Consider the following 497,749-nt stretch of genomic DNA (forward strand, 5'->3'; position numbering starts at 1 on the left):
TTTTGTTGTTACAACTTGTCCATCTACTTTTAGTTTGTACTTTTTAAAATATCTATAACTGAGCAAATACAGAAGAAGGTTGCTGATCATAAGGTATTACTGTGCTTAGGGCAAGAAGAGTATGCCATTACCATTACCCACTAGATAGAATGATTTGTGATGCAGTATAATCTATGGAGACAGTTGAGTGATAATATTTCTAAGAATTGCTAGATTTGGAACAGAATATTTGACTTGGAATCCTAATGGGGACAAATATAGGCATAACCTTCCATTAAAGCTGTGCACATGCTTTTTAGGTCATTACACAAGGAAGTATTCAGTACCATCTTGTGACACAGTTGCTTCCAATGCAACTGATCTTATCTATGATGGAATGTACCCCTACGGCCAATTAACAGCAAAAATAAAACAAGGGTGTTTGGGGAGTGCCTGGCATTGGCTTTATAGCTGGGAGGAGGAGGAGGTGGAGGAGAAAACACACCAGATTTCCAACAAGAGAAGGATATCTCATCTTGTCCTCCAAGTGTGCAAACACAGCCAGATGCACCCCTAGAAAGTCACCAATTGGCCATGTGAATATGATCCAGCTGATAGGCCAGTCATGCTGGGTGATAAAGAAGTGAGTAGGAGAATGCTGCTGTCTAAGCCTTGGTTGCTTGTTGGATAGGACAAAGCCCACATAGAGAAGCTGAGTGGCCTTCAAGCTCACTCTTACTTCAGAGGAGAATCATACTATCTCTCTATTATGTCTTGGTCAGACCACATTTGGAATATTGTGTCTAATTCTGGGCACCACAATTTAAGGGAGATGTTGACAAGTTGGAAGGTGTCCAGAGGAGGGAACAAGCTTGTTTTCTGCTGCCCTGGAGACAATGGCTTCAAACTACAGAAAAGAAAATTCCGCCTGCACATTAGGAAGAACTTCCTAACTGTGGGAGCTGTTAAACAGTGTAACTCTCTGCCCCGGAGTGTGGTGGAGGCAGGCCCGTAGCCAGGATTTCGATTCGGGGGAGGGGGGGGCGAGTTTGTTTCGGGGGGGGGGGGGGGGCTGAGACCGAGTGAAAGAGGGTCTACCCTAGCAAACCTTTTGTATCGTTACCCCAATACCCCCATGCATATGGGATATATTGAGTAGGGTGATCAGATCATGATATGAATAAACATAACAGTTTAAATAATGCACCAGTAAGGCCTTTTCACGAACCACCATGAGAATTTCGGGGGGGGGGGGGGCTGAAGCCCCCCAAGCCCCCCCCCCCCCACCCCCAGCTACATGCCTGGGTGGAGGCTCCTTCTTTGGAGGCTTTTAAGCAGAAGCTGTTGGGGTTGCCTTGAATGCAATTTTCCTGCTTCTTGGCAGGGGATTCACTGGATGGTCCATGAGGTCTCTTCCAGCTCTATGATTCTATGAACTGGTAACAGGAGGATAACATCCTCCACTGTAACTGAAGACAGGACTTTGGCGTAAGTGGGACAAGGGTACATTAGGTAAAACAGAGCTCCCAACACCTTTCTGTCACTCATTACCCCTCTTTCCAGTCACCATTCACTCCAGCAAATTTTGTGGTGGCTCCAAGATACATTATGCAAGCAGAGCAATGCAAGTTCATGCACATGTGCAGTGCTAGCTAGTATGTGTTGCCTCTCTATCTGTTCAATCCATCAGAGTCCCTTCCCAGTGATATTCTCCATGATGAATCAATTCCATCAATGGGCTAATTGTATAGCAGCAGTGCAGAATTTAGGCTCTTTAACAGAAATCATGGACAAGATAACTGGTAACTTTTTAAAATGTATCAGTAACTTACATTACAGTCTTCCTTTTCTCCAATTGCTCAGAGCAACTTACATTACTCTCTTCATCTCCCCTATTTTGACAAAACATTCCTGTGAAGTAAGTTAGGAGGATAGAAACAGTGACTTGGTCGAAGTTCCCCATTATAGTTTCAGTTGGAACTTGAAATTGTGTCTCCTAAATTCCAGTGTTATACCCTTTAACACCACATTGGCTCTACTCTACTTATAACAGCATCTGTGTTAAAATAAAACAGAAATTCAAAATAAGCTTCTGTTGCTTTTTTAAAGTAATAGAGTACCAAATTTTCTTGGGAATTTATTGCAGTCTAAGCCTTGGCATTTTGTGGAGAGCATGCATCTTTGTTATGTGCAGCAGATTTGCAGGAAACATGAAAGTTGATTTCTAGATAAGCAGATTGTGAGATGATAACTGTTACAGGAGCATCCAGTCTAGAGCTGTGCTCTTTCTGTGTGAATAAGCCATCACGCATGAACTGCCCTGTTCAAATCCAAAAGGCCCTGCTTTACCCTGACTCCATTGTGTTAGAAATCTTTTAAAAACAAAAATCCACCCCAAACTCTCCTCTTGTCATCTCAGGCAAAGAGATGCAAGAAAGGGGACTAGGCTATAAAGCAGGCTTGATCCCAGAGGTTGGAGAAATTACTTTTTTGGATTGCACTGCTCAGAATTGAATGTCTGTCATAGTGTATCACCTTTCAACTTGCTCAATCAGGGATCTGTTCCTTGTTATGTTCTTTGGTCAAGGGAAAAACCTGTCATTTTCTATGATAAAACAGGAGACAACTAGGATTTTGGAGGAATAGAGTCCAAAAACTTTTCCTAAAGTTGTGGATCATAAGGAAATACTGGAAGTATGTCATGATTATAATGTCATTTTGCAAATGGCAGGTAGTGATTTGCTTCCTTTTAATCCCATATATACCTGCTCGTGGTCATTTCTAGGGTTGCACATGTATGAATCTGATCTTTTTTTTTGATAGAGTTGCAAGCTGGGTGGATACAGAGAATGCCATGGATGTACACATCTGGATTTCAGTAAGGCCTTCGACAAGGTTCCCCATGACCTTCTGGCAAACAAACTAGTCAAGTGTGGGCTAGGCAACACTATGGCTAGGTGGATCTGTAATTGGTTAAGTGAACAAACCCAGAGAGTGCTCACCAATGCTTCCTCTTCATCCTGGAAAGAAGTGACGAGCAGAGTCCTGGGCTCAGTCCTGTTGAACATCTTTATTAATGCCTTAGATGAAGGGTTAGAAGGCATGATCATCAAGTTTGCAGACAACACCAAATTGGGAGGGATTGCCAATACCCCAGAAGACAGGAGCAGAATTCAAAACGATCTGAACAGATCAGAGAGATGGGTCAAAACTAACAAAATGAAGTTCAACAGTGACAAATGCAAGATACTCCACTTAGGCAGAAAAATGAAATGCAAAGATACAGAATGGGGGACGCCTGGCTCGAGAGCATTAGGTGTGAAAAAGATCTTGGAGTCCTCGTGGACAACATGTTAAACATGAGCCAACAATGTGATGAGGTGGCAAAAAAAGCCAATGGGATTTTGGCTTGCATCAATAGGAGCATAGTGTCTAGATACAGGGAAGTCATGCTACCCCTCTATTCTGCCTTGGTTAGACCACATCTAGAATACTGTGTCCAATTCTGGGCACCACAATTGAAAGGAGATGTTGACAAGCTGGAATGTGTCCAGAGGAGGGTGACTAAAATGATCAAGGGTCTGGAGAACAAGCCCTATGAGGAGCAGCTTCAAGAGCTGGGCATGTTTAGCCTGTAGAAGAGAAGGCTGAGAGGAGACATGATAGCCATGTATAAATATGTGAGGAGACGTCATAGGGAGGAGGGAGCAAGCTTGTTTTCTGCTGCCCTGGAGACTAGGACACAGAACAATGGCTATAAACTATAGGAAAGGAGATTCAACCTGAACATTAGGAAGAACTTCCTGACTGTAAGAGCTGTTCAGCAGTGGAACTCTCTGCCCTGGAGTATGGTGGAGGCTCCTTCTTTGGAGGCTTTTAAACAGAGGCTGGATGGCTGTCTGTCGGGGGTACTTTGAATGCAATTTTTCCTGCTTCTTGGCAGGAGGTTGACTGGATGGCCTATGAGAATTCTATGATTCTATGAAACCAGACAGTTCAGGTGTGTTTCTATGGGCATATACAGAAATATTCCTAATAGGTGAATGAGCTTGTAAGAGTGACCTTGAGTATAGGCAAATTGCCTTTCATTTCTGAGAGAACTGTAGTTCTTACCTTCTATTCAGGTCTGCTATAATGCTATCATGTCTTTTTTTTTTTTTTGGCATGCCTGCTGGGGCAATGATAGTCACATTGGCATGGAGCCAGTAAACAGGCTGCTTGGGGGATATGACAGGAAATCACATAACTGTGAAAGAGCGAATGGCAGATGGAAGATCAGTAGATACACATGAATGCAAAATCATTGATTACACCTCAGAAGAAAAATATCAGCCACTTCTATCCCAGTTTTATTGAGGGATAAATTCCCCTGTTGAAAAGTATGGTGTGCATATAGGATCATGCACAATGTACACTAATAGCATAGAAAGTTCAAAACAACTGACACACTACAAGGTGAAGCAGCCACAATTATATTCTTGGCATTGGGCAGAATGTGGACAGAAACAGCTAGTCCTTTCTGTTGAAGAACAGAACTGCGTGTGCCCCATGGCATGGTCTTATTCCCAAAACTGGCTTCAAATGTACAGTAGGAAATACTACGTCATTACCACTACAAAAAGTAAGATGGGAATCCAGTGAACTTCCATATGTGGAATAGGAAAAGCCAGCACAGTCCAAGACATTTGGCTGTCTGAGGCAGAGCAGTAAATGATGCCATCCCCATCCACCCAGACAAAGGTTCATGATACCCAAAGCCAGCCAAGTTGTTATCCAATATGATATGGAAAATACCATAAGCAACTCTGCTTATATGTGACAGTGCAAATACAGGAATAATAAAATACCTAACGAATTGGGTTGTTGTGAGTTTTCTGGGCTGTGGCTGTGCTCCAGAAGCATTCTCTCCTGACATTTCACCTACATCTATGGTAGGCATCCCCAGAGGTTATGAGATCTCACAACCTCTGAGGATGCCTGCCATAGATACAGATGAAATGTAAGGAGAGAATGCTTCTGGAGCATGGCCACACAGCCTGGAAAACTCACAACAACCCAGTGATTCCAGCCATGAAAGCCTTTGACAATACACCTAACAAATTGCTACCTAAAATATGTAACTCTCTCCAATGATATGGCCCTGTTATAAGAGGTCACCTATTTTCTTTCATTTCACACTTCAAAGTATCCTAGCTCAATATCTATATATGGGTTGAGGAGTTCAGAGTTGGCAACCTATTTAACACTTGTGTAGAACTCTGGGTATTTGCAGATAGGCTTGAGCTTGTGATCGCTGGTAGCCAGCCAGCAGAACTCTCCTGGTACAACTCCCAAGGAGCAGCAGTTTAGGCTGGGGAGGAGTTACAGCTGTGCTCCAGAGCTGAGTGGCAGCTATTGCGAAGCTGGGAAGGGGAAAATCATTGTGCAAGGAAGTACTAGGTGTCTCATTATACTGTACAATGCAATTGGTGTGATCCCTGGTGCCCTTTCGCACTATAGAATTAAAGCACTGTGTTTCCACTTTAACTGGTCTGGAGGCATCCTATGGAATCCTGGGTTTGTAGTTTGGTGAGTACTAGAACTCTCTGATCCAGCAAAGGATCACCGCCTTGTCGTGGCGCTGGAGCTTGAGCACCTCAATGATGTCATGAGCGAAACCGTGAAGGGCCACCCAAGACGGGATGGTCGTGGCAGAGAGGTCAGACCAAACGTGATCCCTGGGGAAGGCAATGGCAAACCACCCCAGTATCCTTGCCAAGAAAACTAAATGGGCGGCTGCTCATTGGAGGGAAGGATACTAGAGACAAAGTTGAAGTACTTTGGCCACATCATGAGGAGACAGCAAAGCTTAGAGAAGACAATTATGCTGGGGAAAGTGGAAGGTAAAAGGAAGCGGGGCCGACCAAGGGCAAGATGGATGGATGGCATCCTTGAAGTGACTGGACTGACCATGAAGGAGCTGGGGGTGGTGACGGCCGACAGGGAGCTCTGGCGTGGGCTGGTCCATGAGGTCACGAAGAGTCGGAGACGACTGAACGAATGAACAACAACAAAAGAACTCTCTGCCAGAGAATTCTATGTTCCTGCTCTTGTACTGCAAACCCCAGGATTTCATAGGATGTTTTCATGGAAGATAAAGTGGATTCATTGAACTGTAGCTCAGCAGTAACCAGGTTCCACGGGGCATATTTACACTGACCACTTACTGTGAAGGGACTCTGGACCAGCTCCATGGAGGCCAAATGCCACATAGTGCTGATCCAGGGTCATGCATTGCTTCTTAGGTGATCCCTCGTAGCTCAAGGATGATGGCCTTCCAGATGTAGTGTCTTGGCAGTGGGTCCGTTGGTGGCTGTGGAGCCCTATTCTTAATCCGCATGTTCTCCCGCAGTAAGGACATCGATTTCCAGATAGAAGGCGGTCCCAGTCAGGGTTGGCTAGAAGCGCCCTCCTCTTGGCATGTTTCTTCCTTTCACCTTCCATTCGTGCCTCTTCAAATTCCACAGCACTGCTGTTCAAAACTGACCTCCAGTTAGAGCGCTCAATGGCCAGGGCTTCCCAGTTCTCAGTATCTATGCCACAGTTTTTAAGGTTGGATTTAAGCCCATCTTTAAATCTCTTTTCCTTTTCACCAATATTCCGTTTCCTGTTGTTGAGTTTGAAGTAGAGTAACTAGGTGTCTCATTATACTGTACAATGCAATTGGTGTGATCCCTGCTGACGGAATCGTTCAAGATCACTTTAACACAACCCTAAGCAAAGTCATGGGATCCTTCAAATTCTGGACCAGAATTCAGAATATCCTGCAACTTTGGGCCCATGTAAACAATACGGTTCCAAAATGAGCTCAGGCAGCCTGGGGATACAGGATAGCATTCCCCCCCCCCCCCCCCCAATTCTCCATGTTGCAATTGTTTCTGTGTGTGATATGGGTCCTGCTGGTCAGCTGTCGCCTGGAATGATATCAGATGGGGACAGGGCTATCGAGGAAGGAAGAGAAGAGAAGGGGGAATTCCACTCCCTCCTCCCTTGTTGTTCCATCGTTCTGACAGGGGTGATTGTGGCATGATAGCAATTATGGGGCCATTCTGCCATGCACCACTCTGGACTGGCCCTGGGATAACGGGTCAGTGTAGATCACCCCTGGCTATGTTAAGTGAATGCAAAATGTCAGCCAATCCATTCGTCCTATTTATTTGGGTTTATGAACATCCCCAGTTCCCAAATCAGTGTAGGCCAATCCTAATCTCCAAATAGTATCTTTGACTGCACTATGCTTCCATTGCCTGTTGCCTATCCTAGTTCACTTTGTTCCTATTCAGTATATGTACACCTCCCTCTCTCTCTCTCCCCCTCTCTCCCCCTCCCTCCCTCCCTCTCTCTCTCACACACACACCATTTTTCATTGTTTGCTTCTCACTTTCCCCCTTTCCACTCTATTGTTCTCCAGTCACCAAATGTCATTTGCTTTCTAAAGATGTCTGGCCTGGAGCTTATATACTACAGGGCAACTAAAGCCCACCCATCATTGCTGATCCAGTCACATCTGCTCAGTCGTGCGACAAGGTTGGGGCTTTTAGAGCAGGGAGAAGCTAAAGTTCACTTTTTTGCTGTGGAGCATCAAGTGACGAGAGGAGCACATACTTCGGGGGATCCTTTTTACTGTGGCAAGTTGCCTGATTTGATGGCATTGTTTTTTTTTAATGGATTTAGGAGAATTTCATGATGTCAGCACTTTAAGGGCCAATGTGTTGTTTCTTCCTCTGCCTCTTCTTCCTCCTCCTCTCCTTCTACCTCTTCCACCTTCAATAGGTCCTTAGAGCTCTTCTTTATTTGACCCATCTAAAGTTTGAGACTATGGCTGTTTTTCCAATGTGTTCCTAACATATAAGAAACATGTTGATGACAAACAGCCACAGTCTCCTGTTTCATATCTCCATCTCTTTGTGTGGTACCACAGGTGGGAACATTGGACATGCAAAAGTGCCCTGACTTAGAATAAGCTATTTGTACAGGGATTATTTTAATTTATATTTATTTACAGATTCCCATGGATTTTCAGTAGGATTGGTACCATTTATTTCCCAGTGGGATTATGGGAATAACTTTGGGGAAACAATAGGCTCTTCAGATGCATACCTAACTTTATCAGCACTAAAAGGATGCTAGTGAAGTGTGTTGAAATAAACAATTTGCTTTTCAGGCAATAAATTTTAATGCCTGGATTATGGATACATCTCAGAAGTTAGAAGGGTACTTGCACAGAATCCTTTTATAATAAAAGAACTTGTTAGATGCCTAAAGTATTGTAATTTTCTAAATGAGCACATGAGGCAGTTGATGGATTGAGAACATCGTGACCTATTCCTTGTCACAGAGGCTCTTCTAGATATGAAAGAATAAATATTTTTAATGTTCTGATCAGATTACAGAAGACTTTTTTCATTTGAGGTTAGTGAGATGCTTGAAGAAAATCAAATGGGAACATATAAAGAGCATATAAATTACTCAAGATGAAGTGATGAAATTAATTGGATAAATATGCATTTCATTTTGTGATGACAAACAATTCCAAGCTGGCAACTAAATCTGTATTGGGGATGAACACCATGAAGTTGAAATGACTATTTAAAAACTGCTGAGTGAATGGATATATGCAATTTATTAGAAACAATATATATATAATGCATATAGAAAACATTAAAAAATCAAAATAGAAAATAAGATCCCATGTGTTTCTACACAACATACATATTTGGAAGCAAATGTAATTAGATATTAGAAATATGTACATACTTACTTAGATATTAGCAAACTGGCAAGTCGAAATTTAGCCTTTTTTGTAGAATATGAAATTGACGTTTCATAGAGTAAGTCTGATTAAATTCTAAAACATGTGTGAATATAGTCTAATTTTAGGGATCTCTGTGACCCACCATACACTGTTGCAGCTGTACCTGGTAAATAACAATATATGATTATGACTTGCTTGATTGTGCTGATGGTTAAGCCGAAACTCATAGAACCAGATAGTTGATGACTTCTAAGGCTGAAAAAAAACCCCCACATTCTCTGCTTTGAACTGGAATATATGGCAGTGTGGACTCAGATAACCCAGTGTAAAGCAGATACTGTGGGCTTTTCTACCTTGATATTCGGTGTTATATGTCTATGTGGAAGGGTTCTCACCTCTCTCAGTTGGGGATTAGCAACATATTAAATTACAACATGAACCATCAGTTTAAAAAAACAGAACACTTAAACCAATTAAACCATAAGTTTAACGAACATGTAAGATCAATGCATTTAAACCTTCAATAGACTATTTAAATTCATAACTCAAATTTTATTTATTGATTTATTTATTTATTTATTTATTTATTTATTTATGCTATTTCTATCCTGCCTTTCTCAAACTCAAGGTGGCTTACAACTGGCAGACATTTGATGCCATAACAATATACAGTGTATAATTTAAGCATTTAAAAATTAGATTATCTGGACAGATAACAGGGCTGGTTAAATTGTACAGATATTTGATAATCTGATGCACTGTTATAATCTGTGCAAATACTTTTAGCAAGATCATTCATTCTGCAGATATAATGATTGAAAAGTGCTTTTGAAGGTGGAGAAAGGTTGTCTCATGGCTCAGAATATGGCTAGAATCTTTTTGAGTGGTTACTCTAGTGCCTGTACAGTATTATGATTTTTACATGCATATATAAGGAAGTGTCCAAGGCTCTGGTATGAATGTTGTTCCTTATTCACTTGCAGTGTAGCATGCCATCTTAAAATAGGTTTTGTTCAATGTGTGGGTACTAGGTTTCCCCACAATCTAGAATGGCAATTGGAAGAGATACCAAAATGGCCATCAGAGTCTTACTGCTGCATTAGAACACTAGCATTGAAGACGGAGAAAATTATCCATGAATTACAGGATTTAAATAGGTTTTTCATTAGCATATGGATAAGTGTTGTGTAGCTGCGTCTGATATTATGCTGTCTAGCAATTATGTTTGCCTACAGTGGTCCCTTGAGGATTAAATAGTGCAATTGAGAACTACTGAAGCCAATGTAACATATGATATTTACTTCAGTGGTATGTTGTTTGCAATTGAACTTCCTAATGATGGAATTGTAAGATCTTAAAAGACTGCACCAAATAGAATATGGAATATATTTAAATCCTTTTACTTAATTTAATCGTTGTCTTTCTTTTAAACAGCCAACCAGAAATGGGTGACTGGAGTTTCTTGGGGAACATTTTGGAAGAGGTGAATGAACATTCCACTGTCCTTGGGAAAGTTTGGCTTACGGTGCTCTTCATTTTCCGCATCCTGATCTTAGGCACTGCTGCAGAATTTGTATGGGGAGATGAACAGTCAGACTTTGTGTGCAACACCCAGCAGCCAGGTTGTGAGAATGTCTGCTACGATGAGGCCTTCCCCATCTCCCATATCCGGCTATGGGTCTTGCAGATCATCTTTGTCTCCACTCCCTCCCTGATTTACTTGGGTCACACTGCACACCATGTAAGGATGGAAGAGAAAAAGAGAGAGCGGGAAGCAGCAGAGAGAGGCCTACAACAGCAAGATGAAAGAGATGATGAAAAATCATCCCTTGATCCAGAGCAGAAGAGTCCAGTATCTACCAAGAGAACCAAGAGGTTCCACCTTGAAGGAACACTTTTGAGAACCTATATCTGCCACATCTTTTTCAAAACCTTGTTTGAGGTAGGGTTCATAGTAGGTCAGTACTTCCTTTATGGTTTCAGAATTCTTCCTCTGTACCGCTGTGGTAGGTGGCCTTGCCCCAACCTTGTAGACTGTTTTGTGTCCAGACCTACAGAAAAGACAGTTTTCATCATGTTCATGCTGGTTGTAGCATCGGTTTCCCTCTTCCTCAACATTGTGGAAATCAGTCACTTGGGTCTTAAGAAGATTATGAATGCCTTCAGGAAACCAAGTGAACAACAGCCCGTGGAAACTCCAGAGAAGCCCCTTCACTCTATTGCTGTTTCATCCATCCAAAAGGTCAAAGGTTACAAGCTGCTGGAGGAGGAAAAGCCAACATTTCACTATTTCCCTTTGACAGAAGTGGGAGTAGAAACCACACCTGTTCCTCCTTCATTGAATGAGTTTGAGGAGAAGATGAGCATGGAACACCTGGAGGACATTCCCAGTGCCTTTGAGGAGCAATTGCCATCCTATGCCCAAGGGGATGATCAAGAAGAGGAGAAAGTGGAAGAACCAGACCAAGAGGTGGCTGAAGGGGTCCAAGATGGACAAGTAGCAAAGGAATTGAAAGAGAAAGCAGGAGTAAGAGTAGGCATAGAGAAGAACATGGAGAATGAACATGAGCCTCCAGGAGACAATGTGGCTCCAACATCTACAGCTGATACAAGACCCCTAAGCAGGTTAAGCAAAGGTAGCAGCCGGGCCAGGTCAGATGATCTGACTGTATGAGGATATTGGCTCAAGAGGCTCTGACATAATCTCAGAAGTTTTAATTCTAAGCCAGTCATTTAAAAATTGTTCCTTATCTGTGTTTTTGGTTAGAAAGGAGCTATAAATGCTTAACTGCGTTTACAGTCCTTTTTATCCAGAAGTTGGTGCTAGCTATCATGTCATCCATTTTCTCTTCCTTCTAAGGCAGGTACCTCAGTACTGTAAAGTAAATGCACTATAATACAGTATTACAAATCCAAGGTGGAAACCTCCCCAGAATAGCAAATAGATCAAATATAGTAATAGATCACCTTTGTTTTTTTTATTTTATTTTTTCCAAGAATTCTCCACTAAGTTGTCACAAATATTGATAAACTCATAATTTATCGTATTTTTTTTGCTTCTTTCTGGAGCTACAGTCTAGATTTTTTCTCCCATATAGCAATTCAACTTAAAGCTATTTCTCTTGCAAAAAAGGGGGAATGTCAGCAATTAACATTGTTAAGTGAAATCCAGCTGTCTCCCCATGACAGGGCAAGATATGCTCAAATTTCCACTCTCATTCCAGTGTAGTTCTTTAGTAACTTATCATTTTGTCTGTAATGTAGATCACCATCATTAGAAGCAGAGAACCTATTATGTGGCATTCTGTTGTTGGCATAGAATCACAGTCATAACATCTTAAAAGTAGTGATAGGCTACAAAAGCCATCTACTCCAACCCCTTCATCCATGCTGAAATATACAACTACAGCAGTCCAGAAAGATACTCATTCAGTGTCTGCTTTAAGACCTCCAAAGAAAGAGAGTATACCTTCTTTACATGAAGCAATGAAGCAATCCATTCCACTGTTGAACAATTATTACAGTAAGAAGTTCTTCCTAATGTTTAGGTGGAATGTCTTTTTTTGTAATTTCAATCCATTTAAATTTGTGTTTACATTAGTTCCATCCTTTATGTGACCTCCTTTCAGATATTTAAAGATGGGTATCAGGTCACCACTCAGTCCTCTCTTCTCCAAGATAAAAACATAAATAACTTTCTAAGTAATTCCTCATAACTCTTGGTTGCTCTTCACTGAACACATTCCAGTTTATGTCTTTAGACCATGATGCTCAGATCACTGATGGGTCTATTGACTGTAATAAATATTGTTGTTGATGATGCCCAGACTGTGCTTTCTGTTGCCTCTGACTTATGACAACCCCACCCTAGGGTTTTTGTCATAAGATTCATTCACCAGAAGTTTTCCACTGATTTCCCCTTAGGATGGTGGAATTTGACATACCCAAAGTCACCCACTAGTTTTCTGTGGCTGAGTGGATGTTGGAATCCTGGCCTCCTGGAGCACTAGTCCAGTACTTAAGTGATTACAGTGCTCTGGTTCTCAGATATTTATGACCGTGTCAAGCCATGATCAGGAATATCCAATTTCTGTAAAAGAATGCCAGTCACTCATTTCTTTCTCTTCATCAGATATGGCCCCAGTGAAATCATGTTGCAGAGCAGGGTGAGGAGTTTTCCTCTGAATTACCTGGAAAGCCAGAGGTTCTCCAGATACTTCCCACTAAAACTCTTGCATTCCCTTACCAGTGATCATGCTGAATAGCAATAAAGCTGGTGGCAGAAGGATTATACTCCCCTGACACTTAAAACATAGAATCATAGATCATGAACTGATTTATGTTTTTATATATGTATGTGCCTTCAAGTCATCTGTTGACTTATGGTGACCCTGTGCATTTCATGAGGTTTTCTTAAGCAAGGAATACTCAGGGGTGGTTTAGCAGTTTCTTCCTATGAAATATAGCTTTTAGTACCTGGTATCTGTTAGTGGCTTTCCATTCAAGTACAAATGATCCTGCTTAGCTTCCAAGATGAAATGGGATCTAATGTTTTTTTAGGGAATTTAGATTGTTTTTAATGCTGTCTTTTTAATGCTATCCACATGGGAGATACTGCGCGTGATCAACTGTAACTGATTTTTTTTAAAAAAAAATAATAATAAAAGGATCTACCCAGACTCATAACCTGCCTAGTATAGTAAGAACTTGGGATAAAAACATTTCAACATGGAAAAAAGGTTAAGGGAGTTTTGCCCATCTGCCTTTGTGATCTTGAATTGGACTTGCCACCTCTATGATTCCCTCCAGACATACACATTCTTAAGAGCAACATGAGGGGTACAGGTTGCAACCCAACGCTTTTGGAAAAGCCATATTGGTAACATTTGGTCTGTGCAGATGGGTGGGAATTTTCTTTGGTTCATTTTTTAAAATAAAAGATAAAATCTTAAATTATGCCATCCGATTAATTTTGAATGGGACGGAAAGCACAAGAAATTGTATAAATATGAACGTGGGACAGAGGAAAGGTAACACATTAGTCCATTGTTGGATGCTACACTATTGCCTTAAATCCTATCACTGTCTGCACTTCTTTCTGCAGATGTTTGAGCTCTGCTCATACCACAAAAGTAAGACTAGAAAGTAGGATGGCGGGGCAATGCTATTGTATATTTCACTACTGCCTGTGATTTCACTGTACATTTTACTGCTATCTGTAATGCATAATGCATAATGTCTTTTGGGTTTTAAGGTAAAATAATATTTTCTTTTAAATGGCTCACCATTATATTGTTTGATAGTAAGGCCATTAAAAATGTAATTAGGTTATAGTTACATTTAACCCCAACTTGATCCTTTCTAACCAAATAAATGAGAGCATTTTATTTTGGTACCAAAGATATTCCCCAAAGATCTCCTGCTATATTTTGTGCTTGGCACCCATGTCTCAGGTGCTGGTAGCACTGTGCAGACCAACTGTGCAGACCGCATGGACTACTCTGCTTTTCTGGTCATTACTTTGACACGATGAGCCTATGTAGGACCCAATGCAGAATGAAGCTGGTTGGATATAATCTGGACAGAAACCTGTTACTATTTGAGAGAGAGAGCAAGAGAGACCATATTGCAGTAAGAAATACAAGAATGGCTTTATAGGACTAGACCAAGGTCCATATAGTCTTTGGCAGTGGCCAACGAGATACGTTGGGATCCTCATAAATAAATAACAAAGCAACAGGTATATATGATGACAAATCCTCCAATTTCTCTGCTATCTCCCAAAAAATACAAAGGTTTTAAAACAATGTCTATTTTATTAACAGTATACACTGCTAATGTTTAAAAGAAAAAGTCTACACTGGGACAATATCTTTGTTAGGACTGACTAAAAGGTCACAAAATTGGTGTATTGGCTATTTTGTTGCACTCTGATTAGCTCTGATAAAAATATCTGTGGATCTGGTAGATTTTTGTCTATGGACCAATACAGCTGCGGTATATTTTGTTTGTTTTTTGTAGTTTCTAATGTTGAAAATGCCAATTGTATTTTAGCAAGAGGACTAAAGAAATAAAAACTTGGTTAGGCTTGGGCAGATGGCCTATGCATTGCAAGTCCAAATATTTTTAAGAGGGTGGAGAGTGATACGAGAAATGTGCAGGTATGCACTTTTGCTGGCTCTGTTTTTTCCATTCTCTGTAGCTCAGCAAATTCTCTCCAGTTTGAAACAATGGAAAGGGTTTGCTGCTATGGAAAGTATAATCCATTTCAGAAAATCCCTTTAGGATGATTTGCCAACATGCTTAGAAAGGGCCCCATAGAATTTTTCATAAGCTTGAGAGTCGCTAGTATATAACTCAGAGGTCAACCGGAGTCAGGGATTTTTTGCCATATTCATTCCCATGGTATGGGATCAGGCCTTTAATCCCAACCAAATTCCAATGCATTCTGTTTCCCTAGATATATCATTCTTTATCGTTTCAATTGTGTACTATTTGTGTGCATGTAGGGGAGAGTTAATTCACTTGTTGTCTTACACCAATAAATACAGTTCCTGTCTTGGCAGCCTTGATTCAACGTGGCTGAGTTAGTTTTACAGCAGCATTAAAGTGTTTTAGGACTGTTTCCTTTTTTATTCTTTCAGGAGTGGGGTTGGGAGATTATATTTTATAAGAAATCTCTTATTTGGTGGATATTATATAAGTAAAACTTGGAATTTTAGATACATTTTAGAAATAGCCAAAATTAGAAAGGGGTCATCTGCATTGAATGTTGGGTTGTTGATTTAGTCCAGAATATTGCCTCTGATGGGAACCTCTAAATATTCAGAAAGCAAGAGAAATGACATTTTAGATTTCCTTCCAATGACTTGCAATTGCCTTTAATTCAAATATAAAGTCTGCCTCATGAAAAAATAGAATGAGGCAGGAAAAAGAGATGAGTTACAATACATAAGACAATGTGCCTCAGAATGGAAAACAGTTTTGGTAAGAACAAAAGGAAACAGAAATTATTGACCATTCACATCCCCAAGATATTCACAAGTACCTATATCTACTATATTGATGCAAAAATTGAAACAAGTTTTTAAAAATTACTTATAGAATATATTTGTATTTTTATGTCTGTTTTATATGTCATTTTTCTTTTTAAATAATTTATAACATTTTATATGGTTTTGATTGTATTTTTGTAACTGTCTTTTTTTGCTAATTGTTTGGTGAAGATCATGAATAAAGATTGCTTTGAACTGAAAATGCCAGGAAAAAAACATGAAATCTATAGAGCCAAGACACATGTTTCTGTCTACCCAACCTCATGGGTAATAGAAGCATGACAATACATGCATATTACATTTCTTAAAATCTATACCAGGCATGGGCAAACCTCCAGGTGTTTTGGACTTCAACTCCCACAATTCCTAACAGTGGGTAGGCTGTTAGGAATTGTGGGAGCTGAAGTCCAAAACACCTGGAGAGCTGAAGTTTGCCCATGCCTGATCTAGAAACTACTTAGGCAAAATGTTTAAATATGTTCAATAGAAATGAAATGTGCCATTATATAAAAAAGATTTATACTTATCCATACCCAAACACAAATATCATCATCATAGCTTTCATAACACAACTTTTGTTTCTGGGTTATAAATGTAATTTCTTAATTGGTTATGTCATAAAAACATGGAAAAAGTTTGTGATAATTTGTGATAGCCACAAAAACGAAGTTTCTGGAGTATAACAACTACTTTCAAAGTAAGTACCACACAATTAAACAGGAATAACACTGTAAAAGCAGGAACATATTTTCCCCCCAATTTTTGTTACATAGTGTCATTATCTCCAACTACACAATTACTGTCATAGATAGAGACAGTTTCTTTTCACATCCAGTAGTTTTGTTGCTGGTTGAAAATATATAGTCAGCCCTCCACATTTAGTAGATGTAACTTTAACATATTTTTTTGGGGCAGTTTGATTGATATGATCTCTCTAGGAATCTCTAGATCTGCCAATGTGACTCTATGGAGCACTGGACCACCTAGAAATTCCTAAAAAAGTGTTCTGTCTGTTTTTTTTTAATTAACAGTTTCCCACTTATGTTTTGGTCCTGTGTTTTTTAATTACACACTGTAAGCTACCATAAATTCCAATGCTATATGCTAAAACTAAAATCATAGGAAGGGAAATTCACTCCTGAAAGAGTTATCATGGGGAAAAGGTATCTCCACTGAAGCTTTCTCACCAATGCTTGTTTTCAAAAGCCATATTTTCTGAATCATAGGGACAAAAAGTGAGGTGAAATCTCCTGAACAGGGGCACAGATAGCACAACAAACACCACTGGGGTGTTAACCCTTTTCTATGCTATCCAAAGAGGTAGATCAGTGGTTCTCAACCTGTGGCTTCCCAGATGTTTTGGCCTTCAACTCCCAGAAATCCTAACAACTGGTAAACTGACTGAGATTTCTGGGAGTTGTAGGCCAAAACACCTGGGGACCCACAGATTGAGAACCACTGAGATAGATAGATGCTGGAGTCACACTTAAAAATGTATCTGTTCTGACTTACAAACAAATCCAACTTAAGAACAAACCTACAGAACCTATCTTGTTTGTAACTTGGAGACTGCCTGTATAGCTATTATTTATATGCATGATCCTTTCATATACCACAGGCTGAAGGTCTAACACAGAGCTTTCCAAACATTTCATGTTGGATGATAAACTTTTAAGACATGCATCCTATTGAAACACAGTAATTCAGTTTTACTAGCAAACTGGTGGTTAAACCAACCCCTTATAAGAGATGTGGACACATACTTAAACTGTAATAATGAAATTTATGGGACTACATCTCATGAAAATATTTCATCTATATTATTTAAAATATATGATTTGTAAGATCATAACCTATATTTCCAAGATTTTAGTTGTTACTCATTATGCTCATGCAACATACCTACACACATACTACATACAGTTTGGAAAGCTCTCATCTAATAGTTCCTTTAGACATTGTTGGATAGAAACACCGAACATCCATCCTTTGGGCTGTGCTGCTAGATCTCCTGAAGTTGCAGTCCAAACATTTGGAGAGCCACAATTGCTACCTCCAGTCCTAGTTTTGAGGAAAAGTTCTGTATAAATGCACTGAACAATAACGACATATAATGCAGTTCAGCACAGTTAAACTGCATTATATGAGTCTATGGCCCCATCAACACTGACATATAAAATACCTGCTTTGAACTGGATTCTATGGAAGTGTTTACTCATATAATACAGTTCAAAGTAGATAATCTGGATTATATGGCAGTGTAGAGCCAGTCTACACTAACCTAATTGTGAGTAGATCAATAAGTACCGCTCTGGCAGGAAGATAACGGCACTCCATGCTGTCATGCTGGTCACATGATCTATGAGGCATCTACGGACAATGCCGGCTCTTTGGCTCCTGTGAGATACTCACAATCAGCCTCTTCAATTTCCTTGAAGAGACAGGTTTCAAAGTGTTAAAGAAGATGACCCAAGTCTGCAGAGTGAGTGTGTGTTACTTGGGTTTTGACATCTCCCAAGGACAGAGAGCCCTAGAAGGAAGGAAGCCATTTGCAACTGGGGGGCTTTGTGGGATGATGTAGGGGGAAAACCCTTAAAGCTAGAGAAACTCATCAAACTCTGCATACGCAAATGGTCTCTTTGCCCACTGCCAAGAGAGAGTTGCTGGCAGGTAAATATTTGGCAGTTTAGACCGGGAGATCATTCTCCAATTGCAAGCCCAATGCCGCCAGATGGAAAAGTGGGACAAACTGGCTTATGCGGTGTGATTCATGTCTGTGTACCACAGGGAGGCAGAAGAGGCTGAAAGCTTCCATCTCTTACTGTGCAGAGATGAGGGTTCAACAGCAATCCCCAGGGTGGTGAGACCCAAAGGGAAGGAATCAACTGACCTCAATAAGTCCCCTCTAGTAAAAAGGTAAAGGTAGAGGTTTCCTCATGACATTAAGTCTAGTCGTATCTGACACTGGGATGTGGTGCTCATCTCCATTTCTAAGCTGAAGAGCTGGCATTGTCTGTAGACACCTCCAAGGTCATGTGGCCAGCATGACTGCATGAAGCACAGTTACCTTCCTGCTAGAGTGGTACATATTGATCTCATACTTGCATGTTTTCTAACTGTTAGGTTGGTAGTAGCTGGGGAAAACAGTGGAAGCTCATTGCTCTCCCCCAATTCGACTCTGGGAGGTGGTGCTCATCTCCATTTCTAAACTGAAGAGCCGGAGTTGTCTGTAGACACGTCCAAGGTCATGTGGCCAGCATGACTGCATGAAGCGCTGTTATCTTCTTGTCAGACCAGTACTTATTGATCTCACATTTGCATGTTTTCGAATTGCTAGGCTGGTAGAAGCTGGGGGAAACAGTGGAAGCTCATCGCTCTCCCCTGATTCGAACCACCGATTTTTTGGTCAGCAAGTTCAGAAGCTCAGCGGTTTAACTCGCTGCACCACTGGGGTGTCCTATAATGCAGTTTATAGTTTAAAACTGCATTATATAGCAGTTTGGATGAGGACCTAGTGGATGACATATTTAGACAAAATATCTCTCCCTTTGCCCTGCCAAATATATTTGCTTTTCTTGGCCGTCACATTACTCCCTTTTCAACTTCTCTATCCAAACACTTATATTTTACTATGTTTAAAATCCTATGCAGGTTACCAGAACGACAGAGGCAAATCATCTAGCATGTTACCTTGGTCCTCCTGATAAGATTTTCTTCTTCTTCTGGAATGCTGTAAATCTGTGTTATATTGAAGTGTGTATTTATTCTACACCGCACCGAGCAGGGACATTTTATCGCTATAAAAACAAACATATCAAAACTTGTTGCTGAGACATTTCCAAAAAGAGACTATAATCTGGATTAGATATATAAAAGCCCTGGAATTCCTGATCAAATCTATTCTATAAAAGGATTTTATAGTTTCTGGGAATCTTAATTCTTACAGAAAATGGAAGAGGCTCAGTATTTAGACGAGTGAGTCTATAAATTTTTAAAAGCCTCACGTTTGCTTTTGCTCTAGCCAAGGCATGGGCCTACTTGGTAGGCTGTTTGGAATTGTGGGAGTTGAAGGGAGTTGAAGTCCAAAACACCTAGAGGGAGGGCCCAAGTAGGCCCATCCCTGTAGGCTGTTAGGAATTGTGGGAGTTGAAGTCCAAAACACCTGGAGGGAGGGCTCAAGTAGGCCCATGCCTGTAGGCTGTTAGGAATTGTGGGAGTTGAACTCCAAAACACCTGGAGGGAGGGCCAAAGTAGGCCCATACCTGAGGGATACATTCAAGACTACAAAACGACCTTGCTTCCATTCTAGACGCTTTAGACTTCATCCCCCAGAATCCTCGGCTATTGACCGAGTCAGCAAGGGCTTCTGGGAGTTGAAGTCCAAGGAACCAGGAAGTCCCGCCTCTAGAAGAAGCCCCGCCTTCTTCCGCGCCTATTGACAGCGTGGAGGCCGCTTGATTGACTGGAGGGAGAAGAAACAGGGCGGGGGGCCGGGGGGAGGCCTGGAGGCCTGCTCCACCATGAGCTTCCTGATCGACTCCAGCATCATGGTCGTCTCTCAGGTACAGACGCGTCGCCAATCCCCCCGGCAGTCATTTTCTGTGGAGCGAGCCATAACTCCCCCCCCCCCCGTTTCTCAAATATGGTCCAACCCTCTCGCTGAATGGGGCGCTTAGAAGGTGTGGGTTGTACCACTTTCAGCGGCAAGGAGGGAAGACTGGGTTGTACCACTTTTGACGGCGGGGGGAAGCCAGCTTTCCGCAGGGCTTCACTGTGCAGGCCTGGGGGAAAACTCACTAACTAAAAAAATGAGGCCTCTGGAGAGGTTTTGGGCTGTCCCACCATTCTCCAGGTTTGGGTGGTGTAAAAGGTCGGGGGTTTGAAGCGAATACAAGGTTCAAAAACCTACACCAAATGGGCCAGCTGTCACACTTCCAAGGGTGTATCTGCATTTTAGCATGAATGTAGTTTGACACTGCTTTAGCTGCCATGACTCACAGCTAGGGAATCCTGGGAGTTGTAGTTTAGCCTTTAGCATTCTATGCCAGAGAGTGCTGGTGCAACTCCCAGGATCCCATGGGAGTGAAAGTGCATTCATTCTACAGTGTAGATCAGGCCTGGGCAAACTTCGGCCCTCCAGGTGTTTTGGACTTCAACTCTCACAATTCCCAACAATTCCTAATTTTTATACCTATTTTATATACCTACTAGCCATCCCCTGCCACACGCTGCTGTGGCCGACTCTGGTGGTCATGGGGGTTCTGTGTGGGAAGTTTGGTCCAGTTCTATCGTTGGTGGGGTTCAGAATGCTCTGTGTTTGTAGGTGAACTACATATTCCAGCAACTACATCTCCCAAATGTCAATATTCTATTTTCCCCAAACTCCACCAGTGTTCACATTTGGGCATATTGAGTATTCATGCCAAGTTTGGACCAGATCCATCATTGTTTGAGTCCACAGTGCTCTCCGGATGTAGGTGAACTACAACTCCAAAACTAAAGGACAATGCCCACCAAACCCTTACAGTATTTTCTGTTGGTTATGGGAGAACTGTGTGCCTAGTTTGGTTCAATTCCATCGTGGGGTGGGGTTCAGAATGCTCTTTGATTGTAGGTGAACTATAAATCCCAACAATTATAACTCCCAAGTGACAAAATCAATTTTTTGTGTGTGAAGGACATACATTGGGTTGTTTGGTGTCTTGTGTCCAAATTTGGTGTCAATTCGTCCAGTGGTTTTTGAGTTCTGTTAATCCCACAAACGAATATTACATTTTTATTTATATTGATATACTGTGGCATAATGTAAAAATACCACATGTAGTTCATGTTTGATCAGCACTCCTCCCACTGCCTTGCCAGAGAACGAAAATATGCCATGCAGCTGAACAATAAAGAACATGTAGTTCACTCTTCGTAGTTCAGAACAGAATATGTACAATATGATAAAAAAAAACCCCATGGCCTTCTGGCAAACAAACTAGCCCAATGTGAACTAGGAAAAACTATGGTCAGGTGGATCAGTAATTGGTTAAATGGATGAACCTAGAGAGTGCTCAGTCACCAATGCTTCCTCTTCATCCTGGAAAGAAGTGACGAGTGGAGTGCCACAGGGTTTCGGTCCTGTTCAAAATTTTTATTAATGACTTAGATGAAGGGCTAGAAGGCATGATCATCAAGTTTGCAGACGACACCAAATTAGGAGGGATAGATTAGAGAGATGGGCCAAAACTAACAAAATGAAGTTCAGCAGTGACAAATGCAAGATACTCCACTTAGGCAGAAAAAACAAAATGCAAAGATATAGAATGGGGGACGCCTGGCTCAAGAGCAGTACGTGCGAAAAAGATCTTGGGGTCCTCATGGACAACAAGTGAAACATGAGCCAACAATGTGATGCGGCGGGGAAAAAAAGCCAATGGGATTTTGGCCTGCATCAGTAGGAGTATAGTGTCGAGATCCAGGGAAGTGATGCTATTCTGCCTTGATTAGACCACATCTGGAATACTGTGTCTAATTCTGGGCACCACAATTACTACAAGAAAGGAGATTGCATCTGAACATTAGGAAGAACTGCCTGACAGTGAGAGCCATTCAGCAGTGGAACTCTCTGCCCCAGGAGTGTGGTGGAGGCTCCTTCTTTGGAGACTTTTAAGCAGAGGCTGGATGGCCATCTGTCGGGGGTGCTTTGAATGCAATTTTCCTGCTTCTTGGCAGGGGGGTTGGATTGGATAGCTCATGAGGTCTCTTCCAACTCTATGATTCTGTGATTCCATGATCAGTTACATCAACTCACATAATGTCCTTTTATGAGAGATTTTAAATGGTCTTTCTTTGTCCATTTTGAGAAACTCCTTTAGCAGCTCATGAAGCAAGAGCACACTGCAAATTCTGTCTCTTTCACTCTCAAGAAATGCATAGCTCAAGCCTGAATGAAGAAAAATGTAATAGTGACTAAAAGTCTTAGGCTCAACTTGCACCCTGGGCATTTCCCGACCAATCAGCTGCATGCATCTTATTTTACAGTTGACACACAGACAGACAGACACACACACACACCCAGTAATACCTTGCATGCTCCAACATATACCTGGGGTCATGTAAAAATTTCTTGGGCAGAAAGGGGTTGTGAGTGGAAAAAGTTTAAGAAGTTCTGGTCTAGTACACATAACATTTTTTATTTCAGTATAATCTTACTTTCATAGCAAAACTATTGTTAAATGTTCTAAGATGTTTTGAGATTTCAATATTTTCTAAACATCTCCTGCTCTTATTCTGTCCCGCTGCAGATCCTGTTCTTTGGGTTTGGATGGCTGTTCTTCATGCGCCAACTCTTCAAAGACTATGAGGTGGGAATGATCAGAACATGGCTGCTAATGATTACTTTACTGTGACATGAAAGAGAAAAAACTAATGTGAAATATAACATGTGGCAAAACCACTTTCCTTTTTAGGTTCACTAATTTATAGACCTGCATTTGCTTGAGAGTAACCCTAATTTAACTCAGTGAGATACGTACAAGTAAATATACTTTTGGTGGTGCTTAAATTTTGTATTTTGCCAGATTTCTACCTGAGAGTATTGTTTTGAGTTTATTTTTGAATGATTTTAAAGTCTTCTGTATTAACATAGTACAAAAGCAATGAAATATCAGAGAAAAGAGTTATAAGAAGAAAAATTTAGAGTGCAGCTTATCTCTCTCTCTCCTTTTGGTTTATTCAAATATAAGTTCTTCTGTATTTTAAAATCCATGTTGATCTACGTGTTTCTTTTGAATATGAATATTGTATATATTATGGATATTAGTTTTGTTTCTGCTTCATTTCCTTTATTGCAGGTCCGGCAATATGTTGTACAGGTTGTCTTTTCAGTCACGTTTGCTTTTTCCTGCACCATGTTTGAACTTATTATTTTTGAGATTCTAGGAGTCTTAAGTAGCAGGTAGGTATAGCAACTTCTGTTAAAACATTTTTGTACTTTCGTGCTATTAATGGGTTCATTTGCTTGGCCGTAGCCGAGTCACTTTTAAAAGTCACTTTTTGTCTGTAAATTATGAATAGTATTTATTATTTATGGTCAGCAGGGAGATTGAACTAAAAATGTCAAAAATGGTTGCTAGGCTGTTTTCATGAAGTGTTTTTCCAACAGCGTTTGCTGCAGTGTATTTGGCAACATTCCCAACAGTAAATAAGACGCCAAAGAAAGTGTAGAAAATATTATAATGTTCTAAGGACTCTATTACCTATTTGTTGTTCAATTTAAAATTGTCTAGATTTCAAGATTTTTCTGTACCAGCTATATTCAGGCACCCGGTGTATGTCAAAATATTTATTGATCCCTAAATATGTCAGGCTATATTTATATAACTCCAGTTCAGTAATGCCACTGAGTTTTCTGTAGAACATAGTGATTCTATAAATTGCATTTGTCTACTGGACCCCACTGATTTGAACAACTTTTGGCCAGTCTCCAATCTCCCCTTTTTGGCAAAGTCTTGGAACATGTGGTTGCCTCGCAGCTCCAGGGGCTCTTGGATGAAACTGACTATCTGGATCTGTTGCAGTGTGGTTTCAGACCAAGTCGTGGAACTGAGACATCCATAGTCACCTTAGTGCCACAGAGAGCTTGACAGGTGGAGTGTGTCCCTGTTGGTTCTCCTGGACCTCTCAGGGCCTTCAGTGCTGTAGACCACAGTATCTTGGGTCACCTCGCAAAGATGGGTCTTGGAGGTACTGTTCTGCAGTTGCTCCAGTCCTTCCTGGAGGATTGTACCCAGAAGGTGTTGTTGGTGGGCACCTGCTTGGCCCTCCAACCATTGTCCTGTAGTATCCCGCAGGGCTCAATATTCTCTCCCATGTTGTTTAACATCTACATAAAGCTGTTGGGTGAGATCACCTGGGGTTTTGGAGTTTGATGTAATCTCTACGCAGATGACATCCAACTCTATCACTCCTTTCCACCAGATTCTAAAGAGACTGTCCAGGTTGTGAACCGGTGTCTGGCCGCTGTGACAGTCTGGATGAGGGCGGACAAATAGAAGTTGAATCCAGACAAGACAAAGGTCCTCCTGGTCAGTCACAAGGCTGAACAGGGTATAGAGTTAAGGCCTGTGCTGGTTGGGGTTACACTCCCCTTGAAGGTGCAGGTTCGCAGCTTGGAAGTCCTCCTGGACTCATCCCTGAGCCTGAAACCTCAGATTGGGGTGGTGGCTAGGGAGGCTTTTGCACAATTAAAACTTGTGCGCCAGTTGCACCCATACCTTGGGAAGTCAGACTTGGACACGGTGGTCCTTTCTCTCGTTACATCCAGGATAGACTACTGCAACGTAGTAGTTGTTTTTCAATTTCTCCCAAGCTATGGAATTGAATTTTCAGAGGGACTATGAACCATTTAAGGAGCCCCCGGTGGTGCAGTGGATTAAAGCACTGAGCTGCTGAGCTTGTTGATCGAAAGGTCGCAGGTTCGATTCCGGGGAGCTGTGTGAGCTTCCGCTGTCAGCCCTAGCTTCTGCCAACCTAGCAGTTCGAAAACATGCAAATGTGAGTAGATCAATAGGTACCGCTCTGGCGGGAAGGTAACGGCGCTCCATGCAGTCATGCCGGCCACATGACCTTGGAGGTGTCTATGGACAACGCTGGCTCTTCGGCTTAGAAATGGAGATGAGCACCACACCCCAGAGTCAGACATGACTGGACTTAATGTCAGGGGACTACCTTTACCTTTTACCTATAAACCATTTAAGAATAAGCTAAATCTTAATATTTGACTCAGACTTCTTAGTAAACAAGAGCCCCTTGGTTTAACCTTAGCTTCATTGCCCTAATTCACCACATTTTCAAGCTGAAGGCTGTTGGAGTCAGGCGACAAAGAACTTTAGTGCTGAGTCTCACCAACATATTGATGGCATACCATGCTAAAGCCCCAGGTGACTGCTTGCAATTATTTCATGTACATTTTCAGTAAAATAGGACACAAGACACCATTTGTGGGACAGCATGAGGGAGGGGTTTACAACCTGTGGCCTTGGGGTTGTATGTGGCTTACAGTTACTATAACTGAAGGAACCATCAGAACGCCACCTACTTTCCTCATAATTCAGTTGAATATCTGAGCTACAGGAAGAAAATGCAATTCTGTATTCTGACATTTCTGGACAGCTGGGAAGGCAAAATGTCCCTTTTAACTTTTCAGGAATCCTCCTTTCTGTCCATACAATTTATCCAACTGTAATAATGTTCTGAAGGTCTAGTCCAAACAATCCAGAAGGATACAAATATGGATGATATCAAAATTCAGTGAGAAATCCCAACCCCTGTTAGAGCTACATGATGTAGTTCATACTGTAAGTAATCCACTGAGGCAAGCAAAGAAGTCAAAGGTTCATGTTCAGTCAGAATCCGAACGGAAATGGGTCCATATTATCCAAATGTAATTGGAACAATGAGGCTATATATGACCTTCTTAGAAAGGGGAACAGTAATTGGAACGAGTTAAGAAAAACTATGATACTAATAAATTCTTCTGTTATTTTCAGCTCACGGTATTTTCATTGGAAATTGAACCTCTGTGTGATTTTGCTTGTTCTGGTCTTCATGGTCCCCTTTTATATTGGCTATTTTGTTGTGAGCAACATCCGATTGTGTAAGTATGCATTTGCTTTGGAGGACTGTTCTGGCAATATTGTTTTGAATAGTTGCCCAAAATGACAGCTGTCACACTGTGTGAAACAGATGATAATTTTAATTATTTTCATTTTTCTTTATTAATTTTAGTGCACAAGCACAGGCTGATTTTTGCCTGTACTATCTGGTTAATATTTATGTATTTCTTCTGGAAACTGGGAGATCCATTTCCTATCCTCAGTCCAAAACATGGTGAGTTTTCTAAAATATTTCACTTGCTAACTTCCTGAAACAAACCACTGTACATGCCATGCCATATGATATCTTTCTGTGGGTGAAAAGAACTGGCATCCCTTAATGTTTTGTGAGGTTGTGGTTTGTGGTTGTTTTGTGGTTTGCACAACACAATGCTATATATAGTAGATTTGCGAAAACCCAAGTCTCACTGTATTCAATTGGGCTTAGTACCATGTCGCGTTTTAACAGGCTTTCAAAGTACGACATCTAGACAATATTTTTCATGCTTTTTATGAATCTTTATTAGTAATTGAATTTTAGCACAAGCAATACGTAATTACGTGTTTGCTTGTAAATATGTTAAAGGTGTTCTAGGCATCACCATTTTTAATCTGGCTCTGATTATTATAAAGTAAAGCACAGTGCTCTTCCTGCTACTTTCCTTTAGGAAGTGCACACTTTTCAAAGGGCATCCTGGCCTCTAAAATTAATTCCTTCAACTGAGAATACTATGCTGATAGCTTTCAGTTTGTCTTTGTTTTTTAAATCCTAGCTTGGCTTTGTCCTTAGACAATAAGCTGCTTTTTGCAGCTCTTTTGTTGGTTATGCATATTATAGGTTGTGCACCAGAAGCAGTCAATTGGGGTTCAATGCAACATGCAGTCACTAGTTGCAGTTTTGAACATCTCGGACAGAAAACCTTTAATGGGCAGAAAGTAATTAAGGGTAAGTTTCTGTCTTTATGAACAGAAATAGTTGACCAAAGCAACAGAGTGAATTAATATCCTGATTTACTTGCTCTGTTAGGTGCTGCTGCTCTGAAAACCATTGGTTGTTAGGGCATGGTGATTTGCTAGGAAACTGCAAATATGGCACAAATATACCATATTTCATCGATTCTAAAATGCCATCGATCGTAAGATGCACATTAATGTCAATACCACCAACAGAAAAAAACTTTTATATATATATATATATATATATATATTAAAAGCACCTTCGATTTTAACACGTACCCCATTTTAGAGATGTTTATATGTGGAAAAAATCATGTCTTAAAATAGAAGATATACAGTAGTATGGGTCCTTATGCACTGGGGAAAAAGATTTGCCAGAGTACTGTAACAGCTGGCTTGAAGAAGCACTTCCTTAGCCATTATGTTTTCATATACCGTAATACTTCTAGATGTAAAGTCTGCACTCCAAGGGTGGTTCCAGACAGCACCAAACTGCACACTTTAATTAGGGGCAATCCCCCCCCCCCCCCAAAAAAAACCAAACAAACAAACAACAAAAAAAAAGCCCGGAACCTAAGAAGATGTCCAGATACAGACCTGTTGGTCCCAGGATTTCTGCCTCTGTTGTCCACACTTGCTGCTTTGCCCTGGGATTTTTCAGCCCCCAAGATGTCTGCCTCAGGACATCCACCAGAAACTTCGGTGATTTTTTTAAAAAACAAAAACTAACTATGCGAATCAAACAGGAATAAACACTTTTAAGCCAGGAACAGAACTTTGACATTATTGACACTTTTTAGAGCCTGAGTTCCTGGCCATTTGTGCTGACATATTTGGTTGTGTACTTGTGGCGTGGAACAACAGATTGCTGTTCCAAGGTTATACATGTGTGTTCCTGATTGCTCTTACTGTGAAAAGATGTACAACATTGACTAGGGAGCCACAACTTTGTCCTGGCCAGAGAAAATGTGCCCTCCACAAGTTTCATGAAGTTCCTGGCACACAAACAAAAGTTTTCGTGTTCTACTCAAGTGTCACCTTCTTTTTAGAAACCAACTGATCAGGAATAAACATCTAAAACCTGGGAACATATCCAGATAAAAAATCCCATGTTTGCCCAGTTCAGGGCCATCTGTCGGGGGTGCTTTGAATATGATTTTCCTGCTTCTTGGCACGGGGTTGGACTGGATGGCCCACAAAGTCTCTTCCAGCTCTATGATTCTAGTGACATACAGACATTTGAAGATGTGGATATTTGGCTCAAATCCAGGATATTCCTGCACCTGAAAATCTCACATGTTTTGCCCTTCGTAGCAATTGCTTCTGCATTTACATGGGATGGTGTTTGGCCACCCTCCTGTTTGCTGTGGGGGCTCCTGGGATAAAGGTACTGTCTGGACGGGCTCTAAGTTATTGATTATTTGACCACATTGCTGACTTTGTAACCATTTCAAAGAAATTAAATATTCTTGTACTCCCCTTGTGGGGCACTTGGGACCCTCCAAAAGTTGATGAACCTTTCTTCCTATAACCTTTTACTAATGACTAGGGTTGCACCCTAGTAAGTTAAGCTGCTCAGTAAGTTCTGCTACTATTGGCTACTCAGCCCTTTTGTACTGTCTCAAGTATTTCCGAGATGCTATTCATGGAGAGAATTGTCTACTTAGCTGATAAAAGCATATCTTAATATCAAACAACTGAACATCTATTGAGAGATCATAAACAAACTGATTTGTACAGATGATTTGTACTATATTAGTGACTGCAATTCTGCTTCTTTGTATTCTCAAAAATGTGCTCATGAAGTGAAGCTTATCCTCTTTCTTTTCATCAGGAATTCTATCCATAGAACAGCTCATCAGTCGAGTGGGCGTGATTGGGGTGACCCTTATGGCCCTGCTTTCTGGATTTGGTGCTGTGAATTGTCCATATACTTATATGTCTTATTTTCTAAGGTGAATTTTGTATTTATTTGTTTCATTTCATTTGTGTGTCACTCTCCCAGAGTGGGATCTAAGGTAGATCTCAGAGACAGTCATTTTAAAAAGATTCACAATACGATTTAGGAAAAATTGTGGAATTTGTTTCCAAAAGGTACACAATCCATTTGAACAAATTATGCAGGAATAGAAAAATAATGTGCCATGGAAAAATGTCACAGCTGGTAGTGAGGGGGATAGGAAAATGTGTGTCTAAAATGCTTTGCTTACAGGGATTGTGGTAACTGAGCCCTGGGTAAATAACTGGTTGTTCCTGCCTTTGCTCTCAGCAAGATATCTCAAGGAAAAAAGGCATTTCAAAAGAGATTGCAAGCTCTTTATTTAAAAGAGGGGGTGGTGGTGCAAAGCTGCGGTAGTCTTTCTTCTCTGCGTAAGAGAAGCACACTTCAGCTCTTTTAAGGTACCATAGTTGCTCCTGGGCCTCTGGACACAAGCAGGGAGGAAGAGAGATGTGCTGTTGAAACTTGACAGTAAACTGTAGCAATCAAAACATAATAGATTATAGAAATGAGATTGGCGAAGTAACTGGGAAACTTTGGGTGAGTGCAGATGAGGGTTTTGGTGAGCACTTGGCTCATCGGCACCCAGATCATTTCTGTTTATGTTTGGTTCTTCTCTAATGGTATTATTATTATTATTATTATTAATAATAATAATATTTTAATTATTTTTTAATTTAATCAAGTTTGATTGTATGTTAGTTCACTATTATGGGAGTCTTAGGATAGTGATTATTGTTGATTTGTGTACATTTCTGTTTTTGTTTTTAATGTTGATATGGTCAGTGGACTAATCAATAAACTTTGCTTTGCCCAATAATAATAATAATAATAATAATAATAATAATAATAATAATAATGGTAAAGGTTTCCCTTGACATGAAGTCTAGTCGTGTCTGACTCTGAGGGGTGGTGCTTACTTCCATTTCTAGGCCTAAGAGCCGGTGTTGTCCGTAAACACCTCCAAGGTCATGTGGCCAGCATGACAGCACAGAGCGCTGTTACCTTCCCGCAGAAGCGGTACCTACTCACATTTGCATGTTTTCGTACTGCTAGATTGGCAGAAGTTGGGCCTAACAGCGAGAGCTCACCCTGCTCCCTGAATGTGAACTGTTGACCTTTTGGTCAATGTTTGGCAACTCAGTGGTTTAACCTGCTGCGCCATCAGGGCCCCCGCTTTATCTCCCCAAAGGGTAAACAAGGGACAGAGGATAGAAGCAAGAAAGGAAGTATTTCTAGTAATTTCTAGTTCAAGGATGGCGCATGGCTAGATTGAGTTGGCCATTCTTTGTATTAGAGCAGTGGTTCTCAACCTGGGATCCCCAGATGTTTTTGGCCTACAACTCCCAGAAATCCTAACAGCTGGTAAACTGGCTGGGATTTCTGTGAGTTGTAGGCCAAAAACATCTGGGGACCCCAGGTTGAGAACCACTGTATTAGAGAGTAAAATCATAGAGTTGGAAGAGACCACAAGGGCCATATAGTCCAATCCCTAGTTATGTAAGAAAATGCAGTCAAAGCACTTCTGACAGATGGTCATCTAGCCTCATCTTAAAACCCCCCAGAGAAGTATTATAATGCCAGAATAATATCAATCACCTTATATTCCTGTCTTTTTGTAGGAATGTGACAGATGCAGATATTCTAGCTTTGGAACGCCGACTCCTCCAAACTATGGACATGATCATCAGCAAGAAAAAAAGGCGAGGCAGTAATCTTGGGATTAAAATCTTATCAGGAGAATGACTTGCCAGTAGACAAATTATTCTTACTGTAGACCAGTGGTTCTCAACCTGTGGGTCGCAGCCAAGCAGTGGGCCATGAAAGTGAAAATCCGGTCCCTAGTGAGCAAAATATGACATGATGGTTTGAAGGTCAAGAGAAATGTCATTCAGTTCAGCCATACTACAGTGCTGCAAAAATGATATCTCATGTAATCGTTGTTCTCTTCCTTCTTGAGAGGTTTTTGCATCGCTATCATTGTCCTACGAGGCATATGTGGGTAGGCTTGAAGACTAGTGTCATAGGCATCGAAGATTTGTCAGAGGTGGCTTGGGATCAAGGTGGAGCTTTTTGCAGCAGTAGATTTTCCAACATGCATATTTGATGTGTATGTGTATGTGGAACTTAACATTTTTTTCTCCACTTTTGCTGGGATCCAGCATTCCTAAATCTCAAGCCTACCATATTTAGACTTCTAAAGTGTGAGAGTGACTTAAAGTGGACCCAATAACATTTTAATTTAAATCATCTTTATTGTGAAGATTTTACATTAAGGGGGTAATTAAAATGAGATAGGGTATATAGCAAGGGGAAGAAGTGAGATGGAAGGGGCTTTGGGGTTTTGGAGTGGGGGAAGGGAAAAGGGGAGGAGGAGAATAAAGAGAGAAAACATATATAATAATAATAAAAAGAGGGGGGATGTGGATCCAATAAAATCCATGGAACATGAGTTAGTCATGATTTAGCTTATCTCTCCTTAATTTCACGATGTCCTCTTAAATTGACTGAAGCTGGATCAAATCCACTATAAATGTGTGCTGCATTTTATTTTGGTTCTAGTTTGTATCTCATGTTTTTTTAATCACTTGGTTTTTCCTTCCAATCAGGATAGCAATGGTTCACAGAAACATGTTCCAGAGAGGGGAAGTACACAACAAAACCAGTGGTTTCTGGGGAATGATAAAAAGCGTTACAACATCCTCAACAGGCGGTGAAAGTATCCTTTATGGTTTGCTTTGGAAAAGTGATTGGTGGGTTGACAGGTAGTTAAGCAAAACAATGTGAGGAGATCATTATTAACATGTAGCACACAGACTATGTAGAACTCCTTACCTGCAATTCTTTAATGTCATATATCTTGCAGAATGTAACAGTAATCCGGAGCTCTTTCTATGCATGGGCATAAAAGCTTGACAGTAAAAAAAGATGTCAAGAAACCCCTGAAGGATGCTAAAGGAGAATGCTTTGGTTACCAAGGGCTGGTAAAACAGCAAATAAATGGGTCCTAGAGTAAATCAAGCCTGCACTTTCACTAAAAGCCATAATGTGCAATATTGAGTAGAAGCCAATAGGAAAAGAGAAATATTGCCTTAAGGTCAAGGAAATCATAGCCCTGAATTTGCAAGACATAAGTAGGGCAGATGATGACTTGGGTTCTAGTAGGTCTTTCAGTCATAGGCATGTCATGAATCAAAATCAACATCAATTAGCAACAGTAAATCTAGGACTGCAAAATACCTGCCCCATTGGGACATTTACTCTTTTGACAAGCCTGCAGTTCTCATAAATGATAGTGAATGGAAATGAGAAATATCCAGTATGCATAACCTTAGCTGTGTATCCTAACCTCTCTTTTTACAAGACGAATATGTCAGTATTTATTTAGATACCTTACTGGGAAAGAAATGTTGTGAGATATAGCCAGGTATTGAGAGTCAACTGCAACTTATTGTTGTGGCTGACTTATCTTCTTCCTTGTGTTTGAATATCTTGGATTACATCCGAGATTTCAGCATTGTTTAGGTATGAGATGTAATAACTAGCAGATAAGTGAGGAAGACGCATTGCATAACTGTACATACTATAGCTATTACAATATTTATTCTATTTCCCCTCTATAAGGCCCCCGGTGGTGCAGCAGGTTAAACCGCTGAGCTGCTGAACTTTCTGACTGAAAGGTTGGCCAGTAGAATCTGGGGAGTGGGGTGAGCTCCTGTTGTTAGGCCCAGCTTCTGCCAACCCAGCAGTTCGAAAACGTTCCAGTGTGAGTAGATCAATGGGTACTTCTTCTGTGGGAAGGTAACGGTGCTCCATGGAGGTGTCCATGACCACTACCCCACAGAGTCGGACACAACTAGACTTAACCTTTACCTTCCCCTCCATAACTTCTCATACAACTTAAACATGTTTGAACATTACAATGTTGCGCTCTTCTCTGCTGCCTGTTTTGGAACCAACCAAGTGATCTGAGGTTCTCTTAAGAAAACAGACAAATTGTCCTAGTTACAGAGGGAGAAATGCAGTTCTACTAACTACAGCATCTGATTTGCATCAACCATTGCAATCCTCCAGGTGGCAGTGGTGCACAATTTCTGTAGTAGATAAATAACTAAAAAGTAACAATGCTGGTTTATGAGTAAAAACACAACTCACTTAGACAGTGATTTTACTGTAACCAGCTAAAATCCCAGAGAAGTCTGAATGCTTCTGAGTTCTCCCAAATTTCTCAATTGGCTATGAAAAGAAAGGAACCAGAAGGGTCCCAAAACTAGCTGAGATGTTATACCTATAGGCTCTAAAAGTTGAACTCAAATCGGGTTATGAGATAAGTGAATATCTAGTAGGTGCACAGTATCAGATTGCACGTAGTGATGTAATATTGAGAAAAAGAGCCAATAGGCCAGTTTCCATTTGTGAAGGGCCAAAAGCTACCTGTATTTGGTGAAATTGTATTTGGTGAAATTACACAGATTGCCAAATATGAAGCAATTTGCACAATAATTCCACAGCAAAGTAAACTATGTTGTGCTTTAAAGAAGGGGCTGGGTTTTTGTATACTGTATGCCTTTGTTGACTCATAATTTTGAAAGCTTTTTGGTGAATCTGCTATTATTGAAGGGACAAAAGGAAACTGGAAATGTGTGCTATATATATATATTCCCTCAGAAGATATTAAATGGGACTTTGCCCTTAACAACGTTGATTGGCCAGATCTGGCGCTTATCCAGCAGGAAGTAGATGCTCTGGAGGAGCTGAGTCGCCAGCTTTTCTTGGAGACGGCCGACCTGCATGCTACCAAGGTGCAGGCTAAGGGGATTGCTCTCATTCCTGATGGGTGGGTAAAAGAAATGGCAGAGTGGGCAAAAACAAGGGAGCAAATTTAGAAAACATCCAGTGGGTGTATGTGCTATTGGGAGCTTTAGCTCATCTACTCATTATTCCTCCCCCCCCCCTTTTTTTTCTTAAAAGTGTTGATGATCAAGACCATTGCCCAGTTCAAACCTTTTCATGAGCCATACACATGGAAATGAATGTATATTGCAGTCAGTCTTGCTGCCTGGATAGAAAATAATTCGTTTATGGGAAGGTTTTCATCTGCAGTGAATGCCCGTATTACTCAGAGCAAGGAAAATGCTTTCTGGACTACAGTTTCCATCATCCTCCAGGATGCAGTGGTAATTCTGGCCGGAGGATTCATGCCATTTTAACCTAAGCTGTAATGCTGTCAGATACTTTTTTTGGTCTCAAGAGCAACTTGAGAAACTGCAAGTCGCTTTTAGTGTGAGAGAATTGGCCACCTGCAAGGATGTTGCCCATGGGACACCTGGATGTGTTACCATACTGTGGGAGGCTTCTCTCGCATGAGAAGCTGGAGCTGACAGACGGGAGCTCATCCCGCTCATCAGATTCAAACTGCCGACCTTTCGAGTCAGTAATCCTGTCGGCACCCTTTGCGCCACTGGGTGCTTCTTGTCATAGACTGAAACACCAAAAAAAAAAAAAAAAAGAAAAAAGAAAAGAAAAGAAAAAAAGAGAGAGAGAATGTGGCCTTGTGAGATAAAGTCTAGGCTTGTTTTTTTTATTGTGTAAGTTGAATGTATTTGTCCTTGGCAAATCTTGATCTGGCAGCTGCAAAAAGGTCAACATGTACACTCTCTGTGTGTCACATGGTCTGTATGGTATGCTAATTGTTTTATTGATGAGAAATCTATGAAGTAAGACATGTCAGGTTAAAATGAATGATTCATGGAACTGAAAAAGGTTTCCTCTCTGCAGGAAAGAATAGAATATTCAAAGACATTCCAAGGGAAATACTTCAACTTTCTGGGCTACTTTTTCTCCATCTACTGTGTTTGGAAAATTTTTATGGTATGTAATACTATTATTGAGATAAGTATTTTTCTTACGGTTGCATTTTTGTAGATTCTTAGCGCATCCTTGACTTCTATTCTTCATTCCACCCCATTTACGAAGTGTGAATGTGACAGATTGGTATGCATTTTCCTCTTTAGAAGTGCATAATAGATTTTTTGTATTAAAAATTGTGTGACCTCTTAGTTGTATTTTTTTAAAGAGATAGTTTTTCAGACAAAGGCCACATCTTCTACTTTATAATTATACACACATACTATGGAAGAAGCATTCATATATCCTATGATGGTTGTAGTGACAGTAATGTATATTGTGTTTTTTCCCCTTTTCCTTTGCTCTCTTTTTAGGCAACAATTAATATTGTATTTGACAGAGTTGGGAAGACTGATCCTGTTACAAGAGGAATTGAGATTACCGTGAATTACTTGGGGATTCAGTTTGATGTGAGCACTTATAAAAAATGAACTTCTTTTAGCAATGTTCCTTTATACTTACTGCATTCTATTCTGTTCACAGCTAGATAATATGTGAGTTAATATAGGCTTTTGAAAGGTTGCATGATCTTGTAATACTTATTGACAGATGCCATTAGCATCTTGTTGTTGTTGTTTTGATCCACAACAAGATTAGTACACAGTAAACAAGATCACTATGCTGGCTTTTGTATTTGATCACATGTCGGATACTTCCCAAGTAAGTGTCTAGGGCTGTGTGATGTATTGGCGAATGATAGGTGCAGATCTGAATAGGGTAGCCTTCTGCAGCTGACAGATGGTAATTTTGTCAGCACCGATTGTTTTTAAGTACAGGCCAAGGTCTTTAGGCACTGATTACTGCTCGGACCACCTTTACTGAGTTAAACCAGAGTCTTTGCAGTTCTGTCTTTAAATCCTCATATAATGCAAACTTTTCCAGTTGCTTCTCGACAATTCTGCTGTCACCTGGGATTGCAACATTGACGATCCATACTTAGTTTTTTCCCATGATTGTGAGGTCAGGAGCATTATGCTCCACAACTCTGTCAGTCTGAATTCGGAAGTCCCAGAGTAATTTGACATGTTCATTTTCTGTAACTTTTTTCCAACTTGTGATCCCACTAGATGATGATGATGATTATTATTATTATTATTATTTACCCTTTTTACCAATGTAGGGACTCAAGGAGAGTTAAAGACTAACCCCCTTTGAGTTCCTGTATTGTTAGAAAGGTGGGATAAAAATGAAAAAATGCTGAGAACTGCCATGAGTTTAAATTTTGGGGAAAAGGTGGGATATAGCAACAACTACTACTGAAATCTTTCATGGAAGAGGGTGACTTGATCTATAACATAGCCCAGCAAAAAATATTTGTGTCTTGATTTTTAGGTCTGTTCCTGGGGTTATTTGCAATGCTGATTCAGAAAATTGCATTGGATAGACATCATCAGCTCTGGCTTCTTAGATATGGTTATAAAGAGTATCTATGGATGAACAAATTAAGATTGGCATATGACATACATTCTGTATTTCAAAAAACTAGAGTTGATAGGGGAAAGCTGTGCCATTATTGGAAATAGTAGGTCAAATATACCCAGAAACTAGACTAACATTTGAGGCATCATAATAGTATGTTGGCCAGTGAAATCTGTTTCTTATGACTAAAATTAACTCTGACTCCTATGTTAACTATGTGAACAATACTATCAAGAACTATATGTGTGCAACTAAAATATCTGAAAGGTATATCTAGGCAGCCTGTGTGTTAATGCTCAAATGAAGTAGCCACTCTGTGAACCACTCTGAGAGTTTAACCGTCCTCTCTCTTCATGTCACTGCAGGTAAAATTCTGGTCCCAGCATATTTCCTTTATCCTTGTTGGAATAATTATTGTCACTTCTATCAGAGGTTTGTTGATAACACTTACAAAGGTAAGTTTGGACATTTTTTTCCATGTCAGGAGCGACTTGAGAAACTGCAAGTCACTTCTGGTGTGAGATAATTGGCTGTTTGCAAGGGCGTTGCCCAGGGGACGCCTGGGTGTTTTACCATCTTGTGGGAGGCTTCTCTCATCTCCCCACATGAGGAGCTGGAGCTGACAGACGGGAGCTCACCCTGCTTCCCAGACTCGAACCGCTGAACTTTCGGTCAACAATTCTGCCGGTACAAGAGCTTAACCCTTTGCGACACTGGGGGCTCCAGTATGGACATGAGGCTGTTCCACATAGTTGAACAGAGGAGTGTGTGAATGAGAGAATTTAGTTCGTTTGTAAGATCTTAAGATAGATTGATCTGTATAGTATTTACCCCCCCCCCCCCCCCAAAAAAAGCGGAAGCCCCTTGTATTGTTCTGTCATATTGTCATTATACTTTAGGGATCTGAGTTATATTTGACATTATAGTACAGCTAGAAAATAACAGTGTTGTGTAGTAGAATATCTGTTTCAACTGTTTCTAGCAATTTAATTAAAACATTGGCTTCTTCTGAGACCTTTTGCTCTTGGCAATATTGGAAACTTTGCTTTGAATGTGTGTTGGGAATATGAAGGTTATTGGTGCATGTCATGTTCCCTTCTGGTCATGCAGAGGGAGGATTGCTGTTGCCTTCCTCTGAATATAGTCTGCAGCACCTGGCATTCCTTGTCAGTCTCCATAACCAGCCAGATCCTGCTTAGCTTCTCAGATCAGACAGGATTAGTGGGGGAAATGGCAAGTGTGACAATTCTGCAGTGCTGCTCATTCTTTTGCAGGTATAAAACATTGGCGTGGCTATTGGAAAGTAGAAAGCAACCTCAAAGAAACCTGGTCATATTAACAGCACATTCAATTTCATGATGATCATGTAATATATATATATATAGTTGGGTCATACAGCTTGTATGGATCATGAGATCTGTCTTATGTATGGATTAGAAAAATCATGGATAGCATTCTCAAGATAATGGCATATTTTCCCCAACTACTGCAAGCCCTTGAATAATTGTTTTGGGGTTTTTTTTTGGAATTTCCAAGACATTTGAAACATAATACAGTTGTTTTATCACATCTTATATTCCAAGATCTATATTCCCAACCTATGTAAGTAATGGGAGCATTACTTACGTAGCATTATAAAAATACAGCACTGTCAAACCTATCATTTCTACATTATTCCAATTTTATCCGTTACATATAGTTATTGTAATGTGTTCATTCATTGCTCAGCCACAATCTTTCTTGGATGTTTGGGGATTTAAATTCACCATTGCTTTTACACGTGAAGTTACTAAATGACTTCCTAGTTTAATCAAATAGATCTTCTTTCAACTCTTCTTTTGCTAATCTTAATTTATAGGTTAGCTTTTCCAATAGTTTCAATTCTTCTTTTACTAATTTTAACTTTTCCAATAGAGCTAGTATCGATGTCCTGTTTAACCAACTCTTTATTGTCGGATTCTCTAACTTTTTCCAGGATTTCACTGGAATTTTTCCAAACTGTATTGAAGTTTGCCTGTTTGAAAGGGTACCTGGTTTTAATCAGGGCCACTTGCATTTACAGTTGTCCCTCGACATTTCATAAAATCACAGAGTTGGAAGAGACCACGTGGGCCATCCAGTCCAACCCCCTGCCAAGAACCAGGAAAATCACATTCAAAGCACTCCTAACAGGTGGCCATCCAGCCTCTGTTTAAAAGTCTCCAAAGAAGCTCCTTCTTTGGAAGCTCCTTCCACCACACTCTGGAAGCTCCTTCCACCACACTCTGGAAGCTCCTTCCACCACACTCTGGGGCAGAGAGTTCATCTGCTGAAGTTCTTCCTAATGTTCAGGTGGAATCTGAATTCCTGCAAGTTGAAACCATTGTTCCACGTCCTAGTCTCCAGGGCAGTAGAAAACAAGCTTGCTTCTTCCTTCCTATCAATTCTCACATATTTATACATGGCCATCATGTCTCCTCTCAGCCTTCTCATCTGCAAGCTAAACATGTCCAGTTCTTTAAGCCGCTCCTCATAGGGCTTCTTCTCCAGACCTCTGATCATTTTAGTCACCCTCCTCTGGACACATTCCAGCTTGTCAACATCTCCCTTCAATTGTGGTGCCCAGAATTGGACACAGTATTTCAGGTGTGGTTAGACCAAGGCAGAATAGAAGGGTGGCATGACTTCCCTGGATCTAGACACTATGCTCCTGTTTATGCAGGCCAAAATCCCATTGGCTTTTTAAGCTGCTGCATCACATTGTTGGCTCATGTTTAACTTGTTGTCCACAAAGACTCCAATATCTTTTTCACACGTACTGCTGTCGAGCCATGTATCTTTGCATTTCAATTTTTTCTGCCTAAGAACAAATGCTGTTTTGACTTTTGCAGATTTGATTATTCACAGTTTTGATTTAAAAAATTCTCTAGGTACTGCAGTGTGACTCTAGTTATACTGAGTGATCTGTAGAGTTTAGAAAGAGCACTTTTCTAGGAATCTCTAGGTCTGCTAAGCTGATTCTTCTAATGGAAATTGACCATAGAATTGTGCTGGAAGATGTAGACATTTCTTAAAAAGTTATCTCTAAGGTAAAAAAAATCTATATCACATTTTGTCACTTTCACAGCGGGCCTGTGCCTCTTACCCAGCCAATGTGAAGGGCTGATTGCAGAGTAAAATATCTTACATAGTCATTGCCATAAAAATGCAATTTCTTGTTTCTGATCCCAAATGGACGTAGAAGACAATGTGTGATATCCTCAGAGGGGAAAAGATAGTTTTGTTAAGTCATCCTAATGATTTGACAGATCAAGAGTTAAATCCAATGACTAGTTATAACTGGATTGAGTGTTAACTTTTTCTAGTTGACTCTTTTAAATAAATTGGTGATATAACAAGCACAGTCCCATTCTAAAGTCATGCCAAGTATGAGGAATTGATGCTTTATGTGATGAATATTATAGTTATTTTCTAGTTTTATTCTAGAAATATTATTAATATGTCTTTGATAATAGGTTGCTTCCTATGTAGGTGTGTAATTACATGTTCTGGCAAGCTGATGTTTGTCTGTCTTCCTCCACAGTTTTTCTATGCTATCTCGAGCAGCAAATCTTCCAACGTTATAGTTTTGTTGCTGGCACAGATCATGGTGAGTATTTCGGGGAACTTTGAAGGAGAAAAGCTACTTCTTGTCCTCTCCAATCTGTTTATTCAGCGGGGGAAACAGGGCACCTGATGGTTCTTTTCTCTTCCTTGCAGGGGATGTATTTTGTGTCTTCGGTGCTACTTATTCGGATGAGCATGCCCTTGGAGTATCGCACCATCATTACCGAAGTCCTAGGGGAATTGCAGTTCAACTTCTACCACCGCTGGTTTGATGTGATATTCCTTGTCAGCGCTCTCTCCAGTATCCTCTTCCTATATCTCGCACATAAGCAGGCTCCTGAAAAACATATGGCACCCTGACTGCTTCTTAATCCTTCGTTGCATGGTGGGTGAGGACGATGTGTTGGCATACTGCCGTCTTATAGTGGCTGCTCCTACGATGGATAATCGGCTCCTTGGTTCAGATCAAATGATTAGCTGCGGGCAAAGAGGGGCAAGAGGTGGCCTGCGAGATGCAGCTCTCGGAAGACAAGTATGTCCTTGGGGAAATAAACCACAAGAGGAAAAGAAAAAAGAGCTCTCAGGAAGCAGGAGTGGGAGAAACTGCTCTGTAGTGTTTGGAAAATGAGACTGGCAATATTGTCTTAATCTGGAAAGTGGTGATTCTGGAACCAAATTTCTAAATAAATCGGATTTTGTAATAATTTGTGGTATTTATCAATCCTAAACTTTTTGCTTTTGATAGCTTAAAGGGGGGCCAAGAGTGCAGAATTATATGGGCATTTCTAACATTGTCCTGAGAAGCTTGTGACCCAACTGAATACTGTCTACTTTCATTTTTTACCTTATATTACGGTTACAGATTCACATCAGTGGTCTAATATTGTTAGGCCATAATATGGGTAGCAGGAATACAGTACAGTCAACTCCCTGCATACCTGGGATTCTGCATCCCCAGATTCAACCACACATGTCTTCAAAATATTTGTAAAAAATTCAAAAACCAAAGTTCGATTTTGCTCTTATATATAAGGGCCCCCTGGTGGTGCAGCAAGTTAAACTGCTGAACTTGCTGACCGAAAGGTTGGCAGTTCAAATCCGGGGAGCAGGGTGAGTTCCTGCTGTTAGGCTCAGCTTCTGCCAACCTAGCAGTTTGAAAACATGCAAATGTGACTAGATCAATAGGTATCGCTTATTCAGGAAGGTAACGGCACTCCCTGCAGTCATATGACCATGATCTTGGAGGTGCCTATGGACAATGCCGGCTCTTTGGATTAGAAATGGAGATGAGCACCACCACCCAGAGTTGGACATGATTAAATTTAATGTCAGGGGAAACCTGGACACAATTTTACTGCAGATGTGTGTGTGTGTGTATGTAAAGGAATTTGAGGATCCACGGATTTTGATATCTATGAGGGTCTTGGAGCCAATATCAGTGGATACCAATGGCCCGTGTTATTATGAAATGCATTTCAGCCCTTTTATTGCTTTATTGCAACCATTTATTGTAAATAATACCCGCACCTTGTAGAATTTCAGTAGCAAAGATCTATGTATTATAATAATCTGCTATTGCTGGTGGAATACAGCAGGGTGTCATTGCTGGTCTTTGAATACCTTCCCTAGACAGAGTGGTGTACCTGCGAATAATATGGGGACAACTCCCAGTAGCAGCTGATAATAAAGTCATGGAAAGGGATGCCCTCTTTTTTTTTTAATAGCAGTAACTATATTATTTAAATGTTGCTTTCACACACAAGCCATCCATGTAGCACTATCTGTTCTATGTGACATTTGTGTTTGATGGGGGCAGTGCAAGAGTTAGTACTGATTGACTTCACTAGTAATTGGATTGTAAAGCCAAGGGAATCCCTGCACTGAGTTGCGATTGGAAGCTCAGGAACATCTTCTGTCTGGTCTGCTGAGCAGATAAACAGAAAGAGGAAAGGAGATTTAGCTGAGAAAGAAGGGGTGGAAAACTTCACAATGCAATAATTAGCTTATAGGTATGAGACATAAAGAGAAAAGTCACTTCAATCCTGGTTGCCTGAAGCCTTTTGTGGGGAGGACTGTTTGTTGGGCTCCAACCTTCTAGGGATCACATGTGATCAGCAATCCTGTGTCTTCTCTAGTTTTTTTTAAAGATGTGTGAATTTTTTGAACGTGCCAAAGATAGAGGGAGAACTTAATTGTTACATAGCACAAACAAAATATTGTTCAAAGCACCTGTATATCTGGAGCACTTCAGATGCACACAAGAATGAAATTTTATTTTCAAGCTCGCAATAAAAGAAGTCTTCAAAATAATTGGTACTGGAAATAATAAATCCATGTTGGCGAGACACACATGGCAGCTTCTTCCAAGTGGTTAAAATATTGGACAGCAAAGTCTAAAGTTAATTCATTCTAAAATGTCTATCCGTCAGAGCTTCTTATCTGAAAATGGTAAACAGAATATAGTGTGATAGATTTTAATAAAATTATCTGCTGCTTTCATTGGGAGATGACCACTGGCTTTTATCATATGTGGACAGTGGCTCTAGCCAAAACAATTTTATTAAACAAATGCAATCTCCTCTTATTCTGAAATGGTTAAAACAATTATGTACCATCCCAGTCTTACACACGTTTTGTCTCAGAAGTAGTTTCCCCAGTGTTCAGTGGGACTTTGCTTCAAATAAGCATCTACCAATAATAGTAGTAGGAAGTTCTTTGCTTCAGAATAGGAGTCATACAGCATTGCCTTTCAAGTACAAATGTGGGAAGGTAAAGTGATTTTTGATATCACAGTTTGGTATCTTCACTTCCATTATCTGAATCTGAAGAAGAGGATATGCTGGCCTAGAGGAGAAAAGCAATAGGTATTATTATGCCAAATCAGTAGTCTCATGAAGCCTTCTTTATTGTTCAATGGATGATTCTGCAGTTTCAGAAGAATGACAATAATGGAGTATTTTTAGAGGTTAATCTGGAGATGTAGTCATGGTATAGGTTAAGGGCTGTTCACACAATGCCAAAGTTGCTTTCTCGGCTCAATATTCTTATGATTTTGAAAAGGAAGGCACTCAAAAGACAATTGCAGGATAAAATCTGTAACCCTGGGATGCTTGTGTTCCTGACAGATTCTCATTTTTTTTCTCCATCTTTACAGTTTAAAGCAGTGGTTCTCAAACACTTAACTCTGTGACTCCCTTTATATCAGTGGTTCCTAACCTTTTTTTGACCAGGGATCACTTTAACAAGAGACCACTCTCCAACATCAGTATTAAAAGGATTACGAATCAGTTTTTCGTCAGCTTTGGATGTAGTTTGGTTATTTGGGGTGCTGATTCAGAAAACTGCATTTGATAGTCCACATCAGCTCTAGTTTCTGATGCAGAACATATGCCATCTAGTAGTCGCCATCTGCTCATCCACAGAAAACCATGTGTAATAATCTAGAGCTGATGTGGTCTACCCAATGCAATTTTCAGAATCGGTACTCCAAATAACATGGACCACAGGTTGGGAACCACTGCTGTATAGCTACATGATGTGAGTGCCATTCCTCCCCCCCCCCCCCCGGTGCAAGATAGTTATGCACAGTATAATACTTCATTTAGTGTATGTACATTTATGCATATCCCTATTTCAACATTTTATAAGGAATTTGCATTGTTCAAATTCAAACAGTTATTTAGTTTTACCCAACAAGTGAGTTTGTTGGGTAAAAGCTACTTTCATGAAGAGATAAATAATTAGTAATTCAATGTCTGAAAAAATTACTGTCTCCTTTGAGCAACTACCATTCATGGGAGTTAGTCACTTACTGGTTTCAGTGACAGTGTGTCAGGCTATGGAGTATGTGTACTCTTTAACATTCTATATACAAATATATTTGGGTGTATATTTTTACATGTATTGATCATTGGTAAATATGTTTATCAAATGGAATAAGTATGTATTTCCACAATTCTATCCTTATTGTTCTTTCGCGTGTAGTTTGATGTTTCCTGTTTACATCCCGGTGGCGCAGTGGGTAAAAGCCCTGTGCCAGCAGGACTAAAGACCAACTGGTCGCATGTTTGAATCCGGGGAGAGGCGGATGAGCTCCCTCTATCAGTTCCAGCTCCTCAGGCGGGGACATGAGAGAAGCCTCCCACAAGGATGATAAAAACATCAAATCATCCAGGCGTCCCCTGGGAAACGTCCTTGCAGATGGCCAATTCTCTCACACCAGGAGTCACTCCTGACATGACAAAAAAAACAAAACAAAAAAACACCACTGAAGGGTTTTCTCACTCCTCCAAATGGCTTGGGCAAAGCTGAATGGGCACTCACAGTATTGTTACAATGAGATAACTTGATCACTTACTTGCAATTTAATCATATTTATATGGAGGTTAGATAGTTACTATTAATTTGAACGATTTTCTGTCCAAATATGTATCCTCAAAATTCAGGAGACTCCATCCTCATTCATTTCTCTCAATTTTTATAAGCAAAGTAACTCACTTTTTCTTGTTCTTCTGTCTGTGAGGGTTGTATCTCTGCATAAGCAGGTGGTTCGTTATCGTCGTCATCTAATGGATCTGCCATCGAGGCAGTAATAGGCATTTTCCGAGACTGGAAATATTGATAAGCTTCCTCTCCACACACTAGTAGTGCCAGCCTGTTGCCACTTTCATGGATTTTTGCCACTACGACATCATAGTCCTCATTCTCCACATTGATACCATTCACCTCTATCAAGATGTCATCAACTTGCAGTCCTGCTAAGTCTGCTGGCCCATCATTATGTACCTGTCGTTATGTTAGAAGTAGACATTTTGCTGGTGAGTCTGGGCAACAGCACAAGGTGACAATGTTGACTCGGTTTATGTTTCACTAGACCAGGGTTACTCAAGCTGTGCTCCTCCAGATGTTTTGGACTGTAGCTCCCACAATTCTTAACAGCTGGTAAGATGGCTGGGATTTCTGGGAGCTGAAGTCCAAAACACCTGGTGGAGCATAGTTTGAGAAACACTGCACTAGACTATTGAACATGTATTCATAGTAGGAAGCTTGCATGCCCATAACTTTTACAAATAACAATATACAATTATTAAAAGAGTAGTATAACTTCTAAGTTACCAACATGTACATTGCTGAAATAAAAGGGAAATAAAAGGGAAAATGTGATTAATTTTGTAGAAGTGGCTATTGAAGGGCTTTGTTAAGACACAATTGCCACATTTGAACAGTAGCATAATTGTGTTGTCGAAGGCTTTCATGGCCGGAATCATTGGGTTGCTGTGAGGTTTCCATGCTGTATGGCCATGTTCCAGAAGCATTCTCTCCTGATGTTTTGCCCACATCTATGGCAGGCAGCCTCAGAGGTTGAAACAAGCTGGGCCAGCTAACACATCCCAACAAAGGATTCCCCCAGGCAGGAATCAGCCAGTCTTTGAAGCAGCAAGGCCATTCAGTGCTCATCAAAGTGGCCAATTGCAACATTCACAATTGCCTCCAACAGACCAGCGTTCTTTCTCCTACCCTGGACATTCCACAGATGTATAGACCACACTTGCCTAGTTTCCAGCACACCTCTGGAATCTCTGAGGATGGCTGCCATAAATGTGGGTGAAATGTCAGGAGAGAATGCTTCTGGAACATGACTATACAGCCCAGAAAACTCACAGCAACCAAGTAGCATAATTGCCACATTTGAACAGCATCATTAGATTTTCAATACATGTACATTGTACATTTCTATTCTGTTCCTGAATAACTTGGTAAATTTTAGTGCAGTTGTAAAAGATCCCGAAAATATTTATTTTTGACACTATTTAAAAACAAGGTTTTTTCCAGGACATTTTTTCTAAGCTCAATTTTCTAATAACCAAATGCAGCCTTAAACAAGCTTATCCAGAAGGACATCTCTGGCTAGTATATATAGGACTGCAGCCTAAGATGGTGTACATGTTATGGTCCTATGGCTGGGTGGACCGGGCAGTGGGGACATCCATCTGCCCACCCTGGATGGCGAGGCGTTACGCCCGTCATCATTGGTAAAGAGTCTGGGAGTCCTTTTGGACCCTCTGCTGACAATGGAGGCCCAGGTCTCCGCCGTGAGCAAAACCGCCTTCTTTCACCTGCGGCAGGCTAGACGGCTGGCCCCCTACCTGTCCAGGGACGACCTAGCTACGGTGATCCAGGCCACGGTCATCTCAAGGCTGGACTACTGTAACGCCCTCTACATTGGCCTCCCTCTGTCGGTGATTCGGAAGCTCAAGTTGGTACAAAACGCAGCTGCTCGGCTTCTTGCGAGAATTCCGATGAGATGCCACATAACACCAATCTTACTACAGCTGCATTGGTTACCAATTGAGCACCGGATCACTTTCAAAGTGATGGTACTCACCTTTAAGGCCTTGCATGGTCTGGGACCAATGTATCTGAGGGATCGTCTCACCCCCTACCAACCCCAGAGATCCCTCCGCTCTGAGGACCAAGATCTATTGGAAGTCCCCAGTGTCAAGACCTTGCGTCTAACGGCAACCAGACGCAGAGCCTTCACAGCAGTGGTGCCATCAGTCTGGAATGCTCTGCCACCTGAAGTTCGTGCCCTGCGGGACTTCCCAGCTTTCCGCAGGGCATGTAAGACATACCTGTTCCGACAGGCTTTTAATGTTTGATACTGTTGTTTTTAAATTGTTTTAAATTGCTTTTAAACTTTGTTAGATTTTAGCTATTCTTGTAAGCCACTTCGAGCCCCAGGGGAGTGGCGGCATATAAGTTTAAATAATAAATAAATAAAATATTATTGGTACCATGCAACTCTATTCACAATTGATAAAATTATGGCACAAATACAATTTTTGTGACTCTTCAGGTGTTGTGAGACTGGGTGACTATAGCTATGAAAGCTATAGATGTTATAATGGATGGTAATGGATGTTGAGGGTTGCAATTGCATAACTTTTGGAGGATGGCATGATTCATACAGTGGGTGTACTCTGGAAAATGCATCAGTCCTGCCAGTTTACAAAGAGCTTTCAGTACTTTCTTTCTTCAACTCCAGGGTTGTATGCTACAAGATACAGAAGGCAACCAGGTGACAAATTGGGAATCTGTATATTTTATGCTGTGATAGTTTTAATTTGTTATCTTGGTACTTTTAAATATAGTGTTCCTTTGCTACTTTGCGGTTCACTTTTTGCGGACTCGCTGTTTCATGGGTTTTTGCCTCCTGGCAACGATGGAGTGTGGAAGGGAGTTTCACCCTCCCCTCCTCCCTCAGGAGAGAGGCAGCCAATCATAAAAAAGAGAGGGAAGATAAAAAGCAGTGTGTAAATCACGGCCTTATAGCTAGCAAAAGAAAAAAGGTGTGTGGAGCCTTTTAATCTCTCCTCGCTCACCCTCAGAATGTGAAATATATTTATATAACATCCCTCCTTTGTGGATTTTCACTTTTTGCGGGTGGTCCTGGAATGTAACACCCACAATAAGTGAGGGAACACTGTACCTTGTGCATATATCTATGTGCATGCATGTATATTGTTGCTAACTGCCAATGTCTACTTCAATTGAGGATGACCCTATATTCATTCTGCTGTCAACAGCCCTGTTTAGGTCCTGCAAATGAAGGGCTGTGGCTTTCTTGACTGATTCTATCCATTTGGAATGCTTTCTATCATCTTCCTCTTTCCATGATGTGTCCAAACTATTATAGTCTCAGTTTAGTCATTTTAGTTCCTTGAGAGAGTTCAGGCTTGATTTGCTCTAAGAAAAAATTAATTATCTTTTGGGCAGGGTATCAACTGAAAGCTCTTCCATACCACATTTCAAATGTATTGATTTTACAACCATATTTAAAAATTAGAAATACAATGGCATGGACAATGCTGACCTTTGTATGCAACAACATACAGCGATTGTGTGAATATGTATGTTTCTCTCTCTCTGCACACACACATATATGGGGCAGCATAACCACTTTCCTATGTTGATTATTAATTCTTGCATCTGCCCTAAGACAGGATGCATAGAATTAATTGCAGAATGTCACTGCTCTTAGAAAACAATCATTAGTAAATTCAGATATTTATGTTAACTTGCTTGCATCCCTGCTTTATTCTGATCTAGTTCTACTTTTAGAGTACCTTTTCATATGAATCTCAATGATGAGAATTTTCTTTACAATTGTTATTTGATGTCAAGGTGGCCTTAATGTATGGAGGCCCTAATAATGACACACCTGCAAGAGTCTTAGGGCCCTTTCAGACAGGCTCTATATCCCAGGATCTGATCCCAGTTTTTCTGCTTTAAACTGGATTATATGAGTATGCACTGCTAGATAACCTGGGATAAACAGAAAACCTGGGATCAGATCTTGGGATATAGGGCCTGTCTGGAAGGGCCCTCAGCCATCAACTGTCCTGCTCAGGTATTGGAAAATCAAGGCCATTACTTCCTTGAATCCACCTGTAATGCAGTCATCTTCTTTTTCTCCATCTTCTTTTCTTTAAAAATGAAAAACAATGAGATAGATTTGAACTTTCACATCCAAAAATGGGTAGTTGCAGAAAAAAAAGGTAAATTGCAGTGGGCCAGGGGCTGATGAAAGTGAAAAGTTAAATTATCATGAGAAAAGAAAATGTCTCGGGTATAGTACTTGATGCTGTTCAGGTTCAGGAAAGTAATGCAGGGCTTTCTGGGGTTCTTTGATTTTTGCATAATATTCTCTTTTAAACAGTATACTTTAAGTTACTAAATTCAGGAGTAATTATAATAATTAAGTCACAAGTAGTAGATCAGAAGCACAATTTGGCTCCATATTATCTTGATTACCAGAATGTGATAATTATCTTTGGTATCATATTTGTATTATATCGACTCTTGATTAATACCTCTTTAACAAATTGGCCAGGCAGACCCTTGATGGCATTCAAACGGAAGCCGAATCCTTTGGAATCCTTTATCAACTTGCAGAGCCTGGGTTTATGATTGACTTCTTCAGCAAATGTTGGCTCTTCTACCTCACGTGGAGATGGCTCATGTGGCATTTGTTGGTAGAGGCATGGAGATATCTTGGCCTTAAAAAACCAAGAACAGAGAAGAATGCCACTGTGAAAGGAAACTTAATGATAAAATATCTTACTGATGCAGTAGGACAGATCAGGGAATCTCCAGGCTATGTGGATTTTCTAGGAGCAAGCCTATTGGCTTCTCACAGTCATCATCAACTATCAAGAATTGTTTGAAGCTATAGACATAGCGGTTGCTGTTGCCTGTCTCTGGTCAATGATGTTTAGCCGCTTGTGCTCCTTCTATTTTTGTCAATTTTATACTAATTTATGCAATACTTTTGATATGAAATAAACAAATAAAATCTTTATCTGCACGCTTGTCTTTTTCTCAAGGTTGATATACAAGATGGCTTACAAATTACTACAATTACAACCATGCAAGAAGTCAACATTAAAACAGAACTAAACATTTAACGATATTAGAGCAATTTGTATAGTTAAAAAGGATAAAAAAGTTTAAAACAGTGCAGTACCCTATTTCTTCAATCCTTTAATTAAAAACCTTGTTGTTCGAAAGACAACAACAACAACACTGACCTCCCTGGAAAGAGTATTCCAGCTCGTAGAGGAAAACAGAAGACCCTTCCTTATCTCACCATAAACACAGGCCCAGTAATTAGCTCATTAGTATGGAAGTATATTCTCCTGTGCATGAACTTCATCCCTTCAGTAGCTGGGAAGCAAACCAGAGGTCTTTTGCTAGACAATCTCACTACTGTGGAATGATTGCATCCTCTTTTCCCTTGTTGCTTGGCTTTTTTCTGCCACTCACCTGGGCAGATCATGTGTATATGTGTAGGGGGGATAATGAGCACATTCTACCTCTCATCTCCATGTACTCTGTTCACTGGGAAACAGGTAAACAGCATGCACGGAGGGGATTGTGTAGGCAGCTGGGAGGGTGTAAACATGAGATGTGCCTACATAAATGCACAAATGGATTTACGGTGTGCATCAGTGGAGCACATTTCTGTGAAAGAAGTGAAGAGAAGGGTACAGAGGCAGGATGAATGGGATGTTCTGTTCACTTTTGGTTTTTGCTCCAGCCCATCAACAACGCTATTCTGAAAACACGGAACACTATTTCCAAGTGACTCCTTTGTTGGAAATAGCAATCTTCTCATGTTTTCACTAGTTATTTGTTATGTATAATTCAGATTTCTTACTGTATTCTATGTGTGTGTTTGTTTACCAGTTTTACCTTTCCTCGTTATTGTGGGAGGGGCTGCAGACCATGTGATCAGAACTAGGCATGTTCAGACTCAGATTCCATTTTAGTTTGTAGAAGCCATTAGTGTCTTAGAGAGAATAGGAGCCATCTGTATGCTTTCAGAAGTCAGTGTGTGTGTTTGCATCAGAAGCAGTAAGTACACTTTAGACTTCAATACAGGAACTGTATGCTTAGAGATCAAAACAGAGAGATGCTTTGGACTATGGACTATTAATTCTAAGAAAGATGCCCTGTCTTACCTACACAGGGAAAATACTTCAAATACTATTGTAACAAGCAATGTGCCTGTATGCTGTATACATGAAGTTTGTAAATAAACCAACTCAGTTAGTTTTAAAGAAGACTGTTTATTTTGTCTCTTGAGAGTATGACTTAAAGGCAAATATGTTTTAAGGGAGAGTAGATTTTTTGGGGCAACTAAAAGGAACACTTCTGGAACCGCTGAATATGTGTTTTTGTGCATCGGCATGTCTTTGTCCCTCACAGTTCAAAGACATACTTAGGTACATCAATTTAACAACTGAGAGACCTAGTTGCCTTGCATGAATGTTGGTGAACATCATTTTTCAAAAGGTTGTGACTTCTAACAATGTCATGCCTTTCCTGTAACCAGTGTTTTTTCCAAAAAGGTTATGAATCCCATTTCCCAAATAGTTATGGAGATTCACATTTTCCAAAATCCTTGTACTCAAGCTTACCATTTTGTACATGGCATCTGTCTCTTCATCCACTATTAGCAGTGTTGTTTTTTCACCAGACTGTCTGATTTTCTCCACCACAGCATGATGGTCCAATGCTTCAACTGGCTCTCCATTTACAGCTACCAAGATGTCATTGTCCTTAAGACCTACTTTATCCGCAGGGCTGCCAGGGTCAATGTCTTTAATTAAGTGACCTGTCCTCAAAAATAAGAAATACCTCACACTTAGTAACACATATCTAGCTGTCGCTTTTTATCTGAAACTATAACCAATCCCTTTATAGAGTTCGACTTGCAGAATAGACCTGTTAAAAAAACATTGTCAGCTTCCAAATGGGAGTTGAAAGATAAACAGAAAAATGGATCTGTGTCCAGGTTAGAATTTTGTCTATAATGGATTTCCTTGTGTCCTTGGGTAAATCATTTTCTGTAAAAATGTTAGATATCTAGACTATATTGTGGAGCAAGGATCCATCAAATCCTGTTTCTATGAAACTCCGAAAGATGTCTATAAGAAATCCACAAGGAGAGCATGAGACATCAATCCCACCTTTCTCCCCATTATGTGGTATTTATAACATGGAGTGTCTATTTAGCCAATAGCTATTCACAGGTTTAACTTGAAGGCTATCCAGGAAACATTTAGCACCATATAATGCTAGATTGAGAGCCAGTGAATGTGGTATAGTGGTTTGAGTGTTGGATTATGACTCTGGAGACAGGATTTGAATCCCTGCTCAGTCATTAAAATCTAGTGGGTGACTCTGGGCAAGTCATACTCTCTCAGCCTCAGAAGGGGACAGAGGCAAACCCACTATGCACAAAACCCCATGCTGTCAAGTCAACAAAACCGCATGCTTAATTCACTTTAGGATTATCATAAATTGGAAATGACCTGAAGGCACACAACATCAACAGATTTACCACAAAGCTAAGAATCTTATGCTTGGGTTGCGGTGAGTTTTCCGGACTATATGGCCATGTTCCAGAAGTATTCTCACTTTCTGTTGCCGTGTGTGCTAGCATATGGTTCTGATAAGAGGAACTTATGTTCAACATGAGTTCCTGGAAGTGAGGGCATCAGCCAAACAGCTGTATCATTACTATTATTTTAAGGAGACTACAAAAGCTATGATTTCTGAGACAGCTTTATGGAATTTATTTAACATCCTTCTCCCTAATAATCTGAACACTACTGTTGGGCTTCAAAACATATTATAGATCCCACAAATCACCAGGCAAAAGAAACAATGCTTGTTTTATAAATTCAAGCCAGTCTATGTCCTTGTTCATACCTTTTCCATTTTGTTCCATTCTCAAGTAAAATCCATAACCATTATTGCCTTTCTCAAGCGTAATAAGTCGTGGTTTGTTGGGTAATAATTTCAGACTAGCGATTCCTCTTGTCAGGTGCATGTTCTGTCTGTTGTAATACTGGTCAGTTTCTTTATTAGATAGCAGAAACACAACTTGGTCTCCAGATCTTCTTATCTAGGAATACAGACATATCTATACAGTAATGGTATTTCTGCCACCATTTCACATAGAGGAATAAAGATAAAGAAATTTTATATACAAAGTCCTAAAGTGCATATATAAAATAATATCCTGGTTATGTACATGTAACATTGTGTTCTCTAGCTTATGTATATGAAACAAAAGAATTTTGTGTTAAGATGTGGGTACTATCTCCAAGATCTCATCATGTGTATGTAAATAATTCAGAATCCAGAAAAAATCCAAAATACCTCTAATTTCAAGCATTTGGGATTAGAGATACACAATATTTACTACTACTTAATAATATCAGACTGTCCGATGCTCTTTTATATTAGAACTGGAGATAATTCAAGAGCTTATTGTCACAATCAGAGTCAGGGATATTAATTGTGTGGCTCTCCATAGATTTCTGAACTGTAACTTTCAGTATTTCAGCAGTATTTCAGCAGTTATAAATCTGCATCTGGTAGATTACATTGGTACCCCTCAGTGCAAGTGTAATCTTGAGGTTATATATATATATATATATATATATATATATATATATATATGAGAAAGACAGTAGGGGTAATGGTTTGAAAATTTGACTATGGACCTCTTCACACGGCCCCTGGGGCCTTGCCAGAGTTGGTGCTCTGTCCCTGTTCCCAACAGATGGGGAAAAGGGTGGCAAAAGATGGAGGAAAGGGCAAAAAATGCAGGTGGCTCCATCAGAGCTATCTAAAACACACTTACCTCTCCGTCATGACAGAGGAACCATCTTGTGATGCTTCCCCTCCACTTCGGGAGGAATGGTGCAAGGTCAAGCCAGCGTCATCTGACGTCACTTGGCAGACCCTGTCCAGAAGAGGAATGAGGGGCCAAAAAAAAAAAACCCAATGTGACAAGGTGGTATGATTTTGAAGACCAGGATTTGAATTCCTTTTTGGTCATGGAAAACAACTGGATGCTCCTGAGCAAGTTACTCTGTCTCAGTCTCAAAGAAAGGTAAACACAGCTCAATGTGATAAGGTGGTATGATTCTGGAGACCAGGATTTGAATTCCCTTTTGGCCATGGAAACCAATTGGATGATCTTGAGCAAGTCACACTCTCTCAGTCTCAAAGGAAGGTCTTCCCCTCTCTAAACAAATCTTGCAAAGAAAATCCCACTATAGAATCACTTGGTATAAATTGGAAATTACTTGAAGGATACAACAAGAATAACATTGATAGATATGTGCCACTCAGCTCTTGTGGGGAGACTTCTTGGCAAAATATTTTAACTCTTAGATTCTAACCCTCACCCATAGTTTTTACATTCCCTTAGATTACCTCGAACAAGCACTGTATTTGAAACTGCTTGTGTTTTCTGCTGCTTGTTTTTGCCTGAGGAGATTTATATATATATGCAAGTTACCACTTAGGAAATGGTCTATGTGTATTTTTTTAATGTTTAGTTGCGGAACAAACCCAAAGATTTAAATTGAAAGCTCAGAGAACAGGGAGGAAGCTGAGAGGTGCAGGTTGATAAGGTACCTTCTCAACAACTTCATCATGAGTGTCATTTTCCACATTTTCTCCATTGACTTCAATCAGGCGGTCATCTGGCTGCACTCCAGCTTTTGCAGCCGATCCTTGGGGGACCACATCTATAATGAACAATCCTTTCTGACCTGTAACAGAAGAAAGATTAGGCAAAACAGAAATAACTTTTCAGTTGTCAGCTATGTCCCATGCTGCTCAGAAAGGGTGCAGTAATTACTATGAGAACTCACCATTCAAATAATGGCCTTCAGTTAATTGTCTGGGAAAGTGTACTTTAAGAGAAAATGTGTCTTTAATATGCGTTTTAAATGATGAACATACCAAAGAATGGAAAAGATACTACTTTGGACTGAACTGATTTCTTCCCAGAATCCCCCAACCAGCATGGCTGGTTGTTTTTTGACTGAGATGGTAACACTTATTAGATACAAATCTTGTCTGTATAGATTGTTCTTACCTGTGATGGTCTTCAAAGAGAAGCCATAGCTATTTTGTTCTTTCACTAGATAGCAGAATCGAGGTTGTAGAAATGGAGCCGGTACTCCATTTGTTACAAGTGAAGGATGGTCGATCTGCTGCTGGAGTTGTGCATTTTGACCTAGCTCTTCAAAGCAGACTCCATCCTTGTGTCCATTTTCATAAGATTCTTCATCCAAAACAAGCAACACTACAACATCTGCACTTGTCCTAACTAAATCAGCCACCTGCAATGGATGGAAGGAGGAATAAAATAGACATTACAAGAAGTTGTACTTCATCTGACATCAAGATGACCACAACATGGGCATCAGGCAAGCATTTCTGGGTGCTTCATTCCAAGATTAGAGTTCCACCATTGAAAACCTGTCCTTGATAGCTATCCACCTCACCACACCTGACAAATGGCACAGGAGGAGGGCCTTCTAAGGATTATGGTCCAGGTAATTATATATGGGAGATGATTCTTCGGGTCACCTGGTTTAGGGTTTTAAAAGTCAACACTAGTGCCCCCAAACACCTCAAAAACCAGTGCATTTTATGATCATATCAAAAAGTTCTGTTTGAATATCAGCCAGCAAGCCAACACCTTACATGAAGAAACAATTTTCTAAGATCTACAGAGATACTCACAGAAAAACCTCAGCAAGTGAGAGTCCAAATGTGACAGGCTAAAACTTGGAACCTCAACCCATGGCTGATACTGAATAAGAGACTTCCTCCTGGGCACACAGAAGACTGGGTGACCTGGAAGGCACTAAACAGACTGCTGTCTGGCACCACAAGATGCAGAACCAACCTTATGAAATGGGGCCACAAAGTGAAATCCATGACATGAGAGTGCCGAGAAGAGCAAACCACATACCACCTATTACAATACAGTCTGAGCCCCGCCACATGTACAATGGAGGACCTTCTTATAGCAACACCAGAGGCACTCCAAGTGGCCAGGTACTGGTCAAAGTACATTTAGAATAATGCCAAGTTTGTAAAACTTTGTGTTTTTTAAATACATTACAACTGTACCCTCGGTTCACTTCTGATACGATAAATAAATGCATTTTCAACCAGGTGCAATTTCCAGGTGAAATTTCCAAACTGCTTTCAAAGGCAGTTCTACATTTAATGCTTTGCAGTAGTCCCCTGTTCACAATGCAATGCAGGACAATCACCCATTTAGCCCCTTTGTTTTCTGCCATATAAGAGTAATTGATATAGAATACTGAAAAAAGTGTTTAGAAAACTCCATGGAGCAATAAGAAATACAGTATTCATTGTGCAGATATCCTATAAATTCTCTGATTTAATAATAATAATAATAATAATAATAATAATAATAATAATTTATACTCTGCCACCATCTCTTGGAGGCAGCTCACAAAGCACTGGAAAGTGCAAACATGCAATATACAAAAAGTGCAAAGACAACAACACAAAGCAACAACAACCAACATGAACATCACAAAACAATCTGATTAAGATCAATACAATGCAACAATGGCTGCAGAATACAAAACAAATTGCAATCAATATCAGTCTCATAATTTCCCACAGGATTGTATTCACTACTCAGATTCCATGAGAAAGGTATGATATAGTGAATATAGGATGGTATATATCTACATGAAATATACAATTATTTCCTCTTGCAAGGCACCTGAAGTTATGTAAGGTTTCAGTCCTGTGTATGGGCATTACCTGAGAGTTAAGTATTTGGTTCAGTCGGATCATCTCTATGACTTGGAGATCACTGTGCTGTTAAGGTTATCTATTAAGACCATCATTGTTGGCCCCAGTAACTGAGAAATGATCTCTACTTATCTTTAGGATGGACGTTTAATGCTTAATTTAAAAGAGCTCTTGGTAACTTTGAACTTTGTGATGAGGAAGGGCTGGGTAACTACTGGAGGATTTTATTGCTTCTTTCCATGGCTGAGATGGTGCTTATTATTGTTTCATTTCAGTTTTGAGCCTTCCAAATGTGTCGTACTACATTTCCTACCACCAGAGGCATGTTTGATGGGAATCATGGGGACTATAGTCCAACACATCTGGAGTAAAATGATGAAAGAGGTTGTGGGAGGCTCAAATGGCACACCTTGAGTGCGGGGAAAAAAGAGAAAAAAAAACCCTTTGAAATAAATAAACATGCACAAAATAGGCTCAAACAGCCAGATCCACTTATTTGCCAGATGTAGTTGGTAGTTGTAAGGATTGTCCTTTGTCAGTGTCATACCTTTCCATGGTCTTCCTTGTCCACAAATACCCCATTGATCCTCAGAACTCTGTCGCCATCTCTCAGGCCAGCCTTCTCAGCAGGGCTGTCTTTTTCCACATTCCGGATAAGGTGCCCAATTTTATACTTCTCAATGCGTAAGCAGAACCCATAGTTTTCTCCTTCTTTTCTGGTAAGTTTGCATTCTCTGGGCTGAACAGTCATACTTTCTGTCAGAAGAAACCAGGGGGTGGGGTGGGGGGAGAGGGACACATACTGGTATCACATTATGTTCATATTCAGGGAATATACTCAAGTAAAATGAAAGAACCTGGTGCTCTTATAAAAGGACATAGAATCACGGATACCTTGGCTGGAATGATGACATATGGCTTTCAGTATTGGCCTTGGGAACCCACTGCATGTCACTCTCATTCTTAACACAAGGCAAAGCCACCCTTCCCCTCTAAAAAAATCTTGCTGAGAAACCCATGTCACAATAGGAAATATCTTGAAGGCGCAGAACAAAAACAAATAACATTAACTATGTCTCTCCATCAGTTGCTTAAGAATCCATGATGGATAGTGTAATTCACTTATGTCCTCCTTCCCATAGGCAATTGATCATGGTGTGAAATTCATGTTGCACTGAACAAGCCTTAGGACGGTGTAGTGATTTGAGTGCTGGACTAGGATTTCAAGAGACCAGGGTTTGAATTTGCACTCAGCAGTCGAAAGTTATTGGGTGACCTTGGGGAAATCACACTCAGATGCAGAGGAAGGTAATGACAAACCTCTTCTGAAAAACATCTTGTCAAGATAACATAACTTTATTTTATTTATATCCCACATTTATTTCAGTATGAAGTCACCTTAAAGTAAAGGTTTCCCCTTGACACTAAATCTAGTCGTGTCCAACTCTGAGGGGTGGTGCCCATCTCCATTTCTAAGCCAAAGAGCTGGCATTTTCCATATACACCTCTTAGGTCATGTGGCCAGCATGATTTCATGGAGCACCGTTACCTTCCCGCTGATGCGGTACCTATTGATTTACTCACATTTGCATGTTTTCAAACTTCTAGGTTGGCAGAAGCTGACGCTAACAGCGGGAGCTCACCCCACTCCCTGGATTTGAACTGCTGACCTTTCGATCAGCAAGTTCATCAGCTCAGCAGTTTAATTCACTGTACCATCAGAGTGCCAAAAGTCACCTTAGACTCATCATAAGTTAGAAATGACTTGAGGCGCCACAATAAAAAGGCCTTTAGTCTTATTAAATCTAATTCTTCACTCATGATACTGGGGGAAACAGAAAGGAAGGTAGGAAGAGAGAGAGAGAAAAGAACTTTTAAGACTTGTTGGTTTTTATTTTTTAACAAAGTTTTGATGATATAAACTCAGTTCTTCAGATACAGCACTGACTGTACTGAAAACAGAGACAACACTTAGTGCTTGTGAAAAAAAAGTCATTGCCCAATACCGAAAAAGTCACTACAAAAGGTTTTGTCAACAAAATCCTATACATGTGTTTTTAAACTAGGTCTCTGTTTAATAGAATTTAGTTCTCTCAGTACAATAGGAAACCTTCAACACAGTTACATTGTGTTAAGTCTTCATCCAGGTAAGAGGACAAAAGGATTCAGGGGATGTTGGTGTCATTCTCAAAGACTAGTCAACCTTATGTACTGGATTGTGAAGCACTATTCAATGAACTGAGAGGATTTTATCAGGAAAACCTTGCAGTATAATGTAGTTACAAAACCGCTGTAAGAGTTAGCTTTGTTTTTCTGAGTTTATCTTCTGAATCCTTTCAGAATAGAGGAGAACATACTGATTAACTAGAATGAATTTCTTTTTCTGAGCCATTTTGAAGGATGTGTATGACGAATTATCTATTTAGGTGAAGGACTTTAGTAAAGGTTCTTTGCAACTACAATGTGAGGATTAAACATTAATAATCACACACAGAGAAAAAATGTAACTATTAATCATTCGCTCTCTAGTGCCCATATAAACTTAAACTAGGAATAGGCTTCTTGTTTGGCGCAAATATATGTGAGCTCTATGTTATTAACCACAACAATTAAATCCTCAGCCAAGGAGCAAATTGTGACTACAATGAATGGCTTGAAAACAGAAGGTCGTTCTTAGGTTGTTGATGGGAAGATCATGGCAGCTTGGCAACCTTTCCAGTTCTTATACAAATGAATGAAGGTCTCCAATCCTAGAGTTTTGCTTAACATTTATGAATGGAGTTTTGTCTTGTTGCTTCCTTGGTACAACTTACAAAATTCCCTAGCTGATGGTCAAATTGATTGGGAAATCTAGAATTTTATAGTGTTTATAAAAGAAAAAAGCAACTTTTCAAAATTCTTGTAATAACAGTAGAGTCTCGCTTATACAACATAAGCGGGCCAGCAGAATGTTGGATAAGCGAAAATGTTGGATAATAAGGAGGAATTAAGGAAAAGCCTATTAAACATCCAATTATGTTATGATTTTACAAATTAAGCAATAAAAACACCATCTTTTACAACAAATCAACAGAAAAAGAAGTTCAAGGCACAGTAACTTATGAAGTAATTACTGTATTTACGAATTTAGCACCAAACCATCGTAATGTACTGAAACAGCTGTGGATTCGGGCAGGACGCAGACTGCGCTGGATAAATCAGAACGTTGGATGAGCAAAGATTGAATAAGTGAGATTCTACTGTTTCCAATTGCTGCTATGCTAGATGTGTTACAATTGTTTTTGACTTCTGTATTCCTTATCACATTGTTGTGCCAATTCGCCCCCTTCTGATCTACAGATTTTCTTTGAAAACTTATGAATAGTTTCATGGAGTAGATATGATGACAGTCTTGTGCCCTTATTAACAAAAGGGTGCTAAAATGATATAGGAGTAGGGAGAGTATTCTGCTGGCGTTTGTTCTGCTAAATGTTTACAGGTGTATGTGCTGAGTTATTAAAACCTGCATGTTTGTGTCCCCCATTTATCATCAGTCAATCAATAAATCAAAATATCTATTGTATTGATGAAGGCTTCTGTAGCCAGAATCATTGGGTTGCTGTGAGTTTTTCGGGCTGCATGACCATGTTCCAGTAGCAAGAAGGGGAATCACACTCATCTTAGTATTCTGGTTCTTGGTTTTTGTTGTGTATTGTTTGAGTGAGTTTTAATGCTGCTGTTTTATACCCTTATGTTTTATTTAATTGGGTTTTATTTGATTGTTATGTTTTGCTATGCTTTATTTTAATTGTGGTTTTTTGTTTTAAAGGATTGTTTTTGTTTTGATGTTTTGTCGACATTTTGTCCCATGCGCCCTGAGTCCCTTCGGGGAGATGGAGGCAGAGTATAAACATAAAGTTATATTATTATTATTATTATTATTATTACTATTGGAACATGGCAATACAGCCCAAAAACTCACAGTAACCCAAAATATCTATTTATCACATTAGATCACAAGATCTGTCGTTGGCACATAATCAATTCAAACAGTTTAAAGCAATGCAAAATGTGATGAGCAATCTGGGTTCTCATTCTTGCCTAACCATACAGGCTAAAAGTTGTCAACAACTCTCCACTTTCAAGAAGAGCTCCATGGGTTCTTAATTAAACTGTGGTTCTGATTATTCATAGCTATCATGTACTTTGCTCATTCTTCCTTTGCTAGTGGATGCTGTAGTTAATATGTAAAGAAGCAATGGTTAATACGTGGAATATCCATCCTAGATAAGGAGAGCGAAGTATGTGGCATTCAGGTCCCCTCTGCCTATTCATTCTTCTTCTTCTAAACACAGCTTAAAGGTAAATTGGGCTTCTAATACTCTAGCAATGCTAGAGATAAAATTGTTCATATTCCTTTACAAAAGCTCCATCTACAATAGCCACCACATCTAACTATAACTAATAGTCATGCATTGTTTGATATCTGATGACCTTCCACATACAGCTGGATTGCAAGTCCCATCATACCTCAGTAGTAGGTTTACTGACTAAGGCAATTTTATAACATTTTTGGTCCATACATTTCCACTCCTTCAACACTTTCGGCACACTATGCTGAATATGTGTTGACATAGGAGAAGGATCAACATCACTGATATTATTAGCATTATCATTATAATAAATCTGGGGCTCAAGGTTCAGTATAACTTTTGAAAACTTCAATAGTCAATCAAGAATCTTTTCAAGCATCATAAACAAGTTCTTTCACAGGTTCTACCAAATATGCAGTTTTACAAGTGCCATATAGACCCCTATCAATATCATTTCAGTAATCCACATATAACAGAATTCGGAATAGGCTCTTGATTTTATAAATTAATCCGTATGGTCCATAGTGAAGTAGTATTGAAAGAAATGAGCATGCTTAGTTCTGTTTGTAAGATTGTAGGCAGGCTTTTATGAAGGAGGAGATAAAATAAAATGTCAGTCTACAGAAGAATCAGGTGGCCTTCTCTGACTTTAGGTTATGTTAAACAAAACTACAAATCTCATGATTCCAGAGCATTGAGGCATGGCAGTCAAGTGATGTCAAACTACATTAATTCTCCAGTGTAAATGCACCCTAGGTATCAAGGAGTTCCTGAAAGATGTAAAACAATAGACTAAATCTAATTTAAAATGCGGAAGATTTGAAAAAGAGGGATTCAAAAATTTTCTTACTTGCCTGTGTAGAAGTTGGATCCTTAGAACATTCTGTACTATCTCATTCTGCTGCATCAGTAAGGATGGCCACACTCTGAATGGGCAAAGGTTGATTTAAAAGATGATTTATTTAACTGGGTTTCATTACTTATGTTGGACTGCTTGATAACCAATCTTTTCCCCACCCTCATTCTTCCCAGCTGAGCACTGAGTTTCCTTTAGTAACTCTAGATTCTGCCCTCGTGGCTCACTGATCATTGCAGTTGCCATGATTTTGCCCCTGCAGCACAGCCAAGACACATCTGATCTTTGATACAGCTGACTTTTCTTTTCGTTCATACAAAGAGGTTCAACTATGGATTTGTAAACATATAGACATTTGTCATGTACCCAATACATCCAAAACCCATAGATTGTTATGATATGAACCATGATTATGGAATGAGTGGACTAGATATTGTTGGATAGCAAGTTCCATCATCCGTCAAAACTGGCCGAACAGGCAAGGACTGATGAAAGCTGCAATCTGGAAGCATTTAGATGAGCACACTTTCCCCATTTTCGTAGACAAACACCATCTGTTGAAACAAAGGCCATAAGCTTCTTCGCCAAAAATATTTTTTACACTCAAATGCAAGATTATCCTTCCAAAGGACATATTACTTTTCTTCCTTCTTCTTACCATACCCATGTGTTTGAAAAATACCCCAAATGGTAGAAATACAAGCTAGAAATCATACCTCACTAACCAAAGCAATGCATTGTAATAATCTTTAGTTAGCCATCTGATAGTATTTTGAAAGGCTGAATACAAAAAGAAGGTATTCCATACCTGGCACGCTTACAGCCTTCCTATGTTCAGAAACATAAAGCTCACATTTGCCTTACAGACTACATCACAGCTTGCTAAATCCACTCCCACTCTCAGCCCTTTTCGAGCAAAGCTACTGACCTAATTCCCATGAAGCACCTGTAAACATTTCGGGCTTATCCACCACAGATTTAAAGTAGCTTAATGATAATTTCCTTTCCCCAGGGGAGCATGGGAATTATAGTTCTTGTGAGGTGAGTGAAGAATCTTTAATTACAGATATAGCAACGGTTAAACTCAAGCACGGGTCCCAACATACAGATGACTCTACACCTTCTTCCCATAACAAGGCATTTGATTATTATTTTTAACTGGCAGTTTCATTTATTCATTGAAATTGTCTCTGCGTGGAAGCTTTCCTGATGACAGTCAGACTGAAGTGGAAATGATCAAGGAATGAAATACAGAGTTGCAAAGACATTTATACATATTATATGTTGTTGATATTATTGGTGTTGCATGCTTTCAAGTCCTTTCTGATTTTTTTTTTTATAACCTTAAGGCTTTTCTGGTGCTGATAGTGTGTGACTCACCCAAGGTCATCCAGTGGGTTTCCATGGTCAAGTGGTGAATCAAATCCTGGTCTCCAGAGTCACAGTTCAGTGTTCAAATCACTACATCACACTGGTTCTTCCCATATACCCTCCAACAATTCTTAGATGAAAACCGAGACATAGGTGAACAAAACAAAACAAAACAAAAAACCAAACAAACATCTGAATATGACAAGATGATAACAGTTATTAATGAGAAAGAACACAAAATCCAGGATAGAGTGAAGCTTTTGTCTGATGGGGATGGCTATACTCCTCTTCTATTCCCTTCTCCCAATGTGCTGTGTTAATTGACGGCAAACTACCTGTTCATGCTGGATGGGGTTACATTCCCAATGAAATCTCAGATTTTACAGCTTGAGTCCTCTCTGGAGTTGGATCTGAGCTGAGCTGTTCAGAAGTGGCAAGGAATTTATTTGTAGCTAAAACCAGTAAACCAGTTGTGCTTGTTTCTGGAGATGTCAGACCTGTTCATGGTAACAGAAACTGGAGAGCATCCAAAATGCTACAGCCAGGCTCCTGATTTGACTGATCGACAAGGGATAGAGCCTTCTCAGCGGATACTCCCCACTTCTGGAAATATTTCCAGAGGAGGCTTGGTAGACCTCTTCCTCCTCTCTTTCCTGCAGCAAAGACTTGGGCTGGAATTCACTGATGCAGTTATGGATGCACAACCTAGAAGTATGTATTTATTACATTTACTTAGGCGATCCCTCATAGTCCGAGGATGATGGTCTTCCAAGGTCGGTGTTCGGTGTGGGTCCATAGGTGACTGTGGAGCCCTATTCTTGATCTACATCTTTTCCCACAGTGAGGGCAATGGTTTCCAGGTGGAAGGCGGTCCTGGTCGGGGTTGGCTTGATGTGCCTTCCTCTTGGCACATTTCTCTCTTTCATCATCCATTCGTGCCTCTTCAAATTCTGCAGCACTGCTGGTCACAGCTGACCTCCAACTGGAGCATTCAAGGGCCAGGGATTCCCAGCATTTATTACAAGAACATTAATGATTCCTATGTGTTGCATAGTTTAGAGGATATCTAGAATTCACAGAAATCCCCTATCTCCACTTATAGAGCACTGCAAGTGACAGGGGCCCATCTCCCTGTTAATTTGCATCTCCCTCTCATGCAAGTGATCTGTGACATGAGGTGTATATTTGTATATATATTTACAACACCAGTCACCTGCTACCAGCGATATTTGACAGGTTGTGGACACCTAACCAAATAGATACTTGATATAAAACATAGCCTTCAGATAATAGTTGTATTGCAATAATAGATATGGAATATGTGAAATAGCTATTGGAATGTCCCTGAACTATGATTATGGGTGGCTTCATTTTTAATATTGAATGTAATGTTTTTAAATGTTTAATGTATATTAATTTTATGAGCCTCCAGTGGCACAGCGGGTTAAACTGCTGAGCTGCTAAACTTGCTGATTGAAAGGTTGTGGTTTGAATTTGGGGAGTGGGGTGAGCTCCCACTGTTAGGCCCAGCTTCTGCCAACCTATCAGTTTGAAAGCATGCAAATGTAAGTAGATCAATAGGTAGTGCTCTGGCAGGAAGGTAGCGGCAGGAAGGTAACGGCGCTCCATGCAGTCATGCTGGCCACGTGACCTTGGAGGCATCTACAAACAATGCCAGCTCATCGGCTTAGAAATGGAGATCAGCACCCCCCCCCCCCCCCAGAGTCAGACATGACTAGACTTAGTGTCAGGGAAAACATTTACCTTTACCTTTACATTTATGTATTAATTTTAATTTTAATTTAACTGTTCATTGGAATTGTATGTTGCTTTAAGGCATTGAATAATTGCCTGTATGTAGGCTGCCTTGAGTCCCCTTCAGGGTTGAGAAAGGCAGAGTATAAATAGGGTAAATAAATAAAATAGTTTCTGTTTACAGATTTATGAACAGATAAGAAACAATTGTGTTCAGTGAATTTCTTTCCTATCAAAAAACAATGGTCCTTTCCTCATTTTTTCCTCTGGTTTTTAATCAATAGTTTGAAACTTAGTTTATTAGTTTAAAAAGCAGCAGTATTTGTTTGTATAAAGAGATTTCCATTGTGTGAAACCCAACATTGTGTCTTATTTCACTTGTGCATAAATCCAGCAGTGCTCCAACTTCACATTTGCGGGAGTAAGGGTTCTCATGTGCTGTTTTCCATTTATAATTCTCCCATATTATCCTATTGTTTCTCTTCTGCCTTCTTATGAATCAGGAGAAAGACCATGTGGCTTTCCTGATGTTGGATAGAAATGCCCAACGATTCTGAGCAACACAGGCCCCTTCCACACTGCCATACAATATCCAGATTATCTGCTTTGAACTGGATTATATGGCAGTGTGGAAGAGGCCACAGTTGTTGAGAGTGACAGTACGACAGCGTTTGTAAGACCACATTCTTCCCAGCAGTGGTTTAAAGGAAATAATATAAAAGGTAATTGTGACACTCAGCCAATAGAAACTCCAGCCAGGGGAAAAGTTAAGCACAAAAGAGTCCATATATTTTGCCAATAAAGGCAGGAAAACTATAATTCAGTTCTCATTTTACCACAAACTCTTTGTCTTTTCCTCTCTGTGGAGAGAGATATTTTTGGATAATTTCTGGTCAGCCACACATAAAAGACACAATATATTAGTTCTCTTTGCGCAACAATGTTTTCTCCAGGTGAATAATTGCTTGACATTTCTTGGATGGAGAGTTACAATTGCTTATCTTGAATTCCCATCATAGGTCATTTCAAGTTTAAGGCATTCCTTCATAAGATTCTCCCACACAATTTATGACAGAATAAAATAGACGCTGCTTGGTCTGCTTGTGCTAAGTCCACAAAAAGGAATTACCTTACATTCTTACTTCAACTGCCATTTGATTTGTGTCTCTTTTGTTAAGGAGCATTCATATAGAGGCACCAAGGCATTACCCCTTATAGCTTAGCAATTTTACAACCATACAAGCATTTTTCTTCATTGTTAGCTGAATGTTGTATGCTACAGGTTTGTACTCCAAGAGTAGTGGAATGGTGAGTAGTTCCTGATGGCTGCTCTGGATCTTGGAATGCCCTTCCAGAACCTCTAGGTGTTTTGGACTTCAGCTTTTACAACTCCTAATGGCTGTTAAGTTGGCTGGGATTTCTGGGAGTTGAAGTTCAAAACATTTGGAGGACTTTTTGGTGTGGCACGTTAACTGAAAATCACGTGGCTTCCTATCAGTGAACTGAGACTAGGAGAGGCAATTATTTACGTGTCCAGATGTTATTGAAGTATCTGCTATGGCAGCATTAGTCATCATAGATAATGATGAAAAATGCTAGAAGATTTAGTCTCACACAATATGATTCTCATCCCAGTGTAGGGAGGTAAAAGTATTTTTTTTCTCGTGTCAGGATCGACTTGAGAAACTGCAAGTCGCTTCTGGTGTGAGAGAATTGGCTGTCTGCAAGGATGTTACCCAGGGGATGCCTGAATGTTTTGATGTTTTACCATCCTTATGGGAGGCTTCTCTCATGTCCCCACATGGTGAGCTAGAGTTGACAGAGGGAGCTCATCCGTGCTGTCCCCAGATTTGAAACTCCGACCTGTTGGTCTTCAGTCCTGCCGGCACAAGGGTTTAACCCATTTCACCACTGGGGGCTCCAGGTAAAAGTATAAGATAACTTCTTATGGTCCTAATGAAATGAATGATAACTAGATACATTTTATGCTTATAGAATTCAAAGACATGGCCTTGTTAGTCAGGATAAGTACACAAAGGGATACTGTAAGATATCTTAGCACCTTTGAGACTAAAACTTGTTGCATAAGCTTTCATAGAACAGATTTATTTATTTTATTTATTTCCAACATTTCTAGCCCATCCTTCTCAACCCCCGAATGGGGACTCAGGGCAGCTTATAATGGCAGCAATTTGTTGCGACACCATACAACACATTACGTACAACATTATACAAAAGCGAAAACATTAGATTAAAATACATTTAAAACATTATTATCATGTAGCCGAATCAAAGTCTAATTTAGCAACCGGTGACCCAGTCCAAAGCCTGTCATAGTCAAAATTCCAACATTATGATTACTGTCAAACCTACTGTCCAACGGCGTGGTCCCAAAACCATGTTTTGAGCTTCTTTCTAAAAGAGAGGAGGGATGGAGCTGACCTAATCTTGCTACAGTATGCATTTACTGGATCAATTCATTTCATAAAGTAGACTTGGGATGCATCTACTCTGTAGCATTAAGGTAATTTGATACCACTTAAATAACCCTGGATTAATGCAGAGAAAGCCAAAGACTTTGAAAAACCATGTTTTGAGCTTCTTTCTAAAAGAGAGGAGGGATGGAGCTGACCTAATCTTGCTACAGTATGCAGAGAAGGCCAAAGACTTTGAAAAACTACAGCTCCTAAAATACCGTAGCATTGAGCCATGGCTGTTAAATTAATGTCAAACAGTGTTACTTCTACGGTACACCCTGAGTCCATGAAAGCTTAGGTCAGAAACTTATTGCACTCAGTTAGTTTTAGAGGTGCCTCAGTACCCCTTTGGTTACATTCTATGCTGTTTGTTAGCTAGAAACACATAATTGCTGGTATCTTATTTGTGACAAATGCAGAGGTACATCTTGCATATGCTATCTTTTTGAGTTGTGAAGGCTGGTACTTCTTTCTTCTGCAGTTGCAAAAGGCCTTCACTTGGACTCACAGTTGTTTTATGACAGTCCCTTCCTGCCATTTCATTACTGAAATCTCAGAATCATGTGGCTATCTTCCTATATCCAGATGCAGACCAATGACATCACCTGTTATGACTGCTAGAGCTGTGGTTCTCAACCTTTAGCGTCTCTGACTATTGGTCAAGGTGGCTGGGGCCCTTAGAAAGTGCTTGGGATGATGAGGATTTGAGAACCACTGCTCTAGAGAACTCCAGCAGATCTGAAAGGCCTTCTTCAGCTATAATATACCACTTTAACTGCCAATGTTGTGGGATTCTGGTATTTTCAATTTCAGATAGCTCTGGTGCCACAACAAACTACAAATCCCAGGAATACCTAGAAGGGAACCATGGGAGTTATATCAGTGCAGTGAAGCAGGCAAACCAGCATGGTAATTGAATTCCCTATCATACCATTCTGTGCGCATCTTGTTGTTGATCTGCTTCACCACTTCCCATGACTCTCCCATCCCTGTTAACACATAAAACCCATCAATATATCTAAATCCTGCAGTGTTGCCACCACCTACCTTGGTATGATGGGTCCCTTTTGGGTCTTTGCTAGCATGCCAACAGTAAAGTGATGTCTGAGGAAAGGTTTTTTGTCTTCTCTCCCTCTTCCCCCATTATTCTAAAGTTGGTGAGTTGGTGTGTGTGTATGTATATGTGTGTGTGTGTGTGTGTGTATGTATATATATATATATAATTGGCTTTTTTGTTTATAAATTCTGGAATTGTGTAATCTCACTAAAAATTTTAAAAATAATAAAATAACGGGGGTGAGAAGGGCGGGGTAAAAGTAACTGAAATAAATAAATAAATAAATAAATAAATAAATAGTAGGATTAGGAAGTCACAGTGTGCGGGATGTAACCACTGCACTAGAAATTCACAAATTGGCACAATTGTGCTAATGAAGAGAGGTGTGATATTGAGGTGCCCAACACAACATGTATCCGCTCTCAATAGCAACACAACTGTAATGGAATAGTGGGTTTGTAGTCAATGGGTGTGCGGAGATGTCGGGATCCATTCACTGGAGGGGAAACAACTACAAATCCAATTCCATCCAAGGGGCAGAGGGGCGTGTCTGGGGGTCCCAAGGGGTGACCACAGCAGGTTCCCCGGGGTGGGCAGGCTTCTGGGCATGCATGAATCATAGAATCATAGAATCAAAGAGTTGGAAGAGACCTCATGGGCCATCCAGTCCAACCCCCTGCCAAGAAGCAGGAATATTGCATTCAAATCACCCCTGACAAATGGCCATCCAGCCTCTGCTTAAAAGCTTCCAAAGAAGGAGCCTCCACCACACTCCGGGGCAGAGAGTTCCACTGCTGAACACTCTCACAGTCAGGAAGTTCTTCCTAATGTTCAGATGGAATCTCCTCTCTTGTAGTTTGAAGCCATTGTTCCGCGTCCTAGTCTCCAAGGAAGCAGAAAACAAGCTTGCTCCCTCCTCCCTGTGGCTTCCTCTCACATATTTATACATGGCTATCATATCTCCTCTCAGCCTTCTCTTCTTCAGGCTAAACATGCCCAGTTCCCTAAGCCGCTCCTCATAGGGCTTGTTCTCCAGACCCTTGATCATTTTAGTCGCCCTCCTCTGGACACATTCCAGCTTGTCAATATCTCTCTTGAATTGTGGTGCCCAGCATTGGACACAATATTCCAGATGTGGTCTAACCAAAGCAGAATAGAGGGGTAGCATTACTTCCTTAGATCTAGACACTATGCTCCTATTGATGCAGGCCAAAATCCCATTGGCTTTTTTTGCCGCCACATCACATTGTTGGCTCATGTTTAACTTGTTGTCCACGAGGACTCCAAGATCTTTTTCACACGTACTGCTCTCGAGCCAGGCGTCCCCCATTCTGTATCTTTGCATTTCATTTTTTCTGCCAAAGTGGAGTATCTTGCATTTGTCACTGTTGAACTTCATTTTGTTAGTTTTTGCCCATCTCTCTAATCTGTCAAGATCGTTTTGAATTCTGCTCCTGTCCTCTGGACTATTGGTTATCCCTCCCAATTTGGTGTTGTCTGCAAACTTGATGATCATGCCTTCTAGCCCTTCATCTAAGTCATTAATAAAGATGTTGAACAGGACCAGGCCCAGGACGGAACCCTGCGGCACTCCGCTCGTCACTTCTTTCCAAGATGAAGAGGAAGCATTAGTGAGCACTCTCTGTGTTCGTCCACTTAACCAATTACAGATCCACCTCACCGTAGTTTTGCCTAGCCCACATTGGACTAGTTTCCTTGCTAGAAGGTCATGGGGGACCTTGTCGAAGGCCTTACTGAAATCCAGGTACGCTACATCCACGGCATTCCCCGCATCTACCCAGCTTGTAGCTCTATCGAAGAAAGAGATCAGATTAGTCTGGCATGACTTGTTTTTGATAAATCCATGTTGACTATTAGCGATGACTGCATTTGTTTCTAAGTGTTTGCAGACCGCTTCCTTAACAATCTTTTCCAGAATCTTGCCCGGTATCGACGTGAGGCTGACCGGACGGTAGTTGTTTGGGTCTTCCTTTTTTCCCTTCTTGAAGATTGGGACCACATTGGCCCTCCTCCAATCTGCTGGAACTTCTCCCATTCTCCAAGAACTCTCAAAGATGGTTGCCAATGGTTCCGCAATGACTTCCGCTAGTTCCTTCAATACTCTTGGGTGTAGTTGATCTGGCCCTGGGGACTTGAACTCATTAAGAGCGGCCAGGTATTCCTGGACGACTTCTTTCCCAATTTGGGGTTGGATGTCCTCCAATCCCTCATCCACTCCATCTTGCTGAGGTTGAAGACTCTCTTTTTGTGAGAAGACCGAGGCAAAGAAGGCATTAAGTAGTTCTGCCTTTTCCCTAGAGATGGAGGCATGAACGTTGTTGCAGCATAGAGGCATGGAGTGAAGTCAGCTGGTCTCCACATGAGGTTTTTGAGACAAAAATGATTTTTCCGGGGTGTAGGAGTCCGTAATGCAAAAAAGCAAGATAGCAGTTACTCTTAAAATTCGTCTAAGAAAAAGATGGCACTGGTTTGGAGTCAATCCATTGACCCGCAGATACGGGGGCCCAATGGGTTTCCATATCCACGGTTCAGAGGAACGCAGTTTCGGCCTCCCCAGGATGCTGTATGAGCGTCCCGGGCGAGCCAGCAGCCATCTGCGGCTCAGGAAAGGAACGGTTCATGCTTGAGAGTGTTAGAGGCATTAAAAGACACAATGTATCACTATGGAGAGGTAAGATTTCAAGCAAAGGATACTTTTATTTGGGGGATTGTTACAATGTTAGGGTAAGTCTATGAGGGGAGAAAAAAAGAAGCAAAAAAATGACTCGGTTGAAGCTGCTGCTGGAGCCACAGTCCCTCTGTTGTTGGTTCAATCAGATGTTCAGGAACTGCGGAACTCCCTGCTGCAGTTCAGATCAGCTTGAAAGCAGGGGCTTGTGGACTCAACCTCAGGTTTCTATGATAAAAACATATTGGAGTCTTGTGTGTGGAATCCTTCTCCTATCAACAATGTAGGATCTCAACCTTTGATACTAGCTAAACTGACTCAAAGTCCTCAAAAGAATCAAATAAACCAAAACTAGTTATTTTAACATGGAAAGCTACAAAGACCCCATCTATTCTGCCATATAATCCGGTTTTTGAATCCAGATTATCTGTTCTGAACTGGATTATATGACAGTGTAGACTCATCTAGTTCAAAGCAGATAATCTGAATTCAGAAACTGGATTATATGGCAGTGTAAATCCAGCCAAAGTTGACTGTAAAATAGCAAATCTAAGGTTTAATTTATATGTTCATTTTCTTTCATAGTTGTAGTTAGTTATAATTCACTTTGTTTCCCGTAGTGGTATGTGCTTGCAAAGCTGTGACGCTTTTGTGGGTAAGGATGCTTACTCTTTGGTGCCTTGATGGTTTTGAAGCCTTGTTCTCTGAAGCCACATCCTGCCTTCTTATTACAAAAACTAGCATTTTCTTTGCAGTAAATAAAGTATTAAGGGTAATGAACCACAGATTGCTAATAATACAGAGCTTTGCTATTAATTGACAGTGTTGATTGAGAGCGAAGCAAGAGACAGAAGGTAAAGCTCACTGGAGAGCAGATCCGCAAAACAAGGCAAGAAAGAAATAGTCATGAATGGGCTTTAAATTGGGTTTGGATGGCTTGCAGATAGTGTGAAAGATCACAGTTTAGTTGGCTTGCAGATAAGACTAGTGGTCATAGCTTGGATGGTTTGTTGACAAGACTTGTGGAAAAGATTTGTAAACAAGGCTAATGGATAGTGGTCATAGTTCGAAGCTATTTAGTACATGGCAGAGTTACTTCTTTTGGACTGTAACTCTTTAGTGTCGGCCTGGGATAGCCATATAATCACATAATACTAGAGTTGGGAGAGAACCGCCCCACTACTATGTAGAAAAACACAACTAAAGCACTTCTGAAAGATGACTATTTGTTCTCTGTTTGAAGAACTCAAAAAAGTAGGATTCTAGTTGTACTGCTCCAAAAGTAGCTTTCCTAAGCAATAGAACAGAGATTCTTCATGGGCTTGTTAGCACTACCAACACTTTATTGACTTTAGCCTGTTGGTGTATAGTTTTATTGACCTGATTCTATGTTAGTTCATTGAAAATTGCTGACTTCAATGGGACTTCTTCCTAGGTAAGTGTGAACATAATTGCAAGCTTATTTATTGTGATGTCTCAATTTTTCTTAATGGAAGCAGGCACATTATTTACACTTTGCATTACAGAAAATGAGTACTTTGGACTGGTGTGTTATAGCTGGAAAAAGGCAACTTGTTTCAACTTTCTTCCTAATACTGCTGGGAGTGAACTTACCAGGTAGGCAGGAATCTTGTATGGCACAACCAGCAAAAAATACATGCAATTTGTGCTGTTCATGTCCATATATTGTTACATAACCCGAGTTGTTATACTTGTAATTCACTTTAAAAATTAAATAGGCATTGATGCAAGTTGGACATGTGGCCTGCGTGTGGATTTAATATACTTGTGTTGGAAAGGTTATAGACTCATGCTTGCCACAGATGATTCTGCCTGTAATATCTCTTTTACATGTTTGTACTGAAACTTTTAAAAAAGTTTTTAAAGTGATCTCATCTCAGGAGAAAGGCAGGATATAAAATAAATGAATAAATAAAATTATTACATTTATCAGGTAACCATAAGAAGGCATCAGGTATTTTTATTTAATTTGAAGGAGCCCCCAGTAGTGCAATGGGTTAAACCCTTAATGCCGGCTGAACTTGCTGACTAACAGATTGGCGGTTCGAATCTGGAGAGCAGGGTGAGCTCCTCTCTATCAGTTCTAGCTTCCCATGCAGGGACATGAGAGAAGCCTCCCACAGGATGGCAAAACATCCGGGCATCCCCTGGGCAACATCCTTGCAGACAACCAATTTTCTCACGCCAAAAGCAACTTCCAGTTTCTCAAGTCTGCTGACACAAAAAAAAATTGAAGTTTTATGTTTTATTGAGTCTTGTTTAAATTTATTAATGATTATTATATTTCTGGATAGATGCTACAATTTTTACTGTTCTTGCTGTTTTGGAATGTTTTCCTATCTGCTGTTGTGGATTCCTCCAATCTGCTTGTGCAAAAGGTAGCCCACAGGTTCTCATATAGTATTGTTGAGATTTGGATAAGTACTAGGAGTATCTGAAGTGTACATATTAGCAACAAGAATCAAGAATCAAAGGAAGTTAATATTTTATCTAGAGAGGCTATGCTGCTACATTTATTGTATGTATACACCATATAACCATCTAAATAGATTTTTGTGACTTCATTCCCCTGTTGTTTGTTTTAAAAATGCATACAACAGAAGATAACAAAACCCAAGTGTGTAATGACATTTTTTTTTTACTTTCCAGGAAATGAGATGCTGGAAATCTATTACCCAGCAGACTCTCTTCACCTGCAAGAAGGAGATTCTTTAGTTTTGACTTGTACAATTACATACCAGCTCTATGAGTCACAGGGATTGGATGTATATTGGTGCAAACAGGCAGAAGATGTTTTCATTTGTGATAGGATTGATAAGGAATTGCAAAATAAATCATTGGATGAGAATTCAAATCCTAAAGAGAATAACACCTTTTCTATCCTGCTACAAATACACCAACTCAACCAGTCAGACAGTGGTAACTACCGGTGCCAGGGCACCACAATGAATCCAGTTCAATGTGTCATAGGCCACTACATCAGGGTATATGTAACAGGTAAACAATATTCTCTTAGTGATATGTTTCGCTAAATTGTACATAATACTTTTATTAGATGTATTTATGAATTTTTCATTTGACAAAACAAATCCAAAACAAAAACAAAGTACACAAATGAAGCAATTGTATTGTTCCATTATCTGTGTGGAGGTCAAAAGGAGGCCCTTGATGGAGAAGGATAGTCCAGGGGGAGGTTGAAGGAGTAAAACCATTTCCCCCTGTTTTCCTCCCCCCCCCCCCATCAACATCATGGAAACAACTCTCATATATGAAATTGGAAGTGGGGAGGGAGAATAACCAGCAAAAATTGGGAAAATGGTTTTTCTCCTTCAACTCCACCCCCCCCCCCCCATGAACTATAATTCTACATCAAGGGCCATCTTTTGGCCTCCACCTGGTTAATTGAACAACACAGAAACAATTTATCTTTCAATGATGGGAATATCAGTTTGTCCTGCTTGCAAATGTGGTTTTTATCGTATTGTACATAATTGTTTATATTATGCTATGGGCCATTAGTATTTGTTGTGGCTTGGTTCCCCCATGGATTACAAAAGCTGTGCATACTGAAATCGCATTATGGTGTAATCAAATGATATCTCTTATATAAAATGGCTGTGATTTGTGCAAGTCTTGGGGAGTTCGTAATATCCAGGCCTTGTACCTATGATGCAGAAGGATTTATGCAACAAAATTGTTTGCGGGATCATCACCAAGTAAAAACTTCATATAAAATTTCACTGAACTGGCCAGTAAGTTTCTCAGTAGGGGAATTAATGATTTGAGCTCAAGCTTGTTCATAAAAATGCATGACAGTAGAATATGGTAGATGCATTCTACTTCCTGTTTGTTATATAGGCAGAGTCTTTCATTATATGGGATACCCACAAATCTCCCATGCAGCAGTTCATATGGGAACACATTGCACCTTGTCTTGGAAAATAGGCAACGATATTTGGCCACAGTCAAGTTCTTTGCTGCAATTTGCTGCATGGAAAGGCTCAACATAATGTAGGGACAGAGCACTTGGGGAGCAAGATACATATTAACGAGAGTGCAGCTCACAAAAAGCAATATCCCACAGACTCTGTGTGATTGATTTGAGAGCCATGTTGAAATCTAGGTGAATTAGGAAGGATATGGAAAGGCTGATGGAGGAGGATTCTTAGAGCTGACCTTAAACTAATTTCATCCAACTGTGTGTTAAATCAGCCAGCTGTTATTAATCTTATTAACCTTGCCTATTTTGTACACTTAGGAAGCAATAAGGGTCTTTGGACCATAATAAAATGTGGTTGTTGTTTGCTGAGTCAGAATATCAGCAATTCTCTCCTTTGTCTTGCTCCAAATGATGCAATTTGACACAACTTTAACTGCCATGAATCAATGCTAGGAGATCATGGGAGTTGTAGTTTACAAGCTTTTTAACCTTCTATTTCAAAGAGTTCTGGTGGCTTACCAAACTACAACTGCATTAATTCTATAGTGTACTTACACTCATGGACTACCTCTTGGCTTTTTTTTTGTGAATCACAATTATACAAATGCAACACATGTATGTCGCAAATGTTTTGGAACTTTTTTCTAACTTATTTATATATTTTGGTTAGCAGCCGCTCAACTTTCTGTAAATATTTCCTATGAAATCAACACCACACTGAACAACCGAGATCATTTCTGGAGAGAAGCTGGAGAGGATTTCCAGAAGAATAAATCATTTCAGGTGGCTTTCCAATTGGAGAAGATGTTCATGCCAAGTCTGATTCTCATCCTGATGGCCTTCAAAAGAATTTTCTAGCCACATTGAATATATCCAGCATGATATGTCTTGAGATACTGATCTACCATTCATTTGTAAAACATATATATTCAGCTTCATTAAACTTGGGTACCATGTTTCTTTTAAATATTTTTAACATGGCTTATAGCCTGACTCTGTTTTGTGTATAATATAAATTTCTGCACCCTGTCAATGTCTTGTTAATCAGATATTGACATATTTATTAGTAAAAATAACATTCAGAAGTCATGTCAAATTAAGCTCATACCACATCTGCATTGCAAAACAAGTGACAGATTATGATAAATGACCCAGATCTATTTGTTCCTTGAGGGCGCAATCCTACGTACAGTTCTCTTGGAGTAAGGCCTGTTGGACTCAATGGGATTTTTTTTTTCATAGGGATACCTTTTGGATTTCATTGTAACTATGCTCTGAATGTATTTACTGCACAATCTAGGGATGGTTTTAGAACTGTTCAGATGCACAGGTGAGAAAACTAATGCTGTACTTCAGTAATAATGTGTAGGCTTACTGCCCCCTATCAGTGAATATGTATAAGAATCTTTTTTTAAAAAGGAAATTTGTTATTGCATGTTCAACTCTATGGCAAACCTATAATGTGGTAAGATATTGGCAAGATTTGTTCTTTAGGGTTTGCCATTGCCTTCCTCTGACTTGCCTAAGTGGTCGAGCAGGGATTCAAACCATGTCTGAATTGTCAGTTCAATTCTCAAACTACTACACCAGGCTGGCTCTTTAAAAAACAAAATTGCTAGTGCTTCACACCTCTAGAAATAAAAATAAGGCATATACCAGAAATAGGATTAAAGACATTTAAGGGAAAAATGAGTCAACCTCCTTAATATGCCTATCTGCTATGTAATATTCAGCGAGTTACCCAATGTTCAGATAATATGATTTTCGTTCTCTGCAGATTACTCTAAAATTGTTAAATCTTTTTCAAATGGGACTGCATTATTCAGCAAGGCAGACATTTAAAATATATTTTATGATTTATTTTAAGAGATGATGATAATGTGAATCCTAGCTTCCCATCTCATTTGTCAGACTAATCGTTCTTTGTCTCCTGCCTTACATCCTTTCCATGAGCTAGAAATAGTGTCAAATACCCAGTAGCAAAAATGAAAAAAGCAAGAAAAGGCACGCTGGCTATCATATTTTTAATTCTATTATTTCCTCTGGTTGAAAATCTGTGGGTGTTTGAGTGTTAAACTCCACATTTAAAATTCAGATCTTAAGGCCCACTTTAAGATTCCAGATTCAAAGAGCAGGCATAAACAAGGTGTGGCTTATGGGTGTAACTAGTGTAAAATAATAATAATAATAATAATAATAATAATAATAATAATAATAATAATCTTTATTTATATTCCACTTTATCAGAGGGACTTAAAATACACATATGAGGCAAACATTCAATGCCTTTTTATACATACAGTGAACAACGACATACACCACAGGCAACGGTTAAAGGGCTTCCCCTTTTTCCATCTCCGCCATCTGGAGGTGATGCTCAACTAAGGTCACCGGGAGTTGCTGATGTTCCATTTTTCCATGCCGAGGAGCATGTTGTCCATGGACATCTTTGATTGTGTTGCTGGAACATCTGCACATCTGCATGGGACACTCTTTTACCTTCCCGCCAAGGCAGTACCTATTGATCTACTCATATTGCATGCTTTCGGACTGCTAGGTTGGCAGGAGCTAGGGCTAACAGTTGAGAGCTCACCCTGACTCATGGCTTTGAACTGCCATCCTTCCGGTCAGCAGCTTTCCTGTAGCTAACAGTTTAACCCACTGTGCTACCGTGGCCCCAACATATTGAAGCATATTTTATTTTTTAAAATAATAATTGGAATTTAAAGCATGAAACAAAAGAAAAAAGAAGAGGAAAAGGGGAGAAATACTTCAGATATGAACATGGGCTATGCATATATGATAATATTAGCTGTCCAAAAGTACATTTTTTTTCAAGATTATGTTGATAAAATGCACATCCACATGTAGGTAAAGTAATAAGATCTTCTTACATTGAATTCCTGATGGTTAATGTTTATCTTTCTATTGTCGGAATTTTACTTTTTATTAGAAGCCACAAAAGTTTGTAAGATCCAGTGCCAATGAATAACAGTTGAATTTCAAGTCATAAAGGTATAAATTAAAAATATATATGCAACTGCAAATGTCAAAGACTCTAATATTGCATTACTTAAACATGATTAATTAAAATAATGAATGCATTAGCACAAAATCCAGAAAGGGTAGTCACTGAGCATGCTCATATCATATACCTTATGAGTCCCTCTTCGGGGAGAGAGAATGGGGGAGGGGCGGGGGGTAGAAATGCATGAAATAAAAATGAAATAAATACTTTTTCTTCCTTCTTACACTTTATATTTTATCTGTATTATATTGTTAGAGACTGGGAATTTAGGGTGACGGGCCCAGAGGGCAGGGTGGAGAGGAGATTCCAATGAGGTTTTTCAACAAGGCTTTATTTCAAGTTGATCAACATTGAGATGAACAGCCCTTGATCATTCAGGTCAAAGAACAAAGAACTGTCCATCCTTTGTGGCGCACTTAACAAGTTTTTATATCAAACTGGTAAAAACAACACGCAAGCAACTTCTGATTGGTTCTGTTTCTAACGTCAAAGCCTATTAATGATTCTGTTGAATGTCTGACCATGAGCTGTGGCTTATCTATCTGCAAGTTTGCTTACCCATGGGTAAAGGATTTTAGAGAGTAAGGGAGTGAGGGAGTGTATCTGCTTGTGTCTGACTGAACAAGGAACACAGAGAATAATCATTCTTTCTCTTGCAGCAACAGTCCTTGGCAAGCAAGGTTTTCTCTATAGACAGGGATTCTGGGACTTGTAATAATTGGAAATTTATTTTTCTTAATCATGTTCCTCTCAATATAACTGAAATGTAGTTGAAGCAGTTAATTTCTTTATAAAAACCACAGTGGCATCCTATATATGTATATTTCTGTTGAACCCTAATTTCAGATTTAGGATTTTCCAACACATCTTCTAGGTTATGCTGTTGGGTTCAATTTCGTTGAATATGTTGCTAACAGTAAGATTGGGTGAGACACTCATTGAATATGTTGCTAACAGTAAGATTGGGTGAGACACTCATTGCTGATGATCCATATGTACACCCCTGAAATTAATTTTAAGTCCTGTCACAGTGTACTCAGGGCGACAGATAAAAGGACTCCAAATATTGGAAATGGGAAGAATTCTTGATCTGAACCAATCAGTTGATGCAAGGTATAAATTCTACTATCTGATTATTTAGAGAATTGTCTTGCTATCATCAGATTAGGACTATCTGGCAGATTTAGTTTAACAGGACTATGCAAATCAAATTGCAGTTGTCTGGACAGCCCTTTCTTTATTGCGGGAGTTACCGCAATAAAGGTACTGTCTGGACGGGCCCTCAGTGCACACTGCCATATATTCCAGTTCAAAGCAGATAATGTGGGATTTTATTCAGCTGTGTGGAAGGGGCTTCAGGTAATCCAGTTCAAAGCAGATGTTGTGGATTATCTGCCTCAATATTCTGGTTTATATGGCTGTGTGGAAGGGCCTAAGGATGTCCTAATTAAACCCACAACATTGAAAATTCTTTTAAGAAATTAATCAGTCCAAAACTCAAGTAAGATGAAAGTTGCTTTTAAAAGCTGGTTTGTTCTTATCAGTGTTTGTGGCTAAAGACGAACGTTGTTTCTCTATTTTAGACATCCCTGTGGTGAAACATATGTTATTAAATACAGCTGTGCTACATTGGCTTTATTGAGCCCTTGGCCTCTCATTTTGCTTTCACTATAGATTACCCCTTTTCAGGATGTAACATATGTGCACAGTTTTAAAAATACCCCTGGAACAATGAATCAGAACCATTAAAATAAACTCCCGAACGTAAAGGTTAAAGCAAATCAGTTGCAAATCACTCTTTCAGTTCTGTAAAGAAACCATTGTTTAGTTAAGAGATACAAAAGACTTGCTTTACTTCTCTTAAATCACACACTTGTTGCTTTTATATGACTCAAGCACACAGAGGGAACTTTACTAAACCAAACCATTGGTCCACGGAGCTTAATGTTGCCTGTCAAAGCTGTTACAAGAAGTCCAAACTGCTAAAAATATGCTATTTGTGTGTGTGAGAGAGACCCTAAGCAGCAAAGACTGCTGAAGATGGGTGGAAAAGAGAACTTTATTTTAGGAGCTGTTATAATTTAAGATCCTATCACCAGGATAACTTGTGTATTAATGGGAGACACAGAAGACGTGAGGACAAAGGAACTGAGATCATCTCTGAAAATCGCAGTCTTGTATGGCTGTAATTATGAAGGGGAATCATTGCCTTCCCAAATAACTCTACCTCCAGTGAAATTTCCCATCAATTCTCAGGTTTCTAGCATTCCAGTAACTTAAACTGAGCATTTAAACTACAGGTTAGGCATTCAAAGGAAAGCGACAACCACAGTTACCTAGGAGGTGCAAATGTAAGTGTTGTAGGTATTGACAATTTTCAGTGTATCACTCTCTGCAAAGCTGCAAATTTGGGGACTATGGGGTAGTTTCATTTTGGACACTAGAACTTTTCTTTCAGGGGTGGGCAATGCCTTCATTTAGTACTCACTGTAGCTACATTCCCAATGTTGAGACATTAAGTGGAGCAAATATCGCTGTCCTGACTTTGCTAGAGCACAGCTTCCTCATTCCTTATCATTAATTATGCTGACTAGACTAGATCTCCCAGTAGATGCAGTCCATCAACATTTTGAAAAATGCACTTCACTAGTCCCTAAAGAGAACAGATCACCAAGACGAAGCACAGTCCCCTCAAGGGTATATCTCTCTGCCTTCACCCTTGAGAAATAGAAGCCCTGTATACTCATTTGAGGTGCACATGAAAACAGTGTTTCCCCCTTTGCTCTTCTCACATGGAAAGACTATTTATTTAGAGTTCTTTTGCTATACATGTATGATCAGAATCTCCAACAAAATCAGAGATCACAATATCCAAACCTTCATGTACAGCAGAAATTCTTCTGTTCAAATTTGTCACTTTTAATGTGAGCGCACAGCTATCCACTTTGCGTGTTGATGCAACATATTTCTCAAATGCTTGAATGGGGCTTTAATTGCCACTCAGTAGTGTTGGTGCTTCATTTTTCACTTTCAACATAAGCAGAACTAGCTAAGAGAAAGAAATCAGTACTTCATCAAACTGCCAGAAAAGTTACCTTGACAAGTTATTGCACAGACTTACTAGTTTTTTTATTCTTCCTCTGAAATATAGCACCTGGTATTAGCTGATGGTCTCCCATCCAAGTACTGACTGCTCTGCTTCCATTGAAATCAGTGAGATTTGAACGAAGTGCTTTAGACCAGGCATTCCCAATTTTTTTTTCAGCCACAGAGTCCTTTTTGAAGCAAAAGTTTCTCATGAAGCCGCAAGAAATGTTTATATATTATATTACATAACATATATATATATTAGGAATGGGCAAACCTTTTGATGCATTGTGTTTTAAAATTTGACAGATGAGCCATGCCAGTGGCCGATGGATAGAGAGTGTTTGTGTGAACTAATTTTAAAAAATAAACAAATTCCTATCCACACTGCAGATATTTCATTTGTAATGCAAATTAAAGTACAATACAATATTTAAAATGAAGAACAATTATAACAAACATAAACTTAACAGTATTTCAGTGGAAGACCCCAGGGGCCATCTAGTCCAACCTCTTTCTGCCATCCAGGAAAACCACAATCAAAGCATGCCTAACAGATGTCCACCCTACATTTGTGACAATCATAATCAAATCATAATAACAGAAACCGCAAGGGACAGCCAGTTCAACTCCCCTCTGCCATGCAGGAAAAGCACAATCAAAACATCTTCTGAATGGTGGGTGGGAAATGGGGTTTTGGAAGCAAGGAAGGTTAGGGAAAAGGATCTGGGTGACAAGGAAAGTGAGGAAAAACGGCTTTTGGTGGCAAGGTAGGTGGGGGGGAAAGGCTTTTGGCAGCAATGGAGGAGAGGAAAAAAGGCTTTTGGAAGCAAGGGAGGTGACAAAAGGGTTTTGGGGGCAAGGGAGGTAAGGAAAAAAACTTTGGGTGGCAAAAGAGGCAAGGAAACAGGCTTTTGGTGGTTAGGAGGCAGGGAGGGGGAGGAGCAGGAAAGAGTCGGGAAAGCCTTAAGGGGGAGGAGGAGGGAAGCACGGAGCCACTAGCGAATTGTGTCCTGGTTGGATTCATACTATGGCTGTGTTCCAGCTGCAACAGGTCTCATCAAAAGTCAGTCCCACCAAAACTTCACCATAAGATCTTGGTCCTACATCAACTTTTCTGCTTCGTGGAACCCCAAAGGCTCCGTGGAGTACACTTTAAGGACCGCTGATCTAGGCTATTCCATTCTGGTCTGAAGAATTGTAAGCTCCCACACTATAGTTCTTTGTTTTTATCTCTTTTTGCATTTTTCCAGTTGCTGCATCTGCATCCACTTGTTCTATTCTATTGGGAGGCTGTTTGTAGCAATTTATTGGATATGAACTCAGCCTTTCAAAGGGGTATTATAAACAAGACAAGACAAAACAAAAAATATGGCTGAATCTATGCAGGGAAAGTAATGTAACCGTACCTCATTTTCAATTCTGGCAAGGCTCATGATTTCCCTCCTAATCCAATTTCAAATTAGAACTTGCTTGACATTAGACATGCTTCAGGGTTTTAAGGTGATTTAAATTTTAGTCTATGGTTTTGGGGAAGAACCAGAATATGTTTTCTTTATTTTTTAAAAAACCTGTCTGCCTTGTAGGCAGGAATGAGATGACAGAATACGTGTGTGGCAAGATGTGTGGGTGAAGGAACATGGCATGAGATGTGTCAATTTGGTTGAGTTCCTCCAATTTGCATTGACAGCACCAAGAAATACCAGTGCCATTTCTTCTTTTCACTCCGGAAATATCTGAAGCTTTATGTGTAAGATGGAGTAGATATTATCACTCAGGGACTGTGAATTCATGTATTTTTCCTAAGCAAAAGCCTGACTTTAAGTATTATTTGGGCCTTGAGTTTATTAGAATAATGGCTATTCTTTGCATGGGAAGGATGAGGAGAAGGGGAATCTCAAGAAGCAAGCACTATAAGCCACTTTCCTGAACTTCAGAACTTAAAGCCATCTGGTGAACTGTGTCCTGGTTGGATTCATACCATAGCTGTGTTCCAGCTGCAACAGGTCTTATCAAAAGTCAGTCCCACCAAAACTTCACCATAAGATCTCGGTCCTACATCAACTTTTCTGGGATTAAGTCCCAATGAACTCAATAGAATTTATTTATGAGTCATGTCCCTGATTCACTATAACTATTTTTTTAAGACGATGAAATAAAAGACTTTCCCTATGGCCCCTTCCGCACAGCTGTATAAAATCCATATTGAACTGGATTATATGGCAGTGTGGACTCAGTTCAAAGGAGATATTGTGAGATATTCTGCCTTTATATTCTGGGATATCTTGGGCTTTGTGTGTTTACTTGCTGTGTGGGCATGGGCATCACATCCCCTTCTTTGGCTTTCCCTGTCTTCAACCCCCCTATAAAAAAGCCTTCACTGTCTATCATTGTCTCATCTGAGGGGGGTGGGCCTTCCTCCATCCTTCCCTCCTCCAATGCTATCCACAGCCTCAGGAATGCCACTATATGTATATTATTTATTTTATTGTGGCCCCTTTGGGTGCCCTGTGTCTTTCTTTAGGCACCTTCCACACAGCTGTATAAGATCCACATTGAACTGGGTTACATAGCAGTCTGGACTCAGATTATCCAGTCCAAAGCAGACATTGTGGATGATCTGCCTTGATGTTCTGGGTTCTATGGCTGTAAGGAAGAGCCCTAAGTCTACACTGATATATAATCCAGTACAAAGCAGATATTGTGCATTATTTGTGTGGAAGGACCCTATGTTTCAGAAAAAAAGAAACTATTTGAGGATGGGCATAAAATGTTGCAAGACAGCAGCAACATCTTTTGAATACTTGGAAACACATCTTTTGAATACTTGGAAAATAAAACAAATGCTGTAATCTCCAGAAATCTTCCAACACATTTGTCCCATCACATGGGATGCATATTCATGCTTGTTCTGCACCACATTTCCTGAGAATACGTAGGCAGATTTCAATGGTCATGTCCAGCAAGGCAGCAAATATATAATTTTATCACAAATCTTTACCTGGAGGTAGAGGGCTCAGATGAGAAAGGAACAGGCAGAATGTTTTGAACATTAGTGAGTCCTCTTAAGTACACATATCCAGCACTTTTTTTCAGAGAGAGAAAGATCCAGTGCATAACACAAAAGTGATTTGATTAGATTAGTGGTTGTCTGACAAATTAGCCTGTGATTGCTCTCAGGATGAGGACTCATGCTTAAGAGATCTCCTTCAGACCTTGCTGGGGAAAAAAGCAAATAGGCAAGCACTTCCTTTACAAAAATGGATTTGGATGGATTTAGCTTCATCTATCACATCATGATTGATAGTTACACAATAAATAAAATAAAATAAAATAAAATAAAATAGAATGCTGTACTTGACTTCTGCCCATCTCAGCATATTACATTATGTCCCATATAAAAACACAAATGGGATATCTATTGTTATCATATTTGGATTTTATCCAGGACTGGTGTTATCATTAGGCAGAGCAGAGTAGTGACTAATAGGCTTGTGCAATCTGGGTAAACTGCGATCTGTTTTGATGTCCCAGGTTTGGTGGGGTCCTGATCCATTTTTTGGGAGCCTCCCAAATTCAAGAGGACAGACATCTTTTTTTTGCTCTGGGGACCCAAATATTTGTTTTCTATCTGGCACATTATGGGGGGAGACTTCCCAGAATCCCCTTCCTGTCATTTTAGGCATTTAAGCTGCTTCCTACTCTAGAGGAGGAGAGGAGAGGTGCTCCAGGCAGGTAGACACACACGTTTCTCTCCTGGGCCTGCACACCATGCACACACTCTTTCCAAGACATTTAAAGGAGGCAAGTTCTTAAAGCTGTTTCCTACTCTAGAGGAGGAGAGGAGAGGCAGTGCAGGCAGGCACACACGCTTTCTCTCCTGGGCCTGCACACCATACATGCACTATTTCCAATGCATTTAAAGGAGACAAAGCTGTTTTCTACTCAAGAGGAGAAGAGGAGAGGTTCTGCAGGCAGGCATGCACACTTTCTCTCTTGGGCCTGCGCACCATGCACACACTCTTTCCAAGGCATTTAAAGGAGGCAAGTTCTTAAAGCTGTTTCCTACTCTAGAGGAGGAGAGGAGAGGCGGTGCAGGCAGGCACACACGCTTTCTCTCCTGGGCCTGCACACCAGAAATGCACTATTTCCAATGCATTTAAAGGAGGCAAAGCTGTTTTCTACTCAAGAGGAGAAGAGGAGAGGCTCTGCAGGTAGGCAGGCAGGCATGCCTGCTTTCTCTCCCGGTCCTGCACGCCATGCATATGCTCTTTCAAAGGCATTTAAAGGAGGCAAGTTCTTAAAGCTGTTTCCTACTCTAGAGGAGGAGAGATGCTGCAGGCAGGCATGTATGCTTTCTCTCCTTGGTGCCACACACACTTTCCAAGGCATTTTAAGGAGGCTTCCCACTTCTAGGTAAGGAAGAGAGATACCTTCCTGGAGCTATCATCCCTGGGCTACCTTTAAAAGATCCTCTTTTTTTCTTGGCATGCTTCAATCTCTGTTCTGCTTTGATATTTCAGAGCTGATTCTACTTTCTCGTAGAGGAGATGTAATTAAGTGATAGTAGTTTTCAGAGAATGAAGACTTTCTTTTTGTTTGCTGGCATTAATAAAAAAGATTAAACTGTGATGCCCAACAGGGGAGAAGGAGCCAAGATTGGCTCCCGTTTACTTTAGTTGCAGGTGGGTTTTTGTACTGGGGTGGGCCCTTACCATTACGTGCAGCTGAAGGTATCAAAGGTACGAAAGGAAAACAAATCCATGCACAACTCTAGTGTTTAAGCAAGCCAGTCCTTAGTAGCATCAGCACTGGGAGGCTAGTAAAGGAAGGCTGTACTTTTGACTTCTGCTGTCAATTTGCAGCAGCACATCTGCAATAAATATGCAATAAACAAGACTTCAGCTGGGAGAGAGCAAGATTTTGTTCAATCATATCCTACTGTAGTTGTGCGTTTCTGTCTACAACAGGCAAGGTGAAAACCATTTGCCTCCAAAATCCCTTACCAGCACTTAAAAACAACAACAAAAATCCTAGCAAAAACATATATATAGCTTTGTGTACCACAATGGAGATCATAAGATAGTGTTTCGAAGATTCAAAGCCTTTATGTTTACAAGGCTTACTTGGTCCCATTGTTAGTGAATGTTGTTTATTTTTTGAATAAAAGTTTTGTTAAAACATGTTGAAATGCTCTTCATTTTGTGGAGTAGGAACCCATGACATTTTCTGTTAATATCCTGATGTATATTCATATTCCAGCTTCTCTTCCCCATTGTATCGGGCTATAGTGGAGTGAGAAAGTAGTAGTAGTCATTGCAGGTTTCATATCCATATTATGTTAACCTACAAAACAAAAAAAAATCAGTACATCTTATTTGATTAGCCACCAGAGGGAACTGCTGCACCGAGAACGAAACCAGAAGCTGAGTTAAGGAAGCTTTAGACCAGAGAAGATAGGCTTGCCTGTGATGCCCTTAGGAGAATTCTTATGTTAACACTGCCAGAGGTGATTACCTTTCACTTCAGCTGGCAGTTGCCAATGGATTACTTGCCAGAGTTGCTGCTTTGTTACCAGTGATCCAAGAACAATGGATGGGTGGAAATCAAACAATGACACAACACGCCTAATCAGGAGAAAAGCCTGCTCCTGTATCTAGCAGACAACTGCCTCCACCAAGACATTTGCAGTTATCACTCATCTCACTGCTTAACATCATTATGTCAATGGAAGAAGTGCCTTTTAGAAGTGCAAATGTTTACCTTAATCCTCCAGAGCAGGGTAACCTAAAGTCCTATGGGTTGTTATGTTTAGCTTCTACAACCAGTACTGTGAACCCACAATATCTGCTTTGAACTGGGTTATCTGAATCCACACTCAGATAATGTGGGATATTCTGCCTTGATATTCTGAAATATAGGGCTGGGTAGAAGGGCCCCAAGAGACCTCTCACAGAACCCTAGGATGCCAGGAAATCCTGGTTAAGGAACTCTGGTCTGGAAGAAGAACAAAGGCTTTAAAACTATGAATATTTACCAGCAGGTAGGCTAAATGAATACTAAGGGAATTAACTATAAATACCATCATAGGTAAAGGTTTCCCCTTGGCATTAAGTCTAGTCGTGCCCAATTCTGGGTGGTGGTGCTCATCTCCATTTCTAAGGTGAAAAGCCAGCATTGTCTGTAGACACCTCCAAGGCCATGTGGCTGGCATGACTGCATGGAGCATTGTTACTTTCCCACTGAAGTGGTACCTATTGATCTACTCACATTTGCATGTTTTCGAAGTGCTAGGTTGGCAGAAGCTGGGGCTAACAGTGGGATCTCACCCCACTCCCCGGATTCGAATCATCGACCTTTCGGTCAGCAATTTCAGCAGCTCAGCAATTTAACCCACTGCACCACCAGGGGCTCCTTAAATACCATCATAGCCTAGGGATAATCCATCAGGATCTCAGTTTGGTTCTGTGTTTCTGTGCAGTAATGTTGGCTAGCACTGCATATGTAATTTTTACTCTGTAGTCTACTGGCTCTCAATCTGACAGTCAACAGCATGACTGTATGAATCTATAGTAATGATTCTATTTTTGCCCAACTTTAAGGAAAATGTGGGGAAGGAAAGGGTCTCTCTGTTGTGTTTGTTACGTATCTTGGAGGCAAGGAATGTCACACATTGTGTTTTTTTTTTCAAAATTCTGACTGGAATATTGGGGACTGAACCTCTGTCACAGTATTCATGAATAACCAGAACTCAGAATAAAATATGTGTACAACAACATCCTGTTTGAAACCCACACTGTACAAGAGAGGCTAGCAATCTAAGTAGATATATTTGAACTTGCACATCGTTTTAATTAACTTCAGCAAGGGTGAGTGAATCATACGCTCACTCCTGCCCAAACTGTATCTTCTTGTCTTGTTACAGCACCATTAGCATTCTTGTCCCATTTTTAGCTGCAAGGAGTCCTTAATCTGTTTTCTTTCTTTCTCTCTGCGTTCTTTAGACTGGATCATTTCGGTAGTCCATGGCACAGTCTTATTCTTTCAATTTCTCTTCAATCCTACGCGCATCCACCCCTCCTGTCAATCTCCTTTCAGCTGATTATACAGAATAAATCACATCTCCTTCTATTTTAACCTGTTCTCCTGCTTCATTTATTGTGCCTATTTTGCTGTGGGTGGAAACAGTAAGAGCAAGGATCTAAGTAAATTGAAGGGATGGTTCAGGGAAGTGTCACTCTATTTATATTCAGTTTTTTTTAAAGACAAAAAGGAAGGGGAAAAAAGAAACAAAAAAAATAGATTTTCATTTTATCCCTTTTATATACAATCAGATTTTTTAAAGTGAATTTCAACAGTTTTATGTCAAGACAAGAAAAAGGAAAATAGAAAGTCAAGTGAGTATATATTGAAAACACTTTTGTCAGAATGCAAACAGTATATAATTTTAGGATGCAGCAAATTGAACAACAGCATGATTTTCTTGTTGTTGGAATGTTTTGTTGCTGGCCAGGATAACATATAATGTCCTAAGCTGGCTGCCAAGAGGAAAGACATCATTTGCATGCATGCCTAAGAGTCCATTCATACTACACCATTATAGCATCTTGATTTCACTTTAACTGCCATGGCATTATCCCATGGCATCTGGGCTTTGGCATATAGGGAGGACTATAGGAGGGCAAGACAGGCAGTGGCTGAGAGTGCTCCGGGGACCTTTCAGCCACATGCCTTTCTCAAGCCGTTCTCCCATCATGAGGATTGGGCTTATGTTGGGGGTGAGACAGAGCGCTCTCAGCTGCTACATGCCTTCCTACCCCTCTTTTGTCATAAAGACATGGCAGACCACTGTGTCCTTCTGCTAAGAGGACAGGGAAAACGAGGAGGGCCTGAGGTAAGCACCCAGGGGGCGACATCCAGCTCTGGGTCTGAGGGACAGGGAAAACGAGGAGGGCTCTGAGGTAAGCACCCAGGGGGCGACATCCAGCCTGAAATAGAGGCTGGGAGGCATCAATTACACAATCCTAGGAATTGAGTCTGATCTCTTTGACTGTTCCCATACGTTGGGTAACAACCGGAGGAATGGCATGGGAATTATCTTGGATATGTTACAACAGCAGCTCAGTCATGGGAACTACTAGTTGTTGCACTATAAGTATGTAAGTTTCAATTGTCTTAACAATTGGCTTCTATATATGGGATGAGAGGTCATCTTGCCTTAGGAGCACAACGTAGGAATAAATAGTCCAGTGATGGAGGGACAGAGAAAGCAGGGTCTTCTGTGGATCTGTATTGGGATTATTGTCTTCCAGCATTATTATTATTATTATTATTATTATTATTATTATTATTTTGTTTATTTATACCCTGCTTTAGTTCTCCCAAAGGAGACTCAAAGTGGCTTCCAATTAAAACTGTGCCTTATTCCATTCTGAGCATAGCCACCCCAACTTACTTGAAAGACCCAACACCATATTCTTCATTGTAATACGAGCAAGTAGGGTCATAGAAGGTCTGGATACCCCTGGGTACACAATGATGACATCAGTACTGTGATCTATGGTGGGTCCCCTAAACATCTCAGTGTTTTTGTAATCTTTGTGAGTCAAGCATGGAGTATGGGGAGGATACAATTTCTTTCTCTTTTTTTTTTTTTGGTTGATGCCAACTTTCATCTCCAAGACTTGAATGTTTTTCAGCCTGGTCATGCTTAAATGGTATGAATTATTATAAAATAATTGAATTTTTCAGCTTCCGGATTCTTCAATTGCTTAGAACATAAGAAATAAAGATTTGTTCAGAGGCCATGTGATCAGGACCCTACAGACACTCACTCACTCTTTGCTGAGCCATATTTTTAAAAGGGGACTTTTGGTTGCTTGATGAATGTCATAGATGTTGTCTTTCCATGTATTTATTATTTTGATACATTTAAAAAAAATTAGGGTTAAACTGAAAATGATTTTCAGAAATGATTTTCAAATCCCGTCTTTCTTTTTCTTTTTGGGAGTGTAAGACCTATTGGTGTTGAAGGTGAAAGGTGCAGAACACAAAAGCGGTAAGGGTTCATTGATTATCGTATGTCGTATAAGAAGGGGGCTGTATTTTATTCATAGATGGAGTGGCTAATTGTGTCCACTAACAGTGGAGCTGGAGTTGGGGAAAATGTTATATTTTTAGACTACAGCTTCTCAAATCCCACAGCCACGTGACTGCCTATACCAACTAAAACATTCTGGGGTTTGTGAGGCCCAACATGACTTTTCTTCATGGAGCAATGCATAAATGCTTTGCTCAATTAAGTGTTTCATTCACAGTTTTCCATGTTATCCTTATGAGGTCCTTTTATTACCTCCTCTCTCTCATCTTTTCCTCTTTCTCCTCCTCTCAAACTCTTCCACTTTTCTCAATTGTGATTCCCCAATTGTGGAATAGCCTTCCCTTGGATGCCTGATTGATGTCAACTCTCATTTTATTTGGGCACCAATTTAAAAGTTTGGAAACTCTAGTTGGTTCAAAAAACAGCAGTGAGATTGGTTACAGGAACATCCAGGAACGAGCATAGTACACCTATCCTAAAGTCACACAACTGACTGCCAATTGGTTTCTGGGCAAAGCACAAAGTGTTGGTTTTGTCCTTTAAAGCCATACATGGTTTAGATCCAAATTACCTACAGAATTGCCTTCTTCCATTGAGAAGTCTTGGCTCTGCCTTCTCCTCTCCTCTGCTTTAGTTCCCCCCGTTTATAGGCCTTCCCAATAGTGTAGAGATCTTTCTTTGTATTCGTTTTTGGGTGGAGCTTAAAATCTCCCCACAGGTCAGTCTTAGTTGGTCTATTCCATTTCCCCTGTTTAAAGCTCTTGCTGGACTCCTCCCTTTCCTACAGTCACTAGAGGCTTGGGATATTGTCTGGAAATCCTAGGCCGAAGCAATCTCAACAGGCATTCTTAGCACCTGCTGCATTTAGCAATATTATTATATCAACAGTCCAAAGGACAATAGAAGCCTTTGACCAGTCTAAGCTTCACAGGAGAGAAGATTAAGACAGTTTAAGCACCAACTTAGGGCCCATCCAGACAGTACCTTTATCGCGGTATCTACTGCAATAAAGGAGGGGCTGTCCAGACAATATTCTGGATAGTCCCGAATTAATTCACTACAAACCAGGAAAGCCCTGGTTTGTAGTGAATTAATTAGTTTATGGGTTTATTCCGCACCTTTCTGGTATTGGACTGCAGAATACTGTGGGGGAGGGGAGAGAAAAATTGCTCCCCCCCACTCTTCTGGCACATCATTTCTTCACACTGGGGGAGCTGGCTGAAGCCTGTAATGGGGGCCAGGTAAGTTTTCATTACTTTTCTAAGGGATCTGGTGTCTTCGGGGGAGGGGGTTAGGGCCTCCAGATATTCTCTCGGGCTAGTCCCAGGAGAATGTTTGGACACCCACCCCAGAAAGCGCATGCTTTTTGGGGTGGGTGTGGACAGGCTCCCAGGAAAATCAGTGTTTTTAAAACGCGGATTCTCCTGGGATAAAGGCTTGTCTGGATCCACCCTTATAAACTATCGCTTTGTAGCAGAGGCAGACGATCCCAGAAAGACCAGAAAAAATTATTTTTGTAATGTAATGTTTTAAGTTACCTTATGATAGTCCCAAGTGGAATCAACTCTTTATTTATCTTGTTTGCAGTAAACTCATTTGGTTATCTTTTCACCTTGTCTAATGTGCCTCTGTTTGCTAAGGGTCTTAATCTTAATAGAAGGTATACAGATAGCCTTCGAGTAAAGACAGGCACTATAGTTTTCCCATCACACCCACACAATCTGCCCCAAACACATTTTCCCTAACTTTGATCTTGAAGTGTGCTTCTAGACAATTTGCATTCCTTAAAGAACGTATTTATAAAGCACTTTTTGAATGCTTGAACTTCTTCCTGGACATTCTTCAAAAGAAAACTTACAACAATTCTGAGAAGTAGGTCAGTGTCCTACAATCCAGATGGTAGCTAAGACTTACTTAGAACCATTAATGAATACTATTATCTTACACTTATTGCTGAGAAGATATCATTCCCAGGATTTGCTATATGCCTTCTGAAGGATGGCCTTCTATGCACTTATAGATAGCAGATGTGTTGCAGTGCATTCATCATATGTCATGTCTCTAATACAAATGCTGCAAATTCTCCGTCTTTATCCTTTATAATACCTTATCGCAATTCCACTAAAGGGTTTTATGAAGCAATTTGTCATCAGGTTATGTTATGTCCCAGGTAGAGGTTACAAATATCTCATTAATCAATGCCAAAGCAAAGACAAAGGCAACAGGTGTGCAACTACTATTCTCGGCCAGGATGGATGTGAGGCTTGCATTTTTTGGGATTGGATGCAACTGAGTAAATTTGCCGGTATGAATGTCCCAGCATCAGAGCAACTAAGGCCGCTGGGTTATTGCACTTGTTTGCCCTGGATACTTTCCATTAGCCAGAAGCTGCTTGAACAGCATTACTGGAGTCCTGGCATCTACTAGAATTGTTTTCTAGTTCAGGCCTATAGGCCATCAGCACTTGACATCTGTCTTTGTTTAGTCATTTGCAAATTATTAGAACCAATTCTCTTTATGTTTGCTGCTTCCAAGGATTTTTTAAAAGTGGATACAACAGCTACCAGTCATTGGTATCCATTGAGATTATGGCTGAATCTACACTGCCACATAATGCAGTTTGAACTTCATTATATGGTCAGTGTAGACCTATATAATGCTATTTAACTGCATTGAACTGCAATGTATGGGTCTACATTGACTATATAAAGCAGCTCAAACTGCATTATTTGTCACTGTAAATCCAGACAAAGAAAGGGTGTGTATACACTGTAAAATTAATATGATTTGACATCACTTTAACTGCCCTGGCCCAATGTTATAGAATCATGGTAGTTGTAGTTTTACAAGACACTATCATTCTCTGGCAGAGAAAGCTAAAGACCTTGTAAAACTACTACTCCTATGATTCCATAGCATTGAGCCAGGGCAGCTTAAAGTGGTGTCAAACTGCAGTAATTCTACAGTGTAGATGCTCCTATAGTTAAATTTTAAGTTCACTGGATGAACTAATTAGACACATTCCAGTGGATTCAGCAGAAGCATTCTGGTGTAAGAAAATGTGCCTAACAATCCACATTTGCTGTGGGACTTTCACCCTGACACGTGGAAAAAAACATAATAAAGGGGTTGCCACAAATATAACTTTGTAATGTGCCCAGAAAGATTCCTGAGAGAACGTCTTGCAATGGTTGGCTGCACTGATAGGTCCAGGTTCCAGGTATGTGTTAACATCTCTCAGAATCTCATGGAATCCAGATGGTAAAAGCAGAAATGAGCATGACAGTGTCTTCAAGGCTCAGTGGTTCCATACTGCTGAAGCAGCCAACTGTCAGCTGGAAGGTAAGAAGGTTATTGCTAAACCTCTTGTTTTTTGTCTTTTTATAGCTGTTTTTAGAACTTTTGTCATCCATGGCTGTCATGACATGCTGATGTAAATGATATACAGAAATAATTTTCAGAGAACATAACTGGACTGCAAAAATTATTACCACAAGATAATAGTGCCAATTGCAAATTTAGATGGCTTTGAGAAAGGTTTGGTCCAATGCTTGGTGGAGAAATCTCCCTCTTTTCTTACTGGATCTCTTTCCTTTTGTACCAAAGGCACACATTGGGTCGGGAGTGTTTGTGCCTTGATTAGAACTTTTCTAGTAGAAAAATCTGTTGAATTACTGCCAAATGCCATCAACAGATAATTTCTGTCATGGAGTTACATCCTCTACCATTTTTGTGTGCCTCGATAGATTTAGCATTGTTTTCCTGTCTTTGGACCATACTCAACATATAAAACAGAGAGATCTGGCATGGGTCCTTCTGGATGATATATCTACCTGTCTTGCTATCTATAGTGGAATTCCTTGAGTCTGCTAGATCTTTTTTTTCTGTGTCAGGATGTGTGCTTGGGGTGCAGATTAAAGGTACACTTACAATGTAGAATTAATGCAGTTTGAGACAATTTAACTGCCTTGTCTCAATGCTATGGAACTATGGGAGTTGTAATTTGGTAAGGGACCAGCACTATTTGATAGAGAAGGCTAAAGACGCTGTAATACTATAATCCTAGTGTCAAACCACATTAATTCTACAAATGCACATTGAGGGACCTTCTACACAGGCCCTAAAATCTAAGAGAAACTGGGATAAAAGGGGAGGGGGTGTGACTAGATTATGTTTGCCAGAAATGTGTGCTGAATTGCATCATCAGCTCCAAGACACAGGTTAAAAGGTGTGCTTAAAATCTGAGATCATCCCAAAAAATGTGTATATCCGCATCATTGTATATTCCTTCACTAAAAAAACCCCACAGGACTTTATTGCAATAAGCTGGTGTGGACTGCTCCAGCACATGTGCACATTTTAAAATCCTGAAACAGCTGATGAGGGCTGTAAACAGATAGAGCCAAAAACACACAGGTGGCTAAATGGAAGCAAAAATGGAAAGCAATTTCCATGAGAACTCTTTGCAACCATTCCTTTGTTCACATATTTTCAAAATTAAACAGAGCTTGAATTTACACAGTGGGCACCAGCAGGGCAGGCAACTGACCCCAAAGGGAAGTGGGTTTCAAGAGGACAAATGTAAAGGCAGCAGGTGGGTGAGAAGAGATAATGACAAAAAACTGCTTATGTGTACATTCATATATCCATATGAGCGCTTGTGAGGTCCAGCACATCTCAGAATGTCAATAATGTCCCATGTCCATCTTGCGAATTTTTAAAACCAGCTACAAACAAACCATCAAGATGCCAGGGAGCTATTTGCTGGGCTGACATCTCCATTTTTGGACTTACTTTCAGGTATCATGATTTTTTGCCCCACTTCTTTGTGCCTTGTTATGAGGCTGTCTGGAAAGGCCCTGAGTCAAATGGTCAGGCATGTAGCTGGGGGGGGGGGGGGGGTTGAGGGGCTTCAGCCCCCCCCCCCCCCCAAATTTTCATGGTGGTTCGCGAAAAGGCCTTACTGGTGCATTATTTAAACTGTTATGTTTATTCATATCATGATCTGATCACCATACTCAATCTATCCCATATGCATGGGGGTGTTGGGGTAATGATACAAAAGGTTTGCTAGGCTAGACCCTCTTTCACTCAGACTCAGCCCACCCCGAAACTCAGCCCTCCCTGAAAAAAATTTACCCCCCCCCCCCCCCGAAACAAAATCCTGGCTACAGGCCTTCAAATGTTAGTCCTGTTATTTCATGATACAGTAAAGTTTTTGGACCCAGTCAGAAGGTCTTCTATGGGATCTGATGATCAGCCACTAAACTAAGTCTGACATGTGAAAGTCAAAAGTGGCTTACCTGTCAGTGCTGTATATTGGATCAGAACTCACACTAATATTTTGGATATATTTCATGCTAAGATGGTGCCAAACAAAAAAGGATACAAAGATCCCATCTCTGACTCTTAGTAAAAAGCTCTAACTTAATGTTTATGAAGCACATGTTAAAAGTATGCAAAACACCTTAACAGATTTTTTTTCTTTTATTATCTACATGTTGATCCATTTTTTGAACCTGAGCCACCATACTGCTTGATAGTTTTAATACATTCTTTCTAAACAGTGAGGCATTCCCACTTCCCTGACCCATCTCCGTTTTGCTCCACAAGCTTTTACAAATAATGTCAATATCATACTTTTGCACCCAGTAACCACTTTGAAAATGGACCATATAAATCAATTGTCAGTGCTGTGACTGGCGAATTAAGAAGCTCCTGGCTCGAAGTCCAACATCAGAACATCCAATTTGGACAGAGTGGTTTAAGGGCAGTGCTGTGCAGTTATAAGAAGTCCTTTAGCTGACACATTGCATCAAGTTCCTTTTCTGTGGCTATTGTCCATTTGGAAAGGCAATTTTGTGGCACTGTTTGCAGTCAGGGACAAGTCAAGTGCCAGCCAATTTGCCCTTTCTACCCTTTACTTTCACCTTAATAAACTGGAACACAGTGGCTGCTGAATCCAAAGAAGCAGTAACTGCAGTTCTAGAAAAGCATTCTGACATAACTTTGCACAGAAGAAGTATTTATATACAACAGAATTGCAGAGCTGTCCCTTAAAATTATTTTTAATATCATTTTTCCCCGGACAGTTGAAATTAGTGGTATACCCAAGCTATTAATAAGCTTCATGGGGAATGAATAAACAGACAAGACATGATGGTGAATGTCATGCCTAGTTTTGTTACAATTCGGCATGATTATCAGTTGTGTCTCAAAAGCAAGTCATATCCTCCATCCCTCTGATGTCAACTTCTCATAATTTATACAGAAATCAGATCTCAAACGCAAGCATTGTTGTTGTTTTCTGCTAAAACTGACTTGGTTGTGCCAACTGTTCCAAATTGGAATTATATTATAAACATCAAAATGAAACCATTAGAGAATGTGGTTTCAAATGCCTTCTTTGACTGAAGTGGTAGGTTCTTTGGCTGTTCAGGTAATAAAATAATGAAGCATGCCATTGTAATGTTATGCAAACATGGTGAGGGGATGATCATCCCATTTGCTGGGCTTTGCAATTGGTATATTAAGCAGTATATCTTCTAGGCCTTGCTTCCATTGGTCCAAATTCCACCACCTGTAATATGTAACATGATAGGCAGGCAAAGATAATTCTCCCCTCCTGATGAGTAGAAATTTAATATGCAAAGCTAGGGCCTTGCTCTTAACATATAGAATACCACATGGCATGGAAATTGGGGAAGTTGGGGTCTTGTGAGAAGTTGGGGTCTTGTGCTCTTGCAGTGATTTCTAAGCTAGGGGAAACTGGCCTTGTATAATGTACTGGAGTTTTAGTAGTAGTACTGTATTAGAAGTTGTTTATATTTTTAATTAGCTGTAAGGTTATGATTATTTTATTAATTTTAGACCCTGGATTAAGCCATTGAATAGCTGCCATATGTGAAGCTTCCTTGAGTCCCCTTCGCGGTAGAGAAAGGTGGGATACAAAGAGAGTAAATAAATAAATAAATACCAGGGTTTGAATCCATGCTCAGCCATGAAAACCAAGTGGGTAGGTCACAAAATCTCAGCCCAAGAAAACCCTGTGATAGGTTGAGCTTAGGGTCATCAAAAGTCAGCAACAAGTACACAACAACAAAGCTGCCTTGAATCCCAAATTTAGAAGAGGTGGCAGTGAAATGCATGGGTGACCAGTGCATCCACTATCAAAGAGGTCTTGAATCAATTCTTGATTTTACTTCTTCCTTTTATAACTGCTTCAAATTGAATGAGAGCTCAGCTTATGAAAGATCCCATTGCTTCAAAAGTTCAGTACCATGGAGCTCCTGTTTACCTTACAGCCAGGACTAATGGCAAGAGAGTCTGTACAAATTACTGGGGCCTGGCAGTCTGGGAAGGGAAATGTTGCATACATTTTTGTCTCTGGAACAGAGTAGCCTCAATTCTATATTTTTGATCAAGTCAAAGCAGGACAAATGGGTGCTAACTGTGCTTGCAGGAGACCAACTGCTTCAGTTGAGAGTACTTCTTGTTCTCAGCTCTCCTAGTCCAGGTGACTGAGATAACACACAAGGCAGATCTATATAAGCCCCACACACAGCCTTGTCACACAGGCCGCTGGAATCGCCACACGTCGTGTTAAATCCAGCAATCATTGTTGGGGTGTGTGGAGGAACTCGCCGCCCCATGCCCTACATCACCTGGCTCAACAGGAAGCTGATCCCACTGGGGGAAGCATCGAGCACACGGCTATTCCCTATTGCTTTCTGCACAACACACAAAAGTGGTGGCATACACAGCTCTGCTCTAGATGGTCTACAAAGTCCTGCCAGAAGTTCCTCTGGCTCAATGGGCGTACGCTGCCAGAAAAAGCCCTATCTGATGAGGTTATAAGTCTCACAAGAGGATGGCTTTTCATGAGAGCTCCAGCCTATAGTGAGATCTGCAATTTTGCGGAAGCCTGGAACTCTTTTAGGGCCCTTTCTTTTCACGAATCTTGAGCCGAGCTTTTTATGCACCTGCCTCACTTCTATCAGCTAGTCTTCAGCTGATATTAATATTTGAGAAAAAAACCCATGATTGATCTAGTTTGTCTGTGTGTGTATGTGTGTAGCAGGGTTAAATATTTTCACTGAGGCCCAGGCCTGCTTTGAGCAGTTTTGGCAGGAACAGTGGTAAACCTTAGAGTGGTTTCTGGCCAAGGATATCTATTGTAATTTCCAAAGCTATCATATACACAGACGATGCAGGACATTTATGGGGGATACCAATAAAATTTGCAGAAAAAGACTATTTTTTAAAAGTATAATTGTTTGCAAAAATACACAATTTCACTAAATTTACTTAAATTAACTGAGTGGGATAATAGAGCAGTTAAAACCCATGCCTAAGAATGTGTTGTTTAACTTTTAAGCATTTTAAGCATTTCTGACTCATTTGCAATGTATAAAACCCACATAGCAGAGCAGCAGGACTGCTTGAAATGTGCTCCTCCCCCTGAACTTGACTCTCCCCACTTTATCTTGGCACACGTCTACCTACCCATCTGTTATACACAATAGGCTAGTTGTTGCTTTAAAAATAAAGTTCTTTTTTCTGGGGGTATGGCTGCAATGGGATTGAATGCCTAAAAAGCTGCAGCATAATAGCAAATCATCATCATTGTTCTGACATTTTACCAATACTGTAAATAAATAAAACAAATAATTCATCTTAAATAGAAATCTGTAATAGAGCGAAAAAAGCAGTCTCCCAGAGAAGTGCGGTCAACACATCTGGCTCTCTTTATACTCCAAGAAGACAATCCCAATTCAATATTCCTGGCTCTTCCTAAGGGCAATGCCATCTTTTCAATTAGTTAGTGGTTTGCTAACTTTTCTGTGGTGTTTTCCCTCCTATAAAAAGTTAAAATGATTTGCCCAATGCTTAGTTAACGGCAGTAAAAGCTTTAAGTGAAAATATACTCAATGTGGGGTTTTCTGGCTCCACCTTTTTATCTTTGGCTTTGCCCACTACTGGAATACATCCTTCCTCCACCAAGAACACCACTGGAATGAAACTTGGCCCTTGGACAGAAAGAGGTTTCCTGCCTTTGTCCTACAGTTTTCACAAAGGAATTGCTACAGTTGAGCTCAGGGTCTTGCAGTTTTCTTGGGTATAGTTCATACAATTTCATTGGAAACTGTTTTAGTAATTTTTGAAAGTTGAATAGTTAATTCTGCTATAGTAGGCAACACAATTTCCAGGATATTGTATTGAGCTTTTAGTTAGAATTGAAGTAGCAGTACCGAGCTATTTATGGAATACATTCAATGCAAAAACCTGACCTTGCATATGGCTTTTGGCAGCAGCTGAAGACTTTTTTTTTTTCAACCAAGTTGATTGATTTGACAGATCATACAACAGTATTTACATTTCCTTCATGTCTGCGGTGGGTGGAATCAGGCCAGGAGATATTACTTAGTTAAACTTAACTAAGTGGTTAATGGCTACTTAGTTAAACTGAACTAAGTAGCTAATATAAGATATGAGCTTGCCTATATGGCAATCAGATGATGACAAGCTGAGCAAACCAGCAGTTATTTGATTATTTCAGTAGAAAGAAACTACAGGGATATAAAATCTCTAAGAAACACCATGTCACTTTTCATGCTGAATTATCTGCAATAATACTCCCTTAATGACACAAGTTTTACTTTGGTCCAGGTCTGGCAGATAAAAAGCTATTTTTGAAGCATTAATTTTGTATTCTTTTCCATTTTCATCACAAGTTTCGCAAACCAAATCCTTTTATATTTCAAAAAATGAGTAATGAATTTATTCTCCACTTTTTTACTTTCTGTAGCAATCTGTAGGTTATTGTATATACTCAGATATAAGTTGACATCATGTATAAGTTGAGGGCAGATTTTAGGGCCAAACTTAGGGATATTGATATGATCCATGGAAACTCAAGAGTCGGATGGAGAGAGCAGAGGGGATTTTTGCTTCTTTTTAGGTCCTTCTGAACAGACTAAGCTCTTCCCTTTTGCCACTCCACTAAGAGAATGAGATTATTCCTTTTAAAAATAAGAGTTAAGATACAATACTCACATTGACCTATGGATAAGATGACCCAATATTTTGGGTTGATTTTTTAAACTAAATTTTCAAGACTTATATGTGAGTATATAGGACACTAAGTAAATCTGTGATGTTCCACCAGAAAAGATTTCTGCACCTGCTTACTTTTCAGTGATGTTACAGGAAACAGATGCCTGCATTCTCTTAAAACTAAACTCCAAGTTGTGTGTTACAGCACTACTTCCAGAGTATACTAATCTACTTTCAGGATGAACCTCAAATATGTCATGCATCTAAACACATGCTTCAACACTAACCCTTTCCATTCATCTGAGTAGCCCTAAACCCATTCTGTGCACATCGTTTCCTCTGCTTCCTCACTAAAATGACAAGTGATTACATCTTAACAAGTGGACAACATTCACTGTGAGATGCTAATGAGACAAAACAGAGATAGTCAATATGGGGAGGTCTTGAGGCCTTTCCTAAAGCACAGCTGATTTTCTTAAAAGTCTAACATGTAATGATTAGAGATATGCTTCAGAAAAAGTTTGGTGGAACTGGACTTTTTGTTATAAGTCTTATTTGTTATATGTTGGGATTTCCACCCAACTTGTACCACTAGATTTTATCCAGTCAACGTTTGCTAACTAGCTCTGTCTGGTAAACATTCTGGGAAAGCCTGAGGCACAGATAGTACTAGTTAATGCTTCTGCCTCTAGAACGGTTGTGATACTATGTTATGGCAAAAGATCAGTGCCAGAATCACCTACAATCTCCCTGAAACTTTCTAGATTTTCATTGGAACCTTCTTGATTCTGGTGAATTTTCCAGCATAGTGGACACAGTTCCACTCTAAGCAGGGCTATGAATTCCTTACTGAATTCTCTTTCTTAAAAACCAAGTTTTTACATTGACACTCCCATTCCTGCTCAAAGGTAGCTTTTACATTGGATAAGTTTCTGAAATGCTTTCTTGAAATCTTCGTTAAAGATTGTGTAAATCAATGGGTTAACCAGAGAGTTGATATATCCTAGCCAGGTCAGAAAATTAGACATTTCTTCTGAAATCTGACATCTTTCACAGATATTAACAACCACCTCTTTCACAAAAAAGGGTAACCAACAGATCACAAAGGCCCCCAAAATCAAGCCAAGGGTAGTTGCTGCCTTCCTCTCTCTTGTGGTTGAAATTCGTTGTCTTCGCCACCCTTGTTCATTTTTGGATTCAGAGTCGGGGCTCCGCAGCGAGAAGTGGATTCTGTCCAAATCTCCTGAAGGGTTAGATTTTTTATCTTTAGTGCATGATGCTGAGGAAGTTAGCCTGTAACTTTTTTCACCTCCCTCCAAGAGACCCTGTCCATTTGCCTCTTCTTTCAGAACCCGGCTCACACTCCTTCTGTGAAAAGTCTTTGCTGCTTTGTATATTTTGTAATAAAGGATCAAAATCAATGCCAGTGGGATGTAGAAAGCTCCAAATGTGGAGTAAATGGTAGAAGCAATGTGGTCATGCTTAATGATGCATTCGTCATCCCTGTTGGCTGCCTGGTGCCGCCAATACAATGGTGGTATTGAGATGAAGATGGAAATGATCCACACAATGGCAATCATGATGCCTGCATGTTTGGGTGTTCGCTTCCTGGCATACTCCACAGCATCTGTGATCGCTCGGTAGCGATCCAAGGCTATTGCTGAGAGATGTAAGATGGAACAGGTACAGCAGGTCATATCAACACTGAGCCAAATATCGCACATGACTTGACCCATGATCCAGGTTTCTTTGACAATATAGACAATGCTGAAGGGCATGACTAGGATGGCAACCAGGAAATCAGTGACTGCTAAGGAACAAATTAAATAGTTGGCAGGGTGATGGAGTTTTCGTGTCACAATGATAGCTGTCATGACCATAGAGTTGATCACCGTTGTCATTACGGCCAGCACGGAAAGGGTAAGAGAAACCAGAATCTTGGGAGTTACTTTCTTAAGCAGTTCTGATGTACCATTTTGCTCCAGCGTATAATTTTGCTCAGTAAAATTTAGGAAATCCATGATTTTCTTTGGGACAGTCTTTATCTAATGAAGACACCTGTAAGAAAGTAAATACAGTTTAGAAAAAAACCCAGAACACACTACATATTCAAATTCAACATTTCACATTCTTCTCAAAATGTTCCTGTTGTATTTCTATACCATATATTTTTGCTCCTTTAAGAGACAATTCCAGAGCAGACAGAGAAAAAGTTATTTTTTGGATTACAGCTCCTAAAAATTCTTCTGGCTGAGGAATTCTATGAGCCATGACAGAAAAAGTCTGTTTTCCAATCTTTGACACAGCAAATATATATATTTAGAAGTACTTCACTCCATAGGATGAAACAGACCCATTGCAACATAACTGCATATATGTCACTATGTTATCTTTTTTGTTTAAACAGCAGCTGTGGTGATAGACATTTGATTTTGGTCTGTGCCACATGGGAATTCCCACCTTCCCACCTACTGTCATCTGAGGAATTCCTATTCAAGCTGCTATTAGATAAATGAAATAGCAGCCTTGATAGGGATTCATTTTTTATCTAGACTGGAGTGCACAAGAGATGTTACTTTCTCTCTCTCTCTCCCCCCCCCCCCCCAACAATGGACAGATATAAGCATGCGCACGCACACACACACGCGCACACACATTGGTCCCAATGTCTTTGGGAGACTCTGACATCGTTCATTTCTTGTTTTAAAAGATAAATTAAATCCACTCATATTTTAATATCACAGCGAGATATTCCTTCAATTTCCTATACTGCATATACTCAAGTATAAGACAAGTTTTTCAGCCCTTTTTAGTCTGAAAAAGCCTCCTTTGGCTTATACTCGAGTCAAAGTTATTTCTTATTTTACTTTGTTATTATAATTTTATTGCATTTATTATTTTATTCTATTTATTATTCTTAATATTACATGTACATTATTTTACTCTATTATTATGATTACATTTATTGTTTTACTCTATTGCTATTATTACATGTTTTATTTTACGATATTTATTAATATTACATTATTTTACTCTATTACTGTTATTACAATTCCATTATTTTACTCTATTATTATTATTATGGCATTTATTATTTTACTCTATTATTATTGGAAGGATACGTAAGCACATTTACATTGAAAAAGGTTAGAATAATGGTTTAATCAGAGTTGGACACTCTTATCTTAAGTTACAGTTTTATGTAAATAAAACATTTAACATACTGATGCCTTAATTAATGTAATTTTATTGGTATCTATTATTTTGAAATTTACCAGTAGCTGCTACATTGCCCACCCTTGGCTTATAATCAAGTCAATACGTTTTTGCAAATTTTTTGTGTGGTAAAATTAGGTGCCTCAGCTTATATTCAGGTCCGCTTATACTCAAGTATACACAGTACTCATTTTTGGGATACTTTCCCACAAGCTACTAACCTTTTGGATGCCACTGACTCTCCCCCACTGGTGATGTACAGTCAGCCAAAGCCAAACAATGGTAGAGGGTAACCTCCAACTCAGTTATGTCTGAGTCCCAGATGACTACCTGGTCACCCCTGATCTTGAATGTGTAAAGGCGGTGATATCCTACAAGCACTGGGTGCCCAGGAGAGTGTTTCCAGGAGTCAATGTGTGGACTCAGGCGAGAAGCAGCAGCCATGGCTCTGAGACAAGGGCAGGTGAGTTTTTTGTGTGTGCTGTCATGAGTTTTAAGATCTTATGTGCAAACAATTGAACCAAAACCTAACTGAAATATTGAAGGAGGAGGGTGAGTGCTTTATGTAATGGGTGGGAATATTCAGGAGCAGGCATGTAGCCAGGGGGGGGGGGGGCTCGGGGGGCTTCAGCCCCCCCCGAAATTCTCATGGTGGTTCGCGAAAAGGCCTTACTGGTGCATTATTTAAACTGTTATGTTTATTAATATCATGATTTGATCATCATACTCAATATATCCCATATGTATGGGGGTATTGGGGTAATGATACAAAAGGTTTGCTAGGCTAGACCCTCTTTCACTCAGACTCAGCCCCCCCCCCGAAACTCAGCCCCCCCCGAAACCCCCCCTGAAAATTTTTTAGCCCCCCCCCCGAAACGAAATCCTGGCTACGGGCCTGTTCAGGAGCCACCAAAGTGGGCTCTAGGGGGCTGAATGAGGCCCATGGCATACCTAGACATGGACAACCTTTGGCCCTCTGAGTGTTTTAAACTACAACTCCCACAATTCCCAAGAACCTACCAACTGTTAGGAATTGTGGGAGTTATAGTCCAAAACACCTGGAGGGCCAAAGTTTGCTCATGCCTGACCTACACTGTGCCCACAAGATTGCTTTGAACTTAGACAGATGAAGAACCCGAAGAAGTGGAATGATGAGGGCCAAGAACTCTCAAAGACATGATGGGTTATTCCTAATGAGACTTTAAATGAGACTATAACAAGGCATTGCTATTCAGTGAGGCTTTTAGAGGTAGAGTATACATTACTCAAAATTCTGAAATATGAAAGACCCCAAAATCCAAATTGTCCACATGGGTAGCTAAGATAGTGATAGCATTGGTTCAACAGACACAAACTTGCTTCATGAACAAAATTATTTTAAATATACTGTATATAATTACCTTCAGCTATATGTACAATGTGTATAGCAAGCTTAAATCAATTTATTTATTCATTTATATACCACTTTTCTCACCCTGGGGGGGGGGGGACTCCTCCTCCTCCTCCTCAAAGCAGTTCACATCAAATAAATGGCAAAAATTCAGTGCCTCGCATACAATAAAAGCACATCTAAAACAGTAGCATATAACTATAAATTAAACCATTAAAAAACTAAACCATCAAACAAACTGAAAACATTTTAGCATTGCACTGATCCCAAGGTTGTCATCCATCTGCTACATTATTGTTGTCACTCACCAAATGCTTGTTTGCATAACCAAGTTTTTAGTTGTTTTCTAAATACTATGAAGGAGGGGGCCAATATAATGTTGCTAGGGAGGGAGTTCCACAGCTGAGGGGCTACCACCGAGAAGGCCCTGTTTCTCATCCCCACCAACCATACCTGCGACAGCGGTGGGACCGAGAGCAGGACCTCCCTGGCTGATTTTAATGCTCTAACTGGCTCATAAGGGAGATGTGTTCAGATAGGTAAGCTGGACTTGAACTGTTAAGGAATATATAAGCTAAAGCCAGCACTTTGTATTCTGCTCGGTAGCAAACTGGCAGCCAGTGGAGCTGACCCAACAGGTACGCTGTACGCCGCACGCTGCTCCGGTGAGCAATCTGGCTGCCGCCCATTGGACCATTTGAAGCTTCCAAACAGTCTTCAAAGGCAACCCTAATGAAGAGTGTGTTGCAGTAGTGTATTCAGGATGTAACTAGAACGTGGACTACCATGGCCAAGTCTGACTTCATGTTTAGACTTGGGTCCCATATCCAAGAGACCTCATTATGCATGTATTTGCAAATAAATGCCTTCCTATATATATATATATATATATATATATATATATTCAAAATCCCAAACACTTCTGGTACATTAATACTCAATCTATATCCTACAAGTGCTACAAACATGGAAATCAAGGTGCTTAAATGCCCCTTTCTTCTACCTATTTTCTATCACTTTATTTTCCAGTACTTTATTGTCCCTATTTTTAGCCATTAAAAACATATTGAAGAGAAAATGACAAAATGTGTCATGGTTGGTGGTGCTGCCTCTGTGGAAGCACCTTGAGCTTTTTGTTGGATGTTAATATACAATCGGTTTTCAAAGGACATGTTGTTGTTGCTGTCACCACTGAGATGCTTGTAGCAGCACTGTGGTCTGTGGGTTACAAAGAGTGTTACAGAGGAGAGCTGAAGCAGCTACAGTGTAGGACAATGAGTTCTTGTATTATATCTTAAATAGTTGTTTATTACAGCCATCAATATATTATATGACCATAATAGAGAAGCTGCTAGAAATGGTCTCCTTGCAGTTTTATGAACTGATTTGTGTTTTTATAGTACTGGCTCCACATAGCCATTTGTCTGAGACTTTAAACAAATCTTGGCTGAAATGCCTGCCTTCTTAGCAAGGCAAAGGATTGCTGGCAGGTTTGATGTCTACACACCTGTTCTAAGGATGGTTGGGTTGATGTGTCCTCTTAAAATTTTATATGACAGTAAAAGATTCAGGGGTTACAATGGGGAACACTTTACAGAAGACCTGGAAATCCCGAAAGAATATAGATGTTACCAGGGATAAACACTGCCAGCTGGTTTCCTAAATCCTCATGGGACTTTCTATTTGAAGCAGGCAAGGTTACATTACCTTCAAGCAATTCATATTATAAATTGAAATTTATAATGACAGGAAAGAACCATAGCCACACATATCTAGGTACTTTGGAACAGCCCAGAGGATGTCTTGATAGAGGATGCCTTTTGCACTGATATCAAAGTACTACCTACTTGATCATCTTCCATACATTTCAACATACAGTATCTTTTTTCCAGTAGCACATAGTTGCACCAACCAAATATGCTAGCATCCGTACTGCCCTGAAAATGATAGCATATTGGGCTGATACAACTACAAGTTATTGGAATCTCATTAAAAAATACCTCATTGAAAAAAACAAACAAAAGAAAATGACCCCAGAACCCATCAGCTTGGTATCCTCATGACAGTGGAAGCATTTGTCAGTCTAGGCTAGGCAAATAAAATCCCACATTTTCTGCTTTGAACTGGAATATATGTCAGTGTGGACTCAGATACCCCAGTTCAGAGCAGATATTGTGGGGTTTTCTGCCTTGATATTCGGGGTTATACGGCAGTGTGGAAGGGCCCAAAGTCAATAACTGTTAAAATGTAAAAAAGCTGTGTGCTTGTAATATGTGCAGACGAAACCATGTGATTCGAAGTGTCATTGAAATTGGGTCATAATGACAGCTCTGACCAGAGCAGAGAGAAGGTTCAAAAATGTAAATTAGCATAGTTTTACCCTTGTAGGTATATGGATACAGTACATGGAGGCTGGACTGGGGAAAATGTTTTTGTGGTTATAGCTAACAACAGGTTAAAAAAAATCATCTGGGGGCACATCAATTTTTTTTAAATGATTTTTATTAAGTATTTTATAAAACAAGACAACGAAAGAGGGGGAACAATAAGAAGAAGATAGAAAAGTAGGAAAAAGGGAAAAAAAAGAACAAAAAAAAAACTAAACTAAAAAAGACTAAACTAACCTAAACTATTCTAAAATGACTTCCACTCCAACATCAGGATCTTTTCCGTCAACTTCTTCTACTCTTGTCTATTCTTATCCTCTATATTTATCTAAATTTCTTTTCATAATCATAAAAAGAAGTCCAATCTGTTCTCTTTAGCGGTTTCCCGGTATTTCTTCTCATTAAAAATGTCAATTCGTCCATGTCTCTAATTTCTTTGACTTTCTCCAACCATTCTTCAACAGTCGGTATCTGTTCATTTTTCCAAAATTTGGCAAAAATAATTCTTGCCGCAGTAGTAAAATACGTAAGTAGTTTATCTTCATTTTCCTCTACTTTAAGATCAGAGTCCGTAAATCCTAGTAAATAATATTCAGGTTTCTTTTTAAACCTTCTCTTCAATATCTTTTGTATTTCTTCATGTATAGATGCCCAGAACTTAGTTGTTTCTTTGCACGTCCACCACATGTGGAAGAATGTGCCCGTTTGTTCTCCACATTTCCAACACTTATCTGAGACATTTGGGTACATATGGCTTAGTTTGTTCGGAGTCAAATACCATCTATAAAACATTTTGTACCAGTTTTCCTTCAAATCCATGGCATAAGTATATTTCAACTTTTTATTCCACATTTGTTCCCATTCTCTAAATTGAATGGGCCGTCTTAAATTTTCGGCCCATTTAATCATACAGTTTTTAACCTGTTCCTTTTCCGTTTGCCATTGGATCAATTTATTGTAAAGAGTTGTGACTACTTTCTTCTCAGTTTTTAAAACTTTATCCCATGTGTTTTCTTCCCAGTCAAATCCAATTTTTTGATCTTGTTTAAAGTGCTCTTTAATTTGAAGATAATGTAACCAGGTTATATTTCCGAACGTATTCTTAAGTTGTTCAAACGATTTGATCTTCATTTCCCCTTTCAACAGAATATCCTTGTATCTTGGCCAAATCCTCCATCCTAAGAGTCTTCTTTGATGGGCCTCCATCGCCGAGACCCAAAGAGGTGTAGCTTTATAAAAGAGGGCTTTGTATCTTAACCATGTCCTCAATAGGGAGGCTCGCACGAAATGATTTCCAAAATTTTTTTCCTTAGTTTCTCTATTATACCACACATAAGCGTGCCAGCCTACCCTCAGGTCATGGCCCTCTAAATTTAAGCACTTTTCCTTGTTCAAATTCATCCAATCTCTTATCCATGATAGAGCACATGCCTCATGATAAGTTTTCAAGTCTGGGAATCCCAGACCTCCTCTCGTTTTTTTATCAATTAAGTTTATGTAATTAATTCTTGGCCTTTTCCCTTTCCAAATGAATTTAAGTAGATCTTTCTTCCATTTTTAAATAAGGTTTGATTTCTTATTACCGGTATATTTTGGAATAGGAATATGAGTCTTGGAAGAACATTCATCTTTATTAATGATATTCTGCCCAGGAGTGATAGATTTAAGTAGTTCCATTTTTGTAAGTCCTTTTGAATTTTGTTCCAAACTATTTCGTAGTTATTCTTCAGAAGTTGGCAATTTCTCGCGGTAATCCAGACTCCTAAGTATTTAATTTTCTTTACACTCTCTATCCCCAATTGTTGTTGAATCTTTATTTGTCTCTCCTTTTTCACATTTTTAAATAACAGTTTTGTCTTCTTCATATTCATTTTGAATCCAGCCACTTTTCCAAATTGCTCTAATTTCATTATCCAATGTTGTAGGTTTTTATCTGGATCTTCAATTGTTCCTAATAAATCATCTGCAAATGCCCGTATTTTATATTCGAATTTGCCGATTTTCGTTCCTTTTATATTTTCATCTTCTCTAATTTTCTTCATTAGGATTTCCATGGCCATTATAAAAATCAGTGGGGATAATGGGCATCCTTGTCTAGTGCCCTTCGCGATTTCAAATTCTTGTGTCAATTGTCCATTTATTTTCACTTTAGCTTTTTGATAGTTATAAATAGCATTAATTGCATTGTTAAATTTTTCTCCCATATCCAATTCTTGTATTAATATCTTGAAAAAATCCCAATTTAAATTGTCAAAAGCTTTCTCGGCATCTATTGCTAAAATGGCGAATTCTTTTTGATGATTTGTCTCATAATATTCCAAAATATCAAGGACGTTGCGAATATTTTCTTTCATATGTCTATTTGGGAGAAAGCCCGTTTGTTCTTCTCCAATCCATTTATTAAGAAACACTTTTAGCCTTGTGGCCATAATATTTGCAAATATTTTGTAATCCGTATTTAAGAGAGAAATCGGCCTGTAATTTTTAATATCATTTTCCGGTAAGCCTTCCTTGTGAATCACTGTAATTTCCGCTTCTTTCCATGAGTCTGGAACTTTCCGATATTTCATCGCTTCATTTATGATAGTTTTAAATGTTGGGAGTAACTGTTGTTTAAAGGACTTATAAAATCCAGCCGTAAATCCATCCGGCCCTGGGGCTTTATCTCCATTCATTTTATTGATTGCTTTTTCTATTTCCTCCTCCGATATCTCTTTATTCAATTCTTCTCTATCCTAATCCGTTATTTTGTCTAATTTCATTTGGCCAATGTACTCCATAACTTCCTCTTTCTTTATTTTATCTTTTGTATATAATTGGATGTAAAATCTCCTGAATTCCTCTATAATTTCTTTATCAGTCCTCAAATCCTTATCCAATGTAGTTATTTTAGATATATGATTTATTTGTCTTTTTTTCCGGATTTGGTTCGCCAACCATTTACCAGGTTTATTTGCATTTTCAAAAGTCTGTTGTTTTAGGAACTTCAGTTGTATTGCCTGAGATTCTAACTCTGCATGGGTTTTCTCTTGTTTTAACACCAAAAGTTGCCTCTCTATTTTTTTCCTTGGTCTCTTTTTTAATTCTGCTTCCTTAATTGCTATTTCGGCCGCCAACTCATTTAACCTTTTATTTCTTTCCCTGTTTTTCCTTGCTCCTTGTTGTATAAAGTGTCCTCTCAGAACTGCTTTGAAAGCATCCCACACCACACGTGGGTCCGTTTCCTCCACTTTATTTATTTGCAAATAGTCTTGAATTATTTTGTTATAATATTCTTTATCCTGTTCTGTTTTTATTAGATTCTCGTTCAGTCTCCATCTCCTAGAATAGTTTTTATGGTTAATACAAATTTCTAAAGGGCAGTGATCTGACAGGTCTCGTGGTAAGATGTTAATTTCCTTTACTTTGGCGGAGAGTTTTCTAGTTATCCAGGCCATATCAATCCTGGACCAGGATTGGTGTCTATTCGAGAAGAATGTATAGTCTTTTTTATCTTTATTTCTAATTCTCCATATATCTTCTAAATCAAATTCTTTTTGCAACTCTATAAATTTTTGAGGGAGTTTCCCTTCCTTTATTTTCTTTTTCTTCGCATTTTTGTCTATTTGAGGGTCCATCACTCCATTGAAATCTCCTAACAAAATCAAATCATCAAATTCTGCTTCTTTTAATTTAGAGTTCAAAAATTCAACAAATTTTGTTTTTGGACCATTTGGTGCATAAATATTACATATCAATATTTTTGAGTCTCCAATTGTTATCTTTACTGCAATGCATCTTCCTTCCAGGTCTCTGAAAGCTAATTCTGATTCTATTGCTTCTTTTACGTAGGTTACTACTCCTCTTTTCTTCTTCTCATATGAGGAATGATATTCTTTTCCTAATTTTTTGTTTGGGAGGTGTGCAATATATTTATCACTGATATGCGTTTCCTGTAACGCTATTACGTCATAATCCAATTTCTTCAAGCTATTCCATACTTTCTTACGTTTCTGGGGGGAGTTCAAACCATTAATGTTATTTGAGAAACATTTTATTTGTCGTTCCATCATCTATTCGTTCCCATCCAGTCCCAATCCTATATCGCCAAAAGCCATTTCCGCTGTTCCAGTTGCCTGTTGTTCCACACTCTGATCTTCTTTTTCTTTTTCTTCTTTCCGTGGTGTCATTCTTGGTGTCGTTCTCTGTGGTTTGGGATCTTTCAATAAGTAGCTATAATCCTTTGGTGACTTATATCTTGCCTTTTTCTCTTTGATACCCTTTCTTGGGGTAGATAGTCTTCTTTCTTCATCTCCTTCCGCTTCGTCTCCTTCTTCTTCTTCTTCCTCTCCCATTTCTTCTTCTTCTCCCTGTTCTTTCATTAATTTATCATAGAACACTTTAGCCTTTTGCTCAGATGTTAGCCAGTGTCTTTCTTCATTATATGTCACCATTATTCCTTCTTTTCTCTCCCACCTGAATCTTATCTCTCTCTTTTTCAACTCTTCTGTAAGGAAAAAGTATTTTCTTCTTCTCACTAAGGTCATCTGGGGAAATTCTTTCAAAACTACGATTTTCTTTTCTTTGTAAAAGATTGGGTTTCTGTTACTTTTGTACAAAATGTCATCCCTCACCTTCTTCCTTGTAAATTTTACAATCACATCCCGTGCGGTTTTATTCCTCCTTGCATAGAATGAAGAAATCCTATAAACTTGATCCACCTCTTGTTCAAATTCATCCTCCTCGCATTCCATACAGCTTGCCAGCATTTTAATAACCAATGATCTTATGTCTTCTTTATCCTCCTCCACTATATTTCTGAATCTTAATTGGAAGTCCATTTGCATTTGCAGTAATCTCTCTTGTTCCCATTCCATTTTTTCCCTATGTTTATCCAGTCCTTTTATCTTCTGTGCCATTTCTAATTGTGTTCCCTCAATTTTCTCTTTAGAAACTTTTAATTCTTTCACCTCCCCATGTAGTTGCGATATGTCTTCTTTTATCTGGCCAAATTCTTGCTTTATTTCAGACTTCAAAACCTTGAATTCTTCTGTCATCTTTGTAATAATTCCCTCTTGTTTCTTATAATATTCTTCATGTTTAGCCTTAACCTCCTCTTTCAATTCCACTTTCAAAGCATCTTGTTTTTCCGAGATCTTTTTTATTTCTTTTAATAGATTGTCCATTTTTGGGTTTATATCCAGAGACCCCCTCCGGGATTCTGGTTTGCCTGGGGTTGCCATTTCTTTCAACTCGTCTGCTTCTCGTCCTCGAATTATCTGTTTTCGTCTGCTTCTCGTCCTGGTCCTTGGGGCCCTTCGTCTACTTCTCTTCCTCGCCTCGTCCGCGTCTCCTCACCTCAAGCGTCTGCTTCTCGTCCTCGGATCGTCTACTTCTCGTCCTCGATCTGTCTCCTCCTGCCCTCTACTTCTCTATCGGATTTTCGGGCTTTTCCCAATTTAATTCCAATTTATTTCCAATTTATTTCCAATTTTTCTCTAGCCGCTCTGTATCGGACTTTCTCTATGGTTTTCAAAATGGCGTCTTCCCTCCTTCCACCCCGTCACTTCCGCCCCTCTGTCCCTTCTATGCTTCTTCCGACCTTCTCGTCCGTCACTCTAATCTGCCTTCCGTTTCCGTTTCCGTCACTTCCGTCACTTCCTTCCCACCAACTCAGCCTACTTGTTTATAAAGAAGGCTGAAGATAGACACAACAATTATGGCGTCAAGGTCGGAGATATTATCAGTTTTCCACTTTCTTTTTAGATTTTCGGGGGGGGGGATGCGAAAGGGGGCTATCACTCCATCTTCGTCTTCATTTTCATCTACTTTAGCAGAGCGGCTTTTCCTCTAATTTTGCCTCTAATTTTGTTGATTTAAATTCATCAATTTAGATTGCCAATTTAAATTAAATTTTATTATAATATATATATATATATATATATATATTAATCAATCAGTCAGATATTACTACCGAGAGACCAGAGACCGAAAATGCGATCTCTTCCTCTTTAAATCCTGCAGCTTCTTTTCTTCTTATCTCCTTCTCTCTCTTTACTCCCCCAAGCCCTTACGGCTTGGCTATTTCTCCTTCTTTAAAAGTGTGGGACTAGTCCCGTTACCTGTTGCTGGGGTCTTTCTTGCTTCTCCACCCAATCTGGGCTTTCTTTGTTTCAACTTCTTCTAATTTGTGAATGGATCAGCGGCGGTTGAACGGACCTTGCGGTTCGATCCTCGTGGGGCGGCTCGCTTTCCCCTGTGTTGCTCGGACCCACTCGACCTCTCCTCCTTGAGGGGGGGGGAGATCTTTGGGGTCTCAAGCCCACACTGGGATTTGCGGCACCTTTGCAAACTCAATCCGGCAAAGGGGGGAGAATTCAGCTCAACCCAGCCGCCACAACACAGGTCCTCGCTGGGAGCTCACTCTCAGCGAGGCAGTCCCATTGCCATGTCCACCGGAAGTCCCTGGGGGGGGGGGGCACATCAATTTGACCAAGATCGAAGCCTTCCAACTTAAGCAGCTATGCACCCTCCTGGGCCTTTCCAGAACAACACTGATGGTGGCAGTAAGGGCGGAACTAGGAACGCCCCCAGTAAAAGCCAAATGCTAATGAGACAATTCAATTACTGGTCAAAAATAAACCAGATCAATCCCAGTAGACTTCTACACCTAGGTTTAGAGGACCAAGTCCAGCGTCACCAAAGTCATCATGGATAGTGGTTCTAAATAATGAGCTGGCTAAAATCAGCCTGCCTTTACAATTTCTGAAACATCTAGGACCTAAGGCAAAACATATGCTCATGCAACACACTCAAGATATCTATGCTCAACTGGACCTAGCAAGCATAGGTAGGTCTTCTGCCACAAGGTTTTGAGCTTCCCACAAAAGAAATATTCATTTAGAACACTATCTGACTATTCCACTTCTGTTACCCTTAAGAAGAATATATACTAGGGCTAGGTTTGAACAACTCAGTATTATGATGCAATCCGGGCATTACGGTAACATCCCAAGAAGTGAGAGATTCTGTATATGGGGAGAACAAATAGTGGAAGATATTGAACATTTCTTAATTGACTGTCCAGCATATGCTGAACTGCGATACTGATATTTACATGCAATATTATCCAACTGCAGGTCCCCCAACTGAAATGATCTTCTGATATTCTCTTGCAAGGACAAGAAAGAAACACCATAATCAGATTAAGCCTTTTTATTCTGAAAGCTATCAAGAAAAGAGGACATTTCCTGAAAGAAGACCAGGACAATAAGACTCTGACTGTAAATAGAAGGTCAGCTGCTGTCCTCTCCTTTTTGCCTTGTATTTTATTTGTGTTGTATTTTGAAATGGTCACATGACTAGTCAAATAAATAATGTATTATTACTGAAACACTGCACGAAATTATTATAGACAAGGAAATCTGAGTCACCCCCTCTGATGGTATTGCCTAGTGTGGTTCTCAAGCTTGTACTTCCTTAGTGTCTCACTGGCTTGATGAAAACATATGAAATAGTACCTCTTCTTCCTCCCATCTGTTGAGGCTGAGTAAACTGACAGTGAAATCTTACTGATTTGAGCAGACTGCTCCCTTGTACTTAAGGACAGCAGGCTATCTAGGAGAGTCCAGTGGTGGGTGGCAAGAACAAGAAAAGCCACAGCATTTGTGCCCTCCCAAAAGACAAGAAAAGCCACAGCATTTGTGCCCACCAGAGAAGATATCTTTTACCTGAGTCAGTTGTCTCATCCTACCAAATGATAAAACTGGGTTGGTTGAAACCTTAGTCTCTTGAAACACAAAGTGGTAGATTATCTGTGCAAGTTCTTTCTACTCATTTCTGGCCTATTCTCTTTTTCATGAAGATAGACAATGTGGAGATCAGAGTGCCAGGTAGAGTTCAAAAGGCTACTGTTGTTTCTTTTTCAAGTAGTAATTGGTCACTGAATCAATAAAAAGAAAACTTTAGGTCACTCCATAAATCATTACTTTCTTACATTCTGTTCTTCTCACTTTCCAGAGGTAGTTGGGGATATTGTGGGTTGGCTTGTTTCCCCAACTCCTTTACACAGAACCCTTTGAAAAAACAAGTTGAAAGGATAGGTATTAAAGTGGGCATTTTCAAACATCACAATGGAGCAGATAAAACAAATAAATATGCAAAATCCTTAGTTTGGTTGGCAGCAGGAGGAAAGGGGATAAACACAAAACAATTATGGGAATAATGGTGTTTTCTGTTGCAACCCTGACTGTTTTCCTTAACTCATTATTGGCACCTAGAAACACATTTAGGAAGGTGTGTATTCTACCTGTCACATTGAAGTTAATGCTCAAGAGATTGTTCATAAAGAACAGCTATTTGATGTGTGAAATGTACTCATTAATTGGTTCAGCTAAACATTATATTGTTTCAGCTAAAGCAATGCCTCATTTGGATTGTTTTACAAAAATGCCACACGTTCTTTGCCGTTAAAAAAAGAAAGAAAGAAAAGTATAATCTTCACAGAAATCTGCTATTATTGGTGAATAAATGTCGTCTATCAATAGCAGTTAGGAATGATAGCTAAATTGGACCTCTGTGTTGAGAGGTATGAAAACACTGATGCACAAAATAAACAACAGGTTGCGGAAGTTTCCTGAATCACAATTATTATACCTTAACATATCTTTTCCTTCTAACTCCACAACTGTGAACCTAACCCATATGACCTCTGACACCCCTCAATATGGATCATGTAATTAACCAGCTACCTATATGTATTGTTTCACTAAATCCTCTTTATGGCAGTCATCAAATCTATTTTTGTCGTCTTTTCCAGATACCCAAGTGCCAACCTCCATTTGTTTGTGAATTCTTCATTATTTCCTCCTCTATTACTGTTTGTCAGTTTGGCCATTTGTATATAATCTACTAATTTACCTCTCTAGTCTTTAATAGTGAACTCTATTTTCCCCTTCCATATTTAAGCTATTATTAGTCTCGCAGCAACAAAGCAATATTGACAACAAAGCAATATTGACAACTTTCATAATCTCTTGCACTGATACATCTTCTAAATAGTCCTAATAAGCACATTTCTGGGTTTTGTTTGACCTTTTTGTTGATCATATTGTTGTTTCTTTCACCACTTTTTTCCAGAATTCTTGAACTATGTTACAGGTCCACCATACGTGGAAAAAAAATATCCCTTCACCTTCTTACATCTCCAGCAAGCCCTTCATCCGGTTTTCTCTATTTCGGCCAGTAACTCTGCAGTTATGTAAGTTCTATAAAACATTTTAAACATGTTTTCTCTAACTCAGCCTGCCACTGAACATTTAAACCTCTTTTCCCCAAGATGTTCCAAATCTTCTAAGTCAGTATTTCTACCTAAATCTTTAGTGGGTGGTCTACTAAGTTATATATTTATAGAGCCTGGAGATTAGGCCTTTGTTGTCCTTCCTGAAGATACATTCTAACTCTGATATTTTAGAAGCAAATCCTACCTTTATGTCCTTCCTAAATCTGTCATGCAGTTGGAAGAAGCTGAACCAATCTTTTATCCCAGATTATTCTCTACCCTTAAGTGTCCATTGCCCTTTCTCTTTGACCAAATATTCCTTCTACCTTCCAGATTAAGTATGTGAAGCCAGTCTCAGGACTGCTTCCAGTGGACACAGCCATAAGGGGTTTTTTTTTTTTTGCTCTATTCGTGTACCTTTTCCATGTTGCTAAAAGATTGGCTTTTATTATATGTCCATTAAATTATTTATTCACCCTGTCGTTTTCATCCAATACATGCCATCCATATCTTGGATGGCCCTCTGACTTACCAGCACTTTTTGAGAAAGAAGGCTAAAAATTTATTAAAACTACAGTTTCCATTATCCCATAGCATTGAGGTGTGCAATGCAGATCTACCCAAGCAGTAGATTTTTGATGTTGTGAAATATCAGGAAATCAGTATTTTGCTTGCTATTATACATTTTACTCTCTGCTTCACCAAAACACACATTTTGATGATGTGAAGCACGCAGTATCATATGCTACCAAGGTTGCAAATAGGTTGAGGCTGAACCTGCTTGGTACTATGGGATCTGGCTAAATGAGAATTAACTTATTATATTTATTTATTTATTTACGATATTTCTATCCCACCTTTCTCAAGCCCGAAGGCAACTCAAGGCGGCTTACAAATTGTCAGCAATTCAATGCCATAACAATCCACAACATACAATTAAAACAACATTATAAAATCCATACAAAACCCACAAAATTATATAATTAATTAAATAATAAATAAATAAATAAAACATATAATAACCAATATCTTCCTGTTAATCTCATTTTCCAGTAGCATCATGTAAGCCATTCCATGTTTCAATCTTACATAATTCTGGGAATTATAGAGTAAGAATCCATTCTCCACATACGTCCCAATAAAGATAAATGATATAAACATTTTGCACATCTAGGGTGGGAAAAGTGTGTGTGAGAGAGAATAAGTAAGGAAAGAGAAATATTTCTGAACTGAGATTTATCTTCTCAGCAGAAGTACCTTGAGCAATACCTGGTGTCTTTATAAATATTAAAGGAAAAGTGACAAACTGACAAACAAATCCTGCTTCATTTTATTGTTTTACATTTACTTTTATGTTGTGAAGAACAAGTTTTACCTTTTACAGATGGTGACAAAAAACTCTTAACAATAATTCATTTAAAGAATGTTTTATACAAACTAAATAGAATAATTCATTATTTTTTTCTCTAAGCAAAATCTCTAGCAGTCTGGACCAGCATTTATTTCTTTTGATTTTTCATTTGCCAAAGGACAAACACATCTGTAGATAGGAACAAAGAAGCTAATATAGAGCCCATAGCTAGTGTCAGTGATATCCTTCTGGATATGTACACAAAAAATAACTATAAAGCTGCATGACTTCATCAACCAAACACATGCCCATCTACCATGAATAAGAAGAAAGGAAAAGAAATGTCTAATCCCAGAGTCTGCCCTGGTCAGCCAGCGAGGGTGCCATTATGGTAATCACTGATTTCACTAATAGTACAGGTATAATTCACAACTCACTTTATTTAATACTTCTAGATAACTCTCAGTCTTCACTGATATGTTATAGGACTCTAATGGCAATTCAGTATTCAGTATTCAGAGATGGAGCTCCCAGTGGCGCAGTGGGTTAAAGTGCAGGCAGGACTGAAGGTCGCAGGTTTGAATCCGGGAAGAGGCGGATGAGCTCCCTCTATCAGCTCCGGCTCCTCATGTGGGGACATGGGAGAAGCCTCCCACAAGGATGATAAAACATCAAAAATCATCTGGGCGTCCCCTGGGCAACGTCCTTGCAGACGGCCAATTCTCTCACAACAGGACACTCCTGACATGACAAAAAAAAAAAGTATTCAGAGGCATAGCTACTTTCAGCCACTGGGCCACTAGAATATGTAGTGTGCAGTATGTCTTAGAAGCACTTGAGGCAATTATTTCCTTTTTCATTCCATATATTTGTTCAGTCACCAAAAGCATTTAGGTGCATTACTGCCAATCTTGTGCAGATGGAAGGAGGCAAAGACTCCCATTAGGCTGGGTATGTAGCAATTCTCCATGACTCAGATGTCACCAATTGGAGCCCTTTCTCCTGCACTTGTCGAGGGGGGGGGGGGGGCGGGCGGCGGGGGGAGGTTAATATCTCATTTGAGAAGCTGGGCACTTTGAGCTATATATTGATATTTTTGTTTCCACAATTTTTTCTTTGGATAAATCCAAGTGGCATCTTTGGAACTGCATTTGGATGAAGGGAGCTAAAGGAAACTGCCCCTGACAGTGAGTGCCATCAGCTGGCATTATATATGTTTGTTTATATATTTTTTGGTGTGACAGTAGACTCATTTTATATCAGATGTAAAATATTTTATGCCTTGAATCTAGTTATCAGGGACAAATGGGATGCCTCATATTCTGAATCACTTGAAATTTTGAGAGCACTGGCCACACTCTCAAGAAACAAATCCTTGAGCATTTAGTATCCAGTAACCAGGCCTTATGCAATAAGAAGGATCTGTCTGGGGGAACCACAGCTTCTTTAAAAAAAATCACAGAGAACCTGTCAAAAAATAGTTGTCCATGGTGATTGGCAGCTTTTAGTCAGATTGGTCAGAAAATCTACTTTGGGTTCTAGCCAAAAATTTTAAACCATTGTCTAATGTGCCATACACTGGCCCATACAGGTTCAAGCAATTTGAACATATCATTGGAAATCTATAATGTGAAGCTTATATGACACAGCAAATAGCAGGTGCAGCAGGACAATAGCATCTTTGGCTTAGACTTATCATAGGATGTCTCTCCTCTCTCTGTTTTTCTGGTGACATACATCCTTCAAGAAATGCAAAAAAAATTATACCTGTTGATGCCTTTCTCTTGTGAAAGATACTTCCTGCAGTCTTCCAGCAGGAGAACAACAGAAAGGGAATGGCATTCTGTGATAAGTCTTCTGTTACCTGCTGTAATTGCAATCCACTTGCTTTGTGTAATAAAGTCCTTGGAGTAGATTTCTCACCACACTAACATGGGAACTACCAGTTTCCACTGATCACTTCACAGGGCTTTTTGACATTAGAAGCCCAACAGCTGGAGTAACCTTCAATACCACTATGACACCTTTAAGATGATAAAATATATCCCAGTAGTAGATGGGCCTCTAGTACTTGCTGCACCCAGTGCAGCTCTTTGGAAATCATGAAGCTAAGTTCCTGTGCACTGTCTGACCCCCCCCCCCCCTTTTAAAACCTTCCTGCCATTGATGTTTGCTGGGAATTTTGATGTAACCTCCATCCTCTCAACAAATAAAGAAATCATCTCAAAGCTCTGTGCATTTATTATAGTAAAAACTGACAAACACCATAATTAAGCAAAGTGTTTTCTGATCAAACCTTCTCCTGATGCTCCATACATCAAGGTAGACATCAAGATCCTGTATGAAGTGATTCTGGTTCCAGTCTCAACACAGTTGTCACTTTTATTTGCATATATTTCTAGCTTGATGGGCTGTGGTTGCTTTTTATTTGCCATCCTGTAAAAAAAAAGAGAAAGAGTTTTCAGTTAAAAATAAAAACAATAATGTGAATGCAATTTTCCTGCTTCTTGGCAGGGGGGTTGGACTGGATGGCCCATGAGGTCTCTTCCAACTCTATGATTCTGTGATTCTAACAGTTGGAAATGAAATTTTGGGAATTTCTTTACAGTTTCTTTACAGTCTTTTATTTTCCGTTAATCCTCTGTGTCCATGGATTTAACCATTCATGGTCTGAATATATATATATATATATATATATATATATATATATATATATATATTCAACTGCTGCAAGATTTTTTTTTTCCATTTTGGAATTTTGGGACAAAGCCATTTTGTGCAAAAATGGAGTTTTTATGCACTAAATGAACATCTTAGCAATGACCACAGTGTGTTTTGCATAGAAATTTGCTTTTGCACCTAGCATCTCTGTACAAACCACCATGCTTTTGCACAGATGATAGACCCCAAATGTGAAAAACTATAGAAATGCAAGCCCCCCCCCCCATAAAAAAACCCAAACAAAAACCCACAACACCTCATAATTTCATTCACTGTGAAGAAGGTTTTTGAAAATCTTGTTCTTGCATGGGAGAATGCAAGAGAAGTATTACCGTCAACCTCATGCATAAGTCAAGGGCAGGTTTTGAAGCCAAAATTATGGATTTTATTATGACCAGTGGATAAGTCAAGGGGTGGCCTCAGGGGGTAACTGTCCTTGGCTCCTGTTGGTGCCATTTTCCCACCCAGGCATTACAAAAGACCAGAAGTGATGCTACTGCAAAGAGAGTAGAGGAGATCAATGTTCCTTTTTAGGTTCTTCTGGGTGTCATATCCTGCTCTCAGGACTCAGATAGCAAAGGGGAAGAGCAGGTGGAGTCTGAGAGTAGAGGATAACTGCCAGCCACTCAACTTGGTGAAGGACATTCCAATGGATGAACCTGAAAGTAACAGCTCTCAACAGCCTCAAGACAAAAGCAGAGATATCTACCTTGCTGGAACACCAACAACAAAGGGGGGTTTCAGAAGATCTTGACAACTTTATAACAAATGCTTGGCAATTAAAGAACAGCCGAGAAACTGGGCTATAAATCTAGCAACTCTACTCCAACTATATATTGCTGACAACTGACCTGCAAAGCTCAGCTTCATGCCTCTGGCTCCTGTTCTCTGTGTAATTTGGCTTTGGCTCTGATATCTTTCTCTTGGATCACCCAGACAGATTTCTTGATTTATTTTCTTGTTTTGAACGCAGACCGTTTGACTACATATCAGCTTTTGCTTCTTCTGCTTCTCCAGTAACTTTTGTTTTGGACTTTCAAAGAAAAGGAAAGACCAGATTTCTGCTACTATTTATTGCTTATCTTTTGAAACAACCTGCTACCTTTCAGAATAGGACACTGGGATAGGCTAAGCTCTGCCATTTGCTACTTTATTCAGAGAAGGGAATGTTTCAATGTACAGTACTTACACTGACTTGTGGCAGAGCTGATTCATTTTTTTGGGGGGGTTATTTTTAAAAATATTTTTTTTTATTTATACATAGATATATACAGTACATTACTGGTCTAAAATACTCTGTTAGTTAGACATTGTGGTACTAAGCATCTATTTCTATATTTGGAGTACAGGGCAATAGATCTGTCATTCTGTGTTTAGAGGGATATATAAAAAAAAGCTATAGTTCATTTTCTAAGTTTTTGGAAAGCACAGCAATCCTGTACTACTCAATATCCTCGAGTATAAGCTGATCTGCATATAAGCCAAGGCATCTAATTTTACCACAAAAACCTGGGAAAACGTATTAACTTGACTATAAGCCGGGGGTGGGGGGAAATGCAGTAGCTACTGGTAAATTTCAAAATAAAAATAGATACCAATAAAATTACCTTAATTGAGGTATCAATAGGTTAAATGTTTTTGAATATTTGTATAAAATTGTAATTTAAGATAAGACTGTCCAACTCTGGTTAAACCATTATTCTAACCTTCTTTAATGTAAATGTGCTTACATATCCTTTCAATAATAATAAAGAGAGTAAAAGAATAAATGTAATAATAATAGAGTAAAATCATAAATGTAATAATAATAATAATAATAATAATAATAATAATAATAGAGTAGAATAATAAATAAGCTTGACTTGAGTTTAAACCAAGGGGGACTTTTTCATCCTACATAAGGGCTGAAAAACTCGGCTTATACTAGAATATATACGGTAAGTAACTGGAATCTAGGTTTTTCTGTGAGTATGCACATGAGTACTGAAGATTCCTTCAGCTATTTATTTAGTGTTTTACAAATGTGCTAGAAAAATGTTGTTGCTTGAACTTTACAATATAAAGTAGTTCAAGCTATTTAACAGAAGAGAAAACTGGATGCCTTTGTTTCTTGCCAGTAATATAGCAAATTACTTCTTTAAAATGCAGACTATACAAATCGCTGTATTTTTTTCCATTTCAAAATGAGCAGCCTGCATTTTCAAAGCATGTAATGAAAGACATTTTGTTTGCTTTGTTTTCTTTCCAGGAGAGTATTACTGAAATAAAGCTGATTTCCTAAGTGTTTCTTATTCCAGTGTGTAAAACATCAGTGTACAGGTACGTTTGTTCCCCTGTGATATCATATATTTTATTTAAGGGCACATTTTTAAGAAATCCAAATGCAATGAACAACAAAATAAAGCAAAAACAATGGCTTCACTTTTTAAAAAAAACAAATAAACAACCCAATGTTTTTTTAAATAGGAAAACAATGAAAACATTGATTGAAAACTTTTAATTAAAAACCAGAAGTCACTGACAACATTAACACAATCTGTAAAATAATCAAGGGCATTAGGGAAAACATTTCTTTACCTGGTGACACAAATACCTAAAGTTCGGAAAAAGGTTAGTTCTGTTGGAGCATGCAAGGAATCAGTGAGTGTGTGTGTGTTAACTGTAAAATAAGATGCATGAAGCTGATTGGTCAGGCAATGCCCAGGGAGCAGGCTGAGCCTGGGACTTTTTATTACTGTTACGGTTTTGTTCAGGCTTGAGCAATGCAGGTGCAGAGAGACACAGATTTTGGAGCATGTTCTCACTTCATGAGCTGCTGAAGGAGTTTATCCATATGGACAAAGGAAGACCATTTTAAATCTCTCGTAAAAGGATATTTAGTGAGTTGATGCAACTGATCACATTGTGCATATATTGTTTTGGATTAAGAAGAGTAAACTACTTGTTCTTTACGGTTCACCTGTGTAGCATATTTTCTTTCTCTGGCAAGGCAGTGTGTGGGCTGATCAAATGTGAACTAAACATGGTGTTTTTTACATTACGCCACAAGTTCTTGGACCACAACTCCCAGAATCTGCCAATCTCTATTACCACAAGCTGAAGGATCCTGAGAATTGTTGTCTGGAAAATAAATATTTTTAAGGTTTGAAAACAGTCCATTTAATTCCACTGCTGGGTCATTCCAGATGATGAATAGTGAACTTGTGCATCTAAGCAGGATATCTTCAGAAATCTCTTGAAAGTAGTTGTTGTCATTATTTTATGATTCCAAATCCTTTCTGACTTATGGCAAATCCAAGTTGACTCATATCACAGACTTTTCTTGGCATGACTTGTTTCGAAGGCTCTTGCAATCGCCTTCCTTTGAAGTTGAGAGAGTGTAGCATCTGGCCTTCTTCTCAGATTTGAAACCTTAAATAAATTGTTTCCTTCTTTTATTCCAAGACAGAAAATTGGCAGGAACCATCACTAATCGTATGCACCATCTAGAGGTCATATACTGTTTCTTTGGTTTTTATAAACAGGCTGAGAAATTGCCAATTGAAATATGTCTGGTCTGTAACGAAAATACTGTTGGGAGTGAAAAATAATGCTTATAAATCACTTTTCAGGCCATGTTTAGACATTTAAAAAGGGGTTTTGACAGAGTTCCTCCCCATTCACCAGTTTTATGCCAGTGCCTCATGAATGGTATAAGATTAATAAATGAGGGATAAAGACAAAAGAAAAAACAACACAATAATCAATGCAAACAGCTACCTTTTAACATTGCAGCGAGCAATGATAACAAATACCCTTCACACATGAATAGTAATGAGAATAAAATACTTTAAATAGTATTTCCAAGCTCTGGAAATGTAGGTATTTTTTAATAACATTTTTCTCTCTTGGGAGAAAGCGGGTGCACCTGCACTATAAAATGAATGTAGTTTGACACCACTTTAATGGCTATGGCTTAATGGTATGGAATCTTGGAATTTGTAGTTTAGTGAAACACCAGCACTCTTTGGTAGAGAAGGCTGTGAGTACTGGTTTGACTCAGTGCATGAGGAAACCTTAGAGGACTTACTTATCAACTGTGTTCTGAGAAAGACAAAGAGCAGGAGAGGAGATGCAGTTGCCAAGACTAACCACCTTGTCACACAGCTGCTGAGGTTGCTCTGCTTTGTAGAAGGGCATGGGAAACCCAGTACCCCATGCCCCACATCACCTGGCTCCAGCTGAGGGCAATCAGATAGGTGGAAGCATGAACTTGTGTGGTGCACATGGCTTCCCCCCATGCCTTGCAATGGCAACACGGGAACCCTCCCGTGCTAAATCGGCACATGCCACCAAATTTAGCCCCGTGTGATGAGGTGGCAAGGAGTACTTCCACAAATACTTCCAAATGTGGCTAAGGACCCCATCAGATGGGCAGGTAGAATGCGGAGGAAAGCAGAGAGAACCACCCCCTTTCGTTCCCTACCAACTTTCCCATCTGATGTGGTTTCCTGTCCTTTCCTTGTTCTTTCTTGGCTTCCTCATCATCTTCTTTAAAGAGGAGTTGGGTAGCATCTGATTTCTCCAAAACCACTCTGGGCTCCATTTTTCCATTACAGTTTAGACCAAGGAGGACACTGACTCTTATACATCTACTATATAAGCATTAGCACTGCTTCCTGGGAAGTTAAATGCAATGCTTGACATGATTTTTTTTGTCATGTGAGGAGCGACTTGAAAAACTGCAAGTTGCTTCTGGTGTGAGAGAATTGGTCGTCTGCAAGGACGTTGCGCAGGAGATGCCCGGATGTTTGGATGTTTTACCATCCTTGTGGGAGGCTTCTCTCATGTCCCCGTATGAGGAGCTGGAACTGATAGAGGAAGCTCATCTGCGCTCTCCCCATGATGTATGGGAGCAAGAGTTGTGTGAGCTAATCCAAACCTCAAACTCTCACACACAAGATACCTTTCTGCTTAGAGAAGATAGTGATTCCTTTGCTCTTTTCCTCTCCTTATAATGTTTAAATAATGATCCAGGGGAGTCCAATAACCCATTCTTCTTGGTTATAGCTACTCTCATATTTAAAATGGCCTCAAATACTTACTTTGGCTTATTCTTTCCTAGGATACAGTTTGTTCTTTTTCTTAAAGCACTTTACAGAACAATTCCATCAATACATACAAGCCATTAATTGCTGAACAGCAAGAACACAAGCTTTCATTATTTATGTTAAAAGGGCATGCCAGCATGGATTTGTTAACACTGCTTCCAACCTAAAATTGCAATTTCTGCCATTTCTAAATGTCTGTAGTACTGTGAATGCCTGCATGGTAAATTATTCTACCCATTGTAAATAAAATAGGATTAGGCGTTGAGGGCTGGGATTGAAAAGCGATTTGGTTACCCCTGCCAAGCACATAATCTGTACATAGTATCTACCTCACTATTACCTTATATTGACTAAAATGATATGTGGAAAATTTCCTATAGTTGTGCAGTCTACCTTGAAATGTGGTGGAGTCTTCTTTTCTGGAAGTTTTTAATCAGAAGCCGCCATCATTTGGGAGTACTTTGATTGTGTGTTCCTACATTGCTGGGTGGCCCTTTTGGGCTCCTTCAGCTCTACGATTCTAAATTAATATTTTGGCTATAATTCCCAGAATCCCCCAGCCATAATAATCACTATATTTTGAATTGATTCAAAAGAACCCACCCCCCTAAAGGATCCTTAGAAACAAACTGGATATTACAACAAGGCTATTCTGCAAGGGTCTATCTCAAGAATGTGGAGGAGGCTTGTTACTATCCACTATATTACTTGCATTTCACTGTTCCAAGCTTTGTAAATTACTTTAAGTAGGTCTAGCTGGTTCATTTTATGTCCTTTGTAAATATTTCCACACGCTCCCAATCTCCCAGTTTGTTAAGGACAATCTATTGGTCCATAGACAAGGGTTTATGGACCAATATAATGTTCTTGTTGTGGATGAGCAAAAAGGAGAGGAGAGCTGTTCTGCTGTTTCAGCATCTGTGTACAGAGATTGTGTTTAATGAAAGAGTAATTTAGTTACTCCTTCAAAGCCTGAATTAGCAATGAATTATCTTTTATTGTGAATCTAATTCCTCCCTGAGATAAATAAAGCATAACAATGCATGTCTTAATATGAGGCAGAGTGAAGTAGCTTCCTCAGCTAGCTGTTTGGTTGGGATATTAATCTTTGCATATTTTATTTTCCCACACAGAAGCATTCAGATGTTTTTTGCATACTGGGTATGATTATGAAAATGTTTAGAATTTTGTGGGACTCTTTGTGAAAAAAAGTAATTTGAACAAGCAATTGATTTTTGCACAGAGGTATTGTGCAGAAAACTGCATTTTGAGCAAAGTACACAAACCATGTTTTTCCATAAAAATGTTTTTTTTAGGCAAATTAGATTTTTTTGATTTACTAAATAATCCCAATATTAAAAAATAAAGAAAATATCCCATGTCAGTAGACACCCCCCGCCCCCAATGAGTTGTTGTACCATGTTTAGGCACTCTTAGTGAGGATGAGAAATCACATAGGTATTTTTTATAATTCTCCAAACAATTGGTTTGGAGAGTTGTGAAATGCCAGCATATTGTCATTTTCTTTAAAATAATGTAATTATAATTATTTATTTATTCATTTACTACATGTATATATACCGCTTTTCTCCCACTGAGGGAACTCAAAGTGGTTTCCAACATAATAAAGGCAAAATTCAATGCTGTACATACATCTGAAAACCAAAAGATAATACTTAGACAATATCAAATAACTATAAGTCAAAAACATAACCATATTAAAACATAAAATATCATTTGGACATAAAACGTAAAAATTAAGTATTGATAATACAATAACATTTATATTAAAACCACCCATAAACAACACAATTTAAAAACAGTTACTAAAATCACGCCATCCAAAATAAAACCCGTAGTCATTCCATTGGTATGTTCACTACTCCTTATTCTCTTATTGCACTAAGAAATTTGCTGTCCAAAAGCTTAGTCACATATTGCATTTTTAATACTAGATACTGGACCCAGAAACCAACAGGATGATTGTCTATGGTTACAATGTAGAGATCCCATAGCCTTCAACATTTCACAAATGCGTAACAGGACATGTGTGGCCAAGTAATGTCAGAGCTGGTAACAGACAGAAACAGCCAAGATGGCAAAATATATTAATAAGGAAGAATGCACAAGCAAGGGTTTGGGGTTTTTTTTTTGCCTGAATCTGTAGTGAAGGGCAAAAGATGGGCCCTTCTGACAACAAATGTGGGCCCACTCTGATGTCTTCGTGCTGATAGGGACTCCTTCCAGCCACCCTGAAGACCCTACTATTCAGCCATGCTGAACAGCCCCGAAGTCAAGGTCAGGATTTGATCTTTCACCAACATAGGTTAATCAGAGCCAGGCCCGTAGCGAGGGGGGGGGGGGGGGTTTAGGGGTTCAACCCCCCCCCCAAAATTTTTCAGGTTAAAAAAAATAAACCTGGTTTACTCATTAATTTTAACAGGTTTACTAATGAATTTGGTTAACTGGTTAACTTCCCCGCCCTCCATAGACCAGCACCCGGTGCGCCTCTGCTGCTGCCATCTCTGCCTCTCCTTTCCCCTCTCTCTCTTCTCTGAAGCAGCGCAGGGAGGGGCGTTCCTCCAGCTAGCCAATCGCCTTCGGCCTTGCGCCCCTTCCCAGCCTGATTGACAGGAGCAGGCGAAGAAGGCAGAGCCAGCCAAGGAGAGCCTGTCTCTTAAAGGGAACGCTCGTGATTCAATATATTTATTGTCTAGGGGCACCCTTAGAAAGGCATATATAAAGGGAACGCTCGTGATTCAATATATATATATATATTGAATCACGAGCGTTCCCTTTATATATGCCTTTCTAAGGGTGCCCCTAGACTTGTAGAATTGCTGCAGCTTGACATCCCTTTAAACTGAGCATTATGGGAGTTGTAGTTTTGCAAGGTCTTCAGCATGCACCACACTACAAGTTACCAGAATTCCATAGTGTTATTTATTTATCGTGCCAGGGAACCGAACAGTTGTGTTACATTTTTTACAGAACAAACAAACAAACAAACATACATACATACAAAAGACAGAGTTTGCAAACTTGGTAGTTGATTAAATGTCCTTTGACCAGTAGCTGGCCACTTGGAGTGCTTCTGGTGTTGCCACAAGGAGGTCCTCCATTGTGTATGTGGCAGGGCTCAGGTTGCATTGCAGCAGGTGGTCAGTGGTTTGCTCTTCTCCACACTCGCATGTTGTGGATTCCACTTTGTAGCCCCATTTCTGAAGGTTGGCTCTGCATCTCGTGGTGCCAGAGCGCAGTCTATTCAGCGCCTTCCAAGTCACCCAGTCCTCTGTGTGCCCAGGGGAGAGTCTCTCATTTGGTATCAGCCATCGATTGAGGCTCTGGGTTTGAGCTTGCCACTTTTGGACTCTCGCTTGCTGAGGTGTTCCAGCGAGTGTCTCTGTAGATCTTAGAAAACTATTTCTAGATTTAAGTCGTTGACGTGCTGGCTGACACCCAAACAAGGGATGAGCTGGAGATGTCTCTGCCTTGGTCTTTCACTATTGGCTGCTACTTCCCGGCGGATGTCAGGTGGTGCAATACCGGCTAAGCAGTGTAATTTCTCCAGTGGTTTAGGGTGCAGACACCCCATGATAATGGGGCATGTCTCATTAAGGGCCACATCCACTGTTTTAGTGTGGTGAGATGTGTTCCACACTGGGCATGCATACTCAGCAGCAAAGTAGCACAATGCAAGGGAAGATGTCTTCACTATATCTGGTTGTGATCCCCAGGTTGTGCCAGTCAGCTTTCGTATGATGTTGTTTCTAGCACCCACTTTTTGCTTGATGTTCAGGCAGTGCTTCTTGTAGGTAAGAGCACGGTCCAGAGTGACTCCCATGTACTTGGGTGCGCTGCAATGCTCCAGTGGGATTCCTTCCCAGGTGATCCTCAGAGCTCGGGATGCTTGTCTGTTTTTTGACATGAAAGGCACATGTCTGTGTTTTACATGGGATGGGGATCAGTTGGTTTTCCCTGTAATAGGCAGTTAGAGCACCTAGAGCTTCGGAGAGCTTGTGTTCAACCATCTCAAAGCTCCCTGCTTGAGCAGTCATGGCACGATCATCAGCATAGATGAAACTTTCTGTCCCTTCTGGCATTGGCTTATCCCCATGCTAAGTCTATGAGACGCAAAAAATTAAGAGTCCCTCCCTGCAAGCACTATCTCAAGCAAATATTGACAATTTATTCACACTGTCATTACTTGCAGCAATAGCCGATGTAGCAAAGCAACCATGTGGGGGGGTGGGTGTTGAATGCTCTCACTAAGGAGGCCAGACTTGGTGGAGGTGGTTGACAGGGGCGGAGCTGCAGGCTATTGAAGGCTGTTCTTCCCCTCCCCCCGCTGTGCTCTTTGCTTCAGCGTGACCTAAGAGGCAGGTTTCAACTCTCCCCCCCCCAATTTTTAACCCCCCCCCCCAAATTTTCAAAACTCCCCCCCCCCAAATGTTCAACCCTCCCCGAAATTTTTTTCTGGCTACGGCCCTGATCAGAGCCAAGGCCACATTAAGGTGTAGGGCTGATCCTACCCAAACCTCAGTGTAAATGTCCCCTCTGCCCCCTCCTCTTCCTTCCTCTTTGCTGAGTATTCACAGAGAGAAAACTACTTTTGCATTTTGAACTCAGTCTACAGCAACTACCGTAAGCTGTGGATGAAGGGGGAAATGGCAGGAGGTGAAAGAAACAAGCCATGTAGTGGATAGAAACAAATATCCTCCTCGTTCTTTTAATGATGGGCTGATTAAATCACATTGCAAAGGTGAAGCATGGGAATGTGATACTGGCAAGGTTCTCCACCCCTATCTCTTATCCTGAGGGATTGGTGGTCCTTGCAATTTGTCTGGTTTATGTCAGAGACGCTTTCATCAACTTCTGACCATCCACCTTATGATAGTGGTTCAATCAGACAGGCTTGGTTAAATTGGACAGGCTAGGTTGACATCAACACTCATAGAATCATAGAGTTGGAAGAGATCACATGGCTATCCAGTTCAACCCCCTGCCATACAGGAAAAGCACAATCAAAGTACCACTTACAGATGGTCATCCAGCCTCTGTTTAAAATCCTCCAAAGAAGGAGCTTGTATCACACTTGGAGGCACTCATTCAATATTTTCAAGTCTTGGAGTTCCAGGACATTTGCATGAAAATCAACCGGGTCTTTTGATATCATTTTGGGCTATTCATTATAAATATTTAAACTGATATGGATAGCACACATATAGATTCCCCTCATGGACAAATACAGATATAGCAATGTCTGGGAATATCAACTTCATAACATTGTAGATGTTATGCCATCAAGATGTTCATCACAACTTTTCATCTTAATGCATAACCCTTGATCAATGACAAAATGCCATCTCATCTAGTGCCTTCAAGGTTCACTTTAGAGTTCCCACAAATTGCAAATGACAAAAGGCATATGTCCACTCTAGCCTTAATGTCATAAACCAGAATTTTTGGGTGGCATGTCAGGACTATCAGGAATGATTCTCTACTGTTTATTCAAGTATCTCTGATGTTGCCTCATTTTTGTGGCTCTTTCTTCCTGTCCTGTCTCTCACATAATACCTGTATTTACTCAATTCTAATGCACCATCAAATCTAATGCACATCTCAATTTTCAAAACCCTGAAACCCAAAAAGGTATTTATCATATTGAGAAAATCTGATGCACATCCTAATTTTGGGAAGGTGATTTAGTCCCAAAGGATGAGCATTAGAATCAAGTAAATACGGTATACTGATTAGCCAATCGAAAGTCTAGATCTTATCTTTAAGTTTGATATTCTAGAGGACTTTCTGTAGTGCACAACATGTTTTTATAATTCTCCACACTACCTATGTGTCAGGTATCCTCTAATGCACCAATTTCTAGGGTTATCTCTGGTCAGCCTTTGTGGTTTATGTTTACATATTTTACGGGAACATCTGGCATTCTTCCTAGACTTGAAATCTAAACAAGCTTTTCCTTTCTTTCATTCCAAGACAGAAAATTGGCAGACAGGATCACTGATATTATGCACAGTCTTGAGGTTTTAACAGGTCATATGCCCTTCTTTGCTGTTGTGTAAACAAGTTGAGAAGTTGCCAGCTGAGATACATTTAGCTTGTAACAAATGAAATTATTGTTTAGTGTAAGAGGTAATGCTTTCTGGTTACTTTTAAATCACTTCTAAGGGCATGTTTAGGCATTTTAAAATACATTTTGACAGAGCTCTTTCCTCCCCACCAGTTTTATACCAGTGTTTCATGATTTGTATGGTTTTGTAAAAGAGGGATAAAGAAAAAGGAACAAATAACACAATGACTAATGCAACACATTTTTAACATTGCAGTAAGGACAAAAGACTGTTGTCGTTACAATGAAAATGAATTGCTTCAAAAAGTATTCTTCCAAGCTCTAGAAATTTAATTATTTTGTTTTATATTATTTTCATGGCATTGGTTTTCCTTTGGAGGGGGAAGGTGCATCTAAACTGTGGAATTAATGCAATTTTATACTACTTTACCGCCATGGCTCAATATTATGGAAACCTGGAATTTGTAGTTTGGTGAAGCAATTACTCCTATGATTCCATAGTACTGAGCTGTGGCAGATAAAGTGGTAGGAGCCCCCGGTGGTGCAATGGGTTAAACTCTTGTGCTGGCAGGACTGCTGACTGAAAGATCGGTGGCTTGAATCCAGGGAGTGGGGTGAGCTCCCATCTGTCAGCTCCAGCTTCTCATGCAGGGACATGAGAGAAGCCTCCCACAGGATGGTAAAACATCTGGGCACCCCCTGGGCAATGTCCTTGCAGATGACCAGTTATCTCACACCAGAAGCGACTTGCAATTTCTCAAGTCGTTCCTGACATGAAAAAAGTGCAAGTGATGTCAAACTGTACTAGTTCTACAGTGTAGCAGCATTTGGAGACTATATTTCTTTATAAGTTTTCAAACAGAAGTTAGATTGACACATTTTGGGATGCTCTTGTATTGGATTGCTGTACTGATGGGGCTTGGATTCGATTTCCCTTGGGGTCTTTTTCAATTCTATTATTCTGCCATTCTGTACTAACTTTGCTTAAACCATCTAAGCAATCATGGGATTGATAAAAAAATAATTCATTAATTAATAGACTGAAAGGAGAGTCTGTGTTTATCTTTAGTAGAATCTTGAAACATTTCACTCTTCAATATGCTTGTTCTTTTGCTTCAGACATTTTGATTACTAAATAAGGCATTTCAGCCCACAGCACTGTGCCATCTAATTGTCATTCCTGATACGAAAATAACTGACTGTCACAAAGGAGTCTTTTCTTGCATAACAGCTTTTGACATCTTTATGACACCTGACATAAGGCCCACACAGGGTGAGCGACTTCCAGAATCAAACTTCAGATTGAATAATGAATGACTAGTTTTAATTGCTGTGCAAGAAATGAAAAGCAATATGCACTTTCAGTATATTTTTTGAAAGTACAACATATTTCTAATAGACATAACTTTCTACAACTATTGACAGTTGTATTCATACCAGAGAGTTTTCTTGAATTGCCCTTGTTTGCTTAAGTCTGCACGAATCCTGCATTCAAATGTTAGAGCTCAGCCAAGGTAAGATATTTACAACTATATATGGATGCTGTCTGGTGCTCTATTCTCTACTCCTGGCTTTGTAAAACAACTCATGCATGTAGAATTTCTAATGTGAAAACGCTGATAGTACTTGATTGTTCTCTTGAAAGAGTTCAACGTATGAACATTTTTCAACTGTGAAACACACTGAGAAAAAGGAACACTGTTTTTCCATTGCCTTTTATAGTAAGAGTTCTTAGTAAATGAATGCATTTGTCAAATCAAAACAAATTCCGAAAGAGTACCTCTGCTTTTTATTGATACAGTTAGTCCTCATTTGCAGTTTTAACTTTTTCGACAATTCACAGATTTGTTTTTTTCTAGGAATCTCTTATTCAGGGCAATTATATGGCCAATATATGCCAGATGTTGACCATAGAGTTGCCCTGGAAGACTTAGAGAGTTCTTTAGATCTTCCTAAAGACTGCAGACTAAGTTGAACAGAGAAGTCAGCCATAGCAGAGCACTTGATGAACCAACCTGGACACAGCATATTTTTTGAGAACACAGAAATGCTGGGCAACTCTAACAATCACAACGTCAGACTACACAGAGAAGCCATTGAAACCCACAAGCATGTGGATAATTCCATCAGAAAGGAGGAAACCATGAAAATGAACAAAATCTGGCTACAGGTATTTAAAAATGCTAAAATCAGGACAGTAAATAAAGAATAACACTCAGAAAACAGGGGAATTAAAAAAAATCCAAAATAATAATAAATCATGGCCAGCTAACACCTCCCAACAGAGGATTCCCCCAGGCAGGAAGCAGCCAGGCTTTGAAGCTGCAAGGCCATTCAGTGCTAATCAAGGTGGGCAATTGCAACATTCACACTTGCCTCAAACAGACAAGAGCTCTTTCTCTCACCCTAGACATTTCACAGATATATAAACCTAGTTAGAAACTTGCCTAGTTTCTAACACACCTCACAACTTCTGAGGATTCCTGCCATAGAGGTGGGCAAAACGTCAGGAGAGAATGCTTCTGTAACATGGCCATACAGCCTGGAAAACCCACAACAATCTAAAGAGTTGTTCTCTCAGATATTCATTTTTTAAAAATCATGGTTTTCCCAGTTTTCTTGGTCCCTAATGTCTGTGAAAGCATGCCTTTCATCCAAGGAACTGAAGATGTCATATGTTCCTTCCTATTCCACGTTATCCTCTAATGTACATCGCAGAGAGTGTGGCAAACTGAGCTTTTGAAGCCTTGACATATTCATCCATATATTTGAACTGCCCCATCCCAAATTTAACAAGATCAGAAGTTAGGTTGATATAATATTAATCAATCATTCACTTTACTTATGCTCCACCCTTTGTCAACAATTGGGGCTCAAGCTCGTTCCTTTGAGGAAAATTGTGGTATTTCACCTCTCTTCCCACTTACATGGTTTTTGAATGTAAAGAAAAGGGGTATATCACATTTCTGCCTATTTTTTTTTTTACATTTTAATAGATTTCTTGAATGAATGCCATCTGGATTTGTTAACTGATTCATTTGAAAGCCTTTGTGATTTCATTCTGATATTTGAGTCATCCTCGGAAATAAAGATAGATACAAAGAATGTATTTAATTTCTCCATTATTTCTTTTGAGTGTTCACTTCACATATCCTTTATTATTCAATGGCTCTACTTTCTTATTATTCTTGCTTCAAAGAGATTTCCACTTTTCTTTTTCTTTCAAGTAACTCTCCTTTTTAAAAAATCAACATAATTTTATAATCCGGCCTCTTCCATTCATATGATTCTTCACTCATCTCAGCTTTAGACAACATCTTTCCTCATGTCTTTGTCCTACAATGACTGTCATTAAAACAGAATGTGTCACCTCATCACAACACCCACATTTGTTCCCCCTCCCCCCATTTTTATGGCTATTCACACACAGTTTGCCTCTAGAGGTCTGTTCCTATGCACTTCACTCCAGACATCTGATGGCATAAACTTAATCTAAGGACCTCATCAAATCAATCAAACTTTGGGAAGTTGACTTGGCCACAGTGGTTCATGCTCTTGTTACATCCCGAATAGACTATTGCAATGCACTCTATGTGGGGCTGACTTTGATGACCGCCCAGAATCTTCAACTAGTTCAACGGTCGGCAGCCCGGTTGCTCACCAGAGTGGCATACAGGGAGCACACAACCCCTATGTTACGCCAGCTCCACTGGCTGCTGGTCTGCTTCTGAGCATAATTCAAAGTGCTTGTTTTAAACCTTTAAAGCTCTAAATGGTTCTGGCCCCAGTTTACCTGTCTGAACATATCTCCTGTTACGAACCATCACCTGGAGAGGCCCTGCTCTCAATCCCACCACCATCGCAAATGCGAGTGGTGGGGATGAGGGACAGGGCCTTCTCAGCAGTGCCCCCCCACCCCCGTCTGTGGAATTCTCTCCGCAGGGATATCAGATTGGCCACCTCCTCCTGTCTTTCAGAAGGAAACTCAAGACTTGGCTATGGGACCAAGCCTTTGACCATTGAATAGCAGCAAGCGAGAAGAAGATTTAAGCAACTAGCGACAATGAATTGACCTGGACCCGGCTCTGGACTTTAATTGCCATGTTTAATTAATTGCTTTTTAATTAACTGTTTTTAATTAACTGTTTTAATGTTTTAATTATATTTGTTGAATGTTTATGTGAAAGCACCGATTGTGCTTGCTGTGAGGCCGCCCTGAGTCCCCCTTCAGGGGTGAGAAGTGTGGGTTATAAATGCAGGAAATAAATAAAAAAATAATTTGTATCCTGACCCATCTCCTCAGTGGGACTCAGGCCAGCTCATCAGATGGGCGGGGGAACACGAGTAAACCATATTTTCCTCTCTTCTGGGATGGCTAACCATCTCCCATGTTTACTGTGCCTAGTCCCTGCTTTCTCTCACATTCCACTGCTTGGAGTCGGGTCTTCAGGAACCACAGAGTCCCACCGGAAGAGCCCTTACATCATGAGATGATCCCTATGGGACTTCCATGGGTCTCCATTTTCTAAGCACATGGAAACAGAGCCTGAAGACCATCTGATGAGGTCTTTAGAAAGCGTATGCTATCAACTTCATTGAGATATGTTGAGCTCTGTTAATACAGTAGCTCTCAATTTGTGGCTCCCCAGGTGTTTTGGCCTACAACTCCCAGAAATCCCAGTAAGTTTACCAGCTGTTAGGATTTCTGGGAGTTGAAGGCCAAAACGTCTGGGGGCTCACAGGCTGAGAACCACTGTGTTAGTAGCTGAGGCTGGGAGAATCATGGGGAGGAGGCAGAGCAGCAGAAGGATGTAAACACCACTCTGTGATAGGAACCCTCACCAAATGTTATGCTCCAGTTGCAATGCATGAGTTAGAGTGGTAATTCTAAATTAAATTTATTCAATGGGCGGTCTAATTAGGACTGACAATGGGATTTGAGTCTTTGTTCACTCGCCTGCTTAAAACATTAATTGCTTTTACAAAGTTAGTTTAGCAACTAGTTTAATCCACAGAAAAGGTATTTCCTCCGGTGTGAGAATGCCTGGTACATAATGAGAAAGTATGATGAAAGCCTATTTCAAGATACTGCTTTCCATTTGCAGTTTTGATCAATACCCTCTGTTTTGTATTGAAAATAATATTTCAAAAATGTGTTGAGGCTAGCCACATAGCTGAAGCACTTTTTCAATCAATAAAAAGTTATTAAATTATTTTTTTTTGCAGCCATAACTTCTAGCAATTTATTCAAAATGGTATAGGTAGTGACGGGCACAGTGATCTCTTGGGGCTGTTCTTGTTGTCTGTAAGAGTTTCTGGGATGAAAAATGTTTTGGGGCCCAAAAGCCCTGTGAAGTGGAGCGTTTTCACCATGTTTTGGGACATTTAAGGGTGGCATTAGTATGACTTTTGTTTGTAGGGTGGTGCAAAGCATTCAGATCTGGGGCACCAAGCACACTATATTGCTATAGCACTATTACTCCACTTTAACTGGTATGGAAACATTCCGTGACATTCTTTAGTTTACTCTAGTGAGACACAAGTGCTTTCGTGCATGGAATTATAAATAGGCCACCCTTCAACGGCAAATTCCAGTATTTCATGGCATTTAAAATGAAACAATAGCACTATAGCAGTGCAGTGTGACAGAGGTTACAGTTTTCCACTCCTTATAGGTTTAGGCATATAAGAAAGAGGCTATAAGAAAGATTTGTGCAAGTTTTTGTACAAAGGACAGAGGTAGATGTTTTGTAGAGTTGCCAGACTGAAAACAGGAGAGGACTTCCATACTTTTAATTGTGGTGTAGAGGAGGGAATTTCAGCAGGTGTTACTTATTATACTGCTAGGTAATAAGCAAGGTCTATTGAAGCTGCTTCTTCTACATAGCTATTAAAGGAGCTGGGTTGTTGTAGGTTTTTCAGGCTATATGGCCATGTTCTAGAAGCATTTTATCCTGACGTTTCATCTGCCTGTGTGGCAAGCATCCTCAGAGGTTGTTGGAAACTAATAAAATTAGGTTTATTTATATGTGGAATGTCCAGGGTGGGAGAAAGAACTCTTGTCTGTTGGAGCGAGGTGTGAATGTTTCAATTGGCCACCTTGATTAGCATTTGATGGCCTGACAGTTTTTAGGTGTGGCTTGTTACTGCCTGGAAAATTCCTTTGTTGAGAGGTGATTAGGTGTTCCTGATTGTCTCTTGTTTGGAGTTCCCCTATGTTTGAGTTTTGTTTTTTATCTACTGTTACAATTTAAGAGGTTTTTAAAATACTGGTAGCCAGATTTTGTTCATTTTCATTGTTGCTTCCTTTCTGTTGAAATTGTCCACATGCTTTGGATTTCACTGGCTTCTCTGGGTGGTCTGATATGGTAGTTGTTAGAGATGTCCAGCATTTCTGTGTTCTCCAATAATATGCTGTGTCCAGGTTGGTTCATCAGGTGCTCTGCTATGGCTGACTTCTCTGGTTGACGTAGTCTGCAGTGCCTTTCATGTTCCCTGATTAATGTTTGGGCGCTACATTTGGTGGTCTCCTATGTAGACTTGTCCACAGCTGCATGGTATATAGTAGACTCCTGCAGAGCCATTCACAGTTTTAACTCTGGTAAACCCATGTTCTGTGATAGAGGGATTTTAGGACCATCATGGGTGGAAGGGAACACCTTGAGTTGAACAATTGATTACAACCAAAACCAAGGATTTAGCTGCAAGGGAGATATTTCTATATGCCAGTGAATAATAGGTGAACCGTAAGGAGTAAAGGTGACCAAGGATGAATTAGGCTAATGCATGCCACCTAAAGCCATACTATATTCAACCCAAACCAGCTTAGGGATGTCTGCAATTATTTAGGACAGCCTTCACCTTGGTTTACTTTTGTGCAGCAAAACTGTCCCTGGGCTAAAAGAAGTTTGGATCTTGTAGAACTTGGTTCTAACTTCACCTTGGCCTTCCTGGCATCAACTGGGAGAGGATAGTTATGCCAGCAGAAGGGCATTTGTGTTGACAGAAGGAGCTTTGGCCTAAACTTAACCCCTTTCAACTGGTGCATTTACTTTAGCACTGCACTAGCGATCTTGCAGATAGAACTCTTTTCTACTGTATTTGCTAAGAGCCTCTTGTGAGATATCTAAACTTTTTGAGATGTCAGACTGTATCTGGGACTGACTTTTGTAATTTTAATTCTTAACAGCTCTTGGAGTAGATGCTGTAAAGTTTGGTGTAAAGAGGGAAAAGTACACATTGACCCTTTAAACTCCAACTTTCAACTGCACCCATCCCCTCCCAACACAGCTATTACCTTACCAGAGGGGAACAGGAGGCATGGATAACTACATAGATCTTTTCTTGCCAGCAGGCACACAACATTATGAGAAGAGAGCAGGTCACTCATTTGCAGTACCGATTTTCCACTGGAAAGTCAATAGATCTGTTGGAAGTGGATGATTCTGGCTGAACACTGGTGTTTGGAAGCTGAGAGAGAACAGGTACTTTTGTCCCACTTGAGGAAGTTTTAAAGTTCTTAGTCCTGCTCCAAGGTATGTTAAGGATGGCAAATGTATGATAGCTGGGACCAAATGCCAAGACAGCACAGCCGGTGAGAGATGCAGGTGTTCACCAGAAAGGGGGGGGGGGCAGCAAACAGCCAAGCATAGTGGTTAAGGCTATTTGGACATCATATGCAAACACGTTCAAATACGTAACGTCTTCGCTTCTCTAATTCCGACCCACATCGCGCAACCAGCATTGGGTCCCAGCTATCATACTTTTGCCTTAAGGATTAACGAGCCAATTTGGTAACCCTAACAAAGGCAGACCTGTAAATAAAGTGTGGGCAATGAATAGTTCACAGGAACATAGGAAACTTCATCACAATAATTCAGATATGTACTTCATTAATTCCAATCTTGTCAATTATAAGTGGCAGTGGCTGTTTGGAATTTTAGGCATTATTCTTTCTTAGTCCTATTTGTAAATTCCTCGGTATTTTCAGGTGGTGTCCCATCAAATAGGACCTTACTTATCAGATACAATCCTACTGAAGCTTCTGAAACTAGATATAGCTGGGCGTGTTTAGAGTGGAAATATGTTGTTCAGCAACAGCTAAAGTTACCTACTTTAGCTCCAGAGGATACCAGAGCATGGGTAACTGCTAGTTTTGTGCAGGAACCTTTGCTGGTGAAAATAAATGGTGTCTTAAATGCTGCCTGGATCCAATAACAGGGGTGGCTCTATTAATATCCTTAAATTGACTATCTCCTCTAGTACAAATGCAGCTGTCCAGACCAAGTTCAGCACAATGTCTGCTCAGATTAATGAAAGATTATAAAAAGTGTTGTGCTAAATCAGACTGAAAGAACGCCATCTCCTCTGTTCTGTCCCCACAGTAGTGAATCAGATGTCTGCAGGAAGCCCACAAACAGGACATAAGTGCATTAGCTAGTTTCTCCACAATTGGTATTCAGAGGCCTGTTGCTTTCAGCTTTCACTGAATGATGGAAAGCCCATCTCTTCTGGATTGAGTTTCATTTTATTGGCCTTTTCCTAGCCTATTACTTATCTCAGACAGTGATTCAGCACTTCTGCTGCCTTTCATGAATCAGATAAAAAGGAAAAAAAAGAGGCTTCCATCATTGTATATATACTCCAAATCTCTTGATGACCTCCATTGGCTGTTTTAGATAAAAGCTAAAGGGAATGAGAGATAAAATGGAATTTTGTGGACCCCTTAGAATGTGTACTTTAATCAATATATTGTATTTTAATTTATGATGTACCCCACCTTCAGCCTTGGGGAGATGTGGGCATGATAACAACAACAACAACAACAACAAGGGCCAGATCCAGAGAGGCCTTTATCCCAGAAGCATCCGTGTTAAAATAAGGTGAATGTTTCTGGGGGCCTATCCCTACCCACCCCAGAAAGCATGTGCTTTCTGGGGTAGGTTGTCCAGACATTCTCTCAGGACTAGACTGAGAGAATGTCTGGAGGCCCTTCCCCCCGCCCCCTATGCCCCCAGACTCCTTAGAAAAGTTATAAAAACTTACCAGGCCTGCAGTTTACCCTCGGAGCAGCTCTCCCGGAGTGTACAAATGACATGCCAGGAGAGCTGCTCTCCTGGTGTGTTATTTGTACGCACCAAGAGAGGTGCTCTGAGGGTATACTGCAGGCCTGGTAAGTTTTTTAAACTTTTCAAAAGGGTCTGGGGGCTTGGGGGGAGGGATGGGTATTCCCACACTTAGGCACTGAATAAATCCACTATCAAAGTAAATCCCAAATTATTTTGGGACTGTCCAGAACGGTGTCTGGACAGCCCCTGTCTATTTGTTTTTGAAATTGCACTTTTTTGAAATTGTTCCATGATCTGTCTACAGTACAATAGTCTCAACTTAATCATTTTGGATCTAGTAAGAGTTCAACCTTGCTTTGTTTTGGAACCATTTATTTGCCTTTTTGGTACTATGTGGTATCCATTCTTTAATCATAGCATCCAAATATTTCCTGCCTCACATGGAGAGATTTATGCTGGGGATAATGAGAGTTGTAATCAACACATCTGGAGAATGTTAGATTGTAAAAAAACAACTCTTATAGATAATTGAATATTATGCAATTAGGGTTTGGATAAAAGAAAAACAAAGTTAGGGAAAGAAGATTGAGAACTCTACTGTAAAGCATTAGTGCTATTTTAGTATGTATAAGCCTGGCATATCAGGACAATTGTTGCACTATTTATTCAATCATACCAATTTTTTTAAAAAAAGTCTCTTCCTACTCACGTTTTACTTTTCCTAGCAATTTGTTAAATAGTTTATACGTCAGCTGTTGAGCAGTCTAAAATGGGTGATCCACAAGTTCTTTTCCCATTTCATAGTAGTCAGCTTATTCACGGGGAACACCAATAAAAAGTAGTCTGCTATTTTCTCCCAAATCCAGGTCAATGGACATTTTCTGCAGCAATCACATTGGACGGGTCTATTCTCAAGATGAACTTGAATAAAAAAAGCACTTTTGACATAAATGCTTTAAATTCTTTGCTGCTTTTTGGGGACTCTTGACAAAATATTCTGGACAGCTTGAGTTACTACAATTGTCTGGTGTCCTTAGTGAAGACACTATAGCCACAGGCAGGCCAGAAAGATGACCCCTTCTCTTTCCTATACTTGATAATTGAGCCCTCAAGGTCCAGTTAATGATTCACTTAATTAAAAGATGTGCTTGGAAGAGATAAAATTAATGTTCTTGCTGTCCTATATGAAGAGCATCTATTTTGTATTTTCCTGCTTTTTTTGTTTCTTTAGTGTCAAATGTGTTAACAATCAGCTGTCACAATGAGTTCAGAAATTGACCATACTCTTTAATAGCACTTACTGTCTGATGTGTTAGCTAGATTGTGGCGTTCAAGGATGTTCAGAAGAAACTCTGAACCCATTTGACTTGTTGTCTTTACAATAACTGATCCCAATATTTCTCTCTCTTGTTGTATCTGATAATAAAAGCCATTCATCATAAAGCATGCTGCAATAATCAAGAAACAGATTCCTAAGATTTACAGATATACTTGCAGAAACACCTCAGCAAACGAGAGTCCAAAAGTGGCAGGCCAAAAATCCATAACCCCAATCCATGGCTGATACTGGATGAGAGACTCCCACCTGGGCACGCAGAAGACTGGGCGACTTGGAAGGCACTGAACCACAAGATGTAGAGCCAATAATCAGAAATGGGGCTACAAAGTGAGTCCACGAGATGCGTGTGTGGAGAAGAACAAACCACAGACCGCTTACTACAATGCAGCCTGTGCTCTGCCACATGGACAATGGAGGGCCTTCTCACAGTGACACCAGAGGCCCTCCAAGTGGCCAGCTTTTGGCCAAAGTACATTTAGTATAATTCCAACATTGCAACTTTGTGGTTTTTCTATACAATATAACTGTATTCTCAATTCGCTTCTGACACAATACAAGCACAGCTAAATAGATAATTTCACTTTATTGTTTGAATTTGCTAAACTGTAATTATCATTTGAAAAAAGATGACATAACCATCATTCTTAAATTGATAATTGGGAGGAATAATGTATGCCAATAATATTCCAAGAGGATACTTAGTTTGAATTGTATCTTGGTGTGTGTCCTGAGCCAGAAACCCTGTTCTTTGCACATAAAATGGCCATGGAGGGGATAACCTGGCTGCAGAATGGTAAATAAAAAGCTCAGGATACCACTCTAGATGGATGTACTGAGTATTCTCACCTGCAGTAACTGGAAAATATCCAATGTCAAAGAACAGGTTGCTGTCAACAGGATTCCTGTCTTTAACTGTTCCATCACATTTTGTCCCACCTTTTGATAACTGTTTAGCAGATGCAGTCACTATGAATGATCAATCAGGACTGAAATACAGATTTCATTAGGAAACAGTTTACATTCAAATCTGTTGTTTTCATTGATTCAGTTTTATATTCTAAGTACTTAATTGGAGATTGGTATTAGCTGGGCATTGGATCCAAGCCAACTAAATCCTAGACACTGACTGTGATATGAGTTTTCAGGGAAATTTTTAAACTGAATAATTTTTCAGAAAGAGTCTGGGTTTGCCATTTTTGTTAGGACCTTCACTTTCAATTTACATTATATTATTAATTATATGTATAATGTAAATTAATTATGGTTGAGATACTGCATCAAAGGCTATGATAGCCATCTTTATAATAACTGAGCTACGTCTCTGAAAAAAATATACTACTGAATTGCAAATGATGCACAACAGGGTGCTGCATAAAATGTGCAACAGGGGCTCCCATTGCATAAACAGGGCATGTACAATGGAACACACAGTGGGAAACATTGTGTATCAGTACTGTTACACAACCATCACACAATTGTACAAAGGCCCTGATTGCATAGCTATGGCTCTTCTCGCATCCTGAAAGTACAGTTGATGCACAATGACATAATGCAGCTCAGGCCTGTAGCCAGGATTTCGTTTCGGGTGTGTGTGTGTGTGTGAATTTTTTTCAAGGGGGGTTTCGGGGGGGGGGGCTGTGTTTCGGGGGGCTGAGTCTGAGTGAAAGAGGGTCTAGCCTAGCAAACCTTTTGTATCATTACCCCAATACCCCCATGCATATGGGATATATTGAGTATGGTGATCAGATCATGATATGAATAAACATAACAGTTTAAATAATGCACCAATAACACCTTTTCGCGAACCACCATGAGAATTTCGGGGGGGGGGGGGCTGAAGCCCCTCAAGCCCCCCCCCCCCCCGGCTACATGCCTGGTAAGCACATAACATTATTGTATTGTTTTAAAGTGTTTTTTTGCACTACAAATAAGATATGTGCAGTGTGCAGAGGGATTTATGCATTTTTTTTTCAAATTATAATCCGGGCCTCCAACAGTTTGAGGGACTGTGACCCGGCCCTCTGTTTAAAAGGTTTGAGGATCCCTGCCTTTAACAGTTTAAATAATGCACCAGTAAGGCATTTTCGCGAACCATCATAAGAATTTCGGGGGGGGGGGGGGGAGGGGCTGAAGCCCCTCAAGCCCCCCCCCCCCCCCCCCGGCTACATGCCTGATGCAGCTTCAAACTATCATGTCAGGTTACAATGATATTGTATCTAAACAGCATGCCAGACATTTTATTTGATTTAATTAGTTACATTTCTATCATACATTTCCTCCGATCAGCTCAGGATACTGCATACGATTCTCCCCCCTCCCCCCCCCCCCCACATCATCCTTAAAACAACTCTGTGGTGCAATTCGGCCCCCAGGTCTTAGTTTGAGGACCCCTGATCTACACTGTATAATGAATGAAATTTGACATCACTTTAACTGCCATGACTCAATAAGATGGAATCATGGGAGTTGTAATTTTACAAATATTTTGCCTTCATTACCAAAGAGTGTTGATGCCTTCTAAAACTACAGACCCCAGGATTCCATAACATAGAGCCATGGCACTTAAAGTTGTGTCCAACTCCATTCATTCTACAGTGTAGATGTACCCAATGTCAACCCAAGAGCCTCAGGGTTTAAAGAGGGCCAAACCTCCCCTCTAACCTCCCCTTTAACAGTCCAGTCCAGGCATGGACAAACTTTGGCCGTCCAGGTGTTTTTGACTTCACCTCCCACAATTCCTAACAGCCAGTAAGCTGGCTGGGATTTCTGGGAGTTGGAAGTTGAAAACATCTGGAGGGCCGAAATTTGCCCATGCCTGCTCTAGTCACTGTGCTGTTCTCAGTTTTTGCACTTCATTGACTCCATCTACCATCTTTTAAATGAGTAGCTAATAAAAACTCTAGGACAAAGGAAGGCTATATTCTTTATTACAGAATGGAGTTGGCTAGTGTGTAGAGTTCACCAGATAGAACTTTATAAATCCATTTTATGTATTTCACAGACCATTGGAGTCTTTAAATACAATTCCTGCTATCATCATAAAACAAAACCCTGGCCAATTTGCAGGATGTAATGAGAGGGTAAGATGTTTGCAGTTCTTCTCATCAGCCATCTCTATGTGATTACTGCACCTTAACATGTAATACGTTTCTGGCTAAGAATAACATATGGAGGAATCAGAGCATAGTTCCAATCTTATCATAAATTAATGAATACAAAGAACACACTGACCATTGAATGCTTCAGGGAGAATGGGAAAGGGTATTAAAAGAACCACAGTAAATTTCAAGGAGACAAAGCCATTACGATGAAAAAGATTAAAGTCGGTGGTTGCAATCCCAGTGTTTTGAAATTACTGCTGTGTACTTGATAACTTCAGTTTCTAATCCTGTCTTAACAGTGTGTATTGGATTTGTTTCTCATATATCTTACCTGCTGGTTTATCTTTGTTCAACCTCACAATTAATGTCAGCATGAACTGGGTTTAGAAAGTTTGATTTTTTTTAAGCAGTCATTGGAACACTAAGAATACACGTTGAATATCCCTTAAATTCCAAAATCCAAAATACTCCACAATCCAAAATTGTCCACATGGGTGAATAAGATAGTGACACTTTTGCCTTCTGATGGTTTAATGTGCATAAATTGTTTCATGCTCCAAAATATTTAAAATATTCTCTATATTATTTTCAGGTTATATGTGTAAGATACGAGGGTTATCCTGAAAGTAAGGTCACAAGGCATGTAGCTCTCGCAAGGAATTTTCACGGGGGAATTTAACTGCTGTGTAGCGGGAAGCCAGCTGAAGTGAATTACCAGTGCCAGTCGCCAGTATCTCATCGACTGGCATTGTGGTGAAGGTTAGAGATGAGCATTCTCATTCCTTTTCCCTCCAAGTGTGAAGTGCGCACTGTAATACGCTACCTAAATCCAAAGGGCATGAACGTCACTGCGATTCATCGCAAAATTGTTTCAGTTTATGGAGAGGACGTAATGTCAAGACAGCATGTGACAAAATGGGTATGGAATATATTGTGAGACCATGAAGAAACTTCACAGAGCCATCCAAAACAAACTTATTTTCTGGATAACAATTGTGTGTGTGTGTGTGTGTATTCTTTATGCTATGATGGAAGTAATCCTGGCTAGTATAGTATTTTTGTAGCATTTCAATTAGCTCCAGCAGTGTTCTTCAGTCCAAAATAGCAAGCAATATAGCTCCTGCTCAGTAATTTCAAAAGATACTGAACCACAGTTCCCAGAGCATAGTCAACAAAGTGACCTGTTCAAACACTGATCATGAAAGCACTAGAGAAGATGTATATAGTAGGTTTCAAACAGATGCCTATTTTTGGCAAACTAGTAAAGAATGTCAAGGAAATGGAAATTGGTCAAAAGTTAGGAAAAGCTAGGGACATTATGAAGTTTTTGTTATGTGGCATTGAGTCAACTCCAACTTATGGTGACAATGTTGGAAGGCTTTCTTAAAAAGATTTGTTCAGGAGTTGAGATGTGGGCAGAATGCAAGTACAATGTTACAATGAACACGTATTTTATGATATGATGATATGATCCTGGAAAACGTTTATCTTAGAAATCATAAGGTGACATGGTGGCTATGAACAGTAAAATAGAATGGAATTATTTTGTGTATAATAGTACTATTTTATTATTTTAAAAAAACTGGTTGGTGTCATCCAGCTGGGCAATTTGTGATTTCAAACAAACTGGAATAAATTTCAGTTAATTTGAAAACATGAAAATTTTGAAAGGAGTCAATAAACTGTGCTGACTAGACTTACTGTCTAGCCATCTCCTCTTCTAACCAATCCTGTCACAATACTATTGCAGTCAACAACAAAAATGAGATTATTTTAGCAGTCAGATGGTATGCACAGTGTGAAGATCCCTTACCTTGCCAGCCGGGGTGGCAGGGCCTAGGAAGAGACAGGCTAGGTAGTTTCAGCTTAGAAGGCCTGGCAGAGAGCTGCAGGAGCCATCTTAGTTTAGGGAAAAGCTCCAGTTCAGAGAGGGGGAGTGGCCTAGGCCTGAGCCAGCCCTGAAACAGCCAGGATTGGTTTGGTAAAGGGGGGCGGAGTTAGCCTGTTGGAGGGAAAGCAAGAAGCTGCTTTTAGTCAGCTCTGTTCAGTTCTGGTTGATGTTAGAGTGGGAGCAAAATTATAGAAGGCTTTTAGGAGTTCCTGTTAGGAATAGGTAGCTTGCCTGTAGTTTGCACAGCATAGGCTGTGGCAGACTGGTTACAGCTATTTTAGAGAAGAAATAGCTGGGTTGTGTATAGGAACTGTAACAAAGATAGAACCATTCTCTCATGCAACCGATACGCTTTTAAGAACAAGAACACTTTAATTGTAACAGCCAAGTCTATTCAACTGCATTCGCTTTATTCTGTAACTTCTATTCAATAAACCTTTCTTGTTATTTTTAAAACTTAAGCCTGAGTCAAGTGCCATCTGTGGGTTTAGTCCCTTTTCTTTCTAATTTCAACCTCATCTGGTTTTCCTACAAAGAAGCCCTTTTAAAAGATAGTACTTGGTGGTGTTTTAAACAACCTTTTTTAACATCTTAAATAGCTAGAGGGTTCCTGGTCATTTATTCTTGTGGTGGCAGCGAAGGTTTAAATAAAGAGACATCCCCTCAAGTGTTATCTAAGTGCCAAAGTGGTGTGAATTCCTTATTAAAGGAGGGACAGTGTTGGGATCTGTTTGCCCCCTGTCCAGTTATATTGTTTGGCCATAAAGCCTGCCTTTATGATTAGGGGTAGATGGTGGGATTGATCGTATTGCCATCTGCCTAGTTATTATAATTGGTGGGGCAGTGGTGGGTTTGTTTGACCCCCTGCCCAGACGGCCATAGAACATATCTTTATACACAGCACTCAGTTAGATAGTATGCACAGCACTATGTTACTGAAAGGAAAGCTATTTTAATGTAATTTTATATAATATGGGGTTAAGCCCTGTTATCTTATATAGTTAATGAGAAACATTTCTATTCCTCTATAAGGAAACTATAACTTTGAAATGAAAACAACAATGTTCTGCCATTTGTCATTGTTTAGACATTAATTGTATCAAATATTTCATTTTATTCATTTTTAGAGCAGTTTCAACACAGATATATTTTTTCATTTCATCTTCAACATTCAAATAAGCCATGCTCCAGTTCTTTTAAAAATGAATTCATTTAGGTACTTTAAATAGTTTAAACTATTTAATAATATATTTATTTAATCTTAGCAGTCTGGAATTTTTTTTTAACATGGGGGCGTTTAAAAAAAACATAAAAGGTAAAGGAAAAAGTTTCCCTTTGACATTAAGTCTAGTCATGTCTGACCCTGAGGAGTGGTACTCATCTCCATTTCTAAACCGGAGAGCTGGTATTTTCCATAGACACATCCAAGGTCATGTGGCCAGCATGACTGCATGGAGAGCTGTTACCTTCCCGCCGGAACAGTACCTATTGATCTACTCACATTTGCATGTTTTCGAACTGCTAGATTGGCAGAAGCTGGGCCAAATAGCAGGAGCTCACCCTGCTCTTTGGATTCAAACTGCCAACCTTATGGTTATCAAGTTCATCAGCTCAGCAGTTTGACCCGCTGTGTCACTGGGGCTCCTTTTTTTTTAAATAGCCATCAGGGAAATCAACACATTTTGGTCTGGGAAAGTCAGGGAGATGACAAAATAAAATAAGGAAGGTAAACTTGTAACACCAGAAGCAACAACGACAAAAGTGATAATTTAAATAACAGACTACTTGCTTCCTGGAAAATATGCCAGGTCTTTTGAAACAAGTGCTTGGAAGAATGACCTTTCAGTACCATAACTTTCAGATTCTTTAGCAACTTGTGGAATATTGCAGTTAACTGGCTATGCTGGCTGGAGGATTCTCAAAATTGTGATTCAAAATTGCCTTGGTACTGATGAACTTACATCTGATCCCAACTAGAATTCTATTGATGAAGACATGATGGAAATACATAAAACATATATTGGAATATATATATTGGATATAACCATATTAGAAATAGGAATTAGAAAATATATATGAAATCACAAAAGGATTTCACTTCACTTGCGAAAATATACTCTTCTTAAAAGCTGCAAATTAGATGCCACAGAGAGGCCACGGTCTAGGAAAGGAATGTCTAAGGCTTCTGGCAAATATCAACAGACCCTTCCATATCGTACCAAGCAGGACTTATCATAAAATTAATGATGTAGACTTGCTATCAAGAAGCCCTCATACTAGGAAAAGACTTATCTTGAGATGGATGGAAGTTCTTGCTGTCAGAAGATACTCTGGCGCTATGGGGTACAGGATGATCATAGAATCATAGAATCATAGAATCATAGAATCAAAGAGTTGGAAGAGACCTCATGGGCCATCCAGTCCAACCCCCTGCCAAGAAGCAGGAATATTGCATTCAAATCACCCCTGACAAATGGCCATCCATTTGGTGATTAATGGAAGATTAAAGGTGTTGAAGTTAAAATATGCTATTGAAGTCAATGTAAAAGTGGAATTTTGTGACACACATTGTGATGCTTGTAGGATGCATGCATATTATTTTAAAGGGTATATAAGCCAAGGCAATTCTTTTGTTCAGCACTCTGTTTCCTAGAATATCAGCAGGGTCTATATCCTGTTGGCACCAATCAAGAATAAACCGTGCTTTTACAGACCTTAGGAACTGTCTTTTGTCTCTTCCTCAAACCTTCTTCCTGCTATTTCATTTCAGGTTGAAAAAAAAAGGAATCTGAGGATTGCTGCCAAGCAGTCCACATAAAGATATAGCTATTGTTTATGGTTTAACTACTGAAGGAAAGAAGTTCAAGGAGGAAGCATGCCAGTGGCAGTGGTTTGATCTTTTAAAAGTCTTACATTTTATTGTGGGAATTTTTTTTTGGGGGGGGGGAGTTACCTTGTATAATAACACAGCGAGTAGTAAAAAGATTTTTTATTTAAATGATTATGACGGGGAAATATATAGAATAAACCCAATGCTGCTCAGCCAAAATTATAACGCTCACAAAAGGTAGAGGGAGTATGGCTGCTGAACCAACTGTATATTTAAAAGTTAGGAACTGGGAATCACTGGAACTGAGAGACTTAAAAATGATTCTTCAAAATGAATTCTGCTGCCACCATTTCAAATATTAACCAGGCTGAGGTAATATTGAGAGTTTGTTCTATAACACATACCATGCCACCATAGTTTCTTAGAGGCTGCTGTGAAGCTGACTCTTAGTAATACCATTACCACAAAGGTATTCACACTGAGGCTGTTATAAGTTGAATAAAATAACAAGAACATTTATTGAACAGACTTTAAATATTCAGATACAAAATGCTTAATGGTTTCAGTAAAATACTGGCATAAAAAGCTTGTGATTGCGTTAGAGTCAAAATCTTAAAACTTCTGGGTTACAAGTCTTCAAAGTTCCACCACAGAAAATTACTTCAGGAAATGAATCTCTGAAAGTAACTCCCAAAAATGCCCCTTAGGAATCTAGCCAAAAACCCTGAACTAGACTTCCTTTGGAATTGAACAGTCCACTAACGGGGTACGGCTCCTCCACAGTATTCTAGCTATTTTCCCAATAGCTACTCTGAATACTTCACAAAAGACTAACCCAATCTTCTTCAAACTCAAACTCGTTCTCACTAACACTTCTTCTCTCTAACAGTTCCAAACTCCCATTTCAACTGATTAAACTGGGACTTCAAGCCTCAGTTTAAAAGACACCTTTTTCCTTTAGATCACTCAGGCTCCGCCCCCATCTTTCTAACCAATTCTAGTCTCCTGATTTTCCCTCCAAGACTTGAACACGTCCCCTCAAGGCAAACCTAACTAAGATGGCTTCTCCCTGTCTCCCTTTCCTAAAATGGATGCTGTGGCTTGGCCAGACCCACGTCCATAGGCCTCAGGCAGCCAGCTAAGCATGTCCCTAGGCCTCAGGCAGACCTTACAAAAGTCTGATGTCAGACAGTCACCTGCTGTATCAGCAGCCTACACACATTTAGAAGACTCCCCCCATGTAAGCCAAAGCTTAAAGATTTTGGAATCTTCTAGTCAACATACTCCTTGCGTAAATTCCAAGTGAAGTCAGATGTCGTTTTACCAATATCAGGCCATCATGAAAGTTGAAGTTCAAAAAAGAAACTGCTCCAAGTCCTGTTGAAACTGTCCTCCAACACATGGATAGTGTGTAGTTGAAGCCTTCAGAGAGTGTGACATTGGAGTGGGGAGAATGCAGACATGGGCAAACTTTGGCCCTCCAGATGTTTTTGACCTAACAGCTGGTAAGCTGGCTGGGATTTCTGGGAGTTGAAGTCCAAAACACCTGGAGGGCTGAAGTTTGTCCATGCCTGGGCTAATGCATACAGGCCAATTTATTATTCATGCAGTTTTACTTGTGTGGAAGAAACAGCCCGATTGGGACATATGAGTAATGGATACATAAAGAAAAACATTTCCTTAAGATGGAAGCTGCATTTTACCAGCCTAAAAGGAAATCTGGTGATCAAGAGGTTAAATATCAACCTTTGCCACTATAAATCTTCAGTGCTAGTGTTATTTTTGTCTGCCATATGGATGTAAAAGCTGGAAATCAACCAAGATACAGAAAAGAATATAAATGTGTCGGAAGGCAAATGTTCCAGAAAACAGCCATGGATTAAATGGGATGAATTCATAGTAGGTGCCAAGATTCACCAGAGAGTTTCTTGATCCTTTCTTCTCAAAGTCATCCAAAAAAAGATGGAAATAACTGGCAACATGTCCTGAGGAGAAAAACTAAAGCATCTGTTGTGAGATGTGTGCCATTGGCCAACTGAAAAGGAGGGGGGGGGGGGAAGGTTGGCATGGCCTCATGTTATTCATCCCGTGTGCAGTCTTTAGTAATGCACAAGTTTTGGATAGATGAGATAAAAAATACTATGACACAGAAGTAGGATTTTGCCAGGTTTATTTACTTTTATTTACTTTGTTCTAAACCTCACTCTCTCTCCTTCATTGAGAGGCTCAGGGTTGCTAACAGTTGGCAACAATTCAATGTTATTCAAACTTAGGACAACACAGAATTAAAACCAGTTATATTAAAAACCAGCTATATTAAAAACCTGTACTGTTTCATTGCCATAGTCAAAGTCCATTGCCGTTTAACATGGTTACTCATTGTCTTCCCTGAAAGCTTCCTTCCAAAGAAAAGTTTCTATTTGTTTTCTAAAGTATAGCAGTGAGCAAGCCATTCTGATGTTCTTGGGGAGGGAATTCCAGAGCCGAGGGGCCACCATCAAGAAGGCCCTCTCTCTCGTTCCCACCAGCTATACCTGAGATGGGGGTGGGATCAAGAGTAGGGCCTCTCTAGCAGATCGTAGTGCTCGGGCAGGATCATATTGGGAGATGCAGTCGGATGGATAGGTTGGGTTGTACATGCATTTTTATTTCTTTACTTCTACAGTTAACATGCAAAAAAGTAAGTGTCTTGAAGCCAAAGGTTCTTCTGGTGAATGGAAGGAAGTCTGCTTCATTAAATGGTCATCCTTATTCCTCCTCCCTTATTTCCCTGTTTTCTTACAGATTCCTATACTTCTTTTTTATTTTGTCTTAGAGGGTCCCTCCCCTCACAAAGATTCTACTACTTGCAATATTTTATATATGATATACAAACTCTTTATTTTCCAGAAATCTGCTTTTGATTTAAATGATGAGTATTAAAAAGGGGGAAATTATTACAATACCCTGAGTTGAGAAAGTTCATCTTAATGGCATATTATAGTATAATTAAATCCTTACTATGACAAAGAAAGGTGAAAATACAAGGCTGGCATAGGGAGAAAAGGAATCACCCTCATATACAAATAAAAGGATCAATGCATCCTTTATGTCAAAGTCAGGGTTGTATTTGCACTCAAGTATAAGGGTTGGTCCAAAATGCCCAAAAAATCCATCCCAAACGTCCACATGATGTGGAGCAGAGAGAATAGAGAATATGTTTGTTTGCTATGTTTGTAGCATAAAAGAGAAGAAATATACAGTATCTCTCCAATTTATACAACTCAACAGAGGGAGCAGCAAATCTTACACAGGGGACATTTCATTTTCCTATGTATAAGCCAAAGCACTTGGAATGGACTAATATATTGTACCTCCTAAGATTATGTATTTCCAAGCACCATTTTTGTTTCATACTGAAAAGAACATAATAGACTATGGATTTTTTGGAGGACAAAATAAGACTGTATATCCAAGGATAAACTCCCACAGTTCCAGTTTCTAATATACTATTTTCCCCTTTTCATTGTATAATCTTTGCCTTATAGATTCATTGCTGAAATGTATTATTATTCGTTTCTAAGTTTCCTGTACATATCTGCTTTCCAACAGGGATCACACAGCAACAAGAACTTAATTTGCCTCGAGTTTGCCTGTCGGGGTAGAGAAGGGCAGGGTACAAGTATGGCAAATAAATAAATAAATAAATAAATATTTTTTTCTGTTAACAAAGATACAATTCAGGTATGTTAAGGTATCAAACATACACTTTGCTGAAATATATATTTTTATTAACGGTTAGAGAATGAAGTCTGTAAATTGTAACTTTGTTGAAAAGCTGGTTCACTAACAGCAGAAATGGCCGGGGTGGGGGGGGGGGGTGGGGGGGTGGGGGGGGTGTTGATACAAGTAGGCTGGAGAAGTGAAGAGTAGGTTTCCGCAGCAATGGGACATTCTGAGCCTCAAAGCTCCAGGCACTAACCCAAAAAGATAAGATAGGTTTTTTTTATAGTGTCAGAAGTGACTTGAGAAACTGCAAGCCACTTCTGGTGTGAGAGAATTGGCTGTCTGCAAGGGGATGCCTGGATGCTTTACCATCCTATGGGAGGCTTCTCTCATGTCCCCACAAGGGAAGCTGGGGGAAAATGGAAAACATTTATTTATTTATTAGAGGTATTTGTATACCACCCTTCTCAACCCCGAAGGAGACTCAGGGCGGTTCACTGTGTTGGCAACAATTCAATGCCCTCGATAAAAAAGTATAAAACATCAAAATTGACCCTCCCCTGATAAAACATTAAACATTATTAAACACATCACATAAAATAACACCACACATTACACAAAGACATAGCTGTTCATTATTTCATTGGGTGGGGAATGAACAAGAAGGGAAGTAAAGTTGAAGGAGGGACAAGAGGTGGAACTGGGAGAAGCATGGGGTGGAGTGAGCAGATGCCAGTGGGCAATGTGTGACCAAGAGAAACTTGTATAAAAGAGGATCCATTTTGTAAATGGGTGTGGCATTCTGGCCTTACAGAGCCCACCGTGGGTTTACTTCTGCAGAAATAAAACTTTTGTGTTATAATGTATTGCCGAAGGCTTACAAGGCTGGAATCACTGGGTTGTTGTAGGTTTTTCAGGCTATATGGCCATGTTCTAGAAACATTCTCTCCGGACGTTTCACCTGCATCTATGGCAAGCATCCTCAGAGGTTGTGAGATCCTGTGTTATAATTTCTGGCCTCATTTCTGGCCTCAGTTGGGAAACAATGGCAGGAATATATTTAGGGGAAGGCCTATTATTTTCAGTATTAAAGGGTAACTTCACTCTTGTGATAAAACACAAAATGGTAAAGGAAGAAGAACATTACATAGTTAAAAGCTAGCTTGTGCTCTATTGAGGATATAGTCGCAAATATAAGGTGTATGGGAGGACAGTGTGTTTAATACTACTGTTTAAAACAAATTGAATTTTTAGTTACTTTTGAGAAAGGAAAGCATGTCATTGTTTCAAATATAAGTATAATTTTGATTGTAATTGAAACAATTGAGTAATTGCTTTTATATAAAATTTCTAAATTCTGCACTACAGTATATTCTGATGTAAATAAGACTGCAATAACATGTTGAGATGGAGTACTTCTTTCATTGTTGTCAACTGCCATCAAGTTGACTTTGACTTATGGTGACTCTATGAATAATTGACCTCCAAGTAACTCTGTCTTCTACAGCCTTGCTCAGGTCAGGGCTGTGGCTTCTTTGATGGGTCTATCCATCTGTAATGCAGTCTTCCTCTTTTGCTACTGCCTTCTATCTTTTCATGTCCTGCTTTTTTCCCTAGTGAGTCATGCCTTCTCATTATACCATATTTCAAAGGTACAACGTCAGATTAGTCATCTACCTGAACCTCTAGTGAAAGTTCAGGCTTCATATGCTTTAGGACCCATTTGTTTGTCTTTTTGGGAGTCCAGGATATTTGCAGAACACTCCTCTACCACTGTTGTACTTTCTTCCTTGACTTTCTTTAGTAACTATTCCTAGTCTTTGCTATTTCCTGCTAATAATATTGTGTCATCTGCATAGCTTAAACAATTGATGTTCCTTCCTCAAAGTCTAATCCTGCTTTGTATATGACACATTACTCATAAAGCTTTAAAAGACAGGATTAGAAAATGCAGCTTCCTGACACCTCAGTTAGAAACCCTTCTGTTTCTACATATTCCATCCTAATGTTGGCCTCTAGTCCTCAATACAGGTTATACAATATGATAAGGAAATGTTGTGGCACTCACATTTTTTAAAGAGCACTCCATACTTTCTTGTAATATACAAAACCAAAGGCTTAGGTATAATGTATACAATTCTTTTGAATTTTCTTTTGAAATCTTTTAGTATGCTCCAATATCCAATGTATGTTTGCAGTATGGTTTGTAGTGCTTCTTCCATATCTGAACCCAGTTTTGACATCTGGATTTCTTGCTCCATACACTGTATAGAAAAATCTGTTGGAGGATTTTGAGTATCATTTTGCTTTCATTGGAGTTTAATATCATTACCTAGTTATTATAAAATGGCTGGTGTCTCTTGAAATATACAGAGTGTTTCGAAAAGATAGATCCAATTTGAAATTGCTGTCTCTCTACATTTTGTGTTCTGCAGTTCAGCAAGACTGAATCCATAATTTTAGTGCAGCATGCATCTCAACAGTCTTTTGACATTGATATATCAATGCCAAAGAGCATTTGTCATTGGCACCAACAATTTGAGGAAATAGGCAGTTTATGTAAGGGGACAAGCACAAGGCAACTATGCACAAAACATCATATCTTGCAGGGGCATAATCTTTCTAGGGGCTGTTTGTCTGTTGGGAGAGGCATCTGGCAGTCATCACCTGAAACTCTATGCCTTACCCTTTCAAGTGGCAAGAGTTTCATTCATGAGTGGCTTGTGATTGCAAAGATGTAGTGATTTCAAATTCAGTCCATCTTTTTGAAACACCCTGTTTCAAACCTGAACATCATTGTTTTGTTTTTCTTATTTGGCATCAGCATTTTGTTTGAATTTGTGTAGATTCTGTCTCTGTTGCTTGAAGCAGTTCTATTCATATTAGAGTTGTTTGTGGTGAAATATTTCTCCCAAATACTTTTAGTACAACTTCTACTTCACATTTTAAAATTTAGCATGCAAGTCTTGAATCTGGGGCAGAATCCAAATGGACTAGGACTGCATCAGCCCTGTTGGGCTGTCACCTCATCCTCCATGTTGCTGTCATTTTCTCTTGCCAGCCTCAGAGCTTTGTTGTCATGGTCACATTTCCTGAGGCCAGAAATATTTGATCCCCTCTTTCTTGCAGATTGCATAGATTCTCCATCCTGACATCAGCAGATACTACTATGATGGCCAGGCACTTGGACAGAGCTCTGTGGCCAGCAGGAAGCAGTGACAGTTGTTATATCGGGACAAGTCACACCCTTCCCCTGTTTTATCAGCACAGGGAAGGGTGGTAGTGGTGTGGTTCATCTGGTCAGGAGATCAATTTGAAATGAACTTGTTCCAGTTCAGTCTGCCACAAAGCCTCAGGATACTTTGCAGTTCTAAACCTTCAAATCCCAAGATAATCACTGGAAGTCATTATGTATCATGGAGACAGACAGTAGTGATTTTGCAACAAGCTTGTTTTTTTCTTTTCTTCCCAGTATGAACAAGCCCTTAGTCTTGAGTGCATTAAAACTCAGGGCTGACTTTGATATGAAGGATGCATTTCATTTGTAGATTCTTTCATTTGTAAAAAGGGTTTTGTTCATAAGAATTCCTATAATCTGGGAATTGTGGGATTGATTTTTCTTAGCCTTGCCATGCTAACTTGTGAAGCATTTGTTTGGACTACATTTCTCATGGACTGTCCACTCCCAACTGAAATCCCATTGCCTTGCTTCTCCAGCATTTGGCTTCATAATATGTCTTACCTGATCCTTGATTTTGAAAATGTGAATGTGTTCATTTTTTATTCCTTCTCCACACCCCTTCATTTACTTGACTTCGGGGTGAGGGTGACAACACTTCTACATTCTAGTGTTATAACCCACTAGATTTTCTTGCTGCATGCTTTTAAGGATTTCTCATTCTTCTGAATGCCAGCTCTTTTTGGTGAATTTGTCAAGTTTGTGGCACTGATGGCAAACGATTAACACCTAGGATGGGTGTGCATTTTGTTAGTTTGTTTTTAAAAATAAGTTATAACGTGTGCACATTTCTTCATAATCAAAATGGAAATAAATTGAGCATTTAAAACAAAATGAATGTGGGAGAAAGTTATATAGATACATTTGTCCATCCAGGCAAAAGGTGCTGAGATGTTAGCTCAAGAATAGTCAAGTGCCATCTATAGAATCAACCATAGAATCAAAGAGTTGGAAGAGACCTCATGGGCCATCCAGTCCAACCCCCTGCCAAGAAGCAGGAATATTGCATTCAAATCACCCCTGACAGATGGCCATCCAGCCTCTATTTAAAAGCTTCCAAAGAAGGAGCCTCCACCACACTCCGGGGCAGAGAGTTCCACTGCTGAACGGCTCTCACAGTCAGGAAGTTCTTCCTCGTGTTCAGATGGAATCTCCTCTCTTGAATTTTGAAGCCATTGTTCCGCGTCCTAGTCTCCAAGGAAGCAGAAAACAAGCTTGCTCCCTCCTCCCTGTGGCTTCCTCTCACATATTTATACATGGCTATCATATCTCCTCTCAGCCTTCTCTTCTTCAGGCTAAACATGCCCCGCTCCTTAAGCCGCTCCTCATAGGGCTTGTTCTCCAGACCCTTGATAATTTTAGTCGCCCTCCTATGGACACATTCCAGCTTGTCAATATCTCTCTTGAATTGTGGTGCCCAGAATTGGACACAATATTCCAGGTGTGGTCTAACCAAAGCGGAATAGAGGGGTAGCATTACTTCCCTAGATCTAGACACTATGCTCCTATTGATGCAGGCCAAAATCCCATTGGCTTTTTTTGCCACCACATCACATTGTTGGCACATGTTTAACTTGTTGTCCACGAGGACTCCAAGATCTTTTTCACACATACTGCTCTCAAGCCAAGCGTCCCCCATTCTGTATCTTTGCATTTTGTTTTTAATGCCTAAATGGAGTATCTTGCATTTGTCCCTGTTGAACTTCATTTTGTTCGTTTTGGCCCATCTCTCTAATCTGTCAAGATCGTTTTGAATCCTGCTCCTGTCCTCTGGAGTATTGGCTATCCCTCCCAATTTGGTGTCGTCTGCAAACTTGATGATCATGCCTTCTAGCCCTTCATCTAAGTCATTAATAAAGATGTTGAACAGGACCGGGCCCAGGACGGAACCCTGCTGCACTCCGCTCGTCACTTCTTTCCAGGATGAAGCAGAAGCATTGGTGAGCACCCTCTGGGTTCGTCCATTTAACCAATTACAGATCCACTTCACCGTAGTTTTGCCTAGCCCACATTGGACTAATTCATTATGAAAGCTGTAAGCCAAATCTACACCTGCTTTTCTCTAGCCCCAAACAGTTGCATCTTATCAGTTCCTAATTTATTTGAACACACATATATTTATGTTTCATCTTCCCACTCTTCTAAGAGACTTATAATGGTTTGAAACTTTTCAACATAGCCCTCTCCTAAATGTCTTATCTGGATTAATTCTGGCCTCATAAAAAATACCACCTCTGTATTTTTTGGATTCCTCCTTTGGATTTCCTTCCAGTGTATAATCTTAGTTAGAGTTGACTACAATGGAATGTAATACTTCGGATGAAGTTTCATTATTTCCTTCCCACTGCTTTGAGTCATTCTATTGTGCTGTGGAGAAAGCCATTTTCCCATCCTATTGCTAAGTGCATCTTCCAGCCTCTTCTCTACCTCTCTCAACAAACTTTTTAAAAAGAAGATTGTATGATTAGTTTTAGTCTGTTCCTAATGTACACAAATGCATTTTTTTCTCTTTTAGACATTGTTGGAAATACTTGCAAGACATGCTGTTGCTTAAATTTTAATGGCTGATGAATCCATAGCTTCCAAATGAAAGAAAAACTCTGAATATTTTAAAAACACCTTCTTCTTTCTTTGAGGCATTTTACAATTATTTGTTCTGCTTTTCCAGTTAATAGGCCACCTCTATTTTTATTATAGGAGACAGCTGAAGTATGCATAAAGCTGTGTGAACCCTACTTTTAAGATGTTTTATAATTTGGGGAGCTAAAGGAGGCATTCCTTGCTGCCATTGCATTGCAACTGGCCTTGGAGAGCAGCATTAACAGAAGCCAAGATTTTCACATATACCAGTAGTTGCTTTCACTGCTTCCTCTTGATACACAGAGCAGATTCTATCATTGGCATCAAGATTCTAACTGTGACAGCAAACTGTGACTTTACAGTGGTTGTTATGGGATCCTTCTACTTTAGCTGCTCCTACGTGAGCCATTCAACTTTAAGTCATTTAGTTTTGTTGCATTTGAGTTCAAAATAGCATAACCATAGACTGAGGTAGGAATTCCTTTGGGTGTTGTTAGACTACAGTAGTCTGTATTCCTCACTAGCTGGGAACTGCAGTCCAAAATCAACTGGAGGCAAAATTATTTTTACACATGCAAAACAAACAAAGAGCTCTCTCAAAACAGTATGCAAAGCAAAACAAAAAAACCTTTCAAAATTAACTGCCCAGTGATATCCAGTCTATGATGGAATGGTGCTTTGATCCTTGAAAATCCAATTAAGTTCTATCATAGTTGTGGATTTAATAAGTGATGAAATGGAAGTTGATCTATTTGTTGTTCCTAATTTTTGATATGGGCCCTCAAATTGACTTATGGCGATGTTTTAGTTTTTTGTTTTCTTAACCAGATTATCTAGGTCTGGGCTTCTTAAACTTTTTCCATTCACAACTCTTTTCCACTTGAGAAATTTTTATGTGACCCTGGATATAAAGGCATATAAAATGGGTATAAAAATCAAACATTTACTGATAATAAACACAATGCTGTGTGGATCTTGCTGCCAGTCTGCCTATTCCCCATGATTATCCGGTTCCTTGCTCTTGACACGTATAACTGTTGATAGCTCCTAAGCCTGCAATGTTACCATCACCTACCTTTGTGTAATGGATTTGGCCCACTTCTGTGCTAGCATGCCAGCAGTAATATGACATCAGAGGGCACGTAAACCAGTACACTATGCTGGTTGTCATTCTGATTTATAAAACTAAAATAATCATGGCTGATTACATAGGAAAATGCTAAGAGCGAAACTTAAACCAGAACATAGAATCATAGAATTATAGAATCATAGTTTTGGAAAAGACCTCATGGGCCATCCAGTCCAACCCCCTGCCAAGAAGCAGGAATATTGCATTCAAAGCACCCCCAACAGATGGCAATCCAGCCTCTGCTTAAAAGCTTCCAAAGAAGAAGCCTCCACCACACTCCAGGGCAGAGAGTTCCACTGCTGAACGGCTCTCACAGTCAGGAAGTTCTTCCTAATGTTCAGATGGAATCTCCTTTCTTGTAGTTTGAAGCCATTGTTCTGTGCCCTAGTCTCCAAGGAAGCAGAAAACAAGCTTGCTCCCTCCTCCCTGTGGCTTCCTCTCCCATATTTATACATGGCTATCATTTATGCATGGCTATCTCAACCTTCTCTAATTTTTCTGGATTGCATGATTTGAACTAATTTTGGAAATAATAATCTGTCGCTGTTTTTCTGTTGCAGAATAAATGGATGATGGGACTAAATCCAACTGCTGGTCCATCTGCAGGAAATCCATTGACTGAACTGCTGAAGGGTAATTCAGCAAGTACATAATTCCCATTGAAACATTTGTTCCATTCCAGTTGGGAACAGCAATTGAATTTAGACGAATGCGTACATTCTTGTCTTCTCTACTACAAACTGATTAATAGATTGTAACTAGTCCTTTGCAAACTCTTGACTGTCGAAATCTGTTGGATATAATATGCCTTATTGACGATTTTGCAGAGAAAAAATTCCTTGCAGCATAAATTACTCACTTAACAAACCTTTTTTTTTATATTGTGTACTTTTCAGATGGAATGTAGTAGTTTCAAACACAATTAGTCTAATATTCCTGAAGTAGCTTAGACAGTATTAAATGAAGCTGAGAATATTTAATTATCTCCCACACTTTGTCTAGAAATATATTACTGTCTCCTCAGGTAATGTCAGATTGGTTTGTCCAAGATAAAATTAACCACATTATGGGATTCACTAAACAACCTTGGATAAATTCATAAGTATCTCAGTTTAGTTGAAGCACATGTAGGTTATCCTCCCTGAGTATTTCTGTATTATTTTTATGGGCTGTATTGTATTAAAATATGTTTTTTAAATTATACTTTGGCCGTTGTATTAATTGCATAATAGTTGTAGTTGCTTTTAGTGTTTCTTTTTAGTTCCATTTGTTGGAAGGATATTTATCCTACTTTACAAAGAGCAGTCCTCCCTATTTTAAGGTGTGTCCTAGCTTTGAGAAAGAGGCAGGATATATATAGCTCAGCACAATGCATTACGATACATCACAAGGTGTTCCCATTTGAAGAGTTTTCCAATCCACTTGAAAGATAAGAAGAAACCAGACTTGAAGTTGTCCACCAACAGTTAGTACACTGGAGGAAAGACTGAACAGGACAGGCATACTGGCTGTTATCTTCCCCACGAGAAGGAAATGGATACATTATATTTCTACTTGAATTACAGAAATTACTGAAAAATGTTAATCTACACAGGTATAGGAAAGGGACCATTTGCAGATCCCGTGCATACCTCAGCCTGTTTTTTTTTTGGTTAGCAGACTGTAATGTATACCCCAATGGCTCCCCTCTACCTTTGTTGAACAACAGTGTGCCCTGTCCACTGCATAAATGACCTTAACCTGCATAAATGACCTGATTTTAAGTTTCCTGACTCCAAAATCCATCAAATAAAAAAAATATTTCTATACAGCTGGTTTTGGGCTGTAAGGGTTTTTTTTCATGTTAGGAGCAACTTGAGAAAATGCAAGTCACTTCTGGTGTGAAAGAATTGGCCGTCAGCAAGGATGTTGCCCAGGGAACGCCCAGATGTTTTTGATGTTTTACCATCCTTGTGGGAAGCTTCTCTCATGTGCCCGCATGGGGAGCTGAAGCTGAGAGAGGGACCTTGTCCATGCTCTCCCCGGATTTGAACTTCCGATCTGTCGGTCTTCAGTCCTGCCGGCACAAGGGTTTAACCCATTGCGCCACCGGGGGCTCGGCTGTAAGGGTGCATCTACATTTTAGAATTAATGCAATCCAAAGAGTGCTGTAACTTATCAAACTATAAATCCTAGAATGCCATAGTATTGAATCATTGTAGTTAAAGTGCTGTCAAACTGCATTAATTCTACAGTATAGTTGCACCGCATGTAGTGTCACTTCTAGTTCACCAGAGCTGTGACATATGCATCTCTCTCTCTGTGTAACATGATCCCACCTTGACCATAGTTACACTCTCTCTTGATTTGCACATGGATTGGAGTTCACAAAAGCTTATGCTGAAATAAATAGTTGAGTCTTAAAGCTGCCACAAGCCTCCTTAATTGTTATTATTGCATTTACCTTTCATTGCTCTAATCCAGGTGTGCCAAACTCATTTTCACCAAGGGCAACATCAGCCTTATGGTTGCCTGCCTTCAAAGGGCCATTTGTAATGGTAAGACTGTATAAATGTAACTATTGCCCAGACATTGAAAGCCTTGTGGGCCACATAAAATGATGTTATAAGTTGCATTTGACACGTGTGCTCTAACCTCTCAGTAAATCTCAAAACATTATAAATTCACCATTTTCACTGGTGTGTTCTTTTTGATATATGAATTTAGGACTGGATTTCATACCTCCTTACATTGACATGCATGTGCACACACACACACATGCAAGGAATATAAATACTAGCCTATATGAGTTTGCCAATGTTTTTATGATTAGGATCTTCTACATTTGTAGGCCAACAAAGACCAAGACACTTAGATAATGGGCTCTGTTTTGTTGGAACAGTTTTACTTTTACTGTACCAGTTGTGCTTGAACCTCTCTTTTAAAGAAGCCAGATGGAAAGAGAATCCTGCTGATAATTCTTTTCATGGCAGTAGCGAGTGCTGGATTGCCACAGCAAGAGAACAATGAGCAGTACAAATAACCCTTTTTCTAGTCAACACCTTGTAAGGGACTTTTCAGACTCACAGCAATTGAACTAAAGGTTTCACAGTACATTGAATAAAACATCTTATCAAAGTGTGTGGCTTCATGACAATGAGACCATGTTTCTACTGCAGTTAAATGTCTCCTGTGCTTCAGGATGGGTCACTGTCGTAAAAAGAGGCTTTTGGCAATGTCATCTGTGCATAATTTTGAAAGGTTAAGATACTGGAATTCCATAATTTCATTGGCACAGAAATAGAGCACCAATTGTTATGACAGGGAATCATAAAGTTGAAAGGCAAAAAACACAATTGTAGGGAAATGGAAAACAGAATGTATAGTCTACTCTGATATTAAGAATTGATGTAAGTTTTAGATGTTTTTAATTCTTTGATTTTTAATGTAATGCTTACCAGCTGTGTGTTTTTTTAAGGCATTGAATTGTTGTTGATGTGTGATGACACTCTGAGTCCCCCTCGGCGTTGAGAAGGGCAGGGTACAAATATGGTAAATAAAATAAAATAAAATAATGAAATTGGGGCCAGGGTTGTGCATTTGGGGTAGACCTTGATCCGTTTTGTATCCCAGCTTTTGGTGGACCTCCCGATTCCTTTTTTGGGAGCCTCCCAAAATCAGGAGGGCATATATTTGTTTTTACTCTGGGTTGCTGAAAGATCCATTTTCTATTGGCCCATTATGGGGGATGGCCTTCCCATGCTCCTATTCCTGTATGCTTTAAGGAGGCTTCTCCTTACCTCTTGTTTCTTTCTACTTTAGAGAAGGCACTTGGCTGCAGGCACTGGCAGGTTCATGCTTTCTGGGCCTGCACACCACACACACACACTCTTTCCAGGGCAAGTTCTGGGAGGCACTCAGCTGCAGGCATGTGCACTTTCTCTCCTGGGCTACACCATGCCAACCAGCCACACTCTCTTTCCATTCCAACTTACTTTCGTACCAGGAGGGGGGGGGGGTTCCTGTTATGTGGTCCTAAACCACCGAAAGAAATGAAAGAAATGAAGGAAATGGGAGAAATGAATTCCTCGCACAACTGTACTGGGGACCCATATTTGGGAAGCATAAGTGTAGATAAAATTCTCCTTAAACTAATCTTTCATTCTTTGTGCTTTGATTATCTTTACATCCTTGTGCCATTTCCATTCTTATTGTAAAATTAGATTATGCATTTTGTACCCAATAAAGTAAAATACAAGACTGAAATACATGAGATTGCATAGTTCACTTATCCAAGCAGCAGCAAATGCTACTCAGGTGAACAAAGGTATCTTGTTTAATTGATTACAGCTTCCATTGCTCCCTGTGTATCCACATGCATCCAATTGTATTGTTCCAGTGTACATGTGTTAAAATAGAGTGATATGGAGAGAAAACTCAAGATAAATGGCCTGGGACTGTATGGGGAAATTGTAAAAAAGGCTTCCCCCAAATTATTTTTATTAGGATTACAAAATGAACACATAACATCGGTAAAGAAGGCTTTAGAAATTCAATGCGGACTCAGTTTCTTTTCGTTGCTGCTAAGCCAGGAAACATGTCAGTAACATGTTCAATTATCTATATATTCCTGTCAATATGGTCATATCAGTTATACTCTAAACATAATTATGCAGCTCTCTAACATTGTAAAAGGAGGCAGATAAAGCTACAATTCTTACCAAAGTGAAATGCATCCACTTCTACACACCAGCTCTTCCTTTTCAATTTAAAATAATCAAATTAAATAGAAATGGAAGAGTAGACAATTCAGTTTGCTGTTTGGATTATTCAGTTTAGGTTCACTAAACAGATATATTATGAATGTAGTGCAGTGTCTTATAAACAATGTAAAATGAATTAAACACACACATATTTTCTATCTAGAGTTTTTCCCCAAGCTGAATTCCAGTTTTGATTATTATGATCTAGATCTCTTAATCACATAATAAATAAACTTTTCACCTGTTGTTAATTTTGAGTGTTATCAATTGCTTCCAAAACAGTGGTTATTTGGAATCATTTTATCTATTTGCGTCTTTGCACCAGACAATTTAAAATGATATTTACTCTAGTTCATTATTTTTAATGTGAAATGTATACAACAGCTTCCTGCTTGTAATTTTATAACCACACCTGCATGTTTATGCAATAAGACTTTGCCCACCACCATGGAATTATGAAACATAAAAAATTCTTTTAAGAACAGTTCATTATAAAATCCTAAAAATCCTAAAAAAATCCTAAAAATCCTACCTAAAAACATGAACTGGAAGGAGGTGAAAGAAGTCCAATCTATTCTAGGGGTCAAACTGGGGGAAAAGAAATTAAAATACTTAGGAGTGTATATACCTAAAAATCTAAATAACATAATTCAGATAAATTATAACCAACTATGGAAGAAAATAAGCAAACAGATTAACAATTGGAAAAAATGGAATTGGGATATAACAACAAGGGTGAAGACATATAAAATGATGATACTGCCCAAACGTTTGTACTTATTTCAATGCCTTCCATGTAGCATTCCTCCCAAAATAATAAAGAAATGGGATAACTCAATTAAAACATGGGTAGTAGGCTCTAGTAAAACCAGAATTGCAAATTAATTTTTTATACTCCACAAGAAAATGGAGGTTGGGGAGCACCTTGCCTCCAGAACTATTACGAAGCCTGTCAATTGGCTAGGTTACTTGAATTAGATATCGGTGAGCCCAAAAGATGGGTTAGGTTAGAGAAATTAACAAACGGATGGGAATATGGATCTTGCATTATGGGGAAAATTGGGGGAAAAGAACTAAAAAAAAAAAAGGAGGCCCCTTGTCATTAACAATGACTTGTTGGGGAAAATGGCAAAATAAACTCCCAGTAAATAAAATAGACAAGCTCCCAATAGGTTCCTTAGACAACAGAAAACCCCAGCTATATCGCAACATGCTAAAGAAACTGGAACAAAACGGAATAACAAAGATTGAGGACTTACTAAAACCAGATGGGACTGTAATTCAATGGGAGGAAATAAAAGATAAATGGCAGCATGGAAATTGGTTACAATGGGGAGGGCTGTCTAAAAAGCTAATAGAATTGAAGAATAAGGAAACCTCAGAAACAAATCTCGACAAAATAATAAAATGGAAAGTAGAGAGGGAGAAAGGAATCATGGGATTTATATATAACACAATCACCGAAATACAATACAACACAAAATCTACCCTAATAGAAGTCTGGAAGGAGGAATTAAGTTGCAGTGAGAGAGAAATAAACAATTGGATTAATTCAATCAATAAAATAAAACACCTAAAGATTAAAGAAATGCAACGAAAAATATTGACAAAATGGTACAGAACTCCTGTGCAACTGGCGCATATCACAAAAACGTGCCCAAAATTATGTTGGCACAACTGTGGTAAAATAGGAACATATGCCCACATGTGGTGGGAATGTGAAAAAATCCAAAAGTTCCAAGAAATAATCAGGAAAGAAATGGAGGAGCTATTAGGGATCAAGATAGAATGGAATAAGGCCCAATTTTTCACTCAGAAATTCGAAAATAAAGAGGAATATAAGGAAAGTGAGGAAATAATAAAACATATGATAGAGGGAATTAAAGCCTCAGTGGCCCTGGGCTGGAAAGACCACAAGAAATGGGATACAAAAACCTGGTACAAATATTTAGCAGATTACCTTCTTCAAGATTATATTAGCGAAAGGAAAAGTTACTATATGACGGGTCAAAGCAAAAAGACATGGAAAGCAAAATGGAAGGGTCTCATATATAGAATAAAGGGGAAAGATAAATATACGGTGTTGAACAAAACTATTCTCATGATTGAACAATTGTAATAAACACAGCTAAAGTATTTATTTGTTCCCGGGGGGGGGGGGGGGGGTGTGTGCTGGTGGCGGGATTGGGACAAAAACTGGTATTTTGAATGTTATTTTCAAAGATGGTATGTTTCTATGGGCAAAGTCCTGGAACGTGTGGTGGCAGCACAGCTCCAGGGATTTCTGGTAGACACTGATTATCTTGATCCGGCACAGTCTGGCTTTAGACCGGGACATGGAACGGAAACAGCCTTGGTTGCCTTGGTAGATGATCTGCCTAGGGAACTGGACAGGGGGAGTGTGTCCCTGTTAGTTCTGCTGGACCTCTCAGCGGCCTTCGATACCGTCGATCACGGTATCCTTCTGGGACGCCTCATAGACATGGGTCTCGGGGGTACTGCTTTGCAGTGGCTCCAGTCATTTCTTGAGGGTCGGTCCCAGAAGGTGTTACTTGGTGACACCTGTTCGGCCCCACAACCGTTGTTGTGTGGAGTCCCAAAGGGTTCGATTCTGTCCCCAATGTTATTTAACATCTACATGAAGCCGCTGGGAGAGATCATTCGGAGTTTCGGACTGAGATGTTATCTCTACGCAGATGATGTCCAGATCTGTCACTCCTTCTCACCCATCACGAAGGAGGCTGTCCAGACCTTGAATCGGTGTCTAGCTGCTGTGTTGGACTGGATGAGAGCTAACAAATTGAAATTGAATCCAGACAAGACAGAGGTCCTACTGGTCAGTCGTAAGGCCGAACAGGGTATAGGGTTACAGCCTGTGCTGGACGGGGTTACACTCCCCCTGAAGACACAGGTCCGCAGCTTGGGAGTGATCCTGGACTCATCGCTGAGCCTGGAACCCCAGGTCTCAGCGGTGGCTGGGAGAGCTTTTGCGCAATTAAAACTTGTGCACCAGTTGCGCCCGTACCTCGGGAAGTCTGATCTGGCCACGGTGGTCCACGCTCTTGTCACATCCCGAATAGACTACTGCAACGCGCTCTACGTGGGGTTGCCCTTGAAGACTGTTCGGAAACTTCAACTAGTCCAGCGAGCGGCAGCCAGACTGCTCACCGGAGCGACATACAGGGAGCATACCACCCCCCTGCTGTGCCAGCTCCACTGGCTGCCGATTCAGTTCGGAGCACAATTCAAGGTGCTGGTTTTGACCTACAAAACCCTGTACGGTTCCGGTCCAGTGTATCTGTCCGAACGTATCTCCCTCTATGTCCCACCCCGAACTCTGAGATCATCTGGGGAGGCCCTGCTCTCCACCCCACCACTTTCACAAGTGAGGTTGGTGGGGACGAGGAGCAGGGCTTTCTCAGTGGTGGCTCCACACCTGTGGAACTCACTCCCGGGGGAAATCAGGGCAGCACCATCCCTCCTCGCTTTCAGGAGGAGGGTGAAGATGTGGTTATGGGACCAGGCCTTTGGGCACTCCGGCAATTAAATCAGACCATCAGGCGAGTAACAGCAGGATTGATGAAGTGGAACGTAAAACTAGATCTATGAGTTAGCGAATGCTGACCAGGTAAAAGGAGAAATTGGGTTTGTATTGGTTTTTATTGATTTTATTGATTTTATGTTAATAATGTATGAATTTTTTTTTGTTAACTGTGTTCTGATGTAATTTTGTGTATTTTGTGTATGATTGTTTTATGATGCAGGCATCGAATTGTGCCTTTGCTTTTGTAAGCCGCCCTGAGTCCCCCTCCGGGGTGAGAAGGGCGGGGTATAAGAACCCCAAATAAAATAAATAAATAAATTCTATGTATTATACAATAATAATAATAAAAAAATTTTAAAAAGAAAAAAAAGAACAGTTCATTATAAATAATAGTATCCGTAACAGAAATTGATTTTTAACATCACTGTTTCTGGAAATTCTATATACTACTTTTCTCAGCTTTTCCCCTCTCAAATTTGTACCTATTTATGAAGAGGCATAGCCAAACTACCCTAAAGGCATCAGATCTCATCTGATCTTAGAAGCCAATCAAGCTCAGCCCTGATTGATTGGTATGTGGATGGATCACCAACAAATACTAGGTGATATAGACTATATTTGAAAGGGAGAAACTGGCAAAACACCTATAAGTAATGCATTCCTTGTCTAAGAAAACCCTAAGAAATTCATTGGGTCACCATAAGTTGACAGATGACTTGAAAGCACATTTATACACATATAGTCTCCGTTCAATATGATAGACTTCAAAAAGGAAGAAAAGACCACTAAAATATCAGCAGGAGACCTGAAAAACTGAAGTTTGATTTGGAGCCAATTTGCTGTCTACTAGGCTACCTTTCTTAAAGTGATGCAAGGTGTTCTTTCTCTCTGCTCTCATTCATGTCAGGCAATTAAGGCATTCCTCATTTTTCCCGGCACCACTTCTGACCTTGTAAATTCCATAAAGCTGCATTGAGAGAAAAGATGAGTGGATAAGAATAAGCAGTGGGCACCACATAGTCTGGATCAGGGTAACCTGACAATAGACTTCAACATGTGGCATCATAATGCAACCAATTCAATATCATATGACGTGTTCACCGAACATACATGTGGTGTTGTCAATGGGATGCAATAGTTGGGGAAGGGAGGGTGTGTTGCTCTTTAAATCGAGAAGGGTGATAGGAGCTGGAACTCAGTCCTATCATCCTTCTCTGTTACCTGTGCTGTTTAAGCCTGATGGGAATTGTAGTAAAACTTCTAGTCATTCACAAGTTCTCACCCTTGGAGTTAGAGTTAGACTGGGACTTGTGACAGTACCCACTCAGCTGTGAAACTCACTAGGTGACATTGTATCTACTACTCTTTCTGAACCTGGCCTACCTCACACGGTTATTGTGAAGATAAAGTTCATGACATCTTGAGCTTTTGGGGGATGCTAGCCACAGATGGTGCATAGTGGAAGAGTTGAGTCTTGATGTTATTGTATACTCAACAATTGTATTATTTGATAGCATCTGTTTTAAACATGTAAGTACTGTGGATCCTTGGTATCCACTGAGTTTTGCTTCAAGTACCCCTATGAATACACAAATCCTTGTATGCTCAAATCTCAATATAAACAATGGCATAATAAGATGGTTTCCCTTGTATACAATGACAAAGTCAAGGTTTGCTTTTGGGTCCCCCTCCCAAATATTTCTGAGCTGTAATTGGTTGAATCTCTCAATGCAGAATCAGTGGATATGGTGGGCCAGCTGTTGTTGTTGTTGTTTATACCCTGCTTTATCTCTCCTGCAGGAGACTCAAAATGGCTATCCTCAACTGTATCCTCATGTCCATTCTGAGGGGAATGGGCAGAGCTAGAGAAGGCCCTAAGAGTCTTTAACTCCATATTATGGACCCTGGAATAGATGTATGCATTTGTGCGCGTGGATCTCTAAGACTTGATTGTGGGACTGAGCTCCTTACAATGATGTGACAAAATTGGACCACGAAGACAGGGCAGGTAGTTGGACTGGATGGCCCTTGTGGTCTCTTTCAGCTTTGTGATTCTATGCTTCGGCTATTATGTAGTTGAGCCTTCTCAGGCATTATTGAGCAAAAGTGTTTTTAATAATTAGAGCATTAGGAAATATTAAGATAGCAATTCTCGTTGAGCCTTTGCCAAGAATAATAGGGGCTGTCTGTAATCTATCCAATGAAAACTTTCCTGAGGTAAAGTTATGCTGAAAACCTCTATGCTTGTTAGAGTCTTCATATTTGAGAATGCTTGAATGGTAATGGACAGGAAAACAAATTTGCCTTCCTCTGCAGATAGGCAAAAGTAATAATTTGCCTGCCAACGTTGAGTCTCACTCTTTGAAAACAGTTTCCAGCTCCTTGTTCTGCATCACTGAAATAATGGGTCACAAGAAAGTTATGGGGAGCTTGAAATAAATCTTTTACCATGTAAAATATAACAAGTCAAAGTTTTAAAAAAAACAATTCAAGGCAAATACAAAGCCCAAAAACATATCAATTTGCTTTCAGACAATTCTTCTGTTCTTTGATATTTTCTTCATTTCCCCCCGCACTTTCCCGACTCTACCAAGAAAATCCTATTAACAGCAGCCTCCAAAGCAGTGTGTCAGAATGAATTCCTAAAGCATAGTTGCTTTATAGTCTTGATGGTAGAATGACATTTTAATAACTTTTATTTAGGTTTTCTTTGATCTCCATCCTTTCTCCCCTTTGGGGGACAGAGGGTGGGATATTATTATTATTATTATTATTATTATTATTATTAATATGGAAACAATAAACATTGACAAAATCACGATCTATCAACTGCAAAAGGCCACCTTACTTGGATCTGCACGCATCATTCAAAATTCACTCTTGGGAAGTGCTTGATTTGTCATTTTGCTGTGACATACTGTGTTTTTATGCCAGTAAAATAATAATAATAATAATAATAATAATAATAATAATAATAATTGCCAAAAGATCTCAGCTGGCTTTTGGAAACAATAAACATTGACAAAATCATGATCTGTCACCTCCAAAAGGCTACCTTACTTGGATCTGAGAGCATCATCAAATACATCACACAGTCCTAGACGCTTGGGAAGTGTCTGACTTGTGATTTTGTGATACAAAATGCAGCATATATATCTTGTTTGCTGTGACATACTGTGTTTTTGTGTCAGTAAAGTAATCATCATCATCATCATCATAATTAAAGACCACAGCAAGGGGTGGCTTGACCTCAAAATGCCTTACCTTCCATAAAAACAGCAATAGGCAAGAAGAGTATTTTCAAATTGCCAATAAATACTACTTGGAAGAATTGGGAAGCAGTATGTGTATATGGGAAGACTGCATAGAAACAATGGGCAGGGAAAAATTGGCACTTTTGCCACTTCTCTACTTAAATTGTTCCCCAATTAAAAAAAAAAGAAGAAGGATGGATGGATGGAAGAGCCACTGGAGACCAGCAACTGATGGCTTGTTTCCACATCAGTGATCCAATGAATTTGTTCTGGGTTTTTGTCTGAACTTTAGAATAACTATCCAAGATGTTGAACTTAGTGCATGGGGCTCCACATCTTGGATAGCTCCTTTAAAGTTTGCACTAAAATCAAAAGTGAATTCCCCACTCCACTGACATGATATCCACCATCTGCTACTGAGCCAGGCAAACAAATAAGCATACAATTAAAACAATGCATTGCTTCCTTTGCTAGATCAATGTTGCAATATGTTTAGCAGCTAGTCCATTTAGCGCCCTCCCCCTTCTGCCTTTAAGATTTAATTAACACATAGTCTGAGAAAGTGGGTTAAAAAACAACATCATATTCTCAGTGGAAATGGTCTGAAAGTGAAAGATAAATACCTCAGCTGTGACAGAGCATTTAAATCCACACATAGGTTTCCAGTTATCACAGTGAGTACAGAGATATCAACTCACTCTGATTGGCATCCTGTTAGACTAGAGGCATATGCAATCATTAATTTCCCCGATGCCTGCATATGTATTTTATGTGCACAACAGGGGCTGATAGTCCTCCATCCACATATCCCAAAGTCCTTCTTGACTTACTCTATATATCCTTTGAAGTTTCTCATGTTATGCCTATATATACTGACTATATAATGCAATTTTAACCTGAAATTGCAGGGCTTTATGACAGCAGGTTACTCACCAAGCTGCAATAAATGTTGCCAACCAGAAGGCTGACAGTTCAAAGTCCGGGTCAGGGTGAGGACCTGACCTTTAACCCAGCTTCTGCCTACCTAGTAGTTTGAAAACAATGAATGAGTAGATAAATAGGAACTTCATTAAAGCAGGGAGGTATTTTAGGCTCAGTGTTTTGATCATAAAAAGAAGGAAGTTTATGATCAAAGAAAGCTATTTGGCAAGATGGAGCGACAGCACCCCCCTGTGGACGAAATCAAGCACAGCCTCCAAATATGCCGAAAGATGGGAAAGTCTATATATGTACCTCTATCTGTTGTCTGTCTTGCCATTGTATAATCAGCATTGAACGTTTGCCATATATATGTTCTGTGATTCACCTTGAGTCCCTTTCGGGGTGGGAAGGGTGGAATATAAATACTGTAAATACTGCAAATAAATAAATAAATAAATAATATCTTCTAGAAAGGCAAAGGTCAGATCAGAGAAGAGTCTGGGTATGTCTCCCTAAGCCAGATGCAAATTATTTGTTTGTTTGTTTCCTGTTTTTCTCCTGAATGTGTTATAGCAGCACATGTGGTGAATTTGGCAGATCTCAGTCAGTGAAGTTTTAATGCTACATCGAGTTACTGATTCCAGAATTCCATTGAAGTTAAAGTGGAATCACAACACTGTAATTGCTCAGAATGTAAGTGCTCCTCCACTAAAATGGATGTTATTTTAATTTTAATTTAAAGTATTATTTCTTCAGTTTTTAGCTAGTTGCTTGAGAGTTCCGGTTGCTTGAGTTCTAGGTTAACTGAGGGTCTTCTATACAATCCTTTTCTATGCAGAATAATTCTTCGACAACATTTCAAAGTGTTTGAATCTAAGAAGAATATTGTACTGGAACATTTTTTTTGCAGTGGAGAGAAAATTAACATAATTATTCAATATATGAATCCTTACTAAGTTATTTGATTTTGTTTGTCTGAAAGCTGGAGTATTGTGTTACATACATGTTTGAGGCCCCATCTCCAATGCCATATAATTCAGGTTGAAATTGCAAGCCAGTGTAAACTCATATAATGCAGTTTAACTGCACTGACCTGCATAATATGGATCTACACTGACCATTATAATTACAAGCTGAATTATATGACAGTGTAGATGGGGCCCAAGACGAAGGGTTGGGCGCTGCAGTTAACCATACTTCATCCAGTAATGCAGCTCATCTCAACTCATTCACTACCCAGTAAGTCAGCATGACATTTTAAAACATGAGATCCAACAGATGTGCAAATTGACTTGGTATCATAGATACAGCAGTAAATGGCACAACAAATCTAAGCAGGAATGATTTTGAAGTGCTTACCATTTCCCAAGTTAATGTGTATGACCAAGAAATAACTCAAACATCATAAATTATTTCCAACATAGTACATGCCATTTGAAAAATACTATTGGCAGTACATAAATACAAAATGTAACTCTTGTTTTCTAAGATGCCTAAACATTCAATTTTATGTTAAGTATAACAGAAATAAAATACTTTTATAAAAAAATTCCCAAAGTATTTTCTGCACAGTCAAAAGTCCTGTTCCATGTAGGATTTTCTACTTATTGAAAAGGAATTACATAAATGTGCATTTTTTCCATTTATATTTCAACAAATGATGAAATATTTTGGTTAAAAAAAACAAAGGGAAGAAAAAAGGGAATATATTTGTGGACAAACAAATTACCCATAAATCATAAATTACAAATAGCCAACTGAACTAAAGGAAATTATATTTTAAAAGCAGCCTGCATATTGATATGGTAAAAAAGTGGATAAAGTGGAGCACAACCTGCAGCTTTTAACAATAAAAATTTAGAAGAATTGGGAACGTGTGGCAATTCAGGTTACAATTTTCATGCCTCAAATGTTAGACCTGTTTCTAGGTATATGTGATCTGCTGATTCAAAAAAAATGGCACCAGTTTTCCCTTATCAACTCTATTTTTGAGATACAGGACATATGCCATATACCAGTTTTCATCTACTCGCCCATAATAAATCATGATAACCATTCGGCCTGGGTAACAACGCAAAAATTTGTTTCTAAAATCGATTTGTATTTGGGGGGTTTTTGCATTTTGATATTTAAAATAATTACAAAATTTTCCTTTGAAAAAGTTCAGTATTTACGAAATTTCGTTAATTTCGTTAAAAAAATTTTTTTAAAAAATTTTTTGAAGAATAAAAGAAAGATATTTTTTCAGAAATATTTAAAAATGGAAAATTAACAATGCTTGCCCTGTTGTGGAGCGAACACAGCTACAGGACAGGGACAAACTCACACACACAGGCACACAAGGGTCTTTTCTTTTTTTAGAATATTTTTTGAATTTTTTTAAGAATAAAAGAAAGATATTTTTCAGAAATATTTAAAAATGGAAAATTAACAATGCTTGCCCTGTTGTGGAGCGAACACAGCCACAGGACAGGGACAAACTCACACACACAGGCACACAAGGGTCTTTTCTTTTTTTAGAATATTTTTTGAATTTTTTTAAGAATAAAAGAAAGATATTTTTCAAAAATATTTAAAAATGGAAAATTAACAATGCTTGCCCTGTTGTGGAGCGAACACAGCCACAGGACAGGGACAAACTCACACACACAGGCACACAAGGGTCTTTTCTTTTTTTAGAATATTTTTTGAATTTTTTTAAGAATAAAAGAAAGATATTTTTCAGAAATATTTAAAAATGGAAAATTAACAAAATGCTTGCCCTACCCTGTTGTGGGGCGAAAACAGGGCAAAGCCTCCCCACTGCTCCCAGCAATGAATGAATGAATGAATGCAAGTACAAGCAATGAATGAATGAATGAATGAAAGCAAGCAACCAAGAGCCAAGCCTCCCTCTCGCACCTCCTGTCTCCTCGCCTTCGCAATGAGCACTGCGGCCACGCGGAGCCGCTTTTAAAGGGCAGCCTGCCCAATAACAATGAGCCACGGTGCTTGGGAGCGCCGGATTGGCTCCTGGCGCACCCAGCATCCTCCATCCCTAAAACGTCATTTCCGAAACGGGCGGAAGCCCGTAAAAAAGATGGAGGATGCCGTTTCGATATTTAAAAACACTTCCGGGTTTGAAAATATGTTTTGTAATCGTTTTGTAATTGCTAAAAATAACGAATATTTAACGAATTACAAAATTAACGAACGAAACCGCCCAGGCCTAATAACCATATCTAAGAATCTAGAGCGGATGCAGTCTATTCAATGCATGTGGTAAGATGTCCAAACATTTTTCGCATGTACCTATTATATGCACCTATATTTTGTGCCTATTTAACCATTCAATCTTTTACCTGTTCTTTCTCCATTTCATATTTTAACAACAATTTATAAATTGTTGCAATCAAATGGTCATTCCCCATTGTAATAAGCTTTCTAACGCTGCCTTAATCATTGCAAATCCAAATATTTTTTTATCCAAATAATTTATATTAAAACCCTTCCTATATGTATCACTTCATTTCCACCCTTCTACTTTTAATAACACTCATCTAAATCAAAAATGGGGCTACAAAGGGGAGTCTATGACATGTGAGTGTGGAGAAGAGCAAACCACAAATCACCTACTACAATGCAACCTGAGCCCTGTCACATGCCCAATGGAGGACTTTCTCACAGTGACATCAGAGTTGCAGTCTTTCTTAAATTAAGTCAAGGATTTCTCCTTGATCAACAATGTCAATTTGTCCATCTCAGCTAATTCACATATCTTCATCAGCCATTCTTCTTGCATCAGGTTATTGGCCCCGGTCCAGTTTACCTGTCTGAATGCATCTCCCTTTACAAACCACCATGAAGACTAAGATCATCTGGGGAGGCCCTGCTCTTGGTCCCGCTACCGTCACAGGCACATTTGGAGGGGACGAGAGAGAGAGCCTTCTCATTGATTGCCCCCTGGCTATGGAACTCTTTCTCCAGCAATATTAGATCAGCCCCCTCCCTCCTGTCCTTCAGAAGGATGGTGAAGACCTGGCTGTGGGACCAGGCCTTTGGGACAGTGCAATGAGACAATAATAGAATGGTGTTCTGAGATGGTTTTTAAGCAACTGAATTTAAATTCCATATAAGTGATTTTAATGTTTGTATATATTTATGGTTTTATGTCCCAGCATTGAATATTTGCTGTATATATGTTGTGCTCCACCCTGAGTCCCCTGCGGGGTGAGAAGAGCAGAATATAAATGTTTAAAATAAATAAATAAATAAATATCTGGTTCTTTCCATTTCCGGACATAGATTATTCTCATCGCAGTAATCATATATAACAGTAATCTTTCAACTTTCTTTTCTAATTGATTATCCAGCATCTCCAACAAATACAGTTCTGGTTTTATTGCAAATTTAACCTTTTCAATATCTTCTAGTATCATTGAGCCCAATATTTCCAAGTCTTTCCAGAGCTACTGGATGATGATATTATTGTTGTGTGCCTCATTATAGGAATGTTGTTTTTGTGTGTCTTTAAGTCATTTATGGCTTTTGGGATTTGTCTTCCTTAGACAAATATGTCATGTGGTTTCTTGACAAGATTTGTTTAGAGGGGGGTCTGCCGATGCCTTCCTTTGAGGTTTGTAGAATGTGACTGGCTCTCTGTGGTTTGCATGGATGAAGAGGGATTCAAATCCTGGTCTCTGGGTCATAATCCAGTGCTCAAACCGCCACACTACCATACCTCTCCATAGGAGAATATTCTCTGTACCCTGACATCACTCAATGCATGGCTGATGATGGGAGGAGGGCTGCAGCCAATAAAAAGTGAAGGGGTTGAAGGACGGACGTTGTTGTTGTTGTGAAGTTGGATGAATTTCGGAGGAAGGAGATTCAATTGCTGTGAAGATTCTGATCAATGCACAACAACAAAAATGAATTTACACAGATGTAAGTTGGATTTACATCTACATAGCTCATTAACGTGTGGGTGACTTGTGTCTTTTTTTCTCCTGCTTTCCAAATCTATCAAGTAGTATTCATGATTCATTCTGCATTTTTCATTATATCAAAAGTTAACAACTTCTTTTTTGTATTTGAGAGTCTCATTGCACTTCCCCAGGCTTTTTTTCAGTTGAGGCTTTTAGCACACCATTATCAGGCTTTGTTCACTGAGTTTTACAGCAGCATTACATGATTATGATGTCATCCTCTACCTAGTATCTTCTGTATTCTTTCTGAAAATCCATTAAGGAGAAAAAAATTGAAATAGCCATAGAGTGCATTTTAAAATAATAGTGTGAAAAGAAGTTTCATTTGGAACCACCCTGTTTTGCCAGAAAACTTGAAAATAAAATTACTTGGAAGTGGAGTTTCAGAGCCTTTGCCTGTAAGACTTGGAAATTCTTGAAGAAGAAGTGGCATGCTTGCAGACTGGAGATGAGCACATTGTGCCCACCTTCAGAAAGGAGAAAAATAAGACAAATACGGTTGAGTCACCTTGACATACTCTCAATTGAAGGCTCTAGAACACATCATTAAATAGTCTGTGAGTATTTAGAAGTGGATACTGTAATTATTTAGAAGTAGCATGGTCATTTAAAAAAGAAATCATAGCAGACTCATTTCCTGCTCATCTCCCTCATTTATCTCTCCCTTTGGCAAAGTAATAAGAACAGGGAAATGTTGTGATATATCTTAACTTCAGGTCTGTCATATTATTCTTGTGTACATGGTGACAAACTGTAGGCTAACACAATTACTGTTAAGTAGATTTGTAGCTGCTTGATAAGCCAAACCCAAATAATGTTCACTAGTTTCTTCATCTTACTAGAGAGAAATCACAATTGGGGTACAATAGATTCTTTCCTGGGCCCTGTATTGTTCAATGTTTTTCTTAATCACTTTCAATTAAGAGTAGCAGCCATGTTCATAAGATCTGCAGAGGACACCAAAATGTAAGGAAAAGTTGAAACTTCAGGAGACAAAATCAGCATTCGCTATGATCTCAAGAATTTGAAGAACTGAGACAAAATTAACAAAATGAATGTCAGCAGGGCTGAATTAAGTACCGTATATACTCCTATATAAGCCTAGTTTTCAGCCCTTTATTTAGGCTGAAAAAGCCCCCCTCAGCTTATACTTGGGTGAGGGTCCAGGCGGGAAGGCATGGGGCTGAAAGAAGCCCCATGCCTTCCTGTCAGAAGCCTCACCTCTTTGCACACTAACCCAGCTCACCTTCCTCTTCTTTCTCGCACAAGACGCACCTTCCTCCCCTTCTCTCTCAGTGGAGCATGCAACTACTTCTCCTCCTCTCTCCATGCCAGCCTTTCCCACTTTTCCTTACTCATATACACACATCATTTCTCCCAAAATGTATAGTTAAAATAAATGATGGTGATTATTTGAAGGATACGTAAGGACCATTATATGAAAGAACTGGTCATTGACTGCAATAAAGTGAACTTGAACATTGAAGGAGGTCAGAATAATGATTTAATCAGAGTTGGACAGTCTTATCTTAAATTGCAGTTTTATGTGAATACAGTGTTCCCTCACTTACTGCGGGTGTTACGTTCCAGGACCACCCGTGATAAGGGAAAATCTGTGAAGTAGGGATGCTATATGTAAGTGAAAATCCATGAAGTAGGGACTGCTCATTGGAGGGAAAGGATATTAGAGACAAAGATGAAGTACTTTGGCCACATCATGAGAAGAAAGGAAAGCTTAGAGAAGACAATTCTGCTGGGGAAAATGGAATGAAAAAGGAAGAGGGACCAACCAAGGACAAGATGGATGGATGAGATCTTTGAAGTGACTGGATTGACCTTGAAGGAACCGGGGGTGGTGATGGTTGACAGGGAGCTCTGGTGTGGCCTGGTCCATGAGGTCACAAAGAATCAGAAGCGACTGAATGAACAACACACACACACACACACACCACACACACACACACACACACACACACACACACACACACACATATATATATATATATATATATTCAATCTCAAGCTTGACGCCTCCCCCGCCTTTCTTTCCCTGCACACTGGTCCCCCCTCCTCCCTCTCTCCTGACCCCCGCATGCTCTCTCCTTCACTCACAGCATTCTTCTTCCAGGCCAGGCTCCTTATTTACTATGCTTATATACCGCAATTCTCAGCCTACTGGCGACTCATTGCGGTGTACAACATGAAAAGGTGCAAAAAAACCAACATACAGTAAAATAATCCACAATACATAATTATCAACATCATCAAAACATCATCCTTACTACAAGATCATTCCGAGTCGTCTCATCGTCAAATTCACAATCCGATACCATTTCCGTAATTCCATTCCTATGGTCAAGTTACCAGTCATTGCACTTCTATTCAAAAGCCTTCTTAAACAGCCAGGTCTTCAGCTTCCTGTGGAAGATCAACAGGGAGGGGGCTAACCTGATGTCTACGGGAAGGGTGTTCCACAGCCGAGGAGCCACCACCGAGAAGGCCCTATCTCTCATCCCCGCCAGCCGTGTCTGAGACGCAGGCGGGATCGAGAGCAGGGCCTCCCCGGAAGATCTCAAAGTCCTCGTGGGCTCATAGGCCGAGAGGCGGTTAGTTAGGTATCTTGGGCCAGAACCGTTTAGGGCTTTATAGGCCAGTGCCAGCACCTTGAATTGAGCCCGGTAGCAGATCGGCAGCCAGTGGAGCTGGTACAGCAGGGGAGTTGTATGCTCCCTGCGCCCCGCTCCTGTTAGTATCATGGCTGCCGCACGTTGGACCAGTTGGAGCTTCCGGGCCGTCTTCAAGGGCAACCCCACGTAGAGAGCATTGCAGTAGTCTAGACGGGATGTAACCAGAGCATGGACTACCGTGGCCAAGTCAGACTTCCCAAGGTACGGGCGCAGCTGGCGCACGAGCCTAAGCTGTGCAAATGCTCCCCTGGTCACCGCCGAGACCTGGGGCTCCAGGCTCAGCGATGAATCCAGGATCACACCCAAGCTGCGAACCTGCGCCTTCAAGGGGAGTGCGACCCCATCCAGCACAGGCTGTAACCCTATACCCTGTTCGGCCTTGCGACTGACCAGGAGTACCTCTGTGTAAGCTCACAGCAGCCGCTCCCAATAAAACACAGGACGCCAATCCGTAATCAATCAGGAGACTTTTACTACTGGACATGCATACACAACGAAAGCCAGGATTGGCATACAGTCACAAGTCAACCCTTATATACTCTCCCTCACAATTGAATCCCTTTTTCCCGCCGGCCGGGGATCCCGCGCAATGTTCCCCGCCAACTACCAACTGCTATTCCCCAAGGCCACCAGCTGCACATCCTTATCAGTTCTCCATGTCAGGACGCGGGTTTTTTGCGCCAATGTCCAAGGCCAGGAAATCGAGTCCTGACACCTCTGTCTTATCTGGATTCAATTTCAATTTGTTCGCTCTCATCCAGACCGTTACAGCGGCCAGGCACCGGTTCAGGACCTCGACAGCCTCCTTAGTAGCAGGTGGAAAGGAGTGACAGAGTTGGACATCATCTGCGTACAGATGACACCGTACCCCGAAACTCCTCCAGAGGCAGAGCAGGGGTTGAGGCAGCAGAGGGGTCACCCAGATAGGGCCATGGCTGCCTCGCCCTGCTCCTAGCTCCAGCCCAGTCCTGCTATGGCAGCAGCAGGGAAGCTACTTGTATATTTTAAATTCTTTTTCTTTTGAAAAACCACAAAATAGCGAGTCTGCGGAAAGTGAACTGTGAAGTAGCGAGGGAACACTGTAGTAAAAAGCTGATGCCTAAATTAATGTAATTTTATTGGTATCTATTTTTATTTTGAAATTCACCAGTAGCTGCTGCATTTCCCACCCTCGGCTTATTCTCGAGTCAATATGTTTTCCTAGTTTTTTGTGGTGCCTTTTCAGGTTGACTTATTCTCAAGTATATATGGCAATAACATTTGGGCAGGAAAAATCAGATGCATGAATCCACGATGGGGCACTTAGCTTGATAAAAGTACATTTGAAAAGAAGATATGGATTTCTGTAGACCATAAGCTAAAAATGAGTCCTCAGTGTGCTATCCTGCCCCCAAAAATCCAAGTGATTTTGGGCTGCAGCAACAGTATAGTGTCCAGATAAAACTTATTTTACTTTGTGACTAAAGACCTGTAATATTGTGCCCCCTTTTTTTGGTTCTCCTGTGGACAGGATCTTAACCACAGATTCAAATTGCTAGAAAGGAGAATCCAACTAAAAATCAGAAAGAACTTTGTCATGGTATTTATTGTTATCAGTAGAAAAGACTACATTGAAAGATGTTTAGTATCCGATTTGTTTGAAGTCTTTATGCACAGGTTAGATGCTTACTTGTCAGGGATGATTTCACCATAGTTACTTGAACTGGCAGAGGCTAGACTATGTAAAGTGGTGGGGTTCCTGCCAATTTGATAATTCTGTCGACCTCATCAGATGGCTGGTGGCGACAGTGCTCCGGTTCATATAAGGATGTGGGTATCCCCCAATCACCCAGATCCAAGTGATGGTGATCACATGGGAGGAAGCATGCGTGTGCATGGTGCGCACAGCTCCTCCAGTATATTTCATGGCAACATTGGAGCTCTCCCGTGTTGCCCTGCTGGCAGCATGCACCGGCTCCGATCTCCTTCACCCATGGAGCCGGCATGGCATCATGTAGTGAGAGCCAGACAGCTCCATGGGTGATCTGGCCTAAAATTGGCACATGTGGCTGATTTTAACCCTTTGTGATGAGATGTGACTCTACAATGGGTATTAATTAGTTTTAGGTGCCTTGGAATTACAACAGCAATGAATTCCTTTAAAAAGGAATTAACAAGATCTGTTCTGCCACTGCCACTATGGTATGGCAGTTCTCATACAGTACCAATAAAGCAGTTTGGGAAGCTGCTTATTTACATGCTGTGAGACTTGAGGTTTGAAGTCTAAGGCTTAGATCCTAAATAGCTATTTAGGCATGTCCAAAGGCTCACCTTTGTGACTATTTTTAAAATGTGTTTTCTCTCAACAGCAGATCCTTGTGTTCTATCCAAAAAAGTTTAGAAACTCCCCTGTAATGTCCATGCAAACAATCATTCAGAAAACAAAAGCTCTCAAACATCTAGAAGCCTTATTTCAGAAAAAAGAGTTAATCACAGTACAAAGGTTATTGCTAGTGCAGTTTCCCCAAAATTGCAATCTGTTGCTGTGTTTTGCCTAGTGTGTACAGTCTAAATTGGGGTGTCTTCAGGTGAAGGCATGGGAAAGTGGGATTACTGGGTGGCAAGCCTTGACAGTTATTATAAACATGTCCAGTGCTATGACATAGAGCAGGGGTCCTGAAACTTTTTAAACAGAGGGCCAGGTCACAGCCCCTCAAACTGTTGGAGGGCCGGATTATAATTTGAAAAAAAATATGAATGAATTCCAATGCACACTGCACATATCTATTTTGTAGTGCAAAAAACACTTAAAAACAATACAATAATTAAAATGAAGAACAATTTCAACAAATATAAAATTATTAGTATTTCAATGGGAAGTGTGGGCCTACTTTTGGCTGATGAGATAGGATTGTTGTTATTGTTGTGTGCTTTCAAGTCGTTTCAGACTTTGGTTGACTCTGAGCGAGGGCCGGGTAAATGACCTTGGAGGGCCGCATCCGGCCCCCGGGCCTTAGTTTGAGGACCCCTGACATAGAGTGTAAGATTTCTAACATTAAATATCCCTTTATTTTTGTGCAAACCACCCCTCTGAGCAGAACCAATAAACCCAAGTGAGCCATGCAGAAAGGAAGTGTAGGGATTTTTCCCTCCCCACATCAATTCCAGGTGCAAAAATAAAGGAGAAAGGAAGGTTACACCATTGCCTTTCTTTCTTCTTTCTCTTTTCAATGCAAAGTGCCAGCTGTGGGAGGCAGCAAGGTTCTGCTCAGGTCCACTGGGCATTGCTGCCTTCCTGGCCAAACAGCTTCACAGCAGAGAACCTCTGGGGAAGCCACTTGTTCAGAATGAGATGCCCAGCCATGAGATCAACTCTGAGGAGATCGATTGGGCTAACTTCTCATTGTTAATCACATGGCTGGACACCTCATTCTGACATTCAAGCCAAGGAAACTATATAGCTGGGAAGTTAGCAACAAGCAGATCATTTTGAAGGGAAATGATAAATAAAAATAGTGCTGACTGAAATTTCGGGTGTGGGTGGTAATACAATTTCAGCGCAGTGTATTACATATAGGTGTGGTGCTAGCATGAATGAATCTGGGACAGCTCAGAGGCTGAATGATCTGAATTCTTTGGATGCTTTTAAACAGAGGCTGGATGGCCATCTCTTGGGGATGCTTTGAATGTGATTTTCCTGCTTCTTGGCAAGGGGTTGGACTGGATGGCCCATAAGGTCTCTTCCAACTCTATGATTCTATGATTCTATGAATTCCAGCTGGACTTTTTGTGACATAACTAACCCCCCCCCCCTCTCTGATATCACATCTCTTTTTTGAATGAAAAAGCATACAAACACTCAAACTCAACATAATGAAGCAGGGTGTTACTAATAGTAGGGTTCTAAAATGCATCCATGCCGAAAGTAATTTGTCTCTTATGTGGAATGACACAACTGGATAGTTGCTATACATTATTCATATGTAGCCTTTAAGCAACAACAGCTTTACAGAAGGTAAGCCAAGAGGTTTCTGACCCGCACAAAGTCATCTACTTTTGATGAGTTCTTTACAACACAACACTACTTTGATTTTCACTGCAGTGCTCCTGTCTGCCCTTTTACAATATTTATTGCCTCCCCAGTGCTCAATTAAATTATTTTAGAAACAACAATTAGACTCATGCCTCCAAGACAGCCAACACTTCTTTGATTGGTAAAACCATAGCAATGATGCCCATCATTTTAATAACCCCTTTAGGAAAAAAAAAAAAACTAAATGGGATTGTGTTGACCTTGTTCAACATATGAACCTGAAAGTGAAAAAAAGTAAGGCAAATGTCAAAAACAAATGAACAATGTATGCATTGCAGATGTTATGTATTGTTTTAAAGGATGGTGGATTTGTTAATGCTTCATACATTATGTTCTTAAATTATGTAAAAATTAAAAGAATGACCTTTATATGTAAGAATCTTGTAAACAAATATTAATGAACATTTTATAGAAAAACATTCTTCTGCGAACTGAGTACTCCTGTTTCTAAAGTAATAAAGTTTTACTACCTTTAATAATATCTAGAGCTTGTAACAGCAAATCCTTTGAATTGCAGCTTTCTAAATCCCTGTAGCTTCTCATAATTTAGTCCAAAGAAGTAACTTTTTTAAGCTGTAAGAATGCAGTGGAATAAAATAACTTGGAAAGGGGCACGGCTGAATAAGATTGCTCCACAAACTGGCTATTACATATTTTCAGGTTTTATTCATTTATTTACTGTATTTATATCCCACTTTTCGCTACTCCGAAGGGGACTCAAGGTGGCTTACAGATAGGCAATAATTAAATGCCTTAATAACGAAATACAATTAAAATAAACATTTAAATTGAAATTAAAATCAAAATTAAAATACATTAAAACATTTTAAAAACATTGCAATCACTATAAAACCACGCTATCCGCAATCATAATTCAGGTCATTTCAGTCCATCTATTGCACTATGGTTCTTCTCTGAAGGCTTAATCTCCTAGATGGTTCATAGGGAGAGATCCGCTCAGACAGGTAAGCTGGGCCAAAACCGCTTTATAGGCTAAAGCCAGCACTTATAGGTTAAAGCCAGTCATTTGTAGTTATATGTCTTCATGTTGACGCCATTTTATGACAACCCTCACTTAAGATTTTGTTAGCACGATTCATTGAGAGGAGACTTGCATTGCCTTCTTATAAGATTAAAAGCGTGTGAATTGACCAAGTTCACCCAGGGAGTTTTTATGAGCAGGAATTTGAATTGAAAGCCCCATCTACATAGGTCCCAAAATCTGGAAGAAAGTGGGATAAAAGGGGGTGGCTAGAAACACAGACTGAAAATGCACACTTGATTGCTGGATTGCTTGAAAAATACATGATACAAAGGTTTGCATAAAATTCGATAGGTGAAAAATGCATTGCTACAAAGCACTGTATATCCTGGTGCTTCGAAAAAAAAAGAGACTTCCTTGCATTACACTGGGGTAGACTGCCCCAGTGCTTATCTCCATTTTAAAATCCCAAAATAGCTGATGAGGGATGTAAACAGATGGAGCCAAGAATACACAGGTGGCTAAATGGAAGCACGAGAGGAAAGCAATTCCCATGAGAACTCTTTCCAACCATCCCTTTGTTCTCATATTTCCGAAAGGAAATGGAACTGAATGTATATAGTGGGCATCGGCATGGTAGTCAAATGACTCCAAAGGGAAACTGAATTCAAGAAGGCAAACCTAAAGGACCAGGAGGGTGAGAAGAGACAATGACAGGAAATCTGCTTGTGTGCACTTTGTTATACCCACATCAGTACTTTAGTGAACATAAGCATTGGCAAAAGGCTATTTTTTTGTTGTGTCAGGAGCGACCTGAGAAACTGCAAGTCGCTCCTGTTGTGAGAGAATTGGCCGTCTGCAAGGACATTGCCCAGGGGACGCCCGGATGAATTGATGTTTTATCATCCTTGTGGGAGGCTTCTCTCATGTCCCCTCATGAGAAGCTGGAGCTGATAAAGGGAACTCATCCACCTCTCCCCGGATTCGAACCTGCGACCAGTCGGTCTTCAGTCCTGCTGGCACAGGGCTTTAACCCGCTGCACCACCGGGGGCTCCAAAAGGCTAATGAGGTGCAGTGCATCTTGGAGAATCATTAAGAAAAAAAATTAAAAGAAAACTTCCAGCAAATGTCCCATACCTTTTGCAATTCCCTTTAATCCGCATTAACCAAATCTTTCTGGATGCCATGGGATTATTTCCTGGGACTAAGGGCTCTGTGTGATGACTCTCCTCCTATTACAACTGTACTATTCCTATGCTATGTTCTATCCATTTTTTTGACCAGCCTATTCTCCAACTTGTTTGTACACCAGCCCCCCTCCCCCCCCCCCAAATGAGACTAGAAGTATTTCTGGTTACTGCTTATGTAGTCTGTTTTATTATTGCTTATGATGTTGATGTTGACTGTTTTAATTTTTATTTGCCTTGTTTTAACTATGTTTTTTCGGCTTGGCCTCATGTAAGCCGTCCCGAGTCCCTTTGGGGAGATGGAGGCGGGGTAGAAAAATAAAGTTCTTCTTCTTCTTCTTCTTCTTCTTCTTCTTCTTCTTCTTCTTCTTCTTCCTGGATTTTTAATCTCACTCCCTCGCTCTGGATTAAGTGGCGGTCTGGAAGGGCTCTTAGTTTCCTATTTCAGTCCTTGAACTTCCACAACATGCTGGTGCCTTCCACAACATGCTGGTGGAAAATAGAAGCAAGCAAACAAGACACCCTTCTCTTTCCAGATGCTAACCTTCAGCAGACTGTTAATCCATTCTTCATAAGCATATCCTAGTATTTTCAACTTTGGACTAAAAGTATCCTACATTAACTTGATCTTGTTGTTTAGTTTCTACTATCCCTATTTTTGCCTAGTCCACTTGCTTACTTCTCTTTCCTCTCTTTCTTGCCTGCAGTGTCTTAGTTCATGATATAAGTGTGGGCTAAGTTTTCCAAGCTCCAATTTGTGGTTCAATTGTGGTTGACAACTTTCAAGAAATAGTCAATCCCTGTATAGTAAGTTACATTATAAGGATTTCTAGGAAAACTTTTCAATAAGACAAAGGAGTGTAGTTTCAATACCCACCAACATTTCAGATATTAAAAATGAAACTCTTGTGGCTGTGTAACTCCCACCCCACCCCTGATGTGTGTGTGTTAAGAGGAGCTGAGTGGGTGAAAGAAATGTACAGAAGTTTTTGCCTTAAAAGTAAAAAAGAAAAGTCAGTGCACAACAGAAAGAGGATCCCAATTGCTCCCCTTTTCTCCAGGGAGTCAGTTGTGATCAACTGCTTTTGTTATCTCTTTAGTGACATCAACAGAGATGCATATGGGGATGACACCATCAGAGGGGGTAACACCAAAATGACTGTCTATAAAATTTTGTACAATGTTTCAGCAAATAATAATAATAATGATGATGATAATAATAGAAATATTCCTGTAGTTATAACAACAAAACATTTTTAAATGCCCAGCTTACATGTACTATATTAATATGCCTAAAGAATAAAACTCTATGCTGATTTACTTTAAAACTTTCTAATTCACATGTACTCTGGTTATAGTTGGAACCCAGTTACAATGACATTTTGAACAATGTAGTTTTGTCTGCATAGGCTACAACCACTCACTGTTGCTTTTTGTTGCTATTGCTTGATTTTGTCATTAAGTGATATAGAAGAATTAAGATTTTTGAGTATATTCGTAAAGATTTTGACTGGCCTAATATGGGAGGAAGTCCAAGGGGGTGACATCATGAGTTGCTGCTCTGGGTGACACCAACCCTAGTGATGGTGCTGTCTCTCTGCTGAAGGAGACAGGGAAGAGAGGGGTTTGCAAAGACTTCTGTTTCACCATACAACAAACCAGAGAGCTACAGAGAAAGAGTGCACAAATCAGAAGGACCACCACAATTAGGTGAGTTCTTTCCCTCTTGGAGAAGAACATGATTACAGGGGAGGGGGGGAGGACCAATTGGGTTTGTTGTTGTTCATTCATTCAGTCGTCTCCGACTCTTCATGACCTCATGGACCTGCCCACGCCAGAGCTCCCTGTCAGCCATCACCACCCCCAGCTCCTTCAAGGTCAGTCCAGTCACTTCAAGGATGCCATCCATCCATCTTGCCCTTGGTCGACCCCTCTTCCTTTTGCCTTCCACTTTCCCCAGCATAATTGTCTTCTCTGGGCTTTGCTGCCTCCTCATGATGTGGCCAAAGTACTTCAACTTTGTCTCTAGTATCCTTCCCTCCAATGAGCAGTCGGGCTTTATTTCCTGGAGGATGGACTAGTTGGATCTTCTCGCAGTCCAAGGCACTCTCAGAACTTTGGGTTTAAACCCCCCAATTGGGTTTAAAGTCATGAAAAACCAACTTTGTTGCTGGCTGTTTAGTAAAAGTAAAAACAATCATACAGAGAAGCCAATTGAGGACTCTTTTAAAACAAATTGAAAAAACAGGATGCAGATAACTAAACATGGATTTCCAAGCTACTCTGGGATTGTTGGAAGCTGTGAGTGTAATTAGCAAATCAACCATCCATTTGATAATATTAACATGTGATTTAAACAGTTGTCATTCATTTTTTTAAATTTCTTTTTTTTATTATTAAAAAAACCTTTATCTGTTTTATAAAGGGCCTAGTGGATTGAGAAGCAATAGATAAATAAAATAAATGAATCAATCAATGTGCAAGTACTTTGGCAGAGATCAAAAGAGTTCTTTACATGCACGCACAAAAACAAACACATACATATTCTACCTTCCTCCTCTGTTCATAATGGTGTGTTGTATCATCAAGGGTGGGTGCTTAATAGGAACTACGCACAGTGGGCAAACTATATAGCAGCAAATGTGTATGTTATTTAAACAGAAGAACTCCAAGGTGCTTGAGAAAATAATTTTGGGAAATATAGGCCACCTATTGCTTGCACTCTGCTCATACTAGAACCTACCCATATGGTAATATATGCATGAATTTGTAGATATAAAAACTTCATTTATTTCATGTGACGTGGCAGCAAAAAAAGCCAATGGGATTTTGGCCTGCATAAATAGGAGTATAAATAGATCCAGGGAAGTCATGATACCCCTCTATTCTGCCTTGGTGAGACCACATCTGGAATATTGTGTCCAATTCTGGACACCACAATTGAAGAGAGATATTGACAAGCTGGAATGTGTCCAGAGGAGGGCAACTAAAATGATCAAGGGTCTGGAGAACAAGCCATATGAGGAGTGGCTTAAAGAACTGGGCATGTTTAGCCTGAAGAAGAGAAGGCTGAGAGGAGACATGATAGCCATGTATAAATATATGAGAGCAAGTCATAGGGAGGAGGGAGCAAGCTTGTTTTCTGCTGCCCTGGAGACTAGGACGCGGAACAATAACTTCAAACTACAAGAAAGGAGATTCCATATGAACATTAAGAAGAAGTTCCTGACTGTGAGAGCTGTTCAGCAGTGGAACTCTCTGCCCCAGAGTGTGGTGGAGGCTCCTTCTTTGGAGGCTTTTAAACAGAGGCTGGATGGCCATCTGTCGGGGGTGCTTTGAATGAAATTTTCCTGCTTCTTGGCAGGGGGTTTGACTGGATGGCCCGCGAGGTCTCTTCCAATTCTATGATTCTATGATTTTATGTAATGACAGGAGACAAGGGGATGTTAGTATGTAGGTGAGCTCCTAGTTTTGGGAGGTGCTTTCTTCCCTTGCCTTCCTTCTACCATGTCTGTATTGGGTTGTCGATGGCTTTTCGGGCTATATGGCCATGTTCTAGAGGCATTCTCTCCTGATGTTTCACCTGCAGCTATGGCAAGCGTCCTCAGAGATTGTGAGGTCAGACTTCACAACCTCTGAGGATGCTTGCCATAGATGCAGGCGAAACGTCAGGAGAGAATGCCTCTAGAACATGGCCGTATAGCCTGAAAAAAAACCCTACAACAACCCAGTGTTTCCGGCCATGAAAGCCTTCGACAATACATGTTTGTATTGTTTGCAGAGACAAGTCAGGACCGGTGGTATGAAAATAGAGTGGAGGTCAGAGTTCTCCACACTCATTCAAACTTAAATAGAATTATATGTCTCTCTTTTTTAAATTTCAGGAGCGACTTGAGAAATTGCAAGTTGCTTCTGGTGTGAGAGAATTGGCCATCTGCAGGGACATTGCCCAGGAGACACCCGGATGTTCTGATGCTGTATCATCCTTGTGGGAGTCTTCTCTCATTTCCTTACATGGGGAGCTGGAACTGACAGAGGGAACTCATCTGCACTCTCCCTGGATTCGAACCTCCGACCTGTCAGTCTTCAGTCCTGCCGGTACAAGGGTTTAACCCATTGCACCACGGGGGGCTTCTTGTCTCTTTGTTGATGCACACATGTGTAAAATTAAACTAAACATGAACACAGTAAAAATGGAAAACCAGAGAAAAGAAAGCTGCCAAATATAATTCCTCTGTATGTTTGGATATACTTTGTGAGAACTGCAACCGTGTCATGGAATCAGCGAATTGATGGTTATGTTTCTTGCTTAATGACACCCTCCTTAGGTGAAAGCAAAGACTAAATAAGATCTTGTCCTTCATATTTATGTCATATTAAATCAAAGATTATTCTAGATATAGTTTAATAGCATTCTTTGTTCAAAATGTGAGCCTGTCACATTATCTATTATTTTGTAATATGCTGTTTGGTTTAAATCAGGTAAAACGTATAAAAAGAGGGTTGACATTAAAATGGAACTATGTCTTGCATGAAATCGGATTATTAGACACACATGCTTCCCCCGCTTATTTGATGAGTTAGAGACTAGAGCATTGTCAAAAAGTGATGGAAAGTGAACATCGAAAAGTAGAGGACATCTATAGATAGGGATAATCTAATGGATGCTGTACTTCCAAAGTGAAACTTCCAAACATCTTTTGTCAAAAATCTATAGGAAATAAAACATGATCAAATTCCTAAGTCAGTTTTAGTCAGAACTTAGAAAGACAAACTCCCAAATCTCCTAGCCAGTAACCTTTTCATTGACAGCATATTTTCTCAAGGACTGCAAATACAAATACAGCAGGAAAGTAGGTGTTTGAAGTCAATTGGAAGGTGGTCTTTCCTACATCATTATCCTTGGCAGCTTTATTGGCTGTGTTGGTTCTATACTTAGCAAAACAGATACTGAATATATCAGACAAAAATTTGCAGAAGCTTTTCATATCTTATGGTGCCCCGTATAGAAACTGATGCAGACAACCCTAAATCAGCTCATGTGTTCCCTGAGGTTGTGGCTCTCAATACTGGCAAAGAATGCAGTGCAGGCAGAATTGTGGTTGCTTTCCATGTGATTCCCATTCAGAACCTCAAAGTATCTCCCTTGGGAAGGGTACTGAAAAAACCCCAGTGAATACAGACTAATTGATCAACCTTTCTTATTCTAAAAGATTGTCATTTAATGATGCCATCTTACTAGAATTCTGCTCTGTCTGTTTTGCTTCCTTCACTCACCTAATTATACACATATATTCATGTAGCTCTAATGTTTTTATGGCAAATATAATATACAATGCATATTTCAGCTACTGCTAATATATCCCAATGAGTTTTGCCTGTTGAGTTTTAGGTTTAATATACAAGACCATTCCCACAGAGTGTTCCATTTCTTGTGATGTGTTTGAAACACATTCCTCAAATGGACAGTGAAAGTAGTTAAGGATTAGTTCATGTGTACTTGAACAATTTCATGTTTTTTTCCCAACAGGGGAACCAGTCTGTGGGCACATCTTTATCACCTTTAGTGATTGGTTATGAATGTAGGGTTTCTCCTACTCTAGGATAGAATGACTTGGTATTAAGATGTGTGGCGCAGTTGGCTAGGAGTCAGCTGCATTAAATCACCACTGAATGAAAGGTAATGAGTTCGAAGCCAGCCCGGGTCGGAGTAAGCTCCTGACCATTTGTCTAGCTTGCTGTTGACTTTTGCAGCCCAAAAGACAGTTGCATCTGTCAAGTAAGAAATTTAGGTACTGCTTATTTAACTAATTTAACTAATTCACAACACCATAAAAATCTCCAGCAGCGGGGCAAAAGAATGAGGAAGTACTCCATCAAGGACTTGGTGTCACAAGTGGACCATGAAGCGACAGCTCCCCAGTGGCAGGAATTCGAGCATACCCTCATGAAGCATAAATTGACTCTGTTTGTCTATATATGTTGTGTGGCATATACTGAATGTTTGCCATGTATATGTGCAATCCACCCTGAGTCCCCTGCGTAGTGAGAAGGGCAGAATAGAAATACTGTACATAAATAATAAATAATGGTGTACCTCAGTGTGCAATATTGGATTCAATACATAGAGTATTCAACTCACCAAGTGACTGCCTTTAGACAACAAATTGAGAAAACAACTGGGAGATACCAGTGTTCTCTTAGAAAGATACAGTACCATTGGGGAACCTTTCTGTGTCCCCCGGTGACCACTATGGCTGGACACAGTGCTCCACATAATACATGCTCAGATTCTACATACCTGTTTCTTAATATACTTACATAATCATGCTTTTTAAAATGTGCCTTAAAATTATTTTAAACAAAATTTTATGAAACATGAAAACAGTCTTTTTAAAAAATCTCAGTTACTAAAAACTTCACCTCTACTCTCAACCAGTCAGTTACTTCTCACAGAATGTCTTACTGTCATCCTTTTTAATGCTTCTGTTTCTCCATCACAGTGCAATCTAAAGCTCTGCTGGAGTCTGAGTTTGCTGGCCTTGGCCTATGCGTCCTCAATGAATGCAGTAACCATGGGGTGTCTATGTTATTATGCACATTGTGGCACAATACATTTCTATTTTGCTGATGCTGAAATGATATAATAGGTCTTTAATCTTATTTGAACTTATCTGCCTTTAAAGAGAAGAGTCTTTCATGGATTTCTTAAAAGCTTCCTATCAACAATTATAGGATAAGATCATACCACTTGAACATGTCATATCTCTATTCATATTGTAAGACTCAAGGCCCAGCACTGTAGCTGCTAATGTAGAGATTACTGGTCTTTTAAATAATATGGTAATATTTCATTGGAGCCCACTGAGCTGCTGAACTTGCTGACTGAAAGATCAGCTATTCAAATCTGGGGAGTAGGGTGAGCTCCCACTGTTAGGCCCAGCTTCTGCCAACCTAGCAGTTCGAAAACATGCAAATGTGTGTAGATCAATAGGTACTGCTCACGCGGGAAAGTAATGGTGCCCCATGCAGTCATGCTGCCCACACGACCTTGGAGGTGTCTACGGCTCTTTGGCTTAGAAATGGAGATGAGCACCACCTCACAGAGCTGGACATGACTAGACTTAATGTAAAGAGGAAACCTTTACTTTTATCTTTACTTTAGCATTTCATTAACTATATGACCATTCATATCATTTCTTGTTTTAAAGGCTTTTGTTGCCATTTTCATCAAATTAGTTGTGGTCTGGTGGATATAACTGAAGCTCAGTATGTGTATATGTATGCATGTGAGTGTGCTGCCTTGTCAACAGTTAAGGAATATTGAAAATGTATCATTGGTTCTTAACCTGTGTGTGTGTGTGTGTGTAGTAAGTTTAAATTCCACATTTTAATGTGCTGTAACCCCTTTTAGGTAACAGGAAGGCAATAGTGCTCCATGCAGTCATGCTGGCCATGTGATCTTGGAGTGATCCATGGATAATGCCAGCTCTTCGGCTTAGAAATGGAGATGAGCACCACCTTCCAGAGTTGGACATGACTAGACTTAACATCAAGGGGAAACCTTTACCTTTAACCCCTTTAATCCACACTGTAGAATGCATTGGTAGCATGAATTTTGTAACTGTCATGTTTCAAATTATCTTGATGCTGCAGTAAAAAGTAAAATAATACAAAATATAAATAAATACAATTGAGAAAGATAAAGTGGGGTGGTGTTTTTTTTTTTTGCATGTTTTCAGACATGTGGTTGATTTCTGCACAATTTTGAGACTGATTTTGCTTAAAATATGCTGGTTTTTTTTTTTAAATAGAGAGTTGGGGACTAGTGAGAGGTTTTAGGGGCTACAAAAATGGAGTCCAGGGGTTACATATGTGCTGCGGGTTATACTTTGTCTACTCCCAATCTATGCCATGGTTTAAGGATAGTTGGGGTTGGCCAGCACTGTTTCTCCCCCCAATTTGCCAGGGACTGATTTCATGTTTATGTTCATTATTTCTTTCTTTCCCGGAAATTGCCAGGGATTATCAGACAATGGCATAGGGATCAGCATCAGACCAGGGACCACCACTTTGAGCAGCATTGATTTAGGAGATTGTCTGGGCTAGATCATTATTTCTCAGCCTACGCTGCTTCACAGAACCGTAGCTGGTTTAAGCATCTCAAAGCCGAGCTTGGCATGTTACTTTAAATAAAAATAGAAATAAGGACATGCTGAAGCCATCCATAACTGAGCAGCAGAAGGATGATGATGCTCCTGGATCCATAAATTATAGCAACATCAATCATTTTCAGCAGTAGCACTGACAAGTCAACTCTCCTATAGTTTAAAGCAGGAAAAATGGTGCAATCAACTAGTACAGGGAACCTACTCAATGAGATCAGAAAAGTTAGTGTTTGGACAACAGCTCCCAAAATCTTCATGCAGTCTGGAGAATATGGATCATGCTGAGCATCTGACTCTAGAACTGGCATGGGCAAACTTCGGACCCCCAGGTTTTTTGGACTTCAACTCCCACAATTCGTAACAGCTGTATTGGTGGGCTGAAGTTTGCCCATGCTTGCTCTATAGGATATAGTCCAAAAGCATATTTTCCAAGCTCTGCCTGCATATGCAATAGTAGGCTTCTAAGCATATTTATTTATGCTTAGTAAAGTCTCATGAGGTCAGTGTTCTGAAGCCTATTATTCAGTATCTGCAAAACATGTTGTCCTTTCCTTTTCTATACTCACATCCATCCTATAACGATGATAAATACCTTGAAGTCATAGATGGTTGAACAGGAAAAGAAAGGAATCCAGCTGACAAATGCGTGTTTGGCTATGAATAAACAGCAGTGTTACTGAGCACCATTTTTCTAGAGTGTAGGTCATTTTATAAAATGCAATTTAAACCTTCTTTATTCATCACTGAACTATAATATTCTGGCCCTTCCAGTGAAATGGCAGGGAGAAGGTTTGAGGAAAAGAGACAAAGAGAGGTCTGGAGGACTCAAAAGCACTGATTTATTTCCAGCTGGGACCCTGGAGTAGACTATGTCCAAAAGCATCCAGAGCCCCGATATAAGCGCTGACTATGTCTTTTATACCCTTCAAATGCAAGCAAACAAAGAACATGCATCTACATACATTGACCTCATTCACTACGTCACCTTAGTGTCATACGAATATCAAATTCTATCTTCCAACATTTGTGTATTTCTAGGAGCAGCTTACATCCATCAGGGGCCTGCTTTTGACCTGTCAGGAGGGAGAGGGGGCTCCTTACTTAGAGCCCTTACTTAGACCTAGTTGTACCAGTCTGTTGTTTATCTCTCTTTTGGAATGTATAGATAACATGCCCCCCTCTTCAGCCCCCTATTGCTGTGTCTGGACAGCAGCATTCTTTCTATACAGAGAACTTGATTTTCTCTTGAACTCAAGAGAACTTGATTTTTCTATACATATCAGTGTTTGTAAAGTACATACAATTTATACATAAATCAATATCTATATTTCCAATATCTCCTCATCACCAGAGTGGTGAGGACCGAACAACAAGAGAGATGGTACAGACATGGGTTTGCTGTTCAGCTTGACAGTTTCTCCAGACTCCTTTACCCAGGCAAAAGGTCTTATCTTCTTTCAGAGATAAAATAATTTTCTGATCAGAGATAAAATAATCTCCCCATCCTCCTCAGCCTTGAGCCAGGAGAACCTCCCAGTGCATTCCAGGAAAATAGAGTTTTCCTGGAAAATCAGTTGCCTCCCTCAACTGATGAGCTGGAATCAGTTGAAGAGGTAGGATAGGAAAGGGTTGGTGCAAGGAGAGGGAGTGAGAATACAGTGGACACTCAATATCTGCTGCTGTTTGGTTCCAGACCCCCCTGCGAATATTAAACTCCATAGATGCTTAAGTGCTGTTAAATGAAATGGCCTACTGAAATGACAACTCAAATGAGTGCAGAAGAGAGTCTAATATCCTAATCACACTTGAGCATGGATCCACTTTAAATCTGGTTTCTGCCTCCTGCAGAATTAGTTTAGTGAGGCCCAGGCCCTGTCTGGCTGAGCAGTTTAAAGGACCCTCCCTATACCACAAACCCCAGAATTCTGCAGGAGGCAGAAAATGAATGTAAAGTGGATTAATGCTCTAGTGTGATGAAGTCCATAAGATATTTGAAATTGCAGAGATCTGTAGTGGAGTGGTCTGCCTACACATTAGCATAGTGCTCAACACACAGGAGAATCAAGGCTTGTTTTTTGGAATCTCTCTCTCTTCCTCCCCCCCCCCCCAACAGATAATACACCTCAGATAAAGAAAACACCTCAACAGATCTGTACCTTACTGAAAGGTCCAGATCTGTTGAGGTGCTGGATCTGTGAGGATTGACCCTTTATGATAGCGGGGGGTCAATCCCAACAACCATCCTGTTTCTTTGTATCCTGGAGCCCAAAGGAGCAGGAGGCAGCCCACTCCTCCCCCCTGCTCTCCATTTCCCCCCAAAAAACTTACTATAGGGAACATAGGCCCCTCCATAGAGTACTCCTGGGGCTTGAAAATGATGCTCACCTGTGCTGCTGCCAGACCCCTCTGGTAAATTGTTTTTTGGGGGGATTGGGGGGCTGGGGGAGCCCCCGGTGGCGCAGTGGGTTAAAGCACTGAACTGCTGAGCTTGTTGATCGAACGGCGCTCCATGCAGTCATACCGGCCACATGACCTTGGAGGTGTCTACAGACAACGCTGGCTCTTCGGCTTAGAAATGGAGATGAGCACCACACCCCAGAGTCAGACATGACTGGAGTTAATGTCAGGGGACTACCTTTACCTTTTACCTGGGGGGCTGGGAATGGCATCTATCTACTCTCCCTCCTATGGAAGGAAAGCCCAGCATTGTGGGAAGGGGTGGGGACAGAAACCCAGGAGGGAGACAGTTATTTTAACCAATTTCCTCCCAGATTTCCGCCCTGTGTAGAAGAGCCTTACCTGCCAGTATGTGCATGTATGGTCTAAACATGGAGGTGGTAGATTGTTTGTGTGAGTGACATACAGAGTGTATGAGGGCCAAATGCCCTGTTAGGATGTGGGCCCTGAGAAGTTTCTTGGGTGGTAATCTGGTCCTTTGGTTAGAAAAAAGTCCTGCTCCTCCAAAAAGACTATTCACCCAACCTGTGTTTATTTATTTGGAAATTCCATGGTACTTACTGCAGTGCATATGACTACAGCTTAAGCTACCTGCAGGATAAACCAAAGTTCATTGTGACCCAGTTAGATGGTGCTTTGTATATTATTTTCTAGCAACAGAAGGTAAAGTCATTATGTGTGAAATCAGTTTCCTTTGAGCTGACTGAGCTCATATATGGAATTTGAGCTCTCAGACTGTGCTTTCCATTGCTTATCATTAATGAGAATAATTCCCACCTAATTGGCATGGATGCGGTGAAACAAGACATTTGTAAACGTACATTGAAATTCTCAAATAGAGGAGCACCAAATATATGCAAATTATTTTCTCTATTTACATTTCCCAAATCTGCCAGTCTGAATTAATACACAGTTATAAACAGGCATCAGCAGTTTCTTTAAAAGAAAGAAATAGTCTCATGTTTTCTCAATAGCTATTGAATTATAAATGGAATAAATAGGAGTGGAGACGATCCAAACAAAGTTTATCAGTTTTCAGTTCAATGGAAGACCAAAGACTGTCCCATGGAAAATAGTAGAATGTAAACATACTTCATTGCTCCTTCTTATTTTTTATCCTTTGACAACCTTATATTTGCTTTTATAGTAAACAAGCACAATCATTCTAAGAGTTAAATTGAATTATATGAGTTGTTTTATATAAAAACAAATGCCATAAAAGTTTAAAGGCCAACCTTTTTGCTGCAAGCAGTCTTAGGCCCCTTCCACACAGCTGTATAAAATCCAGATTGAATTGGATTATATGGCAGTGTGGCCTCAGATAATCCAATTTAAAGCAGATACTGAGGATTATCTGCCTTGATATTCTGGGTTATATGGCTGTGTAAAAGAGCCCTTAGAGGAGAAATGTGTTTGAATTCTGGCAGGTAAGAAGATCAGTTTAAGTTTTTTGCTTTATTAGATTCATATACATAATTTCCATTAACGTGCTCATGTGTAAGGAATGAATGTTTGAATGCATGTAGAAGAGAAACAGGCCTGAAGAAAATACAACATGGAGTTCGCACAAAGCATGATACGGGTCGTACTTGGTAGTCGAAGCGAGGAAGCAGCAAGGCATAGCTGAATGACAATGAACAATAAGGTGTGCGGCCGAGCATGTAAGGAGTGTAAGGAGTGTGCAGGTGTACCCCATGTCATGTGGCCTGGAATGTGGATGTCCTGAACTTGAAAAGAACAGAACAGCATGATTATTAAAAATAAGAAAAATGGATTTTGGCCTATAAATGCAGGGGTCCCCAAGAACATACATGCTCCCTGATCTGCGGCAACGAGAATGTCCGCACCTTCTCAGAGGAAAGCTGATCATCTTCATCTGGAGAAGGCCTGTGAGTATGTGTGAATGTGTGTGTGTGCACGAGAGCTCTCCCTTGATGTGATTCTGATATGATTCTGTGATGATTGTATTTCAATAAATGTTACATAAATAGTGTTAAAACCAAATTTGGTCTCTAAAGTGTCTCATTTGTCTAAACTGCCTTACTATTCCTTGAACATTCTGGACAAAAGAACAGGAATCTCTTTGGGTTCATAACAAACTGCCATCATGAACAGGATAATACAAAAAGATAAAGAGGAAAAAGAATGCTACAAAGAAGAGGACAAAATAGGACATTGCAAAAAGTGCTGGGAAAGAGAAGGAAGAGGAAACATGTGGTATATTTGTGTAAAATGTTATATGTGAATTTAATGTATGGCTGTATATTTAGAAATAACTGCTACAGTTTCCACAAAAATACCATACGTCTCATCCTATCAAGAAAAAATATAACCAGATGGTCTGTGTACCTGATCAGTCTGCTGTTTAAGTGTATAACTAAGGGCCCTTCCACACAGCCCTATATCCCAGAATATCAAGGCAGAAAATCCCACAGTATCTGCTTTGAACTAGGTTATTTGAATCCACACTGAGATAATGTGGGATTTTCTGCCTTGATATCCTGGGATATAGGCCTGTGTGGCTGCTCTTCTCTTTTCATAAGGGCAATGACCTTTAAACTGAACAGTTTAAAAACATTTCAACAGAACCTTCAGTCTGTGGTTATCTGTAGAGTTCTGACGTATAGCTACATAGAGAGGGCAGTTCGAAGGCATTGTCTTTCCAAGCAAGAATTCTGCTCTTCCAGTGAAACTTTCCTTCAGTCTTCACTTTCCCAGGTTACAGACAGAGAGGACTCTTCCAGACAGACCCAAAATGTGGGATGTGTCTCGCTTTTTACATAAAGTGTCCAAATGATACCTCAGGTAAAAGCGAATTAATGCAGAGTGAATTGTTGTTCCCAGTTTACTCTGCATTAATTAAATACCTGGAAAGATTTTGATCCAAGATAAGGTCTGGATCTTTCCAGGTGTGGGCCCTGTAAGGACTGACTCCTTGCAGTCCTGGGGACTGCTTCTGCTGTTCTGGAGATCAATCTTCACAGCCATCTTGGTTCTTTGGGCTCTTGGAGCCTGAAGGAGTAGAAGAGTGCCCCCCTCTTGTCCCCCCATTTCCCCCCAAAAAGCTTACCGCAGGTTCCTGTGGACAGTGCAGGCCCCTCTTCACAGGACTCCTGTAACCTTGTTACACAAACCACCAGCATCATTGGGTATTGCCACAGATCCTGGCAGTACCCGCCCAGGTGCATGGGGACCTGTCACCATGCTCCCCACACTGCCCTGGCTTTCCCCCTACCTCATTACATGAGGGGAAGCCTCCTTGAGCTGGCTCAACCCATCTTTCCTAATGGAAAGTTGGGAAACCTCCCATTGAATACTGCCGTCATTTTTTAGCATTTGGGCCTGTGTGACAAGGTTGCCGATGTGAGAAAATGGCACATCAGAAGTTTTTTTGGGGGGGAAATCTCTCCTCCTCCCTCCCACCTCCTGACATCATTTTCTCACCTCAGGAGTCCTGTACAGAAGGGTCTGTGCTGCCCAAAGGCTCTTTTGGGGATTTTTTTTGGTGAAAATGGGGGGGGGGGGCTAGAGAGGTGATGGATGGCATACTGGGTCAACCTTTGGTTGACCCGGGATGCCATTTAGCTACCCCCTCACAGGAAAGCTTGGGATTTGGGTTGGGGATGGGGACTGAAACCTGAGACGAAGTGGGTTATTTTAACCCATTTCCTCTCAGGTTTTAGGTTAGTGTAGAAGGGCCCTGAGATGTTGAATATTGTTCAAACCTGGAAATCATATATTTGTTGTATTTCCATTCCATTGGTAACTTGTTTGTTGATGAAATGAATTACTTCCCTTGGAAGTTACTATAGAGTCATATTACAGGAGGAAGAAAATCCCTAGAAATATATCTTGGGATATGCTAGGTCCTCCAACATAACTCTATGGTTATTCCATCTGAAACATACCATAGAAAAATCTGGAAGATATAGAAAATTCTTAGAGGATATATTTTGTTGAATGCAGATGATGAAACCATGGGTACGGAGACCGTACTGCTGATTGTTAAGACACATATAATACTGACCATAGTTAATGCTAAAATATAAGGAAATGAAGTAATTTGAAAGAGGAGGAAAACCTGCAGCACAGTTCCAACCTTTTAGCAGTATAGCTGGACAACTGGGAACATTATGTTTGTACCAGGTCAACAAACTGAATACATTCAAATGCATAAAACAGTATGCCTATTACAGTACATTAAATGTTTGCAATAGAATTACATGAAGAAGTCTGGAAGCTGGTCTTATGTTGTTTGTAGATTTATGAATTAAGAAACAGCTCTTTAGTAAATGTAATATATTGGGGCTAATTGGTATTTACGGGATTATACATGAACAGATAATGAGAGAGGTTCATTATCTGTTCCAATAAAGCTAAGCCAATTTTGGCTGTCAGAAGCTATTGTCAAAGAACTGTAAAGTCAAAAGCTATTTCTCCAATGAAATTACATGGGGTATTTAGTTCCTTCCTCCATGTCAAGGCAACTATACTCAATATGTGAGAGTTTTTTTAAAAAACAAATCAGCCAGGATCCTATATTGGGATTGCATAGCATAATCTCTGCATAAGGAGTCACACATTAATGGTATTATACAATCCTTTTGCTGAATGGGAATGCTGCATGTGGATGCACTTCTGTTTTTATAAGCTTAGCATGAATCAAAATGTTTCCAAACTAAACTAATCCAGTCAAAACTTTTACAAACATTGTAAGGAAGCACTACCAAGGAAACTCAGGATTGAAGCAAATATTCTAGCTAAGTCATAGCTAGAAAGTAGACAGTCACTCTAAAGCACATGTCAAATCAAGACTTGTGATTGAACCCAGCCTGCCATATCATTTTATGTGGCATTTCAGATGCTATACTACTGCTTCTATATTCCTCATCATTAGATATTATGACCAGAGCTGATGGGAGTTGTAATACAGTACCAAATGGAAGGCTGCCATCAGTTCTGTTTAGTTAGGATAGTGGGGTTTGAATTTAGATACAGTAGAGTCTTGCTTATCCAATATGAACAGGTTGGCAGAATGTTGGATAAGCAAAAAAATGTTGAATAATAAGGAGAGATTAAGGAAATACCTATCAAACTTCAAATTACGTTATGATGTTACAAATTAAGCACCAAAACATCATGTTTTCCAACAAATTGACAGAAAAACAGTTCAATACACAATAAAGTTATGTAGTCATTACTGTATTTACAAATTTAGCACCAAACTATTGCAATGTATTGAAACAGCTGTGGATCCAGGCGGGAGGCAGACTGTGTTGGATAATACAGAATGTTGGATGAGTGAAAGTTGGATAAGTGAGACTTTACTGTACAAGGCTTGTGGATATGATGTCTAGCTTTAAAATGTTCTTTTTCCCAGCTCATAGCCACAAGTGCTGTTGGGTTGCAATTCCCATTACCCCCAGTCCTGTTCTAGAGTAAACAGAGGGCATTTATCAGATTGTGCTCAGGGTATGGGAGGAAAATGCTGCATTTGCATCTTGTGCTTCAAAATAGTAATCTATTACATTACTAGTTCATTACAGTCAGCCCTCACTACTTGCTGGGGTTGGCCTGGGATCCTGATGAAAGTAAAAAAACCCAAAGTAAAAAAAACCTGTTCCTTTTCATTACTGAAAAGAACACCTCTCTAAGAATCTTTATATTTTCCAGGATGACTAAACCTTGGCTAAGCACTGCTTTTCTAAATTTAGGAGAGCATAGTCAAGTGTTTATCCAAAAATGATTCTAAATTTTCACAATTGTTCAGCGAAGAATAAAACTCCAAATCCTAAAATTTATGATCAGACTTTTCTGTAACATGTTACAGGGCTAAAAACTTACTATCACAGATGGGGCAGCCCTGACCTTATTAAATTGTTATACTCAAGAACCTAATTGTTGTGTTTTTAGGAACCGTTGAAGCAGTCTGGACAAGTTCATAACTAGTCTGACTACCCTCAGGGAATGTTACCTCCTCCCTTAAGAGTCTCTATTGAAGTATAACTAGATCTCTAAATATACAGACAAGGGTGTTATTGAATATATGAATGAGTTCACTTTAGTTCTCCCTGTCAAGAGACTTGGTGCTGTGATTATATCTATGTTAGTGGTTTTGTGTCCAAGGATGCAACTACACTACAGAATAAATGCAGCTTGACATTATTTTAACTGCCATGGCTCAATGTAATAGAATAAGGTTTTTAGCTTTCCCTGCTAAATAGTACTGGTACCTCACCAAACTATAAATCCCAGGATTCCACAGCATTGAACCATGGCAATTAAAGTGATGCCAAACTGAATTAATTCTATAGTGTAGATGCACCCATACTGCCTCCCCACACTTTTTCAAAATGGTAAAGGTGTGGCTAGTCAGAGTCTATGCCTTCTGACCTCTTCTCTTACTGCTAGGATAATCCAGTTACCAAGCTATGACTCTTCTGTATTGACTATGATTTTGGAATTACTATCAGCTAAATTGACCTTACTTTTATTCAATGTATATTTTGGTCCAATAGCCTGAAAGGATAATGTTACGTCAGCTTGGCTAAAGGTTGCATAATGAGAATTGATGGCTAAATTCCTTAATGGCTTTCCTATTATTGTATGTGACTTTAGTGTGAAGAGTATATTCATATGTAATTAATGTATCTTCACAAAACAAGCAAGGAACAACTTAAAGCCACCTAATGCCATTCCATCTGTCCTTCAGGGATAGGACTACTCCCATTTGTTTTGAAGAATATTTTGCACATTTGAACAGCTCTAGTACTGAAGACTTATTTACATTTGTCTTCTCTAGGTGTTCAAGTGTTATTTATTAGACCCCAATTCACAAATATTTGAAAATACTTGGATTTAACTTTGGAATAGCAAAGTGTTCTGACAGTGACCATCTGCCCCTGGGATGTTCTTTGGCTTTTCTAGGCTTGATAATGTTGGATTCACAGCATGACTTTTTAGCAAGCCACAATTGCAATAAAGATGAAATAATCCACTGAAACAGGCAAGACCTCCAACAGGCTCATTCATTGGCACCATGTTACAAACTACATCCAAGTCATCTTGAAGGCCAGCTCTCTTTGGATGATTTTCAGTGCAAGATCCACTGTGGCCAGATACAATCTTTCTTACTTAGAATGAAATTTTGTCACAAACCTATTATCAAGAAAGTAAGTATCTGCAGGTAACAGTATCACTTGTAATTCATTACTTTGAAGTTCTAATGAAATATATATTCATTCTTTTATTTATATCATTTAAAAACATTGATCCTGTTTTATAATGAAGAAACACCAATGCATCGCAATACATAGTGAGCTTATGATCTGTCAACACATCCATAGCACACATTGACTAATTACATTGTTGTTGGGGAACCTTCAGATATTTGGGTGCATCTGATGCAGTCTGGTTTGGACTTTGGGGAATTAAAGTTCAAGATATCTGGAGCATCACTTGCTTCTTTGTACTGCTTAAGCAGCTATTTAGGGGAATTTGGGAATCATTTTGCCATTATTTTGCTATGGTAGTGAAATGCGTCAGCATTTTTGTGTGAAGAAACCTTCTTCCTTACTTTTTAAAAACTGTTTGCTTTGCTGCCATGGCAGCAAGAGAACCTCTTTACTGATTAACTGACCACATTTTTTTATTTCCCACTCAATAGCCTAGGTACAGGATCTTTGCAGGTGTTTTGGAAACCAACTGGAGGGAGGGTAGGTCTGAAAGAAGCTAAAGATCAACCTCTAAAAGTTGAAAAAATACCTTAATAAAAACCGCCCTGTAGTTTTAGCACACCACTTTCACTTTCTCCATCAACTTTAGGGTTTTGTGTTTTTTTTAAAAAAAGGGGAGTGCTAGAGAAGATCCAAATGGTCGCAATACAATGCTGGCGTTAAAAATTGAAAAATCAAATGAACAGTCTCCGACTATTTGGAAGTACCAGGCTTTCTGGTGTTTTCAAAGTTCAAGCAGTTTGCCAAGGATGCCACTGATAAAACACCTGAAACAGAAAGGAGTAAAACTCCACTCCCGTTTGCTAAAATTGCTATCCCAACATTTTATCACATTTCTGTTTTTTTTTTGCTCTGAACTAAATCAAAGAGAAAGCTGTCTATGATAGGCAATAGAGTGCTTGTTAGTTGGCAACAAAATATGACTCTGTATTCATGAACATCTCTGCCTATTAAAAATGTTTATTTTAATCACAATGTTCATGCAATAAAATTGAAAACTAAGTGGTGATATTTAAACTGAAAGAACACCTCATTCCGGGCTGGAGATTTTTGTTTTAAAGATACTTAGACTCCAGACAACTGGCTTTAATAAAGAATTGTTTTACTTTGCCCAAACTGGAAGTCTTCCAAGTGATTTATGAGTGATTACTCTAACACTTTTGGCAGTCCCAATGAGATTGGGTCATTCACTCAAGACAAATTGCTTGCAAGATGTCCTTTTGTGATGGTGGAGCCCACAACTGGGTGACTGGGGCTGCTGTGTGTTGGCATGCCCAGTCAGCAATGTCCTGAATTGCTGCAAGGAAATGGCCAATGCTCAGCTGCCCCTCCTGTCTGAGGAGAGGGCTTCATGTCTTCAAACTCAAAGGGTGATTTGAAAACACAGGACAAGGTTTGTAGCGGGAAAACTGGGACTAGTCATACAGAAAGAGATTGGAGATCAGCAATCTCGCTTGAGTGCAATTAACTCAGGATGAGGTTGCCTACTATCTTGATAAAGAGATTTAGTTTTGGTGCTGACTTGCTGATTTTGGTTTGTGGGAGGACATCCATAGTTGTCTGTCTGTGTGAATGGTGCAATAGGCTTCCCCAGCGATTGTGTGCAGATTGGGGCTTGGCTTTGAGTGTGGCACCCCACTGTCTTTTTGTTTCCGTTTGTAGGGGAGGCAACTTCAAAGACAAGTTTCATACACCACAATTATGGCAATATGATTCCACCTTAACTGCCCTCCCATACAATCCAGGGATTTGCAATTCAGCTGAGATATTACATTTTTAAAATTCTGAGAAAAATCTAAAATACATTACAGAGGAATCCTCCCTGGCTGAAGCAAATGTCAACCTCTAGTGTTGTTACCATATATCTCATACAGAAGAAGGTGAAGATGATATCAGAATTGTTCTAAAACAAAGGGACTTCTTCAGACAAAGAATGGCCACCTGGATTTCCTGAGTACTTGGATGAACACACTCAGAAACATATTTGCTTATGAAAAGACATCACAGAAGTTATATGTGAACCACTCTTGTGTCATTTTTTATCAGTGTTGTTTCTTGTTTATAATGTGTTGTTTGCCAAATGGGAGAGATAGAACTTTGGTTTTTAGTATTTCAATGAATTAATCAGGAAGCTTAAGCAACTTGATACTGGTAAATAATGGAATTCAGCTGTGATGCTGGCTATAGGATCTGACCAAGAGACATCTTTCCAGTTACCCTTTGCTCTCCAAGACCAGAGAGTCAAAGTTGTCCAATTTTGGAGCATACATATGCACATCTTGCCAGGGATCAGACTGAATCGGGACACACATGAAGGAAATAGGAATACAGAGAGAACCTGTCCCCATTCCACTGAGAAGTGGTGAATTATAGCTATGGCCATTGAGCAAAAAGTAACCCCAATTCAGCTTGGCACTTCAAAAACAATCACAAATGTAATATGAAAAATCTTAAATAGTAACAGAAATAATTTCTTACATGGACTTACTTCCAAGCTGTGGAAGAGAATGCTGGAATTGATAGGTCTTTGGTCTATTCCCACATACCTGTTTTATGTTTGTAACACATTTAAAAGATAAATACATCCCAAATAATAGGAAAATAAACAAAGAAAATAGTGGAGGGAGTGAATAAACAATATCACTTCTTGAAAATTGGAATCGTTGGCAAGTGAAATAGAATAAACTGTAACTAGTGAAATATACATCTATTATATTAATATCATTATTTGGGTGTCCGTATGTGTAATTCATGAGATGTTTATTCTGAAGTGGGCTTGTTGAGGAACTGCCGCTAAAATTATTCACTTTGAATCGTATGCCTGAAATAACTATTAATGGTAACTGCTGATTTAGGCACTTCATAAATGATTTTCCTCAGTTTTGCCTTAATTCTCAGTGTTGTTTCTATGTAGCTATGTCACTTGAGAGATCCAAGGCTATTAATAATATTCTAACAAGTGAGATATTGAGACAGTGACATGAGACAAGAGAGGAAGCGAACCAGACAAAAGATTGACAGCAAAATCCTTTACATGCTTACTCAGAATTAAGTCCCACAGGCATAGGATTGCAGTGTTAGAATACATCAGCACAGGAACTACCCACAACCTGAGTATTTGTTTGCTGTCAAGTCAGCTTCAACATGTGAAATTCCTATGAAGGAGAGAACTGCAAGAGTCTTGGTCATTGTAAAGGGAATCGACGTAAACTTAGGCAGGGGGGAACAGGCAATCCCACCTCAGTAATAGTGTTAAGTGACCAACTGTACTAACGATGTTAATGACCGATGTATTAGGTAGATTCACCGCCACCACCTCAATATATGTCTGAGGAAAACATGAGTGTGAATGTGAAATACCGCATTGAGTCGCCTGTTAAGGGCTGAAAAATGCGGTATAAAAGTGAAGCAAATAAATAAATAAATAAATAGGTAAAGTTTGTTCAAGCCCTTTGTTCTTCTTCAATGGCTGCTTCTTTCACTGACTGGACTGGAACTAAGTTGTCTTTAGGCTAGCTGTGATCTAATTAGTGTGACAGACCGAGGCAGACACCAGTTTAAAGATGAAACTATAAACAGGTTTATTTGAACTTGGTGAACAAATCAACTCTTAATAAGAGTGGTACAAAAGCGTAATGTGGTTACTGAGGTTTAGCTGTTTAAACAGGCAGTCTTCACTCAAGACTTTAACTTTTGTTCCCTGTGAGTTCCTTGCTTCACACTGTTCACTAACTCTGACACAGTGTGTCCCTGAGATCAGCCCACTGTCTGCCTCACAGAGCAAAATAAGCTTTCCTACACTGACCTTACTAAGAACAGTGTTTCAGGAACCTTTGCCTATCCTATGCTCTAATCTCAAGGCTCACTTCAAAAGTTTTCCCTCCCTGCCTAAAATCTTCTCAGCTCCCTCTTCCTAACTATCCTTCTACACTCTTCGATGTTTAAAGCTCTTCTTCCACAGCTTGTCAAATAAGACAGCCTTTTTTCCCTCTAAAAGCTAGCTCCTCCCCTAACTGCTCTAGCCAATCAGGAGTTGGCTGACTCCTCCCTCTTGCCTCTTAGCTCTCCTGCCTATCTCTGAACATGTCAGCTACTGACTTTCCAGGCTTCGGCCTTCCTGGCAAAAGGTTAGATTCATGACAGTCATCGACTGCCCTGCTCAAGTCTTGCACACTCAGGGCTGTTGCTTCCTTTATAGAATCTATTCATTTATAATTGGATCTGTTTCTTTCCGTCATCCCTTTAAAATGCATCTACATTGTATAATTAATGCAGTTTGATGCCACTTTAAATGTCATGGCTCAATACCAAGAAATCCTGGGGACTGTAATCTCAACTGCCATGATTTCATAAGCATTGGGCCATGGTAGTAAAAGTGGTGTTAGGCTACATTAATTCTTTAATTCTGCAGTATACATGCAATCCCAGTTTGACAAGCATTATTGTTGTTTCCTATTTAATCACATTGGACTTTATCCCACACACCCCTCTCCCAATGTAAAAACAGTTGCAATCTATTGAGGGAATAAAAAGTTATGGAGTCCATCCCATGATGCAGGGGGACTTTCTGTTAGTACTCATCATGATTTGCAAGGAAAACATCTGAAACAGTCCAAAAATAGGGAGGGGGGGACACAAAGATGTTCTGAGATCATCCCAGAAACTGGGATATTCCATTAGTAAAACCTCAAAAAACACTTGGGATGGGAGCTGTCAGAACCACCCACATTGGATCTAATTGATGACATGGGCAAATGGGCTATCCTGTGGGTGGTCTCCTACCAAGAAGTGAGCCCCCAGTACCTTAATGCAGCTGCCCGATCCTTGCATTGTATTTTTTTTTTAAAAAAAACTAAAAGAAAAAAAGATCACTACTTTACGAGATTACAGGCCACATGACCTTAGAGGAATCTGCAGACAATACCAGCTCTTCAGCTTAGAAATGGAGACGAGCATCATCTCCCAGAGTCAGACACGACTAGACTTAATTTCAAGGGGAAATCTTTGCCTTTACCTTTATGAAATTGCTACTTTAACGTTAATCTCAAGATACTGTGAGAGTTCGATCTTTCATAATGTTGAAGTCACGCACACACAAATTTTAAAAGGGTAGAGGATCAGGAATCCAGTTGCTCATGGGATAAGGATGAAAATGTATAGTAATGGGTAAACCAGCAAATTCAGATGGCATGATAAGTAATGAATAACTGAACATCGTGATTTGCAATGAAACAGGACTAAATGACATGGTTAGATGATGCTACCTCCCCCCCCCCCCCCCATGAGATAAAATCCATTGTATGTGCAGTGTTCAGTGACTTCTTCTGAAAATGTAGGCTTAATTTGCTCTTTAACCCCTTTATTTTTCTTTTTGACAGTCCATGTTATCCATAGAACTTCCTTACTGACTGGGAAGCAGGCAACATACAATCATTTTGCATGTATGCAGGCTTTGGGGATTTTGGATGCTGGATATATACTGGACACAACTCTATCTTCCCTTCAAAAACCCTGAGCTTGAAAATTTTCCTTTTTTGAATTAGAACTGCCAGAATCCTCCAGCCAGCACAGCCAGCGGGGCTCACCATTGTGTAAAGAGAAAGAGGAGTAAAAAGATATTACAGCCTTGATTGGAAGCTAGTGAAGGTTACAGAAAATCCCCAGTTACTTTTGCGAGATGACATAGATTCAGTAAAAAAAGAGGATGGTTTGGAAGCAGCCCTATACATTTTATGAGCCTCTTGTCATGCCCTCCTTGTTAGATATTTCCCCCCTAAACTAAAAATGACACCAAATGCTTTTTTTGGCTTTCTGGGTGTTTAGGGAACAGATTTCAAAGACCAACAGATTCTGTATGTAACAACTGACTTTTTTTTTGAGCTCAGTGTATACCCCTTTATTCCTGCACTGAATCTCATTTGCTACATTATTTTCCATTCATTCAGATCTGGGCATATAATTACAAGGAGTGCCCTCTTAAGATAGGACTGGGTAACTTCAGAGAGTCTGCAGGCCACACTGACCCATTTCCTTCCATCCTGTATGTATGTAGAACTCATATGTACCTTTCTTTTTGGAAGCATATTTTAAAATGCTATTTACATCCCATTCATCCATCACTCAACCTCTTTCTGCCTCCAAAGATGTACTGTGGGGAATATAAATCCAGTGGGGAGAACACAATTCAAGGTGCGATTGTCTATTTCATGCTACAAATATGAAGTGATAGAGCTCTTGGGGGCATGGGTGAAAGCAAACAAGGGTTAGGGCTAGCTGCATATAGCCAATAGGCTTTTTAATCCTTACCCCACGTTCAGTGGAAAGGCTAAATCACCCACTTGCAGTCTCACACACCAATGAATTATCAAAAGCATGGTACTCAAAAGGTGGGTTTTTAGACTGGTATCAGTTTTCAAGCCATTGGCTGCTAGTCTATGGCAACTTTCTAGGAACAAAATAAAAGTTGTAGGTGATTGGAATAAATATAGTGCCTCCTGGTACACTGAATAAAAACCTATCCTAGTCTACTAGATTAAAAATAACTTCTATAAGCTACTAAAAACCCAGCACTTTAACATCACAGCTATTCAAGTCCTGAGTGATTCCCCTCCTAACTTAATTCCACATCCTTATGGCACTGGGTTTTCTGTACGTAGTACTGGAGTTCATGAATGCTTTGATGATACAAGAGGGAAAATGTTATTTGTTATGATTCAAGACAAATCAGTTCCAGGTTTTTTCCTTAAAGGGCAAAGGTAAAAAAAAAGGTGGGGATTTTCTCACAGCTTTCGAATGATGACATCTGCGCAGCCACATTTATCACAGCATTTGTGAGAACAGTTGATGTGTTAACTGGGGCAAGGGATCTTATTTTCCTGTTGACAAAACATTGCAGTTTGTGTGCTAGAAGGCGTGTGTGACACCTCAGCAAAAGAAGCGCTAATTAGGGAAAATATTTAGGTCCTCTTAAAACAGTCTCAGATTTCTATTTATCACACAATAGAACTAGTAGTTTGCAAGGCCCACAGTGCAAAGTAAAGTTAAATGCTGTTCGTTTATCATAAGATTCTGCTACTGGCTACTGTTCCTGCAGCTGAAAATTGTTTTCTCTTAACTCAAAGATCTATTGAAGAAAAATCAAAAGCTCTAATGGGACCTGCTTCCTAATAAACATGTTAAGGATTATAGCCTCAGCTACCAGAAAGATTCTCAGCTGGCAGTAAACTGTGTGCTGGGAAGGTGGATTTCCAAACATAATTCATTACAGTGTTTATTTGGGAAAAGTTAATTGGTGTTTGCTATTACTCATTAAGATGATGGGAAAAGTTAATTGGTGATGTTATTTGTTGCCCTGTTTATTATTTTTTGCTACTTTCCTACTACATTTTTGAGGAAAACAAATCTTAGAACTTCAAAGGAAAACAGATCTTAGAACTTCTAAGACAATATCATAAAACTTGAAATTTAACAATGCTCTTCAATGTAATGTTGGAGGACAATAGCAAACTTCATTGTTCCACCAGTAAAGTAACTTTGGACCTCCTCAGACGTGCTGCAAGAATCACCACACCCAGGGGACAAGGATACTTGTTTCCCCACTCCCGCACCATCCCATCTTCGCCCCTACCTCAACACATGGGGAAACTTCAGGAAGCCATTTCAACTCATCTTTCTCAATGGAAAGACAGGAAACTTCATGTCATGCGTCGCCAGCTATTTTTTTGGCAGTGGCAGGGGTTTTTGGCATTTTTGCCATGGAGCAACCATGGAAGTACTTTTCCAGTGTAGGCTCTGTGGTGAAACTACGAAAAACCTGTCACTGGAAAAGTACTTCCATGGTTGATCCTTCATAGACTAATACTCATGCCAACATAAGGGCAGATCACACAGTACATCAACTTCTGATGAATGGGAAACCCAACTGTGTCACCAAACTAGGAAGGAAACCAATAATCAGACAACCAGATAATGAGAACAACAACCTTTATGAACCTTTTACATCTGCTGAATTGGAAATAGCTCTCAATAAATGTAAAAATGGCAAAGCAGCTGGCCTGGATGATCTACAGATGGAACAAACTAAGAACTTTGGTCCAAAAGCTGCCGAAGCTGATGAACAGTTGCATTGCATCTTGTCAGATCCCTAAAATCTAATCCTAGGATCAATACAGATGACAACAGCTACTTTCCTCATGATCTTATTTACCCTTTGCAATAGAAAATGAAAAACAGGAGACTTTGAGAGTTACTACAGCTAGCCAATCATCAGATCACACATTGTGTTTGCCTGCAGTTGGGCTGCTTACTTTGTAAATGTACGGTAAGTTTTATTATTATTTTTTGCTGTCATGTGGTTTATTGTTGCCAAAGGCTCACAATATTTTATGATCATTCATTACTTTTGAGTACAACATGATTGTTCTTCATAACAGAGGGGAAGAAATGCAACACTTTAAAATACATCACAGCCTCTTCCAGCAACAGAATTATTTGTCCAGAACTATAGCTTACAGGTACAACCCAGAGAGCTTTTAAAGTCGTATGGAGAAGTTTATGTGGCTGTGCCAAGGCTTTCATCTTTTCTTTTCTTATGTGAAACACCTCTCAAAAAGGACCTGCAGACACACTCCACATAATACATCTAAATTTATCAGTTAAGCTTCTATAAAGGTGCCCAGGCAGAACCTCCAATTAAGTCTTCAGATTTTCCAGAGTCGGGAGAGCAGCTTGAGAATTTGGCATGAAAACTAAAGAAAACTGTTTTGAAAAATAACATATGTTGGGTTTTTATTTTGTGAAATTCAAGAAACAATTTACAAGTTAGGAAATACCAGGGTGCATCTATACTGTGGAATTAATGTTGTTTGACATCACTTTAATTGCTATGGCTAAGTGCTGTGGAATTCTGTTATTTGTAGTTTGAAAACTCACCAGAATTCTTTGCAGTGAAGGTTAAAGATCTTGTAAAACTACATACAACTCACATGATTCTGTAACACTGAGTAATGGCATTAATTCTCCAGTGAAAATGAATGTTAGTAACCCTCTTAATCTGAAACATGGGTTTCAGTTATCTAACATACACTTGTCAGAATTCTGACTCAAACATACCATTTCACAGGGACCATTGCAAAATAAAAGACATTCAATTAATTTACCTATTAAACAAAACTATAAGGTTTATAAAATGGGGTGGTATAATTTATATAATTTTGGTATTTCTCCCCATATTAATGATAATACTTGCACTTATACAGACCACAGAGTAAAAAACAAACAAACTGGAAGATTTTGTTGTTGGATTTTCACTGAATGTGTCTCAGGGTTAATAGTGTCAAGGTTAACAATATCATTTTCAAATATGAGAAAGGGATGCTCACAAGCCCCTTTCTGATTCTCAGTGTGTCCCGTTCTACACAAAAAACTGCAGCCACTTTGGGGGAAGAAATATGGCTTCAGAAGGAAGAGGCTTGCCTACCAATGCAGTAAAGGGTACATAATAAATTTTGAATACTTATGGAAAAGATGGATATTTAAGGTTCAACGTTTGGAGGAAAAGCTGCCTGAAATGTTTGAAACATGTTATGTTTGAAACAAACATGTGGAGAATTGGGAACATCAATGAAATCATGAAGGAGTGTATCATTTGGTGACTCTAGTGGTGCCTGAAAATTTTGATGACACGTGGAAGAACAAATCAATGAGATTGAATGAGAAAGACTATTTTAGAAGTAAACCAGTTGTCCTCCAGAGAGTTTGTGGAACAAATCTGAACTATAAATGAAATTGAAATTAAATTTGACCTTTAAATTTGCCCAATACCGATAAATGTGACATCCTTGGCTCACAATGTTCTGAAAAACAGTTTCAGAGTTTCCAGTGCCTTTAAAAACCAGAATGGAAACACTACTGTAGCACATCATTGCTTACTAAATACATTAGCAGAATGTTTGGTTTGTTAAAAACTTAGATGATTACATCCTCAAACACATTTGGTGGCTCCGAAATACTGCTGCAACTAACATGCAATGATGTTAATATGTTAACTTGAGAAATGTTAACGGTTGATATGATAATTGTGTATTGGGCTGAGATTAATTGCTCTTCAGTCTGATTGCTTTCAGTAGGGAGTTTTAAGAATGTTTTTCTCCATAGAATCATGGAGTGGAAGAGTCCCCCTAGGGGTGAGAACAGCGTTATACAAATACTGTAAATAATAATAATAATAATAAATAAGAGGCCGCAAAAGCCATCTAGTCCAATCCTTTACAATGCAGGAATACACAAAGTTCTCCTGATAGATGATAATCTACCATTTCATCACACAGACCTTTTTTTAGTGTCCTAGGACACTTCCCCATCAGTTCAGCCATGCATGGGAACACTGCCCATCACATGACATAACTGGACTTTCAGCGGATGCCCTGCCCACAACTGGAATGGAAGCATCCTAGGAAGCTTCCCTCAAAACACAGAAGCCTGCTCACATTTTGTGCTGGCTGCAATAGAGCCAGCACAGATCCAAGCCACTCTGGCAATGCTTCCCCCATGTAATGGAGGAAGTGTTGCTGCAAGGAAGAGGTGTGCAAGGTGACAGAGCAGCCCCTCATCCCTGCCATTTCACCATGAAGTCTGGTGAAACAGCGCAGGGGGGAGTCCCCTGTAGTGTCTATCTAAAAATCTCCAAAAAAATGAGACCCCATCGCACTCCAAGGCAGCATATTGCACTGTCCAATAGCTCTTACCATCATGGAGTTCTTTCTAATATTTAGGTGTCATTTATAGTTTGAATCCATTATGCTGTGTCCTAGTCTCTGGACAGCAGAAAACAAGCCTGTTTCATCTTCAGTATGATCTCCTTTCAAATATTGAAATGTCTGTTATGTCACCTCTCAACCTTCTCTTCTCCAGGCTAAACATAACCATCTCCCCAAGCTGGTCCTCATGGAAGATGGTTTCCAGACGAGGTGCTTTGTGTCTTGAGCAAGATCCACTGCTACATTTCTGCTGGTGAAAGGAGGATCCCAGAAGGAGAAGAAAGGGAGAAAGCCTCCAAGTCTAGTTTTCCAGCAGCTGTGAAGGCTACAAGGCAGAACAACTAATCTTTTTCTTAATCAACCTATACTGAAGAGGAAGATGGAGCTGGGAGCTAGGAAATACACATAATCATTAAGGAAAGGCAGGGAACCACCCCAGATGTGATTATGCAGCTAGCGGCTGACGGTGCTGGAGATGAATGATGAATCCGATGCTCTAAAGATCAACACACCATAGGAACCTAGAATGTAAGATCTATGAGCCAGGGAAAACTGGATGTTGTTATTGGTGGGATGTCAAGCCTAAAGATAGACATTCAGGGGGTCAGCGAACTAAAATGGACTGGAATGGGCCACTTCACATCAGATGACCACCAGATCTATTACTGCGGACAAGAGGAACACTGAAGAAATGGAGTAGCCTTCATAATTAATAATAAAGTTGCTAAAACAGTGCTTGGATACAATCCAAAAAATGACAGAATGATTTCATTTCGAGTTCAAGCCAAGCCATTTAACATCACAGTGATCCATATATATGCCCCAACCACAGCTGCTGAAGAAGCAGAAGTAGATCAGTTCTGTGAGGATCCGCAGAACCTATTGGATAATACACGAATAAAGAGGCATTATTTTCATTACAGGAGACTGGAATGCTAAGGTGGGCAGTCAAATGACAACTGGGATCACAGGCAAGCATGGTCTGGGACAACAAAATGAAGCAGGACATAGGCTGATAGAATTTTGTCAGGAAAACTCACTGTGTATAACAAACAATGGTATTCCTCGTAGTAACCTATGGATGTAAGAGCTGGACCATAAGGAAGGCTGAGTGAAGGAAGATAGACGCTTTTGAACTGTGGTGTTGGAGGAAAATTCTGAGAGTGCCTTGTATCATGAGAAGATCCAACCAGTCCATACTTCAGGAAATAAAGCCCGACTGCTCATTGGAGGGAAGGATATTAGAGGCAAACATGAAGTACTTTGGCCACATAATGAGAAGACAGGAAAACTTAGAGAAGACAATGATGCTGGGGAAAATGGAAGGAAAAAGGAAGAGGGGTTGACCAAGGGCAAGATGGATGGTATCTTTGAAGTGACTGGCTTGACTCTGAATTTGCTGGAAGTGGTGACAGCTGACAGGGATCTCTGGCATGGGGTCACATGAGGTCACAAAGAGTCGAAAATGACTGAACAAATTTATTTTGTCATGTCAGGAGCGACTTGAGAAACTGCAAGTCGCTTCAGGTGTGAGAGAATTGGCCGTCTGCAAGGACGTTGCCCAGGGGATGCCTGGATGATTTGATTTTTTTTTTATCATCCTTGTGGGAGGCTTCTCTCATGTCCCCGCATGAGGAGCTGGAATTGATAGAGGGAGCTCATCCGCCTCTCCCCGGATTCGAACCTGCGACCTGTAGGTCTTCAGTTCTGCCAGCATAGGGGTTTAACCCACTGCGCCACCAGGGGCTCCACTGAATGAATAAACAACAACAACAACAACAACAACAACATTATGTTGCTTATATCAGAATCATTAGTTTCATTTGTCATAAATCTTACATATTGAAAACATATTTTAATGGTGCAGAACATATTTTCTATGCCAGCAAAACAGCTAACGTTTCAGCTCCTGTTTTAAAATTAATTGACATACTTTGACCAGGCAATTTCACAAAATAACAGACTGTGCTTCCCAGCAGGATCTATCTGATTATTTATTTAAAGTTTAATTTGGAAGACATTAAGTTACTTTTTGGTACATTTTAAATAAAGGTTGAAGACTTACTGGTTAAAATGTTTAAGTATGCCTTATTACATTTTGTGTACATTTAATCATTGTTCAAAGCAATTGAATTTTTATATAAAAGACATGAAGGATTTTTCAATATTTATAATTGAATAAAGGAAACACACTGAGTGATTTAATTAATATACTTCATGCTTTGATGCCATTAGTGAGGATAACATTCAAGCTGTGTTCCTTTCTAAAAAATTTGTAATGATTTAGAAAATTACCAATATAGTTGTCAGAAAGAGAGATACATCTAGATATTTAATTTTGCCAGAGCTTTCAATGTCTAATTTGTAGTATGTGCACTTACCTCCCTTTCCCACCACATCATCTTTAATCTATAGACTATTCTATATAGTGATGTGGAGTTCATTCACATAATAATAATACACTTTATTTATATTTTGTTCTATCTCCCTGAGGGGACTCAGATGGGCAAACATTCAGTGCCTTAATACAGTGGAATAACAAAGACATAGAGGCAAAGGCTTCCTCTTTCATCTCCGGCTTTCTAGAGGTGGTGCTCAGCTCTGGCCATGGGGAGGTGCTCTTGTTCCATTTCCAAAACAAGGGGCCTGTTGTTCATAAACATCTCTTGGTTGAATTGCCGACTTTGCTGCATGGGTGTCCTTATTATCTTCCCACCAAAGTGATAGCTATTGATCTATTCACATTTGCATACCCTCAAACTGCTAGGTTGGCAGGAGCTAGTGCCAACAGTGGGAGCTCATCCTGACCCGCACCTTCGAACCACCAACCTTTAGGTCAGCAGATTCAACATTTCAATGGTTTAACCAATTGCAGCACTGTGGCCCCAATATTAAATATACATTTTTAAATTCTGGAAAAAGAAACTTCTGTAGACTACAACTACCAGAGTTGGGTAGCAGAAAAATATATTCTCCCCCTCCACCACACACATACACCAAGAAACACTATGGTCCACCTGAAATTGCTATTTATGTTCTGAAAACCAAAATGGATGAACATTCGTATTTTATCTGTTTGCACAAATAGCAAAGTTTTAAACATAATATAAGGGCTGCTTTGTGATAATCTATGTCAAAAATGTTTTGGGGTCAGTGAGTACTCTGAGCCTGGATTGGTTAAACTCCTCAATGCTTTCAGGGCCTTTTATCTTCAAAGTGATTTTATGAAGATGAATTAATTCTAAATAGCAGTCCTAAGAGGTAAATTAATTTCATTACTCCAGATGAAGAACAGAAGAATGAAATCAAGGCATTTGCCCATGGTCATGTAAGGATGTTGTCATTTCTAAGTTTATAGTTCTCTAGTTCAATTCTCCAAATTGCTACCAGCAAGATGACTAAGCTTTCCTGTAGTCTCTTTGGTTCCCTGACTCTCCTTAATGATTATGTATATTTCCTAGCTCCCAGCTCCATCTTCCTCTTTTGTATAGGTTGATTTTAAAAAAGCTTAGTTGTTTCTCCTATGTAACATCTTATTCTGATACCATGTAATTTATCAAATCTCCCTTCAGCCTAGGATGCCAAACTTTCTTGCCCCTGATAGTTGTGTCTGGAGCATGCCATGGCCAATAAGTGCCCATGGCATGCTCCAGATTGTGTATAAATGTGTATAAATGTTGGGCACATATGCAGTTCTTATCAGTCTGAATATTTTCCCACCAAACATACAAAACACAGTATGTCTACTCACATATGAAACCCGTACAACAGAATTCAGGCATGAAATTCAAGATGTTTTAAAAGCACGATATTTAACATGTAAATGTCTTTAAATTGCCTTTATCCTTATCCATTGGTTGGAGACTAAAATACTTTTTCTTGCTGATCTAAAGCAACCTTCCTCTCAATCTGTGACTGGAGCTTATGGCAACAAAGTTTGATCCAATTCTATCTTTGGTGGGGTTCAGAATACTCCTTGATTGTAGATGAACTATAAATCCCAGCAACTACCACTCCCAAATGTCAAGGTCTATTTCCCCCAAACTCTGCCAGTGTTCACATTTGAGCATATTAAGTATTTGTGCCTAGTATGGTCCAGATCCATCATCATTTGAATCCACAGTGTTCTCTGTATGTAGGTGAACTACAATCTCAAAACTCAATGCCCACCAAACCCGTCCAGTATTTTCTGTTGGTCATAATAATTCTGTGAGCCAAGTTTGGTTCAATTCCATCATTGGTGGAGTTCAGAATGCTCTTTGATTGTAGGTGAACTATAACTCCACCAGTATTCAAATTTCGGCGCATCGGGTATTTGTGCCAAATTTGGTCCAGTGAATGAAAATACACCCTGCATATCAGATATTTACATTACGATTAATAACAGTAGCCAAATTACAGTTATGCAGTAGGAACAAAAATAATTTTGTGGTTGGGGTCACCACAACATGAGGAACTGTATTAAGGGGTTGTGGCATTAGGAAGGTTGAGAAACACTGCTGTAGGGGGTACATTGAAAAGCTCTGGTTTGGCCTAAAGTTTTCTGAAGTGTAAAACTCATTGTCTGTGGAGGCTACCCAAGAACGTTCCAGAATGCTCCCATAGGTCTTCACATTTTATCATTGCTTGGAATTAATTGATTAAAAATATTTATTATCTGTAAATCATTATAATTTAAACATTTCAACTGTTTTAATATTAACAATATTAAACAATATCTAATATTAAAAATATCAAGACTTTGAAAAATTGACAATTGAATAAATGAGAGAGGAGGAATAGGAGCAAAGCACTATACTAAACAGGGACATTGATCCCAGTATGGGCCAGTGCTGGTTATTTATAGATCCCCAGAATATATGTATATTTCTAATATGCAGCCAGCTAGCCACCCTTTCTCACCAGACTACTTTGTTGGACTGAGGATACAAAAAGAACTGCCAAAGAAGTAAGGTGATGAAGCAAAGAGAACTTAAAAAAAGAAAGAAAAAGACACCAATTGATCCTCTGCTTTTTCAAAATAACAAGACTTTTCTTTAGTCTGGTTTAGATAGGAAAGTAATTACAACCAAAAAGTTTTAAATAAAAACCAATAAGCTTTGTAAGATTCTTCTTCAAGCTGGATGTGAGGAGAAAGAAAACTACCACATTTTTAAAATGTAGAAACTGTTAGTTCCAAAACTAAAATGGAACATTTTCTATGATAACTAACAATACCTTATGTGTAGGAAGAGATCACAGTAATGGGCTAAGACTCAGTTGTATTACAAATGTATATCTGTCCCTTCTCAAAAGACAACAAAGACGACTATGATGAAAAAGAATTTTTGTTGTGTGCCTTCAAGTTGTTTCCGTTTTATCACAACCCTAAGGCAAACCTATCACAGAATTTTCTTGTCAAGATTTGTTCAAGAGACTTAGCTTTTGCCTTCCTCTGAGGTTGAGCTAGTATGACTTGTCCAAGGTCACCCTGTTCTCCAGAGGCATAGTCCAACGCTCAAACAACAGCACTAAGAATATTTATAGAATATTTCCAGCAGTATCATGATGGCAATTCTCAACTAGAAAGAGTTTGTGTCAAAAAGAAAGCACAGGAAGTTTGTAAGCATAAATGTTTGTTGATAAATAATTGGTTTAGAAGAAAAAAGTTAGAAGTTATGAAGCTAAACAGGATAAAGAGCAGGAAAGAAGAATCATGTACTCCACTCCCTCTGGTTACATACATACACACATGTGCTTCCAATTTTGATACAAGAGGCTGAGGGCATAAAACAAAGGTTTGGGAAGTCTTTCAAGGAGAATTGCACCCCCCCCCCCAAGATTCTGTGAGGGAAGATTCTCCAAGGACCTTTTCTTTTTCACAAATAGAGTGGATGGTGAGTGTTGGGGACTGAAAAAAATATGGCCTGTTCCCATCCCTGATATAAAGGAATCATTACTAGAAGTCTATACAGAAATCTGATGTAGTATGATTTCATACAAGGGGAATTGCCATTTAGCACATTTTATTTGAACTCAAACTTCAGTAATGTTGGTAATTTGCAGTACTAAGTTTAACATGAATTAACCTATCATTTAGTGCGCCAGCTCCGCCCGTGCCTTGGGAAGTCTGATCTGGCCTTGGTGGTCCACGCTCTTGTTAAATCCCAAATAGATTATGGCATACACTTTATGTGGGGTTGCCTTTGAAGACTTCAACTAGTTGAACAGGAGGCAGCCAGGTTACTCACTGGCGCAACATGCAGGGAGCATACCACCCCCTGTTGCGTCAACTTCATTGGCTGCTGGTTCACTTCTGAGCACAATTCAAAGTGCTGGTCTTGGCCTATAAAGCCCTATATGGTTCCAGCCCAGCTTACTTGTCCGAACATATCTCTCCCTACATCCCGCCTCACAGTTTAAGATTGTCCAGGTAGGCCCTGCTCTCGGTCCCGCCAGCTTGCAAATGCGTTTGGCGGGGATGAGGGATAGGGCCTTCTCGGCGGTGGCGCCTCACCTGTGGAACTTGCTCCCCAGCGAGATTAGGTTGGCTTCATCTCTCCTTTCTTTTAGGAAGAAACTTAAATCATGGTTTTGGGACAAGACTTTTGAACAGCAGGCATAACAGCACTTTGAATGTTGAATTGAACTGAAAATGGCTAGATGGTTTGATATAATGTTTAATTTGTTTGTAACTTAATGTTTTATCTATTTTTTAAAATTGTTGTTATATTTGTTTATATGTTGCAGCATCGAATTGTTGCTAGTTGTAAGCTGCCCTGAATCCCCCCTCAGGGGTTGAGAAGGATGGGGGTAGAAATGTTGGAAATAAATAAATAAATTTTAAGTATTTGCTTTGAAATTCTTTGAATCATAACAATTCCATCTGTTGTTAAACTTTGGAGGAACACAGACTGAGAGTGGGGTAGCTACCTAGAAATGCAATATATCACTTATAATAAACATGCAAATCTAAACAAGAAATCAGGGACTGGAGTTGTCTACCAATTATGCTAAATTGTGTTAAGATAACAAGGAACCCTCCTCCCCCTGAGCAGCTGGGGGAGGAAAGGGATTTGCCTCCTCCCCAGAACACGAGGCAAAAAGTAATTCCCGCAGGAACTACTTTGAAGGGGGCGCAGCGCAGCTGACCTAAGGCATCAGCCAGCCCCTTTTCTTCAATCTGTTCCTGATCTTCGACCCACCATGCCCGTCCATTAACAGTATAATTTATTGGGTGCCTTAAGAGACCGGGAAGGATTTTTTCCCCTTCTATGCTTTAGGAGAGTTTTTCACCTACCCTATACTGTTTTCAGGGGCAAATTGGGATGGTGTGGTTTTTAAATAGGCCTCAACAGAAAAAAAGCAAAGGGAATCTACAATTTGGTGTACACCCAAGGTACCCCTCCCTCCCCTTTGGGGTGAAAGCCATGAACTAAAGCATTCATCTGTGATCTGTGATTCATTTAGATGAGGTGAGGTGAAACCAAATGGCCTAACAATAGGGAGAGTCTTGCCTCAACAACTTTGAGGGAGACTTCTCCGACACAATTCCCTTAAAGGTTGCCTGGGTTAGGTCAACAAAGGACCCAGGTGTTTTGCCCTAAATTAGCTGAGGGGTTGGCCAGGCAGGGATATTTCTTTGGCTTTTTCCACACCAAGTTCATGACACCATAGAAGTAGATTTAGTTACTAAGTTAAATAGGTAACAGTTAATAAAAGTTGCCTATATTTTCAACCCATAACTGTTGTGTGGACTCATTATTTAAGAAGTTGGCAGGCAAAGGCTATTTACCCTGACATTTAGGAAACAGGTGAAGACGTGGTTATGGAGTCAGGCATTCGATGAGTGAGCCAACACCCTGAGATATGGATGGAGGATGATGAACAATGTTTTTAGTGTGACGGCTGACCATTGTAGTTATTGAATGTAATTGCTGTTTTAATATTTTATTGTAATATGAATTATGATGTTTTATTGAGAAGGTCGGTATACAAAACTTTTAAATAAATAAATATATAAATTTATGGAGTGCTAAGACCAATTCGGTTTGTCCCAGTTTTACTGCACTTTCTGAAAGCACTAACACTAAGACCTAGATTGGGTGATTTTTGATTAATTATCAAAGAGTATGTAGTGTAATTTATACAAATATAGTTCACTTTTCTTAGTACTATATATGACTACAATTAAATACATTTTCTTGTGGGTATTTTTACCAGTTGCAAAGCAGTGCAAGCAAAATATCTTGGCTAGCAGTGATGAACCACAAGATTTGGCAGCTACATGGTAAGGATGATGCCTTGTAATTCTATAGAAACGTGGAGATATTGAGAAAGGTAAGTCCTGAGTCACATCTGGCCATGTGCAATCCAAGACATCATGGAATTCACTGTGAAACTCCAAGGGATTCTTGCCATGGCCTCCTTACACTTAAATGGGGAAGCCAGTTGGATAGAAAAACGTTGCTCTTAAACAAAATAATACATAACTGAACTTTAAAAAATACTGTATGTTGATTATCCCTTATCCAAAGTGCTTGGGGCCAGTGTTTTGGATTTCAGATTTTGGAAGAAATCTATATTATGAGATATCTTGGAGGTGTGTCTAACATCCAAACACAAAATCTGAAGGTAATTTTATACACAATATTTTAAATAATTTTATTCATGAAGCAGGTTTGTACACATTGAACCATCAGAAAACAAAAAATGTCATTATACTAACCACCCATGTGGACAATTATGGATTTTGAAGTATTTCAGATTTTGGAATTCCAAATAGCTTGTAAAAGTATCTCTTTGCAGCCTGGCAGTGATAATACCAATGGGATGTAGAACAAGAATGGGGATCGTTGAAGGCTTTCATGGCCGGGATCACTGGGTTGTTGTGAGTTCCGGGCTGTATGGCTATGTTAAAGAGGCATTCTCTCCTGACGTTTCACCTACATCTATGGCAGGCATCCTCAGAAGTTGTGAGGCTTGTTGGAAACCTAGCAGTTAAATGCTAATCAAGATGACCAATTGCAACATTCACATCTCCCTCAAACAGACAAGAGTTCTTTCTCCCATCCTGGACATTCCACTTTCTTAGTTTCCAACAGACCTCACAACATCTGAGGATGCCTGCCATAGATGCAGGTGAAACATCAGGAGAGAATGCTGATGGAACATGGCCATACAACCTGGAAAACCCACAGCAACCCAAGAATGGGGATGTTTGGAACAAGAGGTCCAACAATATCTGACACTGTCCATGCTGGATGGGGCTTTTGAGAACTGAAATCCAAAACATCTGAAGAAGTTCTTCAACCCTTACTGTTAAGGATGAAATGATAGAAACAAATTGCTTTCAACACTTACTCTTTAACATTTTTTTTTGTTTGCTTGACTCATTTTGGATCTTATTTTTAAGACAGACTGGCTTTTTTGTTAGTCAAACTGCAGGTGGTACATGTAGTGAACATGACAAACTTTGGCTGGTATCCTTTGGGTGAGTTCCAACTAGAATATATCAATTCAGTCAATTGTTGAGTCAGCACATAAATAAATCTAATGGCTTCAATGAGTCTACTCCAGTCAAAACAAAAGCAAATTCGAGTACATATCTGTTTGTCATAAACTGTGCTGAGTGGGGCAGAGAAAGCCAGCCCTTCAGAAGGTAAGTTTGAAGTGTGGCTCTATCACAAGCATGGGCAAACTTTTGCCCTCCCAGTTCTTCAACTCCCACAATTCCTAACAGTCCACCAGATCATAGAATCAATCATAGAGTTGGAAGAGACCACATGGGCCATCCAGATGTTAGGAATTATGAGAGTTGAAGTCCAACACACCTGGAGGGCCAAAGTTTGCCAATGCCTGCTCTATCACCATCCTTGAAACAGAATGGCTTTTGGCCCTGCGTTCCTGTTTAACAAAAATAGATGTATAATTAAAGCACTATTGTTTAGTATTTCCATAAATTCGTGTCAGTCAAGTCAGTCAATATAATTAATGTAAAGCCCTTGCCAAAAGGAAGAAAACATGGCCATTTTTTAAATCTCAGGTGATAAGCCATTTGAAATTTAATCTAATGCAAAAAATGAGATGAATACATGAGGCATAAATAAACAGAATTTACAGTGTATACACAAGCTATTGCAAATATGTGATGCTCTGAAGATGGAGGGAGAGGAAGAAATACATATTTCTTATTCAGTAGACATATTTACAACCTACAAGAAAAAGCTTCTCTCAAAGAAGGGCTTTTCAATAGTAATAAAGAGTTCTTCCTAGTTTTTAGTTCAAGGTTCAGTGTTTCTAAGCAACTGCACAAAGATTAGAATAATGTGGAATGGCTTTTTGATAGTGAAAGACATAATGTTCACGGATGTGGTTGGCTCTTGAGAAAATACAGCAACCATGTCCTCCAAGTTCCTGTCCTCCCACTCCTGTATGCAGGAGTGGCTAAGAACAGTCAGAAAATGTTTCTGCTTTGGAGAAGGCTATAAAAAAACCTTCAAATAAAACAGAAATTCATTTTGTTCTTTCCTGGGAAGGTTATGCAAAAAGATATCACACTTCTTCGCACATATAAGAAATGACTGTGCCCACAGTATGCTACAAAATGGTACTCTGTGGTTGGATATAATTTTAAACTTTCTGAAATATCTCAGCCTATTTTAATTAGTAGAAAACTTCTGCAGTAAGTATCAAAGTGGCCACTGTGTTCATTGCCACCATTTCTTTCTACTGTGGGGTAACTGGGAATAGGAATTTCACTATATGTGATGTCCTATAACCACAAGTGCTTTTCTAGAACCATCTTCCTCAACTTGCATTATTTTAGAGTGGAATGAGTGCAATGTGGTCATATATGGCCCCTTTACCTCATTGGTGTTGCCCTGCACCATCACCCAGTCCCCCAAATCCCCCCCCCCCATGCCATTAAAATCAGTGCAATTTCTGGGTATTTTTTGTTCTGACGCCATACAGAAAATTCCTTTAATGCAGATACTCCCAATCCTACTCATGCAAGCACCACAGAATGCTCTACACCACTAAGTATATAATTTTTTTTAAAACAATCTTTGATCATTTCAAAGTTGTGACTGATATTACTATCTGTTGCCATTCTGAGAGGGAATGCAAGGAAATGAGTTTTTCATGTATGGGGTAAAGGTGGTCCATGGATGAAAATCAGGTCTTCTTCCTCACACAGTTGTCAACCCCTGTTTTTGATATTTGTACCCTCAATCTCATCTCTAGCCATACTGGATATTAGGAGAAAATATACACAATGAGAATGTATCTCCACACTTCAAGATGTAGTGACAGAAATCTCCATGAGATCTTTTGCCACTGTGTGTCCATCAAAATGTGAGTATGTTTTCATCAGCACCAAAAGCAACAATGTCATCACTGCAAAAAAAAAATCTTTTGAAAATTTCACCCAAAAGTCAGTTTGTTGTTGTTCATTCATTCAGTCGTTTCCAACTCTTCGTGACCTCATGGACCAGCCCATGCCAGAGCTCCCTGTCGGCTGTTACCACCCCAGCTCCTTCAAGGTTAATCCAGTCACTTCAAGGATGCCATCCATCCATCCATCCATCCATCCATCCATCCATCCATCTTGTACTTCCTTTTTCTTTCAATTTCCCCCAGCATCATTGTCTTCCCTAAGCTTTCCTCTCTTCTCATGATGTGGCTAAAGTACTCCAACTTTGCCTCTACTATCCTTCCCTTCAATGAGCAGTCGGGCTTTATTTCCTGAAGTATGGACTGGTTGCATCTTCTGGCAGTCCAAGACACTCCCAGAACTTTCCTCCAACACCACAGTTCAAAAGCATCTATCTTCCTTCACTCAGCCTTCCCTAAGGTCCAGCTCTCACATCCGTAGGTGACTATGGGGAATACCATTGCTTTAACTATGTGGATCTTCGTTGCAAATGTGATGTCTCTACTCTCCACTATTTTATCGAGATTGGACATTGCTCTCCTCCCAAGAAGTAAGCATCTCCTGATTTCCTGGCTGCAGTCTGCATCTGCAGTAATCTTTGCACCTAGAAATAAAAAGTCTGTCACTGCCTCCACGTTTTCTCCCTCTATTTCCCAGTTGTCAATCATTCTTGTTGCCATAATCTTGGTTTTTTTATGTGTAGCTGCAACCCAGCTTTTGCACTTTCTTCTTTCCAAAATTCAGAAGAAGTGTTAAAAAAAGATTACAGTATTTCTTCAACTGTAAGACACCATAGATGGTAGGATGCACCATAATTTCAACACAACCACCACCACCAAAAATACATAACATACACCTGTAATTCTAAAACACACCCCATTTTTAGAGACATTTATCTAGGAAAAAAGTGAATCTTAGAATGGAAGAAATACAGCATTATGCATAAACCCTTTAAAGCCTTATCATACAAGGCAGGTAAGTCACAACTGTATTAGTATAATAGTGCCTTCAGTTGAAACTTATTGCATGACATCCTCGTTCTTGTGTTCCCCTCCCATGGGATACCCTTTACATCAACAAAAAGGCTGTTAATGGCCTCTTCTTCCAATCCTGTTGTACTATGATTTCCTATGTGAAAATTCAATTGTGCTTTTATGCCAATTTTTTGTGGTTAGAAAATGATCAAGGGGCATGCTTTGGATGGGGTAACATCAAGGTAGAAGGGTAGACATCGAGAAAACCAAAGTGCTCTTCCAGCAGTCACCAGCCAATCCCTCTCCAATGCCAGAAATACAACTTAATGGTGTAACATTAGAAAATGTTGACCATTTCCACTACCTTGGCAGCCACCTCTCCACAACATTGATACTGAAATACAACACCGCCTGAACTCTGCGAGTGCAGCATTTTTCTGTATGAAGCACAGAGGGTTTGAGGACTGGGACATCCATAGGGATAAGGGATACCAAGGTGTTTGTTTATAAAGCTATTGTCCTCCCAACCCTGCTATATGCCTGTGAAACATGGATATCTACAGATGTCATATGCAACTCCTGGAACGATTCCATCAGCGCTGCCTCTGAAAAATCCTGCAAATCTCTTGGGAAGACAGGTGGACAAATGTCAATGTGCTGGAACAAGCAAAGACCACCAGCATTGAAGTGATGGTCCTTCGTCATCAACTCCGTTGGACCGGCCACATTGTCTGAATGCCCGATCACTGTCTCCCAAAGTGGTTGCTCTACTCCAAACTCAAGAATGGAAAATAGAATGTTGGAGGACAAGAAAAGATGGGCCCAAAGCCAGCCTTAAAAACTCTGGCATAGACACCAAGAACTGGGAAGCCCTGGCCCTTGTGTGCTCTAGCTGGAGATCAGCTGTGACCAGCAGTGCTGTAGAATTTGAAGAGACAGGAATGGAGGGTGAGAGGGAGAAATATGCCAAGGGGCAGGCGTGTCAAGCCAACCCCGACCGGGACTGCCTTCCATCTGGAAACCGATGCCCTCACTGCAGGAGAACATGCAGGTCAAGAATAGGGCTCCACAGTCACCTATATACCCACCGCCAGGACACAGAACTTGGAGAAGAATCTTACTCAGACAACGAGGAATTGCCTAGTAAGTGTATGTGTGTGTGTTGCTGAACTAGGAAAATGGTGGGCTAGTGTCTTGGAGGAGATAGCGGATGTCCAGTCCTAATCATTATAATTTCAGAGAAGATTCCAAAAGTGCATATGGTAAGAGAGCAATCCTGATTGAATAGCATTTATATGTATAATGTCATTATGGCAGGAAAAGAGCCTTCTGTGACAAAGCCCTTAATCTCAGTCAACTGGGAGAAAAATCTTGTTTGTGAGAACAAAACCCACATACATCTCTTCTGTGTGTGCCACCTAGGACTAGTGGGAGTTGAGGGTCTAAGAAATTCTAGAAGTATACAAGTCAGAGAAGAACATTCTACTGAAAGCCATGTTTCCTATCTAACTTTTGTCAACTAGAAATAAAGAAGAGATGTTATGGGTCCCAGAAGTATAGGAACAATGCATGCAACCTCAAGGAAATAAACTTTTATAAACATTCTCTCAGTGCCACTCACACTTCATACATGTCCATTCATGCAAAAGAACATGGTAGCAAGCCTTTAGGCCATGTTCCTGCCTTTCTGGCTGTATACCCTCTCAAGCATCTGGGGATAACTCTCAACCTCACAAAGGGAATAAACACTGAAACAGCCTTTCCTGGTTAGTATCATATCAGAAATTTTTGTGTCCTACTTATTTTCAAAGACTCCAATTAATGTTCTTTCAGCCCCTATTGAAATTTCCAAGGTTTACCAGGGCTTAGAAGTATCATTTTACTTCCTTTGAATAACAAGGAAGTGACAAGTTTGCATTTCAGACATTAACGCAATGCATGAAAATGAAATTACTTCATTCAGTAATAAAATGCAAAAATCCACATCAAACCACATAAAAAATACCCCCAAAGGGGAAGTTTAACATTAGCTAGAAATCATTATTCATTGAATGAATAAAGTTCTCTTTTGAGGATATTTTCTGATGTGGATTCTCCCCTCCCTTTTTGCCACTCAGAAGAATACTTGGATGAAAATAGTGATTCAGACAAATACTTGTAGTTCAAAGTCACCACAAGCAAACATCATGATTTCCTCCTCTGTTGTTACACAGTAATACATATTTACAATAAACATTGCAAACAAAGTGCATGAATCATTTTCTGCTAAAGCATCATTATGACCATCAGACCATTTGCTTTAGAAACATTTTCAGGACTTGGAAAAGTTACATTTTGGACTACAGAGTTCAGAATCTCCCAATGAAAGTCTTCCAAAATCTTCAAAATTCACATGCTCTGTATTTACTGCTGTCCTTTCCAGCATTAACTTTATAAAGTATCATATGTAGGCCAGAATAGTATGAGGCCAGCCCCTAAAGCTACTTCTTACAATAGGCTGCTGATTACTATCACACACAGTATCATTCAGAAGGGTGCACAGGGTGCAAACCACACTGGATGAGACCATCATAGAATGTCTGTAAACATGACTGTCTCTAAAATAAAATTATGAGCTTTTAGTCTAGGCTAAAAACCTTGGAAAACTGCAACTCTTATGATTCCATGACATTGAGCCATGGCAGTTAAAGTGGTATCAAACTCTACTGCAGTAGTTAACAACCTTTGGCCATTTGGGTGTTTTGGACCAACTCCCAGAAGTCCCAGCCCTCTTACCAGGTGTTAGGAATTGTGGGAGCTGAAGTCCAAAACACCTGGAGGATGAAAGGTTGGGAACCACTGCTCTATTGTACAGTGTGTGTATGTATGCATGTATGTGTGTGTGTATATATATATATATATATCTTCAAGATGAGGATAAGACACATTCTGAGGGCCCTTCCAGGCAGCCTCTTAATCCGGGAAACAGAAGAGGGGTTAGAAATAATTGTACCTGAAGGAAAGTCCAAACATGGAGCTCTCAGTACCAGTAAATGGTTATAGCAGATTTTAGCAAACCACAAAAGGGATGCGGGACATTTGTCAAAAATATTCTTTTCTTTTTTCTTATTGATGCTGTGAGCTGCATTGCATCTCACTAGCACTGATGCATATATGAGAAAGTGCACATTATCTCTCCTCACCCTCCTGTTGCCTTTAAGTTTGCCCTCTTGAACTCAATTTCCTTTTGGGGTCACTTGCCTGCCATGCTGGTGCCCACTGTGTAAATTCAAGCTCTGTTTAACTTCAGAAATTTGAGAACAAAGGAATGGTTGGAGAGGGTTTTCATGGGAACTGCTTTCCTCTCCTGCATCCATTTGGCTCCATCTATTTACATCCTCCATCAGCTGTTTCGGGATTATCAAATGAGCATATGCACTGGAGTAGTCCACACCAGCATATTGCAACTAACTCCCATGTTGTTGTTTTTTAATTGAAATTATATAGTCCTCCATAGCAGCACATTTTTCAGTTGATCATGAATTTTAAGCGAACTTTTATAACACAGGTTTTTCATCTGATTCTGCAGGAGCCCCCGGTGGCACAGTAGGTTAAAGCACTGTACCGGCAGGACTGAAGACCGACAGGTCGCAGGTTCGAATCCAGGGAGAGGCGGATGAGCTCCCTCCATTAGCTCCAGCTCCTCATGCGGGGACATGAGAGAAGCCTCCCACAAGGATGATAAAACATCAAAAATCATTCAGGTGTCCCCTGGGCAACGTCCTTGCAGACGGCCAATTCTCTCACAACAGGAGCGGTTGCTCCTGACACCGAAAAAAAAAATCTGATTCTGCGACCCAGTGAGCATTTTCAGTGCGTGTCATCTTGTCAATCTTTTTAAAATCCCAGTTTCTTTTGGATTGTAATGCCTGTGTAGAAGGGGGCTGAGTTAAGGTAAATAAATAAAATATTGCATGCATGCATATAAATTAAGATATGCAAATTTTATGAAGATCACTTCTCCCTTTTTGTCCTTTTTTGTGATGCATTTCCTCTGTTTTTATGATGCCAGGTCCCTTCTACAATGCCTTATATCCCAGGATCTAATCCCAGAGACCTCTTCCAGAAAATTAGAAACATTGGAGGTAAATTTCAGGCAAAAATTGGCATGATAAGAAACAAAGATGGCAGGGACCTAACAGAAGCTGAAGAGATCAAGAGAAGGTGGCGAGACTATACAGAAGATCTGTATAGGAAGGATAATAATATCGAGGACAGTTTTGACAATGTGTTGAGTGAATTTTGAACCAGACATCCTGAGGAGTGAGGTTGAATGGGCCTTAAGAAGCATTGCTAACAACAAGGCAGCAGGAGACGACGGGATTCCAGCCGAACTGTTCAAAATCTTGAAAGATGATGCTGTCAAGGTGATGCATGCCATATGCCAGCAAATACGGAAAACACAAGAATGGCCATCAGACTGGAAAAAATCAACTTATATCCCCATACCAAAAGAGGGAAATGCTAAAGACTGCTCAAACTTTTGTACAGTGGCCCTTATTTCTCATGCCAGTAAGGTAATGCTCAACATCCTTCAAAGAAGAATCTATACATGGAGTGATAGCAATAAACTGTATCATATGAGTCTCCACTGCCATATAATCTGGGATAAACAGGGATATTGAGGCAGTGCGGAAGGGGCCTCAGTTGACTTTTGAGTAACAGTGGGTCATACTACACAGGCATTCTAATGTCTTGTGTTACTTGAAGCATAAAAAACCATTGTTTTTTTAATGGAACAACCTGACAGTTAACAATGCCACAGCTTGACTACCTTTTCCCCTCTCATATAAAGAATTTTGCATAAAATTATTGCACATTAAAGGCCATCTCACACCCACAGAGACTAACTCTCTGTATCATAACATTACTTTGAAGGGAATTGTACAACTCTGACAAAGCATTTCCATTTTCTAAAGAAGGGTACTGCTGTGTCCTGAAAAGATTACTTTGTGAAAGTATTATCTCAGAAAAGCAAATACCCTAGAGAAGCAATAAAGAGAAGGCCTTGTTCAAGACATCTCCCCCCCCTCTATACCAGTGGTTAACAAGGTTAGACAAGTTTTTCACGATTAATGACACCATTCTAAGGGTTTTTTTTAGATGCTACATTCAAGTGGAAAACAAACTCCATATCCAAGTTAATGACAACAAGAAAAGCTTTAAAATGTGCTTTCTCATGTAATAGCTGAAATGGCAGGGGGTTAGATTAGATGGCCCATGAGGTCTCTTCCAACTCTACTATTCTATGATATTATGGAACCCCAGGCTTGAAGATTCTAGTACTAGGTGTGTTCACATGACTCTTGATCTCATTGAGAGTTCAACTGAAAGACTCATATCTGAACTTAATACAATCCAGATGGATCTAAACTCAATCTAATTAGATCTGGACCCCAAATTTGAAATCCTCATAAGCCAGTTATCCTCTGTTAGATTGTATTGGGAAACTGGCTAAAATGTGTTTAAAAAATCCACATGTCTTCATAAGGAAAGATAGGATTAATACAGCAAAGTTTCGGGTAGATACATTTAGAGCTTTTTCTTCTAAATACCTGTAATTGCAACATTCCAGACAAAATGTAAATTAGTGCTGTGCCTAGCCCCCCCCCCCCCCACCATCCACCAAGTGTTGGGGAACCTTCCAACAACATCTGGAGCAGGGGTGAGAAAGGTATGTTCCACCATGTACTGCATTGGGGATATGGAAAACTTTCACTACCTAGAATACATATAGTTCGACTGTTCAATAAACTACATTCTTAAACAAGACTATTGCTTTCTCCTTCAATGAAAATATCGGGATACATGCTTTTTATAGCTATATGGATACAATTCATCGCTTATTTTATTGGTTCTCGTTTCTCTGACTGAATAGATTTGGCTTGGAAAAATAACTTGAATTTGCATAAAGGATCTTCAACTAGCTGAAATGCACTCTTTTTATATTATTTAGATATAGAGAATTTATTAATTACTGTTTTGTTCACTGATGGGTCTATGGACAGTAATAAATATTGTTGTTGTTATTATTTAGAAATGAAAATAATTTTAAATGGGGCTAGTTACACATTCAGCACCCATTGTTGTTCCCAAGAAGCTTTCAATCCACCAGTGTTAGAAATTTGGTGGGGGAAAGATAATGGGAATGATGTTGGGACCTATCCTGGAAAAAAAACAAACATTAGGGGAGGGAAAAGGCCAAAATCTGTTTGTTTTTTTAAAACAGACTTCCTCACAGTTGCACTTCATATAAATTTCATTTTATAAAAAGGTTAAGGTTTCCCCTGACATTAATTCTAGTCATGTCTGACTGTGGAAGTTGGTGCTCATCTCCATTTCTAAGCCAAAGAGCCACCGTTGTTCATAAAAAACCTCTTCGGTCAAATGGCCAGCATGACTTCACGGAGAGCCATTACCTTCCTGCAGAAGCAGTACCAATTGATCTACACACATTTGCATGTTTTTGAACTGCTAAGTTGGCAGAAGCTGGGGCTAGCAGTGGGAGCTCACCCCATTCCCTGGAGTCGAATTACCAACCTTTTGATTTTATATTCTATGAAAAATATTTATACATCTGCAATAGTCTTACGACTTATCACACGACTGCTAGAGGTGCTCTGCTTTGTATAGGGGTGTGGGGATCCCAACGGCCCATGCCTCGCATCGCCTGGCTCCAGCTGAGGGCAATCAGATGGGGGAAGCATGAGTACACGTGGCTCCCCCCCATGGATTTCAATGGCAACACGGTAGTCATCCCATGTTGCCCTGGTGGTGACATGACCCAGCTCTGCATTCCTTCATCAATGGAGCCATGCCAGCATCATCTGATGGGAGCTGGCCAGCTCGGTGGACCAGGCCTAAATCAGCATATACCACCGAATTTACCCCCATGTGAAGAGATCTCTCAATTTTAGGTTAGGTGCTGAATGTTTTACAGGTTTTCCCCCTCTGTCTTTTATTATAACTATGTGATCTGTATGAATAGAAATGGCATCTAAACTCAGATACACTCTGTACCAATAAGTTGACTTCATAGGAGTATCTCCATGTGCATTCTTTGAGTTAGGAGAGGTATCTGTTGCTTTAAATATTCAATGTAATTGGTCTTTTTAGTTGTTTCTTCGTGATGTTTATATTTCTCCATGTAGTTACTTCTGCCAGCAAGCAATTACTAAAATTTACATTTCTCTTCAGAAAGGAAGCAAACACTTATGCTTCTGTTGTTCTTGCTATTGCATATTGTGAAACAAAAGCTTCAGGTTGTTGCCAATTTGATTCACTTTTTCAGTTGAGAAAACACTACATTCATTTTCTTGTATTCTATTTATGTATTCCATTGTTTATTACTGTAACCAACTACTTTACATCTCTTTTTGTTTTTTCCTATTTGTGTTCATTTTAGTGTATGCATATGTATGCATACATAGACACACAGACAGACAGAGAAGGAAGCACCGATGGACTTAAATTGCATTGTGTTTGCAGTATTCTCTTGTAATTCACCCCACAGAACCTCCAAAATTGCTATGTGAAATTTCTTCCAGTTTTGCTGTTGCCAGGGTTTGTATTCTGCCCCTCCTTTATTTCAAAACAGATGATAGGGTCTTTCCTGATCTCTCTCTTTTTTTCCTACTCATATATAGTTTATCTGCTGGTACTGCAATACTGCAACACAACTATAAACACCTTCAGGCAAAGCTAGTCTGTCATGGTTCCAACTGGGAAGGAGATGGGCACACAGATTTTTAAAAACTCATAGCATATGAAACTCTGCAGTACAGCTCATTCTGAAATACTTGTATGCATTCTGGTGAAACAGAGATGGACAGAGAAAGCACTCCGGGACCTGGCAAATGCAAAGGGATATTTCTGAAGATGCCGTCAGTTTAATGGGAGAGCAGAATCTGGAAATTGAACTATATGTACAAGGCAGAGTGCCCTTGCCAGATACTTTCCATCAGGTGATATTTCTGGTGTGACCACCCCAGTTGGATCCCAGTAGATACCTTTACAAAGTGATGGTTTTGAACTTTAAGACTCTACATGGTTTGGGTGCAGATTACATAAAGGATTGCCTTCTCTCAAACAATCCACCCAACACACTGAAGTCCTCTGGAGGTCACCTGCTCCAGCCTGCCGGAACCTGACTGGCAATCATCACCCAGATGACCTTTTTATTGGCTACCCCATGACTGTGGAACAATCTGCTAGTAGAGCTCCCACAACTAGATCAGCTGTCGGAGGTCTCTCAGCTATCGCCCAGATCACCTTATCAATGGGCCCAAGAAGGACCAGTCCCAATGCCATCATTTAGGCAACTATTCCTTTGTTTCTACTGCTGCCGTGCCTCTTCTATCACCATTGGCTGAGCGGCTGAAGCGGGGCTTGGGCTCTCATTGGCTGAGAAGCATCGGCCCCCAGCCGCTCTTCCCAACCCACTGACATCAGGAGTTCCCCTGACCAATCACAGCGGAGCCAGCTCAGGGGGCAGGTGCAGGAAATTCAAACTGGAAAATGTATAAAATGTGTATTTCTCTGTATTTGAGTATGCTGGTTTCTTCAGCAGATTACTGTAGTCATCATCCTTTTCCAGCTGGAACAGAAAATAAACTTCGGTGGCCTTTGTTTCATCCTGGTGAGATTTATTTGGGAAAAACTCAAATTGGCTTCTACAGTTTACCAGGCATTGCAGACCCTCATTGGTATCTTCCACTGGTCCCTGCTTGGCAGTAGGACCCCAAAACATTCTGTTTGGCTTCAACGGGATCACCTTTACTGGCTTGTGCCAGAGTCTTTGCAGTTCAAACTTTAAATCCTCATACAGTGTCAGCTTTTCCAGTTGTTTCTCTTCAATCCTGCTGTTGCCTGGGATGGCAACATTAATGATCCATACTTGGTATTTTAACATGATTGTGAGGCCAGGAGTATTGTGTTCCAAAACTCTGTCAGTCTGAATTCGGAAGTCCCAGAATAGTTTGATGTGTTCATTTTCTGTAAACTTTTCCGGCTTGTGATCTCACCAGTTCTTTGTCATAGGCAGATGGTATTTGTGGCACAAGTTCCAATTAATCATCTGAGCAATGATATTATGCCTCTGCTTGTAGTCTGTCTGTGCGATCTTCTTGCAGCAGCTGAGGATGTGATCTATAATTTCATCTGCTTCCTTGCAGAATCTACACTTGGAATCTGTCACCAACTTTTCAATTCTGGCTTTGATAGTTTTGTTCTAATCACCTGTTCTTGGGCTGCAAGAATAAGGTCCTTGGTCTCCCTTTTCAAATTTCCATTTGAGAGCCACATCCATGACTTTAATTTGTCAATTTTGCTCTCAATTTTTCCCAGGAACTGTCCATGGAGAGCCTTCTTTTGCTAGTTTTCTCTTCTGTTCTGCATTGTATTTTTACATTATTATTGTTGTTTTGTTGTCAATGTTGTATTTGTATGTTGTTGTTGTTGTTGTTGTTGTACACAGAAAACGAACAATAGTAAATTGCTGTGGTTTTTACTTGAATGGGAAACCTGCAATGAAAACCAGGTAGTGTAGGATATATTTCAGGAAAAGGAACTGAAAAAACTGCCTCTGAATATTACTTGCATAAGAAAACCACATGAAATTCATGGAGCTGCAGTAAACTGACATATCACTTGAAGGAATAGGCAGGCATACACACACACACACAAATTACTAGAACTAGCAAACTGCTCAAGTAGCTTATAAAATAGCACCAAGTTGTTTTGCTTCAGCCAGAGGTAGAAAAGCCCTGACCACCAAGCAGCAGGGCAGTAACAAAAAGCACTGAATTTCCTGGCAGCAGTAACTTTTATTCTTTTTCAACATTCCCTAGGCAGACAAGAGATAGTTTGGCATAAGTATGGGGCCATGAGATAGACAGCCAGCCCAGATTATTAAATGCCTTAAGAGGAGTTGGGAGATGTCACCAGCAGGACAGCTATCCAAAGTACCTTTGTATCAAGCTGTCACTTTATTATCATCATTTCTGACCATGATTTAAACATGAAAAGACTTAGCTGAGTGATGCTTGCCATCTTGTGAAACAAGCAAGAAGCACGTGAAGCTCATGCTCTGCTCCCTTTTCCACCTACCTTTTCTAGTTGCTGCTGGATGTGTATTCGGTGCTACATTTTATCTGCTTTTCAGTGGTATAACTCCTCAATTGTAGAAGCTGGGGTTGACCAATACTAGAGGACAGCGGCAAAAACTCAACAGAGATGACTGGCAAATTAGATAAGCAAATCTTGATATGGATTTGTAGCCCAGAGTGATTTTAATGTATCTGGATTGATCTGGATCAATTTGATCTCAGATCCAAATAACTGGACTGATTCCAAAGTAAATTACATTTTGGCGTACATCCAGAATTTTGCAGTCATTTTCAAAATCACATAAGACCTATCCTGACTATCAATCTTGACTTGTAAGACAAGTGCTTTTGGGACCTTTTGGTACAAAGAACTGCTGTGATGTCTCAGCCTTTGTGTGAGAAAATATAAATAGACCCAGGCATTCCAAGTTAAATAAGTTGCACTGCACTGTTATGTCCAAGGACAGTGTGCTTGAAGAGATATGTTGAATGAGAATCTGTTTGTCCCTTGATTTTCTGAAGTTTGATATATCTCCACATTTCCATCAATACGCAGTTCCATGTTTTCAGTGCATAATTTATCTTATTAACCTATTGCTCAGTCCTGTTCCATTTATTAAGGCTGTAAATCAAGATAGAATAAGTGCACTTCAGCCTGGAGAGCACAAGTGGGCTTCAGCCACATTAATTTTGGGTTGGATTATGGCCTAAATGTCTAATGACAGGACAAGATTACCAGAAAGACCTTGTTTTCAATTGAGTCATAAAACACTCACATGTCAGATATAGGAAATGCTTTGCAAAAAAAAAAAAAAGCATCATGATTCATATTCAGGGGTCCAATAACTAAAAAGCATCTCTCTCTATTTTGTATACCAGTTTACTGTATATTACAATCAGTGTGTCCCTTGAAGAAGATGTAGCTAATTCATCTCTCATTTATTTCCAGACTCAACGGAACGTACAGTTCTCTGTGTTATGAAAGTGGTAAATACAGTAGAGTTTCACTTATCCAACCTTCACTCATCCAACATTCTGTATTATTCAACACAGTCTGCCTCCCATCTGAATCCACATCTGTTTCAATACATTGCAATGTTTTGGTGCTAAATTCATAAATACAATAGTTATGACATAGCATTGCCATGTATTGAACTGCTTGTTCTGTCTATTTGTGTAAAACATGATGTTTTGGTGCTTACTTCATAAAATCATAATGTAGTTTGATGTTTAATAAGGTTTTCTTTAATTCCTCCTTATTATCCAACATTTTTGCTTATCCAACCTTCTGCCAGACCATTTATGTTGCAGGTTCTCTACTCTAATAGAGAACCTGAAAATTTGGGATATTTTACCCCACAAACCTTTTCACCTAAAACTGTATTTTAATTGAGATTCCCTGAGGTCCCTTTTCTGATTTCTACCTTTGGAAATGTTATGGGAGGCTCTTAAGGTGAGGTCCTTTTCAGTGGTGGCTCCATGTTCTTTGTGAGCTTATAGGCAAAAGAAGCAAATTGTCACAATCTCCATCTTTTCAGGTTTTAATATAATATTATTATTTATTCATATTGGCCTTGCAGAACCTATTCAGGAAGGCTAGTTGGCTGACTAACAAGATAAAAAATGTGTGTGTTTTTTTAAAGGAGGGAGCAAACCTGTACTGAGTCTTTCAGTGTTAGAGCCGTAGCATACTAGGATTTTGCGAGAGCAAACTAAGCCAGCACGAGCGATGCTCCGCCTCTTTCTCCGCCTATTTCCCTTTGCTAGGGCAGCACTGCGAGCATACGCTCGTGCTGCAGCAAACTACAGGAAGCTTGCACTTGGGCTTGCTCCGAAGCCCCGCCTTCCCCCCCCCCCCGAGGCTGCTCTCTCTCTTGCTAGTGTGCCTGTTTTCCATTGCAGAGGGCAGGGATGCGAGCGTACGCTCACAGTTGAATTCTGCCAACTGCGAGAGTACACTTGCATCGCTTCCCTAGCAAGGGAAAACAGGCACACTAGCAAGAGAGAGAGCAGCCTCGGGGGAAAAAAGGCAGGGCTTCGGAGCGAGCTCGAGCACAAGCTCGCTCTCGCTTCCAGTAGTTTGCTATGGCTCTTGCAGTGCTGCTGTCTTAAGTAGCTTATAACACCAGGTGATGGTCAAGGCTGTTGCACATATCATGTTTCAGTCAGGTCCAGTGCAGAAGACACAATAACATTGCACCCAAGCAAGAGGAAAAAGAACAGAAAAACTTTACTCTTATCAGCAGAGTTAAAACATAAACTTGCAATGTTGCAAATAAAAACAAACAGTGCAAGAAACTTACATAGTCCTTGTAAGCAATACAGAATAAGGCTTCTTCATCTTCATCCAAATGAGAGAGCAGTAGAAATGGTTGAGCAAAATGCCTGGGCAAAGGCTCCTCAGAGCAAAGCTAAACTGTATTCTAAAACCCATACAGTTATACTCCACCTGGTGTGGTCCAAACTTACTAGTTCACCTACATTAGCAGCTGCACACAATAATTAGCAGTATAAGGTTTTCTTTAACACACATACTTGATCCTGTTACAACTTACTGTAACAAAGGCAACATTCTTCCTGCTTTGCTCCTACAGCACTCTAAGGAACCCAGAATGGATATATACTTACTAAAATATGTACTTTTGAGACTTAAAATGCTTTAAGGCCTGAGAGTGTCACTCCAGTATTCTCATTCACCACTTAAATGCACACCCATTCCACAAACAAAATGAACATTAAGCTAGCAGCTTAGTGTCATCTGAGGAGCAGATGAAAGTGGAGGCTTTAAAATGCTGTTTACTCTGTATACTAACCTGAGGGACATTTCTCAGAAATAAGTATATTGGAAATGCATTTAAATTCTGAAACTGTATAAATGTCATAGAGCAAAAGCAAGGAGCACATTGACCATAAACAGGACATCAAGGCTCCCATGTTGATATGCTGCCTGTGTGCTGTTTGCACTTCAAACAAGTAGAAAGTCAATTGAATACTGACTCACACAAGGCAACACTTCTGTCCTAAGAGCCACTTCTTCCCTTGTTAGTGCCTATCTAACAAAATATCGATTTATGGTAGGAACTCATGGGCTGAAATTGTGGGTCTAATCTGGAAAAGGGTTCCACCACACAGAATAATTTTGAAAATTGCTAAATATTTTTCTATTTTTTTCCAAACTGCCATTGAAAGGTGGCTTCAAAAACAGTCACACAGGCAACATGGGGCACATCGGCTATTTTCCTCTTTTCCACTATTCCAGGACATGTTGGCCTCATAGCAGTTTTTTGTGTGATTCCTGTTATATGTTGTTGGTATATTGATCAACAAATTAAATGTTACAGAAACTTTAGAAGAAGGCAATCCTAAAAGGTGTGAATATAATGAGAATTGCTTCAGAGGCCCCTTCCACATAGTTGAATAAAAGCCCATATTTTCTGCTTTGAACTGGAATATAAGGCAGTGTGGACTCAGGGTGGTTCCACACAGTCCCTTAACCCGGAAGCAATCACATTTTAAAGATAAGATTGTTCCCGGATTCTAATCCACTCCTCCAGAAAACATATTCTTTTCGGGGGGGGGGGGGGGGGGGTGAACAGGCGCCCTGCTCGACTTTTCACCAGGACACAAAAGAAAACTCCTTTAAAGGCCTTTAAAAAAGGGAAATAACTCACCTGGTCACCATTCCCCTTTCTCTGGAGCTCTCCTGGCATGTACTAATGATGTGCCAGGAGAGGGGTAGGGCCAGGATCTATTTTCCTCCTCCTCCTGGTGCATCATTGGTATATGCCAGGAGAGCTCCAGATAAATGGGGATGGTGGCCAGGTGAGTTATTTTCCTTTTCAAAGGCTTTTAAAGGGGTTTTGGGTGGGATGGGGGATATCCTGCGTTTCTTGGGCTCCAGGAGACCAAGAAACCTGAGACAGATATGTAGATGGGCACAGGAAGTTGTGTGGCATGATCCCTGGTCCCATCTACACAGCCCCCACACCTGGAAAGATTTGGGTCTTCTGAAAGACCTGGGTCTTTCTAGCAGACAAAGTAACTTGGCACAAAGCAGGTTTTTCCTTGAAGTGTCATCTGGATGCCCCAGGGAAATGTGGGAGGGCATGCACTATAGGTGCTGTCTGGATGCGCCTTCAGATAACCCAGTTCAAAGCAGATATTGTGGGGTTTTCTGCCTTGATATTCTGGGTTATAGGGCTGTGAGGAAGGGTCCTGAGAAACATTTGGGAAGAAGGTGCTTTTGCACTGTGTATGTATGTGCCTTCAAGTCACCTGTCAACTTTTTGTGAGTCCATGAATTTTAAGGTATTCTTAGGCAAGGTGTAGTCAGTCAGAGGTGGTTTTGCCAATTCTTTCCTTTGAAATAGAGCTTACAACACCTGGTATTCATTAATGGTCTCCTATCCAAGAATTAATAAGGGAAAACTCTGCATAACTTAGCTTAACTTCCAAGGACAGACAGGGTCTGGTGCCTTTAGGGTATTTAGGCAGGGGTTTTTTTTTCATCACAGTGTCCAAAATCTTTTATCCAGCATGTTTATACTCTGCTTACAGAAAAAAAGGAAATGTATAACACTACAGTTAAGATTCTATTCTTATCTTCCACTTTTGCATAAAACAGAGAGTTCTTCTAATTCTACCAGCTGTCACCATTCACTGATGGGTGGTGGGAGTCATGGAGGATTACCTTGGCTGGCCCTAACTTAACAGAGGCCTCATTTCTCATATAAGATCATAAGAGTGTACACTGAACAAAGGCATCTGGAGAGAAGGTGGAAAGGAGGAGATCTTTTAAGAAAAGCTTGTACTTCAAGATAGCAAGTCTTTTCTTAGCAAGCTATCATATTCATCACAATATCCCTCTTTAGGCTTTATTTAGGAGTAGTCACAAAGTTAACAAAAGGAGTCTTAAATCATATTCAGCCAAGGTTAGAAGGAAACCATAAGCTTTAACAAAACTAATTAAACATTCATGTTATACTCATGAAACAATTGATATTTTGGGTCTTCAGATGTTCACAGGATGCCAGGAGTATGGACGGGAGGACACTTTACAGTCTATGAATAGGCTTCCTAGGGGTAGTGAGGTTAGCATCACCTCTTCTAACCTTTAACTGGTGACTCAAAAGTCCTTCTTGGTTTTGTGGTTCTGAATTTTTTAACAGAGCTCCTTGGGGTATTTGCTGTAGGAGGTTGCCCATATGCCAGAGATAGGCACTAAATATTTGTCTTATTTTGTTCAAACATTTCTTTCTTTTCTTTGCCAGCCAATTGCTCAGGCACAAGGATTGGTCCAGGGACCATCACGTTGGGTAACATTGTTTTGTAATTTCTTATCTAGAAGATTTCATGCCTATCAAAAGAGGGACATCCCCACTGAGTGATTTCCCTAGTAATTTCTGTCATTCCTACATAAATTGACTTTAACTTTAACATAAAGTTTTTGTGTTTAATTGGAAGTAACAGTCAGTATGGTACCATGGTTTACGTGTTGAAATATGATTCTGGAGACCAGGGTTCAAATCTCACTCAGTCATGGAAGCTCACCTTGGGCAATTCACATCTTCTCAGCCTCATCGGAAGGCAAAGGTAAACAATCTCTGAACAAACCTTGTGAAGAAAACCTTCTGAAAGGTTCATTTTAGGGTTGCCACACATTTGAAATAATCTGAAGGCATGCAGTAATAAAACAACAACATTCATACTCCTCAACTGTGTTGTCCAATATAATGGCAGGGCCCATTATCACAAGTACAGTGGACTCCTGCTATTTGCATGGGGTTGGTTCCAGGATCTTGCTTGGATACTACAATCTATTGATGCTCAAGTCCCAATATATACAATGGCATAGTAAAATGCTGTCCCTTTTATGAAATGGCAAAATTAAGATTTGAGTTTTGAAAAAAAATGGGAGGGGGGAGAAAATATTTTCAAGCCATGGGTGGTTGAGTCCACGGATGCAGAATCTGTAGATATGGAGGTCTGGCTCTATTTGCAATCAGTGAAAGATAACACAGTATGAAAATTGATTGAGCAATCTTTCAACTCTTAAAATCTTTCCTTCCTATAGTCCAACTCTAGTTTTTTTTATTTAAAAAAACCCACTCCAATTCTCTGTTTTACAATCATTGCCTTTATCTTGGAAACCATTTATTTTTAACTCCGCGATAATCCTCCATTTCACCTCCTTCTCTTCCTTCTAACATTAAGCTTTTCTCCTCACCCCACCTTCATTTGTTCCGTCAGTGGGCTTCCTGCATTGTCAGGTCTCTATCAGCCTTTCAGCAGTAATGGGCTTCAAGAGATGCACCTTTTTTGCAGAGTCCCTGTTGCCTAGCAATTTGCTTCACAGGTTTGTTAGAAACAGTGAAGTCTGAGCAAAGCTTGTGAGGCAAGTACACAAAAGAGAAAGGAACCAGGCTCAGAATGATTGTTGTAATCAAAACAGAGAGTTCTTTGGAAGATTTCGTAGAACACTTCCTTATCTTCTACCACCATGGCTATGTTGCTGTGTTCTTGCTAAAATATGTCTCTTTTTGTTAATATTGGATATACCTCTGTGTAATCTTCTGTGTAATCTTAACTTCTGTAAAAATGTGAATAAGCACCTGTGATGTTGACCATTTCTGCAAAGGTGCAGAGAATGTGCACACATTGAGGCTTAAAATGATGCTGGGGGTAATTTGCACAACATCAATATGTATTGCTCTATCAGTGTATGTGTGTGTAATAAAATTACATGCATAATGTAGGAAATGTATTATGATTAATACATATTCCCCAAAATCTTTTGACATATGTGAAGCACCAATAATTTTATTACTGGGTTGTTGTGAGTTGCAATTGGCCACCTTGATTAGCATTGAATGGCATAGCAGTTTCAAGGTCTGCAGGAGTCTACCGTATACAAGTCTACATAGGAACCACCAAACGCAGCATTGCCCAAACACAAATCAGGGAACATGAAAGGCCCTGCAGACTACTTCAACCAGAGAAGTCAGCCATAGCAGAGCACCTGATGAACCAACCTGGACACAGCATATTATTTGAGAACACAGAAATACTGGACCACTCTAACAACTACCATGCCAGGCTACACAGAGAAGCCATTGAAATCCACAAGAATGTGGACAATTTTTTTAAAGAAAGGTAGAAACCATGAAAATGAACAAAATCTGGATACCAGTTTTAAAAAACCCTAAAATTGTAACAGTAAATAAGGAACAACACTCAAAAACAGAGGAATTCCAGACAGGAAACAATCAGGGCCAGCAAATCACCTCCCAACAAAGGATTCTCCCAGTAAGAAGCTAGACCTTGAAACTGCTAGGCCATTAAATGCTAATAAAGATAGCCAATTGAAACATTCACACCTTACCTCAAACAGACAAGAGTTCTGTCTCCCACCCAGGACATTCCACAGATATACGTATAAACCCCATTTTCTTAGTTTCCAACAGACCTCACAACCTTTGAGGATGCCTGTCATACATCAGGGAATGCTTCTGGAACATGGCCATACAGCCTGGAAAACTCACAACAACCCAACAATCATGTGCCCACATTTACTATTGCTGCCATGTAAATATATAGCATGTGCTCCATTCCTAAGAACAGTTAAAGGATTGCTGGTTCCTTATTGCATACAGGTCAGTCATATATTTGTGGACAATGTGGAACTCTGTGATACCTTCCATGGGACGGAGCAGCGATGATTTAATAGTTCTGTTTGAAACCAGTCAAACTTTTAAAAATAGATCAATCACAATACATTTTTGTTGTCCTCTTAATTGTCCAACATGATTTAACGCTTCCTTCACCCAAAAGCAATCTAGAAACAGTTTCATGATCAACCTCCAGATGAAAAATGTCAATTGCAACCACTTTTATTGTGACTTTTATTTAAAACTTGAGTCTTAGCTGACAACAACAACAACAACAACAACATTAAAAATCAGCTGGCATTTAGAAACAATAAACATTAGCAAAATCATGATCTGTCAGCTGCAAAAGGCCACCTCACTTGGATCTGTACACATCATTCGAAAATACATCACAGTCCTAGATACTTGGGAAGTGTTTGACTTGTGATTTTGAGATACGAAATCCAGCATATAGATCTCATTTGTGTTTTTGTGTCAATAATAATAATAATAATAATAATAATAATAATAATGTATCACCCACTTCTCGCTGAAGCTTTAGGTGGGATAAAACATTATTAAAACAAGAGATAAAGCATTTCTGAAACACATGCAACAAGATGCACAGTTAAAATAAAATTAAAATTCACTGATGAAATGCAGATTAAAATTCACAATTTAACACTGACTGAGTAGGCATGCCGGAAGAGATGGGTCTTCAGTTGCATCTTAAATTACGACAGCTGATCGAGGTGTCAGAGTTCTTCCAGAAGGTCATTCCACAGTCTAGGAGCTGATGATTTACGGTCCTCTGGATGATGGTTGCTGGTTGGGTTCTGGCTGGTTGGAGTAAATGCCCACAAGATAATCTCAGTGTCTGGAGTAGATTGTAGGGGAGAAGGCAATCTTGTAGGTAACCTGGACCCAAACCATGTAGGGCCTAAAAGATCAAAACCAACACTATGTACTTTGCCCAAAAATTAATTGGCAGCCAGAGGAGTGACTGGAGTATAGGTGTAAAATGCTCACTCCTGGATGTTCCACTCTGGCATCCATGTTTTGAAGTAATTGGAGTTTCTAAATGTGGTACAGAGATAGTTCAATGTAAAGTGCATTGCAGAAGTTCAACCTTGAGGTCATCAGTGCACGAACTACCATACTTAAATCCTCCAATTTTAGGAAGGGGTGCAGCTGGAGTATCAGCCAAAGCTGGTAGTAAGCACTCCTGACCATCGAATCTACCTGAGTTGACATTTGGAGAGACGGATACAGGAGCACTCCCAAGCTGCGAACACAGTCTTTTAGGGGGAGCAGGCCCGTAGCCAGGATTTCATTTCGGGGGGGGGGGGGGGCTAAAAAATTTTCAGGGGGGGTTTCGGGGGGGGGTGAGTTTTGGGGGGGGGCTGAGTCTGAGTGAAAGAGGGTCTAGCCTAGCAAACCTTTTGTATCATTACCCGAATACCCCCATGCATATGGGATATATTGAGTATGGTGATCAGATCATGATATGAATAAACATAACAGTTTAAATAATGCACCAGTAAGGCCTTTTCGCGAACCACCATGAGAATTTCGGGGGGGGGGGGGGGCTGAAGCCCCCCGAGCACCCCCCCCCCCCCCCGGCTACATGCCTGAGGGGGAGTGTGACCCCATTCAAGACTGGTTGATACACCTTCTTCCCCAGGTTAGGACCCTTAATGGCAAGCACTTGTCATGTCTTGATTCACTTTTAATTTGTTTTTCCTCATTCAGCCTATTACCTCCTCCAGACATTCATTTCTGCATGGCTCCAGACAAGATATGAATTGTGTTGATCTGCATGTGATGTTGAAGTGTAGCTCCCAGAATAACTCATCATTGGTTATGCTAACTGGGGAAAATGGGAGATGCCATAGAATCAGAGAATTGTAGTTGGAAGAGACCACATGGGACATCTAGTCCATCTCCCTGCTATCTAACAATAGCAAGATGGATGCTCAATTCTCAGGCTTGGTTCAGACAACCATAACCTGGCAGAATTATCTGGAGCATATCTGCCATCCCTCTCCAATTGTTTGTCCCTGTTTACAATTGAAATGGTTTGATAGTTAATCAAAAACTTAGATTTAGCAACAGCTGACTAAAACAAAAACTAATCAATTAAACAAATGAACTAATAATGGTCAATTTCGGCAATTTCCTTCTGCTAAACATGTATGCAGCGTTTCTCAACCTGGGAGTCGGAACCCCGGGGGGATTGTAAGGGGCATGTCAGAGAGGTCACCAAAGACCATCAGAAAACACACATTTCTGATGGTTTTAGGAACCCTTTAGCAGAGAAGGCTGGATGTAGGTGAACTACAACTCTAAAACTCCAGGTCAATGGCCACCAAACCCTTCCAGTATTTTCTGTTGGTCATGGGAGTTCAGTGTGCCAAGTTTGATTCAATTCCATTATTGGTGGCATTCAGAATGCTTTTTGATTGTAGGTGAACTATAAATCCCAGCAACTACAACTCCCAAATACAAAGCAACCCCCCCCCCCCAACCCCACCAATATTCAAATTTGGGCGTATTGGGTATTTGTGCCAAATTTGGTCCAGTGAATGAAAACACATCCTGCATATCAGATGCTTACATTGCAGTTCATAACAGTAGCAACATTACAATTATGAATTGCAACAAAAATAATTTTATGGTTGGGGGTCATCACAACATGAGGAACTGTATTAAGGGGTTACAGCATTAGGAAGGTTGAGAGCCACTGCCCTAGAGTAAAGGCAGGTGGCAATAGCTTCTCATGACCTTCCTTAACAAACCAAGATGAGGAGAAGGCAAGGAGCAGTGAGTAGGAACACTTTCCCCCTCAGTATCTTTAAGAGCAAACCAATGACATTGATCCAGTTTAAACAGAACAGGCAGTAGCTTTGGGTATCTCCATTAAGTTTACAGGAACAACATAATGAGAATCTCATGCATAGAAAGCACATTAAAGTTCGGTTACAGTGCCTGCTATAAAGACTTCCTGTGTATTAAAAAAGGAAGATCATTAAAAAAAATGTCAACTCTTCTAGGTCTTAACAAAAGTAGGATACTTGCCAAGGGAAAGAGTGGCATGTGTATATTTATATTTTAGTGTTGTTTTTTAAAAGCTAATGATCATCACCATCTGCTTAAAACCAACCAAATTCTTCTTCAGAGAAACAAGCATTTTTTTAAAAAAAATTGCAATCTTTGCATATTTTACATGCATCTGTTATTTGAGCAATGCCCCAGATAATCCTAGTACGATCTGATCGTGGGATATACACAGCAGAAGTTTGTGACAGCTAAGAACCACTTTGTATATTTGACTGATACTCATGCCTTCTGATTAAGAACTATTTCCCTATTCTTTTTGAGGAGACAGGTAAATATTTTACATTCATTTTAATCCTCAGATAATCTTCAGAAAAAATATGTTTGCAACAGTTTGTTTCATAGGAAAACTGACTTGATACTAGCAAAACAGATCTTAAGACTTGTGGTGAAAAGTTGCATTGGAAGCCTTGACGAATGTGTCTGTGAAACATCTTTTTCCCTTTTTTTTAAATGCTGCTCACTGAAGTTTCTGTATGCATGGGATGATCTTGCAACCATCACAGCTTCTGCTTGCTTACCCTTCCAGTGACAAGTGCTCACCCCCATCTCATGAAACTTACTCCCACATTCTCAAAGCAGCAGTTCACAGAGTTATGAGAGAGCAGCTGCTTTATAACCATGAAATCTTCCCACTCGCAGAATATGCCATAGACTGTCTGCATGACAAATGTCTGCTTGTCGTGATTATTCTACCAAACTGCTTGTTGCTGAGGGCTTTGTTTAATATTTTTTTTAAAAAAAAATCAAGAAAAACAAGGCTTGTTTCATTGTAAAATGTGACTCTGAACAACATACTTAACTAAATATAAAAATAGCCTAATATCTTGAAAGAAGATGTTTTATAAGGACAATATGTATATAAACACAACGTTATTCATATATTATGAAGTCTGCTTTCAATGATCAGTTTCACTTTGTGTGAAGGAGGAGGAGGAGGCAGTTCTATCTGATTCATTTACATCTTCTTTCTACTTCTCACTTTAAGCCATGAAGATATTTCACAGGAATATTATCACATTGTTGTTCTGCACCTCCAAGTTGACTCTGACTTATGACACCTCTATCAGAGAATGGAGCCCCTGGTGGCACAGTGGATTAAATTGCTGAGCTGCTGAATTTGCTGACCAAAAGGTCTCCAGTTCGAATCCAGGGAGCGGGGTGAGTGCCTGCTGTTAGCCCCAGCTTCTGCCAACCTAGCAGTTCGAAAACATGCAAATGTGAGTAGATCAATAGGTGGGAAGGTAACTATTATTACACATTGCCAGTCAATATTTCATCTTATGGACTCTTGGGTATGTAAATTAATGGGGTGCTGAATTCTCTGAATGAAAATTAAAAATGCCCCTGAAAATTCAAAATGTCCCAGGATCCCATAGGAAACAACCATGGCAATTAAAGTGGAATAATAATATTATAATTTTGTAGTGTGAATCAGATGGTCTAGGCTTCCCAGAATTCAAGTTTCATAGCCAGTTACACTGGTTCTGTGCAGAGAAACAACACTGTCCATTTTATGTATAATGAAGGGTTGGCTCTACTGAGATCAAGAACTTGTAGAATCATGGAATTGGAAGAGACCGGATGATCCATCTACTTCAGCTCTTAACAAAATGAAGCATTTCTGAAAGATGTCCATCCAACATCTGCTTGAAAACCTTCCAAGGTGGAGAGTGCACCACTCTCTGAAGCAATCTAAATCATGTCAAATAGCTCTTACAATATAAAGTTCTTTTTATATATTAGATGGAATTGCTTTTCTAGTTGCTGGAGAAAAGAAGTTGGTTCCATCTTGTTTCCCCTCCAGATACTTCATGATCACAATCATGTCCACCTTCTCCTCTTCAGACTAAACATATTCAGCTCCTTAGGTCATTCCTCATTATGTTTCATTTTTCTTTTCACACCCATCAATCCTTTTCAATAGCGATACTTTCAAACCAGGTATCATACACACTATATTTGTGTGTTTCCTTTCTCTGGCCTGATATAGCATGTTACATTTAAACCTGTTAAAATATTTTTGTGTTAGCTGGGTTCTCTAATCTCTCAAGATCATTTTGAATTCTGTGTATTAGTTAACTGCACTTTCACTTCAATTTTGTTGCCATCAAATTTGATACGCATGCCTATTATTCCAACATCTACGTAATTTATTAAACATGTTAAATATCAGTCCATAGTTAATGAGCTTGTCTGAAAGACCTTGTCATGAAAGACCTTGTCAAAAAAGGTTTTACTGAAATCAACATATATTATAGCCACAGCATTCCCATAATCTATCAAACTTGTAACTCCATGAAAAAAGAGACAGAACATTAATTTGGCATAACCTGCTTTTGAGAAAACTATACTGGTCCTTTGCAATTATTACATTCATTTTCAAGTCCACACAATCAGATTGACAGTGATACCATCTTTGCTGGTATCAAAGCCAATCTGATTGGTTGGCATTTGCTTGTGTTCTCCCCTTCATTTTGAACATAGGGACAAGTTTTAAAAAAGCTATCCAAGATTCTGGAACTTATTTTATAAGATAGACTTTGGCACCTTGGTTAGCTCTTTTCATGTTTCAGGGTTAAAACCAGGAGCAGATTCACTATTCCATGGCTATATTATACTTCTAGGGACCACTGATTTATGGTAATTCTATTACATAGCTAACATGTTAAAAGCATTGTGCCATTCTTCCTCTGTACCCACAAATTCTGTATTGACAGATTCAACAAACTATAGCTTGAAATTATTTTTACATATCCAAACTTTTGCCATGTTATATAAGGAACATCATTTTACTGTACTAATACATAAATAATGGAACTTGAGCACCCATGATGTTGGTATTGGGGGTTGGGGGAATCCTGGAACCAAACCCCAGTGGATATCAAGGGCCCACTGTATACTGAAAGTGTCTAAGTACATTGATTCTAATGATCCAATTTAGCCAACATTAAGAATAAATTTGTCTCCTTGACTGATTCAGTGTGAGAGTGTCTTCAGATGACTGAATTTAGAAGTGTTAAACTTCAGTTAGCATGGACTTTATCTTGTAATTATTATTAACTACCATTAAATTTACAAGAGATCATTTTAATTTACATTATTATACTTCATATCATCCTGACATTTAAAATGGATTAATGCATTTTTCTTTATTAGTTTTATATGAGTCTTTCAATTTCTCAGTTGATAATACATTTGAGTGTCAGATGAGGAAGCGTGGGAAGATGGTAAGGAAAAGAAATGGCTGCAGTTGCATATATGACAAGGAACCAGTGAGAACATTTGAACATATGTCCTTGATCCTAAAGATTAAAAATCTGTGCCAGTCTGGAATAAATAGAATATTTTGGCCTTTTGTTAGCAAGTAACTAATTTACAGAAAATTTTCATATGTTGACATTTACCAAAACACAATTTTCTATTAATGAGTCAAAGTTTGATAGAATTATAATCCATGCTTTAAGCAGAGATTGGTTTAATGCAAATGGCTGTCTCAAGTATAAGTTTGTTAAAGTTCTTTTCATTTTATACTACTAGAGTTCATTGTAGTAGTACATGAATTATATCTACTCTTGATTCTTTACTTCCAAGAAAGATCGTTTTCTTTTAAGCCCTGTTTCACAGTACACAGTTATTCCACTTGAACTGCTGTGTAACCTCCTATGGAATCCTGGAGTTTGTTGTTTTGTGAGGCAGTAGAGCTCTCGGGCTGAGAACTCAAAATACAATGAATTTTTTGTATACACAGGTCTGATATCCATAGATTAAATTAACCATACTAAAATATCTTTAAAAATTACAAAAAATATATCCCAAAACTTTGATATTGCCACATGTCGCATCCAGTCATTTTACAGATACTCAAGTTGTTTGTCATTTTATAAGGGACACCATTTTACTATGCCATTATATATATTGGGAATTCAGCATACATGGATTTTGGTATCCACGAGGGCTCATGGAACCAAACCCCAGCTTTGGGCACATTGTAGGTAGGTAAAGGTTGTCCCCTGATGTGAAATCCAGTTGTGTCTGACTCTGGGTGTGGTGCTCATCTCCATTTCTAAGCCGAAGAGCCAGCATTGTCCGTAGACACCTCCAAGGTCATGTGGTCAGCATGACTGCATGGAGCACCGTTACCTTCCCACCAGATCGGTACCTATTGATCTACTCACATTCACATGTTTTCGAACTGCTAGGTTGACAGAAGCTGGGGCTGACACCAGAAGCTCATACCGCTCCCCAGAATTGAACCTGTGACCTTTCAATCAACAAGCTCAGCAGCTCAGCGCTTTAACCCACTACCCCACCGGGGGCTCCAGGGGCACATTGTACCTCTCCTGAAAATAAAAATCCCAGGATACCAAAGAATCTTCCAATGACAGTTAAAGTGGAAGTACAGCATTATCACTGTATGCTATTCAATAGGATACCTGTAAATTTAAAAAGTATATGTTTGCCAGTTGGAAAATTAAAGTAAATTAAAATTCAAAGTAAATTGAACAGCAGGTGTTCATATGCAGGCTTTCAATGTGAATAGGAACCTTGCAAGACTTCAGCTGTGTAGAATATATAAGTTACTTGTGCGTTGGTTTTCTGCACAACATGTAGAAACTAGGCTAGGGTTAGTCCAACTGCACAATGTTGTGAGTGGGACCAGAGTCATGGAACTCCCTTTTTGACACGTGAGTATCCTGAAGCATGCCAGATGGTTAAAGGGAATTTAGTTACTGGTGAAGTAAAAGACAATTCTGTTGTCAAAATGGAATTGGTATCCTTCATTGTGTTATTGTCCTAGTCAGTCTTCATTTGGGTCTGGTGAGTGTCCTTGTCACAAATAGGTCATTGTTGCCCGACCCATTCATTTTTGCAATGCCTTATGGCTAAATTTAAATAATCGACATCAATGCAGAGTTAACCATGGTGACAGTTTAGATGTTTTAGCCAAGAGCTGAATGCATAATGCTGCTGAAATGCTTCACCAAGAGCATATTATTCCAGTGCTTTAGGCCCTGTATTGGTTCAATATTGTTTATCTTCCTTGCTCAACTCAAGTTGATGTTGACTTAGAGAAACCTGTGTGGAAATACACAGCAGAAAACAATTTGTATGTGCAGAACCCAACAGCTGGCACTGTAAATATCAACTGGAGTTCTACAAACTGAATTTGGGTTATGTAAAAAATGTATATGTGCTTCTGTAATATAGAACAAGCTTTGAGGGGTCAAGCAGAGACAATACAAATCAAAAGGGCAGTTGGAGTTGTTGTGCAAGTTTGGACAGTCATGTCTCTTGCCAATAACCCAAACAAGAAGATAGATCTCTATTACTAGAGAACCAGAACAGCAAGGCAAAGCCCCCAGAAAAAAACCATCCACAATGGACCCTGGTTATGTCAAAAGGCATATACAAAGCTGGAAATCGTGGAAAGTTCATTTTGGGTGCTAAAACTCTACCCTGTGAGTGTTGTATCCCCAAAAATCAACTTTTAGTAACTGTGTGGCTTCTGCAAATATACCAGTATGAATACTGGTGAAAGTACCCACATTCTTCCTTCCAAAAATGTGGTAAGCACCAGTTCTTACAAGATCAATTTGTGAATTATGCCCCAATTGAAATATGATGAAAGAACATTACAGCTCATGTGTACTGCTGCTCTCATCCTTTTAAAAGCAGTGGGAAGTCACTCTCCAAAACTAAAATGATTTATTGACTTACAGTGTTAGAAGGCAGAGAGTCAGGTCAAACAGAGGACAAGACAACAGTTATTACAAGTTGGACAAATAATTTAGCAAATGATGATTGAGAATAATTGAAAACATTTATTCAGTTGCCACATTATCATGTCTGAAAACATGGCTTTTTAAACAGGCCTTCAACCATGTTTAGAACCTTATCTGCCATATTCGAGGACCTCGTGACTTGTTTCACCCTAGCACTTTATGGGACTGATATTAATTACACTTTATTTTTATATCCACAGACGCTGTTGCCTTTTATTGAATCTTTTAAGTTGGTAGGAGTTTTTATGTGATGTTGTATGTAATTTTAGGTAGATTTTATTGTTATTGTGTGGTTTTGCTTATGTACTTGTTGTATTTTATATATGTTTGCACTATTTAGTGCTTTTGTGACTGGTCCTGAGTCCCTTTGGGGAGGAGGAAGTGGGGGTATTGTTGTTGTTGTTGTTGTTGTTGTTTCTGTGCTTGCCAGAGGGCACAAAAAGACAGCCATATAATAGGTAGCATTATATCCAGGACTAAGATTTCCTTCTTTCTCTGTTTAGATGACATTTTTCAAGATGTTTTCCAAGGCGCCATAAGAATTGAAAGCTGAGTTCTTTTATCAGCAGCTGGTTGTTTTAAAACAGATGCAGTTTAGGAAGAGCTAAAATACTTCCACCTCTGTGTACACTTTATATTCAACTTAATTTTCCACTGTTCTCTTTGAGAAAATTCAGAAACATCTGTGCTTTTCCAAGTAAACCGAGACAGACTAACCCCGAAGAGCTCTTTTGTGGTGGCTTTCTAAAATAAATGAAATTTTTCATATTTTTGAAATTTTTTAAAGAAAAGAAATCAATTTTGCTGAAATTCTAGAAATTAAAAGAACCCCAGGTTAATGTTGGTTCAATTGTTCATACAGAAATATCCCAAACGAAAAAGAAAAGACTCTTGGGGCAATTAACAATTTCTTCAGGAGGATGTCTTGATATCGAGCCTTCTTTTAAGTGTTTTAAGTAACTAATGAGGTCACACAACTATGACTGACAGCCTATGAGTTCCAGTATTCAGCTCTTTGGGTTAATGTAACAACTCTAGCTTTTGGAAGAATGTTTGACTGAACCATTTTTGACAATACTCTTTGCAAAGATTGTAGAGAAAACAAATGAGCTACTGGTTGAGAACTGTAGGGATGTAACAAAGCATGCTGAAAGCTATAATAAGATATGGCCCCCATATCCAGGGGGGATATATTCTTAGATTTTGTCGGGATATGAGAAATTATGGATAATACTGAACTTTATTACTTGGCCTGAAGGAATTCCAGGCCAAGAATATCATAGAGCCACATTAGAGGCCCTAGAACAGTGGTTCTCATCCTTTCTAATGCTGCAACCCCTTAATACAATTCGTCATGTTGTGGTGACCCCGAACCATAATATTATTTTTGTTGCTACCTCACAACTACAATTTTGCTACTGTTATGAACCATAATATAAATATCTGATATGCAGGATGTATTTTCACAAATATGTGATATGCCCCAATTTGAATACTGGTGGAGTTGGCAGGGGATTGATGTTGTCATTTGGGAGTTGTAGTTGCTGGGATTTATAGTTTATCTACAATCAAAGAGCATTATGAATTCCAAAAATGGAATTGAACCAATCTTGCCACACAGAACTCCCTTGACCAACAGAAAATACTGGAAGGCTTTGGAGGTTTGGAGTTGTAGTTCACCTACATCCAGAGAGCACTATGGACTCACACAATGATGGATCTGGACCAAACTTGCCATGAATACTCAACACGTCTAATGTGAATGAACACTGGTGGAGTTTGGGGAAAATACTAGACCTTGGCATTTGAGAGTTTTAGTTGCTGGGATTTATAGTTCACCTACAATAAAAGATCATTCTGTTCCCCACCAATGATAGAATTGGGCCAAACTTCCCACATGGAACCCCTATGACCAACAGAAAGTACTACATTTTTGGATGGTCTTTGGAGACTCCTCTGAAACCCCCTCGTGACCCCCCCAGGGGTCCCGACCCCCAGGTTGAGAACCACTGCCCTAGAGAAAACAAATATTGTCAGACTTGGATAAATGAAATGATGGATACTGGCCCTGTTGTTACAAGGGTCACACTGCACAAAATATTCATAGTTAAGCTTGCATGGAGTCTTTTACTTTTCATGATTTGGTTCCTGTGGCAAAAAAATCCCCTATGTTACGTTTTATGTGGGGCAGTTAGTGTTTGCCATTTTCTGAGTTTTTTTGGGAAAATACTGAAGTAATTTTGAATATTCTCATATGTGGGGAAAGAGACATCTCTGCTTTCATCTTCATCTCCTATTCCAGTGCTTTACAAAAATGAACATGGTCATAACAAATAAAGTGATACTACTGTATTAACAAACAAACAAACCCATTTCTAGTATGTGGCAGTTATTCTCTATCATAGGGTCCTTCCACACAGCCATATAACCAAGAATATAAAGTCAGAAAATCCCACAATATCTGTTTTGAACTGGGTTATCTGAGGATGTTTCCAGACAGCACTAAATCATGGGTTTTGAACAAGGGCAAAAAATCCCAGGACTTCAGAAGAGGTCCACTTACAGACCTGTTGGTCCCAGGATTTCTGCTTCTGTTGTCCAGACTTGATGCTTTGTGGTGAAATTTAGAGGTTCCCAAGATGGCTGCCATGGGACTTCTGTTGGCATTTTTTTAAAAACCCTCAAGATGCGGATATGCGGATATGCAGAGAATCATGGTAGTGAATCACTGCAAGCGTTCTGTTCTTTGTCCTGGCCAGAGAAACTATGCCCTCCAAATGTTTCATGAAGTATCTGCCACACAAACACAGTTTTTGTCTTCTACTCAGGTGTCACCTTCTTTTTAGAAACTGACCAATCAAGAACAAACATCTAAAACCCAGGAACAAACCTAGATAAAAATCCCATGATTTCCAGTTGCAGGGACATACAGATATGCAAAGATCCACATATTCAATTCAACAACCACAATATTCTCACACCTGGAAATCTAGCTTTTTTTTTTGCCTTTTGTAGCAATTGCTTCTGTGTTTACAAGGAATGGCATCTGGCCATCCTCCTGTTTGCTGTGGAAGCTCCTGGGATAAAGGCCTGTCAGGACAGGGCCTTAGTCCACACTGCCATATATTCCAGTTCTAGGCAGATAATGTGGGATTTTATTCAGTTGTGTGGAAGGGGCTATAGTTGAATTATTGCATTTTTTGTCATGTCAGGAGCGACTTGAGAAACTGCAATTATTGCAATAATAAATAGCCATTGAATGTGCATCAGTATGAATAACAATACAAAAACTACAAGAACAAAAACAGCAATGATATTTTATGGCTCACCCAGGCCTATACTTCTTTTTATTGCAATGGATATGAACTTGGAAATATCCACTTACTGCCTTAAGAATAGACAACTGCACAGGCAGTAGGGACCATTGCCCTCTTACTTGCCTGGAAGGCTGTACCAGCATGTTTCAGTTCATTCAAGATAACATAACATCACTTTTAGCCACAATTTTTGTTACTTTTCAGCCAACTATTTTTCTTTTGAGTTTTTTGGAGAACATGGGGAGGGGTGGCAGTTAAAAGAACTAACCACGTTTTCATGATCCTTTGACAGCTTTTGGCATTTTTAAACCACCAAAAATTAAATGTGGATGGTCTAGGTGTTCTAGGGGGCATATGGGGGTTTCAGGGGTTGTACTTGGGGTCCTAAGACCCACATGCAGCCTGAAGATTACACGTTGCCCTCCCCTATTCTAGTACAATCTCAATCCTTCCTTTTATTAGGTACTAGCTGGTGACATAAATTCAGGTTTGAAAAAAAGCATTAAAACCTCAGGGAGCAAGTATAAGGTATATAATGATGTGATACAATCAAAGGTGTCAGCAGCGTTATCTCACATTCTGGCTGTAGAAAGTGATATAGAAGAGAGGAACTGCTGATATACTGACTCCATCAACAGATGGAGTTAGGAGAAGCAGGAGTTCAGATCACTGTGCCAAATCATTTCAGGCATCTAACGATTAGTGATCACAAAAGGAGTATTGTCTCTTCAAGTTAAGATGGATGTGAATGCAAAGGAAAAGAAAAAAAAGTCAGCTGAAAGATAGTGAGTGTATAGATGAAAAATAAGTCAAACCAAATTGATATTGAGAAGATCAGCAACCAATGAAGGTGAGAAATTGCCTCACATGTTAGCTTTTACTTGGTTTTTTGTTTGGAAACTCAGCTGTTGAAGCAAAGGCTACATCACTGCTGCAAAGACAATACTGGGCCCATTGCCTTTCCCGGCTGATCTGTTGCAAGATACAGGAGTTTTTTGTCCAGCTTTGTAGCATAGCACAGAAGACATCAGTGAGCATCTGCATGCTGTGTGACTACATGTGAATGCAAAGCAACAACAAGCCCTGCCTGGATTATCCTGATAATAGTCAATGCAAGTCTTGGTCTTCTACCTCCTCAAATAGGGATGTATAAAGCAGGGGTCCTCAAACTTTTTGAACGGGGGGGCCAGTTCACTATCCCTCAGACTGTTGGAGGGCCGGACTATAGTTTACATGGGAATATTGTGAAACATTTGTTTTATATATTGTGAAACATTTATTTCTAATTACAAATAAATGAAAATTTGACTTCAAGCATGTCGTAGCATGGGTAACAGGTTTACTATAACAGCAGGAACCCATGAATATGTTTACTGATCAGCCTATTGGCCAAACTTTTTGGCCAATAGTTTGTGGCAGCCACACAGTTTCTGGATGAGAACTACTACTTTCAAAGTAAGGGCCGCACAATTAAACAGAAAATAACACTTTCAAACTAGGAACAGATTTCTGTTCTACAATTTAATATTACGTTTATTTATACACCACTTTTTGTCTCCACAAGGAGACTGTGGGCCCTTCCAGACGCCCTATATCCCAGGATCTGATCCCAGGTTTTCTGCTTTAAATTGGATTATATGAGTCTGCACTGCCAGATAATCTGGGATAAACAGAAAACCTAGTATCAGATCCTGGGATATAGGGCCTGTCTGAAAGGGCCCTTCCAAACAGCCATATAACCCAGAATATCAAGGCAGATAATCCACAATATCTGCTTTGAAGTTCATTATCAGAGTCCATGTAAACCAGTTAAGTGTGGATTTTATACAGCTGTGTGGAAAGGGCCAAAACAGCTTACATTTCAATACAATTTTAAATCTACAAATATATGAAACATTACAATAGAATGAAACATTATTATTATTATTCTTTAAAGCAGGCATGGGCCAGCTTGGGCCCTCCTCGTGTTTTGGACTTACAACTCCCACAATTCCTAACAACCAGTAGTGGGAGCTGAAGTTCAAAACACAAGGAGGGCCCAAGCTGGCCCATGCCTGCTTTAAACATTCAATGGAAAGCTATCAAATCACATTCACAGCTGAATAGGGAAAAGAGACCCTGACATTTGCGAATTGCAGTTCTGAGGATTTATAGTTCACCAGCCATCAAAGAGCATTCTGAGCTCCTCCAAAATGGATCTGAACCAAACTTGGCATACAGAACTCCCATGACCAACAGAACATACTGGAGGGGGGGGGGGAGAGACATTATTATTATTATTATTATTATTATTATTATTAAACTCAGTTGGAAGGGACCCCCAAAGGTCATTTAGTCCAGCCCCTTCTTTCTGCCAGGCAGGAAGATAGCATTAGTATATTATTATTATTATTATTATTATTATTATTATTATTATTATTATTAGACTCATACAATTGGAAGGGACCCCCAAAGGTCATCTAGTCCAGCCCCTTCCTTCTGCCAGGCAGGAAGATAGAATTACTGCAGGAGCAATAACAACAACAACACTAGTCTCCTGAAGTAAACTGAAGGGCATTGGACTTGAGTTTTGGAGTTGTGGTTTACCTACATCCAGAGAGCACTGTGAACTCAAACAATGATGGGTCTTTACCAAATTTGGCACAAAAACCTGTTATGCTGCAAATGGAATACTGGCCTTGGTCCACACCAAGGCCAGTATTCCATTTGCAGCATAACAGGTTTTTGCCCTCCTGCTGCTGCTGCTCCGGGTGGCTGCGGAGGGCGAGGATGAGGAGGCGAAGCTTCATCTGAATGGAAGGAGGGAGCGGCCAAGAAGGAAGAAATGGAAAAGCCAGGAAAGGGGAAGGGATTAAGGCAGAAAGAAGGAAGGATGGAAGGAGAGAAGGATATAAAGAAGGAAGGAAAGGGGAAAGAAAGGCAAAAGGAGGGAAGGAAGGATGGAATGCAGGCAGGCAGGCAGGCAAGCAGATCGGGGCCTTCCTCCCCCAGCCCCCGGATGCTCCATCTCCGTCTCCCATCCGGGGGCAACAGGAGCAGCAAGAGGAGAGTGGCTGGCTAGGAGCGTGGAGAAAAGAGACAGGCGCGTCTCCCGCTGCCGGCCAACCTTGCAGCCCCAGCCATGGTGCACCACGCCTCATACACCCTGGAGCTCTACAGGCAGAGATGGAGCATCCGGGGGCTGGAAGGGGGGCAGGAAGGCCCTGATCTGCTTGCCTGCCTTCTCGCTCCCTCCATTCAGACCCAGCACTCACAGCGCCCGCGCCTCCGCCTCCCTCTTCCTTCCCAGCCCCCGAGCGGGAGAGGAGCAGCAGCCAGGCTTCTATTGGTTCAGCCGCCCCTGCCAGGGGCCGCATAAATGCCCCCGGCGGGCCGGATCCGGCCCCCGGGCCGTACTTTGGGGACCCCTGGTATAAAGGATAACTGAAATATTCACTTTCTTAGCCTTGCTAAAGGTGTACAATTGATAGAAACTTTTATAGCCTTGTGTATGTTTTTATTTTACAGAGCAAAATTGATTTCTTTCTTTTGTTATATTAACATAAGAGACATCCTTCATAACATCCTTCATCCTTCATCAAAGAAAACAGTCCGGTGCCATAAGTATTTGATGGGAGACGTGAAAAAGGTGAGCATGAAGGAAGAGCCATCATATACAGGACACTTTTCATGTCTCCTTCCTGCACCCAAATCCAGAGCAAGCAGGGATTTATAAGCAGTGGTGTAGAAATGAATCTGAAATTTTTGCAAAACTTCAAAACTTAAGAAGGGCAACCCAAGAGAATAAGCCTAAGGCTCACACAACATCGTCCATGAGATAATTAACTAGCCTCCTTCAATGTGGGACCATGCAGTCTCTAGACTTAGAACCAAAACCTCCTATCATCTCTGTTATGAAGGATGAAGGTGATGACGGCTGTGGACTGAAATTTCAAGTGGCATCCCTGATGAAGACATTAGCTGTAAATCATGCTGATGCAAATTGCTGGTCAATTTGCTGGTCAAACTATATGGTGTCCATGTTGAAAAAGGCTTCAATTTGCCATGGTTGACCAGGTTTGCTACAAACTTTTGCTTGAAACATAAATGAAATGCTACAGTGGTAATGCTTGCAGATATTACTTATTCTGGAAGTTGTGATCCATAAATCTCTATATTGTAGTGATGCCATGGTAATTATAATGTTACTAGATTTGAGAAACATTGTGTACTTTTCTGATACAAGCAGTGAAATTTATACTGATCAATTGTGTGAGGAGAACAGGAACAAACAATTCTACTGGGGGGAAAAGCTGCAGGCTAGCTGATGCTCAGCCGCACTAGTCTGAAATACATCTGGTCAGGACTACAGTATAAATATCTGGTGGCTCTCTACTGAGAAAATTAGAACTGCTAACAGCAATGACACTGTTTTGACATGCTATGATTCTTGAATGAATTTGTCATTAAGACACACAAACTAGTGTCATGCAAAATAAAAATCAACCACCTGATAAAACATTGGATGCTGTGGTTTCTCACATAACGTTGTTTGATTTTGCTTGTTGAAACATGAGGTTGCCGGTTTTGTCATTCTTGTGTCATTTATTCAAGCAGAAGTATGGTAAACAGGCACTGATGATGCTTTAAGTATGTGATGCAGTGAGAGGGAATATAAGTGAAAAGCAGTGAATTCTACATTATATTGATTTTATTCAATAGACACTCTAAACAGAAAGTCAAGGTTGAGATACATTTGGATAATTTGCATGAATAGCAATGACCTTAACATAAAGCATATAGGCAGTGATGCTGACATAATTGAGAGTCCTTGACACTGCTGGTTATGGTTGTTACATGGTCATAACTGCATTGGTTATGACTGCAGGTCTGAAATTAGTAAATTTTCTTCAGTAGCCTATTCACAGAATGTTCCCAGATACATGCAGAGTAGTTTTGAAAGATGTAGTTTCCAATCCCAAATATAGAGTAACAGAATTACTGTATAGTTGAAAAACATTCAAAGGTTATAAATATTCTCTTCCAATAGTGCAGGAATACACAGCAAGTTGCTTGTCCATGACAATGTGCTAAACTGTATTTATAGCTGAGTAAGGATCTATAATATAATGTGTTCACATACACACTTTTTCTTTACTCCACTGGTGTACAAGATAGAACACCAACAGCGTTTTGTATAGGCAAGAACGAGTCATTTCATATGATGTCACTGCTTTTAAAAAATTCTTACTTGGATTAGGGACGAGAAAGCTTTGACCCACCCACTGTTTTAAATTGCAACTCCCAAATCCATCTGGGATGAGAGCTTTCCCATCCTTGACTTAAGGTGCTTCTACACTGTAGAATGAATGCAATTTGGCACCACTTTAATCGCTATAGCTCAATGGAATTATGGTAGCTGAAGTTTGGTGAGGCACCAACACTCTTGGGCAGAGAAGAAAAACATTACCTTAAATGACAACTCCCATGATTCTATAGCAATGGCAGTTAAAGTGGTGTCAAACAGCATTAATTCTCTAGTATAGATATAACTTTTTGCGATACCACTTTGATTTTTTTAAAATTATGAAAGAAGTCTGCACGTTTTGAATAATTAGGCATTATACAATAAATACATGGCACCAATAAAAAATGGCAGCTATACTGTTCCAAACTTCAGTTAGTTTATCTGCCATGTAGGAATAATTTCAGCTTTAAAAAATAAGCTATTATAAAATAATTGTGTTCTTGTCTGTTTTCAAGTCTTTTATGACTGATAGTGACTCAAAGGCAAACCTATCATAAGGTTGTCTTAGCAGGTTTGTTCATTGCCTTCTCTTAGGCTGAGAGAGAGTAACTTGCCTATGTTCACCCAGTGGTTTTCTGCAGCTGAGTGGGAATTTCAACTCTGTTCTGCAGAATCGTAGCTCAACATTTAAACCACTACTACACACTACTACACACATTAGTTGCAGTGTTCCAGGTTAGAAATGAAGTGGCAACATCTCCTGCTGTCTTTCTTAAAGGACCACTTTTTTTAGGTATAATAGCTCAGAAAAATAATAATGTTTTATGATTATCTGTGAGATAGTAGAAACATTCCAGATTGGGTCTGAATGACTACTAGCTTGCTACACTAAAATGATCAATAGCTTTCCAATAGGAATTCACAGTGCAAAATGTCTTGAATTTATTTTTCAAAAGAGCTCTAATAAAGAAAGCAGATTGCTAGATCTACTCCTTATTGGCAATCGATTCACACAGCAGGGACATAAACTTACAGTTCAACGACTCTTTTGGTCAATGAGTCTCTGAACTTTACTATCAGCTAAAGAACCATGAACTTTCTCAGTAATTTGCAAGAAATCATGTGGATATGTTGTTGAAGGCTTTCATGGCTGGAATCACTGAGTTAGTGTGAGTTTTTCAGACTGGATGACCATGTTCCGGTAGCATTCTCTTCTGACATTTTGCTGGCATCTGTGGCTGGCATCTTCAGAGGTTTGTTCAGACACCTCTGAACAAACCACTGAGGATGCCAGCCATAGGTGCAGGCAAAACATCAGAAGAGAATGCTACTAGAACATGGCCATACAGCCCAATATATATATATAAAATAATCTGGATATTTTCTACAGGTTTCTAAATAATGTGACTGAAATGTGCCAGGGCAAATGAAATCATTTTACTCAGGGTTCAGTGTTAACCTGTATTTGACATTATTAAAAGAAAATAAAAATAAATTCTATGTTGTATTTAAAATGAAAATGATTTCATTATATTAAAGAATGCAGCTTGTAATTTAAGATACTTAAATCTCTTTCTGCTCTTTCATTTGATTGAAATTTGCCAGGAAATCTCTAAAAATCTGTTGCTCATATTATAGTTCCTATACTCACGTGATGAATCTGAATTTCCCTGTTAGCAAAGTGACACACATTTCTTAGTGGTGAAGCAAAGTAGTAGCAAACCTTATGCTCATACAACTTTTATTCAGTTTCACAAAAAGGCAGTTCAAAATGGATTAACAAAGGGACCAGATTCCATCTCATCTTGAAAACTAAGCAGGGTTAGTCCTTAGGTGGAAAATGGCCAATAACTATGAAGTGCTGGCAAAATCACCTCTCAGTATTCCTTGCCTAAATAAAACCTTTGAAATTCATGGGGTCACTGTAAGTCAACAGAAGGAAAATAGGTATATCTATTCAACAAAGCAAATTAAATGTTAAGGAATTTTATTTCAGTAGCATGTGGACTGTGGACACTTGCTCTGCCTTATTCTTGTTTACTTACTTCTTTTATATCAAAATTACAGAATAAAAATCAAGAAACAGACAAAGAACTTTTTGAGTTAGAAATTACCAGTTGACAAACAAATGCTCTATCCATCCATCCATCCATCCATCCATCCATCCATCTATTTATCTATCTCTATCAAGATAGGTCTTTGATCCTGAGAAATCCATGTCCAGTGTGATGAATCAATAGTACTGGCCTGCACTTTGATTGATTGTTATGACAGATAGCCGGCCAGCAGGTTCCACTGTGTTTTAGGAATTGTATAATTTAATTTTTTTATATAATTTTATCAATGATATTTTTATGGGCTATTGATTATACTTATGTCATTGTGGTTATACTTATGTATTGTTGTTTGCATGTGGCACTTGGAGTGCTTCTGTGAGCCACCCCAAGTCCCTTTGGGGAGATGGTGGTGGGATACAAATAAAGATTATTATCTAGCTAGCTTGCTACCAAGCACAATTCAAAGTGCTGGCTTTAGCCTATAGAGCCCTAAACGGTTCCGGCCCAGCTTACCTGTCCAAATGTTTCTCCCCCTATGAAGTTAAGATTGTCCGGGGAGGCCCTGCCCTTGGCTATGGAACTGCCTCCCTGGGGAAAATAGATCAGCTCCCTCCCTCTTGACCTTCAGGAAGAAAGTGAAGACATGGTTCTGGGACCAAGCATTTGCACAATGATTCCCAGTGCAACAATGACATTTCAGTGCAATAATGAACAATGCAAATGAGAATTGGAATAGATCCTGGAATATGTTTTTGGACTCCGTGATTTTAAGTAATTGTTTTAAGTTATATGTTTTAATTGTGTGATTTTAAAGTATATGTTGTTTTATCTTTATATGTATTCAAGACATCAAATTGTGCCTTTGTTGTGAGTCACCCTGAGTCCTCTTTGGGTAAATATTTATCTATCATCTATCTATCTTCATTTACTTGGAGAGACCATGGACTTAATTGTTTATATAGCAACATTTTTCAGTTACACAATAATTATGTTTTACCAATGGGTTTGTGAGAAATGTCTTGAAGATTCCAAAGACCTTTGTGTGTGTGCCTAAGTAATTCTGGTTGTACTAAGAGGCATTGTTGTTTTCCCTTTTCTTGTACCACATCAGAAATCAGTCTAAAGAGCCAATGAAGTTCAGAATCAGCTACTAAGATGTACAAAGAGTCTGAAAGGGGACAGGAACACTTTGGTGCAAAAAATGGAACATAAAGAACAGGTCTTTGGGTTTGGACTGCTGTTTTCAAATAAAGAAAATTGTTGCTGTCAATTCACCTTTTAAAAGTTCCACATTTCCTGCCAGTTATCATTCAATGTAAAAAAAAAAGATCAGAAAATAAAAAGATACAGTTCTTATTCTATACGTTGCCAAGTTCTTACAAATTGTTTGACAATAGAAAATAAATATGAGGATAACTATGCTGGTTTTGTTTAGAAATAAACCTGACATCAAGCTGTTTTTTTTTTTTTTTGCATAGTTCTGTGTGGATTTGAGCACCCTACATCTTTCCATTGACCATTGCTATGTCATAAACTCTGTGTGTTTTACTTAATAATCTTAAGAATGAGATATGTAGAAAAACAAACAAAGCCGTTATTATTTGAAAACTGGCATAACAACAATTTGCTAATGCCTATAAGGATAAGCATTTAAGTGACTATATTCAAGCCAAGCCATATCTATGAACATCTGAAGATCTAGAACACAAAATACTTCTACTCCAAGAATAATTCCTTTTGTACAGTTCTTGGAAAATAGAGAATATTCCACAGACATCCTATATTATTTGACTGGAGCTGAGAGTCTCAATAGTCTTTTTCTTTTCCTGGCTTCATTCAGTTTCAGATACTTCCTTTTTTATATGTGACATTGATTCTCTTACTTTCATCTTGAGCTTCTTTTGAAATTATGTAACTCCACCAGCTATTGATTCTTTGAGTCCTACTTTTTTCTAACTTCCCTTCACTATATTTCTTGATACTCCCAATGCCCTTCCATTTCCTCCATCTAACCACATGGAAAACCTGCATGTATCAACATACACTAATGCCTCTTCTATGTAGATTTATTCACTGAATACAAGGACAATGAAAAACCACTAAACTTTTAAAATATACAGTACTCAATATCAGAAGAATTTATGTGAGGTACTTCCATGCATAGAAAACAAGAATAGTAATAACAGTGGTATAGGCTGTAAATAGCCATCTGGACCTTCTTTATGGTAATGGCACATTACAGAATGCCCTTCATTCATGGTCCATCAACTTGTCATTGATTTTCTATTTCACCTGGCTTTTAATGGGGAATTTTAAATATTCATTTCTGCTTCTTTTAAATTTTATTACATTTTGATAGTGCTGTCTGGGGATATTTTTGATACCTCTACTGTAATCTGATTTATTGTTTTCCCTGTTTTCCCATTTATCCTTTTGTACAGCACTTTTTATTAGTTTCTTCCAGAGATGTTCAGTACTGATAAAACAAGGATGACAACAAAAACATAAAGTTTTAAACATGTGGACAACAAAGTTTTTACACCACAAGCATGATTAGCGAAAACTTAGTCAATAAAAATCAGTGCCATGACTATATAGCAATATACAGAGCACATATATATCCCATCCTTAAAACAAGCCAAAAGATTAAAGCACAAACAAATCAAGCAGGTAAAATGGGGGAAAAGGTCCTTACGGGCCTAAATACCCAGAAGGCACCAAATCCTGTGGATCTTGGAAGCTAAGCAGGGTCAGGATTGATAATACTTGGATGGAGAAACAACCAGGAATAGCAAATGCTATGGGTTGTTTTTTAGAGGAAAGCAATGGCATATCACCTTAGAATATTCCTTGACTTAACAAATCCTGTGAAATCAAGAGGCAACTTGAAAGTTCATGCACACATATTATTAAGTTACTAATGCTAGTCTATATTGACTAAGGACTTCATCACATGTAACTTCCCCTGATTTCTACACATTTTAAAAAGAGTTTATAGATGAAGTACCATGGAGCCCATCATAGGACGCAGATGGACTTCTGGCTGTCATCAGTGATGTTTCATCAGTGAACTGTGTCAGAGGTGTGGAGAAATGGAGGGGGGAGAGGGTGGACTATGACTGAAGCTGTGGAGAAATCATCTTCTGAGCTCCTGATGGAAACAGGAGAAAGTGCTTAAACATGTGGGATGGGATCTGTCAGATTTGACCATGTTGAATTGTGTCAGTGACATGGATGAAAGGGTGTTCTTAAAAACAGTGCTTGGGTCTCCTCTAGATTAATGGGATTGAGGGGTAAAGTTAAATATCCCAGAACAGTGTGTTGGGTCTCCCTAGAGTAATGGGATGGGGTGGGAAATAAAGGTGCCCAGATGTAGTATCTGTCTTAACAATGGTGCCTTGGGTCTCTGCTAAGCATTTGGTTGAAGCACGAGGAGGTAATCCTGTGTGATGGGGTAAGTAAATTCTCTCTCTTTTTTAAAGACATAATTTCATGCAAAGAAGATGATTCTACATGCAATAAGTTGATTTCCCCCATTTTCCTTAGCTCTGTCCAATGACAATATAAGGCAATAGAAGCAACCCACCAGTTCTTACTACCCACCTCTTTGTATTTTTGCCATTTTGCTTCTTTGCTTCATGGTAAGGATGGGGCCTGCTGTGCTCCATCACATAACTCACAGCAGGCCCTGCACACTTATCTTCCAACTATGAGGAGGAAAGTGTATTTCGGGCAGTTCCGATGGATGGTGTGGTTTTAATAATGGATGTAATATTTTTAACTGGTATAATATGTAGTAATTTTGATCTTAATTTAAATGTTTATTTTAATTGTGTGTTGTTTTTAAGGCACTGAATAATTGGCTATGCGTAAAACCACCTTGAGTCTCCTTCGAGGTTGAGAAGAATGGGGTATAAATATGGTAAAGAAATAAAAATAATTTTCCCAGTGTGATGGCAGAAAGGTCAGTGGGGCAATGTGCATTGCCACATGTTGCTGCCCTTTCTGCCATCTGATGAGGGGAAGGAAAGGGTGCCAATACCCCATCCCCTCCATGTGATGAGGGGAGGAGGGAGGGCATACGGGATGCCATGAACCACCCTGCATGCTTTCCCTTGTGCCAGAAATTGCAGCCCAAAAGGGTTGTGTGAAGAAGTCCTTCGTCATCACTAGGTAAAAACTGGTGGGTTGCTTCTATAGCCTTAAATTGTCATCAGATAGAGCTTAGGGAAATGGGGGAAAATACTCCTGTTGCTTGTAGAATTGTCTTCTTTGCATGAGATCCTGTCTTTAAAGAAGATAGAGAATGAGATAATCTTTCAAGTTGATTTCTATAGCCTCTTCAATTTGGAGAAACCAATACTAGTTTACTGAATGAGGTCTTTGTCAGGCTTGTGTTGGTAATAGCATGTGAAATTCTTTGAATACTCGAGTGCTATATAAGCGCATTGGTTGCTGTCTTTTTCTATTAATTGTAGAAACTCAGACATGCAGTTTTCCTGCCAGTCATGATGAGAATCAAATACAACAGATTATTCAGAAGAAGAAAGCCCATTGTCCCCTACTAGATGACAGCTGTGATTACAGCATCTCCAAACAGCAAAGTCAACTGCCTGTGACTCATCTGCCTGCTCATTCTTTGTCCTTTCTGGCAAAGGGAATGAAGAGCTAGGCTATCTCCAGGCAACTGCTTTGCCCAGTCACAAGAAGTGGGAGGAAAAGTACCTCCCAGAATAGGAGACAACTAGTGCCATGTTTTAGCAGTACTGCTTCCTGTCCTTGAGTTTCATTTGGGTGACACATGATCAATATAGTTATGTAAGGACATTGTGCTAATGAAGAACCAGTAGCAAATAGGAAGGAAATGAATGGTGTCATCTCTCTATAGAAGTAACCACTTAGAATTGTTCTCAGCGACTCTTCTTTTCCAAATGAAAATAAGGGTCACCAATAAATAAAACTAAGCTTCAGCCCAATATCATCTTGATGGTTTCTTCCAATTCACCCACCAACACATTTTATTTATATTCCACTTTTCTTCAAAATGTGGACCAGGAGTTACAATTTTCTTTTAAAACATGGCATCATCTAATGTGTTGTTTAACTTATCCTCAGCCCTGACTGTTTTTAATACTGGAGGTGGACTTCTTCACACTTCTGTTTTTCACTTTTGGGAAGCAGTGGCTGAATTATACATGAACATTGCAAAGCCCTTGTGTTGAATAATAATGTCATAAAACCAATGTGTAAATAAGGAAAAACTGAAACTAGTTTCAGTAATAGCAGATAGATACTCACTGAGATCCCATATCTGCAAGGGCAACTCAATTTCTGTGATCCTAAACTGAATTAAAGCATTGGACAGTTTGTTCTAAAGCTTCCATTTACACATGAGAAAGACACTAGCAGGATTCAAATAGGTGCATGGAACGGAACGATCATGGGATTGGTCACTGGATTTCTGGAGGTTATCCATTCCTATTTCATTGGGAAATCCAAAGCCTAATAGGAGAAAATGAAATGAGAAAGATTTTGTTGGATCTTTTAAATTTCCTTTCAAAGATTAATTCAGAAAAAATGACTAATATTAAGAAAAATGCTTAGTGAGCTGACACCCACCATTTCTCCTGTTAATAATATGAGCCCCTGCTCACCACCAGACTTAAGACTTGCTCAGCATTGCATGGTCATAATATGGTAGAGAGAGAGAATTTGACAGGAGTTGATCTTCCATTAAACTTAGAACGACTTTAGGTGGTAGATGCTGAGGGATGAGCATTAGTGGTAACCGCTTGGTCCTTCCTGTATGTGAGAAGTCAAAATTATGAGCTTCAAGAAATTTGTCCTGTATCCCTTCAACTAAAGTGCAACCTTCAGGTGAGAAGGTAGAAGCTATCTCATTGCCATGTTGAAGTGAGGTACAACCATCAGTCTAGCAGGTTTCAGTAAGTGAAATGTAGTGGAAGGATTTTGCCCTTTACCTGGCAATGTACATGGGTCAGTTACAGAACTTTATGTTTTATCTATTTCTCCAGGGACCCATGTGCACATTTTGAAATATTTGTACTGTGATCCAGCAGTGGGATTTGGTATGCAAGAATAAATAAACAACACCCCCCCCCCCCAAAAAGGTGCATAAAGTTATATTTCATTATACCTTCATGAACCCTTTGTAGATATTCTATTTTTCCATCTAGCAGACATACAATTTCTCTACCAGCTCTCAGATATAATGTTCCTTCCTCTAAATGTCTACTGTTATGGAGGATTTCATGCATTTTGGATTTCAGCATGCTTTGTGAAGCTCTTTTACTGAGCACAATTTTCATTTCATCTTCTGCACAACAAAATTGTAGAGCTGTCACTGATGACAAAAAAAAATATGTAATGACTGTCACCATTTATTATCTATAGTGGCATCTCATAACCTGTTTAAGATCTCATTTAAATATCTTCCAGAAGACAAAATATTGTGGAATTTTTAAAAAATATGATTTTAAAGAGGGGAAATTTTCATTGGCTTTTAAATTCAAACCTATGGATTTGAATTTTCAAAGGAAACTATTGTGTCATTAGAGAAGTTATTTCAACTCATGAAATTGGTGGACTATGATGTTTTCTACCACCTTCACAGCTGTAGAGTACAGCACAATCTTATAGGGTTACATTGTAGGAAATCCCAGGATGTTCCATAGGATCATTCCATAGGCAAGCTGCTTCTGCTTTTATCATCATCATCATCATCATCATCATCATCATCATCATCATATTTGGCTACTCTCCAAAACTGGCAGTCAATGTAGCTTATTTGTTAAACAAAGAAAATATACTGTATTTACTCAAATGTAATGTGCATCTTTCTTGGCTTCATTGCTTAGCCAAAAGGGAGATATGCATTACATTTCAGGGCTCTTTAGGATCCTACACCAAAAGGTGCCTGTGCTGCCCCATTCTCCTTATCCTCCTATCTGGAAAGCTAAGGCGAAGTGGTGCCCCCCTCCATCAAGCCGAGGCAGAAAATGGTGTACTAGATTTGAGTACATACAGGTAGTTAAAACATACAAATCTATATTAATACATTTAAATGGGAATGTGTTGTCATGATCCTGAATATGAACTTTAAATCCCTCTCATGTTTTTTAAGGGTGTCGAATGATTCTTTTATTTCATTCTGCCCCTCTGTCTATTTTAGATCCAAACACAGATTATTATATATTTTTTTAAAAAAAAGAAAGAATTGACTCTGGTCACTTGGTTTTGAAAAATGCCCTAAGCATTCCAAAATCATGCAAGATCCAATTGCATCCTATATAGGCTTCAGGGAAGGCTGCTGCTCATTTGACAGCTGGTTTTGATATATCAAAAGACAGTTTTTACGGGGCACAAATTGTCGAGTCCTCTAGAATCCTATTGCCTCTCCCCTTGCTCCCAGGGTAAATCTCACCCAGTCCTAGCAGTTGCCCACCCATGCTTTCATGCTTTCCAGTTTATGGGAAAGAGTTCAGGCCAGGTAAAGCAGCCTGGGAGAAGAGGTGTAAAAGAGAGCCGAGCTCCAGAGCATCACAAACCAAAGTGCTTGTGTGAGCTGTCCATGGTGCTGCATCTTTAGATTGACCTGTAAACTCATCAGGAACTAGCATGGTATAGCTGTCTGAGTGTCAGACTAGGATTATGGGAGGCCACAGTCTGAATCCTGATTCAACTATAGAAACCCACTGTCACACTGTCTTTGCCTCAGTGAGTGGCAAAAGCAAACCTGCTCATAAAAAAATCACCAAGAAAACCCTATGAAAGAATCAAAATAAGTTGAGTAATCTTTAAGGCACATAAGAATCAAGCTCCAACCAGCAGCCAGAACATAAAATTAAGGTCTTGTTCTCTGAACTACAACTTATAGTTCTCTGAACAAGGAGGTTTTTTTTTTTTTTTTTTTTTTTTGGAATAACATCTCAATATTTCAATTGCTCTCTCAAATAGCACCATTGTTCAAAAAAGCCTAAGGTCACCCTATTGAAATATTGTTAACAAATAAAAGAGTTGCTCCTCCTCGACTATTATCATCACTTTCTTTTAATCAAAGAAATAACACTTTGTTGTAACAATATGGATATGATCTAGTTGACTCTGTAGAGCTGGTGTGGTGTAACGGTTTGGGTGTTGGAGACACAGTTCATATCCTCGTTCTGCCATGGAAGCCCACTAAGAGACCTTGGGCAAATCACATTCTCTCTGCCTCAGAAAAAAACAAAACAAAGGCAATTCCTCTCTAAACCAATCTTGCCAAGAAAACTCTGCCTTAGGGTCTTCAGGGTTGAAATGACTTGAAGACACATAACAATAATAATTTCAAACTACAGGCTTAATAAAAATGCTCCCAAGATAATGAAGATGTAGCTCAGCATATTTGTTAAAATGGAGGGGAGATGTTCCACAATTTGAGTTGACTCAGGAAGATATCATTGCTCATATTAGTGAAGTTAATGATGCACAGCTGTCTCTTATCAGCTCTTGCAGAATTTTGGTATTAGCCACAGAGCTGAAATAACATATGAATGCTGCCAACCTTTGATCATTCATGGAAATTGAATAATCAGCTATGACACCTGCTTAAGATGATGGTTTGAGTGGCAATGATATGGACTGTATAGCATTTTGAAAGAACAGTCAATGGGAACAATTGCACCAATTCGGATTTGTCCCACGCTGTAAAGGCAAACTCATACCTAACGGAAATAAGGGAGACTAAATGACCTAAGAAAGTACTCAGCTTTGGAATGTGACTTATATGAATTAATACTGATACAGTTTGGTGGAACTTGATTTCAAAGAAAGAATAGTTTATCAATTTGTTTCATTCCAAAACCAACAGAGCAAAGTTTTTTCTTCAGAAGGGCATATACTCAACGCGCTTCAACCTATAATCTTCCATATCGCAACCAACATCTTGCACTGTCTTATTCAAGTGAGATAAACTGCAGAAGTCATCTTTCAGGCAAAATGACTGACTCTAGAGCTGAACCTCAAGATCAAAGTCCTGACAAGCCAGGGAAACTGCGAATGATCACCCAGAGAGCAATAGGTGATGCCAATAGTGGCAAATAACGCAGGTATCAGTATCTGGGTCAATGTTGATTGACTTTGCTTGCTGCTTTATATTTTTCTTTCTCCTGACTTTTTTTAAATTGAGAGAGCCAGCTGGGGGCATTTATATGATAACAGAAGGTAATTTTGTTCTTTTTAGTTTTAAGAGATGTCATATCATATCAATCTATCTATCTATCTCTATCTATTATCCATTCATCTTGAGAGGGAAGGGGAACCCTTGTTAGCTAGTTCAACCAAAACAGCAAAAATTGTGTCTTCCACATAAGATGCATCATGATCATTTTTGAAAAGAACATTGTATTTACCACCAGAGCAGCAAACTCTACTTTATTACTGTAGTCGTGAGAGTGCCATGACAAAGTCCCTTCAGGGAGAGAGGGCAGGTTACAAATAAAGAATTATTATTATTATTATTATTATTGAAATGAAGAAAAAAAACTACACCTTAAAAAGTGATTTCTTTCCTTTTTTGGTTAAGTGCACTTTCTTTATTGAATTCCAAGATATAAGGGATGCACAAATAGTGGCATAAGTAGAAGAAGAAATATTTTGTCCTTTACAACTGAACAGAACTGAGGTTCATTAGTCCAGAATCTTTCAACTTTGTGATTCTATGACCTAAAATCATCCAGTTGCATCACTATTTCAGTCTACCTGGGAGTTTTAGTTTAACAAAATAAGATACCAAAGTTGTGTTTCCAATGAAAGAATTCCATGAACATTTTTTACTTAGCTCCTTTCTTCTTTTTCTCTCCTCTGCAACAGACCAACAAGTACAACCAAAATTATCTTTACCTTTGGTTTTTCCAACCCAAAGTGGTTGTTACACTTAGCATATACAGCATTCATTTCTTAGTCATCATTGTAGCAATCATCTTATGGGTTAAATAACTAATTTAACTTAAAGAAGTGGGCTGCTGAGAAATTAAGTGGTGAGACATGCCACCTGTGTTATACAGGAGCCTTGTTGATTGTTACCGTAATTGTTGTTCCTAAAAAATCTTGGAATACCTTATTTTCCTATGAGATTTCTGTGCAAACATCAGGCTCTCAAACTTCTAAGAAACATGACTAGAAACTTCACAAACCATTTCCTAATATACCATTTTGTCTTTAGCCAAATAAAGTGCAAAGCTGAAAGCACAAAACTAGAAGCAGATTTCTTGTCCAAGGATAAGAATGGCTAGACTTAAATTATTAACTATATGGAAAACACTAGCTGACTTGTGAATAAGAAGAGTGAATAAGCACCAAGAGCTTTAAAAATGTGCAAGTTCCATTAGGCTGAAAACACCAAGGATGATTTGGCTACTCAAAGAAGTAGGATATGGGACAAAACAGTTTTTAAGAGCTAAGAGAAAAAGGGGGGAAAAGACTTTTTTATTTTGTAAATATCAATGGAATTTTCACATTGAGTGTGACCCTCTTAATTCTGGAGAGGGCTTTCCATTGCTCCTCCATCCCAGTATGTATTGCCAGGTGTTATCTTATGCCTACCACAGAGTTATTCACTCTGCAGTCCTCACCTTGAGACTGAGATTTAAAGGCAGGCCTCAAGGTTGCAATAGCTGATCTAACAGCTTTACTCTTTGTCTGCATTATTATCTATTTTTTGTATGACTATCCTGATGAAAAGTTATTGAGATCCTGAAAGTTTGTGCATATTTGTGGCATTTTATGGGTTCTGAAAGGGTCAAATATCCCCCACCAACCCCCACCTATGGCCCAACAGCATTACCTTTGTTTTTGTTCTTACTCTTTCACTTTCACTCTCTTCCCTCTCCTTCTTTCTCACACACCTGCACACTGGATGCCCACAATTCAGTGAATATTTACACTTGTCTAGATTTGGCATTCACTGTTAGGTTATACAAATGACTGCTATCAATACCATATGGATGTCATGAATGCAGATTTCATGGGCAGCTCACCAGTGACTGCTGCCTACAGTTTTATTTAGAATATCAACAATTCTATTTTTGTCTGAGTATTCACCAGATTTCAGATATTTTCCAGGTTGAAAAGATATGATGTTCCCTAATGTATGTGTCTGTGTATGATTCCTTTAAGGGACGGTGAGAAATCTAGGCTAGTATTATCAGAAACAAGTAATTTCAAGAGGATATAATATATATGATTTATTAGCCTTACTGTGATTCTCGCGTGGACAAGCTAGATATTAGAAACATTGCCAAAGTACAGCACTAGCAGATGAGTTCAAAAGGATGTTGCCAGGTCACTTTGAACCAAATCCAAAAGCCTTCTGTGCAGTTTTGAAATGGAAAACCAAACATTTTGAAACACTGTATTAAAAGTTGTCTAGGAGAAAAAAACCAATGATTTTCCAGTAATTTATTGAAACCTGTGGGCAAAATAGCTTAGTCACAGCCACCTTACATACCACTCTGCTTCAGCAATAAGAATCAAGGAACACACAGCAGAACTAATTACAACTGCAGTGGTTCAAGGACATTATTTTTAAAGAGGCTCCATTGTGTTTTAAAATTTGTAGGCGGGTTGTCAGGTGGTTACGTTTGCCTTTCCCTCCATAAAATTCATTTTCCTTTTAATATGATGACAGTTTATTAAGTAATCCAAACAGCCAGCTATGGAAAGAAACAGAGTACACAAAAGGAAATATCCAGCTCATTCATTGTACATGAAACCAGTCTGAGAACATCGGAAAGAGCAATCTCTTCTCATATTTGCTCCCTTGTATGACAAGAAGCTCTGCTGACTTTCAGCACAAGGAGGTGTGCTGAACATCCTACGCTTAGGGAGCACAAAGTACACCAGAACACCACAGAGAGGTGGAGGAGATGCCGTTATGGGATCTTTACAAGGAGAAAGAAGTTTGTTAAGAATCTAGAGCCAAAGAACTTTAAGGTTACAAAAACAAAAACAGAGCCAAACTTTTTCCTCTCCATTTCAATACAACAGAAAGAGATTTGTAGTGTAAGACGAGTAAGAAGAATTAAACAGAATCCTTGGGAATCATAGACTCATTGAGTTGGGAGAGGCCTCATGGGCCATCCTGTCCAACCCCCTGCCAAGAAGCAGGAAAACCGCATTCAAAGCACCCCCGGCAGATGGCCATCCAGCCTCTGCTTAAAAGCATCCAAAGAAGGAGCCTTCACCACACTCTGGGGCAGAGAGTTCCAGAGAACAAAATATTTCTGTGCCCATTCTTGTAGGAATGCCATATTTCAAATTATGGAATAACAACAGGCTTTGCTTTTGGGATATTGATATAAACACCATGACAATATTGCACCCTACCCTCAGGACTAGTAGCTCTATACACACCTGCTCAAGGAGTGTATCTCCTTGAGTTGTGTGGGACTCATGCCCACATATACATGCACTCTATTTTGTCTATAAAATAAAAATGAGCAAAAACTAAAGCTCCAGTAGTAGACTGAGGAATGCTTCTGGGAAAAGGTAGTAAAGATAACACATACTTCAAATCCCTGCTTATTTTATAAAATGTTGTTCTCCCTACTCTCCAGAGAACCAATTAGGCTTCCAAGAGTTCTTTTTTTCCTTGTTTCAAAATCCTATACCCACCTCAGCAGCAGAAACAAAAGACAGGAATTTCATACCATTAATTATTATGTAAAGAGAGAAAAGAATAGAGAAGGTACATTTTGACAGATACAACTTCTTCTTTTACAGTTTCATAAGCAGAAGAAAGGCTTCAGTAAACACAACTCCCTTTTTATCATAACTGTTAAAAGCCTTGTCCTCTGGTGCTTCTGATCATCCTGAATCTCAGTAACTTGGAGGCAATTCCAAGGCACCAGCCTCAATGCTAACCGGAAACAATCATGACCATCATCCCCTATCATCTTTCTGATATAACAACTTAGCTGAAAGCAGCATTGTGCAGACAGGTGGATTTGAATTGGGCAAATGATAAGTAAAACCACAAAAAGATAGAGGCTACAAAGTATGTGTAGGAGGCATGCATGTCTCACCTGAAGGCTATGTCTGCTCAACCCATGCCAGGGAAAGGATCCATACTTTAGCCATCTCCAGTCAACGCCAAGTTCAAGAGTCCCCAAAGGTAGTATGTGTAATAATAGTCCAGACTCCAAAGACAGGCGCCTCAGTAAGAAGCAACCGAAGTGAAGTGAGGCAGCAAAAGCAGCCAAGACACGACTCTCTGGCTCAGCAGATGCTGTCGGCACTTGCTGCTGCTTCTATTGTCGAACAGCTTCGGAAAAGCCTAAATCGGCTTGGTCACTGCCACCTGCTGGATATTTAAATGACTGCTTGATCAAACCCTATAGGTTCCTAAGTCATTTGCAAATCTTTTGGAAATCCCAGAAGGGCTGTTGGAAGCAACTTTCCTCCTTCCATTGAGAATAACTCTACGAAGTATAGTGTGTTATGTGGAATGCATGAAGGTTCACATCTAATGATAAGGGATTGTTCCGAACGTTTCAAGTAATACAATTCTATCTAGTCTCATCCTTATCACAAATTCCAATATCACACTGTCATCCATAGTAAGCATTATGAATAAAGATACTTTAGTGCAGGACATAGAGTCATCATGCTTAGGTCAGTATCTAAGGCCCCTTCCACACAGGTGAATAAATTCCCACATTATCTGCTTTGAACTGGAATATATAGCAGTGTGGACTCAGATAACCCAGTTCAAAGCAGATATTGTGGGATTTTCTGCCTTGATATTCTAGGTTATAGGGCTGTGTGGAAGGCCCTGAATCAGAATTCATTTTGCATTTTGTTCACTTTCCCTTTTGCTCCTCCTTTCTTTCAAAACTCTTCTTAATAATAGCTTTAAAAGTAAACCCACATCTATACTCACACAGTTGTAATATTATCCGTTTCATGTGAGCTGGGATCCAGAAACTTACCATGTCAGTTAATATCAGACTTTTTTCTCACTAACGGAGTAATTTTTTTAGAGAGAGAGATCTCAATTTCTGTATCAATGATAGCTTGGAAAGTGACTGAAATAAAAATTACTGAATACTCAGGACTGATACCTGATATCCACTATAACGACAGGTCCACAGTACACAAGCAATGTTTTTGCATGCCTTCATTTCAAATAAAAGTCCTTGAAACATATAGTTTTTATTGTGTGCATGTGTATGTTTAAAAATTAGATGTGGTTTCTGATTTTGGACAGGCTTTATGTACCTTTTTGCCAATATGAGAATAGGTAACTTGGAAGTCCATCAACAGACTCAGGAGTGGAGCTGGCAGATCAGAAGATAATCTGGCAAAGTGGCACTACCTAGAAGATTCCCCCACCTTGTGCGACTGTGGAACAGAACAAAGATGTCAGCATCTGTATGCTTGCCCACAATGTCCTGCCTCATGCACAGAGGAAGAATTTTTTAAAGCTACAGACAATGTTGCTGTTGCCCTTTTTGGACTAAAGCTATTTAGCTGCTTGTAACCTCTTTATTTTATCAGTTATAAATTTATTTTTGCAATGCTTTTGACCCTAAATAAATAAAGCTCTCGTGAATAAGGGCCAGATCCAAATCAATCAATGGAGTTACACCTGAAAGGGCATTCTATTCTCTACTTCCGCCATCTTTTCTTTCACCCTTTCCTTCAGTTGTGTCCCAGGAAGATGTAAGATGTAGTCCCCATTAAAAAAAGCTCTAAAGAACACTGGACTAAACCTAGCTGTGAGTTAGAACAAATATTGGATTTGGGCTATTATCTTCAAACTGATCCGCACCTCTTCTACTACTGCTTGTAAAATATTATAAGATTTTAGTACACTACCCTGCATACTATATTCAAGCTCTATATGAGTAAATAGTAAAGGAGCAGAAATTCCCTATACACTTTTGCTTGGGAGTAGGTTCTAATATAGCTGTGTAGTGAATTGAGCATTGGATTGCAATTCTGGGGAATAGGATTCAAATCACCAATCAGTGATGGGAATCCCTAGGTGACTTTGGGTAAAAAATGCTCTCAGTCTCAGAGGAAGGCAAGACATGCCCCCTTTGAATAAATTTTGCCACGCAAACCCATGATAGATTCACCTTGAAATTATCATAAGTTAGAAATGGTTTGAAAGCACACAACAACAACAACAACAGTCCCATTGAACCCAAAGGGCTTTATTTATTTATTTATTTATTTATTTATTTATTTATTGTCTTTATATACCACTTTTCTCACATCTGGGGGGGGGGGGGACTTAAAATGGTTCACAACATAATCCATGGCAAAATTCTATAAAACATCACATATCAAATTAACTAAAAATAACGATAGATTAAAATCATTAGAACTATAAAACCATAAACAGCAATCACAAACACAACATAAAATATTTAACTCTTGCATTGATCCTAAAGTTATCTTAACTATTTCCATATTTCAAAACTCTTGTCATTCACTGAATGCCTTTTTGATCAACCAGGTCTTAAGTAGTTTCCTAAATGCTAGGAGGGAGGGAGCCAATCTAATCTCAGTGGGGAGGGACTTCCACAGTTGAAGGGCCACCACTAAGGAGTCCCTGTCTCTCATCCCCGCCAATTGCACCTGTGAAGTTGGCAGGATCGAGAGTTGGACCTCCCTGGTAGATCTTAGTGTCCTAACTGGCTCATAAAAGGAGATGCATTCGGACAGGTAAACTGCATTCCAGTAGCACCTAGAAAGAAGTAATTCCTAGCATATTGTAATGGACAGTGACTACCAAAGCCTATGCTAGAAGTTTCTTCTTCTCATTTAGTTCCAAAGGTGATACTGGATTCCTTTGTACTTTTTCATGCTAAAACGAGACATGTGACTATCTCTGATTGTTTATTTGGGAATAAATTTCATTTTAGAACAGAATAAATAGGCAAAGGGACTATTCTGAATGTATCTCCCAAACATTTTAATAGCAGAGGAATAAACTGTACTAATTGTATACAAAACAAGCAAAAATTAATACTGATACTTTTCATGCCTTATCTGCAAGTAGTTAATAGGATTAACATCTATCCATATAAGATTTGGAAACCTGTTTAACTTGCCATCTGTTTCTCAATTGATTCTACATTTGACCATAGTAGGAATATGAAAAGCCCATAATTGTATGCTTGTTTGTACATTAAATCTCACAAATATTGGACTATATTTTGTTACAACAAACTGGTGTCATTTGGGGGCACTGATTCAAAAAATTGCACCAGCTCTAGTTCTGTAGATATGGTTATGTTTTTTATGGGTGACCAGATGGCATGTGCTATGTTTCTACAAAAACTAGAGATCAAAGGGGAAAACTGGTGCCATTTTTAGAATCAGCTGGTCAAATATACCCAGAAACGGGGCTGACATTTGCGGCACCAAAATGTGTTGGCCAGTGGAATGGTAAGAAATGTTGGAAGCTGCAGTTCAACAATCTCCAGCAGACTGCACAATTTCAATAACTGCTTTAGAGGAACCAGAAACCCCCGAAGTGCCAAAGATGAGAGATAATGCTGTCTTTCCCACCTAGCAAATCATTTAATACCCACTGCCTTATCTCTCCCCAGCTACATGTAAATCTCTTTAGATACTTCCAGTGCAACCTTAGGTAAATGCTCACTTTTTCCTTACTATATAATGAGACATCTGAAATACCTTAATTTGCCTTACAATAAGTCTCCAACGGTTTGTCAGCGTGTGCTTTATATCTCCATTTAAAACTTCCAACTCTTAATGTAATCACAATATCCCTACTGCTTTTCACTCCCCCTCCCTCCCATCCCAGGAACATTTCTTCTTTTTAATGGCTTCATGTAATGGTTTTATAACTACAAGTTTATTTGTCTGCCTCTCAGTCTTCCTGTAGCTCAGTCCCCATAATATTAATGGATGGTGAGGAGCACGGTGGGGAGTATTGTGGGAGGAGAGTCCTTTGTACAATTAATTGTGCATTGATGTTGGATCTCAGGACAAGCTTTTACTCTCCCCCCTAAACCCTCTGAAGGCCCAAACCGCCCTAAGCCTCTTTGGGGTGATAGGGCGTTATAGTGTAAAGTTAAAGGCTTCCCCTTGGCATTAAGTCTCATCGTGTCTGACTCTGGGTGGTGGTGCTCATCTTGATTTCTAAGCCAAAGAGCCGGCACTGTCCATAGACGCCTCCAAGGTCATGTGGCTGGCATGACTACATGGAGCGCCGTTATCTTCTCACAGGAGTGGTACGTATTGATCTACTCACATTTGCATGTTTTTGAACTGCTACATTGGCAGAAGCTGGGGCTAACAGCGGGAGCTCACCCTGCTCTTTGGATTCAACTTCAGCAGTTCAGCAGTTTAACCTGCTGCGCCACCGGGGGCTCCAAGGATGGTATACATATATAAATTATTATGATTATGATGGTTATTAGAGAAGTTTAAAAATGCTAAAACACACTAAAATGGCAAGAAATTCAGTTCAGTTTTTAAAAAGATGGATATTTCAGCTAACCAGTACAGGATGTCACTACAGACTAAAACCTTAATTGCTTCATATGAAAACAGCTATGGATCAGCCCTATGGACTCATGAGCGTTGTAGTTTTACAATATGTTTAGCCTTTTCAGACAAATAGTGCAGGTACCTCACCACATTACAATTTCAATGACCCCATAATATTAAGTCATGGCAATTACAGTGGTGGCAAACTGCATTAATTCTACAGTGTAGATGCGCCCCAGGCTGATCCACCTCCTTCTGCCAGTAGGCAACGGTATTTAGACATAATATTTGTTATTATCTGGTTGTGGTAGAAAGGTATTTTAGTCAGTTGGTGCTACAGTGCTTCTATTTGTTATGTTTTAAAACACCTTTAACCTGTTTAAATTATTGCTGTTTTTTAACAGGATAGTTTATAATGGCTTTTATTACGACGAGTGCGATTTTTTTTTAAAGCTGGGTTTTGAGCTATGTTATTATTTTTAAGGTCTCACATTGGAAGACAGATTGGATATTCAACAAATTAATTAATCTGTGGAGAAACTACTCATCCAGCTCTACTTCCTCAATTTCTCTCTTGCCAAGCTTCTACCTTGGGGTCAGTCATTGTAGATCCAGAGGGACAGGGCAGCTGTATCTTTCCATCCCCTGCACCCTTTCGTTCTACATAGTTGCTAAATCTGTTCTCCTGTGAACTGCATGAGAAATGCCACTTCTTGAGTCCTGCTGATGCATAACATTCTCCGTTTCTCTTATGTGCAATGCCTGAAGGGGGAGAAATCACACTTTCCAGCAAGTTGCATGAGGAGGTGGTCAGGGAACATAGTTTTCTGCATATTACATTTTTTTCTGTCACCCAGATGGTGTGGTGATATGCAGGTGAGATTTTGTTAAAATGGTTGTTCCCCCCTTTACTGGAAGCTTTCTGCCAGTGTGGAGACTGAATTGGCCTGTATTACTAAAAGTCTTGGGGGCTCTCAAAAATAAAATCCAATTTTATTTTCCCAAGCAAATTTAGCATTATCTTTCTTCCAAACTTTCTTTTTCAGCTACAAAGGAGGCGGAAGAGAGAGAGAGAGAGAGAGAGAGAGGCAAAGAGAGAGATGAAGAGGGCGTGCACTGAATCACTTCAATAAGACACTGAGCAGTTTTCCTCTGCCAGGTTTCCAAAAATACACCTTTAACAAAGGCTGCACCACTTAGTCAATTGGACTGGTTTAGTTTCCTGTGGCAAAAGGCTAAGGCGATACTTCAAATCTTTGAATTCTTAATTCAATTGGACTGAATCCATATTTCACATTTCCTGCTTCCTTTCAGTGATCTCATAGAATAACTTCTACCTTTTTTTCAGTTTTTACTTACTTTTAGAAGTAGTGTAAAGATTTCAGCTATTACCATGGAGAAGGCGGTCAATGCCCAGTGAGCTTCTGCTAAACCAGATCAACCATGATTGAGGACAGGCACTGTAGGTTGAAAGCAAAGCTACAGAAGTGTATTACGATTTGGCCGAAAAGGATGCAAGTACAAGCAGCACACTTCAAAAGGTACAAGCACAAATTCACAGAAAAACACAAGACATTTTATGCAGTTCTGACAGCTATGCAGACTTCCCACTCCCTCTCCTGATTCGCTATGATCTACACAGAAATTGCCCAGGGGTTCCCCTGTGTCATAGCCAGGAGAAGATCCCCATGGTGGGAAGGACAGCTGATGGTTGATTTGTTCAAAGACCCAGTTTGTTACAAAGACACCCACATGGAGGACATGAAATAAAGGGAAGCATGATGTGGATATGCAGATGATGTCTTGATTAACTTAAGTGTTGGGTTCCACAGAGACAAAGGTGAAAGACCCAAAAAACAAAGGGTGGCAATACTAAATAATCAGGGGCTCATCTACCTATTCAGAACACAACTGTCTTCATGTTTGTTTAGCCTTCTCTTCCATGGGGTTGATGAGGCTTTCGCCATGTCTAAACAGAAAACATCTTAAGCTCATCTTGGTGACAAAAAGGATTGTCTGGTTCACATCTGTACACAAAGCGATTGGCTTGGGAGATCGCTAGAATGGTCTTTGTTAATTGTGTAGTGATCTCCATTCTCAGGAGCTTTTGCAAACAGCAGGCACGGGGACAGTGGATGCCTTCAGAATACATTTGATGCAAGTTTATACATTTAGAAATGGATACAGTATACAAGCAATACAAATTACACAAAAAATATCAGTTTCACACATTTATTAAAGGGTTTAGATTTGATAGAGTTCAGGGTACAGTTCCTGCTAGGTTCTTTTGGAGCCTCTATCAGTTTCAACATTTTGAAACTACTGAAAATATTTTTAACTTTTTTTAAAATCACACTTCTTGTTTGAAGTTCTCTTATTGTTCTTAAACTTTTGGGGAGAGGGATGCCATCGTTCAACAACAGTAGTGCTTTGATTCCCAAATGCTGGTCCTCCAGTTGTTTTGGAGTCCAACTCCCAGAAGCCTTATTTGCCTTGGCAATGATCTGGGATTCTGAGGGCTGAAGCCCAAAACACCTGGAAGACCAGAGTTTGGGAACACTGAAGTAATGCACTGAAACAAGAAATCACTGAATTAGAGAACTGGTTATACATATGTTGTGTTTGTGGCATCTAATCCTGAGAACATTTTTTTTTATTCACATGGGAACCCAGTTCTGATCAGGCATATCTTGCTTGGCTAGAGAAGAGTTAAATGAGTTTTAAAAATGAAATTGTCACCCCACCCATATCCAATGGCAAAGAGTAGACCAATGATGGTTCTGGTATTTCCTTGACTTCATCATATTTCCTCTACTACTAGTGGGAAACTCTGAGCCAAACTGGCTCTGGTGAAAAACGTATATTTGTAATAAATATACAGGATTTGATGAATGCACACAGCATCAAATTGAATGTGGATGATTTAAGATAATTACTGGATTTGTAGCAGGCAGGTAAAGGGGATTCAGTATTGCTTCCCTTTGATGTCTTTTTTATGGAAACAAATCCCTTTGAAAGTGTTATTTGCTTTGGGGGAAAATTTATCCTTGGCATCAATCCTTTTTTAGCATCCAAACAGAAAGCTAAGAGCTACACAAGGGTTAAACCTCCTTCAAAAATGTTTAAAGACAGTCTTGACGAGTTTCAAACTCAGTGGAAAAATATAGCAGTAACCACTACAGATGAGTGTGTTGTTTATGTATGAAGTTGCTAAGTAAAATGAGGACAAGATTCCTGTTTTTTTTAAATAACTGTGTAAAGGAGGGAATTTCAACAGATGCTGCTTACATGACAAGTAACATTTCCTGAAATTCCTCTTCTACACAACTACTACAGATAGTGAAATAAGCCATGTCCTTATTTCACCTGGCAACCCTATAGCATATCAGCTTGTCCTCCTAACATTCTTCCAAGAGCATTGCAAGATGACTGTAATAAATGTCAATGATTAATGGCCAATGAGTTTCATGTAGCCTGCTAAACCATGGTGATGGAGTGAGACTGGAGAGATCCAGGTTCAAGTCTTTGAACTAATCATTTGGCCTGCTTAAATTAGTTATTTGTCAGCTTATTCTGTTTAAATGTCATTTTATTGTATGTTTCATATATACTGGAAGGGATATTAATATGTCATAAATAAATAAATAATCTTAGTCTTCTTAGCTGTATCTATTACATAGGATTCTTTTTATGATGAAATGGGAAGGTTTTTAAACAGAGGTGGCTATCTGTCAGTAATGGTTTATCTGTAGGGTTGGAATACAATCAACCATCTTGGGCTCCCTTTACACCATATGGGGAGGAGGGCAATACACTGTCTTGATTCCACTAGAAGAAAGGTGAGATATAAAGGTAGGTGGACAGATAAACAGATGGGAGACTGCAGTGATACATGTCGTTGAAGCACTACTGTGTTTGATCTCTAGAAGATTATTTGGAGAACACATGGTTTTTGTGCAGAAGATCCAAGTTTCAGTCCCCTGCATTTCCATATAAGGCTGGGAAAACACCTGTCCACAAGTCATTGTCAGTTAGTGTAGACAATATTGAGCCATTGTTGTGTCAATGGACAGCAATCTACAGTGCAGATGGAAGACATCAACATCACTAGCTTATGCCAAGCACAGAGCTCCATGTCTGTTTTGCATTTTCTTCCCCTCCCCACATCTAGTTATAAAGTCTGGCTCTACACTGTAGAATTAATGCAGTTTGACAACATTTTATGTGCCATGATATGATGCTATTGAATCTGGGATCTGCAGTTTCTGAGGCGCTAGCATACTTTGTCAGAGAAGGCTAAGGACCTTTAAAACTATAGCTCCCATGATTCCATTTCACTGAGCCATACCAGTTTATGTGGTGTCAAATTGCACTAATTCTACAGTGTAGATACACCCTCAGTTATCACAGGGATGTAGTTATTACCACAGTTTCAGAAACACCAATGGGATTTTGGGTAGCCCCAGGTAGATCATTTTCTGAGCCTAATATCTTACTATTAGTCATGATGGTAAAGAGACAGGTATTATCGTCTCATATGTAAGCTTCCATTAGAAAGTGTTTTCAGCAAGAATAATCTGTAGTTTTGGGTATGTCTATGTTTACTTAGCACAATGAAACATCGATTATAGCTCCCAAGATTTACAGCTCCATGTAATGTGTTGGAAAGCAATTGTGAAGTGATCTTTTGTTTCAGATACCTTAGCTCTCATTTATAAAGATATTTTGCTCTTGGAAACCTTTTATAGAGCTTTAAACTAGATTTTCTTTTTCATGGTCAGAGAACGGGAAGATTGCCTGTATTGCTTGCCTGCTGTGGAGATCATAACACTGAGACATTTAAGTCACTGCAAAGAGCACAGGCAAAGAGCAGGGGACTGGTGTGCAGACAAGGAATGTGTATTCCTAGAGGAGGGAGTTAAAATCAATCCCAGGGTTATGTCCTCGCAAAGATCCGAGATTTTGAGGAGAGAAAAGTGGTTCCTTTTCTTTAAAAATTGTAGTGTATAGAGGATGACAGAGGTTAGGTATGAATGATGATAAGATCAAAGCAATAATCAGCATACTTTCATTTATCCTGTCTTTCTTTTCTGATATGTTGACCTTCATTTTCCATTATCTTCAAAGTGTCAGTCAGGTTAGCTTGGAGGTAGTAAGAGCTGAAATCCAACACATTAAGAGCTGACTTTACAAGGGGGCTGATTTACATATTCTAAGCCTTGAATAAGGTCAAACACAAGGTTGGGCATGGCACAGTTTATTCAGTTAAGTTGTCTTACTTATAGTTGCATCTCTGATTCCAACAACAGCTTAAGTGCACAATAGTGCTAGGATGCAAAATTAAATATAATAAATAAAAAAATCAAAATGAAACAATGAGGTGCAGAGAGCACAACAATGAGACACAAAGTACGCTCTGAACAGAGAAGGTAACAAAAGCTGCTGTATTGTATAATTGAAAAGCACTGCATTAATGAAGTGCTAAAAAGCTAAGTACCTTAAAGCCTGTACTGCGAGACTCCCGATGAACCAAAAGAAGTGGCAAAAATAAACTAGGAGCATCACAGTGGCAGTGTTAATAAGCAGATAGCATAGCACTCTATGTCATGCCTGTTTCTATATGGCTGGGCTTACCCTGTGTACCTTGTCACATCAGAAAATTTATATGTGGAAACCTAGCTTCTCTTTAAGCAAAAGCAGCTACAACATGTCTGGCTGGTTAATCGATGAGAAGAAAATAGGTTTTAAAATTCCAAAAGGTGAGTATGTAATCCATATATGGAAATAAAATGTTATACCTTTCTCTGTATTACTTAAATTGCTGTGAATGTGGCAAGTGTTTGAGTTCTTTCCGAATTCTTCATCAGGCTGAATAATTTAGAACTCTGAGGAAGAAACAAGAAGTCCAGATCTCTGGCCAGTCAAGCAGATTGACTTGCCAGATGGAGATGGTTAATTCAGTGGAGAAGAGAGACGTTAAGAAGCAGTTCATAGCTGCTTCTCCCTCTGTAGACAGAGCCACTCAGACATGACCTGCAAGCCTTTATACTAACAAAGCTGGAGCTTAGATTTAAATGTTACTGTCGGTGAATAAATGTCAGTTAAAGGTATATTGGAGAAGAATAGCAGTAACAGAATTCATCCTGTTTATGTAATCTTATCTGATTCTCATAAATATATCAATTTGGTGCTAAGTCAATTTAATTGTGATTAATTAGATGAAGCTGATCAAGCTTATTAAATCGCCTTTTTTTAGTTTGAATTCTAGGATCTACCAACCATATTTCACCTAAACAAAACAAAAAAGCTTGATCACACAAGAATAATGAGAAAGCCACCCTGAAGAGAACTGTACTTTTAAAAAAATAGCAGCTCGAAACTTTGCTGCTGAACTTTGAATTGTTACTTGTGACTTTTCCTTCCAAAATGCTAAAATGTATTATGGCAATATTTAAAATATTACTCTTTTTCTGGAGCCACTGGTGGTGCAACAGGTTAAATTCCTGAGCTGCTGAACTTGCAGACCGAAAGGTCGGCGGTTCAAATCTGGGCAGTGGGATGAGTTCCTGCTGTTAGCACTAGCTTCTGCCAACCTAGCAGTTCAAAAACATGTAAATGTGAGTAGATCAATATGTACCACTCTTGTGGGAAGGTAACAGTGGTCCATGCAGCCATGCCAGCCGCATGACCTTTGAAGTGTCTATGGACAATGCTGGCTCTTTGGCTTAGAAATGGAGCTGAGCACCCCCCCCCCCCCCCAAGATGGACACAACTGGATTTAATATCAAGGGAAACCTTTATCTTTATATTGTACTATTTTTCTGTTATTTTGCTATTGAGACAAGAGTAGATCCTTCAAAAAGGCCAAATCAAACAAATCTTCTAATATATGAAGTGTTTCCTCACAGAAGTTACGGAAAATTATTTTCTTTTGAGATGATACACCACTAAGCAGACAAATGGATCAAATTACAAAAAAGAGAAATTCTGATAGACTTTAGGAATAATTTCTTATTGTTGCAAGTTGTACAATAGTACAATTATTTGCTTTGGAAGTCTGGGGACTTTCTGAGTCCCCAAATTTCCCATAATTAAATTGGTTTACACAGAAACTGTACATCCATCTTTCAGGGATGCTGTAGTAGTTGATTATCATTGTTGACATTTGCGAACGGGATGATTTTGAGGTGCTTTCCAGATCTGTGGTTCTAGAAGAGAAATGTAACATCACAGAGTTCAAGGTATGTTTGTCTGTCTATGTGTGTGTGTGTGTGTGTGGTGGGGGGTGGTGGTGGTGGTGTTTGTATAAGGTTGGGTTAAAGCCCCTCCAGGTTTCCTTAACCATAAGGATGGAATTAAATTTCTAAAGAGCCACACACTAATTTCTGTTTAATGAAGCAGATAAGCAAATTGTGCTTTACACCAGGTTAATAAAACTTTGTGTATTGGTAACAGAACAAAGATGGGTTTTGAAAAAAAAATCTAGCAGTATAAAACAGCTATTTAAGAATGTGCATCGATATGATCCATTTCTGAATACAATTACATCAAGTATACAGGTTTGATCCTCAAAATCCAAATCAACCAGAAGCGGACAGAGAAAGAAAAGGCCTGACTCTGACTGTTTTCATTACAAGATATCTTTTTGATATTCCTCTTCTTTAGAATCAGATTGGATAAAAGATATTAGACAATAGATTTATACCATGTGGAATATGCTTTATAAGTCACAGTCTAAACACATCATTTGTAGGATTAATTTTGTCGACAGCCCTATATCCCAGGATAATATACCAGATTATCTACTTTGAACTGGATTATATCAGTCTCCACAGCCATATAACCTGGGATAATCAGATAATCTGGGATCAGATCCTGGGATATAAGGCAGTGTAGAAGGGCCCCAGTGGAAATTAGAGGTAGGTAAGTGTTCACAGCCTCTGAGGATGCCTGCCACAGATGTGAGCAAAATGTCAGACAAGAATGCTTCTGGAGCATGGCCATACAGCCCGGAAAACTCACAGCAATCAAATTTTATATTTATTTATTTATTTATTTATTTATTTATAAATAAATACATAAATAAAAGTGTGACTCACAATGATGTTTATAGATATCCAAATGGCCTTTGGCAGAGAGAAGTTTCTCCACCCCTGCACTAAGGGATAGTAAACAATAAATTGATTGGACCCTTGTGGGAAAACACCCATAACAGGATAAGCTAAAGCTTCAGAATAAGTTAAAGCTTGAAAAAGTTACTTTGTTAACTACAACATTGAGGAGAGTCATACCGACATGACCAGTAGCTGGGTGGTTTTGCAAGAAGGATGAACATCAGAATAAAATTTAGAAGTTACTTTGCATGCTACAACTCCCCGAATGTTTGGATCAACATGACCCATGGTCATTCTGCCAAAGAGAATTCTGAACACCTATAATTTTCTGCCCTCTAATCTCTGTGTGTGTTTGTGTGTGTATGTGTGATGGATCAACATCTGAGGAAAAGGTGCAGCTATTCTATGCCAAAGAGTATCGGTTGAGTTATTTTGCTTTGCCAAGGTGCTATCAGGCATGTCCAACCAGCAGCATGGTTTTCTGGAACCCTTCCTTCTTAATCACAAAAAATGTAGGAACAGACTTTGTTTGTTTATTCCTAATGGGGGAAAGACACTTGTCTGTTATTATCTTCCACATTCCAGGACTCAGTCTAGTTTCCAGAAACTTGTTGCATTTTCTCAGTTAGGGTCGATGTTGCTTTTAAAAAAAGAATCCATTCACAATGATGCTCTGTATCTCCAGTGGAATATTCAAGTCCCCCAAACAGAACAAGTAAACAAAAAGAATAGTGCAGAAAGGTATCCCATGAACAGGAGAATGTGCTTTCCTAAAGCAAGAGGTAATGGGAAATGTAGTCCAACATAGTGGGAGAACAGTGTGTTGGAGGAGATTGACATAAGAATTAAAAATTGGAAACTAGTCACATTTTTGTCAGATGCACACCCACACATATTACAAACAGCCTACATACAAATAATCTGCATGAGCAGAGAACGCAGATTGATCTTTTGAATGCAATCATTAGAAATAGGCTTCTTTAAACCTTATCAGTATGGTTCTATCATACTGGGGTAGGAAGAATGTGGCCTTCTGGTCACCAAGTGTGATTCCCACCATTCCTGCCCACTGATCATACTGTCTAAAGCTACGGGGAATTTCAGTTAAGGACTGTAGTATTTGTCAAACATCATCATCATAGGTTATCAGTTATCACTCATTGCCAAGTATGATCATGTAGAGCAGGGGTCCTCAAACTTTTTAAACAGCGGGCCAGGTCACAGTCCCTCAAACTGTTGGAGGGCTGGATTATAATTTGAAAAACCCATGAATGAATTCCTATGCACACTGCACATATCTTATTTGTAGTGCAAAAAGCACTTCAAAACAATACAATAATTAAAATGAAGAACAATGTTAACAAATATAAACTTATTAGTATTTCAATGGGAAGTGTGGGCCTGCATTTGGCTGATGAGATAGGATTGTTGTGGTTGTTGTGTGCTTTCAAGTCATTTCAGACTTAGGTTGACCCTGAGCGAGGGCCGGGTAAATGACCTTGGAGGGCTGTATCTGGCCCTCGGCCCTTAGTTTGAGGACCCCTGATGTAGAGTCTTTGTTGTGGGTCCATAGGTTGCTGTAGAGGCCTATTCTTGATCTGCACATTCTTTTGCAGTGAGAGCATTGATTTCCAGATGAAAGACAAAGATTGTCTTGATGTGGCTTCCTCTTGACATATTTCTTTTTTCCCCCTCCATCCATGCCTTGTCAAATTGCACAGCACTGTTAGTAACAGCTGACATCCAGTTAGACCACTCAAGGGCCAGGGCCTCCCAGTTCTTGGTGTCTATGCCACAATTTTTAAGGTTTGCTCTAAGCCCATCTTTAAATCTCTTTTTCTTTCCACCAAATTCTATTTTTTGTTTTTGCATTGAGAGTATAGTAGCTTCTTTGGGGGATAGTGATTGGGCGTTTGGACAATGTGACCAGTCCAGCGAAGTTGATGGCAGAAGATTGTCACTTCAGTGCAAGTGGTCTTTGCTTCTTCCAGAATGCTGACATTTATCTACCTGTCTTCTCAAGAGATTTGCAGGGTTTTTCAGAGGCAACATTGGTGGAATCAATCCAGAAGTTGAGTGAGATATTTGTAGACAGTCCACATTTCACAGGCGTCTAACAGGGTTGGGAGACCAATAGCTTTATAAACAAGCATCTTGGTAGTCTGTAGCCTGTCCTCATTCAGAAGGAGACCTACAAGCCACACTAAACACCTTTGCAGAAGCATACAAAAATGTGACCTCTCACTGAACATTGAGAAAACCAGTGCTCTTTCACCAGGCACCAGTTAATCCCTCTGCAATGTCAGGAATACAGCTAATGGTGTAACATTAAAAAATGTTGACCATTTCTGCTACCTTGGCAGCCACCTCTCCACAAAAGTCAACTTAGACACTGAAATACAACACCTTCTGAGCCCTGTGAGTACAACATTGTTACCAATGAAACAGAGAGTGTTTAAGGATCGGGACATTTGTAGGGATACCAAGATGTGCTGTTTATACCCATGCAATAGTTCACTTCAAATTCTACAACATGATGCCTTTGAGCGCATAATCAGTCTAGCATTTATTTATCTTTTGCACCCATTCCATGAAAAAAAAATCTACTAATAAGATTCCCACATTTTTTAAAAAATGTATCAACTTCCTCCAAATGTGGAGAGAATTCTTCTAATTCAATTTCAGACTCATTTTATACTAGGAAGGAAGGAAAGAACGATGGAAGGAGAACCTGAGAACTCGTCTCTCTGTCATACCTGGATTCAGTGGCATGCATCCTGTTCGAAAGATAATTTATTTCAGCTTTAACACTAAACTATCTTTTAATCACTATTATTTGGCAGGAGTATTTTCCTGTAGCCTATTGGGAGCCTCTCACTGTTATTCTTACTGTAGTCTTACCATTATTCGTACTGTTATTCTTACTATACTATAGCCTCTCACCATTATTCTTCTTTCTCCTTCACTTTTTCAGAATGAAGTGCTTTTATTTCACCAAAATGAGTTAAGGAAAGGTTATTGGACAGTCTGAGCAATAGCACACTGAAGCAAGAGTCATTCTTCAGTGCAGTTATAAACTGCTGCAATCCTTTTTTTCCTTTTGAGATAAAAACACCACATTCTGACCAGTGATGCGACTCTGAGCATGGGAAGAGCAATGAAACCAGATTTGAAATCAAAAGCCATCAGGAGAGAAAGAATCATAGTGTTGTACACTGATTTAAATTTTAAACAGAGTGCTTTGTAAAACAAAACCAAAAAATCAAATTTCAATTCCAGTTACATTCTGGATTTTGGGTCCTGTGAGTCCTAGCCAGAATGGTCAATGGTAAGAGATTATGGAAGTTCAAAATGTGATCTGAAAGTTCCAGATTGATAGGCAGTCTAATAAATCTGGAGACGCAAATATTTCCCAGGGCTAGTTTAATGCGTAGCTCAGTATACTACTGTTGTTAACTCAATTTTAATTTACATAATATGTTTTTTTTTACATTAACAGTGGCTTCCCTCTGAAGGTCAGTGGATGAGAGAGGAGAACACATGTTATAAACAACTTCAAAAATCTAGTGAAAACCAGTCACTCCTTTCTAATTTCAGTCCCTAAAACACAGGATGAAACTAAAAAAAAAAAAAAGATTTATACTCCCCTTTCCTGTCAAATTGAACCCAAAGGTGTGCGCATGAAAATCTAAATATCTAAAACAACGAAGAGTCCAAAAATCAACACTCTACATCATTTTATTGTTGTTGTTTATTTGTTCAGTCATTTAAGACTCTTCGTGACCTCCTGGACCAGTCCAAGCCAAAGCTCCCTGTTAGCCGTTGCCACCCCCAGTTCCTTCAAGGTTAATCCAGTCACTTCAAGGATAACATCCAACCACCTTGCCCTTGGTCTGCCCCTCTTCCTTTTTCCTTCCATTTTCCCCAGCATCAATATCTTCTTCATGCTTTCCTGTCTTCTCATTATGTGGCCAAAGTACTTCATCCTTGCCTCCAGTGAGCAGCCAGGCTTTATTTCTTGCAGTATGAACTACTTTGATCTTCTAGCGGTCCAAGGCACTCTCAGAATTTTCCTCCAGCACCACAAAAGCATCTTCCTTCACTCAGCCTTCCTTATGGTCAAGCTCTTGCATCCATAGGTTATTACGATGAATACAATTGCTTTAACTATGTGGATCTTTGTTGCCAGTGTGATGTCTTTACTCTTAACTATTTTATTAAGATTGGTATTGGTCTCCTCCCAAGAAGTAAATGTCTTCTGTTTTGCTGGCTGCAGTCTGCATCTGCAGTAATCTTTGCTCCTAGAAATACAGTCTGTCACTGCCTCCACATTTTCTCCCACTATCTGCCAGTTATCAATCAGTCTTGTTGCCATAATCTTGGTTTTTTTATGTTTAACTGCATCCCAGCTTTTGCACTTACTTCTTTTGCCTTGGTTATAAGACTTCTGAGGTTCTCCTCGCTTTCAGCCATCAAAGTGGTATCATCTGCATATCTAAGGTTGTTATTGTTTCTTCCAGCAACAACATATATCACAAAGCCTGTTAAAACATTGACCAGTTCATTTTGGGCCACACATCTATGTAAATGATTTTATTGCTGCAGGAAATATAACTAGGCAGTTTTGTAATTTTCATATTCACCCAGATGCTGCCGCTATGTTATTACATATAGGAGCCAGAAAAGTGACTGTTGTGCACCAGGACCTAATGTGCAATGGGATGTGGTGCACAACAAGACCAGTACACATTGGGGGACTGGCTTGATAGTGTTAACACACATCAGTAGGGCTTCATGGGCATCATGACACTTTTGCCATTGCCCCATAGCATATATATGGAATTCACTAACATGGTTCCTAGTGCCTCTGCTATGCTGTTAAGTATGCATAAAAGTTGAGTGCCATTACTGTGTAGTAGCTTGAGCATTGGACTATGACTTTGGAGACCAGCATTTGATTCCTTGCTCACCTGCTAGGTGATCTTGGTTGAATCACACACTCTCAGCACCAGAAAATCCCATGGAGGGGTTGCTAAAAGCTGGAAAGGACACAACCACAACAATGTGTAATGTTACTCAAGGAATACTATTACTTCTAACAATCAAAATACACATTACATACTAAAACCCATAATTCTATTGCAAATATTGGTCAGTTCAGGCTGAAGGCTTGTTCAAACATTGTCCTTGCCTGCTCGAAAACAACAACAACATAGGAGCAAAGGGGCAGATTGAATCTCCCCCAATACATAGTTCCAAAGTCTAGGATCAGCCACTGAAGCTGGATCTGAGTCTAGGGGTATGGTAAGCTGGAGAGAAGGTAATTGCATGTAATTAATTTTTTCCCTCAGTAATGAAGGTGTAAGTAAGTTATATTATCATTACAGTTTAATTTAATTGCTTCTTTTGTAATGAAACTGCAGTGTTTTAGTTCCTCTGTGGCATCAAATGGTGGTGGAGAAGACCTCATGCTGCTGCCTCATGCTCTTTTGTGGCTGTTGTCACAACAACAAATTGAGTGGGATGATAATATGTTTTGTATCATAGGGATAAATGATTTTAACTGCTTTTGAGAAAATGAAAAGCAAAGACTTTAGACATTGAAAAAAGTAGAACTGTTTTGTCACAAACAAAATAGTTTTAAGTCAAATACATGTGTGAATTCAAAGTACCCTAACTGACCACTACTTCATGGGGAAATGGAATACAAATAAAACAAATACTATTTTGTGACAACCCTAAGGGATGAACTGTTTGCACAAAATATTACCTCATCTTCATGTATTAATACAGTTTCTGCCATGCCAATGCATTTTCTCCTTTGCCAAGAAATTCATCTGAGAGAAGTGAAATTTCCAGAACTGCACAAGGACCTGATTTATAAAAATGTATTGCCACATGAGAAAACTTGAATTATCTATTGTCTTGTGAATGAAATGGAAGTGGCATTTATTGGCATTAGCAACTTTTGCATGATTTCTTCTCTTCCCACTGTCTCCTCCATTAAGCATGCATTTGATTATGATTAATTAATCTGAACTAAACTAAGGACTTTATCATTCTGATTTTCAGCATTGTAGGACAATTCTGCCCAGTTGAGCCAAAGAACACCACACCACCCATCAGATGATTTAGGCTCGCTTCCAGTGAGGCTCCATGGCTCAACCGGGGTGCAAGTGTCTTACAACGCTGCACCAGAAACACAGGAGCCTCCCCATGTTGCATTATGAACAATGGGGCTAGTGCAGAGGAAAGCCATTCGGTGATGCTTCCCCACATGTGATGGGCAAGCATCACTGCCGGTGAGGCAGGGCATGAGGCATGGGGCAGTGGGATTGCCCAGCCTATTTGCCACAGAGGCTGGTTAATTGGAACTTGGGATCTCATCAATGTGATAAGTAACTATGTGTATGTATTTTACAAAGAGGCTTAAGTGTATTTCTTTTCTCTGCTAAACCTTGTGGACAAGCATGGGATTGCTTGCTGTTCAGCATTTCCCTTGTCAATCTGATTACTTTGCTTGAAAGATGTAGTACTATCTCTCACGTTTCCCTATAGTGTTATGTGTTTGTTCCTGCAGAAACTAAGCAGGTCAAAGATGGGCGTTCTTCTAGGAGAGGCATATATGCCACTTTGAGTTTCATAGTGGAAGAATCAGGAAAGAAACCTTTATTTACACCTATAGACCTCCTCCCCCAGACATCTAGCTATTTTGAAGGAAGGAGGAGAAGTGTTCATTGAGCTCACAGTTATGAGGAGAACAAAACTTCCCTTCTCTCATCTCTTGCGTTTGAAAAGTTGCTCAAGTGGGCCCACATTTTGCATAGTACACACACATAACAAAGGAATGAATTTGAATTACAATTCCTTATTTTATCACACTTCTAGTTTGGTTCTGAAGCAACTACTTCTGCAGCAGGTCGCATGTAATGTATTCTCATAACTGGATTTGTATATTTGAATAGTAGAAGGGAGAGGAAATTCCACAACTGGAAAACAACTGCTAGAAATCATCTCTTTTTCACCTATTTGTAGCTGTCCGGCTTTGGCATTTGAATCATAAATAAGTGGCTACTTGGTAGACAATGGATCTGTTGGCTTGTTCTCAACAGTGCTGGTGTGAAAGGGCAGTAGAGAGCTACCAAATGAGGAGAGACCATGCAATAGTCTAGTAGGGCTCTACCTAGGCTCATAAAAGCTCAGTCTTTGACAGAGATCCTTTATCTGCACAATGCATTGTTCAGGGTGAAGAGCATAGTATGCTTTGATTTCTTGGAGGTGCTTCATACCAACCATTAGACTGCCAGTCCTCAAAATTTTACAAAATTTTCAGCATGATTTCAGCCTTAGGACATGTGATGAATATAAAGGAGATGACAGTCTAATAGCATGTGTGAAGTTTTCTTATTTTCTTTTAACAAAACCTAAGATTATAAACTTTTACTCTGTACTGAAGCATTTCAGTAATTAACTTTACAAGGGATGATTACATTTGTTATTCAGCTAGCGATGCATAGCTTAAGACAATTGTCTTGCCAAACTTTAGTATTAGTGCTTTTGGTAGAGATTATTTTTTTACACATCAAATCTTTCTATAATTATTTTCTGTTTTGCAAGCAACATTCATGCATCATTGGACCATATTTACAGATATGTTAACGTGACATAGACTAGAAAAACTCAGTTATGGTTCAGAGGAAAGGGGTAGAGTTCAAAAGAATTAGACATAATACATTCATTAGCTACAGAATATACAGTTAGCTGAGATACACAGTTAAAGTCTGCACCAGTACAAAACTCACTGTTTTCTATGAGATTTCTCAAGGGGACTACTTTTTATAAGGTCTTGCAAATAGAGTCCCATTTAAGGCCGTAGTGCCTCTTTTACTGCTTTGATATCTGGGTTCTCAAGTACATTTGTAGTTGTTATTGGTAGCTAGAGGCCAAAACGTGTTTTTGTCACTTAAATCCATTAGTGGAACCAGAAGGGGACTTACACATTTCTTCCATTTATAGTGTTATAACCTATGTCAGAACATCATAGGTTGCAATGTGATTATACAACTTCAGTGTCAGTCTTGATTTTCTTGTTTTATACTCTTTTCTCTTTTATTTATTCAGCTAGTCACTTGTGTCATTTATCCTTGTGTACCTCTGCCTCTTAACCTTGCTTTTTTATTTTTTAAAAAGACATCATAGTTGTTCCATCTTTTGTGGTCAAGTGGGTGATCTGATGCTCTGCCTGGAGGATTTGCTGTATTCAATTAAAGCAAAATGGACATCTGTTATATTCTTGTTGGTTTGGAACAGCAACTCCTATGATCCATCAACATAATTCAGAGCTGATGAGAGTTATTGGCCAAGGGCATCTGGAGGATCAGCATTGTCCACCCCTGAATTTCAGGGAAAGATTGGATCCTAGTACATATTTCTTTGTGCTGCAATGTTCCCCTTAGTGAAATAGAAATTATTCCCCTGATGCAGAGGGCCTGAATCCACCCTGAAACCACTCCAAAGCACCCTGATCCACACCTACCTGCAATTTAAGGTCCATTGAATTAAATGATGCTTACTTCTGAGCAGATATTTATAGGAATGCACTGCAAATTCATTTAACTGATATCCCACTAAAGGTAAGGCTACAATTTATTTATTGTGTAGTTTAAGGTCAACTGATTTCAGTGGGAACTAAAAGCAAAGATAGACAGAAAAACCAGTATTCTTATTAGTGTAATGCCTTAAAAGACATTTTCTTTGAGAAAAAGACATGAAAATCTTTGAGAAAACAGAAGTGTCCTGACATGGTATGAGACAAGTTCTCCAACTTTCAAATGTGGCTGTAGCAGATGATGGGTTGGTAGCCTCTATGAATGCTGAATCTCTGAAAAGATTGATCATCTGGTTAGGAGAAATATAAAATTTAGCTGAAAACTCAAAAGTGTTTGTGAAGTACACTCAATGATAAGCAAGTCTTATCGTATCAGTGTGGTGATGTTAACCCACAATGAGCTTTAGTATGGATCTTAAAGAGCTGTCCAAAGTGCTGTATTCATTTTGAGGACACCCAAACACTGAGGCATATGGAACTATGGGGTACATCAGTCTGTGTTACTGACTTGAGAACATCTGAATGAGTTAGCCATGTGCTGCCACCCACTCCACACTCTGCTATGCCAGAATAACATTTTGCAACAGATTACAGCTACATGATAAGCTGCAATTTCAACTAACTGCCAAAAAGCTGATCTAAACTCTACTCCACACATGGTGGGTGCCTTTGTAAAATCATGCTCAAAGCCTGTTTTGCTCACCCTGTAGCAGAGGTCACCACAAGGACTGACTTAAAAATGCTCCACTTCCCATTTATATAGCTATTGTGGCTCTAACTGATTGCAGGTGAATATCCACTGTTAACAGTGTATTACAAGTACATTGTAATGAGTTGACTTTTCAGTGCATTGTTAAATTATACTTCAAATTTAATTAAACCCCTGTTTCCTAAAAATTTTATTTAGCTTTTTATGGTTAGTTACACTAGATCTCATTTTCAGAAGCAACAAGTAAACAGCGTTATTTGTAGACATTAGCTCAGTTTACGGATGGCATATCTGATGGCAAATCTCTGAGAAAACGATTAGAGCTTATGAGCACTGAGGCTATTTAGCTTCTGAATACAGCAGTGGGGAGATACTTTTTGGGCTACAACTTTCAGGATCCCATTAACACCATGGCCAGTTGCTATATTGGGCAGGGTATCCTGTAGTTTATAGCCCTGAAAAGTAACTTCTCCAAGCTTTACTTGAAAGAAAGGTCTTTATTTCTATCCCACTGCTCTTATTTTGAGCAATTCAGACCATCTCTGCCTTAATTTACTACTCTTTCTTTGTACTTTTAAGGTACACATAAACCCCGTATCATGCCCAATGATATCTGCTGGAATGATTTCAGACCAGATGCTTCTTTTTCTTAGCTTGTTGATAATTTAAGTGCCAGACTAGATGTGAAAAGTGAAGAAGGGCAAAGAGGTCAGAGCATCGTTACGTTTTTTTTGGAAGAGTGGCTGACAGAAGAAGATGATGGATGTATTTGCCAATGTTTCAAAGTAACTCTGGACAAGGTGAAAACAGAGTTTAGAAAACCCACAGTTGATGCACTGAGACATGAATGAATGAGAAAGAAAGAAAGCAAAGAGATTAGTGTACTAAGATTATAATTGGGAGGGTATTATACAGGCAGTCTCCAAGTTCTGAACAGGATAGATGAGGTATGTTTGTTCTTAAGTTGAATTTGTTTGTAAGTTGGAATGGGTACAACTCCAGCCCTGTAGCTGGAGATATGTGTGTGTGTGTGTGTGTGTGTGTGTGTGTGTGTAAATATATAATTGATGTTTGTTTTGCTGTCTGTGCCCCTTTTCAGAAGATTTCACCTCACTGCTGTTTCTGTGAGAATTAGAGGCATTTATTTTAGATTTTTTTAAAAATTGGCTTGTCGTGGAAACAATTGTTGGCTCTAAAGCTACAGTTGAGACACCCTTTCCCCATGGAAATAACTCTTTCAGGAATGAATCTTCCTTCCTAGAGGTAGATTTTTCTCACTTCCTGTTGTCTCACTCCCATTCGTAGGAGCCCCCAGTGGCGCAGTGGGTTAAACCCCTGTGCAGGCAGGACTGAAGCCCGACAGGTCGCAGGCTCGAACCCGAGGAGAGGCGGATGAGCTCCCTCTAACAGCTCCAGCTCCTCATGCGAGGAGATGAGAGAAGCCTCCTACAAGGATGATAAAACATCAAATCATCTGGGCGTCCCCTGGGCAACATCCTTGCAGACGGCCAATTCTCTCACACCAGAAGCAACTTGCAGTTTCTCAGGTCGCTCCTGACACGACAAAAAACAAACAAAAAAAAACCCCCCAAAAAACCCCTCCCATTCGTAACTATGAGTCATTTGTAAGTCAGGTGCTTGTAATTCAGGGACTGCGTGTACTAAAAATATCAGTGAATGAGGCATTTCTTTTTCTTATTTAGCAATATGTGCATGCCTGCTTTTAATTTTCTGCATTAACTGGTTAAGTTGGTATGCTTTTCTTTCAGCAAGCAGAATTTTAGAGCTACAACACTATTGCAAGTGTGAACTGCATTTCGAACTGGTTCATCAAAAGTTCAGAAATAATATAACGAAGCCTCAAATTTTAAAAGATAATCAGAAGAGATACACCTTCTCTCATAATTGCATGTCCATATTTGAATTATGTACAATGGAGAAGGCATTTGAATGAAAGGAATGAGAACAGAGTTTTGAAAAGTTATGGTTTTTTTTTTTTTTTAACTAGAGGAACCAGAATCCTGCAACTAGCATAGTCAATGGCAAATAACCTCATCTGGTGCCAGCCTTACAATCCTTTGACTATCCCAGAGCCGTGCAGTTTTGTTCTGATGGCTTTTATTGTTTTGTTTTGTTTAAATGATTGTATGTTTAACTACTTTTTAATTAAATAATATTTAGTTTGCCATTATTTGTGTACATAGCTTTAGGATAATTAAAGAAAGCCCAGTGAAGTTTTTTTTAAAAAATAATAATTCAACAAAATGTTAAAGGAGGAAAAAATATTTTTTTCTGTAAAGTTGGAACAGTGTCCAAGAACATACAATTTTTGACATTATAGAATCCATTGTAGAATATTAGAATCATATATTCTAGGAAAGAAGCATGGAGGGCTTTCAGACTCTTAACATCATGTTATCAAAATTATTATGATAGAGTATGAATATTCATCTCCAGCAAAGGATCACCGCCTTGTCGGGGCGCTGGAGCTTGAGCACCTCAATGATGTCATGAGCGAAACCGTGAAGGGCCACCCAAGACGGGACGGTTGTGGCAGAGAGGTCAGACCAAGCGTGATCCCTGGGGAAGGCAATGGCAAACCACTCCAGTATCCTTGCCAAGAAAACTAAATGGACCAGTACAACCAGAGATATGTCGGTATGCCATTGGAAGATGGGACTCCCAGGTCGGAAGATGGCCAAAATGCTACTGGGGAGGAGCAGAGGATAAGTTCAACTAGCCCCAGATGTGATGACGCAGCTAGCTCAAAGCCGAAAGGAAGGCTAGCGGCCGACGGTACTGGAGGCGAACGACGAATCCGATGCTCTAAAGATCAACACACCATAGGAACCTGGAATGTAAGATCTATGAGCCAGGGCAAATTGGATGTTGTTATTGGTGAGATGTCAAGACTAAAGATAGACATTCTGGGGGTCAGCGAACTGAAATGGACTGGAATGGGCCACTTCACATCAGATGACCACCAGATCTACTACTGCGGACAAGAGGAACATCGAAGCAATGGAGTAGCCTTCATAATTAATAAGAAATTCGCTAAAGCGGTGCTTGGATACAACCCAAAAAATGACAGAATGATCTCAATTCGAGTGCAAGGAAAGCCTTTCAACATTACAGTGATCCAAATATACGCCCCAACCACAGCTGCTGAAGAAGCAGAAGTAGATCAGTTCTATGAGGATCTGCAGGACCTACTGGATAATACACCAAAAAAAGACATTATTTTCATTACAGGAGACTGGAATGCTAAGGTGGGAAGTCAAATGACAACTGGGATCACAGGCAAGCATGGTCTGGGAGAACAAAATGAAGCGGGACGCAGGCTGATAGAATTCTGCCAGGAAAACTCGCTGTGTATAACGAATACTCTCTTCCAACAACCTAAAAGACGGCTTTATACATGGACCTCACCAGATGGTCAACACCGAAATCAGATTGACTACATCCTTTGCAGCCAAAGGTGGCGGACATCCATCCAGTCGGTGAAAACAAGACCTGGGGCTGACTGTAGCTCAGATCACGAACTTCTTATTGTCCAATTTAGAATAAAACTAAAGAGATCAGGGAAAATACACAGACCAGTTAGATATGATCTCACTAACATTCCTAGCAAATATACAGTGGAAGTGAAGAACAGATTTGAAGGACTAGATTTAGTAAACAAAGTCCCAGAAGAACTATGGACAGAAGTCCGTGACATTGTTCAGGAGGCGGCAACAAAGTACGTTCCAAAGAAAAAGAAAACCAAGAAGGCAAAATGGTTGTCTGCTGAGACACTGGAAGTAGCCCAAGAAAGGAGGAAAGCAAAAGGAAACAGTGAAACGGGGAGATATGCCCAGTTAAATGCGCAATTCCAGAGGTTAGCCAGAAGAGATAAGGAACTATTTTTAAATAAGCAATGCATGGAAGTGGAAGAAGACAACAGAATAGGAAGGACAAGAGACCTCTTCCAGAAAATTAGAAACATTGGAGGTAAATTTCAGGCAAAAATTGGTATGATAAGAAACAAAGATGGCAGGGACCTAACAGAAGTTGAAGAGATCAAGAGAAGGTGGCGAGACTATACAGAAGATCTGTATAGGAAGGATAACAATATCGAGGATAGCTTTGACAGTGTGGTGAATGAATTAGAACCAGACATCCTGAGGAGTGAGGTTGAATGGGCCTTAAGAAGCATTGCTAACAACAAGGCAGCAGGAGATGATGGGATCCCAGCTGAACTGTTTAAAATCTTAAAAGATGATGCTGTCAAGGTGATGCATGCCATTTGCCAGCAAATATGGAAAACACAAGAATGGCCATCAGACTGGAAAAAATCAACTTATATCCCCATACCAAAAAAGGGAAATGCGAAAGACTGCTCAAACTTCCGTACAGTGGCCCTTATTTCTCATGCCAGTAAGGTAATGCTCAAGATCCTGCAAGGAAGACTCCAGCAATACATGGAGCGAGAGTTGCCAGATGTTCAAGCTGGGTTTAGAAAAGGCAGAGGAACCAGAGACCAGATTGCCAATATCCGCTGGATAATGGAGAAAGGCAGGGAGTTTCAGAAAAACATCTACTTCTGCTTCATTGACTATTCTAAAGCCTTTGACTGTGTGGATCATACTAAATTGTGGCAAGTTCTTGGTGGGATGGGCATACCAAGCCACCTTGTCTCTCTCCTGAGGAATCTGTACAAGGACCAAGTAGCAACAGTCAGAACTGACCACGGAACAACAGACTGGTTCAAGATTGGGAAAGGCGTACGGCAAGGCTGCATACTCTCACCCAACCTTTTTAACTTGTATGCAGAACACATCATGCGATGTGCGGGGCTGGATGAATGCAAAGCTGGGGTGAAAATTGCTGGAAGAAACATTAACAACCTCAGATATGCAGATGACACCACTCTGATGGCCGAAAGCGAGGAGGAGCTGAGGAGCCTTCTAATCAAGGTGAAAGAAGAAAGCGCAAAAGCCGGGTTGCAGCTAAACGTCAAAAAAACCAAGATTATGGCAACAAGAATGATTGACAACTGGAAAATAGAGGGAGAAACCGTGGAGGCCGTGACAGACTTTGTATTTCTAGGTGCAAAGATTACTGCAGATGCAGACTGTAGCCAGGAAATCAGAAGACGCTTACTTCTTGGGAGGAGAGCAATGTCCAGTCTCGATAAAATAGTGAAGAGTAGAGACATCAGACTGGCAACAAAGATCCGCCTAGTCAAAGCCATGGTATTCCCTGTAGTAACCTACGGATGTGAGAGCTGGACCTTAGGGAAGGCTGAGCGAAGGAAGATCGATGCTTTTGAGCTGTGGTGTTGGAGGAAAGTGCTGAGAGTGCCTTGGACTGCGAGAAGATCCAACCAGTCCATCCTCCAGGAAATAAAGCCCGACTGCTCACTGGAGGGAAAGATACTAGAGACAAAGCTGAAGTACTTTGGCCACATCATGAGGAGACAGGAAAGCCTAGAGAAGACAATTATGCTGGGGAAAGTGGAAGGCAAAAGGAAGAGGGGCCGACCAAGGGCAAGATGGATGGATGGCATCCTTGAAGTGACTGGACTGACCTTGAGGGAGCTGGGGGTGGTAACGGCCGACAGGGAGCTCTGGCGTAGGCTGGTCCATGAGGTCACGAAGAGTCGGAGACGACTGAACGAATGAACAACAACATGAATATTCATTTGATCAATTACTGGTGTGAAACAGGAGTGTCTATGTAAATGCTATGCTAATAATGTTCACTCCCGCTGATCACTTTTCTGTACTTGTCAAGTTTTGCCTTACATGAAGCAGAAGCAACTCAATATTGCATCATCTCTAATTTTTGGTTGGTAAAGACACAAGTTGAAATGCTGATGAATAGCTATAAACCTCATCAAATTGAATTGTTTATCTTGCTTTGCTTGCTAAAACAGACCTAACACATCCTGAATGTTCTTGCATTTCTTTTAGGATTGTGTCTACTGCTTTCCTCAAGGAAAGGGCAATGCTGACACTTGACACAACATGTCTCTCACAATTTCTTAACATAGAAAAAGTCAGATCTTATTCATAAGGATGTGACTGATGACCTCTGAATGTAATCCAAAGAATGTAATCCAAGAAGCTGTGGCAGTGCAATGGGCTAAACTTCTGTGCTGCTGAACTTGCTGACTGGAAGGTTGGTGGTTGAAATTCATGTGATGGGGTGAGCTCCCACTGTTAGCCCCAGCTTCTGCCAACCTAGCAATTAAAAACATGCAAATGTGAGTAGATGAATAAGTACGACTTTGGCAGGAAGGTAACAGCACTCCATGCAGTCATGCTGGCCAAATGACCTAGGAGGTGTCTATGGAAAATGCCAGTTTTTTGTTTTAGAAATGGAGATGAACACCACCTCTAAGAGCCAGAAAGGGGAGCCTTTATCTTTATCTGTGTTTGGTTGTTTCTAGGCATTTAATGTTTGCCTTTGTGTTTGAGTATGCTGGAATTCATCCAGAGTCCCCTCGGGGAGATGGGGAAAAATATAAATGAAGTATTAGTATTATTAAAGAAACTGTCAAGATTTTTTAGCTCTTCCTAAATGCGTAAGAACACCCATCCTGCTTCAGGATGCTGATGTATAAACCACCTTCATAATAAGAACAAGTCACAGCATTTAACATGATGTTCAGGTTAGATGATTTTCATTCTTATCTGGAATAGTGCCAGATATTCTATTTTCCATTCTGATCTGAAGACAGAGATCAATATTTCTAGAGGTTCCCTGACAGGTTGATGAAGAATGGTACAGCTGCACACAGATGTGGAAGCATCTTGTTTCTTGGAGGAAGATTGCTGCACATTTACTAAAAAATGATGGAACAACTAAAATGGTCCTATAATGGTTGTAAGACTAAGTTTCTCAGTATCATATCATCCAGCTGGCATTTAGATATAGCATGGCAGCAAAGTTGTAGGAAATCAAAGCTTTCTTCTTATAGCACTTTTGATGAACAACCTCAGTCAAGAATGGGAAATGTGTGACCTTTCAGATGTTGTTTGATAGAAATGTCCTTTATTTCACACATAGACTGGACTGGTCTTGAGTGTTGGAAGCTGCAGACCAGCAAAACCTGGAGAGCCACCTGTAACCCAGCCCTGCTCCAATGCATGTAATAGAAAATCCTGGATTGTAACCTTTGTTGTATGCACCACAAGAGCATGAAATATCTGAGCTAAAATGTAAAGTTATGAAGCAAAATATTCAGAAATGTTTTACAATATAACTAAGCAAATGAAAGTGATGGATACAAATTTCACTGGAATTGGTTTTAATCAAGGATCAAAGCATGCACAGCTAAGAAGGGTTTGACTAGACTTCAACCTTTTTTGAGTGGCAGGGGGAGTGCTAGGGTATTAAACTGTATAGAATTTGTATTGTCTAAGGCTTTCATGGCCAGAATCACTGGATGTTGTAGGTTATTTGGGCTATATGGCCATGTTCTAGAAGCATTCTCTTCTGACATTTTGCCTGCATCTATGGCAGGCATCCTCAGAGTTGAGATGCTTCTACAACATGACCATATAGCTAGAAAAACCTACAACAACTCTGTATAACATTTTTACATAAGGAAAATTTCAAAAATATTATTCAATCCCACTTTATGTCTAAAATAGTAACACAACCCAAAATTCTACTACAACTTTCTCCATCATGCATAGACTGCAACTAAGCTAATTTCCATAACACTGTTTTTTAAAAATATTCTTTGGCCTGGTATCAAATGTTCTCTGTTTTTCATCCATAAGCACATCTCTAAAATATGCAAAAAATGTGCCATATAATCATATAACTGATTTCTTTGATGTATGTTGTGGGAAGCTAATGTAATGGTTTTGAATGTTCTTAGATTAGCATTTTGGCAGTTCATCTGATATTTGCAAAAGAGATTCTCAGAAAGTTTAGTTTTGGAGATGATAAGTCTCACGTTATTGGCAGGATGCTAAGAGTTGTACACCACAAGGGCAATCTTTCTATTCTTTGCACATATGCAATAGAAATAAGTCATGGTGGGGGAAAATTAACACTCTATAGCAGCATTATTTCTATTACAATTTACTAAACAGTGTGAAAGAGGGGAAGACACATTTATTTAATTTGGCAACATAATAAAGCCTTTCTCCCACTCAGTCGTACAATCTTTATAGATATCTGTAGGAAGTCTTTGATTGTGTTGCAGAATTGTATATCTCTTAATAGTCTTCTAAACATATTTTGAGGGGAGCCTCCTGTAGTGTGAACATCAATTGTAACATTAAAAACGGCTTTAATATCACACATTTGCGATTGAATGAATGCATAATTTCAGGATGCATTCACTAAAGTGACAAAGACAATTGTATCCAGCCAAGTGTCAAGAAAGCAGTTGAAAGAAGTATAAAGAATAATTACATCAAGATCTTTGTAGTCATCTACTGTGAATTCTCCATATAGCATATGATATGACAGGCAGGGTGTATGCAGAGGAAGAAAGATTTTTTTTTGTGCTTTGTAGTTGATCTGTCTAATGACCCTAAATAAAATTTATTGTAAAGTTTTCTTAGCAAAGTCTGCCCAGAGGGAGTTTGCCTTTGCCTGTATCTGGGGCCAAAAGAGTTTGCCTTTCCAAAGGTCACCCAGTGGGTTTCCATGGTTGAGTGAGATCTCAAAATCCATTTTCCAGAGTAATCGAGCAACACATAAATCACTATGCCCTCTAAAATGTATATGCTAACTTTAAAAACTATGGCATAGACAGCGAGAACTGGGAAGCCCTGGCCCTTGAGTGTTCTAACTGGAGGTCAGCTGTTGCCAACAGTGATGTGGAATTTGAAGAGGCATGAATAGAGGAGGAAATGGAGAAATGTGAAGAGGAAGGCACGTCAAGCCAACCCTTGTCTGGAAATCGATGTCCTCACTATGAAAGAACATGTGGATCCAGAATAGGTCTCTACATTCAAATCCAGATCCACTGCCAAGACCCTATACTTGGAAGGCAATAATGCTGGACCACGAGTGATAGCCTATGATGATAATATATAACCCTTTAATAACTAATAGTAGCTTTGGTGATTCCAATTGGAATTTCCGGGCCATCTTCAAGGGCAGCCCCACGTAGAGCGCATTGCAATAGTCCAGTCTAGAGGTGACTAAGGCGTGGACCACCATGGCCAAATCTGACTTCACGAGGTATGGTTGCAGCTGGCGCATGAGCTTTAATTGTGCAAAGGCCCTCCCGGCCACCGCTGATGCCTGAGCTTCAAGCGTCAGCGCTGAATCTAAGAGGACACCCAAGCTGCGGACCTGTGACTTCAGGGGGAGTGTAACCCCATCAAGCACACATTGCCACCCTATACCCCGATCCGGCCTACGATTGACCAGGAGGACCTCTGTCGTGTCGGGACTGATCCTCAGCTTATTCATCTTCATCCAGACTGTCACAGCGGTCAGGCACTCGTCCAGGACCCGAGACGCTTCCTTGGAATTAGGTGGAAAGGAGTATTAGAGTTGGGCATCATCTGCATAGAGATGGCACCTAACTCCAAAACTCCGAATGACCTCTCCCAGCGGTTTCATGTAGATATTAAAAAGCATGGGGGACAGAATGGAACTTTGCGAGACCCCACAGGTCAAAGGCCAGGGGTCCGAGCAGGTGTCCCCCAGTTTCACCATCTGGGAACAACCCTCAAGGAAGGACCGGAGCCACAAGAGAGCCATGCCCCCGAGATCCATCCCCGAGAGCCGGCGCAGAAGGATACCATGGTCGATGGTATCAAAAGCTGCTGAGATGTCCAAGAAACCAACAGGGTCACACTCCCCCCTGTCCAGCTCCCTGCGGAGATCGTTCACCAAGGCAACCAAAACCGTCTTGGTGCCGTGACCAGGCCTAAACCCAGACTGTGACTGTTCTAGAAAATCAGTGTCCTCTAGGAATCCCTGAAGCTGCGAGGCAACCACCTGCTCCAGAACCTTGCCCAAAAAGGGAAATTTAGAGATTAGCCTGTAGTTATTCAAAACCGTAGGGTCAAGGGAGGTCTTCTTCAGCATTGGTCTCACCACTGCCTGTTTCAAACTGGATGGAAATTTCCCTTAAGCCAATGATGCATTAATAATCGGCAAAAGCCAATCTGATAACCCACCTCCGGCCGCTTTGATTAGCCAAGAAGGGCAAGGATCCAGAGCCGACGTGGTCGCCCTCACAGCTCCAAGAATCCCATACATGTCATCAGAATGAATAAGCTGGAAGGAATCCCACAAGATCGGACCGACAGATGCCTCGGTCACTTCTTCTGACGTTGCATTTAAACTGGAGTCCAAACGGGAGGTAGCCAGATTATTAACTGGTGCAAATTAAAGAGCGCGGTAAACCCTCCTGTTTAAGGAGCTCTACTGGCTGCCGTTTATTTTCTGGGCCCAATTGAAGGTACAGATTTTGACTTACAAAACTCTAAATGGTTTGGGACCCACCTACCTTCGCGACCGCATTTCCATTTACGACCCCACACGATCTCTTCGATCTTCCGGAGAAGCTCTTTTCTCACTCCCGCCCGCATCACAAGTGCGACTTGTGGGGACGAGAGAGAGGGCCTTCTCTGTGGTGCCCCCCGGCTCTGAAACTCACTCCCCAGAGATATTAGGCAAGCCTCCACACTGGCAGTCTTCAGGAGGAATTCGAAAACCTGGTTATTCCAATGTGCCTTTCAGTAATTTAATGTAAGATTCTGCCTGACCACATTTTGCACAAAATGTCCTTAGAAGCACCTTATTTTGGGTTTGTGCAATGAAATCCTTCCTCATTCCCGGAGCCTCCTCCGTATAATTTACAATGTCCTATCTCTCAGTGTTTTAAAATGTTTTAAAATTTTTATCCATGAATCTGGCCCTGCCTAGTGAAATTTTCTGTGGTCTTAATGCTTAATTTTATATTGTTACATCTTATATTATTTTGATTTTTCATTTTATGTATTTTGCTTGGTTCTATGTTTTTGTGTTATTTTGTTGTATTGTATTGATGGGCGTGGCCTCATGTAAGCCGCACTGAGTACCCCTGGGGAAGATGGAGCGGGGTATAAATAAAGTTTTATTATATTATTATTATTATTATTATTATTATTTGAGAGCTACCAGTAAGTAAATACATTAATTCTGAAGAATAAATGTTATAAATGTAAAGGTAGTCCCCTGACATTAAGTCCAGTCATGTCTGACTCTGGGGTGTGGTGCTCATCTCCATTTCTAAGCCGAAGAGCCAGTGGTGTCCGTAGACACCTCCAAGGTCATGTGGCCGGCATGACTGCATGGAGCGCCGTTACCTTCCCGCCAGAGCGGTACCTATTGATCTACTCACATTTTGCATGTTTTCGAACTGCTAGGTTGGCAGAAGCTAGGGCTGACAGTGGAAGCTCACGCCGCTCCCCGGAATCGAACCTGCGACCTTTCAATCAACATGCTCAGCAACTCAGTGCTTTAACCCACTGCGCCACCGCATTTAATTAAGAGTTACAAATTTCAGCTTAAATTACCATTTTAGGTTCAAATTCTCTCTTCTCATAGCACTGCACTGATTATATTGTTGAAGCATAGAGACAAAAATCTCACTTAGTTTCTCTTGTAATTTTGTGACACTTTACTACTATTAGAATATTTAATCAGTTAAGAGTGTATACATTTTTGGGATATGTCATATAGACAGTGGAAAAGAGAGAAGTATTTTGTGTTCTATTGTCATCTTTTAAAAAGTTATTTTGTAATACAGCAAAAGAATACCAACTCCTATTTCCAGCTAGGCAGTTCTCATATCAGTATCATGGATGTATAACTGGAACTAGGACTGAACCAAGTACCTGTTTAGCCACAAATAAAGTACACATATAACAGCAGACAATGGATACAAATAAGACATAAGACTATTGTTTCTGACCTCTAGGTAGAGGGTGACTAAAATGAGCAAGGGTCTGAAGAACAAGCCCTATGAGTAGTGGCTTTAAGAGTTGGATATGTTTAGCCTTTAGAAAAGAAGGCTGAGAGGAGACATGATGGCCATGTATAATCATCTGAGGGGAAATCATAGGAAAGAGGGAGCAGGTTTGTTTTCTGCTACCCTGGAGACTAGGACACAGAACAATGGCTTCAAACTACAGGAAAGGAGATTCCATCTGAACATTAGGAAGAACTTCTTCACTGTAGGAGCTGTTCATCAGTGGAACTTTCTGCCCCGAAGTGTGGTGGAGGCTCCTTTTATGGAGGCTTTTAAACACAGGCTGGATAGCCATCTGCAGGGGGTGCTTTGAATGTGATTTTCTTGCTTCTTTACAGGGGGTTGGACTGGATGGCCCACGAGGTCTCTTCTAACTCTATGATTCTATGTGAAAGTTGACAGGAAGAAAATTAACTCATTTGAAATATACCAGAAGAGAACTTCACAGATACTGTATACTATTGGTATATAATGGGGTTTGCTCCCAGCACCCTTCATGGATATCAAAACTGTGGATGTTCAAAGCTCATTATATGCAAATGAAGTGGTAAAATGATATCCCTTAAATATATATGACAAAATCAAGGTTTGCTTTAAGAATAAAAAAAGTTTAAGTAATTGAGGGTTGAATCATAGATACAGAATTGTGAATAAAGAGTTTTTTTTAAAAAAAAACAAAACCCAAATGACTGGATCCTAGAATAAATGAGGCCTGAATTTCTACTAGAAACCAAGGCAACTAAACTGAGGCTGTTATATCTTGGTTGTATCATGAGACAATGACCTCTAGAAAAGATGATAATGCTTGGCCAAGTGGAATTTAGGAGAAAAGGAAGACCATGACACATATGTTTTGATTTTATCAAGAAACGTTTGTAAGTCCAGGTTCTCATTCACAATATCGAATTATAGCACTATTAGTCCAATTTTAACTGCCATAATTCAGTCATATGGACTCCAGGGACTGGCAATTTAGGGAAAGGTATTTAGAATTCACTCCAATGCTTCACCAAACAACAAACCCATAATTCCATATGATTGTGTTATAATTGTGTACTGCGAGTATGCACCTGAGCAGTGTAGTTGATAACTACAAATCTTGGAAATTGCCCATTCACAGAGTTGTCATAAGTCAAAATTGACTTATAGTAAATAACCAGAGCAACACAAAGAATTGACACATTATATATACTATGAAGAAACGAGAAGATACAAAACAAATATGTGTTATCGAAGACTTTCAAACAAATACGCTTGGGAAGAAGGATATGTGTGCATATGTGTGACAAAGAGAAGGAGACTGAACACCCAGTGAGGTAGGGAAAAAAATGAAAAATAGTTAATGGGATTATCTAACTAGGAGTTTTTGCTCCAATTGTATCGTATCAACAATGGTTGATATCTTTAGAACAGTAATTTTGCCATTAGAGGTTACAATCTGGGAAAGTGTATTTACATACTAAAAGGTTTATAATGTGCAGAAAAATTGCCATGCCTTTTTTTTTTTAAAAAAAACACCTGAATAGATGATTTTCTAAGTTAATTTAATTAGGCAATAATTTATAGACCTGGGTCCCATTAGTTAGAAATTCCTATTCTGTATTTTAAATGGAGATTGATTCTCAGGAATAGCGAAGTATCAAAATGTCACTCAGAACAAGAAAATAGCAGAACATATTTTTCTTAAAATCATTTCCAGTATGTTGATGGAATACATCAGTGGCACTGGCTAATAAACATACTATCTGTAGTTAGTTATGTGTGAAGAAGTTCATAAACACACACTTGCATGGGAACATGCTCATTTGAGTTCAGTGTTATCATGGAGGAGGAACCACATGGCTTAAATTGTGATGCTGAGGAAGAAAATTATAGTTTCCATAAAGTTTTGAATAAAAAAGTAAAAGTAAATAGATTTATATCATCTAGTAATTTAGAACTCTATTTTTTCCAGATGTATTATTATTATTTGAACAGCAATTCCATTTGAATTGAAGAACCCTAGGGAAATGCACTGTGAGATCTTCCTAGCCTAAGGGTTGTGTGTGTGCATATTGCTTGACAATGGAATTAAAACAGAACATCAGCTTCTGAAAAGGCATTAATGAGGAAGGCACGCTGTGTATTCCTTAGATAATTCCTTGATAAAAGCCACATGCTGTTCTTGGCTATCTCTAAAACTTCACTAGAATTGGAAGATGCAATAAATATAATGCTGTCTTTAATTAGGATGTACTTCTTCAGACTGGACTTTTTTTATCCTTGTTTCCAACCGTACAAATCATTATATAAGTAAAATGCAACTTCTGGCACTGTGTATGCATTAAAAACAGTAGTTTGTTGTTTTATAAACTGCAGTAATCCCTGCTGCAATGGGTTGCTATTCTATTTTGCAGTAGTCAAAGGGAAGAATGAGGCCATTGTATGTTTCTGAACCACCCTGAATGGATGACAATGAGAGGTCGAGCCATTAATTTCTTGGAATATGGTTCTCAGAATTGCCCAAGCAGCACAGAAGTTCACAGTCTTATAGTTACTCAAAATGATGTTTCCAAGCTGAGGTAGCAATTGATGTATGTTTGTAGGCAGGACACACAATATCCACAGTATAGAAGTGATGCCTGCTGCACCCATGAAAAATTGCCCATGACGCTAGGCAGCAATGTAAATTTTTGCTAATTTTGATTTCAAAATAACAATTGGAATGTTGACTATTATTGTCCTGTTGTGATAAAGTCTTTGGAAAATGTGTCCTTTTTAAAGGATTTTTGCAGTTCAGGACTGATCATGCCCAAAATTTGAATGCTGCATTTTGGCATGGAAAATGGCACTGTTGAACACAGAACAGAATTTCCATGCATAAATATTATTTTCTGTATAGAAAACGCTCTTTCCTGTGCAGAAAACTGCTATTTTCTTTGCAAAACAACTATATAGAGAATTAGTTCTTGTCCCAGCATTGAATGTTTGCCATATATATGCTGTGCTCCACCCTGAGTCCCCTTCGGGGTGGGAAAGGCAGAATATAAAGTTTTTAAATAAATAAATAGTTCCAAATTGCATTTTTCATCAGTCTAGTTATTTTCTCATCAGGAAATCTCTGCACTTGAGAAACATGCATAACAACAATTTTTCAAATATTTGTCCCATTCCCTAGTGTAAGGGCATGTTGTATATTAATATGTCTGCAATATTAATACAGTCCTTTCTGCATTGCCTTAAGACAATGGCAAAATACATGTTTTCATGTACATAATCCTGGCTGCAATCTCAGGCACCTCTAGATAAATACATCTCAAATAAACAGGCAATAACATAACTGTGCCTAAGATTTAAGGAAGTCATCTTGGACTGGAGTGTGAAAATAGATTAATGGTTTGATTCAGTATAACCCCACTTCATATGTTCTTTATGTGGACCCCCCTTCTACTTATGATTGTTATTGGGGCCCTTGTATTATGTCTCACCACCTAGAGAGATTATTTCTGTACATACTTGACCGATAGTCTTTCTGGCAGTAGCACAGATTGCAGAATTTCCTTTCAAAGGAAATTGGCTTGTACATTCAAATAGGATTCTGGGGAACCAGATTCACACTGGTACCTGATTGTGGAAACCTACTCAATGCTGTTGGGAAAGCCACACTCATTCTCAGAGAGAAGCAAAAGAAACCCTGCTCTGAACAAAGAAAACACCGTGATAGGTAATTCTTAGATTCACCCTAAGTTAAAATGACTTGAAAGTTCATAAAAGCAACAACAATAATTGGTTGCTCATAATTTTTTAGAGAGTAATGCATTGTTTATAGCATTACTTGTTACTGTTTGTTATCTTTTGTAGGGAGGCACCTTAGGACACAGAGAAAAGTGTGGCATTAAATGGGGGTGGGGTGGGGAGGTATAAAATGTCATTCAGTAAAGCAAATTAAAATGTCATTCATTCTGCAATGAAAAAACTCTGTTCCCACTGATTATAGGCAGTCCCCAAGTTACAAACAATATAGGTAACTTTAGAATGTGTATGTATGCTCGTGTCTGTGTGTTTGCATGTGTGTGTGCTTGAAATATAGAAACACAAATCCTTTAGGGTTTATATGCTCTGCCCTGTGTGTTGAAGGAGCACCTGAAACAGGAGGCAAATGTGTATTTACATAAAATATATACATAAACTATGCATGAGCCTTTCAGCATTGTACTCCGCAACTCAGTCACTGTACATTAAGAATATGTACAGCATCTGGTTTGCTTCAAATCAAAGAAGTGTGTGTGCGTTTCCATGAAAAACAACATAGAAAATAGTTTCAGACAGAGGGGAAAAAGTAGTCCCTCAGTAATTGAGACCAATTTAACTGTAAATGGCATTTTTATGGAACATCTGTGAATCTAAATCCACACAAGTAGTTAATAATTCAAAGTGAGGCAGAATTTACAAGAACTCTGGAATTTAGTCTAGCCTGCCTCATAGTGCAATTTTAGCTTGTAACCAATGAGCATCAATTCTAGACAACATTTTCCCCTCCCCCTCACACATGTCTCTTGCTTCCCTTTAATCTCTCAGAGCCTTGTGATGTTTAAGAAGATTAGCCCAATATAAACCTGACTTAAATAATTTCCAAAAAGAAAAAAAATGATTTTTTGATAAATGTGGTGATTTCAGCTAGGTCTGCGGATAGAGAGATCCATACCCGGTGAGCTTCTGCTAAACTAGATCAGCCAAGACAGAGAACAAGCACTCTGGGTTGAAGATAAACTGCAGAGGTTTATTACATTTTGACCAAAAGGAATGCAAGTACCAGCAAAGTGCTTCAAAATGTACAAGCACAAATTCATAGAAAAACACAAGACATTTTATGCTGTTTTGACACCTATTGACACTTCCTGCACCTTCCCTGATTGGCTGAGAAACTGTGCTGGTGGCTAGAATCCATACAGGGATTGACATCACTGACAGAAAGAGATCCCTGTGTGATAAGACGAACAGCTGATGGTTGCTTAGTTTGATGGTCTAGTAGTCTGTTGCAGAGAAACCCCTGGGAGAGTGCAAAACTGGGGGAAATGATGATGCAAATGAATCCCTGATAAAATTAAGTGTCTGGTTCCGTAGATACAAAGGTACAAAACCCAAAGGAAAAAGGGTGACAATACTAAACAATCAGGGAGTCAGCTACCTATTCAAAAAACTAATGTATTCATAATTGTTTAGCCTTCTCTTCCATGGAAATGACAAGCCTCTGGCCTTATTTAAACAGGAAAGCTCATCTTGGTGGCAAAAAGATCATTTGTGTCACATACATACAAAAAAGTTTTGATTTTTATCTGGCTTGGGAGATAGCTAGAAAGACTATTTGTTAATTATATTGTGATCTCCGTTCCCAGGAGCTTATGCAAAAAGGGGGCACAGGGACAACATATGCCTTCAGGATATATTTGATACAAGTTTATACATTTATGAATTGCTACAGTACACAAGCAATACAAGTTACACAAAGGTATCATTTTTATACATTTATTAAAGGGTTTGTATTTGATAGAGTTCAGGGTACAGCTGCTGCTGGGTCGTCCCCCCCACCCCCGAATCTCCAGTGGCTTTGACATTTCAAAATTTTGAAACTGAGGAACATGTTTTAAAAATAAAAAATATCATATTTTTTGCTTGAAGTGTTATTTGTCCACAATTATTTTGGGGAGGGGGTACCGTGGTTTGACAACATGTCCAGCAGACTTCAAGTAATGATAAGGCACAGTTTAAATATTAATACCTTAGGACAGGGAAATGACTAGCAATGCCTAGATTGGATAATGGTTCAAAATAGGCTTAAGAAGAAGGGAAATAAGAAAATGTGACTGAGATTCTAGGGGGGGGGGGGACAGTGCCAATAGGAAAAATGTAACATGAAATGCTCCCAAGACAGCATTCAACAACAGCTTTTACATTTTTTTAGGAACAAAGAAAGAAAGAAAAGCAATCAGGTTCCTAGCACATATAACCTCTGAAGTTAAGTTTCTGAAATTGAGTTGAGTTAATTCACCCTTTAAGGAAATAATACTGTGCTTCTAAGTATATAGAGATGTGTGTGGGTGGGGAGTGTCATAACCATTTTTGATTTCCAAACATACACAATGAAACAAGTCTGGAGATCCAGGTATATAAATCTTGTGTTCTCATCTCTGGCTCCCTTGAGAAGCAAATTATCTTACTTTTTAAAAATAAAAATAAATTCTTTAATAAAGATGCTCTTAAGAATCTTTCCCCATCCATTTCTGCCTAGTCAGGAAGAAAGGACAGAATATTGAGTCACAGTTTCTTTTGCTTCTGTCAGCCCTCCAATTAACTGGATTCAAATGAGGGGTTTAATATGGAATCAATAAGTTGCAGACCAATCAGACCAAATCCATTAAAGTTTTCAACTTTGTTTTCTGCCTAAATACAAGGAGATCTAATAGTTTCCATTCCAATGATTGTGAATGTAATTAGGGACATTTATCTAATTACCTATTACCTAGAATTATACATTCATTGCAACATGTTTCAGCTTTACTTAATTGGCCAACAAAATTCACAAAATGACAAAGAAAACAAATGTAAGTTTAGAAAGATCTTCTATAGTCCAATCTCCATCTGGATTACCATTATACTGCATTTATGATAAGAACTTCCCACTCCCATGACATGGATACAAGCTGAGAGGACAATGGGATGTTGGCAGGAAAAAATAAGAGACTCAAAGACAAAAAAACCCTCAATATTTACTTCCAACAAAGCTGCAATTGATTTTACTTAATGTTGATTATGTTTACGTCTCTGCTCATCTCTCTGTTCCATTTTATCATCCCTTCCTCCCCTTCCTTTTCCCCAAGGCTACTGGATTTCTCATTACTTCCCTTAGTTGTAAGGTTCCAGTAGTGCTTTATATGTATTACAATGTTTCAGAATAAGCATTTACTATTTTAAAATTACCTTTTTATTCATTAGTATTTACATTTGAAGTTCTCCTGATGACTTGCCATTTGGGATTCAATACATAAGATCAAATTGGGACAAATCAATAGGATTTAAGCAAAGAAGTTCCCTCTCAGTGGCCCTTGACCATAGAGATGCTGGCTGTTCGTCACAAAGAGGTGCAGACTAGTAGATGCTGGTTTTTTTTAATGTGTGTGTAAGTGCCTTCAAGCTGCCATCAACATATGGCAATTCCATTAATTTCAAAAGGTTTTCTTAGGCAAGAAATTTTCAGAGGTGGTTTTGTCCATTCTTTCCTTTAAAATATACCATACAGGTCCTGTTATTAGTTAGGAATCTTCCATTCAAGTACTACCCAGGGTTGACACTGCATAACTTCCAAGGACAGGCAAAATATTATTACAATAGAATATATAGGCTACTAATATTAATTTAACAGATCATTACTAAATAATATGGTGATGATCATAAAGTTATTGATTTCAGCAGCGAAATATCCCTCATGTAATTTTTGTGATTCCTGTCCTCCAATACCAAGTGTCAGTGACAAACTGAATTTCCTGCTCTTTAAATCCATTGTTCCTCTCCTATTGATGGTAATGCAAATGTTAATTTGCTCATAACAAATATTATTTTTCTACTTGTTTCTTCCAATAAAATGAATATGAAGGTACTAACTCTCAGCCTTCATCAAGATGAAATGATCTTGCATTTCATTTTGGTTGTAGTCTTCAAGGGAAGGAGGCTCTGGTCTCTCTCTTGGACAGGTAGATGACCAGGGCTATTGACATTATTGCTCCAGAATGCCCCCTCTCGAGTATCCTAGCTAAACCAGCTCCTTGGTTTACTGAGGAGCTGGCAGTGATGAAGTGAAAGAAGAGGTGGCTAGAGCACGTGTGGCGACGGAAGCGTAGCGGGTCAGTCCAAGCATGTCTAGTTTCCTTTTTAAAGACCTATGATGTGGCAATAAAGGCTGCAAAAAAACAAAACAAAACAAAAAACACATCCCTAGCGGCCAATATTGTGTCCGCTAAGAACTGTCCAGCTGAGCTGTTCCAAGTTGTCAGAGGACTATTAAATCTGCCTCAGAGTGAAATCCCTTACAACTCAGCAGATCGCTGTGAAGAATTTGCACGGTTCTTTGCGGACAAAGTTGCACTGATCCATTTCGACTTTGATGCCACGTTAACAGTAGTCTCCAAGGATGTAACATGAGCATCTGCTTGTCCGGTTTTAATGGATTCTTTTCCATTGGTTCAGCTTGAGTATGTGGACAAGATCCTTGGAGAAGCAAGGCCTACCACATGCATCCTAGACCCCTGCCCATCCTGGCTGATCAAAGAAGCCAGAGGGGGTTTCACAGAGTGGGTTAAGGTGGTGGTTAATGCCTCCTTACAGGAGGGCAAAATTCCAGCCAGCCTAAAACAGGCTGTTATGAACCACTGTTGAAAAAACCATCACTGGACCCCACTCAATTAATCAACTTTCAGCCAGTTTCCAATCTTCCCTACTTGGGCAAAGTCATGGAACATGTGGTGGCTTTGCAACTCCAGGGGTTCTTGGTAGACACTGATTATCTAGATCTGGCACAGTCTGGCTTTAGGCTGGGACATGGCACTGAAACAGCCTTGGTCACCTTAGTAGATGATCTATGCCAGGAGCTAAACAGGGGGAGTGTGTCCTCTCAGCAGCCTTCGATACCATCGACCATGGTATCTTCTGGGATGCCTCGCAGAAATGGGACTTGGAGGTACTGTTCTGCAGTGGCTCCAGTCTTTCCTGGAGGGTTGGTCTCAGAGGGTGTTACTGGGTGACACCTGTTCGACTCCACAACCATTGTCTTGTGGAGTCCTTCAGGGTTCAGTACTGTTCCTGATGTTATTTAACATCTACATGAAGCCGCTGGGGGAGATCATCCGATGTTTCGGAGTAAGGTGTTATCTGTAGGCAGATGATGTCCAAATCTGTCACTCCTTCCCACCTGTCACTAAGGAGGCTGTTCAGCTTGGCTGCTGTATCGGACTGGATGAGGGCTAACAAATTGAAATTGAATCCAGACAAGATAGAGGTCCTCCTGGTCAGTCAAAAGACTGAACAGGGCATAGGGTTACAGCCTGTGTTGGATGGGGTTACACTCCCCCTGAAGATGCAGGTTCGCAGCATGGGAGTGAACCTGGACTCACTGCTGAGCCTGGAAGCCCAGGTTTTGATGGTAGCCAGGGGAGTTTTTGCACAGTTAAAACTCATGCACCAGCTGCGCCTGTACCTTGGGGAGTCTGATCTGGCCATGGTGGTCTATGCTCTGGTTACATCCCGAATAGATTACTGCAATGCGCTCTATGTGGGGCTGCCTTTGAAGACGGTTCAGAAACTTCAGTTAGTTCAACGGGTGGCTGCCAGATTACTAACTGGGGTAGCAAATAGGGAGCATACCACTCCCCTGTTATGCCAGCTCCACTGGCTGCTGGTCCATCTCCAAGCCCAATTCAAAGTGCTGGTTTTGACTTAGAAAGCTCTATACGGTTTCGGCCCAGCTTACTTGTCCGAACGTATCTGTCCCTATGTTCCCACTCGCAATTTAAGATCATCCGGGGAGGCCCTGCTCTCATTCCTGTCAACAGTGAAAATGTGGCTGGTGGGGACTAGGAGCGGGGTCTTCTCGGCTGTGGCCCCCGCCTATGGAACACACTCCCAAAGGAGGTAAGATCTGCTCCCTTGCTCCTGACCTTTAGAAAAAAATTAAAATCATGGTTCTGGGATCAGGCCTTCAGACAATAGATGTAACTTTTAGTGGGACAACGACTGGAACGGCGACTTGACTGATGAGATTGTTTTATGGTTTTAATAACTGTTTTGATATTTGGTGATGTACTGCTTTTAATATGATTTATGTTTAAAGTGTGGTTTTACTATTGTAGTTGTAAGGCATTGAATTTTGCCATTATCTATGTGTAAACCACTTTGAAAAGCAGTATATAAATACTGTAAGTAAATAAATAAATAAATAAAGGAGTACACCAGAACCCATATTTATTTATTTGCAATATTTGTATACCAGCCTTATCAACCTCGAAGGGGACTCAGGGCAGTTCACAATGCCATTTATTTATTTATTTATCGTGTCAGGGGCAACCCGAAATTGTATTACATTTCTGTTAGAAATGTTAGAAATGCCATAGATAAAAACAGTATAAAACATTAAAATTGACCCTCCCCTAATAAAACATTAAACATTATTAAACACATAAGATAAAAAAACATCACTTATCACACAAGGACATTGTTGTTGTTGTAAACAGTCCTGGGTCATTGCACTTTCAACTTTCACTTTCACTTTAAATATTCCTATAATGGGCTGAACGCTTGGTTCCACAGCCAGATTTTTAACTGTTTCCTAAAGGTCAGGAGGGAGGGGGCCGACCTGATCTCACTCGGGAGGGATTTCCACAGCTGTAGTGTCACCACCAGTTGCACCTGTGAGGCCGATGGGGCCGAGAGCAGGACCTCCTCGGAAGATCTTAATCTACGAACTGGTTCATAGAGGGAGATACGTTTGGACAGGTAAGTTAGACCGGAGCCATTGAGTTTGCATGATCTTTCAATTAGGGGTACTCATGAAAGGAGGAATGGCATTCTACCCCCCCCCCCCCTTTCCTCTTGTTGAGCTGAGTACAAATTTGTTCTGTATTTTAAATTCACTTTGCAGCAATTGAAGTAAGGTAAGGAGGAAAGTGGGAAGAGGAAACAGAAACTGAGGCATTTAAAAAGCAACTGCAAAAAAGGAACAACAGAAGATTGATCAACAACAAGACTGGATCAGGTGGAGAGTATACTTTTATAGATGGGGTAGTCTCCCAGCCCCCACCTCCAGCCCTTTTCAGCTCTTGGATATATCATACCAATTCATACAGCAAGAAAAGCCTCTTCTTTTCTGGAAGTCCTTGGCTACAATATTTCATTCCGTTGAAACAAATGTCCAAAGAAGTTTTCACCCCTCCTGTTGCCTTGCAGCTTCCAGAGCCTAGTCCCTAAGAGCTAGTCAGTGGTTTTTTATTTGTCTCTTTGTTCTGCCTTGCTGGAGAGGCTTTAACTGACAAGTGAATGGCTCTCGTTTTCTTGAAACCAGGGCATTTGGAACAGGAAACCTGGTGTCTTTGGCAAGTCCACAATTGCCTTTGACATTGTATGGTTTCCTTGAGCTCTGCTCTCAGTTCATATTCTGCTGATTTTCTGCACAATTGGAGAGAAAACAAGATGGACTGCTGTGTTATTTACATCTTCAGTCATTCATACAATTTAGAAATACAGTCAGCTCTTCATATTTATGGAATTAGGGGCATGAGACTCACCTGAAAGTAAAAAATGTGAATAAAGCAATTACTTTTAAAAAACAACAACCTAAGACAACACCCATCTAGGAATTTATAGGTTTTCCAGCATGAATCTCTGATTGACTTCTTCTGGAGAACCTAGAGATTTCTAGATAGGTGTTCTCTAGAAATCTCTAGTTCTTCCAACATGATCAAAGAAGGCTGACCACAGAGTTACACTGGAGACCTAAAGCAGTGGTTCTCAACATGTGGGGTCTCCAGATGTTTTGGTCTTCAACTCCCAGAAATCCCAACAGCTGAGATTTCTGGAAGTTGTAGGCCAAAGCACCTGGGCACTCACAGGTTGACAACCACTGACCTAGAGATTTCTAAAGAGAAGATTTTAATCAAATCTGCTAATGTTGAAGGACAACTGTAATATCTTGGCCATTCCAGAGATGGCCTATTGGCATATCACACTCTCTTTTTTTCAATCACCATGTTATATGCACTAACAATGGTTATTTCTATTCATTCACATAGATTCAGTTTAAAGTAAATTGAATTTTCCCTTTCAAAAACAATAATTTAAGGAATGAAAGTTTCCTATCAGAGTAATATAGGCCCAATTGTATGCCAATGCCACCTGTCATCTTATCCTTGAAGATGAGGTACACTCCATTGTATAACTGTACTGTGTGAATTTAAACATGTTAAATTGTTCCATGTTTACAGGATTTTTTTAACCTTCAGGCACATGCATATACACACAGTCTCTGTGAAATCTGGTGCTTGTCAAAGGCACTTGACATGCTTTGCTGCAGACTGAAGTGCTGAATTTAACCTTTGAATTACTTTTGTTAGACTCATTCTGTGTGTTTCAGAAATCCGTCTGAAGTTCAGGAATAAGTAGTGGGAGACCATGAATGTTTCTTTCCACTCCTCATTGCCTTAATTAGTTTTGAGCTCTTACAGATTCAGAGCTTGTGCTTACATATTTACCTTGATCCAGAAGCTGTTGCATAGACAACTATGCATAAAGACCGAGGTTGTTGCTCAGGATACATATTTGCCCAGCAATGTGTGCGCTGAAGTACTATGCTCTGTGCAGGAGTGGATAAATTGCGTGCCTCATATTCAAATGCTCACTGTAGTTCAGTTGTGTGCATATATTATTCTCCCCAAATTCAGTGGCTTGACAACAGTACATGTGAAAGGAATCCAGTTTTGGGCACCACGATTCAAGGAGAATATTGACAAGCTGGAATGTGTCCAGAGGAGGGTGGCCAATATGGTATAAAGTAAGGAAACCAAGCCTTAAGTGAAGTGGCTTAAGGACTTGGTTATTTAAGTTAAGGAAGAGAAGGTGACAGGGTACCCATGTTTAAATATTTGAAAGTATGTCATATTGAACATAGAGAAATGGATTCAAACTACAGGAAAAAGAAGCCCATCTAACTATTAGGCATCTTCTTTATATAGTCACCTCACTTTCCCTGAATATTTTTGATGTTTGAGCTCTAGATTAGTGCCTATACCCAGAGCCAAATTGGTCCATTCCACTCTCCTTGGGCCCCATATAACTGCCCTAAATTACAGTTTCAAACTGCATTATAGATGGGGCCTCAGTGAATATGAATCAGCCCATTCCACTCTATTATTAATGAGCCTGCTGAATCAATTGCACCACTCTATGCCTTTATATACATTTACAAAAATGGACAAAACACCTAACTGATGAAAAGTATACAGAATTACTGTATCCATAATTGTTTGGTATGTACATTACTATTTGTCTGGAATTGAAGTGCCAGAACTCCCTTGCTTGGAGTCAAATCTTGTTAGCAAGGAGAGCATAATGTTGCTGTTTCCTATTTTGAGTCTCCCTAGGCAGGTCTAAAGTTACTTTGACAGGCTGAAAAACAATTACTTTGAAATCTTGACTAGACGCTATTTACTACACTTGAACAATTCCCATACTAGTGGCACTGATTAGTTAGAAAAGTACCAGGAATGGATGTAGAGAAGCTTTAAGCCATCAAGCTTCCTTACCACAGACATGAGGGTTGTGAGGCATAACCAACATTTCATTCTCTTTTAATTCTTGTGCTACAACCATGTCTCAGATTGAATTACCTGCAGGCACCGTAATAGTCTCTTTAAACTGAAGTCTATGGAACCTGAAGCTGGCATTTAGACCACAGAGACATTCAGAAGATCATTGGACCATACATTTATTTTTGTTTATGTAATCAGGGCAGCAAGAGGGAGAGAAATTCAGTGTTTCTGAAAAGATTCAAGGACTACAAATAGTGCTTTTCACCCACACTCATGATTGCAAGAACATATAAAATGAATAAATAAGAACCAAATAAGAAGTTTCTCATAGAAATGATGATTTTTAATCAGCAATGAGAAAATAGATAAAGACTACACTTGTACTATTCAGGAATTATTTAGGTTGTCCGTGCATGGTATGTAGAATAGGAAAAGTAGAATAGTCTGAGGGCCTGTGCAGATAGCCCGTTTATTGCGGAAACTTCTGCAACAAAAAAGGGGTTGTCCAGACGACGTTCTGGCCAACCCGCAATTAATTTGGTACAAACCAGGAAAACCCTGGTTTGTGCCGAATTAATTAGATAGTGGATTTATTCCGTGCCTTCTTGGAAGGTGCACGATAAATCCACTATTTCCAATGTGTGGACTACAGTCCAGACACCATTCCCACAGTTTACTGTTTCTATATGTTTGCAGACCACTTCCTTAACAATCTTTTCCAGAATCTTGCCTGGTATCGACATGAGGCTGACCGGCCAGTAATTGTTTGGGTCATCCTTTTTTCCCTTCTTGAAGATTGGGATCACATTGGCCCTAACCCAATCTTCTGGAACTTCTCCTGTTCTCCAAGAATTCTCAAGTATGATTGCCAATGGTTCCGAGATGACTTCAGCTAGTTCCTTCAATACTCTTGGGTGTAGTTGATCAGGCCCTGGGGACTTGAATTCGTTTAGAGCGGCCAGACATTCCTGGACGACTTGTTTCCCAATTTGGGGTTGGATGTCCTCTAATCCCTCATCCACTCCATCTTGCTGAGGTTGAAGATGACTTTCTTTGTGTGGGAAGACCAAGGCAAAGAAGGCATTAAGTAGTTGTGCCTTTTCCCTGTCCCCTGTCAGCATTGCCCTATCTCCTCATTGGTCTTCCTTTTTCTACTGACATAAGAAAAGAAGCCCTTTTTATTGTTTTTATTTTCCCTGGCAAACCTGAGCTCGTTTTGTGCTTTAGCCTTGCAAACCTTTCCCCTACAGGAGTTGGCTATTTGTTTGAATTCTTCTTTGGTGATTTCTCCCTTTTTCCACTTCTTGTGCATGTCTCTTTTGAGTCTTAGCACAATTAGAAGTTCTTTGGACATCCATTCTGGCTTCTTTGCACTTGTCCTATTTTTTCTCTTTGTTGGCACTGTTTACAATTGCGCCTTGAGTATTTCACTCTTGAAAAACTCCCATCCATTCGTAACTCCCTTGTCTTTTAGTATCTGTGTCCATGGAATGCTGCTCAGTATTTCCTTCATTTTTCGGAAGTCAGCTCTCCTGAAGTCCCAAATGCGAGCTTGACTTGTCTTAGTTTCGGCCTTCCTTTGTACCTCAAACTGCAGGAGCACATGGTCACTTGCCCCTAAGGATCCAACCACTTCAACTGCATTGATCAGGTCCTCTGCATTTCTTAGGATGAGATTGAGAGTAGCTGACCCCTTTGCTTCCTCTTCTACTTTCTGGACCATGAAATTGTCTGCAAGGCAAGCAAGGAATTTGTTGGACTTTGTACTCTTGGCCGAATTTGTTTTCCAGCAAATATTGGGATAGTTGAAATCGCCCATGACTACTATATCTCTTCTTTGTGCCTGTTTGGTCAACTGTTGGCAGAAGACTTCATCAAGTTCTTCATCCTGGCTTGGAGGTCTGTAGTAGAAGCCTACAACGAGATCTTTTTGAGTCCCAGTTCCCTTGATTCTGGCCATACAGACTGGAAAACTCATGGCAACCCAGTGATTCCGGCCATGAAAGCCTGTGACAACAAATATCTAAATGTAATTTTCTAAGACTACTGTGCTTTGAAGCCTCAGAAATAGCACAGCTTTTCCTATAACAGATTGGTTTATTTCTCCCAATAGTAATAACGAGCTAATGCAGTATAAGCAATTAATACTTGGTTTTCCTACTGGATTTTGCAAGCAATATGTGTCAAATTGTTTTGTGCCCAAAGTGCATATTCTCTCTAGAGCTGCTTGTTTAGGATATTAGCATTAATATTCTTCAAAGATTGATGTTAAGTGAGCATAGATTTTTATTACTTCTGTTCAGCTGTGAACTGAATCTAAATGTTTCATGCCAATAGCATACTAACAATGGACTGGAGTTGAAAAAAATCCTCATTCAATGTATGAGGTTTTATTTGGCAGAAGGAGTTTGGTCTAATTTCTACTGATTCCTAAATTTCAAATACAGTATATCCTACAAAACAATGAAAAAGACTGTAACAAGCACTGGCCAATGGCTTTATATTGTCTCTTAATGGTGCAACATATGTTTTCACACAAAAGGACCCAAGATTCATTTCTGACATGCCCAAGTAGAGTTAGGAAAATGCTTAAACCAGTAGGACTTACTTGTTCCTCTTGAAGATTAACCCCCTTCAATCAAAAAGATATGAGGAAAGAGAGGAACATTTGAAACAGTCTCCATATATTCATATTTCCATTTAGTTGAGTCACTTTTATAGCCAATTTTTCAATTCTCAAAGTCTCTGTATGGAAGTCATCATCTTTTTTCCTTCAGGGAAGCCTGTTTGCCCTCCTTAAATTACATTGCTCTCCCCTTGTTTCCTCTAGGCTTGAACCATTATTCTTAAAGTAATCAATTTGTCTGTGACCTCATTTTTTTCCCTACAGTAATATTAACATCTGGAAAGGATATCTTGTGATGCTGAAACTGCATTTTATCCCTTAAAACTGAATCTTTTACAGAGGAAAAATCTTTTCAGATGTAGTACTGTCTTCTGCCAATATGTTCATTACAGCCTGCCATTTCATATTTCCTATGCATTAAGTGCCACATTCAGCAAATTCTCTATGTTTTTGGACAATCTTTTTAAAATGCAGCAATTATCAATCAACATTTAGTAGACTTCAGTTGTTTAAGAATGCTCTTTGATGTCATTGTTAACTATCAAGTCAACTTTGGTTTATGGTGACTCCATGAACGAGAGACCTCCAAGTTACCTTATCATCATTGGTTTGCTTAGGATTTGCAGGCTCAGAGTTATGGCTTCCTTGATTGAGATGATCCATCTATAATGCAGTCTTCATATTTTTGTACTTCCTTCCGCCTTACCACACTTTATTGTTTTTTCAAGTTCAAAATATGATGGTCTCAATTTAGTCACCTTGCTTCTATGGTGAATTACTCTAAGGATTTCATCACACTGAGATCAAAATTGTGGGCAATAGCAAAGGGATTTGTGCCAAATCCAGCAGGCAGAATGTGGAACCTATCTCATAGCCCCCTGGCTTCTCCCTATTTTTTCCAATGAGAGCATGGGAAGCCTCCCATGTTCTCTTTGCTCCCTCTTATGACACTTCCCCCTCTGTTCAGGGATGGAGCCCCGTCGGAAGTAGATCTATGTCACCTGATGGGATCCGGTGAGCTCCGTCCCTGGACTGAGAGGAAAGTGTTGCAGGACCGACAATTTTTCTCATGTGATGAGGTCGTAAGACTCATAGCATTGAATCATGGCATTTTAAATGAATTCATTCTACAGTGTAGATGCAGTCTTATTAGCAATCCATGGTACCCATAGAACTCTTCTCCATTATCTAACACAATTTACATAAAGCAATTATTCTCTAATAATTTTTCCAATTGTTAGAACAAAGAAAGACACTCATTACCCTATTGATTGTGGTGAATCCTTTGTAAAGATTCCAACATTAATTTAGCTTCTTTTAAAATATGAGTACTAGGCTTGGTTGATAAAAAAAATGGTTCAAAACTCGTTTTGGATGTAGTGGGTGCTAGTGGTTCCATTCTAAAGTCATTTCCAAAATTTTCTGAAAAAAAACGTTGGAATTTTCCAAAACTTCTGAAACTTCCAAATTGCTTTGTTAATGGTAGATGCAATTGTGCAATATGTGGCACTGGGGAAACTCCAGGACCTTCTCCCTCGCTCACTTTTACACTAATCTTGATGAAACTTGATACTGCTACAACACATCCTCCTCTCTTAGCCTACCAAATTACAACATGTAAGCAAAAAAGAAGTTTCCAGAAATGACTTTATTAATTTCACCCTCTCCCTCCCTCACTCCCAAACACACTTTTTCTTTTTCTTTGGAACAGGACTGTTAGGACATGTTCAAAATAGAAACCCCAACAAAAATAGCAAAGCTTTAGTGGTGAGCAAAAAAGAAGTTTCCAGAAATAACTTTATTAATTTCACCCTCTCCCCGCCTCCCAAACAAACTTTTCCTTCTTTCTCTTTTCTCTGGCTCCAAACTCTTCCTCTCTCAAAATCTTCCCTTCTCCTTTGCCTTCCTTCGTTATCCAAAACTACTTTCATCTGGCTCCAAACCCTTTCTTCCACCACACACCCAACAGCAACAAGCAGCAACAACAATGGTCCAACCTCCCCTCTCCCTCCCCTGGCTGCCAATGAGCTTTCCAGCCATGTACTTGGGTTTATACAGCAATGGCTGCCCCTCTCCTCCCCAAAACGTAACCCTGATTGGCAGGGAGGCAAGCACCTTAAGCTTCACCTCCTAGCAGGTTTAGTTGCATTAAAAATGCTTCATCATAGTTCCAACTCACTTCCGCATCCCTGAAATCAATCGCACAAGGCAAGTCAAAACTATACTGGACTACAGCCTCGCAGAAACGTGGCGGAAGTCCCTTCAGAAGGTAAAAACATCCTATTTTTTCTGAATTACGCCTTATCCAAGCGAACCTATCCAACCTTAATGAGTACAGATTGTAATGGTCCTGCTGCCTGGGAATGATGGAAGCTGCAATCCAGAAAAGATGGTGTTACCAGGTGGGATAAATTTGGTAGCTAACTTTAGCAAGTTTATTTATAGTCATTTTTTTTCCTTTCTTCATTTTAAGATACAGTTTCTCAAAGTATCCTTTTCATTTCTATCACACTTGTATGTTTGCTAATCAGTAGCTATGAGATAATGATCTTCAAGGTCTTTCCAGTTCTTCAAGTCTGTCTTCATTTGTGGTCTTCTGTTCCTTGTAAAGAGCTAGAGGTTTATTTTTGCTATCTCAAGATCAATTCTGCAAATCTATGTTGAGAAGTTCTTGCCTTGAAGTTTGGTAATTGTCAGCTCAGTGCTTCAAGACATTGCCATGGCTTTTCTTCTCACATGGCCTGGCACTTTGACCTACTTTAATCTTTCTGTGAAGCTCTCAAAACAAGCTGGCTGGGCTTGATAACCTGATGGAGAGTATATATATGCAGCGGCTATCTACCATGATTAAGGAACATTGACACCAAAGGCAATAGGAAATAATTGAAAGTTTTATTTTAGGAACTTCATCACAGGAAAGTTCTCTTTGGGTGCCAGCTTAAGCCTTAGAGCAGGGACTGTCAAATTAACAACACACAAGTGAAAGGAGAAGGTATGGCAGAAGGGATGAATATCAAGTTCAGCATCAGTTAGGTCCTGGAATGATGGATGTTTGCCTGGTTGCTCTTTCTCTCTGTAGCCAGAGTTATCAAGGTAACAAGCAAGGCATATCTTATGTTCTTAAACATACTCTTAGTCAACTTGAAATGGTCCTTACTTGCCCAAATATAGAAAATTGAAGTACTAATAATGCTCACAAGAATATTTCAAAGCTCCTTCCCCTACTGGAAAGCAACAGCTACCAACAAGCTATGCAGATTTGAATAGAACTGCTACATGTGGTTTGCACTATATGTGGCAATTGAGTAGTTTAGCAAGCATTTTGTATCTGCCGGAATATAAATCAAAGGTTTCTTACAGCACATGTATAGTATTAGTATGTCTTAAAGGAGGCCTCAGTACTGAGGATCAGAAAATTATATACTTGAGGGATTATTGTTAAACTTGGAAATTAAAGAAAGCATTGAGTGTCCTTTATCTATCTATCTCTATAGATAAATGCTCTGTTCATTTTGAGTGACAACAAAACTCAAAATCCGGTGGACTAATTGCCACCAAATTTGGCCAGAAGACACCTACTAACCCAAGGAGTGACCATCACTAAAAATTGATTTTGGCATTTTGGAGTTGTAGTTGCTGGGATTTATAGTTCACCTATGATCAAAGAGCATTCTGAACTCCACCAAAGATGGAATTGAACCAAAATTGGCACACAGAACTCCCATGACCAACAGAAAATACTAGAAGGGTTTGGTGGGCATTGACCTTGAGTTTTGGAGTTGTAGTTTATCTACATCCAGAGAACACTGTGGACTCCAACAATGCAGGATCTAGACCAAACTTGGCATAGATACTCCATATGCCCAAATATGAACACAGATAGAGTTTGGGGAAGTAGACCTTGAAATTTGGGAGTTGTAGTTGCTGGAATGTATCATTCACCTACAATTAAAGAACATTCTGAACCCCACAAACAATAGAATTGGGCCAAACTTCCCACACAGAACCCCCATGACCAAGAGAAAATATTGTGTTTTCTGGTGGCCTTTGGTGACACTTCCAACACCCCCTCACAACCCCCTCCCCAGGGTCCCCCAGGTTGAGAAATGCTGCCTGAAGGCCATCCAGTCCAACTCCCTTCACCAGGCAAGAAAACATAATCAAAGCCCTCCTGACAAAGAGCCATCCAGCCATAGATATAGACAGATATATTCACACACACACACACACACACACGCATGACAGATATAGTATCATAGATTTGAAAAGGACCCCTAAAGAAGGACAATTAGATGTTGCATGTTCCAGAGTACGCAAACCAGATAATCTCTTTAAAAAGTTTTTTTATTGCAGACACAGGTTACATAACATCACAATCATTCACGATTTTTAGATATTGAAATACATAATGAATATTGTTTTCATAGTGATCTTATCAATCCCACCTTTACCTCACCCTTGTGTCTAATGATCTTACACCCCCACCTCCTCCCTTCACCCCCACCCTCAGGAAACAGTACTTATCTTAATTCAGATTTTAATTTAATTGAACAATCGTGAAATGGTTCAGCTCTTTATATTTTTCTTTTCCTTCCACTTTTTCTATCCTTCTTTCCCATTTCTGAACCCAGATCTTAAATTGGCATATTGTGTATTTGGTTCTTTTTTCATAGATTTAATCCTGAAGCATTGTTGTTGTTCATTCGTTCAGTCGTCTCCGACTCTTCGTGACCTCATGGACCAGCCCACGCCAGAGCTCCCTGTCGGCCGTTACCACCCCCAGCTCCCTCAAGGTCAGTCCAGTCACTTCAAGGATGCCATCCATCCATCATGCCCTTGGTCGGCCCCTCTTCCTTTTGCCTTCCACTTTCCCCAGCATAATTGTCTTCTCTAGGCTTTCCTGTCTCCTCATGATGTGGCCAAAGTACTTCAACTTTGTCTCTAGTATCTTTCCCTCCAGTGAGTAGTCGGGCTTTATTTCCTGGAGGATGGACTGGTTGGATCTTCTCGCAGTCCAAGGCACTCTCAGCACTTTCCTCCAACACCACAGTTCAAAAGCATCGATCATAATCTGCTAAATAATCGTACCATTTTTTCACTTCCCACTTTCTATGATCTTTCCACCCCAAAGCCACAGTTGCTTGGGTGGCTACTATCATGTATTTATAATTTCCCCCCAAGTTTTGATATATTTTTATCTAATTTCTGCAGGAAAAAATCATTTTTGTTCAAAGTTAATTTATACCTATTAATACTTCCATTTCCTTCTTTACCTTATTATAGAAATCTTGTATTCTATCGCATTCCCACCACATGTGGGAACAGGAGCCAATTTTCCCGCATCTGTGCCAACATAGTTTTGTGGTAGTTTTTCTTATGTGGGCTATTTTTATTGGAGTACTGTACCATTTAGTCAGTATTTTCCTTTGTGTTTCTGTAATCTTTATATGCTTAATATTTTTAATTCAATCGATCCAGTGTTCAATGTCTGAAACATTATTATTTAGGTCCTCTTTCCATAATTCTATCAATGTTGTTTCAAATTGTATTCCAACTAAGACAATCTCTACATCAACACTGACAAAGAAACAACAAGAAACACTGTTTCCCCACAAGCATAAAGAAATTACATATTTTAGAAACCAGCACTTTCTCATTACTTTATTTTCCAGATCACCAGACTGAGCCACAGCAATGCGTGGCAAGGGATGGCTAGTATACAATAAATAATGGAGAGTGGTAGTTTCTCATCTGAGTTTAAGGCATAAAGAGATAGGTTGCCAAATTACAAAATAAAAATAAAAATAGAAATGAATATGTATATGCAAATGGATCACAAGGAAGCAAAATAATCTTTTTCTTTCATATGTTTTGTATTTCGAATCATAGATATATAACCTATTATGCCTTTGTGAATTGGTTTTAGTAAAAAGTCTAATGGTTGAGATTTTGACTTGCAGAGATGTTTGTTGCTTAGTTAGTTGTTTGGCAGTGGCCATGAAAGAAATGTTTCATTTCTTATTAACTTCCTATACTAACAACATATATTTTGGATTACAACTCCCATCATGCCCAGGCAGCAGGTCCATTATAATCCATACCTAGTGTAAAAAAGAGAGGGACTCAAAGAACAGTAAAATGACAGTACTTTCCTTTAATACCTTTGGGGAGTGCTATAGGCCATTTGGAGGATACAATTTAACAAAATAACTGATCTTCGCCAAATGAGCATAAAAGAAGAGTTAAAATTAGAATTGCTGCACGGATCCCTGATCCTATGGGGAGCCAATACAGCCTCTAGCCTTTGTCAGTTGCTCAACACTGTTCAAAGGGAAGGGAAATGTTTACAGCTTTTTAAAACTCAGAGTTCATAGATCACACTCCAGTACCATGCAAAAATAATGAAAACATCCTTTCTTGCTCACTTAGTAGTGAATTCTAAATTATTTTCTATGCTCTGAAACATTTGATCAATTCTGATCAATGCCCACAATAGCCTCTTATTACCAACCTCTGTTCCTCTCTTATCCATCAATTGCTGTCTGTGTTTCTCCCGTCCATTCACTGAACCATCTCTTCATCCCTCCCTTCATCTCCCTTCATATCTCTATCTTTCTCTTACCTACATTTCAAACATCCCCCCCACCCTATTTTTAAAAATCTTTGTTCAGAGCAATATTTTTCTGCAGCTACTGGAGCATCCTCTGGGGGTTTCATGAGATTCTTATGGACCAATTTGGGAAATGCCGCTTGGGAAAAAAAATAGAAATTTAACATTCCAGCCATAATTATCTATATTACATATTGTTGAGAAGGCCACAAATACCTCATTTGTCAAATGCCACTTGGAAAAAATTATAGGTTCACAATTCTACCCTAACCATCTTGATTATGTGCTTTGATATGATAACAAAAAACCAGGCACAGATTAACACCTCCCAGCAACAGATTTTCCCAGGCTCAGGCAGGCCTTCAAATGCTAATGAAGGTGATCAGCTAAACATTCACACCTAACTGCAGCAGGGAAGAGCTCCTTGCCCCACCCCAGCCATTCCACAGATATATAAACCCATTTTTCCTACTTCCAACAGACCTCACAACCTCTGAGGATGCTTGCCATAGATGCAGGCGAAACGTCAGGAGAAATGCCTCTAGAACATGGCTCTATAGCCCGAAAAAACCCACAAGAACCTAGTGATTCCAGCCATGAAAGCCTTCGACAATACATTGAACATCTCTACGGGAAGAAACTGTTCCAAGACACAAGGAAATTGGAGAAACTAAGGACCAGGAAAGCACATCTACTGTGCTCCCTGACTTTCCTTCTACGCTGCAGAGACACAGATACCATCCCACAATTTCTCGCAGCCAAAAGGACTTTCAAAACACCACAGGCTCATCGGATCTATGACCGCCTAGAACGCAACCTCTTATGAGAGAGAATTCACACCATCCGCAAAGAACTCGCAAACACAGACAAGGAATTGCTGCACCTCCATATCAACATCAGCCAGAAGATGAATTCCCAGGACTGGGACAAAATAGACAACCTCACTTACAGGATAATGGAGAAAAACATGGCTGTCCACACCAACAGACAAAAACAAAAATTCCACAAATGCCAAAAGCAACAGCCGAAACCAGAACTGGATACATCACGGACCATCATCAACCTGACAGACAGACAACTCTCTGAAGACCAAGTATCCATACTAGCGAAAGGAGGAAACTTTGCTGTAACCGCCACCAGGATCCCAGTAGAAAACATCATTGCCAATGTTGAATCAGCAATTTATCGCCTCCCCGAGGAGGAAGCAGAAGAAGTACGAGCAGAAACAGCAAGGATCCTGAAAAAGGCAAAACTTCCCTCCAGTAACATTACTAGGAAGGAAAGACAAGCCATCAGAGAACTGAATTCAGATCCGGATATCCTCGTTATGCCAGCAGACAAGGGGAATGCCACAGTTATCATGCATACAGAACAATACAAAGGGAAGATCAGAAAACTCCTGGACCCTACTATATACAAAAAACTCAAGCAAGACCCAACTGCCAAAATAACCAAGAAAACCAACACCCTGATTAAGAACTCCTCCATAAACTTTGACATACGACAACAGCTATGTAAATCGGAAGCCCATCCACCCAGGCTTTATGGACTCCCAAAAATCCATAAGGACTCCACCCCACTCAGACCCATCGTGAGTGCCATTGGATCCCCCACATATGACCTAGCAAAATTTCTTGCTGCACAGTTACAAAGCCATATTGGGCTCACTACACACTACATCAAGGACTCAGCCCACTTCATAGAAAAAATCAGCAATCTCAAGCTAAATACAAATGACAAACTGATCAGCTTCGATGTGGTATCTCTATTTACCATGGTCCCGGTAGCAGACACCATGGCACTCATCAACCAGAGGTTCCCAGAAGACATCACGGCTCTGTTTCACCATTGCCTTACCACCAGTTACTTTCAGTGGGACAATGAATTCTACGAACAGAAAGATGGAGTAGCTATGGGGAGCCCTCTCAGCCCGGTCATAGCTAACTTCTACATGGAACACTTTGAAGAACAAGCCCTGGAAACAGCAACCAAAAAGCCCACAATATGGTTCAGATATGTGGATGACACCTTCACCATTTGGAGCCATGGAGAAGAAGAACTCAACAGGTTCCTGGACCATCTTAACAGCATCCACCCAAACATCCAGTTCACCATGGAAAAAGAAAATGAAGGAAGACTGCCTTTTCTAGATGTCCTAGTCATCCGCAAACCAGATCAACAATTGGGTCACACCGTCTACAGAAAACCCACACACACAGATAGATATCTACATAAAAACTCCAACCATCACCCAAGTCAAAAAAGAAGCACCATTAAAGCCTTGGCAGACCGTGCAAAAAGAATCTGCGAACCCCACCTCCTCCAAGATGAACTGAACCACCTCAACTGGGCTCTCCAGGCCAATGGATACTCCACCTCAGACATCAGAAGAGCTGCAAGACCAAGAACAAGCCACGAGAGTAAAGATGAAGATCCACCCAGAGGAAAAGTGTTCCTGCCATACATCAAGGGAACCACTGATTGCATAGGGAAGCTGATGAGGAAACACAACATACAAACAATCTACAAACCCACCAAGAAAATCCAACAAATGCTACGTTCAGCAAAGGACAAGAGGGATCCTCTCACCTCTGCAGGAGTCTACCGTATACCATGCAGCTGTGGACAAGTCTACATAGGGACCACCAAACGCAGCGCCCAGACACGCATCAAGGAACATGAAAGGCACTGCAGACTACTTCAACCAGAGAAGTCAGCCATAGCAGAGCACCTGATGAACCAGCCTGGACACAGCATATTATTTGAGAACACAGAAATGCTGGACCACACCAACAACCACCATGTCAGACTACACAGAGAAGCCATTGAAATCCACAAGCATGTGGACAATTTCAACAGAAAGGAAGAGACCATGAAAATGAACAAAATCTGGCTACCAGTATTAAAAAACTCTAAAATTATAACAGCTAAACAACAGAGAGGAAAAAACCAGGCACAGATTAACACCTCCCAGCAACAGATTTTCTCAGGCTCAGGCAGGCCTTCAAATGCTAATGAAGGTGATCAGCTAAACATTCACACCTAACTGCAGCAGGGAAGAGCTCCTTGCCCCACCCCAGCCATTCCACAGATATATAAACCCATTTTTCCTACTTCCAACAGACCTCACAACCTCTGAGGATGCTTGCCATAGATGCAGGCGAAACGTCAGGAGAAATGCCTCTAGAACATGGCTCTATAGCCCGAAAAAACCCACAAGAACCTAACAATTTTTTTATTTGCTTAAATTAAACCCTGGAGTGGAGACATTATGGCGACTCCTATTTATTTCAATGGGCTTAGATATTCCTGCTCTTCCATTGAATTGGATTGTAGATAAGATAGTAAAAGACACAACAAATGTGACTTCTTATTTTTCATTGTGACCCACTTTTTAAAGAATGGAGATGCTGGGTAGCTGTTGACCCTAGGAAGCCTAGTATTTCATTTTTAAACAATCTAGAACTTCAGTCAGCAAGGCCAAGCTCATACCCTTAAACTCTTCTGATTTAGCAAGGACCATCTCATATAAAACTCTATTGTTTCACTTTTGCAGTGCTTTTACTTTCTTCTCCACATATTTTCCCCTTTTGTCCTCAGTTTAGTTCAGTTGGTGTATACTGAGCTCAAAGGACAAACATTCATTGCACTCAATTAACTTAGCAGAGAGGAAGCATGGCAAACTGCTCACACTGTCTTAAAGATGTGTTCTTCTTCATTAATACTTCAGGCTCTCTCAATCTACAGGCTCCCAATCCACTGTTTCTACCAACTGTAGCTTGTCATGGCCCTTATGTACAATGACAGCAACATGTACATGGATGTGCATATGTCATTGCCATTTGTAAGGTACAGCTATGCCTTTTTTGCCATCTGCAGGGAGGTCCCAGAACCTGACTCCTGTGAATCTGGAAGGCCCGCCATAACTTTTGCCATCTTCACCATTCATTGATGATATATTACCAAATGTGCCCTAGTTGTCATCTGTGAAATATTAGAAGGCATGCAATTGTTCCAACAGTAATATCTCATAAAGAATGATTGTTGGGGGAATATGTCTTGTATTGTTTAGTTAACATCTAAATAACATGTTTCTTGAGAGAAAGCTTCAACTCAGATGAAGACACCCCTTTCATTACCAGGAGCTCTGTGATTATCTGTAGGTCACTACAGCCCAGGACATCTCCACAACTGGCAAAGAATAGGAGTTTGAGCAAATTGGAAATTCCCTCTTTTTGTCAGCACAAGAGTAGGATATTCCGATGATTGCTGGATGATTCCCCAAAAAAACATGAATGTGGAATGAGAAACCTACCACAGATTTGCATGTCTGCTCCCATGGTTAGATGTACTGACTCTAATGACTTTAAGTATGGTGTACTCTTTCGAACTATGAACTTGTTTGGTCAAACAAAAAGCTAGGTTTAGTAGAAAATGCAAACAGATTGATTCTGGAATTCAAAAGAAACTAAAACAATTATTGAAATAAAACATAAGAAATTATTTTTTCAAATTTGATGATCAGAGATGTTAATTGTATAACTTTTATTGCACAATGCTTTAAACTAGGTTTCCTTTAAAAGCACAAAAGGCATAGAAAAGTATCATCATCATCATCATAGGCTATCACTTGTGGTCAAATGGGGGTTCTCTTCCAAAGATAAGTCCTGGTGGTGGGTTAGAATGACTGAATCCATATGCATTTCCTATGGGCTGATTTGTACTAGCTAGGGGCTTCCAAATGTCACAGTCCTGTATCTGTCATCACTTGCCAATTGCCATGGGACTTTCGTTGGTTTTGATTTGCCTGTGTGTGGATTTGCTTTGTTTGTGGGGATCGGTGCACAGTGACCAACAAACAATCATCAAAGAAAGAGGTTCTAATCTGGTGGTAAGGATGCAATGACAATTGTTGGCCTCTTATCTGTTTCAGCCTTCATCCTCCTTCACAGCCATTCACTCAGTGGCTGTCAAGGAACTGACACAGAATCTCTGTTAATGCAGTTACTCATTATCTCGTAGTCAAAAGGCAATCTGTAGTCATACACAGCAAGCAGTCCAACGAGGGTAAAGTGTACAAATAGTCTAGAGCTCTTTCCAAGGGTCAAAGCCAAACAATCTCACCAATTCAAGTCATCAAAGTCAAAGTTCCATCCAAGAGTTCACCAACAGAGATTCAGGCTGTAGCAGTTGCACAAGCATTGCTCCCAACAAACTACTCATTCCAGCTATTTATGCCACTTTCCCAAGTGCTCTCTCCTGTTGGCCCTCCTCTGAGTCAGTGGATTAGATCTCCTCAGTTGGATGGCATCAGTTCTTAATGGTAGCCTAGCCAAAATGCTGAACTCCTGGTCTGCTTCCTGGAGCTCCTGATTATGCCCTAACTCTGTGTCCCTACTTCCCTGAGGCTCCTGGTCTTGACGGCCTGCCACCCATTGTGTAGAGGTTCTGTGTTGTACTAGATGGCTGCCTCCTACCCAACCAATGTCAACTGGAATGTCAGTTGGTGATAGTGGGGGTGGAGGGGCTCTCAACAGCTTGGTTTAAAGTCTCAACAAACTCGCTTAAAGTTATTCTGTGTTATAATTATATTAATTAATTAATTAATTAATTAATCAGAATATTTGAAAGACTGATTTTCCCCTGAGTTTTTCTAGATATTTGGCTTCTGTTTGTGCTTCTGTTTGTGGTTCTATGGCTACTAGAAACATTTCTGGTTGCTATGTGTGACATAGCCTCCTTAAAAGACATTCCCAGACTTTGAAGTTTCTTCAGATAGAAGTGAGGGTCACTCTTTTATCTTTTTAACACATTTGCTATTATATTTTGCTTTAATTGATGTTTTCTTGTTAATGTATGTTTTGTTATCATTAGCTGCCTCAAGTGCCCCCTCCCCTTTTGATAGGTGGTTGTCGGTTCAAGTAAAATAAATATATAAGGGAGGATATACTAAAGAATGCCTTTCTGATAACAAGCTAGTAAATAAGCTATGACTGCTTCAATCACATATCAAGTAGGGCTAAAACTCTAAAATGACTTCACGGCACACAACAACAATGTATTGAATTAGGAGCCAACATGGTGTAGTGGTATAAGTGTTGTACTAAGAATCTGGAAGCTAGGATTCGAATCCCCACTAAGCAATGGAAACCTAGTGGATAAGTCACACTCTCTCAGCAAAAGGAGGAAATGACAAACATTCTGTGAAAAAAAATCTTGTTAAGAAAACCCTGTGATAGGCTTAAATAAGTTGGAGTTGATTTCAAGGTTCATAACAACAGACTAAAGGGAAAGTGGGGATTTTAGTCAAGGGCAGAACAAAAAATAAATTGGATCAAAAGTCTCATTGAGCTCCAGTGTCAGGAAAATCATGATATTAATAAATAAAATTATAAAATAATAATAAATAAAAGATTGCTTTTAGCAAGATCTTTTCTAGTTCTCTCTTAGGAACCATGACTTCATGTACAAGACAAGACCTACCATTAGTTGGAATGAGACAAAATAATTGTCTTTTACTGTTTTGTCTGACTTCTGGCCATTGCCCTTGCCTGGACAGAGCTGTATACACCACAGAATCTGTCTGCCTCCTTCTCTCAGATGTCATGGGGATACTGCTCTGTTAAATCACTGAGTTAAGATTCAGATACTGTCTGTAGATGATTTTGCCCTTTGCTTCAGCCACTTAGATAACACTGTGCATGCTCCATCTGAGAGCCATATAATTGCTCAAGGAGGATGTTCCGTGCTTGGAAGACTGTAATGCAGTGATAAGGTGACAGTGTCACCACTCAGTATGCCAGAAAATTGAGAACAGATCAAGCAAAACAGAAGCAAAGCTTGAGGGAAGTTAGTGGCCTTTCAGCAAGTTAAGGTCTCAGAGGAGACACAGTAAGAGAAAACCTCCCCATACATTTCATTATTGAATCCATCCCAGATCATACACACCAGCTTATTTTAGAATTTAAGTGGATCAATTGATTCATTTTATACTCTACAAACATTATTTTGGAACAGGATGTAAGGATTTGTTCATTTTCCACTGTATCCTGTTGTAGAGTCATTCAATTACAGAATTTCAGGAGTAATTCTGTGTGCAAATTAAAACACATTTGACATAAATGTTCAGATAGACAGAACGTTTAGTAACTCAGGTCAAACCCTAGTCGATTTTAATACCTTTTTTTTAATTTAAAAAAGATGTCATAGTAAAATGTTATATAAAAGAAAGCCTCTTTTCTTTTCATAGAAACCTGATGCAAGCTATCATTTTCTTCAGATACAAAACCTTGAGGAACAAAATGATAAAGAAAATTAATGCCAGCTTTCAGCAGCTGGCACTCAATTACATTAGTGCATCAAGTTCTAGGTTTCTGAAGTCCCTTGTCTCTATTAAATTTTTAACAATTAGATTTATCATAACACTCTGAAAGGATGAAATGGAGATGAGCACCACATCCCAGAGTTGGACTTGACTAGACTTAATGTCAAGGGGAAACCTTTACCTTTACTTCTTTTACTGAGGCATTGAATGTTTGCCTTTTGTATGTTGGAATCTGCCCAGAGTCCCCCCAGGGAGATAAGGCAGAATATAAATTTACTATTATTATTATTATTATTATTATTATTATTATTATTATCATCATCATCTCACATCTGAGTTCACAATCGTAATGCAGAAATTTTGATTCATACTTCTTAAAGCTGTTGCTTAAAACTTCATTTATTTACATGAACTCTCCATGCATGCACTTTCTCCTCCTCTTCAATACTACGTAGAAAAGTTATAAAAGTATGTGTTGCTTATTCCACGTATTTCTGGGAAACACGCAATAAGCAGTTGTGTCATCTAAATGTTGTGTTTCCAGAGAGCAATGCTATTTTAAGATTCAGGCAAGTAGATTAATATACCAGTCTTGCCTAAAGCACTAAGCTTGAGTCACCTAATAAGCTTTTTAACATTTATAGTGCTAAGTGCATATATAGACACAGGCAATGAAATGTGATGGATCTGTGGGAGTGCAAGTGGGGAAAGTGGAAGGCATTGTGAGCAGCTGGCCTATCCTTGAGGTAGGGTGAAACTCTATCTCCTCAAAGAGTGGAAAGGAAATAGTAGGAAGTTGTGGAGCTTTTCTTGGCCATGGCAGAATCTCTACAGCTTCTGTCCAAGGGGATCATCTTGGATCAGAAAACCATGCCAGCTTAGCACGGTGGGAAAAGTGATCTGAAATAAAAGTGATTGTTAGCAGAGATGTAATGAGACAAGATGTTAATTGAACCTCCCTAATTGTTAGCAGAGATCAGATAAGTTACTTATGTTTTGCTTACAGTTTTCCTAAAAATTCCTAGCCACCAGGGCTATGATGCCTATTATTGAGTGGATGCCCAAACTAAAGCCGAGATGTGATATGTATAGCTTTCATGGTATGGATGGATTTAACCTGAAAGAAAGAGGTTTCATGCTGGACACAAGACAATTGGCTTGGTATAAGAGCTACAGAGAAGCACTTTATATAAGTTGCTCATTTTCATGATAACCTTGAAAAAAGATTGATTGAACTAGTTCTGAAGAAATATGGGGAAACAAAATATAGGGATACTTTTCTATTTTTGGAAAAGAATACTTTAGAAGAAAGTGATTCAACAAACTTCTTCAAAATGGAGAAAGACACTTGTTGGAACAGCTTTACCTGTGGGGCCCTGGTGGTGCAATGGGTTAAACTGTTGAGCTGCTGAACTTGCTAACTGGATGGTTGGCAGCTCGACTCTGTGAGACAGGGTGAGCTCCCACTGTTAACCCCTGCTCCTGCCAACCTAGCAGTTCGAAAACCTGCAGATATGAGTAGATCAGTAGGTACTGCCTCAGTGGGAAGGTAAACAGCACTCCATGAAAGTCATGCCAGCCACATGACCTAGGAGGTGTCTATGGACAACACAGGTTTTTTTGGCTTAGAAATGGAGATGAGCACCAAATCCAGAGCCAGAGATGATCACCACCCTACAGAGCCAGAGATGATGGGGAAGCCTTAACCTTTATCTGTGTATCTGTGTTTTGTTATTTCTAGGCATTTCTAGTCTCATCTGTGAGATAGGAATATAAAAAAGTATTATTATTATTATTATTTCACAATCTGTCTCCTTATCTATAAATTGGACCATTAAAACAGTAAAGAGAAATTAATTTTAATTCTTTTAAGTATAAAGTCAAAACTGAGTAGAGCTACAAAGACCAAACTGAAAAGCCTTTTGTAAGAGCTTCCAGTACCAAGATAAATAACTTATAAACTGGGACTGGTAAATATATTTCTTTTATTGGCTGCAGTTCAGCTCTTTGGCAGGCATACTTAAACTAATGAATAACCCATGGATTGTGGCCATAATTTGTTGTTTTGCTTGTCTGACCAGGTTTTTGTCCCTGATCTAATGTGAATAATTGTTATATTCTAGCATCACATAAAAAGCTGTCAGACAATCTGGGAAAACAAACCACGGAACCACTGGAAAGCTAAATAATTTTAATTTACATATAACACCAGTAGCAAATAGAACATCTGGACAATCCAAAAATGATTGCCTTTTATGTGGTTTTGGTTACTTTTGCTTTATTTTAAAATCTCACAATGCTTACAGAAAAGCACAATTAATGTTTAACAGAAATTACTTTGCCATGAACAAACAATTTACAACACTCTATGAAGTGGCTAAATTCAATACATAATCTATCAAAAGCATGTCTATATATCGTGATTTATGACTGTAATAAAAAAACGAATGTATGGCAATGGGGGAGAACAAATTAACTGGAATGTTACCAAATATAGCCATTTAACAGGCAACCTTGACTTGTACTTTCATGATGATAACAAAAATTATGTGCTTAGCTTGTCCTTCTCTCATTCTAGTGAGCTGACGTATCTGTCCATTTGCAGCAATGGTCCCTGTTCCTTACTTTCCCAGCTATTGCTCCACAAGGCCATTGGCCCTATAAGCCCCAAATATTGGTCCAGCACACTACTGGCGGTACTAGTTGAAAAGAATGGGAACTGCAACCTTGAAGATCATAAGGTTGGGAGACTTGAAGTAATCTATTGTGATGGGTCTTACTTTGAAATAGATATGTAACTAGAACAGCATTTCTCAGCCTGGGGGTCAGGACCCCGAGGGGGGGGGTGCATGGGGTGTCAGATGGGTTGCCAAAGACCATCTGAAAACACAGTATTTTCTGTTGGTCATGGAGGTTATGTGTGAGAAGTTTGACCCAATTCTATTGGTGAGGTTCAGAATGTTCTTTGATTGTAGGTGAACTATAAATAACAGCAACTACAACTCCCAAATGTCAAGGTCTGTTTTCCTCAAATTCCACCAGTATTTGGATTTGGGCATATTGAGTATTCAGACCAAGTTTGGTCCAGATCCATCATTGTTTGAGTCCACAGTGCTCTCTAGATGTAGGTGAACAACAACTCCAAAGCTCAAGATCAATGCCCACCAAACCCTTCCAGTATTTTCTGTTGGTCATGTGAGTTTTCAGTGCCAATGGTTCAATTGCATTGTTGATGGAGTTCAGAATGCTCTTTGATTGTAGGTGAACTATAAATCTCAGCAACTACAACTCCCAAATGACAAAATCAATCACCCCCAACCCCACAGTATTCAATGTGGGCGTACTGGGTATTTGTGCCAAATTTGGTCCAATGAATGAAAATACATCCTGCATATCAGGTATTTACATGACAATTTATAACAGTAGCAAAATTACAGTTATGAAGTAGGAGCAGTGATCCTGGACTCATTGCTGAGCCTGGAGCCCCAGGTCTTGGCGGTGGCCGGGAGAGCTTTTGCACAATTAAAGCTTGCGTGCCAGCTGCGCCCGTTCCTTGGGAAGTCTGACTTGGCCATGGTGGTCCATGCTCTGGTTACATCCCAAACAGACTACTGCAACGCTCTCTACATGGGGCTGCCTTGAAAACTTCTCGGAAGATCCAATTACTCCAGCGGTCGGCGGCCAGGTTGTTAACTGGAGCTGTGTACAGGGAGCGTACCACTCCTCTGTTGCGCCAGCTCCACTGCCGATTAGCTTCCAGGCACAATGGCTGCTGATTAGCTTCCAGGCACAATGGCTGCCGATTAGCTTCCAGGCACAATTCAAAGTGCTGGTTTTAACCTTTAAAGTCCTGAACGGTTCTGGCCCAGATTACCTGTCTGAACGTATCTCCTGCTATGAACCATCACGAAGCTTAAGATCATCAGGAGAGACCCTGCTCTCGATCCCACCACTCTAGCAAATGTGGTTGAGCACACACTATTAATTTGTCAGCCACTCTTTCCTTTTGCACAATATACACTCCTTGTATCCTTCCATGTAATACATTTCTATTGGCTATTATGATTTGAAGATTGAACATTCTATTAATTTCTCCCTCAATCATTCTCCAGTATGCCTGTACTCTCTTACATTCCTATGTCTCATGTCTCTTCTCAACCTTCTATTCTGCAGGCTAAACATAAGACTCTCCTTGTGGGTCATAGTCTCCAGACTTTTGTTCATTTTAGTCGTCCTAATTGATGAAATGAAGTACTTTAGAGCCATGTTCTGGCATTAGCAACAACCAGACTGATGAAGAAGACTGAAAAAATAAACTCCAAAGCATTAGCTTTGAATCTGCATTGCATATATGGGGTATATCTATCTATATATAAATGCATTGAGTCGCATTGTGAGTTGGTGTAAAAAAAAGGAGAGATTGAATGCCATATACAGTACACCTTTCATTTGAACAGTGTGGTTTTTCACTTCGTGACATTTGAATTTATTTATCTTTGGGAAATTTTCATTGTTTCCATGTTGGGACACAGGATCTTCCAATAAGAACATTGTGAAATTTTAGGCTAGTTTCTTTTTTAATGGCAGCCAAAATTAAGCACTCCTTTGTCAAATTGGCTGTTGTGACATGCTTCATCTTGTGCTTAGAACCCTATATTTTTGATCTAAATACGTTTGCTATGCTTTCTGAGTGAAAAAGCATAATCACAATCACCAAACATGCTTAAATACACAAATTAAAACAAAACTGTCCTTACTTTCTGGGTTCCAATTGAAAAGGCTGATTTTAAAAGTGTAGAGAGGTATAAAAACAAGTCAGCTCTTGCTCTAGTTGAATGTAGTTCCTATAGTGTCTGGATGGAAACCATTCAGGAAAATGAGGAACAGAAAGGGCATGGTTGCCAGAATTCTTGCCGGAATGGTCTTGTTCTAATCTGCCTCTGCTTCACTCAATGGAGTAGCAACAGAATCTTATTTTGGCAAGTTTTTAATATTATTTTCAACCACCTGTGTATAAATCATCCCAATATCAAATGGCAATCATAGTCAAAATTTCCCCCTTCTGTTGCTGCTTTGTTGTTATTCCTCCTCCCTTGACTTTGATCTTCCATGGTAGGGTTTCTAGAGTGAAAACTGGAATTGGCTCCCAGTTACTTATTTACTTACTTCTTACTTAGGCGATCCCTTGTATCTCAAGGATGATTGTCTTCCAGATGTGGTGTCTTGGCGGTGGGTCCGTAGGTGGCTGTGGAGCCCTATTTTTGATCTGCATGTTCTCCTACAGTGAGGACATCAGTTTCCAGAGGTAAGGCGGTCCCAGTCAGGGTTGGCTTGATGTGCCTTCCTCTTGGCACATTTCTCCCTTTCGCCTTCAAATTCTGCAGCACTGCTGGTTAGAGCTGACCTCTAGTTAGAACATTCAAGGATCAGGGCTTCTTCCAGTTCTTGGTGTCTATGCCACAGTTTTTGAGGTTGGTTTTAAGACCATCTTTAAATCTCTTTTCCTGTCCATCAACATTCCATTTTCTGTACTTGAGTTTGGAGTAGAGTAACTACTTTGGGAAACAGTGATCAGGCATTCAGACAATGTGGCCAGTCCAGTGGAGTCGATGGCGGATGAGCATCGCTTCAGTGCTGGTGATTTTTGCTTCTTCCAGCACACTGACATTTGTCCACCTGTCTTCCCAAGATATTTGCAGGGTTTTTCAGAGGCAGCACTGATGGAATTGTTCCAGGAGTTGCGTAAGACATCTGGCTCCCAGTAATTATTGCTTGTTAGCTGGTTGCATGATAAGCAATGCCTAATGAAATACCCCTAAAGATACAGGAGCTCTCTCATAGTTTTTAAACTGTGAATTCAACCAGTGAGTAATCCCAACCAAGTGGACATTAAGGATAAGTGACATCTTAAAACAGGGGTCATTTTTCTGCTCTGGACTCTGGAAGTGAGAAACCAGTTTATCCAAATAGTAAAATGATAATGTCTCTAAAGGAACACACACAGAGTTATAGCTCTGTGATTTCACTTTAACTACCATGGTAATACCATGCGAAATCCCTGGGCTTGTAGTTTGAAGAGGCATTAGAGCCCTCTGGATGATGGTTCTAAACTTCACTCTCTTCATTGGAAATCCTAGGATAACATAGGGCAGAACCAGGGCAGTTAAAGTGGAATTATAGTGCTATACTTGTCTGGCGTGTTTTTTAAAAACATGCATTTTTGATGCAGTGCTAGGGTGACTTATTTAAAAGAACTATCACAGAGTGGGGAAATAAAACTATAGACTAAAAAAATACATGAGCAAAACAGCAACTTCTAAAATAGATGACAGTCCACACTGTCATCTTTCAAAGAGACCTTTTTAAAACAGTAAGAGATATTACATTGACCAAGATATGATCTTACATCAAGCAAGACAGAGACACCGGGATGCATTTGAGTGACAACCTTTGGCTACTCTGTCTTACTGTCATCAATCACAGCAGGGTTCTTCTTCGGAAAGGCAGGCATCCGCTGGCATTGCTGAAAAGGCTGCTGTTTTGTTCATATATTTTTTTCTTTGATCATTTTCTTTCCTCCTCCATGTTAGTGTTATGTAGTGTTTTTCTTTAAAAGTAATATTTCCATGTGGAGTTCAACTAAACCAAACAACTGGTCATAAGAAAATGCAACCCCCCCTTTTTTTTGCTCTCCAGTGATGCTGATAAGTTTTGCTTTATCTACATGTGGTGTTAGCCATATTAATTGCTTCCCTTTAATATGTCTTCCTTCTCTCTGTGTGTGCTTTAAAGCCATTTCTCACTTATGATGACCCTAAGGCAGTGGTTCCCAACCTTTTTTGACCAGGGTGCACTTGACCAGGGCCTACTTTGACCCGGAACCACTTGATCAAGGTCCACTTTGACCAGGAACCATTTTGACCAGGGACCACTTGACTGGGGACCACTTTCACCAGGGACCACTTGACTGGAGACCACTTTGACTAGGGACCACTTTCCAACATTAGAACCAAAAAGGTCAGGGCTGGTTAGCTCTGCAGAAAGGAGCAGAAATAAATAAAATAAATAAATAAAGAGGAAGGAGGTTTGCTAACCAGATTTTTGTTCTCGCAGTGCACAGGTCAGGAACCACTGCCCTAAGGCAACCCTTTCTTTGGTAAGATTTCCTTTGCATTCCTCTGAGGCTGAGAGAGTTGAAAGTCACCCAAGTGGGTTTCATGGCTGAGTGAGGATTTGAACCTTGGTTTTCAGAGTCATAATCTAATATCTTGGATGTATAAAATATGGCTAACCAATCAGCCCTAAGATCTTGAGACAACAATCTACAGAATTTATTAAAATGCTTTTGCTTCTGCAAAGTTATTTGTCAGATCTATGTGGACTAAACATATTGCTTCATGAATAAAGAAGCCTTTCTTATTCTTTTGCCCTATATGTTTCCTACCACGATGAGTATTAATTCTAGTCTAGCTGAGGAAGATAGAAGTTGTAGTCCAATATATCTAGAGGGCAACTGATTGAGGAAAGCTAGGTGGGAGTTCATGCACACACACACAAACACACACATTCACATGCACTGTCACCCAAGGTTTCAATTTAAATAAACTGGTGATTGCATGGATGCCAGAAAATAAATCTAGATATCCAGCAGTCCATTAGCAAATACTTAAACATAGCTTCATTAGCAAATGGTATCAGTCAAGCTACACCTTCACCTCATGACTCATGTTTTATGTGTAATCCCTATGTTCAGTGCCAAGGATATAAACAAAATATAGTGTGGACTATATCTCTCTAGGAATACATCCCTGATTATTTTTCAGTGGACATGCCGATGTTCGTGGTGGTTGCTATAGGGGACATTTGATCTGATACTGTGGTGAATGATGCAGTCTTGCACTTCTAACAGGGCATCCAATGTTTTGGAGGATGATCCAGAGAGCACTATGATTCACTGTGTTAAATGCCTTTGAAAGGTCAATGAAGACCATGTACAGGGGTTGATTTTGTTCCCTGCATTTTTCTTGAAGCTGTCAGGCAGTGAAGACCATATCCACTGTTCCTTTGGAGGAGCGGAAGCCATTCTGGGATTTCGGGAGGATGTTTTCTGAAATAGGCAGGAGGTAGTTTGTAAGGATTCTTGTGAGGATTTTTCTATGGAGGTCAGAAGGGAGATACTTTGAAAGTTTCCACAGTCTGATTTTCTGGTTGTTTGAAAAGGGTGATGAAGTTGGCATCCTTAAAGTCTGATGGGATTTTCTTGGTTGCCCACACTTTTTCAATGCCCTGCTGGAGTTGTTGTACCAGCCCAGGTCGACCCATTTTAAAGATTTCAGCAGGGATCCCATCAGATCTGCTGGCTTTGTTATTTTTTTATTTGGCCGATGGCTTTGATGACTTCATCCAAACTAGGCAGTGCTACCAGACTCATTCTCCTCCTTTAAGATTATTTTTAATGTTATTTGTCATTTTAAATTTAATATTACCCTTCCTTAATTTTCTGTGTGTGATGTGAATGTCACTATGGTTGATTTTAATAACTATTTTGTTAATTTCAAGTTTAAATCTGTTTATTGACAACATATTTGTTGTCAATAAATGCAGGCAAAATATAGATGCATAAAAGAATGCAAACTTTTCATGGCATTATTCTGTGTGCTTGCTTAAAAGGGTAGATTTTAAAGGGGGAGGTGAGGTGCTGAGTTGTTTCCTTTTCCAAAATGGGAGCGATAGACCAAATAAGTTTGGGAACCTCTGAGTTACATAATCCCTGATTGGCTGGAAGTATTTATGATGCACAAAGAACAGAGCTTTTAAAAAAAGAATTCTAAATAATTGCTGGCAGGGAAATGAGCATGAAAGATGTGGCAGTTTAAAAAGCTGCTGGGAAAGTTTATTGCTTAAATTCTTCACAGCACTTAATCAATCCCATGACATTAATGAGATGTGGAATCACTAGCGAATGCAATGCAAAGGAGAAACTCTTATAATTCCATATCTAAGATAAAAGGAAGAAACCCGATGTCCTTCAGATGTTTTGATGTATGACTTCCACCATCCCAGTCCAAAGTACTTGGGAGACCACTAGGCTGACCTTTCTTGAGATAGGAAAATGTGCTGCGCATTTCATAGAATCATAGCATTGGAAGAGACTACAAGGGCCATCCAGGCCAACCCCCTGCCATGCAGGAAAACACTCTTGACAAACAAAACACTCTATACAAATAGTCATCTAGCCTCTGTTTAAAAACCTCAAGAGAAAGACAATCCAACATACTCTGCTGCCAAACAGCTCTTACTATCAGGAAGTTCTTTCAGATCTTTAGATGGAATCTCTTTTCCTGCAATTTGAAGCCAGTGCTCTTGCCCTTTCTCAATATGACATCCATCAAATAGGTAAACATGGCGATCATGTCCCATCTTAAATGTCTCTTCTCCAAGCTAAACAACATGCAACTCTTTTTGTGCTATAATATTTTCCAACTACCAAATCAATAAGGACCAGATTTTAAAAACTTTTAATGGAACATTGTACACCCATAGTACACAATTAACAGAACGGTGGCTGAGTTCATAGAGCTTTCTGGGAAGCAACAGTGTTTGTACCTCCACTTTTTGACTGGAGACCCTTTCAAACTAACTAATTATCACACTACAATTCCACTTTAACTGCCAGTATTCCATCCTATGTAAACATGGGATTGGTGGTTTAGGGAGGAGTAATTAAAATTCTTAGACTGTCTCACCAAACTCAAACCCCAGAATTTCATAGGTTTCATCCACTGCAGTTCAAGTGGTATCATGGTGTTATAATTGTATAGTATGAACATGTCATAGGTAGATAATGTCTATTACGGCATGTCCAGCCCATTCTGTGTAGTGCATGGTCACACATAGAATGTCCCTCTTCTACCCTGAGAAAAGGAAGAAGAGGGGAAAGGCAAGGAAGCCCCACAGAGACTGCATGCATTAACTAAAGGTTATGTTACATGGATGAATGAGTAGGTAAGAATGCTTCAATTCACTTTTTTCTAAGAATAGACCAAAAATCATAAATTCTTCATATACATGAAGGAAAGAACTTGAAAAAAATAAAATGCAGGAGAAACTAGAACTGTACCATTTGCCCACCTAGGGTCAAAGTTTTATGTGCTTGCTATTAAAGATCTGTTAGAGCTGAGGTTACCCCATCTTTAACACCTGTATGCAATATTGTCTTCTTTATGCTGGGGTTATCTATACCTGTTGAATCTGACCAGTAAAAAAAAGTGAAATTTGATTCACTTCATGAAAAAAAAAATCACAATATACAAATCCTACATTTGGGAGGCAGAGCATCTGAAGATTACAAATTTCATGTGTAGGATAACATACATCAAGTATTCACCAATGTAAGAGATTTTGGTAAATAAAGGATTTTAATAAAATGAATTTAAATTGTTTTTTTTCCATGAAGACATGTGCTCTGCCATGCAGCATACAGCTCACCTTGCATTCTATAACAATGCTATTGACTTCTCCTCCCCCCCCCCCCCTCTGTTTTTGTTTGGCAGAAGGTCTATATTTTCACCACTATAACAGATTACACTGATGTAAGTGATGCATGAATCATAGACTGCCAAGAAGCCAAGACTACTGTTACTGATCCAAAAAAAACTCAGCTTAGAGGTAATTTTTCTGATTGTTGTAATCTTCTCCTGCCCACATAACTAGAAGATAGTAATGTTTATAGTATGTAAATGTCAAATGATAATCATGCAAATTAGATCTAATGTATTAACATACATAGATTTGCTTGATTTCATCCATTATTGAATCTTTCTCTCTTCCAAGTGTCTGTGCCAGTTTGTTTTGCTTTGGCAATAATAAATACGTGGGTCTATTTCTGATCAGGGCTGCTCAAGACTCACTTCTTGTTCTAAAGCCACTCCAACAGTTCAGAGATAAAAACTAGGATACGTTATATGGTAAGACAGGATAGGTAGATAGATAAGATAATGATGCTGGAGAAAATGGAAGGAAAAAGGAAGAGGGGCTGTCTAAGGGCAAGATGGATGGATGCTATCCTTGAAGTGACTAGCTTGACCCTGAAGGAGCTGTGGGTGACGACAGTGGACAGGGAGCTCTGGTGTGGACTGGTTTATGAGGTCATGAAGAGTTGGAAAGTAAACGACTGAGTGAATAAACAACAAACTACCTTGCAAACTACTTTTCCATTTAGAACACAGTTGCTCCAATGGAAGTAGGTCATGAGAAAAGCAGAAATTGAGGGGAGAAAGCAGAAACTGGGACACTCCAAAAACTGCTTTAAAAATGGGATGACAGAGCTGTCCTATTCAGAGTTGTCCTAGCTAATCTGAATAGTTTATTTATTTATTGTTTCATTATTTATTTCAAGTATTTCTGTATACTTCAGCTTAGAAGGATCCCAAGGAAATAAACAAATAAAAGCAATTAAAACAAAAGATAAAAACTTTAAAAACACATTAAAATACTCTTTGAAAACTATTGTTAACTCCTAATCCTATAGGAAGACAGCCAGTGTCAGTGTAGTTGATCAGTTTTCATTTTTTCAGAAATACAGAAGTATTGCATAAGCTTATGGGTTCTGTTTGCAAAGAACCTTGAGATGCAAGTGCCATATACTTTTATAGCCATAGCTTGTAAGGGAAAATTTCTCATTGGCTACTGTGTCTGCACCTATGTGGGCCAATGTATTTTTAGGTGAGAGGGATACATAGGTGAGTTAAAAGCTGGATACATGCATTCTGTCTAGAGATGTAAGGATACTATTGAATTATGTGATTGGCATTATCGACTTGTAAAAATATGTGGCTATGCTAGGTGGGGATGTCTCCTGACTTCATCCTTGCTGTGTTTTCAACCTCCATTTTAAGTATTTGTTCTTACTATAAGCAATTAAAAACAATCATATAATCTAGTCAAAAACATGCTGCCTGACTTGCTAGGCAGCAGATTTTGCAGGGTGGGAGCAGGAGCCAAAGTGGAAGAATAATGGGCAGCTCCCTTGGCATCACTGCTTCATTCTCATTGGCCTGGGAGGCTCAGCATATTGAGAAGGAGCAGGTGGAAATCACTGGTTTGAATTAGTTGGCTGCCAGGCCCTGGTTGGAATAATCTAGATGTGAGTTGCACTCCCATCAGATGAGGAAGTATAATTACAAACACTGTCTCCTAGGTTTAGATGTTCTGTCCAACTTCATCGCACCCATCTACTCACTCTCATTTGCTCTTTGATTATCCGTATATATTGTATATGGTATGTCTTGTGCTGTCACAACTTTTCAGGGGAAATTGACATGGGTCCTGGATCCAGAATTGCTATGACTCAGGCATTGGTAATGTTGGTAATACTCTATTGAGGCTCGGCAGGTGTACCATGGATTTGGTCTGACCCATCTAGGTGGCAGGATACCTTGAGTATACCCCATGATGACAGGGAGGCTACAGTGGTGGGCCACCCAGATATGTCCCCCCTTTCCATCCCAAAGGTCAGGTGTTGGGCTCATGGATTAAAAGAAGGGATAATTGATGCCTGAATCTTGGTCCTGTGTGCACCGACCCATCAATAGCTGTAGCAAAATAGAAGTTGTGCCTAATGTTACACTCAATTGCTGAATGAATGATCTGTACTTATGTTGTGTGAACTGGGCCTCGCTCCTAAACATGCAACAGCGGTTTTGAACAGTGCAGAACAGTTCTGCTTCCTAAAAGTTTAAAAGAGATGGAGCAGCCTAACTTCCTTGATTAGGGAGTTGCATAGTTGAGAAACTACCATGACAGAGCTCTCTGAATTGTGTGTTGGCTGCAGTGTGTAGGCAGCTCATATGACTGTAAGGGGCAACCTCTGAGTCTATGTGAAATAAGCAATACAAACTTGGATGCATTTTTAAATAGCAAAGGTTGTGATTACTACTATTAGTAACAGTATTATAAGTGGTTGGTTTAAATGCTGGTTTGTGAGTAAAACTAAATTACTGTGTTGGAAAATGGTGCACATTTAAAAAGTGATTTACTAACATGAAATGTTTGGAAAACTCTGTGCCACAGAGTAGTACCAATTGTCAACTGACAAATCTGATGGAACAGTGTGTAATTGTGTGCAATTTATAACAATGGTCTATGGTGAAATGGTCATTGATCAATTTTGAAAAGGGATTGTGAAATATTACATTTGGGCAGAATCAGAAAATACATATCCAAAAGATGTAATAATAGGTAACAAAGAAAATGTAAGGGCTTACTGGAGTAATGGCTTACTGGAGTAATGGTGGCTGGAAAGATGGAAAGTGTGAGATGTAAGTAACTACAGGGAAAGCTCTGGTTTTCACTTTTGTCTATACACACTTAATTTTTATAGGTTAGATTACTGGTTGTTTTAGTATTTTATTGTTGAACACTGTGCATTTATTTGTAAATTTGACGTCTGAAAGACAGTTAGGAAAATTATTTTTAAAATTCTGAAAATGTGTTGACTGTAATCCATACCCCATTTTATCAATGAGAACTTTGCAATTAACCTTGAAGGGAAGAAAGCTGCACTCCCATTTCTTCTTCCATTATATCAGGCTATTTGGTTGGAAGATTTCATAGCTCTGAGGTCAATTTGCAAGCTAATTATTGTTTGAATCTCATTGATGTTGTTTCCCATAATCCTAGCTAAATTTAATAGGGTTAAGGTACAGTGGCCTGTTACTGGTAGAAGCTTGTTCATTGCTATATAAATAGCACACTCGTTGTTGCATCTTTTGTTACCAGGCTTGTGTTGTGAAAAGAGTTGTCTATATTTCAGCTGCAGGATAGATTTGCCAAGTAGGATCCACTTTATAAACAATGTTAGCTATTTTCCCCAATTCATAGACCTTTTAATATCTTATAGCAAAAAATATCTATAGCAAAAAGCTAAAACAACAAAAGGCTCTGAGACATCTCAATTTCAGGGGACTGAGCAAGTGGAAACCTCACTGAGGTGTGAGTGAACACAGAAATATTTTTCTTTCTTCTCCATAACACCAGAACTTTGTCACATATGAATAACTCTGTTGAAGAAGTTTGATTTTTAAATGGGAGATGCTAGGGGAAAAGGGAAGGAATTGTTTTATCCAATATATTTACAGCTTTTGAGGGAACATAGTTATCTTGTGTTCTTTCATAGGAAATATACATTTTAAGAATGCAGAAGTGGCTTATGAATGAGGTGTGTAGCTACAGAGAGGCATGAGGAAGGAGGCCACTGCCCCCCCCCCCCCCACACACACCAATATAATTTATGCCTCCTCCATGAAATTGTTTTTCAGTGTCCGGACTTCTAGCATTGTAGTAACTTGAAACTTTAGCTGAATATTTAGAAACAAGTGCTTAGACATGCAAAGAAAAGAGACAGGAAAAATATATTTATTTATTTATTTATTTCATTTATATACTGCTTTTCTCACCCCTGGGTGGACTCAAAGCAGTTTCAATGCCTTACAAAACATGAAAACCTAACATAAAACAACAGTAGCATAAAATTAAATCAATTAAATCATAAAACGTAACTACATTTAAACATTAAAACAAGGGATTAAAAACATATTAATTTAAACATTAAAATCACATGGTCCAAAAGCATGGTCTAGGCTGTTCCAGTATCAAATAACAATTGCACATAATCCAGGTTTGTTTCTTGTCATGCTTACTGTCCAAATGCTTGGTTCCAGAGCTATGTTTTTGCTTTTTTTTCCTGAAGGCCCAGAGGGAGGGCAGTAATCTAATTTTGTTGGGGAGGGCATTCCATAGATGAAGGGTCAATGCTAAGAAGGCCCTGCCTCTCATCCCCAACAATCGCATCTGAGGAGACAGCGGAATGAAGAGCAGACCCTCTCCCGACAATCTTAGCCTCCGAGATGGTTCATAGAGGGAGGAATGTGAACACAGCAGGACAGGAGTTCTCAAGTGAACTGTTTTCAATGTTTCACTTTCTGCAGTGCAAGAAATTTGGGGACTGAAAGAAAATTTAATGAGGGAGAACACAATTCATCTTTTGGAAGTATTGACTCATCCCCCAAATCATAGCTACATTTCTGCTGCATTTGGTCTGCATGTTGTCTAGTCTTGCTCTACAGTCTCATGGGCTTTGGACTCACATGACAAAGATGGCTTAAAATGTTTTGCTCTTGCTTGTCTATTTTAACAATTGTAGACAATCTAGTTAGAGTGGAAAGTCAGAAACTATAGTTTGAATATTTCCATGCTGTGTCCTTCAGTTTCTTTCACTTTATATACACTTTTCTTCCATGGTATTTCTTACATGTTAAAAGCCATTCCAGGCTGATAGTTACTCAGATTTTCCTTTTTGTTTATTTGTATTCTTTTATTCATTTAATTGCAAAAAATGCCGTCCTTGAGTTCAAAATTATCCCCCACCAATTTTGTCATAAAGACAAAGGGATATGAAACATAGGTGTGTTATATGGCCCTGCAAGATATCATGGACAGCCAATTATGATCCATAATCCCCCAGTTTTAATTCTCTTACCGATCTAGTAACAGAATTATGGTACTTGATATCATTTGACTCTCCAGTTATACAATACAGCTTGAGTTTATTAGTTCTTCAACTAGCATCAGACAAGGCTCTCCTGCATCATGTCTCCTTTTATTTCCAAATATCTCAGATAAATGTGATTTCAGCTTGAGCATCTGGCTTTTGAAGACTGATAGTTTGTAAAATGTTAATCAATGAGATATATTGAATCTTCCTCCATGATTCAGATATTTGCTAGTGTTTTCTAACCTGAGGTCAAGCGGCATCAAGTGGTTTACCCTGGGTTCAATTGCATTAGTCTGCGCACATTGTATGGATGCGCCAAGCTAATGCAGTTGCTACACTTGATTATTTGGCAGTGTAGATGGGGCCATAGCCTACAGTAAAGTCTCGCTTATCCAGCCTTCGCTCATCCAACATTCTGGATTATCCAACGCAGTCTGCTTTCTGCCTAGATCCTCAGCTGTTGCAATACATTCAGATGTTTTGGTGATAAATTTGTAAATACAGTTACTACATAATGTTACCATGGACTGAACTGCTTTTTCTGTTGCTATGTTGTAAAACATGATGTTTTGGTGCTTAATTTGTAAAATCCCAATGTAATTTGATGTTTAATAGGCTTTTCCTTAATCCCTCCTTATTATCCAACATTTTCGCTTATCCAACGTTCTGCAAGCCCATTTATGTTGGATAAGCAAGACACTACTGTATATATGTGCCAGAGATAGAAATAATAAATGCCTTCAGATATCACTGGACAGCATCTCCTAGCATTCCTTACCACTGACTATTATGGATGCAATTGCTGGGAATTATACTTCAACAGCATGTAGAGGACTACACCATTTCACCAGTAGCAGGTGGTGGCTTCCATGTTGGTGGAATAATGAATCTATTCCAAATTTCAGTCTGAACCAGTTTCTCCACCTTTGGTTCTCCGTGTGTCTGGGAGTCCAGCTTCCAAAATTCTGAACATTTGTCATGCTGGCTGGGGCTTTGGAGAGCTGAAATGAAATACTGCCTGAAGGATCAAAGGCTGAGAAGCACTGGTATTAACTTTAAAGGAACTATGCAAACTCATCCTGATATACATGCACAGGATGAGACTGCACAGCTCAGGATCTATGCAAATTGAGATACTTAACCTTCCCAAAAAGCAATTAATTGAATTAGCTTCAATAGAAAAGCAAACCTGTGTAGAATTGGGCTATTAGTCCCTGAAATGGGTGTTTGAAATGAAATAATTATTGAATAATAAAAAGAATAATTATTTCTCTATAGAAAAATAAAAGGTCTGTTCTCTTTGAAATGAGATAACCTTGGGTTCAAGTGAAGATATTTATTACTTTCATTGGCAACATGAATGTCAGTTTCATTTTAATGTTTAGAAAGGTTATAATAAGGTGATTAGAACCTGCATGAAGATTAAATGGTTATTATAGATATGTGAATGCAAAACTAATGTAGTTTTTCTGAGCCATTTTGCTCAGTGCATGATCAAGTGGTCATCTTGTTTGGCTATGAGGTTGAGTCCTTTGAAGCAAGTAGATGCTGTTCAATACTTTTTTCCAGTTCATGAAGCAAGTTTTTCAGCTGGGCAATTTTCCTTCATCTTCTTGAGAGACTTCTACAATGTCTGCTGCCCAGTGTCCTTTTCCCCTTGCCAGTTAATGTTTCACTTAAACATCTTCCATAAGCATTAAGCAGCACTAATTTTATCTGCTCATAATAGTGGCCATCTCCAAATAGCAACATCTTGGTGTGGAAAATGTATAAGGTGTTGAACTCAAACCCTGTAATAGTGTCGACCTATCCTTTACCCGTTATACATAGGACCAAAAAGCAGTGATGGGAGGGGAGCTAATTACATTTGGCAAGTACAGAAATTATATGACATAATCAGTCCATACTTCAGGAAATAATGCCCAGCTGCTCATTGGAGGGAAGGATATTAAAGGCAAAGATGAAGTAATTTGGCCACATAATGAGAAAACAGGAAAACTTGGAGAAGATAATGATGCTGGGGAAAATGAAAGGAAAAAGGAAGAGGGGCCGACCAAGTGCAAGATGGATGGATGGTACCTTTGAACTGGTTGGCTTGACCATGAAGGAGCTGAGGGTAGTGACAGCCGATAGGGAGCTCTGGCATGGACTGGTCCATGAAGTCACGAAGAATCGGAAGCGACTGAACAAATAAACAACAAATCATTTAATTATTTCTCTTTTGAAAGGGAAAGGAAGTTAAGAGCAAATTTCACTTTCACCTTCCATTGTACAAGAAAAAGGAAAGTAGGAGAAAGCACTACTTGTGTGTTCATTTCTCAGTCTCTGCATGGGGTGGGAGACTGGCATTCGTGACTCAGCCACCCGCTTACACACCTGACATTACCATGTTGCTGAGAAAGGTCTGAAAATCAAATGTATCCATATTCAAATTAAACAGTTGTTTTTCTTGTTGTTTACCATCTAGTCATTTCCAATGATGGTGACTCTCAAGCACTTACCAGCTGTTAGGTATTGTGAAAATTGAAGTCCAAAACACCTAGAGGGCTGAAGTTTGCTGATGCCTGCTCTAAATAATAATAATAATAATAATAATAATAATAATAATATACTTTATTTATAGTCTGCAGAGTGGATTACAGAATACATATATGGCAAACATTCAGTGCCATTATGCAATTAACAAAGACCGACAGTACATAGATAGAGGCAAAAGCTTCCCTCTTTTAAATCTCTGGCATCTGGAGGCTGTGCTCAACTCCGGCCATGGTGAGGTGGTGTTGTTCCATTTTCCATGCCGTGGATACCTTTCTGATTGAATTGTCTTCATGGGCACCTTTTAACTCCCCACCAAAGCAGTACATATTGATCTACTCACATTACTGTTTTCAAACTGCTAGGTCAGCAGAAGCTAGGGCTGACGGCAGGAGCTCACGTTAATCCACAGCTATGAACTGCCAACCTTCTGGTCAGCAAGATTTTCTGCAGCTGGCAGTTTAACCTGCTGTGCTACCAAGACCTCATAATGATAATGTGAAATTAAAACTATCATAGGGTTTTCTGGGCAAGATTTGATCAGAGAGCATTTGCCATGGGGGGGGGGGGGGGGGGGAGAGAAGTGCCAACTTACCATGGTGTTTCATCTCATTGTGTTTAAAATCCAATTGTATTATTCCTTAGGTCCTATCACACTTGTCTTTTCTTGACTTTTCTTCCGAAATTATCTGTTTTCGGATTTATTACACAACTCACTCCATTTTTTAAAAACCCTTAGAAAAAAGTTTTGGAATACTTGACTTTCCCCTCCAATCCTGTTATTCTTGAGAAGACCCAAGCCACTGTTCTTAAAACAGATGCCAATTTTGGGGTACTCCATTTCCCCCTTCAATTCGATTCTGTACTCATGCACTCAACCATTCATAGCTTGATTTTTTTAAAAAAAACCCATCCTGATTTTATCATTTTATACAAAAGGCATGATTTTACTACACCGCTGTATATAATTGGAATTGAGCACTCAAGGATTGTGGTATCTGTGGGGAGACTCAGTACCAAACCCCAGCAAACTCCAAGGGTCCACTGTATTTCACCATAACTTCTAAACATTTTATCTCAATGCGTTTTTAAATCAATATTGTTTTTTATATTTCCTATTTTCAATGCCATAGACAAAAGCTACATGGCATGTTCAAGAGGTTCCATTACTAGGCACACCAGGAGGGTGATGAAAAGTGCATTGCTTTGACATTTTACAGTGGAAATTCCAAAAAGCAGCTCTTGTGGCATTTTAAAGAGATAACAATGTGATGTTTTATAACAAAATGTCAACACCTCATTGAAAAACAATCATTACCCTGTTCCTTGCATTCTGCGGGTCACAATAATGTCAGATTTTAGCGCCTTTCTTCATATAATGCTACCACAGCATTATTACAGGTACAATCATCTACCACAGCATTATTACAGGTACAATAATTGTTTATGATGTTTCTTAGATGACCAGTATATTGAAACTGTAGTTATTTTTCAGTTCTTGTGGGTTTTTTCGGGCTATATGGCCATGTTCTAGAGGCATTTCTCCTGACGTTTCGCCTGCATCTATGGCAAGCTTCCTCAGAGGGTGAGGTCTGCTGGAGCTGGGAAAAAGGGGGTTTATATATCTGTGGAATGACCAGGGTGAGACAAAAGGCTTTTGTAAGTTTGGCTAGGTGTGAATCTTTTCAACTGACCACCTTAATTAGCATACAATGGGCTGACTGTGCCTGGAGCAAACTCTTCTTGAAAGGTGATTAGATGTCCCTGCCTGTTTTTCTCTCTGCTGTTTTAATTTTAGAATTTTTTAATACTGGTAGCCAGACTTTGTTCATTTTCATGGTTTCTTCCTTTCTGTTGAAATTGTCCACATGTTTGTGGATTTCAATGGCTTCTCTGTGTAGTCTGACATGGTGGTTGTGAGAGTGGTCCAGCATTTTTGTGTTCTCAAATAAAATGCTGTGTCCAGGTTGGTTCATCAGGTGCTCTGCTATGGCTGATTTCTCTGGTTGGAGTAGTCTGCAGTGCCTTTCATGTTCCTGGATTCTTGTTTGGGCGCTGCGTTTGGTGGTCCCTATGTAGACTTGTCCACAGCTGCATGGTATACGGTAGACTCCTGCAGAGGTGAGAGGATCCCTCTTGTCCTTTGCTGAACGTAGCATTTGTTGGATTTTCTTGGTGGGTTTGTAGATTGTTTGTATGTTGTGTTTCCTCATCAGCTTCCCTATGTGATCAGTGGTTCCCTTGATGTATGGCAGGAACACTTTTCCTCTGGGTGGATCTTCATCTTTACTCTTGTGGCTTGTTCTTGGTCTTGCAGCTCTTCTGATGTCTGAGGTGGAGTATCCATTGGCCTGTAGAGCCCAGTTGTGGTGGTTCAGTTCATCTTGGAGGAGGTGGGATTCACAGATTCTTTTTGCACGGTCTGCCAAGGCTTTAATGGTGCTTCTTTTTTGACTTGGGTGATGGTTGGAGTTTTTATGTAGATATCTATCTGTGTGTGTGGGTTTTCTGTAGACGGTGTGACCCAATTGTTGATCTGGTTTGCGGATGACTAGGACATGTAGTTATTTTTGTTGTTGATTGATATTGTGTATGTGTTTGTGTTTTCAGGTCACCTCTCACCTTATGATGCTCCCAAGAATTTCATAGAGTTTTCATAGACAAGGAGTATTCAGAGGTGGTTTTACTAGTTCCCTCCTCTGAAATATACTGTAGCCCACAGCTTGTGGTATTCACTGGTGGTTTCCCATCCGGGGCTGATCCTGCTTAATTTCCAAGATTAGACAGGAAGAAGGTAGACCTCAGTTAGAGATGAAGTCCTTAAAAGTTTATTAAAATGTAAAAATATGAGGGAAATGACATTATTCACTTCTCTTATCCAAACTTCTGATCTTTCAATTCATTTGATTTACTAAGATTTGGACAAAGCTTGGGAAAGTTACTTTTTCTGGCCATAATGCTTGGGAGTTGTATTTAAAATAAATAACTATTTCAAGTATTTGGCGATAACGATGTCCTAGTCCCGATCAGTATGTCCCCATCCTGCTTCCATAGTGCCTGACCACCATACTGCACCCAGAAGAACTTTACTGCATCTCATTGTGTTATCCTGAAATGTGAGCAGAGGCTTTCTTGTGGCCAGGAAACAGGGACGGACCAAGGCATTTTGCTTCCAGAAGATAATCCTCAACCCATTATATCTACTGAAACCAGCTGGACTAGTAATAGACAACCCAAGATCTGTTGCTATACAAGGCAAAGCAGCAAATGCCTCCTACTTGCATGACATCCAAGCCAAAGTTCATTGTATACACAGTCAATCAAGTTGTTGTAATCATTTATATGCTTTCCCAGCAGTACAAAACATGTACAGATTAAAAACAATTATAAATTCTGATTTGGCAGGGACTGCACCAGTTTTGCAGGTACATTCCCATGCATTCCTCTGCTACCCTGCATTTTCAGTTGCTTTTAAAATGTCCCAGTTGACCTCTTTTTCCTCCTACTTTATCTTCCACATGCTTAAATTATTGCATATTGTGTTCAAAGCACAAAAGTAATTTGCACCTAAATAACTCAACAAAGGGGAGAAGAAAGGAGTGGAGAAAATCTTGCCCTTCACTATTGATTCTGGACCAAGTAGCAACAGTAAGAACTGACCACGGAACAACAGACGGGTTCAAGATTGGGAAAGGCGTACGACAAGGCTGCATACTCTCACCCAACCTTTTTAACTTGTATGCAGAACACATCATGCGATGTGCGGGGCTTGAGGAATGCAAAGCTGGGGTGAAAATTTCTGGAAGAAACATTAACAACCTCAGATATGCAGATGACACCACTCTGATGGCCGAAAGCGAGGAGGAGCTGAGGAGCCTTCTAATCAAGGTGAAAGAAGAAAGCACAAAAGCTGGGTTGCAGTTAAACGTCAAAAAAACCAAGATTATGGCAACAAGAATAATTGACAACTGGAAAATAGAGGGAGAAAATGTGGAGGCCGTGACAGACTTTGTATTTCTAGGTGCAAAGATTACTGCAGATGCAGACTGTGGCCAGGAAATCAGAAGACGCTTACTTCTTGGGAGGAGAGCAATGTCCAGTCTCGATCAAATCGTAAAGAGTAGAGACATCAGACTGGCAACAAAGATCCGCCTAGTCAAAGCCATGGTATTCCCTGTAGTCACCTACGGATGTGAGAGCTGGACCTTAGGGAAGGCTGAGCGAAGGAAGATAGATGCTTTTGAACTGTGGTGCTGGAGGAAAGTGCTGAGAGTGCCTTGGACTGCGAGAAGATCCAACCAGTCCACCCTCCAGGAAATAAAGCCCGACTGCTCATTGGAGGGAAGGATACTAGAGACAAAGTTGAAGTACTTTGGCCACATCATGAGGAGACAGCAAAGCCTGGAGAAGACAATTATGCTGGGGAAAGTGGAAGGTAAAAGGAAGAGGGGCCGACCAAGGGCAAGATGGATGGATGGCATCCTTGAAGTGACTGGACTGACCTTGAAGGAGCTGGGGGTGGTGATGGCCGACAGGGAGCTCTGGCGTGGGCTGGTCCATGAGGTCACGAAGAGTCGGAGACGACTGAACGAATGAACAACAACACTATTGATTCTGGCAAAAGTAAACTGCTGCAACGTTCCTTAACTTGTGTGTTCTCATTAATAATGTATGCCTTCTTGACAGCACATAGAGGCAAGTTGACCACAGGTATTGCAGTTTTGTATTTGTAATGTGTTGGAGGCTATATTACATTGAAGACTGGTGGTGCTTCCAGGCATACATTAAACCTGCTTCGGAGAGGCTTTAAGAAACCCGTTCTGAAATGCATTTAAGTCCACACAACCCAAGGGGAAAAAAAATGAGCTTTCTGGTAGGTAGTCCCCATTGTAGCATGGTAACTATTGTGCTAAAATGGGGCCACCCAAAAGCCCCCTCTAAAAGGCATAAAAATAAAGAAAACCTTACTGGATCACCATTAGGCCTCCCTGTGGGCTCCTGGAATGTACCAATGATATGCCAGGAAGTGGGAGGGGGAGAGAAGGAGGGATCCCCCCCTCCACTTTCTGGTGGATCATTGCTATGTTCCAGGAGCCTGCAGAGAGGCCTAATGGTGACCCAGTATGGTCATCTTTATTTTTAATGCTTTGTTGGGGGTGGGGTTAGGAAGGGAGTTGGGTGTCATCTTGAATCTTTGAACTGCAGGAGAGCAAAAGTGCAAGATGGGTGTGTGGAAGGACACTCTGGGTAGTCGCGAGACTACCCATGCGTCTGTCTCCATAGAGTCCACAGCCTATTAGAACCAGTCTTTCAGAAAGGCCCAAATCTAGTGGGCTATCTAATTAATTTGGGACAAAGCAGGGTTTTCTGCTTTGTCTCAATTTAATTTGTTTTTACCGGAGACATCATTTGGACCCCTCCAGTAAAAGCACAAAAACTCCTGCCTTTTGGGAGCTGTCTGGATGAGCCCTGGGTTTAAATACCCTGAAGACATCAGATTCTGTCTGTTCTTGGAAGCTAGTAGGATCAGCTCTGGTTACTAATTGGATGGAAAAGCACTAACAAATACCAGGTGCTGTAAGCTAGATATCAGAGGAAGAACCTGGCAATCTATTGAGTATTCCTTGCTTCAGAAAACGGTATGAAAAATTCATGAAGGAACAAACTAAACAAAATATTTTGGCACATACTTCTCCCAAATCCAGGCAATAAAAAAGACATCAACAATAAAGGAATTATTGATTTCCTTTTTAAATGACATTCCAAATCTGCTTTCTGTGGCAGCTGTTTCACTTTGTTCAATAGTTAGGTTGGTTCTGTCAGGAACCCTGCTTTCTGATAGTTCCCAACTAATGAAGAGAAGAATTTTGCTTCTCTTTATGTTAAGATAGACAGATGGTCACTTCAAATCTTCAATACAGAAGGATTGGAGAATGAGGCAGAGCAGATAGGAATTCAAATTGTGAAACCAATATGCATCTTTCAAAGCAACAGATCTGCTCTTGTCGATGTAATACTAAAATGGAGCTATGGTGAAGCCAATCACTCTGTATCTATTTGTATGCCCTAAGCACTAGTCTCTTCTCATGACCTTATATAAATTGCATGAAATTCACATTTCTCAGTACAAATAGACACTATGACTGGTGAATTCCAACAAAGCATTTTTTTAGCAAACTGTCAGGATCTCCAAGGCCAGAGGGTCAGGTGTAAAAGGTGTCTTGTCCGAGCTATACCCACAATGCCAATACTTTGTCCTATTTTTTCCACTATTCTTATTTTTCAGACTTGATATTACATTTTCATTATCCATTAAAGTGTACATGTCCTTTGTAGCACTGTTTTCTTAAGGTGAAGAAATTCACCTTTCTACAGCATATAGTTATTCCCCAATACATATGAATTCAAACATTTTTCAGTAATAATAATAATAATAATAATAATAATAATAATAATGGAACTTTGAAAAAGGAGACTGAGGGCCTGATTCTAGCAGCCCAAGAACAAACAATTAGAACCAATGCCATTGGAGCCAGAATTGAAAAGTCCACAAGGAAGCATATGAAATAATAGATCACATCTTCAGCTGCTGCAAGAAGATTGCACAGACAGACTACAAGCAGAGGCATAATACCATTGCTCAGATGATCTACTGTAACTTGTGCCACAAATACCATCTGCCTGCAACAAAGAACTGATGGGATCACAAGCCTGAAAAAGTTACAGAAAATGAACATGTCAAACTACTCTGTGACTTCCGAATTCAGACTGACAGAGTTTTGGAGCACAATATTCCTGACCTCACGGTCGTGTTAAAAAACAAAGTATGGATTGTCGATGATGCAATCCCAGGTGACAGCAGAATTGAAGGGAAACAACTGGAAAAGCTGACATGATATGAGGATTTAAAGATCAAACTGCAAAGACTCTGGCACAAGCCAGTAAACGTGGTCCCAGTGGTGATAGGCACACTGGGTGCAGTGTCTAAAGACTTTGGCCTGCTCTTAAACACAATCGGTGCTGACAAAATTACCATTGGTCAGCTGCAAAAGGCCACCCTACTCGGATCTGCACGCAGTATTCGCTGATATATCACATAGCCCTAGACACTTGGGAAGTGTCCGACGTGTGATCCAATACAAAAGCTAGCATAGTGATCTTGCTTGCTGTGTACTAATCTTGTTGTGTATCAAGTAACAACAGCAACAATATATAATAATAATCTAATATTATAATAAATAGATTTAAACTTTCCAGTCATTATAAAGGCATGGGAGGAATCCTGATTGTATTTGCGACAGAGCAGTATTTATTCGGTTATCAGTAATTGTTTATATTCTTTCAAATAATACATAAAATAGACCCAGCTTTATATTAATTTGACTGTGCATACATACAGAAATGATAAATTTAACCAGTCCTGTTTTAAAGTGACACTACTGCTATGGTGAAGATACAAAACCTAGCATGCTGAAGAGATTGGATATATCCAGTATGATTTTTCACTTTTGAGTTTACTTATTCAAGTATTTATGGTGTAGTGGTTAGAGTACTGGACTTCAACTTTGGAAAACCAGGCTTTGAATCCCTGTTCAGTCATGGAAAGTCTCTGAATGATCTTGGACAACTCATATTCTTTGATCTCAGAGGAAGACAAAGGCAAGGCTCCTCAAAATAAATTTTGGCAAGTAGGCCTCAGAATGGGGTTGCCTTGGGGTCACCATCAATCAGAAACAACGTGAAGGCACAGAACAGCAAATTTATATTTGGCTGAGTGGGACTTATTAGAGAATTTGCAGAGGCAGGACAAAATGGAGAAATAATATGTGAAAGAATTTTACACATGCTTTTTTAAACAATACATCCTTCTGAACTCAGTGTTGCTTACTATTGTATAGGCTTGCATTTTTAAACACATTCTCAGCTTGGGAGATTAAAACATGACTTTCCTTGGTGCTGAACAGACACCCTTTTCAATACCAAGAGGTCTTCTTTGTAAAAGACATTCCTCATTTTCCACCTAGAAGTCTCTCTTGGATCAGTACACATCTTCACTCCATCACAAGTTGTTGTGAGGAAAGACTTTAATTTTAAAAGTACACTATCATGTGGTAAAAATTTATGCCTAAAGTACATGAAAAGAGCCTGTATAAAAACTACCCAGCCAGTTTTAATCATGAATTTTAAACCTGTGTGTTATGTTTAATATTTGTTCTGTTTATTTTAATATGTATTTTATAGAAATATGTTTTGATATGTGTATTTCGAAGAATGCTTTTAGATGATTGTGTGTTTTTAGCAATCTTGAAATCTGACTCAAGTGGATAAGAAACAAAATTATTATTATTATTATTATTATTATTATTATTATTATTATTATTTGATACACAACAAGATTGGAGCACAGCAAACAAAGTCATTATTCTGGCTTTTGTATTGGATCACGCATCGGACACTTCCCAAGTGTCTAGGACTGCATGATGTATTGGCAAATAATACCTTGCAGATCCAAGCAGGGTGGCCTTTTGCAACTGACAGATGGTAATTTTTTTTCAGCACTGATTGTTTTTAAGTGCAGGCCAAGGTGTTTAGGCAGAGCACCCAGTGTGCTGATCACCACTGGGACCACCTTTACTGACTTGTGCCAGAGTCTTTGCAGTTCGATCTTTACATCCTCAGATCGTGTAAGCTTTTCTAGTTGCTTCTTGTCAATTCTGCTGTCGTCTGGAATAATGATCATGATGATCATGATGATGATTAGATACACAACAAGATTAGTACACAGCAAGCAAGATCACTATGCTGGATTTTGTATTGGATCACATGTCGAACACTTCCCAAGTGTCTAGGACTATGTGATGTATTGGCGAATAATGCGTGGAGATCCGAATAGGGTGGCCTTGTGCAGTTGATAGATGGTAATTTTGTCAGAGCAAATAAGTGCAGACCAAGGTCTTTAGGCACTACTCCCAGTGTGCCAATCACCACTGGGACCACCTTTACTGGATGATGATGATGATGATGAGGATGATGATTTGCTGAATTTACCTTAGTTCTGCTTGTACAATTCTAACCTGCTTTTCAGTATTCTGTTGTCAGTTTGAAGCTCATAGGTTCTTCAGATTGAGGGCCACAGAATATGTACTGATGGTGGAAGACTCCCCCTTTCCCTTGTAAATTATATTATTTCTAACTTTTTCTCAGACTCAGTTGAGTCCCATTACTGAGGAAAAAGGTGAGATATCCCTAAAATGATTGATTCTATATTTTGAGAAAAAATCCATCTAAAAGGGCACAAAAGGGCACATTTGAAAATATGCCCTTTAAAACGATCCCATCATTTCAGCCCTTCAAAAAGGGAAATAAAACATAATGAATAAATGGTTGTTGTCACTATCTAGAAAATGTAACAATGTTGCCTTACATTTTTAAAAAGAGGAATCATTGCATACCCTTTTCATTTTGCAAAGCACTGTCTTGCAAGTTTTATTGATACTTGCCACAAGTTATTTCACACTTTTGGATCATGTGTTTTGATGATCAGAGGAGCATTCTGGGACTCTAATTCCACCTTAACTCCCATGCGGGAGTTAAGGGAGCACATTAATAAACTCAAAGGGGGCTGAAAGAATAGGTCACCCCACCCCAAACAATAGTGCATTCCTTTCTAATTGTTTAGGCTACTGCCACTGGGACATCTCTTGCCAATTTTTAATTTTCAGAGTCAAAGGCAGTGCACAGACCAGAAAAATAAGTGTGAAACTGTTAAAATATTCCTCTTTAATATAGTGAACTGCCTTCCTATCAGGCTATTGATCGGGAAAAGGAAACATGCTCACCAAGCAAACTGATGTATGTGTATCATAAAAGGAGATTTGCCATAGTCTTTTTCTGAGGTTGAGAGACTGTGACATCACCCAATGGTTTTCTATGGCTGAGTTGCTTCCAATTTGATCTCCAGTCCCAACCTGACACCCAAACCACTGAAAATAATTTGACCTATTTGTACTACAGCAACATTTTTGTTATTTCTCTCCTGAAATAGTATCATGGTTACTTTGGGAAAGCACAACAATTCCTTTCCAGTAGAACAATCCAGGGAGAAAAATCAATGTATGCCCCAAAGGTCACAATATTTTCAATTTGTTTAAACTAGTTTATAAACAGTTCAAGTAGTGAGGACATTCTGATAGCACAACTGAGATTCTTTCCACAACATTCACTTAAGATTGGATCATATTTCAAGATATTTACAGTTCCCCACTTACTTGTTTAGGCTTGAGAGTTTAAATTAAATATTTGCACTATACTTATGCAATTTTCATAGCAGGGGAAACTGCTGTGGGCTGAGAGGACTGAAAATGTGTCAGAGAAGCAGATGGAAAGAGTCCCTGGTTAGAGACATCATTGTAAATAAATTAAACACAAAAAATTAGATTAGGTTTGTTCTCTATCTGGAGATGAAAATGGCAAAGATCTCAGAGTGAAGGGTGAAATTGCTCTAATTAGTTTACTTCTTTTTATAGCAATAATAAGTGTCCACCCAGAGCTCAGTCTGCTTTCACATAAATTAAAATTCACAATTACTAAACCATGTTAAACAAAGAAACTGAATAAATAAACCAGTCTAAATATAGTTTGAATACCTAATCGCATCAAATAAACAATTCTAAATTTGGTTTATAAGAAATGTATCACAAGTTGTGGAAAAGACATGGGACAATGGGAAATTAAGTTTTTAATACTTGAAGGTTACTCAAAGAAAGTAGTTAATAGACTGAAATGACTTTATTGGTAGTAGATCAAAATACTAGTATTTGACTTGAGGAAGCACAGGTAAAATGTTTGAAACAGGGAATGTTTTAGCTTCTAGCATTAAAAATCCAGACAACTTTATATAAGCACAGTATTTGACAAAGGGTCTTTTCACATTATCAACATATAGCAATATGATTCCATTTTAATCACCATGGCAGCATCCTATGGAATCTTGGAGGTTTAGTTTGGTGATGCACTACAACTTTTTGGATAAATTGTTTAAATACATCTCCCTAAAATACAAATCCTACTGTTATCAAGCCATGACCCTCCCCCTAAAAATTTATAATTCACCAAGGCTCAGAAATAAATATATGATTTTCCAACAGCAGCTCTAAATCCCTAAACTCTATAGTATGTTACCCTTTAATAAATTGCATCTACTTTCTGATATTTTGTGTAACTTGTATCTTTTACCTGTGTAATATATATATATTTCTTATATATGAAATGCATGTAAACTGCTTCTAAGAAAAGTATCAAAATGTAACTTAGAAACAGCCACCCCTCTGTAACCTTGTTCAGAGAATCTCCTAGGAATGGAAAAGGTTGGCCAAATCCCTTTGGCTATTTCCCAAGCCAAATAATCATCAGGCACAGATTCTCTAACCACAGTGCTAGCTAAATCACTACACTATGATTCTATGAGATGCAGCCATGGTCATTAAAAGTCATAGAATCATATTTGGAAAAGACCACAGAGCTATCCAGTCCAATACAGAATCATGCAGGAACACAGAATCATAACACTAGTTTTGGATAGGGTGAATGGGCCCCACATATTGGAAATCAGGAGTTTAGTTGCAAACTACATCTAAGAAATGATGCCATGTGTAGAAATGATCCCATAGTGTAGATGCTCATTACAACGTTCTTGAATGCAAATGGCTCAGTGGCAGAGCTCATCTAAAGTCTCAGATCTAAGATTTTATCACATGTTGCTGCTATTCCATGACATTCATGCCACTATAGATAATGAATAAATGCTGAGTATTTTTTTTTATTTGTACAGTTGCGCTGATTTGCCAATCCATGGTTTCATGGTTATTTCATTTCTTTCAGTCTTGATTTGTCTTCAAGTTCCTTGGCTCCTTATCTGCCTGATATACATTTGCAACCAAGCACAGCAGCATGGCCCATGTCTAAGGCCTAGATTATACACAAGGATATGGACAAATGATTTAGAGTTGTTCCCTTGCATCCTTGGGGATTTCTGTGTCATTTCTTCTATGTTCTGCAGAGTCAGGGAGGCTATGTTCTTTTGGGTTCTGTAAACTCTGTCAGCAACATTGCTAGATTTACACACTCGCAGTTCAGACCTCATGATAGGGATATATATATATATATATATATATATATATATATAGGTTTTGTAATGGCATGAGGCCTCTCCAATCTGACATATTTTACAGCATCAGTCTATCTCTGATCAACAGTGACTATAGTAACATCTCACTTGGTTATAATGGTGTTGTTCATCTTCCATTTTCCTGACATTTGTGTTCTGTGTGATGGCTGTTTACTATAGTTTTTAGAATGAAACATAGTTATGTCACTTTCCCATCATAGTTTTCTATCATAGTTGGAGCCTCAAGACAACATGACAACTACATGCCTTTATCACAGCCTAATTTCACTCAAATACTTTTAAACATCATTGACTGACAAAGAAACTTGACTTAGAAAAGCTAACATCAAGAATTGTATGTGCTTTTGGTCAAATAAGTTATTATATTGGGATTTATTATATGATAAATCCTCTGTATTAGTTTGAAAACGGTTGAGGCTGATATTGGGAGCAATATTCCATTTCTTGAATATCCCTATGTAAGAAACAAAGTTTTATGCGTGTGACACCTGTGTTTGCCAGATTCTTACACTTAGGATATCTCGTTATGTCAACACCAAAAGAAGCTCACAAACACAATTTAATGCTTGGGTCAAAATGTTCATTTTGAATTCCCCCCCCCCCCCCCTCATCTGCTTCAGAGGCAGTGTAATGGAAAAGAGGACTGTGTCTGTAGTCCTGAGTTGTAGTTCTAATCCTAAGTGTGACAAGAATTGTTATTATAGTGTTTTGTCTCTTTTGTTGTGCCATTGATCATACTAACACAACAGACACGTTTTTTTGGCTATCCTTTGGTTATTTGTGCAACTATTTCTGATAGTTTAGTACACACAGATTTTGCTTCAAACATAATATTTTCAAATGTTAGATAAAATTACCTTCAGGCTATGTGTATTACATGAAACACAAATCAATTTTGTATATGTATATTCAAATAGAGGTACAATTTCTTTCTTTAAAAATAACTTCTGGTTCCAAGCATTTCAAATAAAGGCTGGGCATTAGCACAGCTGGTTAATCTCCAGCAGCAATAGATCTTACCAATCAAAAGGTTGCCAATTCAAAGATCAGGTCGGGTTGAGCACTCGACCTTCAGCTCAACTCATTGTACACCCAAGCAGTTCAAAAACAGCTGTGAACTGTGAGCAGAGAAATTAGGCACCGCTTAAGCAGGGAGGTATTTTATGGCACCATAAAAGAAATTCCAGAAAATGTTGATGATCAAAGGAAGGAGGAAGTCTATAATCAAGGGCTCTTCATCATAGAGGATGGAGCAACAGCACCCCCTGTGGCTGGAATTGGTAACAACCTCCAGAACAGCGAAGTCGGGAAAATGCCAACATAACACCTCTATCTGTTGTCTGTCCTGCCTGTTTAGAGGAACTGAATGTTTGCCATGTATATGTTCTGTCATCTGCCCTGAGTCCCCTTTGGGACGAGAGGGTGAAATATAAATACTGTAAATAAATAAATAAATAAATAAATACAGAAATAAAAGATACTCAACCTGTATTGTCTTTCTTCACATCTGGGCAGAACTGGCCTACACATTTTATGCCACACTACACATTTTATGCCACTTTAAGTCAATCTTAGGGAATCCTTGATTTGCAATTTGTAGGGCATTTAGAATTCTCAGCCAGAGAGCGTTAGTATCTCACTAAAGTGCAAATTCCAGAACTCCATAATAATCAATCAGGGAAGTGGATTATAACACTTTAATTGGGTAGTTTGAAAAGGCCTAAGGAAAGATTCCTGCTTGGAGCCCTGGACATCTGCTACTAGACAGTGTAAGTATAATTGAGATAGATAGAAAAATCATCTGACTTTGCATGAGGCAACTAAATATGTTCTAAAGAGGACTTTATCAAGACCTAATTAAGAGTGCAGTCCTGAACCTTTGACATCAATTGGGAAATTTGACTTTTATTCAATAAGAGCATGAGTACAACAGTTGACCTTAAAAAACAAATTGCATTATTTTGTTCCATTGCAAGTAAACCTGTTTACTTGCTATTTATAATTTCTGTTTATTTCATGCATATTCTTCCATAACCCCACAGTAAGAGTTACATTCCCTTGTCAAGCATACACACTCTGTACCAAAAATGAACTTCATTTATAGATACCATAATTTGGAAAAAAGATACATCACATCATCCACAAGCTGGAAGTTACTTCATATCTATAATTCATTAAGAACAGCCATGCCTGTAAATCATGCCCTCCTTATGACAGACAAGCAGGGCAGAAATGAATTGAAAGAGCAGTCTATCCTCTCAACATATCAGATTGACAAACTGCTCGGGTTTAGTTTTTTCCCCCTCTTCTTGTTCCTAGTAAAGAAATTGATTTTTATCCACAGAAGCATTCCAGTAAATATAAACATATCCCATTATGACATCTCTATATCCCAGGGAAGTCACAAATATTTATTGATTGCAGTTTTTACTGTGAAATGATGTGGCTCAAGTAATTAAAACTTTTAGCCTCTGGGAAATGTTTCAACTTTGAACATATCACTAATTATGAATGCCTTTCTTGCTGTACTTTCCATTATCTCAGGCAGCAGTGGGCAAATGTGTGTGGGCTGGAGGCCAATTTCTGCTCTTGTGAGGCTCTGGGAACTGATGCACAGTGAGAAATGCAAAAGAAAAATGTAAATCTGGCCATTGTTGGTTTTGAGGGAAACTTGACTATTTCTGTTAAACTCCTGGAGGGAACTTTTTAGAGGAACAGGAATCAATCCCGCACTCTCAACTCCCCTAGCAACAAATAAGTGATGACATGTCACTTCAGGTCAGCTTTTCTTTTCTTTTTGTTTCTCTTCTTTCCTTTCCTTTTTAATTCTTTTTCTTTCTTTATTAAACGTGAAAAAGGCCTTTTGGGGAAGTGGAGATGGAGATTTTTCTAATCTTTTTTTCTCTCATTTGGGTCCATAATTAGTGCAGAAATGTGTAATCTTGGCTGTGGTGGTTGGAAAAGATGGACTTTTGGGCCAGATGTTACCCAGAGACCTACTTTCCCTTGGCCCTACCATACTGTTAAAGAGCAACCAATTTGGAAGGAAATTGCTGCTTTAAAAAGCTTCTGGAAGAGGGAAGCAGAAACAGGTTGTCTGAGTAATCTGAAGAAGGTTGTATTTTTGGCCTTTTTCTTCTCCCCACATTATATGGTCTCTTGTTAACATCAGCTCCTCAAGCTCCTCTTTTAATTTGACAATCTGTGTTGTCTTGTTTAATTGGGCTACTATCCCTATAATCACAACTATTACTATCATCTCTGTTTTTAATTTCTTTGAGACCATCTTGCACTGGCATTAAATCTTATTTGCAATCAATGTGAAGTCACACAGGGTAACATTTCATTTAGATATTTGGTAAAGATACCTGGGGACCGGCAAAACTGGGCAAAAGGCCATGCAAACAAGAACAGCAGCAGCAGCAGCAGCAACAACAACAATGGCATTAAACAGGTGAAAATATACTTCATCCATTACCCCGACGCTATGGTACACACGTTCTTGCACTATCCCATGCCTGGCACTTTTATTGCCTGGTCATGACCATTGTATTACTGGTGACTGGTTTTGTTGAGCATTCTTTTGAGTTTTAACATTGTTTTATATATTTTTGACTCATATGTAAGCTGCCCTGAGTCCCTTTGGGGAGATGGTGGTGAGGTATAAGAATAAAGTTGTTGTTATTGTTATTATTATTATTATTATGGTCTAGGAGGGCCACTGCGTTCTCAGACTTTCCAGACTCCGATCTGCTCCTGTTGCAGGTAGACAATGATGTATGTGGTATTTGCGCTCTGGATCAGCCCTGGATTAAGTGGCCTCAGCCTCAGCTGGACTGGAACAATGATAGAAACAATGCAGTAAAGCTGAGCATTGCCTCACACATGATTATGATGAATGCATTAAAAGACATGTTCACAACCCACAAGTAGCAGCCAATAGTGAAAGGACCAAGGCAGCGACATCTCTAGCTCATCCCTTGTTTGGGTATCAGCCAGCACGTCAATGACTTAAATCAAGAAATAGTTTTCTAAGATCTACAGAGGCACTCGCTGGAACACCCCAGCAAGTGAGAGTCCAAAAGTGGCAGGCTAAAACCCAGAACCTCATCAATGGCTGATACCAAATGAGAGACTCCCCCCTGGGCACACAGAAAACTGGGCGACTTGGAAGGCGCTGAACAGACTGCGCTCTGGCAACATGAGATGCAGAGCCAATCTTTAGAAATGGGGCTACAAAGTGGAATCCATGACATGTGAGTGTGGAGAAGAGCAAACCACTAGCCATCTGCTGCAGTGCAACCTGAGCCCTGCTACATGGAACAATGGAGGACCTTCTTGCGGCAACACCAGAGGCACTCCAAGAGGCCAGATACTGGTCAAAGGACATTTAATCAACTACCAAGCTTGCAAACTTTTGTGTTTTGTCTGTTTGTTTGTTTGTTTGTTTTGTTAAAAATGTAATACAACTGTCTGGTTGCTCCTGACACGATAAATAAATAAATAAACATTTTGGAAGAGACTGGGCAACATATGTACTACTAAAAAGTCACAGCAGGACACAATGGTTTATCAAACTCCAGAGAACATGGGTATAATTACTTTCTCAGGTACAGAAAGAGAAGAGGTAATTCAGAAGGTGTAATGGAACAATTTTATTTTTTACAGATTTTCTTCTTTCTTATCTGGATTTTTATGTAGAGCATGAGAGTGGCATAATGATCTCTGCCTGCTTGGTGACAGCTACAAAAAAGCACTACAGTTTTTCAACTGTAAGCAATCACCATGGTTCAGTGATGTCATTTGATCTGAAAAAAAAAACCTTCCTTCCAGAGACAGAATTCAGTATTTGCTGAAGGGATGAACATGACAAAATTTGTCCTTTCTTGAATGTCCTGAGAACTATGCTTTAAGTAGACTGATGGTTAAAACTAACAGAGGGAAATATAAAATTGTGTGATCTGTAGTGGTGCTTTTTGGATAGCTTACATCTCCATGAGTAAATTTAATCAGCTGTGTTAACTTGCATTTAATTAAAGGGTTTGATGATGTAAGACTTTGCTAGGAGAGCAAATTAGAACACACATTACGTGGGATCCAAAGATCCATGGTGGAGTTAAGTTAGGTAAGTTGGGCTTGGCCTTATGTAAGGTGCCCCGAGTCCCCGTAGGGGGAGATGGTGGCGGGGTATAAATAAAGTTAGTTATTATTATATTATTGTATAAACACACACTTTTGCCTTCTTTTATCCAAAAAGGAAGCTCAGGTTGACAAAACTGGAAGTGATTCTTAGGTTACTTCCAGTTTTGTCTGGAGGGGGGATTGTCTTATAGGATTGTGGATCTGTTTTTCTTCATTTCATTCAAACTTTTGTTACCTTTGGGAACACATAACAGGAAGCCCCCTCCCAGTACAAAAATCAGCTCGACGTGAAAGCAAGCGGGAGCCAATCCTGGCTCCTTGCCTGCTTTTCGTGAGCAGCCTCTGTGCCTTGGAAAGAGTGTGTATGTGTGTGGCGTGCAAGTCCAGAAAGGACACACCTCTCCTTTAGAGTAGAGAAACAGGTAAGTAGACTCCTTGAAGTGCATGCCTGCCTGCAGCTGAGCTACTCTCCTCTAAAGTAGAAACATTGACAGCTTAAATGCCAAAAAGGGGAGCCTGGGAATCCCGCCCCCTATAATGGGCTGATAGAAAATTGATCTTTTGGCATCCCAAAGTGAAAACAGATACCTGTCCTCCCGATTTCAGGGGGCTCCCAAAAATGGATCAGGGCCCCCACTGAAAGCTGGAACACAAACAGGTCAAGGTTTACCCGGATTGCACAAGCCTATTGTCTTATGCAGCCCACCAGGTCCAGCAGAATGTGGGATTAAGTTATGGAGACTCAGCGCTTGCCAACCCATTTACAGTGAGGTGGTTTCTCCTTTTGCAGTCTTGATGAATATCAGACATGTCACCACCAGAAAGATCAATTCCATTTCAGCTCAGGAGAGTCACTTGGCAATGACATCTTTCATCCTGTGGCAAATAGCTGTTCATGGGACATTTCACTATCAAGACAGTGACAAGAGAAAAGAGCTGAAGGACTCCTCTCAACCCAATTTACAATTCCTGTTTCATCAGGGCTCTGCTCTTGACTTTTAGTAGAGCAGACAAAAGCATGCAAGGGCGAATCACTTCATTAAAACACATTTAGTTCATTCCCAACCAGTGAATTTGAGAGATCCAAAAAGGTCAAATCCCATCTTAGCCATAACATCAATAAGAATGTTCCATTTTAACTCCATTACCCAGCATCTGCTGTGTTCCAGCCCTTCACATTCAGTTATATAATCTGCATAATTAATGATTACATTTGCATAATTAAAATGCAAATTAATAATATGCATAATCACTTTACATTTTAATTCTGCAAGTTCACTGCATTAATCATTGTGTTTTTCGATCATTGTGGTTCAACCTTGGTATTGTTTTTACAAGAACTAATAGAAATATACAACTAGTATATAATATAGAGTAGTGTTTAGAAAGCTGGATTTGGAACAGAGACTGAGGTGGAAATCCTGATTTGTCATGGATTTTTCATGTGTCCTTGGGCCATCATTACCTTTCAGTAAATCTACCTTGCAGGCTTGTTACTGGGATTAATAGGAAGAAAAGTGTAAATTACCAGTTACATTTTTAAATGATAACAGCATTTTTTCCATTTTGAAAAGCAACAGGCATCCTTGCATACTAATAATTTTTTTGCAGCTTTCACCCCAATTTGCTGCCTTTCTCTTCCTTCAATAATACTGTACTATAAATCACTATGACATATAATGCAGCTACAGCATGTGAATTTTTGTGCCAGTTGTTTCCATTCTAAAAGCTTTCTGCTTATATTTATTGTCAAATTCCCAGAAGCATATTTATTTTAAAATATATATCTAGATGAAAAAATGAATTTCTTCCAATGTGCAAATGTAGTATTACCTGTTCTCAGTCCCATTGCCATCTCAAGTATGGCTGGTGGGAACGAGAAAGAGGGCCTTCTCCATGGTTGACCCCCCACCTTTGGCACTCCCTCTCTAAAGAAATAAAGGTGGCCCCCTCCATCTTCTCCATCAGAAAACATCTGAAGACTTATTTTTGCTCATTAGTATATGGAGAGGAAGAGGATTAGAAAATGAGAGATCACTACTGGACCTCTGGTTGAGAACTATTTCATACCCAGGCTCTGCTAGGTCATGTTAGCCCAGTTACCATCACTGGCAACACAACCACACTGGCCACACAACCAACCCACACAACTTTGTGAATGATAGTTGGTTTCTGTCAATCAACATGGATGTTTTATGTTCAGATTTTATGTCATTATATAATTTTTGTTTGATTACATTTGGTTTAATTTATTGATGTTAGGTTCTAATGTTGTTTTCATATGTGGAGTTTTTCTGGGATTATTATGTTGGTAGTTGTTTGTTCTATGGAGGCATTGAATGTATGCTGCTGTTTGTTGGAATCTTCCATTTGTCCCCTTGGGAAGATTGGGAAGATAGGGCAGAATATAATGTTTTATATTAATGTTATTTGAAACACAACAAGATGATTCCACAGCAGACAAGATCACTTTTTGACACAAGGACAACATTGCATTTTAAAATTTGACAGATGGGCAGGGCCAGTGGCAGATGGATGGAGAATGTTTGTGTGAACTAATTGGGGGAAAATGAACAAATTCTTATGCACAGGGCACGTATTGTGTTTATAGTGTGAAAGAAAGAAAGAAAGAAAGAAAGAAAGAAAGAACAATACAATATTTAAAATGAAGAACAATTTTAAACAACATAAACTCAATAGTATTTCACTGGAAGGCCCCACAGGACATCCAGTCCAAACCCATTCTGCCATGCAGGAAACATACAATCAAGGCACCCCAAGAGATAACCATCCAGCCTTTGAGTTATTATTATTATTATTATTATTATTATTATTATTATTATTATTATTATTTGAAACACAACAAGATGAGTCCACAGCAGACACTCTGCTGGCTGTTGTATTGGATCGTATGTCAGACACTTCCCAAGTGTCTAGGACTGTGTGATGTATCGGCGAATAATGTGTCCAGATCCCAGTAAGGTGGCCTTCTGCAGCTGGCAGATGGTAATTTTGTCAGTGTCAATGTGTTTAAGTGGAGGCCAAGGCACTGCACCCAGTGTGCCGATCACCACTGGGACCACCTTTATTGGCTTGTGCCAGAGTCTTTGCAGTTCAATCTTTAAATCCTATATCATCATCATCATCATCATTATGATAAAAAATGAGTTGAAATGCACAATGTCTAAAAATTATTTGGAATGAAAAGTGAATCAGAACTTTTATGTCTTGGATTCTGCCATGTCCATATTGGATGTAGTGTTTAAACTTTTTTTTTTTTAAAAGTTAAAACAAAATTAAGCTCCCTGTTATTAACCAAGCACTCCTACTTAATTGTACACTGACTTATCAATTCATTTCCAATTTATGGAGTCCTTAAGGTGAGCTCGTAATAACAACATTTGTTATTTGTGCCATTACCTTCTTCTGAAGCTGAGAGTGTGTGACTTGTCCAGTGTCACATAGTCAGGTTTTAAAGTAAGGTAGGGATTTGAACCTTGGTCACCCAGACTCCGAGTCTCAAACTGCTGTATCATGCTGGCTCTCTGACCTCATTCAACCTTTTACAAAGCAGCAACTAAAGAGGAGAATCAAAGAAATAATAAAATTGAATTCCTTCCTTTAGTTCAAAACTGCATTTCACCATTAAAAGGGACCCATCAGCATTCCCCATCTAATTATCAGTTGAGATTTAGATTAACATGCTGAAGCAAAGCTTTCTAGTTGACCTTTTCCTTCTAAAAGGGCAGAAAGTGGTGGGTGGGGAGCAGAGGAGGAATAGAAAATTAAAAAGACAGTTAATCTAAACTTATGAAGACTTTGGGAATGTTAAGATCATGTCCACAAATGTAGTCTGCAGTGCCTTTCATGTTACTTAATTTGTGTTTGGGCAATGCTGTGTTTGGTGGTCCCTATTGCATATATTTATTGCATAAATATTCACTCTCGTTGCAGCAATAAACCTAAATAACCTCTGACCTCCAAAAATAACCTGAATAGTTTAATGAACCCTACCACTTGATCTTAAATTAAATAGACCTATTTTTGGAAGGCCCCAGATTTTTTCAAAATAGTGTCATGAAGATCACAGAGTTATCCAAAGAAAAAAGGGATAAAGCTCTGCTGAAGCACCTGTCAGTCTTGAGTTACATATGCATGTGTTTGTGCAGGACTATTTCCCTCTTCTCATGAGCTGGTCATTGACTGTAATAAAGTGAACTTGAACTTGCAAAATCTCAAACTATGAAGATCCCCTACAGCACAGTGAAATCCTATGTCCTGGAAAAGGCGAGCCACCAAGTGTCAGTGACCAGGTAAAGAAGGCATTAAGGGCCAATGGTGACTCAGAAGAAGCTGGTGGAATCTTCAACTGAGATGGAAGAATGTTTCCATCTCTGGATGCTCCATCTGGATGCTTGTATATAATACAAGACAACCCCAGCCACTGAACTTTCCCAAGGTAGCACAGTTCTGACTCGATGGCAGCCTTGCCTTGTTGTTGCTAAACTACCTTTCCTCATTGAGCTTATAAGCAAGAAAAAGGTGCAAGGTCTGTATGCAGAAATATTTTTAGCTTAATTTGTAAGTTGTGTTACACTTTCAAATGCTTCATGAAAGTTGGATATTTTAAGATGTTTTTTTTTTAAAAAAAGAAAGAATTTGAGTTTGTAAACTTGGACTTTATGAAAGAGTACTGAGATTTTCGAGCCTGTAAAAGTCATATGGAATACACAGCAAACATGCAGACAAAGTTTCTCTGGCCTGATGAGACAAAAGTGAACTTTTTCATTTTGCTGCAAAACACTATGTATGCCACACAATGCTAAAAGTGCTTATTTTCCCAAGAGCACCATCTCCTCCTGTTGTAGAAATTGTTATTATTATTATTATTATTATTATTATTAAACTTTATTTGTGCCCCGCTAGCATCTCCCGCAGGACTCGCGGCTTACAAAGGCCAAGGCCTCAACACAACAACAGCAAAACAATAACACTACAATTTAAAGCAAATTAAAACATAAGCAATAACAAAACATTACATCATTACGCAATAAAAAACCAGGGCCGGGCCAGTGATGGGTACAAGTTAAAAAGTGGTGGGTGTGGCAGAAGGTATGTTGGATTTCCGGGCAAGTGCAATGTGCAGAGAGTCTTAAACTCTAATAAAGTGCTTCTGGGACGTAGTGCTAGAGATTATCCTATTCCGGAAAGGCATATCGGAATAGCCAGGTCTTCAGATTCTTCCTGAAGACTGCCAACGAAATTATTTTCCTCAGCAGACTCTGGAAAAGAGTCAGAGTTAAAAAGATGATGGATAGAACGAAATATTGGACAATTCTAGAGGAAAACATGTTTTTGACTGTAAAAAACTGGTACAGGGGCAAAGTGACTTTTTCCCCACAGAATAAGTAAAATGAAGTAAAGTGGAGCCCGTGGTGGTGCAATGGGTTAAACTCTTGTGCCGGCAGGACTGGAGACCGACAGGTCAGAGGTTCAATTCTGGGGAGAGCATGGATGAGCTCCCTCTGTCAGTTCCAGCTCTCCATGAGAGAAGCCTCCCACATGGATGGTAAAACATCAAACATCCAGGCATCCCCTGGGCAATGTCCTTGCAGACAGCCAATTGTCTCACACCAGAAATGACTTGCAGTTTCCCAAATCACTCCTGACATGAGAAAAAAAGTAAAATGAAGTAAATTGTTGGTTTTTCCTTAAGCTTCGCCATGCCCCATTTTGAAATTAAACAGAAGATTTTCCTACCCCATCTCACCTAATCCTTTCCTCTGCTTTCTTTCAGATTTATCCATTTAATTTGCATTCACACAGGAGACATATATTTCCTCCCACTGTCTCCTCCCCTGTTTTTTGCCCTCATACACTTGAACTACAGCTTAAGAAACCACTTTTTCCAGGGTCGTTTGCTCTCATGGAACCCCTGGTGGCACAGTGGGTTAAACCGCTGAGTTGCTGAACTTGCTGACTGAAAGGTCGCAGGTTGAAATCCGGGGAGTGGGGTGAACTCTTGCTGTTAGCCCCAGCTTCTGCCAACCTAGCAGTTCAAAAACATGCAAATGTGAGTAGATCAATAGACACCGCTCTAGTAGGAAGGTAACAGCACTCCATGCAGTCATGCTGACCACATGAACTTGGAGGTATCTACAGACAATGCTGGCTCTTTGGCTTAGAAATGGAGATGAGCACCAACCCCCAGAGTTGTTCATGACTGGACTTAATGTCAGCAGAAAAACTTTACATTTACCTACTGGAAAAAATTGTAATTCAAATACTGCAAGGAATAGGAGTGAATTATTTGTGAAAATAATTTTCCAAGCTCTGACTTTTCATGGAACATAGTCATTCACAGATGTTACCTTCACAAATATGTATCTTCCTAAAGTATCAGCATTCATTATTCATGCCTAAGAGATTTCATCCTACCTCTGTAATGCATTAAACTTTTTAGTGAGGAATAATAATGCATTCAAAAAATATATATGCAGTGGGATAACTACTATTAATAATTCCTGTGGGCTTTTGGTGCTTTTAATTGTCAAAATAATTCATGAGATCTCTTTGCTTAGTGGACTTAGTGAATATTAGTTCCACCTTCCAGTTGGCTAGGTTAATTTCTTTAATTGGTATTTTAATTATTATCATAGTTAAGAAGAAGAAATTTCCTGTTGCATAATGGACATATGTCAAGCCCAGCCATCTTGGATCAATGTGGAAAACAGCGGTCACAAGTAAAATTGTGTCAAGCATTATGCAGGCTATGCAGGCGATGTGAGGAGACTGATATCTATACACTTGTCTTGAAGATTTTGAGAGTGACTTCAGGAGTGAGAGAGAAAAAGAAGCACAAGAAGCAGATTAGGAAAGAAAGAGCAAAACTCTCAGTTTTGCTGCACTATTCTGCAGAGCACTGGACTGCAAAAAAATGTGTGGGTGACATCTACAGCAGCAGTTCGCTAAGTGCAGGGGGCAAAGTGCATGAAGACCCCAAGACCATTTTTGTAGCTCCAAGGTAAAGAAATGGGATGATGTAGAATTTTACCACAATGTGTCATACTTAGGACTCAGGCAGTGAAGGGGAAGAGTACGTGGAAGTGCCAGCTCTCTAAGAGATGCAGCTCCCAGTAGCCACCCAACCTGGAGCTGGAAACTGCAGTGGCTGAACCTTAGGCCCCTTGTACACAGTTGTATAAAATCAACATTGAACTGGATTATATGGCAGTGTGGACTCAGATAATCCAGTTCAAAGCAGATATTGTTCAATGAAAATATTGTGGAGATTCCATCTGAACATGAGGAAGAACTTCCTGACTGTGAGAGCCGTTCAGCAGTGGAACTCTCTGCCCTGGAGTGTGGTGGAGGCTCCTTCTTTGGAAGCTTTTAAACAGAGGCTGGATGGCCATCTGTCGGGGGTGATTTGAATGCAATATTCCTGCTTTTTGGCAGGGGGTTGGACTGGATGGCCCATGAGGTCTCTTCCAACTCTTTGATTCTATGATTCTATGATTCTGTGATTATCTGCCATGATATTCTGGGTCACATGGCTGTGTAGAAGGGCCCTAAGAGTAGCTGCTCTCAGCAGCCTCACGAAGAAAGCATAGAGATACCAACCTTAACGGAACACAGGCAAGAAAAAGAGGCCCTCACGCCTTTATAACAAACCCTTGGCAATCAAGAAATAAAGTTGGGCTATAAGTCTAGCAGCTGTAACTTGGACACTTTGTTGCTGAAAACTGATTGCATAAAGGCAGCACTCTGCTCCCTATCTCTTGCTCATGTACTTTGGCCTGACACTGGCCTGACACTGTATTTGTCATAGTTCATTCTCTTGGATTACTCAGACGGACCTCTTGCTTATCATCCTCGTGTGGACGTCAGACTCTGTGACTTCATTAAAGCTCTCTCCTCATTAGCTCTGTTGGCAACATTTGGCTTACACTTTCAAGGAAATTTATTTATTTTATTATTTCATACATTTCTATCCCGCCCTTCTCCCCACAAGGGGAACTCAAGGCAGCCTCACATAGGCATCAACGATGCTTGCAACATATTCATCATAAGAATAACAATTAAAACAGTAAAAACATTTTAAAACATTATACAAATCAACCAATAAGTTCATTTAACAATAGTATTAGCATGCCAGTAAAACCAAAAATCAGGCAGGGAAATCCAATGTCGCAAACTCAAAATTCTTTTTCCTATTGTCACTATCATCTAGTCAAACGCCTGGCCCCAGAGCCAGGTCTTCAGTTATCTTCTAAATGACAGGAGGGAGGTAGCCAACCTTATGTCCTTAGGGAGGGAGTTCCACAGACTGGGGGCCACTGTCGAGAAGTCCCTGTCTCTCGTCCCCACTAGCCGCATTTTCCAGAGTGGTGGAATCAAGAGCAGGGTGTCTCCTGACAATCTTAAGCTTTGTGATGGTTCATAGCAGGAGATATGTTCGGACAAGAAATCTGGGCCAGTAATCTGGGAAAACTATATTGCTGATTCTGCTTACTGAACACTTTAGAAAAACACTTGCCCTGCTTTACAGAATAGGACACAATGTTAGATCAAGGAGAGGTCATTTTTTAAAAAAACAAGAAGTGAACAAGAAATTACTAAGATTGTCTGAAGTGCACAGAACATGGCAAAAAAGGCCTCTTAGAAGATGCTAAGGGAGGGGAAATGACTTTTTTTTTGTAGGGGTGTGTGGTGAAGTGGTGGTCCTGCAAAATTCCTTTGGGGGCCATTGAGAGCTCCAACTTTCAACAGTTCCCAACCCGGTTTACATAAACAGAAGGTATAAATCAAAGATATGCAACTCATAGACAGTTTGTGGCCTAGACATGATGTGTGGCCCCCATTCTCCATGTTTAATTCCTCCCTTCCCAAAGACAGGTTTGGAAATGAGTCAATAAAACATATTTCCATAAAATACATATTAAAATACACAAAACAAACATTAGGCAGAGTGGAAGTTTAAATTTCATCATTAAAAACTATCTGGGTAGGCCTGCTGGAAGAGATAGGTCTTCACTTGTTATTCTCTACACTTTGTGTCTTGTTAGCCGAATTCTGTAGTTTGGATTCAGACTGTTTGCTAATCTTCTGTTTGGAAATGGGGTCTTGACTTTATAACAGTTTGGCACTGAACTCAAATATGCTATTTTCCCGTCACCCCTGCAGTGTATTTTTATAGTTTCGATGCTCTATCTCACTCATACCCTTTCCTTTTGTTTATTTCTCCTCCTTCTCCCCTTTTATTTGCTAAAGGATTAGGGTTAGGGACAATGAGGACTTGTGTTTCATTGTTTTTTATTGTTTTTATTGTTTTTATATGGTTTATACTATATGTTAATGTTTTAACTATATTTTATGTTGTTGGGGGCATTGAATTATGCCAATTGTAAACCACCTTGAGTCGCCTTTGGGTTGAGAAAGGCGGTTTATAAATATAGTAAATAAATAAATGAATAAAAGGCTGTTCTTGCCCAGAAAGGTGAGAAACAACTTGAAGGTACACAACAATAACAACAGCAACAACAACACTAATAACAAACAGGTCCAGAACATTTTGTTGCTTGACAATAGCAGAAGACTCATTACAAACCATTGTAAATTCCTATCCCTGTTTGTTAAGCCTTGTTTTACGTTAATACTGTAGGTTGCCACTCCTCCCCTTTGTACTAATATACAGGTTTACACACACCATGGAATGAATTACAGCTAGTTAGACTACAATGAAGATATAGGTGGACAGACTTCTGATTGTGTGTGGATGAATTAATTTCCATAAATTAAATATATCTCATTGATTCATTGCTTACTTGTGTTATGGCCTATTTTGCTATTATAATCCTGTGTGGCTATTTAAATTCATTTTAATTGGAATTTCAGTCTCACTGATTAAGAGTTCGTGCACCATTGCATCATTGGTTATGATGTGATAGCTCATTGCTTCTCAGTTGGCTATTCCAAAGGAATGCAATGACAATGAGATCTGGGGTTTTGTATTTTTCTTTTCTTTTTCTTTTTTTTTAAAGCATCCTGTCCTCCATGTGGAACAGAATGTGAACCTATGATGACTACTAGGCATCTGCTGAATCATAAAACATTTCTGATTAGCCTGAAGGAGCAGAAAAAAACATGTACAAGCCAGGGAGACAAATAATGTTTCAATTTTAGCTGATGAGCCAAGTTATTACCTGCCAAAAATAAATGAGTGGCTATATTGGGAATAATATGGATTGGAGGCATTTGCAGGATTGTCACATTCAACAAGGCAAAGGTGGATAATGAGTCAAACCCATTATCTACCCCATTTATTAGTCCTTCAGGCATAAGATACAAAGTTTTCCATCTCCTTACAAATTTCCAATCTACACTTTGCAGACATGCAGTTTCATTGGTCTGTTATGTGCTTTAATCGGGTTAGCGGTGGTAAACTTTGATTGAGCCATAGGCAATATCATTTCCTGTGACCTGCAGGGTTCCGGACTTCCTCTAACACTGATCTACGGATATAACTTTATCCCCATCCAGGAGACTTCGTCAAAATACAGAAAAAAACTGTTTCAAAGGAGTTTTAGTAGCTTGTGGGAGCAGAGATTTGGGGTTGCCTGGAGGAGAAGGAGGGAAAAAAAGAAGTGAAAGAAGAGAAGCTAGAAGAGGAACATGACACCATGATCACAACCAGGAAGCCTGCACCAGGAAGACCAAGAAGAAGAAGAAGACCAAGAAAAAGAAGAACAAGTACAAGTACAAGAACAAGAAGAAAAAAGACCACAAAAAAGAAGAACAAAATCAGAACCAAGTAGAATAAGACGACCATGAAGAAGAACAGAACTAAGTCCAAGAAGATCAAGAAGAAAAAGCAAAACAATTAAAAACATGACAATTAGAATAAAAGAAAATTATTATAAATTAATTTGGAAGTGGCATTTAACACTGAGAAGGTTAGAACAATAATGAAAAATGTTGATGAGGGTGCCAGATATTGGAACCTGCATGCATATGTGGTGGGATTGTAAATATGTAAAAGATTTTCAGGGATAAGTTATATGGTTAAAGAAATTATTATGAATATAAAAGTTAGAAAGGATTCCAGTAGAATTATTACTTTTAATTAAAAGAGAGGATGGGAAAGATAAGAGGGGAAAAATGAATAGACATGCTATCAACAGCAGCTCGATTATAAATACCGGAAATAAGAAATGAAAATACAAATTTATGAATAGTATAAAGAAGTCCAGAAAATGGCACTGAATGATAAGCTAACATCAAACTTAAAAGTAAAGAAGAGATTATATAAAAAAATGACTTTGAAAGTATTTGGAGAAAAAATTTAGAAAAGTACTGGAAAAAAAAGACAGAAATTTACCTCCAAATGAAGAACTGAACTTTTGGTGGGACTTTAGAAGAAGAGATGGCTCTAGAGCACAGGGGTGAAAGAAAATAAAAGAGAGGGAAATGTATAATATATGTCTATATAACTATGCATTTTTCCATTTTTTTTAATTTTAAAAAAGAAGAAAAACAACAAGAAGACAAAATAGGAAGAACAAGAAAAACAAGAACAACAAAAGAGAATAAGAACAAGAACAATGAGGAGAACCGGACCAATGAGGAGAAGGAGAAGAAGCAATAATTAATATCTCAATGACATACAGTCAATAGTTGGAGTAAGGTGTAACTCATGTCAGTGTTTTTAGAAGAGGGTGGAAGATTTCTAAAGATTTAGTATTATGTTTTAATAATAGACTTGCTAAGAGGCAACTATTGCCCCACTATTAGAACATAGTCGATAAGTCCTATTCCAAGTTAAATAAATTTAGCAAAGAATATTTCAAGATATTTTCTTGAAGTTACTGAAAGATGGAAAGCCTTAATTCATCCAGCTTTCACCCAATTCACAAATCTTGACAAATAAGTAATGGACTTCCACACATTCATCACACCACAAAAGGAAACATCAATCAGTATCCTTCAGCAGCATTCAAATGCTCTATCATAGTTGTCAACACAATTTTGATGCAGTTTTGTAACAGCAACAGATACAATAAATAAATAAAATAAATAAACAGAAAAATATGCTACTGTGACCATTTTCTCTATGTCTTCCAATAAACAGGTGCTCAAATATATCACAATCAGATCTCAGGATCTCATACCTGAGAAGGCAAGACATTTTTCATACAAATGGTGAGCAAGATCTTCTATAGGAGGGTGCAGGGTGTCAGAGGATACTATAAGTAAGAACTTCTGATGCTGAAAGCACATGTGGTCCATAACAATACTACAGAGCAAAACAATGAGGTCCCTACCAAATGTATCATAATTTTTGGAAACTGACATTGCAAAAATGTATACCTTGATCTTTATTGATCCTTTTGTTTTGTCATATGAATAAAAAATAATAATGCTTTATTTATATCCCACCCCCTCTCCCCAAGGGGACTCAGGGCAACAAGAAGAAACAATGTACATAATATCAGTCACATAATCCAAGAAAGATTAAATCAAAACAAACAAATAAATAAAAAGACAAATCACAATACATAGAGGCACTATGAATGCACCAAAGTACTTTGTGGGGTTTTGAGTTGGCTTTATATTATTCTGGTTGAACTTAAGGTTAGTATTTGCAAAGAGCTGCTATAGAGGTCAATCTAGCTCTTAGTACTGCTACAGTAGAGACCATTACTGTGATACGCCATTTGTGTGAGGAGACAAATTATAAAAGATTTGCTATGGCCTGGATTTTGGTCATTATCCAGAAACAGGAAGACCTTGTTCATATTTCTAAACAATCTATTAGCAATGTAGCTACTGTCAAAATCTTAGACTTTTTATTTTGTTCAGATTGAAAAAAATGAAGCATGGTGTTTACGAGAGGGTATACATGAAAACAGGCATGTTTACTCTATATAGACATGAATTGTAATTAAATTTTTACCATTTTAAGAGCCTCAGTTCACATTTCTTTTTCTTTTTTAAACTGAAATGATGGTAGAACAACAAAAAGCATCTCTCCCTCAAAACCTTTCTCTACCAAAGAGAATGCAAAAATTCACATAGGTTGAACTTGACACACTGAATGACAAAAATAATGTCCAGTAGCCAGAAAAAAAGGTTATTTTCTCTTGTATACTCTTTCTAAAGCTGTTTCCATGGACTCATTGTCACTAGGCTGACAACCCGAAAGAGCTCCTGTGCTTTAAAAGATTGTATAGAAGAGGCAATTTTAGCAGGTAACTTGTTATGTAACTAGGTAGAAAGCAATACCTGCTGAAATTTCATTTCTATATAGCCATTAGGGATATAAGATTCTTCTCCAGTTTAGACTCTGGCAACCCTACATCTTGGGTTCTGGAAGAAACTCTGAGGAAGTCTTTGTTCTGTGGAAGTTCAAAATATGGCTCATGAAAACTGTGGGTCTTCTTTCTCAAAACTTCCCCATTAGAGGTTGTCAAAGAAGGAGTAAACACTTAGCAAAGTGATGTCCTTGGATACATTAAAAACGGAACAGAAGCCAAGATGCCGTTTGACTGGGTATTTGTTCTGCTCCATGCTGTTTACATCCTCACTCATTTGAAACATGGTAAAATTGTGTAATTCTCTGATTTTTTTTTGTTTCCATGAAAAAATATTGCTTGCTAGAGGAGACCCAAAGAATATTGCAGAGAGGTTGCAGTTTCTTTATGTAAGTACTGAATTAATTTTGGAATAGTGTTCCCTCACTTATCACGGGTGTTACGTTCCAGGACCATCCGCAAAAAGTGAAAATCCGCAAAGTAGGGATGCTACATTTATTTTATAGGGCTGGGCGGTTTCGTTTCGTTAATTCGTAATTCATTAATAATTCGTTAATTTTTTCAATTACAAAATGATAACGAACCATTCTGGAGCAATTATTAAAAAAAACGAATTTTCAAAAACGTTTTGTAAATGCTTCATATTTCAATATTGTATTCGTTTCGTTATTGTTTTGAGGTCGTTTCGTTATTATTTCCGCATGTCTGGGCCAGTTTTATGGTTTAATTAGTGAAAAAAAATTATAATATCACACCAACAGTCAACAACAGAGGGAGAGGGAAGCTTCAGAAGGTTTTGGAGGTTTTTTAGCGTATTTCGCGGTCGCGTCTGCCATTAACGAATTGATTCGTTATTGTTTCGGAAATCGATTCGTTAATTTTTTACCATTTACGAAATTTCGTAAATATCGAACTTTTTAAAAGGAAAATTTTGTAATTAGTTTAAATATCGAAACAAAAAAAACCCCCAAATACAAATCGATTTTAGAAACAAATTTTTTCCGTTGTTACCCAGGCCTATTATTTTAATATTTATACATTATTTTAGTAGTTATACACTAATATTTTAGTAGTTATTCCCACCGGGATTGGAATGATCCATTCAGGATGGAAATTGAGGGGGGTAGTGATTATGTTATTTTAAGGAATTGTGAGATAGAAGAAGAAAGGTGTTTTGGCCACAGTGTGTCAATGACAGTGTGTTTTAAAAAAAGCTTCATTTCTTTCTGAATATTTTTTTCTATTTGTGCCCTCAATTTTTTTGGTATTACGACTCCCCCCCCCCCCGGGACGGTGCTTGAGTTGGTCCAGTTTGAATCAGCTGCAGGTGGGGGGGGGGGCAGGGTCAGAGGAGATACCAGCAAACCCTAAGAAGCTGCTGGAGCTGTTTGAAGGCAGCCAGGAACACCGGCGGTGCTGTCTCCTTCTCTTCGCTGCCTCCCAGCGCCTGGCCAAACCTCGTTTCCCTCCCTCCCTTCCCCTCAGGGCAGGTGAGAGGATGCTTTTCTCTCATCTGGGTTGAATGCAGTGATTTTGGCAGATGGGCCAGGCCTTGTTGGGCATGCCTGTTTGTGCTTGGTGTTGTACATTAATATTTATTGAAAAACCGCAAAACAGTGAGTTAACAAAAAGTGAATTACGAAGTAGCGAGGGAGTACTGTAATATATGTTTAGTCAGAATATTACTGCTGATTTTCTTCTTCATTAATTTGTTTGTTCCCTTGTCTTTTTAACCTGACTCCTTTATAACTTGAATTAGAAGTCTGACATTGAGTAATGAGCTTTATTTGGACAGTCTTTCCAAAAGCGAAGAATATGTGTTCTATTTCTTATAGTTTTTCTTTTTCTACTGAAACACACTTGTGCTATATTAACTTAATTGTGTCACAGTAAGGCCTAGTTTTTGGTTTTTAGTCATTTTTCAAAGGTTGGAATATTCATTTTCTTAATTATAGCTTCCCTACTTCACAACTGCATTCAATTTAACTTAAAAGGTCACAAAAAGGTCTGCTTCTTGTTTTTATTTTGAAAATGCTTCATTATAAGATGTTATATTGCTAGGAGAGTATGTTTGTACTGAAATCCAATTGTAAGTTCCAGTGATACTGCATCAATGTTAAATCAACACACACACAAATTCCATTATTTCAATGAGCCTATTTAAGTTGGGACTAGTCATTAGATTTACGTCTAGCTCATGTAGCATTTACAATTAAGATGAATGTTTTAATTCCTAAGAGACATCAGTGTAAGGAATGGACTGTCTTTCTGAAATAATTTGAATCTAGACTACAGTCCAATCATATTTTCACACCAAATCCATAAAGGAACACAAGACCCAGAAGAATTATTTATTTATTTATTTATTTATTTAGAGGTTTTCTATACCGGCCTTCTCACCTCGACGAGGGACTCAGGTCGGTTTACAGCATATATAAAATACAATCATATAAAGAACAACAAGTACAAGAGTCATTACATATTAAAATAGTAAATACAGTACAATAAAACATCATCATTACAATTACCTAAGCCAAATCATCAATCCAGTCATGGTCATATTCATACTCGTAGTTACAGTTCATCATAATTCATCACAGGGAGAGGTTCTAGGTTCAGTCCTCAAATGCCACATTCCACTTCTAAACCCCCATAGCAAATCAAGCATTTATACATACACTTTGTGTAAAATAATACATTTCCTAAATATTAACATAAACTAACATAAACTAACATTGGCCTTTTTCTGGTACACATATTTAACCCAAAACAGCTGAAGGAATTAAGTTTGGGAAACACTAATTTGGTGAATAAAAACAAAGAAACAAACCAATAATCATGCACTGCCTGACTTGTGAAGTATACTTGTGAAGTATACTTGTGAAGTGTATACTATTGTACTCTCATCCTTTGTCAGTTACCACCGTATAATAGTAAACATGGCCAATAACACACATGGGCACTTCATAACAAATACTAGCCTTTTTCTTTTCTTTCATTCCTATAATTGGATAGCTCAGCTGGTTAAGCTGCAAAATCCCATCAATAACCTACTCTTACTTTTCCTTATTGAAGTTAAGAAAAAACCAAGCAGTATGTATCTTTTAATAGTTTTCACAAGATTTTTCAATACATTGGCAGTAAGCTTCCTAGTATAGGAAAGCACTTTCCTATGCTGAAAGTGCTTTCCAATTTTGAAGAGACATGAAGCATCATCAATATCAGCATTAAGGCCTCTAGAAAACTCCTTGAGATTTGCTGGCATTCATCGTTAAATCCTATTCAAGGTCCTTGTTTATCTGAAGAGTTCTTTGGTGTCCTGAAAAGAATGAAAACATATTTGCAAAGTAGTTTAGACAAGGACAGATGGAATGGTTTTGTCATGGTGGCTGTAGAGGGCTGGGGAAATGAAAAAGAAATTAATGCAGATGACATAGTTGAATCATTTGCACAATTAACATACTGATGGAAAGATATGTTGTTCCCATCTGTTAAGAAGGCAAAATGTTTATTAGTATTTTCCTGTGTGATATGCTATGATTCTTCATCTATATCTATATCTATATCTGGGGGGTTACCTTCCCTTCCATGCCCAGTGTGAAACACATCTCACCATGCTAAAACAGTGGATGTGGTGCTTAATGAGAAAAGTTGCATTATCTTCTATATATGTGTTTTTAAAAAAACGTTTGATTGGACCTTGACTTTGGCAAGTGGACTACGTTTTAGACTACAGTTTCTGTGTTGGTGAGAAATTTAAGTTATTGGAAAGAACTCTGGACTACTTAAACCGCCTTGAGTCACCAATAGGCTGAGAAATGTGGTATACAAGTATAGTAAGTAAATAAATATTCTTATAATAAATAATAATAAAACTTTATTTTTAGACCACCCTATCTCCTCGGGGGGATTCAGAGCAGTTTATACATACAAAGGCAAATATTCAATGCCTGTGATATACCAAAACATCATAGCAATAAACATAATATGGAATAATAACAGAATTTACTAATCAAATGAAATTAAATATAAAAAAAAACATAGAAAGGCCAATAACTAAGCAAGTACATTTAAAAGCATGGTCAACAATAAAACATCTAACATAGTCACTCTTGTTTGGACTGACTACTGTGTATGAATGTGGACTGCCTTTTAACTATAAGACAGTAAGGGATCTGACATTTTCTTTACTTGAATATGGCTTGGGAGGGAGTACTTAAGTGGGGTAAATAAAGGAGTAAAGAGTCTTCTTTGGGAATGTGAATTCTTCCTTTTACAAATAGATAAGGTAGTTTTATTGGAGCTAAAGCACCTGCATGGTGTTAAAAATGAAGGAGGTAAAAGAGAAATGACAATTTTGATTTTGCTTTCAACCCTGTAATTGCCATACCTGCCTTATGGATTTATTGAAAAGAATGGCAAACATCACCGAAGAAGGAGTCTCTCCAGATATTTTATGGGAATTGCCTGTTATAGGAGATTCAATCTTTGCGAAGAGATGTGAAAGACGCGAGAAAAGTGCTTTTAAAATGGAACTAGGAGTTGAAAGTAGTATCAAACAAAGATGGGAAACAGACTGATGATGAACTGGGAGACGTGGAAAATGACATTGAATTGACAGAGGAAAAGAAAGGAAAGAATCTGGACAGCTCTGATGTATTGGTACAGAGAAAACTGGCACTATATTTGAAAAGAAAATTGAATATTTGGACACTGCTATAGTGAAAATGATTTGTATCCGGTTCCAAAATGAATACATTAAAAATAGAGGAAAATTGAGAAGGATATGACAAAGGAGAGAGATTACAGTTGTCACAGCTGAGGAAAATATATGTGTTGCTTAATACAATAGGGGGTGGGGTGGGTTGGTCTATCTTGAAACACTAGATAAGAAAACATTTTCAGCAAGACTCTGATGTTTTTTGGGCCCAAAGTCCTTCATTTCAGTTGGGTTCTCATATTCATGCAAAGCCTGGAGACATCTGCTATAGATATGGGGATTGTGCCATATTTAAAATATTCAGGCAACAATTTGAAAAGTAGAGATTTAGATCCATTTGATAGTCTCAACCAGTGTCCACATACTAGATACATGGAACTTGCATAAATGTTTTCTACTTCAGTGGATCTACTGCTGTTGATACGAACAATTACATTCAGGACATAATTAACATTTTGAACTTATTTTCAGGCATTGCTATATCAACTAACTTTAAAACTGAAGAATTACCTACTTGATAGTCACAGTAGAAAAGCAGATGATGTATTTACGAACTTGAACAATGCTGCAGAAAGATGTCTGGCAGCAAGAAAAAGCAAAAGGGAAAGTTGCAAGGAGTTTTTTTTAGATACTAAAAGCATCCTTGTCATGTTAGTGAGCATTTTTTACTTATTCAGAAACTGCTGAATATTTTCTAAACTCTGAGGAGATTAAAAATCACCAAAAGGGGACAAAAGCTATATTATTCATCCTTCACTTATTTATAAATCCAGTTATCCTCTAATGCCCACACCTCTTTGATGAGGTATAATAGGATTCAAAATTCATTAGACATATTTTCAAGGCTGATGGGCAAAATATTTAGTGAAAAAGAAGTTCTCAGCAGAGCTTCTATAATAGACCTATACAAATGGTGTGTATCATAGTGTACTTTCTTCTTATTTTCTAAAGATAAAAAGCACTATTCATCCCAACCAAAACCTAAAAGCCTGTAGCCATTTGGTCAGAAGACAAAACTGTGATTTATTTTAGCATGCACACTTCTTCAGCCAAGATAGCCATGGTTTGCATTCCCTAAGCCCAAGTGCCACAACCAGGGTGAACTATGGCTCTGGTGTCAGTCAGGACCTGTCTAGGCTATTCAGGGTGGTGGGACACTGTCTCAGGCCTCTTTGACAATTCCACAGTTTCTAGTCACAGGACAGAGCTGAATACAGACAGCACTCCTTATCCATAGATTCAACCATCCATAACTAGGAAATCATTTAAAAAATCAAAAAGACAAACTTTGATTTTTGCCATTTTATATGTATAATGGATACCATTTTACTATGTCATTGTATAGAATGGACCTGAGCATTTCTGAATATTGCTATGTATGGGTTGGGAGTCCTGGAACCAAGCCCCAGTGGATACCAAGAGATTGCTGAATTATCTCAACAAACGCATCTCGCAAACTTATTTTTGCTGTGTAAACTGAAGTTCATGTGGTGATGGAAAGAAGTTGCAGAGAGAGGTATAAATGCCTAATCTGAAGCAATTTCCCTACAGTGCTGCTCTTGTACTCAGGGCTGCTCCTGGAAGACCAGATAGATGCTATGGCCAGCAGTATTTATTTATTTATTCGTTTGAAACATTTATATTCCACCCTTCTCACCCTGAAGGGCACTCAGGGCAGAGCACAACATATATATGGCAAGCATTCCATGATGGGACACAAAATAAGTATAAATATAGGCACCCCCAATGGCGCAGTGGGTTAAACCACTGAGCTGCTAAACTTGCTGATCAAAAGGTTGCAGGTTCGAATATGGAGAGCAGTGTAAGCTCCCACTATTAGCTCCAACTTCTGCCAACCTAGCAGTTCGAAAACATGCAAATGTGAGTAGATCAATATGTACTGCTCCAGCAGAAAGGTAACAGCACTCCATGCAGTCATGCCGGCCACATGACCTTAGAGGAGTCTATGGACAACATCGGCTCTTTGGCTTAGAAAAGGAGATGAGGACCAACCCCCAGTCAAACATGACTGGACTTAATGTCAGGAGAAAACCTTTAGCTTTACCTATACACAAACATTAAAATCATATAAATCTATTTTAAAATCAGCTGTTTATAGCCATCTCAAGACATCTCAGTACCTTTTCTTAGCTTTGCTTGGTGTGTTCTTTTCTATGAATGACAGAAGGAATGACTCATTCCTACATTGACTCCCAATTGGACTATTGCAATGAGTTCTGAATGGGGCTTCTCTTAAAGCATTCAGAAGTTATAGATACTACAAAATGTGGCATCCAGATTGTTGTTAAGCATGTATTTTGGAACCATAATGCACCAACCTGTAAGAATTCTACTCGTTTCCAGTTTGCTTCTGAGTTCAGTTCAAGTTTTTAACTACAAGCCCTGAATGTCTTAGGAGCAGGGTGTACCTTCTGAAAGATGAAATGCATGAGACTACACTGGTTGGTACATTTGATAAGACTTCCCCATAGCAACATCCAGTCTGTTGAACTCCCTTGAAAGGGGAGTCAGGCTGGCTCCATCTCCGTTCAGTTTCTAGCCGGTGGCTAACACTGTCACATAACCTTCACTTCTTGAAATTGGTCACTTTCTAAGCTGGTTGGCAAGTGACTTTTCTTTTCTTTTTTTTCCTTTTTTTTTTGCAAATTATCCAGTTAGAGATGGACAAAATGGCCAATTATTTCATGTAATAGTATTTGTCATTCTCAGCTTTAAAATGATATGATTATGCAATTTGTGGGAGGAGATGAAATGCTCCTTTGAGAAAAAGCTCCACCATTACCTTTTGCTCATGGAGGAGGGAAAAACGAAAGTATGTTGTGTTCCTTTATGTCAAATGCACTTTCTGGGGGCTTTCCTTCCTTCCCTCTCCCCTTCTTTCCTTCCTTCCTTCCTTCCTTCCTTCCTTCCTTCCTTCTTTCTTTCTTTCTTTCTTTCTTTCTTTCTTTCTATGTGTTGTGTGTGCCATGTGTCTCCTCTTCCTCCTCTCCTTTCCCTCCTTCCTTTCTTCTTCTAACATGGAGAAGGATGGAGAGAGAGAGAGAGGGTGTTAAAGTGATGGTTAGCGATTGTGGGGACTTTTTCACTGGGAATGAACAGTTTATTTGATATTAGGAATTGAACTACGGTATATAATTTTGCTCTACGGGTGCTTTCAGGTGCAAACAAACAATATAATTTGCACATAGTTTTCATGAGCCGTTCAGCACTTATACTATAATTTGCTTCAGTTGGTTTTTAAATTACTTTGGATTTGTAAGAATTCCAAATTAAGAATTTGCTGGCACTTTGAAAACTACCTGCATCCTGTGAGTAGAAAGGTATTTAGAAATCCCAGCCAGAAAACTTTAATACTTCACTGAACTACAAGCTGCAAGATTTCATTTGATGCAGTTATCACAGCTCAAGTGAAATAAAAGTACTATCATTGGAAAGTGATGAAGGAGACTCTTAGGCAAGAAGCCCTTTAGAGTTTGCTCAAGTGTTCTCTCCTAGCCCTGGAATTTTGCCAGATCCTAATTGTATTTTCTTTTTTAAGTGACAGTATTCTGGGATTTTTTCCAAAACAATACATAGATGTGATAATGGACTTATTCATTATCAGCCTAGATCGTACAAACTGCATGGTGGATCTCTGTCTGTACTCATGAAGGAAATAAATAGTACTGACCATACTTTACTTCCAACAATTATGTTTTCATAGAGATGATTATATGTGCTGGTGACATTAAACTATTGCAGCATGCTAGATCTCTCTCTACATTTAATGGGGGAAAGAAATGGTGGGGACATTTATTGTTGTGAAATTATAATAATCAGAGATGGAATGTTGTTGTTCATTCGTTCAGTCGTCTCCGACTCTTCGTGACCTCATGGACCAGCCCACGCCAGAGCTCCCTGTCGGCCGTTACCACCCCCAGCTCCCTCAAGGTCAGTCCAGTCACTTCAAGGATGCCATCCATCCATCTTGCCCTTGGTCGGCCCCTCTTCCTTTTGCCTTCCACTTTCCCAGCATTATTGTCTTCTCTAGGCTTTCCTGTCTCCTCATGATGTGGCCAAAGTACTTCAACTTTGTCTCTAGTATCTTTCCCTCCAGTGAGCAGTCGGGCTTTATTTCCTGGAGGATGGACTGGTTGGATCTTCTCGCAGTCCAAGGCACTCTCAGCACTTTCCTCCAACACCACAGCTCAAAAGCATCGATCTTCCTTCGCTCAGCCTTCCCTAAGGTCCAGCTCTCACATCCATAGGTTACTACAGGGAATACCATGGCTTTGACTAGGCGGATCTTTGTTGCCAGTCTGATGTCTCTACTCTTCACTATTTTATCGAGACTGGACATTGCTCTCCTCCCAAGAAGTAAGCGTCTTCTGATTTCCTGGCTACAGTCTGCATCTGCAGTAATCTTTGCTCCTAGAAATACAAAGTCTGTCACGGCCTCCACGGTTTCTCCCTCTATTTTCCAGTTGTCAATCATTCTTGTTGCCATAATCTTGGTTTTTTTGACGTTTAGCTGCAACCCGGCTTTTGCGCTTTCTTCTTTCACCTTGATTAGAAGGCTCCTCAGCTCCTCCTCGCTTTCGGCCATCAGAGTGGTGTCATCTGCATATCTGAGGTTGTTAATGTTTCTTCCAGCAATTTTCACCCCAGCTTTGCATTCATCCAGCCCCGCACATCGCATGATGTGTTCTGCATACAAGTTAAAAAGGTTGGGTGAGAGTATGCAGCCTTGCCGTACGCCTTTCCCAATCTTGAACCAGTCTGTTGTTCCGTGGTCAGTTCTGACTGTTGCTACTTGGTCCTTGTACAGATTCCTCAGGAGAGAGGCAAGGTGGCTTGGTATGCCCATCCCACCAAGAACTTGCCACAATTTATTATGATCCACACAGTCAAAGGCTTTAGAATAGTCAATGAAGCAGAAGTAGATGTTTTTCTGAAACTCCCTGCTTTTCTCCATTATCCAGCGGATATTGGCAATCTGGTCTCTCGTTCCTCTGCCTTTTCTAAACCCAGCTTGAACATCTGGCAACTCTCGCTCCATGTATTGCTGGAGTCTTCCTTGCAGGATCTTGAGCATTACCTTACTGGCATGAGAAATAAGGGCCACTGTACGGAAGTTTGAGCAGTCTTTCGCATTTCCCTTTTTTGGTATGGGGATATAAGTTGATTTTTTCCAGTCTGATGGCCATTCTTGTGTTTTCCATATTTGCTGGCAAATGGCATGCATCACCTTGACAGCATCATCTTTTAAGATTTTAAACAGTTCAGCTGGGATCCCATCATCTCCTGCTGCCTTGTTGTTAGCAATGCTTCTTAAGGCCCATTCAACCTCACTCCTCAGGATGTCTGGTTCTAATTCATTCACCACACCGTCAAAGCTATCCTCGATATTGTTATCCTTCCTATACAGATCTTCTGTATAGTCTCGCCACCTTCTCTTGATCTCTTCAGCTTCTGTTAGGTCCCTGCCATCTTTGTTTCTTATCATACCAATTTTTGCCTGAAATTTACCTCCAATGTTTCTAATTTTCTGGAAGAGGTCTCTTGTCCTTCCTATTCTGTTGTCTTCTTCCACTTCCATGCATTGCTTATTTAAAAATAGTTCCTTATCTCTTCTGGCTAACCTCTGGAATTGCGCATTTAACTGGGCATATCTCCCCTTTTCACTGTTTCCTTTTGCTTTCCTCCTTTCTTGGGCTACTTCCAGTGTCTCAGCAGACAACCATTTTGCCTTCTTGGTTTTCTTTTTCTTTGGAACGTACTTTGTTGCCGCCTCCTAAACAATGTCGCGGACTTCTGTCCATAGTTCTTCTGGGACTCTGTTTACTAAATCTAGTCCTTCAAATCTGTTCTTCACTTCCACTGTATATTCGCTAGGAATGTTAGTGAGATCATATCTAACTGGTCTGTGTATTTTCCCTGATCTCTTTAGTTTTATTCTAAATTGGGCAATAAGAAGTTCGTGATCTGAGCTACAGTCAGCCCCAGGTCTTGTTTTCACCGACTGGATGGATGTCCGCCACCTTTGGCTGCAAAGGATGTAGTCAATCTGATTTCGGTGTTGACCATCTGGTGAGGTCCATGTATAAAGCCGTCTTTTAGGTTGTTGGAAGAGAGTATTCGTTATACACAGCGAGTTTTCCTGGCAGAATTCTATCAGCCTGCGTCCCGCTTCATTTTGTTCTCCCAGACCAGAGATGGAATAATCCCTGATAATATAAGTTGCTCTGAAAACATCCTAACTACATGACTTGACAGAATGCAAATTTCTCCATCTGAATTCCAAATGCAAATTGTCTTCTTATGTAATTATAAGAATAGGGATTCAATGCTGTGAGTCTTTACCTCTAGATGTTAGTTGCAATGTAACAGGTTCCACAATCTCTCTGCTGAATAGACGTGGGGTGGATCCAGACAGGTCTTTATCCCAGGAGAATCAGCATTTTAAAAACTAGCCTGGGAGAACATCTGGAGGCCCTACCCCCTTCCCTGAAGCCCCCAGACCCCGTTGAAAACTTACCCAGGCTCCATTATAGGCTTCAAGCAGTTCTCCTAGCGCATAGAATTGACGTGCCAGGAGAGCGGGGTGATTTTTCTCCCTCCTCCCCCCACCCCCCGCTCTTCTGGCGCATTATTTCTATGCACCAGGAGAGCTGCTTGAAGCCTGTAATGAAGCCCGGGTAAGTTTCTGTTACTTTTCAAAGGGGTCTGGGGGTTTCAGGGGAGGGGAGTGGATATTCCCACAGTTTACTGAACTAATTTAACCCAGAAAACTGTGGGAATACTGCAGTCCAAAACCGGAAATGGTGAGTTTATCCCATGCCTTCCAAGAAGGCATGGAATAAACCCACCATCTAATTAATTCACTACAAACCAGGGCTTTCCTGGTTTGTAGCAAATTAATTCAAGACTGTCCAGAACATTGTCTGGACAGTCCATTCTTTATTGCAGTAGATTCTGCAATAAAGGGACTGTCTGGACGGGCCCCTGGCTGCTTGGGTAATTTCTCTTTGTTATCTTGACAGGAGACATAGGCACAAACACATATCTTTTATTCCCCTCTTTCCAAAATATTTTCCAGTAAACCATTTTATATACTTAGTAGCAAACTGTAGATAAATTATGGGCACTTCTTTAAAATACCAAAGCTGTTTTTATTTTTCCCAAATGTTCCTGAATTTTCATATAAAAAAGATCTCCCTTCATATACAAAAGGGCAGAGTTTTATTGATTTGACACAAAATAAAAAGGCGACTAGAGGAGTGTGACTTTCACCCCACAAGTTTCAATCAACCATATTGCTTGAAGAATGGAAAGTATCTGGGGTTTTAAAACTTGCTGGAATATGATTCTTTTAAGATATTAATTATTGAAGGAAGAACTTTTCAGAAATCTCATGATTCTTATCTATTTAATCTCTGTATCTCTCTGTCTAGTTGTATACATTTTCTCTTACGCACATGTAATATAAATGAATACTCTCACTCTCACTATCCATTGTGTCAGATACAGTGTTAATTTTAGGCTTGGGCGGTTTCGTTTGTTAATTTCGTAATTCGTTATTAATTCGTATTTAAATTAGCTTACGATCAAATATTGAGCCATGCAGGACTACTGTGAGGAGTAATTAAAAATCAAAACAATTTTTCCAATTTATTTCGTATTGTTTCATAATTGTTTCGTAATCGGTTCAAAATTGTTTTGAAATTGTTTCGTAATTGTTTCGTAATTATTTCCGTACGTCTGGTGCAAGTTTTATAGTTGTTTGTTTTATCAGTGATAAAAAATAAATTATCACACCAACAGTCAACAACAGAGGGAGAGGGAAGTTTCAGAAGTTCCCCCTGTCCCATTTGGAGGGTTTTTTAGCATATTGCGCATTCGCGTCTGCCATTAACGAATCGATTCGTAATTTTCTGAAATTTCGGATATTTCAAACTTTTTTAAAGGAAAATTTCAGAATTCTTTAAAAAAACGAAATGCAAGGGCCCCCCTAAAAATGAAACGAATTTTGAACCAAATTTTTCCGTGGTTACCCAAGCCTAGTTAATTTGTTTGTTGATTTCTACTACTGGAGCAGTATAACTTTTACACCTAAGTAGATTTTCAATGTGTATTAATTCCCTGCTCCTTCAATGATTTAGTCCCTCAGTGGTGTAGCAGGTTAAGCCCCTGAGCTGCTAAACTTGATGACAAAAAAGTCAGTGTTTCAAATCCAGGGAGAGGGGTGAGCTCCCACTGTTAGGCCCAGCTTCTGGCAACCTAGCAGTTCGAAAACATGCGAATGTGAGTAGATCAGTAAGTACTGCTTCTGTGGGAAGGTAAGGTAATGGTACTCCATGCTGTCATGCTGACCAGGCATGTAGCCGGGGGGGGGGGGGGGGGCTTGAGGGGCTCCAGCCCCCCCCCCGAAATTCTCATGGTGGTTCGCGAAAAGGCCTTACTGGTGCATTATTTAAACTGTTATGTTTATTCATATCATGATCTGATCACCATATTCAATATATCCCATATGCATGGGGGTATTGGGGTAATGATATAAAAGGTTTGCTAGGCTAGACCCTCTTTCACTCAGACTCAGCCCCCCCCGAAACTCAGCCCCCCCAACCCCCCCCCCCTGAAAAAAATTCAGCCCCCCCCCCCCGAAACGAAATCCTGGCTACGGGCCTGATGCTGACCACATGACCTTGTAAGGTGTCTATGTACAGTGCTGGCTCTTCAGCTTAGAAATTGAGATGAGCACCACCACCCAGAGTCAGGCACGACTAGACTTAATGTCAAGGGAAACTTTTACCTTTGCCTACCCAAGAATACACATCACAGAACTCAGTGTGACCTGGTCCCTCAATAGACATCCAGAGATTATTGTATTGCCCATTATTTTCTTGTCATTCCACAGATCTATCTATCTATTGATCTATGTATCTGTGGAATGACAAGAAGATAACTTCTTGTCATTCCACAATACACACACACACACATTTCACTTGCTTCACTGCTAACAGAACCTCTGAAGATGCCAGCCATATATGCAGACAAAACATAGAAGAGAATGCTACTATAACATGGCCTCATAACCCGAAAAACTCACAACAATCCGATCTTCTGAGCTGTTCCATCATCTTCCCTTTCTATCAAGATTGTTTCATCACATATGCACTATATCACCATTTCTCCGTATGTGTGAACTGAATTAAAATAAGAACAAAATGTTTTCAGGAGCTGATTCACATATCTAGATAGTCAATACTCTTATGTTTGTCATTAATTGCTGATCAGTCAGCTTCAACGTATGGTTGACACCTCCAAGATACCTATTTACTGACAACCATCCTAAAGTCTTGCAAATGTGACTTCCTTGACTGAGTCTAAGTAACCAAAAAACAAAAGAAACATAATAAGCAATGTAACAAAGCAATGTGACAGACAGTATCATACACTTTTCTGCAATGGCAATGCATTACAGGGATGGTTCGTATGGAGTTATATAATTGAATTACTTTTAAAAAGTAACTTTCCAAGCTTTAGATTAGTAATTTTAACATTTAGTCATCCTGATGTTTTGGTTCAACACCTAGAGTACCTGATCATTGGTCATGCTAGCTGAGACTTGGGAGATCAAGTCCTTTGGAGTACAAAGCATTGAGAACCAGAAGTCCAGATAAGCAAGAGCCTGAAAAGGCATTCGCGGCAGTTGTCAAACTTTTATAAGTGGAAAGGCCAAGGGAGCAGCTACATTAGGATTACCACATTTTGAATAGGACATACTTACCAACTGACTACTTCAAACCATCCATTGCTATGATGACTCTCACTTGATAATGGATAGTATTGTATTACTAACCTTCACTGCAGTTAAATAACATTTTTGCCTTCCTCTTTCCCCTTACTTGCCTCTCCTGACAGACACATCACCTCCCGTGTGGCCAGAGGCTCCCTCTGCTGCCTCATTTGGCTCATTTACCTTCCCTCTGTAGGTCTGTCTGCATTCTAAGCCAGGCCCTAAGTCTTAGAGCTTCACTGGGCTGACTTCTATCCCTTCTCTTAGCAGAGCCCTCAATGGAGCCCACAAGGCAGAGGTGAGGAGGAAGCATCAGCAAGCAGTAGGTGACACACCTACAAATCCAGAAATTTTAAAAACCCATCTAAACAGAATTTTTTGGGTTTGCATTCATAGCCTTTTGGAAAAACACAATTTGGAGATCATAACTTTTTAGAAAAGCATGACCTTTCAGAGAAGAGCTAAAAATCTTTACAGTAAAATCTTCTCTTGCCCTATACAACCAGATATAATTATGCAAGGCAATGGTTTCAGTTGTTAGACTGAATAACCTGTTATATCTGGTCTGTTAGGAAAACAGAGATTTTGCCATTGCATAAAAACAGTAGAGATTTAGAATTTATTTATTTACAATTATAAAAGCAAAATAAAATCATAAAAGCATTTCTACCCAACTCTTCTCACCCCCGCAGGTGGACTCAGAGTGACTAACAATGGCAATGATTAGATCCTGCAATAATTACAATTATAAAAGCAAAATAAAATCACACACTATAATACATTAAAACAACATTAGTTATCCAATCATAAAGGCATTTCCATTATAACAACCATCTGGTCCAATTCACTGTTCGGGTGCCGTTATATCCATTAACCAAAAGCCTGGTTCCACAACCACGTCTTCAGTTTTCTTCTTCTGAAAGAAGGGAGGACGTCGATCTAATTTTGCTGGGGAGCGAATTCCACAGGTGGGGGGTCACCAGCAAGAAGGCCCTGTCTCTCATCCCCACCAGCCGTGTTTGCGAAGCTGGTGGGACTGAGAGCAGGGCATCCCCGGCAGATCTTAGACTACGAGGCAGAACATAGAGGGAGATACGTTCGGACAAGTAAGCTGGGATGGAGTCATATAGGGCTTTATAGGCCAAGACCACCACTTTGAATTGTGCTCGGAAATGGACCAGCAGCCAGTGGAGTTGACATAACCGTGGGGGGGGGGGGGGGGGCTGGTATGTTCTCTGTATGATGCTCCAGTGAGCAATCTGGCTGCTACCCATTGGACTAGTTGACATTTCTGAACAATCTTCAAAGTCAACTCCATGTAAAGTGTGTTGCAGTAATCTATTTGGGATGTAACCAGAGCGTGGACCACTCTGGCCAGATCAGACTTCCCAAGGTACGGGTGCAGCTGGCGCACAAGCTTTAACTGTGCAAAGGCTCTCCTGGCCACCACTGAGACCTGGGGTTCCAGGCTCAGTGATGAGTCCAGGATCACTCCCAAGCTGCAAACCTGCATCTTCAGGGGGAGTATAACCCCATCCAACACAGGCTGTAACCCTATGCCCTGTTCGGCCTTTTGACTGACCAGGAGGACCTCTGTCTTGTCTGCATTCAATTTCAATATGTTAGCCCTCATCCAGTCCGACACAGCAGCCAAGCACCGGTTCAAGGTCTGAACAGCCACCTTAGTGACAGGTGGAAAGGAGTGACAGATTTGGACGTCATCTGCCTACAGATAACACCTTACTCCAAAACTCCGGATGATCTCCCCCAGCGGCTTCATGTAGTTGTTAAATAACATTGGGGACAGTACTGAACCCTGAGGGACTCCACAAGACAAAGGTTGTGGAGTCGAACAGGTGTCACCCAGTAACACCTTCTGAGACCGACCCTCCAGGAAGGACTGGAGCCACTGTAGAGCAGTACCTCCAAGTCCCATTTCTGCAAGGCATCCCAAAAGGATACTGTGATCAATGGTATCGAGGGCCACTGGGAGGTGTTTTTCAGTGCCAAAAATATATATGCTCTCCCATAAAACAATTTTTTATATCATGCACTCAAAAGAGAAAATTTAAGTAGATTTTGATTAAAAAAATAACATATTTGGTTTACTCACAACCTTCATGTGTTCAGCATACATAGGTGCAAAACTTTCAGGTCCAATTTCAGATACGTTTGGGCAACTCTCTCATAACAAAATAGCTATCAACAGGTTACACAGTCCAAGGAGAGAGATAAAAGAACATATGGTTTCCAGCCCCTTCTATAACTTCTCAGGAACTATGGAGTAAAGGAAGCTGCATACCGAACATACATATAGGAAAGAGTAAACCGCAGGATAATAGATAAACATCATTAGAGAAGGCTTAAAGAAGGTTGTCATTTCCAACAAAAAGATGACCCACCTAAGAATTCCTCTGTCACCAAAGCAGTTGGACAGTCTCTCTGGCCACTGTTGTCTATTTGAACATAGCATATATATTTTTACTATGGGAGAATTGGGTTTTTCTTCCAGATGGTACATCTATCAGTAATGCATCCCCGTCATTGCTTCTTAGTTTACGGCAAGGGTGTTTATTTCTTTTGTCTCAGATGGGTCTGTTAGCTTGTGACTACCTAAATCTTCTTTTTATTGTTATTATTTATGTATAATGGCATGCTCTATGACTTTATGTGCAGTGGATATTTTGTTAGTGTTCCCTGAATGTTAGTTGTGATGGAAGTTGGTTATATACAACCAACAAATCAATAATGTTATTACCATGCAAAATGTGATGTGCAAGTATCTTCTGCACTTATTAGATATTTCATGTGACAAGCATAGTAAAGAAAATGCTCTGGGTATTTTTCTGCAAATGAAAAAAATCCTCAAGGATCTGTGCTGGGCATGGCAGTTTTCAACTTGTTCATAAATGATAATAGAATTACAAATATGAATCAGATTAGCTGAAGATATTTTATTTTCTGAGATGAATTATAAGATGTTCTCTCCCTCTGATACATTTGCCTGTACAAAAGCGAGCAAATGTATTAGTCTAATTTGAGATTTTCAGAAAGATTGTAAGGCATGGCCATCTCTATACTTGAATAGAAGGGATTAGTTGCCAAGTTTAGTGGCTTCACATACCCACAAGTATATTTCACATGCCAGTAAGGTAATGCTCAAGATCCTGCAAGGTAGACTCCAGCAATACATGGAGCGAGAGTTGCCAGATGTACAAGCTGAGTTTAGAAAAGACAGAAGAACGAGAGACCAAACTGCCTATATTTGCTGGATAATGGAGAAAGGCAGGGTTTCAGAAAAAACCCATCTATTTCTGTTTTATTGATTATTCTAAAGCCTTTGACTATGTGGATCATGATAAATTGTGGCAAATTTTTGACGGTATGGAGATACTAAGTCACCTTGTCTGTCTCCTGAGGAATCTGTATAACGACCAAGTAGTAACAGTCAGAACAGACCACAGAACAACTGACTAATTCAAATTTGGGAGAGGAGTACGGTAATAATCTGAGAGAGAAAAGTGAGGAGAAATACATATTTGCCAAAGGAAAGGGATTCCAGAATGGCAGGAGTCAAAAGGAAGTACTGAGGTTACATTGTGGCCATTTGGCCAGTTTTCTTGTAAAGAAGAAGGGAAGCGGTTAGCTGACAAGTGTCCTTCGCAGCTGAGGAGGCCTACCAGAATGAACCAGCCTGAGGCAAACAGCTGGGTCGGAGGTGCATGGGTGTCCAGGGATTGAGTCTGAGGAGTTGCTGCCAGTCTTCTAGGAGGTCCTGAGTGGACTGCATGGAGGGGAGGCAATTTCCAATCCCGCGGGTCCTCTGTCCTTGGAAAAAATAAAAATTACTGGGAATAATTCATGTTTATCTTTAATGGGGTGGGGTGGGGGGTCAGGGGTCTACGATAACAGGTTGATATTATAGGATTCTCCTATTTAATATAAAATGTTTTGTTTATACTACAATAATATTTTCCCTAAGGTCAGCGGGGGAAATGGTTTCTTACTTCTACTGTCCTAAGAACATACTGATAAATTGCTACTAACTTGGGTTTATACCACTTGTTTGTTTGTTGATCAAAGAAAATATGTTTGGGCATAGGTCTTTGCTATATAAGTATGCAGGAGGCATGCAAATTAGTCTAGACAGCAGATGGACGTTTTACTAATTGGATGCATCTACTACTAACTGGGTCCAAGTGGCATATTCAACAGCTGCACTGCTGAAATCAGGTAATGGAATGTAAAGACATCAGTGGATTTTAGCCAATCTATGAAAATGGCACAGACTATGACTGTCATAACATGATGACCAATGCTTTCAAAAAAATATCTACACTATCTAGGAGGCTGACTCAGTTTATACTGTGAGTCCACCTAGTTCAATATTGTCTACATCAGGGTGTCTTAAACTTTTCCGTTCACAACCTCTTTTAACCTGAGAAATTTTTATGTGATCCCAAGTGTACAGGCATATAAAATAGACATAACAATCAAACATTTACTGATAACAAATAAACATTTGCAAGGCTTGCTAAACAGGCTGATTTTTTTAATGAAGTACAGATGAAGCATTTTCTGCAAAGTCCACTGTAAACACTGAACAACAAATTATTGTAAATGTTTTTAAAAAGCCGCTCAATGGCATTCAGACATCAAGTTATGGCCTCCCATTTGGGGTTAGGCCCATCGTTTAAGAAGCAGTGGTCTACATTGATTTATAAAGATCTCCAGGGTATTGAGTGAAAGGTTGTTTATTACTAGCCCTGCATTAAGATGCCAGGGTCTGATCCTTAGATACACACTATCCAGGCTTTGGAAGATTGACTTTTCAAACTATGTATGTCTTTTTGTGTGCAACTTCCTTAAAGTTGTCTAGTCAAGGTCTAATATTTAGTATTTTGGCAAAGCATGGGGTTGAATCAATGCTCTTGGAAAAGTGCAGTTAAGAGCTTTTTGATGACTTGGTTATTGCAAATACTGAACCCGGCAATTTTTGGAGCTTTTAGAAAACATCCGAAATGCATAGCATGTGTTGACTTTGCTCTCTTTCTCCATTACATTCCAATGCTCAAACCTGAATGAAGTACATATTGAGCAGAAAAGACACTCAATCATCTGAAGCATGAAATAACTTTTTGCCATAGTGAAACTAATATATTTCAAAAACTATCTGTAGTTATTTTTGGTCGAGGTATTGTCATATTTTCCAGTTTCGAGAACCTGGAATGTTTTAGAAATCTTCTTTATTTGTCATATTCTAGACATTATTTTATGAATAGCACACTTACTTTCCCCTTTATTTCTGTTCTTCTGTTGAGTAATCAAGTTAAACCCACTAAGGTCACTGGTGGCAAAATTATTTTATTCTAGGACATTTCTGCTAAATATCTGCAGTCTTATTTAAAGATTATGTTTCACCTGTAGTCCTTGCTTTTGTTATTTATGTAGGATCATTAACATCATTTGATTGTGTACCTTATACTTCATAAAATTATACCTAAGCAGATTAAAACATCAGATGAGAGTACTAGGGATGATAGTTGAAAAATAATAGAAATAAAAAGAAGAGAAAAGCGGGTGATGGAGCAGGAGACACACAATTGTGATTTTACAAAAAAATGGGATGAAGGAAGCAATATTTCTTGAGAGGTAGGAGCCCTTAATGGTGAAGCGGGTTAACCCACTGAGCTAATGAACTTGCTGAGAGAAAGATCGGTGATTCAAATCTGGAAAGCGGGAGTGAGCCCCTGCTGGTAGCCCCAGCTTATGCCAATCTAGCAGTTTGAAAACATGCAAATGTGAATAGATCAATAAGTACCACCTTGGCGGGAAGGTAATGGTAACCCATGTAGTCATGCTGTCCATATGACCTTGTAAGCACCTATGGACAATGCCGGCTCTTTGGCTTAGAAATGGAGATTAGCACCAACCCCCAGGTCGGACATGACTAGACTTAAAGTCAAGGGGAAACATTTACCTTTCTTGAAAGGTGATATGAATTTGCATGTATGCTTCTAGGCATGTATGTATCTCTACATGATACTGACAACAACAAAAATTTTGAGAAACAACATGTTGCTGGGAAGCAGAAATATTTTCATCTGATTGTCAACCTTTATTAGTGACTCAAAATCTGAAGATGAAGTTGAAGTTCAGATAAAAGTAGGTGCAGAGATATGGAGAGGAATACAACAAGGATGTATTCCTCTGCTTTTTCAATTTCATTTCTACTCTTAAGGAAGCATTTGCTGGTTCAAATGATATTATGATCATTAATGGGGAGGTTCTAAATCATAATCATATGCCTCTGACTGACACTTCAGACCACACAGATTACCCAAAGAAACCATTGAAATAAATAACAGGATGGTGAAAAATGAACATTAGGAAGGCCATATTCATGACTGATGAGTAACCAAACAACCAGTTCTGGAAATATAGATAAAGACCGCCAATGAAATTGCAGTATTGATGACTATAAAGACCTTGTAATTTGATTAAATGTGAACAATCAGGCCATAAAAAGCATGAAGCTGAGCTGGAGATTTAAGATAAAAAATGTAATGTGCAACACAAACATAAAATTAGTCTTGCAAATACAAATTGTATAGTATTATGTATTCTTGGTTCTTCCACAATATCATAAATTCATAGGCCACAAGGTCAGAGACTTTTACAGAAATGTGGATATATAAGTGTTATAACTTTCATGTATCAAGAGCATGTGTAGAGAAGAAGTACTCAAACAAAAATACAGACCAAGACATTTTTAAAAGTCCTACAGAAAATTCAGGAAAAAATGTGTTATAATAATTATTATTTCCTTCATTTATATCCCACCTTCCTCCCCAAGGTGACTCAAGGCAACTAATAGTAACATACTCTGATCTATTTAAAACAAACACAAAATTTAGAAAATTAATTAAACAGTATCATGTGTGTTCGGTTTAAAAATATAATTGAAATAAAATAAATGCTATTAAAATACATATTAAAACACCCAATCCCCTCAGAAATCCCTCCCAGCAAGGTGCCCTTTATCCTTCTCCAAATGCCTGCCTGCAGAAAAAAGTTTTGACCTGCTTGAGGAAGGCCAGGAGGGATGGGGCCATCCTAGTCTTTCTTGGGAGAGAGTGCCACGGTTTGGGAGAGCCTCTGAAAGGCCCTCTCCCAAATGCGCTTGAGCAGGAGGTGGGACAGAGAAAGCCTTCTCCAGTCAATCAAAAATGTCTACTAGGTTCATAGAAAGAGATGCAGTCCTTCAGATAACCTAGACTGGAGACGTATGGGGCTTTGAAGGTAGAAAGTAGCACTTTGAATTGTGCCCAGAAATACATTGGCAGTCAGTGGAGTAACAGAAGATCTGCTTGCTCCCTATAGCCAGTCCCAGTTAGCAACCTGGCTGCTGCTCTTTGTACCAACTGAAGTTTCTGAGAACTTTTCAAATGCAGCTTCAATTTATTTGCCCTCATCCAGTTTGTTACATCTGTCAGGCACTGGTTTAGTACAGGAGCTGCTTCCTTAGAATTAGGTGAAAAGGAGTAATAATGAATAATAAAAACTGACACATAAATATGCCTAAATGAAAAAAACTAAGAGAGTGTTTCTTATGAAGTCATATCCATACACAATTTAGGTCAGGAAGAAGAACAATACTCTAGATCAGTGGTTTTCAACCTTCCTAATGCCACGGCCCCTTAGTACAATTCTTCATGTTGTAGTGACCCCCAACCATAACATTGTTTTTGTTGCTACTTCATAACTGTCATTGTGTTACTATTATGAATCATAATGCAAACATCTGATATGAAGGATGTATTTTCATTCACCGGACCAAATTAGGCACAAATACCTGATACGCCCAAAATTGAATACTGATAAGGTTGGAGAGGGGATTGATTTTGTCATTTTGGAGTTGTAGTTACTGGAATTTATAGTTCACCTATAATCAAAGAGCATTCTGAACTCCACCAATGATGGAATTGAACAAAACTTGGCACACAGAACTCCCATAACCAACAGAAAATACTGGAAGGGTTTGGTGAACATTGAGCTTGAGTTTTGGAGTTGTAGTTCACCTTCATCCAGAGAGCACTGTGGACTTAAACAATGATGGATCTGGACCAAACTTGGCATGAATATTCAATATGCCCAAATGTGAACATAGGTGTAGTTTTGGGAAAATAGGCCTTGACATTTGGGAGTTGAAGTTGCTGGGATTTATAGTTCACCTACAATCAAAGGGCCCCTTGAACACCACCAATGATAGAATTAGATCAAACTTCCCACACAGAACCCCCATGACTAACAGGAAATACTGTGTTTTCTGATGGTCTTTAGCAACCCCTCTGACACCCCCCACAACCCCCCCCCCCAGGTGCCCCGACCCCCAGGTTGAGAAATGCTGCTCTAGACAAACAAAAAATAATCACATTTCCCCATTTTCTCAATAAACAAATATATAATAAACATATTAAATTATGTAATGAATTGAATGCACCACTATACTCATCTAATACATGAAAGATTTGTGATGGAGCCTATGGGCTCCACTTTTATTATTGTTGACCTTTTAACAATGTTTATTGTTCTAAATACATACAGCAGGATATTTATTTGTCATAAAACAGTATTACTCTTGAGTTTTACTACATGTACTCTACTCTAATTAATTCTGTGAGCCAATCTGAGCCATAGTTGGAAGAAAGACATGAGTATAAATAACATAAACGAATAAAAAAATAAAGCTTTGAAATATGATGTTACTGTTGAGTTGCTGTGAGTTTTCTGGGCTGTATGTGAGTTTTCTGTGAGTTTTCTGGGCCATGTTCCAGAAGCATTCTCTCCTGACATTTTGCCCACATCTATGGCAGATCTTGCAACCTCTGAAAATGCCTGCCATAGATGTGGACATGTCCATACAGCCTGGAAAACTCACAGCAAGGCAGTGATTCTGGACATGAAAGTTTTGGACAACACAATCTTACTATTGTTTATAGATGTGGAACATCCTTTATGCGAAATTCTGAAATCCAGAATAATCCCAAATTGTCCACCTGGGTTGCTAAGATAGCACCACCTTTGCTTCCTGATGGTTCAATGTACACCAAATTTTTCATGTACAAAATTAATTGAAATATGTATGTTTATATTTCTTAAACACTTTGGTGTATAAATGTATATGAAACATAAAGGAATTTCATGTTTCAACTTGGATCTCATCTTCAAGATATCTCATATATTTACATATATGCAAGTACAGATATTCCAAAATCCATCTCCCCACCCCTCACCATCAATCTAAGGCACTTCTGATCCCAAACATTTGGATAAGGGATAGTAGCCCTGTATTTCTTTAAATTCAGTTTTTTTTAAAAAAAATGAATTTTATTAAGTATTTTATAAAACAAAGCAACGAAAGAGGGGGAACAATGAAAAGGAAATAGAAAAGTAGGAAAAAAAGAAAAAAACAACACAAAAACAAAACAAAAAAGGAGACTAAACTAACCTAAACTATTCTAAAATGACTTCCACTCCAACATCAGGATCTTTTCCGTTAACTTCTTCTACTCTTGTATATTCTTATCCTCTAATATTTTTCTAAATTTCTTTTCATAGTCATAAAAAGAAGTCCAATTTGTTCTCTTTAGCGGTTTCCCGGTATTTCTTCTCATTAAAAATGTCAGTTCATCCATGTCTCTAATTTCTTTAACTTTCTCCAACCATTCTTCAGCAGTAGGTATCTGTTCATTTTTCCAAAATTTGGCAAAAGTAATTCTTGCCGCAGTAGTAAAGTACGTGAATAGTTTATCTTCATTTTCCTCTACTTTAAGATCAGAGTCCGTAAATCCTAGTAAATAATATTCAGGTTTCTTTTTAAAACTTCTCTTCAATATCTTTTGTATTTCTTCATGTATAGATGCCCAGAACTTAATTGTTTCTTTACACGTCCACCACATGTGGAAGAATGTGCCCGTTTGTTCTCCACATTTCCAACACTTATCTGAGACATTTGGGTACATATGGCTTAGTTTATTCGGAGTCAAATACCATCTATAAAACATTTTATACCAGTTTTCCTTCAAGTCCATGGCATAAGTATATTTCAACTTTTTATTCCACATTTGTTCCCATTCTCTAAATTGAATGGGCCGTCTTAAATTTTCGGCCCATTTAATCATACAATTTTTAACTTGCTCCTTTTCCGTTTGCCATTGGATCAATTTATTATAAAGAATTGTGACTACCTTCTTCTCAATTTTTAAAACTTTGTCCCATGTGTTTTCTTCCCAGTCGAATCCAATTTTTTGATCTTGTTTGAAATGCTTTTTAATTTGGAGGTAATGTAACCAGGTTATATTTAAAAACATGTTCTTGAGTTGTTCAAATGATTTAATCTTCATTTCCCCTTTCAACAAAATGTCCTTGTATCTTGGCCAAATCCTCCATCCTAAGAGTCTTCTTTGGTGGGCCTCCATCGCCGAGACCCAAAGAGGTGTAGCTTTATAAAAGAGGGCTTTGTATCTTAACCATGTCCTCAGTAGGGAGGCTCGCACGAAATGATTCCCAAAGTTTTTTTCCTTAGATTCTCTATTATACCACACATAAGCGTGCCAGCCTACCCTCAGATCATGGCCCTCTAAGTTTAAGCACTTTTCCTTGTTCAAATTCATCCAATCTCTTATCCATGATAGAGCACAAGCCTCATGATAAGTTTTCAAGTCTGGGAATCCCAGACCTCCTCTCGTTTTTTTGTCAATTAGATTTATGTAATTTATTCTTGGCCTTTTCCCTTTCCAAATAAATTTAAGTAGATCTTTCTTCCATTTTTTAAATAAGGTTTGATTTCTTATTACCGGTATATTTTGGAATAGGAATATAAATCTTGGAAGAACATTCATCTTTATTAACGATATTCTACCCAGGAGTGATAGATTTAAGTAGTTCCATTTTTGTAAATCCTTTTGAATTTTATTCCAAACTATTTCGTAGTTATTCTTCAGAAGTTGACAATTTCTCGCGGTAATCCAGACTCCTAAGTATTTAATTTTCTTTACACTCTCTATCCCCAATTGTTGTTGAATCTTTATTTGTCTCTCCTTTTTCACATTTTTGAATAACAGTTTTGTTTTCTTCATATTCATTTTGAATCCAGCCACTTTTCCAAATTCCTCTATTTTCGTTATCCAATATTGTAGGTTTTTATCTGGATCTTCAATTGTTCCTAATAAATCATCTGCAAACGCCCGTATTTTATATTCGAATTTGCCAATTTTCGTTCCTTTTATATTTTCGTCTTCTCTAATTTTCTTCATTAGGATCTCCATAGCCATTATAAAAATCAGTGGGGATAATGGGCATCCTTGTCTAGTGCCCTTCGCAATTTCAAATTCTTGTGTCAATTGTCCATTTATTTTCACTTTGGCTTTTTGATAATTATAAATAGCATTGATTGCATTGTTAAATTTTTCTCCCATATCCAATTCTTATATTAATATCTTGAAGAAATCCCAATTTAAATTATCAAAAGCTTTCTCGGCATCTATTGCTAAAATGGCGAATTCTTTTTGATGATTTGTCTCGTAATATTCCAAAATATCGAGGACGTTGCGAATATTTTCTTTCATATGTCTATTTGGGAGGAAGCCCGTTTGCTCTTCTCCAATCCATTTATTAAGAAACACTTTTAACCTTGTGGCCATGATATTTGCAAATATTTTATAATCCGTATTTAAAAGAGAGATCGGCCTGTAGTTTTTAATATCATTTTCCGGGGAACCTTCCTTATGAATCACTGTAATTTCCACTTCTTTCCATGAGTCTGGAACTTTCCGATATTTCATCGCTTCATTTGCGATAGTTTTAAGTATTGGGAGTAGCTGTTGTTTAAAGGATTTATAAATTTAGTTTTATCCCTGTTTAGAGTACACCTAATCAATTAATGGAAACTTTGCAAAGCAAGCCTTATGTACCTGCAAGTAGACAAAGTTAATAATAATCTACCACTGGCTCCCCCCACCAGTCCTCAAGGATTGACTCCTTCATATGGCCCATAATTCACACAACCCTCAACCCAGTTAAGAAGACACAGAAATGCAAATAAAAACCAGAGGGATGCAAACAGAGCAACCAAATGCTTAGGATGCACATAAAGAATACACAGGACGTCCACCCTATAGTGGTGGCAACACCAATAGAAGCATTATATGAGTTGCTGTTTCATTTAAATCTGGGATTCAATGTGACTCATAAAATTAAAACTAGTAGAGATAAAAGCACATATAAAGACAAGTAACAGCATATTGTAAAATAGTTAAAATGCATCAAGCTATTCCATATAATTAAAACCTTTTAAACACATCCATTACAAAGACAAAAGATACAAGTCAATAAGCTGGCATACTATTCAAAGCCCATGCAATCAGTTTTTAAAACCTTCTGGAAAATAATTTACTGAGGCGAGAACAGCAAGGTGGGAGTCATCCTAGGATGTTCAAAGTGTTTTTAAATGTTTGAAACAGTGCTTCCCTATACCTTTCTTTTTAGTCAACAGGATTAATGGCCCTTTGCTAGTTGTCAGTTTATTTGTATTTGTTGGGGGGCCCATTTTATCCATTTTGCGTGTTTAGGAATCCAACTTGTGCTTCTGGTAAAATCCAGGTAAAGTTAACAACAATTTTCCACTTATGTATTCAAGCAACCTCAGCTTACAGGGCTAGATTCAGCAGCAAACACTAATCTAGTCCCAGTCACCCACGGAGCCACTGGTTCTGTGAGTGCAGAGGGATGGAACCGGCATGCCACTGCTGCCCTAACAACATGGAAGGCTTCCTGCTCAATCTGTGGGGGAAGCCACATGCACCATGCACACTCCACACTTCCCCCCATGTGATCGCCCTACCGGCAAGGCATGGGGTGTCAGATTCAGCACGCTTCATGAAGAAGTGTACTGCTACCTCCTTCTGCTGCTAACCGTCTGATGAGGTGGTTAAATACTAGAACCTCTGGATATTTATGTAGAATAATGAGTAGGCTGTTGGTAATCTTTTAGGTTACCGTATTTATAATATGCAATGATATCACACACTCCTTTCAGGGAGAAACAAATGGCTTTTACATGTGTAGGCTTTCATTTAATTTCACTGCATGTAAAGCATTGTATATACATTGATTACACTGAGATATATAGTAAGTCAGGTGTTATACTTCTGTAAGAACTGAACATTGATATTAACTGCCCTCTATTCTATAGGTAACACAAAAAAAAAACTTTACCATCCAAAACACCATAACTCACCCATTTGTCTACTAAGAAATACCAACTCCTCTGTTGAGGAACTACACATTTCTAAACAGGCATCCAACGGGTTAGTATAGTATCCTTGGACATTGGTATAGTTAGCAGCATCCTCTACAGTAATAATGGGAAATATATCTATTTGGCATTCTCTAACTGAGAAAAAAGTTATTGTTTCTGACCAGCATGTTTGTCTCCATCAGCGTGTCTCAGTTATCAGTACAAAACAGCACAGCTATTTATCAACAGCTCATACAATAAAGGTGGACCACAGTAATTTGACTTCTGTCTCTGTTTTTTTAAAATATCCTCCCTAGTCTAATCAGCGGACACATCTGGTCCCATGAGATAACAGATGCTTACAAGCCCTGGTTTATATAAACATAATTTTCTCTTCCAATCAGATTCTTGAAAATTACATAAACACATGAGGTACACCTAACTCCATCAGATTATCCATCAGACCAGGAAAAACATCATTTGTACCTATTTACCAACATTACCTCTTTCCTTCCTATAAACTCTATTGATAGCACCATTTTAAGAAGTATTGTCTTAAGATGTAACTAGAAAAAGATTTTTTACATCAGTTTGTTTAAAAAAAATCCAATTACCATATTGTCTTTGAAATGTAATCCCCCATCAGTATCCCAAGCAAAAGTAATACATTACTAATTGTGTACTGTTACAAAACAATTAGTTATAAGTTATTGCTACAAACTTTCAGTTTATTTTTGATCTCTTTATTTATTACAGTGTCATCTAGACTGCAGACCAGCTCTTTAAAAAACCCTTTTTATCCTGAAGGAACCCCTGAAGTAATATATAGGGGTTTCAAGTAGCCTCTGTCTAAAAGTTATCATGAACCTCATCACAAGGAGGCCCAGAAGCCTGAGACAGCAGGGGATAGTGGGGAAAACTGTGGGGCAGCACCCAGCTTCATCCCCTTACTGTGGTTGGTTGTGGGCTGCCATCCCATGACTTCCCCCCTCTGTCCCTGGCTTTCTCCCTCTGTCCCTGGTTTCTTCAATGAGGATATAGGTAGTCACTTATAGCATGCTACCAGCCCTCTTCCAGGTCACTTCCGGGATGGAGCCCAACAGAACACCTGGAAATAGCTCTGTGTTATATGATAGGCTCTGGTAGACTCCATTCTGGCAGCTTGCTGGCAGCACACTAGGATGGGGGGGGGGGGGAGCCCATCTGATAAGGTCGTAAGTCTACAACTTCAGAAAGGTTTCTTTTAGTTGTTATCTCCAGCAAAATCCCTAGCAACCTCCCACTGAACCCTAGGTTCCAGGGAACTATGGTTGAGAAACCCTGCTCTAGACCAAAGCCATACATTAAAAAGTACAGAACAAATAATCCTGTGCAACCATTAATCAGGTCTAACATTGTGTACATAATAGGATGATTAAAAAATAATGATGGAGAACGTGGTGGAAATAATTCTCAGGCATAACCTCTTGCCCTACACTTTTGTATGTGTCTACTGTTCCAGGATAAATTTTCCATATTTAATTGACTTGTTTTGTCCTTCAATACAACTAAAACTACATTGGACACTCTCTCACATTCTCAAGGTGCATCTAAGCTACAGGCTTATAGAGCAGCTATTTCTTCTGTCCTGGAAGATCTGGGAATCATAACTTCAGCTCATTTCAAGATCCCCTGCTTTCCTTTAAAGCCTTAAACAGCATGGAAAGTAAATGCCTGAAGGAACATTTATTTCCTTGTGCCAACCTGTCAGTATGTTAAGACCTTCATAGGATACTTTTCCCCATTTTGCCAAGGGAAGTTTGTTTTGGGGGAAACTAAGGAGAGCACCCTGATTATTTATTTTAGCATTATTTCTAGTCCAGTTTCATTCAGGAAGAAACTGAGGTTTCTTCCTGAATGAAACTGGACTAGAAATAATGCTGCTATCATTTTTGGACCAGCCTAAAACTATTTATTTGTCCAGGGATTTTACAGTTTTGTGCTGATTAGTTTACTTTTTTTCTTTTTTCTTTTTTTTAAAATAATAGTTTTATTGAGTTTCCACACAGATATATATAAAACCTCCACCTCATACCCCAAGTAAAGATTACAAGGAAGGTGGGAGAACATTAAAATATAGTAAAGTAGGAAAAGTAAGAAAGAGAGAAGGATTGTCCAACAAAAGAAGAAAAAATACAAAAAATACAACAGAAAACAACAACAAAAAATAAAAATTGACTTCCATTCTGTGTCTCTGCTTGTCGTTTGTTAATTAGTTTACATTTTTTTCAGTTATTATTTTAATAGTGATTTTAATATTATATTTTGCAATGTATTTAGGTTTTGTTTGTTGTTGTTTTTGGTTCCTGTGGAATATGTTATCTTGTACCAGCTCCAAACTTCTCTTTGGTTTTATTCACTATCCTTTATATTCACTATTTTTTGCTTTTGAATAAGGAATCTACTGACATGATCTAAAATGGCAGGAGGAGAAAAAGAACAAAACCAGAGCTCAACAGTTTTATCCAGTCTAACAGCCCAACAGATTTATGCTACAAGATCTGTCACTTCACAATGAGTGTGATGGATTTGAATCAGCTTCTTTATTGATTCTGTTCTATTTGAGTGTGTGTTCAGGGCTGGTTTGGCTAGTAGACTCAGATCACTGTATATTTGGTTATATGAATCTAATTTGTGTCAAAATTACTGAACAGTCTTTCAGACATATATCATATCTCTGACCAACTGTAGCTGTCAACATGCCATGGCACTTTTAATTGACTTGTTCTATTTGTGTAAATTCCATTCATTACAAAATCCAGATATCCTTCTACTTTCTTTTGTTGACACAGGCATATAGCAAGTCTATTTTATTAATTTTATTTTGCTACCTTTTATTGGCAAAAAAGCAAATTGGTAATACTTTTAATCTGCTGTAGGTTCCATACTAGTTCAGCTTTCAGTGTTTTCAGAACTGATCCAAAGATAAACTTTAAGATTTATCATAACTGATATTGTAACTTGATCTGTTTTAGTTTATCTACACAGAGAAACAGAGATACAAACACATAAACATACATTGATATTTATTTTTAGCAGTGTATTTACCAGGTATCTAAAAAAAACACCAAAAAACAAAGGTGAAACTTAAAAATCCTGTCAAACTAATGATGACTGTCAGTGTCACCAAAGGAACTGTCAGTGCTCTCTCCACCCTACTCCACAGTAATGCACTCTATGTGGGGCTGCCTTTGAAAAGTGCTTGGAAACTTCCCCTGGTCCAAAGTGCTGCAGCCAGGTTGCTCGCTGGGACTGGCTACAGGGAGAGGACAACTCCCTTGTTGCAGCAGCTCTACTAGCTGACAGTCTGTTTCCAGACACAATTCATAGTGCTGGTTATGACCTTTAAAGTCCTAGACAGCTCAGGTCCAGGCTATTTGACTGATCATGACTCCTTGTATGAACCTGCCCTGGCCCTGAGATCTTAAAGGAGAGGCTCTTCTCCCATTCCCAGCTCCATCTCAAGCTTGGTTGGTGGGAACGAGAGAGTGGCCCTTCCTTCTCTGGGGCTGCGCCCTGACTCTGGAACTCCCTGCCAAGTGAAGCCAGAATGGCCCCCTTCCTATTGTCCTGCTGGAAGCAAGCTAAAACATTCTTATTCAGTTCAGCTTTTAAAGAAGAAGGTTTTTAACATCATGTCAGGGGCTGCTGTGATTTTTTAATGTTTTTATGGATTTAATCTGAATTGTTTTTAATGCTAATGATGTTTAATATTGCTTTAATATTTGTATATTTTAAATTATATTGTAGCACTTTTAATGTTAGCCACTTTGAGTCTACTTATGGAAAGAAAAAAGTGGGATATAAATAAACATTAATAGTAGTAGTAGTAGTAATAATAATAATAATACTCCATCCCATAGCTTTCTCTTATATGTTCTGGAGTATCCTTCCACTCTGTGGAACTAAATAGGGAAGGGGGGATAAGACAACTGCTAAGAAGGGGAGGTTATTATAACAGCAAGGTTAATTCGCTCACTAGTTTTAGAAAGACAGAGTGAAAATAAATGACATTGAATAATTTGTACTTTTATTTTTAAAAGTGTACAGTATTTGAGAACACAAATGTTTGGTTTAGATACATTGCAAAGTTCCCTTCATGACAGCATTGGACACTTCAAAAGAGATGCAGTGGGCATGTGCTAAGAATGCACTAAATGGAAGGCAATCTTCCAACATATTTGAAATGTTCTTGCTCTTGTTTGACTTCTAGGTATTTCCAACTTATGGCAACCCTAAGATGACTCAATGGAGTTTTCTTGGCAAAATGTATTCAGAGAGAGGCTACCACTGCCTTCATCTGAGGCTGACAGTGTGACTTGCCCAAGGTCACCCAGTCCATTTTCATGATTGAACAGGGATTCAAGCCCTGGTCTCCAGACTCATAGTCTAACACTACAAAGTTTATTTATATCCATCCTTCCCCGTAATACTAGGGATCAAGGAAGTTTACAAAATTGAATACAAATACAGTTAAAAACAACTTAACAAGTCACAAGAATTACAAAATATTATTAATTTAATGCCATTGAAGCAATTTCTAACAAATTTATTACAAAGCAAAAGAAAACAAAACAATACAGCATTAAGAGTAGATCACAAAAAACCCTTGTAATCAGTAATAGAACACAGAACCCTAGCAGAACACAGACATAAATTGTTGGGATTTTCGTTTGTTAATGTAAAAACAAAATGAAGTAAATAACTTACTAGATATAAGTTGAAAGAAAAATGTTAAACAATAGAGAAACTGACAAAAGAGAAGCAGGAAACCCTATTTTAAGAAGCAATTTAGGTATATGCTTTTTATTTTAGATTTATGTTCAGAGTAGATATGTAGATTGGTGAGAGAAATTGTGCGGTTAGTTATATAAATATTGTTCAAGTGTGTTTATGCTTATATGAGTGTAGGCATTGTTGTTTTCTCTATTTGTTAAAGGAACAGAGAAGTTTACACTTTTCTATGGAAGGAGACCATGCTATCTTCTCTAGAGAGGGAGTTCCAAAGTCTGGAAGAAGCCTCTAAAAACTTCCCTCCCAATTACCCACCAAACATGCCTTGGGAGTTGGGAAGACTGCCGCAGAGATGGATGTTGAGGATGAGATTGCTGCTGCCGTCCTTGCAGCCATTGCACCCATCCTGATGCTCTGAACCACACCTGATGGGGTTTGTTATTTGTGGGGCAACACTTTCCTTTTTGCCCTTCCCATGATTATAACCTTCCCCTCACCCCAAGCTGCAATCAATTGACTGCAATATTGCAATCAAAGGGAAACAATGTTCTTCCAACAGTTCAAACAGTATTTCTCATTTGCAGTGTGTCAGAGCTCCCTTTTCAGTTGCATTGTGTTTTCTCTTTCCTTTAGCTGACTCATGATAGCCATCTCTTCTATTTATTCATAAGCATTTTCATTAGACTGAGACACAGTCATTGTCATTGGGCCTCTCCAGGATTCCTTTCATGAGTGACCTTGACGGCCCAGTGTTCTCTTCTTTGTTTATTGCTTTCTGCTCTGCTTTAACCTTCCTTCTTAATTGGGTATTTTTCCTCTAATCACAGTTCTCTTTGTGCAGCCACCAAGTGATGGGCCACTAGAGGAATATAAAGAGACTGAAAGGCAGCAGTCTGTTCCTTGACAGACAGCCATTTTGAAATACAGCATTTAATATCTGTGGTCATTTTCTGCCACATAGGATGAAGACCTCAGCATTTTAAAAAGGCATCTCTAAATTCAAAGCCCAGAAATGTAGGTGGCATCCCACATGGGACAGACAATAATGAAACCACAGTTATCCTTCAGGAGATACATTTTTGGATATGTACAAAATTCCTTTTCTTGTTTGGTTTTCTGTATTTGTCAAAGTATAAACTCATATAAGAAAGATTTACAGGTATGGGGAAGTATCTTGATAACTAAAGCTGAGTTTAAAAGATATAGAACCCTCTTTTTAAAATCAAAATCTAATTTTCAGGCAGCTTCTTTTCTGTTACAGTACAATTTTCCCTGCCTCAAGCTGGTCTTTGCTGAAACAAAATGTTCTGTGGATGGTGAGATGAAAAATACGAGCTTACAACTGCAATTCTTCTCCTTAGAACATTATAATTTGATGTTGTAGCTTACAGCATTTATGATATAGAAACACTGAAGGGAAAATATCAAAACCCATCACTTCATATTACTGATATACAAAACTCAGAAAAGTTAGAGGTTCATATAACAAAGATTCTTAAGCAAACCCAGCAGCTGAATGGTCGCTAGGTTATAATTGGGAAACACCAAGAAACAAGACATGCTCAGGAACATTCAAAGTGTAAATATGTTTCCAAGTTGCCTTTCAACTTATGATAATCACATGGATGTTATGCAATTTTCTGTGACAAGGAATACACAGATTTTTGTTTAAATTTGTTTTTTTCTGCAATATAACAGTAACTGACAGTTCTTTGCTGTTCCTCATTGGATGAGACTTTCATTCTAAGATCAGGTGGGACTTGGAGCCTGCAGGTATTTAGTACATAGAAGAGAGTTAGAAGAGCAGCTCTCCAGGACTCCATTTTTGCTTCTGAGTCATTTTAGGGCCAGCTGAACCTTTCTAAAACAGGAAGTAAAACCAAAAGTGTCTTCCATTTGTTTCCTCTTATTGTTTTAAAGGTCTCTCCTGTGTGTAGAATGGCCTAGGACAGTGGTTCTCAACTTTCCTAATGCCATGACCCCTTAATACAGTTCTTCATGTTGTGGTGACCCCCAACATTATTTTCATTGCTACTTCATTACTGTACTTTTGCTACTGTTGGGAATTGTAATTTAAATATCTGATATGCAGGATGTATTTTCACTGACTGGACCAAATTGGGCACAAATACCCAATACTGGTGAGGCTGGGGAGGAGGATTGGGTTTGTCATTTAGGAGCTGTAGCTGCTGGGATTTTTAGTTCACCCACAATCAATTAGTATTCTGAACTCCACCAATGATGGAATTGAACCAAACATGGCACACAGAACTCCTATTACCAACAGAAAATACTAGAATGGTTTGGTGGGCATTGACCTTGAGTTTGGGAGTTGTAGTTCACCTACATCCAGAGAGCACTGTGGACTCGAACAATGATGGATCTGGGCCAAAATTGGCACAAATACTCAATATGTCCAAATGTGAACAATGTTGGAGTTTGGGTAAAATATACCTAGACATTTGAGAGTTGTAGTTGTTGGGTTTTATAGTTCACCTACAATCAAAGAGAATTCTGAATCCCACCAATGATAGAATTGGACCAAACTTCCCACACAGAATCCCCATGACCAACAGAAAATATTGTGTTTTCTGATGGTCTTTGGTGACCCCTCTGACACCTCCTCACAGCTCCCTTAGGGGTCCCAACCCCCAGGTTGAGAAACACTGGCCTAGGAAGATAACCCTCCCCAATAGCCCATCGATTTTTTTTTGCAGCAGGAGTGAGGTGTCCAAGTTTTTTAGGGAGCTAAAAATACAATTGCTTTCCATGGGATCCTACTGTTGTGCCCCAAACTCCATAGGATACAAGATACAGTGTTCACCCCATCACCACCACACTAATCACCTTCACATTGAGAAATTTCCCAGTCATAGGAAACTGCACCCTCTTTTCAAGCATGGAGGAGCACTTAGCTCATCACATGACTTAAACTACTTCTGGCTGTGAGGCATGCATAGCCCTCCATGGTTGAAAAGAGGCAGAAGTGTCCTGAAAGGAGGGAACTCCGGCAGTCTGACATCAAATTGAGAAATTTCCCCCTGGTGGGACACTTCAGCCTCTTTTCAAGCATGAAGAGGCACGGAGCTCATCACATGGTACAGGATTGAAAAGAGGCAGAAATGTCCTGAATGAAGGGAACTATTAACACGAGCCAGCAATCATGTTCAGAGCTCCTACCTCTTATCACACTTTACTCCTATGTTTACAACTGAAAAACAGGTGGGATGGGAATCATCAAAAGCTTCCCATTCTGTTTCCTTGCCCAACCTTCAGCAGTCTGTTGTTTTCCTATGGGCTTTGATGCAGAACCATAGGATCCAATGAAAAGCAAAGGTTTTAACCTTGAACATTGTATCTTGTATCCTATGGAGTTTGGTGCACAACAGTAGGATCCCATGGAAAGCAATGGTTTTAACCTGGAGCACTGTCTCTTGTATCCTATTGGGTTTGGAGCAGAACAATAAATCCCAAGGAAAGAACTGGTTTTAAGCTGGTGGCAGTCTCCTTTTATGTAAGGGGCTTTGGGCAGAGGAAGGGATCTCTTGGTTTTCGAAGTTTTGTTTCTCCTCATTAAAAAAACCCCCTAATATTGACTTTGTGAAGAATGTAAGATAAATGTATTGGCAGCTCTTAAGTTTCCATGTGTGAGTCTGATAGGAAGGCAGAACTCCAAACTAGCTATTCTCTCCCTTTAAGGGATGATTCCCTCCCTTAAAGTGATGGTCACCCATGCTTTCACCTCTCAAAGTGATGAGGTGGATAGTCTGTCACAGCTGCCCACACATGCCTAGGGGTTTGTTGTTTTGTTTTCAAGTCATTACCAACTTATGGCGACCCTAAGGCAAAATGATCACAGAGTTTTCTTGAGTTTCCATGGGTGAGCAAGGATTTGAACCCTGGTTTCCAGAGTCTGAGTCCAATGCTCAAACTACTATAACTTGCTGGCTCCCATTCTTGCTGCCCGCCCCCCCAAGTCTTTATTGAAAAATACCCAAGAGACAAAAAAATTCGCTTCAACATCCAATAACACAGCACTCCAAATAAATGAAAAACTAAGCATATTCAGCCACCAACATACCCTCGGTGTCCAGCAAATTCATCAGGTCTGGTCAGACATAGCCAGTTTTACATGGACATAATACCCCAGGGATAATGTGGCATGTAAAAATCTGGATCAGCCCTGGGACTGCTCTTGTTGCCAGCCTCTGGGCCACTCTGGAGACAGAAGGGAATTCTGACAATTGCTTTTATCTTCCTATAGTCCCACTGCTGTGACTCTCAGCCTCGAAATAGCTTTCTGTCCTTCGTCAGTGACAGGCATAACCTCAGCTGAGGTACTGAATCAATGGGGGGGAGGGGGGAGAATCACTCTTTCTTTCCCCCTCTCTTCTCTCCCAATGCCCCAGTGCCTCAGATGATGTCACACCTGTCACTGAAGCGGGACCACTAGTGATTTTTAGGTTGAGGTTGCAACGGTGGGACTGATGAAGCAGCAAAGTAAGTGCCATCCCATGTCATCAGGCCACCCAAGCCCAGGAACACAAAATGCCATGTAAACAGTTGTGGCCACTACCATCTCCAATTGTTTACATGAGCCCAAAGTCACCGTTTACTCTAGATTTTGGAGAAAACTCTGGAACAATTTGCAAACTTTGTTAATGTAGTTCAAGGTCACATTAACTGTAAGTAGGACAATATATCATGGAGCAACCATACAGCTGATCCCTGCCCTGTTTTTCTGGTTAAATGTCCATGCAAATATTGCTGACAGACAGAATAGTGAAGAAAGAAACTCTCAAAAAGGCAGACACTCTTTTGTCATTGTATGAAAAATGCATAGATTTTGATGTTTCCCTGTTGTGTACTGATTTGAACCACATGAGACTTTGCCAGAAAAAAAGGATACTTATTCCCTGGGGTGTATCAAAGGTTGTTCCAGCCATGGTTTATTTGAACAGCAGTTCTTGTTAGAAGCCTAAACCAGACTTAATAGATTTACATTGTGTCATTATTTAACTACAATACTTAGCAGCTGCTCCAAAACTCTGTGATATCTTGCTCATAAACTCATGCAGCATCAGAACAAGAAATTAGTTTTTTTTCATGTAAGCAAGAAGCAAACTCTAGAAAGCCTCCTGTGTTTTTAAAAGCATAATTAAGCCTCCACCTTCACTGTAGGAATATACTAATGAATTAATGACTGGAGTCATTGCATTAAAAATCCATTTCGGAACATTTAATTCATACAAAAATGTATCATCTTCAATGCACACTTACAGAGCTGAATGGATGATATTTTAATTATTGCTCTTCACAGCTCATAGGGATTTGGCCATTACTACCTCTGACTAGCAGGGAGAATTAGCAACAATGTTTTCTCACCATCCCCTTTCCCATTACATTTTAAACTATTAGGAAAAAAATTAACCACAATCAAAGTGAGGATGTGAGATGCCTAAAATTTTGTATTTTAGTTGTTTAAAATACAAAATCAAGCTTTCAAACCAAACTATTAAAAATGATAACAAAGAAATGGGTTAGACTGGCCCTTTAGGACCAAGTTGGATATGATAGTGGTCTAGACCAGACATAGGAAAACTCTGGCCCTCCAGGTGTTTTGGACTTCAACTCCCAAAATTCCTAACAGCTTCAGCCTCTTTCTGTAAGCATCTGAGGGGGGAAAGGAAGGAGCCTGAGGTTGTTTGGAAGTCTGGGAGTTGAAGACCAAAACACCTGGAGGGCCAGAGTTTGCCCATGCCTGGTCTGGACACAGACTTTCTTCAACCACACTGAAAGAGATGAGGTGAATCTGCTTTTGACAGTGAAATAGATGTATGGAGGAAGACATTTATCTATGAATTAAGGTTCCACACTTTCTCCCCAGCCATTTTCTTCTTCTTAGGAAATCTCCAATGTGGCTTCTGTCACAAGACAGAAGATCAGCGCACACTCAATGCTTTGTTTCAACCATCACCAAATAACCAAGGATTTAAACTCCTGGCTCACCTCCATACATTTCAATTGTGAATAGGATGAACATCAATTCATTGAAGCACTGTCACTCCAATTTCCCTCTTTTCCTTTTTCTCCCTCTTCCATTTCCTTTTAGACCAGTGGTTCTCTACCTGTGGGTCCCCAGATGTTTTGGCCTATAATTCCAGAAATCCCAGCCAGTTTACCAGCTGTTAGAATTCCTGGGAGTTGAAGGTCAAAACATCTGGGGACCCACAGGTTAAGTATTTATTTATTTATTTACTTCATTTCTACCCCACTTTTCTCTACCCTGGAGGGGGCTCAAGGTGCCTTACAAATCCAGAAAAATTCAATGCCACACAGGTAAACAATAAACACATTTCATCAAAATATAAACAGTGTAAACATATAAGCAATTAAAACACATGTCAATCAACCTAGATGGACTTGAGTATCATCCTTCATCTTTTATGCCAGAGAGCAAAGTTTCTGTTCCTTTATCATTTCTGTAGTGTGCCTGCTACCTGTTGTGAATGTTGGTTGCTAAGGAATACTCGGGATACATTTTTGTATGAAAAGCATGATTACAAAACATAATAAATACTAAAATAAAAAGAACTGCTTTATCCACTGTCATCTATGATATGACACACTTACAATAAATAGTATGGCCTTAGATGAGCTAGAGAGCTGATTGCACAAGAAAGAAGATTTGAAGTGTGTGGTAAGAAACCACAGGGTGATGAAGGAAAGAATGTGCCTCATATGTTTCTTCAAGTTGATTTGATAAATGTTATCAGCTGTATCATTCTACCACCAAACCAAGTTAGATTGAAACTATACAGGGTATTTCAAAGAGATGAACCCAATTTGAAATTGTGATATCTCTGCAATTGTGAACAGCAAATGCATGAAACTCTTACCACTTGAAAAGTGGAGCATGGAGTTTGAAATTATTATAACTAGATGCCTCTCCCAGTGCACAGACATCCCCCAGCCTCAGTCATTGGCAAAATGGTGGCCCCTGCAACCTCATCTTGCTCCAGAAATAAACTGTGGGAAGATGAATCATGGACATACAGAATCTAGGAAATATAATTGATAATTTCCCCTTCCTCATTTCAGTGATGGACATTTTCCATCAGTGGAGTGGTTAACATTGGATTGTTTTTTTTTAAAAAATAAATATATTTAGAATTCACTTCTATTAAAAAAAAGGATTTCATCATTCAAATAGTAATCTATTTGCTGAAACCCAATAATGTTTAGTGCTCCTGCATTCAGGTAGATTACTATTCTTTTGGTTTAATTCCACTTTAATAATAAATGAAATGCATAACCGTCTCTTCCAAGAACTTACAAAATCATTAAAAAGAAACTTTCTAGTTTGGGCCACATAACTTTTTATTCATTTATTTAATTTTGACCTATTCCTGTGCAGTTCAAACAATCCTTTTAATCTCACACAAATCCCATGAGTTGGTTAGCCATAATTACCTGAATCAGGATTGTCTCATGAACTTGTAACTGTTTAGACATTTCAATTTTCCTCCATTTAACTGTACATCAAACCCATCTCATCCCAAGCTTCAGAGATTTTCTTGCACATCCATCCAGAATTTGACTCATTTTCATAAATCATCTGAAGCAACTGCTTTTGGATATATGCTCATCTGTAAAACCTGCATCTCAAGATCTCTCCTCCATGTGTAATCTGTCTCTACCAAAGTCTCTGTTTGTGTTTTATCAGAATGGAATCTGTTCCTTTCCTGGTTTATTTCCTTCACATGAATGCCTATTTTGCATATACTTTAATCTGCATGCATTTGTTCTCTCCCACCTTTCAGCAGAGTGTGAAATACATTTGAAATCTTCACATTTTTTTCTGTTCAAGTGGACAAACACATTTTCCCCAATGCTTCTGTAGTTATCTATGTCAAGGCTCTTGAGCACAAACTCCATCCCCCACATTTCAGCGACCATCCAACATGTGTCGCACCTCACATTATAAATTGTTTCCTCCCGCATTCCTAAAAGCTTTTAGAGCACTTCACTTTCAATGTGCGGCTTGTGACACCCCCAGGTCAGGACTGTATGGATTAAGGGCAAGGAAATTACCATTCACATATACTCAACAAATATGTCAATGTAATTGTGTGGTTCTTTTTTGGCCTGGCTCTCCAAAACTGAAACATACTGGCTCTACTGCTCTGTGGCTGTAGTTTTGATGCAGATTTTAAAGTTTAAAGGTTCTATCCAAGGTTATGAATCTATTTGGTGGATAGATTTCCACAGCTTACATAACTCCTTTAAAGTGTGACCTGTAACACTGAGTAGATTGGCCTTCTCACTGTGATGGAGACCTTCAGTGGCTACTATATACAAGATGATTCTTTATGGCCAGGTACCCAAAGTGAGTTGGGATTCCCAGTTACTGACAACCCTGTGTGTTTTTCTGTGTATATCTTGACTTGACTTAGGTGACCCCTCGTAGTTTGAGGATGATAGTCCTCCAAGTGTAGTGTCTTGGAGGTGGGTCCATAGATGGCCGTGGAGCCCTATTCTTGATTCACATATTCTCCTGCAATGATGACATCAGTTTCCAGGTGGAAGGCAGTTCCAGTCAGGGCTTGATTCGCCTTCTTCTTGGGACATTTCTCCCTTTCACCCTCCTTTTGTGCCTCTTCGCATTCAGCAGCACTTCTGATCACAGCTGACCTCTGGTTAGAGCACTCAAGGGCTAGGGTTTCCCAGTGCTTGGTGTCTATACTACCATTTTAAAGGTTAGCTTTAAGCCCATCTTTAAATCTCTTTTTCTGTCCACCAACATTATGTTTTCTGTTCTTGAGTTGAGAGTATAGTAACTGCTTTGGGAGATGGTGATCGGGCATTCAGACAATGTGGCCAATCCAGCAGAGTTGATGGCACAGGAGCATCGCTTCAGAGCTGGTGATCTTTGCTTCTTCCTGCACACTGACATTTGTCCACCTGTCTTCCCAAGAGATTTGCAGAATTTTTCAGAGACAACGCTGATGGAATCGTATGAGAAGCTGAGTGTGACGTCTGTAAACAGTCCACATTTCACAGGCCTATAGCAGGGTTGGGTTGACAATAGCTCTATAAACAAGCATTTTGGTCTCCTTACGGATGTATATCTATGTGTGCGTACATTCAAGTTGCCTGGAACTTATGCTGACCCCATAATTTTCTCAGAGAAGGAATACTGAGAAGGAGTTTTGCTAGTTCCTCCTCTTATAAATCACCAACATCAATTGACATTTGTTGGCAATCTCCTATCCAGGTAACACTAAGCTGATTCTGCCCAATGTTCAATATTAGGTAGGATCTGGGACTTTTAGGCTCTTGCAAAGAACTGCACTCATACATATTTCTTTCTAATAACACGCTTTGGGTGTACAATCACCAGAATATCTATGTTATATCTTTGCTGAGCTGGGGCCAGCAGACATGATCTAACTTCTATTTAATATATTCAGTTGCCAAAACTGAATTAGTCACTGAATATATTATGAGAGAGTTGGATCATGTCTGCTGAACTCATGTTTACAGATTCCAGATTTAATTGCCCCTGATGAATAGCTCTAATTAGTTATTTTTCCAATAACTTAGTTATAACAATTCTGATTATAGAAAAAAAGGAGTCATTGAAGAGGGGACCTGACATTATAATTGCGGATAATCATTTTTGAAAGTTTTTAAAAATATAGATGAATTAATTTCTGGAACACTGGTAACTGAAAGTGGCTAATTCATGTCTTATTCCTCTCTTGAATGTACCTGTAATATTTCCCTCACATGTTGTTTTGGATATTCACTTCTATAATGCAGCCCTGCAATGCAAAACCCTTTTCCAACTTTTTAGCTGTTTGTAATATACTTTTGGGTACCAAAATTGAAAAAACCTAATATGAATATCCCAGCACACAAATTTCACCAACGATTTCAGTGTTAGTTTCATTCAGTCACATATTACAACACCTAAGCAAGTTGTGAAAAAATTGTATGTAATGGAGCAAATCTCAGGCCATTTTTTAGATTTACAACTTCAAATTTCTATAAAGTAAACATGGAATGTTTTAAAAATGTTTTATGACCATCAGTGTTGCAGGCTTGTGAATAATTTAAAACATTGGGTTGCTGTGAATTTTTTCGGGCTGTGTGGCCATGTTCCAGAAGCATTCTCTCGTGACATTTTTTTCTCCCACATCTATGGCAGGCATCCTCAGAGGTTGTGAAGTTTGTTGGAAACTAGGCAAGTGGGGTTTATATATCTATGGAATGTCCAGGGTGGGAGAAAGAACTCTTGTCTGCTTGAGGCAAGTGTGAATGTTGCAATTGGTCACTTGATTAGCATTGAATAGCCTTGCAACTTCAAAGCTGCCTAGGGGAATAATTGGTTGGGTGGTGATTAGCTGGCCCTGATTGTTTCTTGTCTGAAATCACCCTGGGATTTTTAGTGTCATTCTTTATTTGCTGTCCTGATTTTACAGTAACCCAGTGATTCCAGTCATGAAAGCCTTTGACAACAAATTTAAAACATTTTAAATTATTTTTCCATAATTAAAATACATTAGTTCCTTTGAGAATTGCCAAATTATAGTTTCTATGCACTCAGTGTTTCATACAGCTTAACAACTACAGACTGCATTTTGTGTCCCTTTGCAACAAAATTAATATATTTTAACAAACTGTGTTGCTTGCAATCAAACCCTTTTACTATGCCATGTTCTTTCCAGAAATAAGTTTTATGGTAGTGCTGTAAACAGAAGGAAAATAGGACTTCCATTTGTGTAAGTAAAGTGTTGCTTGTGAGCCCTGCTACAATGGTGATTTCTGTAGCAATTCCTGTGGTTTATCACACAGTGACACAGCTTAATGCTTCCTTGCTTTTTTTTAATTTTTGCCCTCAAGCTGGAATATTTATCTATTTTTTTCAAAACATTTCACTTGAAACAAAAACACCCAAAGTGATAAATTCTATACTATCTTCACAGATTATTCTGAGAGTCAGGTCTGGTCCTGCTATCCTCTGATGCAGCAGATTCTGGGAGTCATGGAAGGGCAGTATATTGTTAGTTATTTTCTTTACTCTTGTGTTTTTCTGTTATGGAAGAGGAGAAATTATTTTCTTTCTCCTGCCAAAATATCATGTTTGGCTTAGGCACCTTGACTTTGGAGCATACCATATCTTCATTTGCTTCTCTACCTGTGGTCCAGATAACCATTATGACAATGTCTTCAATTCAACTGATACCGATGGAATTCTAGATTTCCCAATGTTGTGAAATTTCCATGTACATAAGTAAAAATAGCTTTTGTACACAGCAGTGTTCACTGGGAATTTTATTGTCCATTGTTTGGATTTTTCCCTGATATTTTTCTCATTTGCAGTTTCATAGGAATTTTCCAGATGGTCAGCTCCAGAGCACAATGAATACACATTTGGTATTCATCAGAAATGTATTGGCCCCATCTTTCTCAAACACGATGTTTTACATTTCCCGAACTTCATATCCACTCATCTATCATTTTCAAGTTGCTGGTTTGTCTGAATGTAAAGGAGGTCAACTGTAATTACATGTTCTGTATAAAATATAGTTGCATAAGAAATGTAGTGACCAAATAGACAATGATATACACCATAACTTTCTTTTGTAGCATTGCTTAGTAAACTTTTAAAAATTTTCATTAGAGGTAAACTGAGTAATCACTGTATCGGAAGAGCAGAGACAGACACAAATGAGTGAAACAATTGTTAGTTCTTTTTGCTAATGGAGTTGACTTTTTATTGCTTGTCTTGTATTGCCCTGTATCCATGGTCACCACATGGCCTGGAAGGAGGGTGGCCTTTGCCTGCATTGAGATCCCTCCAGAATAACCTGATACAAAATAAATGCCGTGGTCTCTGCTGTCACCAACTTTTTTCTCTTTTATAATCTGAAAGCTTTCATGAATTGTTTTGTGCATTTTGACTGGCCAATAAAAATATTATATTGTTGAAAGCTTTCATGGCTGGAATCACTGGAGTTTTGTGTGGTTTCTGGATTGTATGGCCATGTTCTAGCAGTGTTTTCTCCTGAAGCTTCACCTGCATCTTTGACTGGCATCTTTAAAGGATCTGATGGTGGTAAAGTAAATGGACTTACCTGTGGAACATCCAGTGTGTGAGAAAGAATCAATGCCTATTCACCAAGTGTGAAGGGTGCAATTCGCAAGCTTGATTTGCAAGTTTTTGCGTGGGATCCATCCATTAGCATGTGAGTAATAGAGAAGATTGCATTTTACATAATCTACAGCTGTGAACAAGTCTACATTGGAACCACCATACACGAATCCTAGAATATGAAAGATACTGCAGACTAATTCAACCAGATAAGTCAGGTATAGCACCCTGGACATTCTACAGGTATATATGCTCCACTTGCTTTACCATCATCAGATCCTCTGAAGATGCCAGTGACAGATCCTAGCGAAACTTCAGGAGAAAATGCTGCTAGAAGACCACCATACAGCCCAAAACCCATATAAACACTCCAATAAAACAATTTCTCTTTTTTGGGGATTTTATTGCATTTTCAACCAATTACACCTTAATTTTGATGTCTCTTTGGTTCCATCTTTCGTATCACATCTCACAGGCTTAACAATAATAGATACATAGATGAAAGTGAAGTTCATATTAATCTACACATAAATATTTCACTTGTTGAACATTTGCTGCAGCCATTCTATAATATTTGTGGCAGAATGTCTGAGGTGGACCAACTATGTGTTGATTTACACCTGCCTTGGTTAGCAAGTTACTCGCTATTGCTGTCAAGGACCTTTAATTTCTATTATTCTGGGTCTTTTCTTCTCTAGAGATAAATAGTTAGACACAAAAGAGGAAGAAGGAGGATGGGGAATGCCATCTTTAGAAGCATATTATGAGGGTTTCAAATTCAAAGATTGTTAGAAATCTTATACTAGGAAAAATGGGTAAATATGGAAATTATATGTAAGGAATGGAACAGGAGAGAGGAAACAGAATGTAAGGAACCATTTAAAGGAACAATAAGAGTGTGGAAATAAAGAAGAAATTAAGTCCAGACAATGAGAATAAGCTGGCAACAATATGGTAAATTAATCACAACAATGACATAGGCAGAACATTGAGATGAATTGAAAGGAGAGGGAAAGGACTAGTTGAGGAATTTATACAGAAGATGGAAATCCTGTAGAGCAAAAAAAAAATTCAGAACTGGATGGGAGCAGGAAATTGGATCCAAAGTTGACCTATAAGGCAAAATATTTATAGACAGAGGGAGAGAATTGGGGAACAGGACAGTCCATTTGAGAAAGTGATAAGGAAATGTCTGAGGGATGAGAAAAAAGTGACAGGATCCTTGTACGAAAAAATTATAATGGTAAAAGAAGAAATAATAGAGGAGATATTTCAAATGTGGGGAATGGATATAGAAACTGAGAGGGAAGACATCCAAAGAAAAATATACAATATAATATAATAAAAGGAAAATATAATGTACTACGAGAAATGCTAAAAAAAAAAATGGTACAGGACTCCTGTCACACACCAGGGCTGGGAAGGCAACTCTGAACCAATCCCACACTCCAGAGTCCAGTATATAAGCAAAACAGTTTATTGAAGTATAAATGTATCTTCAGCAAAAGGATAAAAAACTATCAAAAGTAATATAAAATTTTGTCCTCAAGAATAGTCACTTAAAACTTGCAAACAGGAATCCAAACACCAAGGCACAGACAAAGCACAGGCAAACTGCAACTGAAGACTTGGCATACAGGGCTCATCCAGAGGAACAGGGATACATGAAAAACATGACAAAGATCCAAGGAGTTACAAGAATCTGTGATCCCAAAATAATCCAGGAACAATATGAAAAATACAGGAACCTTCACTTGAAAACATGAAATGCAAGGCCCATGAAACTTGAACAAGAGAGAGGTTTGCTACCTTAAGCCAGACATTGATTCCTCTGAGGAATCCGCTTTAATCATCCCTCATATATATATATACTAAAAAAGCCTATGCCTTTTCCCTTGGGAAGACTCAGGAGCTTTCTTCTTGTTTATTCATCTGAGAGAGCGACATCTCCCCTCAGCCATCTGTCTTTGTTGATGGATCCGATCCCTTCTATCTACCTCGAAGGAGTCATCCTTTTCTGAATTCCCAATTAGAACATTCTTTTCACATTCTGACCTTGCTTCTTTTGGGAAAGCTAACTCAGGCCTGTCAGCCTCTTTCTCTGTCTGTAACAAAATATCTAATGCAGGCCCGGCCATCCCAGAATCCTCAGTTTCATCATGACTAACAGCACTCCCCTGCCCAAAATCCCCATTTCCAGACCCCTGTGGGTCTGCAGGAGCTTGATCACTGTTTTCTGAAATCTCAGGCAACGAAACAATTACAGGCTGAACTACAACTCCTGCACAACTTTCACACTTTTTCCCCCCCCCGGGGTAAAGGACAGGTGTTGGAATGATTGTAAACAAAGAGGCGAGTTTAATCACATGATATGGGAATGTTATAGAGTACAGGTGTATTGGAGAATGATTGAAGGAGAAAATAATAGAACATTAAATCTTCAAATAATAATAGCCAATAGAAATATATTACATGCAAAGATACCAGGAGTTTATAATGTGCAAAAGGAAGGGGTGTTGAAAAATAGTGTGTGCTCAAATTGTTTTAGTGAGGGGTTGGAAAGATAAAACAAAAAGGACTCTGACAAATTGGTATAATTATATAGTTAGCATGTTAAATGTGGAAATAACAAATTGTAAATTGAACAATATTGACAAAATAGAAAATGTTATAATAATTAAGAGTAGGTGTGGTCCAGTGAGGAATTACTTAGAGGATGTACAGGTGTGGAGTGGAAAAATTGAGATTAAGACTGATTTTTCAGTTGCAATTCCTGTAGTTTATTGTACAAAAAGTATGTACAAGGGGAAAGGCCAGAGAGTGGAAGTGGGGTAAAACATAATAATAATAATAATAATAATAATAATAATAATAATAATATCTGAAAGTTAAGCTAAAGTGCATTATAAATGGAAGTTAACATATTGTTATTTTACATGACTCAATCCAAAAGAGAAGGTAATTTAAGAAACATTTGGTAGTGCACACATTGTCCCAAGGGAATCGGGACAATGTTTAATAGTACATCCCCATTAACAACTTGGGATGATTATACAAGAGGGTGCTTTTCAGATGATTACTTATGAGCAGGGATGCATAATTATTTTTAGCCCTGGACATTATCATACGAATTACAACCAGCACAAATACACATAAAGACAAGTCCAGAAAATATAGCCTATTCCAGGTGAACTGTGGGGTGGGAGACAGTTGAAGGCAGCAGGGATCTGGCAAATAGGACTGGTGTACAAATCCACTTAGAGATAATTTGGCTTTGTGAAGCTTTATTTGCTTTAATGATTAGACTTCAAAATAAAATTAACCTTGACTTTTAAAGGCAAATGAAATTACTTCCAAGCTCCAAAGACTCCATAAACATCCTGAGGTAGCCATATGGCAAATATGTCAAAGGATAAAGGACACCTTTTTATTGTTTTGGAAGTCAAGGTACAGAGACTATGTTTCATGCTGATCATAGACCTTGTAACACTCTTCTTTTTGACTTCATGCCCGGAGACGCTCCATTTACTTTAATGAGATAGTGTAAGAACACCCATTGCAAGGTATTTATGTAAAACAGAGATTGTAATACATGGAGGTTGCACTAATCCTCTAAGAAGAAAGCTACTTCTGTTACTATAGAGGTCAGGCCAGAAGAAGCCTGCAAAATGAAATGAAACAAAATAATAAATAGCAGAGAAGTATGACCTGTTTTTGATTTTGTTGGTATCGTAAATTTTGCTTAAGAAACTATTGGTAATGCTTGGTGGGTTGAGTCTGTTCCCAGGAAAATATAAGGACTGTTGGTTCATTATTCCAGGACTGTCTACTCTTGACAATGTTTTTTAAATTACTTATTTACTTACTTAGGCGATCCCTCATAGTCCAAGGATGATGGCCCTCCAAGTGTTGTGTCTTGGCAATGGGTACGTAGGTGGTTGTGGAGATCTGTTCCTGATCTGCATGTTCTTCCACAGTGAGGACCTTGGTTTCCAGGTGGAAGGTGGTCCCAGTTAGGGTTGGCTTGACATGCCTTCCTTTTGACACATTTCTCCCTTTCATCCTCTATTCATGCCTCTTTGAATTCCTCAGCACTGTTGGTCACAGCTGACCTCCAGTTAGAGTGCTCAAAGGCCAGGGCTTCCCAGTTCGCAGTGTCTATGTCACAGTTTCTAAGGTTGGCTTTAAGCCCATCTTTAAATCTCTTTTCCTGTCCACCAAAATCATGTTTTCTGTTCTTGAGGTGGGGGTATAGTAACTGCTTGGGAGATGGTGATCGGGCATTCAGCACACTGACATTTGTCCGCCTATCTCCCCAAGAAAATTACAGGATTTTTTTTGGAGGCAACCCTGATGGAATTGTTCCAGGAGTTGAATGTGACATCTGTAGACAGTTCACCTTTTGCAGGTGTATAGCAGGGTTGGGGGGACAATAACTTTATAAACAGGTACCTTGGTATCCCTATGGATGTCCCAGTCCTCAAACACTCTCTGCTTCATTCGGACAAACATGCTGCATTTGCACATCTCCAGCATATATGCATATTCTTGTGCATATGAAAATCTAGAAAAAGCAAAAGAACATGCAGAAAGATTTTTTTAAAAAACGCAAAACTCAATAAATTTCCGTATCTTCTTAAATGGTATTGTCAAACCTCAGATAATTTCTTCAGATGTTTAATACAGTATGATTTACATATCCATAGGAGCGATAACTATGGTTTCATTTATCCACATCAGACAAAGTATGTCCTCTTTAGGCATTTTTAGGTTTTCCAGCTCAACTCTATGGTACTCTTGGGCCAGAAGTCCTTCATTTCAATAGGGTTCACTATTATTCACAGTTCTACAGATTCATGTGATGCCTGGGAACATAACCCCTGTGGATATAGGTGTCACACTTGCAACATCTAATTGATTTTTATTATATTGAATTGCAGGTCTTTGAAGTCAAAGACTTAGATCTATATACCAGATTATCTCATCAGATTTTGGCTGTAATGAATGAGCCACCTCTCCCTAGAATCACCCAGTGTCCTTCCTGAAGGCTGCTTTTGTCCTGCAGGTCTTCTCTCATATGGGAACTTCATAAAATATGTTGTTAATGTTATTCACACCCTCTTTTAATTATGTCAGAAATGTGAGTATCTATACATTAAAAAGTCATCACAAACTTTAACTACTTTCTCAGTAATGATTCATTGACAGATATTCAGGGGGCGAGGTAGTAGCAAGCAATTCGTAAAAGCTTTTCTTTTACTGGTGAACCAGAGCTTAGAAAAGTTTCATTTTGAACTACAATTTCCAAAATCTCCTGCTCAGTATGATGTTTTAGAAGGATTTGGAGAGATATAGTTTCAAAAAAAATATCTATTCTTATTTCTACTATGAATTGGTTGCAATATAAGGGGGTATGAAGCATTGGGCAAGCATTCCTTTTTGGCATTGCCATTTTTTCCAACAGTGAACCTGCACAGTGCTTGTTTGACATGTCATTACTGTGGTCAAACAGTGGCTTTCAGCAATATGAGATTCCATCTTCTGCATTATCAGTTGCAATGGGTACATACTACTCAATCACGCTTCTTGCAAACGCTCAATGTAGAGCAGGGGTCCTCAAACTTTTTAAACAGAGGGCCAGATCACAGTGCCTCAAACTGTTGGAGGGCTGGGTTATAATTTGAAAAAAACATGAATGAATTCCTATTCACACTTCACATATCTTATTTGTAGTGCAAAAAAAAAAACCCACTTAAAAACAACACAATAATTAAAATGAGGAACAATTTTAACAATTATAAACTCATTAGTATTTCAATGGGAAGTGTGGGCCTGCTTTTGGCTGATGAGATAGGATTGTTGTTGTTATTGTTGTATGCTTTAAAGTCATTTCAAACTTAGGTAGACCCTGAGCAAGGGCCGGGTAAATGACCTTGAGGGTCGTATCTGGCTCTTGGGTCTTAGTCTGAGGACCCCTGATGTAGAGTAATTATATTACTGGTCTATGATTGAGGAGAACCAAATGCAAATCCCCATTTGGGCATGAAACTGACTGAATAATCATGAACCTTTTACTATGTGTTGGCAACTCAATTTTTTATATAAAAATGCTACCATCATATTCATTTTCATGATGCAAAAATAGTTCAAAGAATTTTTGATGCACATAGAGCCAATAACACATATAGTTATAGAGCAACTGAGTGAATGTGTTTGTCAATAAGGAGGAGTGGAGAGGGAGGCAAGCAGACGGAAAGCTGTTAAAAATTCAAGATGTTGTTTTCCACACAATAATTCTGTCTGTCCTACTAGGAATTTCTTATCTGAATGTACACAGCAGTATAGAAATAGTATCAAAATGGTTTATTGGGGAAGTGCTGCAGGGATGAAAGCAAAGCCATATTTTTGTTCCTCTACTAGAAGAGAAAGATTAGCAGAGAAAGTCCCTTGCTTTTTGTACCTTCTAGCCAAAAAGTATGCTTCTTCTGCATACTTTTTTCTTGTGCATCTTGGAGAAAAGAAGACTGAGAGGTGATGTGATAGCCATGTTTAAATATTTGAAAGGATATCACATTAAGAAGGGGCAAAGTTATTTTTTGCTACTCTACAGATTAAGACACAAGAGCAATGGAGTCAAATTGCAGGAAAAAGAGATTCCATATTAAGAGCTTCCCGATGGTTAGAGTTGTTCAGCTGTGGAATATGCTGCCCCAAAGCATGGCGGAGTCTCCTCTTTTGGAGGTTTTAAAGCAGACGCTGGATGACCATCTGTTGGGAGTGCTCTGATTATGTATTTTTGCATGGTAGGGGGTTGGAATGGACAGCCCTTGAAGCCCCTTCAAAGTCTATAATTCTATATTACCTAGAATATATGTGTTGGGTTTGAAGTGTATGCCACTGCCATAGCTTCAAAACAGTAAAACTCAGACATATAAAACATTGTGGACATTCCAAGGGAACCCACAAGATGTAAATTTCAGGATTATTTTTTTAAAAATAATTTCAATGAATTGAAATATGTCAGCAATCTGCAGCATCACAGTGTATTATTGGGCAACACGAAATTTTGATTCAGGATTAAGTGCTTTGAGACTTGATCCAAATTATTGCAAATGAGTTTGAGTGGGGTACCATACCCAGGAGTGTTGGGGCTCAGCAGGATGCTGGAGTTCTGATTCTGAGGATGAGATCACACAGACAGGCCAGGACCAACAGCTGCAGAAGAGATTGAAGATGTTTCTCTTGAGGATTGGCCTGCCCAATCTTCTCGGTCTTCAGAAGATGGGGAGTTGCCCCATGATAAGAGATTAGAGCTAAGGAAAGGTTCATTAGAAGGTCAGAAAGAATATTTGAGAAACAATCCTCACAGTCCTTGAAATACAGTTGCAGAAAAGATGATCTCATGTTGGTTGAACAGGTTTGAGCTTAAATTAAATGCTGTTTCCCTGGGCTTTTTAGAGCAGACAACTTAATTTTAAAATCATGTTCATTACCAGTTTTTAAGTTTGCCTGAATGGATTTTGCCTTGCTTAAGTTCTTGTTTTCATGCCATGGATTTTTGACTATGCTTTGACTTATTGGATTTTCATGTACCTTGTTATTTTGGACTTTATGTATCCTGCTGTTGTGGATTTCATGTATCTTGCTGTCTGGGATTTCATGGACATTGCCTTCTTGGACTATTGCTCTCTGTATTTTGGACTATTGCTATTTTATAGCACCTTTTCTACCGACTTTTGGGAAATGCCCCCTTTCCCTTTTTGTATTTGCCTTTTGTAAATAAACTTCTGTAGTTAGCAACTACTGGACTCTGTTTGATGCTAGGTATAACAAGAGAGGGGAATCTATTATGTTAAGAGGATCACCATTAGTTTGGAGATCCCACTGCTGTATCACCAATTGTAATAGATTATTATTAAAAAAACAACTGCAGAAACTTTGCCTCCAACACTCAATATTCTGAGGTAACTTTAATATAGAAACTGGCTACCACCCAAATTCAAAAAGGATTTTCAGTTCTTGTTTAACCAGAGCTTTTAAGTAGGCTGGAATGTGCTGGATTCACACTCAGGGCTCTGAACACTGTGGTAAATAACAATGAGATCCTTTTAAAATGTCGCTGCCACCAATCTGGAAACTCTGTTTCCCTATCTTGTTAAGAATACTTCTTTATATAAGGAACACTGAGACATCGTTGATGAACAAAGAACAAAGTTGTTTATTTGTGTGAACTTCAACAATACAGGCACTTAAACATAATGGTTGCAATAATGAGATGATGCTTATGGTTACTTAAAAACAGTTCAATACTTGGTTCCAATAACAACTCTTCACTCCCTCAGGAAACTAACAGACTTCCCTTTGACTAGAATTCCTAATTAGTCCCAACAGTCCTTTCCCTGGGATCTGTCTATACTCTACACCAGCTATTCTTCCTAATAGCTATCTGTAAACTCTAACTAACCACTTTGACTCCACTAACTTATCTTCTCCTAACTCTCTCTTTCCCAACTGTCTTCTTCAAAACCCAGAACCCCACTCGCTTCTTCAGACACCAGAACCTCCCTTTCTTCTTTGACACACAGACCCTGACTAACCTGTCAGATTTTAAAATGCACCCTTTCAGGCAATTTTTTTCCTGAACTCTAACTAAGCTCCGCCCACTTTCTCCCAGCCAATCACAAGGGTTCTCCACATTTCCCTCCAGGCTGCTCCTAAACTCCTCCTCTAGGAATTGACTACTCTAAGATGGCTGCCTCCCTGCACCATCTCATAAAATGGCTGTCAAAATACTTGGGTCTATTTCCTGAGCTTTTCCCTGGCTTAAAAGGTAGGTAATTCATCACACTAGGTGGAAAGGTGTTGCTGACCTAGAGTGTGATATTGAGAGCATCCAATCCTGTCTGATCTCAGAAGCTAAGCAGGGTAAACCCTGGTTAGTACTTGGGTGGGAAGCCATCAGTGAATACCAGGTGCTGCAGGCTATAATTCTGAGGATGAGACTGGCCAAAAAAAAAAAAAAAAAGAACCTCTCTAAATATTTGTTCCTCACAAAATGCTATGAAATCTTTGGGGTCTCCATTGGTTGACAGGCAACTTGAAGGCACACACACATCCAGAAAACCAGGACCTTTTAACCCTGAACCTTTTCACCTCTAAAGCCACTTAGCTCCTATATTTTGTGCAACCCAGTGGAAGGAGTCTGTTTCTGAGCTTGATGCCAAGTATGTATTTGCATATAAACAGAGAGAAAATTCATGATGCCTGATTAAGTGAAGTGAGAAAACAGAAATACTGAATGAAAAGTCAGGGGCAGAAAGTTAGGGAGGGAGGAAGTGTAGGAAGATAAAAGTTGCCATTTTATCAAATATAATTTGGATTCTAGCCATGCCACCCAGTTCCTCTTTACACTAACCTAGACATGAAATTTCTTTTAAAAGAGAGTAAATATGTATCTGCACTATAAACCAACATTTACCCTAGTAAATTGCAAAGGAAATCTTGTTTTATGTTCTTAATTGACCTTTAATTCCCACACGTCAGCTTCAGGCAATAGGATACTGCCAGATGACTGTGTAGCATGGATATTCTAAGTAGTCATGCATGAACGTATTTGTATATTTTCTCAAATCTTACAGAGTGCTCCTTTCTTTTGATTTCCAACCTATCCCTTAAAGTGAAACACAGTGTGCAGTGACCGATTGCCTCTGATCTTTTGTTTTTATGTTGTAGGTCTTGCTAGCCAGAGCATGAATTCTATTATCTTGCCAGAACCCAAAGTGGCCTCTGGCCTGTCAGCATCTGAGAGATTTGTTTCCCATTTCATAGAATATCCTGAAATACTGCTTGTTACCCAGAATACTGCTTGTTGAAACTGATAGAAATCTGTCAGTGTATCTGTCTGTGTATTTTGTCAGAATCTTCTTTATTATGAGTTCTCCAGTTTTCACTCTAATATGCCCATTTCCGCTTGAAACATCAGTTTTTAAAGACCTGCCAAAACAAAACAAAAAGGATTTCACCTGCCTACAGAAGAGTACTCAGGAGGGACCCAGTTTAACATCTTTAGGTAGGGAGCTCCAGAGTCCAGAAACACCCACTGAGAAAACTCTGTTCTACATGTATGCAAATGATTGAGTGAAGAGAAAAGCCTCCCAAAAAGATCCTGAAACACAGACACTTTTTATGGGACATAATACAAATGAGGATGTCCACAAGCTCTGTGTCAGGTTTTCTGCATTTTGGTGCTGTGTGCCAAGGTGCCTACCATCTGGTCCATCCCTGGCCTCATTCCCAGGGGCAAGCAAAAGCATTGCTTACAGGAACAAGGGCTTCACTATGTACAATTGGAGCCAGAATATAATTATAATTATTTTATTTCTTACCTGTATCTTCTCATGGCTAGAGGCGAATTGCAACATAGTCGGCATGTGCGATTGATTAAAAAATGGTTCAAAAGTACTTACAAAACTGGGAGCCCTGGCACTTAATTTCTAAAGTATTTCTAAAGTATCAGTAGTGAAAATTTCATTATTATAACGAGACTAATGCAATGTTGTTACTATTTCATTATAGTAATTGCGCTGTGCATTAATGCAATAATTACTACCATTGGGGAAAATTTAGGGGCTCTTATGTCCCTCATTTTTAAAGCTATTGGAGTGAAACTTGCTACAGTGGTAGAACACATTTGCCACTGTTAGCCTACCAAATTTCAAAACATTTCACGTATCCATGGACCTTTGGGGAATTTTTAATTTTTTTATTAAAAACATTTAATCATAAAGAAAATTTGTTCCTACTTTTAAAGTGTTATTTCCTGTTTCATTGTGTAGTCTTTACTTTGAAAGTAGATGTTCTACTCCAGAAACTTTGTTTTGTGGCAGAATAAATTATTAGAGACTCAACAAAGTAAAATGTGCTATAGGGCAATGTCCCTTTAGCATAGAAAAAGTTTTTGCTGTGTAATAAACTTTTGCCATGTGTTTATGGCAGAACCAATTAGAAACTGGGTTGCTGTGAGTTTTTTGGGCTGTATGGCCATGTTCCAGAAGCATTGTTTCCTGGTGTTTCACTCACATGTATTGCAGTAATTCTCAGAGGTTGGGGGATCTGTTGGAAACCAGGCAAGTGATGTTTATATATCTGTGAAATGTCCAGGGTGGGAGAAAGAACACTTGTCTGCTTGAGGCAGGTGTGAATGTTGCAAATGGCCAAATAGAAACTGCCATTTATAACCCAGGAACAGAAATCAAGTAAATACACCATCAAGGGATATTTAGACTGGCTCCCTTCTTCTGCGCAGAAAGGCACCATCCAAATTTTCCTAACATCCAGTTAATATGCTTCCCCTATTGAGTTGGAGGAGATCCCCAAGCCCCATCCATTTAGTTCATTATTTTTTTCCAGCCCAGTACAGAGATTGGCTAACTTATTAGAGAGAGATGTATCAGTCACAGTCCTCATCTTTGCAGATTCCATGACTGGTGTTAGGGAGGGACAAACCTCTCTTTCCATTATTCTGATTGGTGCCTTCTGATGCTGATGCAGTCTGGGAAATGTAGTTTACAGCAGTGTCCCTGGGTTCATGTGTTCTATAATCATAGCCAGTTTCATGCCAGTAGCTCTAACAATGAAGTAGAATGCAGCTCTGAAGTTTCCCCATTGACACAATTACTCAATGAAAAGTAATGAATAAGTAGTTAACTCGTTATAGTTATGATACGGACCCCATCCAATTTCAGAAACACTTTAGGAACAATTTCTCCTACCCCTTAATTTCATAATGAGTATTGAAACATTTTTTTTCATTGATTGCACAGCCTAATACACATGTAAACTCAGGCAAGACACACACATGCAAATTGATGCATAATAACATAAATATAATTTGATATTCATATCTGTGTTGCAGCACTGGGAACATCTCCAAGGCAAATGGCATGCCTCTGTAATATGACATTTTTAAATGCTTCACTTTTCCACCCACACAAGTTACCTGAAGCAGTGGTACATGTCTTCTTATATATATGAGCCCTTACACATAGTCAAATGATACATGGCATTGAGGAGAACTAAAATATGCACAGAACCTTAGACAGTCACTAAATGAGCAGATACATTAATGTTTAAAGGGTGTGAGCCATTATCTTTTTACTCATTAACCAGATAGGTACATAAATTAAAGAAACATGCACCTCAAGACAGAAGGAACCAACTGGAGGGCTGGAGGAGAGTAAATGACCCCCCCCCCCCGCAAAAGACCAGTTGGTTCTGGCTGGCGTTCCCAACAGTTGCCAGAGGGGAGGGGGCTCAGCATACACCTTGGCACCCCTCCACACTGGATTGAAGGGGGAATTTGGGGTTTATCTCTGTAGGCTCTATGGCTTAGAGCAGTGTTTCTCAACCTGGGGGTCGGGACCCCTGGGGGGGTCAGGAGGGAGTGTCAGAGGGGTCACCAAAGACCATCAGAAAACACAGTACTGTATTTTCTGTTGGTCATGGGGGTTTTTGTGGGAAGTTTGGCACAATGCTATCATTAGTGGGGTTCAGAATGCTCTTTGATTGTAGGTGAACTATAAATCCCAGAAACTACAGCTCCCAAATGTCAAGGTCTATCTCCCCCAAAACTCCACCAGTGTTCACAATTCGGCATACTGAGCATTCGTGCCAAGTTTGGTCCAGATCCATCATTGTTTGAGTCCACAGTACTCGCTGGATATAGGTGAACTACAACTGCCAAACTCAAGTTCAATGCCCACCAGACCCTTCCAGTATTTTCTGTTGGTCATGGAAGTTCTGTTTGCCAAGTTTGGTTCAATTCCATCTTTGGTGGAGTTCAGAATTCTCTTTGATTGTAGGTGAACTATAAATCCCAGCAACTGCAACTCCCAAATGACAAAATCAGCCCCTCCCCAAACTCCACCAGTATACAGATTTGGGTGTATCGGATATTTGTGCCAAGTTTGGTCCAGTGATTGAAAATTTTATTTATTTATTTATTTACTATATTTATATACCGCTTTTCTCAGCCCACGAGTGACTCAAAGCAGAAAATACATCCTGCATATCAGATATTTACATCACGATTCATAACAGTGGTAAAATTACAGTTATGAAGTAGCAAGGAAAATAATTTTATGGTTGGGGGTCATCACAACATGAGAAACTGTATTTAAGGGGTTGCGGCATTAGCAAGGTTGAGAAACACTGGCTTAGAGGGTTCCCCAAAATATGTCCCTTAGGGCTTCCCTGGGAGGGGGGGCTTGCCTGGGGGAGGGGGAAGGTTCCCAGGGTCAGCCTTCCAGTAATGGCTAGCCAGGACAGCAGACCATCAATGCAGAAGTCAGGTGTTTCACCCAGTGGTTGGCTTGGCAGGTGGTTCCAAATGACACCTGGCCTCACACCATTACCCATGTCACAGTGCTTCCCACACAACTAGTCAATTAACTCAATTACCAGTTTCTAATTAGGTCAATAAATGGCCCATTTATTTCTCCACATCTTGTGTCTGGTCTCTTTATTTCACAGTGGGTATTCAATAGCATTAATAGATAGGGAAATTGTGGTTGTGTTCTGTTATATTACTTTGTGCAGTTTTAGCTTCCAAGTTCATTCCTAGCTTAGTGTTGAAACTATCCATCACCTTTAACTAGGTGGATCAATCTGTTGATCCACCTAGTTATGTATGCAGGCATGTAATTTCTTGTCTTTCACATGCATTGGATAAACATCAGTTCGAATATGAGTTTTCTTTCACCATTGCATCCATACAAAATAACCATTTGTTGCTTTTCTTTCTGTATTTTACAAGAAGATACTCATGGTGGTAAGCTGGAGCAGTAGTGGCTTTATATGAACAATTTGTTCCATTCTTCATAGATAACATCACTTGGGTTCATTTTGCCTTGAATCTCATTACTGGGGTAGGTCAGATTGATATGTAATCTGCTCCAGTTGTGTGGGGAGTGGGTGTGGGTGCTCATTTTGTTAATCTCAAAAAAGGGGAATGCCTTGAGGGCAATTACCTGTCCACTTAAAGCTTTGTCAATTCTTGGCTAATCAGAGCAGCCAAAATGGGATCAATGTCATGGTCCAGCAGGATCATTAATTACTTTTTGCAGGAGGGATTGTTCCCCTTTGCTTCAAGGTACCAACAATAGGGCATTCATTAAGGAAATCTCTTAGTAAATATGGCTAGTTAATAGGCATGTGCAATCGATTAAAAAGTTTCAAAAGTTATTACAAACCAGAGAGCGCTGGTGCTTCATTTCTAAAGTATTTCTAAGGTATCATTAGTGAAAAATTCATTACATCGTTGTTCCAGTACCAAAGAAGTTTCCCATTGGGAATTTTCAGGACTACAGAACAGTGACATTCACTTCTATCATCATGAAGTGCCTTGAAAAACTGGTCTGCGGGCATGTAATTTCTTGCATTTCACATGCACTGGATAAACATCAGTTTGAATATAGAGCCAACCTATCGACAAAGGACGCAATAGCCATTATGTGCCACACTGCTCTGACCCATCTGGAACAATAGGGGAACAATGTAAGGATGCTTTTTGCAGACTTTAGTTTGCATTTAATGCAATCCTTCCTCGTAGACTCATGTCTAAACTCATGGATCTTGGATTCTCATATTCAATCTGTTCCTGAATTATGGACATCTTGCCTGGACATTCTCAGAGGGTTAGATTATGTCATCATACCTCATCAGCTCTCACTCTCAACACTGGGATGCCACAGGAATGTGTGTTGTATCGTGTGCTTTTCAATTTGTACACATATGATTGTGCCCCTGTCCACCATAGCAATATCATTACCAAATTTGCAGATGATACAACCATGGTGGGATGAGTCGGCCTATCAGGATGAGGTGGATCATTTGCTCTTGTGGTGCAGGGACAATAATCCGTTTCTTATCATCAATAAGACTAAGGAGTTTATAGTGGATTATAGGAAGAACCAACCAGAAATTGAGCTCTTGGTCATAAATGGAGACCAAGTAGAGCAGGTGGACAGTTTTAAGTTTCTGGTAGTCATTGTGAAGGAGGATCAGACCTGGGGCATCCATATCACAGTGTTAGTTAAGAGGGGCCAGCAGAGACTGTACTGTCTGAGATTCATAAGGAACCACCAATTGCATGAAAAACTGCTGGTGACTTTCTACCACTGTGTCTGAACCTACTGCATCTGCACATGGTTTGGTAGCTGCACAGTGGCAGATAGGAGGGCGCTCCAAAGGGTCACCACTTCTACACAGCAAATCATTGGTTGCCCTCTCCCCTTTTTGGAAGAACTTTATAATTCCCACTGCTTTAAGAAAGCTCACCCGACATATTCTTTTTAAAAAATTTTTTGAATTATTGCCATCTGACAGATGGTACAGGGTGACAAAGACAATCAGCTTTAATCCTAGAGCTGTGGCTCTTCCCCAGTGGTGAGGCGGGCCTTGCCGCAACTTAGCATCTGGCAGCTCCCGGCGATAGAGTTTCTCCCCCTGGAGCCTGCACTGATTGAGGAGCTCCATTGGATTGGTGACCACCTACTTCAGCCGGCAGGGTTGCCTGCAGCAGCTAGAGGCCAACCGGGTGGGCTGCAATACCTACGGCGACTGGTGGTGCTGTACTATTGGGGCTGTGACAGTGTGCTCCATTTGTAGCTAAGAACTCCTTGTGCAGTCCTCCAGGGCCCCCCAAGGTGTGGTGGCGGCTGCGGGCTTGCTATCCATCCTGCTTGGTTGTTGTGTAATTGTGAAGCTGCTCTTTTACTGCTTACTGTTTGTTTGAGACCAGTCGCCAGTTGCCAACTGTGATTATAGACACCCTTGGCTTGCCAAGGGTCAGTCGCCCTTCCATCCACCCAACAAACAGGAATATATTCCAACCTCCAGTAGTACAGCTGTACTCTATCCTGGGCAATGGCTCTAGGGGGGTTATTGTGTGTTTGGTGCTACTGTTCCACCTATGTGCAGAGAAGACTGTCAACAGCTGCAGATTGACTGAAGGCATCAGTAGAGGAACTGTACGGCTCCCTCCTGGAGCCCGAGGTCCTGCTGCAAATATCTCTCAAGCTACTGTGATTTGCACCTGGCACTTTTTCCTATGCCCCTACCTAATGTCAATTATACTGCTAATCTGCCGATTTCATGCCAATAAGAATTTCACTGTGTAGAAATGCCTCTGTAGTCTAATCCCCCATTGCACTGTTGTAAAAGATGACTTGTTAGCACTCCAGCACTTTAATTAACTGTGAGATCTCTGTTAGTTATTAATATCAATGGTGCTATTGTGCGGTCACTTTAATTTTGCATTTGCACTTTACATCGTGTATTATATAATCATTCCCAACAATGGTCAAATGGCCGGGGAAAATTGGAGATGGTTTTATAAGGTGGAGAAACTGAACTACAATAATGGCGGAAATGATGGTTTAACAACCGCCCGGGCTATTGACATATCATATAACAGCGCACCAGTGAACTACCAGGATGTGGAGAATGATAGAGGGGGGAGGGAGGGAGGGAGTTCTGGTGCTTGGGGGCCCCCCCATCGAGGTGATGATGGGGAGGGGGAGATACGGGAAAGGGAGAGTTAAAAAACCAATTCGGCCAATTCGTGAGCAAACCTTAAGAAAAATTCCAAAATGTTATCCCGACATGGTAAACTCCTCCCGGATTAAAGGTGGTGCTGTTGAACGCCAGGTCTGTCAATGGTAAAACATCAACCATTCAGGATTTAATCCTGGATGAAAAGGCAGACCTGGCGTGCATCACAGAGACCTGGTTGGACGAGGCTGGAGGGGTTAATCTCACCCAGCTTTGCCCACCAGGTTATGCCGTGCAACACCAACCGAGATCCGGGGGGCGGGGAGGCGGAGTTGCAATAGTCTAGAAAGATTCCATCTCCTTGGTCAGGGGCCCAGGCTTACAGTCTACCTTGTTTGAATGTGTCCACCTGAGGCTAGGAGACCGGGACAGAATAGGGCTGTTGTTGGTGTACCGACCACCCCGCTGCACCTCGGCCGCCCTACCTGAGCTTGCAGAGTTGGTCTCGGGCTTGGCATTGGAGTCCCGGTGGCTTGTAGTGCTGGGAGACTTCAATGTCCATGCAGAGACCACTCTTTCAGGAGCGGCTCAGGACTTCATGGCTGCCATGGCAACTATGGGGCTGTCCCAATTAATATCTGGCCCTACCCACTGTGCTGGACACACACTTGACTTGGTCTTCTGTCAGGGCTGGGAAGAAGGTGGCGGTGTGGAGGAGTTATCAATCTCCCCTTTACCATGGTCTGACCACCACCTGATGAAGTTTAGACTTGCTGCAACTTCTAACCTCGGCAGGGGTGGTGGACCCATTAAGATGGTCCGCCCCAGGAGGCTTATGGATCCAGAAGGACTCCTGATGGCTCTTGGGGATGTTTCCGCTGCCTTGGATGGTGATTCTGTCGATGCCCTGGTCGCTCACTGGAATAGGGAGTTGACTAGGGCAATAGACACGATTGCTCCGGAGCGCCCCCTCTTAAGTTGCCGAGCGAAACTGGCCCCTTGGTTCAACTAGGAGCTGGTGGAGCTAAAGCGAACAAAGAGGTGGCTAGAGAGCGTGTGGAGGAAAGAGCCCAGCGAGCCAAACTGAACACGTCTACGCCTTTATCTAAGGGCATATGGCGTGTCCGTACCTTGGGAAGGCTGACTTGGCCACGGTAGTACACGCTTTGGTTACATCCCGCTTAGATTACTGCAACACTCTCTACGTGGGGTTGCCTCTGAAGACTGCCCGGAAGCTGCAGCAAGTACAACACGCGGCAGCCAGATTACTAACGGGGGCTGGGTACATGGAGCACACCACTCCACTGTTACTCGAACTCCACTGGCTGCCGATTAGCTTCCGAGCACAATTCAAAGTGCTGGTGTTAACCTATAAAGCCCTAAACGACTCTGGCCCTGTATATCTCTCCGAACGTATTCTCCCCTATGAACCATCAAGACCACTAAGATCGCCTGGAGGGGCCCTGCTCTCGGTCCCACCACCTGCACAAGCACGGCTGGTGGGGACGAGGGACAGGGCCTTCTCGATGGTGGCCCCTTGACTTTGGAACTCCCTGCCATTAGAAATCAGAACTGCCCCCTCCCTCATGACGTTCAGGAAACTAACAAAGACCTGGTTGTGGAACGCGGCATTTGACAACTGATTTAATTCTTTGCCCACTTGAAAGGAGGATGATGAATGGGATTGTGATGGTATCGAATGATTTGGCTCTTTTAACTGTGATGATAATGTTTTGATGTGTATAGTGCTGATATTTTAATTGTGTTATGAAGTGGCATTGTGTTGTTATTGTATATTCTTTGTATGTTAACACATGTTGTGAACCGGTCCGAATCCCTCTTTGAAGGTGAGAGGGTCGGTATATAAAACCTCGAAATAAATAAATAAATAAATAAATAAGTTGAACTCTGCAGTTTCACACTGATGTGTCATTGGGGGCTGTGTGGTGGAGGTGGGGGTGTGGAGGGATGGGGGTGTTGTTTTGTGGTGTGTGCGGGGGAAGACACCTTTCTTGTTTGTTGGCTTTCACGTGTACATATTGTTAGTTTTGAATTAAAAAAAATCTCTGAAGCAGGTTGAATTGCTTTCTTTTTTGTTATGTAGCAACTTAACCTTGTTCTTTCCATGTTATTTCTGCCTCCAGTATAAACTTTCCATGAAAGAAGGAATTCACAGGAACACATCTGCTTTGTTGAGTGAAGTACAGTAGACACTTGATACACTCGGCTTTGGTTCAGAGACCTACTGTGAATGTTCAAGTCCCATTACACTCAATGGGGTAGTAAAATTGTGTCCCTTATATAAAGTGGGTAAATCTAGTTTTGATTTTTGGATTTTTTTTTTAAAGTTCAAGCCATGAATGGTTGAATCCATGGATACAGAATCCATGAATACAGAGGGCCAACTGTATACCTCCACTGGATGCATTAAATTCTGTTGTCCTTTCAATGGCAGAGTAAAGCCTTTTTATACAAATAGGCTTTAAAAACAAAGTTTTTGGGAACAAGTCAGAGTGTGCCGTTTGGTGTTTTAATTGTTTAAGTTTTTTCTTTTTGTTTAATGTGATTTTAACTCAATCATTTTAATAACTGTATGATTCATTCCATTTTAATATTAACATTTGTATTGTTTTTAAAGTTGCAAGTTGCTTTGGGTCTCCGTCAATAGAAATAAGTGGGTTACAAATAAACATAACGATAAAATAAAATATTCATAATAATACCAATGATTTCTGAACTACCTTTCAAAAATGGATATAATGGATCTTAATATTTGCTTGTTGTTACCTATCCATTCAGCTAATGGGTTGGGTTGGAAGCCACCAGATATTTCCAACATGAACAGATCAGATGATTTAAATCAGGGGTTCTCAAACTTTTAAAGCCGTGGAGCCCTTTTTGAAGGAAAAGGTTCTTGTGGAGCCCCAATAAACTTTTGGACACAAGGACCGCATTGCATTTTAAAACTTGATAGATGGGCAGGGCCAGTGGCAGATGGATGGAGAATGTTTGTGTGAACTAATTGGGGGAAAATGAACAAATTCCTATGCATAGGGCACGTATTGTGTTTGTAGTGCAAAAGAAAGAAAGAAAGAAAGAAAGAAAGAAAGAAAGAACAATACAATATGTAAAATGAAGAACAATTTTAAACAATGTAAACTCAATAGTATTTAAGTGGAAGACCCCACAGGACATCCAGTCCAACCCCATTCTGCCATGCAGGAAAAATACAATCAAAGTACCCCCAACAGATAACCATCCAGCCTTTGAATAATAATAATAATAATAATAATAATAATAATAATAATATAATTTGAAACACAACAAGATGAATCCACAGCAGACACTCTGCTGGCTGTTGTATTAGATCACATGTCGGACACTTCCCAAATGTCTAGGACTGTGTGATTGTTGAGATTAACTTCACAATTCAGCAGCAGATCAGTTGCACAACTTCAGCGCTTTCCAGTAGCTTCTTCTTGCACAGTATTTTCAGTCAACTGCTCCCACAGCCTGCAGTCACGCTGGAACCTTTTACAAACACTTGAGCACATGCCCGGCCATTGTCAGTTTTACCATTGTCTTTCCCCCAGTCTAGATGATATTACAAACTTACCACAGCATACAGTTATATCTTGTCTTAGCAGACAGGTTCTTTAATTATATATAGCCTTCGACGAACAACATCACAGCACAAGGAGAGATACACTGTACATGACTTCCTTATATACAATTCTATACAATTACACATAGCAATCTCTGATTGGTTCCCAACTCATTAACTTAACTCAAACCCAGGATTACATCATTCACAATCACCTGGACTAGACCAGAACACATTCCCCAAATGAAGTTCTATATACAGTTAATGCATGACTCAGCATTTCCAATAGAAGCCCATTAGCAGTGCATGATTCAGCTATATTACATTACAATACATTGTAAAACCTGACAGTGATGTATCAACGAATAAGGTGTGCAGATCCCAGTAAGGTGGCCTTCTGCAGCTGGCAGATAGTAATTTTGTCAGCACCGATTGTGTTTAAGTGCAAGCCAAGGTTTTTAGGCACTGCACTCAGTGTGCCGATCATCACTGGGACCACCTTTACTGGCTTGTGCCAGAGTCTTTGCATTATTATTATTATTATTATTATTATTATTATTATTATTGGAGGAGGAGTAACCAGTGAACATCTAGTCCAACCTCGTTCTGCCATGCAAGTCAAAGAACCCACAACACAGTCAAATCACAGTCAAAGCACCCACAACAGATGGCCAGCCAGTCTTTGAAATAGTGCTGATGATGATAGGAGCAACCCAGGGGGCATCCCATTCAACCTGATTCTGCCTTGCAGGAAGTCCCCACAGTGCCCCTGATTGTGCTTTGTGGCGCCCTTAGGGCTCTGCGGAGCACACTTTGATGACCGCTCACGGAAATCACTTACCACAATCTGCAGTGAACCTGTGCTGTATGCAATGATTGAAGGAGGAGTCGCAAGCATAATAAAAGCTCATTTCTTTTTGTTTCAGCCATTCTATATTACAACTTAGCTTTAAGGAAAGCCCTGTTTGCATTTATGATCAAGACCATTGTCGTGTATCTGTGCTGTTTGTAAAAGGAACTCAAATAGATAATGCTAGAGAAAATGATGAGATGGGGCCAATAATGTCTTTAGTTTAAATGAATGCAATCTAAACAACCTCTTTTTGATGTATTGTCGAAGGCTTTCATGGCTGGAATCACTCAGTTCTTGTGGGTTTTTTCGGGCTATATGGCCATGTTCTAGAGGCATTTCTCCTGACGTTTCGCCTGCATCTATGGCAAGCATCCTCAGAGGTGAGGTCTCTGAGGATGCTTGCCATAGATGCAGGCGAAACGTCAGGAGAAATGCCTCTAGAACATGGCCATATAGCCCGAAAAAACCCACAAGAACCTCTTTTTGCTTGCTCTGCTGCTCAGCTTGAGCCACTTTGGCTACTATTTAATTTTTGGAAAGACTGCCTGTGAGCTGAGGCACAAATAATTTGCAATTCATATTTCATCTATTCATTCTTGTTTTTGTTTTAAATAGGAAGCATGGAAGAAAGTCTGCTCTGCTATACACTGCAGTATAGACTATCCCTTTCTAGCAGCTGTCTCTTTTTTTCCTCTCTGTAGTCTCTTTAGGGAACTATCTGACTTCCTAACTTTCCTTTTGCTTTTTTGTAGAATCAGCATATTTTTTCATAGATGCAATCAGACACTATTATATGTCTGTGTGCCCAGCAGAAAACAGATTCCAATACCAAAGACAGCATATGAACTCTCCACAATTCTTGAATTCCTAGGACCTTTGCCCAACCTCATATTTCCAAAATAGTTTGTATTTTCTGAAGTATTCAAATCCATAAACTGTTGGGTTATTTACATTACAAGCTTTTCATGAAACAATGACAGTAGCATCAAATTTCAATATATCAAAGTCAAGCTGAAATCATAATTTTTCCCAATGACATCATGAAAAAGCCATATGGAAGAAGTGGTCTAATTTGCATGTGAGAGAAAACTAGGGCAGAGCAGCCAAAATAGTTTTAAAATCTTAGTTATTCAGTTGTACTGTAACTCAGCTGTTTTTTCCATGCTTTTGGAAGATGACAGAAGTCTAAGCCATGCAAGACATATAAATAAATGATGACTTTAGATGTGTTTCATCTGTTTACTTCAAGCATCATCCAGTTTGTCTAGAAAACCCAGTAGATTACAGTGGATACAGGAGTGTGGAATGTAGAGAAGACGTGACCAAGAGGACATTTGCTTAGACACTAGTTCATCTTGCCCTAAAACCAGAGTTCAGGAAGATTTGGGTGTTTTTTTTTTTGGGGGGGGGGGGGGTTAAGACCTCCTGACATCTCCCAGCTAGTGTTGTATGGCAAGGGAGAACATTTCTCAGATCTGGCCATTGAATTGTGTTTTTTTCCCCCTTGCTACTTCCAAAAGGTTTTTTTTGCAAAGGTAGCAACACTGTCAAGACAAAATATTGAAGTTTTTCTTCTGGTTTGCAATGATAAGTAGCTCTCATTATTTGCAAGGCAATTCAGAGAAAACAGTGAGGAGATCTCACCTAGGATTTCTCTATATAGTCAGTGAGGAGAGATGTGACCTCATCACATAAGAGTGAAATTGGTGATATGTGTTTGTTTGCTTTCTCCTTTAGGACGGAGACTGCCTGCTCCCATTACATGACACACTGTAACTTCCAGCGGGGCTCTCTCTTAAAGGAGAACTGAACTGGTGCATGCCATAGGAATCTAGGATGCTTCCCATGTTGCCTTGGATCAACGCAGGGAAGCCAGGTGGCAAAGGCTCCCCCCTCCCCTCATGGAATAGAGATGTCAGTGAGTTAGGCAATGTGGGCTGTGGAGCAATTCCAGTAGCATGTGTGAAGAGGTCCTAGCAGAGGGAGGAAAGAGGTCTTAAGTTCATATAACAATGAACTCATATAACCATGAGCTATGCTAGTTGTACTTACTTACTTACTTAGGCGATCTCTCGTAGTCCAAGGATGATGGTCCTCCAGGGTCAGTATTTTGTCGGTGGGTCCGTAGGAGACTGTGGAGCCCAATTCTTGATCTGCATCTTTTTCCGCAGTGAGGGCATTGGTTTCCAGGTGGAAGGCGGTCCTGGTCGGAGTTGGCTTGACACGCCTTCCTCTTGGCACGTTTCTTTTGTTCTCCATTTGTGTCTCTTCAAACTCCATAGCACTGCTAGTCACAGCTGACCTCCAACTGGAACGCTCAAGGGCCAGGGATTCCCAGTTCTCAGTGTCTATGCCACAGTTTTTAAGGTTGGCTTGTTTGGTTTTTTTTGTTTTTAAGGTTGGTTGTATGCTAGTATGATAATGGGCTCTCCCATTGTCTACCAACATAGCTGAAAGGATAATTCCTTTCCTAGGTACAATGGCTTGGCGAAGGTTTGGGTTTAAAGCTGCCTTTATTGGGAAGGTCAGGATCAGGAGGAAATCAGAGTTCGATCAACCAATGAGAGTGAACAGTTGTCTAAACTTCCAGATGTGTTTGGAGATGTTTTAAAAGCCTCAGAGGACTACGGGGATGGAGAGGAGAACAAAGAACTGGAGGTTCCTGCCCCACAGGAAAATTGACTATAAATAGGGTGGATTCCCATCTCCCAAGAATAGCTCAGATCTACAGGAACAGGTGGAGGCAATGAATTGTTAAGAACAATTATTTAGTTGCATTAGTTAATTAATTAGTTGAATTAGTCAAATTATATTTATTTTAACATCCAGTTTGATATGATTCAGATTGCTTTATCACTTTGTAACTTCTCCTAAGTATGCTAAATGGGATTGCCTTCATGTAATAGACAGCTTTCTTTGACAATTTCAATTCCTTTTTAGAATCACAGTTTTCTTCTTGAACTCTCCATCTCTCAAACTCCCCTTTCACATGGCTTTCTGCTTGCTGTCCATATGGGATCTCCATTCCTCTAATAATCTCCCATTGGATTACTAGTTAAGGTGAAAAGATAAAGGTTTTCCCCTGTTTGTTGTTGTTGTTTATTAATTCAGTTGCTTCCGACTCTTCGTGACCTTATGGACCAGCTCATGCCAGAACTCTCTGTCAGCTGTGGCCACCCCCAGCTCCTTCAAAGTCAAGCCAGTCACTTCAAGGATAACATCCATCCATCTTGCCCTGGGTCAGCCCCTCTTCCTTTTTCCTTCCATTTTTCCCAGCATCGTTATCTTCCCCAAGCTTTCCTGTCTTCTCATTACATTAAGTCTAATTGTGTTAGCTAGTATATATGGTCTCATGAGATTTCAAACTCCTACTCAAGAGCAGGCATGAGAAGTCCTTACATTATTATTGAAAAATGTTGGGAATTTTTGCTACCTTTAAAAGTCTTTCCTTTTGCTTTCTACCTTTGAAATTTCTTTTCTTTTCCCTTGAGCAGAGACTTCAAAAGCTGCCTTGAAGATGTGCATTAGACATTTAGTGACAACTGGCATTCCCACTGCTGTGCCACAGACTTTGCCTACTGTGCCACAGACTTTGCCTGCTGTGCCTTCTACATGATGAGTTTCTTCACTGGGCATCAACAGTTCTGATGGAAGAGCCATGACACCTATAGCTCAAGTTTGTCATAGCATCTTGCATCAAAATCCCCATGTTTGTGGCTTCAGGCTGCGACAGATATCTCTGAAGGACCCTTTGCCAAAGCTGAAGAGCCAACTGAAAGCCTTATCTGTATCTGAGGACATGATAAGTAGGAAACTGGGAAAATGATGTCAAGATTACATGATATAGAGAAAAACTTATCAGCCTTCCTTCCTGAATATAAGATACAGGGAGGAAAAACGCCTTAGCAATACTTTTAATAACTACAAATATGAATCCTGTGCCTGCTGGCCAGGGGATATATGCACACATAACTAAGTCCAAACCATGGCATGTTCAAAGAAATATTAGATGTGCACATATTTAGACCCTGCCTTAAAGAGGGCATATGAATAATTCATTATTAATTATTGGCAGTATCTTCACAAAAGTGGTAAGTTTGTAATGGTGCATCTAAAGAACACAAGCACTGTTATTCTAGCAGAAAATCACTAATTATTTCAGGTTGGTTGTATTGAAGCACATTCTAGCTATATGATGTGTATAACTGTGTTTTTTTACAGTTTGTGTATTGCTTTATGCCACAAAATCATTTTACAAGTAAAGGAATGGTATAACTCTTGTTAAGAAGTTGTATCTGAGTCTTAAAAAAACTGTGTCTCTATGTTCTGGTGAATTATGGTATCTCTCCAGGAGTGAAACTCAGTCTGAGAAGAAGACACATAGGTCAGTTAAATGCCCATACTGGTGCTGAGAAAGGAGGGAGAAAGGGGAAAAACGAAATGCAAAGATACAGAATGGGGGATGCCTGGCTCGAGAGCAGTACGTATGAAAAAGACCTTGGAGTCCTCGTGGACAACAAGTTAAACATGAGCCAACAATGTGATGTGGCGGCAAAAAAAGCCAATGGGATTTTGGCCTGCATCAATAGGAGCATAGTGTCTAGATCTAGGGAAGTAATGCTACCCCTCTATTCTGTTTTGGTTAGACCACATCTGGAATATTGTGTCCAGTTCTGGGCACCACAATTCAAGAGAGATATTGACAAGCTGGAATGTGTCCAGAGGAGAGCGACTAAAATGATAAAAGGTCTGGAGAACAAGCCCTATGAGGAGCGGCTTAAGGAGCTGGGCATGTTTAGCCTGAAGAAGAGAAGGCTGAGAGGGGATATGATAGCCATGTATAAATATGTGAGAGGAAGGAGCAAGCTTGTTTTCTGCTTCCCTGGAGACTAGGACGCGGAACAATGGCTTCAAACTACAAGAGAGGAGATTCCATCTGAACATGAGGAAGAACTTCCTGACTGTGAGAGCCGTTCAGCAGTGGAACTCTCTGCCCCGGAGTGTGGTGGAGGCTCCATCTTTGGAAGCTTTTAAACAGAGGCTGGATGGCCATCTGTCAGGGGTGATGTGAATGCAATATTCCTGCTTCTTGGCAGGGGGTTGGACTGGATGGCCCATGAGGTCTCTTCCAACTCTTTGATTCTATGATTCTATGATTCTATGTTCTCAGGAAAATCTTATACTAAAGCATACTTTCCCACAAAATATATAAAACATTAACATATGGAAAAATGAATTTTCGAGTTTAAACTTTTACATTCACCCAGGGCCCTTCCACACAGCCCTATATCTCAGAATAGCAAGGCAGAAAATCCCACATTTTCTTCATTGAACTGGAATATATGGCAGTGTGGACTCAGATAACCCAGCTCAAAGCAGATATTGTGCGATTTTCTGCCTTGATATTCTATGATTTAGGGTTGTGTGGAAGGGTCCCCGGTAGTATAATATGGGGATTCCGGGATCTATAGTCCATGAAAATAACTTTCCAACGTTATCTGTGTTTGTCCATGAAACAACATTTTCTTACTAGCTGGTTGGAGCTGAAGCTTAACTTGAGTCAGAGGATAAATTTATAAACTAGGTAAGTATAATCATTCCACAGGACACTGTATATGAACATCACTACATGGTACAGTAACATTATGTAGATGTGTGGATGTGTGTATGCCTTCAAGTCATATGGTGACGTATGATGGCCCCATGAATTTCATAGGGTTTTCTAATAGCATGCACAAAATGGAATGATCATTTTCATATGTTGCCCAATAAAACACTTTGTCCACAATAATAAATCAATAATTTTAAGTTGGTTGGTTTTATGGCAAACTGTTCTGAACTCGTGAAAAAGCCAGAGTTTATGGGCAGAACACTTCTACTCTAAATATTGTTAGAATTGAGCCTATTACAATGGGCAGTAAAAGGGGGAAATTGTCTTGAATAAATTTAACCATGATGTAAACAGGAATTTGGCTTCCTGCTAAGAATGCCAAAATCTATAAGAAGTTAAATAGTAAATACTGCCACCTAGTGTTTATTGTGGGCAGAAATTTGAGGATGTTGGTTTACCTGTTAATTTTGACTTTACGAAACAGTGTCAAGGTGTGAATATTTCAATGCAAACACAACCTAGAAATTAATTGCTTTGAATGTAGTGAACTTTTCCAGAAAATGGTTTTACTGTCAACCCACAGAATAAACAGTGAAACATTGTGCATCTCAACTATAGAGTAAGAAGAGTGTTTAGCAAAACTGCAGACACAATTTTCCTTGATTCATAGTCACACATGTATTACTTTTATTTATTTTCAATTTTTTATCATCTTAGAAGCGACTTGAGAAACTGCAAGTCACTTCTGGTGTGAGAGAATTGGCCAACTGCAGAGACGAGGCCCAGAGGATGCCTGTGGGAGGCTTCTCTCATGTCTCCTCATGGGAAGCTGGAGCTAACAGATGGGAGCTCACCCCATCTCATGGATTCAAACTGCGGACCTTCAGGTCAGCAGTTCAGCCAGCACAAGGGTTTAACCCATTGCACTACTGCAGCTCCCTCAATGGCGCAATGGGTTAGACCCTTGTGCCAGTTGAACGGCTGACCAAAAGGTTGGCAATTCGAATTCAGGGAGCAAGGTGAGCTCCCACCTGTCAGCTCCAGTTTCCCATGTGGGGACATGAGGGAAGTCTCCCACAGGATGGTAAAGCATCTGGGCTTCTCCTGGGCAATGTCTTTGCAGACAGTTAATTCTCTCACACCAGAAGCAACTTGCAGTTTTCAAGTCACTTCTAACATGAAAAAAATATTTACATTATTTATGTGTTTATCTCATTACTTCTGTCCCCACTTGATCATCACAATGGCCCTATGTTTCTAGGAAATGGCAGGTGGAAGATAATGTGCTCTGTATTTTAGTCCAGATTGAACTATCAAAATTGTTTAAATCTACTCCCAAAATACTTTTAGGATCTTGGAAAACCCCTTTAAAGTTCAGACTAAAGTCTAAAGTGGATTTACTACCCCAGTGACATCACAGCATGTAGCTGCTATTGGTGTCATTTGTCTGGTATTTGGCTGGGAAATTTTTATTCATGTGTGAATGAAAAGGAAGAGCCATTTTTGCAATCGTGCACTAACTCTGCCCATTGACACTGATGGATCGCACACAATGATCTGTGAATAATGAATTGGAAGTAGCCTGTTTAAGCAGACCATGAACAGCCTTCAGACTGAAAAATATCCATGCATGCACTATCTGGAAAAGAGTGAATAGAGAGACAAGCTGTGGTATTGGCCAGCAAAATGATTCATGATGGCACAAAAGAGGTAAATTGTTTGCTTGGAGTGATCCGAATGAATAATTCATCAGCCAACACATATACCTGGTAATATTATTGTGCTTGTTTTCTGATCATAATGTTCAACCAGTAAACTTGTTCTTTGCCTTTCTGACTTCTAACTTTATTGAACTCATTTCAGATGCCCTTCCTGCTTTGAATGCTGTCAGTATTTTCAGAGGGTTTCTTTGTCACAAAATTTGAATTATAGCCTGTGACATGACAAAGTCAGATGACATAAATTGGATCACAAAGATGCAGGGAACCTTTTACTTCATCCATCAAAGCCATAAGATTATGCTAATCAAGGTAACAAAACAAATGACACTTTCCTACTTTTATCAGTAGACCTTCATATCAGCAGTTTCCCCTGAGATTAAGTTTAGTCGTGTTCGATTCTCAGGGCTGGAGCTTATTTCCATTTCTAAGCCAATGAGCCAGCATTGCCCAAAGACACCTCATGTGGCCAGTATGACTGCATGGAGCACCGTTACCCTCTCACAGAAGCAGTACCTATTGATCTACTCACTTTGCATGTCTTCAAACTGTTACGTTAGCAGAAGTTGGGTCTAACAGCAGGAGCTCACCCTGCTCCACATATTTGAACCACATAACTTTCGGTTAGCAAGTTCAGCAGCTCGGCAGTTTAACCCGCTGCCCCACCAGAGGGTCTGAACAATAAGTAGAAAGCTAATAAAAATGAGTCTATTTGATAACACAGCCCAGCTAGTTTTTGTCTTCTTAATGCCTTCTTTTTAGGCCTGTTCCTAGGGTTATTTGGGGTGCTGATTCAAAACATTGCCCTGGATAGACTGTATCAATTCAGGATTTTTAGATATTGTTATCACAATTTTCTATGGGAGAGCAGATGGCAACTAGCTTATGTTCTGTATCTCAGAAGCTAGAGTGGATTCCCCAAAACCAGTGCCATTTTTTGAATCAGTGGGCCAAATACACCCAAAAACAGGTCAAATATTTGAGCGCCAAAATGTGTTTTGGCTAGTGTAATACATCGTTGAGAACTTACAAAGTGATGCCTTTCCTGCTTTGGTAGGAAATCGAATCCTATTCTGAAACACAAGAATGGCCACATTGTGTGAGTGTCTGTATTGCTTACAATATAGATTTGGGGCAGAAAGCATTGGGAAACATTGCTATTGAGACTACATGATATATGTACATTTCCCAATGTGGGTTCTCAGCCAATCCTCAGATAAGAGTGAGGAACCAACAGCCTTCAATGTGTGTTTATACTACAACTCCCAGAGTTCTTAACTATTTATCATTCTCAATGACATCTCAAAGGCAATAGGTAATAATAATAATAATAATAATAATAATAATAATAATAATGTATTTGTATGCTGCCCTATCTCCCCAAAGGGACTAAGGTTGGTTTCCAACATGAAAGGCAAACATTCAATTCCCGGAAAGAAACCATACAGACAATTACATCAAGATAAACACATTCAATAAAATAACATAATCTAATTAAACTTAACAGACAAAATAAACTATAAATGAATACATCATAAAATTTTACTAAAACACACTAAAGATAAAACTATTAAAAACTCATTTCATTGTAGCTCCATCAATAGAGGTTCAACAAAACCAAAGGCCAGGGTTATAAATTGACATGGCCAACTATAAAAGGGCTGGGCATGGAATAGTGCAAACAGCAAGCCATAAGGTCAGGGAAGTGGATGAAATGCAGGACAGAGTGCTATCTGACTACCTGGGAACTAGCCCTGGGGACTAATCATTCTTGAAAACTTGCTGGAACATCCAGGTTTTCAAATCCCTGCCTAATCCCCTTGTGGGGGGAGTTCCAAAGTCAGGGGCTACCACCGACAAGGCCCTCTCCCTCATTGACACCAAATGTATGTGTGACGGTAGTGAAAGTGAGAGGAAGGCCTCCTCAGCAAATCTTAGAGACCGTGCTGGTTCATAGGGCAAGATGTGATCATGAAGATGATAGGGTCCGGCCATAACCTGCACTTTGAATATCGACTGCCAGTGGGCCTACTTTAATAGGGGTGTTGTACATTCCCTATAATTCGCTCCAGTTAGAAGCCTGGCTGCAGACCTTTGTACCAATTGCAGTTTCTGGGCCAAAGGCAGGCCTTCATAGAGTGCATTGTAGTAATCCAGTCTGAATGTAACCAAAGCATGGCCAAGTCTGGCTTCTCGAGGTACAGCTGCAGCTGGTGCACAAGCTTTAACTGTGCAAAAGCCCTCCCAGCCACCACTGACACCTGAGCATCAAGCATCAGGGCTGAATCCAGGAAGACCCTCAAATTGTGAACCTGTGTCCTCAGGGGGGAGTGTAAGTCCATCAAGCACAAGTTGACAACCAATACCCCGATCGGCCTCATGACTGACCAGGAGGACCTCTGTCTTGTCTGGCTTAAGCTTGAACTTGTTAGCCCTCACCCAATCTATCACGACTGCCAGGCACTGGTTTTGGGTCTGGGAGGCTTCCTTGGAATTTGGTGTAAAGGAGTAGTAGAGTTGAGTGTTATCTGCATACAGATGGCACCAAACTCCTAAACTCTGGATGACCTCACCCAGTGGTTTCATGTAGATGTTAAAAAGCATGGGAGATAGACTGGAACCTCGTGGGACCCCACAGGTCAAAGGCCTGAACAGGTCCCGCAGCTTCACCAACTGGGTGCAGTCCTCCAGGAAGGAGTGGAGCCTCAGCAAAACAATTATTTATTTGTTTATTTATGACATTTATATGCTGCCCTTCTAACTCCGAAGGGAACTCAGAGCAGCTTACATGTAATATGTAAATACAATATATTATATTATTACCATAGCACAATATTAGTATTATATATTACTATATTGTACTAATTTGTAACATTACATGTAGCAATTAGTAATATTACATTTAATATATAATATATAATTATAATATCATATTATTATTAGTAGTATTAGTATTATATTATATTACATTATAATATTATATGGAACTGTCTTCCTGGCTCCCTCTCTTTACTCTGGTCCCAGAGCAGCAGTTGGTGCTGGGGGGAGGGGCTCCCAAATGATGACACTGGAGAAAAGATGGAACTGTCTTCCTGGCCCCTTATTCCTTGGCAATGCCCCCAAGACCCGTTCCAGAGAGCTGTCCCAGAGGGATACCGTAGTTGATGGTATCAAAAGCCACTGAGATGTCCAGGAACACCAACAAGGACACACTCCCCCTGCCTAGCTCTCTGTGGAGATCATCCACCATGCCAACCAAAGCCCTCTCTGTACTGTGGCCAGGCCTCCAAGGAATCTAGGGACTCTAGGTTCCTTCACTCCTGTTGCAGGCAAAGGCTATTTCTACATTGCCAAAAGAAAAAGGATTCGCTGTGCGGTTTTTGCTGGGAGTCTACCTGATGCATGGCTGGTTTTGCAGTACAATCATGATATAACTCATTGTGAAGGGGACATGGGATTTACACACAAACAAGACTCTAGTAGAGAGCTGTTGATTAGTAGTTGCTCAGGGGCAGCTCTGGTGCAGTCTTGGACTGTTTGGCTAAGGGGAGCCCTGGGGAAGCAATGGAGAAGCTTCAGAGCCTTTAACATCAGATGTTTTGGGAGGTGTACACCCATTCTATAGATGAGATGATTACTGTAAGAAGCCAAGTTTGCTACTGGTGCAAACCATGATTTTCATTCAGAACAATAAAATAATAATAATGCATTGCCTTGGTAAATCCATGGGGAAAACTATCCTTATACATAGAAAAAATATATGAAGAATTGTAGCCACAGGCTAAGTGCAGAATGCATTTAAACCTGGCAAAGCAGTGTACTTCATCATATTGTTCTGAGGCCATCATATTCACTTTTCAAATCAATGTAACCTTCATTGTTAGATATTCTATAAAGGGTTAAGACATTCCAGGATTGATTCTTGGAAATGTCTGAAACTACACAAACATCCTTAGCCAGTAACAATGAATATGCACGTTTAAAAGCTCCTTTTGCCATGATGTACCTGCACTGCTATAAATAGCCTTTAAAGTACTTGTCATCTTTTAAAATATAAGTGATGGGAAGCTTTTTCTTAACTTTTTTCCTGAAAAGACTTTTATGCCTTTAACAGTTATAGCAGGTGTGGGCAGCTGCAGCAGGCTGGGAACCAATATTGCTCTCCTGGGACCATTTTAGGACCATATGATCAGCCAAAAATGAAAAAAAAAAAGCACTCCTGGGGAGGGCTGTAAGTAGGGAGTATTCCTATATCACATCTCAGAAACCCCATGGTGATAGACAATTGACATCATAAATAGATAAAACCTATCAAAATAAATACTCATTAAACTAATTTAAAACATTCAAAGCAGTTCCAAGGCCAAAGGTCACTAGGAACGGCATTTTAGCTGCCCACCAGAAGTTTAAAAGAGATGGAACCAGCAAAACCTCCCTTCACAAAGATTTAGACATCTTCATGTTTCTTTCTAGATGTGTAAATCTTTTGATTGAACTGCATTATATGGTCCGTGGAGACCAGAGGTGTCAAATCTGTGAGCCTCCAGATGTTTGGACCTCCAACTCCCTGAACAGCTTGTCCAATGGTCTGGAAACCTCATTTTTAAAAGGATATAGAAAAGTTGGAGTGGGTCCAGAAAAGAGTAACAATGATATAAAGAGGCACGGAGAATTAAAATTACAAGGAAATATTGAAGAAACTGGGCATGTTCACCATGTAGAAGAGAAGACTGAAGGGCAACATGATATCACTCATAGAATCATAGAATCATTGAGTTGGAAGAGGCCTTGTGGGTCATTCAGTCCAACCCCATGCCAAGAAGCAAGAAAATCACATTCAAAGCACCCCCGACAGATGGCCATCCAGCCTCTGCTTTAAAGCCTCCAAAGAAGGAGCCTCCACCACACTCCGGGGCAGAGAGTTCCACTGCCGAACAGCTCTCACAGTCAGGAAGTTCTTCCTAATGTTCAGGTGGAATCTCCTTTCCTGTGTTTGAAGCCATTGTTTTGCATCCTGGTCTCCAGGGCAGCAGAAAACAAGCTTGCTCCTTCTTCCCTATGACTTCCCCTCATATATTTATAGCTAGCTATCAAGTCTCATCTCAACCTTCTTATCATCAGGCTAAACATTTCCAGCTCTTTAAGCCACTCCTCATAGGGCTTGTTCTCCAAACCCTTGATCATTTTGGTCACCCTCCTCTGGATTCATTAAATATTGCAAGGACTGTCACAAAGAGGAGCATGTAGGATTGTTTTCTACTGTCCAGAGGGTAGAATCAAGTCAAATGATTTTAAATTACAGCAGGGTAGATTTCAATTGAACATGAGGAGAGCATTCCTGACCGTAAGAGTGGTTCAGCAAAGGAACAATCCGCCTAGAGGGATCGCTTTTCCTGGACATCTTTGAAAATTGAGTGGGCAGGTACCTACTGGGGGTTCTTTATTGGCAATTCTGCATTGAGAAGCGTGGTTGGACCTAATGGTCCATAAGGCCCCTTCAAACTTTATCATTTTATCACCCTAATTGTCTGGGTTATGCAAAACATATGTTACCATTCAGGAAAAAATTGACTTCCTATATATTCCAGTGTAAACTCTTCCTGTATTTTCAAAAGGATGTGATTTAAGCTAATGTTCATCACTTCAACTGGAATTAGTAGTATAACCTATATTAATGTTTTCTCCACCATGTGACTTGTTACTTCTTCTTTAGTAATTTCTTTTTTTCGTTTTAAATGCTCTCGTAGGATGTACAACAAGAAGACAATATTAGTCTGCTATTGTAACAAAGTTTCTGTAATAGTTCCATAACTCTGCCAGATAATATTGCATCCCAAAGCAAAGTAAAATGGAGATAGGAATAAATTTAAAATGTAGCTGAGAGCTAAAAGCTGTTACATTTAAACTAATTAGCTCTTAAACCTCAGATCTATCACAGCAAGGATACAGAAGCATGGTGACATACATTTAATGTTGAACTATGTGCAGGTTTTTACATAAGCATGACCTATGTATCATTTATACAGAAAGCTGTGACACCAACTTGCTGGCTTCTATTCCTATTGTTTTTCTCCTGGCTTTTCAGAGAAGTCCAATAAAAACACAATGACTTCAGCATGCAGCACAGCCAAAAAACCTGTTGCCAGCAGTAGTATTGCCACTGTCTAAGCATGGTAAAATCATTCCAAGTAAAATCTGTACAAATCGGGTAAAACCATAAGCAATCTATAGCCAAGAAGCAAGGCATTGGACATGATGATGTGAAGATGCTACATATTTAAATAAAATGTTTAAACTTTCTCAAAGTCATTTGCTGGAAAATCAAAGGAGGTGGTGTGACATACCTTGGTAGTTCCACTCTTGACTCTTACCCAAGCCCACATAAGACTGTTATATCACAAGTTACAATTGACGTGGTGAACATAAAATAATTAACCTTCTCAGTGGAGGTGGGTGGGGATCCTACATTGTTCTTTGGCATTCCGGTTAAATGTTAGGAAAGAAGGCAAATTAACTTTATCCCCATTCTCTTATCAGCCAAACACACCACTCTCAGATAGAGGAAAAGGATAATAAGCATAATTTTCAGAACTGCCAAGGGCAGGATATAAATTACTGCATTTATATCCCGCCCTTCTCACCCCAAAAGGGGGACTCAGAGCAGCTTTACAAAAAGGCAGCAGTTTGATGCCATACACGTACGTATACACAATAAAAAAATAAACACATAAAAAAGTAAACCTATCTGACCGAACGCATCACCCCCTATGAACCAGTTAGGACATTAAGATCATCCGGGGAGGCCCTGCTCTCGATCCTGCCAGCCTCACAGGCACGGCTGGCGGGGACGAGAGACAGGGCCTTCTCAGTGGTGGCCCCTTGGCTGTGGAACGCCCTTCCAGCAGACATTAGATCGGCCCCCTCCCTGCTGGCATTCAGAAGAAGAGTGAAGACCTGGCTCTTTGAACAGGCGTTTAATTAAGCAGTGCAATTAACTGATTGATCTTGGAATTTGGAATAATGGACGAGGAAATTGGATTATGACTTTACTGATGAGATGTGATGGGTTATTTATATGGATGTATTGACATTATATTGATGTATTGATGTATTGTTATATTGATGTAGTTGCCTTAGTTACTGTTTTTAAATGCTAATGTTGTGCACTTTGTATATTGCCCTGGTTGTAAACCGCACTGAGTCGCCTACGGGCTGAGAGAGTGCGGTATACAAATAAAGTAAATAATAAATAAATAAATAAATACATTAAAATCAACAGCAATATTAAAACAATTATTAAAACTGCATCATCCAGAGTCAAATCCAAGGCTATTCCATTAGTCATTTTACAATTCCATATATTTATATTCCACTAACTTGATAGCAAAAGGCTTGGTCCCATAACCAGGTTTTTACTTTCTTCCTGAAGATCAGGAGGGAGGAGGCTGCTCTGATTACACTGGCGAAGGAGTTCCAGAGCTGAGGAGTCACTGCTGAGAAGACCCTGTCTCTCATTCCCACCTCCTGCAAAGGTGGCCGGACCAAGAGCAGGGCCTCCCCAGAAGATCTTAACCTCCGTGGAGAATCATAGAGGATGACACGTTCTGACAGGCAAACTGGGCCAGAACTGTTTAGGGCTTTATAGGCTAAAGACAGCACTGAATTGTGCTCGGTAACAGACTGGCAGCCAGTGGAGTTGACGTAACAGAGGATTTATGTGCTTTCTGTACCCTGCTCCAGTTAGAAACCTGGCTGTCGCCTGTTGGACCATTTGAAGTTCCAAACTAACTTATTATTTCATTATTAAAATGAAAGATATTACCTATCCAAACTAACCTAGTCAAATTCATTAGATTTATTATTAAACAAATCCTCAGAATCAATGACATGAAGAATGTGGCACACATTTGTATTCATAGAAACCTTGCCTAATTGTATGCAGCATTTTCTGCTTTTTAAATCTCAGTCATCTTGTGAAGATGTTTCTCTTGTTCAGATAATATTTTACCTTGAAAATCCTGTTCTTACTTAATCCTCATCCAATATGATATCCCCAGGCTCTGAGATTTTCAGAAGTTGATTCAAGGACGTTTCTTCAGAAGAAGAAAGACCTTTAAACATAGAGAATCAAACAATTATCTCTGGCAAAAATGTTTGGATCTTCAAGATAGTTTATACCTACCTTATTTTTAATCCCTAAGATTGACAGCATTCTGATAACGTGACTTATTTGGACCATTATACATTATGTCTCATGCCCGGTAGTCAACACTATACCCAGTTTTGGGAAATATTTAAGTTAATTTTTTTTTATGGAGATATGATGATGGAGATAATGTTTCCCAGTAGTAATTAAGTCAGAATCTTTCTGAAATACTGTAAAAAGTATGTGCTAGTGAAGATTCTGTGTGGAACTTTTGCCAAGGAAATAAGCGATTTCTAGATTGTCAAAGGGATACTAGCTATTTCCAGAATATTGGCTGGATCCAGAGTTAATAATGCTTAAAATAAACCTGCTGGAATGAAGAAATTTAGCAAGATATAGGCAAAGCATAGTCGTCCATATAGTTTTGGACTACAGCTTTTATCTGTCTTATCAATATAATCTATGATGAAGAATGCTGGGGGTTCAAAACATCTGATCATGGGTTGAGAACCACGGCATAAGAAAAGCTACCACCCTGAATCTGTAAATCATAAACAAGGCAAATACTGAGAAAACACATAATCACAGTCAAAGAGTAAAATGAGACCAAGCTCCACATACCATGTGATGGCCAAAAACGTATTCTTTAAAGAAGAAGAAGAAAACCATTGTATTTCGTCATTACCAGAAATTGGTCTTGTTCTGGAGATATTCCAAAACTACATTTACAATATTTAAGACAACACATCAATAATATTTAAAATCCCTTTTCTTGGAAATAGTATTGTTTATATTGTACATATGAATAATGTATAATATATGTACATACCAATCTTTAGAAATGCCATACAAGTAAATCCCTGGATTTTTTTTAAAGAAAGTAGGTTTGTTGATGGTTTTTTATTTATGGATTTTTTTTTAAAAAAATGGTTCCATCTAAAAGAATCAATGAACAGACAGGCTATCTAATCCATCCCCATAGTTACCCATCTATATTCTTCCCTAGCTGAAATAATGGACTAAAGAATTACTTGATTCATAGCCACCCTAGAATTTCTGTAGTAAGGATTATATCTATGAATTCTCATTCAGATCTTTTTGGAACTGAAGTTTTAAGTTTCAACATCAATTGCATCTCGCTTTTCTTTGAACAATTCCCATTTGTGTCATTTATCTCCTGCATTACATATGCAAAATATATATCACAGACTGAATGTTTCATTTGTCAGAAATGACCCAGCAGAAGAATCCCTACTCGGACAAATATTCTGCTCTTTTTTGCTTGATTTTTGTTTTTCCAGCATATATTTTCTTACATGTACACTGGATTGCTGTTGCAAGTCCTGAAGCAGGGACAAATAGTGACATTTTCAATCTGCAAAATTGTTATTTTTTTCTCATTTTGGGTGTGTATTTGCAATATACACACTGATCAAACAGGCCAGAGGGGGACTGGCAGATTGGGTGAAGATGGTGATCAATGTCACCTTCACTGGGGGTCCTCCTGGCCCAGGTATCAGCAGTGGCCAGGAAGGTCTTTGCACAATTAAAACTTGTGTGCCAAGAGCCCCAGTTCCTTGAGAAGCGAGATCTGACCACGGTGGTACATACCTTAGTTACATACTGTCTGGATTACTGTAACATGCTTTATATGCCTATGAAGAATGCTCAGCAACTTCAGCTGGTCCAAAGAGCTGTGGCCAGATTGCTAACTGGGGCTGGCTAAAGGGAGTGGACAACACCCCTGTTGAAGCAGCTAGCTCCACTGGCTGCCAGTCTGCAATGCAAAGTGCTGGTCATGACCTTTAAAGCCCTAGTTAGTTCAGGTCCAGGCTATTTGGCTGACTGCATCCCCTTATAGCTGCCTGGGCACTGAGACCTTCAGGAGAGGCCCTTCTCTCAGGCCCACCTCCATCTCAAGGTTAGTTGGTAGAAAAGAAAGAGTGGGCTTCTCTGTGGCTGCTCCATGACTCTGGAACTCCCTGCCCAGGGAAGCCAAAATGCCCCCTCCCTGCTGTATTTCTGGTGGCAGGCTAAAACTTTTTTATTCAGACAGGCTTTAAAAGATAAAAGTTTTTAAGATCAATTCAGAGGGTGCTGTGGTTTTTAACTTTGAATTTATTTTAATAGTTTAACTGAGATTTTTAAAATACTGTTTATATTTAATCCTATTTTATTGTTCATGTATCTGTATCCCTTTAGGGGAGATAAAGTGGAGTATAAATAATAATAATAATAATAATAATAATAATAAATCACCTGGGTGAGTTCTGTGAGTTTATTTCCCCTTCCGTTAGTTTTTTGTTGTAGTTGAAACCCTAAAATCTGTCCATGTCTTTAACATTTCTTGATCTCTTGTATAAAATCATTGGGGTTTTTTCTATCAGATATCAATGTTTGTCAATACAGTTGACAATAAACTGTTGTATAATATTTACTGCTTTGCTGTATATCAGAGAACAAAATAAAACAGTTAATCTGGCATTTGTCTGTTTTCTTCTTCTTCAGAAATCCACTAATTCAGTTTTCAAGAACCTTTCCTTTTCCTCCCATGGGAGATGGGAATCTTATACATCTAAGTAAGAAATGTTGGGGTTGGGGGAGAGAGAAAAAAAGAGATATTTTATGAAAAACTTTTATTCTAATCAAGTAATCTTGCATTAGTAACATAGATCTTGTAAATGAAGACACTTTCCTTTGAGTTACGTAGAAGTAATTATGAAATTGTTCAAATTACTGAAGAATCTTAAATCATAGTCAGTCAAGGTTAGAAGGAAAGCATAAACCCTAAGATAACTAGCTAACACATTTCTATTCAGTTCAATATAAGATGGTGTTCTGGGTCTATGGATGGTCTTGGGAATCTATCCCAATTGTCTATCCTATAACCACATTTCCCTAGAATCAGAGAGGAAGGTGGTCCTTCTCCTAACCCCCCACCTGTTCAAGTCCCCAAGGTCTCCCTCACACCATGAGGTTCCATGTTTTGCAACATGTCATATTGGAAGCAATTCAAAAATTTCTCAGTTCTCACAAGGCGGCCATCGCAGTTGGTCATTTCTGTTGATTTTTCTGTTGATGCTTATCTTAATAAATGTAATCTTAACCGATTTGTTGGATTAGTGGTTGATTCCTGTGGTGTTGCCCATATTTGGTAAAGATGAAGACTGTTAAATTATGAATCTATCTCCTTCAGCAGACTATGGAAGTGAAAGCACCAAATCTTTTAGGTCTCTCTTAGGACTTATCTACATACACTAAATGAATCGGTGCAGGAGTGAATGGACTCTGTGGCATCCACATGATGCACTGGGTCTATTTGCCTTAATAAGGCTTTGTCCCACATTTTAAAAAGGCATAGGATGCTACTTTGTAGTAATGCAAATAGTTGGGCCACTTCCTATTCGAAGCGATTGGAGGAGGAATAGAGAAAGGAAAGAACAATTCTTCCTTTCTTCCCTCCCTTGTGTTGTGTTATTGCTCTGTCTAACATCACTACAGGCACAGAGTTATTAGTGCCACGAGTTTCATGCCAGGTGGTCACTCCTATACCCGGAACAATAGGGAGATAACAGAGTGACAGTCCAGGAAGATAGCCATCTTTGATTAATTGTAAGGTTAAGTCCATTGTTAGTCCAAACTAGAGTAAATTCATTGAATCAATAGGATGTCTATGCATGCTGATTTGCTAAATTGCCACTAAATTGACAAATGTACTCTGGTTGGGATTAAGAACTGAATTGAACATACATGAACATTAACCTTATGCTTCACCTTTTGTATTGAGAAGGTCCTGTTTCTGCCCATACATCCATGGACAGCAAGAAGTGTGACATACCAAAGTCCCATCATTTGCCCTTTCCTTGTCACAGTAGCTGTGACAAACCAAGAGAAAGAATTAACAATTTTTATTCTAGTTGCTATGTCTCCTGAACTTTTTGACATATTTCTGTCCAAACTGTTGGGCATCAGATTACCTGAAAGAGCTGCTGGTTGCAAAAAGAACTTCTTGTGATGCATGTGACAATGAGCTACATTTCACATCCATAATCAAGTTAAGAGTCATTGGACCAAGAAGCTAATTTTTGGCTACTGTTCCCAATAGCAATCAGTTTAATTACAATCATTATCCAGTTTAGTTATATTCCACATACCCCTAGTAGAACCATGATTTGAAAAATTTACAGCTACATCAGAAGATATCAGAAAAATTCACATCAACAAACATTGCCACACAATTCAAAAAAACAATTACAGATTCAAATAGCCTTATAGAAATACCAAATTATCTATCCCAATTATTATTATAATAAAAATAGGATTTGAAAAGAGCTATTATTTGGTCAATTAGTCTATTATTTATGATAAAGTTCCAGCATTTTAAAAAGTACATTTAGAATAACATATTAGGCTTGGATACTGATGTCTCAGAAAAAACCACAACAGATGAATAGTAGCAGCACTTGCAGAAAAGCATTTTCTGTCCATTTTTAACATAAAAAGATGATATGTGATAAGTTTTTCTACAAGCGTAGAATAATAGCATTGAGTGATCATGGTATAGTTTGTAGCAAAGAGCAGCTTTGTAAGCCATTTAACTTGAGATTTGGAGGTATCCTTAGGTAAGGTAGGATGCAAATAGCAATTACAATGAACAAGCTGGCAGGAAAATCTAGGACACTGTTTTCTTTTTAACTCATTTTTTCCAACTGCTTGGAGTTAGTGTGCATCTTATTTAAATGCCTAATATGTATTCAATATAGCTTCAAAGAAGAAATCTCTTGATAAACTGCAGTGGAATAATGTGAATCTTGTGAACTGTAATCATTTCTCTAGTAAGTCCCATTTACAATCAGGAGGCTTGTTTCTAAGTAAGCATATGTAAGATAAAGCTCAAGCATTCTTTTAATTTTCAGTCAAAATTCTTGAGTGCATGACTTCAGTCCAAAACAACCAAGTTTTTTTTCTTGTAGCCTTGAAATCATTGTTGCACTCACCAGGAAAAATAATTTCTTGAAGCTAGAATTTCTTGTGATGCAAAGAAGATGCATTTTGACTGCAATCAGATTGAAGATCTTGTATGAGATTGTTGCATCAGAAATTTGTTCCTTGAGATCTCACTTACTCATTCAGACAAAATTATATAATTCTGTAGTGATCATTTCTCCTAGGCTTGACATTCAAGGACCATGCTCTGTGATCTGTTGTAAACTCAGAACACAGTTTTTTTCACAGCTAACATGTAACCATAAATCATATCCCACTCCATTAGCTTCAAACAGTTGGGGGGGGGGGGAGGCAAAATTATATTTGCAATGCCTAGAAAGCATTTGGGATTTTCTCAACTGTTTTTAAAAACTACAAAATGGGAGCCACTGGGGTAGCATGACAGCTGTACTTGTGCAGTTGAGGAAAAAGCAAAAGGCAAGGTGAAGATCCACCCAGTCCGTACTTCAGGAAATAAAGCCCGACTGCTCATTGGAGGGAAGGATATTAGAGGCAAAGATGAAGTATTTTGGCCACATCATGAGAAGACAGGAATGTTTAGAGAAGACAATGATGCTGGGGAAAATGGAAGGAAAAACGAAGCAGAGCCGACCAAGGGCAAGATGGATGGATGATATCCTTGAAGTGACTGGCTTGACTCTGAAGGTGCTGGGGGTGGTGACAGTCGACAGGGAGCTCTAGCATGGGCTGATCCATGAGGTCATGAAGAGTCAGAAGCAACTGAATGAATAAACAACAGCAACAACAACAAAGTGATGTCATAGTGGAAGTCCATGTTTAGCAAATAAAAGCACACTAATAGACCTAAACTATGGTTGAATATAATAAAAGTTGACTAATAATACAGTTCTACTGATATGCAGAGTAAAAGAACCTTAACGTATTTGTGGTTGACACTGAATTAACTTCTTAGTGTATGTTTCCTTTGTATCTATTAGGCAAATTTCACTTGATTCATTCGATGTGATGCAAGAGAGACCAGATTATTCTAATTATGCTGTAAACATTATGTTTAGGGAAAATATTACGTAAGTGTATCTAATGCAAATATTTGCAGCAGGAGATCACCTAGTTGTTGGATGATCTATAAGGGTAGCACTATCTCAGCTGGAAATATGAACTTTCTTTGTTAAGGCATAGATTAGTTCAAACTTTCTCCTTCTCTCTTTCCACCTAAGAACAAAATGTTACGACCTATAAAGCTCTATATGGCTCAGGTCCAAGCTATTTGGTAGATTGTATCTCTAAGTATGAACTTGTCAGGGCCTTGAGTTTCTTCAGGTGAGGCCCATCTCTTCATCAAATAATTCTTTGTCAATGGAGACCAAAATGGTTCTCTCCCTGATGTCCTTCCATCAGCAGGCTAAAACAGTTTCTTTCAAGCAGGAAAATTTTAAAAACTGAGCCAAGGAGCACTGAGTATATATTTTTATTGCACATGTCCCAGATTTCATCTGTGCAGTGATGGAGGACTAGTAGTCAGATTTTTTTTGTAATTTTAAGTGCATAGGTTCAGTTCTTATTTTTTAGAGCAGGAGAAAGGGCAATAATAATAATAATAATAATAATAATAATAATAATAATAATAATTTCGAACTTGTGCCACACCATCTGCCTGTGACAAAGAACTGATAGGATAATAAGCCTAAAAAGTTACACAAAATGAACAGGTCAAACTGCTCTGGGACTTCCGAATTCAGACTGACGATTGTGGAAAAAAATAAAGTATGGATCGTCGATGTTGCAATCCCAGGTTACAGCAAAACTGATGAAAAGCAACTGGAAAAGCTGACATTATACAAGGATTTAAAGATCGAACTGCAAAGAATCTGGCACAAACTAGTAAAGGTGGTCCCAGTGGTGATCGGCACACTGCGTGCTCTGCCTAAACACCTTGGCCTGCACTTGAAAACAATTGGCAATTACCATCTGTCAGCTGCAAAAGGCCACTCAACTCAGATCTGCATGCATTTTTGGTGATACATCACACAGTTCTATACACTTGGCAAGAGTCCGATGTGTGATCAAATACAAAAACCAGCATAGCAATCTTGTTTGCTGTGTACTAATCTTGCTGTGTATCAAATAATAATAATCTTCATCACCATCATCATCATCACCATAATCATCAACATCATAATTAATAGAAACACACCTGCATGCACACAATGTTTTCTGCTTCGGAGTCTCATCCTCCAGTTGTGTTGGTAGCGATCTGCTGAAAGGCAGACACGATTTTCCTGATTTCCTATGTCCAACTGATTGGCCGCAATGTTTCTGTAATGCATGAAAGCTCACTCTAATAGAATTGAAGTTGCTGATTGTTATCTAGCTAGATATTTAATCACCACTGCTACAGCCTTTATTTGGTAGCTCTGGAATTATTAAGGATTTTGACAGTTTAATTACTTAATGAAACACATATTGTAGCATTTTAAGTAGCATTTGATTAAGCTACCTCATATTTTTTCTGATTATGTGGACTTTGTTAGACTAATTTAGGAATGCTAAATATATTACATAAAGTATTTGTTGTTGTTCATTCGTTCAGTCGTCTCCGACTCTTCGTGACCTCATGTACCAGCCCACGCCAGAGCTCCCTGTCGACTGTTACCACCCCCAGCTCCCTCAAGGTCAGTCCAGTCACTTCAAGGATGCCATCCATCCATCTTGCCCTTGGTCGGCCCCTCTTCCTTTTGCCTTCCACTTTCCCCAACATAATTGTCTTCTCTAGGCTTTCCTGTCTCCTCATGATGTGGCCAAAGTACCTCAACTTTGTCTCTAGATACTAGATACTAGATACATAAAGTATTAACATTCAGTTATTGATAAGATGCTCTGGTGAAACTGGACATAGTAACGTTTCGCAGTAATACTAGTGGGTTTTTTTTTTTACAGATCTGACAGTTGTTTCAATTGAAGTTTATGGGAATGGCAGTTTTTAACTATTGAAGAAGCAAAACTAAGCAAGGGAAATAATACATTATAACAACAGGAAGAATTTGGTATGAATTTAGATTGTTTATTTATAATGTTAGATTAAGCATATTATGTTTGAAAGCATATTAAATTGAAAAGTACCATGGATATTTTAAGGGCATATGTCGGGACTGTATTGGGACACAGTTTCTGAACTGAAGCACACAAATGTACTATGCTTTAGGTTTGTAGGTTCATTCTTTTGACCCAGATATGTTTATAGTTAAATCCACTTACAACTAAGGGACATGTTACAGCCATGGAATCATGAAGCTAAAAGTAACCAAGGACCATATAGTGCAACTGCTTGCCATGGAGGAACACACAACTAAAGTACACCAGAGAAATGGCCATCCAACCTCAGTTTAAAGACCTTCAAAGAAAGAAAGTCCACCACACTCTGAACCCACTACCAAACTGCTCTTGACAGCTATTGAATCTCTCAGCTTGTGCTCTGGTCTGAGGAGAAGCAGAACACAAAACTGCTCCATCTTCTATATGACATCCCTACAGATATTTAGAACAGACTATGGTGGTATTTCTTCCTCTTCTGTTCTCCATGTTAAAAATGCCCAGCTCCCTAACCTGCTCCTATTAGGACTTAGTTTCTAGACCTTTCACCATCTTGCTTGCCCTCCTCTGTATTAGTTACAGCTTGTCAATGTGTTTTTGATTTGTGTGCCCATTCTTAAATTAGTGCAGGTTAAAAATCCCTTATCCAGAATCCAAAATCCAAAATCCAAAATTGTTCATGGAGATGCTTGAGATAGTGACGCTTTTAATTTCTGATGGTTCACTTTTATACACTTTTTTCTGTTCCTGTCTCACCCAGGGTTTTTAACATTTTAAAATTTTATCTTGCACATTTGGCCCGCCCTTTGTGTTTGATTTTTACTATGTTGTTTTGTATGTTTATTTTATTTTGTTACTTTATGTATTTTGTTGAAGTAATTTTTCTGTTATTTTGCATTTAACTTTGCTGTATTATTTTTGGGCTTGGCCTCATTTTAGCCTCCCCAAATCTCCTTTGGGGAGATGGTGGCGGGGTGTAAATAAAAATTATTATTATTATTATTATTATTATATATGCAAATTTTGGTTCATGCACAAAATTATTCAAAATATTGTGCATAAATGACCTCTGAGGCTTGTGTATAAGTTGAATGAGATATACAAATGAACTTCATGTTTAGACTTGGGTTCATCTCCAAGATATTTCATTGTGTGTATACAGGAAATACAGGAATTCCAAAATCTGAAAAAAATATGAAATCCAAAGCAAATCTGGGTCCAAGCATTTCAGATATGGGATGCTTCAACTGTATTGACAAACAAGTGCCCATTATGAACATAAGAATTGGTTTCAGTGGTATAACTAAGTATGACTCAAACTCTATAAAGTCTGTCTTGGAGAATCTCACTGGATTGTCTAATGATCTCTATGACTCATCTTTCTCTCTGGACCCCTTCTATCCATCTTTCCCAACTTCCCTTTTCTGTACATAGCTGATGCCTCTTTAATATCTCAATCTCATATATGTATGATGATGGATCTGGGTTTGGGATAACGGAGGCAGTGTTATGAGCTTGGAAGTGTTGCAAACATCTCCAGAATTTAAGAGAAAACTTTGCAAGTAATAATGCTACTGCTATTGTCGAAGGCTTTCATGGCTGGGTTCTTGTGGGTTTTTTCGGGCTATAGGGCCATGTTCTACAGGCATTTCTCCTGACGTTTCGCCTGCATCTATGGCAAGCATCCTCAGAGGTAGTGAGGTCTGTTGGAATTAGGACAATGGGTTTATATATCTGTGGAATGGCTGGGGTGGGGCAAAGAGGTCTTCCCTGTTTCAACTGACCACCTTCATTAGCATTTGAAGGCCTGGCTGAGCCTGGGAAAATCTTTTGTTGGGAGGAGTTAAGATGTGCCTGGTTGTTTCCTCTCTGCTGTTTTGCTGTTGTAATTTTAGAGTTTTTTAATACTGGTAGCCAGATTTTGTTCATTTTCATGGTCTCTTCCTTTCTGTTGAAATTGTCCACATGCTTGTGGATTTCAATGGCTTCTCTGTGTAGTCTGGCATGGTGCTTGTTGGTGTGGTCCAGCATTTCTGTGTTCTCAAATAATATGCTGTGTCCAGGCTGGTTCATCAGGTGCTCTGCTATGGCTGTCTTCTCTGGTTGAAGTAGTCTGCAGTGCCTTTCATGTTCCTTGATGCGTGTCTGGGCGCTGCGTTTGGTGGTCCCTATGTAGACTTGTCCACAGCTGCATGGTATATGGTAGACTCCTGCAGAGGTGAGAGGATCCCTCTTGTCCTTTGCTGAATGTAGCATTTGTTGGATTTTCTTGGTGGGTTTGTAGATTGTTTGTATGTTGTGTTTCCTCACCAGCTTCCCTATGCGGTCAGTGGTTCCCTTGATGTATGGCAGGAACACTTTTCCTCTGGGTGGATCTTCATCTTTACTCTCGTGGCTTGTTCTTGGTCTTGCAGCTCTTCTGATGTCTGAGGTGGAGTATCCATTGGCCTGCTACTGCTATCTGTTAGCACATGAAAAAAATAGATTTTTATTGTTACATTTTGGTGCAATAAATCATATTTACTTGTTCCTCTTAAAATGTTGCTTCTCTATTTATGTATTTTGCAAGTACTTTCAAAGAATAAATATTAAGTTTCTTAAATAAGGAATGATGTTAAAATGTTTCTTTAAAATTACTTCAACAGTCATAAATGAGGTCATGAGTAACTACCCTCCCCCGTAGTTTTATGAGCTCTGGATAAGAGCTGAACAGCCAAATCTTCTTGAGATGTTTTTTTTAAATGCCTGTCTAACTCTGATGGTTCAGATAGAAGTTTTCCACAAAAGAGAAGCTTTGGTGATAAGCCAAGATTCCTAGATGAAGGGATGCCTGAATGGTGATTATGGTCACTTGTGACTAGTATTAATGTGTAATTAAAAATTTAAATTGGTATGTAAATTATGCAGAGACTCTACATTACAGATTTATTTTCCGTTGTAAAGTTGACCTTCAAGGCCTTTCAAATCTGCTACTGTTTGGCAGTGTGAAAGTGACATGGTGGCTGTTCCTGTGCCAGATACCAATTGCAGGCTTCTTAGTAGGCTTGTACATGGATCCATTTTCAAAAACGGTCTTCAGCTGGTTTGGCTGGTTTGGACACTTGTAACGGCATGAGCTTTGCCACTATTTTTTCGGTTGCAACAGAATAGCAGCTATCGAAAACTGTCGGCTTTTCGTTTCTTTCAGTTACACGTGGAGTGTGGGGAGGGAGGCAGCCACTAGAGGGTAAAGGATCACAGAAAGCAGGGTTTCTTAAGACCTCTCTTCCTTCCCTTGGAAGTCCCCTTAAAATACTTTGAAAACCTGCCTCCTGCTGGAAGAGAGCTGTGCATACCTGCGGCTCCTTTCTCTTCTAGAGTAGAAACAGATTTAATGAAGCATATGAGGCACTGTTGCAACTCAGGATAGATTCACTTTGCCCAAGACACCACCACACACCAAGGCTGTAGGTTTTGTAGTTTATTGAGAAAAAAAGCATAATCAAAACAGAGAAATAAAGAAGTAAAGTTCAATGAGCAATACAGAGTCTTAAATGCAAAGCCAACGTTCCCAGGTTCCAAAGGCAAATAACATGAAGCATAGTCCTTTAGCACTAAGCATGAGTCCATGGCAGTAAGACAAAGTCTCCAAAAAATCAGGATCAAAATCAAAGAGCCAGAAGCTTTCTGCAAAAGCCAAGGCTTTCCGCAAAAGCCACAGAAGTTAACAGGGTAAAAGCAACACAGGACTGACAGAGAATGCCCTTTGACCAGATCATTAATTAAGTTTCTCCAACAGGATTTAACTGAAATGCACAACCCTACTACTTAGCACTTCCTCTATCATGTAAGAGAAACCAAGTATTGGTCAGAATTTAGATTACGTACAACTGTCAAAATATGGGTTACTGATGTGCTTCAAAAGACAGAGTAATATACCAAAAAAGGAAAGGAAAAATAAACATTATGTCAAGAATTTTAACTCAAACATTGATAAATTAGCTTTATGTTTTTAATATTTTCCAGCAGAAGCTTGTGAGAGAATATGTAGGGTTAGTTGGTAGATAATATCATTAAATTTACCTCCAGGATAGGTAATTTAGAATATGCAAATGAATCCCCAATGCTAGATTTTTTTGTACAGAAAATGGCTTTTTCTGAGTACAAATTGATATTTCTGCATTAAAATATTTTTGCAGAGAAAAGGCTGTTTCCTGCACAAAATTTCTGATTTCTGTGCAAAACAATCACATGGATTTTTCTTCACAAAAACAGGTCTGAATTGCAAATAGCAACTGAAAACTGCATGGATTTTGAAAACTTTCTCTCTGAAAAAACCCACAAAATATTGCATTCTTCCCACAAACAGGCTTATTGGCTGTTAAGCAGACGTTTTTGCTGAAGCAGGTTTCAGTTGGAAGGTATTCTTAATGAACATGTTAATTGGTGCCTAGAATATCATTACATCTGCTGTTATGCCCATACTTCCCTCTTTGTTTTGAGGTACTTGCATTTAGTTCTAATGCAGTAGGACAAGCAAACATTGCTACTTTAAAAATATCCTCCATGGATCTGTTTTGCTAGCTGAAGAAGATTCTAAGCTCCAGAACCTTGTCAATAATACAATTTTCATCATGGCTGGAAAAAAAACGTAAACTATTCCACAGTGTTCCTTGGGTAAATGCCAGCAATTGGTTTAGGCTTATTGCCTTCGTACACAATGAATAAATGTATTTTTTAGGAGACTGAACATTTTGAATGATGGCAATAGTGGCCTGAAGGAAGAACTTATGCCATTATACAATATAAAATGTCAGCCAAAGGATAAATGTTTCCAACTCTTTCAAGATATAAATTAGGCCAATAGAGGAAGAACAGATTAAATGCAGTGCGAGTCAGTCATGCGTTCAGGTTCCAATATGTGAACATTTTGATACAAATTTCTATCGGTCAGGGGGACAATGGTTTATCCTATCAGCAATTATTTGTAAACCATTATGTGCCAATTATTTTTGTTACTACTTTCAAGATATGAGACTGGGCTTTGGAAACCACTGTCATGTAAAGATTCCAGGAATATGGTCTATGATTATGCATGCTATCTAGGAAACAAATAAGCGATAATTCTCCATCAAATAAAAATGCTGTATTTCTTAACTTGTGGCATATATGTCTTCAGAGGTATTTTCTGAATGTATTGTCGAAGGCTTTCATGGCCGGAATCACTGGGTTGTTGTAGGTTTTTTTGGGCTATATGGCCATGTTCTAGAGGCATTCTCTCCTGACATTTCGCCTGCATCTATGGCAAGCATCCTCAGAGCTAGTGAGGTCTGTTAGAACTAGAAAAAAGGGTATGTATATCTGTAGAAGGACCAGGGTGGGACAAAGGACTCTTGTCTGCTGGAGCTAGGTGTGAATGGTTCAACTGACCACCTTGATTAGCATTTGATGGCCTGGAAGTGCCTGGAGCAATCTTTTGTTGAGAGGTGATTAGATGTCCCTGATTGTTTTCCCTCTGCTGTTTTGCTGTTTTAATTTTAGAGTTTTTTTAATACTGGTAGCCAGATTTTGGTCATTTTCATGGTTTCCTTCTTTCTGTTGAAATTGTCCACATGCTTGTGGATTTCAATGGCTTCTCTGTGTAGTCTGACATGGTGTTTATGAGAGTGGTCCAGCATTTCTGTGTTCTCAAATAATATATTGTGTCCAGGTTGCTTCATCATGTGCTCTGCTATGGCTGACTTTTCTGGTTGAAGTAGTCTGCAGTGCCTCTCATGTTCCTTGATTCGTGTTTGGGCGCTGCGTTTGGTGGTCCCTATGTAGACTTGTCCACAGCTGCATGGTATACGGTAGACTCCTGCAGAGGTGAGAGGATCCCTCTTGTCCTTTGCTGAACGTAGCATTTGTTGGATTTTCTTGGTGGGTCTGTAGATAGTTTGTATGTTGTGTTTCCTCATCAGCTTCCCTATGCGGTCAGTGGTTCCCTTGATGTATGGCAAGAACACTTTCCCTCTGGGTGGATCTTTGTCTTTACTCTTGTGGCTTGTTCTCGGTCTTGCAGCTCTTCGGATGTCTGAGGTGGAGTATCCATTGGCCTGTAGAGCCCAGTTTAGGTGGTTCAGTTCGTCTTGGAGGAGGTGGGGTTCACAGATTCTTTTTGCACGGTCTGCCAAGGTTTTAATTTTGCTTCTTTTTTGACTTGGGTGATGGTTGGAGTTTTTATGTAGATATCTATCTGTGTGGGTTTTCTGTAAACGGTGTGACCCAATTGTTGATCTGGTTTATTTTCTGAATCTTTGGAGTGTCCTGCTTTGAACAGAAAAAAAATCTTTACATGAATTATCTTATTTTAGAATAAAACGCAGCTGAAATCCAGTACCTCTTAAGTACTGAGATCAACTATCTTAAAAGTAACTCAAACCAGTTAGAAGTTCTTTCTTCTTTGTTGTTCTTAGAGGCAGAGATCCCTCCTACAAATATTGACTTAACACAAGCTGTTGCTGTAGTTTGCAACATTTATGTGGTGACTTATACAACATATTAGAGGAACAATTGCCCAAGTTTCACAATGCAATGGTTATCATGTCTGATTTTGTGCAGAAGGTCTTTGATTTAAGCACCAGTGGAACCACAATGTTTTTTTTTTTTCAAGAGCCAGTATGGTATCATGGCTTGAGTGTTGGATTGGGACTCTGGTTGATGAGGGTTAAAACCCCCCTTTATCCCATAGAAACTGAGTGGGTGACTTTCTCTCAGCCTCAGAGGGAAGCCATAAAGGACCTTCTCTGAACAAATAGTGCCAAGAAAACCCCACGTTAGGTTTGTCTTAGAGTTGAAGACACACAACAACAATTGCTGAAGAGATATTTGATACCCAAGACAGAAAATCCAAATCACACCACACTTATCCCAAATAGATGCCAAATCCAAACTGACACAATACTTTGACAGAGAGGGGATACTTGATCTGTTATTCCCACATATGTCAAGAGCTTGGTCTCATTTCAAGTTGATTCCAATGCAAAATCAGTATCCATTTCCCCAGTATTGCCCAAGCTTCTCAAACAGCTTAGCTTTTTATTATGTACCGGTGACATAAGTTATAAGCACCATGATTCGGTGGGGGAAAATGATACTTTGCATATCATTTGTTCAAAAGGAAATCTTATAACTGCTCTCCTTATTGGCAGACCTCTTTGTCACCACTCATGTCCTCCCTCTTTCTTTCCTTCTCCGCCCCCTTAGGTAACCCAGGAGTAAGTACTGACAGAGTAAAATACTAAGATTAAAAGAGTTTCCAAGCATTCACACTTTTTAAAAAAGTTAGCCTTTAGGTTGAAACAGAAAAGGTAGTAAGACCTCATCAAAGTAAGTAATTGACAATTAGCTGTTCTTTAGCGAGACACCAAGATTTGATTTCTCGGATGATCACTCTCACCTTGTTTAATGGTATGGCTTGCCCTGCATGTCACAAATGGAAGCTCATTCCACCAAAGAAGACGAAATACAGCATTACCACTTCGTTAAGCAGAATTGTTGTCACCTTTATGGAGCTGTGCAGAAAGAAAACAGCCAAATATTTGGGTCATGTGCTTTGATTAGCTATGCAATATGCAAGTCATGGATGAAAGTCAAACTGTTTCATTTTATTATATACTTTCATGTTTTCAAGCCACAATGATTGAAAGATGGAAAGTGAACATGACTGCAGAGATCTGAGTAAAGACAAAGATGTTGGCATTACGCAGAGGTTACCAGGCTTAATTAGCTCATATTAATCTCAAACAGATTCAGGGAAAAAAGCTTTATAAAAATCCCATGCTATGGGTGTATTGAAATTAATCTCTCCCTTCAGGATTATTTTGCATCACATCTTCCAGGTAACAGCTTTATATACATGCCATTCCCAGAAACTAATATAAAAGTCAAGTACTTAGTCAAATATCACTATTATATTCCATTGAGGTCAAAACAAATGCCAGTCACTTTCATTGGCTTGTCATTAGAGTTATTATGAACTAGCAAATTTACATAAAACCTTTTTGGAGGATTTCTATTGCTTTGGACTAAAGATTGGAGAGTCTTTAGGAAGCACATCTTACACCTAACATTAGCAACACAAATGAGAGAGTTGGTGAACAAATGGATGATATATTTATCTCTCACCTCACCCAACCCATATTCATTTTCTTGTTCAGTTTGATTTTCAAGCAGTAATATTAAAAATACTTGAGAAAAAATGAATTTACTTAGTGCCATTTAATTTACTTACTGACCTCATAACAACCAAAAGTAAAGCTGGTAGTACAAACTGCATATGAGCTAGTATAAAATCTTTATGTGATTCTGGCCTATGAGTCCAGAAGTCATAGAAAACAGATAATCCATGCCTGGGGGGTGTATTAAAAAAACAGACTTAAGACCTCATCGCCCAAGGAATTTTTAGCATCCTAGGTTGCTTCTGCCCCAGCTGAAGGACAGATGGGCACATAGCAAATCACACGATCTCCCTCAACTTCCGTGGAGGCCCCACCCCAAACCAGTGTGGAACCATTCTAAGACACTTCCTCATCAACACAGGAAGGCTCCAATGGAGCCAGCACACTTCTGCCCCAGTTGGGTAACACTTCCCCCATGTGATAGGAAACGTCACCATGCCAGAATGGTGCATAGGGCAAGTGCCTCAAGTTTGGACTTCTGCAATGTGCTCTACATTGTACCAAGTTCAGAAGCTCCAGCTGGTTCAAAATAGTCCTTATTTTGAAAGTAGTTGTTGTGCTCCAGAAACATAACTTTTCGACCCACCAACTATGTTAAATTAGTGGAGACTCTACAAGATACACAATAATTGAGAAATTAGATCAAAATGTGCTGTAGCAGGATGTCCCTCCTGCAAAAACAAAGTTTTCCCATGTGTTTATGACAGAACCAAATAGTAAATGACATTTATAACCCAGGAACAAAAATCATAGTCCTGGAGAGGAGATGCTTCTTTTCACAAAGGAAATGGGGGAGGGACAGTAGATGGGAATAACTCTGTACAATATGATGGCAAATCAACCATGAACTCCTGAATAAAACAGATAGTTTGTTAGTGTGTGATGGAGGTAGGAAAACCATCCATTTAATTTGAGAATGGAGTATTCCTGAGCTGTATGGTAATATACTCTTCCAAACACTTGATGTGTTTAGTGGGATGAAGTCTTAAGAGAAACTAATAGTATATGTCTGGGTATGCCAGAGCCTGTATATTCCACAGTCCAACTGGAAACATTTATTAGGTGCAAACACATATATAAATATACATAATTTATAAATAAGTGAGCTTTTTCTGAGAATTTCAATGGTTTTAGATGTCGCTTTTTGCTCAGAAAATGCTGGATGTTGTACCTTAGAAATCATTTCAACTCTAAGGTAAATGTATCACATGGTTTTCTTGGCAAGATTTATTCATAAAGGGGTGCCTTTGCCTTCCTCTGAAGCTGAGAGAGTGTGACTTGCCCAAGGTCACCTAGTAAATTTCCATGGCTGAACGGGGAGTCAAACTCAGATCCCCAGAGTTGTAGTCCAATGCTCAAACTACTGTACCATATTGGCTTTCTTGAAAATATTGGATCCTAAAAAAACATAGCTGATGGGAAGGGGGAGAGGATTGAGAAACAGCACAATGCTTATTTCAACTTATCTACCTTGTTCCTCTTTGTTGGGAGGGTGTCCATTGGTTAATAAACAAACATGATGAGCCCCAAATCCAAATAGTATCCCAAAAATCACAGCTCCAATTATTTGGCTTTTGGATGATGGAGCAGAGGGAGAGTATCTTTTTTGCTGGTGTCTTTTTCTCAGCTCAGTTCAGTAAGAACATATACAGCTTTAACAGATGTCTGGTGCTCTAATTATTTTTCTGCTTCATTTCTTAGAGATGCATGGGCTAAGTAGCAGTGGTCTGAAAAAGAAATTGTCCAGAATCTCTAAAGCTCTTAACATTACTCTTTGGAGGAGACAAATTTTCATTTTTGTACTTTTAAAACTTTTACATTATTTAAACACAAATGTTTCAAACCAAATAGGTCATCCCTCCTCCCTTTGCTTCCAAAAGAAATCAGATAATAATAACAGGAGTCTGAATTTCTCTCTCCAAAGAACCTAAAATGGTTGGTTAATTGGTTTCTTTGTTTGTCTGCTCCTCAGCAGGTGAGATACTTGCCAGAAGCAAGAAGGAAACTGTCCACAACAGATGATGCCAAATGGTATAAATTTCCATTAGTGCTTCTATTCTGTCTGTATGCATTAATAGATTTTCGGGGAAGTCAATTATTTCAAGCATAAACATTATGTCCTCGCAGGGACAGGGTAAAGATCAAAAACCTCACCTGAAATTGATGGTAGAATTCAATCTCAAAAATTTAAGTGAAAATAAGGCAGTAATTTACCACTCAGTTTCCTAGCAATACATTTTAGTTTAAACTGAATTAATTCCTCCAAGTAAGACTTATAAATTACTCTTCCATTAAAACTAGTGGAATAACATTTGGTGATATTAGAACAAGAGACAGGATGTGTAATCCTAATTCAAAGATGTGAAAAGTCTAAAGATTTAGGATTTGGCAAAAAGTGTCAGGTACCAGCAGAAGCTCTGTCAGGACATCAAGGAATGTGACACTGGACAACAAGTCTGCTGCTCAGCATGCTGATATGTAAACAAGTCATTTCAAGTAGAAAAGGTACACAAGTTCAAGTTGGTGGGACTACAGTTTTTCTCTGTTGTCTGCTATATTTTCATTTGCAGATGTTTTCTTCAGCAGAGGGAGAATTTAGAGATCATATTCACCAGAGAATATTACAGTAACTTTTTGTGAAAATGGTTCATTTCAATAGGGCTTGCTATTATCCACAGTTTCCTGTTTCCACAGAAATGCATCCCCTGGATATATTTATTTATTATTTATTATTTGCGGTATTTGTATACCACCCTTCTCAATCCCGAAGGGAACTCAAAGCGGTTCACTGTGTTACAGAAGTTGTATTACATATACACAAACATACACATACATACATACACAAATCTGACAATAGAGTATTTTCTCCACATTTACAATTTTGACTTTTGCAGATTTGATTATTCATGGGTTTGCTTAAAAGTGTTTTCTCTAAGAATCTTTAGCCCCTCCAGTGTGACTCTATGGTTAGTTTCCTCTAGTCATACTAGAAGCCCTAGAGATTTTTAGAGATAATACCTCTGTGGGAATTTCTAGATTGAACAAACTTCTGTTCGTTGCCTTCAAACGATGTTCAAGTTTGTGTCTTGAATCTGGCCTTTTGGGAGTAGCAAAGCAAGTCAGGCTCAAACCCACTTTTTGCAGTTAGCTGAAATTCCTCATCAGGTTACATGGACATTCTGCGCCACATAGGAAACAAAACCTGATATTGTGTCATGCAAATATTGGTAATAATGTTAAGCAGACTACCAATTGAAACCATGAATTCTATTTAAACGTATGAATAAAATAAGTATAGAGCGATAAAAATCACAACTGTAGAGAAAAAGCAAGAGTAAGATGAATAACTTTTGGTAAAATCAATTCAATTGATTCACATATTTTTAAAACAGAACCAAATCCTTAAAATTGTCATTAAAAAGTTTAATCACTCTCTGTTTTTGGACATAGTTGGCCTTTCATATCCATGAATTTAACCATCAATGGCTTAAAAAATACTAACCCCCTCTATAAATACTCCAAAGGCATGTTTGATTTGGTTATTTTTATATAGGATATCATTTTATAATGCCATTGTGTACCATGGGATGTGAGCAAACATGACTTTTGGTGTGCGTTGGAGGATGTCCTAGAAACAAGTGGATAGTTTGTTATAGACTTTGTGCATGCATTCAGGGAGACTAGAGAGAGTTGGCTGCTACATTTAAAAAAATCTGCAGTGTTTATACTTCCTGAGCTTGAATGGATGAATGGAGGGAGGGTTTTTTTTTTTTTAGTAATTAGGAAATATTCTCTGTCCTTAAGCTGGTAGGTGCTAATCTTCCCAACCCTCCATACCTCCTCAACTGCCAGAATTGTTGACAGACCATAAGAGAAAAATGAAGTTATGTAAAATGTATTCTTTAGAAAAAGCAAAGTAGAAATAGCAATGGCCATATCAGCTAAGCTCTGTATTATAGCTGAGAAAACAAAGAAATGTTAATGGAGCTTCTGTTGAGTACTACATTTATAGCACAGAGAAGTGTGATTTCCTTACACGATATTGCCTGTGGACCTGAGAAAGGAGCAATTAAGCTGCTGCACATTCCTTGGAAAGCTGTTCGCGTACATTATCCCATCAGCGGTACATCTGTTCCCATGTATTGGCTTATGGTGATCATGTGCCCTACTTTGCAGATGGTAGTCCAATATTTGAAAAGCAGTTAGACTTTAAAAGGTCTATTCAAAGATATCCCAGAGTTGGGTAGCTACTTAAAATGTATATATAAAAAGTACACCTTCTTACTCTATGTACAAAGCAAGTGATCATCTTTACCTTTTACAGTGATTGAATAAGTTGCAAATTAAAATGTTTTATCATTTGGTTTACTCCTTCATTTTTAATATAATATTATGTTACTTTTTTAGATGGAAAGAAATCTTGGGGATTGGTAAGGCAATGGCATGAAATTTGAAATATTTCTTTCAAGTGATTAATTGCTCTGTAAAGGTAACTTGAAAGTAACTAGATACGATTGCTTTTTATAAAAGTAAAGTAACTTTCTTTTTATTCACTATGCTGTTTTAGAAATGTTGATTTCAAAAATGAACTAATTTTACTATGCTACTTGTAAAGTAATGTTCCCAAGCTCTTAGACTTCTGTTGTTTGAGCATCTGCCCACCAGCCCAACTGATTAAAGATGAAGGACTATTAAGAAACCATGCAAAGACTTAGAAATTAACTCATAGCTCACACCTGGACAATAAGTCAAAGATTACTTGCTCCCTGTTTTCCCCAAACAGCAAGCTGTATTACATTTCTATGTAACTTATAGCAATTTTGTAAACTTTAATCTCTCCAGGTTGGTTGGCATCTTGCTAGGGAATGTTGTAAGATAGACTCTGTAACTGTTTCCTATTCATATTTACAATTGTGATGTGAATCTCTGTTCAGCCATAGAAGCCCATTCGGTGATCTGAGGCAGGTCACACTCTCATACCTTCAGATTATCCAAATATTGCCAGGAATACCCTGTGATAATAAGATCACTTTAGAGTTGCCTTAAATTGAAAATGACTTGAAGGCACACACCAAAGCCAACAACAATTGCAGTGAACATAAATACCCCTGGAACCCATCTCAGAAACCAGACAGCAATTTGAACATTGGAGTTTTGTGTACTGGTGAACACAGTGCTGCAGGATGACATGGTCAGACCATTCAAGCCAGAGAGTGGTGATGAGAATAGGAACAGAGATCCCTCTCGGGTCCTCTTGCAATTTTTCGTCATCCCATTGCTCATTGTTGAGAGGGAACTGTTCACATCGTTTGAAATGCCTCACAAAACTCTATCTCTTGGAATGGCTGGTGAGTATTTAAGATGGGATTTAGATGTTGGATCCGGAGATATCATTGCTACATCTCTAGCTGCATCCAGCTCTGGTGCAGATTCTTGGCCATAATGTTTAAGCCAAGGATGCAAATCCTGTTGCCTTCAAGATAGCTATAGCTTAGAGATACAGTTCAACAAGATCCAAAAGGTCTCATAATTTCCACTTGTGATTTAAGTAATCTATTATTTGTGGTTCATGCACTTTCTCCTTTCTGGCTCTTTATAAGTGGACATTCTACATTCAGTTGGCATCATTCACTTAACTGCATCTGGTAAGCAGTTCTGAGGTGGTGTTTGTGGTTGGAATCTTGGCAAAAATCTTAACCTTTTATTGTTTTAATTCTGTTCCCACATCCTAGAACATAAATGGCTATTAGAGGAACTTTCAGGGGAGATGATGCCCTTTGTCTATGAGGGCTCTTAGGAGATAAAGCATGTGGTTTCTCATTGTGAATAGACAAATGCTATTAGTGATAATACAATTTATCAGTGTAATTATAGTACCACCCAGAGTACAGCTGGGCATACAAGGAGAACTGACTATTTCTTTCTCTTTCTCCCTCCAATTGCACACCTCTAAGAGAGCTTTCAATGTGTTATTTCAGGGCAGGGAAATTATAGCATTCCTCATGGGGTACTTCAGTCATGGTGGGTGATGGCGGAAACAGAAGAACGGCCTGCCTCAGGGGAGCGTGCTTGCCCCATCCATGTTCAACATCTACACAAATGACCAGCCACTGCCAGAAGGGACAGAGAGCTTCATCTATGCTGATGATCGTGCCATTACTGCTCAAGCAGGGAGCTTAGAGACTGTAGAACAGAAGCTCTCCGAAGCTCTAGGTGCTCTTACTGCCTACTAAAGGGAAAACCAGCTGATCCCTAACCCATCTAAAACACAGACATGTGCCTTTCATCTCAAGAACAGAGAAGCATCCCGAACTCTGAAGATCACCTGGGAAGGAATCCCACTGGAGCATTGCAGCACACCCAAATACCTGGGAGTCACTCTGGACCGTGCTCTTACCTACAAGAAGCACTGCCTGAACATCAAGCAAAAAGTGGGTGCTAGAAACAATATCATACGAAAGCTGACTGGCACAACCTGGGGATCACAACCAGATACGGTGAAGACATCTGCCCTTGCGCTGTGCTACTCTGCTGCTGAGTATGCATGCCCAGTGTGGAACACATCTCACCATACTAAAACAGTGGATGTGGCTCTTAATGAGACATGCCGCATTATCACGGGGTGTCTGCGCCCTACACCACTGGAGAGGTTACACGGCTTAGCCGGTATTGCACCACCTGGCATCCGCCGGGAGGTAGCAGCCAATAGTGAAAGGACCAAGGCAGAGACATCTCCAGCTCATCCCCTGTTTGGGTATCAGCCAGCACGCCAACGACTTAAATCTAGACATAGTTTTCTAAGATCTACAGAGACACTCGCTGGAACACCTCAGCAAGCGAGAGTCTAAAAGTGGCAGGCTCAAACCCAGCACCTCAACCAATGGCTGATACCAAATGAGAGACTCCCTCCTGAGCACACAGAAGACTGGGCGACTTGGAAGGCATTGAACAGACTGCGCTCTGGCACCACGAGATGCATAGCCAACCTTCAGAAATGGGGCTACAAAGTAGAATCCTCGACATGCGAGTGTGGAGAAGAACAAACCATTGACCACCTGCTGCAATGCAACCTGAGCCCTGCCACATGCACAATGGAGGACCTTCTTGCAGCAACACTGGAAGCACTCCAAGTGGCCAGATACTGGTCAAAGGACATTTAACCAGCTACCAAACTCACAAGTTGTGTATTTCTCTGTTTGCTTTGTTCTGTTAGACTGGTTGTTCTGACACGACAAATAAAATAGTCATGGTGGGTCTCTATTTGGTCTCAGGAGAAAGTGCCACTTTATTAACTAGCATTTTTTGTTGCAGAAGGGCATCATTTTGGTGCACCTCCATCAAGACTGGAGGGATTTCCCCACCAATCAGGTATGTCTGAAAATGCAAGAGTTACAGATGCAGATTGGTCTATGTGTAGGACATACACTATGGATCATTTATAATACTGTACTTCTTTGATTCTAAGGGTCCTTCCACACAGCCATATAACTCAGGATATCAAGGCAGAAAATCCCACAATATCTGCTTTGAATTGAAATATTTATTTATTTATTTACTTACACTATTTCAATCCCGCCCATATCAGCCCGAAGGCGACTCAGGGCAGCATACAAAGTCGGCACAATTCGATGCCATATATAAAATACATACATTGATAAAAAGCAAAAAAGAAACATTACAGTACATTTAGAGACATAAAAACAATGAATAATAAACATTTAAAAAACTATGTCCTCTCGTTCAAATCCTCATCCATTCCATCGTCTTAACCATTTCTGGGTCATTTTCCGATTCAAGTTTGTCTGTTTATCCTGAGGTTCTGAATGCTTGCTCGAAGAGTCAGGTTTTCACTCTTTTTTCGAAAGGTCAGGAGGGAGGGGGCTGATCTAATATCCCCAGGGAGGAGTTCCACAGCCGAAGGGCTGCCACAGAGAAGGCCCTATCTCTCGTGTGCACTCAGATAACCCAGTTCAAAGCACATATTGTGAGGTTTCCTGCCTTGATATTCTGGGTTATATGGTTGGGTAGAAGGGCCCTCAGATGCATCCCCCCATATATAAACATATCTAAAAATGGGGAATGTCTTAAATCACAGGGGTGTATAGTGTATTTTTTGTTGGTGGTATTACTGAAATTAGTGTGCATCTTACAATTAATTGTGTCTTAGACTCTAAGGACCCTTCCACACAACCATATAATCCAGAATATCAAAGCAGATAATCCACAATATCTGATTTGAACTGGATTAACTCAGTCCACACTGTCATATAATCCAGTTCAATGTGGATTTTATACAGCTGTATAGAAGGAGCCTAAGAAATACATTACTGGTATCGTATCACTGTCACCTCACAATGTATAGACAAGCTACAATTAACAATACATTTGACAAACATTTTCTTTTCACAAAGGCTTATTATGCCTACCCATCTCTTTTGTCCTATTCCTCTATCTAGCTGGAAGATTTTTAACAGCATTAGCATTGAGAAGATTGCAAAAGAAGACTAGAGAAAAACAGGCTTTTGTTCACTTGTCAGCAGTGAACAATGAAATAAAACTTTTTGATCAGGAAAAGAATGAGATCTAGTTGATCCTACTGTAGCTGTGTGGCTACCTACAACAGAAAAGATAAACAGCATCTCCCTCCAGAAGCCCATTTAAAGCTTTTACAAAGTAGCATTTAAAAATTCTAGAAGTACTCACTACTGAGGTGCTTTTGCCCTTTAGTTCTTTTCTTTAAGGAATTTGTGTTGTGTTGCTTGTATATGATGCCATCTGCAGGTGAAAATACACATTCCACATTCTTTTCTTTCCGAGTGAAATCATCTTTCCTCTGCCTTGAAAGGTGAAGTGAGAGTACAGATTTAACAATGATACTGCAATTTGAATTGTTAAGATTGCGTTTAAGGCTGCAAATGCTATCCATTGAAGGCAAACTAGAAAAGAAGTTTCTATATCTGTCTCTGTCTTTGTCTCTGTCTTGAACTCTAGCTCCATCTCCATCTCCATTTCTCTATCTTTCTTGTTCATTTAACCAGGGGTTTTCTTGATACTTACAATACTATGTAAGCAAAACATCTTTTAATAAGATGGATTTACACTTTAAATGGCAATTACTGTAGATTTCTAGGTCATTCTTGGGGCAAGAATGTGGATTTTGAGTGATGGACATCCTTGAAAGCTTGTTTTATAACAATTATTCTTTTCAGTTCTTGTGGGTTTTTTCGGGCTATATGGCCATGTTCTAGAGGCATTTCTCCTGACGTTTTGCCTGCATCTATGGCAAGCTTCCTCAGAGGTGAGGTCATCTCTGAGGAAGCTTGCCATAGATGCAGGCGAAACGTCAGGAGAAATGCCT

General features: G+C 39.5%; 4 protein-coding genes and 1 long non-coding RNA gene across 8 annotated transcripts; 3 read left to right on the forward strand and 2 right to left on the reverse strand.

Annotated features, from left to right (window-relative positions):
- Window positions 1-10,211: 10,211 nt before the first annotated feature.
- GJA8 (gap junction protein alpha 8) lies at window positions 10,212-12,302 on the forward strand. Its single transcript, XM_060766921.2, has one exon. The coding sequence runs from the start codon at window positions 10,218-10,220 to the stop codon at window positions 11,445-11,447; it is 1,230 nt and encodes a 409-aa protein (XP_060622904.2). The 5' UTR covers window positions 10,212-10,217; the 3' UTR covers window positions 11,448-12,302.
- Window positions 12,303-20,245: 7,943 nt separating this feature from the next.
- GPR89B (G protein-coupled receptor 89B) lies at window positions 20,246-41,039 on the forward strand. Its single transcript, XM_060770553.2, has 14 exons — window positions 20,246-20,390; window positions 23,118-23,177; window positions 23,667-23,770; window positions 26,364-26,470; window positions 26,602-26,703; window positions 29,260-29,380; window positions 31,047-31,127; window positions 32,034-32,143; window positions 34,138-34,226; window positions 35,203-35,295; window positions 35,646-35,741; window positions 37,116-37,205; window positions 40,313-40,378; window positions 40,489-41,039. The coding sequence occupies exons 1-14, from the start codon at window positions 20,349-20,351 to the stop codon at window positions 40,693-40,695; spliced, it is 1,368 nt and encodes a 455-aa protein (XP_060626536.1). The 5' UTR covers window positions 20,246-20,348; the 3' UTR covers window positions 40,696-41,039.
- Window positions 41,040-42,587: 1,548 nt separating this feature from the next.
- PDZK1 (PDZ domain containing 1) lies at window positions 42,588-62,652 on the reverse strand. Of its 3 annotated transcripts, none has more exons than XM_067466676.1 (10): window positions 62,528-62,652; window positions 61,718-61,789; window positions 57,059-57,267; window positions 54,803-55,049; window positions 54,337-54,473; window positions 52,615-52,810; window positions 51,318-51,514; window positions 49,209-49,394; window positions 44,833-45,120; window positions 42,588-43,179 (listed from the first exon to the last, which is right to left on the reverse strand). In XM_067466676.1, the coding sequence occupies exons 3-10, from the start codon at window positions 57,260-57,262 to the stop codon at window positions 43,123-43,125; spliced, it is 1,512 nt and encodes a 503-aa protein (XP_067322777.1). In that variant the 5' UTR covers window positions 57,263-57,267; window positions 61,718-61,789; window positions 62,528-62,652; the 3' UTR covers window positions 42,588-43,122. The 3 variants fall into 3 exon arrangements, with proteins under 3 accessions (XP_067322777.1, XP_060626532.2, XP_060626535.2); XM_060770549.2 differs by having other exon boundaries at window positions 61,714-61,789; XM_060770552.2 differs by lacking the exon at window positions 61,718-61,789.
- Window positions 62,653-63,714: 1,062 nt separating this feature from the next.
- On the forward strand, window positions 63,715-77,200 carry LOC132770031 (uncharacterized). Its single transcript, XR_010909636.1, has 4 exons — window positions 63,715-63,801; window positions 72,595-72,685; window positions 73,739-74,086; window positions 75,700-77,200. It is a non-coding gene; the product is annotated as an uncharacterized lncRNA (long non-coding RNA).
- Window positions 77,201-95,720: 18,520 nt separating this feature from the next.
- HTR1F (5-hydroxytryptamine receptor 1F) lies at window positions 95,721-278,658 on the reverse strand. Of its 2 annotated transcripts, XM_060770547.2 has the most exons (4): window positions 278,425-278,658; window positions 120,200-120,339; window positions 115,269-115,347; window positions 95,721-102,358 (listed from the first exon to the last, which is right to left on the reverse strand). In XM_060770547.2, exon 4 carries the CDS (start codon window positions 102,319-102,321, stop codon window positions 101,203-101,205), a length of 1,119 nt encoding a protein of 372 aa, XP_060626530.2. In that variant the 5' UTR covers window positions 102,322-102,358; window positions 115,269-115,347; window positions 120,200-120,339; window positions 278,425-278,658; the 3' UTR covers window positions 95,721-101,202. The 2 variants fall into 2 exon arrangements, with proteins under 2 accessions (XP_060626530.2, XP_060626531.2); XM_060770548.2 differs by lacking the exon at window positions 115,269-115,347.
- Between the last annotated feature and the right edge of the window lie 219,091 nt (window positions 278,659-497,749).

This window comes from Anolis sagrei, chromosome 3 (assembly GCF_037176765.1).
Source record: "Anolis sagrei isolate rAnoSag1 chromosome 3, rAnoSag1.mat, whole genome shotgun sequence".
Classification (NCBI taxonomy): domain Eukaryota; kingdom Metazoa; phylum Chordata; class Lepidosauria; order Squamata; family Dactyloidae; genus Anolis; species Anolis sagrei.

Bases quoted from the DNA above. Each gene is read 5' to 3' on its own strand.
- HTR1F (XM_060770548.2), bottom strand. From the start codon at position 102,321: ATGGATTTCCTAAATTTTACTGAGCAAAATTATACGCTGGAGCAAAAT.
- GPR89B (XM_060770553.2), top strand. From the start codon at position 20,349: ATGAGCTTCCTGATCGACTCCAGCATCATGGTCGTCTCTCAG. The intron at 20,391-23,117 runs GTACAGACGCGT...GTCCCGCTGCAG, and splicing joins GCATCATGGTCGTCTCTCAG to ATCCTGTTCTTTGGGTTTGG. The intron at 40,379-40,488 runs GTGAGTATTTCG...TCTTCCTTGCAG, and splicing joins TGTTGCTGGCACAGATCATG to GGGATGTATTTTGTGTCTTC.
- PDZK1 (XM_060770552.2), bottom strand. From the start codon at position 57,262: ATGACTGTTCAGCCCAGAGAATGCAAACTTACCAGAAAAGAAGGAGAA. The intron at 55,050-57,058 runs GTATGACACTGA...CATCCATTGCAG, and splicing joins ACAAGGAAGACCATGGAAAG to GTGGCTGATTTAGTTAGGAC. The intron at 45,121-49,208 runs GTATTAATCAAG...ACATAACGACAG, and splicing joins CTGGCCAATTTGTTAAAGAG to GTACATAATGATGGGCCAGC.
- GJA8 (XM_060766921.2), top strand. From the start codon at position 10,218: ATGGGTGACTGGAGTTTCTTGGGGAACATTTTGGAAGAGGTGAATGAA.